The following is a 479058-nucleotide window of genomic DNA, read 5'->3' on the forward strand; positions in this document are numbered from 1 at the left end:
TGTTACTACTGGGCTTATATCCTAAAGAGATCTTAAAGACAGGAAAGGGACCTGTATGTGCAAGAAAGTTTGTGGCAGCCCTCTTTGTAGTGGCCAGAAATTGGAAACTGAATGGATGCCCATCAATTGGAGACTGGCTGAATAAATTGTGGCATAAGAGTAATATGGAATATTATTGTTTGGTAAGAAATGCTGTGATGAAGAAGAGAGGTTCAGCATAAAAGTTTGAGGGATTGACTGCATCAAGGAAAAGTTTTGTTTTTGTTTTTTAAGGATGGCATATTTAGTTTCGGTAGCAGAGAAGGATCCAGCAGACAAGAAGAGTTTGAAGATAATTGAAGGAACTATCTATTAGAGACTACAGGATAGAAGAGGATCAAAGGTCCCAAGTAAATATTTTCATAAGGAAAAAAGCAACTTCTTCATTAGTCTAGAATAAAGAAGGAGATGCTGGGGGTTTCATATAGACAGTTGTGCCGGACTGTCTGGGCAGACTACTCTAGGCTGCCAGGGCCATACTAATAAATAGTCTTTTGTACTAAATTTAATTTGCATACTATGTGAGTATTAATTTTTTTTTCAATTCTTTTTTGAAAACATAAAATTAGTAGACCAAGATTTTGGTTAAAAAGATGGTATATTTATCTAGTTTTTTACAAGTGATTTGTGGTGATATATTTTTATATCCTATAATAATTTATAGCTATAGTATAGATCTAGTAATCTTCATTTAATGGCTTCTTTCAAGAGGTGAGTTTGTGAAGTCTATTTTCACGTTGTTTTATCATTCTAATGTAACTGGGCAGTTTTCCTTTCTGATTTCTTGAAACATGGTAACAATGCTTTTTTTTTTTTTTTTTTTTTTTTTTTGGTGACAGCCTCAATTGGTCCACTTTGGTCCAGTGTTTCTTAATTGATCTCTTCTTGATCTGTTTTCCAGGTCACATGTCTTTGAAATGAGATATGTTAAATTTTCTTCTTTTTTTTCAATCTTTTGGCTTTATTTTAATGTTTTTCTGTCTCATTAAGTCATTAACTTCTGTTCTGTCCATTTTAATTTTCATGGAGTCTGTTACTTGGGTAAAATTTTATACCTGAGTTGTAGAGGATCACAGTCAGTGAGGAAACTCTGGGTAAGGCATAAGACCCTTCAGCCTAGAGGGAACCTGCTAATAATGTCTGGTTCAGCTTCCCATTTCCCCTAAGGGTTCTCCGGGGACTTCTCAGGAAGATCGTGACAACCTATGTTGAGACTGAAGCAGAGTGATATCAGGTGGAAGAGTGATACCAAGTGGCAAACTACATACAAAAGCAAGTTGTTTATGTGGTCCTATGTGCTCAAGAGTTGTTTTTGTTACATTATAAAAAGGAGAAAGCCCTTGAAATAAATGGACTCCATTTTCCCACCATCCTTGGGAGTCCTGCTTCATTACTTTTCCACTAGGAAGAGCCCCAGGAGTGGGGGCTCTACAAAGCAATAGTACATATTGTCACCCCAATTTGGGGGCTCTAGAAAGCAGGACTCAACATTTTAATCACCCCAACTTGGGGCTCTAGACAACAGGACATAACATTTGGCGCCCAAACTTGGGGCTCTAGGTGAGGTACTATACAAGTCAGCTCGACTGATGCAATCAGCTAAGTTCAGTGGAGAAGTCCCCGTGACCTGGAAGGGTAAATATAGAAATAGGCAAGCAAAAGAATCGGTAAGGGTTAATTTAGTTACTTTCATTTTCCAATCAAAATGAGGCAAATACTAAGAAATGAGCCTCCCTACTTAAGGAAGTAAGAAGCAGACTTTGTTGGTAACTCAGAAGCAGATCACTTGAGTTCTCAGATGTTCTGGAGTGTACATCTCTGTGACTTTGTAGGAAGAGTTTGGAGCCAGAGATGTAGAAGTTAGTAGGAGAACAACTAACTGAGTACAATGGAGTAAAATTGGTTTTAAGGAATCCTACAAGTTTTAAAAAGAGGAAAGATTTTAACTCGGGTGGTCAAACCAGGAAATATGAAGAGAAAAACAAACAGAAGATTGATAACTGTAGCCATGGAGGGTACAGCACATGGGACAGAGGTAAAGAAGTCTTTTTTTTTTTTTTTTTTAAAGCATTTTACTGATCCATGTTGCTTGTTACTGCTCTAGGAGAAGTTAATAAGGACAGGGCCATTTGGACAAAAAGAGAGTTAAGTATCTTAAATACTATTGCCTGTTGTGTAGAAAGGGAATTAAGTACCTTGCTGAGGAGTTTGCTTTTCATCTTCAAAGCTCATTTTCAATTCTGCCTATACCTGAGCATACCCCTGTTCCCTCAACTCCACTTTCATGGGAGGGAGGAGGAGTGGGAGAGGCAGTGATACCATTAGCATCAGCCGCTGAACTTGATGCTGCCCCTTTGGGGTAGAGGTTTGGAGATGGAGCAGGGGATTTTGATCCTTTTTTAGACTATTAAAAAAAAGGTTCCGCATCAATCTATAGGGAAGAGACATCTTAACAACAATTAGGAAACAATTAAGTACTTAAGCTTTTTAGGCAGGGCTCCTGGAAGGCCTGCCAGAACTTACCTGTTCCCATTCAATGGAAAATTAATACACTAGCATGGGTGGAACGGTGTTGTTTAATCAATGAAAAAATTCAGTCCTACTGATACACCCCTTAAATAAAATTTGGTGATATTTATCCAGATTTTGACTGCCAACAACAGAATCCAGGATCAAGATGCTCCTCCAAAAATAAAAGAGAGGGGGAGCCACAGATAACCCTAGAGAACTTATAAATTTAACTTTATGTATTAAAATTTTGATTTTTGATAGAGATGCACTGGCTCTGGCATTCAGGTTTTATAACCCACTGGAGGGGAAGTGTTCAATGCGAGCAGCTCCCCTATCTTTAGATAATTGCCAGGTGATGTGGAGAGATCCAGAGAGTGGGGAATGGAAGGGACCAGATAGGTTAACTGCTTAGGGGAGAGGGTTTTCTTGTATCTCAACAGATGGAGAAGGAAACCGATGGGTGCCAATGAGCTGTATCTGCCTTGTCCATCAGAGAGAGAGACAGAAAGGGAGAGGGGCCTCAGGGCGAAGGAGAGGACCTAGGAGGCATCAGGTGGTTCCATTGCTGACTGTGCCCACCACTGGCAGTTAACCCTTTGTGTTTGTGTACTCATGAACATCAGAAATAATTATCAGCAAGACTGATGCAGGACTTTAAAACCTGCAGGAATCATTGGATTCCCTGACACATAAAGTGATAGTAGATTGCTTTTGGACTATTTCTTGGCTGCTGAAGGAGGTATATGTGTGGTTGTGAATTGATAGTTTTTTTTAACACCTTCCTTCTGGAACTCATGGAAATCTTTATAGCTTTGTTTATCATATTATTTGTTATGTTACTACTTGCTTGTATGATATTACGACTTGCCTATGTGATTCCTCCCATGGTAATGGATTTAACCACTGGTATATACCTGTTATTTTCTTGCCAAAAGAAAAGTTTAGCTCTGAGTTCCCCTCTCCTGAGTTAGAGGGACACACCCATCACCATTTTTGGCTCCCAAGATTTTGGGACACAAAATCCATCCTCCTGGGTGGAACAACAATACCATAGTCCCTGATACAGGGATTTGAGTCTCAGATTCCTCACTCTGGGGAATTGGATTGGAACATTTTGAGCCCTCTCCCCTACTCTTTTTTGCCTGTGTCTTATATCCTTCCTCCCCCAGGACTGAGATCAATGTAACCATTCTAAAGCCATGTTCTTTGTCTGGGGTCTGAGTCTCCAATTACTTTTCTTTCAGGTATTGGAATCAGATGGACCACACTGAGATTCCCTGTTTTTTTTTTTTTTCCCCACTGGGAAGCTGTCTGAGCTCCTTGCCACCACTACCCTCATTTTCTTAGCAGTCTATCCCAAGGGTTTAATTATCATCTCTCTGCAGATAATTCCTAGATCTGTATATCTAATTTTAGTCTCTCATAAATTTATTATTGGATATTTTGAATTAATAGATGCATTAGACGTGGTCCTGCAGGCTTCTAATCCCTGCTTTTGGGGAAGGCTGAAGCTAGTGGATCATTTGCAGTTCTGAGCTGCAGTAGAACTAAAGCTGATCAGCTATTCAAACTAAGTTAAGCATAAATATAGTGAGCCCAAAGAAGTGAAGAATTAGCAGGATGCCTAAGGAGGAGCAAATCAGTCTGGATTGGAAAAATGGAGAAGATTAAAGTTTCTATATCAATTAGTATTGAAATAAGTCCTGTGTGGGTTCTTTACCACTGCTCAGATGTAGACTCTCATCACCTCCCACCTGGACTATTTTAATAACCTACCCCTTCCTCTGCATACCCCAAATGATTTCTTGGTCCATCTTCCAATCAACTGACCATGCAATCTACCTAAATTGTAGGTGTGGTCACATCACCCTTATTTCCCCTCAATAAACTTCAGTAACACCCTAATCATCCCGAGGATAAAAATTTTAAAAACCCTCTGTTTGCTGTTTAAATTTCTTTGTAGCCTGCTCCCTCCTTCACCTCTCACCTTTCCAATATCTTAGTCTTTATAATCCCTCCCTACTATTTTCTCGTGTGGCACCAGCTTTCCTGTTCCTTGAACAAGACCCTCCATCTTCCAACTCTGAACATTTTCTTGTTCAGGCATGCCCCCCATGCCTGTAATGTTGTCTTGACTTATCTTTGCCTTCTGGTTTCCTATAAATCCCAGCTAAAATCTTCCTAATATCCCTTAATGGTGATACCTGACTTCAATGGATTATTTCCAATTTATTCATTTATAGCTTGTTTGCATGTTGTCTTCCCCACTTGGGCCTGACCTCCTTAAAAGTGAGAACTAATTTTTTCCTTTATAATTCTAGCACTCAGCACAGGGTATGGCAAATAATAAGTGCTTAATGTTTATTGATTGAAGGAGAAACTCAATTTGAACTCCACTTTACACATATAGCCCTTCTCTATCCCTCTAGCTTCTCCTCCTAAAATTTGTTCCATCAAAGTATGACTTTTGCACATGACTTTTACATTCCTTTTTATAAGCACTTAGTAAAAGCAGCTGACACATAGGTGCTCAATGAATGTCTATTGATTGATTTTCTGACAAATGTCTTTCAGTTTCTAATAGCTTTTGTCCAGAAAAATCTTTGCCTCAAACATCTTAAGTACAGCCTTAACATTCCAAATATGAAAGAATAAGAGAAATTGTCCAGTGGATAAGCAGCCCACAGATATTAACATAGAAATTTCCAAAGAAGTAATACAAACTTTTTTTTTTTATTAAAGCCTTTTATTTTTCAAAACATATGCATGGACAATTCTTCAACATTAGCCCTTGAAAAACCTTGTGGTCCAATTTCCCTTCTCCCCCCACCTTTCCCCCATGCCCTTCCCTAATTAGAAAGTAGATAATGCAAACTCTTAACAACTATATGAATAATTGTTGAAAATCAATTCTCACAAAAGGGCAAATTAAAAGAATCCTAGCAGAGATGATAAACCTTGGAAATATTGAGTATTGTAGGGACTGTGAGAAAACAGAGGCTCTCATTGACTGATGGAAGAACTGTGAGTTGTTTTACAGCTATTAGGGGAAATGATTTTGAAAAGAATACAAGTTATTTCATTGTTAATATTTTTGATTGAGTGATCCTATTACTAGTTTTATGTCCCAAAGAGGTTAATTTCATCAAGAAAAGAGTCACTGCTACAAAATATTCATAGCAATGTTATTTATAATAACAAAAAGATGGAAATAAAATCTGTGTCTAATAATTGGGGAATGTCTGAACAAATTAAGGAATGTAAATGTGGAATATTATTATAACATCAGAATGTTGAAAATGAAGAATTCTAAGACTCCTAGAAAATGGAGAATGAAGAAATGCAGAGTTAAAAAGAATATGCAGAATGTTTACAAAAATTCAAATGAAAATAGTACAAAAATGAACAAAATTCAGCTCAAGTACAAAAGGCAACATTGATACTACATTTTTCAAATAAAAAGCCACATTCTTTTTATTACTAATCTTCAGATATGAAAGTAAAAAGGAACAATGATGGCCGCCAGTCCCAATCAATAATGGGTGATTTTCATTGGAATACTTTTGGGAAGTGCTTTTTTTCATAAATCAAAATGTATTCATAAGCATTTAAAAATAATTGTAGCTCCTAGAAAATCTTTCAAAACTTATATTCTACTTCCCTTTCTAGCCTTGCTCCTTTTTACTGTTTAAGGTCTAGTTGACCTTGAGTTTTGCTGTTCTTCCCACAATCTTGATTCTCTTGTCTCTTCATCTTTGCACAGGAGACATCGCAAGTCTAGAGAGTACTCCTTTAGTGTGCAGGTAAATGGAGGCACATATATGAGACAGTTGTGGATATAAATAATGGCCCTGGGAACTATATTTTGAGAAGATGGCTCCCAGAGCATGGCCACTGTAGAGAAATGTATACATTTGTGGTTATTTATGGATATTCTATAATATATCCAATGGATATCCAAATGGATATTCCACTCATTTTAAATTAGAGACAAATGTAATGATCAAAGAGACCAATATTATATATATATATAGAGAATAGGGATTAGTTATAAAATACGAAGTTATCATGACTGTGTAATGATTCTTCAAAACTGAAAGAATTAAAATTTAAAAAGTACATAGCTGAGGAAAGTACATGAATGTGGTCCTGAGGAAATAAGAAGTTTCTTAAAGGTTGAAAGAAAGATTATATAGAGAGCAAAAGTCATGTTTACATGAGGGTAACTGGGACATCTATCCAAATGGGATCACTGTCTAAAACTGGGTAAACACTGGAACTCCACAAAATAATAGGGGAGCCAGTACTCTTTAAGTGTTGGAGAAGAGACCAGCAGGGAAATAATTGCTGGAGTGGGGTTTCCATGTTGAGCTGTGCCTGTATTTCACCTTAGATTCAGCCTGTAAAATAGCTCATTGATTGAGGAGCTCCTATGGGGGATCCCCATTTCTGGAGGAGGTGCTATTGGTCTCACTCTCAGCTCAATATGTTTTCTGTGCTCCTCCTGACTCAGAGCTAGTTGGCTCCCACATGAGTAACACTCATGTTTTCTACTTCCTTTTATGTGTTGTCTTTTCCTATGAAAATATAAGCTCTTTGACAGTATGGACCAACTTATTTTATTGTAGTTGTAACCTCTGTGCTTGATACAGTGCTTGACCCAATATCTGATCTATAAGAATTAGCCTCCCCCATCTGTGGTTGAAAAAACGAATGTTTCTAATCAATCCATTGAAAGTGGTATAATCATCAGAACTTCTCTGAATTTTTTTTACCATTTACTTTACCAGAGTTTCCCTTGACATTGAGGACATAGTCACAACTTGCAGCTGTCTCAGAGATTTAAGCCATTTTGGTAGGATCTCTCCTGGTTTTGTGTCTCTTAGTCCTTTCTGGGAATTATAGAAGAGATTTGGCCAGGAAGGTGGTGACTTTAACACCAATCAAAATGCTGATATCCCCTTTGTTTCACAATTTCACTTCTCTCTTTCTTGATGACTAAGGATTGAGATTCAGCCAATCTTCCTGACCATCCTTTCTCACAGTGGGATAACTTGATACTGAGTAGATTTCAGGTTAAATAATAGTTTTATTTAAAATATTTCTTTTCTGGATTAAGCAATGTTATAAAAGAACAACAAAGACTTGGAAAGGTTCTAAACCTATCCATCAGGTTTCTGTGCCTACAATTAGACATTTGTTTTTCAATCATTTTAGTCATGAACAATTCTTTTTTATATATTATATAAAAATTGTAAATTTTTTTTATATAGCTTTTTATTTACAAGATAGATGCATGGATAATTTTTCTTCATTGGCCCTTGTGAAATCTTCTAAGGGGTCCAAGTTTTCCCGTGCTTCCCCCCATTCCCTACCCCAGATGGCAGGTAGACCAATACATGTTAAATATGTTAAAGTATATGTTAAATACAATATATGTGTACAGATCCATAGTTATTTTGATGCACAAGAAGAATCAAACTTTGAAATAATGTAAAATTAACTTGAGAAGGAAATCAAAAATGCAAGCAGACAAAACCAGAGGGATTGGAAATGCTATATAATGGTTCACACTCATTTCCCAGAGTTCTTTTGCTGGGTGCAGCTGGTTCTGTTCATTATTAAACAGATGAAACTGATTTGGTTCACTCAATGTTGAAGAGAGCCACATCCATCAGAATTGATCATCATCATAGTATTGTTGTTGAAGTATATAATGATCTCCTGGTCCTGCTCATTTCACTCAGCATCAGTTCATGTAAGTCTCTCCAGGCCTTTCTGAAATCCTCCTGCTGGTCATTTCTTACAGAACGATAATATTCTATAACATTCATATACCACAATTTATTTAGCCATTCTCCAATTGATGGGCATCCACTCAATTTCCAGTTTCTAGTCACTACAAAGAAAGCCTCCACAAACAGTTTTGCAAATAGAGGTCCTCTTCCCTTCTTTAAGATCTCTTTGGGATATAAGCCCACTGCTGGATCAAAAGGTATACACAGTTTGATAACTTTTTGAGCATAGTTCCAAACTGTTCCCCAGAATGGCTGGATGTATTCACAATTCGACCAACAATGTATCAATGTCCCAGTTTTCCCACATCCCCTCCAACATTCAGCATTATCTTTTCCTGTCATCCTAGCCAATCTGAGAGGTATGTATTGGTATCTAAGAGTTGTCTTGATTTGCATTTCTCTGATTAATAATGACTTGGAGCATCTTTTCATATGACTAGAAATAGTTTCAATTTCTTCATCTGAAAATCGTCTGTCCATATCCTTTGACCATTTATCAATTGGAGAATGGTTTGATTCCTTATAAATTAGAGTCAATGCTCCATATATTTTGGAAATAAGGCCTTTATCAGAACCTTTGACTGTAAAAATGTCTTCCCAATTTATTGTTTTCCTTCTAACCTTGTCTGCATTAGTTTTGTTTGTACAAAAGCTTTTCAATTTAATTTAATCAAAATTTTCTATTTTGTGATCAATAATAATCTCTAGTTCTTCTTTGGTCACAAATTCTCTCCTCCTCCACAGGTCTGAGAGGTAAACTATTCTATGTTCTTTTAATTTATTTATAATCTCATTCTTTATGCCTAGATCATGAACTCATTTTGATCTGATCTTGGAGTATGGTGTTAAATGTGGGTCCATGCCTAGTTTCTGCCATACTAATTTAGAATTTTCCCAGCAGTTTTTGTCAAACAGTGAATTCTTATCCCAAAAGCTGGGGTCTTTGGGTTTGTCAAATACTAGATTATTAAAGTTATTGACTAATGAACCTAACCTAGTCTATTTCTTAGCCAATACCAAATGATTTTGGTGACCACTGCTTTATAATATAGTTTTAGATCTGATACAGCTAGGCCACTTTCATTTGATTTTTTTTTCATTAGTTACCTTGAAAGTCTTGACCTTTTGTTCTTCCAGATGAATTTTGTGGTTATTTTTTCTAGGTCAATAGTTTCTTGGGAGTCTGATTGGTATAGCATTAAATAAATAGATTAGTTTAGTTAGTATTGTCATCTTTATTATATTTGCTTGACCTATTCAAGAAGACTTAATATTTTTCCAATTGGTTAAATCTGACTTTATTTATGTGGAAAGTGTTTTGTAGTTTTGCTCATATAGTTTCTGACTTTCCCTTGGCAGATAGATTCCCAGATATTTTATATTGTCGGCAGTAACTTTAAATGGAATTTCTCTTTGTAAGTCTAACTGTTATATATAAGTGATATATAAGAATACTGATGACTTATGTGAGTTCATTTTGTATCCTGCAACTTTGCTAAAGGTGTGTATTATTTCTAATAGCTTTTCAGTAAAATCTCTAGGGTTCTCTAAGTATATCATCATACCATTTGCAAAGAATGATAATTTGGTTTCCTCATTACGTACTCTAATTCCTTTAATCTCTTTCTCAACTCTTATTGCCAAAGCTAGCATTTCTAATACAATATTGAATGGTAATGGTCATAGTGGGCAACCTTGTTTTCACTCCTGATCTTACTGGGAATGGTTCCAGTTTATCCCCATTGCATATGATGCTACTTATGGTTTTAAATAGATGCTACTGATTATTTTAAGGAAAAGTCCACTTATTCCTATACTCTCAGGTGTTTTTAACAGGAATGGATGTTGGATTTTATCAAATGCTTTTTCTGCATCTATTGAGATGATCACATGGTTTTTGTTATTTGGTTATTATATAGTCAATTATGCTAATAGTTTTCCTAATATTGAATCAGCCCTGCATTCCTGGTATAAATCCTACTTGGTCATGGTGTATTATCCTGGGGATGATTTTCTGTAATCTTTTTGCTAATATTTTATTTAAGATTTTAGCATCAATATTCATTAGGGAGATTGGTGTATAATTTTCTTTCTCTGTTTTCAATCTACCTGGTTTAGATATCAGTACCATATCTGTGTCATAAAAGGAATTTGGTAGGAGTTCTTTATTCCTATTTTTTCAAATAGTTTATATGACATTGGAGTTAATTTTTCTTTAAATGTTTCGTAGAATTCACATGTTAATCCATCTGGTCCTGGGGATTTTTTCTTAGGGAGTTGATTAATAGCTTGTTCTATTTCTTTTTCTAAAATGGGACTATTTAAGCAATTTACTTCCTCCTCTCTTAATCTGGGAAGCCTACATTTTTGAAGGTAGCCATACATTTCACTTAGGTTATCAAATTTATTGGCATAAAGTTGGGCAAACTCCTAATTATTGCTCTAATTTTCTTTTCATTTGTGGAAAGTTCTCCCTTTTCATTTTTAAGACTAACAATTTGATTTTCTTCTTTCCTTTTTCTAATCAGATTTACCAAATGTTTATCTATTTTATTGGGTTTTTTCATAAGACCCACTCAGTTTTATTTATTAATTCAACAGTTTTTTTACCATCAATTTCTCCTTTTATTTTTAGAATTTCAAGTTTAGTTTTTGATTGGGGGGTTTTAATTTGGTCTTTATCTAGCTTTTTAAGTTGCAAGCCCAATTCATTGACCTTCTCTTTCTCAATTTTAGAATTTCAAGTTTAGCGTTTGACTGGGGGTTTTTAATTTGTTCCTTTTCTAGCATTTTTAGTTGCAAACCCAATTCATTGACCTTTCTCTATTTTATACAAATAGGCCTCTAGAGATATGAAATTTCCCCTTATTACCGCTTTGGCTGCATCCCATACATTTTGGTATGATGTCTCATTATTATCGTTTTCTTGGGTGAAGTTATTAATTATGTCTATGATTTGCTGTTTCACCCAATCATTCTTTAGTATGAAATTATTTAGTTTCCAATTATTTTTTGGTCTACTTCCCCCTGGTTTTTTGTTGAATGTAATTTTCATTGCATCGTGGTCTGAAAAGGATGCATTTACTATTTCTACCTTACTGCATTTGAGTTTGAGGTTTTTATATCCTAATATATGGTCAATTTTTGTATAGGTTTCATGAACTGCTGAAAAGAAAATGTATTCCCTTCTGTCTCCATTACATTTTCTCCAGAGATCTATCATATCTAACTTTTCTAGTATTCTATTTACCTCTTTGACTTCTTTCTTATTTATTTTGTGGTTTGATTTATCTAATTCTGAGAGTGCAAGGTTAAGATCTCCCACTATTATAGTTTTACTGTCTATTTCTTCTTGCAGCTCTCTTAATTTCTCTTTTAAGAATTTAGATGCTACACCACTTGGTGCATATATGTTTAATATAGATAGTGCTTCATTATCCATGCTACCTTTAGCAAGATATAGTGCCCTTCCTTATCTCTTTTAATTAGATCAATTTTTGCTTTAACTTGATTTGAGATCAGGATGGCTACCCCTGCTTTTTTGACTTCACTTGAAGCATAGTAGATTTTGCTCCAACCTTTTACCTTTAACCTGCATGTATCTCCCCACTTCAGGTGTGTTTCCTGTAAACAACATATTGTAGGATTCTGGCTTTTAATCCACTCTGCTAACCACTTCCTCTTTATGGGGGAGTTTACCCCGTTCACATTTATGGTTAGAATGACCAATTCTGTATTACTTGCCATCTTGTTAACCCCGGTTTATGCTTTTCTCCCTTTTTTCCCCTTTCCCCCCTTTCCAGTATTAAGCTTGTGAGCACCACTTGCTTCTCACAGCCTTCCCTTTTCATTATCCCTCCCCCCGCCTTAGAGTTCCTCCTCCTATCTTACCCCTTTCCCTCCCAGTTTCTGTATTCCCTTCCTCTTAGCTTATTTCTTCCCTTTTCACTTTTCCCTTCTCACTTTTCAATGAGGTGGGAGAAGTTTCACCATAGATTGAATATGTCTTAAGATTTTTCACTTAAAGCCAATTCTGAAGGCAGTAAGATACCCACTATATTCATCCCCCTCCATTCTTTCTCTCAGATATAATAGGTTTCCTATGCCTCTTCATGAGATGTACTACCCCCACTTTACCCTTTTTCTGGTACAATGTCCTTTCCACATCAATTTCTAGAACAAGGTATACATGTATTCTTTATACATCTATATAGTCGAAATATAGTTCCCAAGATTCTGAGAGTGCAAGGTCGAGATCTCCCACTATTATAGTTTTGTTGCCTATTTCTTCTTGCAACTCTTTTAACTTCTCCTTTAGAAAGTTAAATGCTATATTACTTGGTGCATATATGTTTAGTATTGATATTGCTTCATTGTCTATGCTACCCTTTAGTAAGATATAATTTCCTTCCTTATCTCTTTTAATTAGATCAAATTTTGCTTTTGTTTGATCTGAGATTAGAATAGCTACCCCTGCTTTTTTTATTTCACCTGAAGCATAATAGATTCTGCTCCAGCCTTTTATCTTTACTCTGTATGTATCTCCCTGCTTTAAATGTGTTTCCTGTAAACAACATATTGTAAGGTTCTGACTTTTGATCCAGTCTGCTATCCACCTCTGGTTTATGAAGAGTTCATCCCATTCACATTTATGGTTAAAATGACTAATTCTGTATTTCCTGCCATCTTATTATCCCTAAATTATGCTTTTCTTTTTCTTTCTCCCCTTACTCCCCTCCCCAGTATTAAACTTATGGGTACCACTTGCCTCACGCAGCTCTCCCTCTTTAGAATCCCTCCCACCTTAGAATCCCTCCAACCCCCTTTGAATCCCTTCCCCTTTCTCATACCTTTCCCTTATTACTCTTTTCCTTTTCCCTTTTCCTCTCCCACTTTTCAATGAGGTGAGAGAAGTTTCTCTATAAACCAAATATGTCTATTATTTTCTCTTTGAGTCAAATCTGATGAGAGTAAGATTCAAACAATGTTCCTCCCCCTCCCTAAATTCCCTTAGATATGATAGGTTTCCTTTGCCTCTTCATAGGATGTAGTTTCCCTCTTTCTCCCTTTTTTCCCTTTTTCTGGTACTATCCCCTTTCCCCTTCTACTTCCTTTGTTTTTTATATTATATCAGTAAAATCAAACTATACATGCACTCTTTATGAATGTCCATAACAGAAATACAGTTCTCAAAAGTTCTTTTTACCTTTTTCTGCTTCTCTTGAGTCCTATAATTGGAGGTCAAATTTTTTGTTTAGCTCTGGGTTTTTCACTAGAAACAATGAAATTCACCTGTTTCTTGAATGTCCATCTTCTTCCCTGGAAGAAAATGCTCAGCTTAGCTGGGTGGTTTATTCTTGGCTGCATTCCAAGTTCTTTTGAGAATATCAGTTTCCAGGCCCTTCAATCCTTTAATGTGGAAGCAGCTAGATCCTGAGTGATCCTTATTGTGGCTCCTTGGTATTTGAATTGTTTTTTCCTGGCTGCTTATAATATTTTTTCCTTAGTTTGATAGTTATGAAGTTTAGTCACAATATTCCTTGGCATTTTTATTTTAGGGTCTCTTTCAGAAGGTGTTTGATGAATTCTTTCAATGCCTATTTTACCTTCTGATCCTATTATATCTGGGCAGTTCTCTTTGATAATTTCCTGTAAAATAGTGTCTAGGCTCTCTTTTTTTCATCATAATTTTCACGAAATTCAATAATCCTCAGATTATTTCTCCTAGATCTATTTTCCAGGTCTGTTGTTTTTCCAAGTAAATATTTAACATTTTTTCCTATTTTTCCATCTTTTTGGTTTTGCTTGATTGATTCTTGATGTCTCAATGAATCATTCATTTCTATTTGTTCAGTTCTGATTTTTAATGAGTTATTTTCTTCATTAGCTTTTTTTACTTCTTTTTGTATATGTCCAGTTGAGTTTTTTAAATGAGTTGTTTTGCTCTATGGAATTTTTTTCCAATTCACTAATTCTTTTATTTATTTATTTATTTATTTATTTATTTATTTATTTATTTATTACTGAGTTATTTTCTTTTTCCAATGCACAAATCCTACTTTCCTGGGAGTTATCTTTTCCAATTCACATTTCAGAAAGTTGTTTTCTTTTTCCACTTTATCAAATGTTTCTTTTAGTGAGTTATATGCCTTTTCCATACTCTCTTGCAGAGCCTCTCTTTCCTTTCCTTATTTTTCTTCTGGCTCTCTTTTAAGATCTTTTATAATTTCTTCTAGGAGAGCATTATGTGATAGGGGTCAGGATATATCCCCCTTTGGGGTTTTGTCTGGAGACTGTCTGCTATTAGTCTCCTCGGAGTTGAAAACCTGGTTTCTTTCTGATGGAAACTATCTTGGCTTTTTTACTCATTTTTTATAAAGCCCTTAGGGTCTGCCTTCAGAGCAAGGAGGTTACCAGCTTCCTCTATAGACAGGAATAGGTAGATAGACAGTAGCTGTCCTGCAAATGGGCTGCAAAGAGCAGCCGAGCTGCAGAAGTGTCTTGGGAAGAGCCCTGCAGTGGAAGTGTCTCTGCCCTGAGAAGCATGGCCACACTGTGGAAATCCCCCACAGACTTCCCTTCTCCCCCCTTAATCTGCCCGGTGAAGATTTGTGGCTGCCTTGGACAGAGCTCCCCTACTGTGCAGAAGTGTGGCTGCCCTGGGCAAAAGCCTTGCATTGCTTAAAGTGTCTGCACAGCTGTGCTGTAGTCTGTGCAGAGTCACTTCCGATGCTGGCTGGGTGTAGCCAGATCCTGTTAAATTCTGGCATTTTTTTGGAGTACACTTTACCTTTGGTGTTTGTGTAACTTCTCTGCTGATCTACTGCTTTGCAACCAAAGCAGAGCAGCCAACCTGTGGTTGAATCATCCCTGCAAATTCTTCACCCATGGAGACTGTATCCTGCCCCTGGTCCACTCAGTGTGTGCTAGCTTCTGTGTTCTGCCTTCCTGCCTGAGTTGGCCTGTTCCCGCTGATCAGGACAAACCTCTTCTGGCGATCTTCCAGATTATCTTTGGCTGATAATTTGTTGTACTCCCAGTATTCGTGGATTTTACCAGTCAAGCACTATCTCTGAGTCTGAATTTGGTAATTAGTAGTGAAGGTAGAAGGGCCACTTAGAATGATGCTCGTGTCTTCTCTACCATCTTGGCTCTGCCCTCATGAACAATTCTTTGTAATTCCACTTGTAGCTTTCTTGGCAAAAATACCAGAATGGTTTGCCATTTTTGTCTCCAATTCATTTTATAGATAAGGAAACTGAGGCAAGCAAGCTTAAGTGACTTGGCCAGGGTCACACATCTGAGGCTAGATTTTAACTCAGGAAGATGGTTTCCTGACTCTAGGGGTGGTGGCCCTCCATCCATTGCACCTGGACATATCCTCTTCTAAAAAACCATTGTTGTTCAGTCGTATCCAATTCTTCATGATCCCATTTGGAGTTTTCCTGGCAAAAATACTGAAGTGATTAGCCATTTCCTTCTAATGACTTTAGGCCTGGGACTCTATCCAATGTGCTAAATTATACCATGCTTCAAAATATACATCAATTGTTGATTATTCACATATGTCCTTATTTGCAACTTCAATATTTGATATGAAGCATGCAATGGAAAAATACAGTATGTCTATATAATGAGATGTGTGTTCTGATAGCTTTGAAAAATAATAAAAATCAGCATTTAGAAGGATTTTGATCTTAATGGACACTAAAGATGAATAATTTGAATGATTGTCAATGATTGTCAAATGACAATGATTGTCATTTTTAATGATTTAATGATTTTTAATGAATGTTAAATTGACACTAAAAATGAAAGCTAATCCTAATTCTTTCTACTATAAATATTGATTTAAAGAATAAATATCTCCCAATTTAATTGTAAGCATCATAACCTGAGGATATACACCCAGTAGTGGCAATACTGAGTTTGTATACTAAGGAATAAAGGAGGGAAAATGATCCATATGTGCAAAAATGTTTATAGCAGCTCTTTTTGTAGCAGCAAAAAAATTGGAAAAATGAGTAGATGCACATCTATTAGGAAATGGCTGAATAAGTTTTGGTACATGAAAGTAATGGAATATTATTGTTTTATAAAAAATGATGAACAAATTGATTTTAGAAAGGCCTGGAAAGATTTACACAAACTGATGCTGAGTGAAATAAGCAGAACCAGAAATACAAGTACACAATAACAGCAAGATTGTGTGATGATCAACAATGAAAGGCTCAGCACTTCAGTAATCCAAGGAAATTCCAATAAATTTTGCATAGAACATGCCATCTACTTCCAGAAAGAACTATAGAGATTGAATATAAATCAACACATGCTATATTCACTTTTTTTTCTCTCGTGTTTTTTTCCTTTTGTTCTGATTTTTCTCTCCCAACATGATTCATAAAGAAATGTGTATTTTAAAAGCTTATATACATATATGATGAGAAAAAATAAAACAATAACAAAAAGAATAAGATCATTGAGGTCAGAAACTGTCTTTCTTTTTGATTTTATTTATATTTCTGCCAATACAGAGTCACATAGTATTTAATAAATTCTTGTCACTTGGTTGAAAAAAAAGCATCAGAACTTGAATGAGATAACATCTTTCAGGACTATGAATCTAATTTATTGCCACTATTCTTACTTTGAGCCTGAATAAAAAGGTGCTTGTTAATTTATTATGCAACAGAAAAATTGTTAATAGGTCCCATATGAAGTATTGAATAGCATAACATGATTTTGAGATTGCTGGGAAAAGTTAGGAAGTTGGTCTTGCAAAGGCAGTGACAAGATTTTCTCCGCTGTTCTGCCCATCACTTTTGAAGAGAAAGTTGTCTACCTGTTGAACCACTGGTAAACCTCTTTGAATAATATTTGTTTTATTTTCTTTTATTAAAACCTTTTATTTTCAAAACATATGCATAGATAATTTTCAACATTCACTCTTGCAAACCTTGTGTTTCATTTTTTCTACCTCCCTTTACCTCCACCCCTTCTCCTAGATGGCAAGTAATCCAATATAGTTAAACCTGAAATTCTTCCATTCATACTTCCTTAATTATCATGCTGCACAAGAAAAATCAGATCAAAAAGGGAAAAGAGAAAACAAAATGCAAGCAAAGAACAATAAAAATTAAAATACTATGATGCTATCCATATTCAGTCCCCATATTCCTTTCTCTCTGTGTGCAGATTGCTCTTTTTTTATCACAAGACTATTGGATCTGTAGTAAATTGCCTTACTGTTGAAAAGAACCACGTCCATCAGAATTGATCATCATATAATCTTGTTGTGTTCTCCTGGTTCTACTCACTTCACTCAGCATCAGTAAGTCTCTTCAGGCCTTTCTAAAATCATCCTGATGATTATTTCTTATAGAACAATAATATTCCATAACATTCATATACCAAAACTTAGCTGGCTATTCTCCAATAGTTTCCAGTTCCTTGCACTACAAAAAGGGCTGCTACAAACATTTTTGCACACGTGGGTCCTTCTCCTCTTCTTATGATCTCTTTGGGATATAGGTCTAGTAGAGACACTGCTGGATCAAAGAATATGCAGATTTTGGTAGAACTTTGGGCATAGTTCCATATTGCTCTCCAAAATGGTTGGATTAGGTCACAACTCTACCAGTGATATATTAGTGTCCAGTTTTCCCACATCCTTTACAACATTTATCATCTTTTTTGACATCTTAGCCAATCTAAGAGATGTGTAATGTACCTCAAAGTTGTCTTATTTTGCATTTCTCTGATCAGTAATAGAACATTTTTTATGTGACTAAAAATGGTTTTAATTTCTTCATCTGAAAATTATCTGTTCAAATTCTTTGACCATTTATCAACTTGTATCCTTATAAATTTGGGTCAATTCTCTATTTTAGAAATATGGCCTTATCAGAACCTTTGGAAGTTAAATTTTTTCCCAGTTTATTGCTTATGAATGGGAAGTTTAAACAAACTGATATTCAAGAAAATTCTCTTCTCTTTAGCCTACATCAAAAAAGAATTGAGAAAATGTTGTTCCAGCATACTTGTGAAAGGTCAGTCTGCAACTTTTTGACCCAGATCTGATAAAACAATTTAATGTTGTTCAAACAATGTCCTTTTCCTCCCTCCTATAGTAAAATCTTCTATTATAAGAAATATTCTAAGTTTTTTTTCCCAAGAGTATTATGAATATAGACATGGGATAAATTTCTTTTAGTCATTTCCTAAATTTTATATGTGCTAAATATTTAGTAATCCCTGTGCTCAAGATAAATCTTAGGCCAAAACTTATTTGGAAGTCCCTAAGATGCTGTAGTAATTCCAGAATACCTTTGTGCTATCATTTTCTTAGAACATGTGCATCATGAAATAGCCCAGGTAATCACTGAAGTGAAAGCACCAGCTTACCCCAATCTCCACCAGCCTCTATAGTGGGAATTCTTTTAACTATTCAGCCTGATTTTATTCAAATACTGAAATGTTGTTCTTGGTGTTACTGGTGGAAAGAAGTGCTGGTGACTAGGGATTTGATTTTGGGAGCTCAAAGGTCTTATTTCAAGTCCTTTCCTCATACATTTACAGGCAGTTGCATGAAACTTGGGAAAGCCCCTTAATAGTACTTTATTTTTTTCTAATTACACGTAAAGATAGTTTTCAAATTCATTTCTATAAGGTTTTGATTTTCAAATTTTTCTTCCTCCTCTCCCTGTTCCTTTACCCCCACCAAGAAAGGAATGTATTATAGATTATATGTGTGCAGTCATATTTCCACATTAGTCATTTTGTAAAAGAAGAAACAGAACAAAAGGGAAACCCACACACACACACCAAACGTGAAAATAGTATGCTTTGATCTGCATTCAGACACCATAATTTTTTCCTAAATTTAGATAGGATTTACTATCATGAATCTTTTGGAATTGTTTTGGATCATTGTATTGCTGAGAAGAGCTAAGTTGATCTGGGAAAAGCTATTATTGTTGATCATTGCACCATGTTGCTATTACTGTGAACACAATTCTCCTGGGTTCTGTTCATATAAAATTTTCAAGGTGTTTTTGAAACTTGCCTGCTCATCATCTCTTATAGTAATCGTATTCCATTACATTCATATGCTATAAATTGTTCAACCAAGGAATTGGTATTTCTAAGATTAAGACAAGCAACAAAAGTGTGGGGTCAAGAATAAGATCAACTAGGCAATAACAGAAACTGTTTAGAAGAGTGTATCCTAGAAGCTTTAATTCCACAGAAAATATGGTGACTAAAGAAAGTGTAAATAAACACAAGGTCCAGGATCAAAGAATAAAAGTTTAAGAAAGGGAAGAGAAATTTCAAAAGGAAAAAATTTTGTACAAAAAAATTTAAATCTGATAAAACAAGTCTGAAAGGGAAAAGAAGGTAGGTTTAACTTGATGACTTCTTAATTGGAGAAGAGGATGGAGAAGGAAAGAAATAGTTTAGATAAAAGGAAGAAAGAAAAAAAAGAAAAAACTTCTAAAACTAGGGGAAGGGATAACATAGGGGATGAGGGAAGGATTTATAAGTGTGGGAAAGAGAGCCAATAGGAATAGATTTGCCTTAAAGCAGATTGAGTTTTATTTAAATCCCTAAATGAGAGGATACTATTAAATTGTGGCATTCAATTTGCCTGCAAATTTTGGAAAATCAATGGTGGCCATTAGATTAGAAAAATCAGTCTACATTCCAATCCTAAGGAAGGGAGATGCTAAATAATGTTCAAACTATCAAACAATTGCACTTGTGTTACACACCAGTGAAGTTATGCTTAAGCTTTAGCAATATGTGAACTGAGAATTATCAGAATAGAGGAGGTATAGAGGTCAAAGTATCAACATTTGCTGGATTATGAAAGAAGCAGAAAAGTTCCAGGAAAAAAATCTATTTAGTTCAGTTTCATTGACTACACTCAAATACTTGACGATGTGGATCACAATAAAATGTGGCAAGTCTTCTTCTGAAGAGTCTGTATTTGGGTCAAGAAGCAGTAGTCAAAACTGAACATGAAACAGCCAATTGGTTTAAGATTGGGAAAGGAGTGTAGCATAGTTGTATATTGTCACTGAGAAGAGCACATTGTAAGAAATTCCAGGCTGGAAGAACCAAAGATATATAGACAATACTATTGTGATGGCAGAAAATGAAGAATTAAGAAGCCTCTTGATGAGGGTGAAAGAAGAGAGTGAATGAAAATCTGGCTTGAAGCTTAACATAAAAATAACCCACCTAAGATATTGGCAAGTGGCCCCATCCCTTCTTGGCAAATAAAGGGGAAAGAAATTGGAAGCAGTGTCAGATTTTGTATTCTTGGGCTTGAATATCACTTCATGCTGCAACTGCATGAAATGAAATTTCATTTCATTAAACCATGAAATTAAAAGACATTTGCTCCTTGGAAGGAGAGCTACGGCAAATCTGGACAGCATGCTAAAAAGCAGAAACATCACCTTGCTGACAGAGGGTCTTGTTTGGTCAGAGTTATGGTTTTTCTAGTTGGATTATATGGAAAGCTGAGCATTGCAGAATTGATACTTTTGAAATGTAGTGTGGGAGAAGACTTTTGAGAGTGCCTTGATCAAAGCAGTCAATACTGAAAGAAATTAATTCAGACTATTCACTGGAAGGTCAAATTCTAAAGCTGAAGCTTAAATAATTTCTCTACCTAAGGACAAGACAGGACTCATTAGAAAAGATCCTGATGTTGGGAAAGATTGAAGCTAAAAGGAGAAAAGGATGGCAGAAATGAGATGGATAGTATCATAGAAACAATGAACATAAACCTCGACAGACTCTGAGAGTTAGAAAGGATAGCCTGGCATGGTGAACGTGACTGAACAACTGACCAGCAATAACAGATCAAACTAAAATAACTGCAGAGTACTATCTTCACAGAGGAAGAGAGGGAAGCATAATTTGTAAAAATTGTGAAAGAATATAAAGGAAATGTGTAGTTCTTTTCAGATCTAATAAAATTCCTTATGCAAGTCTGAATTTGAAGGGGCAGCAGAATTTTATTTTTTGGCTGAGGCAATTGGGGATAAGTGACTTGCCCAGCATCACATAGCCAGTACGTGTTAAGTGTCTGAGATCAGATTTGAATTTAGGTCCTCCCATCTTCAGGGCTGGTGCTCTATCCACTGCACACCACCTCGCTGCCCCAAAGAGCAGAATTAAAAAAAAAATAACTAAGATTTGTTCTGAGACTAAACTTTAGTAGCCAGATATTTGAATTAGATTTATGACCCACAGAAAGTTTGGATTTAACCCCCATATCAGATACTGGTGAGAAGATCCATGTGGCTTTCTATGTCACCCCCTTTATCAATCTTGATTTTCTGACTTTATTTTTTTTCTGTCTTTATTTTATTTTATTCTGTCTTCATTTTTGCTCAAGGATATTGTTTTGAACTGTTACAAGGCAATAATTGAACGTACAAAAGATTTTTACACACAGGAACAAGCTGTTTTGCCCAGGTAAAAGGAGCCCTGGCAATACAACTTGATTACTAGGTCCAGGTGAAGGTTCATCAATGGAAATTCTCCCCAGGTCTTATTGGAAAGGCCTACATCAAGTTTGCCTCCCAACTTGAAATAAAGCCACATATTGCAAGTTTAGTTCTACAAAACTTGGGACAACTACTACCTGTTTTAACAGAAATCTAGTCAACTAGTGGCGAGTCTACCCTCAGCCAGCAGGGAAATTTAAGTGCATTCATGAGCTAATCCTAATAATGAAAAAAGATTTGCCAGAATACTCCTGCTATGAAATGCTAACAAGGGATAAATTTTACATCTAATTCCTGACTCCCAAAGCATATGTGCCTAGTTATCTTATTCATTGGTGGATTATGCTGTACTACTCAGTGTAGTCAGATATTAATGAGGAACTATCAAAATATGAGTAACTTGAAATATCTTGTGATAATAAGAAGGTATTCTTGCTATGATGTCAATTTAATTAAGATTTAAATGTTTCTAAATGCTGAATGTGTTTCTATGTTTCTGATAAGTTAGGAGATGTTATACCATTGAGATCTTGTACACTTTTAGACTTACATGCCTTTCTCCACTTAATAGAAATTTGACACTGATCAAAGACACTAACAGAATATTTAACTGCTTTTGAATGAAAAAACAGAAACCTTATTAAGTGGGATTATTAAACCCACCAGGTAAAAATGCCACCAATATTCTGTTTGTCTGAACAGACCGTTGAAATGTTTGTATATTGCCTGAATGTCAGTCTAGTGGGCCAATGTCATTGTAGTCGTGCCCTATTAACCATTTCACAGTTTGTCAACATCACTTATATTTTAACTCTTTCTGAGTAGTGAGCAATATCACTCTAATTCTTAAAGATTGCTAAGGAAATAATTCAAATGATAGAAAATTTTGCTTATTCAAGGAAATAATCCAAATAACAGAGAATTTTGCTTGGAAGCAAGCCATTTTATGATGAAAATGAGAATGGGAGACTGAAATTTAAAATTTTTATCCAAATCCTACCACAGGAGGTATTTTTTTCCATCTCCCAAGCTAAGAAGGAAAGGGGAAATACTAGAAATACCAAGATTCAAGGCATATACATTATGACCATTCTGCTCATCTCTTCCCATAAAACAACTATATTCCATGACAGTGATACATCACAATTTATTCAGCCATTCCCTAATTGATGGGCATCCCCTCAATTTCTAATTGTCAATAAGTTTTACACAAAAGTTAAAACAATTAACAGTTTGCAGAGGAACTAGACATGGGATATCATCAAAGGAAAAAAGGAGGTGTATCTATTTTAACTTTCCACAACTATTTTACGTTCTTATTATCAACATGGTCTTTTGAGGATACATTTTTGGCAAAGATTCTTAGGTTTCAAATAACATTTTAGTTCCTGAGATTATTTACTGACTCTTCAAAGCAAAATTTGCCCATCATTGCTTTTACTTGAATTGTGCTTTTTGCAACCCTATCGAAGGAGTTGATATATTTGTGGTAATCATGCCTACCTGGTCATACTAGTCAAGATCTTGCTATTCTGGGTAATTAAAGTCCTACTCTGAGACACTTTTCTCAATCCTTTTCAGGACCCCTTCAAGAGGACTTTGAGGTAGGACAATTTGGAAGCATAATGCTGTTAATCATATACAGTTAGCTAAATGGCTCCGTGGATAGAGTGCTGAAGCTCAGGGAGCTCTGATTTTAGATGTTTATTAGCCATGTGACTCTAGACAAGCTCCTTGATCTGTGTTTAACTTAAATGACTGGACAATGAAATGGCAAACCACTAGAATATTTTTGCCAAGAAAATCTTATGAGATAATCCCATGAGATCATAGTCAGACATGACTGAACCAGATCTGTCAAAGAAATAAAAGGCTCATCTCTTATATATATATACATATATGTACATATATAATACATATATATGTAATAACATATATATGTGAAAGCAGGTGACAAAGCTCTCTTCAGAAAACCAATGAGATTTTAAAAACTGGCTTGATTTTGTCTGGGGGAGAAGATCATGGACTCAGTAGTAACTAATGTACTCTTTGGAATTATTATGATAGTAGCAATTACATATACTCTTTGACTTATGACCTGATTTTTGTATATTATATATATGTGCATGTATATATTTTTATTGAGAGAAAAGAATTTGAGGAGGGCAAGATAAGAAATATATACTGAAGTTTGATATTTCTTTGTTGTGACAAAGGTGTATTTTTATTATTTAATTTTTTCATTGTGTCCAACTTTTGTAACCCTTTTTAAGATTTTTTTGGCAAAGATATTAGAGAGGTTTGCCATTTCCTTCTTTAGCCCATTCTACAGATGAGGAAACTGAGGCAAACAGGGTTTAAAGTTTTGCCCAGAGTCACACAGGAATATTCCTGACTCCCCACCTGGCTCTGGCTGTATCTCTGTTTTTCTCTGGCTGTCTGTCGATTTCTTTTTATCCCTATCTTTCTCTGTTTCTGTCTGTCTCTGTCTCTGTCTTTGTCTATTTCTGTCTCTGTTTCTATATCTTTGCCTCTTTCTGTCTCTGCTTCTGTATCTATGTCTGTCTCTGTCTCTGTCTGTCTGTCTGTTTCTCTTTCTCTGTCTTTGTCTCTTTCTCTGTCTCCTTCTTTCTCCAATATTTCAACATTTTCAGGGCTTATCCAACTCTACTACAGTCAGGAGGTATTTTGTCTGTCTCCCAAGCTAAGAAGGAAAGGGGAAAGACTGGATATATTAAGATTCAAGATATCTACTTTATGAGATACCAGAACCAATACCAGAACCAATTCTACCCCAAGTTATTATCTGGGGATACAAAGAAAAAGCCTTCAAAGACCTTACATTCTGCTTACATGATTTATGTAAGAATGACCTCATCCACAAGGAGGTTTTTTATGTAGTCCCATTCATGCTTTTTTTTTTTTTTTTTTTTTTTTTGGTACCTCTGGAGCTTATCATGATGTCTGGCAAATAATATTGGGCAACTGAGATTTATATATTAAGGCTCTCCTTTGTGCCATACACTATGCCATGTGCTGAGAATACAAAGAAAAGCCAAAAACAAGACCTGCTCTCAAGGAGCTCACAGTCTAATGGGGCAGAAAACATGAAAACAAGTAGAGACAGATAAGGTATAAACAAGGTGTTAGAGGGAAGACGGGAAAGGCTTCCTGCAGAAGGTAGAATTTTAAGTGAGACTTGAAGTAAGCCAGGGCAGCACCAAAGTAGAGATGAGGAGAGTGAACATTCCAGACGTGGGCAAGGAGCACAGTCAGAGAAAATGCTTAAGAATTGAGAGATGTGGTACTTGTTGATTGATTGGTTGAACAATTAATTGTTTTGTGATGCATGCATTTTCAGAATAACCATGCCCAGTTTCAAGGAAAATATTCTTACTGTGTTAACTATATTTACTTGTGTAATAAACCTACTAACACAGAGAGATAAAAACCTCTTATCCCACTAAGGGCAGGATAGCTGGACTACACGAAATGGTTTCAATTCTGGAGCAACTTGTCCTTTAAAGAAAAGGGTTGGGTTTTTCTTTTTGTCTCTGTCTCATTATGTACCTACCACAGAATATTCTCTAGTTTTCACCAAAGTTCATCTCTTCTGGCAATCCAGGCTATAAGTCATCCTCCTATTTGGGGGATGTCTCCTCCAAAAAGCTGTAGAGTGGAAGAGAACATCTCAGTGGATTCATTTCTCAATGACTCCAGTGTTCTTAAACCCTTGAAGTTGCCAATAAGGCTAGAAACATCCACTTCAGGATCTCTATTAAATCATATGTGCTCTGAGAAAGAAATTCAAAGTAGGAAAGGTATCCAAAGACGTGAGGTTCAATCTCAGGCTCATCAGGCATGTGTATTTGCAGCCATGGGAGGGTGATTGCCATTGTTATTGGGGAAAAAAAAAAATCCTACCATCATTACTATAGCAAGTCCAAGGGATAGCTATTGGAATCCTATGCCACATACTCAGAGAAGAAAAGAAGAGATTATCATAGAAATGACTCCTCTTTGTAAATAAATCTACTGAATGGACATCTATTGTTGCTCAGTGGGATGGACCACATAGGATGTCCATCCTGTTTGGGACAGGCTCCAGTTCAGGGGATGGGAAGGCAGGATAAAGTGCATCCAGGACTCAACCAGAAGTCTTTGGTTTAATGCCCACTAACAAGTAGGCACCACAGCAGAAGGAACAAAGGCATATTTTCATTTTCTAAAGACATGCCCCAGTTCTGCATATCAGTCATAGTTCCTCTGATTATCCTCTGATTGCCCACCGTAATATTTGTAAACTGTCAGAAGAGACATTTAATGAAATGCATCTCCCTTCTTGGCATTTCTCTCTCTCAGAAGTCCTATCATATCTGAATCAATAGACTTATTTTTTAATGGCACATTTTAGGTAGTTCTGAAATTTTAATGCAAATTGTTGGGAATGGAAAAGGAGAGAGGCAACATGAAATAGTGGCTGGAGGACTGGCCTTAAAGCTAATAAATCCTGGATTCAAGTTCTCCATCTAACACATTTGTTGAGTCATTTTCAGTCTTATATGATTCTTTGTGTTCTAATTTAGGGTTTTCTTGACAATACTGAATATTAAAGCAATGTGCCACTTTACAGATGAAGAATCTGAGACAAATAAGGTAACCTGATTTGTGCAGGATCACACAGCTAGTAAGTGTCTGAGACCGGGTTTGAACTCAGCTTCTCCTAAATATAGTGTTTATATTCTATATATCTTGTCACCTGGTTCTCCCACCAAACACATATTGACTGCCTGATACTGGGCAAATTACTTACCTTCTCAGTGCCTTCAGGCAGCTCTCTAAGTTGTTCAGGCACATCAATAGAGGGAATTTCCACATGTGGAGTTCCTTACACTGCTGAGATGACAGATCTAAACCCTTTTCTTTCTCAAACAGAAACTAAAACAAAACCATAGAAAAGGAAGAAGAGGAGGGGTGTGTGTGTGTGTGTGTGTGTGTGCGCATTTAGAGTTTTAAATTAATTTTCATTATTTCCAGTGATTAGAAAGTATAAGAGGGATTATGAAAGATGTTTTTAATTGTTTCCTAAGGCCCAAACAGGAGGGAAAAGTCCACTATTTATCATTATTTATAACACTAACAAGTAAAAAAAAAAAAAAGCTGTGAGGTCTTAGCTGACTAATTAAGGCAAGAAGAGAAATATAGGGGACAATTTGCAGTCCAGAGGACAGGAGCCAAAGAGCTAAGGATAGGTAGCTGTCATGATAGAGACTAGTGTGAAGTAGGCGGAGTTAGACTTGAAGACAGGAAATCATGAGTTCAAATCTGACCTCAAACACTTATTATCTTGTTATCATGGATTTAAGGTAACTCAACTACCTAAGTATTTTGTAAAATAAATTGAGTGGAATTGTTCATCCCCCAGGTGTTTTCTAGCTCTAATTCTATGATCCCATACATTTCTTTCTCACCCAAGTCTTCATTCTTTGTAGGCCTCCCCAACTGCACATCACTTATTCTAGCCACCCAGAAACAGGGAAGAGGTGGAAGCTGAAGAAGCAGGGAGCAGGGATCTGCAATGCCCTAAATAGAAGAAAAAAAATTTCTTCCTCAAGCCTCAGTGTCACTTGAATATGGGAGTTGTAAGCATTGGCTAAGTTGCTATGGTAAAGGAATCCTGATTCAGGTCTGTGAGAAAGCATTTAGGGCAGGGAAAAATCAGAAAAAAAGGGAGGGGGATACTAGGTGAGAACTAAAGAATATTCTGTGGTAGGTAGCATGGGTTGTTTTGGTTAAAATAGCAGCCTCTAATTTCACATTCATTTATGCTTCATTGTTATTATTACCTCTAAATTGGCCTTATATCAATAAGCATGATTAGATTTAATGAGCTCCTTCTCTGTGCCTGCCTATGGTTGATGCTGGTCTTGACAGTTGTCATCCTCCCTCCCTCTCTCTTCCTCCCTCTTCCCTCTTTTCTTCTCTCTCTCCCTCCCTCTTCTCTCCTTTTCTTCCATTCCCCCCTCTTTCTTCCCTTCCTCCCTCCCTCTCTCCTTTTCTCCTTCTCTTCCCTTTCTCTGTCAACATAACATAGATGCTCTTAAAAGATTTTTTTCTTCTCTTTGGGATCTTTGAACCCTCCCAAGATATCTTGGAGTTTACTGGCTAGATTTCTTCTCTTTGATCATTATTTGGATCCTGATTGATTCAGACCTAATGTAAATAGCAATTATTTCTGCTTTGGTCAGAAACCTTGAAGGTCTTTCTTCCCAGGTTTACTTATTTATTTACTGAGATTTTTTTGATCAGATGAAAGAGGAGATTCTTTGCCTCAGTTGCTATCTAGTATCCAGGGTCATCTCCAGTCATCTTGATCTATATCTGGTCACTGGGCCCAGATGACACTTGCATGTCACAGGTGATTCGAGATGATTTGAGGATTCATTTCCATTCAACATTTCAATGCATATTTATTAAACACTTATGTTTGTGTGTTGTGAAAAAGACAAAAAAACAATCCCCTGCCCTTGAGACACTTACATTCCCTAGGACTCAATGGCTGCCACGTTTGTACTGAACCTGGGTCTCAAGAATGCTTCTTTGCCACTGATAAAGCCATTGTGTTCTGCTGAGTCTCTGATGGTTATTTGGAAGGTCACTGGTTTGCAGAGCAGCATGAATTCTGAAGGCTGACTTCTAGATCTGATCATTCTGAGGCTTCTCTTTTTGCTGTTTGTTCTTTGTTCTCAAAGAGGACCATGATATCAGGGAGGTCATGCCATGACAGGCAAGTAAATTGGATTTCGGTGAGGGAGGGCTGGGCAAAGTCACCTCTCTCCCTTTCTCCTCCAGAGCCATCTGGGTCCAGTGGCCAGATAAAGATCAGGAGAACTGCAAATGGCCCTGGGTGCAATGGGAGACCTTGGCCTTTTTAAGCTAAGATCTTCAACAGGTCTCAGTTTGACTAAGGCTGCACCCATTCAATGATTAAGACCAGGTAGCTGTTGAGGCAAAGAACCTCCTATTTCACCCAGTCAATATATACATCTATATAATATTTTATATATCTATATTATAAAATAAATATATGTATTATATATTTATATATGTGTGTATATATTATATATACATGTATAATATATATATTATATATATAGATGGAGTCTGTGAGAAATACTGAAAAGTTAGACTTCTACAGAATGTTGCAAGCTTCAAAGTAATGTAAGATAAGTCCCACTGACCAACGAGTTTTCAAAATATGAGAAATTAACGAAGGCTAAATTTCTATGGAAGGATTAATTTTCAATCTGTCAGGATCCTTGAGCAAACAAGGAATTGGGAAGCTAGGAAGGTACCCGTGGGCTTAGTTAATCAGAAAAAGTCTTGTGGTTTTGAGAAAACTACAAGTTTAAGATAATAGCCAATCCAGATCAAACTGGTTGGACTCAATGACCAGACTAGACCAAACTGCATTGTACCTGTTTAATAGAGTAATTGAATATTAAACAACACACCCTGTAGGAGGGGTTTTCTACTACTTTTGAGCATATGATCTATGATAAGGGAGGGAGGACATATTTAGGGGAGACATGGAGTGGGCGTATCAGATGGTAACCTGGCAGGGAACTGAGCAATCCATTTTCTGAAGGGAAGGATTGTGCTGAGCTAACAAGTATAAAGCTTCCCTCACTTCTGTGCTTGATGCTCCCTCTTCCAGAAGAGGAGCCTGCTTCTGGTTAGAAACATTAAGACGATTTCTTAAGATTTTTCTTTAATAAATTTTCCTCAGTTCCTGAATTTTGGAATCGTGTGTTACTAACAAGTCTGAGACAGATGACTGCTGATGAACTCTGTGAAAAGTTTAAAAGCTGCTAAGTTTGGGGATTTGAAGGGCCTTCTCATGAACCCCAGGCTCTAACTTAACACAGCCTGGGCATAAGGAAGAGCAATCAGAGGTTCCAGAACATAGAAGGTAAGACCTGGACACTGTCTCAGGTACGGAGATGGTGGGGGTATGAATTTAGTCACCAATACTTGACTTAGGCCCAGGACTTTATTGTGCCCCCTCTAGGTCTATGACTGTATCATTTTTTAAAACTTAGAAATATTGCAAAGTCTGCCTTTTAAGTGCTTTCAAATGTGACATTACAAAGGGATCATATGTTGAGCATATAGGGACTGCTCAAAGCAACTCCTTGGGGGCCATTGGCTTAACAAGTCACCTGCAGTCAGAACTCTATTTGGGCAATATTTCATAATATCTCAGTTTCAGTTTCTTTACTTATAAAATAGGGACAAAAACAGCAATCATACAATGTTATTGGGAGGACAGAAAGAGTTTTGCACATCTTCAAATGCTCTATAAATGCCAGTACCTGTTCTTATAACTCATGCAAAGCCCAAAGAAGAGATGCAAGAATACTCTCAATGTCTCTCTGAAGAACTATAGTTTGGATTGTGAGACATGGGAGGCACTGGCACAAGGCCATTCTCTCCCACTTTTCAGTTCCTTTTTATGTCTTGCCTTTCCCCATTAGAATGTAAGCTCTATCAACCAGGCAAAGCCCACCTCTTAAAAAGTAGAGGAACCCAAGCTAAGTTTTAACCCAAAGAAGTTTTATCAGAAGGAAAATCAGACCCTGCTGCTGAGGCCTCTAGTACAAAAGGCGGCCACAGGCTGAGAGGAGACAGGGGAGATTTGTGCTTGAAAACCACAAAGGAGTTGGGGGAAAAGAGTGGACAAGCTTTCCCTGGAACAGGTGGATGTAGAAGCCGGATGTTTTGCAGAAATGGTTGACTGTAAGGTGGTTTGGGGCCAGTTTGGGGGAAGGAGCTTGGCTCAGCAAGGTCAGCCAGTGAACACCAGCAAAGGCCTCTGGGAGTGAGCAAGACTTTGGTCCACTTTGGCTTCTTGCAATAAACAGGCTTATTCTGTGTTCAGTGCATTATTCTCAGGGATTCTTCCACAGCTCCTTGAGGTCAGCAACTATCTTTCTTTGTGTTTGTAATTAGCACAAAGTCAAACACACAGAAAGCATTTAATAATTAATGTTGCTTATCTATCTGCTATCGACAGGACACTTAGAAAAGGAACAGAAAAGAAGAGGAGAGAGAAGACAGGTGAAAGACAGAGGAGGGTATAGGAACCTGTTCCCTTGTTATTTATAGTGAGGGAGTTTGACTTTGGCAGAAGTAACTCCCAGGGACTAGCCTTCTAATCAAGGCAGGTGCTGTCTGCATCCCAGATCTGTAGGTCAGGAGGTTACCTGCTGAAGCCATAAATCATAGATCTTTATAGTTTTAGAATGATTATTTTTCTGATTTTATTTTAAGTAATTTTAAATTGATATGTTTGATTTTATTGGAACCGGCTAATGTGAATCTTTATGGTTACTCAGGCAGCCTGGTACAGTGGAGCCTGAGCACCAAAGGATAATAGATTTAGATTTGTGTGGGACCTCTGCAATAATCTAGTCCAACTGAGGCTTACACAGGATAAAGTGCTTTGTTCAGGTTCACTCTAGCAAAAAGTAGAGCCGGCACCTGAAGTCTTTTGGCTCCCAACCCAGGGCTCTTTCCCCTGCTCCAGGAAGTTGAATCCCAACCCGCCCACTTATTGCCAGGGTGTCTGCAAAGGAATTCCCTGTGGGCTTCCCCACCTCTAAAATGAAAGGCCTGGACTAGATGTCTTTCAAGGTCCCAACCACTTCTAACCGTATGATGAGCAGTCCTTGAGTTGGTTATTTTCTATTACAGTCAGTCACTTAACGTTTCAATCTCCTTAAGCCCTTCTCTGTAAGGTGAAGGTGTCCTTTGAAGCTTTTAGTCCTGTGATCTCTCTCTGAGCTTGAGATCAGCCTTGATTTTCAGAGGTTTGGAAAACCTTATTTGCACCAGTCTCACAGATCTGAAGTTTCAAACCCTTTGAAGTGTTGTGAAATCATCCTCAATTATAATCTCGGTATTAGAAAAATGAGACTTGTGCCTCTTGTGGGAAGAAGAGGAGAACCCGTCATTTCCCAGATCAGGCTGGTCCTACAGTGAATCCCAGTATCAATTTATAATGAAGTTAGCATAAGCAGCTTGTTATTGAGCTGGAACTTGGAGGAGATCTCTGCAGCAAGTAAGTGTCAATCTGAGGAGGGGAGCATTCATCTCCACTAGAGCAGGCTGGCTGGGCTAAATTACAGACCCCAACTCTTCTTCACTGGGCTGGAGCACCTAAGTCCCAGCCAGAGAAAGAGAGCGCAGGTCTCAGAAGGTAAAAAGAGGTTTCAGTGCAACGTGGAAGGGAACAATGAAAAAAGGGGATAAAGGCAAAGGATTACACTGTTTCCTGAAATAATCTGAAGACTGTGGAAAGAGCACCAGATGGAAGTTAGCAGACTGGAGTGGAAACTGGATTTATAATGTTTACGAGCCAAGTCAGCACAGACAAGTTGCATCAACTCTCGGTTTCCTCACCTATAAAATGGGGGACAATAATATTTGTGATGTCATACCTCATTGTATTGTTGGGGACAAGTGCATTCAGTCAGCCAACAAATTAAACATTTATTGTGTGTTAATTATTGGGAATACAAATGCCATCTAGATGGCATAGTGGATAGAGCATGAAGTCAGGAGGGCCTGAGTTCAAATACAGCCTCTTAACAAACAAATACAGACACTTAACACTTAGAAGTCATGTGACCCTGGAGCAAGTGACCCCAATTGCCTCATCAAAAAGGGGGGGAACAAAAACAAGGTCCCCGTCCTCAAGGAGCTCTCTAATGATAACATACAAACAACTATGAACGAATAAGATACAAACAGTATAAATGAGAGGTGATATCAGAGAGAAGGCCCTTGCAGCAGGGGAGGTTCAAAAGACCTCCTACAAAAGATGAACTACTCTCTGAGTCTCAAAGGAAGCCAGGAGGCAAAGGTGAAGAAGAGAGAATGTTCCAGGTAGGGGGATAACAGAGAAAAAGCACTCCAAGGAGCAAGTGTAAGGGCAGTTTCTCCTCCTTCTCTCAGCTAGGTTGCCACTTGTAAGGACTTTCCCTCCATGATCCAGAAACTTCCCTTAGGACCTGAGCCAGCCCTCTCATCCTGCGATAGCCTCCTGCCATGCTGACCCCCTTCTCCCATTGATAAGTTATTTTGGGAATGGGCTTTGTTTCTGTCTCTAGGGATTTTCCCACCATGACCTGCCCTGTGAGGATGCTCCTTACATAGTGAATATGTAAAATATCTCATTTTATCTTCACAATAATCCTGAGTAGTAAATGTTAATATCCTCTTTTTACATATGAGGAAACTGAGGCAATGAGAATTGCTCTGATTTTTATGTATTGTCTATTCTTATTATAATGTAGGTTCCTCAAGAATGATTGTGGCTCTTTTTGCTTCTATTTGTATCTGAGCAGCTTAGCATAAGGTCTGGCTCATGGTAATTTTCTGAAAATAATAACAGGGCTATAAGGTTTGCAAAGCACTTAACAAATATCTCATTTTCACCTTATAACAACATAGAGAAGTAGGTGCTATTATTATCCCTACTGTACAAATGAGGAAACTGAGCCAGACAACAATTATTTTGTCCAGGGTTACACAACTAGTAAGTACTTGAAGCAGGCTTTGAGCTCATGTTCTTTCAGGCCCAGTTCTCTGTCCATTGTACCACTCAGCTACCTCTGATAAATGTTTATTATTTGCTTATGGGACCAGTAAAAAGACTCTTGAGTCTGCTGTCATCATGTCCCCCAAGAACTTTATATATTTAGTGCCAGTTGATTTTTCTGTGGAAAGCAGTCTAGGGAAAAGCTTGGAGAAGGATCATTCAGGTCTGTTGTCCAATTGGTCAATATGGCTCAAGACTTTCCCCATTCTAGTCCATTCTCTAGTTGGCTATCAAAGTGATCTTCCTAAAGCATGACTCTGACCATGTCACACCACCCCAGACACCTCCAGTGGCTTAACTCTATCATTTTCAGAGTCAAATATAAATTTTTTTTTGAATTTAAAGACATTCATATCCTGGCCCCTATCTTTTTATGCCTTATTCTCCTGTGTATACTTGAAGATCCATTAACTATGGCTTCCTTGAATTCTTTGCAGAAGATTCTTCAACTCCCAATCCTCTGCATTTTCAATAGCTGTCTTTCTTTTTAGAATATTTTTTATTTTCCCCAATTACATGTAAAAACATTTTTTGGATTATACTTGTACATTCTTTTTTAAATATATTTTCTTATGAGTCAGTAGGGAGGGAAAAATCTGAACACCAATTTTTATAGAACAATAATATTCCATTACTTTAATTTACCATAAGTTAATTTAGCCATTCCCCAACTGATGGGCATTCATTAATTACTAATATACTCCTTTTGTCTCTGCTTCCTGGATTCTTACAAATCTCATCTAAAATCCCACATTTATCTATGTTGTGGGGTTTATCACAAATGATGGTAGGCACCAAAAGTTGTGGTTCAGCATGTGAAGAATTCTCAGTAGCCATTCTTTTTGGCAAAAGGTAGCTTTATTTAAGGGAACAGGTTACAGACAAAATAAAGGGATACAATAGACACCACAAATGATAAATATGAAATCGAATTGGGAGAGCATATGAAAGACAAAGTTTTCAGTGGAATTCACAATTTCTCAGCAGAAAGGAAATACCCCATGAGATTGGGACATGCGGGCTAAATCCTGAAAGGGACTAAGCATCCTAAAAGAGTTGGTTAGCTGTAAAGAGGAGAAATGTGGTTGGGGAACACAGTGGAGTTAGGGGAGATACCATGTAGTATTGAGGGGGGTAAGGAAAAGACAACACAAGGCAGAATGCTATGGTGGACTGACCCAAAGGAAGGCAGTAGCAAATCCATGGACCATAAATTGTTTTGTAGGAAAAATTTAGTCTCAGAATCTTGATATAACTTGGATTTCTGACTGGATTACCTTTAGAGAGTAGGACCAAGGATCTAAGCTGATCTCCATTATCAGAACCTTCTTCATTTTTACCTAAGGGATTAATTTTTTTTTTATCAATTCCTCTGCTAACCACATCTAACATTGAAGACCTCATCAATTTTGTTAAACCTTCCTCAATTTCCCTTAATGATTTTCGTGGAGATTCTTATCAATATATTCTGTTTATACCTTGTTTGTCCAGGGCTGTTTGAACTTTCTCCCTCTTTTTCTTCCCCTCTAGCCTCCCCTGGAGTATGAGCTTTTTGTAATTTGCAGAATATTTTAGCAACTAAGTGGAATGAATTGAGCACTGGGTCTGAATTCAGGAAGACCTGAATTCAAATTGAGCTGTGTGACCCTGAGTAGGTCACAGATTCTCATTGCCTTAGTTGTGTTGTGAGGATAAAATGAGAGATTAGGAAAGTGCATTGTAAATCTCAAAACACTATGTAAATGCTAGCTTTTAATATTTTTTGCCTTTCTTATATCCATAGTATTTAGTCCAGTCCCTATCACACAGTAGGAATTTAACAAATGTATAGGATTTGGCAGTTTGCATCACTACCATTACTGATCATAGTCTTTTGTTAATTAATTCATCCTGTCTCCAATCTAGTAGCATCTTTAGAGAAATTCTAACAAGCTTTGAGACAACCTTGATGGAACTTAGCTTTCCCAGACAGTCTTATTATCATACATTAAAATAGTCATAATGAAAACTCTCCACCATAATTGCAAACAAAAAGGAAGTTAGTTTTCTCAGATTATCTTTAGACAGGTCTGGGACCTGGTTTTCCAGGTGCAGAACATCTGGCTTTCTGACCCCTCCTTTTGAGATCCTGGCTTTACAACTGAGAAACGCCCAAGAATATATCTTATGATGAAGATCTTGGCTAAGTTCCTTTCAGGAATAAGCCCACTATGAGAACTCTCTCTCCTTCATAATGCCTTCTCTTTAATGGCACCTTTCTCTTTATTCTAGCTAACTCTGGTTAATCTAACCTGCCAATCACTGGCTTTCTCCCACCTCCTTTCCCCTAGTTAATTGTGAGTTCCCCAGAGGAACTTGCCTTTTTCCTTCCTAACTATAAGCTCTCCCAAGTCTATAACATATTAAACACTCCTGGTATACTTATTTTACCTTTTATTTTTGTCTATAAACTCTTATAAATAAACCGTCCTTTTGGCAAAGAAAATGGCCATTGTAAATTTGTCACATGTTTATTTGATACTAGATATTGCTACCTTGACCTCTTCAGTAGTAATGGTGGTGGTGGTGGTGGCAGAAAGAAAAGGGACCATATATCATCTCCTTCTTGAGTTAAGAAATTCCATTTAACCTCACAATCCAATGCAGAAAGGCAGAAATAGTAAATACTTCCTTTTTAGACCATGACACAATAAGACTTATCTTCATTAAAGAACCAGGGAAAGATAGACTAAAAGCCAATTGGAAATTAAATAATCTGATTCTAAAGAATGAGTGGGTCAAACAACAAATCATAAGAACAATAATTTCATCCAAGAGAATGACTTTAATGAGGCAATATATTAAAACCTAAGGGATACAGCGAAAGCATTTCTTAGGGGAAATTTTACATTTCTGAATGGTATATGAATACAATAGAGAAAGAGATCAATGAATTGAACATGCAACTAAAAAAGTTAGAACAAATTAAAAATTCGCAATTAAATATCAAATTTGAAATTATAAAACTCAAAGAAAAGACTAATAAAATTGAAACTAAGAAAACTATTGAATTAATAAAACTAAGAGTTGGTTTTATGAAAAAAGCCAACAAAATTGATAAAACCTTTGGTAAATATGACTAGAAAAAGTAAAGAAAAAAATAAATTACCAGCATCAAAAATGAAAAGGGTAAACTTATCATCAACAAAAAAGAAATTAAAGAAATAATTAGGAGCTATTTTGCTTAACTTAACTATGCCAATAAATCTGACAATATAATTGAAATGGATAAATATTTACAAAAATATAAATTGCCAGATTAACAGAAGAGAAAATATTCCCAGTTTAGAAAAAGAAATTGAACAAACCATCAGGAACTCCCTAAGGAAAAATTCCCAGGGCCAGATGGATTTACAAGTGAATTCTATCAAACATTTAAAGAACAATTAATTCCAATAAACTATTCAAAAAAATAGGCAAAGGAGTCTTGCCAAAGACTTCTATGATGCAAATATGGTACTAATACCTAAACTAAGAAAAGCCAAAACAGAGAAAGAAATTACAGACCAATCTCCCTGATGAATATTGATAAAAAAATTTAAATAAAATATTAACAAAGAAATTACAATTTATCAGCAAGATAATACACTATGACCAAGTGGGATTTATACCAGGAATGCAGCCTCGTTCAATATCAGTAAAACTATTGTCATAATTGACTGAGCTGCTGGAGAATTTAGGAATAAAGGAAGTTTCCCTTAAAAATAATGAGCAGCTTCCATTTGAAACCATCAGCAAACATTGTGGTAGATAGAAGATGGACTCATTCTGGATGGAATTGGGTGTGAAGCGGGGCTACCTATGGTCACCACTATTGTTCAGTATTGTACTAGGGATGTTAGCTTTAGCAATGGGAAGGGAGGAGGAAACTGAAGGAATTGGAATGGGCAATAAAGAGAAAGGACTTTGCAAAGTTTTAAAAAATTTAAAAAATCCTAGAAAATCACCCAAAAACCTTTGGGAAACAGTTGGTGGCTTTGATGGGATTGCTGGATATAAGGTGGACCCACACAGGTCATCAACAATTCTGTGTTTTGCTGACAGGGACCAGCAGCAGGGGATGAAGCTATAAGGTAACTTATAGACAAAAAATATATATAATTATTTAAGGTAACTATAGACAAAATGAGATATTTGGGTGTCTGCCTGACAGGACAAATCCAGGAACTATATGAGCACAGTTGCACAATACTTCTCGCACAGAGGAGGTCAGACCTAGATAATGGGAGAGATCTTGATTGCTTATGTGCAGGCTGAGCTAATGTAATGAGGATGACAATTCTATCTTGATGGGTCTGTTGTTTGGTGCTGTGCCAGTCAAGCTGCCAGAAAATTGTTTTATAGATTTAGAGGAAATGGTGGCAAAGTTTATCTGAAAGAATGAGTGTGAGGGGGTGAGAGGTAGAGAATTGGGGGGGGGGCAGAAGTAGTGGGGAAATTGATGATAAAAAAAAATACAGGCGATAATAACCTGGCAGTACCAGACTTAAAACTTTATTATGAATAAGCAGTCATCATGGCCATTTGGTGCTGGCTGGGGGATAAAATGGTGGGTTCAATACACATGACACAATAATCAATGACTATAGTGTTCTAATGTTTGATAAACTCCAGCTTCTAGAATAAGAAAGACTCACTATTTCACAAAGATTGCTGGGAAGGCTGGAAGTAATGTGTCAGAGCCTCAGCATAGATTTGCATCTCACACTCCATACCAAAATAAAGTCAAAATGGGTACATGATTTGGGTATAGGTGGTGACGAAATGGGCAGATTGGGGTAGCAAGGGATGGTTTACCTATCAGATCTTTGGAGAAGGAAGGAATTTAGGACCAAAAAAGAACTATACAACATTATGGAATGCAAAATGGACAATTTTGTTTATATTAAATTAAAAAGTTTTGCAGAAACAAAACCAACACAAGCAAGATTAAAAGGGAAGTACATACATAGCAGGGGGAAAAAAAAATTAAAGCCAGTGTTTCTGATAAAGGCCTCATTTCTAAAATGTATAAAGACCTGGGCCAAATTTATAAGAATACAAGTCTTTCCCCAGTTGATAAATGGTTAAAGTATATGGACAGATAATTTTCAGATAATGAAAAATAGCCATCTATAGTCATGTGAAAAAATGGTCTAAATCACTATTGATTGGGGAAATGCAAATTAAAACAACTCTGAGGTATACTACATACCTCTCAAATTGCATAAGATGACAGGAAAAGATGATAAATGAAGGAGGGGATGTGGGACACTAATGCATTATTGGTGAAGTGCTGAAATGATTCTGGAGGGCAGTTTGGAACTATGCCCCAAGGGCTATAAAACTATATATACCCTTTGATCCAGTAGTGCTATTGGGTACATATCCCAAGGAAATCATAAAGGAGGGAAAAGGACCCACATGTGCAAAAATGTTTGTAGCAGCTCTTTTTGTGAAATGAATAGATGGCCATCAATTGGAGAGTGATTGAATGTTATGATATATGAAAGTAGTAATATTATTGTTCTGTAAAATTTTATGAACAAACTGATTTTAGAAATGTCTGGAAAGATTTCTATGAATTGATGCTAAGCAAAACAAGCAAAATCAGGAATACATTGTATACCATAATAGCAAGATTGTGCAATGATCAATGATGAAAGACTTAGTTCTTCTCAGTGGTTTAGTGATCCAAGGCAGTCCCAATAAACTTTAGATAGAAAATGCTACCTGCATCAGAGAGAACTATGGAGACTGAATGTAAATCGACACATGCTAGGTTCACTAATTTTAAAAATTTTTCCTCCTGTTTTTGTTTCCCCTCCTAATAGTTTTTTCCCTTTTGTTCTGATTTTTCTCTCTCAACATGATTCATAAAGAAATGTGTATTTTTAAAAAATTTAATATACATGAATAACCAGGAAAAAATAAAATAAAAAAACTAGCTTGAAAAAATGAATGAAAAAAATAACTGGAAAAAAAAAAGAAATTCCATTGTAATAACTGACCTCTCACTCACCTTAAGCAAGCAGTCATATTTTCCCTCTACCCTATACCCAGAAATCTTTTCCCACCCTGCTGTCTTCTCATTATAAAGCCTATAAACAATAGTAAGATGGGGAGGGAAAGGAGGGAAGGCAATTGGAGAAGACAGGTATGATTAGTCCAAAAGGCAAAGATATATTTTTTAATCTCCTGGCAGAACTGAAACTCATCCAATTACAAACTCCTCCAAAAAGTTTGTTCAGGAAGAAATTTAATAGTTTCTCCTGTGGCTTAGTTTGTTTGTCTCTGTGTGCTCCTGAAATTAATTTCTGCTGTTTATCAGTTGTGCCTGACTCTTTGTGACCCTATTTGGAATTTTCTTGCCAAAGATACTTGGCAAAAAAAAAAAAACCCAACAAAAACAACAAAAAACCTTAAAAAGGTGATTTGCCATTTCTTTTTACAGATCATTTTATAGGTGAGAAACTGAGGCAAACAGGGTGTGAGGTTTGAACTCATAAAATATATTAGGATTTGGGTCTAGTGCCACAAGGTGTCTCAAAATAATTTGTAAGCTTAGATCATCTCCAAATTAAGAGGCAAAAATTTTATTACACTATTGGCAGTACCCTAAATTCCAAAAAGTAGGTAAGGGAAGAAGTGGGGTGCAAGTATGTCTTTGTATAGGAAAAAAATAACCTCAAAGGTTGCCCTTGTGATTGAATATAGCAACAGTGGGGACATGATCATTTTTGTCAAACCAGAAATCCGAGTCGACCTCAATAAAAGCTCACTTTAGGACAACAAAAGACCCATATGAGGGAGTAGCTTGTTTTCCATTTGTATATATTAACTCAGGGCTTCTCCTGTCAATACCCCTTCCTATGACTCACCTAGGTATTAGGAATCCCCAGGGTCTTTTTGCCATCTCTGTGGCAGAAAGAAGGAACCATAAGTCATTTCCTTCTTGAATTAAATTGCATTTTACTAACTGGCTTCCAAATAACCTAAAGCAAACACTTTTCCTCCTGCCAGGAACTTTCCCCATCTCTCTCCTCCTATAAGCAAGATTCGAAGGTGGAAGGAGGGAGCCCAAAGTGGAAAGGGAAGGCAAAGATATTTTTTAAATCTCCTGGCAAAAAGGGCTATCAAATTATGCATACCTTTTGACCCAGCAGTATCTCTATTGGGCCTGTATCCCAAAGAAATCACAAAAAAGGGAAAAGGACCACTTATGGAAAAATAATAGCCCTTTTTGTAGTGGTAAGGAACTGGAACCTGAATGGATGCCCATCAGTTGGAAATGGCTGAATAAGTTATAGAATATGAATGTTATGGAATACTATTCTATAAGAAACATCAACAGGATGATTTTAGAGAAGCCTGGAGAGACATAACTGATGCCGAGTGAAGTGAATATGAAGAGGTGTGAGAAAGTGGCAAGGCCTGAAAAACCATAAGTCTTCTCCTCCTTGGGAGTGGCACAAACAGTGCTGGCCAATAGCAATAATTCAATATTGATTCTGTTGGTCATTAAGCTGTAGAATTCAATGGTGGGAACTATCCTATTCTACCACTTCTCAATTATACCTCTAAATCATACTACTAATTTTTGTTTCTCTTTCCTACAAAATTATCTCCCTGATTCTGATTCTTTGCTAGATTCCCCTGAAATTAATCTCCTGTCAAGCAGCATAATTAATCTTTGCCCCTTAACTTGGAGATCGTATTCAATATGCAAATTCTTTCACCAAATCCACAACACTGATCAGGGAAACCCTAATCTTGTTGGAGTATCTTTCTCCTCAATATTTTTAGCCTCTGCCCCCAAAATTTTATGCCCTCTTTGTTATGTTGCGGTCACAGACCAGTGCCATGAGGTGTCTCAAAAGAATTTGCAGGCTTGAACCCATCTCCAAGTCAAGGGGCAAAGCTTATAATTGTAATGCCAATTAAAGTGATCTAAATTCCAAGAGAAGTTAGCAAAGAAACAGAAGCAGGGAGACACATTTATCAAGTTCCTCGTGTTCATTGATATGCTAATTTTATGGCTTAGGGGTAGAACCAAGGAGTAGTCTCACGAATTTGGTTATCACTGATCAACAGACAGTAATGTTTGTAGAACTATTCTAAGGCTTGAAGACCTGAAGTCATTTACAGACAGATTATTAGAACAATAGTCTTAGCATCACTAATCTATCTTCCCTAAAGTCTAAGGGAAATATTATTATATTCTTAGGCCAGAGGACTTTTATACTCATTGACAGAACAATAGCATTCTTAGATCAGAGAGTCTCAGAAGCAGATTCCAAAGACAGAAGATTTAGAATCATTCTCTAATGTCAGGGAACCTTAAAATTATTGCTATCTTCCCTAGAGGAAATATTATATCATTTCCAAAGCAGTTTGCAGCCCAAACTCATTTGGGACAAAAGGATGGCGATCTCATCTTCTGGAGCTGCTCTATGCTGATAGGGGGTTCCTATCAGAGCTGTTCCTGACTAGTGTGGTTCAGACTGAGAAGGGGAGGCACATGATTGAAGAGGGTGGCAACAGTGTTCAAAGGGCTGCTGGGTGTCAGAATCAATTAGCTGATGGTATTCAGAATGAACAAATAGTTAGGAGTTCATAGGTTGGAATCTGGAAGAAACAAATCTACCAATAGGAATGTTAGTTCTTAGGAGGTTATGAAGAAGCTTCAAAGAAACTGGTGTAGAAGCATTATGAGTGAGTTTGCCAGAATAATTTTGAATGGATACCCTGTAATAATCATGTGGGTAAGAGATCTTTTCTGGCAAGAAGACAGGGGACAGTCAAGTTAAAGTTATTCCCTGAGGGGAAGGGAGTGGCTAGTACAAATGGGCTGTCATCCAGGGTGGGGATGGTGACATTTGGGAAGGGGACTTGCAAATTATGCATCAAGTCCTATCTATGGGCTACCTTGAGGATGCTGACGGCCCATCCAACAATCCTGAACTCCCCCACTGCCCACAGAGCTTCCTAGCTGACTAAAGACTAAGGAGTTGTCCCCCCACTAGCAGGGTGCCCACAGTGACACCAGGAGATCTGGAGAGAAAATACTAGGGACAAAACTCTCATCCTCAGAGTGTTGTTAAATGTGTATTTGGAAAAAGTGGAAAATAAGAAGAAAGAAAGAAAGCTAAAATAAGGGAGAGAAGGACACAGGCAATTTCACCCTTCTCTTTCCAGTATGTTTCCAGTATGAGTCCTGCAGAAGAGTAGTTTCAGGTTCTCTACAGAGGAATATCCAGGGATGTTTGAGGGAGAAATAACAGGAGTAGCACTTTTAATTCTAGAAACATGAGACCAGCTCAGGGAAATCTTTGAGTTTGAAGTTGGAGTAGTCAGAATGACCTTATATGGTCCTTCCTAATGGGAGATTCTTCACCCAGTTCTCTGGAGTCTCCAGATAGTTTAAGTAAGGACTCACTTGAGGATGTGATTCATTTTCTCCTCCTTCCCAGAAAACTGGGGCCTCCAGGCAGAAGGGAGATGATAAGTAATCTTAAATGGGCTTAATTTCCTTTAGCAAAAACCTCTGAGCCTTTTCAGTCTTGCAAGTGAAGGCTTTTATTCAATTAATAAAGGTTTCAACAAAAACCAAAAGCAGTTTGAAGTCCCCTGAAAAGGGGCATGTGTAAAATCTATCAGTCCTCTCCAAATCTGTATCCTTCCTCCAGATAGCCTTCTGGAGTGGTGGGGTTTACTTGGGTATTAGGGACATCTCTCTCTGCATGTCCCAGGAGGTTAAAAAATAAAAATAAAAAAGGAAGTACCCCTCTGAGGCAGGAGGTTGTGTCTGGCAGGAGTTAAGGAACTGATAGGTTTTTTGAGATGGCGGGGGTGTGTCTTCTTGCTAGACCTACTGGGACCCAACACTAACTCCAGGTCTCTCCCTTGAGTCAAACTCAGAGAGGTGTAGGCACACATATGCATACTTGCTCTTGCTTCTTGCCAACCCTGCTGAGATTACCAATAAAGAAAGGCTGTTTGGCACCTCAAGATCAGCTCATCTTCGTGTGTATCCGGGAATATCCCAAAGACTGGTATGTATGGCCCGGCAGTCTAGAATAGTGTGCTTGGACCGTCAGGCATCCTTGGGCACAAACTAGGCAGCCCTGACAGATCTGTTTAATTGTTTCTCCTAGCTTGGGAACAATGTCCCTAGGTTTCACAAGGGATTGAAGAGCATTTTCTCCCAAATGGGTAGCTTGGTGTAGGCCAAAAAGAAGTTTCCACTGGCTTGCCTCTGGGATTAGAAGCTAGCCTGAAGATGTTTGAAGCCACCCAGAGGGAGACAGGGTATAAATCGTTTCTTCTGCAAGGGCTTGTCCTTGTGAGCCATAGGAAGGGGTATATATCAGAGTTGGGGGATTAAAGGTGCCATAGTCAGGGGTGAATGGGCAGCAGCAATGGCAGCTGAATTTGCAAACCTATTCCCCTTGGCTGGAAGTGGATCTCCCTTCTGGTATCCTTTACAAAATATGACTGAAGGCTCTCTCAGTTCATGGACAGCTTGCAATAGCTGTAGAATTTCTCCTGCATATTTAATAGAAGAATTTTTTGCTGTCAAAAGTCTCCTTTCTTTCCATATAGCCCCATGAGCATACAAAATATGAAAAGCACATTTGGAGTCAGTGTAGATGTTCACTCTCATTCCCTTCCCCATTTCCAGAACTCTGGTTAGGGCAATGAGTTCAGCTTTCTGGGCAAAAGTCCAAGGAGGCAGTGGCTTAGCTTCTAGGGTGCCATCGAGGGTCACCACAGAATAAAACCCATCTTTCTTTCCCCATTTTCAAGAAAATTGGATCCATTTGTAAACTATTCACCATTCAGGTTGTCAAGAGGAATGTCCTGAGGGACAGGAAGACAGTCAGGTCGTCTGGAGTAGAGAGAATCTAAAGCTTCCTCACATTATGAATGATGTCACCTGACTGAGTGTTGTCAGGGAGCAAGGTGTCAGGTTAAGGATGTTACACACCCAGAAAGTCACGACAGGGGTGTCTAGCAGAGAGCCTGATATCTAATAAGCTTCCTATCACCAACCCACTGATGCCCTTTGGCTTCTAAAATATTCTGAACCCAGTGAGAGGTTAAAACCGCCAGTGGTTGGCCTAAGTGAGTTTGGAGGCTCCCTCACTTAGAAGAGCTAAGGTAGGAGGGACGTCCCAAAGACACCAAGTTTCTTTAGAAGTAAGCAAGGGATCTAGGATAGGGTTCCAGAGACCCTAGTAAAGTCGAGCCCCCTAGGATCTGGTACCACTTTCCATCAATGTACAGTATAAAAGGCTTTTGTAGGGCTAAGACCGGAGTAAGAGATTACTTTAGCTTTCAGCTAGCAGACTTTCAGGGTTTCAAAAACCTTGGCCTGATCAGGGCCCCCATTTGAGGGGAATTATGAATAGAATCACAGAGGGGCTTGGCAATAACTAAAGTTAGGCATAAAATCCAGCCATGCTCAGGAAAGTACACATATTGTGAATCTTTACTATAGTGGTATACAAAAGAAAACATCTTTAAGATCTAAAGTAGAAAACCATTGTGTCCCCTGGCTACTTGGTATTGGGCTCATAGCTCCGACTCACCATTTGCTCTGATTATAGAAATTTGCTGTAAGAGGAAAAGCAGGGACATGATTATAATAGTATCAAAACAGGTCCTTCAAGCTTCAGCCTAAGAGCACATACATGACAAGATAAAGCATCTTTAGATCTGTTTGACAACCAATCATGCAGTAATGATTCCACTTCATAACCAGACTCAGGAATAATCAGGTAGGAAACGAAACAGAACTGGGAAACTGAGTCAGAAGGATTCCACCCTAAGCAGACACTAAAGTTGTCCTCCCAACGCTTGCCCAGATAAGATATCCACCTGTGATAGTTCAGAAATACATTCCTCTGAGTAACTGATGGGATTTCTCTCGAATGGTGGGTTACTGACTTAATGATTGCCTAATCAAATTCAAAACTCAAAAGATCATCAGTTACAGTTCCAATGGATTTTCTCTCTAATAGCAAATTCTACCAATCGCAGCTTAGGGCTAGATAAATTATTCTAAAAGTTTACCAGGACTTATATACATGAGATTTTTGTCAAACGTATTTTATATGTTTAAACTTATCCTGCTGCAAAGGATCAATTATTAAACAAGCTTATAGATTCTTAGTAAATATATTCCATTTTTCCCCCAAGTAACTACACATTCTAAGGCTCAATTCTCAGGGCTGATGACCTTGCTTACCCTAATGGTTAAGAAAACTGGCAAACTTGCAAATTAAGGGGAATTTAGATGAACCTCAGGGAAGAAGCTGAGCTTGCTATTGCCTCCCCTACTATTCTTAGTGTTTTCATAGGCTGTGCTGTTTGATACTTCTCCCCACTCTATAGAGGGGGAAAAGGTGTTGCACACCTCGTACTTGGAGATAAACTGATAAGACTTTCACCTCATCCCTTTTGTTCCACACATAGTAGTTACCAATTCTAGATGTAACATGTTGGCAATATCTCCAAATAACTTAGTTAACAATTTTAGAATTTTCCTAAGTAATAGCCAAAAAGACTTGGCTGTAATTTCTGTTCCATTAAATAAGTTTCCCTTTTGTTTTAGGGAGAAAACAAGACAATTCTTAAAATTGAGATAGAACAGATTCTGATTAAATGTTCTAGACAGACTGAATTGCCATTTGGTTATTTTCCAATGCATGTAAATCAATTCTCTTTTGTGAGCTAGGAAAGAGGTTAAGTTGATAGTTTTTACTGATAGGGGCCTCAAAAGTCTGACTCTAGGTAACTCAAATAATAGTAAACTGCTTTTCTGTCTTCCTAAAGTTTACAAATCTTCTGTTAATACTATCAGTGCAAATAGATTACAACTTACATATTCCTTTTGTGGGCTTTTAATTAGAACTCCTTTAAAATTGCTTTTACTATCATATCTCATACAAATTTCCAAATTACTTTACACACACATAGAAATCAATTTTGTGTTGGTTACATTTTAAAAAAATCCATAAAGTTATCAAATATGAAGCAATTATATCCAATAAAGCAGTTAATGTTCATATGGCATGTTTTATGCTAAGCACTTTTGCAATCATGTAGTCTTTACAATAACAATTATTTCTCTTTACAAATCAGAAAACTGAGCAGAGAAAAAATAATTTGCCATAAATTACATAGCTAATACATATCCACAATTGAAACATAGAATGGTGGGCTTACTAATTCTAGAGGCTGACTGGCTTTCTCACCTCACATTGTCATGCTGGGTGCTGCCAGGGGTACTCAGATTCTTCCCAGGCAGTTCCTGGACAGAACCTGCTGAAAGCTGGGGTGACTGGTGCCAGGATCTCCCTTTGATGATACTTTCAGGTGCCAGGGCTCAAGGAATGCTGACCATTGGGCCTTACCCCTACTCTCCCCAAAACTGGATTGGAGAGGTGTTTGGGCAAGGTTGTATGGGGTTCCGATGGCTGCTTCCCCTATTTCTACAGGTGAGGCAAAAAGTAAGTTTCCCTACAGTACTTTAGCATTCTCTTTCTTAATCTGATCTGAGATGAGAGAAGCTAGTAACCAGAGGGAATTGGGCTCTATTGATGTTATTACCAATCCCCACAATTGAGATATATTCAGGACTCTGAGGAATGGAGTGGAGTGGACAGGGTCACTTAATACCTTCTGGAGTGTTTTCCCAAAGGAGCAGAAGGGGACTCTGGTCAAGATAGGAGTCAAGGAATGGTTAGTAAAAAGTTGCTATTTACCTAGTTTGTTTTTCTTTTTCTTTTCTTTCAGAATGGGATAAATTCCTAGAATTAACCCAATGTTTCAGGAATTTTTCTTGCTATATTAAAATGACTAATTGCCAAACTTCTTAGTCATTGCTCTCAAAAATTTGAGAATCTGCTAAAATGTTATTTTAATTTTAATTGACTTTTTTTTTTTTTTTTTTTGCATAGCCCTTAGCTTAGCCAGAGCTGAAGTTCACAGGAAAAAGTTAAGACTTTTAAGAAATTTTCCCAGCATTCTAACTACAGTGTAGAGGGTTATTTATTTTTTTTCTGGTTGCATTTTAAATCTTTCCAGGTAACAAAATCTAGCTCACAGAACATGATACATTCTGCACAGAGACAGATATAGACAAAAATGACATGAAAGAGGACTATCTTTTTTTCCCTAGGAACTTTGCCAAAAATTTCAAGAATTTCCAAGTATGGGAATCCCCAGTCAAGGAAAACTTGCTGAGTGTGGAGCTCACAACGGACCCAGACAAGCTTTCTCCCAGTGGCTTGGGATGTCATAGCTATTGGACTGAGGGAAGAAAAAAATGAGGGGCTTACCTTAACAAGGAAGGAATCAAGCCAGGGGAGGCCAGACTCTCCCTGTACTGGGTCACCAAATGTTGAGAATGAGAAGGGATCCCAAAAGATTGGGGTCATAGACTGGTGTCATAAGGTGTCTCAAAAGAATCTGCAGGCTTGAATCTGTGCAACCAGAGGGGCACAGGAAGAGAGACTGCCCACAATGGGGTTGGGTCTCCTCTACCTGAGGTTCTGTCCTCTGGTCTCCTCAGGACCAGGAGTGGTGCCCAGGGTTTGGCCAGCCTTGCTCCATCACCCAGGGTAACTTTGGATGTGGTAGGAAAGTCCACTGACTTTGACTTTATGGGAGCCTCCATTCCTGTCCTGTCCTGGTCCTCTAACTCCATCCGACCCTCTTAAAATGATGGGAATTGAAGGGAATAGTTTTGAGATCTTCCCTCTGCCTTGTCAGTTTGGCGACTTGTTATTCAAACACTCTTCTTGTCCTTTCCCCCTCCTTGGGGTGGGACTGAATGGTGAAACTGGAGACCGGACTTTCTCTTCTCAGACCTCCGGATGTGTTTGGTCAGGCACTGGCTAAAGATTTCAGAAACCTGGAGTCTCCTTATTTGTAGCCCACCCGGAAAGGCTTCTCTGCTGCTGCTATAAAAACCTGTCTAAACTCCCCAGGCTATAAAGTTTCTTTGTCTACAGCCCACATGGCCTATCAGTCTGGTAAGGATTTGGGCTCTGAATTACTCCCAGGAGAGGAAACAAATGATCTTGTAACTCCCAGAACCTGCTCAAAGAAAGCTAAATTGATTTCTGCCCCAATGTTAGCCCTGCCTGATTTAATCCCAAGAACAGACCCTTGCTACAAACACCCTTTCTCCTTCTGAGTAGTTTCAAACACTCTCAGAACAACTTCTAATCCCAGAGACCAGCCAGTGGAAACTGCTTTAGTTTGCCCCAAGCTACTCACTCGGGAAAATTCCCTTGGAATACCTATTTTCACTGGTCAATTAGACAGGTCTGCCTCATCCCAGCTTTCTTTTTGTTATTGGTCTCAGCCTCCACTTTTTCCAAGATAATTGTTTTCTCTCCTACTCCTAGTGAGCTTTGTATCTTCCAGACTCCAGGCCATGAACTGCCCAACCTGAATGTCCCTGGCTACTTAATCCTAAAACTCAACATGCCCTGGATGCTGCTGCTTCCACCATCAAGTCTTCCCTCCTCAATCTGGACTCAGAGGGGCAGGGCCAGCTCTACACCCTGGTCAGCCTGAAGCAGCTCCAGAAGGGCCTCTGTCCCTTTGCCCAAAAAGAACCTGGGTTTGGAGTATGTGAGGGGGAATGAAGAGGTGTGAGAAAGTGGCAAGGGCCGAGAAACCCCAAGACTATTCCTGAGAACTGGGCCTAGGGAGTGCCACAAACAATGCTGGCCAAGAGCAGGAATTCAAAACTACACGTAATGGTCAGGAAGCTGTAGAAAACTCAATGAGGGGAACCTGTCCACCCCTACCACTCCTCAATTTCACCTCTAAACCTCATATTAATCTTTGTCTCTCTTTCCTACAAAATGATCTCCCTGATTCTAACCTCTAGATTCCCCTGGATTTAGCCCACTGTCAAGCAGCATAATAAATCCTTCCCTCTTAACTTGGAAGCTGCATATGCGAATTCTTTGGCAACTCATGACACTGACCAAGGGAACTCTTTCTTGTTGGGGTGTCTTTCTCCTCAACAAGTAGAATCAAAAGAACATTGTACACAGAAACAACTTGTTGAAGAGAGCCACATACATCAGAATTGATCATCGTATAATTTTGTTGTTGCTATGTATAATGATCTCCTGGTTCTGTTCACTTAGCATCAGTTCATGTAGGTCTCTCTAGACCTCTCTGAAATCATCCTGCTGGTCGTTTCTTATAGAACAATAATATTCATATACCATAATTTATTTAGCCATTCTCCAATTGGTGGGCATCCCTTCAATTTCTAGTTTCCAGCCACTACAAAAAGATCTGCCACAAACATTTTTGCACATACAGGTCCCTTTCCCTTCTTTAATATCTCTTTGGGATATAAGCCCAGTACTAACACTGCTGGATCAAAGGGTATGCACAGTTTGATAACTTTTTCAGTATAGTTCCAGATTGCTCTCCAGAATAGTTGGATTCCTTCACAACTCCACCAACAATGCATTAGTGTCCCAGTTTTCCCACATCCCCTCCAACATTCATCATTATCTTACCAAAAAATATTTCAAAGAGCTAGAAAAAAAATAGCAAAATTCATCTGGAAGAACAAAAGGTCAAGAATATCAAGGAGAATAATGAAAAAATTTAAATAAATATGATCTAACTATACTAAATCTCAAACTACATTACAAAGTGGTAATCATCAAACCATTTGGTACTGGCTACGAAAGAAGGTAATGAATCAGTGGAATAGATTAGGTACACGAGGTACAAGTAGTAAATTATCATAGTAAACTAGTTACTCAAATACCTCAGCCTCTTTTTTTTTTAAGCCTCTGAGATAAGAATTCACTATTTGAGAAAAAATTGCTAGGAAAACTTGAAAATAGTATGGCAAAAATTTGACATTGACCAACATCTCACATCGTAGACCAAGGTGATATGAAAATATGTACATGATTTAGACATAAAGTGTAATACCATAAGCAAATTAGGAGAGTCTACAAGTTAGACCCATAGAGAAGCGAAAAAGTTTATGACAAAACAATAAATACGTATGAAATGTGGACAATTCATATTATGTTAAATTTTTATACAAACAAAACTAATGTATGTAATGTTCTGCCTAGCTTTCTGGAGGTTCTCCAGACAGGCCTTGGTGTCATCAGGATAGTCACCACGAGGATGGACCAAAGTCTTTATTGTCTCCTTCACAGTCTGTATCTGTCATAGTCTGATCCAGTCTCAGTCTGATCCAGTCTCCTCCAGCAGTCTGATAGTCTGCCAGTCTCAACCAGTGTCCCCAGTTTAAATATCCTATTACAATTACATCATTACAATATACTAGGTATAAGTCAATCTAGAGTGATTATATCATTATATCAAACTAGAGTGATTATATCTACTATAATAATGATAACAATTATATCATTATTATAGTACATATATGTGAACTAAAGAACCATTATCTCATCAATTTCCAATGAGTTAATACCTAGTTTCAAGTATACTTCTCCAAAGTTCTGGCCCTCTACAAATGTAACCAAGATTAGCAGGAAAGCAAAAAGCTGGGAAAAATTCTTTATGGTAAGTGTCTCTAATAAAGGTCTCTTTTCCCAACTATGTAGATAACACCATCAAATTTATAAGGATACAAGCAATTTCCTAAATGATACTTGGTCAAAAGATGAACAAGCAGTTTTCAGATTAAGAAATCAAAGCCATCTATAGTCATATGAAGAATTACACTATATCACCTTTTGTTATTAAAGATTTTTATTTACAAAGCAATATGCATGGGTAATTTTTCCAACACTACTCTTGCAAACCTTTTGTTCCAAATTTTCCCCTACTTCCCCCTATCTCCTCCCCTAGCTGGCAGGTAGTCAAATACATGTTAAATATGTTGAAATACATGTTAGCGCACACAGTTATCTTGTTTCACTAGAAAAATCAGATCAAGAAGGAAGAAAAAGAAAAACTGAGAAAGAAGACAAAATGCAAACAAGTAACAACAGAAAGAGTGAGAATGCTATGTTGTGTTCCACACTCTGACTCTCTTCATCACCTCACAAGTGGAACTCATTTGGTTCATCTCATTGTTTTTTTTTTTTTTTTGGTTCATCTCATTGTTGAAGAGGGCCACGTCCATCAGAATTGATCATGATATAGTATTGTTGTTGAAGTATATAATGATCTCTTGGTTCTGCTCATTTCACTTAACATCAGTTCATGTAGGTCTCTCCAGGCCTCTCTGAAATCATCCTGATGGTCATTTCTTACTGAACAATAGAATTCCATAGCATTCATATACCACAATTTATTCAGCTATTCTCCAATTGATGGGCATCCACTCAAACTGCATACCCTTTGACCCAGCAGTGTTTCTACTGGGATTATAGCCCAAAGAGATCTTAAAGGAGGGAAAAAGACCACATGTGCAAAAATGTTTGTGACAGCCCTGTTTGTAGTGGCAAGAAAATGGAAACTGAGTGGATGCCCATCAATTGGAGAATGGCTGAATAAATTGTGGTATATGAATGCTATGGAATACTATTGTTCAGTAAGAAATGACCATCAGGATGACTTCAGAGAGGCCTGGAGAGACCTACATGAACTGATGTTAAGTGAAATGAGCTTAGAACCAAGAGATCATTATATACTTCAACAACAATACTATATCATGATCAATTCTGATGGACGTGGCCCTCTTTAACAATGAGATGAACCAAATCAGTTCCAATAGAGCAGTAATGAACTGAACCAGCTACACCCAGCGAAAGAACTCTGGGAGATGATTATGAACCATTACATACAATTCCCAATCTATTTTTGTCCACCTTCATTTTTGATTTCCTTCACAGGCTAATAGTACACCATTTCAAAGTCTGATTCTTTTTATACAGCAAAATAACTATTAAGACATGTATACTTATATTGTATTTAATTTATACTTTAACATATTTAACATGTATTGGTCAACCTGCCATCTGGGGGAAGAAATGGGAGGAATGAGGGGAAAAAGTGAAACAAAAGATTTGGCAATTGTCAATGCTGTAATATTACCCATGCATATAACATGTAAATAAAAAGCTATAAAAATTATAAAAAAAAAATTTAATTTTAAAAAAAGGGGGGTATGCAGTTTGATAACCTTTTGAGTATGGTTCCAAACTGCTCTTCAGAATGGTTGAATCACTTCACATTTCCACCAACAAAGTATTAGTATCCCAGTTTTCCCACATCCCCTCCAACATTCGTCATTACCTTTTCTTGTCATCTTAGCCAATCTGACAGATATATAGTGGTATCCCAGAGTTGTCTTAATTTGTATTTCTCTGATCAATATTAATTTGGAGCATCCTTTCATGTGACTACAAATAGTTTCAATTTCTTCATCTGAAAATTGTCTGTTCATATCCTTTGACCATTTATCAAATGGAGAATGGCTTGACCTATTATAAATTTGAGTCAATTCTCTATATATTTTAGAAATGAGGCCTTTATCAGATCCTTTGGATGTAAAAATGTTTTCCCAGTTTTTTGCTTCCCCTCTAATCTTGCCTGCATTAATTTTGTTTGTACAAAAGCTTTTTAACTTAATATAATCAAAATTACCTATTTTGTGCTCAGTAATACTCTCTAGGTCTTCTTTGATCACAAATTCCTTTCTTCTCCACAAATCTGAGAGGTAAACTATCTTAGGTTCTAATTTGTTTATAATATCTGTCTTTATGTCTAGATCATGAACCCATTTTGACCTGATCTTGATATATAGTGTTAGGTATGAGTCTATGTCTACTTTCTGCCATACTATTTTCTAATTTTCTTAGCATTTTTTGTCAGATAGTGAATTCTTATCCCAAAACCTGGGGTCTTTGGGTTTGTCAAATACTAGATTGTTACAGTCATTTTCTTCTGTGAACCTAATCTATTCCTCTGATTAACTTCTCTATTTCTTAGCCAGGACCAAATGATTTTGATGACTTTTGATGATTTTTTTGATGATTTTGATTGATTTTTTGATGATTTTGATGATTTTTATAATGTAGTTTTAAATCTGTTTCATCTAGGCCATCTTCATTTGCTTTTCTCTTTATTAACGCCTTTGAAATTCTTGACCTTTTGTTCTTCCAGATGAATTTTATTGATATTTTCCCTAGGTCATTAAAATAGTTTCTTGGGAGTTTGATTGGTATAGCACTAAATAAATAGATTAGATTAGGGAGTATTGTCATCTTTGTTATATTCACTTGACCTATCCAAGAGCACTTAATATTTTTCCATTTGCTTAGATCTGACTTTATTTTTGTGGAAAGTGTTTTGTAGTTTTGCTCATAGTTCCTGACTTTCCCTTGGTAGATAGATTCCCAAGTATTTTATATTATCAACATTTATTTTCAAGGACATTTCTCTTTGTTTCTCTTGCTGTTGGATTTTGTAAGTGATATATAAAAATGCTAATGATTTATGTGGATTTATTTTGTATCCTGCAAGTTTGCTAAAGTTGTGGATTATTTCTAATAGTTTTTTAGTTGATTCTCTAGGGATCTCTAAGTATACCATCATATCATTTGCAAAGAGTGAGAATTTGGTTCCTTCATTACCTATTTTAATTCCTTTAATCTCTTTTTCTTCTCTTATTGCCAAAGCTAGCATTTTCTACTACAATATTGAATAGTAATGGTGATAGTGGGCAACATTGTTTCACCCCTTATCTTATTGGGAATGGTTTCAGTTTATCCCCATTACATTATGTTTGCTGATAGTTTTAAGGAAAAGTCCATTCATTCCTATGCTCTTTAGTGTTTTTAGGAAGGGGTGTTAGATTTTATCAATTTTTTTTCTGCACCTATGGAGATAATCGTATGGTTTTTGCTAATTTATTGATATAGTCAATTATGCTAATAGTTTTCTTGATATTGAATGAACCCTGCATTCCTGGTATAAATCCTACTTGGTCATGGTATATTATCCTGGGAATGATTATCTGTAACCTCTTTGCTAACATTTTGTTTAAGATTTTTGCATCAATATTCATTGGGGAGATTGGTCTATAATTTTCTTTTTCTGTTTTCATCCTACCTGGTTTAGGCATCAGTACCATGTCTGTATCATAAAAGGAATTTGGTAGAAGTCCTTCATTCCCTATTTTTTGAATTTGAATTTGAATTAATTGTTCTTTAAATGTTTGTAGAATTCACATATAAATCCATCTGATCTTGTTCTATTTCTTTTTCTAAAATGGGACTATATAAGTAATTTATTTCCTCTTCTGTTAATCTGGGCAATCTATATTTTTGTAGGTATTCTTCCGTTTCACTTAGGTTGTCAAATTTATTGGAATAAAGTTGAGCAAAGTAACTCCTAATAATTCCTCTAATTTCCTCTTGATTGGTGAATAGTTCTCCTTTTTCATTTTTGAGACTAACAATTTGATTTTCCTCTTTCCTTTATCCAATTAAATTAACTAAAGGTTTATCTATTATTTTGTTGTTGTTTTTTTTTTTTTTCATAAAATCAACTGTTAGTTTTATTTATTAATTCAACAGGATTTTTTTTAGTTTCAATTTTATTGATCTCTCCTTTTATTTTTCAAATTTCAAGTTTGGTATTTGGATGGGGGGGGGGTTAATTTGTTCTTTTTCTAGCTTTTTTAGTTGCAAGCCCAATTCATTGATCTTTTTTTTTTTCTCATTTTATGCATGTAAGCATTTAGAGATATAAAATTTCCCCTTATTATCACTTTGGCTGTATCCCACAAATTTTGGTATGTTGTCTCATTATTGTCATTCTCTTGGATGAAATTATTGTTTCTATGATTTACTGTTTTAGCCATTCATTCTTTAGGATGAGATTTAGTTTCCAATTACTTTTTGGTCTATTTCCCCTGGTCTTTTATTGAATGTAATTTTTATTGCATCATGATCTGAAAAAAAATGCATTTACTATTTCTTCCTTTCTGCATTTTATTTTGAGGTCTTTATGTCCTAATACATGGTCAGTTTTTGTGTAGGTTCCAAGAACTGTCAAGAAGAAAGTGTACTCCTTTCTGTCTCCATTCAATAGTATTCTATTCACCTCTTTAACTTCTTTCTTATTTATTTTATAATTTGATTTACTAGTTCTGAGAGAGCAAGGTTGAGATCTCCCACTATTATAGTTTTGCTGTTTACTTCTTCTTGCAACTCTCTTAACTTCTCCTTTAGGAATTGAGATGCTACAGCTACTTGGCGCATATATGTTTAATATTGATATTGCTTCATTTCTATGATACCTTTTAGCAAGATATAGTTTCCTTCCTTATCTCTTTTAATTTAATTTTTGCTTTTACTTGATCTGAGATTAGGATGGCTACTCCTGTTTTGTTTTGTTTTTTCACTTCACCTGAAGCATAATAGATTCTGCTCCAGTCTTTTACCTTTACTCTGTATGTATCACTCTGCTTTAAATTTTTTTTTTTTTTTTGTAAACAACATATTGTAGATTTCTGGCTTTTAATCCAGTCTGATATCTGCTTACATTTTATGAGAGAGTCCATCCCATTCACATTTACAGTTAAAACTATTAATTCTGTATTTTCTGCCATCTTATTAACCCCAAATTATACTTTTCTCTTTCCTTTTCCTCTTTCCCTCCTCCCCACTATTTTGCTTATGAGTACTACTTGCCTCAAGTAAAGCGCCCCCTTTAGAGACCCTCTCCCTTTCTTATGCCTTTCCCCTACTATTTCTGTTTTCCCTTTTATTTAGCTTATCCCTTCTTTTTTTGCCTTTCCTCTCCCACTTTTCTATAAGGTGAGAGAAATTTCTCAGTGAAACTAAATATATCTAATATTCTTTCTCTGAGCCAAATCTGATGAGAGTAAGATTCACACAATATTTGTCACCCTCCTTTCTTTCCTTCAATTATAAGAGGTTTTCTTTGCCTCTTCCTGAGATGTGATTTCTTTCATTTTAACTCCACTTTCCCTACTAGATACATTATAAAAATGTGTATCTACTTGTAGAGGGCTGAAACTCCCAAAAGTTATGCTTGAATCAGACTACGGAGCACTTAAGGCTAATTACTTATTTGATGTGAGACAATGACTATTAGCATATATTTGGATAAATAGCTCTACTCACTGTTGGTGCTTGCTGAATGTTTGGTGTTAAAATAACCATAGGCAAGGATTAGAAGGAGGAGGGAGAGAGGCTAGAGGCACATGGTGGCAGGACAAGGAGGAAAGAGGCTGGTGTCTCTGAACTCCAGAATCCAGGATTTTGCTTGTCTGTAGATTTCTTGAAGAGGGGTGGGGGGGAAGAGAGGGGAGGGAGGAGACTCTGGAGGCAGCCTTAGTTTCGGTTCTGTATAATAATCACTTCAAATGCAGCCAGGGATTAAAGTCCAGATCCTTTATTTTCTCTTTCCTTCACTTGGGGCTCGGCTAGCTTTTTGGAAACCTTCTAGATCTTGGTTTCATTGTTCTCCACAGGACAGCCTGACACCTCTTCTCTGTCTTCCTTCATTCTGCCCAACTGAATCCTGGCTTCTCAATCTCCCAGAGTGCTCCTTGGCCCTGAGAGCTTCTTGCTTATATGCTGCACATTGAGTATTCTCGAATCATTACATCACTAGGAAACTATTACTTGTTGTAGGATTAAATCAATACTAAATTAGATTTCACCATTGTCTCCTCAATTCCACTGACTTAGTGCCTTGTAAGAATTCTAACACTTACTGAGTCTCACTACTCAGTAATGAATCTATCTGGCAGGATTTTCCCCAAAGTATTGCAGCTCATCTATCTGGAACTTCTCAGTAAGGCTCAGGCTCACTCTTCCTGCTTCCTTAAATAAAATTCTATTTATATAAGGAAGAAGCAAAGCAGTTCTTAAAATTCATATGAATATAATCTGTTACAAAAATCAGTAGGAGTTTCATACTTCACATCAAATTTCTAATTTCAAGATATACAACAATTTTTAAATTTACCAGGATTTAGCTTTTGTTAATAAGACTCTCTAAATATCTAATTAAATGTTCTATTGTTGTTATTCAGTCATTTATGTTTTGTCCAATTCTTAGTGACTTCACTTTTCTTGGCAAACATTTTGTAGAGTGGCTTGTCATTTCCCTTCTTCAGCTTATTTTACAGATGAGGAAACTGAGGCAAAATTAAGTGACTTGCCCAAGGTTACAATGCATTTGCTCATTCGGGTCAGAACACACCAAACATCAAGACTGGTTTGACAAAAATGATGGGGAAAATCAGAAGCTGCTAAATGAAAAAGAAGAACTTCACAGGATGTACTAGCAAGATAGTTCATTCATCTCTAAGAAGATAGCATTCAATTCCATCAAAAGCAAAGTACAGTTGAAACTTTGAGAGATGCAGAATTCGTGGCTCAGTAAGGAGGCAGATGAAATTCAGTTTTATGTTGATAACAACTATCCAAAGTGTTTTTATGATGTACTGAAGACTATAAGCCAAATAGCAACTACTCAGTGCTGGTGAAGCCAGCTGATTAGTGATAAGGACATGATCCTAGAGAGATGGGCTGAACACTTCCATAATGTTTCAACACACCATCATCAATCAATGCTGAAGCCATTGACCATTTATCTCAGGTTGAAATCAATCATTCTGCAGTTCCAACTGAATGCTTTGAATACCATTAGGCTCCTTTCATGTGACAAAGCACCTGATGCTGATACTATTCCAGTTGAGATTTACAAAGGGGAGAGGGGTTCCCATTGCTCATACAAAAGTTGACTAAATTTTTCAGGTTATATGGAAAGAAGAAGTTATTCCCCAGAAGTTCAAGGATGCCTCATTGTCCATCTCTCCAATGGTAAAAGTAATAGACTGTACTGTGACAATCATAGGAGAGTCTCTCTCTTAGTCCTATTACTGACAAGATTCTTGCCAAAGTCCTCCTTAATAAGCTGAACCTACATCTGGAAGAGGATTATCTACTTCACTGTCAGTGTGGCTTCAGAAGGGGTCAAGAAACAGTTGATGTGGTGTTTGTTGCCTGACCACTCCAGAAGAAATGGTAGAAGCAGAACACAGGTCTGTATATAACATTCATGGATCTGAACAAGGTCTTTGATATTGTCAGTCATGAGGACTTACGGAAAATTGTCAAAATTTTATTGTCCAGAGAAGTTTATCAGTATTGTACATTAATTTCATAATGGCATGTTTGCTTAGATTCTGGACAATGGACAATGCTCTCAAGCTTTCCCAGTCATCAATGGAGTAAAACAAATTTTGTGCTTGCTCCCATGCTTTTTAAGCATGATGTTTTTGTCACAATATCAAGCATCTTCAATGAGGACAAACATGGCATCAAAGTCAGCTACCATGCACTCACAGTAAAATTTTCAACTTGAAAAGGCTACAAACCAAAACTAAAGTGGAGGGAATGTTGGTGCATTTTTGTTGTTGTTGTTGTTGTTTGTTGTTTGCAAATGATTGTGCACTCAATGTAGGCTCCCAAGCTGAGATGCAACAAAATGTGGATCAATTTTCTACTGCTTGTGTTAATTTTGGGCTAACAGTTAACATCAAGAAAACTCAAGTCCTCCATCAATCTGCATCACATTATCTGTATGTGGAACCATCAAATGGAGAAGTTTTGAATATCATGGAAAGTTCACTTACCTTGGCAGTATACTTTCTGTGGATGTACATATTGATAATGAGGTTGATGCATGCATTGCCAGAGTTAGCTCAGAGTTTGAAAGACTACAAAGTTAAGTATGGGAGAGGAGACTGACTATTAGACTGACTACCAAACTGAAGGTTTATAGAGTCATTGTGCTGACCTCCCTTACTGGTTACCTGTGAAACCTGGACAGTATACCAATGCTGTACCAGGAAACTGAATTGCTTCCATCTGAATTATCTTAGAAAGGTTCTGAAGATCACCTGATACCCCGATATCAGATACTAATACCAAATACCAGATACCAGATACCAGAAATCTAAAGTTTTTTTCTTAAACTAAACCACCAAGGTTTCAAATTCTACTGCAGAGAACACAACTCCATTGGGCTGGCCATTTTGTTCGAATGCCAAATATATGTTTCCCAAGCACTCACAAAGTGGTCAGAAAAAGTGATACAAGGAAACTCTCAAGGTCTCTCTTAAAAACTTTAGAATTGATTTATGACACTGGCATAGGATCACCCAGCATGGTGTGCCCCCAGCAGAGAAAGTATCATGCTCTATGAATAAAATAGAATTGAATTAACTCAGAAGAAACATGAGATGCACAAAGTTAGACAATCCACACCAAATGTTCATAGGGACTATTTGTGTCCAGCCCATGGCAGAGCATTCCAAGCTCATAATGGTCTGATTATCCATAGACACATACACTAATTTGACTCTAACATAGTAGTGTCATTTTATTTTGGTCCTCTTCAAGAACAAAGGATGAGAACCTACTGATATATATATTATATATATATATATATATATATATATATATATATATATATATTCAAGATCACTTATATATATTCAAGATCACTTACTTTCTTCTACTTGCTCTTACCAATCATATCCCAAATAACCAAATAACCCCTTCCAAAGGGGGGGAAGAAACAGAGAAAGAAAAAGAGACAAAGACGGAGAGACAAGAGACAAAGAGACCGAAACAGAGAGAGAAAAGAGGGAGAAAAACAGAGGCAGACAGACAGACATATACAACCCACAGATATAGACAGGCAGACAGAGAGAAACTGAGAAATGAAGAGAATGTCCCCCTTTCTTTTTTTCTACACCATCGTCCAACTCTTCCTCTGTATTATTGTCTTTTCCAGAGGTCTCCTGTCTTAGCATTTCATTCCTAGTTATTTACAATCAGTGGGATCTAAGAGATAAACCCTTCCAGATAAAAAGTCAGGGGATTTTTACTTTTCATTCTTGTTAAGAGTTTCTCCCCAAATTGCTTTCAGCTTCTAACCAGATTCCAGGAGCCCAACACATAGACCACAGCAGTGGCCAGCCAGTGGCAATTTTTGTTAGCATTTTTTCTCAGTTCTTGAACTCGCAGAGCCAGCCACACGTGTAATTACCTTTGGCTGATGGGACACTTCTGCATCTGGGATGCCAATTGCAGGCTTTCTTCCCAAGTTCTAGGCCACTCCTCCCTCTTGGGATATGGTTGACTTGCCCTGGGATTGCCCCTGGTAGAGAATCTCCTCAAATGCATTTCTTTGGTATCCTGCTAACTATGCCAATTGGAAGGATACAAATCATCCAAAGGAACAGTTCCACTATAATAGAAAAATAGTAATGTGTCAAAGAAAGAAGCAGATCATGCCAGCATGGTGTAAAGGTTCGCATCTATAAGGAGTTCTTTTTGGTTAATTGAGGGAGTTTACTCATGAAGTTGGTCAGTGATAGATCTCTACATCAACTTTAAACCAGATTAGATATTACACAGAAATAGAACAAAAAAGGCACAGTGCCAAGGATAGCCTAGGGTCAAGTTATAGTTAAGATTAGAGTTAGAGGTTAGAGATTATGATTTCACACTCTGCCTCCCACTATACAACCCCTATCCATGATTATGAGCTTTCATTCTTATTTCATTCATTTATTTGGAATTTATTATTGTACAAGGGATAAAATGCTGAAAAGAATTAAAATTTTTTTAACCAAATTGTTTCCCAGGTTTTCTAGCAGTATTTGAAAAAATACCTTCTTTAATTCCATCCAGCAACAAATGGATGTGCTTATTCTATGATCCTGCCAGGACTGATCTTGTTGCTTTAAATTTTTGGCAATTTGATAATTATGAGATAGTTCTTCAAAGTTAGTTTTATTTGCCTGAAACATCAGATCATTTTAAACTACCACATTAGCAGATAGGAGCATGATAACAGTATTCATAACAATATTCTATTGCTTTATACACATACTACCCTCAAGAAATCAGGAAAAGATTTAGCACCCTCTACTTCCCCCAAAAAACCCAAACAAACACAAATTGGTTGCTTACAATTAGAGGATGAAAGTTCATATCCCAACTCTTCCATTTCTTTCCTGTTTAATTTAGTTTCTTAGATTCTTAATTTCTTCATTTGCAAAACATTGAGACTGAATTGATCCCCTCCAGACTTAAGTCCATGATGCTAGGAGATGAATAAGTTGGTGGCTTTCCCTTTCTCATTTTTTTGGTTGAATTCTACAATACTCAAAGATTATTTTAAGTAACAACTAAGTAAAATGGATGAGGTCACTGGGGCAAATGGGATGGGAGAAAAACCCATCCTCAGCCTTTTCCTTAAAAATCATAAATAATTTAAAAGTTATCTTGACAAATATAAAAAATTTAACATTTCTATATATGCCTTCTATATATACATATTATACATATAAGCATGTTTCATATGTGTGTGTATGAGTATCTTGAGATGGATGTAGATCACTGGTGATTGTTCCAAATGCCAATAAAATCACAGGCCCAGTCCTTATCTCTATTATAAATTTAGCATAGTAGGGTCAACACTGCCCTGTTTATGTGGCCTTCTGAAACTGTTTCTGCTCTCTTCTATGTATTTTAAACCGTTTTATTGATATTTTCAATTTTTCTTCCCATCCCTCCACTATAACTTTTCCCATTCTTTTCATAAGACCTTTCCTCAAAGTTTCTACTAGATTCCACTAAATAGTAAATAAGAACAATTTCATATACCGATTGTGTTTGAAAATGTATGTCTCATTTTGCTTTTCTAGTTCAGGTTGATGAACTACTGAATGACCTACGTGCAAATCTGACCATAGACACTTACTAGCTGTGAAATCTTGCGCAAGTCTCTTACCTTTGTTTGCCTCAGTTATAAAATGAATTGGAGAATGAGATAGCAACTATTCCAGTATCTTTGCTAAGAAAATCCCAAATGGGTGGCAAAGAGTCAGACATGATTGAAAAGATTAAACAACAACAAAAAGTCCAGGTTGGCAAACTATAACCATAGGCCAAATTTTTTGTTTTTAGTTTGGCCAGTGTGCTAAGAATGGATTTATATTTTTAAATACTTTAAAAACTTTACTTAAAAATATTAAAAGCATTCTTGGTTGCAGGTGGTATAAAAAAAGGGAGCAAGTTGATTTTAATCTTGCTTTGGTAGTTTGCTGATCTCTGCTTCTTTGTCAAAAGGTAGGAAGAATAAAGTCTTCTGGATTTACAATTATGGCTTTAGTCAGAATTCTTAAATCTTTCACAATTGTTCTTATTTATAAATTATACAAATAGTTCTCCTGGTTCTGTTAACTTTACTCTGCATCATTTCAAACAAGTTTTTATAGTTTTTTTTTCCCTATTACTAGCTTCTTAAACTGTAGGTCATAATCCCACATGGGGTTGAATAATTGAATGTGGGGGGTCACAAAATTATGATTTAGTATCAATAAATGTTTGATTTGCATACCTTTTTATATACTTTTATACCCAGGATTGCATAAAAATTGCTTGGTCAAAAGAAATCATGAGTGGAAAAAGTTTAAGAAGTCCTATCTTGTAGCATAATAATATTCTATTACATTCAAATACCATAATTACAACAAAAATTGTTGACATAAACTTTTTTTTGGGGGGGGCAAATACAGATCTTTACCCTCTCTTATTGATCTCTTTTGGGCATATGCCTAGTAGTAGTATTGCTGGGGCAAAAGTTATATACAATTTAGCAAATTGGGAAGTATAGTTAGAAATTGTTTTCCAGACTGTTTGAAACAATTTACAATTCTACTAACAGTGAATTAGTGAGCCCTTTTCCTAACATCTCTTCCAACAATTGCCATTTTTCTTTTTTTGTCATCTTTTTCAATCTGATGGGTGTAGTAAGATGGAAACATGGGTTAATTTGAATGTGCCAGTCTCTTAATTGTTATTAGAAGTATTTTTCCATATACATATTGATAGTTTGATCTTTTATATATATTGATAGTTTTCATCTTTTCTTTTGATAAATGCCCATTTCACATACTTTATCCATTTATCTATTGTCGAATGACTTTTGTCCTTAAACATTTATATCAATTCCCTTTGTATTTTGGAAATCAGACCTTTACCAGAGGGTTTCTTCTTTTCCATTCATATATAGGCATATTTTAAGGTGCTTTACTTTATGACTCTTTACAAATATTACCTGTTTAAAAAAAACAAAAACAAATTGAATGTTTGTAGCAAACTTGTGTCAAGAAAATCTATTGGCACAATTTTTTTCCAACAGTATGTACTCATCTCATGTCTCACATTTGGTGATTCTTGTAATCTTTCAAACTTGATGTTATTCTAGATGTTATATCATGCCCATATAAGATTTGAACTTATGAAATATTTAATGTATTAAACATAATATTAAACCTTTTAATTAAATATTTAAAATATTTTAAACAATTAAATCCCTTCCTTTGATAGTAATTTTAAAATTTGCGAACCTGCAACTTGATTTGTTCATATAATTACTGTGTTAAGAAATGGTGAGGCAGAATAAAAAACTGGAAAGTGTTATGGAGGGAGAAAGGCTTTGTTTCCTCGGTTTTTACCCAGCTTTGTCAAGCTTTTCCCCACATTTCCACTCCCAATCGTTCAGATCTATTTTACTTAAGAGTTAAAAGTTATCACATGATGTAATTCCAGCCTACGAATGGAGGCTCCATTTCTCAATGGGCAAATTTGGGTTGCATAATAGTTGTCTAAGTGTAAAGGGTCATGAGAGGTTACCTTCAATATTCGAAGACTCAGATTGCGAAAAGTAATTTATTTCTGTCTGGTTCTCTCTGCAAGAGGTGAAAGTTTCCAAAAAGCCAATTTAGGCTTGACACTGGGAAACATTTCAGAACTGTTTAAAGTGGAATGAGACTACCTTGGAAAGCAGCGACCTCTTAACTGGAGATTTTCAATGAGATGAGAATGATTTGTGGTGGTGATAAAGGGGATTCTTGTTCAGGGTCGGACTAGGAAGATTCTGAGGTCCCTAGCCACTGAGAATCATCCTGTGATTCTGTGAAAGTCCTTTGCTTCCTAAAATACAGTGGCTGAGGAGTCAGAGTTTCGGGGTTTCACTCCTATCTCTATTATTCCTTGGGATCTTGGGGAGTCATTGAGCTCAAGGCTTGAAGCATGTCATGTAATGGGGGACTGTGTGCCAGGAATTCAGCGATATGGCTTCTGTTCTCAAGGAGCTCAAAAGCTAATGAGATCAATCTCCCTCGACTTCAATTTCCTCATCTGTAAAAAGAAGTAAATGGCACTTGGCCCAAGAAGTCACTTTTCAGCTCTAGATCTAAGACCCAGGGGAGGGGATGCAAATATGGGAGGGAAGAGGAGCTAGAGAAGTAAGACGGCGCATGCGTGTTCCAGAGCCCCTAACCGCCGTGGGCTGCCCAGTAGGGTTAGAAGTTGGGGGAAGGGCGATTGTTGCGCGAGGCCGGGTGGTGGAATTTCGAATGTTAACAGCCCTCTCTCCCATGCCAACCTCATTATTATTGAACCCGGGGAAGAGCTGGACTTGTGGTCTTTGAGTCCACGATAGAGCCTGGCCCTGGAGAGAGAAAAGAGGCAACAGAGCCGAAGTCTGGCTGACATTATTGACTTAAGAATCTTAGAGGCTTCTGGGTAATAGCCCCGCCCCATCCCCATGCTTCCTTCCATTCCCTCAGTCTAATCCTGGTAGGGTTGAAAGCAAGTCACGAAGTGGATGTGAAAGTGCCTGATCGGGAAGAGATTCTAAAAAAGGAAGAAGGAAAGAAGAGTGAAAGGGAAAGTGGGGATGGAAAGAGATGGGAGAAAGAAGAAAGTATTGAGGCAAGGGAATGAAGAGGAACAGATGACTTGGAGAGGACCTCAAAGAGGAAAGGGGTTTCATCCGGTAGTTTAGCGTCCCTTGATCCACAAGTAGTTAGGAAATCCTAGGTTCAAGTCTTGCCTCTGACTCAGTCTGGCTCTGTGACCCAAGGTCAATGGTAATATTCTGAAACTAGAAATTGTAGGTTGTAGGGAAAAAAAACAAAACTATAGAACATTGTAATAGTGTAGAAAAATTTCTACAGTTATAAGTTGTAAAAAATATATAGAGCATTTACAGACGTTGATAAATTGAATGGGGAAATTTCATCAAGGGAGTGCCTTGGAGAGAGAATAATCATAATGAAAGTAATAACTAATATTTATATAGCGCTTACCATGTGCTAGGCCCTTTTAAACCATCTCATTTGATCCTCAATCATGAGAGGTAGGTGCATTTTACAGATGAGGAAACTGAGGCAAACAGATTAAGTGATTTACAAAGGCTTATACAATCAGTTAAGTATCTGAGGTTGAATTGAAACTCTTCTTGACTCCAGGCTGTGACTACCTGATCATTGGGTCAGATTTATTACTCTGCCTTTCCCTACTAGAGTTCACTCTCCATTTGGCTGAAAAATTTACTCTCCTAAAGCATAAGTCTATGTCTAATTAGACTTCTTCTATGACCCCTGATAATGATGTTTTAGTCCCTTATGATTCTTATTATTTTCCTTTTAACTCTTGTGTTTGAATTACAAAGTTTCTGTGCAGCTCTAGTCTTTTCCTAAGAGATGCTGAGAGATCCTTTAAAGGATGATTTTTAAAGGAAGTTTTCCTTCTGCAGAGATACTTTTTTTTTTTTTTTTTTTTCTGGCTGAGATAGTCTTGGTTGCAAATCTATGTTCTTTGCTTTCTGGCATATCTTCTTCCAAACTCTGTCCACTTTATGGTGGTAGTTGCTAAATCATAGCTCTTTGGTGTTTGAATTTTTTCTGCTAGTTTCAATGTTTTTTCTTTGACCTAGAAACTGCACTTTGGCTCTATTGTTTCTGGGAGTTTTAATTCTGGGGTTTCATTCAGGGAAGTAACCTGTGGATTTTTAATGTTTCTGCTTTCCCTCTGGTTCTAGGAGATCTTTTAAAATTTTTTTGGAATAGGGTGTATAGATTCTTTTTTTTTTCCTTCAGGTATTATTTCCTTCAGGTATTTTTTACCTTTTCCTTAATGTTTTTAGGTCAATTATTTTTGCTTTGAAATTCTTAAATTTTCTTTTTTTAAAAAATACTTTTGACTTTCAATATTTCTTGTTGATTTGGCCCATTCTCATTTTTAGGGAGTTTGCTGCTTGGGCAAGATTTTGTACTTCTTATATTTAACTTTATTCCCTTTCCAATTCTTTTTTTCCATAGCTCTCTTTCCTCCTCCTCCATCATTTTTTTCCTCAAACACTCCCATTACATTTCTAAAAACACTTTGAGCTTAGGTGTCCTGGTGAGCAGTCCTTGGGTGCTAGGATGATTTCAGGGTACTGTTTGGAAGATTTTTTCTTCAGGATCCCTATCTCTTTCTATTTTGAGCTGAGATAGAAAAATGACTCATGGTGACCTTTTCTGAATTTCTCTATTAGGATTCAGTCTGGAGCATTTTTTAGATATGTCTGGAGAACTTTGTGGAGGGAAACCTGACTAAACAGCTTCCTTTCACTTCACCATCTTTGTTTAGTCATTTCACAAAATATCATTATAAATTGTTTTCTAGACCAGTTGGGTCAATTTATAGTTCGACCAATCATTCATTAGTGTTTCTGTGTGCCAATAGATTCTCCCACATCAACTTTTTATCTTGAATATATTTCTGCCAAAATAATAGGATTTTGTATAACTTTTATTGTTGTTTTGAATTTTTTATGAAAACTGTTCTTATCCTTTCATCACTTAATTATTAAGGCATGGCTCTTAGTTATTTATAAACATATATGTATGCACAAAATCACATAATGTGTGTTATATGTTATATTAATAAATAAAAATCTATGTGATTCCTTCTATACTTTGGCTATCACTAATGTATAACATTTTTTTCTTTTTTGATTGACTCTCTATTGTAAATCTTCTTTCTTCTCAGACTTCAACTCTCGGTTGAGAAGTATTAGACTTTCTCCAAGTATAGCTACATTAAAGTGCAATTCGGAAAGTTTAATAAAATTTAAAACAATAACATAATGTTAATTTGTAGTTTTCTGAGTCAATGAGTTGTAAAAGACTTATTTCCTTTTGAGTTTGAAGCCACTGCAGTATATCTGACACCCCCTTTAAAAACAGAACTCTTCAATCTCTTCCTCTCTCCTGATGTGTTTTTAAAAATCCTATAAATATTTCTAAGTTTGTCTTTATATCCCTAGCACCTAGCCCAGCCCCGGATCATAGGTGCTAAATGTTTCATGGCTGATTGATTCAATTTGCTCACTCATTTCTCCTCTTTCTAAAAATCTTTGTTATGTCTCTACCATTCTCCTCAAAACTTTCATCCCATTTATCATCCCACTCTTCTCCCTTTCACTATACTTTCAAGAAAAACATAGGACATCTACTTCTTTAACAACTCATTCCCTTCTCATTTGTTTTGCAGTCATAGTATTAATAAATAGGAGGCATAGTGAAGAAATCACCTTTTGGATCTGTAGATAAGAGAAGAATTCATGACCCAAAAAGTCCAAGAGAGAAATAGAGAAGAGAAGATAATTCTGATGTCATTAAAAACTTTTTGTGTAAACAAAGCTAATATAGCTGAAATTACAGCTCTAGTGATTGGGGAAAATATTTGCAACAATATTATTATAAATGTCATTTTCAAGATATATATGTGTATATATATATATGTGTTTTATATATATATATATATATATATATATATATATATATATATATGTATGTATGTGTGTGATTAATCCATTAGAGCCATTTCCCAACTGATAAATAATCAAAGGGTATGAATAGATAGTTTTTAAAGGAAGGATTCAGAGCTATCAACAGCCATATGAAAAAATGCTTCAAATCACTATTAATTAGATAAATACAAATTGAAACAGCTTTGAATTTCAAATGTGCACCTATCAGAAAGGCTAAATTGATATAAAAAAAAGATAACTTAGAAAACAGATATTAATGAATTGTTGGTGATGTGGTCCAGCTGTTCAGTAAAGCAATTTGGAGTTATGCCCCTAAGGTTACTCAGCTTATCCTTTAACCCACTCATACTCAAACACCACTTCTGGGCTCAAAGACACGAAAAATAGAGGAAAAGAATCCATAAATATATCTGAGACATGAATATTCTCTCTTTTTTGAGTGGCAAAGAACTAGAAATTTATAATAGTATTTGAATGTAATGTTATGCGATTAGAAATGATGAAAGAGATGGTTTTATAGGAACTTGGGAAGAGTTGTATAAACTGAATAGAGTGAAATGAAGAGAGATTTACATATTAATAGAATAAAGAAAAATTACTTTGAAAGACTTAAGAATACTGATCAGTGCAATGAGCAATCACAATTCTTTTGGACCAGTGATGAAATATACTACTTACCTCCTGACAGTAAAGTGACAAACTCTAGGTGCAGAAAGAGACATGTTTTTGAATACGACTAATAGGGAAATTTCTTTTTGCTTAATATGCAAATTTATTTTAAGAAAGTTCTTTTTCTTTTCTCCAATTGAGGATTGGAGGAGGGAAAATACAGTTTTGTTAATTGAAGAAAATACAATAAGAAGAATAAAACATGCACAATAAGATTTTGATACTAGTTTTGGAGTTAGGAAGAACTAACTTTAAATTTGGCCTTGGATACTTAGCTGACTCATCTTGGGCAAATCACTTAAAGTTATGAATGTCTATTGACAACCTCTGCTTGCCTTAGTTTTCTCATCCCTAAAAGAGGGATAATAATAGTTTCTAACTCCCAGGATTATTGTAAGGATCAAGTGATATATTTGCAAAACTCTTGACATAGGGTCTGGTACATAGCAAAGCAGAATAGAAATACTAGCTGCTGTTACTAATGCTAGCTTAGGAAAAAATATTTTGCTTATTACTTAGTTCTTCACTTCTACAAAGGCAAAGTTATTGAGTGCCAGAGTTCTGAATAAGGAAAGTATCGTTGTGCATTAGGTTTTTTTTTTTTAAATAGCTGATACGTGATTGAAATATGTGTAGAAATGACAATGTTTATCCTGCATTGCCATAAGTACTTTGATAGTGGTTAAGCAGTTCTTATAGGATGCTAGTTACAAATCTGAGTTGCTAATGTAATCTGGAAAGAGGAAAAGGGAAATAAGAGAATTTTGCAACTAGAGGAGCTGGAAGTTACATTATTAAACATGGTGAAACTGTTTAGAAAATTAACTAATTTTAAAATGCAGATTTTGACTCTGAAAGTGCCCTTTAGAAGAAAAAGGAAGAGGAAACATGGTTGTAGAAGAGGGCACCGCTCCCCCTCCTCCATCAGAAGAGGGCGCTGCCGCCCCTCCTCCGTCAGAAGAGGGCACCGCCGCTCCCCCTCCTCCGCCAGACGAGGGCGCCGCCGCTGCTGCCTCGGAAGGGGGCCCCTCTTCTCCTCCCCCTCCACCCCCTCCTCCAGAAGGGGGTGCCTCGCCTCCTCCTCCTGCCCCTGCTGCAGGTGCCTCTTCCCCACCACCTGCAACCCCTCCACCAGGCGCCTCCCCTCTTCCGCAAGGGGCTCCTCCAGAGAGTGGCGCCCCCGACGAGGGGGAAGCAGCCCCTGCCCAAGAAGAGGGATCAGTGCCGGACACAGTGTCCATGGAAGTAGAACAGCTCATAGCGCTTCCCGAGGACGAAGTCTCCGTTCCGTCGCGCCGTAGGAAGGCGCTTGGTGGCCGAAAAGTGCCTTCTTCGGAAAACCTGATCGCGCCGACCCGCAAGTTGTCCAAGTTCCACCGGACCGTGAGCGGCATGCAGGCCTTTCAGGAGACTATGAAGGAGAGGCAGGTGCGGATAAAGCTTGGGAGTTGGAGAGAGGACACGTAGTCCCAGCCCCCTGACCCAAGCCCTGATGCTGACTCTTCCTTTGCTTGCCCTTCTCTAGGCCAGATTTAAGGATGCGAGGGAGAACCGGAGGATACAGATCAATTCAACCTTCAAACATATATTTGAAATCCTCTCAGAGAAGCTCACTATAGACATAGCCACAATTGAGGAAATGATCTTGGACTGCCCAACAGTAAGTTTAAGTAATTCTTACATATCCATAATTCTTTTTTGGCGATACTTCTGAAGCCATAATTGAGTACTTGAGGGCCATTGTGAAAGAAAAAAATCGTTTGGGACAATGGCTATCGTTTTTTCTTGATCACAAAAGGCCGATTTATGGATTATAAAATAAAGAGTATTTTCAGTTTACTATTGAGAAAAATTGTGAACACAGGGAAAGGAAAAATTGATTAATACCCAAATTATGTTAGGATAGAATTAAATATAAAGCTACTTTATAAGTAAAAAAGTTGTGAAAAATAAATGAAATTATATTCATAAGGGAGAAGTTTAGACATATTAATGTTAAGTACAGATACAAATGTATGGAAAGAAAAACAACACAAAGATGAAGGGAACACTAAATTTTTATTGTGACTATAAACTATAAACAAACTATAAACTATTATGACTATAAACAATTAGTTAATAGACTACAAATACTTGACCACAGAAAGTTCCTATGGCTATTTTCTAGACTTCCAGAGGAATAAAGAAACCTTTTCTAGTCGGTGGAGAAATATAGTAAGCCCAGAGTTTAGAACCCTGATTTTTAAATCCCTTGTTTATGACTGGAGCAGAAACAGGACTCATCACCCGAAATAACAGCCTGCAGTTGATATGAACTATGTCAGGTTAAAGAAAAAAAAAACCCACGTGTTCAATACTTGACTATATAGGGACTTAATTTGCCAAAATTCCAAGGATGGTAAAGATTTATATGCCATATTAGACAAATAGTTAAACATTTGTGTTATATCTTATAATAATATCCTATCATGATAGGATTTTACATATTTGGATATGATCCAAAACATAAATACATTGAAATTTAGACATAAGTTAGTTGACTTAGAAGTTGGACTTTAGTTTTGTCACCCAAAGCTAACATCTAGAGCAGGGCTTTTTCCACTCCTTTTCTTTTTCACCTGAGAAATTTTTATGTGACCCAGATATATTTATATGTAAAATAGGCATACAAATCAATTATTTACTGATAGTAAATCATAATTTTATTACCCCTTCCCAATTCAGTTAGAAGACCCCATGTGGGGTCATGACTCACTGTTTTTGAAGCTGGGATGTAGAGCAAGAGATCTATTAACTTTTTTTTTTCTTCAATATTTTGATAACTATTTGAATATGATCTATTTCCTTTGTGATGCTATGTATTTTATACATTTAAAGATATTATTTTGAGACTTTGTTCATAGGTTTTACCAAACTGCCTAAGGGAAACATGAGATCTCCAAAAGATTAAGAATTTTCCTGAAAGCTAATGGTCTAGAGTTTCCACTATTTGGGAGTCGCCAATTTTCTGCTTTGTCTATTTATTCAGCTTTTATATTATGAATAAATACTATCTTTAAGAAAAGGAATAAGCACTTAATGTGGAAAATATCAAGTAATGGTCATAAAAATAAAAGATTCTATTTTGACAGATAGGAAAATATATATTTATATGGGTTATCTTTGAATCAGCTGACTTTAAATTTAGAACATCACTTTAATATAGGTAAAATTAGAATTAATTAAAAAAAAACAAAAAACCATGGCATGGTATGATTGTTGGTGGAACTGAACAAAACCAACCATTCTGGAGAGCAATTTGGAACTATCAAATTGTGCATGCCCTTTGACCTAGCAGTGTTACAACTGAGCTTATATCCCAAAGAGATCTTAAAGGAGGGAAAGAGCCTTACATGTGCAAAAATGTTTGTCGCAGCCCTCTTTGTAATGGCAAGAAACTGGGAACTGAATGGATGCCCATCAACTGGAGAATGGCTGAATAAGTTATGGCATATGAATGTTATGAATATTATTGTTTTATAAGAAATGACCAACAGGATGATTTCAGAGAGGCTTGGAGAGACCTACATAAACTGATGCTAAGGAAAATGAGCAAAACCAGGACATCATTATACATAACAACAACAAGACTATACGATGATCAATTCTGATGGAATTGGCTCTCTTCAACAATGAGTTGATTCGAACCAGTTCCAACTGTCCAGTAATGAAGAGAACCATCTATACCCAGAGAGAGGACTGTGGGAATTGAGTGTGGACCACAACATAGCGTTTTTACTTTTTCTGTTGTTTGCTTGAATTTTTTTTATCTCATATGTTGGATTTAACATATAATTTAACTTATTTAACATGTATTGGACTATCTGCCATCTAGGGGAGTGGGTGGGAGCAAAGAGGGGAGAATTTGGAACAGAAGGTTTTGTAAGGATCAGTGTTGAAAAAATTACCCATGCATGTTTTGTAAATAAAAAGATATAATTAAAAAATAAAATAAAATAAAATTTTTGAGTTCTTAAAAAAATATGATATGCAGTTAAAGTAATTTAATCCTAAATTGTTTATAAAAGTAGTGGCCCTTCAAAAATTGGAAAGTCATCCAGGGCATTTGATTAAAAAAAAGATGAGACAACGAACAGAAAATGAAAAAGATTTATATATGTTATATGTAAGCTATATTTCTGGGAGTTGTCATTTTAGGACTTCTTTCAAGTGGATTTTTAAAATTCCTTTTTTTCCTCCTCTGGTTCTAGGGTATGAGAGCAGTTTTTCTTGGTAATTTCTTGGGATATGTTGTCTGGGCTTTTTTTTTTTTTTTAATCATGATTTTAAGGTAGTCCAATAATACTTAAATGGTCTCTCCTAAATCTATTTTCTAGGTCGTTATTTTCTCATTAAGATATTTCATATTTTCTTCTATTTTTTATTTTTATTTTGTTTTTCTTAATATCGTATTGAGTCAGCTTCCACTTGAATGAATTTAATTTTAAGGAATTATTTTCTTCAGTGAGTTTTTGTGCTATTTTCTTTATTTCAGTAGGATTGTATTTTTTCAAATATATGCAAAAATAGTTTTACATTCACCTTTGCAAAACCTTGTGTTCCAAAAATTTTTTTCTCTTTCCTATCTTCCCAAGACAACAAGTAATCTAGTATAGGTTAATTAAACATGTACAATTTTTCTAAACTTATTTACATGTTTGTCATGCTGTGAAAAGGGAAGAAAAGATCAAAAGGGAAAAGAAACACAAGAACCAAGAAAAAAAGTCAAGCAAACAAAGAATAACAAAAAGGTGAAAATACTATCCTTTAATCCACATTCAGTCTCCCTAGTTCTCTCTCTGGATGTACATGCCATTTTCCATCATGTCAGTTGGAATGGCCTTGAATCATCTTATTATTGCAATTCTATTTTTTAAGGCTTTTTTTTCTTCAATGAATTTTGTATATCTTTGTTTTTCATTTTTTCTGTCTTTTACCAAGTTGTTGATTTTTTTTCTTTATTCTGCATTACTCTCATTTCTCTTCCCAATTTTTCTTCACCTCTAAATTGTCTTTAAAATTTTTTCAAGCTCGTTGAGGAGTTCTTTTGGTGCTTGAGACCAAATTAATTTTTTTTTTTTGAGGCTTGTTCTCTTCTAAGTTTGTGCCTTGATCCTTCCTGTCATCGCAGTAACTTTTGTCAAGTTTGTTTATTTGTTTGTTTGGTTTTACTTTTTCTGCCTATTTTGTGGCTTACCATTTTTGTTAGAATGGGGCTCTGCTCCTTCCATGTCCTAAGCTTCTTAGGAGCACTTAGGAGCCACTGCAAGTGGGCTCATCTGCTGACCAGCTTTGAACAGGGTTGGTGTGGAGGCAGGACCTCTGCTGACTGAGCCTTGACCACAGGGTCTCTCTGTTGGCTGATCCCAGAGGTGGGATCTAGGCAATGATCAGCCTACTGCCAGCCCTGTGGTAAGACTGGATCCACTGAGGTGTTGCCTCTTGAACTTTCCTGCTTACCAGCACCAGGACTGCTGGGATACACAGGAGTAGGGCCTTGCTGGTGAAATGTCTTGGCATTTGGTGTTTGTGCAGAACCTTTGCCATGTGGCTCCAGGACTTCAAGTCTTCCTAGCCCAGTGAGATACTGATCTTGATATGTTGATAAGCTGCTTTCCTGCTCCTAAATCAGTTCTGGGATAATTTTCAAATTGGTTGGAAGGGAATTTTGGTAGCAGAAGTCTAATTTAATTTTGAAAAGTTCCTTGGCTAGAGATTAAAAAAAAAGGAAAAGGACCTATGTACAAAAATATTTATAGCAACTATTTGCTCAATACCAATCAGACTCCCAAAAAACTATTTTGCTGACCTAGAAAAAATAACAAAGTTCATGTGGAAAAACAAAAGGTCAAGAATTTCAAGGGAATTAATGAAAAAAAAATCAAATGAAGGTGGCCTAGCTGTAACAGATCTAAAATAATATTATAAAGCAGCAGTTACTAAAACCATCTGGTATTGACTAAGAAATAGACTAGTTGATCAATGGAATAGATTAGGTTCAAAGGACAAAACAGCCAATAACTTTAATAATCTAGTGTTTGACAAACCCAGAGACCCCAGTTTTGGGGATAAGAATGCATTATTTGACAAAAATTGCTGGGAAAATTGGAAATTAGTATGGCAGAAACTAGGCATTGACCCACACTTAACACCATACACCAAGATAAGGTCAAAATGGGTTCATGACCTAGGCATAAAGAATGAGATTATAAATAAATTGGAAGAGAATAGGATAGTTTACCTCTCAGACCTGTGGAAGAGGGAGGAATTTATGACCAAAGAAGAACTAGAGATCACTATTGACCACAAAATAGAAAATTTTGATTATATCAAATTGAAAAGTTTTTGTACAAACAAAACAAATGCAGACAAGATTAGAAGGGAAACAATAAACTGGGAAAACATTTTTACAGTCAAAAGTTCTGATAAAGGCCTCATTTCCAAAATATATAGAGAACTGACTCTAATTTATAAGAAATCAAGCCATTCTTCAATTGATAAATGGTCAAAGGATATGAACAGACAATTCTCAGACGAAGAAATTAAAACTATTTATAACCATATGAAAATATACTCCAAATCATTATTAATCAGAGAAATGCAAATTAAGACAACTATGAGATACTGTTGGAATCCTTACTAACTGCTAACTAATTAGAGTTGATCTAATCTTACAAGAAGATGTTTTGGGCAGAACCTGAAACAAGGTACTAAGTAGAACTAATTAATATAAGGCTTGTGTTCACACCTTTACTCATTGGAGTTCAATGAGTTCACACCTCCCTTGAAGCTCTTTGGGCCAGAGAGCACTAGCATAAATGGAGCTTCAATAGGCCAGTCAAGGAAGTTCTTCAGAGTGAAGAAGCTACAAGTCGAGATTTCACCAGAATGGAGACATTCTGATGTCTGAAGAGTGGAGCTGGTTGGAGGCTGAAGAAAGCAGAGGCAGAGGCTGAAGGACCAGACCTTTGGATTTGGCGACATTTGGAGAGAGCTCTTGGAACCAAGCAGAGAGATAGGCCTCTAAGCTAACCAGGCTACATTGGAGATAATAAAAGATCTGAACTTTTATCACCTGGCTGTGTTTTGAGAAGAAAAAGCTCACCACATTTTGGCACCCAACGTGGGGCAAACAGACCCCTCAGTGGATTTCAGTGGAAAAGCTACGATCCTGATTCAAGTGGAAAAGCCTCTGATCCTGATCAGTGGAAAAGACTCTTCAACCCAGAAATTAGGGTGAGTGCAACAAAGAAATTTTGTTAGAAGAGTTAAAGTAGAATTTCAGCTAAGATGGGACAGATATTTAGAAAACAGCCTGTTTCTGTTCAAGGAAAATTTTTATTTATTTATTCATTCATTCATTCATTCATTCATTCATTTATTTATTTATTTAATAATAACTTTGTATTGACAGAATCCATGCCAGGATAATTTTTACACAGCATTATCCCTTGCAATCACTTATGTTTCGTTTTTTCCCCTCCCTCCCTCCTCCCCCCCCCAAGATGGCAAGCAGTCCTATATATGTTAAATATGTAGCAGTATATCCTAGATACAATACATATTTGCAGAACCGAACAGTTCTCCCACTGCACAGGGAGAGTTGAATTCAGAAGGTAAAAATAACTCGGGAAGAAAATCAAAAATCAAATAGTTCACATTCATTTCCCAGTATTCCTTCTTTGGGTGTAGCTGTTTCTGTCCATCATTTATCCAATGAAACTCAGTTAAGTCTCTTTGTCAGAGAAATCCACTTCCATCAGAATACATCCTCATACAATATCGTTGTCGAAGTGTATAATGATCTCCTGGTTCTGCTCATCTCACTTAGCATCAGTCCATGTAGGTCTCTCCAAGTCTCTCTGTATTCATCCTGCTGGTCATTCCTTACAGAGCAATAATATTCCATAACATTCATATACCACAATTTACCCAGCCATTCTCCAATTGATGGGTATCCATTCATTTTCCAGTTTCTAGCCACTACAAACAGGGCTGCTACAAACATTTTGGCACATACCGGTCCCTTTCCCTTTTTTAGTATCTCTTTGGTATAAGCCCAATAGAAACACTGCTGGATCAAAGGGTATGCACAGTTTGATAACTTTTTGGGCATAATTCCAGATTGCTCTCCAGAATGGTTGGATTCGTTCACAACTTCACCAACAATGCATCAGTGTCCCCGTTTTCCCGCATCCCCTCCAACATTCATCATTATTTTTTCCTGTCATCTTAGCCAATCTTACAGGTGTGTAGTGGTATCTCAGAGTTGTCTTAATTTGCATTTCTCTGATCAATAGTGATTTGGAACACTCTTTCATGTGAGTGGTAATAGTTTCAATTTCTTCATCTGAAAATTGTCTGTTCATATCCTTTGACCATTTATCAATTGGAGAATGGCTTGATTTTTTATAAATTTGAGTCAGTTCTCTATATATTTTGGAAATGAGGCCTTTATCAGAACCTTTAATTGTAAAGATGTTTTCCCAGTTTGTTGCTTCCCTTCTTGTTTGCATTCGTTCTGTTTGTACAAAGGATTTTTAATTTGATATAATCAAAATTTTCTATTTTGTGATCGGTAATGGTCTCTAGTTCATCTTTGGTCACAAATTTCTTTCTCCTCCACAAGTCTGAGAGATAAACTATCCTATATTCCTCTAATTTATTTATAATCTCGTTCTTTATGCCTAGGTCATGGACCCATTTTGATCTTATCTTGGTATGTGGTGTTAAGTGTGGGTCCTTGCCTAGTTTCTGCCATACTAATTTCCAGTTATCCCAGCAGTTTTTATCAAATAATGAAATCTTATCCCAAAATTTAGAATCTTTGGGTTTGTCAAACACTAGATTGCTATAGTTGACTATTCTGTCTTGTGAACCTAACCTTTTCCACTGATCAACTAATCTATTTCTAAGCCAATACCAAATGGTTTTGGTGACTGCTGCTTTATAATATAATTTTAGATCAGGTACAGCTAGACCACCTTCATTTGATTTTTTTTTTCATTAATTCCCTTGATATTCTCGACTTTTTATTGTTCCATATGAATTTTGTTGTTATTTTTTCTAAATCATTAAAATATTTTCTTGGAAGTCTGATTGGTATAGCACTAAATAAATAGATTAGTTTAGGGAGTATTGTCATCTTTATTATATTCGCTCGGCCTATCCAAGAGCACTTAATATTTTTCCAGTTATTTAAGTCTGACTTTATTCGTGTGAAAACTTTTTTGTAATTTTGCTCATATAATTCCTGACTTTCCTTTGGTAGGTAGATTCCCAAATATTTTATGCTATCAACAGTTATTTTGAATGGAATTTCTCTTTGTATCTCTTGCTGTTGGATTTTGTTGGTGGTGTATAAGAATGCTGAGGATTTATGGGGATTTATTTTGTATCCTGCTACTTTGCTATAATTATGAATTATTTCCAATAGCTTTTTAGTAGAATCTCTGGGGTTTTCTAGGTATACCATCATATCATCTGCAAAGAGTGATAATTTGGTTTCCTCATTGCCTACTCTAATTCCTTTAATATCTTTCTCGACTCTTATTGCCGAGGCTAGTGTTTCTAATACAATATTGAATAATAATGGTGATAGTGGGCAACCTTGCTTCACTCCAGATCTTACTGGGAAAGGTTCCAGTTTTTCCCCATTGCATATGATGCTTACTGAAGGTTTAAAATATATGCTCCTAACTATTTTAAGGAAAAGTCTCAAGGAAAATTTTTAGAGAGCATTGTCAAAATTATGGAAAGCCAAGGTTTAATTATAATTTTGGAGCAGATCACTGAACTTTTAGAAATCGTTAAGTACATATATCCTTGGTTTTCTACAGAAAAGGAATTAGATTTAGATGAATGGAAATTAATCGGAGAAAAACTGGGTGAATGCTACAGATCTAATTCAAACTCAATGCAGTGGACATTAGAAAGAGAGGATCTTTTTTATAATAGAAATGGACCTGACTCAATTTCCAAAGACATAATTAATACATATAATGTAATACAATTGGCTATAAGAAGTTATTTAAGTGATAGAATGATGAAAAGGAAAGTACAGGAGGAAGAAGTGCCAACTTTACTAGGTGAAAAGGAGGACGAATCATATGAGAATGGAGTTAATTACAATTCTTAGTATGATACTTCACGGCAGGAGGAATTAGGTGATTCCACATCTCATGACCCTCCCCCCGCAATTAACCCTTCATGGGTGGAACAAGGGGGAGGGAGAGAGACAGAAACACAGTCAGCTTCTCCTGTAAAGCAGAATTTGACAAGATTAGAAAAAGCATTAATTAAAGCAAAAAATGAAGGAGAAGATATATCTGATTTTATAAATGCATATCCTGTGATTGAAGAGCTCAACTCCTCAGGTCAAAAAGAGAGAAAATACACTCCTTTTAATTTGGAAAAAATTAAAGATTTGAAAAAGGGTTGCACTCTTTATGGGGCTACATCATCTTATGTGAAGATGTTACTGGATAATTTGTCTTATGAAATCTTAACCCCGAATGACTGGAAATCCATCGCTAAAACATGTCTTGAACTGGGACAAAATTTATTATGGCTTTCAGAGTTTCATGAATTATGTAGGATTCAAGCCCAACACAATAGGCAAACAGGAGCTATTGTACAAGTTGCTTTTGACCAACTAACTGGAGAAGGTCAGTATGCAGAGAGTTCAGAACAGATTTATTATCCCATAACAGTGTATGAGCAAATTTCTAAGGCTGCAATAAAAGCTTGGAATTCTCTCCCTGGACAGAAAGATGGAAATAATGCTTTCACAAAAATAGAGCAAGGTCCCAATGAACCTTTTGCAGATTTTGTGGGACGTTTACAAACAGCTGTAATAAGAACCATTGGAGATAATGCAGCAACAGAAATAATGACCAGACATCTGGCTAAGGAAAATGCCAATGAGATTTGCAAGAGAATTATATGGGGGCTAGACAAAAATGCTCCTTTAGAAGAGATCATAAGACGCTGTGCCACAGTGGACATAAATGCTTATTATGCCCAAACTATGATGAACATGGAAAGACAAGGTCCTTCTTGGCAAAGGAATTATAGAGAAACTCGTCGATGTTTTCAATGTGGAAAAGTTGGACATTTGAGAGCTCATTGTAGATATGGAGATAGAGTGAGAAGACGGGGTGAGAGAAAACCCCAAACCCCATGTCCAAAATGCAACAGAGGCTTCCATTGGGCCTCAGAATGCAGACAGATTCAGGGAAACGGGATGAGGGGCCCAGCCCCAGGGCCCAAGGCAAAAAACACTTGGGGCATGATGGCAGCCAATGGTGCACCCAGAGAGTGCCTAGAAATTCAGTACCCAGACATGACCAATCAGCCAGAAAGCCATATGATGGGAGAAGGGGATTACACAGTCAACTAGCCAGGAAGCAACCTGATGGTAGAAGGGAATTAGGTTAACTGCTTGGGGAAGAGGATCTGCTTATATTTCCACAGATGAAGAAAGAATCAGATGGCTGACAATGAGACTGTCAAAAGGACTCTTAAAATCTTCAGAAATCATTGGGTTCCCTGAGATGAAAAATTGTTGATGAGACCTTTTGCAGTACTTCAGAGCTTACAAGAATTATTAGATTCCTGGCACATGAACTAATGGACAATGGATTGCTTGTGGACTATTTCTAGGACTTATGGACATGTGTAAATCTTCAGGTTGATTCATGTTGTTACATTACTACTAACCTGTGTTATATTGCTATGTGCTTATGTAAATTATGTATAATGCCTCCCATATTGATGGATTTATGTATACCATGTATATCATATTGATGGATTTATGTGTACCCCTTCAGAAACCCACTAATCTGATTAGATTTCCTATTTCCTTTGGTGTTTTCATCTAACAAAAGAAAGGGGGAGATGTTGGAATCCTTACTAACTGCTAACTAATTAGAGTTGATCTAATCTTACAAGAAGATTAGAATCTTCTTTTTTTTTTTTTTTTTTTTTTGGGCAGAACCTGAAACAAGGTACTAAGTAGAACTAATTAATATAAGGCTTGTGTTCACACCTTTACTCATTGGAGTTCAATGAGTTCACACCTCCCTTGAAGCTCTTTGGGCCAGAGAGCACTAGCATAAATGGAGCTTCAATGGGCCAGTCAAGGAAGTTCTTCAGAGTGAAGAAGCTACAAGTCGAGATTTCACCAGAATGGAGACATTCTGATGTCTGAAGAGTGGAGCTGGTTGGAGGCTGAAGAAAGCAGAGGCAGAGGCTGAAGGACCAGACCTTTGGATTTGGCGACATTCGGAGAGAGCTCTTGGAACCAAGCAGAGAGATAGGCCTCTAAGCTAACCAGGCTACATTGGAGATAATAAAAGATCTGAACTTTTATCACCTGGCTGTGTTTTGAGAAGAAAAAGCTCACCACAAGATACCACTACACACCTGTCAGATTGGCTAGAGTGACAGGGAAAGATAATGTGGAATGTTGGAGGGGATGTGGGAAAACAGGGACACTGATACATTGTTGGTGGAATTGTGAACACATCCAGCCATTCTGGAGAGCAATTTGGAACTATGCTCAAAAAGTTATCAAACTGTGCATACCCTTTGATCCAGCAGTGTATCTACTAGGCTTATACCCCAAAGAGATACTATAGAAGGGAAAGGGACCTGCATGTGCCAAAATGTTTGTGGCAGCCCTGTTTGTAGTGGCTAGAAGCTGGAAAATGAAAGGATGCCCATCAATTGGAGAATGGTTGAGTAAATTGTGGTATATGAATGCTATGGAATATTATTGTTCTGTAAGGAATGACCAGCAGGATGAATACAGAGAGGACTGGCGAGACTTACATGAACTGATGCTGAGTGAAATGAGCAGAACCAGGAGATCATTATATACCTCAACAATGATACTGTTTGAGGATGTATTCTGATGGAAGTGGATCTCTTCGATAAAGAGAGCTAATTCAGTTTCAATTGATCAAGGATGGACAGAAGCAGGTACACTCAAAGAAAGAACACTGGGAAATGAATATAAACTGCTTGCATTTTTGTTTTTCTTCCCGGGTTATTTTTACCTTCTGAATCCAATTCTCCCTGTGCAACAAGAGAACTATTTGGTTCTGCAAACATATATTGTATCTAGGATATACTGTAACCTATTTAACATATATAGGACTGCTTGCCATCGGGGGAAGGGGTGGAGGGAGGGAGGGGAAAAATCGGAACAGAAGTGAGTGCAAGGGATAATGCTGTAAAAAATTACCCTGGCATGGGTTCTGTCAATAAAAAGTTAAAAAAAAAAAAAAAGAATGGCATAGACAAGAATGGCAAGTCAATAAGTTTGACTTTATTATTGTTCAAGTGAAAGACAGTACGGTACAGGGGATGAAAACCTCCTTAAAAGACAGAAAGACCTGAATTTGAGTTCCAGTTCTGACAAATACTGGCAATTTGATTTTGTCAAGTTATGTCACCTCTTTAATCCCTAACCACCTCTCTTAAGAGTGTAAATTGCAGAAAGGGTGTTGATTTCATTGACAGAATTTTCTCACTTGGGCACTCCTAATACCAAAAAAAACCCAAACCAAAACCAAACAAAACAGGTGCAGTCGTTTCTTTCTTTTCTTTTCCTTTTTTAAACATTTTTAAAGCTTTTTATTTTTAAAACATATGCATGGATAATTTGACAACATTGACTCTTGCATATCCTTGTGTTTAATATTTTCTCCTCCTTTTCCCCACCCCCTCCCCTAGATGGCAATCAATCCAATATATGTTAAACATATTACGATATATGAATGTAAAAACATACTTATACAGTTCTCTTGCTGCATAAGAAAAATCAGAACAAAAAAAGGAAGTGAGTAAGAAAACAAAATGCAAGAGAACAACAAAAGGAGTGAGAATGTTATGTTATGATCCACATTCAGTTCCCATAATCCCCTCCCTGGGTGTAGATAGTTGTTTTTGTCATGATCATTGGAACTGTTGTCAGTCATCTCATTGTTAGTCCAGTCGTTTAAATCATGGATTCTGAAAGCTGAAGAAAATTAATATGTATAGTGTATAGGGAAAATTGTTATCTCCAACATTAGCACTATGAAATGATTCTAGTTTTTTTTCAGTTAATAAGCATTTATTTTCTTTTTCTTTTTCTACATCCTTCTATTGAAAAAAAGAAAAAAGAAAACCTTAGTAGCAAATATGCATAGCCAAACAAAACAAATTTCTACATTAGCTATATTTCAAAATATATATTCATTTTGTACCCTGAATCCATCTGCATTCTGTCAAGAGATCATGCTTTATCATCAGTATGGAATCCTGGTTGGTCATTTAGTAATATCATGCATTTTGCCTTTCATAATGCTTAAAGGGATCCATGTTCTTCACTCACTCTACATGTTCCCAGAAGAGTCTATGAGGTAAGAGAATTCTCTCTTATTAGTGAGGACCCAGAGAAAGAGTAAGTGCCTAGTACAAGTCACATACATATTTAGTAGCAATGTATCTAAAACCAAGAAACTTTATATTTTGTCTTAAAATCTTTTAAGCTAAAATTTGAATTCATGAATTTTTGTTAACCTAATCTGTGAATTTAATTCTTATAATTTAATTTAATAACTGATTTGCTTTTCAACTTTACAGCTAGATCCTTTTTTATCATTTTTTGCGAAAGATGGTTGTAAAACATTGAAATTTATATATCAGGAAGGAGAGGCACCTGGAATAGGTAAGTATATTTTAAAAGTTTATAATGAGTATACAAGTAATAAGTCAAACCACAGGCAAACTGTATTTCTTAGAATCATAATTTTCTCTAATGAAAGTCTAAATTCTTGCAGGAATTTTTATAAAACTTCTAATTGGAAAAAGTATTATTGTAGTGAAAAGAATTGATTTTCAATACTTTTTAAAAATTATTTGCTTGAAAGCAGAACCAAAAATTAGTTATTCATATTATGATTTTAGAAGGAAATAATAGGATATAAGTTCTGACAAAAATGCTATATTGTTGAGGTAGGTAGGTATTCCAAGAATTATATTCTCAAGCATACTTTTGAATGGAACTCTTGTGATGTCCATTCCCATAGTCATTCCATAGTTCCCACCCCACCCTGAGGCAATTGGAGTTAAGTGACTTGCCCAGGGTCACACAGCTAGGAAGTGTTAAGTGTCTCTGAGACCATATTTGAACTCAGGTCTTCCTGACTTCAGGGCTGGTTCTTTATCCACTGGTGCCACCTAGCTGCACCAATTCCACAGTTCTTAATATCATAATGATCATAAGGCTCATCTCGGTGTCTATAGATTCTAAACAATCCCTGAATCCTGTGGACTTTTCCTTCTAAATGGTAATTTGATACTTACCACATTCTCACTGCTCTCATCCTAGTTCATGTCATATCTGTCTGCAAACAGTAAAATCCAATTGCCTTTCTTTTCTATAATATATGCTGTACAATGATGCAAAATAAACCTGAAAACACTCATTTCATTGTATCACCGTTGTTTATTTGGAAGGATGAAAAAAATCTGTAACATTTTTGTCATAATCATGTCATCCTTACTTAGACTATGGGTTTCTTGCCACTGAGACCAATTCTAATGAGTATTGACTTTATTGATCAGGAGAGAAATAAACATTGTCAGAATTCTCTATTACAACCTAGCCAGATACTTGGAGAGGAAAGGGAGGATAGAATTGCAATTGATTACAGAGGAAGGTGAAAAAAATCAACCATCCTATTGTTATCAGATTCTCTCCATTTTCCTGAATAAAGGAGATTAAGGTTTGAATTACAGGCCACATAGACAAATACTGTCTTCCTTTGATGCCCATTCATTACTCGCTCATCCCTGTATACTTTAGCTGTACATTTCTGACATCTCTATCTTCTAACTTCTTGTACATCATTGTTTTGTGGTAACCTTTCCTTTGTTGATAAACTTTCTTCAGCTTCTCATACTCTCTTTCATCTTCCAAAAGGCATTTTATCCTTAGCCATCCTTTCCAATAGTGAGTATACCCTCTTTCAGGTTCCTTTCTCTCTTCAACTATGTCAGGAGGAGAAATAGATAAGCTCTTTGCTCTTCTCCTCTCTGCCACTATCAGATAACAGCTTCTCTTTTGAACTGGCTGGATAGCATATTGGTTCAGTGCTAGACTTGGAATACATAATACTTGAGTTCAAGTTGTGACACTTAACAGCTGTGTGACCATAAATAAATCACCACTTCTATCAAATTTCAGTTTCCTCATCTATAAAATGGAGATAATAATACTTATCTCAAATAAGTAATACCTGAAAAATGTTTCACAAATTTTGAATTGTAATATAAATATTAGCTATGTTATCATACCCAAATATTGATTGCTGTTATCTACTGGTCTCGAATGATTTTTTTTTTTTCTCAAGGACTTTAAAACTGGCTCATAGGCTTCCCACTTCAAATCTTGTGCTTCTACTTGAGGACCTCAATATATATGTTACTATAGTCTCAAATGCCCTAGCCTCCCAAGTCATCTTTCCCCCCATCTCTTTACTTTCAAGTCAACCAATTTTAGCCTTGAGTTTTGACCTCTATGATTCAGAAATTCAGAAATTCTTCTCTCTGACCATAGTTAGCTAATTTTTCTTCATAAACCTATTTTCTGTTCTCCTTCTGATCTTCAGTCACTTTGTTCTTTTTGTTTTCCCAAGCCATTATCCATTCTTTTTCTTCATTTTCTTCCCTATGCAATCTTAACCTTCAGTTAATAAGCACTTCAATTTTAGCTCCTTGACTCTTTGTCTCCTTGATTCTTATACTTTATCAGACCACAAAGATAGCTTACCACCAACATCTACTTTATCCTTTCTTACTCCTACATTTAGCAAGATACTGCTGGAATAATCACCAAATTGTGCCAACTAGATCTAATAAATTTAGTTTTTTAATCTCAACTGGAATTTCACTGCTTCATGGAACTCCTATTATCCTTCCATAATGGACTTCCCGTCAAACTGTCCAAGGGGTTCTTCTGGACATTCACTTCTCTGCTCAAGTCATTATGTATCACCAAATTTCTTTCAGAAAAGGGCTACTAAGAACATAGAAACCATTTATTATGTATTCTATCTTCTCAAATGTTCTATACCTCAAAACCTTTGATATCATTCTTCATTCTTTCCTTCTTTGTTTCAGTTTTTGAGAAAGAAATTTTCCTTTTCTTTAAGAATAACCTCTCTGCTTGTGTTGTTGATCCTATTACCTCATATCTCCTCTATGAACTTGCTCTGATGATCATTCCCTCTATTTATGATATACTTTATTTAGTGTTTTGTTTCCCCCCAATTATATATAAAAACAATTAACATTCATTTTTTTATTAAAGCTTTTTATTTTTCAAAACATATGCCTGGATAGTCCTTCATCATTAGCCCTTGCAAAACCTCATGTTCCAATTTCCCCTCTCCTTCCCCTATGCCCTTCCCTAAATGGCAAGTAATCTAGTATAGTAAAATTCATTTTTAAAACTTTTGAGTTCTAGATTCTCTCCCTTCATCTCTCCCCACCCCCTTCATTGAGAATGCAAGCAAATCTGTATTCTAATTATATTAATATCCATTGGCATATTCTCTATTGTCTACAAAAATGCCCAGTTCTCTCCCATCATTAAAAACTTTCATTTAACCTTACTATCTCCTCAAGTTATCATCAATATTTCTTATCTCTTTTACTATCAGACTTTAAAACAGCGAAACAAATCCTTTTTTAAAAAACTGATTTTAAAAATCATTAAAAATTTTTGATTTCTAAGTTCTCTTTCCCTCTAGCCCTTACCTTGTTCATTGAGAAACAACATAGTTTCAATTATACACATGAAGGTATGCAAAACATAGGCATGTTGCAAAGAAAAAAAGAAACAAGAAAAAATGCAAAGAAGCATGCTTCAATTAATATTCAAAACTTAACAGATAGTAGCATGTTTCATCATGAATTCTTTGGATTTGTGTTGCATCATTGCATTGTTTCCTAGTAGTCAAGTCTTTCTCAGTTGAACTCCATTATTAGTCTTACTCCATACAGTGTTTTGGTTCTGCTCACATTACTTTGTATCAATTCATATAAGTCTTCCCAGGTTTTTTTGAAACCACTTTCTCATCATTTCTTACAGCACAATAGTATACCATCTCAACTATAGATTATAACTTGTGTTTTCCATCAACATTGGCATCCCTCCAATTTCCAGTTCTTTGCCACCACAAAAAGAGTTTCTGTGTATTTATATATAGATTCTTTTCCTTTTCTTTTGATATCTTTGGAGTATAGATCTAATAGTGGTATTGTTAAGTCAAAGGATACACACAGCTCAATAAAACCAAAATTGACATTGTAATAATTATAATGACCAATTTTGATCCTAAAGAAAAAAAGGTAAAATGAATTTTCCCCTTTCTTTGAAGAGAGACTTTGTTAATGATTGGGGATGAAATTATATTATATACATTTGTAATGGAACACTGCAGCCATCATGGTTTATGAATTTTGTCTGTCAACAGCAGGCGAATAAAAGTTGAGACAGTAGATGGTGGGAAATTTGGGACTGAAGCTTAACAAAGCAAAATAGATGAATAGGATAAGGAGACAAAGGATTTGAGATTATTGAATTGGTTCAACAAGGAGTTATGATGGGCAAAGCAAGAGAGTATAGGCAGTACCAGGGTGAAGAACTGAAGAGTAGAGAAAATTTGAGTTGATGGTGAGTGTTGGAGTTCAAATGTTGGGTTCTTGTTCTTCTTTAAAATATTATAAAAGTTCTCTCTGGGTGCCTTCCCTGGAATCAGGATTTTGTCGGTACCTGTTTGGGTGCCAAAATGTGGTGATCTTCTTCCCAAACACAGCCAGGTGATAAAAATTCAGATCTTTTATTATCTCCAATATAGCCCGGTTAGCTTAGAGGCCTATCTCTCTGCTTGGTTCCAAGAGCTCTTGCCACTTTGTCCTTTGCTTCTGCCTCTGCTTTCTTCAGCCTCCAGAGCCAGCACCACTCTTCATGTCATTCCGGTGAAATCTGTCCAAGAGCCTCTGTCTGTTTCTTTTATACCAGAGAGAGGAATTGTGGGATACAAGAGAGAGGGATTATGGGTTTTCTCCCATAGTGCTCTCTGGCCCTAAGAGCTTCAAGGGAGGTGTGAATTCATAAAGTTACAAAGTTTACTTTGTGAAACTCCCATACTTATGGACTCCAATGAGTAAAGGTGTGAACACAAGCCTGGTATTAATTAGTTCTACTTAGTAGCTTGTTTCAGGTTCTGGCCCAAAACATCTTCTTGTAAGATCAGATCAACTCTAATTAGTTAGCAGTTTGTAAAAATTCCAACAGTGAGGATAAAGAATAGGATTAAGGGTTACAAGGCAAAAAAAGAATTGGAATGATAGCAGATCATAATCAAATAGGGGGAATTTCAAAATTTCATTGAGAAAATTTCAGGATCAGGAAATTAGTTATGTTGCAGCTAGTACTTTTTGAGTATTACCATTCTCTTAACCCAGTCCTCCCTAGCTCCCATTTTTTCCTCTGTTGTTTGCTGTATTTCTACATTCTACAACTCTTTGTGATTATGATGAGGTCAAATGATGAGGTTAGTGGTAGTAGTGAGGAGGTGCAAGAATTTGGGTGGGAAATCACCTCTTGTTGGAAGCGCAAATCCTATGTGAAAGAATTTGCAAATCTGAAATCTGTGTGGTAAAAAGGGATTTATTGGCACTGTGAATCCAGCTTGCTAGGAAGACAGATTTCTTAGTGGGCAAAAGGTCCTGTTAGGAAGATAATAAAGGTTAATACTGAGAAGAGAATATGTTCACCAGTGGGAAAAAAGTCCTGGCAGGACAACTTGCTAAGAATATAGTTTCCTTGGCAAGCATAAGCCTGTTTAGGACTTCTGTGAAGATTCGGGGTTGAGTTGTTTTTTGTTAGCCTTCTGAGGCTTGGGACTTCAATTCAAAATTGAATGAGATTCACATAATGTTGACAGTGTCTCGGGCCTAGATCTCCAGTTGAAAAGATCACTTATCTTGGGAGTTTGAGCTACTGGGAGTGGTTCCAGACTAAGCTTCAACTCAACAGAGGGTGGGCCAAGTCCCTGTCCATGATCTCCAACTGAGTGAGACCACTTAACTTGGGGGAGGGCGTTGTCTGGGAAAGGTATGCTTTTCCCAGGAGACAGTTTGAGACCCCGAATCACCCTTCTTTTACAGATTAAAGGGGACGCCATTTCAGGGCCCCTAAAGGGACAATTTACTTCAAATACACGTGTGATCAGTTCTGTTTTGTCTATTTCAGATAACAATGAGGTTTAGCTGTTGCCTATTGCTTCCCCTTCTTCCATATTTGTACACTCTTCTCACATACTTAATTTATGAGGAAGAACAAGCTGCATCTTTTTCTTTCTCCTTCCTCTGTTACCATAATTTTTATTCTTTTCCTCCTTTTTGCCTAAGTGCCTTGGCTCTGGGTATCCCTTTTCTTTTCCTTCCTATACCTTTCCCACCTCTCTTTATTTATTCCCTTTTTCTCTCCCCATTGGGATCAGGAAATTAGTTATGTTTGCAGCTGTTCCCTCTTTGGGAATTCCTCCCTAGCTTCCACTTTTCTCTCTGTTGTTTGCTTTATTTCTACACTAGCATCCCTCACTCATAGACTGTTCAAGATTCTAGGACAGTATGTTCTGCAGCAGCCAAGGAACTCTGTGCACAGACTAAGGCTAAGAACATGGACTAGTATTGCCCCAATACCAAGAAAGGAACCATTTTGTACTAGACAGAAAGAAAAGAAATTGAAAAGCAGTTTATATTTGTGTGAATGTGAGTGTGTTTTGTCTCCTACATTTCTCTCAATCAGCTGAATTACAGAGTAAAAGAAATGACCATTTTATGATTTAAAAGCTCTTGTTTTGTGTCTCCACTTTAAGTCTCTGTCAGGTGGCTTGATGTGAACTAACTTGAATTTTTCTTAAGCTCTCAAGCTTCTCTCTCTGAGAGGAATCTGGGGAATGGCCAGGGCCAATGCATGTAGACTTATGTCTAGTCTGATCGCTCCAAAAAACGTTTTGATTCCCCTAAAGCTTCCACCTCATGGTCTGGAGGCAGCCTCAGTTTCTCTCTAGATGGGTCCCTATGTCCCCCAATCCCCCAGAGTCCCAAAACTCTTCTCAAGGGACTCTGGATTTTGTAAAAGGGTGTGATCTATCACCATGTGGCTTGGGGAAATCTACATATTAAAATCTTTCCCTCTTCCCTACACAGCAGTCCACACAGATTTAGGGAAGAGTACAAAATTTAGGAGGTGGAGATAGGCTCCCAGGGGCCTGTGTTTCAGTCTTGGGCCTCATAGTTTACTGTCATTTCAAAGATATTAGATACTAAAAGAGTAGAGTTTTTGAGGAGGAAGAGAAGTTTTCTTCCAAAAATGTGACTTAAATTTAAATTGTATATAATAGAATTACTTTCAGTTGATTCATTTGGGAATAAGATTTTTTTTTAAATAATTTTTTATTGATAGAACGCATGCCAGGGTAATTTTTTACAGCATCATCCCTTGCATTCATTTCTGTTACGATTTTTCCCCTCCCTCCCTCCACCCCTTCCCCCAGATGGCAAAAGTCCTTTACATGTTGAATGGGTTGCAGTATATCCTAGATACAATATATGTGTGCAGAAACAAACAGTTCTCTTGTTGCACAGGGAGAATTGAATTCAGAAGGTATAAATAACCCGGGAGGAAAAACATAAATGCAAGCAGTTTATATTCATTTCCAGTGTTCTTTCTCTGGGTGTGGCTGCTTCTGTCCATCTTTAATCAATTAAAGCTCTCTTTATCAAAGAGGTCCACTTCCATCAGAATACATCCTCAAATAATATCATTGTTGAGATATATAATGATCTCCTGGTTCTGCTCATTTCACTCAGCATCAGTTCATGTAAGTCTCGCCAGTCCTCTCTGTATTCATCCTGCTGATCGTTCCTTACAGAACAATAATGGGAATAAGATTTTTGAAATGTGTACATTAACATTGAAGTATTGTTGAGATGTGAGAAATGTTGAGGGGTGAAAGATATCCTAACAATGATGAGGTCCCCAGGCCTGTATCACAGGTTTTTGTGAAATAATTCACAGTCCCGATCTCAAGGTGAGGTTTTTAACCAAAAAATGGGTTTATTTTATTTATTTTTTATTTACAAGACATATGCATAGGTAATTTTTCAGCACCGACCCTTGCAAAACCTTCTGTTCCAACTTCTCCCCTCCTTCCCCCCACCCTCTCTCCTAGATGGGAAGTAGACCAATACATGTTAAATATTATAAAGTATATGTTAAATAAAATATATATATATATATATATATATATATATATATATATATATATATATATATATATATATACATATATATATATATGTATACACACACACATATTTATACTGTTATCTTGCTGCACAAGAAAAATTAGATTTAGAAATAAGGTAAAAATAACCTGAGAAGGAAAACAAAAAAATGCAAGCAGGCAAAAACAGAAGGAGTGGAAATGCTATGTTGTGGTCCATACTCATTTCCCATAGTTCTTTTGCTGGGTCTCTTCATTACTGAACAATTGGAACTGATTTGGTTCATCTCATTGTGGAAAAGAGCCAATTTCATCAGAATTGATGATCATATAGTATTGTTGAAGTGATCTCTTGGTTCTGCTCATTTCACTTAGCATCAGTTCATGTAAGTCTCTCCAGGCCTTTCTGAAATCATCCTGCTGGTGAAAATGGGTTTATTTTACACTGAGAAGTTCCCTCAGTGGGCTCTTCCAGATAGGAATTAGCAAAGGTTTAGGTATACAGCCTTTAATTATATTTAGGTTTCTATGGCCCAGTGCTAGGGAGCCATCTCCATATGAATTTGAGGCACTAATCAATAATGGGTGGTAATTATGCCCCAGGCTAATATCTGCAATTGAATTGAGATTTTTATGGGAGTGTCCCCTATGTATAGGAGGTTGAGGTTGCTCCCAAAGGTCAGGAGGGGTTGAGATTTAGGGTTTTTCCTAACCTAGGTCCACCCCACCCCAAAGATCAGGGGGATACAGTTTCTGTTACATCAGCATTGCTAATAAAATAGAGGACATGGGGGTAAGATTTGGGTTAATATTTCTGAGAAAGACACCCTACAAACAATTCAGTTTGATGCTTTTCAAATTACAGAATTAAAGAAGCTTGACTAGCTGTGGACAAGTGGTTACAAGAAGTTTTTGTGTCCTGATAAAGAAAGATAATTTTATGGAACTGTCTGTCCAATTTGGAATAATGTTTGGTTTGCTATAAGGGTTGAACATTTAGAAAATGAAGATCAAAGAGCAAGTTGTAAATAGATGTAATAGGTATAGATCTCTTAGGAAGATTTGGAATCAAGTCAAAGACTTAAAGCAAGTGATAGACACCAGGGCCTGAGTGGAATTAGTAAAGTACTCTGTAGAGAATTTGAAATAAAAACAGTTTCTATGTTTGTGCTACGGATTGCCTCATGCCCCAGACAGTACCATTCCCTTTGAATATGGAAAAACTTGAGTGAATTCCTCCTGTTCCTAAAATAACATTCCTGGGGAGAATTGCAATGCTTTGTTCTACCCTTCTGATGAGGTGTGAGAATTGAAGATAAGAGATCCCTTGTGGTTGATGTCACAGATTCCTTGTGAAAGAATTTGCAAACCTGAAGTTTGTGGCAAAAAGAGATTTATTTACACTAAGGGGACTGCTTTCTTAGTGGGCAAAGTCCTGATTAGGAATTTAGCAAAGAAGAGTTGACACTGAGAAGAAAATAATCCTCATCAGTGGGCTAAGTCCAGAAAGGCATTTAACAAAGATTGGGGGTTCAAAGAAACCTTTTATTAGTCTTCTGGGATCTGGGTCTTCTTGGCAATCTCTGGATGAATCTGAGAGACTGATTTTCAATTCCATTCAATTCAAAATTGAAAGAGATTACGTATCTTGAATGGGTATAGCCTCTCTCATCAGAATTTGAGAGTCTGGAACATGTTCCCCCAAAAGTTCCTTTCCAGCCTCTCTCCCCCCAAAGATGAAAGGGGATACAGTTTACATTAATTCATTTTGGTAAGGGAATAAACCCTCATGCAGCTCCTGAGCTCTGGAGATCAATCAGCTTGCTTTTCATGGCAGGGTAAAAGATTCCAAAATCTAGGGATAGTAGTGACAAGTACTTAAGTCTGGCATATAACTGAGTTGGTAGCTCTGGAAATTTCTCAGGGAAGAGCCTACTCAAGCAAACCTTGGGTGATATTGTGGAGACAGCACTCTCAAGTCTGCTTTACCTGGGAACTGAGTGGGCACTGTACACTGACCCAATTGGCTAAGAAGAAAGTAAGACTGAATCAGGAAGAATTAATTCAAGGATAATAACTGATGAATTCAAGACTAGAAATCTAGTTCTAGATTTGGGACATTCCTATTCTAGTGAGTAAACATTCTTGGATAAATTACACCAGAGACGTAGTGAAGGGAATAGAAGAATAGTTAAATGCCAGTAGTCAAATGGTATGTAAAATAGAATGACTCTAAACAGGTTATTGGCTAAAAGGAGGAAACATATTACATTTGGAGGTAGTTTTACTACTTGTACAGCCCTGCCAGAAGAATTAGCAGAGAATTCAGGGATTAATTATCCATTCTGTGTTGGTAAATGTGTGCAGAGTTTAATAGAATTTTATGAAATGGGATGTAAAAAAAATTAGCCAATTTTGAGAGGTTAGATAAGGATGTGGAAAACAAATTATTAAAAAAGAAAAAAGGGGGGAAATTGTGAGAAATAGATGGGAATTTATTTGGTTTCCACAATTAGGAAAATTAAATTGGAGAAATGAAATTTTAAATTAGAAGACTGAAACCCACAAGGGCACATCAAGGCATAATCAAGATTGGAGTCTATTTTCTCCCCGCAAAATGTAAATTTCTTGGTGGAAAGGACTGACTTTTGTAATCAGGATGGTGGCCTGAGATTTGAAAAGAAATCTTTTGTTCTTGGCCTTTAGCTCTCCTTGGTTAGCTTCCCCCCGGTAATGCTGGAGAAAATGAGGCAAGGTAGAGATTAGAGAGTTTTTTAATATTTTATTTGAAAGGGAGAGATTTACCGGGACTAAATGGATCCATGATTTGGTCCCAGGGCTGAATGAGACTGTCATCTCCAAGGATCCAGCATCCAACACCAATGTGAGTTCTCCATGACATATTTATACACAGTAGCTAAACAAAGGCAGAGGGTGGAGTCCAAACTCTGGTGAGTGGGAATCTCCAGGCAGGAACCATTAATCTGGTTCTGACAGGTTGGGGATAGGACCATAAATTCTAACAAACTGGGAATTAAGAAAGTGTCTGGCTAGAGACTGAAAGCCTAGACTCCCCCTTTTTGAATTTACACATTGACAATTTATAACTAGAGAAAATAGCACTGAGTTATATCAGTCTTCATGAATGGGAGGGGAGGGGGTTGCAACTAAGCGGGTTGAAGCAGAGCAATTAAGGAAACTGAGGCAGGACCAATTAGGGAAACTGAAGCAGAACAATTTTGGGGAAACTGAGGCAGGACCAATTAGGGAAACAGAGTCAGGACAATAAAAGAGAACTGTGGTACAACATTCCACACTCTTCTGAATATTCACCTTCCTCTAGATACCTGGAAAGTCTTAGCACCATAATTTTGACCAACCCTATGTAAAGCAAATAAACCAAAATAAAACTAGAAAAATACAAGGACAAGTCTCTTCCTGATAACCCCAGAGTTAAAAGCCACACAAAGGCTCTCCCTGTTGCAGCATGTCAGATCCTCTGCACCATCTCAGCCAGAGAATGCAGTTTGAGATGGACAGTTTAGAGTTAGGTGGTCTGCAGTCATTTGTGCATTAAACTCAGCCTCTGCTTATAGAGCAGCAGGACTCATGGGCTCAAGGTTCACTCAGAGGGGCAACCCTCTCCAGGGGAGAAGGGTGAGGTGTGGAGTAGCTCTACCTGTCCCCACCCAGAGAAACAGACAGGGTTGCTACTAGGAAACAGAAAGGATCCAGATTTCTGAGCAGACTATGCACAGTTAGACTATCAAGGCAGGTAAATCCCAAACTTTTAGAGGCCTTATATCAAACTACAAGGTCTTTTGAGAATACTGAAATACTAATTAAGGAACTGGGGTTACAGAACTGGAGAAACAGATCAGCGAGACTGCCAGTCCCAAGACAGGTGTCTGATTTCTGTTTGTTTCTAAAAAATAATTCCAAAAACTGAGAGTGCCAGGCAATTCCAATGGAATAAGGGGTTCCAAAGCTAAAGCATAATAAAAATGAAAAAAGGACTGTTTAAAGGACTTCCAATTCAATCTGAACTAGTGAGATAGGGAGTGGAGCAGAAGTGTCTAAAGCAAAGTGAATAGGAATTAGGGGTTCCCATCTTTTCAGGTATGTTGAGAAAAATATACCAGTTTCCCCAATTTCCTATCTCTTCCTACCTTTTTTTCTCATGGAAAGGAATTATCAAAAAACTATCCTACATATAAATCCCAAGAGTGAATCAAAATTCCTATACATAACAGATTAGTACAGTAGTTTTCCTAAAAATCCTTCAAACATAACAGCAATAATAGTTACACAATTTTAACAAATATCATCCCAAATCTTAAACACACAGTAATAGATGATCCATGCAAGGTTTAACAGTCATCAACCATTCCCAAATTCCCTCATATCAGTCTAAAGTACACTAGTAGCAGGGTTCATGGTCTCATTCAAAAACTGCTTCATACTGAGGACAGGCTGAGATGATCAGACCATGCAGGGGGTGGGTGTGGCATGGCATGCTGATAATCAAAGCTGATCTAGGTCCCAGAAGGAAGTCAAAATATCTATAATCTGACCAAAATCTAGAACAAAAAAAATGCAAATCTAACAAATAATGGTTAGAACAGTCTGAGATGGAAAGACTGGTCCACAAGACTGCTACAAGATGTGGGGATGCCAAAATAGATTGGGCAACAGCTTCCTATATGAAGAGATGAGTTTGCTTTACAGGACAGGCAAATGACTATCGTTTCAATTCTCAACAGCAATTTGGTTTCACAAACCACTGTTAATTGTCCTCTTATCATTTAGAAATCTAAAAAAACCAAAACACAAATATCCAGTAACAGACAGATGACCAGGCTAAATATTTATTTGCCCAAGTATTTAGGATATGATTACATATAACCAGATTGGAAACAGCAAGTTATGGCCTAATTGAATTGCATTAACAGTTTATATTGACCATTGCTCTGATCATAGAGATCAGTTACAGGAGGAAAAAAAAATGCAAGAACATCCTAAACAGATATGGTTATGGTACCTTATATTGATAACAGTAGGAAATTTGTCTCAGTAAGTTCACAACTTAGAGAAATCCAAGTAGATATAAGTTGAACATTATACAAATCATTTTGCTTTAAAATACCCAATACATAGAAAAAAATCCCAAATTGCATATTGTCCATAACAGAAATATTTTCAAAAGGACAAAGGAAAAAACTGTTATGTTCAGAGGCCCTTTAAATAACCTCAGGATGACCCAATACAATCAATTAAAACATACAGAATATCCAATTCCACATAAAAAAATCCAAAAGTACTTAAAAACAATAAATATTTAATAATATTTATTATAAATTATATTATATATGTTACATGTATTATATATTATATTATAAACATTAAATATTATAAATAATAAATATTTAATAATAAAAATATTAAATAAATAAAAATATTAAAAAATATAAGCTACAAAATTATGGATCACATCTATGACCCTATTCTGTAACCAAGGAAACCTTTATGCATCAAAGAAACATTCAGTCAATTAACTTAAAAGTAGGCCTGTCCCTTTACATCACAGTTTGCTGTTTTCAGCAGAGGGCCAAGCAGAAAAAAAAAGGGCTGGAACATACTTGCTGGGGAGAGGAGAGGATTCCATGTGGCCACCCTTCCCCCACTTCTGCATTCCTGGACAAAAGATTCCCTAATATTCCCCACTCAATTTTTCTACACAGAAATCCTTCCATTAAAAACTTAGCTCTTTCTTTTCCTACTTAAACATTCTCTTTCCCTCATCTACATGCTTTAAACAATCTCCAACAACTTTCCTAAATAGATGCTCCATTGCTAAAGTAGCAGAAAACAGTGTGTGTGTGTGGGTGAGTTGAATCTTTACCTTTGTAGACAAAAGAGCCTCTTCCTGTTTCCCACTCAATTTCCTACACAGGAATCCTTCTCAAGATTTAGTCAGTTTATTTACTTTCTCCCAATATCAAGTTTCTTCTCAAGTCCACCCAGGCTTCCCAATTTTCTCTCTCTTGCTACATTTCCTTCTATTTCTTTTACCAATATTATCTCCCCCAAAACACATCCTATCTCTGTCTCTCTGTGACTACTCTTCCCAACCAATTTGTTTTCTTTTTCCAATTGATTCCTTCTTGAAATCATTCAAGCCTTCAATTTGCTCCTACAAATCAATCCTTCATAAATCACTTGCATTTTCCTCTCCTTTTCTCTTCAAAACCTGTAAGATTCACAATATAGTGAATAGCTAAATAACTCTATAAAACCCACATGTCTAGTGGAGCTGGATTTAAAGCATAACTTATGTTAACAAATAACTCAGTATGTTTTAGAAGGTTACAAACTCTGAACCAAACTAAATACAACTTATTTTTTAAGGTTTTTTTTTTCTTCTACCTGAGTGTGACAACAATTAGCATCTCTCTTATCTGTCCAGGCTGAGCTTTTATAGCCCAGTCCAGGTTAAGCTTGAATTTTATTCCTCTTTCCCTTTATTCCTACTCCCCCTCCCCCCCGTACTTACAAATTAGTACATCAGGCTAAAAACTTTAAAATCACAAGCAATTTTTATATACTAAGTACAGTTGCAATATTGAAATAACCAATTCCCAAATTTCTTAATCATTGTTCTTAAAACTTAACAGAGCTTTTAAATAAACAAAACAGACAGACACATAGAACACAGAAACCAAATCACACACACAGACTGCACAATTATAACAACACATTTAACACATACAGACTAGGGGCTTTTCCCCAGGAATAGCCCCGAGAGAAGTTTGTTTCAGCTTGAGATTCTTTCCTCCCAGAATCCAAATGGAGCTTCTCTAAACTTCCAAGCCCTTTTTGGTCCATTTCTCTGCCTTCATAGAGAATGCCTAGATAGAACCAGAACCAAGATTTTGCCCAGAGGCAACCAGAATCAGAACCCGACTTAGATGGTGTCAGAAAACCCAGCCAGATTTATACTTTAGAACACCGAGTTGTGCCACTGGCACCCAAAACCAGACCTGTGTCTTAAAACACTCAGAACAGAGGATATCATCAGTCCAGCGTTTCAGAATGATATCCTCAGAATTTAATGCTTGTCATCATTTTATTATTCTGAGAATCCAGATGCTAGTACAGACAGAACAGGTAAACAGACCAGATTATGTCCTAAAACAGACATTCAGATTTACTCTCCGGTGGCCCGAAATGGTGTCTAACATTGGGTGTGGCAGCAACTGAAAACTGCTCTCTTCCCAGGAGACTCTGGAAACAAATCCAGAGGGCTAGCCTCAGGCTAAGAACTCAGATCTCCAGCTGCCCCAAGGCCCAAGGCAGAGACCCAAAGGTCTCTAATTTCTACTCCCATTCTCAGTTTCTAGTATCTCAGTGGGACCTCCAAAGGTAATACCAGAGAAACTGAGGGCAAGGTAGAGATTAGAGAGTATTTTAAATATTTTATTTGAAAGAGAGAGATTTACTGGGACCAAATGGATCCATGCTTTGGTCGCAGGACTGAATGAGACTGTCATCTCCAGGAATCCAGCATCCAGCAGCCAATGTGAGTTCTCCATGATTTATTTATACACAGTAGCTAAACAAAGGCAGGGGAGTGGAGTCCAAACTCTGCTAAGTGGGACTCTCCAGGCAGGAACCATTAATCTGGTTCTGACAGGTTGTGGGGTAGGACCATAAATTCTAACAATCTGGGAGTTAAAGTGTCTGGCTAAAGACTGAAAGTCTGGACCTCCCCCTTTTTAGAGTTTACACATTGACAATTTATAACTTTAGAGTAAATAGCCCTGAGTTATATGAGTCTTCATGAATGGGGGGAGGGGGTTTTGCAACTAAGGGGATTAAGACAGAGCAATTAAGGAAACTGAGGCAGGACCAATTAGAAAAACTGAGGCAGAATAATTTAGGGAAACTGAGGCAGGACCAATTAGGGAAACAGAGTCAGGACAATAAAAGAGAACTATGGCACAACACTCCCTTCTAAAATGTAAGCTCCTCTGGGGCAGGGACTGGCTAATAAGTAGAGATTGATTAACATTCAATTAATGAGGAATCTGGAAAGGGACCTGTGCTTTTATTCTAAATAGGAAATAAAATGCTGCCTTAGGAGTTTCAAAGGTGTGTCTACTCATCTAGGCACCCATTCTTGTAAGAATATAAAATAAATCTTTGCCATATATATCAGTGAGTCAGTGAAGTTATTGGCAAGATATTTTGTTTCTTACATCTTCTTTAACCAAAAAGTGATTTGGAGCACTTAACTTATATGCCTAGAGATAGTTTTGATTTTTTCATCTGAAGGCTGCTTGTTCTTATTCTTTTGGTATTTATTAATTGGAAAAATATATTTTTCTTAACTCTATCAATATCCTTTGAAGACATTAAAGTTCTCAAGAGATATGTTTTTACTCCCTTTAAAATGTTTGCATTACATCATCATAGAATCCTTTTTCATTACTCAAATAAAAGTTTGTATTTCAAAGTTCTTACTTAATTTTCACCTCTTTGTCAGAAATGTTTGAAAGTCTTCTATTCTAGAGGGAAGCAAACTTTTTTTTGTAAAGGGACAGATTGCAAGTATTTTGAACTTTGTGAGCAAAGAAGTGAAATCCATAATTTTATGAAGGTACTTATGTAACAAGAGATAATACAAATTTCCACAAAATTTTTATTGATGGAATGCAAAATAATAGTTTGAGTAATTTGTTTTGGCATTTTTCTACTAATGAGAAGAATGGATTTTTTTTTATGTGAACATTTGACTTATGTTTTTAAAGTTAGTATTCTTTATCAAAATCAGTTGCACGTTTTCATCTGTTAATGATGATTTGTAATGACATTTTACTTATTTCATCTTTGAAAATGTCTTTTCACACTGAAGTTGTCAAATGTTAATACCAGTCCATAAGCATACAATTTTTAATTGAGCCAAAATGCTTAATCATCTTAAGTGTATTTTCTCTGGACACAAATCTTTAGTTACTGTAAACCTTATTTGATAACTCACAATTAGTAAATAACATATCTTTCTTAGTTAACAAAGGAGTCATTTGGAAACTTATTTTGGTTGCAAATTCATTTTTATTGTTAATTTTTATCAAGAAATTATGCTGTAATTAGGCATTCCATCTTAAATTTTCTACTATGACCAAATTGGGGGGAAAAAATACAAAAATTCACTGAAGAAAAAAAATAGGATTGGCCAAATGGGGGAAAAAAGGTTAGGGGCTGACAAAAACTCACTGAAGACAACAATTCCTTAAAAATTAGAATTTGGGCTAAAAGAAGCCAGTGACTTCATAAGATATCAAGAAACAATAAAAAAAAAAAAAAGTTAAAAAAAGAACAAAGCCAAAGAAGAAAATGTGAACCATCTCACTACTACAAATTGACTTGCAAAAGAGATCCAGGAGAGATAATTTAAGCACTATTGTACTACCGAAAAATCATGATTAAAAAAGAAGCTTAGATATTATGTTTCAAGAAATTATCATGGAAAATTATCCTGAAATATCCTAGACCCATTGGATAAAATAGAAATTGAAAGAACTCATTGATCACCTCATAAAAGAGATCCTAAAATGAGCCAAATTATAGAGTTCCCAATTCAAGGAGAAAATATTGCAAATAGCCAGAATATTGAATTTGAATATTGTGGAGCTGAAGAAGGGACCCTGAAACTCTAAAACTCCTTGAAGTAGAAAAATCTTCACCTCTGCCTCAGTGAGGGACCCCGCCCTAGGGAAACAAAACAGTTTCATTCTGTTATCTAATGGGGTTGATTCAGTCCTGACCAAAAGAATTCCAACCCTATTCAATTAAAGAAACTCATTCAATTCTATTCAAATTCCAGCTCAAGCTGAAATCCAGCTTGTAGATGAGCCAACTTGGGCTGTCCCAGTCCCCACGAAGACCCAATATAATAGCTTCCTTCAACAAAGGTCTTTTGCTGGTGGACCTTGGTAGCTCCCTTTGCTGCCAGAACCTTCTGTCCACTGAGAACTGCATTCTCAGTGCAAAACTCTCATTTTCCAATAGGTCTGCCACTATAGAAGTCAGTTTTTTGAAAAACTGATTTTTATCTAACAATAAACTTTCATTTTGCAACTCATAATTTGGGAATGAGTGAAATCTTTCACTCCTAAAACCTGTGGGTGATTTAAAGGAGATTCTTAACAACTCTCTTATAGCCACTAATCTAGACCACTCAAACAGCATCAGAGCCACAGTCAAGATTTAGCAACTTCTATTGAAAGGATCAGAGGACTTGGAACACAATATTCCAGAAGGCAATGGAGCTATGTAACTACAAAGCAGAATCAGTTACCAGGCATAATTAAATGTAATTCTTAAGGGAGAAAATGAATATTAATTGAAAAAAGGTTTTTAAACATCCATAGTGAGAAGTCCAGATGTGAATAAAACATTTGTAAGATTAAATGTTAAGATGAAAGAGTATCATAAAAAGATAATCATGAAAGAAAAATCATAAGGAATCAATAAGATTAAGCTGTTTATATTTCTATATGGAGAGATGATACTTGTAACTCCTAACAAGTTTTATCCTAAATGGCAGTTTGGAGGAGGATACATAGATAGACATAGACACCCAGAGGATAAAACTGGATGAGAGTTGACTATGATAAAAATGATTTTAAAAAAAGAGAATGGGGGATGAGCTGGGAGAAGGAAAGGAAGGGTGAAGGGAGAAAATTAACTTGCATAAAAGAAGCCTGAAAGGCAAAGTTTTTAGAGTGGAGGGGAAGAGTGGCTGGCAAACTGGACCTTTGCTCTAAGCAGAATAGAAATCTGTCTTACCCTGTAAGATTGTTGTTCATCCTTTGTTTTCAAAAAGATCACAAGATTAAGAAGGTGATGCTATGATACCAAGTGAATTGGATTAAGTGAGGGAGACTGGGCAAGGTCATCTGTCTCACTTTTTCCTCTAAAGACATCTGGGTCCAATGGCCACCTAGAGATCAGGATGACTGGAGATAGCCCCTGGATGAATTGAAGACCTTAGTGTTTTTAAGCTAAAATCTCCAACAGATCTAGTTTGACTGAGACTGCACCTATTCAGAATTAAGGCTAGGCAGCAATTGAGGCAAAGAATCTCCTCTTTGCCCTATTAAAAAAAAATCTAAAAAAAAATGAATGAATCTGGGGAGAGGAAAACCCTCAGGGTTTCTGGCCTGGTAAATGTAAATTTACCAAAGTGTAAATGATTGCTATTTATATTCAATTTTGAGTCAATCAGGATTCATGGGAGTTGATCTAGTTATTGCTGGCCATGGTTTTGGGAAACTGGAGAGAAAAATAAGAGAAAGTAAGGGAGGATGGTGTGGGGCTGATAGGAGAGAGGGCAGATTAAGAGAAAGCAGTGGTCAGAAGTAAAACTTTTCACTTGGACACTTGGTAAAAAGAGAGAAGGATAAATGGGCAAAAAAATAGGATGGAAGAAAATGCACAATAATCATAACTGTGAATGGAATGAACTCATCCATAAAACAGAAGGGGGTAGAAGAATGATTAAAAATAAGAATCTTGACAATATGTTGTTTACAAGAAACATTTCAAACAAGAAATAAAGATAAGGGGCTGGAGCAGAATCTGTTATGCTTCAACTGAAGTAAAAAAGGGGGCAACAACCATGTTCTTAGATAAAACAGAAGCAGAATTAGATCTAATTATGAGATAAGTAATGATACTACATTTTGATCAAAGGTACTATAGACAACAAAGATAATTAATTAAATATATAAAACCAAATGTTATTGCACCCAAATTCTTTTTTTAAATCTAATTTTCTTTCATTTTTTCAAATACATGTAAATAAAAATTTTCCATATTTGTTTTTAAAAAATTTGAGTTCAAAAATTCTTTTCTTTTCTCTTATGAGAAGGCAAACAATCCGAAATAAATTATACAGGTGCACCGTTTGACCCAGCAGTGTTCCTATTGGGCTTATGTCCCAAAGAGAGTCCCAAAAAGGAACTCATATGGAGAGAATTATATGAACTGATGCTAAGTGAAATGAGCAGAACCAGGAGATAATTAATACATAGCAACAAGACTATACAATGATCAATTCTGATAGAGATGGCTCTCTTCAACAATGAGATGATTCAGACCAGTTCCAGTTGTTTAGATGAAGAGAGCCATCTATACCCAGGGAGAGAACTGTGTGGACCACAACAACATTTTTATTCTTTCTGTTGTTGTTTGCTTGCATTTTGGTTTTTTTTTTTTTTCAGGTTTTTTTTCCTTTTTGATCCAATTATTCTGGTGTAGCAAGATAACTGTATCAATATGTATACATATATTAGATTTAACATATATTTTTAACATTTTTAACATGTATTGGACTACCTACCATCTAGGAGATGAGATGGGGTGAAGCAGGGGAACATTTGGAAAAGAAGGTTTTGCAAGGGTCAGTGTTGAAAAATTACCCATGCATATGTTTTGTAAATAAAATGCTTTAATAAAAAAAATTATACATGTGCAGTCATGCAAAACATTTCTATGTTAGCCTTATTGCAAAAGAAAATGCAGACCCAAACAATAAGAATAATAAAGCTTAAAAAAAGGATACTTCAATCCAGAAACCTAGAAATCTTGCTTCTCTAGTAGGAACTCAGGGAAAGGTGGTCCTGATCTTAGGCTGTCTTCCTGGGACTGTCTCTGGGCTCCTAGATATATATGCTGGCTTTCACTCAGTTTGACCCTTGGAGTAGTCCCTACCTGAAATCTTATCTTTATAATCTATTCTCTATGGCTAAAGTCTTCAGAGTGAGAGTCTGATCCCCTGGGAATCTGTAACCAGACTTCAAGGTCTGTGTGATCAGCCAATTAGTGGATGGACAGGTCACATCCTACTGTTAGTATGATATCCAACCAGTATTGAGTTGTCTGACTTGTGTCCAACACAATCTATGTCTCCTGACCCCGCATCAGTTTACTTTATTCCTCTGTGATACAAATTATCAATCCTCCTCTTTTAACTAAGTGTGAGCCCCTCAAAGCTTTTATAATCTAAATTAAGTGTCCTACAAATGCTCCTGTCCAAGTACTATCAAAAAAAATTCTGTCTCCACCACCTGTCCCCACTGGTGGCCATAAAACTATGGATAGGATAGAAAACCTTGGTAATATTTTTCTTTGGTTTTGGAATTTCATTTGGTAATCTTCATTTTAATAAGTATGTTTCAGAAGAATGGAAGGAGAATAAAAGAGAAACTTTCTTAATAATTATTTTCTGTTTTTTTAAAATTGCATTGATACCTTTCATTTTTACATCATCATTACTGTGGACATACTGATTTCATTCCCTCTCCCAATGAATGAGCTTTCTTTGAAACAACAAAGAGCAAAATCAATCAGTATATGATTACATGTGACAGCATCTCTGACACTTTGTGCTAGTAGAACCTCTCCTTTTCAACTAAAAGGAGGGCTATGCATTGCTACGTTTTCAGGGTTCAAACTGGTCAGCATTTCACTTTTATTATTATTTTTGTTTATATTGCTATTGTGTGCATTCTTTTAGTAATTTATTTGACTATCACTTCACTCTTCCTGTGTTTCTTTGAGTCCCATGATTTTTAAAAATTTTCAAAAATTTTTTTAAAAAAATTTGCAGCATTTTTCTATTACATTCAACTATCATTGATTTAATTATTCCCCAGTCGTGGTCTAGCTGTACCTGATCTAAAATTATATTATAAAGCAGCAGTCACCAAAACCATTTGGTATTGGCTTAGAAATAGATTAGTTGATCAGTGGAAAAGGTTAGGTTCACAAGACAGAATAGCCAACTATAGCAATCTAGTGTTTGACAAACCCAAAGATTCTAAATTTTGGGATAAGATTTCATTATTTGATAAAAACTCCTGGGATAACTGGAAATTAGTATGGCAGAAACTAGGCAAGGACCCACACTTAACACCACATACCAAGATAAGATCAAAATGGGTCCATGACCTAGGCATAAAGAAAGAGATTATAAATAAATTAGAGGAATATAGGATAGTTTATCTCTCAGACTTGTGGAGGAGAAAGAAATTTGTGACCAAAGATGAACTAGAGACCATTACCGATCACAAAATAGAAAATTTTGATTATATCAAATTAAAAATCCTTTGTACAAACAGAACGAATGCAAACAAGAAGGGAAGCAACAAACTGGGAAAACATCTTTACAATTAAAGGTTCCGATAAAGGCCTCATTTCCAAAATATATAGAGAACTGACTCAAATTTATAAAAAATCAAGCCATTCTCCAATTGATAAATGGTCAAAGGATATGAACAGACAATTTTCAGATGAAGAAATTGAAACTATTACCACTCACATGAAAGAGTGTTCCAAATCACTATTGATCAGAGAAATGCAAATTAAGACAACTCTGAGATACCACTACACACCTGTAAGATTGGCTAAGATGACAGGAAAAAATAATGATGAATGTTGGAGGGGATGCGGGAAAACGGGGACACTGATGCATTGTTGGTGAAGTTGTGAACGAATCCAACCATTCTGGAGAGCAATCTGGAATTATGCCCAAAAAGTTATCAAACTGTGCATACCCTTTGATCCAGCAGTGTTTCTATTGGGCTTATACCCCAAAGAGATACTAAAAAAGGGAAAGGGACCTGTATGTGCCAAAATGTTTGTAGCAGCCCTGTTTGTAGTGGCTAGAAACTGGAAAATGAATGGATGCCCATCAATTGGAGAATGGCTGGGTAAATTGTGGTATATGAATGTTATGGAATATTATTGCTCTGTAAGGAATGACCAGCAGGATGAATACAGAGAGGCTTGGAGAGACCTACATGGACTGATGCTAAGTGAGATGAGCAGAACCAGGAGATCAGTATACACTTCGACAATGATATTGTATGAGGATGTATTCTGATGGAAGTGGATTTCTCTGACAAAGAGACTTAACTGAGTTTCATTGGAGAAATGATGGACAGAAACAGCTACATCCAAAGAAGGAATACTGGGAAATGAATGTGAACTATTTGACTTTTGATTTTCTTCCCGAGTTATTTTTACCTTCTGAATCCAATACTCCCTGTGCAGCGGGAGAACTGTTCGGTTCTGCAAATATGTATTGTATCTAGGATATACTGCAACATATTTAACATATATAGGACTGCTTGCCATCTTGGGGGGGGGGAGGGAGGAGGGGAAAAAACGAAACATAAGTGATTGCAAGGGATAATGTTGTGTAAAAATTATCCTAGCATGGATTCTGTCAATACAAAGTTATTATTAAATAAAATTAAATTAAAAAAAATAAAAGTTATGGAAAAAAGAAAAAAAAAAGACTGGATCAAACATAGATGACTGAGTAAAGAGAAGAAAATGGAAATGCAGTTTAGCCATCCTAATTCTGTATTTTCTCAAAGAAATGACTAATATATGTTATTCTATAATAAATCAGCTCATTTTTAGAAAAAATACAGCTATGGTTAAAAGCCCTGGAAAAAAAAAATTATTCCCCAGTCAGTGGACATCTACTTTGTTTCCAGTTCTTTGTAACCATACAACTGCTACTCTTTTGCTTTATAAGGGGCCTTCTTTCTATCTTTGGCCTACTTGGGGAGGTATTCTCAGTAATGGAATTTTTGAGTCAAAATTCATGGATGTTTTAGTCACTTTCTTCACATAATTCCAATTTATTTTCCAGGATTGTTAAACTTATTCACAGCGTAGCATTGTTTCTGTGTTTCATCAACCCCTTTAACTTTGATTTTTGCCAGTTGTTTCTCTTATGTCAGTTTTTTGAGCATGAGGTGAAATCTGAATTTTTAAAAACATGTTACAGAATTAAAAAAAATTGTTTAGTATTTTATTTTTCCCAATTACATGTAAAACATTAATTTTTTTAAAAAAATTTTGAGTTCCAAATTCTCTCCCTTCTTTCCCCCCCCACCTTCCTCCTTGAGAAGGCAAGCATTTTGATATAGGTTATACAAGTATAGTCAGACTGATACATTGTTGGTGGAATTGTGAACACATCCAGCCATTCTGGAGAGCAATTTGGAACTATGCTCAAAAAGTTATCAAACTGCATACCCTTTGATTCAGCAGTGTTTCTACTGGGCTTATACCCCAAAGAGATACTAAAGAAAGGAAAGGGACCTGTATGTGCCAAAATGTTTGTGGCAGCCCTGTTTGTAGTGTAGAAGCCTTTCAGGCTTCTTTTATGCAAGGTAATTTTCTCCCTTCACCCTTCCTTTCCTTCTCCCAGGACATCCCCCATTCTCTTTTTTTAAAATCATTTTTATCATAGTCAACTCTCATCCAGTTTTATCCTCTGGGTGTGGCTAGAAGCTGGAAAATGAAAGGATGTCCATCATTTGGAGAATGGTTGAGTAAATTGTGGTATATGAATGTTATGGAATATTATTGTTCTGTAAGGAATGACCAGCAGGATGAATACAGAGAGGACTGGCGAGACTTACATGAACTGATGCTGAGTGAAATGAGCAGAACCAGGAGATATTATATACCTCAACAACAATACTGTTTGAGGATGTATTCTGATGGAAGTGGATCTCTTCGATAAAGAGAGCCTTAATTGATCAAAGATGGACAGAAGCAACTACACCCAGAGAAAGAACACTGGGAAATGAATATAAACTGCTTGCATTTTTGTTTTTCTTCCCGGGTTATTTATACCTTCTGAATTCAATTCTCCCTGTGCAACAAGAGAACTGTTTGGTTCTGCACACATATATTGTATCTAGGATATATTGCAACCCATTCAACATGTAAAGGACTGCTTGCCATCTGGGGGAAGGGGTGGAGGGAGGGAGGGGAAAAATCGGAACAGAAGTGAATGCAAGGGATAATGCTGTAAAAAATGACCCTGGCATGCGTTCTATCAATAAAAAGTTATTTAAAAAAAAAAAAAAAACAAGTATAGTCAGGCAAAATCTATTGTAGTTGTAGAAATATTATGAAAGAAAATGTAGCCCAAAAATTTTAAAAGAGAGAAAGTAAAAAAGTATGCTTCAATATGTATTCAAACATCAATTTTTTTTCCCTTGGGGATGAATAACATTTTTCATCATAAGTCTTTCAGAATTGTCTTGGGATCATTATTTTGCAGAGAATAGCTAAGTCATTCATAGCTGATCATCTTACAATATTGCTGTTATTTTGTACACAATAAAGTTCACGTTGCTTCAGCTTATGTAAGTGCAAGTTTTTCTGAGAGCCTGCCTTTCATAATTTTTTATAGCACAACAGTATTACATCACAATCACATAGCACAATTTGTTCAGCCATTCTCCAGTTGATGGACATCCTCCAATTTCTAATTTTCTGCCATTAGAAAAGAGCTGTTATAAATATTTCTGTACATAATAGTTCTTTTCCCTTTTTAAAAAATCTCTTTTTGAATACAGACCTACTAGTGATAATATTATGTCAAAGGATATGTTTGGGCATAATTCCAAATTGCTCTAAGGAATGATTGAATCAGTTTACAACTCTACCCATAGTGCATTAATGTCTAGTTCCCCTCCAACATTTGTCATTCACTTTTAATGTCTTCTTAGCTAACCTAGTAGGAAAAAAGGTAATATTTTAGAATTGTTTCAGTTTACCTTCCTTTAATCATTAACAACATAGAGTACCTTCTTATTGACTATAGATAGCTTTGATTACATCATAAGAAAACTGTTGGTATTGGGAATGGTTTCTATTTGTATAAATCAGACTTAGTTCTCTATATATTTGAGAAATGAGGAATTTATCAGAGAAACTTCCTTCAGAATTTTTTCACAGTTATTAGTATGTAATTTAGTTAGATGTATTTCACTCTATCCTACTCTATCCCCATCTCATCCCTATTTATTCTATTCTCTTTCTCTTCTTTCACTTTTTCCTTCTTCAAAAAGGTTTTGCTTTTGATCACCAGCTTTCCTGATCTTTCCTCCTTTCTATCACTCCCCTCTTCTCTTATCCCCTTTTCTCCTACTTTCCTGTAGGATAAGATAAATTTCTATTCCCATTTGAATGTGTATTTTATTTCCTTTATAAAGCAGTTGTGAGGAGAGTAAGATTCACTCCTTACCTAAAGTGAACTCTAAAGTGAACTGTTAGGGTGTTGGGAGATATAAATAAGTATAATTGTATTAGAGACAAGCCTGACAACTGAATGAAAAATGTAAAAGCTTTTTCTTGCCTCTTTCGTGTGAGATAACTTACTCTATTCTACCCTTCAATTTACCTTTCTCCCCCTGTAGTCTTAATTTTCACCCCTTAATTTTATTTTTTAATATAATTCCTTCATATTCAACTCACATCTGTGCCCTCTGTGTCTATATACTACTACCTGCCCTAATAATGAAAAAGTCTTTGAGTTACAAATATTATCTTCCCATATAGGATTGTAAACAGTGCAACCTAATTAAGTCCCTTTTGATTTCCTTCTTGTTTACCTTTTTGTGCTTCTTTTGAATCTCATATTCGAAAGTTAGACTTTTCTATTCAACTCTTTTTTTTTTTAATCAAGAATACTTGAAAGTCCTCTATTTCATTGAATATCTATTTTTTCCTTTGAAGGATTATAGTTTTGCTGGGTAGTAATCCTGGCTCCTTTGCCCTCAAGAATATCATATTCTAAACCCTTCAAGATTTCTAAATTGTGTGTTATCCTGACTGTGGATCCATGATACTTGAATTGTTTCTTTCTGGCTACTTGCAATATTCTCTTCTTGACCTGGGAACCCTAAGATTTGACTACAATATTCCTGGGAGTTTTCATTTTGGGATCTCTTTCAGGCAGTGATTGGTAGATTATATCAATTTTTGTTTTACCCTCTGTTTCTGGAATATCAGGGCAGTTTTCCTTGATAATTTCTGGAAAGATGATACGTAGGCTCCTTTTTTAAAAAATGGTTTTCAGGTACTCCAATAATTTTTAAATTATCTCTCCTGGATCTATTTTCCAGATCACTTGTTTTTTCCCCCATTTATATATTTCACATTGTTTTCTATTTTTTCATTCTTTTGGTTTTGTTTTATTGTTCCTTGATGTCTCATAAAGTCATTAGCTTCTGCTTGCTCAATTCTAATTTTTAAAATTTATTCTGTTTATTTAAAAAAGACAAAATAGGTAAAAAAGAAAAACAGAAAAGTAAAACAAAACAAAACAAAGCAGAACATTGGCATGTGCTCAGCAGAACATTAGGGAGGTTTCAAAATATATAACAATAAATTATCAGTTCAAGAAAGGATAGAATAATAGAATATAGAATAAATTATATTCATGAGTCTCTATCTTTTCTTTGCTTCCTTGTAGGTTATTCTTTTTTCTCCTGCATACTTTTTTCCTTTATTATTTTTTCCTATATATATATTCACACCTATCCACAGAACCATAACATACACATAAGGTGATGTGCATACAAGCATAGAGCAATATGCATACATATCTACAAATATTCAGACTCTCACACACATATACATGCATTTACCTATAAGTAAACATCAATTCTAATTTTTAAGGAGTTATTTTCTTCAGTGAATTTTTGTATCTCCTTTTGCATTTGTGCAATTTTACTTTTTAGTTTTATTCTTTAGTGAATTTTTGTGTGTCTGTCCATTTGGACAAATTTTGCTTTTGAAGATGTTATCCTTATTGGCTTTTTGTACCTCTTTTACTGTTTGACTTGTTCTGCTGTGAAAGGTGTTATTTTCATCAGCATTTTTAAAGTATATTTTTCTAATCTATTGACTCATTTTTTGTCATTTTCCTGTATCATTCTCGTTTCTTTATCCAATTTTTCTTCTACCTTTCTTACTTGGTTTTCAGAATTCTTTTTGAGCTCTTTCATGGCCTGAAATCAATAATTTTCATGGAGACTTTGCATGTTGGAGCTTTGACTTTATTTTCTGAGTATGTGTTTTGATTTTCCTTGTCATCACAGTAACTTTCTATGGTCAGAATTTTTTTCTGTTGTTTGCTACTTTTCTTAGCTTATTTCTTGACTTTTACCTCTTTATTAAAGTAGGATTCTGCTTCCAGCGGGAGGACATACTTTCCCATGCTATAAGGGATATGTGTAGTGGTTTTCAGAGATACTTCTAGGGACATGTAAACTTTCAGTTCTTTCAGAGTGATATGAACTGAGGAAAGATATGTTTACAATTTTTTTGGTCTATGTTCTGGTCTGTGACCACAAGCACTCTTCTGCCCTGGAACTGTGAGGAGGCTCCCCTCTCCACTATAGCTGCAAGCTTTGGTGTGCTAATTCTTCTTGCCCTGGGACAGCAACTTGGGACTATGTCCTGGATGTGAGTATGGGCAAAGCAATAGAGGCTCCCAGTGCCAGCAGAGTGATATCTTATAATCTCCTTTTAATCAGTTCTTCAACTCCTTTACCATTTGTAGACTCAGAGATCTGGAAGCAGCCTCTGTTGCTATTGATTCAGTGGTTTCCAAAGCTTGCTCCTGGTTTGCTGGAGCCAGGACTATGCAAACTTGGCTCACCTTAGTGTGACAGAATAGTTTTGGGGTGAGCTCTAGCTAGTTGCTGCCTTTTTCCTGCCTTTTTGGCTTCACTTCCTCAGAGTTACTTTAATTCACATTTCTCTTATTGTCACTGGTATTGTGCAATGCTTCACATAATTTTTGATGATTTGAAATTCTTTTCAGAACTGTTCTTAAATATCCTCTGACTGCTTATCTGTTGGGTAAATGTCTCTTGGTCTTAAACATTTGTGTTAGGATTTCATTTTCAAAGACCTGCTCTTGACCTGCCTTTCGCCTTTACTGATAGTGTTATGTTCTATCCCCAATGGTGTCTTCTGCAGTATATGTTGTATATACAATGTCACTCATTTTGAGTACATTTAGTGTCAAGATCTCTAAGAATAAAGTATATTTTGGATGAAAATTTTAGTAGTTTGCCAAGAACCTATTCAGAATTTCCATAAACACTTCCTTTTCTAGAGCCCAGCCTATATATACCAAAGAGAGACTTCTTTAAAGTAGCACTCTTTTTATTATTATAGTCTCATTCTAAAGTCTCTCTTCTTTCTCAAAAAGCTGCCTCATGCTTTCCTTTTTTTTTTAACACCCATTTTTCTAAAATTCCATCTTCTTCACAAATCTCCAGGATTCCCCTGACAAATATTAATATCCTACTTAGGTAGCACACTGCTTACATTTCTAGATTTCAGTATCTTTTCTAACAAACTATATAAGCAGATATTTAAAATCACATTTCATTTGCAATACTTTCTAATCATACTGGGGTCACTGTCTATTCACATTCATTTTAAAGGAAAATATTTGTCTGATAGCTCAACTTCCATTTCTGAAACAGCTTCTTAGGAGACCTCTCTACAAATAATGACCTTTTATCTAGGCAGTACCTCCTAAGATCATTTGGTCATTCACCTAATTTGTCTTTGTGTAATTGTCTAATCAAGAAATAGATGCTGTTTATTAAAAAAAAAAACAAATGTAGATACATTTTCTGGGGATTTTTAGCTAGAGAAATAAGAAATAGGCATTTTTCTTAAGATTAGCCATTATCTATATTTTCTAATGTAGACACACTGAAAGATTCATTCAGCATATTGGAAATGTATAGTAAAATAAAATAGACAAAATTGCATACAATTCAAATGATTCATCTGATCATTTAAAAAGCTCTTAAAAAGACAATTTTCTTTTTCAGAATGTGGTCGAGTACTGACTGGCGTTGCAAAAGGAGCAAAAATAATGAGATTATATGTAGATTCTGCACCTGACAAATTCAAAGGATTGTGTTTATTTTTTGTTCGATATAAGAATGATTTTTCTATAAATGCAAAAAATATATCTGAGGTATGTTTTAAAAAATAGTTTTTGTATCTCTGGCTCAGTCCCCTTACCACAGTTAAGTGACTTTGATCCCACCTTCCCATCTATAAAATGAAGGAGTTAAACCAGATGAGAGATACCAGCTTTTTGTTTTCTTGTCTGTCTTTTCCAAAAGCATATTTTCTTTTTAATTTGTCCCTTTGGAATATGCATCTGTGGAAGAATTCAAATTGATGAGCTCCTAGTTGTAAAGTACTATGTAGGTTTTAAGGGTTTTTGCTCTCTAAAGTCCTCTCTTCTCATCTTCTCCCCTCATATTTTCATTCTAAAATTGACCTACTTCCCTTCTTGGCGGACTAAATTAATCTTAGAACTTCTCTGATCAAATAATGGGAAATTTAATTTAGTAGTTCTACTTGGGGTAGTTCTTTAAGGTTTAAAATAAATGAATGCTTTTTAAGGAAGTTCATGGCTATTACTATGAGGGAGAGAGATAAATGAAAAAAAGATGATTTGCAGGTGAAAAGTGCTAGATAGTGAAGTGGGTAGAATATTGGGCTTAAAATCATTTTTCATAATTCAAGTCCTGAGTCAGACACGAACTAGCTGTGTGACCCTGGCCAAGTCACTTAACTCTGCTTCAGCTTCCTCATCTGTAAACTGATCTGAAAAAGGAAATGGCAAATGACTCCAGTATCTCTGACAAAAAAATCCCAAAATGGGATGATGAAGAGTTAGAAAAACTGACATGATTGAATAACATTAAAAAAGGGAAGTGGTGCTTGTGGTTAATATTTTGTTTATTTTTAGAGTTAAAGTTTGGGGTTTACAAATCTTTGTTTCAGCAATCAATGATTAGCAGTCTGCTTTTCTTGCCTCAGTATTGCTTTTCTCCTCAGTTGGAAGCATATTAGAGGGCTGATAGCACTGAGAACTCACCAAATCCTTAGAAAATAGGAAGAAGACAGTTGGTTTCTTAAGGATGAAATTAAAGGCATCTGGATGGCTGTAACGATTGAGAATTTACTACTTTCCCCAAGTGAAAAATAAGCAGTTTATCCTTTGTTTACTTCTTAGTTGGCACCTACATTTCAGTCATTGGAAATTAAGGGAAAATAATTTTTGTTATTTGACCTATTAATTGTGAGAGGACAGGTCTATTATTTGAGTGAAAATGTCCAGTAGTTATTTGGAGATACAGGACAGAAGTTTGGGTCATGTAACTGTAACTGTAATAATGCCTTAAGATGTAGAGCTTGGAGTCATCTGTATAGAGGAGATGTTTAAGACTTAAATCAGTTGATAAAATTTTTAAGGAAGACAGTTTAAAGAAAGTAGAACAAAGTTGTAAGATTGAACCTTGGGTGAACAGTTGCATCAAGAAACTAAGAAGAAGTAGTCAAAGCATAGAAGAATTTTTTAGAAAGATAAGAAAGTTTCTCAGAAAACTTGAACAACAGTGTCAAATTATAAGGAAGCATTAAAAAATCAGTAGTGACTTACTTGCCCATTTCATCTGCTAACTTAAAATTGCTGAAATGTAAACCTTAGGTACATCAAAATAGACTCAAATTGGAAGAAAATGTAGGGCTCATTAGCAGAGCTGGAGATAGCCTCCTATACTTTCCAGTCTAGGATTTTTCCCAGTATATACTATATTTCTTCTTATAAGTATTTTATTAATAGTCTATACATGGTTTTAAAAATAGGATTTGTGAAACTAATCTCTTTAAAAGTAAAGTTTTTTTTCTTCTTAAATTTTATGTGACCTTCATTCTATATTTTTTGGACATCAATGGACCATCTCTTTTTAAATGACCCTTTATATATTTTCAGATAATTATTATTTTTCTTAGATAAAACTTTTTTGAGAGTAGTGACATTATTTTTTAGCATTTTCTGGGCAGTGTCTAGCTTAATATCATATACAGACGGGCTTATGGTGATGGTAATAATCAACATTATCAGAATTAAAGTTAGCAGTGGAGTACCAGAAGGTAGCAGAGTATGGAAGGAAGAGTTTAAGTAGCTTTATGGAAGCCTAGAGGATCCAAGAGAAAGTGCTTACTATAATTAATGAAGAAATAGGAGAAGGAGGTGTATGTATTAAGAGGAACATGGTTAAGAAGCTTGAATATACATTGGCTGTCTGACCATGGGCAAGTCATTAAAGTTTTATTATCTGATTTGTAAAACTTTGTAAAACTATGATTTTTAGTTTTACTTATATTGGGAGGAAGTTCCCACATTGGGGATTTCCCAAATGAGTGAGATCTCATCTCTGTGCCACCCCCCTTCTCCAACATACATCCAAGTCAATTTGAGAATTTATTTAGTATGGATTTATGAATTTTCAGGATTTCTAATTCCTGTTGAGGACTCTCTTCATTGGTGCACATAATCAACTTTACTTTAACTTGTAGCCATGGGGATTTGCAAATAACATTCCTATGGTTATAGTATGTATCAGAAGAAGGACTGAAACCTAAGATCTTTCTGATTTGGTCAGCTCTTTTATCTTCTAAGCCAAGCTTCCATTTCATGTATAGTTATATAATATAGTTGATATAAGGATTTCCCTGTTCTTTATCATCATCATCATTGTTACCTTCATCATCATTTTTTCAGTTCCTTTATGACATAAAATTCCTTTATATTTTTAGTACTTTTATGACATAAAAAGGTAGCATGGACTAAAATTTGAAATTTATGAATTTGTAAACTGAATCAGAAGAAAAATTTGGTCTTGTAACAAGAGACTGAATAGTTGATCTTGAGCTAGAACCTATTATGTTGTTGATAAGGCCATTTCTTTTTGGTACTATTCAAATTTCTTATAAAGTTAAATTGTTTATGACAACTGTAATGTCAGTTTGATGATTATAACTTTGTACTAGTTCTCTGAAATATTTAATCTGTCATAAATATTTGACTGCTATATTTTACAGGACACTCTGTTTGGCTTTATGGATGCATCTGAAGGTCTCTTAGTTGGAATTAAGAATATGCTGTCACAGATATTTCTACCAGCTATTCATGCAACAAATAATTGGGGTGCTTTAAACCAGACTACACAAGGAGAAACTGAAAAAACTATCTTCATAGAAACCATTAACAGATTCCTTGCCTTTTTAGATGGTAAGAATAAAACTATAGTTTGGAATAAAATGGATTACAAAAGAAAAGTGTCCTTGTTAAATTAACTTGTTAAATTAAACTTGTTATAAACCACTTGTTTCCAATATATTGATTAATGAACCCTGGGAAATTAGCAAATTATTACAAGAAATCCTCATCTATAGTAAATATGCAGCATAACTTTTTTCTCTCCATTGTGCTATAAAAGCCATTTCATTAAGTAATTCAGTAAATAATCAGACGTTATTTCTATAACTTGAATAAGTAAGGCCCATGTAAGATACTCCTTTTCAAAGAATATAGATAAAATTAATAAAATACACAATTATTGGACAGAATTACCAAATTCATAAGTTTTTGCTTAGTTTCTCAATATATTAATAGTACAGGTTTTAAGAAAGGAGTTTCTTATGTACTAAAAGGGATCTTTTATATATGAAAAATATGAAAATATATCTTCATGCTGAAAAAAGTTAGAACCTATGCCTATTAAGAACATCATTCAAAGCAGAATTAAAGGAAAAAATGTTTTGTTCTACAGAAAGTATGGTGAGCCTTGCAATCAGATTTAGGATCAGAGAGCATTTCCAACAAGCTCTTACCTTTCGGTAGAGATTTATTTTAGAATGGGGCAATTGGTTTCTTCCATGAGAGAGGGAAGCCTTTTTTTCCTTTGCTAGTAAAGGCTGGTCCTGAGTGTTTTTTAAAGATACATTTGAAAATGTCCAATTTTAGCATCATTAAATTTGAAGAAAAGGTATCTACTAAATCACTGACATAGTCATTATTTAAGTTTTATTTCTGTTAAATGAATGACTACCTTTTAAAATTTAATATTCTTGGGAAATAGATATTGATAAAATTCTATATTGGCATTTATTATTCAATTAATTTGAATTCAACAAATTTTTGGTGAGTGCTTATATGTGTCAGGCAACATATGGATATTTACAAAGAAGAATGTATTATTCTTTTGGAAAGTTTATATGGTTTCTAATGTTTGTTTGCTTTTAGGTGCCAGGATAAGTATTGAGGGAACTGTAGAATTAAAGAAGATAGATACTATTGACTTGACCAAATTGTATTCCTTTGAAGAAGTATCACTAGCAGCTGCTAATGTAGAAATGGTTCATCAACTAGAAGAAGTACTCATGATATGGTATAAACAGATTGAACAGGTAGACTGAGCCATCATACTTTATATTAACTTTAAATAACATTTATCACAAATGGTTGTTAATATATAATTCTTGTATGTGAAGGGGATTCCCTGGTGGATCTCATGTGATTCATTTACTGTGTATGTGACTTCAGGGAGGTCACATCCCTTTCCTGACCTCAGTTTCTTCATCAGTAAAATGAGACAGTTGGACTAGATGACTTCTGAGATCTTTTTTTAGCTCAATTTATGATTCTGTGGTTCTTAACAATCAACCCATGTGTAACTAGTGCAGATTCACTATTTGTGAGGTCTACTCCTATATCTGACACTTAAGTACTTGTCTAAATGGTACACAAGATAGTGATGTATAAGGAATAAAGAAAGGTCTAGTGCTGTATACCAGGGAGGGAGGGGGCATGGATAGCTCCTTTGGAATTTGTGGGTAGAGTTATCTGGAAGAAATCCTCAAATTAAGCTATTCTTTTTCCAGGGAGAGTGACTCACATTTCACACTACTCTCTATAGATCCCCTACAATTGTTATTTATGATAGCCTGATCTTTGATCAGCAAGCTAATTATAGATCAGTTGAAGCTGATATTAAGAATCTAGAGAAAATCAGGAGAAAAATTTTATCTGTAGAAAATTGCATAATGAATTAAGAATAAGACTCTAATAATCCAGGAATATTTTGAACTTTATCCCAATTCCTGCGTCTTGAATATAGACCACAAAACAGATGAGAGGCCAAATAGGATCCTACTACTTATTGATTGATGCATTTCTTTTTATGATCAGATTCACTTAGATTTGTTTATGAATATCAAATTTAAGCCTAATGAGTTTTATCACTGAACTATAATCAGTGTTTTCTGGTGGACCAGAAGAAGAGTTAAAATAGTGGGGAGAATTTAAGGAATAGGAACAGTCAGATTATCTGGTTAACTGAAAGGACTGAGCCTGAAAAGAGACATCTGAAACTTGGGGAGAATTGTTTCTGGAATTATTTTCTCTTAATTGTGTATGTAGTTCTTATCATTCTGACTCCTTAACTAGGTCTGTTATTTCTAGATTCACCCATTGCACTTAACATTTCATTTCCATATGCCTTTTATTCCTTCCTTCAATCTCTAAAGAGTATTTAAATTGAATACCAGAGATATTAATATCCATCAGTAGACAAGGCAAGTTTGGATTTCAAGGGAAAAAACCACAATCACCCTCCCAAAAAAACCTGATTATAATGCTTGCTGTATCTATATTAAACAATTTTGTAATTGTTAATTTAAAAAATATTAACAGTGTTGTTGTCATTGACATTGATGCTCTTGGGACCATTATATAGGTAAAAAAGACTGAGGCTTTTTGACAAACTAATTGAGTAGCTGAAATTACTTGGATAAGGTCTAAGATGATTTTCCTATTGCCAAACACTTCTCTATAACTACTAGCATTAGAGCAGGATTTCAGCATTTATTGGTGGATTCCAGAAATTACAAACTAGCTGAACTGTCAATCTGAAACCATATTCATTGATTTATTAAACAGATATCTTATGCTCATTTAATAAAGAAAGTGGCAGATATAGCAAAGGATCAGTAAGAAAAAGTTATGCCAAAGCAATCAATCTTTTTTTTTGTGTTTAAGCAGGGATCCTAATGATAAAGCTAGAAACATCCATATCTATATATAGAGAGCTATGTGTATGTGTGTGTGTGTGTGTTTATATATATATATATATATATATATATATATATATATATATATATATATGTATGTAGATAGATAGATAAACACACAAGCATTTCCCACCAAAATTAATTAATTCGTACTACAAAAACAAGAAGATTCAGGAAACAGCTTTATAGGGTGAAGTTTCACATTTATTCATCTTATTTTCTGGTTGCCTTGAAATGTTATTAGACCAGGTACTGAAAATTCAAAGCTAAAAGTGAAACAAGCTCTGTCCTCAAAAGTAATTTATATTATGCTAGTAGATGTAGGAGGGGCACAGTTGCTAAACAATCAGTGAAAGTCACTGAAAAATACTCATAAAATAAATATAAAATACTCATAAAAATATTAAAAAAAAAGGATCTGGAAGTGCCTTGTTTTGGCGGTGGCACTTGAACTGAACTTTGAGTGCAGTTAGTGGTTTTAAGGGTTGGAAGCAGAAGTGCATTTTACTTAAGAGGATCAGCCTATTCAGAAGTACAGAGTTGAAGATAGAATATCATGAATGAGAGAATATTTTGTAGTCCATTCTGGCTGTACATGAGGTAGTCATGGAAAGTTAACTGGAAGGAAATATGGGTTGGAGCCAGTTTGTGAAGATTTTAAATGTCAAACAGAGAAATTTATATCTGATCCAATCAAGATGTATTAGGTATAAGTGAAACTTCTTGAGCAGGAGTGACATTGTCAGACATGATTTAGAAATATCAATAAATGGGCATTTTTATATCTTCTTTTTCTGTAGAGATTTTTATATTTATAGCAACATTTGGAGATATAGTGCAAATTTCTCAATTGAATATGTCTCATCATTTTATTAATTATAGGTTCTAATTGAGAGTGAACAGATGAGAAAAGAAGCTGATGATTCAGGTCCACTTACTGAATTGGAACACTGGAAGCGCATGTCTGCTAAATTTAATTTTATTATTGAGCAGATTAAAGGGCCAGATTGTAAAGCTGTCATAAATGTGTTAAATGTTGCACATTCAAAAATATTAAAGGTAAGTCTGTTTTTACTTTTGGTTATTTCAAAACTAAAACAAGGTAATAATTTCCTTTCGCAAATTATTCTCACAGAATTTCTTGGCAAGTATTGTGGTTTACAGTTAAATTTTGATGTTTAAATTTACATGTGGTACCAGGATCTCTTGATATATAGCTAAGTTGGCTTCCAGCTGTCTCCAAATTTGTAATAAACTCACCCCCACATACTATATAATCCAACCAGTTTGGCTTTCTTCCTCCTAGAATTCCATACCATGCTATCTTACCTTAAAACTTCTTTCAGCTTTTCGAGCTTTTTTACCCTGAAACCTCTGCAGCCTTTTCCTGTAAAGATTGCCATCTTTTTCATTTGTTTTCATTTTCATTCTTGAAGCCTCCATTTTGTGGAGAGGCCCTAGCCTTCATTCCCCTCTAGAATTCACATCCTAGAATTTCTCTTAGCAACTAGGGCCTCCTTATTCTGGGAACATGTAACTATTCTTGTGGCTGCTATAAATGTTTTGTACAGGTAAATCCAAAGAGATCATAAAAGAAAGAAAAAGAGGGAAAGACTTTCATGAACTAATGCTGAGTGAAGTAACCAGAACAGAAGGACATTGTACATGGTAAAACAAGATTGTGTGATGATCACTTGTGGTAGATGTAGATTTTTTTCTGCAATACAGTGATCCGAGACAATTCTAATGGATTTGGGAATGAAAAATGCCAACTGCAACCAGAGATAGAACAATGGAGTTTTAATACAGATTGAAACATATATTTTCACCTTTTTTATTCTTCCTTGTGCTTTTTCCTTTTTTAATGATTTTTCTTAACAACATGACTAATATGGAAATATTATTTAAAATTTGGAACAAAAAATCTATGAAAATAAAGTTGAAAACTATCTTGTAATTGGAAAAATAAAATACTATTATGTAAAAAGAATTTAAAAAATTTTTAAAAGATGCAAATTAAAACAAATTTGAGATACCACCTCATATCATATTGGCTAATATGACAGAAAAGGATAATGATAGTGGAGAAGATATGGGGAAATTGGAACACTGATGTGCATTATTGGTGGAGTTATGAACTGATCCAATCATACCGGAGAGCAATTTAGAAATTTACCCAGTTTAAAACTCTGCATACTCTTTCATCATTCCTGTCATTTTAATCAAACTGAGAGGTGTGAGGTAGTATTCAGAGTTGTTTTGATTTGCATTTCTCTAATCAGTAGTGATTTAGAGCATTTTTCATATAACTACAGATAATTTTAATTTCTTCATTGAAAACTGCCTGTTCATATCCTTTGACCACTTATCAGTCAGGGAAATAACTTGTATTCTTATAAATTTGAGTTTGTTCTCTATCAGAAACACTGGATTTAAAAAGTGTTTCACAGCTTTCTGCTTCCTTTCTAATCTTGACTGCATTGGTTTTGTTTGTGCAAAAGCTTTTTAATTTAATGTAATCAAAACTATTCATTTCATATTTTATCCTGTTCTCTATTCTTTGATCATAAACTCTTCCCTTCTCCAAACAGAAAACACTATGCCTTGCTCTCTTCATTTACTTACAGCATCACCCTTTATGTCTTAAATCATGAACACATTTTAACCTTATCTTGGTATAGTGTGTGAGATGTGGATCTATGCCTAATTTTTGCTGTATTCTTTTCTATTTGTCTTAGCAATTCCTGTAAAATAGTGAATTTTTATAATAGAAGCTGTATTCTTTGGGTTTATCAAATACTAACTAGATTACTATAGTCACTGACTATTGAGCCTTACATACCTAACTTGTTCTACTGATCAACCACTGTATTTCATAGGTAGTACCAAATGGTTTTGATGACTGCCACTTTAGTGTCTACATCTATGGTCTGGTATGGCTTTAACTACTCAGGAAGCCAGAAGATCCCAAATGAGAGGTATTTTTACAGAAGAAAGTAGTATCCAAAAAGTAGAAGGCCGCATTATAAATGAAGAAAAAAATATAATTGCTACAAAATTTGTATTACTGTAGCTGGGAAAAATACGTTTGGTTATAAATTTTGAAGCATCACAAGTATGGGAGACATTATGATTTGCTAGAAATTGGGAATGCAGGCTAACAACAACCCCTCCTTCCATTTAGGAAATTGTCATTGTCTACATGCAAGAATAAATAATGGCAACAGATTTCTTCTAATTGTATATGGGTAGTTAGTGCTAAAATAATGAATTTTCTTTTAATTAAAGTGATTTATAGGAAAACTGAATTTTAAACTTTACTCAGAGAGATTAATGAACCTATTTGAACTTCTGAATTCAGAGACAAAGAAACGTGATTTAGGCAGCTGTAGAAAATGTTAGCAGTGATGTAGAATAGAATTAATTTGATTTTCCAAAAGGGTCAAATAAAAATCCTCTCTTTGGAAAATATTTCGTATTCTAACCCCTTCCTACCTTTCTAGTCTTCATGTACTTCATTCTCCTCCACATACTCTATAACTAGTCACACTGACTTACTTCGTTCTTGTTCCTTAAAACAAGACATTCTATTGTCCTGACTGGCCCAAATGCCTTAAATGAAAGGGAGACCTTTTCATCTCTGTTTCCTGGCTTCCTTCAAGTCTCAGATGAAATCCCATCTTCTCCTGGAAAACTTTCCTAATCCTCCTTAATGCTAATGACTTCATTCTTTTGATATCTCCATTTTATATTCTGTGCATCTTATTGGTAAGCAGTTGTTTTATGTTATTTCTCCTGTAAGACTGTGAGCAAATTGAGAACAGAGATTTTTATGTCTTTCTTTTTAGTTCTAGTCTTTAACACATTTTTGCCCTTATGCAAAAATTGAATTCCCTTATCAAAGTTTATCTTCTTATTTTAATGAGATTGACAATGCAAAGACTTTTATTTTATTTTATACATTCTGTTTTTCATTTTGTGATCTCTGACCCATGTTTGATTTATAAATTTTCCCTTTAACCATCTGTATGTCTATCCATCTAACTCTTCCATCTATTAATGTGTGTATGTGTATATGCATGCATATACCTATGTGTGTATATATGTTTCTTTTTGTGATAGATGGAACCCAGAATGGGGCAACAAGATAGTTTGTTTTCCACAGAGAACTAGAATTCTGAAAATAATTAACAAAATTGCTTAACAGGTATATTCAACCAATCAGAAATGAGTATGTATCCTTTTTTTTTTTTCTTACCAAACATTTTATTTTTCAAACTTTTATCAAAACACAAGATGTGGTAACAAAGCAATATACAACAAGTATCAATTAAACACATGTGAGCAGAGGACTGCCTCTAACTGTTTAAGAAAATGAAAAATTTAGCTTAGGCATAGACTTGAAGGATTTTGCCACTAATTAATAATTGCAATAACATTAATTAAAAAATTAATAATTATAATGACACTACAATATTGAAATAAAAATGTTAGAATACTTTATAATCATTACTCATGAAAACATCAGGAATAATTTCAGTATGTATCCTTTTCAACCAGTCTTATCACAGACTCTGATCTGGCTCAGACTGGTCAGGATCAGTGAACTGGCAAAGGCAAAAGGGGGAATAAGCATGCTTAATAGACTAATTGCATGTTAACCAACACACCCCATAGGAATTTTCTGCCATCTTTGAACATAGGATGTATGACAAGGGAAGGGGGAACATATCTAGAAAGGCATGAAGAAAGCAAAGAAAGAGGTGTTATTAATTAATAGAAAATTAATTAATTGGGAATAACTGGGTGGTACCAGGAGAGGTTTGGTTAATAAAACACACTCTCACTTTTGTACCAACATATTTCTGCACTATAAGGACAGGACTTGGCTTCCTGCAGGAATGTAGTAAATGCTCCTTAACTGTGGAGACTTTTTGTCATTTTGGGGAGTCTTGGACCTGACTGTGTTCATAACACTTTTTAAATAATAGTTATTTTTCAAAGAATTGATTTTTTATATTTAGATCATTTATCTCTTTGAACTTTATAGTAGTATAGGGAATGCTGAAAGATGGTGGTCTAAAACTATTTTCTACTTAATTGCTTTTCAGTTTTCCCAGCAGTTCATTTCAAAAATAGGGAATCATTCCCTGGATAGTTATAATTTTTTTTACTTATATTCAGCTATAGTGTTAACTTGTTTTCTATGTATGTTTGTTTATTCAGTTTCAATGATTCTCTTTTTCTAAATTTTTAGGAAGTACCAAATACATTATCCAGATATTTATTTAATAACCAATAATGCAACGTTCTTCATTTTTAATTTTTCATTTTTCCCTAGAATTCATGATTTTTTGTTTCTCTAAATACATTTTTCATAAATTTATTATTATCTTCTATAGATTCTTAATCTACTTTGATAGTATGATTAGTATAACATTTGAAGCAATAAATTTAATTGGTATTGCCAAGTCATGAAAAATGAATAACCTCTCTAGTGATTTGTCAGTTTTTATTTTAGTAAAGAACATTTTATAGTTCTTCATTGAATATTCATCATTGAATGGCATCAGTCAACTTCAGAAACCATTTGTCAAATGACTTTTATGATCAGATCACTCTGTTAGATATTGGGGAAATAGAGAGATTACATAGGACAAGATTTCTTCCCTGTATATTGTTTTCCATTTTCAGAAGAATCAAATAACTACTTGTTTTATGTATAGAAATGTGGCCAAAGGGTACAGCCTTAATATTTTGAATAAACTAAATTTCTTTTGTTGACTGAAAGGCCATGAGACTTAGTAAAGAGAAATGTATCTATAGTCAGGAAATCTGAGTTTGGATTCTGCCATGGACATATAATAGCTATGTCAAAGTCATCTGATCCCCCAGAACCTCAAGTTCTTTATCTATAAAATGGGAATGTTTTTAATATCTTTGTTACAAAATTACTTTAAGGAAAATTATTTATAAATTATAAAGCAATCCATTATTTATATAATCCATTTTGATGTTACTAGATATTCTTTTTCGAAATAATTTTTTTTCTTCAGAAGTGGCGTGATTTGGATGCAAGAATTACAGATACAGCAAATGAATCAAAAGATAATGTTAGATATTTGTATACACTAGAGAAAGTTTGTCAACCCCTCTACAATTATGACTTAGTAAGTATACTTTTAGAAATGCAGTATGCAGTTTAAATCTTATAAAAATTGTAATAAATGTTTACATTTTTCATAATTTGAAAATATATGTATTATGGCAGTTAGAAGGAGTATATGTAGACAGAGGGCACAGGTGTGAGTTAGATATGAAGGACTGAGATCTAAAAAAAAGAATGTACTGGGAGAAAGGGAAAGGGAGAAGTGGAATGATGTAAATTATCTGCCATAAAGAGGCAAAAAAAAAAAAAAAAGCTTTTTCAATGGAGGGAAGGAAACATACACACTCAAAATGGGTTTAGAAATCTATCTTACCTTCAGGTAAGTAGTGGGGAATGGGATACAGGAAAGGAGGAGGATGATAAAAGAGAGGGTATATTGGGGGAGGGAATGTTCGGAATGTTCAGAAGCAAAATACTTAAGGAGGAACAGAGTGAGGAGAAAAAGAATAGAATAAATTGGGGGAAATACTATTGTAGCAATAGTAATTCTTTTCACAATTAAAAACTTAAAGCAAGTTTTTCTGATAAGGCTTCATTTTTCAAAAGCAGGGGGAACTGAGTCACATTTTAAAAAAAACAGCCATGTCTCAATTGATAAATAATCAAAAGATCTGTGCCCAAAGGTCTATAAATTCATGCATTTTCTTTTGACCTAACAATAGCACTACTAGGCATGAATTCCAAAAGAGATTTTTTTTTTTAAAGTAAAAGAACCTATATGTACAAATATAGTTATAGCAGCTCTCTTCTCAGGGCAAAAGACTGGAAATTGTGGGGATGCCCACCAGTTGGGGAATGGCTGAATAAATTGTAGTATGTGATTATGATGGGATTTTATTATTCTATGGGAAATGATGAGCAGAATGTTCACAGAAAAAAAAACATGGAAAAGTCCTCCATGAACTCAAATAAAGTGAAATTTACTGTATACAAAGATCAGTTGTAAATGACTTTGCTATTCTCAGCTGTACAATCATCCATGACTATTCTTATGATGAATTCTGATTATGACTTATGATGAAAAGTCCTTTCCATACCCATAGAAGGAACTGATTGGGTCTGAATACAGTTTGAAGCATTCTCTGTCTGTCTCTCTGTCTCTGTGTTTCTCTCTGTCTCTGTCTCTTAGCTCTCTCCTCTCTCTTTCCCCTCTCTCTTTCTTGTCTGTATCTTTCATTTCTTTTCTTGAGGGTTTTTTGATCCCCAAGTCTCATTTTAGCTCTAAGATTTTAAGTTAAGTAATAGAGAACTGGTGCTATCATCGTAGGAAGATTTATCTTGTCTTCTTCCTGCTTCTACAGGTACAGCGAGGTAGGTGGTGCTTTAAAAATCCTGGAGCTAAAATCAGGAAAACTATAGTTCAAACTGCAGATCATTGCTAACTTAAGTCACGTAACCTCTGCCAAATTAATTTTCTTCCTCTCTTAAATGGATGCAATAATAGCACCATCTCTGTTTTACAGGGTGGTTATGAGAATCAAATGAGATGACATATGTAGAGTGCTTTGCAAAGTTTAAAAAGGCCATATAAATGTTAGCTAGGTGATGGCTTTCCTAACTTCTCTCTCACCTCTTCCCTTCTAATACACAGAGAACTGACTTATCTAGCTTTTCACTTTAGAGTTTATGAAGCTTCCTTAGTTATGAAAGAAAGAAATACTAAATCAGAAACAACAGATGGCAGCAGTGGAAAGGGAAGCATATGGGCACATTTCTGAAAGTTTGAGAGGAAACAAGAAGGAATAATTAAATAAGGGATCAACAAAGGTTCCTGGGAATTTATATTTTCAGGAATCTGCAGCTCCCCACAATTTCTTTCTTCTTTAGATTTATCTTAGAGTCCTTCTAATTGTCTTCTCTATCCTTTTAACCACTCCTGCAGGTCACCGGAACCAGTAGCATGGAACTGAGGAGTTTGTATCTTACCTTTGCAGGGAGATTTGTGTCCCCACATTAAGAGACAGAAGAATTATTAGCAGTCAATATAGCAATATCAGTCAAATTCCATAGTACTATTTATATAATACACTCTATTATATGTTAGGCACATTATGGCTCATATAGGTTTTTGGAAGCTGGCCTGAGAGCTTAACCACATATTTAACATTGGTTCTTTAGGAAAATGTGTTTCAAATTTTCAAACTACTCATAAATATATATTTTTTACCTTTCAAAAATTTGCATGTCTTTGTGCAAGGGCCATGTTAATCTTCTCTGTATCAGTCCAATCTTAGAATTTGTGCTGCTGAAGCAAGCACTACAAATACTTTTTTAAACGTAATTTGTTTTTCAGTTGGGAGCTGCATATATCCTTTTAAAAATTAAACATTCAAATACTTAAAAATTTCTTTATAAATTGATTATGTCCTTGGGAGTAGAAATTGTGTATTAGGTGAATGGGCCCAGTAGGGCCTCTCTATTAGGGACAGGGAAAGAAAAACAAGTTGTTGCCCACCAGGACAGATGTAGGGAACATGAGTTGTGATAAACAAGACATGGTTAACCACACATCCAAGTGCAAGGAGCTTGAGTCCCAGTAGACAAGACTACAGGAAGCTTGGGTCCTGCTACATTTCTATTCCAATGGTTAAGAAGTAAATATCTCCCTTGAAAGGGCCTAACATCATCTGCCTCCACTTCTACCTTTCCCTATAAAATACCCATCCTGAGTATTCCCTTATGTTAAGGACCACGCCTAAGTGTGAAGGGGCAGGTCAGTTCTCTGGAAAGCCCCCACAGCTGTGAATTATAACACTCTCAAAGGAGCCTTTACTGACACAGATGTTGCTTGTGAATTGGGAATGAAATAAATCTGAGGCAAGAGGGAAGAGGAGAAAGATAGATCAAAGAATGCAACTGCCTCTCAGTCTCCTTGTATTATCATCCTCTCACATGAAGGGATATAGTTTGCTGATCAGAATTAGATTCCCAGCAGACACCCAGCAGGTAGCTCCCGTAACACCCTTAGACTAATCATTCCCCTGATGCTGCTTTGTACCAAGTTGCTTTATACAACAGTAAAGACTTTTCTTTTAAGAAATCAGTCCAGCATTCTAATAATTCTTACCTATTGAATCTACTCTTCCACTGAATTTCTATTCTTAGGTTCTTGTACATAGTGGGCTGGAGGTATGATGAAGAAATTCCTAGAGTTCCTAATTTAAAAGGAGTTTCCTATCTGTGAGAGAAAGTGATATTAATGGGTGGGACACCCCCCCAGAATCTAAGAGCTTTAAGATAGCATATAAACTATCTAATCCAGTTTGAGCTGAACAAGTTGTAATCCATTCTCTGTTTAAAGACCTCAGTAAGAATGAACTCTCTATTTCTACCAAATCATGTTACTTTTTGGGAGAACTATTATCAGGAGTCATAAAATCTTAGTCTAATATTGCATAATTCTTTATATGAAACGGAAAAGTGGCATTAAGGAAGGTGTGCACCAAGAGTCTAGTTTTGCTTCTTGTTGCATATAGCTGTATATATAAGTCTTTTAAGCCCGTTTGGCCCCAATTTTGTGATCTGAAAAATGAGTGAGTGGGGCTAGATAATCTCCAAATATTTTTTCTCTCTCAAATTCTCTGAGTCAGTTTTGTTAAAATTTAAATGTGCTGTTTTTGATATTTTAAAACTCATTTTTTAAAAAGAACTTAAGCTAGTCAGGAATTGTTTATTCTGAATAATTGCCTGTACCTGAATGTTGAAGAACAGTGGTATCAAATTCCAAATAGAAATAATAATAACTAATTTGTTGTGTAGATCTGCATATTGACTTAATTTTAAAATGTAATATTACCTATATTATTGTAATTTTATTCATTATATTGCTATTTCCCAATTACATTTTAATTCAATTTAGGTCATATCCTGGAATGTTGTGGGCATGTATTTGACCACTTTGGTGAAGAACATGATAATAAAAAATAGCATATATAATTTGTTTAATCACTTAAATAATGAAAAGTCAAACTGACATAGTAATAGTAGTTAGAAAATATAAGTTGATAAATCTGAGAACCCGAAAATGTATAGTAGGTCAGTGAAAGGTAAGAATTGAAAGATATTGAGAATCTGGGTTAAAATACTATCTTAATCACATATTATTTGTGTAATTTTGGTCAAATTATTTAAATTCTCAGTTTCCTCATCTCCATTCTATCTCTAAATCTAGGAGTATAAACATTCACATAAGAAAAATTAATCCCTTTTTACTTAAGAAAACATGTATTATATATTTTTATAGTGTCACCAGAATGTTAGTAAAACTATTTATGTACATAATTTGAATATTATGCATAATAATAATTAATGCACATAAATTGAATATTATTTCTATAGTAATTCCATGAATCTGTTTATCTTTTTACTTAGCTGAGTGAATTAAAGAAGCATTTTTCCCCCTGACAAACTCTGGCGTAAATCTAAGGATTTATTTATAAAAATTTATCATGTTTGTAGCCATTATTCTGTGACGAAAATGCTAGAAATATGTAATTTTATTCAAAATTTAAATTTTAGGTTTCCATGGCTCATGGAATACAAAATTTGATTAATGCTATCAGAATGATTCATAGTGTTTCAAGGTATTATAATACCTCAGAAAGAATGACCTCACTCTTTATAAAGGTAAGTTTGTGAAAAAAAAATATATATGTATATATATATATATATGCAGCTTAAGAAGGAAATTAACAGCTTCCGTCCATTTTTATTAGCTGTTTCCTCAGAATAATAAATCTTAACATGTTAGTGAAATGAGATAGGATATATATTCCAGTATGATAGTTTACTTCTCATTTAGTACCTACATTGTGACTGCACATTGACTTTAAAACTTGGTTCATTTAACAATTTTTTTGAAAATTTTTAGTTCCTGATCAATAGCATCTTTTAGTGAATGATTTGAATACAGATGACAACTTATTTTTGATATGTCTTAATATAGAGTCACTTCTCACTATTCCTGATGTTTGGGGCACACACACTTAGTAGGCACAATCTGGATGAAGATTCTGCAAAAACAAGTGAGAATGAGTGGTCAAATAGCAGTAGATCCAAGAGTGAGCAGAGTCATAAAAATCTGGAGTTCAGGATATGGATCCAGGAGAAGAGAGTTATCAGAAATGTTAAAGGCTGCAGAGAGGTCAAGGAGGAATGATAAAAAGATTTAGCAATTAAAAAATCATTAGTAACTGAAGAGAATAGTTTCAGATGAATATGAAATCTGGGTTACAAAGGATTTAGGAGGGACACATAGGACTATACTAAGGAAGATTATTTGTGTAGCTGTGTGAAGGATGGTTTAGAAAAGGAAGAGACTAGAGACATGAAGACTAGATAAGAAACTGCGTCCAGGCAAGAGGCAATACTAGATAGGTGATCATGGTATTGAAGAAAGGAATGTGTTGAGGTAGAAATAAAAAATGGGACATGGCCAGCTTCTAGCATGGAGAGCTGTGATGACCACGTTTAGCACCTAGGGTATTTTTAAATCAGCCGGAGTCAGGATAAGTGAAAATCTTTGATCTTTATTCTTTGTGGAGGTGAAGGAGAATGGCTGTAAGAAGTGAGAGCAATCTCGACAGGAATCCAGCCAGCAGTGCCTCTGGCTCTCACACTTTACCCACCTAATTCTCTATCCAATCTCCTATATAACACATCAAACTTGCACAGAGAGTGGGTGGGGCCATTCTTTCTCCAAGCATATATTAATAGAGTATTGTCCAATTGCTAATTAGCCACAAAGGCTCAGACCAGACCTCAGTGCATCTGCTTAGCTTCAGCCTATTACAGAGAGATTATTAGAGTTCAAGAATCATACCTGTTATATAAAAATTGGGGCAATGGCAAGCACATTAGAATGTTCGCCTCTAGTAGAGATTGGTAAGGTTTGGCATTTTAGTATGGGTACCCATGGGATTCTTTTTGTCTTTCATGTGGACTCTGTTGTTTGAATCAAACCATGATATTATCCAAGATCTAGTCTAATACTTTGTCCATTCCAATCTTTTTAGACATGAGCATGATTTTTCACTATGTGAGAGTGTCATTTTCTGTATTGTGTATGGTGGCTTTTAATGGTATTAAAATAGTATTGACTTACTGCTCTCTCGCTCAGTTCCAAATGGCATAATGATTCTATGATAAATTGTTTCCAAAGGTCATATTATGTCCAATCAGTGGTCCTAGAGGTCAAAGCCCCTCCCTTTATTTTACAAATGACTAAGTTAAGACCAAGAAGAGTTGAGTGACTTGTTCAGTATCACTGAAAGCTTCTCAAAGATTTGTAGATTATAAATTAATCAAGGATAAGAACTACTACCTATTTTTTTCTTTACATAAATAACTCCTAATGGTGATCTGAATGTTGCAAGGACTTAATATATATTTATTGCATTTTCTTTATTGCTTGTTGTTTACTTTAGTTCTCTACTTTGATAGTGAGTACATAATCAGACAGTGCCTTACTCAAGTAAATCTCAGTAACTGCTTTCACCTCAGTACTTAACAATGAAAATTTTGTATAATGTGATGAATTCCTTTGTAATAGTTTGGTACGTGACCTTTGGCTTCTTCCAGTTTTTTGCTGATCTCTCCAACATGTTCTCCAAAGTAGCTCATAAGCAATTGTATATCATTCCACATTTGTATTTCAAAAGTGTAGCCTTCAAAATGCTAAAATTGCAGATTTCAGTTGGCTAAATAAGGTTTTCTGGGGGTGTTTTTTGTAGTCCTGTAGGAAGAAAACTATTAGAAAATGCCTATTTTTAGATTCCATTAGCTAGGACTTCTGTATGGATCTTGCTTTTGCAAATGACTTTTTAAGAATCTAAAATGTTTTATTGCACTGTCAAAATTATCTTTACTAAGAATTAGCAGGATAAAATATGCCTGGAATTGTAATTACAGTGATAAAACTGATAAAGGTTAGAATTTAATTATTTGTAAAATTCCAAAGAATCAGATATGCTTTATTGGGTCAGACCTATGCTTCATCTAACTTAGTGTTCTGTTTCTAATAAGGAATGTTTTGTGGAAGAACATGATTATTTATAGTGTCAATCTTATATCTTATGGGTATTCCTTTAAAAACCACCTCTCACCCCTTGTGGTTTTGTTATTCATTCATTCATTTATACCCATCTGGATTTCTGTATTTTGAGTGTATATATCTCTTGGAGTTAAAGGCTTCTATATATTATTTCTTGAATGATGTAGTATTTTTTTTTTATTTTGAACAAACAACTCAGATTTCAGAGATACTCCATGTAGTAGAGTATTTCGATATTTGAGTACTCTGTCCATACTGTTTATGACTCTTATAAATATCTATGAATTGTATTCATTTTTAATCTGTAGCTACTTTTTATTTTTAGGTTACAAATCAAATGGTGACAGCATGTAAAGCATATATTACTGATGGAGGGACAAATCATGTATGGGAGCAAGAAACACCAGTTGTATTAAAAAAGATTCAGGTTAGTATGAATATATTTTCATTTCTGTAAGCTAAATTTTATTACTTATCTCTTTATTTTTTATGTATGAATTGTCCATTAACTTTGAAGTAAATACTTAACTGACTGATGTGAAAATTAAGTTACTTATGTAAGGTAATTTGCCTTTAAATAATTTCAGGATGTAATACAATCCCTACCTTTGCTTTTATTTTTTGAGTGTAAAAGTTTTTTGGAAGTTTTTGGATGTTAGTGAAGTAAAAATGACAGTCGTTTATAAAGTGAACATGATCCTTAGGAAATTAATTTTGGAAATGAAGAAGAAATGGTGGCAGTGCCATAACTAGAGTGGTGCTTGTAGTGTTAGAATGTTCAAAGATTACGGGAGAGACTCTCACCTAATTCTGTATCTCTTGACTGGTATCACAGAAATTCAGCCCTAATCTGAAATCCTAGGTGAAACTTCAGGATTGGCAGATATCTTCTAGCTTTTTAGTGTCATAAACCAGTTTGATGATATTTTTCATTCCTATGCTACCTTGGATTCTTGGGGTAAACTTTTTACATCTTTACCCTATTCCCCAACTTTTGAAGTTTGGTATTTTATATTAAACACAAAAATTGCTAGTTAATACCCCTTGAAATATGACTGGTGCCTTCATGAAACTGGTGAAAATGGAAGTGTAGCTAATTCACCATTATTGGAAGACTGGTTTCTGGATGGTAATAGTTAATTTAGTGTTTGGACAAGAGAATTGTATAGAGCTTACTATTCTCACACTGTTAAGGCTCTAATTTCAAACTGATTATTCCAGAGACATCTTAAATTCAATATGACTAGAATTTTACCAACTCATTATTTTGCTCCCTTTCCTCTTCCAAACTTCCTTATTGTTAAAGGAACATAATTGTTTTTCTTAAGTTTATATTTATACTATATGTATTTTTGCATATGCTTTTTTTTTTCTTTCTCGGAGTATAAACAGATTGAATAGGGATTCTGTCATTTTTTGTACGTGTATCTTCAGTGCTTAGTACAACATCTGGCACATAAATTGTTGTGGCATTGTTATTGCTGTTACTGTTAATTATGTTGTTTCAGTCATAACTCAGTTGGGGTTTTCTTGGCAGAGAGACGAGTGGTGTGCTATTTCCTTCTCCAGCCCATTTTATAGAAGAGGAAACTGAGGCAAACAGGGTAAAGTGACAAAGTGGCTGAGGCTACATTTTAACTTAATTCCTGACTGCAAGTCCAGTGTTATCCACTGTATCACTTAGATACCTGACTGTAAGATTGACTCTCCATATTTCCCCCCAACCAGGGTAACTAATTCTAATTTCACTCGAAGTAGTTTAGATTTTGCGAATGTTTTCAAAAGTGGGGTGTCATGATAGCTGACATTTTTCTCTCATGTTGCATGTTCAGTTGCTCCATAGACGACCTGCATAGTGTTCTGATTATATTTTGGAACACTTATTTTCATAGTTTGAATTTAAAGTGCTATTTATAAAGGATATTTCATGAGTTTGTAATATATATATATATATATATATATATATATTACTTGTCCTCCCTAATATGGGAATCCTTTTCTCCCATAAAAAATACAAGAGATTGTGTTTTGACCTCAATTATTGCAGCCTAAACTTTATTTCTCACTTACTTATCACTGTGACTACCAAGGAAAAACTAAAAAATGTGAACTAATTGTTTTTTGTAAGTATTCTTTACAGTTCTTAAGTCATTCTGTTTTAGGAACATTAGCCTTGTGTTATATGTGTATCTATATGTATATACACAATACACGCATATATATCTTGATTTGATCATAAAACTAGTACCTAAAATTGTATCTAAATTTTAAAAGTGAATATATATACATCCCTACCTATATATGCACACATACATACACACAGACATATACATGTATAGAAACATATAAGTATATATCCATGTAGATATGTGTATATAAACATATACATACTTATGCACATGAAAATCTAAAAAGTTAAGGAGTAAGAACTTTAATAACTAGGAATCCTCAATAATGATTTCTGATGAAAGGAGGCACATGAAATGAGCCTTGAAAGATTTCAAGTAATGAAAGGAGGAAGGAAAAGAGGAAGGATGGATGGGCAGTTCAGAGGGATGGAGGCTGGAGATAAAGTACTGAATTGGTCAGCAGTAAGTGGGGAAAACTCAGAAGGAATGTAGATAAATGAATGAAAAGGAATAATATATAACCTGGAAATGGTAAAATAAAGCCAGATTATAGGGAGCTTTAAATGCCAATCTGCAGGGTTTATATCTTATTCTAGAGGAGATAGGGAAATACTGAAAATACTTTAGTAGGAGAATGACATAAGCATTCTTGTTCTTTAACTAGATTATTTAGTCAGCTGTATGTGATGTTTTATAAAGGAGAATAAGCTAATACCCAATTGAGAAGCTGTTGAAGTTCATTCCAGAGATGATAAGGATCTAAATCAGAATTTTTACTTTGTAGGTAAGGACAAGGACGTATCTGAGAGATTTTGTAGAAGTAGAATAGAAAAGAATTGGAAGATGATTGGGTATAGGACATGGAAGAGCAGTAGAATCAAGGATGATTCCAAGGTTAAAAGGAATAGATAAATAAACAAGCAGGTGGACAGGCAGGCGGACAGAGCTAGGAGCCATCTCTGTGGGGATGACTGGCCATTTTCTTATTCAAGTATCAGTAAAAAAGAAAAAAAAAACTCAAAAAAGTATCAAATCCTTCTTTTTTTCTTGAATTTGAAGATTACATTTTGTTGATTGTCCTCAGTAAACTGGAATTATAATTGCAATGGTAGCAATCAGGATATCCTCTGATTAGTATGGTGACTTGTCTAATCAACTTCATATAGTATTGCAAGTCATGGATCTTTGTTGGAACACCTACCACCACCAAACCCTCAAGGAGTTAAACATGTTCCCTAGTCTCTTGCTGAGAGATATATTAAGAGGCCGTAGGAAATTCTTCTCTAATTGGTCCCACATTTCTAGAGTTATCTTCTAATGGTTATTTGAGGCTTAAATGAAAAATAAAATAATTAAAATAATGAAGCAAAACAAGGCCACATAAGATTGCAATGCAATTATAATCAAGGAGACAAAATTTTGGAATAGGCTTTTACAGAAGGCAAAAGATAAAGGCCAACCAAGAATGCTTTATTCTACAAAATGTAGTATAATCCTACAGGACAATAAATAGAAAACATACCTTATTCCTGATGAAAATTCCAAAAGCAAACAAAAAACTTGACACTTAAATACATTTGAGCAATTGCTAGGGGTGAAATCATAAACACACAGAAAAAGAAAGAAGAGAAAAATGAAAACTAATATTCCTGTTGAACATTTATGCAAAATCATTGTAAAAATTTTAATGTAGAAGTTACAAAAACATATGAAAAAATTGTTATTCACTATGAACAGTTTGGAGTGGTGTGTGTGGTGGGGAGGGAGGGTGTTTGGTAGGGGCAGAGTCAAAATGACAGAGAGAAGCCAGGAAATTGCCTGAGCTCTTCCCATTTTCCCTCAGAAACAATTTTACATCGACTCTAAATAGATTGTTATAGAACCTGTGGAAAAATAGAATGAAACAATTTTTTAGTTTAAGGTAACACAGAAGGATTTTAGGAGAGGTCTGTCTCTCAAATGATATCTAAACAAGCCAGGGGAAGACTCTTAACCACGGTACAGATCAGTAACTAATGTCTCAGTCATAATTCAACAAGCCAGTGGCACAACAGGTCAGTGTGGCACCTCCTGCTCCGATGCAGAAGGCAAATTGCCAACCTCAGAAACCCAGCAACAGATATGGTGAAGGTGAGCTACCTCACTGCATGAGCAAGCCACCAGTATCTGAGATCTTATCACTCCAAGCTAGTGATCCTGCCTGTCTTTCCCTGTGCAAGAACCTTGGAACAATGACCCTTGTGTCTGAGGAACAGGATTCAACTATACATGCCATGAAATAAGCAAAAAATAAGCAAGAAAAAAAAACTTTACCATAGAAACTACTATGGTGATGGAGAAGATCAGAACATCAACCTAGAAAAGGACAAGATGCTCACATGGAAAACTCCAAAGGAGGATATGAATTGGTCTCAAGCCCAAAAAGCCTTCTTGGAAGAGCTTTTAAAAATCTAGTTAGAGAAGTAGAAGAAAAATTGGGAAAAGAAATGAGAGGTATACAAGAGAGTGTCAAGAACTTACAATAGGAAAGACAATTGATTGAAGAAAACAGTTCCTTAAAAAATACAATCGGCTAAATAGGGAAAAAAATATCCACTGAAAAAAACAACTCCTTAAAAATAGAATAAAAATAGACAGAGCATCCTCCATCCTGAAAACAGAGCCATACTTTAGCAAAGAGTTAAAAGCTGAAGAATAAACTGGGAAAATAACAACAACAACAACAACAAACAGAAAAAGATTCTGACCATAGAAAGTTATTGTGGTGATACAGACTCAAAAGATAACAAAGTTAAAGCTCCTGCATCCAAAACCTCAAAGAAAAATAACAGTTGTTCTCAGACCATGGAAGACTTCAAAATTGATTTTGAAAAACAAGTATTAGAGGAAAAATTGGAAAGAGAAATGAGAATAATACAAAAGGAAAATTTAAAAAAGCTGATGAGAAGAATAACTTAAAAAGCAAAATTGACCAAATGAGAAAGGAGGTACAAAAGTTCACTGAGGAAAAGAATTCCTTAAAAATTTGAATTGAGCAAATGAAAGCTAATAATTTTATGAGAAATCAAGATACAATGAAACAAAAATCAAAAGAATGGGGGAAAAGGAAACCAATATGAAATACTCATTGAAAAAACAACTAACCTGGAAAATAGATCCAGGAGAGATAATTTATAAATTGGCCTATTTGGAGCCTAAAAGATAAAAATGAAAGATTAAAAAGAGCTTAGGCTTTCTTTCAAGAAATTATTAATTTCATAATAATCTAGAACCAGAGAATAAAATAAAAATTTAAAGAATCCACCAATCACTTCCTGAAAGTGATCTTAAGATGAAAACTCCCAGGATTATTATAGCCAAAATTTTAAGGAGAAAATATTGCAAGCATCTAAAATATACACAAGAATAGTAGAGCCACAATCAGGATAACCCAAGATTTACCTTCTACTTGAAAGAATCTTATTCCTTTCATGAATGTGAGGATCTGGCATATGACATTCTGGAGAGCAGAGAAGCTAGGATTACAACCAAGAATCACCTACTCAACAAAATTAAGTTTAATCCCTCAGAGGAAAACTGGACATTCAATTAAATACAGGACTTTCAAGGATTCATGATGAAAAGACCAGACCTGAATAGAAAATTTGATCTTCAGATACAGGATTCAGGAGAAGTATAAGGAGGTAATCAGGAAAGAAAATCATAAGGGGATTTAATAAGGTTTATTTATATTATTACATGGGAAGTTGATACTTGTAACTCATTAGAATGTTCTCATTATTATGACAATTAGAGGAAAGATAGAGGATACAAGGGAGAGTTGAGTTTGAAGGGGCAATATCTAGAATATTAAAATTAAGGGGCAAGAGAGGAATATACTCATCATCAGAATTGTCTCAAAGAGAAAATAACATATATAACCAATATGGATATATTTTACCGTGCAGGAAGTAGGAGGGGAAGGAATGAAGCTGGTAGAAGAGCATACATATTGGAGTGGGGGTGGTCAGAAACAAAACACTTTTGAAGAGGAACAGGATAAAAGAAGAGAAAGAATAGACTCAGTGGGGAAATACAGTTAGTAATACTAATTGTGAAAACTATTTTGAAGTGTTTCTCTGACAAAGACCTTATTTTTCAAATGTATAGAGAACTATCAAATTTAATTAAAAAAATCATTCCCCTATTGATAAATGATCAAAAGATATGAATTATGTCCAAAGGAGTATAAAATCATGCCTAAACCTTGACCTAACAATAGCTCTACTGGGCATGAATCCCAAAAGAATTTTTAAAAAAGGAAGAGGACTTACATGTCCAAAGAATATTTATAGCAGCTATTTTCTCAGGGCAAAGAACTGAAATTGAGAGGATTCTCATCAATTGGAGAATGGCTGAGTAAATTGTGGTATGATTATGATGGAATATTAATGTTCTGATCTGAGGATGCCCTCAGATAAATCTGGAAAATCCCCCATGAACTCAAGCAAAGTGAAATGTATTGTGTACAAAATAACAGCAATGTTGTGGGATGATCAGTTGTGAATGACTTTGCTGTTTTCAACAATACAGTGATCCAAGACTACATAATCCAAGATTATGATGAAAAATGTTATCCATATCCTAAGAAAAAACTGATTGTGTCTGAATACAGAATGAAGCATTTTTTAAACTTTATTTTTCATGAGGGCTTTTTTTTTAGGGGGAGAGATGTATGTTTTCTTTTGCAACATGACTTTTATGGAAATGTTTTGCATAACTTCTCAATATGGGAGAAAATCTAGAATTCTAAAGTTTTAAAAACAAATGTAAATATTGTTTTATATGTAACAGGGGAAAAATAAAATATTAAATTAAAAAAAGATTAGACTATTTGAAAGTCAAGATCATAAAACGATCCTGGAGAACATCTTTCAAGAAATTATCAAGGAAAATCGCCTAGATATGCTAGAACCAGAGGGTAAAATAGTCATTGAAAAAATCCATTGATCACCTCCTGAAAGAGAGCCAAAATGAAAACTCCAAGGAATATTTTAGCTAAATTTCAGAATTAGCAAAGAGAAAATATTACAAGCATCTAGAAATAATTTGAATATAAAGAAGTCACAGTAAGAATTAACACAGGATTTAAGCTGCTTCTACATTAAAGGTTAGAAGAGCCCTGGAATATGATAAGGCTGAAAGTCTGAGGAGCTTGGATTACAACCAAGAATCAACTGTTATTCAGCAAATTTGGCCATAGTCTTTCAGGAGAAAAGATGGACATTCAATGGAATAAGGTCTTTCAATCATTTTTGATAAAAAATCAAAACTAAATAGAAAATTCTATATTTAAAAGCAAGACTCAAAGAAACACAAAAAGATAAAGAGGAAAGAAAAAAAAACATTATTCAAAGTTTAAACCTGTTACAATTCTATGTGGGAAGATATTTGAACTTTTGAGAACTGTATCTTTATTGGAGAGTTAAAAGAGATATATAAGACAGAGGGTATGAGTATAAATACTTGACTTTGATGTGAGGATATAAAAGATTAAGGCATGGAAAAAGAATTATATTGGGAGAAGAGAAACTGGAAGGAAAATGTGATAAATTACTTCATGTGAAAAGGTACAAAAGATTATCAAAGTACAGGGAAAGAAGGGAAGTGGGGAAGAGCATTATTTGAACCTTAATCTCATCATATTGGCTTAAAGAAGAAATAATATACATAACTCAGTTGGGTATAAAAGTTTTACCCTTTAGGGAAGTTGGAAAAAAGGGGAAAGAAAAGAGAGAGGGTAAATAAAAGGGAGGGCAGAAGTAGGAGAGGAAAGGAAAAAGAAAATGAAGGTCAGACTGAGGGAAAAGGTGGTCAAAAGCAGAACACTGATGAAGAGGAAAAGGGTGAAAAAAGAGAAAAAAATGAGAATAAGATGGAAGGAAATAGTCAGTTGGTAATCATAACTCTGAATGTGAAGGGGGTGAACTCTTCCCATAATACAGAAGCACATAACAAAGTAGATTAAATACCATTAAAAACCAGAATCCTATAGTAGATTTTTACAATATACATATTTGAAGCAGAGAGATGGACACAGAGTAAGGTAAAAGGCTGGAGAGAAATGTATTATGTTTCAGCTGAAGTAAAAAAAAGCAGGGATAGCAATCCTGATCCCAGACAAAGCAATACAAACAGATGTAGTTGGAAGCTACCTCTTCTTAAAGGGACCTTCAAAATGAAGTATTATCAATATTAAACATATATGCACTAAATAGTACAGCATTCAAATTCTTAGAGGAGGATTCTTAAGTGAGTTACAAGAAGAAATATACAGTAAAACTATGCTAGTGGGATACCTCAATCTTTGGATCTCTGGAGACCTTTGGAGAAAATTGAATGGGAATGGGAAAGAAATCATACTTTTTTCCCCTCAGTGGTACACATAGTACCTATGCAAAAATTGACTGTGAGCATAAAAACCTCAAACTCATATGCAGAAAGGCAGAAATATTGAATACATTCTCTTCAGATCATGTGCAATTAAAAGTATAGGTAATAAAAGGTCATAAAATAGACTAAAAATGAATTAGAAATGAAATAAAACCCTAAAGAATGAATTAGACCAAACAAATTATAGAAATAATCAATTTCATTAAAAACAACAATAAAGAGACTATATCAAAACTTGGGGGATGCAGCCAAAGTAGTTCTTAGGGGGAAATTTTCTCTCTCTAAAATCTTGAATAAAATAGAGATCAGTGGAGACTTCCGGTTAAGATGGCGGAGAGGAGGCATACTGCTGCATAAGCTCTGCACTTTCTCTCACTATCCACTTCATTACAAGCCTCTGAATTAATGCTTGACTGAAAAAAAACCCACAAATAGTTACCAAGAGAAGCCATCCTTGAGATTCGCCAAGAAAGGTCTGTCTTTACTGGAGGGCTGGGATGGTTTTAGATCGGGCGCAGGCTGAGGGCAGCGGCAGTGAGAGCATGGGAGCAGACTGGAGAGGGGATGGGGAGTGATCGCAGCCGTCTCTGTGGGGAGAGCTTTGCTACAGGTTTGGATACTTTGCTCCGGCAGCAAGTCAGCAGCCCAGCAGAGAAGCTAACAACACCGGGGCTGAAGAATACACCCCCAAACAGCTGGAGTCTCTGGGGACCTGGCCGCCCCCCCCCCCTTTCCCCCCCACAGTGACTCAGCACGCTCTGGGATCTGAGCGCACGCGCAACACAGTCCTGCTAGTGCCTCACTGCTGCCCCCCGCAGTCTGTAGAGGAAGCTCGATAACATACCCAGCCCCTCCCCCAAAGAAAGACTCCAGTTTTTTCTGTTTTTCTTTGGTAGTTTGTCTCTGATTATTAGACAGAATGAGCAAGAAGCTGAAGAGGACTTTAACCCTTGACAGCTTCTACACAGATAGAGAGCAGACTCTAAATCCTGAGGAGACTAAAAACAGACAGTCCCCAGGTGAATCCCCAAAGGAGGAGATCATCTGTTCCTCAGCACAGATGAACCTCATAGAAGTGATTAAAAAGGCTCGCACAAGGGAGCTAGAAGAAAAATGGGGAAAGCAGAGTGAGGCTTGGGAAAAGGAGAGGGAGGCTTGGCAAAAGAGCCTGGAGAAAGTTAAAGAAAGAGTGGATAAAGAAGTAAAATCCTTGAAAAACAGGATTAATGAACTGGAAACAGAAAACAGCTCTCTAAAAAACAAAATTGGCGAAATGGAAAAAAATTCCACAGAACAAAAGAACTCAATTGGACAATTAGAAAAAGATTTTAAAAAAGTGAGTGAAGAAAATACTTCACTGAAAATCAGAATTGAACAAGTGGAATTGAATGACTCGAGGAGACAAGAAGAATCAGTCAAGCAAATCCAAAAAAATCAAACAATGGAGAAAAATGTGAAATACCTTCTGGGGAAGACAACAGACCTGGAAAACAGATCCAGGAGAGACAATCTGAGAATCATTGGACTTCCAGAAAAACATGATGAAAAAAAGAGCCTGGACATTATTTTCCAGGAAATTATCAAAGAGAACTGCCCAGAAGTCATAGGAACAGAGGAAAAAATAAACATTGAAAGGATTCATCGATCACCCACTGAAAGGGATCCTAAAATCAAAACACCAAGGAATATAGTGGCCAAATGCCAGAACCCTCAGATGAAGGAAAAAATATTGCAAGCGGCTAGAAAAACCCAATTCAAGTATCAAGGAGCCACAATAAGGATCACCCAGGATCTGGCAGCATCCACATTAAAAGATCGAAGGGCCTGAAATATGATATTCCGAAAGGCTAAGGAACTTGGTATGCAACCAAAAATAACTTACCCAGCGAGAATGAGCATCTTTTTCCAGGGAAGAAGATGGACATTCAACGAAGTAAGCGAATTTCATCTATTTCTGATGAAAAAACCAGAACTTAACAAAAAGTTTGATCTACAAATATAGAACTCAAGAGAAATCTAAAAAGGTAAAGATTAATCTTGGGAACTATATTTTGACTATATAGATGTATAAAGAATACATGTATACCTTGTTCTAGAAATTGATGTGGAAAGGACATTGTATCAGAAAAAGGGTAAAGTGGGGGTAGTACATCTCATGAAGAGGCATAGGAAACCTATTATATCTGAGAGAAAGAATGGAGGGGGATGAATATAGTGGGTATCTTACTGCCTTCAGAATTGGCTTTAAGTGAAAAATCTTAAGACATATTCAATCTATGGTGAAACTTCTCCCACCTCATCGAAAAGTGAGAAGGGAAAAGTGAAAAGGGAAGGAATAAGCTAAGCGGAAGGGAATACGGGAACTGGGAGGGAAAGGGGTAAGATAGGGGGAGGAACTCTAAGGCGGGGGGAGGGATACTAAAAAGGGAGGGCTGTGAGAAGCAAGTGGTGCTCACAAGCTTAATACTGGGAAGGGGGGGGAAAGGGGAAAGAAGGGAGAAAAGCATAAACCGGGGTTAACAAGATGGCAAGTAATACAGAATTGGTCATTCTAACCATAAACGTGAACGGGGTAAACTCCCCCATAAAGAGGAAGCGGTTAGCAGAATGGATTAAAAGCCAGAATCCTACAATATGTTGTTTACAGGAAACACACCTGAAGTGGGGAGATACATGCAGGTTAAAGGTAAAAGGTTGGAGCAAAATCTACTATGCTTCAGGTGAAGTCAAAAAAGCAGGGGTAGCCATCCTGATCTCAGATCAAGCTAAAGCAAAAATTGATCTAATTAAAAGAGATAAGGAAGGGCACTATATCTTGCTAAAGGGTAGCATGGATAATGAAGCACTATCTATATTAAACATATATGCACCAAGTGGGGTAGCATCTAAATTCTTAAAAGAGAAACTAAGAGAGCTGCAAGAAGAAATAGACAGTAAAACTATAATAGTGGGAGATCTTAACCTTGCACTCTCAGAATTAGATAAATCAAACCACAAAATAAATAAGAAAGAAGTCAAAGAGGTAAATAGAATACTAGAAAAGTTAGATATGATAGATCTCTGGAGAAAATGTAATGGAGACAGAAAGGAATACACTTTCTTTTCAGCAGTTCATGGAACCTATACAAAAATTGACCATATATTAGGACATAAAAACCTCAAACTCAAATGCAGTAAGGCAGAAATAGTAAATGCATCCTTTTCAGACCACGATGCAATGAAAATTACATTCAACAAAAAACCAGGGGAAAGTAGACCAAAAAATAATTGGAAACTAAATAATCTCATACTAAAGAATGATTGGGTGAAACAGCAAATCATAGACATAATTAATAACTTCACCCAAGAAAACGATAATAATGAGACATCATACCAAAATGTATGGGATGCAGCCAAAGCGGTAATAAGGGGAAATTTCATATCTCTAGAGGCCTATTTGTATAAAATAGAGAAAGAGAAGGTCAATGAATTGGGTTTGCAACTAAAAATGCTAGAAAAGGAACAAATTAAAAACCCCCAGTCAAACACTAAACTTGAAATTCTAAAAATAAAAGGTGAGATCAATAAAATTGAAAGTAAAAAAACTATTGAATTGATTAATAAAACTAAGAGTTGGTTCTATGAAAAAACCAACAAAATAGACAAACCCTTAGTAAATCTGATTAAAAAAAAGGAGAGAGGAAAATCAAATTGTTAGTCTTAAAAATGAAAAGGGAGAACTCACCACTAACGAAGAGGAAATTAGAGCAATAATTAGGAGTTACTTTGCCCAACTTTATGCCAATAAATTCGACAACTTAAATGAAACAGAAAAATACCTCCAAAAATATAGCTTGCCCAAACTAACAGAGGAAGAAGTAAATATCCTAAACAGTCCCATCTCAGAAAAAGAAATAGAACAAACTATCAATCAACTCCCTAAGAAAAAATCCCCAGGACCAGATGGATTTACATGTGAATTCTACCAAACATTTAAAGAACAATTAATTCCAATGTTATATAAACTATTTGAAAAAATAGGGAATGAGGGAGTCCTACCAAACTCCTTTTATGACACAGACATGGTACTGATACCTAAACCAGGTAGGCTGAAAACAGAAAGAAAATTATAGACCAATCTCCCTAATGAATATTGATGCTAAAATCTTAAATAAAATATTAGCAAAAAGATTACAGAAAATCGTCACCAGGATAATACACTATGACCAAGTAGGATTTATACCAGGAATGCAGGGCTGGTTCAATATTAAGAAAACTATTAGCATAATTGACTATATCAATAACCAACCAAACAAAAACCATATGATCATCTCAATAGATGCAGAAAAAGCATTTGATAAAATCCAACATCCATTCCTAATAAAAACACTTGAGAGCATAGGAATAAATGGACTTTTCCTTAAAATAGTCAGGAGCATATATTTAAAACCATCAGTAAGCATCATATGCAATGGGGAAAAACTGGAACCTTTCCCAGTAAGATCTGGAGTGAAGCAAGGTTGCCCACTATCACCATTATTATTTAATATCGTATTAGAAACACTAGCCTCAGCAATAAGAGTCGAGAAAGATATTAAAGGAATTAGAGTAGGCAATGAGGAAACCAAACTATCACTCTTTGCAGATGATATGATGGTATACCTAGAGAACCCCAGAGATTCTACTAAAAAGCTATTGGAAATAATTCATAATTTTAGCAAAGTAGCTGGCTACAAAATAAATCCCCATAAATCCTCAGCATTTTTATACATCACCAACAAAACCCAACAGCAAGAGATACAAAGAGAAATTCCATTCAGAATAACTGTTGATACCATAAAATATTTGGGAATCTATCTACCAAAGGAAAGTCAGGAATTATATGAGCAAAATTATAAAAAAGTCTCCACACAAATAAAGTCAGACTTAAATAATGGGAAAAATATTAAGTGCTCTTGGATCGGCCGAGCGAACATAATAAAGATGACAATACTCCCTAAACTAATCTATTTATTTAGTCCTATACCAATCAGACTTCCAAGAAAATATTTTATTGATCTAGAAAAAATAACAACAAAATTCATATGGAACAATAAAAAGTCGAGAATCTCAAGGGAATTAATGAAAAAAAAATCAAATGAAGGTGGCCTAGCTGTACCTGATCTAAAATTATATTATAAAGCAGCAGTCACCAAAACCATTTGGTATTGGCTAAGAAATAGATTAGTGGATCAGTGGAAAAGGCTAGGTTCACAAGACAGAATAGTCAACTATAGCAATCTAGTGTTTGACAAACCCAAAGCCCCTAACTTCTGGGAAAAGAATTCATTATTTGATATAAACTGCTGGGATAATTGGAAATTAGTATGGCAGAAATTAGGCATGGACCCACACTTAACACCATATACCAAGATAAGATCAAAATGGGTCTATGACCTAGGCATAAAGAATGAGATTATAAATAAATTAGAGGAACATAGAATAGTTTATCTCTCAGACTTGTGGAGGAGAAAGAAATTTGTGACCAAAGATGAACTAGAGACCATTACTGATCACAAAATAGAAAATTTTGATTACATCAAATTAAAAAGCCTTTGTACAAATAAAACTAATGCAAACAAGATTAGAAGGGAAGCAACAAACTGGGAAAACATTTTCACAGTTAAAGGTTCTGATAAAGGCCTCATTTCCAAAATATATAGAGAACTGACTCAAATTTACAAGAAATCAAGCCATTCTCCAATTGATAAATGGTCAAAGGATATGAACAGACAATTTTCAGAGGATGAAATTGAAACTATTACCACTCATATGAAAGAGTGTTCCAAATCATTATTGATCAGAGAAATGCAAATTAAGACAACTCTGAGATACCACTACACACCTGTCAGATTGGCTAAGATGACAGGAAAAAATAATGATGAATGTTGGAGGGGATGCGGGAAAACTGGGACACTAATGCATTGTTGGTGGAGTTGTGAACGAATCCAACCATTCTGGAGAGCAATCTGAAATTATGCCCAAAAAATTATCAAATTGTGCATACCCTTTGATCCAGCAATGTTTCTATTGGGCTTATATCCCAAAGAAATACTAAAGAAGGGAAAGGGACCTCTATGTGCCAAAATGTTTGTAGCAGCCCTGTTTGTAGTAGCTAGAAACTGGAAAATGAATGGATGCCCATCAATTGGAGAATGGCTGGGTAAATTGTGGTATATGAATGTTATGGAATATTATTGTTCTGTAAGAAATGACCAGCAGGATGCATACAGAGAGGACTGGCGAGACTTACATGAACTGATGCTAAGTGAAATGAGCAGAACCAGGAGATCATTATACACTTCGACAACGATATTGTATGAGGACATATTTTGATGGAAGTGGATTTCTTTGACAAAGAGACCTGAGTTTCAATTGATAAATGACGGACAAAAGCAGCTACACCCAAAGAAAGAACACTGGGAAACGAATGTGAACTATCTGCATTTTTGTTTTTCTTCCCAGGTTATTTATACCTTCTGAATCCAATTCTTCCTATGCAACAAGAGAACTGTTCAGTTCTGCAAACATATATTGTATCTAGGATATACTGCAACATATCCAACATATAAAGGACTGCTTGCCATCTAGGGGAGGGGGCGGAGGGAGGGAGGGAGGGAAAAAAAATCGGAACAGAAACGAGTGTCAATATAAAGTAATTATTAAATAAAAATTAAATTTAAAAAAAATAGAGATCAGTGAACTGGGTATTCAACTAAAAACTAGAAAAATAATAAATTAAAAATTCCCATCTAAACACTAGTTAAGAAATTCTGCAAATCAAAGGAGAGATTAATAAAATTGAAAGGAAGAAAGGAAGAAAGTAATAAAACAAAGACCTGGTTTTATTGGGGAAAAGGCCCAATAAAATAGACGAACTTTTGGTTAATTTGATTAAAATGAAAAGGATGAATTCACTATCAATGAAGAGGAAATGTAAACAAAAAGTAGAAGGGCATTTTGTCTAGTTATATATGCCAATAAAATCTGACAAAGTAAAATGGGTAGATATTTCCAAAAATATGGATTGCCCAGATAACAGAAGAGGAAATAAAAAACTTTAAATAGACAATTTTAGAAAAATTGAATAAGCCATCAATGGGCTCCCTTAAAAAAATCTCCAGGAATAGATGGATTTTCAAATGAATTCTTCTAAACATTTAGAGAACCATTCAATAACTATGTAAACTATTTGAAAAAAAATAGGTGGAATTTAAAAAAATTCTTTTAATGACACAAATAGGTGCTAACTAAACCAAGAAGAGCCAAAACAAAGAAAATTATAGAGTAACTTCCCTAATGAAAATTAATGCAAAAATTTAAATAAAATTTAGCAAAGAGATTACAGCAATTCATCACAAGGATAATATACTATGAGCAGATGAGATTTGTAGCAGGAATGCAGGGCTGGTTTAATATCTGGAAAACTGTCAGTTTAATTAATCATATCAATAATATAACTAAACAGAAATCATATGATTATCTTAATAGATTCAGAGAAGATTTTTAAAATAGCTTTTTATTTTCAAAATATATACAAAGATAGTTTTCAACATTAATCCTTGCAAAATCTTGTTCCAATTTTTTCTCCCTACCTTTGTCCAATTCCCTCCACTAGACAGCAAGTTATTCAATATATGTTAAACATACACAATTTTCTATAGATATTTCCACATTTATCATGCTGTACAAGAAAAATTGAATGCAAAAGGGGAAAATGAGAAAGAAAACAAAAACGGTTAAAATACTATGTTGTTTCCACATTCAATCCCCATAGTCCTCTTTCTGAGTGCAGATGACTTTGTCTATCACAAGTTTATTGGAATTGGCCTGAATCAGCTCATTGTTGCAAAGAGCCATGTCCATCAGAATTGATAATCATATAATCTTGCTGTTGCTGTGTAAAATGTTTCCCTAGTTCTACTCACTTCACTTAGCACCAGTTCAGGCCTCTTCAGGCCTCTGAAATCATACTGCTGTTTGTTTCTTACAGAACAACAGTGTTCCATAACATTCATGTATCCTAACTTCTCCAGCCATTCCCCAACTGATGGGCATCTACTCATTTTCCAATTCCTTGCCACTACAAAAAAGGCTGCTACAAACATTTTTGCACATGTGGGTCCTTTTGCCTTTTTTATGATCTTTTTAGGATGCAGGCTCAGTAGAGAAACTATTGTATCAATAGATATGCACAGTTTAATCGTCCTTTGGGCATAGTTCCATATTGCTCTCCAGAATGGTTGAACAGTTCACAACTCTACCAACAATGTACTAGTGTCCCAGTTTTCCCAAATTCCCTTCAACATATATCATCTTTTCCTGTCATCTTAGCCATCTGAGAGCTGTGTTGTGGTACTTCAGAATTGTCTTAATGTACATTTCTCTGATGAATAGTGATTTAGAGCAGCTTTTTTTCACAAAACTAGAAATGGCCTTAATTTTTCTATCTGAAAATTGTCTGTTCATATCCCTTGACCATTTATCACATGGAAGCTGGCTTGTATTCTTATAAATTTGGGTCAATTCTCTATATATTTTAGAAATGAGGTCCTTGGATTTAAATTTCCACCCAATTTTCTGTTTCTCTTTTAATTTTGGCTGCATTGGTTTTGTTTGCACAAAACCTTTTTAATTTAACATAATCAGAATTAGCCATTTTGCATCAGAAAATCTTTTGACAAAATATAGCATCCATTCTTATTAAACACATTAGAAAGCATAGGAATAAAGGAAGTGTGCTTTAAAATAAAAAGCAGTACCTAAAACCATCAGCAAGCATTATATGTAAAAGAAATAGGTTAGAAATCTTCCCAGTAAAATCAGCAGTACAAAAAATGCCTGTCATCACCAATATTATTCAATATAGTAGTAGAAATGTTAGCTTTAGCAATGAAAAAAAATAAATTGAAATTAGAATAGCAAATGATGTAGATGGCAAGTTTTTTGCTTGACTGTTGGATTCTCTAAATATATTATGTGAAATAATTAACAACTTTAGCAAAGTTATGGGATAGAAAATAATCCCACAAAACTGATGTTTATACATATTACTAACAATATCCAGAGAAATTCCACTTAAAATATCTATAGACTTTATAAAATATTCGAGAGTCCACCTCTCAAGATATACTTGGAACTATGTAAACACAATTACAAAGCACTTTTCACACAAAGTCATATCTGAATAGTTAGGAAAATACCAATTCCTTATGTGTAGGCCAAGCTAATATAATAAATATTGTATTTGTCTAAATTAATTATTCAGTTTCAAAAACTATATAGTGCTAGAAAAAATAGCAAAATTAATCTAGAACATCAAAAGGTCAAGAATATTAAGGGAAGTAATGGAAAAATGTAAAGAAAAATGGCCTAATTGTATCAGGTCTAAAGCTAAATTAATAAGGTGGCAGTCATCAAATTAGTAGCTAAGAAATAGAGGGGTGGAGCAATGGAATAGCTTAGATACACAAGACATATTATCAGTGAGTTTAGTAATCTAATTACTATTTGATAAAACCTAAAAAATCCAACTTCTGCGATGAGAACTGACTATTTCACAAAAATTGTTGGGAACTCTGGAGAATGTCAGAAACTCAGGATAGACTTATATCTCACATCCTGTGCCATGATAAGGCCAAAATGAGTACATGATTTAGGCATAAAGGATGACACTATAAACAAATTAGGAAAGCAAGATCGTTTACCTGTCAGGTCTTTGGAGAAGGGAAGAATTTATGACCAAGCAAGAAATAAAGAACATTATAAAATACAAAATAGATAATTTTGATTACATTTTTTTTTTTGCACAAACATAGCTAATGCAAACAAAATTAGAAGGGAAGCAGAAAGCTGGGAAACAATTTTTATAGCCAGTGTTTCTAATAAAGACCTAATTTCTAAAATATGTAGATAACATTCAAATTTATTTTATTTTTAATAGTACTTTATTTTTCCAAATACATGCAAATATATTTTTCAATATTCATCTTCACAAAACCTCATGTTCCAAAATTTTCTCTCTCTTCCTATTCTTCCTTCCTCCCCAAGACAGGAAGTCTTTTGATATATGTTACACATGTGCAGTTCTTCTAAACATATTTACACCATCATCTGCATAAGAATAATCAGATCAAAAGGGGAAAAAAAGCAAGAGAAAAAACAAACAATAACCACATTCATTCTCTGTAGTTCTCTCTTTGGATGCAGCTAGCACTTTCTATCACAAGTCTATTAATTGCCTTGAATCACCTCATTATTGAAAAGACCTAAATTCATCACAGTTAATCATTACATGATCTTCTTGTTACTTGTTGTCTGATATTCTCTTGGTTCACTTCATTTAGCATCACTTCATGTACGTTTTTCCCCCAGACTCTTCTGAAATCGGCCTACCTATCATTTCTTATAGAATAATAATTGTCCATTATATTCATATATCATAACTCATTCAACCATTCCCCAATTGATGGACACCCACTCATTTTCTAGTTCCTTGCCATTACAAAAAGGACTGCTATAAACATTTTTGCACACATGGAACTAATTCAAATTTATAAAAATACAAGCCATTCCTCAATTGATAAATTGTCAAAGGATATGAAAAGACAATTTGCAAATGAAAAAATTAAAACCATTTATTGAGTAGAGAAGTGCAAATTAAAACAACTTTGAGGTACCACCTTATACTTATCAGATTGGCTAAAATAAGAGGAAAAGATAATGATAAATGTTTGAGGGAATGTGGGAAAACTGGGACACTAATGCATTTTTGGTAGTGTTGTAAACTGATTCAGCCATTCTGGCAAACTATTTGGAATTATATTGTATGTACTCTTTTTTTTTCTAGCAGTCCCACTATTGGGACTGTATTCCAAAAAAATCATAAAAGTAGGAAAAAGGACACACATGTTCAAAAATGTACAAAAAAAATGTTTTTGTCATGGCAAAGAATTGGAAATTGAGTAGTGGTCCATCAGTGAAGAATAGCAATAAATTATAACATATGAAAGTAATAGAATATTATTATTCTGTAAAAAATGATGAACAAACTGATTTTAGAAAGGCCTGTAAAGATTTATGTGAACTGATTCTGAGTGAAGCAAGCAGAACCAGGTAAAACATTGTACACAGCAACAAGAAGATTATGTGTTGATCAACTATGGTAGACTTAGCTGTTCTCAAAAATTCAGTGATACAAGTCAATTTCAATAAACTTTGGATGGAGAAAACCATCCTCATCTAGAGAAAGAATTATGAAAACTCTTAGAAATCATAACAAAATTTCCCAAATTGTTCATTTTTTCACCTGAGTTTGCATCTGGGTAGTTCAGCTTAAGACTGAAATCTAAGAAGTTTTTTTTTTTTTTGTTTTAATAGCTTTTCATTTACAAGTTATATGTATGGATAATTTTACAGCATTGACAATTGCCAAATCTTTTGTTCCAATTTTTTCCTTCCTTCCCCCCACCCCCTCTCCTAGATGGCAGGATGACCAGTAGATGTTAAATATATTGAAGTATAAATTAGATACACAATAAGTATACATGACCAAACTGTTATTTTGCTGTACAAAAAGAATTGGACTCTGAAATATTGTACAATTAGCCTGTGAAGGAAATCCAAAATGCAGGCAGGCAAAGATATAGGGATTGGGAATTCAATGCAATAGTTCTTAGTCATCTCCCAGAGTTCTTTCGCTGAGTGTAGCTGGTTAAGTTCATCACTGCTCCATTGGAACTCATTTGGTTCATCTCATTACTGAAGATGGCCAGGTCTATCAGAATTGATCATCATATAGTATTGTTGTTGAAGTATATAATGATCTCGTGGCCCTGCTCGTTTCACTCAGCATCAGTTCATGTAAGTCTCTCCAGGCCTTTCTGAAATCATCCTGTGGTCATTTCTTACAGAACAATAATAATCCATAATATTCATATACCACAATTTATTCAGCCATTCTTCAATTGATGGACATCTACTCAGTTTCCAGTTTCTAGCCACTACAAAGAGCGCTGCCACAAACATTCATGCACATACAGATCCCTTTCCCTTCTTTATGATCTCTTTGGGATAATATAAGTCCTATCTAAGAAGTTTTAGACAACTTTATAGTGTCAGTACCCAGATACTATTAGATTTAGAGATGTGAAGGAAGGACCACTGGATGGGTATCAGATTGGTACTGTGTTCTTAAGTCCTGGGTTTTTTGGAGATTTTGATCAGCTTAGAGGGGACATGATATATGGACTCATTTAATTGTCATAGTTTTATAGAATGATAATAGAAAATAGAGATAAAGAGGAAATGATCAAATTGTTAAAACAAAATGTTTTTTCTTCAAATGGACAGAGTTTAAAAATAATAAATTTTAGCAAAGGGAACTCTGGAGGGTATGAGTTGACCTATGGCATCTTTTTTTTATAACAAAAGAAAATCTGTAAGGAAACATTTACATAAAAAGCCCATCAATTTTACTTATGTACTTTTCTTTTTATAGGATTGCATTTTCCTTTTCAAGGAATATCAGAAATCTTTTCATAAAACAAGAAAGCAGATTTTGGAAGCTTTGGGGGAAAAAACATTTGAGGTTTCAGAAATGTACATATTTGGTAAATTTGAAGCCTTCTGTAAAAGACTAGAGAAGGTAAGAAGCTGGTAGTCACTGTGTTAACTATTTTTTTTGGGGGGAAGGTTGTTGATTATTACTCATACAATAAGTATTTTGTTTCTTGTTATTTTACCTTGTTCTTCTCTTTTTATGTTTTTTCTCTTCCTGTTCTTCCCTTTGACTTGTTTGTTAGCTCTATTGCTATCATAGATGTCTTTGTGGTAAAGGCAATACCTTTCCAGATGCTGTTGGTAGCATTCAATTAGGTGGACTGCAGAGACTGCCTTTGAATGGGACCAGGCTGATTTGGGAGCATGATACAGATTGAGGAATAATTGTGATGAATTGGCCATTGTGAGTTAGAAAAATCAGAAAGTACTTAAATATTTGCATAATGCACAACTAATATTCTTTTCTTATATTGTCCACATAAAAACATTGTTAATTTCATGGGGTGGGGTGAGGGGGCTTTTGAGAGGTCTTTGGATTTGCATAATACTACTCTCTCCTAATTCCTTTTTTACTTGTTTATCCACTGCTCTGGATTATCCTTTATATTTAATCCTTAATAAGTAACGTGAATGTTACTTATTCCTGGTGCCCAGTTTAGGTTCCATGAGAGCCTAGAGAGAATCTTGTTCAGGATGAGGTCTGGATTACTGGGGAGCAAAAGCAAATAGTCAACCTGAAAGAACAACATTTATTAGTGCACTAAGGCAGCTACTCCCTGATAGTAGCTTTAGCTTCTGGAGTATAACGTTTTTATAGATTTTTAGATCAGCTTAGAATACATAGCCAGTTAGCAGCAGTTTACCAAAGAATGAAAATGAGGGAAGTTTGCAAACTTTGAGGTCCTAAAAATTGCTGAAGAATTGGTTTATTCCTATGGGAAAACACATTTTTAGTGGTTAATCTTATTAGAATATCCTGGGTTGTCTCCTTGAAAGTGAAATTAGTCAGGCTCTTCCTATTGCTGCTTTTAAGGGAGAGAATAAAATACAGCCTGTGGCATTTATATAACCTTGTAGCTCTGTTTCTTTGTCTTCTGAGGTTAATTTATCTGGGGAAAACTTGCTCTCCCACAAATTCACAATACTTAGGTTCATCTATCTTTTTTATACCCTCAGACTTCTAGTCTGGGACCTCCTCTTTTTAAGAAAATTCTCTCTCTTAATGATTTCACCACCTTTCATAGATTTAATCATCAACTTTATTCAGATAAACTTATCGATCTATATATCTGTTTTATTACTCATTGCCTATTGGACATTTCAAATTAGTTGTTCAGAGATAGACTAAACTACTCATGTCCAAAACAGAAATCATATTTTTACCCAAACATACCTTGTTTCAGATTTTTTTTTTCTGTCAAAGACACTGCCATTCTTTGAGTCTTCCAGGCTCATAATCTTGGTATTAGTTTCAATTCCTTATTCTCCCTTGCACTACATACCAGTTGAATTTGATGAGAAAAAAAATGTCTCAGCAGTTGATATTTTTAGTTCTCTTCACATTTGATTGTTGTCTTGGTAGAGCAGTAAAGAGGTGAGGCTGGCCGGATGGACTGCTCAGCTTTAGCCATAATTAGCTCTTGCTAACTGTGATGCACAAGTGGTGTATGGGCAGTTCCTGATGCAGCTGCAGTGTAGGGTCTCTTGCTCCCAAAGCAGTGGCACTGGAAAGGGTACTTAGTGGGAGAAGAAGCGGAACATGGCAGGAGCAGCAGCAGCAGGAGCTCAGGAGAGGGTAGTGCAGCAGCAGCAGCAGCAGGAGGAGGATCTAGGACTCCTGGCAGTCCCAAATCCTGATCTGAGCATGGGACCATAGCTTGTGCCTCCACACATAGGTCCTGCCTCCTGTTCTTAAGGAAGCTTGGAAGGCATGGGGTATGGGGGAAAATAAAGGTCACTGTTCCTGTCAGAAAGTGAGTTGGGTCAAGAAGTGAAAAGTCTGGGCTAGGCTGGGCTGGATTGGCTTATTTCTTTGCATCTGGAAACCCAATTTACTTCTTTGGGAAATTGGATGGGGGGATTGGTTAGACTATAGGCTGAAGATGTACTTCTTAGAGGAAAAATTCAGTTTGTACTTGTCATTTTTGTCACTTATCCTGCCTTTTGGAAACAATAAACCATTTGCATACTGAGGTACCACATGCATGTAAATACACATGCATGCATATATATATATATGTGTGGTTAGTCATATATGTGTGTGTGCACACATACACACATATGGATTGTGTGTGCATGTGTGTGTGTGTGTGTGTGCCACACACTATATGCCAATAGATAGAGGTGTAGATCGATCTATCTATTCTTCTCTAATCTGCTATAGACATTGTGATCTTTCAAGTTACAGTTGTCTAAATTAGGGTAATTTCATATAATCATTGCATAGCATTCATTATACAATCTATTTGCGTGAACTGTCCTGAAGGAAAACTTAAACTCTATCATTAACACGTAAATTAACTTTTCATTGGTTCTGCTAAGGGTCATGGGAAGTCAAAAACCTTTTTATATGGTAAATATGGTAGATATGGCAGACTTCTCAGAATTACAGTGGCCAGAGAACTGGCCTTGGAGCTGGGAAGGCTTGAAATTCCAGGTCCGCCTCTGAAACATCCTGACAGGGTGACCTTGGGCAGATTACTTTGCCTTCCTATGTGCTAGCCAATGACCTAAGAATAAAAGTTATAGAAAATGGGCAGATTTGGAAGAGTTGCGATACACACACATACACATACACACATACACACATACACACACACACACACTCTCACATAATAAGGAAATTCTCACAGAGTTGCGATATATATACATACATACACATACACACATATAATAAGGAAATTCTCACAGGTCCAGTTTATATTTCTATGACCACAGTAAGAAGGTTGAAGAATGATAAAGTTCTCGAAACGAGTGATACAGGTTCATTTATAACTGGATCTCATTTCATTTAATTAGAGAGGTCAAGGGTAATAAGTGGTAAAACTAGGAATCAAAATGTTCTAGCTCCAGTGAGGTGACACAGTGGGTAGAGTTGAAAAGAAAGAACTGACTAAATCCTATCTCAGATGCTTATAAGCTGAGTGATACTAGGCAAGTCACTTAACTCTTCTACATCTTTAGTTTCTTCATCTGCAAAAAGAAGGCAATTGTATTCAATGACTGCTAAGGTTCTTCCAGTTCTAAATTTATGATCCTACTATCAGATCCAATACACTTTTCATTTTATCATGTTGCCTCTCATATTGTCTGGAAATTTAAGAAAGAGGAATAATACTCCTAAAATTTTCTAAAATATATTTTTTGATGAGAGTCTAAGTAAAGTCAAAGTAAACTATGAATCAGACCTCATTGTTATGGTATTTCTGTCTTTGTATAAATATAAAAGAAAGTCAGACATCCTGGATGCCACAAATACAATGATTTATTTTAAGAAAAAGTTTGGATTAATCTTGTCTGGGCCATACTTGCTACATTATTCTATGAATATTTATTGTTTAATATTCTCAGTTGAATGGTTCAACATAAGAAATTTAGACCAAAGGGATTATTAATGCTTGTATTGTTTTTTTTATAATTAAATAGTCACTTTTCTTTAAGATTACAGAAATGATTACAATTGTGCAAACTTATTCAGCTTTGAATAATTCTACCATAGAAGGAATAGATATCATGGCAATAAAATTCAAAAATATACATCAAGGTATTAAGAAAAAGCAGTATGATACTCTGGATCCACGGAGGACAGAATTTGAAGCAGATTACTTAGATTTTACAACAAAAATAAATGGTTTAGAGGTAAGTAATAATTTACTTTTCATTTGGTGAAGATATAATACTGGAATTTCATATGTATGTTTTTTCATAAGCTGTGAAGTTGGAACAAACATAAGACTTAAAATATGTAATAAATATTTGTCATTCTGACCATTGCTTACTGTAGTTAAAAATTTCACCCACTCTTTTATACATTTACAAATGACAGAAGAACTATATGTATATCAATACTGCTGGCATACTGAAGAAATAATAGTAATAAGATGATATTTTAAATTTCTATTTTAAGCACTTATTCACTTATTAAGGTGTAGACCTAATTTCTTTAATGTCCTGGAATGGTAGTCCATGGTAATAATTAGGAAAATGCATCCTCCTGATTCTTAGTTTAAAACTTTTTAAAATATATCCTCCTGGATCATAGGGAAAAGAAAGCATCCCAGTCTCTGTGTCCAGATTCTTAGCTACAATTCTGAGAATGAACCAGCTGCCTTCTTGAAACTGTTGCAGTATTGTTTCAGTAGATAGCTGCGGATGAAGAGAAAATATCAAAATAATCCTAAAAATAACTGGATGAGTCTATAAGGCAGTTTGTATTTTGGAGTATGGATAGAATGCCCTTCCTAGAAAGGCAGAAAGGAATAACAGCATTTTTAATTTTTTTTAAAGTCTTATTTAACCTATTGAAAAAAAGATAATTCCCCCAAATAACTATTCTTTCTTATAAACAAGTAGAGTTAAGTAGAATAAATCAACACGTTGGCCAAATCTTGAAAATATATGCCTCATTGGGTACCTATAATGTATTATGTTACTTCTCTATCAAAAGGCTGGATTTGGGCTTCCACATCAGTTCTCTGAAATCACCATTGGTCACTTTACACTGATCAGCGTTCTAAAGCTTTTTATTGCTGTTTTCCTTTACATTATTGGGGTTATCAGGTCATTTATTTTGTATCAATGTGGTCTTCTGTAGAATATTAATTTTTTTATCTTTATCTAGGATGCCTTCCATTTATGTGTGTAGATTCTCATAACAATGTTATAGAATGGGAAAAATAGGCAAGTGAGTTGGCTATATTATAGTCTCTGGGTCATAAGTATGGTTGTTTTTAAGAGTAATATTTTTTCAAGCCTGCTACATTTTAAGATATTTTGTCAACTCTCAAAATTATCACCTTAATTATCACCTTAACCACAGATAACTTCTGTGTCTACTTTGTTGATCTAGTTTAGCTATTCTTTCCCTATTTATTTTCTTTGCTACCATTTCTGCTGTTTCATGCAATAATGTAGGGACAGTGATGTGAGAATTCAAATGTGATGATTTCACTTTCTCTGAGAGATAAAAGAATTTTGTATAGAAGTACTGATAAATCTTTATAATTCATCTGAAGCCCTTAGGAATCACTGGAGATTTCAATAGAAGCTCAGTATTCTGTTTTAACGTCTAGGAGAGTGGTTTCGCAGGACTAACATTGTGAGTTTTTAATGCTGAATATTAATAAAAGAATCTCAGAACCCCCAGATTAGGGAAGAAATATTTTCTTGTCCTAATGACTGGGCAGAGAATGACCTCTTATGTCCTCTAATTCACTTTATAAGTCTCAGTAATTGAATTTCCCTCTTATCCATAGGTTTTTATAACAACTACTCAGATTGCAGTAAGTTAGTTAGTTTATCTAGTGACAAAACCCACCACACATGTATAAACAATTAAGACTTTAAAAAGAGGAAATAATCAAAAAAAAAAAAAAAAAGGAAATGATGCAAGTTCATCAGGAAGAGATAAGAGTTTGGGGAATGAAAAGTGAATAAATTACTCAGATCCCAGCAGCTGTGAGGGAAGGCACAGGTAGGCAAGATCCTCAGAGATCATACTATAAATTGGTTAGTGAGCAAGGAAAAGTTCTTGCTGCTTAAGCTTAGGATCAGTCTGGGTAGCATTGCGATCACTTATGATTCTCTACTTTTTTTATTCTCCCCCTCCTTTTTTAATTTAAAATTCTTTTGTTTAGATTCTCAAGACTCTAGCAAATATATTTGTTAGTCCTTGTAGTCGCATCACATCCTTGACCAAGAATCTGCCATTCTTATATTTCTTAAGCAGTCGCCCAGAAATTTGAAAGCTTCACTTTTCAAATCTTTCTCTCTCTTCCAAAGCACTATCTTTGACCATCAGCATTGATTAAAACACTGTTTGTTCCCCTAAGGTTTTTTGTTTCTTTGTCAAAATTTCATCATTTTTGATAATGATTTCCTTGTTCCTTCTGCCTATGCCATTTGTGCTCACACCTATCACCAGAACTAGATAGCAATCATCAAACTGATCAGTCTTTGAAAAGCATCATGTCCTGGTTGCATGTCCCAAGAAAACATCAGACTTGTCCATTGTTATTGTCACATGGACAAGCAACTGCTTCTTTAAGTGGCTGTCAAGTTTTTTGTTTTACTCATTTCTTTTTCCTTATTGAATGATATTTCCCCTAACAACTATCATCTACAGAATTTGCTATCATTTCTCAATTGTCTTCTTTTAGGGATGGCTCACACTGGCTGTCCTTCCTTCCTCTCATAGCTGGATTATGGACACTCTAGGTATGGCCACTATGCCACAGTGCCCTCATTTCTGACTCCTTTCCAGCTCTTTTTTTATGTATTATCTCCTCCCATTAGGTTGAGTACTTTATTCTTGAGGTCACAGAGCCCTGTTTTGCTTGTATTTATATCCCCAGCATTTTGTTCAGTGCCTAGTACAGACTTCATACATAATAAATGCTTTTGTTTAGTTGTGTTTCCATGATATTATTTCCTGAAGAACAGGTATTTTCTATTTAGAAAGTCCTCTGCCCCTCTCTTTGGGAAGATGGTCCTAAAAGCTTCTCATATCTATTATTTATATTAAAATATTTGTCATTCCTTCTTTCATAGCTCTTCTTGTGATATTCTTTTACCACTAACCTTCTGACATATATCAGGATGCATTTTTCTTTATTAAATCCTTTTATCTTCTAATTTTAAAATTCCCTGTCATAGAGAGTTATTCCTCAAGCCTTGTTATTTTCTCTTTTTAAGGAACAAGATCATCCTCTCCTTTTGACATAGAAGATGTTTATGCAAGGACAAAAGACAAATATCATTTACTCTCATTTGTTACTACTACATTCTCAAATTATTTCCTCAGCCTTTTGTGATTCTTGCTAGTGGCTCTTTTGGATAGCTCTCTTAGGGAATTATCCTTTAGATAAGTCTCTTTTGTATTAGTCTTCATGTTTAAAAAAGTGCTCTCTGATTCTGCTCCATTAGAAATAGATTTGCAGTATGCAAATTGTAACAGAAGCTGACAACAATGATCAGAGCCTGGTCTCACCTTGAGCATGGGGAATTCAGTGAACCATGGGAGGATTTGTATAAAGTAACAGTGAAAAAAAGAACCAAGGAAAACTATATCTGGTGACTTTAATTGCTTAAACAATATCAAAAGTACTTGAATTTCAATTAATTATAATAAACAATCTCTGTCTTAGAGAATTGATCAGGAAACGGGCCATAGAAGAAAGTGAGCTTATGGATATGGAATACAATATATACTGCCATAAGTGATTTTTTTTCAATTTTTTAATTAAAATTTTTTTTCACTTTCCAAAGAAAACTTTAGGTTTTTTTTTTTGGGGGGGGATTTAGATTGAAGGGGACATGGGAATTAAATATATACATATAGATAGATATAAATACACATTATACAAATATAATAACTTCATATTTTGCAAATATAATTTATAATACATATTATAAAAATGAGATTATAGCAAATTTTAAAGTATTAAATAAATGAATAAACAACTTAAAAAAACTCAATATGGTCTTCCCTTATAGGCTCTCTGAAATTTGTATACTAATAATTGCTGGCAGTAGAGTTTGTTAGCTATGGCTGTTTTGTGCTGTAGAACTATATAGCATCTTCTGAAAAATCTATTTACTATTGAATTAGTTTGTATTCTCAAGAAATGCTAAGTATTGCAAAGCAAATGATTTTGTTTACATTAACTTACTAAAATCTATTAGTTATCATTCCATGAAGTTGAATGTAATAAAAATATAATTTTTAGGAAGAATAATTCAAGCTGAAAATAAAATGAAACAGTTTTTTAAAAAACAGAAAAAAAGAAACAACATGATTATTTGTGACAGATAGTAGACATCAGAATTAAGAAGATCCAGGTTTGCTGAACACTTTGTTTTTCAGTTGTTTTCACTTGTGTCTGATTCTTTGCGACCTCATTTGCGATTTTCTTGGCAAAGATACTGAAGTGGTTTGCCATTTCCTTCTCCAGAAGTAAACAGAGTTAAATGACTTGCCCAGGGACACAGAGCCAGTAAGAACTCAGATTTGAACTCAGGAATATGAGTCTTCCTGACTCTAGAACCTTTCTCTTATTTAAGTCCTAGTTCAAATGGGAATTCCCAGACCAGTGAAATAAGATGTCTTTGATGTATTAATACATGCTTGTTGATAATTAGTTTTACTTGAATTTTCTGTAATTTTACATGTAACTGTGTAATGATATTATGTCACAATGCTATTTCTAGCAGCTTAAAATCCATGAAGTAAGCAAAATCTTAGACAAAGAGTCAAAAATTAGAATGAAGTTAGAATAGGTTAGAAAGTTAGAAAGGTGTCTAAAACTTACACTTTTAATTTTCAGGATTTTCTTATCTCTTAGTTTTTCTTTTATGGCTTCTGGTAGTACTTACATTTAAAGTAACTTGGAGTCTGTTAGAAATACTATAATGCTATAAATAACAGTAATTACTGATCACAAAATAAATATCTGCTGTAATATATAATAGTTCATAGTTAAAATCTTAATATCTTATCTTAGGTACAAATACAAGCCTTCATGAGCAGTGCTTTTGGAAAAATCTTGTCTTCTCAACATGCTCTTCACCAACTTCAGCGGTATTTGTTAATAATTTAAATATAGCATACTTTGAAACTTATTTGTAAATGAAACAAATTCAAATTTGGAAGTAGAAATTCAAGTAAATTAGTAATGACATTTTCTGTAATTATAATCTCAGAAAGTTATGCTTAAGAATTAGCCAGAAAAAATATAACATCCTATCTTCTTCTTTGACAGTTTTAGAAAGAGATTTCTTAACATAAAAAGACGACAGCAAACAGACTTTTAACATCTTATTCTGAATATTATTTTCATACCATACTGTAAACAAATAGTTTAAAGCAAATTCCTCATATACTATAGTATAATCATCTTTGATTATTTAATTATTTATTATTATTTTATTTTTTATAACTTTATATATTTATATTTTAATCATTATTATTGTTTTAATTATTTAACAATCTTTGATTGACTTTATAGTTGATACAATTTATTTCTTTTTCTCTTTCTTTCTCTCTACCCCTTCACTCCTTTTCTTTCACATGGAAATATTTACTTCAAGATATAACCACAGACATACAAACGTAATTAACCAACATATGTACCACATTATCTGTCCTCCCCTTTTCCCCACATCTGTCTCTGGGGAAGGGAAAGGGCTCAATTTCTATAGTACACAGTTTCAGTTTTGAGGCCAAAAAACCCTTTCTGCAATTCTGGCTCCAGAGTCGCTATGACTTATATTCCTCAGTCCATTGGGATCACTTCCAGCATCTGAAAATGAGGACAAACATCAAGAACAAAGACCAATATCCCAAAGGAAAAGAGAAGGGGTGGGAGAAGTTCATTTCATGGTATCTTGACTGTGCATGAATTGGGATCTTTATTTTCTGGAAGTGACAGTTAAGAATGTCTGACAAGAGCAAAGCAAAGGACTACAATTTCTAATAGTCAAATCAGAGCAAATAGCTTCATTTTTTTTTCCATGTTATTGCTGAGTTTCTGCAACTCCCTTCTCCTTCCCACAGTGCTAACCAGAAGAGTGATAGTCATGGGTAGCAGGGTGAGAGGCAAGCATAGGCAGGAATAAGGTCTGAAGAAAGGAGTTTGAATATTATTGTTAAAATTATCCCCGGTGGTCATGACAATTGCTTTGAGAACAGTTGCTTAGAGTTGATTGATCTGGATTTGGTTTTGTTTTTTTGTCCTGAATTTGCCCTAGAACTTGACCTTGAGCAACTCAAAATCCCGAACTCTTTTTCTTTTTAAATAAATTGAGTATCCCACTAAAAGGGATGATAGTCAAATAAAATAATATTTAAAGGTGCTTTTAAAAAGTAAAATTGTTATGAAATTTTCCATTTTATGGAAATGTCTATAACTAGCATTTATGTAGAACGCTAAGATTTGCAGAGGGTTTTTCAAACATTGTCATTTTATTCTTTCAACAGGCTGGGAAGGTAAGTGCTATTCTTATCTCCCTTTTGCAGATGAGGAAACTGAGGCAGATAGGGTCACAGAGGTAGAAGTAACTGAGACTGTACTTGAACCTAAGGGTTCTTGACTTTAGATACAGCACTCTATCTACTATACCACCTCACTGCCAAACATACTGTTTGTTTGAGATTGATTTCTTTATTTGGTGACACCTTATTTTGCCACAAATACTATGCCTTTAATGCTCCCTGAATACTATTTTTAAATGTAGGATTGATATGTACATTCAAATTATGAACATGTTTGAAATGCATTAATAAATTCAGGTCAGTTCAATTCTAACAACAAAATATATTTTATCAGTAGTTGTGGTAATCAAATAATTCATGAAATAATTCAATTTCAATTACTTTTAGATTTCAAAAGCTGAACCTTCCATGCCTTCAATTAGAAATTGCACATACTATTCAGCTCATTCTTCAGTTTTATGTTGCTGAACTTGAAGCTACAAAAAAGGTAAACATTTGGTTCATGATTGGCTACTTAGCATTATGGCATCACCTCCTTAATATCATGGTCCTTTTCAAGAATGAAGGACAAACAACCTCTATGAGTAAAACTTGGCCCCAAATTGGAAGACTCCTTTCCTTTCTCCCTTTCTCTCTCCTTCCTTCTCTTCTTTCTTCTTTCCCTCCTTCCCTTCCTTCATCCCTCTCTCTTTCCCTTCCTTCATCCTTCTCTCCTCTTCTGATCTTCCTCTGTCCTTCTCTTTCTTTCTTCCTCCCTCTCTCCTTCCCTGCACACAAAAAAATTTGATAAAAAGGGAAAAAACACAATGTAGAAAAAAATCAAACAAGAAGAAAAAACAAAAAGGTGAAAATGCAATGCTTAAATCCACATTAAGTCTCCATGGTTCTTTCTGTGAATGAGGGCAGCTCTTTTTATCACAAATCTACTGGAATTGCTTTGAATCAACTCATTGTTGAAAAGAGCCAAGGCCATCACAGTTGATCATCACATAATCTTGTTGTTGTGTACTGTGTTTTCTAGTTCCCTTCACTTAGCATCAGTTCATGTAAGTCTTTCCAGGCTTTTCTAAAATCATCCTTCTTGTTATTTTTATAGAACAATAATATTCCATTACATTCATATACCATAACTTATTCAGCCATTCTCCATGATGGGCACTGCAAAAGAGGGCTGCTACAAACATTTTTGCACATGTGGGTCTGTTTGCCTTTTTATTATCACTTTGATACATAGACCCAATAGAGACACTTTTGAGTCAATGGGTATGCACAGTAAAAATAATATTTATAAGTAAGCAGCAAGTTATTGGCCATCATGTTCTGTTCTTTAGAAGTAGCTATCATAGGTAAGATATTGGTTTGACATTGGATAAATAAAAGTATACCATTATGTTAACCACCATATGTTTTACATGTTTTTAAATTATAGCTTTATCTTGTTCAAAAAGAAGATCCCCCCCTTGCCAGAAACATGCCTCCTGTGGCAGGAAAGATACTGTGGGTGAGACAACTCTATCGGCGGATTAGTGAGCCAATCAACTACTTTTTTGTAAGCTGATAATGTTGTACAAATGATGTTGCTTTGGCCTGTATGTTGTTCCATTTAGTTAAACTTCGTGTATTAAAGCTGTTCTACTTCTTATTAAAATCTTATATCACATCATATAGATACAATGGCCACAATTGTATATTTGATGCATTATGTATGTGTGTGTATACAATTTTTCTAATTACATATAAAAACAATTTTTAACATTTGTTTTTATTAAAGTTTAGAATTCTAAATTCTATCCTTCCCTCCCTCCTTAAGATGATAAATAATCAGATGTAGGTTATACATGTGCAATCATGCAAAACATTTTTATATTAGTCATTCTATACAAGAAGACTCAAATGAAAAAAAAGTAAAACTATGACATGCTTCAGTTTGTACTCAAACAAGGTATAATCCTGTATTTTTTTGAAAATTTTTTTATCTTCAGTGTATTTTTTGAAATTTTGTTGTTGTTATTATTAAATACTTATAGCATTTATACTACTATTTTGGTCTTATTTTACATCAGTTCTCACAATACGTTTTTGCATTATTCTTGTTTTTGTGATGGCATGAAAATAATATATTGCTTAATTCAATCACACCTTACTGTCCAAATGTCCTCCTTAAAATAGCATTCTGAATTGAATATGGTACTCTAGATATGATCTGAAAAGAGCACAGCCCACAGGACTAATATCTCCTCCATCCATGACCCTGTATCTCTTGTAATGGAGCATTTTTAGCCACCATATCATACTGTTGATTTATAGTGAGATTGTAGTCCACTAAAGGCCTTAGATCTTTTTTTAGATAACTCACTATCAATCCTCCTTGTTCCTGTTTTTTGGTGTTTTAAATATTGACAATAACAATAACTAACTTGATATTGTGCTTGTTATGTGTCAGGCACTTTACAATTATTATCTCATTTAATCATCACAACAATCATGGGAGGTAGGTACTAGTGTTATCCCCATTTTGCAATTGAGGAAACTGAGGCAAAAAGAAATTAAGTGATTTGCCCAGGAACCTACTTGCTCAGGTCTTTCTAACTCCAGACTCAGTGCTCTGTGCATTGTTTCACCTAGTTGGCATTTGTGAAGTTGGGTTTTTAAAAGCATAAATACAGAACTATATATTTATCTTTATAAAATGTCATATTTTTAAGTTGAGTCAATTGTAAAGATTTTTATTTTCTTGCCCTTTTCTCTTCTCTGACACCACTGCTCTAATTCGGGCCTTTATTACCTCACACCTTAGTTACTGCAAAAACCTGCATGGATGTGCCTTCTCTCTCTGTCTCTGTCTCTCACTTCCTCTCTCTCCCCTTTCTCTCTTTCTCTCGCAGACACATACTCAATAAATTCCAGTGTCTTATTGTATGCCTACACGATCCAATATAAAACATTTGTTTCTCATTCAAAGTCCTTCATAGTCTAGCTCCTTTCTATCTTTTTAATTTTCTTAATATCTTAACCCCTAAAATGTATTCTTTGATCCAGCAACCCTAGCCTCCTGACTGTTCCACTGACAAGACACATCTCTGAGCTGTGGATATTGTCTCTGGCTGTCCCCCATGTCTGGAATGATCTTCCTTCTCTGCTCTGATTGCTGACTTCCCTGGTTTCCTTTAAGTTCCAACTAAAATCCTACCTTGTACAAGAACCTCTTGCTTTCCCTCTACTAATTATTTTGTCTTTATCCTATATAGAGTTTGCTTTGTATATATTTGTTTATATATTAAAGTTCCATCCTTATTATAAGTTCCTTGAGAGCAAGAACGGTGTTTTGCTTCTTTTTCTATCTCCAGGGCTTAGCACAGTGCTTGGCACATAGTAAACAATTAATAAATATCTACTGAATTGAACCAATATTTAAAAATGAAAAATGAAAAACATTTAACGCATTGTTGGTGGAGTTGTGAACTGATCCAACCATTTTGGAGAGCAATTTGGAACTATGCCCAAAGGGCTATTAAACTATACATACCCTTTGACCCAGCAATGTTATTACTGGGTCTATACCCTAAGGAAATAATAAAGGAGGGAAAAGGACCACATTTGTATAAATGTTTGTAGCAGCTCTTTTTGTTGTAGTAAAGAATTGGAAAAGGAGCGAATGCCCATAAGTTGGGGAATGGTTGAACAAGTTGTGGTTTATGAAGGAAATGGAATATTATTATTCTATGAAAAAAAGGTGAACAAGCTGATTTTAGAAAGGTCTGGAAAAATTTACATGAATTGATGCTGAGTAGAACAAGCAGAACTGGGAATACATTACTGTATACAATATATTGTATACATAATAACAGCAAGAATGTATGATGATCAACTATGAAAAGTTTGGGTCTTCTCAGTAGTTCAGTGATTCAAAACAATCCCAATAGACTTTGGAAAGAAAATGCCATCTGCATCCAGAAAAAGATCTAAGGAGACTGAATGTAAATCAACACATGCTATGTTCACTTCTTTTTTCTGTTTTTTAATCTTTCCCATGGTTTTTCTCTTTTGCTTTGATTTTTCCTATCCTACATAATTCATAAAACAATATGTATTAAAATAAACTAAACAAGGTACAATTTTTTAAAAAAAATAGGTTCTAAAAACAATTAGTAATTAACCCTTATTTTTCACTTCTCCACAAAAAAAAAAAACAAAAAAAAACCAAAAACTAGAAAAATTCAGACATCTTGACAAGTCCGGAGGGTAAAGCAGTTATTCGACAATACAACAAAATTTCCTATATTTTAGTGGAATATGAAGTACTCTATCATACAGCCTGGGTCAAAGAGATCTCACAATTACAATATGGTATGTATGTAATTATGTAAGAAAAAATTATATGCTTTTGTTTGGATTTATGTCAAATGATTTTGAATGGTTTCATAGTTTTATTTAAACTTCACAAATTAAATCTAATGTTTGCAATTATGAAAATTCTTATTTATTAAATTAATTAAAATTAATAACATAACAATTAATAATAATAAATTTAAAATTAATTAAATAAATTTCAAGTCTTATACTTGGATTAAAAAAATCAACTTCACTTATGTAAGATGGGGGAAGCGTGTTATCTTGAAAACTATGTGCGAGTTTTAGTTCACTGAAATGTCATGTATAAGCAGTGGTGTGAAGCAGCCAAGAAAGCTAAAGCAATTTTGGGCTATATTGAGAGAAGGCATACACAACTTCTAGGGATAAAGGAGGCAATACTTTCTCTATGCCATACATATCATACTTCATATGTAAACTGTGTTCAGTTGTGAGTACCATGGTTTAAAAAGAGCATTTGTATACTAAAGTATCCAGAGGAGAGCAATTAGCATATTGAAAGGCCTTTGGTCCCATATCATATGAAAATCTTCCATCTTAATAGATGCATCCTATTGTTTTTGCCTATCAAGATCCTTTTAGATCTTATGCAATTCTTTGAGTCATTCCACAAGGTCTGAGTTCATATAAATTGTATTTCAATTAATCCATACCATTGTGTCTTCACAAGAATAATATGAGATACTATGTTGAAAGCTTTGCCAACATCCACAGAATAACCCTCATCTGCTAGTTTAGTAAGGCATCAAAAAAGGAAATGAAATTATTATGGAATGAACTTTACTTGAGACATCCTGGCTTTTTCTATTACTTTCATTTCTAGATAGTCATCAAATCTCTCTTTAATGATTGATTCTGTAATTTTTCTCAGGATTCTCAGGAATCAAAGTTAATTATTTGATTTATAGATTCGCTTCTTTTATTTTAGTTGGCACAACATTTCATTTCTCCAGTGTAATTTTGTTTTTTATGATCTTTCATATATCACCAAAAGTGACTCAGCAATTACACCTGCCACTTTTTTAGGACCTATAGGTATAGTTTATCTGAGCCAGATGACTTGAATTCACCAAAGTCAGCTAAGTCCTTTCTTCCTCTGATTTTATTCATCTTGGTCTCTTGTTAGTCATTTTTGTCATATCATTTCCATCATGTCTATCTCTATGATAAAAAATTAGAAATGAAAAAATAAGTTCTAGATAATTTCGGTAGATGCTAAGAAGATATTTGGTAATATCCATTAGGTATTCTGGATGAAATTTGCTTTAGCCTTCTTTGGTTTGAGTAATTAGTCTTTTCACTGACCAGATAGTTGTTGTTCAGTCATTTCAGTTGTGTCCCACTCTTTGTAAACCCTATTTGGACTTTTCTTGAAAAAGACACTGTAGTGTTTCCTTCTTCAGTTTAACCAGGTCATACAACTAATGTATCTGAGGCCAAATTTGAACTCAGGTCTTCCTGACTCCAGGCCCACTATTCTTATACACTGTGCCGTCCAACTGGCCAGATTACAGCCTCTCTATACCTTACTTTGGATAATCTTCATGACAGAAAACAAAACAAAAGAAAATATTAAAAAGGTAGCCTTATGTCTAACTCTGGTGATGAACCTTTTCCTGTTTAGCTCCATTGGTCCATAGAAAATAGACATAAAGTTCATTGCAGAACTCATAATTGAACTCTTCCTTTTCAATTTCCTAGCATAGCCTTTAAAAATTTAGGCATCAGAAAAGGACTTGAAAGAATTAATTTTGGAGGTTTTTTTCTTAATCTATAAAAATAATACTGTATTTAAGACCAAGAAGCAACATTTTACTCAGATGAGGCACATACCCTTTTAAAAAGAATAGTAAGACAAAGATTACCCCCCATTATCCCCATGATTACATACAGGGTGTCCCAAAAGTCTTAGTATATATTTAAACTGCATTAAGGTTTAAAAGTTTAAAAGTGTCCTTAGACATTTGAGATACTACCTATAGTATTAAAATTGTTAGTGATTATTCCTAAGGGAAAAATAAATAAAAGGCATAAATAAATATAAATTTCATAAATGTCAGTTTTTCAGATGACATGATTACATACCTAGAAAATCAAAATAAGTCAGTGAAAAATTAATAGGCATAACAAATTTGTTAAGCTATCAAAGAGTATAAGATAAATCCACAAAAAATCAATTGCATTCCTATAAATTAGTGACAGAGATCTAGAAAATCTGATGAAAAAATAAATTTTCTTCACAGTAATGATAACAAAAACCATTAAATATTTGGGTATTAGTTTAGCTTAGGGACACAAGAGATACATTCCAAGAAAACTGTTAAATCTTACTGGGAGAAATAAAGGAAAACATTACTATATATAGAGTTATAACAAGATGCTGACTAGGAACATTAATATAAATATGACAACATTCCCAAAGCTAATATGTAGATATAATATCAAATAAATTCCCTATGTAATATTTTATAGAAATTGATAAACTGATAGTAAAAATTACTGGATTTTGAAACATCACAAAATGAGAATTATCTTCTTAAAAACAAAAATTATCAATATAATAGAGATTCCACCAATAGATTTAAACTATATTAATAACTTAATATATAGCAAACCAAATGTAACACAGTGGGCAAAAGAATCATTTGATAAATGCTTTGGGGACAATTTAATTCTCACCATATGCTGTGGTAAATTCTAGATATGTCAAAGAGTTAAGCAGCTTTTTAAAATCTATTAAAACAACAGAAGAAAATGGAATAACATATTTGGCCATTTATAGAAGAGAAAATACATTTGAGTGTATCAAAAAAATGGAAGATAGATATCATAAAAGAAAATAGAATATTAGAGTGGCCAAGAACCCATTCATTTGGTCTAGGTCTCTTGTTTTATGGATGAGGAAACTTTGGCCCAAAGTAGAGGATAATTTTCCCAAGGTCAGATGAATGGGGAGTGTATTAGCTCCCACTGTGCTAATGTCAATGACTCACGAAACAAAGGACTCAGGCACACTTGAAGTAGGTCATTTTTCTATCTCTCCTCCCTAGTATGATAATAACACTTTCCAATGTATTGTAGACAGACTCCCCTTGCACACACGGGCCTAGCATTTATGAGGCACAGTGTTTTATATGCATTATCTCATTTGATCCTCACAGCAGCCTGTAAGGTGGATGCCATTATTTTCCTCTTTTTACAGATGAGGAAGCTAAGGTTAAGAGGGATTTTTACCTGCTACATAGCTTGTGAATGTTTGAGACAGAATTGTTTCTATGGACAGGGTGTTGGCCTAGACTTAGGAAAAACTGAATTAAAAGGTGACCTCAAACACTTATTAGCTGTGATACTCTGCACAGGTCACTTAACTCTCTTTGCTTCATTTTATCATTTGTAAAATGAGCTAAAGGAAGAAATGGCAAACCACTCCAGTACCTCTGCCAAGAAAAGCCCAGCTGAACATGACAAATGAGATGTGCTTGAAGGGACTGAACAGCAACAAGTGCTTCCTGCCTCCAGTCCATACTGCTTGCCAGTGCCTTGCTTGATTCACAAACTTCAAAGAATCAAAAGGTTTCTCTGTTACCAGTGAAAAAACCAAACATGTCATAGTCTTCCCATAGTAATCTTCCCATAGTCTGTTCCTAGCAGCCCAGTGAACTTTGGACACTCCCCTACCAGCCCATGGTGATGATAGTGATGTCTTTGGTCCCCATTTGGCTTCTCAGATGTTTTTCCTTCCCTCAAATCTTGTCTTTCCATGTCAAGTTCCCTCTTAGCAGAGCAGGTAGTAATAAAGCAGGGAGAGATGTGGCTAATGCTGTGTTTCCTGAATCTACTGTTCTGTGGTCTGATGCAGCACCCCTTGCCCTCCGGGGACAATCACCAGGGGAAGGGCTAGCAACAAGGTGGGATCTGGAGATGGTTCTCACAGGAGGTGAGATTTATGATGAAGGAAACCAGGCAGATCAGAATTAATGGGGATGAGGGACAGTGTTTCAGGTGAGGGGTGCTGGAAGATCAGGAGGCCAAGGTTGTTGTCTCTAAGAGTAGGTAGCTGGGAATTGGACTGGAAAGGCAGCAGGGGATTAGCTTATGGAGAATATTGAATGTCAGGTAAAGTATTTATGTTTTATCCTGAAGATAGCTGGTTGGTTGCTGTCTTTCATTTTCAGAGAGGATGAACATGACATCACTATGTTAGAGTCAATTTACAGCGTGTCCGAGTGTGATTAATCAGCCCAATATGAGCTTAGAATGTTGTACCACAGGTTGGACACAAGTAATTCATGTAATCATTTGAGGTAACATCTTTAATTTTGCACATCTCATGTTTCTTCTGACTTTGAATAGGGATTGACATGATTAGCCCTGTAGTTTAGGCTGAATTTATTGGCAGCAGACTTAGCAGCAGGCTGTTGCAGTAGACATGAGATGATGACGATCCATACTAGGGTGATGAAAGTATCTGATAAAAGGCAAATACTATACCCAGGGAATCCATAAGTTAATGGACCATACCACCGCAAAATAAACTCTGTCTTAATAGTAATTGAATTAAAGTGAAATTCAGCATATAAAGCCTGTTTCCTTCCAGCATGTTATCTTTTCTACCCATGACAATATTTTGTACAGATTTTCTAGAACTTTTCAGTGCTACCAATTCCAAATTGCCATTTTCCTAATCCCCTACTATCCCTTCTATCTCCTGAACCCCCCATGATTCCTTCTATAACTTCAAAATCTACATATCTTATGATGTTAAGTAACATCGTTTATAAATATTCTTGTCTTGCTTTGCAATGCTGCATCCCTCCCTTGAAGAGAGCTTGCTAATCGTGCAAATTCCAATTAGTGACTTTTCTTATTTTGGAGATGGTTTACATCCTGAATTCATTCAAACAACATTTTGAAATGCTTGTAGAACCTCAACACTTTTATTGATCATTATTAGAATAGCATTACTTTGTCATCTTAGTAAAGGTTATATTTTTCCCCTGTTTTTTTCATATTAGTCATTAAAATTATACTTATACATAGATTGCTGAGTGCAGTTCATATGTTGTAGAAGTTTACATTGCATAGGATGTTTGTTATTCACTAATTATTTCTTAATGATTTTGAAGCTTATTCTGTGACCTACAGTTGGATATACTGTTTACATAAATCTTTTTAGAGAAACATTCTCCATAATTATACTGAATTGGGAAAATATGCCAAATCTTTGTGTAGGAGTATACTAATTCTCCATATTACATTAGTCCAGGAATATCTTGGTTTTTTTTCTCCAGGGAGTTGACACCATAAATAATCCATTTTGACATTTAATTGTATATCTTATAAAAATCTTCTCTGCTCTGCTGCAAAAACAAACAAACAAACAAAAACAACCAAAAAAAAAAACAAAAAAAAAAACAAGAAAGTGCTGAGATTAAATAGGCTTCGAGGCTTACCTGACCCTGTTTTCTCCCATACATGGTTTAGTGCAGAGCATGTGAGGATAAAATAAGAAATATGTAGTATAAACAACACATCTTAATTTATTTTCAGCTTTACAAGCTACACTCTTTGTACGGCATCCAGAAACTGGGAAATTGTTGGTTAATTTTGATCCCAAAATTTTGGAAGTTATTCGAGAAACTAAATGTATGATAAAGATGAAATTGGAAGTACCAAATGCAGCAAAAAACCTGCTAAAACTGGAAGCTAATTTGAAAGCAAATAAACTATATCTTCAGGTAATATAGAAATTATCTTTATTTACAGTTTTTAAAGGGATTATTTTTCTCTTAAAGCAAGATGCTTTAATATGTATTGGGTATAGCTAAATAAGAGTATTATATGTTTCTATCTTTTATTTGCTTATTTACAAAGAGAAATTATGTTGTCTGTTTTCTTTTTATGGCCAAATTGGGTATGGGCTATTTGGTAAAACTTGTTGATAGGTTTGTAAAAACAACAAATGGGAAAGAATTAAGTTGGGATTGAATTTAGGGAAGAAGAAAGAAGGGAAAACTGAGATGAACAGAGAACAAACAAAGAATTTTGGAAATGGAAGTTGCCCATGAAATAAATAATGGAAAGATTTTCAAAATATAAATGTTCAACTCATAGGAAAATGGTTTTTATATATTGTGGTGGAACAAAGGGAGAGTAATGAAATCTAGAACCATAAATAAGATGGTAACCAGAAAGAGAGAAGTAGACATAAGGAGAGTATGCAGTGAAAATAGCAAAAATCAAAAGTAAAGCTAAATTCATGCATGGTAAAAAAAAAAAAAAAAAAAAGACATAATTAAGATTTTCAAATCTTATGGCACAACTTCCCAAAAAATATATTTAAATGAGATACAATCAAGTATATCAGAATTTTAATTGTTATGTAGTCTGTTTCTTCCTTTGAGAATTATACATAGGTACAATTCTAGATTGCTATGTGGATAACTTATTCGGAGGAAAAATGATTAAAAATTTGGAAAGTGGGAGTCAAAATTATAAAGACAAATGCTTGTCAGAAAAAAAGTAGATTCAAACAGTAGTCTGCTTGGCCTCTATTCATAAAAATTCAAAAGATTTTCCCAATTCTTTGATTAGCAGAACAAATATATTAAAAAAAATCACTTGTTTTTCTACACACAGGTGCACACAAGCATGTTTGCATGCCAAAATATGCTGACAAGCCATGACTTTGAAATAAAGGGCATCCATATTCAATCTAGAAGGCCTCCCAATAATGATCTCCCTGACTGGTTCCCTTCCTGAAGTTTTCCTTTGACAAACCAGAGTCTGGTTTACATTGCTTTCCAACAGGAAACTTTTGGCTTTTCTGCAAACCATGGATTAACAGAGCTGTTAACTATAGATGAGACAAGGTTTATTCAAGGAAGTATGGAATGGAAGGAAGACTAACATATGGAGCTTTTAACAAAGTAGTAGGGAAAGTTCCTCTTTGTGACCCTCATGTCCAAGTGACCAGGGTAAACAACACAAATTGATTCTGAGAAGCCCTCAAGAGATCACTAGAAACACTGGAGGAGGAAAGGAACAAAGCTGGAAGTGAATGTTGGAAATTCTGTCACAAGGGCATATTCATGTGTCCATTGTCAAAGAAAAAAAATGAAGTATAAAATACAAGTTAACTTTTAAAATACAAGTTGGGAATCACATTAAAAACAATAATTCAGGAAATCATGATTTCATAGGCTGCCTTTGAAGGTTGTTATATAATAAAACAAAATATTATGCGCCATGAATATTTTGTTGAGGAAAAATTTGATTTGACTAAATATAATTACTGTGGCACAACTCTTTGTTTGATAAAATTGTATCAACAGCCATTTTAAATGTGAAGAATTATAAGAATTTTTATTTGGGGTCAGAAAGGCCTATTGCCAGGACTTTGGGCTCATTAACTTTTTTCTATTACATTTGCTTTCTTTCTGAAGTTCTTTTCTATTCTTGGTATTTCTGGAGTAAATGCCGTTAAATTCTAATTCTAAAACTCCTTGGGACATTATTAAGAATGAGCTAGAACTATTTATCATTTACCATTAGATCTCTTGGACCAGGAACTACTTGGGCTAAGGATGAGGGTGGGGGAGAACAGAGCTATGAACAGAATATATCTGGGGGAAATCAATGTTGAGTGCTCTAGGGCTCAGCAGTGCTCATGGAAATTTCTAAAAACTCATAGGATATTTAAACTCATAACTCATAGGTAATTTTGTTTGAATATTTTCTGGTTTTCTTAGAGTAGTTCACCAGTACTTCTGAGAAAGATACTAGAGGGTAACAGTAAAGGATGGTTTTTAAGGCTTAAATATTATCAGTACTAAAAATTAATGAAATTGCAATGAAAAAAATTGGGCAAATGCTCTGTCTAGCTCTTGATTAATAATTATTAAACCTAGTTTGAAAAGAATCTCAAGAAGCTTACATTTTTGTTTGGAGAAAACAAACATATGTAAGTATATACAGAATACACATAGAGGAAAATTCAGATAAATTTAAAGTAGTTATATACAAAGATAGGTTTGGAAGAAAGACTAATAGTTGGGATGATCAGGAAAAGCCCAGTTACAGAACACCTGTTGTTTCAACTATGTCTTGAAGGGAAAAAAAAGTTTATGGAGGAGGTGGGGAGGAAGTGTATCCCATGTATGAGGGATGACCCTAAAAGGCTTTGGAAACAGGAGATAGAGGGCAGAAAAAGAGATAGATAAATAGCCAGAGAAAAAAGAATGCTTGAGAATTATAATTAAATCATTGAGTCCATTATTTTCAGCTTTGAAACTACAATCCCAGAGAAATAAATGCAAATGGGGGGAAAAACTTACATAATTATACTCCAAACAATATTGTTTATATAGTGAAACACTGGGAAAAATCAAATATCTAATCATATAGATGAAATTTCACAAATCATAACTGATTTGTGTGTATATGTATGCATACCCTGATTACAACAGTTGTAAAAGATGTATATATAATCTGTATGTTTGTTGTTTTTGAATTGTTTTAGTCATGTCCAACATTTTGTAATCCCACTTGGGATTTTCTTGGCAAAGATACTGGAGTGGTTTTCTTTATCTTTTCCAGCTCATTCTATAAATAAAGAACAAAGGAAAATAGGATTAAATGACTTGCTTGGGTCACAAAGTTGGTAAAGTGATTGAGAATGAATTTGAACTCCAGGACTGGTGCTCTGTTCACTGTACTATCTGGCTCCCCAAGATCTGTACTTTAACAAGAATCATAGAATTCAGAGGAGTGATGTGTAAATAATGTAAAATTTATTCTGACATGATGCCACCAGTTAGGAGAATTTCACAATAGGAATACAGATTGCCTCATGTGGGTTCAAATTCTGGCTCTTTTGTTTATTTACTGAATGAGATTGAGCTAATTAATCTGGTCCTCAGTTTGCTCATCTGTAAAATGAAGAAGTGAAGCCAGATGACATCTAAAATATTCTTCAGTTTAAATCTTATGCTTGATTAAGATATTGACACATACCTAAATTCAGAGTTTCTTGGAGTCGGGAAAATCTGAAATCAGGTCTCAAGATACTAGCTGTGTCTTTCTGGGCAAGTCACTTCATATGTCTCATAAATAAAGGAAGTAATAATAATACTTCCTGGGGTAGTTGTGAACCTCAGATGAGATAATATTTTTAAAAATTCCTTAGCACAGTTCCTGGAATATAATCTAAGATAACATTAGTAAATATTCATTACCTTTTCCTCTTCCTCATTCTGTCCCCACTTTATTTCGTTGAGTGGGCTCCATACATAGCATGAATTAACTTTGCAGGTAGAAGGTTTTCCAAAAACTGAGTAGTCCTACATAGCTCACATTTATATAGCACTTTATAGTCTGTAAGATACTTTTGTCATAACACTGTAGGGAACAGTCATTGCCATTCACATTAGAGATGAAAAAACCCAGAGAGATTATGTGGTCACATGGAAGAGAAAGGACCTGAATCCAGGTCTTCTGAATATAGGTATTATTCTTATGATATTTTTGTAAGTCTTCTAGGAGCCGTATCCAATCATTTAGGTTGGATCTCAGTCACCAGTTGCTTTGTCATCCAACTAGCACAACATCAGGGACTCTTTTCAAGTTATATTGAATCTGGCACTTTTCTGTGATTGATTCACTGTCACATACTGTTTTAATTGTAATAATCCCTATAACTTATGTAAAAATCAAACAACTCTTCAAATGATTAGATAAGCAAGCTAGCTGAAATTAGTTACTCTTCAAATAGTGAATTCTTATCCCAAAAATTGGGATCTTTGAGTTTGTCAAACACTAGATTGCTATAATTATTGTCTGTTTTGTCCTGTAAACCTAACCTATTCCACTGATCAACCAGTCTGTTTCTTAGCCAATACCAAATGGTTTTGGTGACCGCTGCTTTATAATATAGTTTTAGACCAAGTAAAACTAGACCACCTTCATTTGATTTTTTTTTCATTAGTTCCTTGAAATTCTTGACCTTTTCTTCTTCCATGTGAATTTATGTTGTTAATTTTTCCTAGGTCATTAAAATAGTTTTTTAGGAGTCTGATTGGTAAAGCACTAAATAAATAGATTAGGTAATATTGTCATCTTTATTATATTCGCTCGGCCTATCCAAGAGCACTTAATATTTTCCCAATTATTTAGATCTGACTTTATTTGTGTGTAAAGTGTTTTGTAGTTTTGCTCATATAGTTCATGACTTTCCTTTGGCAGATAGATTCCCAAATATTTTAAACTATCGACTGTTATTTTAAATGGAATTTCTCTTTGTATCTCTTGCTATTGGATTTTGTTAGTGATGTATTAGAATGCTGATGATTTATGTGGATTTATTTTGTATCCTGTAACTTTGTTAAAATTGTGGATTATGTCTAATAGTTTTTTTACTTGATTCTCTAGCATTCTCTAAGTATACCATCATATCATCTGCAAAGAGTGATAATTTGGTTTCCTCATTACCTACTCTAATTCCTTTAATCTCTTTTTCATCTCTTATTGCCAAACTAGCATGAAATTAGTTACTCTTCATAGAAGATTAATCTATACTCATTACTAAGAACTGATTTGTAAGAACATTTATATTCTTCTTAGATTTTTATAAGAAAGTTAAACATAGAAATAACTATTTGTAAAGAAAATCAAAATACAATTTAATACATTGATATAAAATTTGTTATTTTAACTCTAAATAGGGTCTTCTGCAGTATTATGATGAGCTATGCCAGGAAGTACCTACTGTATTTGTTAATTTGATGGCACCCAAAATGAAAAAGGTTGGTTATCTTGAAAATATACTAAAATACATATAAACATCCTTATATTGTTGACAACAGTTCAGTGTTCTCTCTAGCCTATTTGTAGTGCTCTACTGTATAAAATAACTATATGTATACTATATTGGGAGACATTACAATCCTAAATATCATGGAACATTAAAAATCCAATATAGTATATATTTAGATATCAACATATATCCTTATATATGTGCCAATGATCAGTTAAAGAGAGTAGTGAGAGACAACCAGGAAATACCAAAAAAAAGTGATCATCAGTAAACTGGAAGATTTTTGTGCATATTTATTAATATTAATAGTTTTTGACACCACAAATACTTCCAGAAAAATAGGCAAAGATATCATCCCTCCCCACAGGGTTTATACAATATCACTGAAGAGCAATTATGACTGATAGTATAAGTCTTTTTACAGAAAGGAAATGTGCTTCAACAGCTGGATCCCAACTTTGTCCATTGTATCCAACCTGAATTGTGTTGCTTTATTCTCACCTTTATTTATAGTCTAGTAACCATTATGTATATTGTTCTTTTATAGCTGCCTTCTTTATTTTATGTAACTTCTTAGAAGTTTAGCTTCTTAAGAGACCTAAGTTATGAATGGTGAGAACTGGGCACCTGAGTCACTTAAATAAGGAAGTGACATAAAGTGATGGGTGAGACAGGGTGCCAGGAAGAAGACCAGTTGGCTGAAGCAGAATCAAAATAATACATTTCGGAAGGCCTCTGGAAGAGTTGGGCATGAGGGAAGCAAATAACAAGAGTTTTCATTCTTCAGCCTTAGGTTCAGTGAGATATGAAGTAAATGGTGTCTCAAGAGAAGGAAAGGAGAGTAATTATTCTTTCCTCATGTGAGGAACTGAATTCTCTCCTACTTGCTCATGATGATTAGTTAATTGCCTAAATCAGAATCACTGTCAGGGCCATGATTGATTTGGGATGGGGTTCTGCCAAGAGTTAAATGGCACCAACTGTCTCAATTCCTTGGCAAACTTCAGGAGTGTAACCTACTGAATAAAATTCAAACTGTCTTCCCTAGCTTTCAAGGCTCTCCATGGTCAGGTGCTACCAGGAAACTCCTTGAATATAAACTCCTATCTTTGGTGTGAATCAGAAATTTAGCTCTGAAAGACTGAGGCTTTTAAAGCTATGTCTCATGCTCCATGATCTTTGCTTTAATCAAGTCCATCCCTTGCTCTATTTATTAAGGGTTTCCTATTCCTGAAAATGTCTTCTCTTCTTTTTTCCCTAGCAGAATTTCCTTTTATCCCTTAAAGCCAAATTTGAAACTCGCCTTCTCCAGAAAGCATCTTATTTGATCTAACATGCTCTTTCTTCTAAGATTTTTTAAGTAATCTCTTCTCTCACTATGGAATTGTAAAATGGGTCATTTCCAGAACATATTTTGTTTTACAAAGAAAGACAATATATTTTGCATAAATATAGATGTATGACTAATGGAATGTTTTATTTTTAATATTTATAGGTAGAATTTGTATTGAGACAGGGATTAACAATATTGACATGGTCATCTCTAACGTTAGATAGTTTCTTTCAAGAAGTGGATTCAGTTATGAATATGTTTAATCAACTTTTAAAAAAGGTAGGTTCCTGATGATAGATAAATAAAAATTTCTAATATTGTATACTTGATTTAGGATATGATGTTTTATAAATTTATTGAATCTGCTTAAAGAATAAGATTTTCATCTGAAAACAAATCTCACTAAATTTAAAATATTTTTCATATATTTCATCTTTTGTTGTACTGGATATTTATAGGATTTAGATTTTTTGTTGGTCATTTCTTCAAATTTAGGGGTATTGTATAAAATAAGATTTACATAAAAATTATTTTTATTTTTAATTATAATTCCTTTTATTGGTTATGTAATTTTTCTTATTTCTAACTGCCATCACCAAAGCTTCTCTCAAATTGTTGTGTCTGAAATAATGTCCAATTTACAAATCTTTCCCCCATACTTTTATTTTTTGTTAGTCTTTTCAGTTGTGTCCCACTCTTTATGACACCATTTGAGGTTTTCTTGGCAAAGATACTGGAGTGGTTTGCCATTTCCTTCTCTAGCTCATTTTATAGATGAAGAAACTGAAGCAAACAGAAATAAGTGACTTGCTGAAGATCACACAGGCCTTTTTAAGGCCTGATTTGAACTCAGGAAGACTCACTCCAGGCCTATTACTCTATCCACTGTGCTCTTTCATGCACCTTGCAAAATTCCATCTCTTTCATGAAACCTACCTCAATTTTTTTTAAGCCTTAGAGGAACTGAAAACAAGTCATTAAAAATACAAAGAGATTATGATAGTGCTTTAAAATTCATTAATATTGAATATCGTGAAAAAAACACCAGATGTGCATTATATTTAAAATCCCTATCTGTGATTTCAGTCAGTGTGGGAACTCCTTGAATAGAAACTCCTATCTTTGGTGTGAATCAGAAACTTAGCTCTGAAAGACTAAGACTGAAGATTTCAGTTCAGAGTTGGCTTAGACATTTACTAACTGTGTTACTCTGGACAAATCACTCAGCTTCTGTTTGCTTCAGTTTCCTCAGTTGTAAAATGGGGATAGTGATAGTATTTGCCTCTCAAGGGATAATGCTGTGTAAAAGATTGTGAGAATCAAATCAGATAATATTGTTAAGTGTTTAGCATAATACCTTTCCCTTTCCCTTCACATGCATTATGGTCTTCTAGTGCTGTCCAGGGGCATTGAAAGTTTACATAACTTGCTCATGGCTTCCCAGCTAGTATGTATCAGAGGCAAAGCCTTAGGCTTCTTGATTCCAAGGTTAGTCCTCTACTTCCTAGGCCACATTTTCCACTGTTAACTTGTGTAGGTTAGACTTAAATTATTTCAGTTCTTTGGTCCTGTTTTTCTTACATGTAAAATGAGGTTGATTGACCATTATTTCTAAAGGTTCTTTCTTGCTCTAAGTCCTTTGAAATATTGATCCTGTATTACCAAAATGATATTAGTAAAATCTCATTATAGCCTTATCCTATGCTACAGTTTTGGAGTATGAATATGTAAGCAATAAATATCTAAAGAGAACACAGGTGAAACTTTTATTAGAAATGAGAAATAGCAGGAGACAAGGTTTAAAAAATAGAATGACCCACATAATAATGAGACATATATAGGTCACACATTCATTTCTACCATGATAGTAATAAAGTGGAGTTAAATGTGTTTCTGCTTTTTACTCTACTTTGTTGCTCCTTTGGTGATGTATTACTATAATGTATTGCCCATGAGTAGAGGCAGATATGTAAATCTTCTAGTTTTAAATTTCCAGATTATAACTTAATATATAACTTGTTATAATCTGAACATTAAAAAATAGTACTAAAGAAGCCAAAAGTGTTTTATTAATGAGATCCCTCTCTTTATAATAGGTCAATGACTTGTGCGAAATGCATATTGATGCAGTTCTAAAGGATATAGCAAAAACATTATTAATTTCTCTGCCAGAAGGTGGTGCAACCAAAGTAGAAGATATGTTAACCCTCAATGAGGTAGGTATCTTTCTTACACAACACATTGTAAATCATATTAAATGAATGTAGCCTTACAAGGTAAAAATATAAATTTGCAGTCCAAATTTTGGGTGTGAAATTGGCTGAAACTGCTTTTTTTATATCTTCAATGCCTGGCAAAATACTTAGTATATAACAGCCTCTTCACAAATGTTTGTGAGATTGGATGGGAAGGTAGCAAGAATATGTCTCATTCTCTTGCACTTTCCTTTGCACTTCCTTAAATTATCCATTGTTTCTCACTCACATTTCATTTACTTCCCTTTTCACTTCTTTTGACCAGCCATTTCAAATGTTTTTCCTTTTATCTTTTTGTTAGAAAAAACAAAATTATCTTAATATCTTATTGTATTTTTAATTTCCTCTTTGTTTTCTTTGCAATGTGTGTTTCTTTTAACGTGTGATGTGATTATGAACTCATAAGTACGATAAATAAAGGAGACAAAACTCTTCCCGTTTGTTCCTCTGTGGGCGAGAGAACTGCTAGAAGAAGAATTGACAGTTATAACTTTGATTGGAAACTTTTTAGTGGTCTGACAATATGAAAGTTCCACTACTTCTCTCTCTAATAGAAATAATTGCAATTAACTAAATTAGAAGTTAGTTATTAAAATAAAAAGAACTACATAAATGCTAATTATCAGTAGTATTTAAAAAGAAGCATAAATTATAATTTTGTAGCAAGTATATCACATTCACACATATATAAATAAATGAAAATATATTTCATTATTTAATAGCATTATACGAAGGAATGGGCTGACATATTGAACCATAAGAGCAGACATGTGGAAAAAGCTGTCCTTGAACTTCTGTCAATATTTGAATCAATTTATGAAGTTACAGATACTAAGAAAATTCCAAAGCAACCAACAGGTAATTAATCTCTAATGGTAAGAAAGAAAAATTCTGGGAATTGAGATTTTTGGATCGTTTTCCTCTTACAATTTAACAATTTGTTAATCCTATTTTAGTTTGAAAGCTATAAATCTCATAAAATTGTAAACTCTCTAAGGATAAGTACCATTTTGGGATACTTTTTTGGGTAATTATGTAAAATATTTCCACAATAGCCATATTGCAAAAGAAAAAATGTAGACCAAAACAAACAAACAAACAAACAAACCCAAGAAAAATAAACTTTAAAAAGTAAGCTTCAATCTGCTTCTATCCTTTTATCTGGAGGTATATAGCATTTTTCCCCTCATAAGTTCTTTGAAATTCTATTGGATCATTGTATTACTGAGAATAACTAAGTCATTCACAGTTGATCATAATACAATTTTGATGAGATTGTGCACAATGTTTTTCTAGTTCTGCTCATTTCACTTTGCATCAGTTCACGTCAGTCTTTCCCGTTTTTTGAGAAAACGTCCTAGTTATCATTCATTTCTTATATAGCACAATAGTATTCATCACAATCATTCACCACAACTTGTTCAACCATTCCTCAATTGATTAGCATCCTCTCAATTTTCAAATGTGCTGCTATTAAATGTTTTTTGTACCTATAGGTTATTTCACTTTCCTTTGATTTCTTTGGAATATAGGCCTTGTATTGGATCAAAGACTATACACTGTTTAATAGTTTGGGGACATAGTCCCAAATTGTTCTCCAACAGTGCATTAGTGGCCCAATTTTTCCATGTCCCTTCCCAACATTTGTCATTTTCCTTTTCTGTCATATAAGCTAATCTGATAGATGGATATTTTAAAGTTGTTTCAATTTTCATTTCTCTAATCACAAGTGATTTAGAGCATTTTTTCATATGACTATAGATAGTTTTGATTCTTTTGCAAACTGCTTGTTCATATCCTCTGATCATTTATCAGTTAGGAAATGTTTTCTAATTGATTTAACTCAGTCCTATATATATTTTGGAAACGAAGTCTTTATCAAACACTTACAATTTTCTTTCCAGTTTTCTGCTTTGTTTCTAATCTTGGCTGTATTGATTTTTTTGGTACATTCTTTTAATTTGATGTAAACAGAATTAACCATTTTATATCCTATAATGTTCTCTGATTCTTGATTGGTTACAAATTCTTCTCTTATTAATAAATCTGACAGGTAAAATATTCTTTGCTCCTCTAATTTGTTTATGATAACACCTTTTATATCCAAACCATGTACTCATTTCAACTTTGTCTCGGTATACAGTGTGAGATTTTGGGCTATATCTAGTATTGCCAAATTACTTTTTAGTTTTCCCAGCAATTTTTGTCAAGTAGTGAGTTCTTGTCTTAAAAGTTAGATGTTTGGTTCTTTGATCATTTATTCCTACGTATTGTGTATTTAATCTGTTCCACTGATCCACCACTCTGTTAATCAGTATCAAATTGTTTTGATGAATACTGATTGGTAATACAATTTGAGGTCTGGTGCTGCTGAACCATTTTTCTTCACATTTTTTCCATTGATTTTCTTTATGTTCTTGTCTTTTTGTTATTCCAGATGAATTTTGTTTCTGTTTTTTCTAGCTCTGTATTTTTTGGTAGTGTGATTGGTATAGCACTGAATAAGTAAATCAATTTATATAGAATTGGCATTTTTATTATTTTGGGTTGGCCTGTCTACCTATGAGCAATTAATTACTATTTTTCCACTTGTTTAGATCTGACTTTATTTGTGTATGATTTTTATGATATAATTCTGCAATCTATTTGCTATTATTTTATTTAAATTTTTGCATCAATATTCATTAGGGAGATTGGCCTATAATTTTCTTTCTCGGTTTTTACTCTACCTAGTTTAGGTATTAGTGCTATATTTGAAGTGTCAAAGAAATTTGGCAAAAATTCTTCTTTGCCCACTTTTCCACATAGTTTAAATGGTACTGAAATTAATTGTTCTTTAAAGGTTTAGTAGAATCCATTTGTAAATCTATCTTGTCATGGAGATTTTTTCTTAGGGAGCTCATTTATGACTTTTCAATTTCTTTTTTTAAGATAATATTTTATTTTCTCTCTTGATAATTTGGGCCATTTATATTTTGTAAATATTTATCTGTTTCACTGAGATTTTAAGATTTATTAACATATAATTGAGTAATATGGCGTCTAATATAATTGCTTTAATTTCTTTTTTGTTGCTGGTGGATTTTACTCTTTTCATTTTTGATATTGTTAATTTGGCTTTCTTTTTAAAAAAAGTCAAGTTAACCAGTGGTTTATTGTAATTTTTTCATAAACTAACTCCTATTTTTATTTATTTAGTGTTTTCATTAGTTTTAAAAATTAATCTCTCCTTTTATTTTTAGAATTTCTAATTTTGTATTTTATTGGGTATTTAAAATGTATTCTTTTTCTAGTTTTTCTTTTTTAATTGCATGCCCAATTCATTTATTTGTTTTTCTCTATTGTATTGATGTAAGCATTTAGATATATAAATTTTCCTTTAGGCATTGTTTTACCCACATCTTATAAATTTTGATATGTTGTCTCATTGTTGTCATTCTCTTTAAAGAAATTATTAGTTTTACAGTCTGTTTCTTCTTATAATTAACTTTTCCTATAAAAATTTGGTTGTTCATCCATTTCATGTATATTTATTTTGTACTGATATTACTTCATTTCTTATAGTACCTTTGAACAAAATGTAGTTTCCCTGCTTATCTTTTTAAATTGGGTTTGTTTTTATTTTTTCTTTGAGATCATGATGAAGCATAATAGATTCTGTCTGCTCTGTCCCCTTATTTTCACTCAGCATGATTTTGTATTTCAAATGTGTTTCTTGGAAACAACATATTAGATTCTGAGTTTTAATTCATTCTCCTTTCTGGTTTCATTTTATGGGTGAATTCAATCCTTTTACTTTCACAATTCATTTTCCGTTATCTTCTCCCTCTTTTTACCCTTTCTTTCCTCAAAAGTTTTTTTTTTTTTTTTTTTGGTTTTGTTTTTGTTTTTGTTTTTGTTTTGCTTTGGATTACTATCTCCTTTAATCTTTTCTCTCTTCTGTTAGCTTCTTTCTCTTTTTATCCTCTTCCCTTGCTATTTCCCTGTAGGGTAAAATGAATTTCTGTATTTGAGCCAATTCTGATGAGAGTAAGGTTCAAGATTTGCTCTCCATCTTACCCATCATTTCTTCTTCCATTCTAAATATTTCTTTTCATGCCTCTTTTATGTGAAATCATTTCCCTTCTTCTTTTCTCTTTTTTCTTCCTTTCTCACCCTTTCATTTTATTTTTTTGGAGATCATCTCAACATAATTGATTCATACCCATGCCCTATATCTAAATATACTCCTAACTGCCCTAATATTGATAAATTTCTTAATAGTCATACGTATCATCTTCCCATATAGGAATATAAAAGTTTAATCTTATTAGTTCCCTTATGATTTCTCTTTCATGTTTACCTTTTTATTATTCTCTTGTATATTCTTTGAAAGTCAGATCCAGCTCTATTGTTTGTTTGTTTTTTAATCAGGAATGCTTGAAAGTTCTCTATTTCATTGAATGTCTGTTTATCTTCTGCTGGATATATTATTCTTGTTTGTAATCTTAGCTCCTTTGCCTTCTAGAATATACCTTCTGATCTTTTAATATGGAAGCTGCTAATCTTCATCATGCTGTCCTCACTGTGGTTTCAAAATATTAGATTTGTTTCTTTCTGGGTGCTTGTGATGTTTTCTCCTTGACTGAGGAGGTCTGGAATTTAGCTACAATATTTCTGGGAATTTTCATTTTGGGATCCCTTTCAAGAGGTTATCAGTGAATGCTTTCAATTTCTATTTTACACTTTAACCAAATAATAAAATTGCTTGAAAAATAATGCTTAGGTTCTTTTTGTGATCATTGTTTTTGGGTATTTTCTAATGAAATATTTCACATTTTCTTAAAGTTTTTTATTCTTTTGTTTTTTCGTATTGTCTCTTGGTGTTTCAAGGAGTCACTATCCTCTGCTTGCCCAGTTTAAATTTTTAATGAATTCTTTTCTTCAACGAATTTTTGAACCCTTTTTTTTCTTCTAGTAAACTTGTTGAGTTCTTTTCTTCAGTAAATTTTACCATTTGGCCAAAGCTAATTTTTAACGCATTCTTCTCATCATTGGAATTTTGTACTTTATATATATATATATATATATATATATATATATATATATATATACAGACATATATGTATATATATATATTTGTATATATATATATGTGTGTGTGTGTATTTAGCCAGTTCTGTTTTTAAAGTATTACTTTCTTCAGTATTTTTGTGCCTCTCTTTACTAACTGATGACTATTTTCATAAATTTCTTGCATCACTCTTATTTTCCCAATTTTTCCTCTACCTTCCTTATTCAGTTTGATAATCGTATCCTATTAACCAATTGATTAGGTTACTATGCTAAGATTTTTAGTACTCATTTTTACAAGATATTGAATACCAAATTTTACCCCCTCCCTTCTATCCTCTTTTTCTTGAAGGTAGTAAGTAGTTGGATGCAATTTGTGTGTGTGTGTGTGTGTGTGTGTAAGCATGCTATCAACATATTTCCATATTAGTCAAAGTTTGTGCAGAAGAAACAGATCAAAATAAAAAATCACAAGAAAGACTAAATAAAGTAAGTGGGAAAATATACTTTGTTCTGAGACTATCAATTTTTTACTTGGTTATAGATAACATTTTCCTTTGTGAGTGTTTTGTACTGGTCTTGGATCAGTGTTGGTGGGAAGAGCTGAGTCTGTCATAATTGTTCATTACACCATTCTGATGATACTGTGTACAATGTTTTCCTGTTTTCCTGGTTCTGCTTATTTATGTTTACATCCATTCATATAAGTTTTTTCTAAAATCTGTTAATCATTTCTTACTGCACAATAGTATTCCGTACATTCATATACCATAGCTTATCTAGTTATTCCCCAATTAATGGGCATTCCCTCAATTTCCAATATTTTGCCACCACAAAAAAAGCTATTATGAATATTTTTGTACATGTATATCTTTTCCCCTTTCTAGGATTTCTTGGGGATCCAGACCTAATAGTGGTATCGATGGATCAAAGGTGTGATTGCCCTTTGGACATAGTATCAAATTTCTCTCCAGAATTGTTGAATCAGTTAACAACTCTGTCAACAGTGCATTAGCGTGTCAATTTTCCTACATATCCAAAATTTATCACTTTCCTATTTTATCATCTTGTCTAATATGATAGATGTTAGGTAGTATCTCAGCATTGATTTTAGTTTCATTTCTCTGATCAAAAGTGATTTAGAGCATTTTTTTCTTATGACTATTGATAGCTTTAATTTCTTTTTCTGAAAACTGCCTGTTCATATCCATTGAATATTTATCAATTGTAGTATGACTAATATTTTCTCTAAAATGTAATGTTCTCTGTTGAGGTTTTCCTGGGGTCTCTGGGAGTAGCCTTCATTTCAGTTCAGTAATCACCACATGAGTAGCCATGGGTTAAAATCCATTTATTGTCTCCTTCACTTGGGGCTCAGCTAGTTTTTCTGGAGGCCTTTCTCTCTCCTTGGTTCCGAGAGCTTGAGCTCCTGCCTGCCTTCTCTGGCTTCTTAATCTCCCCGACTTCCAAGGGTTTGTGCTTCAGCCTCCAGCAACATCAAAGGTGGCAGATGGAATGAATCTGTCTCAGCCTCTGAGAGCTTCTAGTGTGCTTGTCCTTTCTGGCCCTGAGAGCGTCTAGCTTATTTGCTATACATTAGAGTACATTTTGTCACTAGGAAACCATTATTTTTTGTAGGATTAAATCAGTGCTAAACTAGATTTAACCATTGTCTCCTCAATTCCACTTAGTACCTTGTTTCAAGTTCTGGCCATAACATCTCTTTGTAAGATTAAATCAATCATACTGAACCATGCTAAATTAGATAACTGTTGTCTCTATCAATTCCACTGTCTTAGTACCTTGTAAGAATCCTTTATTTCAAGTTCAGAATTCTGGCCCATAACAGTAGTAATCTTTATATATTTGAGAAATCAGGCCTATTCTAAATATTTTCATTTCTTTTTCTTCTCTTTTAGCTAATATATGCAATATTGTATTGAATAATAGTGAGCATCCTTGAATTATCTCCTGACTTTATTGGGACAGCTTTTAGCTTATCTCCATTATAGAAAATGCTTGTTGATGCTTTTAGATAGATACTGCTTGACATTTTAAGGGATTCTCCCATTATTTTTAGTCTCTTGAGTGTTTTTAATAGGAATGGGTGCTGTATTTTGTCAAATACTTTTTCAGCATCTCTTGAGATAATCATCTAAATTCTGTGGTTTTCTTATTGATATGATCAATTATGTTGATTTTTTTCTAATATTGAACCAACCCTTTATTGCTGGTATAAATCCTACTTTGTCATAGTATATGATTCTTGTGATATATTACTGTAATCACCTTGCTAGTATTTGTTCAAAATTTTTGCATAAATATTTATTAGGGAAATTGGTCTGTAATTTTCTTTCTCTGTTTTAGCTCTTCTTGGTTTAGGTAATAGCATCATAATTGTGTCACAAAAGGAATCTGGTAAGACTCCTTCTTCACCTATATTTTCAAATAGTTTACATAGTATTGTAATTAAATGCTCTTTAAATGTTTGGTAGAATTCACACTTGAACCCATCTATCCCTGGAAATTTTTTCCTAGGGAGTTCATTAATGGCCTGTTCCCTTTCTTTTTCTAAATTAGATTTGCTTAGGCTTTCTACTTTCTGATGTGTTCATCTGTGTAATTTATATTTTCATAATATTCATTAATTTTACTGAGATCTTCAGATTTGTTGACATATAATTTGGTAAAATAGTTCCTAATAATTGCTTTAATTTATTCATTGGTAGTGATTTTACCCTTTTTTTACTTTTATTACTGGATATTTGGTTTTCTTCTCTCTTTTTTAAAAAATTAAATTAACCACTGCTTTATCTATCTTGTTGGTTTTTTCATAAAACTAGTTCCTGGATTTCTAAACTCTTAGTTTTATTAACCTCATCTTTTATGTTCAGAATTTCTAATTTGGTGCTCAATTGGAGATTTTAAATTTGTTATTCTTCAAGTTTTCTTAGGTGCATGCTCAATTTTTTGATGTTTTTTCCCCCCATTTTGTTGATGTAAGAATTTAGAGAAATAAATTTTTCCCTAGATACTGCTTTGGCTGAAACCCATAAATTTTGATATGTAATGTCATTGTTGTCAATTCTCTTTAATGGAATTGTTTGTTTCTATTTTTTTTTAATCTTGATTCTTTAGGATTAGACTATTTAAAGGTGATTTTTAATCTATCTTTTTACTGTCCTTTGTTGAATGTAATTTTTATTACATTATGATTTGAAAAGAAAACATTTAGTATTTCTGCTCTTCTGCATTCGATTTAGAGGTTTTTATGCCTTATAACATGGTGTATTTTTGTGTTGGTGTCATGTGCTGCTGAGAAAAAAAAGGTACATTACTGTCCATTCCCCTCAGTTTTTTCCAGAGGTCTGTCATGTATAACTTTTCTGATAATCTATTTTCCTTCTTAGTTTTTTCCTTGCTTGTTTTTTGATTAAGTTTATTGAGTTTTGAGAGGGGTTGAGGTTTCTCACTAGTATAGTTTTGCTGTTTATTTCTTCCTTTAATTTACTTCTTTATGAATTTAAATGCTATTTAGTATTGATATTGCTTCATTGTCTATTGTACCTTTTTAGCAAGATGAGGTTTCCTTTCTTATCTCATTTAATTTGATCGATTTTTGCTTTAACTCTGTCTAAGAATAGGATTGCCAACCCTCATTCTTTTTTTTTTTTCTTTTTAACTCTAGTAAAGTATAAGAGATTCTGCTCTAGCCCCTTACCTTTGCTCTGTGTGTGTCTCTCTGCTTCTTCTAAACAGTATATTGTAGTTTAGTTTGTTGGTATAATTCCTCATGTTGATTCATGTTAATTGTTACATCACTACTAGCCTGTGTTATATTGCTATGTGCTTATGTAATTTGTGTAATTATGTGTAATACCTCCCATATTGATGGATTTATGTATACCTGTTTTAAGAGTGAGCTCCTTCAGAAATCCGTGAATTTGATTTGATTTCCCATTTTCTTTGGAGTTTTCATCTTCCTTCCTGAGACATGAGGGAGTGTATGATCACCTCCTCTTTATGGTGTTTTCACTCCTTTTTTGAGCAGAGAAGGCATGAGCACCTTCTTTTTGGGGGTTCTCACCTCCTGGAGAAGTCAGGGAGGTCATGACTACCTATTTTCTAAATCAAAAGAAAGCAGGAGATGTTAAGATTCTTATAAGGTACTAAGTCAGTAGGTACTAAGACAGTGGAATTGATAGAGACAATAATATCTAATTTAGCATGGTTCATTATGGTTGATCTGATCCTACAAGAAGACGTTATGGGCCAGAACTTGAAACAAGATACTAAGTGGAATTGAGGAGCTAATGATTCTCTAATTGACATGTACTTAGTACTTACTATAATTCCACAAGATTCACATCTTTAAGAGAGCATATAAAGGAGGAGCTCTCAGGGCCAAAAAGGACAAGCCCACTCTCAGAGGAGGAGACAGATTCATTCCATCTTATACCTTAGTTCTGGCTGGAGACATTCAGAGGCAGCTAGAGGTAGAAGCTGGCAGAGGCAAAGGACTAGCAGCAAGAGCTCTCAGAAACAAGGAGAGAGATAGCCCTCTAAGAAAGCTAAATGGGCCCAAGGAAGGAGACAAGACTTTGAAGGACACAATAAAGAATTTGGACTTTAACTCCCAGCTTCATTTGGGGAGATTACTGAACTGAAACTAAGGCTGCCTACAGAAGCCCCCCAAGAAACCTGCTCCCAGAGAACATTATATTTTAGAGAAGAACTTTACACTATTTCATGATTTTTAACTTTTATATTAAAGTTGTGTTCTGCTCCCAGGGTACATAGGTTACTGTCCCAAGCTTTAGGACTTTCTTGCTATTCTCTTCAGAGTTACTCTAGAGGTCTGTAGGTTTTTGATGCTTTCAAGGTAATTTGATCTAAGGATAAATGTGATCACTTTTGGCTTATACTCTGATCTTTAGTCATGCAGGGATCTATGACTGTGACCAGATCTCTGCTCTTCTGCTGTCATGGCTGCTAGTGTTCCCCATTTTATTTGCCCATGAGCAACTATACATTCTTCTTTGTCCTAGAACCACAACCAGGCTTCCTGCTCCCCTACATCTGCAAATGCTCTCTCTCCTTTTGACCCTGGGACTGTGACCTGGAACTATAATTTGATTTTGAACCTGGTGCCCCAAAAAAGGTCCCCTTGTACTCTCCTTCTGATTTATTGTCCGATCATCCACTCCCCTACTATCTGTGGACTGAATACAGCAACTAGATTATGTGATGATCAACTATGATGGACTTGTCTCTTTTCAACAATGAGGTGATTCAGGCCAATTCCAATAGACTTGTATGGAGAGAGCCATCAGCATCCAGAGAGAGGACTATGGGGACTGAATGTGGATCACAACATAGTATTTTCATTTTTTTGTTGTTTGCTTGCTTTTTCCTCATTTTTCCCTTTTTGATCTGATTTTTCTTGTGCAGCATGATAAATGTGGAAGTATATATAGAAGAACTGCACATATTTAACATATATTGCATTATTTGCTGTCTAGGAAAGAGGCTTGGGGGAAGGGAGGGAGAAAAATTTAGAAATTTTCAAAATTTTCAAAGGGTGAGTGTTGAAAACTATCTTTGTATAAATTTTGAAAATAAAAGGCTATTATTTTAAAAAATCCTGGAGTTGTTTTCCCATTGTCTACTCAATAAAATAGAAACTTTTGGTCTCGGTTAACAGAACCTTCCACGATCTGGCTTCTGAGTTACCTCCCTTATGTGATTCATTTTCTAATCAAACTAGAAACTTTCTGTTCTCCAGTTAATTATGCCCTTTCCCAAATTTGTGATTCTACCTCATATTTGTTGTTCTTCCTTTCCTTTGAGACCCAATTTGGGTCATAGTATGAGTCTAAAATGTAGCTTTCCATGACTACCTTGTCTTTCTTCCACTTCCTTCCTCCCCTTCCATCACCACCACCAATCCCCATCTCAGAGGATGAGTATTATGAGTCCCAATTTTTTTCAATTACTTTGTCTGGACTTCTTCTTTTGATTTATTCCATGGTTCCTAGGATTTTTGTCATTAGCTTATAAACTTTTAAGAGGAGGATCTCTGACATAAATATACCTTGCTTATAGAAAACCCTAAGAAAACATTTGAAGAGAAAATGAGTTCCCTGCAGCTCTCCATAAGAAAGCTCATTACTGTTTTATAGTTTTGACTATAATTGTACAACTTTTGCATATTTTTTATTTCTGGATATTTGTTGTTCTAATGTTGTTTGTTATTTAATGGCTATTTGTTTTATGTGCAGTTATTGGGACTATAAGAGTAATGCATGAGGCATGCTTTAAGGCATGAATCCTCACTTATTCTTAACTTTGATGAATTTAATTGTGTTCATAAAGACAATGTTTTGAGAAACTTTTCCTCTGAATAGTGTATTCCTAAACATTTCACTAGATTCAGAGGATGTAGTTAAACAGTAGAGTTTCAGGAATCATGTATTAGAAAGCTTACTTTCCAGTAGAAAGATTCAGACTACAATGTGCATTTTAAAAAGAAAAATTAGCCTAAATTTGCCCTTATCTTGTGATCCTATAGTCTGGCTTTTGAACACTTTTGGTATAAACTAGAGTCCAAGATATTTGACACAGTTCTCTCTTTTCCATAAATTGACCAGAGAAATGAGGAAGAGCTTTTACTCTCAATCAAACAGGTCAAGTAGATTGATCTACAGTTTTTACCTGAATCTACAGGAGATAAAATATATGCTCCAGAGGAGGATTTCTCTGGGTTTACTGGGTAAAGATCAAATGTCTTTGTTCAACATTCAGTGCCTTTCACAATCTGCCCCCATCCAAGCTTTCTAGCTTTATGTATATATTTTTCCTTACCTTCTATGAAAGTCCTGCTAAAAAAATCTTTTCGTTATATAAAAATGATACCAAGTTCTTTAAGAATATTCTTTTTCTAGTAGAAAATAGAAGATAGTAAGCCTCTGACAAATTTTGTCAAGCTACAAAAGCTTTGAATATGGTCATAATAGTCTAGGTGATCTTAGGGCCATTAAAAGCTTTGCAAAATTTTTCAAAGGCAAAACGATTTGTTCTAATATTTCTATTTAATTGTGGACACAGCTTAATGTTCTTTTTAAAAATAAATATTTTTAAAATTTTTTTCTTTTTAAAAAATACTTTATTATGTAAAGAATAAAGACAAAGAAAAACAGAAAAGGAATATAAAACAAAAGAGAACATTGTCATGTGCCCAGCAGAACAGCAGGGAGGATTCAAAATACATTAATAATAAATTACTAGTTCAAGAAAGTGTATATATACATGTATTAGTAGAAGAAATTATATTCATGAATGTCCATCTTTACTTCCTTATAAATTTTTTTTGTTCTCTGCGTACACCTTTTTTACTTTATTTTTTCCCTTTCACTCCCTTTCAAGCAAACTATAGTTAAGAGATATATATGTATATGTACATATATATACATGTATATACACATATCATCCACCCACATACATACACATATCTTTCCTATCCTTGCTGACTCTTGTTTTTAATTCTGTTCCTTAACTTGTCTTGCTATTATTTCACCTCCCCCCATCCATAGATCCCTTTTTTGTCTCTTTCCCTCACCTTTTGCTTCCCCAACTGCCCATTCCTCTCCCCGTATTTTTCAGTAGATTTTAGCGGATGCCCTTCCTGGTATATAAATAGTGTAGCCTATTGAATGCATTTTCCATGTGAGGATGTTTTCAGAACCACAAAACTTCTTCCCCCTTTAATGCTTCTGTGTCTATTCTTCTGCAACCTCATTTGTATGACATAATTAACTAGTTTTACCTTAACTCTACCCCAGTTTTACTTGTAAGCTATCCTTTTATTGATATCAATCTTAAACATATGGTATATGTTTCCCATATAAAAACAAACAATTTGTCCATGTGGAGTTTCTTGAAATTGATCTTTGATATTGGCTCTTATATATTAAATTTTCTATTAAGTTTGGGTTTGGTTGATAGCAAGACCTGAAAATCTGTAAGCTGATTGAATATCCATTTTTTTCTCATTCAATATTATAGATAATTTTGCTGAATGTTATTTATTTTTGGACACAGGCCTAATTCTTTTAATTGACAGCAGATATGACACCAGCACCCGTGGTCTTATTGTGGCTGCTGATAATTCCTTTACAATGCTAATTGTAGCTCTAGCACATTTGAATTTTTTTCTTGTTTCTTGAAAATTTTTCTCTTTGATCTGGGATTTCAAAATTTGGCAATAATGTGCCTATGTGTTTTTCACAAAGGATCTTGTTGAGGTGGTGATTGATGTATTTTTTCTATTTGTACTTTTCCCTCATGTTCTCTCACTCCAGGACAATTTTCTTGGATTATTGTTTTATTTCTTGGTCTCTCGTTGCTTTGCTGGCTTCCCTTTACCCAATTCTAATTTTTAAAGAGTTATTTTCATCTTTGAGATTCTATACTTCCTTTTGTAGTTGGTTAACTATTTTTTCATAATCTTGGGGTTTTTGGATGCCTTCCATCTAAATGATTTTGATTGTTTCTCCCTTTGTTTCCTCAATTTCTTAACATGAATATATTTGAAAAGGAGGAGAGAGAGAGAGAGAGAGAGAGAGAGAGAGAATGAATATGAATGTTACTGCGCCACTCTTTTTCATACAAAAATTTTTACTCAAGATTTTGAACTTTTTAAAAATATGTCATATATGAATTAACTCAATTTTGACATTTGGTTTGTTTTTTAAGAATTATTTACTTAATTTAGTCAGCTTTCCAACAAAAATAGCAAAATCATAAGATTCTTTTAACTCTGTTAACTTCAGAAAACCACAACAAAAATCAGTTACATCATTTTTCCTTACAATTCTAAAGATCCCCTTAGGGAACTTTTCAAAGATTAAATAATAAGTAATACTTTAACAAGATAAATTTGTAAGAAAGAATATGAAAATTATAGTGTAATGAAAGGTAAAATTAGAGTGTAATGAAAGGTATAAAATATACTGTGCCATGGCTACCATTAGGCAATTCCTTCATGATAAGGAATTTATTTCAGTGCTGAAATAATGGAGTTATATAATATTCTGAGATTGATTTTTGCCTCAGGTCTCTCATTTGGATACAGGGTGTCCAATGCCTTAGTGCAGTTTCAAGCTATTAGAGCTTGAAAAACCCTATGGTTTTAATTTATATACCTTTTGGGAAAACAGGTTCAAGTTTTGAAACTCTGGAGACATCCTAAATACCCTTGTATATGTCACATCTCCCAAACAATGTAATACTCCCCTATGAAGACTGAATTGCTCTTCCAAAAGGTATTTTAATGAAAATCAAATTTAACACCAGGGAAGACAAACACCCCCAGACCATTAATTGCAATTATCTCAAAATCTTAACAATTTTCATCTTTTCCTTTCTCTCATACATGGTATTGTAACTTGACTAAAGGTTTGGTTGGTTTACCAAACTATTCAAACACTTAAAGCAGCTGGTTTAAATACCTACTGCATATGGGTAGCATATTTTAAATTTATTTTGACTTAGCAACTATAGATCCCTACCCTCGGTGGCCCCTGGGTTGTTGTGAGGGCTAAGGGAACATGATGCTAATAATTTATAATAGAGTCAGGTTTATGGTAAGAAATAGAAACTAAGCTTTCTTTCCATCATCCATAATTGTGGCTAACACAATTTGGACATATCATATGGGGAAACTTACATGTAAGTATAAATTTTAACATAGGAACTTGGTTTTATAATATATAGTAATATTCTGTGTAATTTTTGTTAATTTACTTTGTTAATTTTACTTTTAGAACCACGTAAACATGTGGCTTTTGGACCTCCTGGAGAAGATACTGAAATTATTGAGCCTGAAAGTAAGGAAACTGAAGATAATGAAAAGGAAGATGAATTTAAAAAGGTATTTATTGATAAATAAATTCACAGTTTTATAGAATTATAAAATTATTGGACTAGAAATTATAATAAATATCTACTAGTGCTCTCCTTTACCTACCAGAAGATCTGTGTTCAAACAGAATAGAAACATTTAGAGCAGGGTGAATGGGGCTTCTATATTTTCCCAGGAAAAAAAACAAAGCCTGCACAGGTTCACAATATATGATGCATTTGTTAATATAAACATTCCCCAACAGTTTAAGGAAAATAGTTATCTCTTAAATAATAACAGGCTGTGAATACATTGCTGTGCAATGTGGATGTGAGGATAGAGAACATATAATGTCTTGGTAAAGGAATCATGGAGACTGGTATGGAAAGGTGAAAATAAGTTATAGAAAGCTCTATAGAATTGCTCAGATAATTTTATTGCACTAGAGTTTTCCTACATAAAATCTTTTTTTAGCTATAAAAGAGGCAGTGAGGTAGTGCAGTAGATGGAGTACCAGCCTTGGCTTCAGGAGGATGTGAGTTCAAATTTGGCTTTTGCTATGTAATCTTGAGCAAGTTATTTAACCCAGATTGTCTCACTTTAAAAAAAGAAAAAAGAAAAAAGAAAGAAAGAAAGAAAGAAAGAAAGAAGCTACAAAAGGAGACTTAGTTTTACTTTTTGCCAATCCTAATATTTTTGGGGTAATAGTTCATAAGCTAAATTATAAAATCTTAAGTGAGAACAACAGTTCCAGATGAAGAGAGGAAAGGTTGAATTTCATATAATAGTCCCATCCTTTAATGGGTGGCAAGTTCCTCGTGAATCAATAGTGTGAACATGAGAGAATCACTCTCTCCCCCCTCGCCCTCCCACCAAGTAACATGAACTTATGCTGCATCAATTGAAGCATAGTGTCCAAAACAAGGGAAATAATAGTTTTTCTATGCTGTGATTTGTTAAGTACACAACTAGAGTATTTAGTCCTGGACACAAAATTAAGATAGATATGGACTTAAAGCATTTACCATTTGAAGGCCTATAATGTGGAAGAAAAATTTAAACAGGTTTTTCTTGACCCAGAACTAGGATAATTGGATAGAAGTTGGAGAGAAAATTTCAGGGTTCATAGAATTATTTTTTTTTCAATTAAAGCTGATCCAGTGAAGAATATACTATTGTAGAAGACAATTGGTTCTCTCTTATTGCAAATCTCCAAAGATTTGACAATTACTTAACAATAATATTATAAATGACAAGTGGTGGACTACATGGCCTCTAAGGTTCCTTCTGAGTCTCTGTGATTCTGTGTTTATGTGAATATTCCCTTCTTTATATTATATCCTCTCTTTGTTTTTATGATGCTGTACATAATTTTCTTTTCACTTCTTAAACACTGCATCACTATTTTCATTTGCTAGTTTCTTTTCTTCTTTTCCCCACTAAAATATGGGTGTCATCAGGGTTCTTGTCATGAGATCACCTCTGCACTCTTTTCCCTGAAACAATCTTGGCTTCATTTTTTCTCTCTTTGCAAACTACTCTATATCTATATTTCCATCCCTACTTTATTCTGAGTTCCATTCATATATTTTCAAGACATCTATATTTGAGTGATCTGTTGGTATCTCAAACTCAATGTCTGAAACTGAATTCCTCTTCTTTCTATTCCTCTCACAAAACAAAACAAACAAACCCTCGAAAAATAAAACCTGTTCTTCTCCCTTAATTTCTACATATCTCCTCATGATTCAGACTTGAAATTTCAGGACTTTCTTTGACTCTACTTTTTTATACACTTTCAGCTGATTTCTCTTTCCTATTGATTCCTCCTTAGTGATAGATGGCTTCATTGACCCATAATTATATGAGAGTACAGGCACAGTTTTAACAGAGAGTTAATTTTTGTCAGCCTTAATAAACTTCATCCTATAATAATAATGGTAGTAATATGTTTCAATAGTAATAATAATAGTGATGATAGTAATGATAATAGTATTTAGATAGTATTTTAAGATTTTCCAAGCAATTTTTTTCACAGCCATCCTGTAAGATAAATGCTATTACTATGCTCATTTTTCAATTAAGGAAACTGAAGCTCCAAGAAGATAAGTTGACTTTAAGAATCATACAACTCATAAATGTCTGAGTCAAAAATAAAACTCAAATACAGCACTGGTGGAGCAGGGAAGGGCAGAATTCAAGGTCTAGCATTCAAAAGTTTTCATTGTTCCTGGCAATGAGTTTGAGCTTCCTCTTGGAGGTTTGGTGCAATTTATCATCAGAAAGTTAATTGGATTTAAAGAAGGCAGGGAAGATTTTTAGAAGAGGGGCTATTATGCTAAGCAAGACATGTAGGACTTTTTTCTTCAAAAAAGTAATCTTGATGAAAGGGACCATTTATCCTGATGAGCCTAAGCAACACCCTGGTGTCTCTTTTTCTGGGATAGAATTCATTAGATTTTTAAAAGCTGTTTTATTATTTTTTTCTGGTTGTACATTAACTTTTAAAATATACATTTTCAATATACAAATAATTGTTATTGTTTGAAAAGGAAGCATTTACTATTTCTGCTGTTTGAATTTGATTATGATGCCCTAATTTATGCCCTAATACAGGGTAACTTTTTGTGTAGGTGCCAAGTACTGCTGAGAAAAAGTTATATTCCTTTCTGTCCCTATTCAGTTTTCTCCAGAGATCTTTATCTTATCTAGGTTTTCTACAATTCTATTAACCTCTCTAATTTTTGTGTTTAGATTTGTCTGATTCTGAGAGAAGGTTGAGGTCTACCATTAATATAGTTTTGCTGGCTATTTCTTCCTGTACCTGGCTTAATATGTGAATTCATTAAATCTTAAAAGACTTTCATATTTTTTTGGCAGTTTGAGCTCTTCAATTTTTGATGCTGAAAAAAATAAGAAATGTAAAAAGGAACAGGCATCAAAAGAAGTAATATTGACATCACCATTTCCTAAAGATATTTAGCTGGTGCAAATTAATTGCCATAGAGTACAAAAAAGTAAAGAAATAGTTACAACTGACCAGCTCTTTTCTTGATCAATCAAAGTGGATTCCAACAAACTGCATGAAAGAATAAAAATGAGAGAAAACAAAAATAGGAATTAATGAATAAAAGCAGAAATGCTTACTTTGCCCAAAGTCCTAAACTGTGAACTGGGGATACAAATAGAAAAGCAAGACAAATGGTGCTCCCAAAGAACTTATGTTCTAATTGGAAGAAAAAAACAATGAGGAAGTTTTTGTTTAAGTCAGTTGGAAAGGCCAGACAGAAATGAATTTTCTGTAATGTCATTTCTGTTAATAAAATAAAATCCATTTTTTAAATGTTGAATCATTTGATAATATCAAGGACTTTGACAGCAAAAATTTTTTGTTACAGATTGTCAGTATCTGGGGCTGCTAATACATCAGGGGTTACACCACTTGCAGGTGCAGTTGTCAGATTCTTTCTTACTAAGGTCTTCCTGGCTGTAGAGTATGTGTAAGTGATGGGAAGACAAAGCAAAATAGAGGAGGCAATGTGTGGTGTTATTTCTAGAACTCTTGGTCTCAGAATAATGGATTTGAAGGGATATTGTAGTCAAGTTGGTATTGTTGCTATGACTCATATTGCATATACCACTTCCTATCTCTCGAGGTGCCTTATTCATTTTCTTGGTGACAAATGTTCCCCTGCAGCATTGGGGCTTAGACTGGAAGCAGAGGCAGTTATTCTTCTTAAGCTTTTGGGTTTAGGCTATTTCTGCTGATGTCTAAATGTCAGTGGTGGTCATTGAGAAGAGCAACTGGACCAGACTATGTATGTATACAAACAAAGAAACCAGTGCTGGAGACAACATAATTTTGAGAATATTATATTTGAAAGCAAGGAGATACCAAAGTCTTGGGGAAAAACTCAAACATTATCAGAAGAGGAGAAATTGAGAAAATAATAGCTACTGAAATATTCCTTCTTTTATATCATTCTGTTGTCTTCTGCCAGTATCTCCACCTTTGCCCGTTTCACATGAAAAGATCTTTCTCCTTGACAAGATAACCACCTATACTTTGTGCACATCATCCTTTTCCATCTCATCTGCTCCAGAAGATTGCCCCTTTTATCATTTCTTTTCCTTCACTAATCTTCTATTGTTCTCTATTTGCTGTCTGCTTTCCCTCCCACCTACAAACATATAAAATGTCTCCCATTTTTGAAAACCCTAATTTGATCCATCCATTGCTGCTATCATTTGTATCTTTGTAACTTTTGTGACTGAACTTGGGAAGTCTACTGTATTAAGTGCCACTTTCTTTCTCTCACTCTCTAACTTTTTAACTCTTTGTTGTTGGAATCCTTACAAACAGCGTTGATCTAATCTTACAAGATGTTTTGGGCAGAACCTGAAACAAGGTACTAAGTAGAACTAATTAATACAAGGCTTGTGTTCACACCTTTACTCATTGGAGTTCACAAGTATGGGAGTTTCACAAAGTAAACTTTGTAACTTTATGAGTTCACACCTCCCTTGAAGCTCTTTGGGCCAGAGAGCACTATGGGAGAAAACCCACAATCCCTCTCTTGAAGGAGCATAAATAGAGCTTCAATGGGCCAGTCAAAGAAATTCTTCAGAGTGAAGAAGCTACATGTCGAGATTTCAGCGGAATTACGCCAGAAGCCCTCTCTCCGAGACGAGGCAAGAAAGAATGTATTTTCCACTTGGCTGGCTGGTTGCAGAAGAGAGTTCAGCTGCATTGGAGAGGAGCACTCTGGTGCAGGCACAGAGCACTCTCAGTGAGATTTCACCGGAATGACATGAAGAGTGGTGCTGGCTCTGGAGGCTGAAGAAAGCAGAGGCAGAAGCAAAGGACAAAGCGGCAAGAGCTCTTGGAACCAAGCAGAGAGATAGGCCTCTAAGCTAACAGGGCTATATTGGAGATAATAAAAGATCTGAACTTTTATCACCTGGCTGCATTTGGGAAGAAGATCACCACATTTTGGCGCCCGAATAGGGACCCCACATTTGAACTCTCACACTTTGTAGTCTGGCATCCAGCTTCATTCAAATGAAGCTATTCTCTCAAACATTATTGATGATGTCTTAATTCCATATGTAACGGACATTTTTCAGTCTCTATTCTCTTTGATCTCTTTGCATTGTTAATCATCCTTTTCCTCGATACTTTTCTTCAGCTTTCCATGACACTGCTTTATTTTGATTTCTTATTCAAATTCTACCAGTTTGATTTCTTATTCTCAATCTCTCTTTTTGAATCCAAATCCTAACCTTGAATTCCCTTCAAAACTCTGGCTTGAGCCTCTCTTCTCTTTTCCTTTTATAATATTTAACTTGATAATAAAATTAGCTCCCATGATTTCAATGATCATCACTGTGCAAATGATTCCCAGATATATTTATGCAACCTTTCTCAGCCCTCAGTCTTACATCTATTGATGCAATTACCTGTTGAATATATCAAACTGGATATCCTGTGGATATCTTTATGTCAACATATCCAAAACTGAACTTATTACTCTCCTTCATTTCCTCATTTTCCTAATACTATTAAGGGTCCCATCACCCTTCCAGTCATCCAGGTTGGCAACCTAAATACCATCTTTCACTCCCGTATTTTATAGAATCATCCCATATCCAATCAATTGTCAAGTCCTGTCTTTTATATCTTCGACAGCATCTCTCTTATTCCCTTTTCTCTTTGAAAACTGACAACCCTCATCACTCCAGGCTTGGAATATTGCATAATTTTCTCCTTGCCTCAAGCTCTTTTCCCTTTCTTTAAAATCAGCCGGAGTTAGGAATTCAGGTTAAGGGAAAAATCTTCAATCTTTATTTGAAGTGAAGAGGTGAAGAAGGATTGCGATAGCAATATGGGCAGACAGGAAGCCAGCTAGTAGAGGGAGATTGGAGGTGAAGGGCAGTCGTGATAGCAATGCAAGTAGCTGTGTCAAGACGCCAGCCAGCAGTCTCTCTTTCTGCTTCCCTTTCCACTCCCCTGCCTCCACCCACCAAAATCGTCATTTCCTATACAACACATCAGGACTTGCACAAAGAGTGAGCGGGGGCTATTCTTTCTCCAAGCTTATATATTAATAGAGTATGATCCAATTACTATTTATCCTCAAGTGCTTGGGACCTCAGTACATCAACTCGACCCTCAACCCATTATATCTCCCTCTTTCTTTTGTTTTAGAACACAGGTGGTCATGCCATCCCTGACTCCTCAGGGAGGTCAGATCCCCCAAGGGGAGGTGATCACACCCTTCCTGACTTCTCAGGCAAGGAGATGAAAGCACTAAAAAGGAGATAATCATGCCCTCCCTGACATCTCAGGAAGGGAGATGAAAAGCACCAAAGGGAAGTGGGGATTGCTAGCGGGTCTCTGGGCTGAAGGGTCTTATTAGAAACAGGTATGCACAAACCCATCAGCATGGGAGGTATTACACAAGCACATAGCAATAACGCAGGAGTTATTAGTGATGACTCTCCCCACAGTGCAGGCTTGAACAAACATGAATTGTACACGCAAGTAACGGTAAAACAAACAATATAAATCAACGTGATGTTGTAAAAGATAGCCAGAAGTCCTAGAATGAGAATATGTAAACAGCAGTCACACATACGTCTTCTTCAGCAGCCAAGAGATAGTCCAAAACTAATCTATTGTCCATTGTTTCACATATCAGGGAATCCAACGATCCCTCCAAGTTTTTGAAGTCCTGCAAAAGTCTTTTTATGTGTTAGGGAATCCAATGATTCCAACAGATTTCCTGTAACAGTCTTATCATTTCTCAGAAAATCCAATGATTCCTGAGGGCTTTCAAGTCTTATGTCTCAGAGAATCCAATGATTCCTGAGGGGTTTGAAGTCCAACAATTTTCTATGTCCATGAGTCAAATGCCATAACTGCCACTCTCTTTCAATGGTGAGCACAATCAGCAACACAACCACTGAATATTTCTTGGGTCTTCTTCATTTCAAGGGTCTGCTCTGTCTCTCTGTGATGGACAAGGCGAATACGGCTCGTTGGCACCCATCTGATTCCTTCTCCACCTGTAGAGATAAAAGCAAACCCTCTTCCCCAAGCAATTAGCCTATCTGGTCCCTTCCATTCACTACTCTCTGGGTCTCTCCACATCACCTGGCGATTATCTAAAGATAGTGGAGCTGCTCGCACTGGACACTGCCCTTCCAGTGGGTTATAAAACCTGTCTGCCGGAGCCAGTGCATCTTTGTCAAAAATCAAGAAGTTAATAGTATAAAGGTTTAGATTTAGAAGTTCTCTAGGGTTACCTGTGGCTTCCCCTTTCTTTTGTTTTTAGAGCAGCATCTTAATGCCTCTGTTTCTCCTCTCTACTATTGCCTGTCTTTGAGGATTAAAGGGTATGCCAGTGGTGTGTAAAATCTTATACTGTGCACAAAAGTGTGCAAAAGGTTTGGAGGTATGCAGGACCATTGTCTGTTTTTATTGCTTGTGGCACACCCATAATGGCAAATGCTTGTGTGAGGAATTCAGTGAACACTCGGGCTGTCTCTTTTGCTGCTAGTATGGCAAAAATGAATTTTGAAAAGGTGTCTATCACAATGTGGATAAAAGACAGACGACCAAAAGATTTATAATAGGTCACATCCATTTGCCAGATTTCATTGGGTCTCAAACCACGAGGGTTCTTCCCTGGAGGGAACATAGGAGGGTGGAAAGGAAGGCAAGCTGTACATCTTTTTACTATGCTCCTAGCTTCTTCTTTTGTTATCCCAAATTGTAAATGCAAAGCTCAGGCAACCTGGTGGTATTTAGAATGGGATTCCTTGGCCTCCTGAAATAAAGGTGTACTGGCTAACATAGTTAAAAGGTTATCTGCCTTTGAATTTCCATAAAAAATAGGACCTGGAAGTCCACTATGTGAGTGGACATGCAAGATATAAATCTTTCCTAGATGCTTTCTTACTTGCTTCTGAAGTTCCTTAAAGAGCTGATATATATTAGAAATTTTTTTTGGGCTGTGGCAATTCTTTGTACCACACCTACGGAATAGGCTGAATCAGATATTATATTTATGTCTCCTGGGTAATAAGTGAGAGCTAGCATGATCACATATAATTCGTTCTGCTGAGTGTACTGAAAAGGAGTTCTGACTACTCTTTTTATGGTTAAATCATGAGAGTATACAGCAAAAATATATCTGTAAAGATAGTTGATCCTTTAAGAGGAACTTTAGGAACTTTTTCTTCAAGAATCCATTGCCAATTATGTAAAAGTCTGGTTATCTTTAATGGAGACCCATGTGTAAAATTTGGAGTCATGGCTAATAAAATTTGCCACTCTGGGATGGTCTCACAGCACACATTAATTTGTGTATTGGTGTAAAAGGTGTATATCTTGTCAGGTCTTGTCCCAGATAATTGTACTGCTCGCTTAATGGCCTTTAATAAAATTCTAGCCACAAGCACTAGGTAAGGAGTAAGGCTTTGTTCTGTGTGCCGGGAAGTTCACCCACTCTATCACACTGTCTCCTTAATGAAGGAATGCTATGGGTGCCTCTTGTGTGGCAAAAACTGATATTTCCAAGGGTTTGTGAGTGACTCTTTCAACCACATTGGATAAAGCCAGTTCAACTTTTCTCAAAGCCTCTTGAGCTTCTTTTGTAAGCTGGCATGGTGAATTTACAGCACTGTCTTCCCTTAAAATGTCATATAATGGTTGTAACTGATAGGTAGTCAAGCCTAACACTGGTTGCATCCATGGATATCTCCTATCAATTTCTGAAAATCATTTAAGGTGTTTAGCTTCTCTGTTCTTAAAAACAGTTTTTGTACTATAAGCACCTTAGGGTATACTTTGTATCCTAAATATTGAAAAGGAGCATGTCTCTGAATTTTTTGAATTTTTTCTTCAGCTATGTACAATTTGTAGTATCTTAGTGTATGGTCTTTTGTAGACATGCTTCTAACATTTGTTCCTCAGGTGCACATCCCAATATATCATCCAATAATGGAATAGCATAATTTTTGGAAATGCTTTTCTTACTGGAGCAAGAGCAGCAGCAACATAAATTTAACACATAGTGGGGTGGTTTTTCATTCCCTGTGGCAAAACTGTCTATTCATATCTTTTATAAGGCTCAGCTAAGTTAATGCTTGGTACTGAAAAGGCAAATCTTTTCATATCCTTCTTATCCAGAGGGATAGAATAGAAACAATCCTTAATATCTATGACCCAAAGAGGCCTTTCTCTAGGCAACTGAGTAGGAGATGGAAGTCCAGGATGAAGAGTTCACATAGTTTCCATCTGTTCATTCACTTTTCTTAAATCAGTCAACACCCTCCATTTTCCAGATTTCTTTTTTACAACGAACACTGGGGAATTCCAAGGACTTAGAGAAGGTTGTAAGTGCCCTTGTTCAAGCTGCTCCTGTACTATATCTAATAAGGCCTGAATTTTATCGCTACTTAAGGGCCACTGTTCTATCCACACTGGTGTATCAGTTTTCCATTGGATAGGAACAGGTGAAAATGTTGGCAGGCCTTCAACAGCAGCCCTACTTAAAAAACTGAAGTACTCATTTTTAACCCTAATTGCTGTAAAGTGTTTTTTCCCCACAGATTGATGGGTATTTTTTCAACTATAAAAAGAGTTTTGCCTTCAAAAGTCCATCTCATAGGGGCAGCACTAACTTCAGCTACTATTGATCCTCCTACTCCAGACATGTAGGTGTCTGCTTTAATCTTTGGCCAGTGACTGGGCCAATTGGCACCTCTAATAACTGTATGATCTGCACCTGTGTCTACCAATCCTTCTAATGGTAGGCCATTTATATAGATCGTGAGCATAGGTCAGTCAGCTGTTATAGCTGCTGTCCAGTATATTCCTGGATTTTGTGGTCTGGAGTCAGAATCTGGGTTTCTATCACCAGGTTGCTTATTAGGATTCTGTATGAGTAAACCTATGCTACTACTTCTCCTGGGTGATGTCACACATTGTCTACCTATATTAGTCACTGGGATATTATCTACACATTCCCCAGTTTCCCACATCAGTGTGTGGATGGACACTGTTTTGTACGTATAAAAAGGAGGTGAAATGGTCAAGCCTACTGTGCCTGGAGGCAAGGGATCCATATGCTGGAGAGGAACAGATTTCACCTCTCTAGGGGGTATCTCAGTTGTCCCAGCTGCATACAACTCTATTCTCCCCAATTATAATTCCTTTCTCCCATCATATGACTTTCTGGCTGATTGGTCATGTCTGGGTACTAGACTTACTCTGGGTGCACTTTTGGCTGCCATCATGCCCCAAGTGTTTTTTGCCTTGGGCCCTGGGGCTGGGCCCCTCATCCCATTTCCTTGAATCTGTCTACATTCTGAGGCCCAGTGGAAGCCTCGGTTGCATTTTGGACATGGGGTATTGGGTCTTGTTCTCCCACCTTGTTTTCTCATTCTGTCTCTATACCAACATTGAGCTTTCAGATGCCCTACTTTTCCACACTGAAAGCATCTACAAGTCTCTCTAGAAGTCCCTTGCCAGGAGGGACCTTGTCTTCCCATGTTGGGATCTTGCGAAGTCTGCATCATAGCCTGGCTATAAAAGGCATTTGTGCCTACTGTGGCACAGTATCTTATGAGCTCCTCTAAAGGAGCATCCTTGCGCAGTCCTAGTATAATTCTTCTGCAAACCTCATTAGCATTTTCCTTAGCAAGTTGCCTTATTAAAATGTCTGTTACTGCATTTTCCCCATTAGTTCTTATGATAGTTGTCTGTAAATGTCCCACAAAGTCAGCAAAGGGTTCATTTGGCCCTTGTGTTATTTTTGTGAAGGCTCCACCCTTGTCATCTTTATTTGTGTAGAGAAGCCCACGCTTTGATAGCATTAGCAGCAATTTGCTCATATGTTGCTATAGAATAATTAATCTGTACTGCGACATCTGCATAAGGACCTACACCTGTTAGTAGGTCACAGGTGATTGCAGTATGAATTGCACTTTGAGTATTTTGTCGGGCTTGTATCCTACAGAGCTCACTATATTCAGAAAGCCACAAGTAGTTTTGTCCAGGTTCTAGGCATACCCTTGCTATAGATTTCCAGTCATTAGGGGTCAAGATTTCAAAAGCCAAATTCTGTAATAACATCTTAACATAAGCTGATGTAGCCCCAGAAAGAGTGCAAGCTTTTTTCCGGTCTTTGAGGATTTCTATATCAAAAGGAGCATATCTTCTATTTTCTTGACCTGAAGAATTAAACTGTTGAATTAGAGGGAAAATGTGTTGAAATTCTGATACATTTCTCCCTTCCTCTTTAGCCTTAATTAGTCCCTTTTGCAATCTAGTCATAGGAGCAGCTGGATGCTGGGGGGGAGGTGCTGGTGCTGTCACTGCCCCCCTGCCCCCCCACTACCCCACCTCCTCCATTCCAGAAGGTGGAGTTGATGGAGGAGAGTCAATTACCTGCTCCTTAGGTGGGGCTGAAGCTGCCTCAGATTCACCCCACCCTTGAGCCTCACTTAAGTCTCCATGCCCTGTGGGGATATGGCCATTAATCTGTTCTTTGTTTTTCTTCTTTATCTCAGGCTTCCCCATTTGGCTATTCCTAGAGTTTTTTCCTTTTCTCCTAGAACTTATATGGTATCTTAAGGCCAACTGTATTGTATTGTATACATAGAATACCTCTGTGGAAATTGAATGCGGGCCTTTTTCGTTGTAATATACGGAGAGCTGTTGCCCAATTAATGTCCAATTATCTGGAGAGATTTGCTCTTCCTCTAAGAACCAAGGGGAGGTGCGTTTTAATGTACCAAGAAGTCTAGCTGTCTGTTCCCAAGTTATAAGTAGCCCTTGATCTTCGATTAGCTTAAGCAGGTTTTCTATAGGGCCACTCCTGGGTGGGGGTGGGGGTAGGGGGGTTGGGGTGGGGCAAGGAGAATCTTTAGCTAGGATCTGTCCCATTTCAGCCAAAATAAGTTCCCTGTTTATCTATAATACTCACCTAAGTTCCTGGTCACTGGAGACTTCTTCAGTGAAAGTAGGGTCCTTGGTTCCCATGCTTGGCCGCCAAATGTGATGACCGCGTATTTAAAATCAGCCAGAGTCAGGAATTCAGGTTAAGGGAAAAATATTCAATCTTTATTGAAGTGAAGAGGTGAAGAAGGATTGTGATAGCAATATGGGCAGACAGGAAGCCAGCTAGCAGAGGGGGATTGGAGGTGAAGGGCAGTCGTGATAACAATGTGAGCAGCTGTGACAAGACGCCAGCCAGCAGTCTCTCCTTCCCCTTTTCTTTCCACTCCCCTGCTTCCACCCACCAAAATCGTCATTTCCTATACAACACATCAGGACTTGCACAAAGAGTGGGTGGGGGCCATTCTTTCTCCAAGCATATATATTAATAGATATTTAATTTATCTATTTAGTCTCACATGCTTGGGACCTCAGTGCATCAACTCAAGCCTCAGCCCATTACACCTTTCCATTATGTATTCCAGACAAATGACAAATTGATATTCTTCCCTATTTAATACATTCCTGATTCTATTTTAAACTATGCAGTGATGTCTTGCTATAGTTTAGGATTTCATGGGAACCCACAGGGTCCTCTATCTCTTATGATGAAGGTTAATTTTCCTTTTTTTCGCATATTTCTTCATAGATGGCTATATTCTTTTTACTTCATCTGCAAACCATATTTCCTTCTGTTATTAATGTCTTCCTTTTTGGTTTATCTATTTATGCTCATGATCTTTATTTTGAGTTATATGCCTTTTGAAATCTTGATTATTTTAGTCTTTATTTATTTCCTTGTTGCTCACTTTCTGATTCATAGTTGTCTTAATTTGAATTTCTCTAATCAATAGTGGTTAGTAACATTTTTTTAATATGACTAGAAATGGCTTCAATTTCTTTATCTCAAAATTGTTCACATCCTTTCAACATTTATTGATTGGAGAATGCCTTATATCTTTACAAATTTGAGTCAGTTCTGTATATATTTTAGAAATGAGGTCTTTATCAGAAACTTTTTGAGCATCGTTCCAAACACAATTCCATTCACAGTTTCACCAACAATGTATCAGTGTCCCAGTTTTCCCACATCCCCTCCAACCTTGGTCATTATTGTTTCCTGTCATCTTAGCCAAGCTTACAGGTGTGTAGTGATATCTCAGAGTTGGGTTTTTTTTTTTTTTTTTTTTTTTTTTTTTTACTTTCAATTTTATTAATCTCTCCTATTACTTTTAGAATTTCAAGTTTGGTATTTGATTGGGGTTTTTAAAATTTGTTCTTTTTCTAGCTTTTTTAGTTGGAAGTCCAATTCATTGATCTTCTCTTTCTCATTTTATGCAAGTAAGCATCTAGAGATATCCCCTTATTACCACTTTGGCTGTATCCCACAAATTTTGGTATGTTGTCTCATTATTGTCATTCTCTTTTTCATCTATTTTCCCCGGCCCTTTATTGAATGTAATTTTTATTCCATTGTTATCTGAAAAAAAATGCATTTCCTATTTCTTCCTTTCTGCATTTGATTTTGAGGTCTCGATGTCTCGATATGGTCAATTTTGTATAGGTTCCATAAGCTGCAGAGAATAAAGTGTACTCCTTTCTCCTCCACAGTCTCCACAGATCTATCATATCTAGTTTTTCTAGTATTCTATTTACCTCTTTAACTTCTTTTTTATTTATTTTGTGGTTTGATTTATCTAGTTCTGAGAGAACAATGTTGCGATCTCCCACTAATATAGTTTTTCTGTCTTTCTTTTTGCAACACTCTTAACTTCTCCTTTGGGAATTTAGATGCTACATCACTTGGTATATATATGTTTAATATTGATATTGTTTCATTATCTATGATACCCTTTTGCAAGATATAATTTTCTTTTTTATCTCTTTTAATCAGATCAATTTTTGCTTTTGCTTGACCTGAGATCAGTATGGCTATCCCTGCTTTTTTTTTTTTTTTTTTAACCTCAGCTGAAGCATAATAGATTCTACTCCAGCCCTTTACCTTTACTCTGTATGTATCACTTTGCTTTAAATGTATTTCTTGTGAACAACATATTATAGGATTCTGGCTTTTAATCCAGTCTGTTATCGCTTATATTTTATGGGAGAGTTCACCCCTTTCATATTTACAGTTAAAACTACTAATTCTGTATTTCCTGCCATCTTATTAACCCCAAATTATACTTTTCTCTTTTTCTTCTTTCCCTCCTTCCCAGTATTTTACTTATGAGCACTACTTCTCTCAAGCAGACCTCCCCCTTTAAAGTCCCTCTCTCTTTCTTATGCCTTTCCCCTACTATTTCTCTTTTCCCTTTTATTTAGCATACCCTTTCCCTTTTCCCCTTTTCCCTCCCACTTTTCTGTAAGATGAGAAAAGTTTCTCGGTGAAACCAAATATATCTAATATCCTTTCTTTGGGCCAAATCTGATGAGAGTTAAGAATCACACAATATTCGTCACCCTCCCTTCTTTTCCTCAATTATAATATGTTTTGTTTGCCTCTTCCTGAGATGTAATTTCTCTCATTTTACCTCTACTTTCCCCTTCTTTTTTTCTGTTACAATCCCCTTTCCATCTCTAGTTTCTTTTTATATTATAACAGTAAAATCAGATTATACATGTATTCTCAATGCATACCCATAATGATATACAAGTTCTCAAGAGTTTTTTTAAAAAAATTTTTTTACCTTTTATTCTTCTCTTGAATCCTATATTTGGAGGTCATATTTTTTGTTTAGCTCAAGGAATTCACCAGTTTCTTTGCATGTCCAACTTCTTCCTTGAAAGAAAATGCTCAGTTTAGCAGGGTAATTTATTCTTGGCTGCATTCCAAGTTTCTTTGCCTTTTGGAATATCAGATTCCAGGCTCTTTGATCCTTTAAAGTGGAAGCTGCTAGGTCCAGAGTAATCCTTATTGTGGCTCCTCAGTATTTGAATTGTTTCTTTCTGGATGCTTGTAATATTTCTTCCTTGATCTGATAGTTCTGATATTTAGCCATGATATTCCTTGGGGTTTTAATTTTGGGGTCTGTTTCAGAAGGTGTTCAGTGAATTCTTTCAATAGTTATTTTACCTTCTGTTTCTATGATATCCAGGCAGTTCTCTTTGATGATTTCCTGAAATATAGTGCCTAGGCTCTTTTTTTCATCATGTATTTCAGGGTGTTAAATAATCTTTAGATTGTCTCTCCTAGATCTGTTTTCCAGGTTGGTTGTTTTCCCAATTAGGTATTTTACATTTTTTTCTATTTTTCACTTTTTTTGGTTTTGCTTGACTGATTCTTGTTGTTTTATTGAGTTATTCATTTCCATTTGTTCAATTCTGAATTTATTGTGTTATTTTCTTCATTTACTTTTTTATTTCTTTTTGTATTTATCCAATTGAATTTTTCAATGAGTTGTTTTGTTTTATGGAATTTTTTCCATTTCACAAATTCTATTTTTAAGATGTTATTTTCTTTTTCTGTTTCACAAATTCTGTTTTTCTAGGAGTTGCCTTCTTTTTCCATTTTATCAAATCTTTTAATGAGTTATATGCTTTTTCCATTTCACTAAGTCTATTTTGTGTTGTCTTTTCCAAACCCTCTTGCAAAGCTTTCATTTCCTTTCCCCATTTTTCTTCTACCTCTCTTTTAATATCCTTTTTAAGGTCTTCTAGAAGAGCCTTGTGTGAGGAGGACCAGATTATTTCACCTTTTGGGGCTTCATCTGGAAACAATCTGCCTTTAGTCTCCTCAGGGTTTGAAATCTGTTCTTCTCTTTCACCATAAAAGCTGTCAATTGTTAAAGTCCTTTACTTTTACTTTTTTACTCTTTTTTTTTTTTAAAGTAAAATTAAGATCTGCCTTTAAGGTGGGGGAGGTTTTCCAAGCGACTGCACTGCACTGGGTCAGTGCTGATTCGCTTCTCATGCTGAGTGGGCGTGGCCAGGTCCCCTGAGATTCTGACATTTTTGGGATTCACTATTGATCTTTTGTATTTGTGTTGGATGTTTTATAACTTCTCTGCTGATCTACTGGCTTGCAACCAGGGCGGAGTGGCCAATACTGCTGTAGATTCCTGTAGATTCCTCTCAGTGGAGATTCTTAGTTACATGGTGTCTGCACTGCCTGCAGAGTCTGCACTGCCCCCAGGACTCTGTTCTGTCTGTGCTGGTGTTTGTGTTAGCCTGCTTCCCTCCCATTTCTGATTGAAACAGACCTTTTCTGGCAATCTTTGAAATTATTTTCTGCTGATAATTTGTTGCACTCCCAGTATTTGTGGGTTCAGAGGCTGCATTTTCTAATTGTTGTGATGGTTGTAAAGAGATCAGAGAGAAATGTGTGTAGTCTCTGCCATCTTGGCTCAGGCCCCGGAAGTCCTGTCAAATAGTTTGGATGATGATTCTTTTATAATATAATTTTAGATCTGGTACAGTTAGGCAACCTTTCTTTGCATTTTTTTTTCATTAATTTCCTTGAAATTCTTGATCTTCCCTTGTTCCAGATGAATTTTTCTATTAGTTTTTCTAACTCTATAAAATAATTTCTTGGCAGTTTGATTTGTATGGCACTGAGGAAGTAGATTGATTTAGGTAGAATTGTCATTTTAATAAAAAATATTAGCTCGGCCTATGCATGGGCACTTCATGTTCTTCCAGTTGTTTAGATCTAACTTTATTTGTGTGAAAAGTGTTTTGTGATTGTGTTCATATAATCCTGGCTTTATCTTGGCAGGTAGACTCCCAAATATTTTATTATCTGCAATTATTTCAAATGGGATTTCTCTTTCTATCCCTTGCTGTTGGACTTTGTTGGTAACATATAGAAGTGTTAGTGATTTATTTGAGTTTATTTTATATCCTGAAACTTTGCTAAAGTTGCTGTTTCTAGTAGTTTTTTAGTTGATTCTCTAGGATTTTTAAAATATACCATCATATCATATGCACAGTGATACCTTTGTTACCTCATTACCTACTCTAATGCCTTCAATTTCTTTTTCTTTTACTGCTGAAGCTAACATACAGTATTGAATAGTAATGGTGATAGGGGGCAACCTTGTTTCACCCCTGATCTTATTGGGAATTCTTCTAGTTTATCCTCATTAAATATTATGCTTGCTGATGGTTTTAGGTAGATGCTACTTTGATATTTCTTCAAAGGAATATTCTGTCTTTGACAATTACAATTATATGAAAGCTATTATGTAATTCAGCAAAGGGGCAGAAAATATGGATTAATAGGGATATCTAAGGTGGTACAGTGAATTAAGCACTGGTCATGCTGGCAAGAAGACCCGAGTTTAAATCCAGCTTCAGACATTAACTTTCTAGCTTTGGGCAACTCACTTCTGTTTGCTCAACTTTAAAACAGGGATAATAATACAGGACCTGTATCACAGGATCACTGTAAGGCTCAAATGAGATATTTTTTCCTACGTTTTCATACCTTAAAATGTTATATTAATATATAAAATATTCATTATTATTTCCATCACCAGCATCATCACTACTACTAGTCCCACTCATCCTTCTCTTCCTTTTCTTTTTTCCTTTTCCTTCTCCTGCTACTACTTATGTAGTCCCTTGTGGGCTAGAGGGAAAGAATTGGAATGTTCAACTTGTTGTGTTTCCTTCCTTAGTGGAAATCCTGGAAAAGTGTAAAGATCTAAAAAGTAAGGGTGAAGGCACAGACATTATGACAGCAGTTATTCAGGGATCTGTACTTTAGAATTTCAGGAGGAAAGAACTGTGGTTTGCTGAAAAGGCTACTTGGGTCTTGGAAGTTAAGGGTCTTGGATTCTACTTTGGGTACGGGAAGTTAGATATATTATTTGAATCATTGAAGCATCATTTTCTTCTTCTAAAAATGACAACATTGGATTAAAATAGTTCCTACTCATTAAAGTTCTATGAATAGTTTTGATGATTTATCCCAATTATAAATGAGTATGGAATAATGAAACATAGAAAAGGATTTTGAGTTAAATTTCATTTTATATAAAGTGACTAGAATTAGTTTATTTTCATTATGTTAGTCTGTATATATCATTTTTATTACTGTATTAGGATTTTTATTTTGAGAAAGTTTATTTTTAGTCATCTGGATATAGTATGTAATGTATTGCTTGTTTCAGGAATGTAAAGAGATCTCTGCATTTTTTAGTCACCAATTATTAGATAGTCTTCAGAAAGCTACAAGGTTATCTTTGGATACTTTGAAAAAAAGAATACTTGTCACAAGGTAAGTTGACAAAATTTACAGTTTATTTAGTAATAGCAAACACCATAGAAATTTATTAATAGTTAACACTATAGGAGCCAAAATCAATTAGATGTGTTTATATCTTTAAATTCCTGAGTGATTTTTAGCACTTTAGACAAAATGTACAAAGAAATTGCATAAAATTTTGTTTAAATTAGTGCCTTGAAAATAGACAATCCAAAACTGTGTAAATCATAGAATCTGGTAATAGTGTTGTGATATTCAAATCACTGTGCATATTCATGTTAGAAGTTTTAGATAATGGAAAGTATAATAATATTTATATCTGTTACATTTCAAAAAATATTTATCTTATTTTAATGTAAAACATCCCAACATTGAAAGCACAACATCTTACTTGCTGTTACTCCACTAATTTATTCAAAAGAAATTTAAGTGATTATTCAATTTGGTGAAAATATCAAAATAAAAAATAGAAAATTAGGAAGATTAGTGTAAGGAAGGAACTTCATGGTCTATAAAATGCTGTATGGAAATGAGCCACTATAATTAGAAAAAAACTGGGCATTGAATAAGAAGGATGGATTTGAACAAACACTGATCGAGAGAGGCTTTGGAGTTCTTTGAAACAAACCCTTCCTTATTACTCACTCATAATTGGTGGGAAGGTGGGTTTCAACAATTCTTGATTTCTTCTCATCTCATTTTGCAAAAAATTATAATCTCTAGACCCTTAGCTGTTTCTCCAACAATAACAATAACAAATCATTGCCAGTCAGTTTACACACATAACATGCTTGCATATATATATCCATACATACATATATAAAGAATGAAGTTATTTTCAGTTTTACTGATTTTTACTTCATGCTCACAGCTCAGCATAAACATGTGTTTGTAGTTTTGTTGACTGTTCTTGGGCATGTAAGCAAAATGAAAACACGTTTCAGAGTAACACTTCACTTTTACAAGGATGAGATTTGGGTATCAATTTTATGTTTTCAGTTTTATGACTGTATATTTTCTATTCAAAGTAATTTGGTATTTTGGGGCAGCTACGTAGTGCAGTGGATAGTGTGTGAGCTCTGGAGTCAGGAGGACCTGAGATCAAATCTCAAACACTTAACACATACTAACTGTGTGACTCTGGGCAAGTCATTTTACTCCAATTGCCTTAGCAAAAAAAAAAAAAAGTAATTTGTTATTTTAAAATATATTATTCTTAGAATTGAAATGCTAATATCCAAAACTGTATAAATTGGCTTAGGATGGAGTTTTATATTTTCATCTTAATTACAGCACTTATGGGCGAAAAATATCTGAAGAAGTTATTCCTTTTATAAAAGCTGAAGTACATCTTGCTATTCCTAATGTGGTGAGTTGTATTTGATATTTAAAATCATAAGATAATGCTTATGATGTAACATTTAAGAAGTAAAATGAGTAGATTGCTTTTCAACCTTTTTAGGTCTCAGGAATCCTTGATTGACACTCTTAAAAATTATTTAAAACTCTCCAGAGAGGGCTTTTGTTAATATGGGCTGTATCTAGCAATATTTACAGTATTAGAAACTAAAAATCTAAGCATTATTATAAAAATAATTTTTTGTCTCATTGAGTACCTGAAAAGGGTCTTATAGATTTCCACAAGACCCTGAACCATTCTTTAAGAACTATTGATTTAAAAGATAGTGATTTTATAACTTACATATACCTTTCTTTTCATAATAAACAACCCTCAACATTTAAGAGTAAAGACGTTTATCATTTATATTTTAGTTAATTTTCACATATTTTAACATTTGATTTGCTTCTTTAAAGAATTCTAGCATTACATGGAGTTACTGAAGGTGATTATTATCTTTTTCCCAATTATTTAATTTATGTATTTCCATTCTTTGAACTGAAGAACACAAATAGTTCTTGCATTAATTTTGGTGTTGGTGGTAGATTACATCCCCTTTCTATAAATATCATTATAAAAAGCGTTCAGTATAACAAAATAATTTACCTATGTTGGTGAATTGCACATATAAGTAATTCTCTATTTCTCTGGTTATAATAAGATCTATACAGTAGCATATGGAGCCTTCATTTAAGCCCTATAAGGATCACTTGATAATTTAATAATTAAATATTTTTTTCCTTTTAGTCAACAAGCATTTGTTAAGAATCTACTGAGTGTCAATCATTTTGTTAAGCCTTGGGCATGTGCAGATACTGGAAGTACATAAAAGAAGTGTGAGATAGCAACTATTGTCCTACTATCATGACCCTTTCTATTTCCTAGTTCAAAGATACATCTTCCTAAATAAAAAACATTCAGGCACTTATGGCATATACCCACATTACACTTTCCAATAATCAAGCTGATCTGTAATTTCATCAATATGGAATACCTATATTGAAGGTAATATCTTCTACTGATGCATATCATCGTTCACTCCTGCTTACTCATCCTAAAAACTTACTATTTCCTTCTATAAGTTTACCTAAAGGAAGCTACACTGCACATATCCCAAGGGTGCTGATAAAGCACTGTCTCTCAGTATATGAATGAGCAGGATATCTAAAAAAACAGAAAAACAGAAAAAGGGTAAGTGGAAAGGAAGAAGAGACATGAATATTACTCCTCTCATTCCTGTAGAGAATTCTAAATATTTCCTCTTTACTTTTAAGAAATTTTAAGAGAAGGAAATCTAGCATAGCAGTAAAGATTTTATAGTTTATAAAATTCTTCCTTTAGGAATATAATATTTTTTTCCTCAATATTATTTTCCTTTTCCAAATACATGTAAAGATAGTTTTCAACATTCATTTCTGTGAGACTTTGTGTTCCAAATTTTTCTTCCTTCCTTAGCTCTTCCCCTCCCAAAGGCAACAAGCAATCTGATATAGGTTAAATATTTGCAGTCCTTTTAAAGATATTTCCATAAGAACAGTTAGATCAAAAGAGAAAAAAAAACCACAGTAAAGAAAACAAAAAAGGTGAAAATATCATGCTTTTATCTACATTCAGTCTTCCTAGTTTTTTCTTCTGGATATGGATGGCATTTTCTACTCTGAGTCTTGAACTTGTTTCGAATTGCCTGAAATCACCACATGATTAAAAAGAGCCAAATCCATCACAGTAGATCATCCCATAATCTTGTTATTACTGTGTATGATGTTTTCCTGTTCTGCTTGCTTCACTCAGCATCAGTTCATATAAGTCTGTCTAGGCTTTTCTGAAATCAGCTATTCATCATTTCTTATAGAATAACGTTCTATTATATTTATATACCATAACTTATTCAGCCATTCCCCTATCTATGTACATCCACTCAATTTCCATTTTCTTACCACTACAAAAAAGGCTGCCACAAACATTTTTGCATATGTGGGTCCTTTTCCCTCTTTTATGATCTCTTTGGGATATAGGCCCAGTAAACACACTGTATGCAGTTTGGTTTTCTTTAGGCATAGTTCCATACTGCTCTTCAGAATGGTTGGATCATTTTGTATTGCCGTAGAAATTGAGAAAGACAGAGGTTAGAGACCAATTTACTAATTTATTAAATGCAGAGATATACTAGGACCAAACAGATCCATGTGGTCACAGGGCTGGGTGAGACTATCATCTCAAACAATCCAGCACTAAGTATCAGAGAACAAGCTTTTTTATAGAATAACAAGAATAATGACATAATGGGAGAGGTATCTGGATGGGGATAACCTAATGAAGTGAGCACCTAAGATGACACAATGGAGGGAGGTACTGGAGAGGTTACTGATATTCTAATAATGTCTAAAATGAACAAACCCTTATCCCCGTCAGACATTAAGAAGGAATGATTATAGTCTAAAGATATAAAACCTTTATCTCATCAACCACTTAAGAGGGAATGATTATATGCCTGGGGTTTTGGGGCAGAACCACTGAGGTAGACCTTTATCTCATCAAACATTAAGAGGAAAAGGTTATAAGAACACTGAGAAATAAATGTAAACTGCTTGCATTTTTGTTTTTCTTCCCGGGTTATTTATATCTTCTGAATCCAATTCTCCCTGTGCAACTAGAAAACTGTTTGGTTCTGCACACACATATTGTATCTAGCATATATTGTAACCTATTTAACATGTATAATACTGCTTGTCATCTGGGGGAGGGAGGGTGGAGGGAGGGAAAAAATCGGAACAAGAAGTGAGTGCAAGGGATAATGTTGTAAAAAATTACCCTGGCATGGGTTCTGTCAATAAAAAGTTATTTAAAAAAAAAAAAGGGGGGGAAAGGTTATAATCTGAGGCAGAGTAACTAAATAGGACAATGAGGAAACTAGGTCAGGACATCAAAAGGGAACTGTGGCACAACAATTTCACGATACCAGTACTGCATTTGTGTTCCAATTTCCCATATCCCCACCAATATTTTTCATTATCTTTTCCTGTCATCTTAGTCAATCTGAGAGGTGTGAAGTGGTACCTTGGAGTTGTCTTAATTTTCACTTCTCTAATCAATAATAATTTGGACCATTTCTTCCATGTGACTAGAAATAACTTTGGTTTCTTGATTTGAAAATTGTCTATTCCTATCCTTTGACCATTTATCATTTGGGGAATTATTTTATTGTAAATTTGAGTCAGAGGAATATAACATTTTAAATTCTTTAAAATTTTTTTAAATCTTTAAAACCATTTAAAATGAAAACTTTTTCAATCACATTTCATGTCTCAATTTGAATGAATCTATTTTACAAATGAAGAGTTATTTCATGAATAATATCAGCAGGAAACAATTCTGGAAAGTACTTTAATTGCAGAAGTTCATTTAGAAATTAATGAATTGGCATAACTAAGCTCAGTTCTTCATCTTGGTATTTATAAAACAGATAATTTAATCCTATAAAGAGCAGCCTCTTCATGGTTATCACAAAGTGATTGGTGAATCTGAAAAGTAGTAATTGGGTAGGTGCATTAATATTTTATGAAAGCACTATCAAGTTCAGTTTGCAAGTAAACCACTTAACCTCTGTTAGCCCTAGTTTCTTCTTTTGTGGAATGGAATGGAATTTTATCTTTATAACAATCTTTACAGATGAGGTAATAGAAACAAATGGATGCTAAATGACTTGCCTGATTCCATATAACTAGTTAAGTGTCTGAAGTAGTATTTAAACCTAACTTTCCCTGATTCCATGTCAGTTGCTTTATGAGCTACCCCACCCTATTGTTGATCTTCAGGATAAGGCCTTTGAACACAGGACAGTGATTTTTCTTCCTGTATTCTGGCAAATATTCAGAGTGCTACAAATTATTGCTTTTATTTCACATAGGTAATGATTCCTAGTTTGGATGACATTCAACAAGCCATCAATCGTATGATCCAGTTAACTCTAGAAGTGAGTAGAGGAGTGGCCCACTGGGGACAGCAGCAAGTGCGCCATGTGAAGGCAGGAGTCTCAACACAAGGTAGCTCAGGAGAAGTGGATAAAATGGGAAAAAAAAACTTTCTGCTTAAAATATTAATTATTATAACAAAATATGGTCATATCATCATGTAATAGACTCATAGGACCTCCAAATTGGGAAAGACTAAAAGAGATCATAGCTATAGTCTGTCACTTTGACTATAGGAGAGATATTAGTAAAACACTTTAAAATATGCTATGTAGTCTTAAAATGACCTATCATATTGCATGTTCTCCAAATAAAAAAATAAATTTGTGGATAAGAACTTTCCCTGGGTTTCTCTGGGTTTCATAAGCATAGATAAAAAGTTAAAAACTGGTCTTAGAACTATGCCTACTATTAAATAGCATATATCTCAACTAGTGAACTCATTTGTTTAGACCATAGTGGGAATAAGACTAAATTCATGGTTTCCTCATGCAAAAGTGAAGGAACCTTTCATTTTGCTATTCTTGTGATGTAAAAAGTAATCCAGAATTGGGTAAACTCTCCCAGGCATTTTCTAGAGCTGGAACAATGGTGTTTCTGGCTCTTTGTCCCCCTCTCTCACTTTTTTACACACATTTGAGAGCAACATTATTTATTACTGTGGAAATAATTTCTTTTCTTAATATGCAGGAGATAACTGTACTTCATAATCATGAAATATGAGATTTAAATCTTCTGAGGAAATAATTGAATGAAAGAAGAATAATAAAACTATCTTATAGATTAAAATTTCTCTCTCACCTTTTTACATCCCTTTGAAAGCAACGTTTGTTACTACTGTGGAAATTTCTTAATATGCAGGAGATAACTGCACTTCATCATCATGAGATATGAGATTTAAACCTTCTGAGGAAAGAAATGAAAGAAGCATAAAAAATAAAACTATCTTAAAGATAGATTAAAATGAAACAAAGACAAAAAATTATAAACATTTGTAGACAATTTCACTTGGGAAGGTAAAATCAAAATAAACAAATTAATGTATCATATAATGTTTTGTTTTAACATTTACTAAAGCAGACTGATATAGTGGAAAGAAGAAAAGTAAAGAACCCACAAAAGACATCGTTCATGCTGATTGAAAATATTCTTTGTAATACTGTGACTAAGTTGTCTTCCAACTGCTTTTTTGAAAGCTTCTAGTGACAGGGAATCTATGAAATCCCATTCCATTTTTGAACAGCTTTGTTTGTTAAGAAGATTTTTTCCCTGATATTAAGCTATTGTTTGCCTTTTTGTTATTACAAATGCTTCCTCTTGATTCTGCCGTTTAGAGACAAATGGAACAAATCTAATCTCTCTTAAACATGACAGACCTTCAAATACTTGAACATAGTTATTCCTCTTCTCTCCCAGTGTTCCTTTTTTTTTTTTTCCAAGTTAAATATCCTAATTTCTTCAGTTGGTCCTTATATGGCATGAACTCATGGTCCCTCAGCATCCTGGTTGTCCCACTATATCAATATCTTTCTTAAATTGTGCTACATAGTAATAAACAAATATTCTATGTTCAGCCTGACTAGGGCAATCTGTAAAAGGACTATCATCACTTCCTTTTTTCTGGAAATTATTCTTTTTTGCTTTTAGAAAGATCACTAGTATTTCATTTACTTAAAAAAATATTATTTTATTTGTATCTTTTGTTTTGTTCTAATTTATTTATCCTGTTTCCCTGCAAAGAAAAAGTAGAATCCTTGTAGCATTAGAAACAATCAAGAAAAACAAATCCACACATGTACCATATTTCCAAATATAGATCTCATTCTCCCTTATGTGATGAAATGGGTAATTGTATTCCTCATACTTAGTCTTCTAAAGTCAATATTGGTTATTGCATTTAATCACAGTATCTCACAATGTCTTTTCTTTTTAATATTCTATTTGTCTTCTTTTCCTGCTCCCTTCATTTTTTATCAATTCATAAAAGTTTTTCTGAAATTATCTCTTTCATAATTTCATATGAGATTATTTTCATGTAGTATCTTGATTTATTATGTCTTTTTCAATTGATAGGTACTCCCTTTGCTTTAAACTCTTCTTAATACAGCTAAAGATCGTATTACCGTTTTTATGCAACATCAACTTGCTAATTCATATTGAGTTTACAATCCTGCATAAAAAACAAGAAAAGCCTCAAATTTTTTTCAGAATAATTATTACTATATATATTATTATTATACCTTACTATACCTTCTCCACCTTGTATACATGAAGTTAACTTTTGAAATTTTTGACCTCAAGATACAAGACATTTATCCTTATTTGATTTTATCTTTATTAAGTCTAGGGTATCATAGTAGTTAGATTGCTGGGCCTGGAATCAAGAAGATCTAAATTCAAATATTGCCACAGACCTTTAATAACTATGTGACCCAGATCAAATCACTTAACCTTTTTGTCTCAGTTTTCTCAGCTATAAAATAGAGATGATGACATTCAGAGAAACTTCTGTGAACTGATGAAGTTGTTATGAAAATCAAATAAGGAAATAATTGTAAAGTTCTTATTTAGTAAGTGCTATATAAATGTTAGTTACTACTATTATACAGGTGTGCTAATCTGTCTAGGTCTTTTGAATCCTGCCTTATTCATTCATCATTTTCTTCTCAGCCTTGTGTCATCTGAAAATTTGACACATATATCACCTTTTCCTTTAACAAAGTCATTGATTGATAAAAATTTTAAACTTGAAATAAAGTTTTAAGTGAATCAGGAAAAACTTGTTAAATGAAGACATGAGGGTTCATGGACATTTGCTGAACCTATTTCTGGGAAATTGATCCTGATGTGGAATGGAAGATCCTGGCTTTTCACTTGAAAGACATTTATGAATGTTTTCTTTTCTTCTGAAGATGAAGAAAAAGTCTCTTGGTTGTCAACTTAGTGTATATACAGAAAATGCTAACTGGACAGATTGAATTCTTTTTTGAAAGTAGTCAAAGAAAGGACTGCTGAAAACTTCCAGTGCCAGTGACCTATTATACCCACCTGTGCCAGCATGTATACAGATAGGTGTCTTTTTGTCTCTGTTGTATCTGTCTTTTCTTCTTCAGTGAAGGAGTAATGGAGATCATACATCCTTTAAATGATGTACATTCTGTAATGATCGTTAAAGTATGAGCTTAATTAATCCTAACTTGTTGCTTGCAGCATCTACAAAATTTTGAAAAGGCTGAAATTTCCAATCAGTGTTGATAATCCAGTGAATATTGCAGGGTCTTATTACAGCGGTTCTCAAACTATGGCCCGCGGGCCAGATGTGGCAGCTGAGGATGATTATCCCCCTCACTCAGGGCTATGAAATTTCTTTATTTAAAGGCCCACAAAACAAAGTTTTTGTTTTTACTATAGTCCGGCCCTCCAACAGTCTGAGGGACAGTGTACTGGCCCCCTATTGAAAAAGTTTGAGGACCCCTGGGCTAGAATATTCTTTCCATTTGATATTGGAAATTGTCCTCCATAATTCAATCGATTTTTGCTCTAAGGAAAGGAGTTTAGAAACTTTGGTCAAGGAGCACACAGTCTAAATGGAAAACCACATATATATTAAGTAATAAATAATAAATATCAAATTTAGAATAAAAAGTAAACATTATGGGCTGAGATGAGCAGAGAAGGGCTTATAAAGGAGATGGAAGAAAGATATATATTTGAAAATATTGAGTTACTCCTTAGTCCTCATTGGGGTAATGACTCAGTTTCTTTTAACTTCTCCTTATTCTCTCTTCTAATCATTTTTATTTCAGTTATCCTTTGAACCCTCTAATTTCTCCACTTTTTAAGATCTAGAGACTAAAATTGTACACCACAGTCTAAAAAGCTAATGTTTGATGTTGAGAGTAGGACCATGTATGGTGTAATTTCCACCTGGAGCTGGAAAATAAAAGATTTGAATGTTAATATAAGCATTGAAATAGACTGACATGTTCTAATAAGAAAAACTAAAGGTTGTATACTTTATAATGTAATAATTTGTTTCTTGTTTGAATTTTTTTTCTAGAGTCCTATGAAGAAATCATTCCTGCAAGGAAGCTAAAAAATTTTTATCCAGGTGTTGCAGAACACAAAGATATTGCTAAATTGGGCTTGCTGCTTTCTTCTTCGGTAAATTCTTTAAGGAAAGCAGCTTCTGAAGCACTTCTGGAATTTCAGAAATATAAAGTTCTTTGGACAGAAGACCGAGATGCCAAAGTTAAGGTATATTTTAGCTAATTTGTTTATAGATTTTTTTCATAGGGCTTGGCTTACTTTCTTAGTGCTTATATCCCATTGGTAGGAATGATGCCATGGAAGGATGACAACCAAGGTCCCTTCCTGCTAGGGTGTGTTGAATTGTTTGAAGCTCTACACCCGTGATCCCAGAGTCAGAAATATACATCATCATGCAAGCATTCTTCACAAATCATTTCACATGCATGTATCATAAACTAGAGGCTATTGAAAGTTTTTGGAACTTCCCATAGCAACTTCCTGCTTGTGGCTGGGCAGCTCATTTATTCCCTTTTTGTCAGTACTTTAAGCATTGCTATGGTATCACTGAGATTATTCAGGGTTGAGTAGATTAACCATTTTCAGATCCTAAAATTCCCTGCCACAACCAGAGTTTTAGAGTTAGATTCAGGAAGATTTACTAACTCTATAGCCCTAGATAAGTCACTTAGCTTGTCTGATAATTGCATTTCCTCATTTATAAAATAGGAATAATAATAATAATAATAATACCTGTAGTACCTACCTGACAGAAGTGATTTGAGTAGGTCAAGTGTTCTGCAGACTTAAGGCATAGAGAAAGATAGGAACTAGATCTGTGATTTCACTGGTTTAGAGAACTCTTTGGTGAATAAAAATCTTTCTACCAGTGCAAGTCAGTACTTTCTCTGAAACTTAGGAATTACCTAAGGCACTGAAAAACTTAAGTGAATTGGTTGGAGTTCTAAAGTCAGTATATGTCAGAGGCAAGATGTAACTCTAGATCTTTATCCTGCTATCCTATGCTACTTATCATTTGCAAACTTTAAAGTTGCTATATAAATGTCCATTGTTACTGTCTCCATTATTACTATTTGTCAGCATTAAGCTCTGAAGAGTTTAATTGTAAAAGTTAATTAGTACCTACTAATGAAACAATTGACATTTTCTCTGTGACAGTTTCTCTAAGTACCGATAGATAGATGGGTGCTCCTTATTTCTGGTTATCATTTCTGTATATCTAGGTAAGTAGCTTACTCAAGCTGTTTTGTGTGTGAGCATAAACACTACTCTCAGTGTGATTATGTAGCAGGGCAAGCCAATTTGAAAAATGCTGCCCATTCCTTTTAAATGAAGAGGAAGAGAAGAAGCATTAAGTACTTACTATGTGTTATGTACCATTCTAAGTGTTTTACAAATTTTTCCTAATTATCTCCTTAAAACAATCCTGGGAGGTAGGTGCTATTATTATCCTTTATAGTTATATATAGTTATTTATAGTAACTGCGGTAAAAAGAAGTGACTATATAGCTAGTGTTTGAGGAGGTATTTGAACTAAAGGCTTTCTGACTTCAGCTCTGCACTTATATCTATTGTGCTGCTAGGTGCTTCTATGAGTATTCCATGTGCTATCTAGAGTCAGGGATCTTGGGGTCACTAGCTTAGAGATATGTTTTTCTTTTCATCTTCATACCTGAGAAAGCAAAGTCCTGTTTTGAGGCTTGCTAGTAATCATCAGGAGGTACTCTGGTCACAGTTTGTTCTGAAGGTTGGCTCACTTGAGACTAGGCAGGAAAAAGACAGAAACCATTTCAGTATTAAAACTTTTTCTCTCAAGGCTGTCCAGGATACATTCTTCTTTATAGGATCTTTCATATGATAACACATAATTAGATGTGTTGACACATCTATAATTTTGGTACTTCCTTCATGGGTTCAGATTATAGTTAATTATCCTGAAAACATATATGTGTAATGATTTGAATATAAATATCATTCTTAAAAGGAATCATTCAGATTTGTAACTGATAAAATTAAAAATATTTAACAACTGTTCAAACTACTAACAGGAATTTTTGGCTAGCAATCCTTCTCTGACAGAAATCAGAACAGAAATTCTTCATTATGCTACATTTGAACAAGAGATTGAAGAGCTGAAGCCTACTATTGTTGTAGGAGCACTTGAATTACATACAGGTATTTACTTCTTACTTAAAACATAGGATCAATTAATTATCAGCAGTTATTATAATATATGTTGTAAATGACAGATATTTTGAAAACTTAAATATTATTCTAGTGCCTCTATAGGACATAGCTTAATTCCCTAATTTAACTTAGATTGGAAAAAGTCCATAGATAAAAAAGACTGTATGTGTTAATACAGTGATTGGGAGGTGGGGTAGGGAGGAAGAATGATTTAGTAATGAATGAAGGTACATTATTATTATTATGAAAAACCAACTACTTAATTCCTTGTCAAATCTCTTATTCCAACCTTGGAATGGTAAAAGTTGTAGCAGTAACAATGGAAATTGACACCTAAAATACTTAACGGCCCCAAAAATACCACCTCATATGGTTCATGCATACCCACATTAATTCCTAGGAGAGCCTGATCCCCAAAAGTGGGAATAAAGGCTTTTTCTTGCATTATGATATATGCCACTCATGCTTCTGGAAAAACCTCAAGTAAATCTTAGGTATGGCTCAGATCTAAATATCATCTAAAAGGGTTCCCTTCTAAAAAGGACCACAATATATAAAATAGGTCAGATATGAGAGGATATTTATTTCCTCTAATGCACACATATACAAGAACTCATAAAATAAAAACTTGTGCTAATCACACACACACACACACACACACACACACACACCCCTCAATGCCAGACATACAAAGCCATCATATATTATGTTCTCCCTAAAACAAAGAGACAACTTTGTGAGGACCACTGAGTTAATAATATCACTTTCATTTCAGTGCCAAGCTTTTTGAGTTACTAATTTATGTGGATTTTCTGACCAACTAAGTATGATCAAAGGATCATACTTAGTTTCTTCATCATCATAAGTAGTTTCTTCAGGGCCAGGATCCTTTTTATTGTTCCTAGTCGTTTTTGCTTCTAAAAAATATCATAATAAAACATGTCCTTCCTTCAGAGCAATTAGCACCAGTTGAGAGACCCAGAAACTCTTGAACTCAAGAAGCCACTAGACTAGAAAAATCAACTTCTCAGCATACTTATTCTCAGAGAAAGAATTAGAAACAAAAGAATTATATAGAAAATTGAAATTCAGTCTCATACTTAACCTAGACAAGTATTTACTGGTCACTATTCTGGTTTTAATAGCCACTATAGCTGTTAAGTTGAGAAAAAATTCTCTTTTTCCCTTGCTTTTGTAAGAGCTTGTATTTGCTCTGATGCAAGAGGCTTCCTCAAAAGATAATAGACAATATTGTTTCTTGCCTCTTAACAGTTAAGAAAAGGTGGTTCTCACCAGTAATCTTAAAAGCTTTCTCCATCTTTAAATCAGGAGTTTGAGGACTTGAACTTTCTTTAGGAAAGAGCCATAGCTTATGTCTCATTAGAAGAAGCTCAGTCCCTTGGGAATTTCTTACATTCAACTCCTCCACTGTACATTCTTCTCAGTTAAATTTTTGTTGTGTCTACTAAATTTTCTGAGGTACTTAGTTTTGGTGATTTTTTTTTTTTTCAGTTAGCTTTTTAGTTGACTATAGGGTTTTCCTTGTAAAACACATTATGCAGAAAAGTGATAGTTTTACTTCCTCATTGCCTGTGTTTATTTCCCCAGTTTTTTTTGTCTTATTATATTAACTTATATCTATTACTAGCACAGTATTGAATGGTAATGATGACAATGGATAGCTTTTCTTCACCCTTGATTTATTAGAATGGCTTCTAGGTTATCCCCATTATAGACAGTGCTTCCTCTTCACTTTACATAGTTGCTACTTATCATTTTATGAAAGCTTCATTTATTCCCATGATTTCTGATGTTTTAATAAGAATGATATATTTTATCAAAAGCTTTTTGGGGGCATTTATTGAAATAATCAATTTTGGGGTTATTGATATGCTTATAGTTTTCCTAATATTGAACCAATCTTTCATTGTTGATATAAATTCAGCCTGGTAATAGTGTATGAACTTTGTAATATATATTAGAAAGTCTCTCTAATATCTTATTTAAATTTTTTGCATCAGTATTCATTAATGAAACTGAACTGTAATTTTCTTTTTCTGTTTTGACTTTCTCAGGTTTAGGTATCAAGACCATAGTTGTGTCATAAAAGGATTTTGGTAGGACTCTACCACCTGTTTTTTTGGTTGATGTACTATTGGAATTAATTGTTCTTTAAAAGTTTGGTAGAGGTAGCAGCTAGGTGTTGACCAGCCCTGAAGTCAGGAGGACCTGAGTTCAAATCTCATCTCAGACACTTAACACACTTAACACTTCCTACCTGTGTGACCCTGGACAAGTCACTTAATCCCAACTACCTCAGCAAAAAAAAAAAAAAAAAAAAAAAAAAAAAAAAAAAAAAAAAAAAAAAAAAGTTTGATAGAATTTACTTTTTTTTTTCATAGCTTTTTATTTACAAGTTATATGTATGGGTAATTATACAACATTGACAATTGCCAAACCTTTTGTTCCAATTTTTCTCCTCCTATCCCCCACCCACTTCCCTAGATGGCAGGATGACCAGTAGATGTTAAATATATTAGAGTATAAATTAGATACACAATTCATATACATGACCAAACTGTTATTTTGCTATACAAAAATAATCAGACTCTGAAATATTGTACAATTAGCCCGTGAAGGAAATCCAAAATGCAGGCAGGCAAAAATATAGGGATTGGGAATTCAATGTAATGGTTCTTAGTCATCTCCCAGAGTTCTTTTGCTGGACGTAGCTGGTTCAGTTCATTACTGCTCCATTGGAACTGATTTAGTTCATCTCATTGCTGAAGCTGGCCAGGTCCATCAGAATTGATCATCATATAGTATTGTTGTTGAAGTATATAAGGATCTCCTGGCCCTTCTCGTTTCACTCAGCATCAGTTCGTGTAAGTCTCTCCAGGCCTTTCTGAAATCATCCTGTTGGTCATTTCTTACCAAACAATAATATTCCATAATATTCATATACCATAATTTATTCAGCCATTCTCCAACTGATGGGCATCTACTCAGTTTCCAGTTTCTGCCACAAACATTCATGCACATATAGATCCCTTTCCCTTCTTTATGATTTCTTTGGGATATAAGCCCATTAGTAACACTGCTGGATCAAAGGGTATGCACATTTTGATAACTTTTTGAGCATAGTTCCAAATTGCTCTCCAGAATGGTTGGATGTAGATATAATTTACTTTTAAATTCATCTATTCCTGGCAATTTTTTCTTATAAAACTTATTAATGTCTTAGTCAATTTCTTTTTCTAAGGCAGAAAATACTTATGTTATTTAATTATTCTTTTTTCTGTTAAACCAGGCAATTTATATTTTTGTGAATATTTATCCATTTCATTTGGATTGTCAATTTTGTTGGCATATTATTGGGCAAAATAGCTCCTATTTATTTCATTAGCTTTTAATTCATTTTTAAATTTTTGATATTGGTAATTTGATGGGTCTTTTTTGTTATCAATAGTATTCTATTTTTCCAAATACTTGTAAAGAGAGTTTTCAGCATTCATTTTTGTAAGACTTTGTGTTCCAAATTTTTCTTTCTTCTTCCCTTATCTCTCCCCTCCCCAAGATAGCAAACAATCTATTATTCGTTAAATATGTGCAATTCTTTTAAACATATTTCATATTTGTCATGTTGTGCAAGAAAAATTAAACAAAAGGAGAAAAACACAAGAAAGAAAGAAACAAATAAAAAAGGTGAAAATAGTGTGCTTCAATCCATCTTCAGTCTCTGTAATTCTCTCTCTGGATGTGGTTGGCATTTTCCAACCCAGTTCTGTTGGAATTGCTTTGAATCGCCACATTGTTGATTATTACCTAATCTTCTTGTTTTTGTTTTTGTTTTTTTTTTGTTTTTATTTTTTTTTCACTTTGAAAACTTTTTTTATTTTTTATTTTTTTTCCCTTTTTTCTGATTTTTTAAAAAATATTTTATTTTATTTTATTTAATAATAACTTTATATTGACAGAATCCATGCCAGGGTAATTTTTTTTTTACAACATTATCCCTTGCACTCGTTTCTGTTCTGCTTTTTCCCCTTCCTCCCTCCACCCCTCTCCCCTAGATGGCAAGCAGTCCTATATATGTTAGCTATGTTGCAGTATATCCTACATACAATATATGTTTGCAGAACCAAACAGTTCTCTTGTTGCACAGGGAGAATTGGATTCAGAAGGTAAAAATAACTCGGGAAGAAAAACAAAAATGCAGATAGTTCGCATTCGTTTCCCAGTGTTCTTTCTTTGGGTGTAGCTGTCCATCATTTATCAATTGAAGCTCAGGTCTCTTTGTCAAAGAAATCCACTTCCATCAGAATACATCCTCATACAAAATCGTTGTCGAAGTATATAATGATCTCCTGGTTCTGATCATTTCACTTAGCATCAGTTCATATAGGTCTCTCCAAGCCTCTCTGTATTCATCCTGCTGGTCATTCCTTACAGAACAATAATATTCCATAACATTCATATACCACAACTTACCCAGCCATTCTCCAATTGATGGGCATCCATTCATTTTCCAATTTCTAGCCACTACAAACAGGGCTGCCACAAATATTCTTGCACATACAGGTCCCTTTCCCTTCTTTAGTATCTCTTTGGGGTATAAGCCCAGTAGAAACACTGCTGGATCAAAGGGTATGCACAGTTTGATAACTTTTTGGTCATAATTCCAGATTGCTCTCCAGAATGGTTGGATTCATTCACAACTCCACCAACAATGCATCAGTGTCCCAGTTTTCCCGCCTCCCCTCCAACATTCATCGTTATTTTTTCCTGTCATCTTAGCCAATCTGACAGGTGTGTAGTGGTATCTCAGAATTGTCTTAATTTGCATTTCTCTGATCAATAATGATTTGGAACACTCTTTCATATGAGTGGTAATAGTTTCAATTTCATCATCTGAAAATTGTCTGTTCATATCCTTTGACCATTTATCAATTGGAGAATGGCTTGATTTCTTATAAATTAGAGTCAATTCTCTATATATTTTGGAAATGAGACCTTTATCAGAACCTTTAACTGTGAAGATGTTTTCCCAGTTTGTTGCTTCCCTTCTAATCTTGTTTGCATTAGTTTTGTTTGTACAAAGGCTTTTTAATTTGATGTAATCAAAATTTTCTATTTTGTGATCAGTAATGGTCTCTAGTTCATCTTTGGTCACAAATTTCTTTCTCCTCCACAAGTCTGAGAGATAAACTATCCTATGTTCCTCTAATTTATTTATAATCTCGTTCTTTATGCCTAGGTCATGGACCCATTTTGATCTTATCTTGGTATATGGTGTTAAGTGTGGGTCCATGCCTAATTTCTGCCATACTAATTTCCAGTTATCCAGAAGTTTTTATCAAATAATGAATTCTTATCCCAGAAGTTAGGATCTTTGGGTTTGTCAAACACTAGGTTGCTATAGTTGACTATTCTGTCTTGTGAACCTAACCTTTTCCACTGATCCACTAATCTATTTCTTAGCCAATACCAAATGGTTTTGGTGACTGCTGCTTTATAATATAATTTTAGATCAGGTACAGCTAGGCCACCTTCATTTGATTTTTTTTTTCATTAATTCCCTTGAGATTCTTGACTTTTTATTGTTCCATATGAATTTTGTTGTTATTTTTTCTAGATCATTAAAATATTTTCTTGGAAATCTGATTGATATAGCACTAAATAGATAGATTAGTTTAGGGAGTATTGTCATCTTTATTATATTTGCTCGGCCTATCCAAGAGCACTTAATATTTTTCCAATTATTTAAGTCTGACTTTATTTGTGTGGAGACGTTTTTGTAATTTTGCTCATATAATTCCTGACTTTCCTTTGGTAGATAGATTCCCAAATATTTTATGGTATCAACAGTTATTCTGAATGGAATTTCTCTTTGTATCTCTTGCTGTTGGGTTTTGTTGGTAATGTATAAAAATGCTGAGGATTTATGGGGATTTATTTTATATCCAGCTACTTTGCTAAAATTATGAATTATTTCTAATAGCTTTTTAGTAGAATCTCTGGGGTTCTCTAAGTATACCATCATATCATCTGCAAAGAGTGATAGTTTGGTTTCCTCATTGCCTTCTCTAATTCCTTTAATATCTTTCTCGACTCTTATTGCAGAGGCTAGTGTTTCTAATACGATATTAAATAATAATGGTGATAATGGGTAACCTTGCTTCACTCCAGATCTTACTGGGAAAGGTTCCAGTTTTTCCCCATTGCATATGATGCTTACTGATGGTTTTAAATATATGCTCCTGACTATTTTAAGAAAAAGTCCATTTATTCCTATGCTCTCAAGTGTTTTTATTAGGAATGGATGTTGGATTTTATCAAATGCTTTTTCTGCATCTATTGAGATGATCATATGTTTTTTGTTTGTTTGGTTATTGATATAGTCAATTATGCTAATAGTTTTCTTAATATTGAACCAGCCCTGCATTCCTGGTATAAATCCTACTTGGTCATAATGTATTATCCTGGGGATGATTTTCTGTAATCTTTTTGCTAATATTTTATTTAAGATTTTAGCATCAATGTTCATTAGGGAGATTGGTCTATAATTTTCTTTCTCTGTTTTCAGCCTACCTGGTTTAGGTATCAGTACCATGTCTGTGTCGTAGAAAGAGTTTGGTAGGACTCCTTCAATCCCTATTTTTTCAAATAGTTTATTTAGCATTGGAGTTCATTGTTCTTTAAATGTTTGATAGAATTCACATGTAAATCCATCTGGTCCTGGATATTTTTTCTTAGGGAGTTGATTGATAGTTTGTTCTATTTCTTTTTCTGAGATGGGACTGTTTAGGATATTTACCTCTTCCTCTGTTAGTTTGGGCAAGCAATATTTTTGGAGGTATTCTTCTATTTCATTTAAGTTGTCAAATTTATTGGCATAAAGTTGGGCAAAGTAACTCCTAATTATTGCTCTAATTTCCTCTTCGTTAGTGGCGAGTTCTCCCTTTTCATTTTTAAGACTAACAATTTGATTTTCCTCTTTCCTTTTTTTAATCAGATTTACTAAGGGTTTGTCTATTTTGTTGGTTTTTTCATAGAACCAACTCTTAGTTTTATTAATTAATTCAATAGTTTTTTTACTTTCAATTTTATTGATCTCTTCTTTTATTTTTAGAATTTCAAGTTTAGTGTTTGACTGGGAGTTTTTAATTTGTTCCTTTTCTAGCATTTTTAGTTGCAAGCCCAATTCATTGAGCTTTTCTTTCTCTATTTTATACAAATAGGCCTCTAGAGATATGAAATTTCCCCTTATTACCGCTTTGGCTGCATCCCATACATTTTGGTATGATGTCTCATTATTATCGTTTTCTTGGGTGAAGTTATTAATTATGTCTATGATTTGCTGTTTTACCCAATCTTTCTTTAGTATGAGATTATTTAGTTTCCAATTATTTTTTGGTCTACTTTCCCCTGGCTTTTTATTGAATGTAATTTTCATTGCATCGTGGTCTGAAAAGGATGCATTTACTATTTCTGCCTTACTGCATTTGAGTTTGAGGTTTTTATGTCCTAATATATGGTCAGTTTTTGTATAGGTTCCATGAACTGCTGAAAAGAAAGTGTATTCCTTTCTGTCTCCATTACATTTTCTCCAGAGATCTATCATATCTAACTTTTCTAGTATTCTATTTACCTCTTTGACTTCTTTCTTATTTATTTTGTGGTTTGATTTATCTAATTCTGAGAGTGCAAGGTTAAGATCTCCCACTATTATAGTTTTGCTGTCTATTTCTTCTTGCAGCTATCTTAATTTCTCTTTAAAGAATTTAGATGCTACACCACTTGGTGCATATATGTTTAATATAGATAGTGCTTCATTATTCATTCTACCCTTTAGCAAGATATAGTGCCCTTCCTTATCTCTTTTAATTAGATCAATTTTTGCTTTAGCTTGATCTGAGATCAGCTTTTTTGACTTCACCTGAAGCATAGTAGATTTTGCTCCAACCTTTTACCTTTAACCTGAATGTATCTCCCCACTTCAGGTGTGTTTCCTGTAAACAACATATTGTAGGATTCTGGCTTTTAATCCATTCTACTAACCGCTTCCTCTTTATGGGGGAGTTTACCACATTCACATTTATGGTTAAAATGACCAATTCTGTATTACTTGCCATCTTGTTAACCCCAGTTTATGCTTTTCTCCCTTCTTACCCCCTTCGCCCCCTTCCCAGTATTAAGCTTGTGAGCACCACTTGTTTCTCACAGCTCTCCCTTTTTAGTATCCTTCCCCCCGCCTTAGAGTTCCTCCCCCTATCTTACCCCTTTCCCTCCCAGTTTCCGTATTTCCTTCCGCTTAGCTTATTCCTTCCCTCTTCACTTTTCCCTTCTCACTGTTCAATGAGGTGGGAGAAGTTTCACCATAAATTGAATATGTCTAAATTTTTCTCTTAAAAGCCAATTCTGAAGGCAGTAAGATACCCACTATATTCATCCCCCTCCATTCTTTCTCTCAGATATAATAGGTTTCTTTTGCCTCTTTATGAGATGTAGTACCCCCACTTTATCCTTTTTCTGGTACAATGTCCTTTCCACATCTTGTTTCTAGAATAAGGTATACATGTATTCTTTATATATCTTTATAGCCAAATATAGTTCCCAAGATTAATCTTTACCTTTTTAGATTTCTCTTGAGTTCTATATTTGTAGATCAAACTTTTTGTTAAGTTCTGGCTTTTTCATCAAAAATAGGTAAAATTCGCTTACTTTGTTGAATGTCCATCTTCTTCCCTGGAAAAAGATGCTCATTCTAGCTGGGTAAGTTATTTTTGGTTGCATACCAAGTTCCTTAGCCTTTCGGAATATCATATTCCAGGCCCTTCGATCCTTTAATGTGGATGCTGCTAGATCCTGGGTGATCCTTATTGTGGCTCCTCGATACGTGAATTGGGTTTTTCTAGCTGCTTGCAATATTTTTTCCTTCGTCTGAGGGTTCTGGCATTTGGCCACTATATTCCTTGGTGTTTTGATTTTAGGATCCCTTTCAGTAGGTGATCGATGAATTCTTTCAATGTCTATTTTACCCTCTGTTTCTATGACTTCTGGGCAGCTTTCTTTGATAATTTCTTGGAAAATAGTGTCCAGGCTCTTTTTTTCATCATGCTTTTCTGGGAGTCTGATGATTCTCAGATTGTCTCTCCTGGATCTGTTTTCCAGATCTGTTGTCTTCCCCAGAAAGTATTTCACATTCTTTTCCATTGTTTGATTTTTTTGGATTTGCTTGACTGATTCTTCTTGTCTCCTCAAGTCATTCAATTCCAGTTGTTCAGTTCTGATTTTCAATGAAGTATTTTCTTCACTCACTTTTTAAAAAATCTTTTTCTAGTTGTCCAATTGAGTTCTTTTGTTCTATGGATTTTTTTTTTCCATTTCTCCAGTTTTGTTTTTTAGAGAGCTATTTTCTGTTTCCAGTTCACTAATCCTATTTTTAAAGGATTTTATTTCTTTATCCACTCTCTCTTTAAATGAGTGAGATGACTTCTCCAGCCTCTCTTGCCAAGCCTCCCTCTCCTTTTCCCATTTTTCTTCTAGCTCTCTTGTGAGAGCCTTTTTAATTACTTGTATGAGGTTCATCTGTGCTGAGGAACAGATGATCTCCTCCTTTGGGGATTCACCTGGAGACAGTCTGTTTTTAGTCTCCTCAGGGTTTAGAGTCTGCTCTCTATCTGTATAGAACCTGTCAAGGGTTAAAGTCCTCTTCAATTTTTTGCTCATTTTGTCAAAGAATCAAAGACAAACTTTCCTGGCGAATCTCAAGGATGGCTTCTCTTGGTAACTATTTGTGGGATTTTTTTTCAGTCAACTATTAATTCAGAGGCTTGTAATGAAATGTATTCTGAGAGAAAAACGTGGAGCTTACACAGCTGTGTGCCTCCTCTCCGCCATCTTGGCTGGAAGTCCCTGTTTTTGTTTTTAATGTTATGTGGCTTTCTTTTTAAAAAAATTTTTTTCAATAGTATTTTATTTTCCCAAATACATGAAACGCATATTTCAACATTTATTTTTGTAATACTTTGTGTTCCAAACTTTTCCCTCCTCCCTAACTTCCCCTCCCCAAGTTGATCATTTCATAATCTTGTTGTTACTGTGTACAGTGTTCTCTTGATTCTGCTCACCCTCACTCAGCATCAGTTCATGTAGGTCTTTCAAGACTTCTGAAATCAGCCTGCTCATCAGTTCTTACAGAACAATAATATTCCTTTTTCATTCATATAATCATAACTTAATTCAGCCATTCCCGAAATGATGGGCATCCATTCAGTTTCTAGTTCTTTGTCACTACAAAAAGGGTTCCTATAAACATTTTTGCCCATGTAGGTGCTTTCCCCTCCTTTATGATTTCTTTGAGGTACAGATCCAGTAGTGAGAAATATAGATCAAAGAGCAAGCATAGTTTTATAGTTATTTGGACTTAGTTCCAAATTGCTCTTCAGAATGTGGGATCATTCAACAACCTCATAAGCAATGCATTAGTGTCCAAGTTTTCCCACACCCCCTCCAATAGTTATTATTATTTTTATCTCTTTTGTCATCCCCCTCTTTCTTATCCCTTTTCCCTTCTAATTCTGCCCTCCCTTCTATTAGTCTTCCTCTTGTCTTTCCCTTTTCCCCTCCTAATTTCCTGTAGGAAGAGACAAATTTCTATACCAAAGTAAGTAAGTGTATTACTCCCTTTTTGAACTCAAATTTATGAGATTAAGATTCAGTGCTCAGCCCCCGCCCTTCTTTCCTTCTACAGTACTGTACAATCTTTTATGCCTTCCCACTTTACCTCCTTTTTTGTCTTTTTTCAGTACAAAAACTTTTCCACCCCTAATTTCTTTTTAACATCATCACATTATAGTCAACTTATACCTACACCATCTGTATATGTATGTCTTTTCTAACTGCCCTGACAAAGGTGCAGTTCTCAACAGTTATAAGTATCATCTTCTATATAGGCATGTAAACATTTTAACCTTTAAAAACCATAGGGTTTTTTTCTTCCCTCTTTCCCTTTTTGTGCTTCTCAAGTCTTTATTTAAAGATCAATTTTTCCCTTCAATGGTGCAACAATGGAATAGATGTAATACACAAATCGCCATAATCAGTTATATCATACCCAGCTTTTGGGATAAGAACTCACTATTTGGCAAAAACAGCTGGGAAAACCGGAAAACAATAGGACACAAACTAGGTATAGATCAACATCTCCCACCATTTACCAAGATACGTTCAAAATATGTGCCTTAATATTGAAAAAGGCAGATATTAATAAATGAGTATTATATTTGCTTTTTTGTTCATTTCTCTCCCTCATTTGGAGTGTAATCTTGTGATCTTTTTCATTCACTCTATTTTCTGTTAGTCTACTGCCTACTTTGGCAGTAGTTATCCCTTGCTGAATTCCATTGAATAAACATGTATTATGCATCTATTATGTACAAGAAAATACTGTTCTAAGCATTGGAAAAAATAAAATATAAAAAAGAGTCACTGATCTCAAGAAGCTTATATTATACTTGAAAGACTGGGCAAGGGGAGTTGGAAATCAACATTATATAGATAAGTACATATAAAATAATATAGAAAGCTGGAGTTCAAACCTGGACTCTTGTGGGCCTAGTTTTCTCATCTGCTAAAATGAGGCAATTGGATTTAGGCAGGAAAGGAGTTTGTCATGAAACTAGGTCTCCACCTTAATGTGTACCCTGCCTTAGACACTAGGTATACGGGCAAGGCATTGAACCTCATAGTTTATCTCAGTTTCTTCATCTGTAAAATGGAAATAATAATAGCATCTCCTTCTAGAGCTTTATAAGTGTGCACTGTGGTTTTTGTTGTAGTTATTATTTGATATATAAGATTCTTCTAGCTCTAGTAACTCATAAATATAGTCATCCAAATCATATAATATTTCTAAATAAAGAAAAAAGTTCAATTCTTTTTGCATTAAAGTGAGCATATCATCAGCATATCATCTCAGGTGCAAAAGAGATGAGTTTATATCTGTCTATTTTGTTTTTGTCTCCTGCACTCTCTTAATGATTGTTTCCTTTTGGAAATTGTAGAGAATCTTTCTGCCAGCTTAAAATTTGTACTCTAGCATATCTTTAAGAATATAAAGTCATTGAAAATTGAGATTATTTCATTTTTTGTATGTGTATCCCCATGGTCATGTTCATGACAGAGTAGATGTTTCATAAATGTTTGTTCATTAATTGATTGAACTATGATAACAGAAATGTTTATTAATATACATGTTTTCTTTACTTGTAAATATGCCCCTTTAGATAGGGTTGGAGAGGATGTGCTCAAGGACTGGGAGATTTATGATAGTGTTACTGTAATAACATGCTACTAAATTCCAGGCTCACTTTCTTCTGGGATAGACTTTGCCTGGGATATACACATATTGGATTGACTTTATAAAGAATTCCTCCATTTAAGCTCATAATTAAGCAAATCTTCTTGATAATAGCACTAACATTTATGGACAGTACATATCTACTATTAAAACTACTTTACTAATTGATAAGCATAATTGTCAGGAAGGAAACAAAAACACTTCTCTTTTGTAATCTAATTCTAAGTTAATAATGTCTAACCCAAAGTAATTTAGAAAGGTAAGAACTAAAATTACTAGTACTTTTATTTTTATGGGAAAACATAAATTGAAACATTAATTATTAAAACCATAGTTTTCAAATGTTACAAAATCCCATGTGATACTAATAATTTAAAATATGTTTTAAAAACTATTTGGAAGTTCATTTTCCTTAGTTCCTTTTTTATGTAATTATGAATGTCATTTAAAACAAAGAACATATTAAACATTAAATTAAATTTACATCTTAATTAATGTTTTTATATATCTTTAAAGGGTTCTAATCAATATGCTCTTATTTCTTACTTCCTATACATATTTTCATATATTGACAAACTTGTCATTTTCATTAGCTATATAGTATTTCATCAATTAACATGCCATAATTTAATTGAACGAGAGTTCATTTTTAGAACCACCTAGTTTTCTTCTAACTATTGCAAATTACTTAAATTTATCAATGCTTATATATTGGTCAGTAAATGTTAAATTATTCTTTATAACAAATTAGATTTCATTTGGAATCAGGTAATGATGAAGTACAGCAGGAGGTTAGTCAAAGAAATACAGAACATTATTACAGTAGCAGATAGAATGCTAGACTTGGAGTCAGGAACATCTAAGTTTGAATACCATCTCAATTACTTTTAGTAACTATATGACTGTGGGCAAGGCCCTTATCCTCTTAGCTTCGGTTTCCTTATCTGTAAAATGAATATAATAATAGAACCTACTTAGTAGGTAAATAAGATAATATATGTAAAATACTTTGCAGATTGTAAAGCACTTTATAAATTTCAGCTATTCTTATTAGCCAGGCAATAAGCATTTATTAAGTGCCTATTATGTGTCAGGTGCTGTATACTAAGCAGTGAGGACACAGAATGATAAAAACTGTCATATTCTTAAGGAGCTAACATTCTAATGTGGAAAGACAACATTCAAACAATTGTATATGCAAGTTATAGATAGAGTAAGTTGGAGATATTAATGGTATTACTATTTACCAAGATCCCACAACTGTGGTTCTCAAACTTTTGTTCTCAGTATCTTCATATTGTTAAAAAACTATTGAGGATCTTTTCAAAGAGTTTTTGTTTACATGGGTTATATTTATAGTTATTTACTATATTAGAAATAAAAAATGATTTTGAATTTGTAGACCCTCTGAAAGGGTTTCAGAGATCCCAACAATTCTTTGGACTACACTTTGAGGACCACTGTTCCACAAGATAAAAATGAAGCTCAACTCTTGTTACCTTCTTTTTTCTTTACTAAAGTATATTCCTTAAAAAAAAAATGATTGGGAAAGCTTGAGCTTGAGTTATTTTTCTCTTTTTCTCATCTAATTAAATTAAAGAAAATGGAATTAAGTACAGAGAAAACACCTGAGAATCATTTAAAAAATTTAAAATCAGTGGCATTTAAAAAATCTTAAGTTTTCTAGTATTCTGTTTCCCTTTCTATTTTTTTAAAAGAATAATAATAGCTCTTGTGCCCCATGCTCAGAATTTGCCATCTCATAGAATGCATTTATCTTTCTATTGTATATAATAAAAATACTTATGTAAAATTATTTTTATGTCACTTATGTAAAATATATGTATGTGCAATAATATTTAGTTCTCTGTCGACATGAGTATATTCAATTTTATTATAAGGACTTAGATGAAAAGAACTAAATTTGTAACTTGCTTTGTACAATGTCTGGCAAAATTGATGTCCCATCCCAAATACTTTGTATATATTCATTTGTGTAGATGTTGTTGCCACGTAGTAGATCATAAACTCTGTGAGGGCAAAGATTGTTTCATTTTTGTCCATCATCAGCACCTAGTGTCATGCTTGGCCATTGGGCCAAAGATCCATGGTAAATCTCAACTACTCAGTGCTGTTGGAGCCACACTGATTATTGATGAGGACATAATTCTGGAGAGAGAGAAGCTGAACCACTTCCATAATGTTCTCAACACACCATGATCAATCTATGCAGAATCCGCTGACTATGACTCAGGTCATTTATCCCTCTCTAGCCAAGTTTCCAACTGAAGAAGTTTTGAGTACCATTAGGAGCCTCTCCTGTGGCAAACTGCCTGGTACTGATTTTATTCTAGCAGAAATTTACCCGCCTGGTGGAGAGGCTACTGCTTAGACAAAAGCTGACAAATTTTTGAATTTTATGGCAAGAGAAATTCAAGATGCCTCCATTTTACATCTCTGTAAAGGAAAAAGAAAAAGGAAAACCTATGATGATCACAGGGAGGTTTCTCTCTTAGTCACTGACAGCAAGATTCTGGCTAGAGTCCTACTTAACAGGCTTATACTTCACCTGGAAGATGGTCATATACTAGAGTCAGAATTAAGGAGTAGTCAGTCTGTTTGTTGCCCAAAAACTTGCTTGTGGAAGATTGTGACAAAATTTCGTTGCCCAAAGAAGTTGATCATTATTGTACATTAATTTCATGATGCCATGATTACTTGGGGAATAATGGATGGAGGAGGTAGAATCAGGATGGGCAGGAACTTGCCTAAGCTTCCCCCAAACTGCTTCACATTCCTTTAAATAATGACTCTAAACAAATTTTAGAGCATCAGAACCCCCAATAAGACAGAGTAGATAATTTTCTAGCTCAAGGCAACTTCAGCAGAAAAGATAACTGGCAACAGGATGGGATTCCAGTGTCAATTATAGTGAAGGACTGTACCAACACAGCCCTGGCTCCAGCTCCATCGCAGAGAAGAAAGCTTGTGGTCAGGTCCATTAAAAGGATTTCTGGAAACAGCTGCATAAATAGCTACCCTGAAGCTTGGGGACAGTGCACTTTTCACCCTGGAAACAGAGCCCTACTTTAATAGAGTTAAAAGCCAAGTAATGGGCTAGGAAAATGAGCAAACAACAATAGTTTCTGACCACTGAAAGTTACTGTGGTAACAAGGAAGATCAAAACACACATTCAGAAGGTAACAGTGTCAACACTCCTACATCCAAAACTTCCAAGAAAAATAAGAATTGGTCTCAGCCTATGGAAGACCTCAAAAGAGAGATAGAAATAAAATTAGAAAAAGAGAACGGTGAAAAAGGAAATGCAAAAAGCTAAGGAGAATATCTTTTAAAAAGCAAAATTGGCCACAAATACTCACTGAGGAAAGTAAGTCCTTAAAAGTTATAATTGATCAAATGGAAGCTAATGACTATGAGAAATCATGATACAATAAAGCAAAACTGAAGGAACAAATTAAAAAATAGAAAAAATTTGAAATATCTCATTGGAAAAAGAACTCATCTGAAAAATAGATTTGGGAGAGATTATTTTAAAATAGTCTACCTGAAAGTCATGATCAAAAAAAATGGACATTATCTTTCAAGAAATTATCAAGGAAAACTGCCCTGATATTCTAGAACCACAGGGCAAAATAGAAATTGAAAGAAGCTGCTGATTACCTCCTAAAAAAGATCCTTGAATGAAAACTCCCAGATATATTATAGCCAAATTCTGGAATTCCTTAAGTCAAGGAGAAAATATTGAAAGCATGCAGAAAGAAACATTTCTAGTGGAACCACAATCAGGATAACACAAGATGTAACAACTTCTATATTAAAGGACCAGAGGGCTTGAAATATTCCAGAGAGCAAAGGAGCTAGGATTACAATCAAGAATCACCTACCCAGCAAAACTGAGTGTAAACCTTCAAGGGAAAAAGGTAGATATTCAGTGAAATAGAGGACTCAAGCATTCATAATGTAGACCAGAGCTGAATGGAAAAATTGATTTTCAAATACAGGACTCAGGAAGGCATAAGGAGATAACAGGAAAGGGATATCATAAAGAACTTAATAAGGTTTATCTGTTTACATTCCTATATGTGAGCATAATACTTGTAATTCTTTAGAACCTTCTCATTATTATGGCAGTTTGAAGGAACACACACACCACCACACATACCAATTTTTCTGACTACTTTGTAGAATTTGATACTCTTAACCACCTTTGTTGTTTTTCTTTCTCTGACACTTCATTTTCATGATTTTCTATGTGTCTCAACTTTCTTTTTTTTCCTTAAAAGCTAATGTCTCTGTTTTGGTTCATCTAGTATAAATATTCCCAGAATCTATTTTTTCCTCTTTCTATCCTTCTACCTTAGTAATATCTATTATTATGGCTTCCATCATTAATTTTATGTAATTTAAGTTTATATTTTTATCTATGTAGACCTTCATTTCCAACAATCTGACATCTCTATACAGGTATTCTCTAAATCACATGCCTACACTTGAACTTTTCGTTCTTCAAAAATTTATTTTTTAAATTCCCTATTTTCCTATCAGTACTAGCACTTATCCACCTTTGCACCTTTGCATTAAGCTTGGTGTCATCTTTGTGTCCTCCTTTTCCCTTTTATCTTCTTAGCTAATCCAAGTTTTCTAGTTTTTTATCTTCTCAGCATTTTTTACTCTAGATCTTCTTTTCTCTTACAACTGCCAAACCCATATTTCACTCCTTTATTAGTTGTCACTTGAATTATTCTAACATCATCTCTTTACAGTAGAGTCTTCCTACTTCCAAGTCTTGTCTCTAACCTCTCCTTTATATGTAACTATGTACACATGCATGTAAACTATATACATAACAACACAAAGTACATGGTATATATATATAGACATATAAAGACATTCTTATATCATTTATCTGCTAAAAACCTATGACTTTTTTTCCCCCTGAGGCAATTGGGGTTGAGTGACTTGCCCAGGGTCACATAGCTAGGAGGTGTTAAGATTTGAACTCAGTTCCTCCTGATAACAGGGTTGGTGCTCTGTCCACTGCACCACCTAGCTGTTCCTCTATGGCATAGTTTCAATTCCTAGTTATTAGTCTGCATTCAAGACTGTCTTGTGCTAGCTTGCCTTTCTAGATTTATTCTCTGCTCTTGGCTGTCTATACTGTTTGGGATCATTGAGGCCTGTGCTTACTGCTCCTGAACAATGCCTCTGGGGCCTCTTGTTTGTTCTGACTCAGTCTAGTTCTCTGATAGTTTGATACATTCAAACAGTTAACAAAAAGAACTTTATTTAGCCTTAGAAGGGAATTATATTGAAAAAGCAGACTTGATTCAGCTGAGCAAAACAGTATAATATGAGAATCTACCAAACAACTATTGGAACCTTCTTTGGCTTCTTGTAATTAACTGTTTTGTACTTTTTGTATTCAGACTGCATGTCAGTGACACTGATAGTCTTCTGAGCCAACTAAATCTCAATACCTTTTAAGAAAACATTAGTCTAGCTTGCATGGGTATAGGAATTAAGATATTTGCTCCTACCACAATGTTGAATGAGTTTTTTGGTTAAATTCATTAACTATTTAAGAAATTTCAAATTTTTTTGATAACTTAATTTGATAGTGACATAGGAAGGTATATTTGGTTTTTTTCAGGCTGCTGAAAATGTAATCCTCTTCCCCACTCCCTCCTCTAGCTGGCAGGTAGTCCAATACATGTTAAATCCAATATATGTAAATCCAATACAATCCATAATTGTATAGTTATCTTGATGCACAAGAAAAATCAGATCAAGAAGGAAGAAAAAGAAAAACTAAGAAAACAAAATGCAAGCAAACAGCAACAGAGAGAGTGAGAATGCTATGTTGTGTTGCCCACTCAGTTTCCACTGTCCTCTCTCTGGGTATAGATGGCTCTCTTCATCACTGAACAAGTGGAACTAGTTTGACTCATCTCATTGTTGAAGAGAATCGTGTCTGTCAGAATTGATCGTCATATAGTCTTGTTGTTTGCCGCGTATAATGATCTCCTGGTTCTACTCATTTCACTTAGCATTATTTTATGTAGGTCTCGCCAAGCCTCTCTGAAATCATCCTGTTAGTCCTTTCTTACAGAACAATAGTATTCCATAGCATTCACATACCATAATTTATTCAGCCATTCTCCAATTGATGGGCATACACTCAGTTTCCAGTTTCTTGCCACTACAAAGAGAGTTACCACGAACATTTTTGCATATGCAGGTCCCTTTTCTTCCTTTAAGATCTCTTTGGGATATAGGCCCAGTAATAACATGCTGTTCCAAACTGCTCTCCGGAATGGGTGGATTTGTTCACAGTTCCACCAACAATGAATCAGTGTCCCAGTTTTCCAATATCACCTCCAACATTGGTCATTATTGTTTCCTATCATCTTAGCCAATCTTATAGGTGTGTAGTGATATCTCAGAGTTGTCTTAATTTGCATTTCTCTGATCAATAGTAATTTGGAGCATCTTTTCATGTGACTAGAAATAGCTTCAATTTCTTCATCTGAAAATTGTCTGTTCATATTCTTTGACCATTTATCAATTTGAAAATGGCTTGAACTATTACAAATTAATGTCAATTCTCTATATATTTTAGAAATGAGGCCTTTATCAGATCCTTTGAATGTAAAAAAATGTTTTCCCAGTTTATTGCTTCCCTTTTAACTTGTCTGCATTAGTTTTGTTTGTACAGAAACTTTTAAACTTAATATAATCAAAGTTATCTATTTTGTGATCAATAATGATCTCTAGTTCTTCTTTGGTCACAAATTCCCTCCTCCTCCACAGGTCTGAGAGGTAAACTATCCTATATTCTTCTAATTTATTTATAATCTCATTCTTTATGCCTAGATTATGAACCTATTTTGACCTTATCTTGGAGTATGGTGTTAAGTGTGGGTCCATGCCTAGTTTCTGCCAAACTAAATTCCAATTTTTCCAGCAGTTTTTGAAAAACAGTGAATTCTTATCCCAAAAGCTGGGGTCTTTGGGTTTGTCAAACATTAGATTATTGAAGTTATTGACTATTTTGTCCTGTGAATCTAACCTATTCTACTGATCAGCCAGTCTATTTCTTAGTCAGTACCAAATGGTTTTGATGACTGCTGCTTTATAGTATAGTTTTAGATCTGGTACAGCTAGGCCACCTTCATTTGCTTTTCTCTTCATTAATTCCTTTGAAATTCTTGACCTTTTGTTCTTCCAGATGAATTTTGTTATTTTTTCTAGGTCAGTAAAATAGTTTTTTGGGAGTTTGATTGGTATAGCACTAAATAAATAGATTAGTTTAGGGAGTATTGTCATCTTTGCTATATTTGCTCAACCTACCCAAGACCACTTGATATTTTTCCAATTGGTTAGATCTGACTTTATTTGTGTGAAAAGTGTTTTGTAGTTTTGTTTATATAGTAACTGGCTTTCCCTTGGCAGATAGATTCCCAAATATTTTATACTATCAACAATTATCTTAAAGGGAATTTCTCTTTGTATCTCTTGTTGTTGGATTTTGTTAATGATGTATAAGAATGCTGATGATTTATGTGGATGTATTTTGTATCCTGCAACTTTGCTAAAGTTGTGAATTATTTCTCATAGCTTTTTAGTTGATTCTCTGGCGTTCTCTAAGTATACCATCATATCATCTGCAAAGAGTGATAATTTGGTGTCCTCATTACTTACTCTAATTCCTTTAATCTCTTTTTCTTCTCTTCTTGCCAAAGCTAGCATTTATAAAACAATATTTCTAATACAATACAATTAATGGTGATAGTGGGCAACCTTGTTTTGCCCCGATCTTACTGGGAATGGTTCCAGTTTATCCCTATTACATATGATGCTTGCTGATGCTACTGACTATTTAAGGAAAAGTCCTTTTATTCCTATACTTTCTAGTGGTTTTAATAGGAATGGGTATTGGATTTTATCAAATGCTTTTTCTGCCTCCATTGAGATAATCATTTGTTTTTTTTGTCAATTTGGTTATTGGTATAGTCAATTATGCTAATAGTTTTCCTAATATTGAACCAGCCTTGCATTCCTGCAAGTAAATCCTACTTGGTTGTGGTGTATTGTCCTGGGGATAATTTTTTGTAGTCTCTTGGCTAATATTTTATTTAAGATTTTTGCATCAATATTCATTAAGGAGATTGGTCTTTCTGTTTTCATCCTACCTGGTTTAGGTATCAATACCATGTTTGTGACATAAAAGGAATTTGATAGGAGTCCTTCATTCACTATTTTTTCAAATAGTTTATATAGTATTGGAGTTCATTGTTCTTTAAATGTTTGGTAGAATTCATATGTAAGTCCATCTGGTCCTGGGGATTTTTTCTTAAGAAGCTGATTGATTGCTTGTTCTATTTCTTTTTCTAAAATAGGATTATTTAAGTAATTTATTTCCTCTTTTGTTAATCTGGGCAATTTATTTTTGTAGGTATTCCTACATTTCACTTACGTTATCAAATTTATTGGTATAAAGTTGGGTAAAGTAACTCCTAATTATTTCTCTAATTTCCTTTTCATTTGGTGGATACGTCTCTCTTTTCATTTCTGAGATAACAATTTGATTTTCCTCTTTCTTTCGTCTAATCAAATTAACTAAATTTTTTTGTTGGTTTTTCCATAAAACCAACTCTTAGTTTTATTTTTTGATTCAATAGTTTTTTTTACTTTCAATTTTATTGATCTACCCTTTCATTTTTAGAATTTCAAATTTGGTATTTGTTGGGGGGGGGGGAGAGGGTTTAATTTGTTCTTTTTCCAGCTTTTTTAGTTGCAAGCCCAATTCATTGATCTTCTTTTTCTCTATTTTATGCAAATAAGTGTCTAAAGATATAAAATTTACCCTTATTACCTCTTTGGCTGTATCCCACAAATTTTGGCATATTGTCTCATTATTGTCATTCTCTTGGATGAAATTATTGATTGTGTCTATGATTGGCTGTTTCACCTATTCATTCTTTAGAATGAGATTATTTGGTTTTCAATTACTTTTTCTTCTATTTTCTCATGGCCTTTTATTGAATATAATTTTTATTGTATTGTGATAGGAAAAAAATGCATTTACTATTTCTGCCTTTCTGCATTTGATTTTGAAGTCTTTATGTCATAATATATGGTCAATTTTTATGTAGGTTCCATGAGCTGCTGAAAAGAAAGTGTACTCCTTTCTTTCTCCCTTCAATTTTCTCAAAAAATCTATCATACCTAGCTTTTCTAATATTGTATTTACCTCTTTAACTTCTTTCTTATTTATTTTGTGGTTTGATTTATCTAGTTCTGAGAAAGCAAGACTGAAATTTTTCACTAGTATAGTTTTGCTATCTGTTTCTTCTTGCAATTCTCTTAACTTCTCATTTAGGAATTTAGATGCTACACAACTTGATGCATATATATTTAATATTGATATTGCTTTATTATCTATGGTACCCTTTGGCAAGATATAATTTCTTTTCTTTTCTTTTTTAATTAGATCAATTTTTGCTTTTGCTGGATCTGAGGTCAGGATGGCTACCCCTGCTTTTTTTATTTCACCTGAAGCATAATAATAGATTCTGCTCCAGCCTTTTACTTTTACTCTTTATCTATCACTCTGCTTTAAATATGTTTCTTATAAACAACATATTGTAGGATTCTGGCTTTTAATCCAGTCTGCTATCTGCTTAAGCTTTATGGGAGAGTTTACCCCATTCACATTTACAGTTAAAACTACTAATTCTGTATTTTCTGCCATCTTATTAATCCCAAATCATAATTTCCTCTTTCCTTTTCCTCTTTCCCTCCTCCCCAGTATTTTACTTATGAGCACTACTTGCCTTAAGCAATCCTCCCCCTTTAGAGAACCTCTCCCTTTCTTATACTTTTCCCCTACTATTTCTGTTTTCCCTTCTATTAGCCTACCTCATCCCTTTTCTCCTTTCTCTTCCCACTTTTCTATAGGATGAGAGAAGTTTCTTAGTGAAACCAAATATATTTAATATTCTTTCTTTGAACCGAATCTGATAAGAGTAAGATTCACACAATAATCATCACCCTCCTTTCTTTCCCTCAATTATAATAGATTTTCTTTGCCTCTTCCTGAGATGTAATTTCCCTCATTATACCTCCACTTTCCCCTTTTTTTCTGTTACAATCCCCTTTCCACCTTTAGTTTCTTTTTTTACATTATATTATATTATAATATTAATATATTAATATTGTATTTATATTATAATAATATAATATATTATTATAATATTATATAATAATATATTATATTATATAATATAAAATATGTAATATTTTATATTATAAATTATTTTATATTATATAATTATATTATATTATTTATATTATATATTATAAAATCAGATGTACTCTTCCATAACAAAAATACAGTTCTCAAGAGTTTTTTTTTCTTTTTATCTTTTTATGCTTCTCTTGACTTCTATATTTGGAAGTTAACTTTTTTGTTTAGCTTTAGTCTTTTCATCAAAAATAAACGGAATTCACCAGTTTCGTTGAATGTTCATCTTTTTCCCTGAAAGAAAATGCTCTGTTTAACAGGGTAATTTATTCTTGGCTGCATTCCAAGTTCCTTTGTTCTTTGGAATATCAGATTCCAGACCCTTTGATCCTTTAAAGTGGAAGCTGCTAGGTCCTGAGTAATCCTTATTGTGGCTCTTTGGTATTTGAATTGTTTCTTTCTGGATGCATGTAATATTTTTTCCTTGATCTGATAGTTCTGAAATTTAGCCATGATATTTCTTGGGGTCTTAATTTTGGGATCTCTTTCAGGAGTTGTTCAGTGATCCATTAATCCTTAGATTGCCTCTCCTAGATCTATTTTCCAGGTCGGTTCTTTTCCCAATTAGGTGTTTTTACATTTTTTTCTATTTTTTCATTTTTTTGGTTTTGCTTGACTGATTCTTCTTGTCTCATTGAGTCATTTATTTCCGTTTGTTCAATTCTGAATTTTCATGAATTATTTTCTTCATTTACTTATTTACTTCTTTTTGTATTTGTCCAATTGAATTTTTCAATGCGTTGTTCCATTTCAAAAATTCTGTTTTTTAAGGAGTTATTTTCTTTTTCATTTCACAAATTCTGTTTTTAAGTAGTTATTTTCTTTTTCTTTTTCACAAATTCTGTTTTTCTGAGAGTTCCTTTTTCCATTTTATCAAATCAATCTTTTTATAAGTTATATGCCTTTTCCAAACCCTCTTGAAAAGTTTTCATTTCCTTTCCACATTTTTCTTCTAACTCTCTTTGAAGATACTTTTTAATTTCTTCTACAAGAGCCTTGTGGGGACCACACCCCCTTATATCACCTTTTGGGGCTTCATCTGGAAACAATCTGCCTTTAGTCTCCTCAGGATTTGATATCTGTTCTTCTCTTTCACCATAAAAGCTGTCTATTGTCAAGAGTTTTCTTTACTTTTTTACTAAATTTTTTTTTTTAAGTTAATGTCTGCTTTTAGGGCAGGGAAGGTTTTCCAAGTTTCCTCTCTAAGTGGCAACTTCCTCTTTAAGCAGCTGCGGCTGTGCTGGGTCAGTGCTGATTTATTCCTGGTGCTGGGTGAGCGTGGCCAGTTCCTCTGAGTTTCTGGTGTTTCAGGGTTCACTGTTGATCTTTTTGTTTGTGTTGGATGTTTTATAACTTCTCTGCTAATCTACTGGCTTGCAACCAGGGCAGAGTGGCCAACACTGCTATAAATTCCTGTAGATTCCTCCTTGTAGATTTTCTGCCATGCAGAATGTACACCACCTTGTAGAGTCTATACCACCCCAGGACTCTGCACTGTCTGTGCTGAAGTTTGTACTCAGCTGTTTGTACTTAGCTGTCACGCTCCCATTTCCAATTGAAACAGATCTTTTCTGGTGATCTTTGAAATTATCTTCTGCTGGTAATTTGTTACACTCCCAGTATTTGTGGGTTCTGCTGGTGTAGAGCTAATTCAGAGGCTGGATTTGCTAATTAATAAGAGATTTGTAGAAGGTCAGAAAGAAACGTGTGTTCTCTCTATCATGTTGGCTCTGCCCCCGGAAGTCCTCCTACAATTCATTTTCTAGATGTTTAGAACCATTGATGTTAATCTATTAAGTATTTTTTTCTTTGTCTTCTCTAGGTCCAATGAAATTAGCTTTGTCTATTGAAGCTAAGGCATGGAAGATGTTACTCTGTCGATACTTGAATGAAGAATACAAAAAGAAAATGACTGACATGATAACATTTATAAATGAATACTTAAAAAAATTATCTAGGCCCATTCGTGACTTAGATGATGTCAGATTTGCAATGGAAGCCTTGGCCAATATACGTGATAATGAAATACAAATGGACATGACATTAGGACCTATTGAAGTAAGAAATTTAAATTTTTGAAATAATATTTTGAAAGTAGAGGTATTTTTCTTGAAAGCTATAAACTAACACTAGCATCATCTTACACAAGGGCACTGAACCTCAACTCCCCTGTGAAGATTAGAAGTAGACAATTTCAGAATAACTACTAGATGGCAAGCTTTATCTTAACCTTTAAAGCTGATGCCAGGGATTGCTCCACTTCAAGAGCAGCCCTTGCTATGGTATTTTCCCAGCAGCAATAGTTACCTGATTACTAGTCTTCTTGCTTTTGTATGGTCAGTTGCTCTTACCTAAGTCATTCTACATTTCTTCACCATAAGCATGGACTTAGATAGCTAATTTGTGTTTTCCCACGGGGTGAGAGAATATTTATCCATAGGTGCTATTGTAACAATTTTTCATCTTTGTTTCCTTTTATTAATTTTTATTAATTGGGGTGTAGAGAGATTAGGGCCTTTTCTCCCCATTAGGAGCTCATTAAGTTGATTGAAACCTCTCCCATAGATATTAAAATTTTCTTAAGGCCTCAAACATTCCTCAGATAAAAAGCTAAAATAATAGAGTCTGGTTTTCCCAAGTAATTTGACTTGAATTAGGATTTATCTGTTCATGATTCACATGTAAATATTCTCTCTTAAACAGTCTATTGTGAACTCTCAATGTAATTTAATCTGTAAAATGATTCAGTTTACCCAAAGAGTTTATTTAACTATATTTGTTTCCTTAGAGCAGGAGTCTTCAAACTATGGCCCGCGGGCCAGATGCAGTAGCTGAGGACATTTATCTCCCTCACCCAAGGCTATGAAGTTTCTTTATTTAAAGGCCCACAAAACAATTTTTTTGTTTTTATTATAGTCCATCCCTCCAACAGTCTGAGGGACAGTGAATTGGCCGCCTATTTAAAAAGTTTGAGGACCCCTGCCTTAGAGGATGTATCAAATTATGATTCTGCTTAACTATATTTGTTTAACTTTTTATGATAATTGAAGGAAATGGTGAAAGCTGTCTTTTTTTTTAATAGTCTAAAAGAAATATACAAGATTGCAATATGTAAAAGAATTCTATGTCAGTCACTGACATAATTCTGTCTATTAAAAAAATCTCTACGATAGAATCCTAATTTTTGTTCAGGATTATTTTTCTACCTTTTGAACCTGTACTTAAGCATAATAAAAGAAGGGTTTTTTAGCTCTAATTTTTGCACTGTGGTAGATTTTATTTTGTCAGCAGTTAATTTACTACACAAACTCAAAGGAAATATTTGTCCCATAACATTATTCATACATGACAAGAAAAGCTCATTTTCTTAGGATTTTTTGGAATACCTTTTTGGCTTCCTTTAGCACAGGGCCATAGTTTTTCACATCTTTTTCAATATTTTTGTAAATATCTTAGAAATGAAAATTTTTCCTTCTTGTTCTAGGAAGCTTATACCATTTTAAATAGATTTGAAGTTGAGGTAACAAAAGAAGAATCTGAAGCAGTTGATACACTAAGATACTCATTTAATAAATTACAAAGCAAAGCTGTAAGTACAGATTTAATTATATCTTTTTTTGCTTATCATTAGACATGACCATGTATTACACTGTTTTGTTAAATATTAACTATTTAAAATTTGGTAGAAGTTCCTATCTTACAGGTCAATTACATTAAAATGAATTTTCAGAGGAGTGTATATGTTGTTGTTGTTTTTTTTTTTTTTTTTTTTTGCTTGCACTAGAATTTTGTGGCATTGATTTATAAGGGCCGTGTTAGACTGTTAAAATACTCAGTGAGTTCAGAATTTTAAAAATAAATTGCTAAGATTACTAACTTCAGAAGAAGGAAGAAAAAAGAGTTTATTTAAAAAGGCAGAATTCTTTGGCTCCTATTTTGTTTACATCTTTTCTATAATCTTCTTAAAATCCTATTCCAGTGCCTTTTCCTTCCCCTTCCTTTTTTCCTTCCCTCCTTCTCTCCTTTACCTCCTTTATTCCTTCCTTTATCCCTGTCTCTCTATCTCTCTGTGTGTCTGTGTCACTTTCTGAATTGAGCTCATTTGCCCCTCCTCAGGCAACATGATCCCTCCTGGGAATGACACCTAATGGAATTCAGTTCCATTGCAGCTCAGATTTTCATGCACAGTCCTTAAGCAATGGCCTCCCTAGCATATGCTATCACAACTAGTTTCAATATTTCATTTTAGCATCAGAAGGCTAAGGTAGTGGAATGGAAGCTCTAAAAACTTCTGCCATGCTGAAAAACCTTTGAAGACAGCTTCAGAAATAGATTGAATCTCACTTTTAAGGATTAATAATGGACAGGAATTTTAAAAAGGGGATGGTTGGTTACCTAATAAAGAAAGTTTTGTCCAAGCCAATGCACAAAACAATGATAAAAAATGTAAATTGTTTTCAATCCTCTGTGGCCTCTTTTACTTTGTCAATGACAGTGACATATAGTGGCAGGAATTGGGCAGAAGCGATAAGAATTTTATGGTATTAGGCTCCCCCAAAATTTCAGTTTGGCAAATGACAAATTCTTGATTAATGACAAGTAGACTTATTGCCAAAGAAATTGAATCATATAAAATCTTTCCTTTAATTTTTTTTAACTAGTATTTAATTTTTTTCTAATTACATGTTAAGAAAAATTTTAGCATTCATTTTTATAAGAATCTTAGTTCCAGATTTTTCCCTCTCACCTTGTCTTCCTTCTTTCCCTTCTTCCAAGGATGGTAGGCAGTTTAAAATAGTTTATATGTGTGCTATCAAGTAAAATATATTTCCATATTAGTCACAGTTGTGACACAGAAAGAAGAATCAAATACAAAGAAAAAAGACCTAAAGTAAGCAAAAAAAAAAATGCTTTGATCTACATTCAGAGCCCACCAGTTCTTTATCTGATTATGGATGATATTGTTCTCCATGAGTCATTTGTACTTGGATCATTGTATAGTTGACAAGGACTTAAGTCAATCATAGTTGATCATCATACAGTGTTGCTGACGCTGTGTACACTGTTTTCTGGTTTTACTCATTTTATTTCTCATTGGTTCATAGAAGTGTTTCTAAGTTTTTTTCTGAAATTTGCTTGTTCATCATTTTTTACTACACAATAGTATTTGATTACATTCACAATAATTACCACAGCTTGTTTTGCCATTCCTCATTTGATGGACATTCTGTCAATTTCCCAATGTTTTGCCATTGCAAAAAGAACTGTTATAAGTATTTTTTCCATATAGGTTCTTTCCCCTTTTTATTATCCCTTTGTGATACAAATCTAGTGGATTTGCTGGATCAAAGGATATACCCAGTTTGATTGCTCCTTTGGACATAGTTCCAAATTGCTCTCCAAAATGGTTGGATCAGTTCACAACCTCACCAACAGTACATTAGTGTCTCAGTTTTCCCTCATCTCCTAATATTTATCACTTTTTTTTTGTCTTATTGGCCAATTTGATAGGTGTAAGGTAGTACCTCAAAATTGCTTTAATTTGCATTTTAATTAATAATGATTTATAATATTTTTAATATGACTAGAAATTACTTTAATTTTATTGTCTGAAAATTGTTCATATCCTTTGATCATTTATCAATTGGGGAATGGCTTGTATGCTTATAAATTTGACCCAGTTTTCTATATGCTTGAGAAATGAGGCCTTTATCAGAGACACTTACTAAAAAGATTGTTTTCCAGCTTTGTGCTTTTCTTTTTATCTTGGTTATATTGTTTTTGTTTGTACAAAACCTTTTTGATTTAATATTATCAAAATTATCTAATTTGCATTTGGTAATGTTCTCTTTCTCATTTGGTCATGGATTCTTCCCCTTCAGTAGATCTGACAGATTGACTATTCCTTCCTCTTTTAATTTGCTTATATCACCCTTCGTGTCTAAACCATGCACCCATTTTACCTTATATTGGTATATTGTGTGAGATGTTGCACTATATCTAGTTTGTATCTTTTTTCCCCCCAGTTTTCCCAGCAGTTTTTGTCAAATAATGAATTCTTATCCCAAAAGCTGGGGTCATACATTGCTATGGTCATTTATTAAAGTATCTTGTATACCTAATCTATTCCACTAAAACACCACTCTTTTAGCCAGTACCAGATAGTTTTGATGATTACTGCTTTTTAAATATAGTTTGAGATTTGGTATTGTTTAGTCACTATCCTTTGTATTATTTTTTATTAGTTCCCTTAATATTCTTGACCTTTGGTACTTCCAGATGAATTTTGTTATTTTTTTCTAGCTATAGTTTCTTGGTAGTTTGATTGCTATGCATAAGTAATTAAGTAAATTAATAAATAATATAAGTAAATTAATTTAAACAGAATTGCATATTTATTAAATTGGCTTGGCTTAAATTATGAACAATTGATATTTCCCCTGTTGTTTGGATCTGACTTTATTTGTGTGGAAAGTGTTTTGTAATTGTTTTAATATAGTTTCTGGATTTGTTTTGGCAAATAGACTCCTAAATGCTTTATATTGTTTACCCTCATTTTAAATGAAATTTCTCTTTCTATTTCTTCTGCTAGGCTTTGTTGGTCATATAAAGAAATACTGATGATTTATGTGGGTATATTCCATATCCTGCAACTTTTAAATTTGTTTATTATTTCAAATAATTTTAGTTGCTACTTCAGAATTTTCTTAAGTATGCCATCATATCATCTGCAGATAATGATAAATTTGTTTTTTCATTGCCTATTCTAATTTCTCCTATTATTATAACTAATATTTCTAGTACTATATTGAGTAATAGTGGTGATAATGAGCAACCTTGCTTCATCCCTGATCTTTATGGGAAGGCTTCTAGCTTATTCCCATTATTATCAATGCTTGCTGAGGCTTTTAGTTAGATATATTGTTTATCATTTTAAAGAATGCTCCCCTTTATTCCTATGCTTTGTAGTGTTATTAACAGGAATGGGTGCTGTATTTTGTCAAATAGTTGCTGTATTTTCAACATCTATGAAGATAATTATATAAAGTCTCTTGATTTTCTTATCGATATGGTTAATTATGTTAATGGTTTTCCTAATATTGAACCAATGCTGCATTCCTGGTATAAACCCTACCTTGTATATACTATATTATATGATTTTTGTGATATATTATTTTAATTGCCCTGATAGTATTCATTAGGAGAATTGGTCTATAATTTTCTTTCTTTGTTTTAGCGCTTTCTGGTTTAGATATTGGCCTCATATTTATGTCATAAAAGGAGTTTGGTGGGATTCCTTCTTTATCTATTTTTCCAAATAGTTTACAGAGTGTGTTGAAATTAATTGTTTGTTAGAATACATTCATAAACTCATCTGAGCTTGGGGATTTTTTCCTAGGAAGTTTATTAATGGCTTGTTTGGTTTCTTTTTCTATGGAGTAATTTAGGCTTTCTGTTCCCCTATCTGCTAATCTAGATTATTTACATTTTTGTAAAAACTGAATTGATATACTTAGAGAATCCTAGAGAATCAGCTAAAAACTACTAGAAACAATTAACAACTTTAGCAAAGTTTCAATATACAAAATAATTTTATACAAATAATCAGCATTTCCATGTGTTACCAACAAAGTCCAGCAGCAAAAGATACGGAGAAAAATTCTATTTAAAATAACTGTAGATAATATAAAGTATTTGGAAGTTTACCTGCCAAGACAAAATCAGGGACTTTATGAACACAATTACAAAACACTTTCCATGCAAAATCAACAATTGGAAGACTATCAAATGCTCAGGGGTAGACCAAGCTAATAAAATAAAAATTTAGTTTTACCTAAATTAATCTACTTATTCAGTATCATACCAATCAAACTGATAAGAAACTACTTTAAAGAGCTAGAAAAAAATAATAACAAAATTCATTTGGAAGAACAAAAGGTCAAGAATTTCAAGGGAATTAATTTAAAAAGGGAAATGAAGGTGGCCTAGCTATATCAGATCTAAAACTATATTATAAAGTAGCAGTCATAAAAACCATTTGGTACTGGCTAAGGAACAGAGTAGTTGATCAGTGGAACAGGTTAGATTCACAGGACAAAATAATCAATGATTATAGTAATCTAGTATTTAATAAATCCAAAGACCCCAGCTTCTAGGATAAAAACTCATTACTTGACAAAAATGGTTTGAAAAGTTGGAAAACCGTATGGTAGAAACTAAGCACTGACCAATACCTAACATCCTACGTCAAGATCAGCTTGAAATAGGTTCATGATTTAGATATAAAGAGATGCTATAAGCAAATTAGAAAAACAAAAGACAGTATCTCTCAGATCTGTAGAGAAGGAAGAAATTTGTGGCCAAAGAAGTACTAGAGAACATTATGAAATGTGAATTGGATAATTCTGATTATATTAGACTAAAAAGGTTTTATACAAACAAAACCAATGCAACCAGGATTAGAAGGGAAGCAGAAAGCTGGGGGAAAAGTTCTAATAAAGGCCTCATTTGTAAAATATATAGAGAATTGACTCAAATTTATAAGAATATAAATCATTCCTCATTTCTAAAATATATAAAGAATTAACTCAAATTTATAAGAATTCAAGCCATTCTCCAATTGATAAATGGTCAAAGGATATGAACAGACAATTTTCAGATGAAGAAATTGAAACTATTTCTAGTCATGTGAAAAGATGCTTCAAATCACTATTGATCAAAGAAATGCAAATTAAGACAACTCTGGGATACCACTACACACCTGTCAGATTGGCTAAAAAGATAATAATAAATATTGGAGGGAATGTGGGAAAACTGGGACATTGATGCATTGTTGGTGGAATTGTGAATATATCCAGCCATTCTGGAGAACAAATTGGAACTATGCTCAAAAAGCTAACAAATTGTGCATACCCTTTAACCTAGCGGTGTTACTACTGGGAGATTTTAACGAAGGGAAAGGGACCTGTATGTGTAAGAATGTTTGTGGCAGCCCTGTTTGTAGTGGCCAGAAACTGGAAACTGGGTGGATGCCCCTCAATTGGAGAATGGCTGAATAAATTGTGACACATGAATGTTATGGAATATTATTGTTTGGTAAGAAATGACCAGCAGGATGATTTCAGAGAGGCCTGGGAAGACTTACATGAATTGATGCTGAGTGAAATGAGCAGGACCAGAAGATCATTATACACGGTAACAGCAAGATGATGATCAATTTCGATGGGCATGGTTCTCTTCAACAATGAGATGAGACAGTTCCAATTGTTCAGTGATGAAGAGAGGCATATACACTCAGAGAGAGGCCCGTGGGAACTGTGTGTGAACCATAACATAGCATTTTCACGCTGATGTTTATTTGCATTTTGTTTTCCTTCTTAGTTTTTTTTCTTTCTAGATCTGATTTTTATTGTGCAGTAAAATAACTATATAAATATGTATACATATATTGGATTTAACATATATTGGATTAAAATATTTTAACATATTTAACATGTATTAGACTATCTGCCATCTAGGGAAGGGGTTAGGAAGAAGGAGGGCAAAATTTGTAACAAAGTTTTGCAAGGGTCAATATTGAAACATTGCCCATGCATATGTTTTGTAAATAAAAAACTTTAATAAAAAAACAAACAAAAAAGCATTTCATATATGATGAAAGAATTTTTTAAAAAACAAAGAATATAAGCCATTGTCCAATTGATAAATGGTCAAAGGATATTGACAAACAATTTTCAGATGAAGAAATTAAGACTATTTCTAGTCATATGAAAAAAATGCTCTAAATCACTATTGATCAAAGAAATGCAAATTAAGACAACTCTGGGGTACCACTACACACATTCAGATTGGCTAAGATAACAAGAAAAGATAATAATAAATGATGAAAGAATAAATGAGTTTGAGATAACTGGGACACTGATACATTGTGACTGGAGTTGTGAACTGATCCAGCTACCTTTTGATCCAACAGTACTTCTCTATTGGGCTTGTATCCCAAGGAGATCTTAAAACTTGGAAAAGGACCCATATGTGCAAAAAGGTTTGTAACAGCCCTTGATGTAGTGGTAAGGAACTAGAAATTGAGTGGATGCTCATGAGTTAGGATATGGATGAATAAATTATGATATATGAATGTAATGGAATATTAGTCTATAAGAAATGATCAGCAGAATGATTTCAGAAAGCCTGGAGAGACTTACATAAACTGATGCTAAGTGAAATGAGTAGCATGAAAAGAACATTGTACACAGAAACAGCAAGATTATGTGATGGACATGATTCTTTCTAGCAATGAGATCATTGTTGTTTTTGCTTGCTTTTTGTTTTTTCTTTTTTGATCTGATTTTTCTTGAGCAGCATAATTGGGGAAATATGTATAGAAGAGTTGTACGTGTTTAACCTATATTGGATTGCTTACTGCCAAGGGGAGAGGGTGGGGAGAAAGAGTGAAAAAATTGAAACAGAAGGTTTTTCAAGGGTAAAGGTTGAAAACTTTGCATGTATTCTGATAATAAAACGCTATTTTTTTTAATTATTGATTTCACTCAGATTTTTCACTTATTGGCATATAATTGGGCAAAATATTTTCTAATGATTGCTTTAATTTTTTTCTTTGTTAGTGAAGATTTCACACTTTTCATTTTTGATACTGAATATTTGTGGTTTTTTTCTTTTTTTAATCAAAGTAACTAATAGCTTGTGTGTCATTGCTTTTATCATAAAACCAGCTCCTAGATTTATTAGTTCAATACTTTTTGGTTAAAATAAACATATTTTTTTCCCCTGAGGCATTTGGGGTTAAGTGACTTGCCCAGAGTCACACAGCTAGGCAGTGTTAAGTGTTTGAGGTCAGATTTGAACTCAGGTCCTCCTGACTTCAGGGCTGGTGCTCTATCCACTGTGTCATCTAACTGCCCCCTGTTTGTTTAATTTTCATTTGATTTTCAGGATTTCCAATTTGGTGCTCAGTTGGGGTTTTAAAATTTGTTATTTGTTCTTTATTTTTTAAAAGTGCATGTTGAATTCATTGATCTGTTCTTTTTCCATTTTGTTTATATTATTTCATTGCTGTCATTTTAAAAATGAAATTGTTTTTATGATTTCTTCTTTTACCTACTTGTTTATAGGATTAGATTATTTAGTTTCCAATTAATTTTAATCTATCTTTCCATTTCACTTTGTTGAATATGATTTTTATTACATTATGATCTGAAAAGAATACATTTAATATTTTGACCTTTTTATATTTGATTTTGAGCTTTTTATGCCTTTTTATGTGGGCTATTTTTGTGGAAGTGCTATGTGATGCTGAGAAAAAGATATATTTCTTTATATTCCCATTTAATTTTCTCCAAAGTTTTATCATATTTAATTTTTATAGTATTCTATATATCTCCTTAGTTTCTTTTTCATTTTTTGGTTCCTGGGAGGGGAAAGTTGAGGGCCCCACTTCTCCTTTAAGAATTTGGATGGTATACCACTTGGTACATAATATGATTAATATTGATATTGCTTCATTGTCTAAGGTACCTGTTGTCAAAATATAGTTTCCTTCCTTATCTTATTTAATTGGATCTATTTATGTTTTTGCTTTGTCTAAGATCATGATTGCTATCCCTGCTTTTTTTACTTCATCTGAAGCAAAATAGATTCTGCTCTAGCCTCTTACCTTTGCTCTGTGTGTGTGTCTCTGCTTCAAGTGTGTTTTTTGTAAACAGAATATTGCACAATTTTGTTTTTTGATCCACTCTGCTATCTTATTCCATTTTGTATTAGAGTTCATCCATTCACATTCATGATTATGATTACTACTTTTGTATTTCACTCCATCCTGTTTTTTCTCATGTTTTTCTTCTTTCCCCTTTCCTCTTTTTCCTCCTCACAGTGTTTTACTTTTATTTACCCTCTCCACTGATCTGCCCTCCCTTTTTATCAGTCCCCATTCCGCTTCCTCTTATTTAATCTCCTTTCCTCCTACTTCCCTGTCAGGTAAGATAGATTTCTATTTTCAAATGACTGTGCATGTTATTACCTCTTTGAGCCAATATAGATATAAGTTTCAAGCTGTGCTCATTGTTCATGCTCCCATTTCCTGCCCCCCCTCCCCGAAATAGATTTTTTTGTGGCTCTTCATTTGAAATAATATATCCCATTCTGTCTCTCCCTTCCTTCTCTCACAGTGTACTCTTCTTTCTCAGCCCTTAAATTTTTTATATCATTTCTATTAATTCACTGTATACCAGTGTCCTCTGTCTATGTATATTCATTCTAGCTTTACTATTAGTGATACAGTTATTAAGAATTACAAGTATCATTTCCCCATGCATAGATGTAAACAATTTATTTTTATTGAGTACCTTATGTTTTCTTTCCCCTTTTTACCTGTTTATGCTTCTCTTGCATCTTTATATTGCAATTAGACTTTTTTTAGTTCTGCTCTTCTCCTTATAAAACTTTAACACCTTCTATTTTATCGAATAACTATTTTTTCCTTGAATTAGTATGCTTAATTTCACCAGCTATGTTATCCTTAATTGTAGTCCTAGCTCCTTTGTCTTCCAGAATATCCTATTTCACATTCTTTAATGTTGCAATTGCCAGATCCTATGTAGTCCTATGTAGTATTATGATTCCCTGATAATTGAATTGTTTCTTTCTGGCCACTTGTAGTATTTTTTTTTGATCTGATAATTCTTTACTTTGTCAATCATGTTCTTTGGAATTTTTATTTTGAGATCTCTTTACTGAGTGATCAGTGATATTCTTTCAGTGCTCATTTTGCCCTCTGGTTCCAGACAATCAGGACAGGTTTTTCTTAATAATTTCTTGAAAGATTCTATTCAGGTTCTTTTTTATTATGGCTTTCAGATAGTCTAATGATTCTGATATCTGTCAGAACTAGGGATAGGAGAAGAATTCATATCAAAACAAAAGAAAGAGCATGTCATTAGAAGTTAAATAGATGATTTTGATTACATTAAATTAAAAGTTTTTTGCACAAACAAATCTAATGTAGTCAAGATTAGAAGAAAAACAAAAAACTTGAAAAGTTTTTCTTATTAAGATCTCACTTCTCCAATATATGAAGAACTGAGTCAAATCTATATAAATATAAATCATTCCCCAATTAACAAATACTCAAATGAAATTATTCTATAAGACAATTTGGAGTGATGCCCAAAGGACTATAAAACCATGCTTACTGGAATTTGTGACCAAACATTAACTAGAGACCATTACTGATCACAAAATAGAAAATTTTGATTATATCAAATTAAAAAGCCTTTGTACAAACAAAACTAATGCAAACAAGATTAGAAGGGAAGCAACAAACTGGGAAAACATCTTCAGAGTTAAACGTTCTGATAAAGGCCTCATTTCCAAAATATATAGAAAATTGACTCTGATTTATAAGAAATCAAGCCATTCTCCAATTGATAAATGGTCAAAGGATATGAATAGACAATTTTCAGATGATGAAAGTGAAACTATTACCATTCATATGAAAGAGTGTTCCAAATCACTATTGATCAGAGAAATGCAAATTAAGACAACTCTGAGATACCACTACACATCAGATTGGCTAAGATGACAGGAAAAAAATAATGATGAATGTTGGAGGGGATGTGGGAAAACTGGGACACTGATGCATTGTTGGTGGAATTGTGAACAAATCCAACCATTCTGGAGAGCAATCTGGAATTATGCCCAAAAAGTTATCAAACTGTGCATACCCTTTGATCCAGCAGTGTTACTTCTGGGCTTATATCCCAAAGAAATATTAAAGAAGGGAAAGGGACCTGTATGTGCCAAAATGTTTGTGGCTAGCTAGTTTGTAGTAGCTAGAAACTAGAAAATGAATGGATGCCCATCAATTGGAGAATGGGTGGGTAAATTGTGGTATATGAATGTTATGGAATATTATTGTTCTGTAAGAAATGACCAGCAGGATGAATACAAAGAGGATTGGTGAGACTTACATGAACTGATGCTAAGTGAAATGAGCAGAGCCAGGAGATCATTATATACCTCAAAAATGATATTGTATGAAGATGTATTCTGATGGAAGTGGATTTCTTCGACAAAGAAATCTAACTCAGTTTCAATTGATCAATGATGGATAGAAGTAGCTACACCCAAAGAAAGAACACTGGGAAATGAAAAAAAAAAGCCATGCTTATCCTTTAACTCAGCAATAATAGTACTACTTAGTATATCCCAAAGGGAGATTAAAAAAAACAAAAATAAAAGGACCTGTATGTATAAAAATATTTATAGTATCACTTTTTTTATTACCAAAGAATCGAAATTATGGCAGTACTTCCATTGTAAATTGAGGGATAGCTGAACAAGTTGTTGTATGTGATTATAATATTAAAAATGATGAACAGGAGGGTTTTAGAAAAAGCTACAAAGATTTATATGAACTCATGCAAAATGAAGTGTGCAAAACCAGGAGAATAGTATATTCTGAAGGACTTGTGCTTAAAATGTTATCTATCTCCAGAGAAAGAATTGATGGAGTCTGAATGCAGATTTAAACATGATTTTTAAACTTTCTTATTTTTGGATATTTTTTGGTATGTGTTTTTTCTTTCACAACAAATAATATAGAAATATGTTTTGCATGATTACATATATATCAAATTGTCTTCTCAAAAGGGAATGGGGAGGGAGAGAGGGAAAAATTTGGAGCTAAAAACAAAACCAATGATAAGAATTGGTTTTAAAATATAATTGGAAAAAAATTTTTTAAAAGAAAAGAAAATCCTAAATGATGTCAGAATGAACAGACATGATTGAAACAACTGGACTACAATAATAAAGGATATGAACAGGAAGTTTTCAGAATAAATAACAGCTAAATGACAGCTACTTGGAGACTTATGAAAAAATGTTCTAAATCACTATTGATTGGAGAATTGCAAATTAAAACAACCCTGAGATATTACTTCATCTAGGGGATTGGCTAATATGACTGAAAAACAAAATGATAAATGTTAGAAGGAATGTGGGAAAATTGGGACACTGATTCACTTGGTGAATTGTGAACTGATTCAATCATTTCAGAGAGCAATTTGGAATTATACCCAAAGAGCTATAAAACTCTGTATAACTTTTGATCCACTATTAGGTCTTTATCCCAAAGATATCAAAGAAAGGGGGAAAAGACTTATATATGCAAAAAAAATTTTTAAATATTTTAAAACTTATTTTCAACATTTTCATATTTTCATTTACATTTTTCTCCCTCACTCCTTCTCAATACAGCAATCAATCTGATATTGTTTATGCATATAGTCATAGTAAACATTTTCACCTTAGTCATGTTGTGAAATAAGATTCAGAGCAAAAGGGAAAAACTAGGATAAAGGTCAAATGTTGATTGGTTTGACTACATTTATGATTTATTGTTTCATACAGTCTTAAAGATTATGCCTTTCCATTAATATCTCTTTCCATTCTAGTGCTTGGTTCAAGATGAACTAGTTCAAGTTCAGCCCAAATTTAAAAGCAATCTACTCGAATCTGTTGAAATTTTTCGTGAAGATGTAGCCAACTTTTCAGAACAATATGAACTGGTACTTTAATTAACATTGCATGATAAATTGTGTTGCCATAATTACATGAAATAACAGTTTTATTTGGAGAAGAATATTAGCAATAATATAAGCTGAATAGAGAATAATGTAATGCTGGGGAAAACTTATACTACTCTGTGGGTACTCATATAAGAAAAAAGATCACCAAAGAAATTGAAATAACTGAAGAGAAATAAGTCAGTGTCTTTTTTCCTATGTATTTATTTTGTAGCTTCAGAATGAGAAGATTTAGTTAAATAGTACAATAGCACTGCTTGAATTGCACCATTTCCTTAAAAAATTATGCACAAAGCTGTGTCTGCAAGAGAATATCAGTGCACTTGCTGTTTCCACAGTTCAAATGTATTTCCTTCTCTATTATGATGAGTCCTAACTTAAAGATATATCTAGTAGGGGATAATAGCCCTTCCAAGCAGTTCATTAAAAAAATTCCTGAAGCATTTATATCTTCCTTCCCCATAACAAGGGGGAGAGGGGGAATGGAATAGAATAGGCTTCTACTCCCTTCTTCACATATTGTAGCATATGGCTACAAAGAAACTCCTCTTTTCATAAAACTTCAAAAAACTTTTCTCTTGCTTATCCCATCAATTTAGAATCCCATTACCCCAAAAAGTTGGGTACCCCATTGTAGACATTTTTCTAGAAGGCAGATCATTGAAAAGAATAGCAAAGCATTTTTTTTAATCACTGAGTTTATTGCTTATTCATGGCAAAATATTTCACATAATCTCATGGTAACATGGCAATCAAAGAATGCCAAAACAGATAGTATACCTGTCTTCTGCTTCTTTGAAGGATTTCATGTGCCTTGAGCCATATTTCCATCTTAGACATAGAAGTCATGGGAGATAAGCTGTTGACAGAACCAAATCAGTTATCTCCCCCTCTAACCTTTTCTAGACAGCTACTTCACTAAATTCTTCACTAGTTGGCAGTATAAACCACACAGCTTGAGATATTTCCATATCTTTGATTGTCATATTAAATTATAGTCTGTACTCATATATCAGACTTCTTTTCAAAATAATGTCAAACCCATAAATATAAGAGTAGAGGGATGAGAATTAAGACACTTTAATTTCAAGGAAAATATATAAATTTCATATGTCATTCAAAGGTTTAATAGACAAGCTAGTTAATAAATAAATTATCTTGAGTAAGAGTGAATATGTACACTTTGTAATATTTATCACAGGAAGGACCCATGGTACCAAACATAGCTCCTCAGGAAGCCAGCAATAGACTACAGATATTTCAGGTAAAAATAGTTTTGAAACAAATGTTACTATATCGCATAGTTAACCTATTACATAAATAAGATTAAAATAATTTAAAGAGACTAAGAGACAAGACCTAATTGCTTAAGAAAAACATTGTATATAAAGAAATGATTTTTACTTGAAGAGCTTATACTATATTGCGTGTAAGTCTTTTAACATAATTTTATGTTATGTAGAAATATAGCTCAATATCAATTTACTTAACAGCATGTTTTTCTAACCTTGTCTATCATTACTTTCCTACATATATATCCTCAGTGAGTCCTAATTTTATCAATTTGTGGAGGCAGCTGGTGACAAGAGTGAACAGAGCAGTGGGCTTGCAATTCTAGTTAAATCCAGCCTCAAACACTTCCTAGCTATGAGACCCTAGGCAAGTCACTTAATATCTGTTTGCCTTAATTTCCTCAACTGTAAAGTGAGGAGAATAAAGGCACCTTCCTCTCAATGATGATGTTAGTTTCAAAAGAGCTAATAATCGTAAAAGTGTTCAGCATGATGCTTGGAACAAACAGCAGTACTAAATGCCCATAGATTTCTATATTTAAAAAATTCATGACCTTGTAGCCAACTTCTCTATACTTAACTAGAGTGGATATAGACTCTCTGTACATTCAGTTTTATACTCAAAGCCTTTTTAATCTTGTGGTTGTATCTTTTGGGTTCTACTGGCAAAGTTTTGGAGAACTCTGTCTTCTCTCTTTGTGCAAATAAAGCCCAGAAGCAGGTCTTTATTGGAGGACATATACCTTATATGCCAGCAAAATTTTAAATAATATAAAATATAATAATGTTATATTAGGAATCAGTGGTGTCTATGTTAATAAAGTTTTATACTATTTTAGGCAAATTTTGATGATCTGTGGAGGAAATTTGTTACATACTCATCTGGTGAACAACTCTTTGGACTGCCTGTCACTGACTATGAAGTTTTACATAAAACCAGGTAGATGTGTAAATATCTGTTATAGGCAGATTTCAAATTAAACACATTGGATGCTGGCACTGACTACTTTGAGAGACTCTCAAGTTTTTTGAAAAAATAGTTCTCAACTGTTCGGTTCTGCAAACATATATTGTATCTAGGATATACTGCAACATATCCAACATATATAGGACTGCTTGCCATTTAGGGGAGGGGGTGAAGGGAGGGAGGGGAAAAATCGGAACAGAAACGAGTGCAAGGGATAATGTTGTAAAAAAATTAACCTGGCATGGATTCTGTCAATATAAAGTAATTATTAAATAAAAATTTAAAAAAAAAGAAAAAATAGTTCTCATTGCTATATTCATCATCTGAGTCTTGAAGAAAAGCAGATTGAGTGGTTTGGACTATCCAAAGGTTTGGACAGTGGTTGGACTATCCAGAGGTTGGAATATCCAGAGTTGATTTTGTATCCTATGGTACTTTTCTCTGCTTCTCTGAGACAGCTAATCCAGAAAAAGACTTTTGAAAACACTTACTTGTCCTCCATACTAGTCAATATGATCTGGACAGGTCATTTAACTTGATAGGATTGTAGGCTATTCTGTAAATTGCAGAGAAAGTATTGATCTGCATTATTAGAAAGAATTAAGAGATTTCTTCCACAGATAAAATCACAGATCTTATCAAAATACAAAAACACTTAATACAAGATTTAGGAGCTTATGTAACTTGACAATTCTGATCCTGTGCTTCATTTTGAAAGGGAATCCTGGATTTTTAGGATATATAATTATAAGGTGGTTTTAAAGCCAACAGAGAGAGAAGTATAGTTAAAACTAGTCTAGAGCTATGCCAACTTTCAGTTACTGGAAGCTGAGTATGAGTATGATTGTATATATGTATATTTATTTTATACAATGTATATGTGTATATATTAATATACACAAATATGTACATGTATGTATATATAAACATGTATCTGTATTTCTGAATTTCTTTAAGTGTGTTATTAAATGTATATGTCTTTTGAAAGTAATTGAATAAATATAACAATTGGTTTCTCCTACTTAGGAAGGAACTGAGTTTGCTGCAAAAGCTGTATGGACTATATGATACTGTAATGAATAACATTAGTGGTTATTATGAAATACTTTGGGGAGATGTCGATATTGAAAGCATTAATATGGAACTTCTGGAATTCCAAAATAGGTGAGCTTAAAACCATTTAGATGACTTTTCTATCTTCTCCAATATCTATGTTTATGCTTAATATTATGCTTACTGATACATAGCTTTGTAATTTCCAGTTTGATATGTCTTCCCTGTAGATTGTAAACTCCTCAAGGGTAAAGATTATGTCTTTCATTTTCCACCAAAGAGTACAGCACAGTATTGTTTCTATATGGTTCTTCAGAAATGACTATTAAAATAATTGTATACCAACCAAGAAACTTGGATATGAAAAATTTTCCCAATATGTCAGAAATTAATATTGGAAATCAAGGCAAGACAAATAATGCTTCTCACATTGACATTGTTTCCATCAATTTATTCCCTTTTTGCTATATTTAGACTAAAGGAAGAAATTTATATGTAAAATTGTAAGTAAAATAAACATTTTTTTTATTTTTCTTACAGGTGCCGCAGACTTCCCAAAGGACTGAAAGATTGGCAAGCCTATTTGGATCTTAAAAAAAGAATTGATGACTTCAGTGAATCTTGTCCTTTGCTAGAAATGATGACTAATAAGGCAATGAAGCAAAGACACTGGGATCGAATTGCAGACGTAACAGGAACTACATTTGATATAGAATCTGATACTTTTTGTTTGAGAAATATCATGGAGGCACCACTTCTTAAACACAAAGATGATATTGAGGTATGAGCATAATTATGTATATCAAAAATGTCATCCTGTCTTAGACAAACAAATGATCTCTATAGTCGTGGCAATAGTCAGACCAAAGTATGACTCTGGGTGGGAAAAATGAAGCTTGAAGAATGAACAGTGGCCACTTTGGTAACTTTGGGTAAGCCACTTCCCTTATCTGGCCCTCAGTTTCCTCACTGTTAAGATGAGAAAGTATCTGAGCTTTTGGAAGTAGTGTCTTGATGGAGAATAAGACAGTCTTTGTATCCTGACCCTCACCTCTACCCCTATTCCTTCACCCGTGATGCTCATACCAAAATAAAAATCCTAGAGATAGAGAAGGAATGTAGGGGACATAGTGATTTCTGACTGAAATGGGACAATAATAGTTGGCATTTATATGTTGCTTTACAGTCTTCAAAGCACTTTATAAACATGATCTTATTCTTTAAATCAGCCATAGGAGGTAAGTGTTATTATGCCATTTTATAGAAAAGGAAATTAAGTCAACTAGTAATTAAGTGGCTTGCCTAGGGTCATGTAATTGGTATGTGTCTAAGGCTGGATTTCAACTCGTGTCATCTTTAGATGTATCCTTGAATCAGAATATTAAATCTAACATAAAAGTTGCACTTTTACCCCCAAGGCTCTAGAATGGGAGTTCTTGGCTTTTTTAAAATTGTTTAATGTGAAGAAATTGGACAAGATTATCTCTACAGTCCCTTTAATTCCAAAATGAATCCTAGGAATGAAGATGGAGAGCAGAACTTGTCTTTGTCCCTTCACTCCTATTTATCTATCTATCTGTCTAACATCTATCTCTTTCTCTTCCTCTTTCAAAGAGCTATGGCATAAATTCATGGAGGGAAGGAAGTTATAGGATGATGGGTAACTAAGGAGAGGAATGTGCCTATTTAAGTTATTCTGTATCCAGTATCTAGATCTCATTGCTCTGGAGGGATTTCGAATTTATGGTGTTTAGAGTTGGGAAATCCTCCACAACTTAATAGTCTTTAATTTAGATAAAAACAATGAAAATCTGAAGAAATCTTGCTTTTTCCTCATTTTTTTCTTTGTAGGATATTTGCATATCAGCTAGCAAGGAAAAGGATATTGAAGCTAAACTGGCTCAAGTAGTTGATAACTGGACCAACCAGAATCTGAGTTTTGCCGCTTTTAAGGGAAAAGGAGAACTACTGCTAAAAGGAACAGAATCGGCAGAAATTATTACATTGATGGAAGACAGTTTAATGGCCCTGGGTTCTTTGCTAAGTAACAGGTAATTTTGAATATTTATTTTCAGTTTCTAATTTCTTATTTGTTGAACAAACTGCTTTCTGAAGTTTAGTTCTGCAGTTATCTAACATTATTAGCTTCCATTCCTACACTGCTCTCTGGCACCATGAGCATAGGTTAGGGGCTGGCCTGCTCTAAGCTAAGCCGCATCATCACAGGAAAAATCTGCCTCCTTATAGATGCAACACATTACTTCTGACCTCGCCACTGAAGCAACAGAGAACAAAAAAGCGTGATTCCAATCACAACTTTAGGATTTCTGAAGCTTCAGAGACATTGCTCTAGTCTAGAGGTATCATAGGGAATAGGGTTCAGTACTTGGAGTCTGGAAGACCTAAGTTTGAATTCTGCCTTAGACACTACTTGTGTGATCTTGGGGAAGACAGAACCTTTCTCTTCCTCAATTTCTTTACCTATGAAATGAGAAAGATAATAATCACACTTCTCCCCCTCCTCCAGCTTGGGTTATTGTCAGAATTCAAAGAGATAATATAGGTAAAGTATGTTGTAAATGCTGCTGCTAACATTATTATACCTCCAATAGATCCTGGATCTTTTCCCATGGCTTTTAGGAGTGGGAGTGAAAGAGGCAGCATGACATTAATGGGTCACTCCAGTAATTACATCCTGCTGCTGGGGAGATGATGGTGCTAGAAACCCCTCCTCTGCTCCCTCCCCACATAGATATGGACTTACACACACATGCACACACAATCTCTTTCTTTCTCTTTTTCTCTCTCTCCTCCTTCCTCCGTCTCTCTCTTTCTGTCTCCCCCCCCTCCCTCTTTTTCTCTTTCTGTGATGTATTCCACAGTAGGGCTGAGCTTGATCCTGTGAAGTCTGTGATCTACATGGGAAAGTTCTTCCTCAGATTTGACAGTAAACTACCAATTGACAGAAAAATTGCCAAATTGAATTTTGATATATTTGGACTTTCCCATACAGTATATCCTAAATGAGGCAAAATCCACCTAGTTATGCAGATCATTCATAATGATTTTGGTTTTTTGGCCTAAGATGAATGGGGTCCCCTCTCAGGAAGGGAAGAGAGAAAGAGGGAGGGACCCAAGTGTGCTGAAGCCAGCTCTGCTGCTGAAGTTGGATATTGAATTTTCAGTAAGGACATTTACATCTTGGAAACTAATAAAGACTATAATTCTGAGCATGCTTTATTATTTTATTGATTGTATAGACTCAAGAAAGTGATGGAGAATATGTTAATAATGCCCTGTCCAAATAAAGTAAAATAAGCGACGATGACCTGCAACATTATGAAAAAATCATTCATTGCTCTGAATAGAGCAAAGTTTTAAGCACTATGCTGTCTTATTTTATGGAAGATTTTCTATTTGATTATATATTAAAAAGGTTGGAAATGGAAAGATGAAGTAATAACAATGATTCTAAAAATAGCAAATTTATATAGTGTTTTAACCCTCTGAAATCAGTTATAGAAATATTATTCTCATTAAACAGATAGAGAAGTTGAGATTTAAAGAGGATAAATGACTTACCTGTGGTTATACAACTAGTAATTATTGGATCAGGGTCTCTAGTTTCTAAATTCAGGTCTCTAGATTCTAAGTCTGGTATTCTTTATGGGAGATGTGATGAGAAAGAAGCAAGGGATGAAAACAGGTCAGATCAAGACAACTTTGATTTTACAGTTATCTCTTCCACATCTCAGGGGTTAGGGACACAGCACTCCTATGATCAGGAAAATCTGTGTAAAATTTGTTGGGCTTCCCTTAATCCCAGAGAAGAAGTTTTAAAAGATAAAGAATATATTTATATACATACTATACATATATTTCATGAATTTCTGAGTTTTTAAATCTTTTCTGTGTCATCTGCAGCTTCCACAAAATTTCTCCAAAATTGCCATTTAATGTTTTATGCCAACCTGTGATATATCAAAACTGCATTGGAGAAAGTCACAATGTGGAAGGGATAATTGTAATTGCAAGGGAGCTTTTGGGTAATGATAGCTCCAAATTAAGAGGCACTATTTGATGTAAAAGAGAGAATGATTTTCATATGACATGGTAAATACTTCTTTCACAAAGAAGTGATAATTGATTTGATAGAGACATTTTTTTTAGGTTATTGGGGGTTTTTTTGGTAAGAGGGAGGTGGGAAGAGGAAGAGGTGGGAGACCAGATCTCCTAGAAAGGAAACTCTCTTTCTGAATACGGATTAGCCTCTGCTCTGGCTACTTCTCTAACTACTTAGAAAACTTTATAGGACTTTTGTCACTAGGAGTTTGTCACTTGGCCAAAGTTGTACCATCAGTCAGTATTAAAAGAAGGACTTGGACCTATGATATCCTGGCCTTAAGATTGTCTTTTAGAAAAGCTTTACCTTAGAACTTCCAAAGTATTATTATCCTTCTTTTAGTGCATTTTCCTTGGGCTATATTTATTCCTTAATTTTCTTTAAAATTTATTTTAATTTTTTAGGTATAATGCTCCATTTAAAAAAAATATTCAGAATTGGGTATATAATCTGTCAACTTCTTCAGATATAATTGAAGAGTGGTTGATTGTACAAAATCTCTGGGTTTATCTTGAAGCTGTTTTTGTTGGTGGAGATATTGCTAAACAATTACCTCAGGTAAGTGGATACTACAATTTTATAAAATAAGTAAGAGTAAATGTAAAGTTAAAGAAATATTCACTTATTCATGTAGCAGATTTCTCAGCTATCTCTACTAGTAGAAATAAATGGGACCAATAAAGCCAAAGCGTATAGAATCCCTGCATCATTTACATTAGAGGCTGAGGTGCATTAAATGATTTTTTTAATACAATGACAAAATTCTATTAATTTTTGAAGATAAGAATGGCAGGTCCAGAAAGGAGGAAAGACATTAAATATTGGCAGGGCAGTTGGCTGTTTCTATCTTAAAGGATTAGCCTAGCTAAGTTTGAAATTATCACTAGAAGACTAACCACTAAATCCTATGGCAACTAGTGAAGATTATTTTGTAAGGCTGGAAAACTTGAAAAATATGCATTACGAAGAGAGTGTAAAACTTTTGGGGATGGAGCCAAGATGACAGAGTGAATTCAGGAAGCTGCTCGAATTCTCCCAGTTTTCCCTCAAAACACACATGAAACAAAGTCTCTAAACAGAGTCTGACAGAATGAAACTGCTCTCCGGCTTAAGATAGAACAGAAATACTTCAAGAAAGATCAGTCTCACTGGGGTGAAAAGGGTGTTAAGCCCAGATCAGACAGAGTCTGGAAAGCTTATGAGAGGGGAAAGGAGATCAGCAATTGAGACCCTAAGTCCTGGCTCTGTAGAGTAGCAGATCAGTGGGGCAGCCTCCAGTCCCAGCTCAGAAGGCAAACTCTGGGAAACCAGGCTTTTCCTGGAAAGAGCTCAACCATAAAAGTTAAAAAGAGAGAGAGAGAGAGAGAGAGAAAATACCAAAAGAAAATGAGCAAGAAACAGAAAATAACCTTGACCATAGAAAGCTACTATGGTGACACCAAAACACCAACTCAGATGAGGACAAAATGTCCACAGAGGAAATTTCAGAGTGAAATGAATTGGTCTCAAGTCCAAAGAGACTTCTTGGAAAGTGCTCATAAAAGACTTTAAAAGGCAAATAAGAAAGGTAGAAGAAAAAAATTAGAGTTATGCAAGAGACAGTCAATATCCTGGAAAAAGAAGGTAGTTCCTTAAAAAAAAAAAAAAAAAAAAAAAAAAAAAAAAAAACACACACAATTGGGCAAATGTAAAAAAAAAAAAACACCTTGAAAAGTAGAATTAATGTAATGGAAAAAGAGATATTTTATAACTGCTAATTGAAGAATATCACACATTAAAAACTAGAATGGGGCAAATGGAAGCTAACGACTCTATGAGATATCAAGAATTAGTCAGACAAGCTAAAAAATAATGAAGAAAATGAAAGAAAATGTAAAACACCTCATTGGAAAACAGCAGACCTGGAAAATATATCCAGAAGAGACTGTTTAAAAATAATTGGTCATGAAGGCCATGACCAGAAAAAAAAAACAAAAAACCTGGGTACCATTCTTCAAGAGATCATCAAAGAAAATTACCCTGATATTGTAGAAACAGAGATATATTGAAAAAATTGAAAAATCCATTGGTCACCTTCAGAAAGAGATTTCACAAGGAACATTGTTGCAAAACCCCAGAACTACAAATCTCAAGGCAAAAATACTGCTAGTTGCCAGACAAAAACAATTCAAGTATTGAGGAGCAACAAAATCAGGATTACCCAGGATCTGGCAGCTTCTCCAGTAAAGGATCATAGGCCTAGAATATCATATTTCTATTGAAAAAATCAAAAGTAAACAGAAATTTAATCTTCAAACAGAGGACTCAAAAGAAGCATAGAAAGATAAATGGTAAAAATATGTATTACTTAAAGGTTCAACTGTTTACCTCTTAGATGGGAAAATGATACCTAACTATTGATAAGTCTATCTGTTATTGGGACAGTTAAAGGGGACATCACATGTATGAAGGGTGGGATTGTGATTGGACTGGTGATGTGATGATAACAAAGAAAAAGATATTAAGGGATGGAAGAAAAAGGATTGTACTGGGACAAGAGGAAATGGGGAGGTATTATGGGACAAATTATATCATATCAAGAGACACAAAAGACCTATTACAATAGAGGGAAAGAAGAGAGGAGAATGAACATTGTCTGAAGCTTGATCTCATCAGTTATGGAAGAAATAACTTAATTATTCAGTTGGGTGTCCTATAAAGAAATAGAAGGAGAAAAAAGAAAGAAAAGGAAGGGACAAGATGGAAAGGAGGGCAGAAACATACTAGGAGAAAGGAGTAAGAGAAGGGGGGAGAGGTGATAGAAGATAGGACAAGTAGTGGGTGGGATATTTAAAAAACAACTACTAAAGAACAGGGTGGAGAGAGAGAATAGGATGGACAGAAATATAGAGCTGGTAATTAGAACTGTGAATATGAATGGGATGAACTCTCCCACAAAGCAGAAGCAAATAGCTAATTAAAAAATGAAATCCTACCAACACATTTGACACAGAGAGACACATACGGAGTAAAAGTAAAAGGATGAAACAGAATTTATTATGCTTCAGCTGAGGGGAAAAAAAAAAGCTTGGGGTAGCCATTTTATCTCAGATAAAGCAAAAGTAAAACTAGATATAATTAAGAGAGATAAAGAAGGAAAGTACAACTTAATAAAAGGTCCTGAAAACAATAACAAAGAAAGAAGCTCCAGAGATTAATAGAATCCTAGAAAATCTTTGAGAAAATTGAATAGGGACAGAAAGGAATAATTGACCATGTATCAAGGCATAAAAATCTCACAATCAAGTGTTGAAAGGCAGAAATAGTAAATGCTTCCTTTTCAGACACAATAAAAATTATTTTCAATAAAGGCCCAGGGAAAGATAAACTAAAAACCAATTGGAAATTAAATAATCTAATTATTAAAAATGAGTGGGTTAAAGAACAAATCATAGAAACAATCTATAATTTCATCCAAGACAATGACAATGAGACAACATACCAAAATCTATGTGATGCAACCAAAGCAGTTCTTAGGGGAAACTTTACATCTCTAAATAGTTAAATGAATAAAATAGAGAAAGAGGAAATCAGTGAATTGAGCATGCAACTAAAAAAGCTAGAAAAGAAAAAAATCAATCCCTCCAATTAAATACTAAATTAGAAATTCTGAAACTCAAAGGAGAGATTTATAAAATTGAAACTAAGAAAGCTATTGAACTAATTAACAAACTAAGAATTGGTTTTATGAAAAAATAAACAACAAAATAAATCTTTGGTTAATTTGATTACAAAAAAGAAAGGAAAATAAAACAAATGGCCAACATCAAAAATTAAAAGGGTGAATTTAGCCACCAATGAAAAGGAAATTAAAGCAATAATTAGGAGCTATTTTGTCCAACTGGCAGCAAATCTGATAGTCTAACTGAAATGGATGAATATCTACAAAATATTAATTGCCCAGATTAACAGAAGAGAAAATAAATTATTTAAATAGTTCCATTTTAGAAAAACAAATTGGACAAACGGTCAATGAACTCCCCAAGAAAAAATCTCCAAGGCCAGATGAATTCACAAGTGAATTCTACTAGACATTTAAAGAATAATTAATTTCATTAATATGCAAGCTATTTGGAAAAATAGGTAAAGAATTCAAATTCCTTCTATAACACAAATATGATACTGATACCTAAATCAGGAAAGGCCAAAACAGAGAAAGAAAATTACAGACCAATCTCCCCAGTGAATACTGATGTAAAAATTTTAAATAAAATATTAGCAAAGAGATTACCACTTATCAACAGAATAATACACTATGACCACATGGAATTTATACCAGGAATTCAAGGCTGGTTCAATATCAGGAGAAGTATTGCCATAATTGATCATATTAATAACAAAACCAATAAAAATCATATATAACCTCAGTAGATGCAGAAAAAGCTTTTGACAAAATACAACACCCATTCTTATTGAAAACACTAAGAGAACATAAGGATAAAGGAAGTTTTCCTTGAAATAATAAGCAGTATATCTAAAACTAATAACTCATTTGTAATGGAGAGAAGCTGGATTCCCAATAAGGTCAGGAGTGAAGCAACAATGCCCATTATAATCACTATTATTCAATATTGTACTATAAATGTTGGCTTTGGAATAAGAAAATAAAAATAAATTAAAGGAATCAGAATGGACAATGCGGAGTATAAAACTATCACTCTTTGCAGATGACATGATGGTGTACTCAGAGAATCCTTGAAAATCATCCCCAAACCTACTTGAAACAATTAACAACTTTAGAAAGTTGCAGGATATAAAATAAACCTGCACAAATCACCAGCATTTCTATATAATACTGACAAAGCCCAGCAACAAGAGAGAGAGAAATTTCATTTAAAATAATACACAAAATAGAATATTTGGGTGTCTGCCTGCCAAGACAAACTCAGGAACTATATGAACACAATTACAAAACCCTTCCCACACAAAAAAGTCAGATATAAATAATTGGAAAAATATCACTTGCTCATAGGCTAATATAATACTATTATCATATTCATTAATATTATTTATAGTAATCATTCACATAACATAACATTACTTAATAAATGAGCTAATATAATAAAAATGACAATTTACTATATATATTCAGTGTCATACCAATTAAACTGCCAAAAATTATTTTATATAGTCAGAAAAAGCAATGATAATTCATTTGGGAGAACAAAAGGTCAAGAATATCAAAGACATTAATGAAAAAAATTACAAAGGATGGTGGCTTAGCAGTACCATATCTAAAACTATCACTATAAAGCAGCAATCATAAAAACCATTTGATATTGGCTAAGAAGTAGAATAGTAGATCAATGCAATAGATTAGATACACGTCACAATAATCAGTGTCTATAGTAATCTAGTATTTGATAACTGCCCAAACTCCAGCGTCAGTGATAAGAAATCATTTATTTCAAAAAAATTGCTGGAGAAAGAGGAAAATCATATGTCAGAAACTTGACATATATGTACATCTCACACCACAAAAATAAGATCAAATTGGATACATGATTTGGGCATATAGTGTAATACCATAAACATAATAGGAGAGCAAGGGATAAATTTACCTCATCTTTGGAAAAGGGAGAAATTTATGACCAAAAAAGAACTAGAGAATATTATGAAATGCAATATGGACAATTTTGATTATATTAAAGTAAAAAGTTTTTGCACAAACAACATTAACAGAAACAACATTAAAAGGGAAGTACAAAGCTGGGGGAAAATTTTTTTTAATAACTTTTTATTGATAGAACGCATGCCAGGGTAATTTTTTACAGCATTATCCCTTGCATTCACTTCTGTTCCAATTTTTCCCCTCCCTCCCTCCACCCCTTCCCCCAGATGGCAAGCAGTCCTTTACATGTTGAATGGGTTACAGTATATGCTAGATACAATATATGTGTGCAGAACCGAACAGTTTTCTTGTTGCACTGGGAGAATTGAATTCAGAAGGTATAAATAACCCAGGAAGAAAAACAAAAATGCAAGCAGTTTATATTCATCTCTGGGGGAAAATTTTCACAGCCAGTGTTTCTGATTAAGGTTTCATTTTTACAATATATAAAGAACTGTGTCAAATTTATAAGGCTATAAGTCATTCCCCAATTGATAAACAAATCATTTTCAGATGATGAAACTAAAGCCATCTATTGTTATGTGAAAAAATGCTCTAAATCACGATTGGTTAGAGAAATGCAAATTAAATCAACTCTGAAGTACCCCCTCACACCTCTCAGATTGGCTAAGATGACAGGGAAAGACAATGATGAATGTTGGAGGGAATGTGGGAAAAGTGGGACACTAATACTTTGTGGAGTTGTGAAATGATCCAACAATTCTGGAGAACAACTTGGAACTATGCCCAAAGAGCTATCAAACTCTGCATATCTTTTGACTCAACAGTGTACTGGGCCTGTAACCCAAAGAGAACATAAATGAGGAAAAATGATTCATATGTGCAAAAATGTTTGTAGTAGCTCTTTTTGTGTTAGCAAAGTATTGGAAAATATAAGTAAATGTCCATCAGTTGGGGAATGGCAAAATAAGTTGTGGTATATGAAGGTAATGGAGTACTATCATTCTATAAAAAATTATGAACAAGGTGATTTTAGAAAGGTATGGAAAGATTTACCTGAACTGATGCTAAGCAAAACAAACAATACCAGTATGTACACAGTAATAGCAAGAATGTACAGTGATCAACTATGAAACTCTTGGTTCTTCTCAGTGATCCAATGCAATCGCAATAGACTTTGGATAGAAAACGCCATCTACATCCAGAAAAAGAACAATGGAGACTGAATGTACATCAACATATGCTGTGTTCACTTCTTTTTTCTGTTTTTTTTTTTCGTGGTTTTTCCCTCTAATTCTGATTTTTCTCTCCTAACTTGATTCATAAAGCAATGTGTAGTTAAAAAATTAATTAATTAATTAAATTTTAAAAATAGGAGAGTGTACTAGCTATATTGTTTATTAAATAGTAGATGGGTTATGGTCAAACTTGATTTTGATTATTTTAAGAAAAAATTAAATTATTCTATTGATTCCATATTCACTATTGACAATCTCTATGACTGCATTAGGAATTCACTTCATTAAAGAAGACTTATATCAAAAATTAAACCTGTCCTTCCTGAGTTGCTAAGCTTGTAAACAAGATATTTTATGTATTGTAAATGTTAAAAATATATACTTTTTCCAAATGACTTGTATACAGAACAGTTTACAACAGTAATGTACATACATGTAAAGCTGTACCCAAAGTCAGCTGCACTAAGATTAATTGTATTGGTTAATCTTGGTCCTGAAGAATAGATAATAAAAGATGCTGACTTTTTTGGTAGATAAGAAACAAATATAGAACATCATTGTGAAATCTGTTACCTGTGATTTTGCTTAACTATATTATTGTTTCTTCAAGGGATGATAGGAAGGATGTATATCAAGAAAAGATTTTACATAAAAACAAAAGGCAACAAGATCTTTAAAAAAAATCAGAATCCTCTTAATATCCCAGGTTTTTCTGGTTGTGAAAATAATTTATACCAATTATTACAAGTTTTACTTTTTAAAAAACCAAATCAAAGTTACCATTTTTTCAAAAGATATATAAATTAATATGGAAAATTTCCATTATAGGGAGAAACCTATTTTCCTCTCATAATTTAAGTATTATTTCTGCATAAAAATAAGAGGTGCTTTTGTTTTTGGAATTCTTGAGTTGAAATTGTTTTGAGAACCTGTTTTCAAAAAAAACTGTACTAAGGTTTAGAGTAGAACAGGATCAATTCTTTAACTACTTAAATAAATTGAAAGTGCAGAAACCAAATTGGATAAAATTCATGAAGTTGTAACTTAAGCACTTGATTATCAAATTATCCAAGTAACAATCTTTAAAGAAGATATTTTTGTTTTTTAGGAAGCAAAACGTTTTCAAAACATTGATAAGTCATGGGTAAAGATAATGCAGCGAGCTCATGAGAATCCTAATGTAATCAGTTGTTGTGTTGGAGATGAAACTATGGGACAACTTTTGCCTCATTTACATGAGCAGTTGGAAGTATGTCAGAAGTCACTTACAGGGTATGTACAAGTTGCCATTTCAAATATACCTTTATCATGTCAGAATTCTTCCAGGAAAAAGTATCCTCTCAAAAACATAAGTAAAAAGTATCCATTTGACTTTTGCTTTAGCACCTTTAATGAAGAGAAATCTACTTTCTCTCAAGGCAGTACATTCTGATTTTGCATTCCTCTCCTTAACATTACTTTTATTTCTTTGCATTTGTTACAAGCTGTTCCTACTTCCCATATCTGGGGCTTATTAGAACAAGTTACATGATAGCATCTTTTTAAAAAAAATTTTAAAATTTATTTTATAATAACTTTTTATTGACAGAACCCATGCCAGGGTAATTTTTTACAACATTATCCCTTGCACTCACTTCTGTTCCAATTTTTCCCCTCCCTCCCTCCACCGCCTTCCCCAGATGGCAAGCAGTTCTATATATGTTAAATATGTTGCAGTATACACATGATAGCATCTTAATACTAGAAGTATTATAATTTAAATATTTCAAAGAATTAAGCTGCATGAATTGATGCCGTACCTTTTTAAAAAAATTCAAAAAGCAAAGAAAATAAAGATGGGAGAGAAATTTTTATTTCAAAGTAAATATGTGATGATAATAGTCATGTTAATCTCAGTTTTCTTTTCTCCAGCTAATCATTCTCAAGTCCTTCTGTGTTACATGTTACATGAACTGAACATAATAAGCCTTTTAACATCTTTGTAGTCATCTTCTGGAAGTTCTGAAGTTTATATAGTTCTTGCTAAAATATGACACCCAACACTAAACAAAATACTTAAAATGTGATGTAAACAAGTCAGAGTATGATGGAACCATCAACTTTTTTAATTTTCTGAACATCTCTCTTAAGATACTCTAAGATCTTGTTATATTAGCCGTTTTGACTGCTACATCATACAATTGAACTTGCAGCCCATTGAAATCCCTAGACCTTTTTCAGATAAAAAGTTCTCTAGTTACATGTCTTATACTTTTTAACTTGGGCAACTAATTTTTTTTTCAACCCAATTTTAAGACTTTGTATTTATCCTGATTAAATTTCATCTCATTGGATTCAGCCCAATGCTTTTAATGTCCGTGCTCTACATGTGTTTTAGCTGTCCTTGTTAACTGTGTTCCCAGGCTTGGGAATCTTCACCTTCAAATGTAATAAATATTCTGTTTATGACTTTGTACAAATCATTGGTAGGAAGATTAAGCACTAGGAGGACAAGCACAAGCCCTGAGGCACTTCCAAGTAGATATCCTGCAAAGTTGGCAACATTAATGATTATTCTCTGAATTAAGGCATTCAAACAGTTCTGAGTTTACTTATCCATGCTACTGTAGAATTAATTACAAAATATATTAGCATGATGGATAGGTTAACCTATATAGATTAACTATCTTCAATAGTCATTTCTAAAACCTGTGATTCAAACCTGAAAGCCTTAAAATTTTGGAATTTAATAAACTTTATTGCAAAGGTAAATAGAAATAGTTGTCTTTCAGATTCCTGTGAAATAAAAGTGTAAGCAAATAAGTAAAGCTTAATGAAATCATCTTAGACCTATTAGATAGGAATAAATACTGACCTTTCAAATTCACAGGCCAATAGTACAACTGCTGTTCTCTGTATTACAAACCTCCAATTTTTCCAAAATCTAGGTAAACTTTCTCTATAATATACCTTGTAGGAAGGGCTGTCAAGTGTGGCTCACAGGAAGACCGAAATAGATCGCCAGAGTCTCCTCTTCCTCCAGCAGAGGAAGCCAGAAGCTAGCTCCGAGGACTATGAGCGGAGACAGAGAGGCCCAGGCTGCAATTACATTTATTTGCTTTCTTAAATATTATTAGTCCAAGGATTTTTAGGTTCCAGTGAAACTTCTGATAGCTATTTTTTAACTAGGAAAGGAAGATCCCCAAGGTTTTTGTCCAAGCTTGACCCTTTCCCTGCTAAATACCAGTTCCACAATGAACCAGCAAATAACAAAGAAATCCTAATCCAAATCAAGGATAAAATTATCAAAAGTCTCTAGAATAGTAAGCTGGGGGAAAGTACATGATGAAGATTGTCAGCGTCTCTTATTTTAGATTCTGCCCAGATCTTTTTCTCCCTTCTCCAACCTGAAGTGGGGTTGGCTTCATCCATCTTCTTTTTTAACCTGAAACCCTGAAAGAAGTGGAAGAAACAATATCCCTTTTCTCTTGTTCTAATCAACTACTCAGTACCCCTCACATAGGCTCAGGATGTTGAGCTCCACAAGTGAGGAGAGAATTTTATACCAGTGAGCTTTGGGACTTGGATTGCATTTAACTGATAAATATAGCTTAGGAATCCTATCAAAAAAGAATTGGTTCTATTTCCATTTCCACAAACTTTCAAATCACAAACTAACAAATTAGCAGTCATATTTTCCACTTTTCTCACTTACCTAACTCACTGGGGTCTGGTGACTTGAACTTTTAAAGCTAGGAAGGCTGCTCTTCTGCTACATAATTAACCCCATACAGCCTTGGGCACTTACTAGCAGAGTGCTCCTAGTTACCTAGATTGCCTCACAAAACAAACAAATAAAATAATTATATATTCTTCATCACTGTTCATTTCTTTTTAGACCACAGATCATTCTTCTTGACACAAAAAAAGAGAAAAAGAATTGAGCAGTTCTGTTTTCTCTCTGGCATCAATATCTCATTGTTTTGGAGAACCATTCCTGTCCCTTCTTTGATGCTCCTCATTCTCACAATATTGCATTTTTTAAAGGCCTTTTTTTGTTCTTAACTTTTCTCACCAATTTATTTACTTACTCATTCTCAGCTCTAGTATTTCTGACATAATTATTACAATACTGTGCCTTACTTTCATATTCATCCTCCATCATTTGTTCTTCCCACTCTTCCCCAAGTCCCTGTTAACTTTAAAATGCTAACAGATCATAATACTGACAATTTTTAGTTTGCAGAAATATAGAACCCTAATTTTTCCTTTGCATATCACTTTCTTTGTAAAAACAAATTTTTTAAAAAGGAGAGGCTACTTAAAGTCCAGTCAGTAGGTATTAAATACTTCTTATTGGACCTTCACTTAAGAGCCATAAGTGAATCAGAGAGTATATTCCTAATCTTAAGAAAATTTGTTAATAACCTACAATTATATACAATTTCTGATTTAAATCACCATAGTTCCTCGATTGGGGACTATGATTTGGGACTATGAATTTAGGAAAGAGACAAACAGAAAGACAGCAAGAAATGGAAAAACTTTATGCACTTGATTTTTCAAAGACAAATTGGCACTAAATATACAAATGTTTGCTCTTAATCCATTGGAAAGCTAATATTTCATATAAATAAATGCTATTGCTCTTGATAATTGAAAAATATAGTGATATGTAAATGGGAAGAACAGTTTTTTTAAAAAATCATGTGAGGCAGTTAGATGGCATAGTAGATAGAACATTGGCTCTGAAGTCAGGAGGACCTTAGTTGAAATCTGCTCTCAAACGGTTAATACTTATTAACTGGGTGACCCTGGGCAAATCACTTAATCCTAAATGCCTTGCTAAAAAAAAATTAACTACCCAAAAAAAGAAATAGTGAATGCTGTTTTATCATAATGGCAAGCATGATCCTTCAAAAGAGATACAAAAATGTACCTCTTCCTTTCTTTGCAAAGGTAGAGAAATTTAGGTGTACAATATCAGAGTTAGCAGATCTGTTGATTAGTTTTGTTGAATTGTGTTTTTCTCTTTCTTATTCATTATTATAAAGTTTCAGGAGAGGGGGGAGTATCTACTCATTATTATAAAGTTTCAGAAGAGGGGGAATATTTACTGAGAAATGAACATTGTACTTTTAAAAGATAAATGTTATTTTAAGCAATAGCATAATTAGTTATTGGGTTTTTTTTTAAACACACACTTGGTAACATGAATTTCCCTATATTTTAAGATATTTGGAGAAGAAACGACTCCTGTTTCCCAGATTCTTCTTTGTATCCGATCCAGTTCTCCTGGAAATTCTTGGACAAGCAAGTGATTCTCATACTATACAAGTATATTCCCATTATCATTTATTAAATTTCTTTTCATAATATCTTAATGAAAAAGTATTTTTGTTTTTTATTTATATTTTAACATAAACTTTAAAAGTTTTGAATTATAAATTCTCTCTCTCCTTCCTACCCCTCATCCAAATTTTGAGAAAGCAATCATATGATATCAGTTATACATATGAAGTCATCTAAAACATTTACATATTAACCAACATTAAAAAGAAGCATAATAAAAGTGAAAAAGTATCCTTCAATATTACTCACTCTCCAGGTCTTTCAAAAAGCATCCTGGTGATTGTTTCTTACAGAACAATAATATTCCATAACATTCATATACTTATTTATCTATTCTCTAACTGATGGACATCCACTCAGTTTTCTAGTTCCTTACCACTACATCAAAGGCTGCTTTTACTTTCCCTCCTTTATGATTTTTTTGGGATACAGACCCAGTAGAGACACTGCTGGCTCAGAGTATGCACACTTTGAGAATAGTTCCAAATTGCTCTCCAGAATGATTAAACCAGTTCACAACTCCACAAGCAATGTATTAGATTCCCAGTTTTCCCATATCCCCTTCAATATTTATCATTATCTCTGCTCATCATTTCATATAAAACAATAGTATTTCATCACAACTATACACCACACTTTGTTAAGCCATTTCCCAATTGATGGGCATCCCCTCAGTTTATAGTTTTTTGCCACTACAAAAACAATTAACAAAACAACAAAAAAAGCTGCTACAGATATTTTTGTGCATATAGATCCCTTATTTCTTTTTAAAAAATTTCTTTGGGGTATAGACCTTGTAGTGGTATTGCTAGGTTAAAGAGTATTTACATTTTTATAGCCCTTTGGAGCCTTTCCTAGTAATGCATGTGTCCCTATTTTACCACATCTTCCTCAGTATTTATCACTTTTTCTGTCATGTTAGCCAATCTGATTGAGGTAAAGTGCTACCTTGGAGTTGTTTTAATTTGCATTTCTCTAATCAATAATGATATAGAACATTTTTTCATGTAACCATGTAGCTTTAATTTCTTCTGAAAACTGCCTGTTTATATCCTAAAATGGTAAATTGGGGAGTGGCTCTTATTTTTATAAATTTGGCTCAGTTTCCTGTATTTTATTTGAGAAATTAGACCTTTTATCACAGAAACTTGCTATAAAATTTCCTCCCAGGTTTCCTATTTTCCTTTTGATTTTGGCTTTATTGGCTTTTGTGCTAACTCTTTTTAATTTCATGTAATTGAAATAATCTATTTTACTTCCCATGATCCCTCCCTCTTTCTTGATCATATCCATAGAACTAACAGATAAGTTTATTTATACTCCCCTCATTTGCTTGTAGTATCCTTTAAGTTTAAAACATATTCATTTTGTCTTAGTATATAGTATGAGATAACAATCTATATCTAATTTCTCCCAAATTGCTTTCCAGTTTTCCCAGAAATTTTCCTTAAATGGTAAATTCTTTCCCAAAAACTTGGATCTTTGGATTTATCATACATTAGATTATTGTAGTCATTGAATAGAGAACTTTATTTCACTGAAAAAAAATTTATTTCTTAGCTAGTAGCACATTGTCTTGATGGGTATAGTAATATAGTTGTGTATTAATATAGTAACTGTTGTAGCCATGTGATTGTATAATATATTGTAATGTAGTTTGAAATCTGGTACTGTTGAGCTACCTGTCTTCACATTTTATTTCATTGATTCCTTTGATAAGTTTGACATTTTGTTCTTCTACATCAATTCTGTTCTTATTTTTTTTTTCCTAGCCCTACAAAATAATTCTTTAGTAATTTTATTGGTATGGTATTGAATAAGTAAATTGTTTTTTGTCTTGGTCTTTGTTGTTATTTCAATCAAGTCCAATTCTTTGTGACTGATTTGGAGTTTTATCAACAAAGATATTGAAAGGTTTGCCATTTGCTCCTTCAGATCATTTTATGGAAGAACAACTGAGGAAAACAGGATTCAATGACTTGTTCAGGGCCAAGTAACTAGGAAATGTCTAAGTTTGAATTTGTACTCAGGAAGATAAGTCTTCCTGACTCTAGGCCTGGTACTTTATCTACTGTGCCACCTACATGGTTTAGCGTACCTACGAGTAGTTATTGTTTCTTCAGTCATTTAGATGTTCTTTTTTGTATGAAGTGTTTTGTAATTATGTTCATCATAGTGCCTGGATTTGTTTTGGCCAGTAGATTACTTAGTAGTTTATAATGTCTATGGTTGTTTTGAATGGAATGTCTCTTTTTCTTCCTGTTGTGTTTTGCTAGTAATACATAGAAATGCTGATGGCTAATAAGTTTTGTGTATTTTGTCAAATTTTCTTTTCAGTCTTTTCACTAGGAATGTTTGAAAGTGCACCAGTTCAATAATTATCATTTTTTCCTCTGAAGGAGGACTTTTTTGTGGTGGTCACTTAAGAAGTAAGATTGATTAAGAAGATAAAGAGGAACAAAAGTTCACTAATAATTCCTTAAAAATCAAAAGAATGAAAAAAATAAAAGAAAATGTGAAACATCTTATCAGAAAACAACTAACTGAGAAAACAGATTGAGGAGAGATAATTTAGACTGGCTTAAAGCCATGATCAAGGAAAGAGCCTATATATTGTATTTCAAGAAATTATAAAGGAAAACTGCCTCAGTAATCTAGAATTAGAGGGCAAAACAGAAGTTGAAAGTATATATCATTCATTTACTGAGATTACAAAAGGATAACTATCAAGTCAAAGAGAAAATACTTCAAGTAGTCAGAAAAAGAAACAAAACAAAACACTCCAAAACATTCAGATACCATGTAGCCAGTCAGAATCATAAAAGATTTAGCAGCTTCCATGTGAAAAAAAAGTAAGACTTGGAATATGACATTCCAGATGTCAAAAGAGTAAGGATTACAACCAAAGATAACTTACGCAGCAAAACATTATCTTATTTTTTTCATTTTTTTGATTTTGTTTTATTGTTTCTTGAAATCTCATGGAATCATTAGTTTCCATTTACCCATTTGTGGTTTTAAGTAATGATCTTAGTAAATTATTGTTCCACTTTTTCTACTTGATCAATGTTATTTCATAAGGGATTTTGTATCTCTTTTTGTAGCTTTTTTACCTCTTTTACCAGCTTGTTAATTGTCATCTTATAATTTTCTTACATCACAGCCATTTCTTCCCCCAATTTTTCCTCTATTGCTTTTATTTGATTTTTAAAATTACTTTTATCTCTTCCAGGAATTCTTGTTGAACCTATGTCACATTTTTCTTTGAGGCTTTTCTTGTAGCTATTACGACATCATTATCTTCTTATGAGTTTTTGCTTTGGATCTTTCCTATCACTATATTAGCTATTTATGGTTAGGTTTTTTGGTTTGTTTGCATATTTTTTAACCTATTTCTTGACTTGAAGCTTATATTAAAGTTGAATTCTATTCTTGGTGGTGCTAGATGACACAGTAGATAGAGTGTCAAGCTTGGAGTCAGAGAGACTCATTTTCCTCACACTTTCCCTTGTCACATCACTACAGAGGCTACTCCTGGCCTGACAGCTTTAAATATGCCTTTCATACTTATCTATTTCTTCTTAACATAATGTTATGGAGGATGTAGGAAAAGAGAGGGCAAACAGAAAATTAGACAGTGAAAAGATATGTCCAGGAAAGAAAGTAAGACCCATATTTATCTGAAATAAGTTATAGAAATGCTACAGTTGAATTTTATTTTGGAAACAAACTTAAAACCTATTTTGTTAATATCTCAATAATTTACAATATAATTGGTAATAATTTTGCTTACTCTTCTCCATAATGTTTCATTATTTTTCAGCCACATTTACCTGCTGTATCTGATAACATAAATGAAGTGGAATTTCATGCAAAAGATTATGATCGGATGTTAACAGTCATATCAAGAGAAGGAGAAAAAATTCAAGTAATTTGGCTTCCTTAACATTTTATTATTGATAAAACATGTATTTAAATGTTGCCAATTGTATACAGATAAGCATAGAAAAAGTTGGAGAGGCATTGAGCAATGTGAAGACAGAGTTTAATCTTAGCCCTGTCACTAAGTAGTTTGTGACCTTGGGCAACTCACTTCACTTTTCTGTGTCTCAGTATCTTCAAGTATAAAATAAGGTTGAGCTAGAAGAACATTGTTTATTTTGAATCTCTAAAATTGCTTTTTACATATTTTGATATGAAGATTCAATTTCCTAACATAGTTGTCATTATGCTTGTGAACTGTTGAAATAAATTTGCTGAATTTGTAATACTTAAAAGTACTAATATGACATATGTTTATAATAAGCCTTTATTATTTTTTTTTTCAGTTGGATGTCCCAGTCATGGCCAAAGGTCCAGTGGAGATTTGGCTTCTAGACTTGTTAAGAGTGCAGATGTCTTCACTGCACAATGTCATTCGATTGGCATATTATCAAATTAGTGATACTGGTTTTCAGCTCTTGCCTTTCCTATATCATTTTCCAGCCCAGGTGAGAACACAACATTTAAAAATAATTATACAAATAAGTTTGTCTTAATTTGCATTTCTCTGATCAACAATGATTTGGAACACCTTTTCATATGATTAGAAATAGTTTCAATTTCATCATCTGAAAACTGTTCATATCCTTTGACCATTATCAATTTGAGAATGGCTTGATTTCTTATAAATTAGAATCAATTCTCTACATATTTTGGAGATGAGGCCTTTATCAGAACCTTTAACTGTAAAAATGTTTTCCTAGTTTATTGCTTACCTTATGCTCCTGTCCGCATTAGTTTTATGTGTACAAAAACTTTTTAACTTAATATAATTGAAATTTTCTATTTTGTGATCAATAATGATCTCTAGTTCTTCTTTGGTCACAAATTCCTTGCTGCTCCACATGTCTGAGAGGTAAATGATCCTATGTTCTTCTAATTTATTTATAATCTCATTCTTTATGCCTAGATCATGAACCCATTTTGACCTTATTTTGATGTATGATGTTAGGTATGGGTTAATGCCTAGTTTCTGCCATACTAATTTCCAATTTTTCTAGCAATTTTTGTCAAGTAATGAATTTTTATCCCCAAAACTGGGGTCTTTGGGTTTGTCAAACATTAGATTGCTAACCTATTCCACTGATCAACTAGTCTATTTCTTAGCCAATACGAAATGGTTTTGGTGACAGCTGCTTTATAATATAGTTTTAGATCAGGTACAGCTAGGCCACCTTCATTTAATTTTTTTTTTCATTAGTTCCCTTGAAATCCTTGACCTTTTGTTCTTCCAAATGAATTTTGTTATTTTTTCTAGGTCAGTAAAATAGTTTCTTGGAAGTTTGATTGGAATAGCACTAAATAAATAGATTAATTTAGGTAGTATTATCATCTTTATTATATTCACTCTGCCTATCCAACAGAACTTAATCTTTTTCCAATTGTTTAGATCTGACTTTATTTGTGTGTAAAGTATTTTGTAGTTTTGCTCATCTAGTTCCTGACTTTCCCTTGACAGATAGAATCCCAAATATTTTATACTATCAACAGTTATTTTCAATGGAATTTCTCTTTGTATCTCTTGCTGTTGGATTTTGTTAGTGATGTATAAAAATGCTGATGATTTATGTGGATTTATTTTGTATACTGCAACTTTGCTAAAGTTATGGATTATTTCTCATAGCTTTTTAGTAGAATCTCTGTGACTCTAAGTATACCATCATATCATCTACAAAGTGATAATTTGGTTTCCTCATTACCTACTCTAATTCCTTTAATTTCTTTTTCATCTCTTATTGCCAAAGCTAGCGTTTCTAATACAATATTGAATAGTATTGGTGAAAGTGGGCAACCTTGTTTCACTCCTGATTTTGTTGGGAATGGTTCCAGTTTATCCCCATTATATATGATCTTACTGATGGTTTTAAATAGATGGTATTGACTATTTTAAGGAAAAATCCATTTATTCTTATACTCTCTAGTGTTTTTAATAGGAATGAGTATTGGATTTTATCAAAAGCTGTTTCTGAATCTGTTGAGATGATCATATGGTTTTTGTTAATTTGGTTACTGATATAGTCAATTATGTTAATAGTTTTCCTAATATTGAACCAGCCCTGCATTCCTGGTATAAATCCTACTTAATCATGTTGAAAATCATAATGATTTTCTGTAATCTTTTTGCTAGTATTTTATTTAAGATTTTGCATCAATGTTCATTAGGGAGATTGGTCTATAATTTTCTTTCTCTGTTTTTGTCCTACCTGGTTTAGGTATCAATACCATGTCTGTGTCATAAAAGGAATTTGGTAGGATTCCTTTATTCCCTATTTTTTCAAATAGTTTATATAGCACTGAAGTTAATTGTTCTTTAAATGTTTGATAGAATTTGCCTGTAAATTCATCTGGTCCTGGGGATTTTTTTTTTTTAGGGAGTTGATTAATATCTTGTTCTATTTCTTTTTCTAAAGTGGGACTATTTAACCAGTTTACTTCTTCTTCTGCTAATCTGGACAACCTATATTTTTGAAGTTATCAAATTTATTGGCAGAAAGTTGGGCAAAAGAACTCCTAATTATTGATCTAATTTCCTCTTCATTAGTGAAAATTTCTCCCTTTTCATTCTTAAGACTAACAATTTGATTTTCCTCTTTTCTATTTTATTGTTTTTTCATAAAACCAACTCTTATTTTTATTTATTAATTCAATAGTTTTTTTTTTTTTACTTTCAATTTTCTTGATCTCTCCTCTTATTTTTAGAATTTCAAGTTTAGTGTTTGATTTGGGGTTTTAATTTGCTCTTTTTCTAGCTTTTTTAGTTGTAAGCCTAATTCATTGATTTTCTCTTTCTCCATATTATGTAAGTAATATGGATATTACAAGAGATATAAAATTTCCTCTTATTACCACCTTGGCTGCATCTCTATATTATGTAAGTAAGCCTCTAGTGATATAAAATTTCCCCTTATTACTGCCTTGGCTGCATCCTACACATTTTGGTATGATGTCTCATTATTGTCATTCTCTTGGGTGAAATTATTAATTAGGTCTGAGATTTGCTGTTTCACCCAATCATTCTTTAGAATGAGATTGTTTAGTTTCCAATTACTTTTTGGTCTATTTTCCCTGGCTTTTTATTTAATGTAATTTTTATGGCATCATGATCTGAGAAGGATGCATTTACTATTTCTGTCTTTCTGCATTTGAATTTGAGGTCTTTATGTCCTAATATGTGGTCAGTTTTTATATAGGTTCCATGAACTGCTGAGAAGAAAGTATACTCCTTTCTGTCACTATTCAGTTTTCTCCAAAGAGCTCTCATACCCAACTTTTCTAGTGTTCTATTTACTTCTTTAATTTCTTTCTTATTTATTTTGTGATTTGATTTATCTAGTTCTGAGAGTACAAGGTTGAGATCTCCTACTATTATAGTTTTGTCTATTTCTTCTTGCAGCTCTCTTAAATTCTTCTTTAGGAATTTAGATGCTATACTACTTGGTAAACATATGTTTAGTATTGATATTTCTTCATTATCTATGCTACCCTTTAGCAAGATATAGTGCCGTGCCCTTATATCTTATATCAATTTTTGCTTTTGTTTGATCTGAGATCAGGATGGCTAACCCTTGCTTTTTTTACTTCACCTGAAGCATAATAGATTTTGTTCCAGCCTTTTACCTTTATTCTGTATGTATCACTTTGCTTCAAGTGTGTTTCCTGTAAACATTTTTTCTATTTTTTTCATTTTTTTTGGTTTTGCTTGACTGATTCTTGGTATCTCCTCAAGTCATTCATTTCCATCTGTTCAATTCTGATTTTTAATGAATTATTTTCTTCATTTATTTTTTTATTTCTTTTCGTATTTGTCCAATTGAGTTTTTAAATGAGTTGTTTTGTTCTATGAAATTTTTTTTCCATTTCACCAATTTTTCTAAAGAATTATTTTCTTTTTCCAATTCACAAATTCTGTTTTCCTGGTAGTTGTTTATCTTTTCCAGTTTGCAAATTCTGTTTTTCAGGGAGCTGATTTTTTTCTCCACTCTATCTTTTAATGAGTAACATGATTTATTCTTATGCTCTTGCAAAGCTTTCCTTTCCCCATTTTTCTTTTAGCTCTTTTTAAAGGTCCTTTTTAATTTTTTCTATGAGAGCCTTATGTGATGGGGACTAGATCATATCCACCTTTGGATCTAGAGACAAACTGTGTTTAGTCTCCTCGGGGTTTGAAGTCTATTCTCTTTCCTCATAGAAAGTATCTATAGTTAGAGCCCACTTTGCTTTTTTGCACATTTTGGAAAAAACAAAAACAAACAAACAAACAAAAAACTGTGGTCTGCTTATCAGGGGCAGTGGGGTATTTCCAAGCTGCCTCTACAGATAACAGGAAGTGGCAGTGAAGGGGCAGTGGGAAAGCCACAGACTGCCTTGGGATTAGCAGTTGTACTGGAATCAGTGGCAGCAGAAAGGCAGCTACTAGGGCTGCTCTAGGACCCACTTACTGTAGCTGAACCTGGATCACATTGAGTCCCTCCTGATGCTGGGTGGGTGTGACCAGGTCCTGAGAGACTCTAGCTTTTGGGGTTAGTCTTTACCCTCTGTGTTTATAGCTTTTCTGCTGATCTACTGGCTTGCTGTCAGGGCAAAGTAGCTCACACTGTGGTAAAGTTTTCCCTGCTGGCTGAAACTACCTCCTACCCCCTTCAATCTGCTCAGCATGAGCTGTTTTCTGTGCTCTCACTGCCTGCCTGAGTCTGTGTCTGGCCTAGCCCCATTCCATCCCTGTGCATGAGCAAAACAGACCTTTTCTGGCAGGTTTTGAGATTATCCTCAGTTGGTAATGTGTTGTACTCCCAATATTCGTGGGTTCTGACAGTCAAGCACTAATTCCGAAGCTGAATATCCTTAAAATAAATTGAGGGAAAAGGAGAGTTTAGGAAGATGCGCGTTTCCTCTCCACCATCTTGGCTCCGTCTTTTTCAGTATTCACTTTTTTTTTTTTCCCATCAGGTCCTGTTTCAGACAGTTAGAAGGTAACTTAATAAAGGCTACTGGGAATTTTGACAAGAGGAAGGGTAATTGTGACGAGATCTGTATGCAGGCATCCATGGGTGTTCCCTTTTGTTGTTATGATGCCCTTACAGGACTTCCAGTTTACAATATGGAGCTTAAAGACTTTGGGAACTGCTGCTCTTAATGTATTGACTTTGTGCAGCATGGCTTTCCATTGCCATTACAGCCTGAAATGTTAAGTTTCTCCTGTCATTTGGATTTGGTCTTCCAGGGTGCCTGCCTAGGGACTGGAAGTGATGGCTTGCATAGGTCTAACAATTTGAGACTGAAACCGTTGGGTGCTTTTAGCTATTGACTGTTGTTACTATCTTAGCCAAAAACTGGATCCAACCAGGATCATGATCAGAGGAAGAAGAGCACAGGGGAAGCCAGTGCTTTCCAGACATACGGTTCCTGAAGACCCCCATGACCGGGCTTAGTGCAATGACCTGAGCTGGCAGCTATTAGAAACCCCATCTACTAACAGAAGGGAGGGGAGAATGGCTCTTTCCCCTTTTTTTTCCTTGTTCCCTTCTAGTACAGTTCTTGACTTTGAAATGAGTGAAAAGTAGACACGTATGCTTTTAAGTTGGGCTTGATTTCTTCAGGCTGCTTTCTAATATGTGTAGAAGTCAGAGTAGACTTAATGAGAGCCCTTGTCTAGTGAGTGTAAACGTCATCCAATTAAGAATCACCCATACCTTTACCTGTGAAAAATTGTGTATAAGCCTTCAGAGGGAAAGTAGATATTCAATAAAATAGAGATTTTCAAATATTCCAGATGAAAAGATCAAAACTAAATAGAAAATCTGACTTTCAAATAGGAAAAGTGCAGCATAAAAAATAAACAGAAAATAGAAGTTACAAAGGATTCAATAAAGTTAAATTGTTTACATTCCTACTTGTAAACATGACCCTTGTAATTACTAAGAACTTTATTATTATTAGAGAAGTTGGGATTAGTATACACAGGCAAAGATCATGGGGCTGAGTTGAATATGAATATGAAACGTAAAATGAAGATGTGAAAAGAGGAATGCACTAGGGAAAAAGGAATGTAAACGATGTGCAAAATCTTTTGCTGTGGAGAGGGAGATAAGGGATCATAGGCCATACATAAACTGAGTTGAATTGCTTCCACTGCAGTGCCACTACTACATAGTGACCCATGTCACATGGCATACACAAAACAGTCACATCATCCACACAAAATGTCACATGTTATTGAATATGCCTAAAATCTAGCTCTCCTTTTGGTGAAAAAAGGGTTCCTAATATTTTTTCAAATAGGAAATTTTTATGACTACAATGATTTTTCCCTTCTAAATAAGTCTAAATGAGAGTGCTCATTATTAATTATCTAATAAATTATAAATTAACAAAATTAAGCCAGTATATAATACTTATCATATCATGTATTGTCTCTTTCTCCTTAGATATTGGGGAAAGAGAGAGAGAGACAAAGGCAGGGGAGAAGAGAAAGAAAGAATTAGGCTAGGTAAAGACTAGCTCCAATATAATAAGTTCATAGTCTAGAGATACTAAATCAATGAAGTAAATAATTTTAAAACTTTCTAAATAAGAAACATTCAGCAAAAATATACAGATACAACTTCCCAGGCTTCTGCCCATAGGATGCTTCCAGGTCAATAATAACTCTAGCCTGAATAGGAATAAATAGTTGTTAAATGAAAATTTTAATGTGTTAAAATTACAAAGTGTTACATTACAAAGATCTATTGTTTGTCCTTGGTGATTGTTTATATAATGCTTCCCCAAAAAGTGTTTAACGTATCTCCATTTGAATCTCCATGACTAAGAACTATCTCCACTCATATTTAAATTATCATCTTATCCATGTAGCCTCAGCAGTCCCTTATGACCAAAGGCCTGAGGAAAACAAATAGCAGCAAAGATAGCATGTGTGTTTTAGCTTAAATGACAGAAAAAAATGACAGAAAAAAATGACAGAAAATGACAGACTACCTTTAGTGTAGATGATTAGCTAATAAACATTATTATTTATTTTTTAAACAATTGTTTCTTTGCTGTTTATAAATATTACATGATTTTTCTCCATATTTGGAATCTCTAGGTAGGACTGCTGGGAATTCAAATGTTATGGACACATGATGCAGAAGAGGCCTTAAATAATGCAAAAGATGACAGAAAAATTATGCAAGTGACTAATCAGAAATTTTTGGATATTTTAAATGTTCTCATCGGTCAGACAACTCATGATCTAACCAAGTTTGATAGAGTGAAATTTGAAACCCTTATTACTATCCATGTACACCAGAGAGATATTTTTGATGACTTGGTAAAGTACAGGTTTTTTAAAAGTTTTTTAAAAGTGTATATCACAACAAATAACACACTAGTTGTACATAGTTTTGTGCCTATTTCATATGTCCCATTTTCTTTTTTTTCTTCTTTTGGAATTGTCATGTATGTCTGTGTATGAAAATACTAATTTTACAAAAATATGTAGAATCCACTTCCATTTGCAAAATATCAGTTGGAATTCTAATAGTTTTCTAAATGATACAAGCAAAGCCTCTGGGTTCCATGGAAAATAATTGCTAAACCTCTGCTTTAGAAATTTTATAAAGTGAGGAAGATGTGAACCACATACCAAGTTTATCATCAAATTCCAATATTCCAATAATAATTCTATATAGATATAGATATAGATATAATAATTCCTGCTATAACAAATTCTAATAGATAATAACAGGGCTAAGACAAATACCTTATCCAGCTTTTCCCACCTCAGATTACTGAAATATTTGAGGCATCTATATAATCTTTTGAAGGTGACCAAAAAGAAGACAATCATACTTTCTGCCCGATATCCTTTGGTGTCATAATATGCCCCTTGTTCTCAAAGAAGAGCAAAATGACATTACTATGTTAAGAGTTGAGTGACAGTGTGTCCAACTGCGGCTGATAAGACCAATACAAGCTTAGAATGCTCTGCCACAGATTAGCCATTAAATAATTCCTATGAACATTTGGGGTGGACTCTCTAACTTTGCATATCTCATGTTTCTTCTGAGCTATTCTATTCTGTTCATAGAGCACAACACCTTCTCTTATGAAGGCATATCATGCTGGGTGGTCCTGTACCAGTGTCTCCCATGTCATGCAATCTATTCTAAGGTTTTTAAGAAAGACCTTGAGAGTGTCCTTTTTTCTGACTACCTTGTGAACATTTGCCCTGTGTAAGTTCTCCATAAAACAATCTTTTTATTTGATATTAGAACAATGTGGCCAAATCAACAGAATTGTTCTCTCTACAGTGGAGTTGCAATGCTTGTCAGTTTAGCTTCTCTTCTGCTTGTGCTAATTTTGGTATAACAATTAACACCAAGGAAACACAGAGAATCATAATACATTAGATAACCCAACACAGAATTTTTAATTTTTTATGATTATACAAAAGCATTTATGTTATATAACATTGTAACATCATAACTTATGTATTTTTTGTTTTAAAGGTAAAAATGCATATCAAATCAATAACAGATTTTGAATGGCTGAAGCAGAGCAGATTTTATTTTAAGGAAGATTTGGACCAAACTGTAGTTTCCATTACAGATGTTGATTTTGTCTATCAGAATGAATTTCTTGGATGTACTGATCGTCTTGTTATTACCCCTTTAACAGATAGGTAAAAGGCACTTTTGTATAATTGCATAGTTATATATAAAAATTTTTTGGCAGTTTATAAATTTTACTGGGCATACTATTCAGTATTGATGACACATTGCTGATCCTAATAGTAAATTATCTAATTATTTAAAATTAATTTTTATGATGTAAAAAAATATCAAAACACACATGGTATCAAAACAAAATTGATCATTATAAACTAGAACAATGTCAGTGAATTTCAATTCTTAAGAATAAATTCAAAGAAATTATCAGTGAGAAGAAAACACTTAAATATTCTTTCATTGAGTTCAAGCCCTAAATCCTATATGAGCTACATCCCAGTGTACTAAGAAAACTGCTGAGCTTAATAGCTAACCTATTGTCCATGATAAAAGTTTGTGAAGAATTAGAGATGCCAGAAGACACAAACTTAAGTTGTGTGAATTCTTTTAAAAATTGAAGGGATTCTTTAAATTAGAAGCACACAAGTTTGACTTCGGTTCCTAGCAAAATTCTTTCACATATTATTAAAGGATTGTTCAGGAGCATTAAGAAAAGGAAACATCATTTCATCAATAATTAAGTCATATCACACTGGCCTGATAATTTTGACAGGATTATTAGAATGATAGAGCAAAGAAATGTTGTAGACAGGCTATACCTCAACTGTAGCAAAAAATCTGACCCAATGTGCCTTATATTCTCCATATGGACAAGAAGAATAAATGGGCTAGAAGCAGATGGTAACGTTAAATAGATTTGAAACTGATTAGGATAAAATAATTATGGAAGAGTCATAAGTAATATAAGTCAGTGTCAATGTGGAAAGTGGTCTCTAAGTGCCATAGGGACCTATTCTTGGATCTGTACTTTTCAGCATTTTAATACTGACTTGGGAAAAGCTATGGATAGGATGCATGTTATATTTGAAGTTGATGTGGAACAGGTAGGCAGAGCTGCTGATATGTTAAATGCAAGATTGGGTGCTCTAATATACTAGAGCAGCAGGACAAATCTAAAAATATTAAGTTTAACATAGATAAATGTAAAATTCTAAACTTGGATTAAAAAACAAACTCTACGTGTAATGGTTTGGGAGTGACTACAATTCATATGAAAAACTATCCGAGGGTGTAGAATACTACAACCTCAATAAAACTTTGAAAAATGATGTTACAAAATTAATGAAATTTTGAGCTGCATTAATAGAAAGTAAGGTGTCTATATCATGGGGACTTAATACTATTCTATACTATGCCCTGTCAGACCACTTCTAGAATACTGTGTTCAAATCTAGGCACCATATTTTAGGAAAGACCTTGAGTTGGAATACTCATCCATGTGAGGGTAACCAGGAAAGTGAGAAAATTAAAGATATTCTGGCTTATTTAAAAAATCAGTTAAAGAGACAGAAATGAAGGGTTAAAACGGATGGAAGAAAGCAGAGAAAGGAGGAAGAAAGCAGAGAAAGGAGAAAGAAAGGAAAGGGAAGGAAGGAAGAAAAAGAAGAAAAGTCAATATACCTGAAATAAAGTATGTTTGGTTGGTTGGCTATTTCAGATGGATGGGAGACAGCAAAAGGAGGGCTAGTGGTAATAGTATAAACTCAGAGTACAGTCTGATTGCCCAAACTTGGTTTGGTCCAGGTAAATTGTGTGTCTTTATTTCCTCTTACCCTTTCTTTGTCCTCTCTTTCTGTCTTTATTTCTCTCACCTTCTTTCTTTTCCTCTTTTATCTTCTTATGTATCTCTGCCATTACTCTCTCCCTCATCTTTTTCTTCTTATATCACTCCTAATATTGTTTCTCTTTTTCCTGATCCCATAATATTACTGTTCAAATTGGTTAGGGTAGATGCTTTATCTCCCATATATGAGAAGAACAGAAAGAGGTAGCTGTCCAGTAATCTTTACAAAAAATTATGCTTTTTTCTGTTCCCTGTCTGCATTTTTTTCTCTCCTTTCACTTTTTTTGTGTCTGTGTCCTCTCCTTATTTTTATTCAATAACAAGGATTTTTACTTGTTTAGCCTTGAAGCATCTATATATTCTTATTTTTATTCAATAATAGTGATTTTTACTTGTTTAACCTTGAAGCATATATATACATACATATGTATATATATATATATATATAAAATATTTCCAACTTCAAGGTGGTCCTCACAGCTTTCCCCCTAAACTGAACCACTAAGATTGACAATGAATAAGATCCACGAGCTTCAAAGTCTTGTCACTTTCTTAATATATGGCATATAATAAAACTGTGTCACCCTTTGATTCAGCAATGCCACTGCTAGGTTTGTATCCAAAGAGATCAATAAAAAGGAAAAAGGACATGTATAAAAGCATCTATAGTAGCTCTATTTGTGTTAACTAAGAATTGGAAATTGAAGGAATGCCTTTCATTTGGGGAATGGCCAAACTGGTTGTGGCATATGATTTTAATGGTATATTACTGTGCTATAAGAAATGGCAAGCAGGATGATTTCACAAAAACCTGGAAATAAATACATGAACTAACACAAAATGAAATGAACGAAGCCAGGAGAGCACTGTCCACAGTAACAACTATTTTGTATGTGAATGAAGAATTGTGAATGACTTGTCTAGTCTCAACAATATAGCAGTCTAAGACATGATGAAAAATGCTAAACATCTCCAGAGAAAGAACTGATATTGTCTGAATAAAGACTGAAGTGTACTAATTCTTTTTACTTTCTCTCTCTCCCTCCTTGCCTCTCTCCTTCCTTTTTTTCTCCCTTCTGCCCGTCCTTTATTTCCTTTCTTTTCTTTCCTTCTTTTCTTCTTAGACAAAATGACTAATATGGAAATGTTTTATATAAATTGCACATGTTTACCTATCTCAAATTGTTTAATGTTTCAAGGAGGAGGAAGGAAAGGAAGGAAGGATCTCAAAACTAAAAGAAAAGAAGAATGTTGAAAATTGTTTTTATGTGTAATTGCAAGGGAAATAAAATATTTTTTAAAATTATGTGACATTTAATCAACTATTCTAATATATAATTACTGTTCTTTATTTTATCATTTCCCGATTTGTATATAATAGTAGAGCCTCTTATCTTGACTTTTAAAAATAATTATCAAAATATGGGTAAGAGGTGACCTAAGACTTTGTTTAGAGAATGATTAGATGACGTTTTAAATCTAAACCTAATGCTAGTGAAAAGCACATTCTAAAAGTATTCCTCTTTTATGTACGTTACACATTTATTATATTCTGTGTCCATCAGAGCCAGAGTAGAATTTAGCTGGAACATTACTTTAAGATCTATTTGTAATATATAGTATATTTAATTTCCTAAATATTTTCAGATGCTATATCACATTAGCTCAGGCTTTGGGGATGAACATGGGAGGAGCTCCAGCAGGACCAGCAGGAACTGGCAAAACAGAAACAACAAAAGACATGGGGCGATGTCTGGGAAAATATGTGGTGGTGTTTAACTGTTCAGATCAAATGGATTTCAGAGGCCTAGGACGGATTTTTAAAGGTAAATGGTGATGAATATGGGAAATGTGATTTTATCCCTTTTTCATTTTTTTTGCAATCTTTGAAATCTTTATTCCAAAGATATTTATTGATATTTTATGTCATTCTGCTGCACTTACAAAATTAATACTGTTGATACTATTGTTATAAACCTATTAATGTGTTAAGCAAGATAAGTAATTGACTAGTGCTGATTCTTTACTTGTTATGTCTGGACTCTCAAAAATACCTTCAGCACAAGAGAACAGAGTTTTTTTTTTTTAAGTACTATAATTAGAAATAACATCTGAGGATATCTGAAAGTTCTTCTCACATACTAGGCCCTTAATTGGAAAATGGACCTGCGTGTCACTCAAAACAGGACTGAACTAAGGAAGGAAAGGGATGTGCTGATCTGTACTCCTTAAAGTCACTTCTCTACTCATTGGCAAATCAGAGAAAAGGAACAAACTCCTATCATATCCAGGAAATTTTTCTTCAGAAAAACTCTAGAGAATATTACTTAGATCTGACATTGAAAAATAATCCAAGTCCCCCAAGACACAAAACCTGCCTGGTCTCATTAAATCTAATGACAACATTAAAGTCAATCTTTTTTGAACATTTTTACCTGTGATATGTTGAAGCTCCCTTGCCTCCATTACTTTTTTCAACCTCCAGGATAACTAAGCTAGCTACTGAGCCATAGTGCTAAAAGTGCCTGGCATATAGAAGTCACTGAATATACTTGTACATACATATATACGTATACATATGTATGGTTATATATTGAGAGAGATGATAAATCTGTGTTCTCCAAAGTAATAGTTTTTGTGGGCTAAACATCACTAAAAGTTATTAGTTGCTAGAAGGCATTTTACAAGATAATTTATGTTAAGTTGGAAGTTATATTGGTGAAAAATTTTAAATTAATGTTTTCTACTCTAGGTCTTGCGCAATCTGGTTCCTGGGGCTGCTTTGATGAATTTAACAGAATTGAGTTGCCTGTATTATCAGTGGCAGCTCAACAGATTTATATTGTTTTGACAGGAAGAAAGGAGAGGAAAAAGCAATTTATTTTTTCTGATGGTGATTGTGTTGATTTAAATCCAGAATTTGGAATTTTTTTAACAATGGTAAGAAAAGTTTGGTGATGGTACAATTTGATTTTTGAAGATTGTGAACTTTCATCTCATGTTTGTGCTGCCTTTGGTAGTTAATTTTTCTAAGAAGTATAAGAAAAGTACACAGATCATCTTATATACCTTTTATATTATATTACATTTTTCTTATTTCCTTTCCATTTCCCTACCATTTTTGTGCTTCTTCCTCATTCTTATTTGATTATGTTTTAAGTTTCCCTCCTTTCTCATTGGATAACTTTCTTATCAGTAAAACAACAGGACTGTACTATTACAGTTTTCTCAACCATAGGTTTTTTGAGGGAACAAAAATTTTCAAATAATTTTCTGAGCTCTCCACTGTTTTGTCAGTGGAGAAACAGCTTGATATTATTTGTTATACATAAGTATATATAGTCAGATTGCAGTCAGATTCTGCAAGAAAGAATCAAGGGGCATTTGTAAATTATATGGATCATCTAAGGCAGATATTGTGAGATCAGAACAATTTTTATCATTCTAATCTAGATTTGAAGATAAAAACTGATTTCAAAGCTGAATTAAGCATTTAAACTCTACTATTCATTTACTGAACTTTTAAAAAATTAAAAGTTATGAGGTAATATGTTATAAAGTAATATTTTCCTTTTAGAATCCTGGATATGCTGGACGCCAAGAGCTACCAGAAAACTTAAAAATTCAGTTTCGAACAGTTGCTATGATGGTTCCTGATAGACAGGTACTCATTTTTATTTAAGATGCATGAGATTCCAATAAATTATAGTGAACAGTCATGATCCTAGATAACTAATAATCAGTCCCATCTCTTCCTTTTTGTTCAACAGATAAGGAACTACACTATCAGAGTTGGTCATTATATTGGTTGGATTTTCTATAGTGTTTTTCTTTTAATTGATTAGGGGAAGGAAAATGACATTCAACAATAAATTTTAAAAGAATAGGATAGTACTTGTTTTCTGTGACCAGAAGTCAGAAAAAAACCTGTGGTTATATTATTCTCGCTAAGAGAAGGATTGGCTGCATGACCAGAGACCATCAGTCACTTATCTTTTTTGATCTTCATGAGAATATGAGATATGAGAATATTCTTTGAAAAATCTTAAAATATTCCAGTCATGGTTACTATTGTTATCATTAGCTATATTATTTATTTTCGGTTAGCTAGATAGTGCAATATATAGAAATCAGGACCTGGAGTCAGGAGGATATGAGTTCAAAATCTAATCCCAATCATCTACTACTAGCTTTGGGACACTGGCTAAGTCATCTAAGCACTGTCTGCTTCAGTTTCCTTATCTGTGAAATGAGGGTAATAATAATGCCTGTCTTTCATAGTTATAAATACCAGATAAGATAAAAGTTGTTAAAAGCATTTAGCACAGTGTTTTCTACTCTGTAAGAGCTATGTAAATGTTAATTATTTTATTTAGTAACATTAATATTCAATATATTGAATTTCAGATAATTATGAGAGTGAAGCTTGCAAGCTGTGGGTTTCTTGAAAATGTCATCTTAGCTCAGAAATTCTATGTTCTTTACAAACTTTGTGAGGAACAGCTTACAAAACAGGTAATTTTGTGAACCTATTTTCCCAAACAAATAAAGATAGTTTTAATTTACCTTTTTCTTTCCTAGTAATTTTCTTTACTCAGAAGAGTTTGAAATTCAGCTTTCATTTTTGATAGTATTTTATTCTTTCTCCAGTTACTTGTCAAGAAAATTTTTATCATTTTTAAAAGATTGTGAGACACATTTTCCTCCCTCCTTCTCTCCTTCCCCTTCCCTCTTCTGAAGGTGATAGACACTTTGAAATTGTTTATATAGGTGCTTTTATGACCATATTAGTCACAGTTGTATAAGAAAAAATAGATCAAAAGGAGAAAAAAAAACCTGAGAAACGCTAAAGTTAGTGGAAAAAATATGTTTTGACCTGCATTGAGTCCCATGAGTCCTTTATGTTAAGAATTTTATGTTGTTAAGAAGAGCTGAGTCATTTGTAGTTGATCATCACATTTGTACAATGTACAATGTTTTCAGATTCTGTTTCACTTTGGATCAGTTCAACCAAACCCTTCCAGGTTTCTGGAATTTTCTTGTTCATCATTTCTTACTGCATAATAGTATTCCATTACATTTACATACCACAGCTTGTTTAGCCATTCCCAAGTTGAGGAGCATCCTCTCAGTTTTCAATATTTGCTATCCGGAAAAGGGCTTCTAGAAATATTTTTGCACATGTAGGGCCTTTTCTCTTTTTTATGATCTCTCTGGGATACAGACTTAGTAGAAATAGTATTGAATCAAAGAGTGTATAAAATAGTTAGTTGCCTTTTAGGAATAGCTCCAAATTGTGTTCCAGAATAATTGATCAGTTCAGAACTATACCAATAATGCATTAATGTCTCAATTTTCCCATGCCTTCTTCAACATATATCAATTTCCTTTTTTGTTGTTGTATTGGCCAATTTGGTAAGTGTCATGTGGTAACTCAAAAGTTGTTTTAATTTGCATTTCTCTCATCAAAGTGATTTAGAAATATATAACTCAAATTTATAAGAATTCAAGCCATTTTCAAATTGATAAATGGTCAAAGGATATAGATAAACAATTTTCAGATGAAGAAATTGAAACTATTTGTAGCCACATGAAAAGATGCTCCAAATTACTATTGACCAGAGAAATGCAAATTAGGAAAGCTCTGAGATACCACTACACACCTGTCAGATTGGCTAAGATGACAGGAAAAGATAATGACAAATGTTGGTGGAATTGTGAATAGATCCAACCATTCTGGAGAGCAATTTAGAACTACGCTCAAAAAGTTATCAAACTGTGTATACCCTTTGACCCAGCAGTGTTTCTGCTGGGTTTATATCCCAAAGAAATCTTAAAGGAGACAAAGGAACCCACATGTGCAAAAATGTTTGTGGCAGCCCTTTTTGTAGTGGCAAGAAACTGGAAACTGAGTGGATGCCCATCAATTGGAGAATGGCTAAATAAATTATGGTATATGAATGCTATGGAATATTATTGTTCTATAAGAAACGATCAGCAGGATGATTTCAGAGAGGTCTATAGAGACCTACATGAACTGATGCTAAGTGAACAGAACCAGGAGATCATTATACACAGCAACAACAAGATTATACTATGATCAATTCTGATGGATGTCTATCTTCAACAATGAGATGATTCAAACCAGTTCCAATTGTTCAGTGAGGAAGAGAGTCATCTATACTCAGAGAGAGGATTATGGGAACTGAATGTGGACCATAATATAGCACTTTCATGCTTTCTGTTGATGTTTGCTTGCATTTTGTTTTCTTTCTCAGGTCTTTTTTTTCTTTCTAGATCCAATATTTCTTGTGTAGCAAGATAACTGTATAAATTTGTATACATATGTATATATATTGTATTTAACATATATTTTAACATATTTAACATGTATTTTACTACCTGCCATCTAGGGAAGGGGTGGAGGGAAGCAAGGAAAAATTTGGAACAGAAAGTTTTGCAAGGGTCATTGTTGAAAAATTACCCATGCATATGTTTTGTAAATAAAACCTTTAATAAAAAAATAAAATAAAATAAAAGTAATTTAGAAAAATTTTTCATATGTCTATAGATAACTTTGATTTCTTCATCTGAAAACTCCTTGTTCATATCTTATAATCATGTATCAGTTGGGGAATGGCTTGTATCTTTATAAATTTGACTCAGTTCTCTATATATTTGAGAAATGAAGCTTCTACCTATATACACTTAGCATATGATTGTTTTCTAATTTTCTGTTTTCCTTTTAATTTTGGTTACTTTGGTTTTGTTTCCACAAAAGCTTTTTTAATTTAATAAATAATTATCTAGTTTGGATTTTTTAATGCTTTCTATTATTTGATCATCAATTTCCTCCCCTCTCATAGATCAGAAAGATAGATTATTCCTTGCTTTTCTAATTTGCTTATAATGTCACCCTTTAAAATGCTTGTTATGTACCCATTTTTATCTTATGTTGGTATAAGGTGTGAGATGTTGGTCTATATCTAGTTTGTGTCCTATTGTTTTTCAGTTTTCCCAGCTGTTTTTGTTGAATAGTGAATTCTTGTCCCAAAAGCTGGGGTCTTTGAGTTTATCAAACACTTGGTTACTATAGTCATTGGCAATTGTGTTTTGTATTTATTCCACTTATTAACCACTCTATTTCTTAGAGGCAGTCCAAGATAGTTTTTGCTTCTGGAAGGGAAATTCCATTTTAAAGTCATTTAAAATGATTCTTTAAACTTATCATTTGTTTCTGGCATTAATATTGGCTCTGATGTTCTGGATGGCAAATTGCAAATATGGTTAAAGGTATTCATGTGGAATTGTAGAATTTTTCAGAAGTCTCATTTTTCTTTCCTATTTCCCTTTTTTCTAGCTAGAGAGGAGCCTTTTGGTCTAAGGGAAAGAAAAATAAATTTATCCTAAATTTGGTAGCATTGCTTAGTCATTCCAGAGCCACTCACTCCATAAAATTAGGGAACATGAATTTATGGACTTGCAATTAGGTAATCTTTTTTCTGCCTTTTTCCTTTTAGGTTCACTATGATTTTGGTCTAAGAAATATCTTGTCGGTGTTGAGGACTCTTGGGGCTCAAAAAAGAGCCAGACCAGAAGATAGTGAGCCAAGCACTGTTATGAGAGGTCTAAGAGATATGAACCTCTCTAAATTGGTAAGTTTATATATCATCTTTGACTTTTTTCTTTTTTCAAGGTAATATTCAGACTGAATGCTGCCACCCTACAGTGGGATGTTGGTACAACAGGGAAGGGCAGTGGCAGTCAAAGAGTGACAGGGGCAGATCAGACCTTGACCAATTAGAGTGCCTGAGAACACATTGCTCAGAGTTTATCTATATTATGAGAATTGCTGCTCCAGGGAAGATCCTCTAGAACAGCTAGCTGTTTAATGGAGTTGGGAAGGAAAGGAGGGAAGAAGCAAAGAAAAAAGACACATATGTTAAACACCTACTGTGTACCACTGCATGAAGCACATTATAAATGTTTCATTTTATAGGCATAGGTTAAGTGCCCAGAGTGACATGAGTAGTGTCTGAGGCTGGATTTGAAGTCGGGTCTTCCTGGCTTCAGATTTGCCACTCCAACTTCTGTTCCATATAACTGCTTCCCAAAAAGGGAATTACGGTTATCCCTTCCACATTATGGGGATTGAGACATGGTGCCATTTCAATCTGGAAAATCCATGTAAAATTGTTTAGCTCTCTTTTCATATCAGTGAAGAAGTATTTATGGTGTCAAAAAAATATGTTGGTATTTTACAATACTACATATATATTATGCATTTTTGAGGTTCCAAACTTTTTCTGTATTGTCTGTTGGCCTTTGCATGTTGTTTATGACTTCCATAATGCTCCCTCAAAAAACTTCCTATTCAATATCTTATGTTGACCTGCAATACATTGAAAATGAGATGGGGAAAGTTACAGTGTGGTGGGTTAAGTGTTGTGTCAGCAAATCACTGCAACCTGCCTTCTTTCCAGGTGAAGGGGGTGAATCCTCAGGTCAAGTAGTCTTATTCATTTGGGTTGTTTTGCCATGGCTTAGCACAACAATAAATCCTTCTCTCACTATGGGTTAGAGCTTAGGTACTTTCTTCCAAATAGAGCTTATCTAAGTGAGCCGTTGGTTGTATCATAGCAATAGTTGCCTTGTTTTACAAAAGCCTAAGCTAATGACCAATGAGATATAAACACCTAAGGCAGGTCCTATGTAGCTTCCCCTTTATTATAAAGATTATAATTAACAGATCTTGTTACCTGATTTAAAGGAATGACTGTGAAGACTTTTTAAATTTGTTAGCTTGGGAATCAAATTCAAATTGCTATCAGGATACCTCCTTAACTGTATCCTGCCACTAGACAAGAGAAACTGGAGAAAAAAAAATCTGAAGTTAGAAAAAGAATACTTTGAGAGCTGACCTCTAGCAGAAGACAGAGTTTGATGATGATATTCGGTCATTTTACTTGTGTCTGACTTTTTGTGACCCTATTTGAGCATTTTTCCATTGTAAAAAAGAAAAAGAGAGATTATTCAACAAGGAAATTGGTGAAAGCTCTGAATTATTAGACAAGATGTGAAAATAGTTGAATTTGACCCATTTTATTTATTTGGAAAAGGTAAAACAAAGCTTGAGTTATTTTTTTAAATTTTGCAATAACTTTGAAATAAACACCTAATTTGAGTTTATTATAACGATAGTTTTATATGATAATAAGAACAGAGAGAGATTAACTCTATCCTGACATAATTAAATGGGTTTAAGGAAGCTAAAAATATAGAGATATAAAGATATGTAAAGATATATAGAGTATAGTAAGATATACTGCCATAGGAATAAATGGACTTTTCCTTAAAACAGTCAGGAACATCTATTTAAAACCAAAAGCAAGCATCATATGTGATGGGGATATACTAGAACCATTCCCAATAAAATCAGGGGTGAAACAAGGTTGCCCACTATCACCATTACTGTTTAATATTATATTAAAAATGCTAGCCTTGGCAAGAGAAGGAAAAAAAGATTAAAGGAATTAGATATGTAATGAGGAAACTAACTTATCACTCTTTGAAGATGATATGATGGTAAACTTAGAGAACCCCAGAGATTCTACTAAAAAGCTATAAGAAATAATCCACAACTTTATTAGCAAAGTTGCAGGATACAAAATAAATCCACATAAATCATCAGCATTCTTATACATCACTAATAAAATCCAACAAGAGATACAAAAAGAAATCTCATTTAAATAACTGTTGATGATATAATATATTTGGGAATGTATCTGCCAAGGAAAGGGGGAACTTTTTTAGTTTAAGCAAAACTGCACACACTTTCCACACAAATAAAGCCAGATCTAAGCAAATGGAAAAATATCAAGTGCTTGTGGATAGGTCGAGAGAATATAATAAAGATGACAATACTCCCTAAACTAATCTATTTATTTAGTGCTATACCAATCAAACTCCCAAGAAACTATTTTACTGACCTAGAAAAAATAACAACAAAATTCATCTGGAAGAACAAAAGATCAAGAATTTCAAAGGAATTAATGAAGAGAAAAGCAAATGAAGGTGGCCTAGCTATACCAGATCTTAAACTATATTATAAAGCAGCAGTCATCAAAACCATTTGGTACTGGCTAAGAAATAGACTAGTTGATCAGTGGAGTAAGTTAGGTTCACGGAGCAAAATAGCTAATGACTATAACAATCTAGTATTTGACAAACCCAAAGGCCCCAGATTTTGGGGTAAGAATTCACTATTTAACAAAAATTGCTGGGAAAATTAGAAACAAGTATGGCAGAAAGTAGGCATAGACACACACCTAAAACCATATACCAAGGTCAGGTTGAAATGGGTTCATGATCTAGACAAAAAGAATGATATTAATAAACAAATTAGAAGAACATAGGATAGTTTATCTCTCAGATTTGTGGAGGAGGAGGGAATTTGTGACCAAAGAAGAACTAGAGATCATTATTGATCAGAAAATAGATAATTTATATTAAGTTAAAAAGTTTTTTGTACAAACAAAACTAATACAGACAAGATTAGAAAGGAACAATAAACTGGGAAAACATTTTTACATCCAAAAGATCTGCTAAAGGCTTCAGTTCTGAAATGTATAAAGAATTAACTCAAATGTATAATAGTACAAGCCATTCTCCAATTGATAAATGGTCAAAGGATATGAACAGACAATTTTCAGATGAAGAAATTGAAATTATTTGTAGCCACATGAAAAGGTGCTCCAAATCACTATTGATCACAGAAATGCAAATTAAGACAACTCTGAGATACTACTACACACCAGTCAGATTGGCTAAGATGACAGGAAAAGATACTGACAAATGTTGGCGGGGATATGGGAAAACTGGGACATTGATGCATTGTTGGTAGAATTGTGTGAATGAATCCAACCATTCTGGAGAACAATTTGGAACTGTGCTCAGAAAGTTACCAAACTCTACATCCCTTTGACTCAGCAGTGTTTCTCCTGGGATTATGTCCCAAAGAGAACCTAAAGAAGAGAAAGGGACCCACATGTACAAAAATGTGTGTGGCAGTCCTTTTTGTAGTGTCAAGAAACTGGAAACTGAATGGATGGAATTCTCCATCAGTTGGAGAATGGCTGAATAAGTTATGGTATATGAATGTTATGGAATATTATTGTTCTGTAAGAAATGACCAGCAGGATGAATACAGAGAGGCTTGGAGAAACTTACATGAACTGATACTAAGTGAAATGATCAGAACCAGGAGATCATTATACACAGTATCAACAAGACTATGTGACAATCAATTCTGACAGACGTGGCTCTCTTCAACAATGAGATGATTCAAACCAGTTCCACTTGTTCAGTGATGAAGAGAGCCATCTATACCCAGAGAGAGAATTATGGGAAATGAGTGTGGAACACAATATAACATTCTCACTCTTTCTGTTATTTGTTTGCATTTTGTTTTCTTTCTCAGTTTTTCTTTTTCTTCCTTCTTGATCTGATTTTTACTTGTACAACAAGATAACTATATAAATATACATACATATATTGGATCTAACATGTATTTCAACATATTTAACATGTATTGGACAACCTGCCAGCTAGGGAAGGGGGTAAGAGAAAGGAGGGAAAAATTTGGAACAAATGGTTTTGCAAGAGTCAATATTGGAAAAATTACCCATGCATATGCTTTGTAAATATAAAGCTTTAATTTAAAAAAAAGTAAGATATACTGCCTCTGGAAGAATAGTCCTTAGAAGGCCCTATATTTATCACAATAGGAATATGCCCAGCACACCAAAAATGGGGGCAGAAACAAACGGGTGTTTCAATTTTGGCCCCCTGTTGTAATCAGTTTACATATTTAGGACACATTCAACATTGCTGGCATTTTCCAAAATCATGAAAGTAGTCTGGTAATTTTGTGGCTGTTACATAGATCTTTTTTTGCTGCTTTATATATAGGATGTCCCAAAAGTTTTGTTTGCAGAAATTAAATATAGAATTAAGCTATTAAAGCTTAAAACTACACTAAGACTTTTTTTTTTATTAAAGCTTTTTATTTTTCAAAGCATGCATGGACAATTTTTCAACATTAGTCTTTGCAATACTCTGTATTCCAGTTTTCTCTCTCTTTCCCCCATGCCCTTCCCTAGTTTGCAAGCAGTCCAATATATGTTAAACATGGTAGAAATATTTAATCCAATATATGCATACATATTATTACAATTATCATGCTGCACAAGAAAAAAAGAGAAGCAAAATAAAACGCAAGCAAGCAACAAAAAGAGTGAAATTGCTATGTTGTGAACCACTCTCAGTTCCCACAGTCCTCTCTCTGGGTGTAGATGGCTTTCTTCATTACTGAACATTTGGAACTGGTTTGAATCATCTCAATGTTGATTGATCCATCAGAATTGATCATCATATAATCTTCTTGTTGCTGACTACACTAAGACTTTTGAGACACCATTTATAAATGAAGATCTTTTAGGAGAATAGTTGCTCAAAAGGGATTTGGTAATAAGCCTTTATTAGTTGCTCAGTAAGTACTTGTTTAATGAATTGATTTTAATTCATGGTTTTTCAGGTTGATGAAGATGAGCCTCTTTTCCTCAGTTTAATCAATGACCTATTTCCAGGATTGCAACTAGATAGTAGTACCTATGCAGAGCTGCAACGTGCAGTAACTAATCAGGTTGAAGAAGAAGGATTAATTAACCACCCACCCTGGAATCTTAAACTTGTACAGGTAAGTAAATTTGAATCTATTGCAGGTATAGAAATTTGGATTTATATTTAAAAATGTGAAGACTCACCTGAAATTCAGGTTGTTTATTTGATAAATCCGAGTTCTCAATTATAACTAAACAACTATCAGTAAGTTGAGACAAATAGCACATTCTGAAGAACAGAGGCTCCAAACACCAGTTCTAATTGCATTGCCTACTTTCCATTAAAAGGAAAAAACAAAACAAAACAAACAAAAAAAAAATGATCCACGTGTGAGTTTTGAAATTCAACTTTCATTTTGTTAGCCTCGCTGAATTAAAGCACAGAAGGTGACCTGGTGGAATGCTTTGTGTGGATCATGAATCCATGTACAATCTCTTGGTTGTGAAATTGAGTGTCTTGGTAATCCTGGGCAAGTCACTCCAAGCCTCACTTTATCTATAAAATGAGGATAACAAGATATGCTTTACTTATTTTAGAGGGTTATTGAAAAGTCTAAAAACCTACAGAAATACAAGTTGTCATTTTAAAAATTTTAATACAGTGACCTCAATTTAAAAATTAAACCTGACCCAACAACCTTTGTGACCATTCTTTCTTGAGTTTATAATAAGACCTATATTTGGTGGCAGATGACTAATAAGATTTTTTCTTCAATTTGTTTAATTTAATAGTTATACGAGACATCTCTAGTACGTCATGGATTGATGACCCTTGGCCCCAGTGGTTCTGGAAAAACAGCTGTTATAACAATTCTGATGAAGTCATTGACAGAGTGTGGACGTCCTCATAGAGAGATGCGCATGAATCCAAAAGCTATTACAGCTCCTCAAATGTTTGGCAGACTGGACACAGCAACTAATGACTGGACAGATGGAATTTTTTCTACTTTATGGAGAAAAACCTTGAAAGCTAAAAAAGGTGTATTAACTTTTTTGTTCAGTTTTTAGTAATGTCTGACTCTACATGCCCATGGGGTTTTCTTGGCAAAGATACTAGTATGTCCCCATTTTATAGTTAAGAAACTGAAGCAAATAAAGCTGTGTCTAGGGTAACACAGCTAGTAAATGTCCGATATAATCTCAGATTTTGTTGACTCTAAATAACTCTATCTGCTGCACTACCTAGCTTTAGCATTATGATGTGTATGCTTTTTGTTCATTTTCCTACCAACTTTTAATAGCATAGAGTACTTCATTGGAATATCATTTGAAAACCAGTATTTTTTTTGCTTTATTTATAGGAGAAAACATCTTTCTGGTTTTAGATGGGCCTGTAGATGCCATTTGGATTGAGAATTTAAATTCTGTGTTGGATGACAATAAAACTCTCACATTAGCCAATGGGGATCGAATTCCTATGGCCCCCAGCTGTAAACTGTTATTTGAAGTACACAACATTGAGAATGCTTCTCCTGCCACTGTTTCTAGGATGGGTATGGTCTACATCAGTAGTTCTGCTCTTTCTTGGAGGGCAATATTACAGGTGTGGATAACAGATACATAAATGAGTTCTCAAGGTTTGGGGAGGGAAAAGAAGGCATTCTCAAAAAACAGATCATGAATTTCTCTGTTACAGGCATGGCTAAAAAAGCGCAGTGCACAGGAATCAGCTGTATTACTTGAAATGTACGACAAAGTGTTTGAAGATGCATATACCTATATGAATCTAAGTCTTACTCCAAAAATGCAGCTCTTAGAGTGTAATTATATTACACAGGTAAACATTTGTGGATTTTTGGTTTATTTAGATTGTGTGATTATTTTTTATTTTAATTACTTATTACTTATATCTTTAGCAAATTGAACATTATTTCAGCCTATGAAGTTTAATTGAGAGTAGAAATATTTTAATATAATTTTATCAAGACATATGCTAGAAAGATAAAAGACAGGATTATCAGAAATTCTATTTTGTCATCATCACCAACAACAATTTGGTATAGTGAAGAAAATGTACACTATAATTGAAAGTTTAGTGGATTTGAAGTCAGAGAGTTTTGAGTTCACATCCCAGCTCTGTTATTAGCTATCTATGTTATGAGTTTAAGGAAGAATTTCTCCTTTAAAGACTTCAGTTTTCTCATTTATAAAATGAGAATCTTGGTAGTTGATAATTAAGGATCTTTTTGTCTCTAAATTTTGTAGTCATTTGATCTCTGTTTGTTGTTAACCTGTTTTCAATTCCCACTAGACATGAAAACCAGTCAACCAACAATTAATCTTATCGTTTATGTGCCAGGAACTGAGATAAGTGCTGTGAATATAAAAACAATGAATGAAGACTCTTAAGCTCTATTTTCAAGGAACAGTTCTGAGGGGAAGACAAGTTTATATAAATTAAAATGTTAAAAAAATAAATGTAAGAAGAATAAATACAAAGTAAAGGATATTTAAGGAAAATGCCCTAGTCAAACTTAGTTATTTGAAAAGAGATCCAAGGTGGGAGTTAAAAATCAAAATTTTTAAGATGCTAGAAAAAAGTAGCTTATAGCAATTTAATTCATTTTAGTGTGAGACAAAGCTGGAACTTAAATTAGAGTCATTAAGGAGGAGCTTACACTTTATCAAGCAGGCAGACATGAGGCACTGGAGGTTCTTGAATAGTAAGGTAATATAGACCTATGCTTTGGGAAAATTGAACTGACAAAGGATTTGGAGAACTGAATAAACTATAAGCAGAGAGACTTATTACAAGATTCTTGCAGTAAGCTGGGAGATGTGGGAAATGTAAGGAGGGGGTGTAGTAATTAATGAAAAGGTAAATTTGTCATAGCTTGGTGCCTTATTGGCTAGATATCTGGAATGATGGATGGATAAGAACTCAGAAACTAGAGGAAGAGTAGTTTAAACTTGCTGCATCCATATTTTACCATCCATTGACCTCTCAAACTCTGTGAAATAGGCTTCCAATCCATTGCTCTACTGAAATATCTTTCTCAAAGGTTGTCAATGACATCTTAACTTCATGATACAACGAAAAGATCAGTTGACATCACAGGACTAGATTTAAATCTTGGCTTTTCCACTTAAATCCTGTGTTACCCTGGCCAAGGCACTTAATCTTTCCTGTTTCTGTATCTGTAAATTGAAGAGGGTTGGAATAGCTGAGATCTATATCTTCCACTTTAAATCTGAAAACCTTTTTTTCAGTTCTTATCTTCAAGTTTTCTGAAGTTTTTGGTACTATCAACTACACTAAAGATCCTTTGCCTTTCCTCTTTTGACAAATGTAATACTGTTCCCCTCTGGTTTTCTTCCTATTTGTCTAATTATAACTTATAGTCTTCTTTATGGGACAATATGGGAAGAATGCATAAACAAGTCCTGATTTTTACTTAACTTCCTCTGCTTTGCCTGTGACCACCATTATTGTTATCTTGTCATTGTCATCATTGTCGTCTTCTTCTTCTTCTTCTACTACTACTACTACTACTACTACGTTTTTCTTCTATTTCTTCTTTTTTTTCCTCTGTCTCTGTCTCTCTCTCTCTCTCTCTCTTTCTCTTTCTCTCTCTCTTAGTATTTTTCCTTTAGTGATATACTCGCATCCTATGCATTAATTATCCTCTCTACCCTGATAAATCCCATATCAATATATTTGGCACTTATTTCTTTCCTGAACTTCAATTTCATGTTATTAATTGCCATTGGACAATTCTATCTGAATGTCCTCTTGGTATATCACACAACACATGTCTAAAACAGAACTTAATATCTTTCTCCTTAAACTTAGCCGTCTTCCAAACTTCTTTATTTCTATTGAGGACAATCATTTGTCTAGTCATCCAAACTTGTAACTTGGGACTCATCTTTGATTTCTTCCTTTCTCTTTCCCTATATCCAGTTAAATTTCAATTTCTCTTGATTCAACCTTCATACTATCTCTTGCATTAGGAAAATTCATTTGACTTGGAAAACTGAAGATATTGTATGCTTAGAGACTTATTCCAAGAATAAGCCTTGGAAATGGGGTAATGAAATCTTGGATGAGGATGGTAGCAATGGGAAGAAATGGAAGGAGGGAATGCCAATGGTGCCTTAACTTCATGTTACAATGAAAGATTTTTTTGACTTGGTGTCACAAGGCATAGGTTTGAATCATGGCTTTGAAAGAGGACCTGCCTTCATATCCTATTACTTCATTTATAACAAGAGCCTCTTAACTGGGCTTCTTTCTGTTTCTTCCGTTTCCATTCTATCTTCTATATAGCTGCCAAAATTATTTTTCTAAGGTACACGTCTTACAATGCCATTTCTTTCTTAAAAATTTTCAGCAGCTTTCTATTCTTAGAGAGTAAAATGTAAACTCCTTAAGCCTATAATTTAATGCACTCACAAATCTGGCCTCAACCAGTCTCATTTTAGAGACCGTCATTTTCCATGCATTCTGTCTTCTAAACAAAATTGACAACTTCTCTTCCATCTCAATTCTGTGCTCAAGCACTAAGCGTTTTGAATTAAAGTCATTCTCATGTCAGAATTCTTAGTTACCTTCAAGGATAACCTTGTAATTGCTACTTTATCAGTGAAGGCATTCTTGATCCACCCAGTTGCTAGAGAACTCTTCAACAAATTATCTTGAATCACATTCATTTGAATACACATTGTATTCTTCCACTACAGAGTAAGTTCCTGGAAGGTGACAAATGTTTCATTTGTGGTTCTGTATCCCTAATACCTTACACAACCCCTTGAAGGCTTAAAGATATGGGAAAGAAGAAAAAAATAGAAAAAATAGATAATAAGATAAAATTAAATTGAATTTAGACTGAATTTTACTGTTGATGTGGACAGTACACAGCTGTCAATCTACATCTTAGTGTGTAAAGAGACAGTTTTTGCATGTATTTTTCTTTAAAAACCATAGTACATAGGAATTTATTATTACAATATATAGATATATAAATACTTTTTATATAATATTGAAAATAAATAAAATCTATGATTTATAGAACTTTAAATTTTTTCATAATTTACATTTCCTTTGAATAAAGAATGAAAATAAAACCAATGATAGCAGAAGTTCAGACAAAAATGAAAAGGACAGAAATCAGAATCATTTCTTGCATATTGGTTAAAATTCTGTTTGCTTTTGCTAGATGCTATGGATTTTACTTCTTGTTTTTTATGTTTATTTGTTTTAGTTAGTAGTTATTGATCCTATAATTTTAATTTTCTAAAAATATTCTCCCTTCAGATTCTACTACTCCAGTAGTATCTGTGATAAATATACCTAATTTCTTCTTTTTTTATACTCTTTCATTTCCAGTCCCTCAATCTCTTAGAAGGCTTGATTCCTTCCAAGGAAGAAGGTGGTATTACTTCTACTGAACATATCCAGAAATTATTTGTCTTTGGCCTTATGTGGAGTTTGGGGGCCCTTCTGGAGCTGGATAACAGAGAAAAGCTTGAATTCTTTTTGAGAAATCATCAAAGTAAAATAGATTTGCCACACATATCTGAAGAAAGCCATCAAACAATGTATGAGTTTTATGTCTCTGATTTTGGTAAGACACCAATAGCAATTATTTCTTAAGCATTTGCAATCATAAACATTCCCTGGGAATTGTTTTTCAGATTATTACATAATTATTACATTATTACATAAATTATTACATATTACGGTATCCCCTATATTTTCTCTTTAAGGACAAATCTTAAGGCAAAGTCTCTTGACTTGTACAATATCAAGCACAGATAATTATTATGATAGTTGAACTAGTTTTAGCAGATATAAAATGTTCTAGGAGAGGGAAGTGGCACGTAGAGCAGTGGAGGAAGCTGTATTAACTCTTACAGGCTAATGCATCAGAAGCCAATTGTTGCTTTAGGCCCAAATGGTGCCAGTTATGGTCTAAAAGTGTTTACAGTTACTTCTAACATGAGCAACTTTCTTTCAGGACTTGGCACCCTCCTCCAACTTGCTCTTCCAGCATTTACCTACACCACTGACATTAACAACACCTTGTACTTAGTGAATAAACATCATATTAATAAAAATGACTTTCCACACGGAAGTGAACTATCTTCTTAGGGGGGTGTATGTGTGTGTTTGGATTGGATACGGTACAAGATGCCTGGAAATGAAGTGATCACTATGATGTTAATATCAGTTTATCAAATATATTATATATGTATTGCACATATAATACATACACTTATCTAATGCCTATTAGATAAATTTAGTAGACCTATAATATATTAAAACCAGTGATATATATAAATATATTTACATCTCTATAAAATACATAATAATATACATTTATAGTACATATATAAAATACACAATAATATACATTGTTGTTTATCCTTCATTTTCAAAGAGCACTGTGACATCAGGAAGGTGGTGCCCTGATGTGCAAGTGAATTGGATGTAAGTGAGGGAGGCTAGGCAAGGTCACTTGCCTCACTTTCTCCTCCAGAGCCATTTAGGTCCAGTGGCCAGATATAGATCAGGATGCCAAGAGAGGACCCTGAATGCAATAAATATATATGTGTATATATAAACATATATATATATATTTACAATACATAATGGCTTAGCATGATGACCTGGCATCCTGATGGTAAGAATAATAGGAGGACCAAAAGTTGAAAACCAAGAGCTGACATATACCTGAAAGCCAAAGTCATGTCTATTGTGGATTCAATGCCTATCTATAGAATTTTCTCTCTCTTTTTTTTTTGTAAATGTTTTAAATTTTTATTTTATTTTTAAAAAACAATAAGAAAAAAAGAAAAAGAAAAGGAATACAAAACAAAATAAAACAAAACAAAAGAGAAAAATGCCATGTGGCCAGCAGAACAGCATGGAGAATTCAAATAATAGAACAACAAATTACTGGTTCAAGAAAGTGTGTGTGTGTGTGTGTGTGTGTGTGTGTGTGTGTGTGTGTGTATGTGTGTGTAGGTAGAAGAAATTATATTCAGAATTTCATCTTTACTTCCTTGTAAATTGTTCTTTTGTTTCTATATGTACTTTTTAAAATTTACTGTGAATGTCCTTGTTAATGCCCGCTCTGCATTCACTATTTTAGCCAGTTTCTCCTAATTCCCAGGCCCTCAGAGAAATATCCAGCAAGCCTCTTTACTTCCTATTGTACTGTACTTGACTCCTCCCCTGACCCTTACACTTTATTCTTTATAGATTTTGTAGGGTATTATATCCTTCAGAGTATCTAAGTAGTGTTGATATTTAACCCATTCCCCATGTGGTTTTCAGAACTATGAGCCCTCCTTTCCCCTCTAATGCCTCTGTGTCTAATCTTCCTCTGCACCTCATTTGTATAACATAATTACTATTTTTGCCCTAACTCTACCCCAGTCTTCCTTTTTACCTGTCCTATTGCTAATGTCAATCTTATGGTATACATTTCCCATGTTAAAAAAAAAAAAAAAACAATTTGTCCATGTTAAGTTCCTTGAAATTGATCTTTGATATTAGTTATTATATGCTAGATTTTGTATCAAGTTTGGGTTTGGTTTATGAAAAATCCTGAAAATCTGCAAGTTCATTTAATGTCCATTTTCCCCTCATTCAATATTATGATAATTTTACTGGATATGATATTTTTGGCCATAGACCTAGTTCATTTGAATGTTGTAGATATGATTCCAGGACCTGCGGTCTTTTATTGAACCTGCTGATAAATCCTGTACAGTTCTAATTTAGCATCTTTGAATTGTTTTTTCCTTGTTTCTTGCAAAATTTTCTCTTTGATATGGATTTGATTTCAAAATTTGGCAATAATACTCCTATGTGTTTTCCACAGGATCTCTTTGAGGTGGTGATTGGTGGATTGTTTCTGTTTCTTATTTTCCCTCATGTTCTATCACTCCAGGACAATTTTCTTGGATTATTTCTTGCATTATTATGTCAAGATTCTTTTTTTTTTTTTTTGGTTACAACTTTCAAGCAGCTTAATTATTCTTATATTTTTTCTTCTTGATCTTTTGTTTTTCTTATAAAATGTTGCACATTCTGTTCTTTTTTTTTTTCATTCTTTATTTTGTTTTATTATTTCCTGGTCCCTTTGCCTAATTCTAATTTTCTTAGAATTATTTTTATCATTGAGACTCTTTATCTCCTTTTCTAGTTGTTTAACATTTTTTTCATAATCCTCTTGTTTTTCTTGATGGTTTTTATTTTTTATGTTTTAGTTTTTCCTCCTTGTCTGTTCTGATTTTTATTTTGAGTTCTTCTGTAAATTGTTTCTGGGCAGGGAGCCATTTCACATTATTCTTTGGGACAGAAGTTGTTTTTTACTTCATTATCCTTCGAATCCTGGTTTTCTCTGTTTCTTTTGCAAGTTTCTGTGATTGGGTTCTTTCTTCTTTTCTAATTCATTTTTTAAAAATAAGAAGCATTAGCATAAGCACCTTTAATAGATGGGGGGGGGGATGGTGCCTTCAGCCTTACTTCAACTCTGTTCTCTCACCTGAAACCCCAAACCAAGAGCTCCCCCCTCATGCTCATACCTGCAGCCAGGTCACTACCCCAGAGCTTCTGCACTCCCTGTGTGTTGGTTCCTTCTCATTCAGGGCTAAGTCTCTGCAGCACAGGTGGGTCTGGCCTTCTAGAGGTTCTTCCCAGATTTAGACCCTAACTCCACAAGCAGTGAAAGTCTCTGTGGTTTCTGCTGAGGTTCAGCCAAATCCAGCTAGTCCCAAAGGTCCCTTGGTCTTTCTGTGGAGCTAGCTCAGAGGTATTTGCATCATACAGGTTAATTCCCGGCCTTGGGTCTTAGATTTTCTTGGGTTGTACCAAGAGGACCTCTATTCTGCCCCAATTCTTTTTGATTTTTTTCACCAGTTTCTGTTCACACTGAGGCACAAATTTGTTCTGTTTGTGGGGGAAATGTAGAGAGGTTGAAATTTACCAGCCTATTCCATCATCTTCCCAGAATCTTCCTCATGGGTATTTATTTTTTCAAAAAACATTACACGTTCTCATTTGTATTAGTGATTTATATTCATAGTGATGAATATTTCCATTTTCTCAGACTGTAAGAATAAATAGTACTTTTAATTCTTTATTTATACTTTTACATTTAGATTTCAAAGGAAAATATCTTCACAAAGTTATTTTTTAAATTATTTTTAAATGTTACTAAATAATTCAAATAACAAGCACTTACTAAGGAACTACTATTCAGTTAAGCACTTATTTAGTGTCTCCTATAAATGCAAAGTGCTATTTTAGATGCTGAATGAGGTACAAAGATGATCAAGGGCTTTTAAGAGAGTTTATAATCTATTGGGAACAGGGATTATGTAATACATTTGATTTTTCATATACTTGCATATGTTTTGACAAATGTTTTTAATTTGATACTTTACTTTTAATTTACTTGCCATAACTTTATACCCAAAATTATCTGCGTTTTTATAGGTGACTGGGAACATTGGAACAGAAAGGTTGAACCATATATTTATCCAACTGACAGTATTCCAGAATATTCATCAATTTTAGTTCCAAATGTTGATAACGTTAGAAGCAGTTTTTTGATAGACACAATAGCAAAACAACACAAAGTAAGTCTATATGTAATTTCTTAGTTATGAACCACATAAGTACCTACTCCTTCACAGAGAACTCAGGTACAAACCTAAGCACAGTTTGAACAAACAGGGGCACTCACAAAACATCTACCTATATAAATGAGCTCATTCAAACACAGATATAGATTGATCCCCCACATTTATTGTCACATGTTCATATTTAGACACATGTTTACTATGTTAACCCACCAGTCAATTGTTAAATGTATACTAAATGAGAGGTTGATATCAGGTTCTGGAATTATAAGTAGAGAGAATGAAACAGTCTCTTTTAAAAAGTTGTTCAGTCAAGGTATTTATTAAGCAGTTACTATATGCCAGGAACTGTATAAATTGTAAGGAGCTGATGTTATAATGGAGGAGACAAAGACATCAATATACATGCAGTACAAACATAAAGTGAACACATATACCATGTATTTAAAAACAAGATCATTTAGGAGAGAAGGCACTATCACTTGCGCCTTACGAATTAACACAGTATAGAAAGGGTTATCTGAGTTTCTTTTTTAAAGGAAGAAAGGTTCCTTATTGAGTGAAAGGAACAACAGAATAAATCCTGGAGTATGTCTGGCTGTAGGAAAAAGAGATGTGTGGGAAAGAAGAGTTTGGTTTGTGGTGAGTCTGGAAACATAGTTTGAGGCCAAGTAGTATAAAGCTTTAAAAACTAAACAGAAGATTTTCTATTTTATCTTAGAGATAGTAAATAGATAGGTAAACACCCAGAGCTGATTATATAGGAAAGTCAATGATAGGCTCTATGTTTAAGAAAAATACTTGGATATTAGTGAGTAAGATGGATTAGAGAGGGGAGTGACAAATAGGCTGTTTCAGTAAGCTACTGCTCAGTCAGTCAGTAAGCATTAAGTACTATGTTCTGAGCACTGTGCTAAGTGCTAGGGATACAAAGAAAGACACAAATGGTTTCTATCCTAGAGGAACTCCCATTTGTAAATAGGTAAGGAGAAAATGTTAGTCTGAAAAGGAAGGGAATTAGTAATAGTGTGAGTCAAGTTTGGAGAGTGTTGGAGAACCTTCAGTCACAGTGGAGGTGTGCGTGGAAATTCAGAAAGTAAAGCACTGCTATCCTTAGGCTAATTTGTATCCAATGGCACAAATCCTTCATAACATATGCCAAGATATTAGATTTAAATTCATTGGCATCTAATCATATGTGTGTGTGCATAATATGCATATTTAAATATGCATATACACATACATACACACACGAATATTTATGGTGTTAGGGGAAAAAATGGGATATTGTGTGGGTCAGTGTTTGTGAAAATAGAGAGAAAAATGAAAGACTATAGAAGTCAAGTAAAAGATACTGAGATTGGAATGTGATTGAAAGGGGTAATATGTTGGTAAGCGAAACAGTGAAGCCACCAAAAGATTCTAATAAATGCAAAATTTTCAAATACTCTTCATTTCTCACTCTGTGATTACAGGCAGTTTTGCTCATAGGAGAGCAGGGAACAGCAAAAACTGTCATGATTAAAGGTTATATGAAAAAGTATGACCCTGAAGTACATTTATCTAAGTCCCTGAACTTTTCATCTGCCACAGAACCAATAATGTTTCAGGTAAAACCCATATTGTTTGTAGATTGTTATAGATTTGTATGGTTATTAAAATATTTTAACATAACTACATTAGATCAGATAAGAGACTTTATATCTTTTTCCATTTTAGCTCCAATAGATATACTTCATGATCCTCTAAAAATAATAAGCATGTTTTTAAGTTCTGGGATATAGAAAAACTCTTTCCAGTTTAGCCTGTCAGTGGTTAATATTCTAATAGTTAATGCATTTTTCTTGGATAACTATATATGAATAGTAATAAATTTCACTAGGCTTAACAATATATAAACAATAATACTAATATTTTTAAATAACTTTTTATTGATAGAACTCATGCCAAGGTAATTTTTTACAGCATTATCCCTTGCATTCACTTCTGTTCCGATTTTTCCCCTCTCTCCCTCCACCCCCTCCCCCAGATGGCAAAGAGTCCTTTACATGTTGAACAGGTTACAGTATATCCTGGATACAATATATGTTTGCAGAACCGAACAGTTTTCTTGTTGCACAGGGAGAATTGAATTCAGAAGGTATAAATAATCCGGGAAGAAAAACAAAAATGCAAGCAGTTTATATTCATCTCCCAGTGTTCTTTCTTTGGGTGTAGCTGCTTCTGCCCATCTTTGATCAATTGAAACTGAATTAGCTCTCCTTATCGAAGAGATCCACTTCCATCAGAATACATCCTCAAACAGTATCATTGTTGAGGTATATAATGATCTCCTGGTTCTGCTCATTTCACTTAGCATCAGTTCATGTAAGTCTCGCCAGTCCTCTCTGTATTCATCCTGCTGGTCATTTCTTACAGAACAATAATATTCTATAACATTCATATACCACAATTTACTCAACCATTCTCCAATTGATGGACATCCGTTCATTTTCCAGCTTCTAGCCACTACAAACAGGGCTGCTACACACATTTTGGCACAAACAAGTCCCTTTCCCTTCTTTAGTATCTCTTTGGGGTATAAGCCCAGTAGAGACATTGCTGGATCAAAGGGTATGCACAGTTTGATAACTTTTTGAGCATAGTTCCACATTGCTCTCCAGAATGGCTGGATGTATTCACAATTCCACCAACAATGTATCAGTGTCCCTGTTTTCCCACATCCCCTCCAACATTCCGCATCATCTTTCCCTGTCACTCTAGCCAAAATGACAGGTGTGTAGTGGTATCTCAGAGTTGTCTTAATTTGCATTTCTCTGATTAATAATGACTTGGAGCATATTTTCATATGGTTATAAATAGTTTCAATTTCTTCGTCTGAGAATTGTCTGTTCATATCCTTTGACCATTTATCAATTGGAGAATGGTTTGATTTCTTATAAATTAGAGTCAATTCTCTATATATTTTGGAAATGAGGCCTTTATCAGAACCTTTGATTGTAAAAATGTTTTCCCAGTTTATTGTTTCCCTTCTAATCTTGTCTGCATTTGTTTTGTTTGTACAAAAACTTTTCAATTTGATATAATCAAAATTTTCTATTTTGTGGTCAATAGTGATCTCTAGTTCTTCTTTGGTCATAAATTCCTCCCTCTTCCACAGGTCTGAGAGGTAAACTATCCTATGCTCTTCCAATTTATTTATAATCTCATTCTTTATGCCTAGGTCATGAACCCATTTTGACCTTATCTTGGTGTACGGTGTTAAGTGTGGGTCCATACCTAGTTTCTGCCATACTAATTTCCAATTTTCCCAGCAATTTTTGTCAAATAGTTCATTCTTATCCCAGAAACTGGGGTCTTTGGGTTTGTCAAACACTATATTATTAAAGTTATTGGTTGTTTTGTCCTTTGAACCTAACCTATTCCATTGATCAACTAGTCTATTTCTTAGCCAATACCAGATGGTTTTAGTAACTGCTGCTTTATAATATAATTTTAGATCTGGTAATACTAATCTTTTAAAAAATAAATCAAAAACAAAACCTAAAGCAAATTATTTAATTTTCTTTAGAGAACAATTGAAAGTTATGTTGATAAACGAATGGGAAGCACATATGGACCACCAGGAGGAAGAAAAATGACTGTATTTATTGATGATATCAATATGCCAATAATTAATGAGTGGGGAGACCAGGTATAAATAAAATATTATGTATGTACACACAAACTGTTTTTTTAATTCTGTGCCAAACGAAATTAGAAATATTCAAACTAGGATAGCACCTTAAAATTATCCCTATAGTATTATATGTTCTGTTATTATCTTTAAAGAGCTGTCTCCTTCACCCTTGTCCTTAAAATGCTCATATGCTCCCCCTAGTATCTTTCTGTATCAGAAGTCCCAATTTGAACCAAGATATATGCACTGAATGTTTTGGCTTATTTTTTTCTCATGTGTTCTTTGTTGATTGTGTACTTTCTGTGCCAATTAGTGAATGTTAGAATTAACTTAGGTTACTGTTAGCTATCACTAGAACTATCATAATAGCTTTCTAATTGGCCTCTCTACTTCTAGTTTCTCCCCCTCTATGATCCTCCATTAAAAATAATCTTGCTAAAGGTCTGATTTACCTCCTTATACTGTCATTTAAAGCTGTGCCAAATCTGACTCCTGTTTACTTTTCCATATTTATTCCATGCTATTCTCTTGTCAAAGCATGTTTCAACCAAATTGTACTTAGTTATTGCCAAAAACGGCCCTTCACCTACCTGTTTTACAAATTTCCATAAGCACTTCTTTCTGCTTAAAATGTACCCTTTTCTCCTCTGTCTCCCAGCATGCTTGTTTTCCTCTAAGACTCAGAGATTGTCTTATCTTTCATACCTTCCCAAATCTCCTTGGTTAAATACTTTCTTCCTCCTCAGTTTTCTCTATATTCTACTCATGTACATTGTGTTACTCTGATACACTTGTCAATTCCTTGAAGGCAGGTTTTGTTTCCCTTTTGCTTTTGAATCCTTAGTTTTTAGAATGGTGTCTTTGGGGTAGTAGGCACTTAATGCTGTGGAATTGAATTGAACATCATCCTGAGGTGATAATAAAATTTTGTTTTTATAAATTTTCAGGTAACTAATGAGATTGTAAGGCAGATGATGGAAATGGAAGGAATGTATAGCTTGGATAAACCTGGAGACTTCACTACAATTCTTGATGTGCAGATAATAGCAGCAATGATACATCCAGGAGGAGGTCGAAATGATATTCCACAACGTTTGAAAAGGCAGTTTACTGTGTTTAATTGCACATTGCCTTCAAATGCATCAATAGACAAAATATTTGGTACATTTTCTTCTATTTCAAATTATTTATGTAATATATAATCTGGATCTGTTCTCCTTAACCCCATTTGAACTAGCAAGCTTAGAGCAGCTGTTTCCTCTCCTTTTGGAATTTGGAGGTGTTGGGGATATGTTTCTTGTGCTCTAGCTCATGAGACCCCAATTGTGTATTATCCCTTTGATTATCAGTGATATCCATTATTCATGCGGATTTAATGAGTTTTTAGAGAGCATAATTTACTATATTGGTATAGTTGGTACTAGGGCAACTAGGTGGTATAGTGGATAAAGTGCTGGACCTTAAGACAGGAAGACTCATCAAAAAACTCTGATGCTTCTAAATGAAGGACAATCTAGGCAAGGGCATTTTTTAAAGAAACAAATACTAAAAACTGGATTTACCTTTCAGCCTCTGCTTTCCTTGCTCATAACTCATAGTTATAATATTATTTGATTGTTATTTTGTTTCTAAAGATTAATTACCTCAATTACTGCTAGAAAAAATATGTAAATATGTATAATGATTTATTTTTTATGATAAAAATAATCTGTGTAATTAAAGTTTTATGTTCCTAATTTTTTTCTATTTTCAGGAGTAATTGGGTGTGGCTATTTTGATTCTTGTAGACGTTTCAAGAGCGAAATAAATGAAATTATAATGAAATTAGTTTCAGCTGGTAGAATACTCTGGCAATGGACTAAGGTACAAAAGAATATGATAGATCAAAATATTTCATCTAACAAATCAGCCTAATTTTATTCTTATAGGAAGACATAAATTCCATGGGTGTATAACTACTTGACCAGGGATCAGCTATTAGGGCCAGATTGATAGGACTAAAAATACTATTTGTGATTAAGTAAAATAAAATTGATTACACATGCAAGCCATCTCTCATTTGGATATTGTGTGTTCATAACTTTATTTCTCTAGCCCAAAAATCCCATATCTTAACAATTTATAATATTAAAACTTAAATTTAATAACATTTTATGTTACCTGATTTTTAACAAATAGAATTATTAGCTCATATATTATTCCCTGAAGTAAAGGTACCATTTCAGTTCTTCAGCTCTTATGAATTCCAAATCAAACATTCTACTCATGTCAGTCTAGATACGTGTGTTTTCCAAGAAAGGTGCAGGTAATCTAGTTCATTGCTATATAATCATATATCTTAATCTATACCTTTTATATCTCTGCCTTTATAGAGAGACACCATGCATTTGTTGCAAGAATTTTTAGGATTTTTTCTAATCCCTGTACCAGTAAGCCAGTATTGCCAGTACAGGCAGATAGATATACTACAATTTATCACTTAAGAATGTAACACATCCTATTTGTAGATGATTCATATGTGTGTATTAAAATATACACATATCTGTTCCCCAGATGACAGATTTCTAGTCTCTCCCCCTGAGCCAAAAGATTTGTGGAGTTTGGGTAAGAATGAGGAGGGTAAAAAAAGAGTGATGTTTTTAGTAAAAGAAAAAAAATGCTTAAACTGTTGCAAAGGCCTACATAGAGATTCATACCCAAGCAGAGAAATCAGTTTCTTCTTTGTCAACAGTTAAATAAAATTTGTTAAGCTTCTTCTATTTCTTGCCTTGATAGGATAAAGAAAAGAGAGTAAATTCCTTAAACTGCTCAAAATTCTATGAATTTTCCATAAAGGAAGGGATAGTACTGAATGAATTCAGTATATTCAGTACAACATAGAAAAAGAAAAAAATATATATAATAGTACTAAATAGAGCACGAAATGGAATCATACTCTCCTAATCCACTTTCAACATACAGGATAGGAAGATCTATGACTTTGGAATTTGTTTTTGAGGAAACAAAAAAATGGTATAGATATAACTACAGCTGTATAACTATGTATCTTTAAGATATCTCCTAGTCTTAATAATACTTTGGGATATATTTTAGAAGTTTTAGTTTGGAATCCTTTTGTCATTCAGTACAACATAGAAAAAGAAAAATATATATATAATAGTACTAAATAGAGCACGAAATGGAATCATACTCTCCTAATCCACTTTCAACATACAGGATAGGAAGATCTATGACTCTGGAATTTGTTTTTGAGGAAACAAAAAAATGGTATAGATATAACTACAGCTGTATAACTATGTATCTTTAAGATATCTCCTAGTCTTAATAATACTTTGGGATATATTTTAGAAGTTTTAGTTTGGAATCCTTTTATCAGTTTTTTAAAAAATTCTGGACAAAGCATGACTACTTTAACAACAATACAAGTTAGCATTTACATAGCAATTTAAAGCTTGAAATGTGCTTTACAAGTAGTTCATTTTATTTTCACAGTAATTCTGAGAGGTAAATGCTATTATGATCTCCATTGTATAGATGAGGAAACTTAAAGCAGATGGAAGTTAAGCTCATATCTTTAGAACAGTATACCAGTAATGAACTGAACCAGCTACACCAGGGAAAGAACTCTGGGAGATGACTATGAACCACTACATAGAATTCTCAATCCCTCTATTTTTGTCCACCTGCATTTTTTATTTCTGTCACAGGCTAATTGTACATTATTTCAAAGTCTGACTCTTTTTATACAGCAAAATAACTATTTGGACATGTATACATATATTGTATCTAACTTATACTTTAACATATTTAACATGTATTGGTCAACCTGCCATCTGGGGGAAGGGGAGGAGAGAAGGAGGGGAAAAGTTGGAACAAAAGGATTTGCAACTGTCAATGCTGAAAAATTACCTTGTATATATTTGTAAATAAAAAGCTATAATAAAAAAATAAGTTAAAAAAAGAACAATATGCCAGAGATCATTCTTATTTTTTACCATATAAATGTTTTGAACACTGAGTATTTTTTTTTGCTATAGGTAAAAATGCTTCCAACTCCATCAAAATTTCATTATATCTTCAATCTTCGAGATCTCTCCAGAATTTGGCAAGGAATGTTAACTATAAAAGCAGAAGAGTGTGACTCACTCGCTATTCTCCTATCACTTTTCAAACATGAATGCAACAGAGTAATTGCAGATAGGTACTTTAATAATTTCTTGTGAAGCTTATAGGATATTTGTTTACTAGTAAAGCATTATTGGTAAATGTACTAAAGTTAAAATGAGGAAGTATTTTTATTTGTAAGTGGTAAATAACAGCAAGGATATCATCCTCCATCTATATAGTTCTATTAAAAAAAGAATACTTTACTAATAGCTGATTTGATTTGGATTTCTATTATTTTTTCTAGCTATTCATCATTGGATAGTGCAATATATAGATTTCCTCAAAAGATTTGATAAAAATCTCCCATGTGAAATAATGTTTTTTTTTTCTTTTGTACTCTACCCTTTTTTTTTTCCAACTTTGGAACATAATTGAGAATTAGTCTCTGGCTCTTTAAAAGAGGATTTAAAGTTTCCTCCATAGTCATCCTTGCAAGAATTCCTTCATTCTTTCTGATTTCCCAGAGATTAGAAATGCAGGGACTCTAGTGCTTATATTTTCTCCTAGAGGGTGGAAATCAGCTTATATTTTTTTATTCTTTCTAACATCTAACATGATGTCTATGAGTGTGCTGATAAATGTTGAATGTGTGCACATCATTCTTTTAAGTTGTATCTGAAATTTAGATATTCCATAAAGCAATAAATCAAACCCTAATTAGTAGTATGTCAATTTCTGACATGTAAATGCCCACACTGAGCATTTAACAATTGATTTTTATGAGTCAGGTTAAGCCTGCTCCATTCAACTCTGAGTAAATTGTACATTCCCTTCTTTACATTTACACAGGCACCACCCTATTTCAGGCCATCATCACATCACCTTTGCCTTAGAATATGGCAGCATAGCATTCTAATTGGATTCATTGCCTCAAGTATCCTCACTCCTTTCTAGCCCACATAGTTGCTATGATTTTCCTAGTGTCATTTTCCTAAAGTGAAAATTTGATCATGTCACCTCACTTTCCTACTTAATATTTTCTAAATGACTCCCTTTTACTTCTACCTCTGTTTGTCATTTAAAGCTTTTTACAACTTGGCCTCTTTCTGTTTCCATTCTTAGAAACTCTGTAATCCAACCATACTGGTCTACTTGATGATCATCCTACATGACGCTTTTTCTGCCTCCTCTATGCCTTTGCTCTGACCATCCTGTGTGACTGGAATGCTCTCCTTCCTCATTTCCTCTTGGAATGCTCAGCTTTTTTCAAGACTAGTTCAATGGTCACTTTCTGCAGGAGGCCTTTGTTCCCTCTCCCCACAACCAGCTGCCAATGCTCTCTAAGGCTACCTTCCATCTGCATTCTGTCTTGTATGTAGCAATTTATGTACCTGTTTTCTCCCTCCTTTGAATTTAAGCTCTTTGGGGAAAGAAACTACTTGCCTTTTTTTTTTTTTTTTTAAATCTTCACTACAATGCCTGAAACATAGTAAGTGCTTATTTATTGCTAAATAGTCTAATTATTGGTAGAAATGCCAATTTGAGCCAATCAATGTAATTCCCCTTTTGTCCTCCCTACTGTCCCTCCCCATTGTTCTTCACTTTTTTTTTTTTCAAGGAGTAGAGAGGAGATAGCAATAATAGTTCTCTTAGCTAACTGTGATGGCTATTTAATTGTGACAAATTATTGAGATCTGTCCATCTTGTTTTACCTTGCTCCTTAACAACACATACTTATTTCTACATTTAGGACTGTAGGTATTCTATCATTATTTCAGATTAAAGGCTTAATTAGCACACAGCAGAAACAAGCACAATAAGGTGCAAAACAGCATTATCATTGCCCTCAAATACTTCTTTTAGTTTTTTTAGTTACTAGATTATTTTTTATCTTAAAGTTAGGAAATATAAATCTTTTTGTCAATATTTTCTTTTTTTTATTTACATGTGAAGATAATTTTCAACATTCCTCCTCCCTCCTTCCTTTACTTTTTCCTTCCCCAAAAGAGGAAACAATCTGATATCGATTAAATATGTGCAATCGTTTTAAACATATTTCCACATTTTTCATGTTGTGCAAGAAAAATCAAACCAAAAGAGAAAAAAACAGAAGAAAAAAAGCAAACAAAAAGGTGAAAATACAATGCTTTGATCCATATTCAGTCTCCATAGTTCTTTCTCTAGATACAGATGACATCCTCCATCCCAAATATATTGGAATTGCCTTGAATCACCACATTATTGAGAAGAGCCAAGTCCATCACAATTGATAATCACATAATCTAGTTGTTACTGTATATAATATTCTCCTGGTTCTGCTCATTTCACTCATCATTTTATGTTTTCTTTTCAGGCTTTTCTGAATCATTCTGCTCATCCTTCTAGAACATATAACATTATGTTAACTTCATATACCATAACTTATTCAGCCATTCCCCTACTGATGGGCATCCTATTCAGTTTCCATTTCCTTGCCACTACAAAAAGAGCTTCTACAAACATTTTTGTCCATATGGGTCTTTTTCCTTTTTTAAAATTACCTCTTTGGAATACAGACTCAGTAGTAAGACTAGTGGATCAAAGTGTTTTCAGTTTTATAGTCCTTTGAGCATAGCTACAAATCATTCTCCAGAATAATTGGATCATTTCACAACTCCTCCAGCAATGCATTAGTGTTCTGGTTTTTCCACATTCCCTCCAACATTTATCATTATGTTGTCTTGTCATCTTAGCCAGTTTAAGAGGTGTGACATGGTACCTCAGAGTTTTTTTAATTTGCATAAAATATAAATCTTAAGAAAAGTCTCTGAGAGAGTCCCACAAAACTCTGAGGGAGCCTCACAAGACAGTGTCCTTGAGTCTGTTCTGTTTTAACATTTTATAAAATGTTTATAGAATATTGTAACTAGAAACTGAATGAAGGCATAGATGGGATGCTATTAAAATTTTCAGATGACACAAAGCTAGAAAGTTAATGCAATTTATATGAAAGAATGTATTTTTAAATTTTATTTAATATTTTTATTTTCCCCAGTTATATGTAAAACAATTTTTATATGTGTTTTTAAAACTCTGAGTTCCAGATTCTCTCTCTCCCTTTCTGTCCTTCCCCTTTGAGAAGGCACATATACAAAGTTATGGAAAACATTTCTGTAAAAGTAATGTTGTGAAAGAAAACATAAATCTGCCCACCAAAAAAAAAAAAACCTCAAGAAAAATATTTTGTTTAAAAAAATGCTTTAAAATGTATTCAATTAGTTTTTTCTCTGGGTATGTATAACATTTTTCATCGTAAGTCCTTCAGAGTAGCCTGGGATCATTGTACTGGTGAGAATAACAAAAGTCATTCACAGCCAATCAATCTACAACATTGCTATTACTTTGTGTAGAGTATATTTATTTCACTTTGCTTGAGCTTATTGGAGGACATAGAAATTTTCGAGAACATCATGCTCATATCCCCTAGCATAATAATATTCTATTTTAATGACATACTACAGTTTATTCAGCCATTCCCCAATTGATGAGTATCCTCTCATTTTCTAATTCTTTTCTCTGAAAAAAGAGCTGCTATAAGTATTTTTGTACATATGGATCCTTTTCCTTTTTTTGTTAAATCTATTTTGGGTAAATAATACCTCATAGTGCTATTGTGCTGTCAAAGGATATGTGAGATTTTATAGCCTGTTGGGCATAGTTCATATCTTTTGATCATTTATTGATTGGGAAATGGCTTTTATAATTTTTAATGAATTTGACTCAGTTCCCTATACATTTGGGAAATGAGGCCTTCATCAAATAAATTTATTTCAAAATTCTTTTCACAATTACTATTGATAACTATATCCCCTTATATATTCTATTCTCTTTCCTTTTATTCTCCTCAAAAGTATTTTGCTTTTAACTACCCCCTCCCCTATGTGTCTTCCTTTCCTCCCTTCCTGGATCCTCTTCCTTTTCTACTTTCTTGTAGGCTAAGATAGATTTCAAAAGCCATATTGAGTGTGTATTTAATTTCTTCTTTAAACCAATTCTGATTAGAGTAAGGTTCACTCATTCCTCCTCCCTTCAGCTTCTTCTCCTCTACTTGCCTCTTTTGTGGGAGATAATTTACACGATTTTATCTCTCCCTTTCTCTTTCTACAAGTCCTTTCCTCTCTCATCCCTTAATTTTATTGTTTTAGACATCAGACATCATCCCTACATTTCAACGCACACCTGACCCTCTATCTATATATATTCCTTCGAGCCTAATGATTACTGAGTTCTTATGAATTACAAGATCATCTTCTCGTGTAGAAATGTAAAAAGATTAATCTTATGTCCCTTTTGATTTCCCTTTTGTGATTACCTCCTTAAGCTTCTCCTGAATCATTATTGGAAAATTTTTTTCTATTTTCTATTTTCTATTTCAGTACTGTTTTCATCATAAATGCTTGAAAATCCTCAATTTCATTGAATTTCTACCTTTTCCCCTGAAGGATTATACTAAATTTTGTTTGGTACGTGATTCTTAGTTGTAATCCTACTTCCATTGATCTCTAGAATATCATATTACAAGTTTTCCAATCCTTTAAGTTAGAAGCTGCTAAATTTTGTTTTATTTTGACCTTGGCACCAATATATTTGAATTGTTTCTTTCTGGATGTTTGCAATATTTTCTCTGTGACCTGGAAGTTCTGGAATTTGGCCAGAATATTCCTGGGAGTTTTCAATTTGGGATCTCTTTCAGGAGGTTATTGGTGAATTCTTTTAATTTCTATTTTTTCCCATGGTTCTAGAATATTAGTACCATTTTCCTTGATAATTTCTTGAAAAGATGATATCTAGCCTTTTTTTGATCGTGGTTTTGAGGCAGATCAATAATGTTTAATTGATTTCTTCTGGATCTATTTTCTAAGTCAGTTGTTTTTACAATGAGATATTTTAGACAGTATTCTATTTTTTTCATTCTTTTGATTTTGTTTTATTGTATTTTGATTTCTCATAAAGCCATTAGCTTCCATTTGCTCAATTCTAATTTTTAAAGAATTATTTTGCCATTTGGCCAATTTTGCTTTTTAAGGCATTCTTCTCATTAGCTTTTTGTGTTTTCTTTTGCATCACTCTCATTTCTCTTCCCAATTTTTCCTCTCTCTCTCTCTTACTTGATTTTCAAAATCCCTTTTGGACTCTTTCATGGCCTGAGACACCAATTCTTATGTTTTGTGTGTGGAGGTTTAGGCTGTAGGAGGTTTGACTTTGTTATCTTCTGAATATATGTTTTGATCTTCCTTGTCACCATAGTAACTTCCTATAGTCAAAATGTTTTTCTGTTGTTTGCTCATTTTCATAGCTTATTATTTAACTTCTGATTCTTTGTTAAAATAGAACTCTATTTGTAGGATGGAGAGCATAATGTCCCAAGCTTCAGGGTTTTTTTGGTAGATATTTTGAGAGATCCTTCTAAGGACCAGAACATAAGCACTCTTTTCTGCCCAGGAGTTGTGAGGAATACTTCTGCTCCACTGTAACTGTAAATTCTACTGTAATAAAGCAACAGTCTCTCTCAGTGCTAGTAAAGAGACATCCTGTGAACTGAGGTCTCCAAACCCTGCTGCTGCCACTGCCACCCATATCCATTCCTGGTTTGCTGGTTTCCTTCCCAAGGCCCTTCTCGGCTGGAGAGGATTTCCTTCCCAAGGCTCAAACTTTTCCTGCTGACCTTCCAAGTTGGCTTTGGTGTCTTTGGGCTGAGAGGTCTAGAAACTTCCAGTGCTGTTACTGATTCAGAGCTCCTTAGTCCCATTCTGGCTTGGCTAGTGTTAGGGTTAGGCCCAAGCCTTGGGCTGCACTGGCATGGCCTGTGCTGTAACATACACTGAGCTCCCACCCTGGTGCCCCAGATCTTTCCTGTTAACCTTCTAAATTGCCACTTTATAAAATAGTTTTAGATCTGGTATGGCTAGACTATCTTCCTTTTCATTTTTCATTAATTCCTTGTTAATCTTGACCTTTTTGTTCTCCCAAACAAATTTTGGAATTATTTTTTCTAGATCCGTAAAATGTTTTTGGTAGTTTGATTGGTATAGCAATGAATAATCTAAATCTAAAATAACCTAGATTAATTTAAGTAGAATTGCCATTTTTATATTGTTATCTTGGCCTACCCGAGATCAACTGAAATTTTTCCAATTACTTAGATCTGACTTTTATTTGTGTGGAAAATGTTTTGTAATTGTCTTCATATTTCCTGGATTTGTCTTTGCAGATAGACTCCCAAATATTTCATATTATCTTGGGTTATTTTAAATGGAATTTCTCTTTATCTCTTGCTTTTGTATTTTGTTAGTAATGCATAGAAAAGCTGATGATTTATATGGGTTTGTTTTATATCCTGAAATTTTGCTAAAGTTGTTCATTTTTTCAAAACTCTGGGTTCTCTAGGATTTTTTAAATATACCATCATATTCTCTGCAAAGAATGAGTTTTGTTTCCTCACAGTCTATTCTAATTCTTCACATTTCTTTTTCTTCTCTTATTGCTAAAGTGAACACTTCTAGTATTACACTGAATAATAGTGGGGGTGTCAACATCTTTCCTTTACTCCTGATCTTATAGAGAAGGCTTCTAGACTTATCTGTAGTACATATAATATTTTGCTGATGGTTTTAGATAAATACTATTTATCATTTTAAGGAAAACCCCATTTATTCACTGTGTTCCTTGATATGTTTACTTTGATTATACATTTATATTTGTTTTCTACAAACAAAATCAATGCAGCTAAGATTTGAAGCAGAAACTGGGGGAAAAATTTTACATCCAAGAGCTTGCAATAAAGCCCTCATTTCTAGAATATATAGAGAATTGACTCAAATTTATAAGAATACAAGCCATTCTGCAATTAATAAATGGTCAAAAGACATGGACATAAACTTTTCAGGAGAAAAAGTTAAAAGCATTTTTAGTAATATGAAAAATACTCTAAATCACTATTGGTTACAGGAATGCAAATTAAGACAACTCTGAGATATCACTACACACCTCTCAGATTGTCTAAAATGACATGGAAAGACAAGGACGAATGTTAGAAGGGATGTGGCAAAACTGAGATACATACATTGTTGTTAGAGTTGTGAACTGAACTATTCTGGAGAGCAATTTGGATCTATGCCCAAAGGGCTATTACATTGTGCACATTCTTTGATCCAGGAGTGTCTCCACTGAGTCTATATACCAAAGAAATAAATAAAAAGGGAAAAGGACATGTGCAAAAATGTTTGTAGCAGCCCTTTTTGTAGTGTCAAGAAACTGGAAAATGAGAGGATGCCCATCAGCTGGGGAATGGCTGAATAAGTTGTGGTATATGAATGTTATGGAATATTATTGTTCTATAAGAAATGATCAGCAGGATGATTTCAGAGAGGTGTGGAGAGACTTACATGAACTGATGCTAAGTGAAGTGAGCAGAACCAAGTGAACATTTTACACAAAACAAGAAGGTTATGAGATGATCAGTTCTGATGGAAATGGCTCTTTTCAACAATGAGATGATTCAGACCAATTCCAATAGAATTAATGATGGAGAGAGTCATCTGCATCCAAAGAGGTCTCTAAAGGCTGAATGTGAGTCACAACATAGTATTATCACATTTTTTGTTGTTTGCTTGCTTTTTTCCTTTCTCACTTTTTTGGGCTGATTTTTCTTGTGCAGTATGATAAATGTGGAAATATGTTGAGAAGAATCTCACATGTTTAATCTATATTGGATTACTTGCTGTCTAGGGGAGGGGAGTAGGAAGAAGGGAGTAAGAAAAATTTGGAACACAAGATTTTGCAAAGGGGAATTTTGAAAACTATCTTTACATGTATTTTGAAAATAAAAACTCAATTAAAAAATGATTTGATAGGACTCCAACTATTTTTAAGAATAATTTACATAGTATTGGTAAATGTATGGTAGAATTCGTCTGAAAATCTATCTGAACCTTAAGGTTTTTAGTTTTTTAGGTAGTTCATTGAGGGCTTGTTCAATTTCTTTTTCTAAAATGGGGACAAGAATTTTATTCTGTTAATCTGGACAGTATACATTTTTGTTAATATCCATTTCACTTAGATTGTCAGACTTATGGGATACAATTGGGTAAAAGAGCTTCTAATTCTTGTCTTAACTTACTTTTCATTAGTGGGGAATACATTCTTTTCATTTTTGATTCTAGTAATTTGTCTTTTTTCTTTTTTTTAATCAAATTAACCAAAAGTTTATCTATTTTATTGTGGAGTTTTTTTTTTTCATAAAACCAGCTCTTAGTTTTCTTAATTCAATAGTTAATTCTTACTTTCAGTTTTATCAATCTTGCCTTTGATTTTCAGAATTTCTAATGTGGTATTTAATTGGAGATTTTTAATTTGTTCTTTTTATAGAATTTTTAGTTGCATGTCCAATTTATTGATCTCTTTATTTTCTTCATGTAAGCAGTTAGAGATAGAAAATTCCCCTTAAGCACTGTTTTGACTGCATCTTGTAAGTTTCAGTATGTTGTCTCATTATTGTCATTCTCTTTGATAAAATTATTGTTTTCATTTTTAACCCACTAATTCTTTAGGATTGGGTTGTTTTATTTCCACATAGTTTTTTGGTCTTATTTTCCCATCATTATTTATTACATGTAAATTTATTGCATCGTGATCTGGAAAGGATGTATTTAATATTTTTGCCCTTCTGCATATGATTATGAGGTTTTTATGCCATGGTCAGTTTTTGTCTAGGTGCCATGTACTGCTGGAAAAAAGATATATTCATCCCTGTCTTCTTTCAGTTTTCTCCAGAGGTCTCTCTTAACTTAAAATTCTGTTTACCTCCTTAACTATTTTCTTGTTTGTTTTATAGTTAAATCTAACTATCTAGCTATCTAGCTAACTATCTAGCTAACTTTTGAGAGGAGGAGGTTGAGGCCCTCTGCTAAGTATAATTTTGCTATTGATTTCTTCCTGTAATTCACTTAATTTCTCCTCTAAGAATTTGACTACTTTACCACTTGATTCGTAATCTATCATATTTTATATTACTTCATTGTCTTTTATCAATATTGTAGTTTCCTTTCTTACCTAATGATCAGAAGCAAAAGACTGGTGAGAGGGACAGGGTGAAAGGAGAGACAAAATTATAAATGATGGGGAAGAAATAGGATGGTGGGAATTATAAGCCAACTTAGATCCATGCCTTCTGTCTATGAATACCCCTTTTAACTATTCTGATAGATATAGTTCTTAAGAGTTGCAAGTATCATCTTCCCATGTAGAAATCTAAACAGATTTAACCTTATTGGTTAACATTTTTTTCCTTTCCTCTTTACCTTTTTATGCTTTTCTTGAATCTTGTATTTAAAGCTCATTAGTTTGCTCTTTAAAATTTCTCATTTCATAATTTTATACAATAGCTTCCTCACTTGTGATGGCATTCCATGTCATTATGTCAATGTAATATCTCTATGAAAATAATGCAAAAAAGTGAAATAAGACTCTATTAAAATTTTTTCCCAAACTGGCTTTGCTCTTGGTCATAGAAACCTTTCACATCAAATAAATATCCATTTAATCCAGTTTTGCAAAGTAATATGTAGATGGATGATCTTTCTTCCTTCTACTTATGGTAAAGGATATTAGTTCAAACTTCTAAAGGGAAGGTACAGGACTAGGAGGAGAGTCAGATATTGAGTTTTTATTTTAGTTATTTGAATAAACTACTGTGATTTCTTTCTTAGATTTTATAACTTTTGGATAAGTGCATCATATTATTTCATTGTCTGTTTTAGATTCATTTGCAGTGAAGATGAATTGTGGTTTAACTCACAAATTAGTCGAGTTATTGAAGAACATGTTAACCCGGACATAGTATCATTACTTCTTCCAGAACCATACTTTGTAGATTTTCTTCGTGATATGCCTGAACCAACTGGTGATGAACCTGAAGATGCAGTATTTGAAGTACCCAAAATCTATGAATTGGTACTTATCAGTATTTCTGAAAGGTTTTTTTTTTAAGTCATTTACATACCCATAGGCATTTCTGTACTTTCCAGGTTAATACAAGTCTTTCAGTTAAAGAAATATAATATTTTAGTGACTTGATTCCCCCATTCTTGGAGAGGAATATAGATATCAAAATAGATATCAATTTTACTATTCACCTTGAATAAATAACACTAACCCTAAGTGATCAGACATGTAATTGTTTTCAAGTTTTTTGGTTTTTTTTTTTTTTTTTTTTTTTTTTTTTTTTTTTTTTTGGTACCTGTATGCTTTAAAGTAACTGGACATGTTCATAGTTATGGACTTCCAGGAAAGATCAGAGAACTCTGATCATACCAAATTGTTATTTCATGCTTTAAAAATAACAGTTAAAAAAAACAAAGAAAATAACTCTGCAGAAGTCTAAAAGAGATTTTCCCTTACAATTGTAGTTAGGTGCATTTAGATTTGTACATGCTAAACATAAATTTTTGAATCTAATAACACTTCTTTTCTCTTCCCCATTTTTCCCTTCCACATTCTCCTCTTCAGATACCAAGTTATGAATTTCTGGCTGAAAAATTAGTTTTTTATCAGAAACAGTTCAATGAAATTATTAGAGGAACAAGTCTTGATCTGGTGTTTTTCAAAGATGCAATGACTCATCTTATGAAGGTTATATCAATATTATTTACTGATATGTTCATGATAATAAAAAATTGAATTTTCATAAACAGCATACTATTCTGGGTATTAGATAACTTGTAATGGTAGAACAGGATGCAGGGGAGAGGTTGGTATTGGAGAATACAAATATAAACTGTACCTATTACAATTTGAATGAAATGTTTTGGCTAAATTGTTTTCTGCTTCCATCTATATAGCAATAATCAGAAAAAAGTCATAATTGAATTAAGTTTTTATATTTGGATCCTTCTCTACTTCAGTTTTTAAGAAGGTTATTAACCTGTTACTGAGGTTGTAGAATGTTCTTCCTATGAAGAAATAACTGCATGCCTCCATTATATTGGGGTATTATATCAAGTTCTTTTTCTGTATATTAAATTATATGTATAACAGATGATAAATCAAACAATTGGAGACTGGTAATTGGATTAAAGATAGAATGAAAAAGAAAAACAAAGAGAATCAAAAAGAATGCTCATTTGAACCACTTTTGAAGAGACTTGAGGAAAATAGAAAGGAATATATTAGCTGATCACATACTCTCAAAGAATTTCAGAGTTGAAAGGAACCTTGGTGATTATCTGATCTAATCCTTTCATCTAATCCTTTCATTTTATAGAGGATGAAACCAGAAAGAGGTGACTCATTCAATTAGTAATAGAACAAGAAAAAGCATAAGATCAAAGCCAGGATTGTGTTGACTGGGAATTCAAAAGTGGAAAAGAAATAGGAATAGGGACAGTTCAGATACATGGAGAAAAGAATGATATAAATTGAAAATTGAGTTACAACACTATATCATTTTCCACTTCTGCTTTTTATATTCAATCAGTAACGACATCATACTTTTTTTTTTAATACAAAGAAACTTCTTATTGACCAGGCTTTTATTTCTTCTAGGATTCTCTCCAGCTCCCTCCAAGATGACAGGGCTTATATTGTGGATAACCTGGTTTTTTTAGTCTTTAGTTCCCATAAAAAAATTGTTGAAGGATTCATGGTGCTGAATTTTAGTTCTGCAATTTCCTACTAAGATGACTTTAAGTAAATCTCTTAATTTCTATGGACCACAGTTTTCTTATTTTTTGAAATAATAAGATTAGATTTTTAACAATTCCCATATAATTCTAAATTCACTTCACTATAATCAGTTGCTAACTGTTAGTGATCACTCTGCATGGAGCAAGAATTTGATAGACATAAGTAAGACTAAATTGTACTTACCACAGAAAGAATATAGGGATAAATAGATTTTGAGACTGGGGGTTTCATGAAATAAACTGTTAGCTTTCCTTTCACTTTGTGATGAACCAACTGCCCAATCTGAAATCTAATTAGAGCCAGTCTGAGTGAAGGCTCTTGATGGAAAATCAGTTATGATCCCTAACCCATATGGTCTTCCTTGGGGATTCAGTGTTTATCATTATCTTTAGTGACGCACAGAAAATGTTACAAATTCACTTTGATGTTCTCCAATCTCCCTAGTACACAGGATTGCATAGCAGGCTGTTTTTCAAGAAAAAGCTAAAACAGATCATTTTGTGTGGAGGAGTGATGATCTGATCTTATTTAATCCTCTCAATAAACCTATTAGGTCAGGCTTTACTGCTACTGGGAAATTCTAATTTTACAGTTAAGTAAACAAGCTCAGAAAGAATGTGTCCATGGGCATTTGGCTATTAAGATTTAGAGATACTTGAACATAGGTTCTTCTGACTCAGCAGTCTTTTCCATCGTCTTCACTGTTGTATCATCACGTCTCAGTAGTCCACCATTGGATGTGGGTCTAGGGTCTCCTTCACAGGAATATGATCTGACTCTGGAAATTAGTCGTTTGTATTGACGTTTGATCCAAATGCTACCAAAGAGTCGAGTCCTTTTAGAACTATAGCTCTTCCAACTTCTTTTGAGGGAACCAGAGAGCAGTATCTGGGTTCCCTTTTGTTCATGGGCAATTAGTAATTTAAAAGTGAAATGAGCAGAACCAGGAGATCATTATACACTTCGACAACGATATTGTATGAGGACATATTTTGATGGAAGTGGATTTCTTTGACAAAGAGACCTGAGTTTCAATTGATAAACGATGGACAAAAGCAGCTACACCCAAAGAAAGAACACTGGGAAATGAATGTGAACTATCTGCATTTTTGTTTTTCTTCCCGGGTTATTTATACCTTCTGAATCCAATTCTCCCTATGCAACAAGAGAACTGTTCGGTTCTGCAAACATATATTGTATCTAGGATATACTGCAACATATCCAACATATAAAGGACTGCTTGCCATCTAGGGGAGGGGGTGGAGGGAGGGAGGGGAAAAAAATCGGAACAGAAACGAGTGTCAATATAAAGTAATTATTAAATAAAAATTTAAAAAAAAAAAGAAAGAAAAAGAATGTTGCCTCTCACAGAAAGAAAAAAAAAAAAGTGCAGGACTAGGGGATCTAAGTTATGGTCAGTTTGTCTGAAAAAAATTTCAAAAGAATTAGGTAGAGGAAGAAGCAAGAATATAAACGAATGACATGCACACTGACATTTAGGATCCTTAAGCACTAGATTGCATTGCTGCTTTTTATGCTGGGGCCTGCAAGTTGATTTGACTAAACTTGATTGTAAGTGGCAGCTATTTAATATTGATGATCCTACAAAGTCAACCTAAAAGTGAAACCTAGAAATTGCTGTAAAAGCCTGATTTTTGTGTTAAGGTATCAGACTGGAATAATTTTATATAATTAGACTTAGTATTATCTCAAAAAAGCACTGGATTTTGATTCAGAAAACTTGAGTTTGCGTCCCCAGTCTTCTATTAAATTTGCATTGTGTTAGTTTTTAATTTGTATTTTCATTACCTCTTAGATCCATTCATAAATTAGTTGATTAACTGTCCTAAAATCCTGGGCCATGAAACTATACTTAATGTTTTTGGTTATCTCAGCCAAACTGAAAATTAGAGGGTTTTTGTTGTTGTTATTGTTGTTTGTTTGTTTTTTGAAGAGGATAAGGTAGAAAAGGTGTTGAATAAACAGTTTTTGAATTTTTAACAAATTTGAAATGGACTATTTGGTGACATTTTAATATTCTCAAATAAATCACAATACTATACACATAAGCCATTGACCATTTGTATGAAGAAATGTTTTAAACCTTTTTAATGAATTTTCAAATTAATGTTCTTTCAACATAGATTTCACGCGTAATTCGGACATCATGTGGAAATGCCCTGCTTGTAGGTGTTGGTGGTTCAGGAAAACAGAGTCTTTCAAGGCTGGCCTCCTTTATAGCTGGATATAAAATATTCCAGATAACTTTGACTAGGTAAGAGATAGCATAATGATGTGATAGATAATTTCTTTGGAATTTGATTTTGCAATTTTAAGAAACATCATTATGTCAATTCATTTCTTGCTCAGTATAATTTTTCCTACCAGAATGGGGGAAACATTATTTTAAAACATAAATTAGTATGTTTAGATTTTTTTTATTTTCTTTTTTTGTTATACAATTTGTTGTTATCATACAATTTTTGTATGCCATTTTGATATTATACAATTGATATCAACAAAATATGATCCTTTCATGGAAATATTTTTAAAAGGAGGTGAATTTTTGCTGTGTATAATTTTCCTGCCCTCCTTTATTTATAGCTTGTTGTTTTTTAAAAAGATAATTCAAATTTGACATCATAATTCCAGCATTGTCCATTAGTCTATGTCCCCTTCTGAACTTCCTTTTGCTTTCTTTTATCTATTTTTAATGATTCATTATTATAATAATCACAATAATAGTAGCATTTTCTAGCCAGTCATTTTATAAATGTTACCTCATTTAATCCTCACAACAACCCCCTAAGAGGTAGGTGCTATTATTATCTCCATTTTATAAATAAGGAAGCTGAGGCAAAAAGTACAATTTGCCCAAGGTCATGCAGCTAGTATCTTGAGGCAGGATTTGACCTGAGATTCAGCATTCTATCTACTGTGCCAATTAGCTCCCTTGTATATGTTGTGTTGTTCTTTGGTAAGATTTTTAAAGAATATTTGTATCCATTGGGTTTTTTCTTTTAAAAAAAATTGGCATATAAGTCTTTGGTATATAAGCAGTGGTATCCATAACTCAGAGTTATATATAGTTTAGTATCTCTTTGGGACCTAATTCCAAATTCTTACTAGATGATAGATTACTCCATCAACAGCAAATTATTAGCATGCTTCTCCTACCAGGGGATGCTAACAACTGTCACTTCAGTTTTTTGTCCTCGTGCTTAATCTATTAGGCATAAAGTAAAACCTTACATTTATTTTATTTTTTTTATTCCTGGTGATGTGGAGTATTTTTTCATTTGATTGTTAGTTTGCCCTTCTTCTTTTGAGAATTGCCAGTTAATATCCTTTGCTCATCTATCCATTGGACAGTGGTTTTTATAGTTATCTCTTTGTATCAATTTTTATGGCTTTTGGAAAGATCTTATCTCAGAAATTTGCTATAAAGATTTCCCCCCAGATGACTATTTCTCCTTCTTAATTATATAATTGTTTTTTTTTGTTTGAGTAAAGATAAGAATTTCTTTCCTTAAACCCTGTCAGAACTAAAAATTTCTTTCTATACAATATTCAATATTCAGATCCCAATTCTGGCAGATTGCCACCATTTAGGAAAACAGTATAGTTGTATTTCTCATATCCCAGTTCTTAGATGTCTATTCTTTTGGGTATCTATTTCTAAAAATAGTTTTTTAAAAAATTGAAATCCCAGCTATATTTTCTTTGTTTTCTAACTGCCACTATCATTTGGTGCATGTAGTAGTCTATTGCAATTGATTGAGAAAGATTGGTATGAATCATAACCCTCAATAGATTTGTATTACAAATGTATAATATGATTTTCTTTGGAATTCATTTTAAATTTATTGCTTTCTTTTAGGTCCTATAATGTGACCAATCTGACAGATGACTTGAAGTCATTGTACCATGTTGCTGGAGGTGAAGGAAAAGGAATCACCTTTATCTTTACTGACAATGAAATAAAAGATGAGGCATTTCTGGAATATCTTAATAACTTGCTATCTTCAGGGGAGGTAGAATCTTGATGTAGTAAACAGATATATCTTTTTTATTTAAAAGAATATTTGAAAGGGGAAAAAAAGGGTTTTTAGAGATATGGTTCCTTAGTCCTAATTCTTAATTCTGATGTACTAGGGTAAATCTAACAAATTTGTAATTTTTGCTACAAAAAATATGGAAGATCACATTTTTGTGAACTTGTTGCTGCCCAAATGCAATGTTCTACATGTTCTATTAACTTACTCAGCTTCTTATATTTTTCTTGGATTTATTTCTCAGATGGCCCCTGAAACTATTCCTAACATGATTCCTTTATTCATTTGACTTTTTGTGGACTTAGAGGTAAAATATCATCAACATCTGTCATCCCATGTTCTAAAAAATACTATATTTAAGAATAAAAAATGCAAGTATAGGAGATCCATATTTACTAAATGCAAGTTTTTTAGAGTTAAATTTTAAACAGATGCTTTTAGCTTTGATGCAGTGTTAGAAAATTTATTTTCTTGGGTGTTTTCCACAGCAAAACTATTGTACAGAAGAGCCTTGTCAAAAGGTTTAAAAGGTTGATGTTGGGGAATAGAACGAATGCCTGCCTTAATTAGAAACAGTATATATTTACTTTTACTTCTTGGGATATGTTTCATTCTAAGGTTTTTAAATGATGCTCAAAAGAGGAGGGTGGAAGAGTATCTTAGTCATAGCCATTTTAATTAACTGGTGAGAAATAGTCTTTGAGGGCTTAGCAGAATGTCATGAAATGTAGGTTGAAGATGACCCAAAGGCCAGGTACTCAGTTGTGGAGACAAATGGTAAGAAGGATTCCTGCAGTAAATCCTATATAGAGGGGAAAGACTTTGGCAGCATATTGGATTTGGAAAAAAAATTAATGTTTGTCACTTGTCATTTCCTCAAAGATCTCTAATTTATTTGCTCGGGATGAATTGGATGAGATTACTCAAGGATTAATATCAGTGATGAAAAGGGAAATGCCTCGTCACCCTCCTACCTTTGATAATCTTTATGAATACTTCATAGCAAGATCAAAGAAGAATTTGCATGTTGTTCTCTGCTTTTCTCCAGTGAGTTTTGCTTTTGTGTATCTATATGTTTCCATATATACATATATGAATATATATTCATATAATATATACATAGTTATCCATGCACATTTGTAAATATAAAAATAATGCTGTCTCCAGCAAGACAATTTGATAAGCTCATATTTTTAAACTTGGGGTAAAGGAAGCAAATTCTTCACTAAATTCTTTGGTTTTTATCTTACCAATTTTTTTTTGTTTTCTATATTTTACAATTCAGTAATAAGAGACAACAGTGGTTTATTAGATAGCTGATCAGCCTTAGAATCAGAAAACTCAGATGCTTTTTAAGTATGTGTACATGGGCAATTCACTTAATGGTTCGGCATCCCCAGTCTTTAAGACTATGAAGTATAGATATATTACTGTGAATTTAGGAATAAGCCTTCTTTTTATAAATTGTTTTATTCTATATATATATTTGAGAAATGAATCCTTTATCAGAAGAATTTGCTGTAAAATTCCCCCTCTAAGTTTCCTGCTTTTTGATTTTGTCTATATTGGTTTTGTTTGTCCAAAGCCTTTTTAACTTAATCTAATCAAAATTATCCATTTTACTTCACTGATCCTTTTGTTTGCTCTTGATTTCTTCCCTTATCCATAGCTCTGATGATGAAATCACCCTTTATGTCTAACTTATTTGCTTATTTTAAGGTTATTTTAGTATATAATGTGAGATGCTTATCTGTGCTAGTTTCTGCATATTGTTTTACAGTTTTCCCAACAGTTCTTGTTTCAGTAACTAAGACCTTTGGTATTATCAAATGCTAAGTAACTGTGGTCATTACCTTCTGTTCTCCCACATAGAAGCACTCATGAGTTCATATCTCATCCCACAAAAAAAATTGATAATGAAAAAGTCTTAACATAGCAAGATATGCTATAGATGATTTATCTAGAACATTTATTGATGTGCCTACAAACAACTAAATCCAAAGAATTAGAAGAATTTATAGGAGGCATTGTTCTTAGCCAAGGGAAGAATAAATAACCTCCAGCCCCTGGGAAGTGTTTCTTAGGGGGAAAACCATTATTTTGTACAGAATTGTATTTGTGAAAGATAAACCCTCTGTTAGTGTTATGTGACACCCACTGATTCTGCATTCTATACTGAAGAATTGGGCAGGACAGGGATAGGACAAGTTACCTGTGATTTCTTTGGTATCAGAACCTCCCAAAGAAAGAAATTCCCTGTGCTGATTCAGACCAGTGACTTCTATGCATCTTGGAGTCTTAGAGAACTGCATTAAGAGATTATAGATAGGCTAGGAATCCCACAGCTGCTATAACAGAGACAAGACTTAGATTTCCTTGATCCAAAAGCCAGTTCTCTATCTACTATACCACATGAATCTTAAAGATTTCTGCCACAGGAAAGCCCTAAAAATGTTTGAAATTGGTTATAATTTACCTCCCCAAAATCTGTTCTTTTCCAGGAAAAAAAAAATCAGTTCATTCAACCCTTTATTATACAATGATAAAAAGTCCATTCACCACTCTGCCCACCTTTCCTAGTTTGTCAGTATTCCTCTTAAAATGCAATGTCCAGAATAGAAACAGGATTTTAGGTATGATCTAAGAAAGTACAGTGGAATTATTCCCATTTTTATTTGGATAACATACTACTAATACAACATCAGGTTGTAATCACTTCTTTGGAAGCCACATCATATTGGTGAAGAAATAGATGTTAAGTAACATGATCTTACTAAGCTAGCTCTAACACTTTTTTATTATTACAATTTTTATTAATAGGTTGGTGAGAAATTTCGTGCACGTTCTTTGAAATTTCCTGGCCTTATATCTGGTTGCACTATGGATTGGTTTAGTCGCTGGCCTAAAGAGGCTTTGATTGCTGTAGCTTCCTATTTTCTTTTGGAGTATAATATTGTCTGCTCTCATGAAACTAAAAAACAAGTTGTGGAAACAATGGGTCTTTTTCATGATATGGTTTCAGAAGGCTGTGAAAATTATTTCCAAAGGTAACATTTATACAAATATGATGGTTAACAGAATTATGAAAAAATATATTGCCAATTAAAAGGAATAGTCTAATAGCAGAATATAAATTCCTATAAATTATATTTTTATTGATTGAATACTAATTACTAGCGGTATTGAAATTTTCTCTTTGATCTTCTAGTAACAATAGATTAACATTGTAAGATAATTAAACAGATTTTTTAAAGTAACTATGTTGACAGAGAACCTAACATGCAAAGCCAAGGAACCTCTCTCTCCCCTTGGCATAAGCTGTAACCCTCTGCCCGCTGAAATGATATTCTCTTTCAGCATCATTCAGCCTTTATCTCTTTCTCACCTATTTCCCTTACAAGGCCTTATTCACATCTCTATTGGGATTTCTCTGCTACAAGACTTCTCTGCTACAGGATTTCTCTGCTTGAAACTCTCTGCCAGGCCTCCACTAGAAACTTTACTTCTCTGTCAGGCTCTTGCCACCAAGGAATTCAGTCTTTCTATTCTTGCATAGCAAAGGCTGACTTTCCAATGCCAATAATAAACTTCTTTTTGCCAGTCTAAAAAAAAATAAAATAACTATGTTGACATCCAAATAACAGATGCCTAATGAATAATTTTATTTACTTAAATTTATTTAGAAATTTGTAAATTAATCATTTTTAAAAATTTGTTATCTATTTTATTCCAAGAAATTCAGTTACTTTTTACATTGTCTTATTCTTGCAGAAATTTTTAACTTGGTTTTTATTCTTTAATCAAGAAATTAGTTCATGTCAAATATTTAATGAAATAAAATGCCAGTTGATTGATACATAATCATATTCCCTGAGTGGGAGGAATAATTAGAGAATGCTAAAAGTCTATCTCAGCTCTTTAAAAAACATAACTTATTCAGAATATACTATTGCATATACAAAACTAACAAACGTGGGGCCTGATTCAAAAGTTAAAATTGTCATCTAGAAGTTATCTAATCCAGGTTACTAATAATATACACTTAAGCAATGTTTTAAGATTGCAAAGCTCTTTGGTACTTTATGTGTAATCTCATTTAATCTAGCCAGCTGTACAGCCAGACCATCCTTAATAATTTTTTTTTAAAACTCTATCTTGTTATGGGCCAGAACTTGAAACAAGGTGCTAAGTAAGTGGAATTGAGGAGACAGTGATTAAATCTGGTTTAGCATCGCTTTAACCCTACAGCAAATAATGGTTTTCTAGTGATATAATGATTGGTGTATACTCAGTATGGAACATATAAGGTGGAGCTCTCAGGGCCAGAAAGGACAAGCGTACTAGAAGCTCTCAAAGGCTGAGACAAATTCATTCCATCTTCCACCTTTGTTGTGGCTGGGGACTGAAGCAGAAACTTTTGGAGTCGGGGAGATTCAGAAGCCAGAGAAGGCAGGCAGGAGCAGAAGCTCTTGGAATCAAGGAAAGAGATAGGCCTCCAGAAAACTAGCAGAGCTCCAAGTGAAAGAGATAAGACTTTGAAGGAGACAGTAAAGGATTTGGACTTTGACTCCTGGCTGCATTTGGGGTGATTACTGAACTGAAACAAAGGCTGCCTCCAGAAGCCCATCAAGAAATCTGCTCCCAGAAAATATTACATTTTACAGAAGAATATTACACTATCCTGCACTTCAAAAACTCTCTATATAGGTATTTGGCATTCTTTTGGGTAACTTATTGTTTCCTTTTGATATATTAAGAGACTTGGGGTCACAGAATGTAATGGGCTGAGGCTTGAGTTGATGCACTGAGGTCCCAAGCATGTGAGGCTAAATAGTAATTGGATCATACTCTATTAATATATATGCTTGGAGAAAGAATGGCCCCTGCCCACTCTTTGTGCAAGTCCTGATGTGTTGTATAGGAAATGACGTTTTTGGTGGGTGGAAGTAAGGGAGGGGAAAGGCAAGTGGAAGGAGAGACTGCTGGCTGGCGTCTTGACACAGCTGCTTGCATTGCCATTGCGATAGCCCTTCAGCTCAGGTCTCTCTCTGCTAGCTGGCTTCCTGTTGCAGCTGCCCATATTGCTATCGCAATCTTTCTTGCCCATATTGTTATCGCAATCCTTTTTCACTTCTTCACTTCAATAAAGATTGAAAATTTTTCCCTTAATCTGAATTCCTGACTCCGGCTGATTTTAAATACGCGGTCATCACATTTGGGGGCCATTCTTTCTCCAAGCATATATATTAATAGAGTATGGTCCAATTACTATTTAGCCTCACGTGCTTGGGACCTCAGTGCATCAACTCAAGCCTCAGCCCATTACACCAAAATCTAGATTTTTTACTTTCAATTCCACCTTTTGCTTCAGATCTTGGACAAGTAACTTAATCTGTAAATCTCAGTTTCCTTATTTGTAACATTAAATGAGATTACTTGCTCTACTTACTTCCCAAAGATGTACTGGAATTCAAATAAAATATTACATATAAAGTATTTTGTAATTTAAAAATACTATATGACTGTCAGCTTTTATGATTACTTAACCTTCTTAAAACTCCAAGGCTGAAAAGCATTCTATAAAAGATGGCCAAATTTTATAGAGTTGTGATTTTTTTAAAACTGGAATTTCTTCTATATGTCAGAAAACTCCCCCTTTTTTGTTAATAAATTTTGTTCTATTTAGTTTTAGAATTATTATAGGATGCAGGTGGCTGGCTAGTTCAGTTGATGCAAATAAGCCAACCTTATGCAAATGAGCCAAGCTCAAAGGACTAATCTCTTAAAAAACAAAACATAGCCCCAGATGTGACCTTGTGTGCCACTTTTTTTTTAGTCTTTTTTTATTTTTTATTGTTTTATTTTTTCTGGTTATACATGTACATTCATTTTTATACATATTTCTATTTTTTATTTTTTAATAAAGCTTTTTATTTTTAAAACATATACATGGATAATTTGATAATATTGACCTTTGCATAGCCTTGTATTTCAGATTTTCTCCTTCTTCCCCCCACTTCCTCTCCTTGATGGTAAGCAATCCAATATATGTTAAACATGTTAAAATATATGTTAAATCCAATATGTATAAACATATTTACACAATTCTCTTGCTGCACAAAAAAATCAGATCAAAAAAAGAAAGTAAATGTACTTATTTAATTTAATTTAATTTATTATCTATTTTACTCCAAGAAATTCAGTTATTTTTTGCATTGTCTTCTTACAGAAAATTTTAATTTGCTTTTCATTCTTTAATGAAGTAATTGGTTCATGTCAAATTCTTAATGAAATAAAATAGAAAACAAAATGCAAGTGAACAACAACAAAAAGAGTGAGAATGTTATGTTGTGATGCACATTCAGTTCCTACAGTCCTCTCTCTGGGTGTAGATGGCTCTCTTCATCACAGGATCATTGGAACTGGCATTAATCATCTCAATGTTGGAAAGAGTCACATTCATTGGTCTATAATTTTTTTTTTCTGTTTTCATCCTATCTGGTTTTAGCTATCAGTATCATATCTGTGTCATAAAAGGGATTTAGAAGGACTCCTTCCAAATATAGTTCTCAAGGATTCCTTACTTTTTACCTTTTTATATTTCACTTGAGTTCTGTGTTTGTATCAAATTTTTTGTTCAGTTCTGGTCTTTTCATTAGATATAGTTGAAATTCACCCATATCATTGAATGTCCATCTTTTTTCCCTGAAAAATAATGCTCATTTTAGCTGGATAGCTTATTCTTGGCTGTAATCCAAGTTCCTTTGCCTTTCAGAATATCAGATTCCAGGCCTTTCGATTCTTTAAGGTAGAAGCTGCTAGTCCTGGGTAATCCTAATTGTGGCTCCTCGGTATTTAAATTGTTTCTTTCTGGCTGCCTGCAATATCCTTTCGTTAGTGTGATAGTTCTGAAATTTAGACATGATATTCCTTGGGAATTTAATTTTGGAGTCTCTTTCAGGAGGTGATTGGTGACTTCTTTCAATGGCTATTTTACCTTCTGATTCTAAAATATATATGATAGTTTTCTTTTATGATTTCCTGTAAGATAATGTCTAGGTTCTTTTTTTCATCATGGGTTTCAGGAAGTTCAATAATCCTTAAACTGTCTCTCCTAGATCTATTTTCCAAGTCGGTTGTTTTTCCTAGGAGATATTTCATATTTTCTTCTATTTTTTCATTTTTTTGTTTTTGTTTGACTGATTCTTAAAGTCTTATTGAGTCATTTACTTCCATTTGTTCAATTCTAATTTTTAGTGTATTATTTTCTTCAATTATCTTTTTTAACTCCTTTTGTAATTGGCCAATTGAATTGGTTTGTTCATTGCATTTTTTTCCATTTTACAAATTTTGTTTTTCAATGAATGGTGTCTTTTTTCATATCTATTTTGTAGGTACTATGTGCTTTTTCCATTCCTTCATGCAACAATCTCATTTCATTTCTCCATTTTTTTTCCTAAATCTCTTTTAAGATCCTTTATGCAATCTTCCAAGAAAGCCTTGTGAAATGGGGACCAGATCACATCTCTCTTTGGGGCTTCTTCTGGAGTTCCTTTGCCTTTAGGAACCTCAGGATTTGAGGTTTCTTCTTCACTTTCTCCATAAAAGCTGTCTATGGTGAGAGTTCTTTTTTGGTTTTTATTCATTTTTTTAAGGCTTAAGGTCTGTTCAATACAAAGGAGCCACAGTTGCTTTCATTTGCCCTAGGGCAGTTCTGCTGATTGACTTCCTGTGCTGAATAATCATGGTTAGGTCCCTTGTCCTTTAGGGGCTCAGTGATTTACAATTTGCCTTTTATAGCAAATCTGCCAAACCACCTACTTGCAATCAGGATAGATTGGCCTAAAAGTCTCAGAGAAGATTCCCAGGTGCATGGAAGCTGCCACACTTTGGCTCCTTGCCCCAGCTTCTTGCCCTGTCGCCCTGTGCTAGAATCTGGAGACAGCAGACTGTCCCCCTGCCTATTTGAAAAAGACCTGTTCTGAAGTTCTTCCAAGTATCTTCTTCTTGGAATGTGTTATACTCCAAATATTTGTGGGTTCTTTGACTCCAGACCCAGTTTAGAGGCTTAATCTGTGTTGGTTTGAGAGAAGGTAAGAGGAGGTCACAGAGAGTGGTGTCTGCCCTCCACCATCTTGGCTCCACTCCTCCCTTTATTTTCAAGAAGAAAGATCTTGGCTACAAATATGTGGACCACTTAGAGTCAAAAGAAAAGGAGTACTAGAATGGCTATCTATTATAGACCTCAAGCTCAAAGTATGGCTCCAAAATCAGGAGGTCAAAAACTATGTTATCTTTTCAACAATAGGACAAGAATGTCTTAATAGTGCTCAATGTAATGCATCTTAATAGAAATTCTGATAGTTCCTAAAGGATAAATTTTTCCTCAATTTTAATGAGTACATTTAAGAAAAAAAAAACACCCTAAGAAAACTAGTATACCACTAATGCAGAGTTGTGAAATGATTCAAATATTCTGAAGAGCAATTTGGAACTATGCCCAAAGCACGCTAAAACGACATACTTTTTGATCCAGCACATGTTTCTACTGGGTCTATATCCCACAAAGATCATACAAGAGAGAAAAGAACTCACATGAACAAAAATGTTTGTGGTAGCCCTTTTTGTAGTGACAAGAAACTGGAAATTGAGTGGATGCTCATCAGCTGGGAATGGATGAATAAGTTATGGTATATGAATGTTATGGACTATTATTGCCCTATAAGAAATGATGAGCAGGATGATTTGAGAGACACCTGGAGAGATTTACATGAACTGATGTGAAGCAAACAAAACTAGTAAAACATCTCACACAAGATATGTGCTGATCAACTATAGTAGATTTAGCTCTTTTTAGTAATGCAGTGATCTAAGACAATTCCAATAGACAAGGAATAGAAAATGCCATCCACATCCAGAGAGAGACAACCATGGAGACTGAATATGATTTGAAGAAAAAGGATGGAAACTTTTTGTTTGCTTGCTTTTGATTACTTTTGATTTTTTTTTCCTTTTGTCTCTGGGTGTATATATGTATAACTTTTATCAGATTGCTTGCTGTCTTGGGAAGAAAAGAAGGTAAACAAGGGAGGGAGAAAAATTTGGAACACAATCTCACAAAAATGAAAATTAACTTTTGTTGTTAGTTGTAGATAGCTGAAAACTATCTTTTACATATCTATTTGGAAAATAAAATAGTATTTTAAAAAAGGGAAAAAGAAAATCATAGAAAATTACTCATTAATTTAAAAAAGAATGTATATAATTATTTCCTCTTGTACAGTGGTACCTGGTTTTTTTTTTTTTGTTTGTTTGTTTGTTTGTTTGTTTGTTTGTTTGTTTGTTTTCACTCATCCTCACTGTTTTAATATGGCTAAGTACTTAATGAGCTTAAAGTGACTTTACCTCTCTAGACTTCTGCATGCACTTGGGGCTACCTAATACAAAACTCTACTTTACTAGAAAAATGACTCAAAAATAAATCTTCTGCCACCGGATCAATGAAATCCCCCTTTTAAAGAAAAAGAATAACACATTTATTTCATCATGGGAAATAGTAATGGGTCCTCCCCAGCTGTCTAGGTCACTGATATTTGTCCCATCTCAGAAAGCTTAGCCCTCTTCCTGATCTGGATGCTTTCAAAGTAGTTATACAATTATACAAAGAAATTCAGGAAGAATGATGCATTTTTTTTTTAAACAGTATAAGGCAGAGGTTCTCAAACTTTTTGGATTTAGAACTCCCTTAAACTTTTAAAAATGATGAGAACTTTCCCCAGAGAGTTTTTTCTTTATGTTTCTTACAGCTATAAATATTTACCATATTGGAAATAAAGTGATAAACATAAGTATACTTTTATTTATTTTACTTTATAGGTTTAGGCGAAGAGCACATGTGACTCCTAAATCTTATCTCTCCTTTGTAAATGGCTATAAAACTATCTATGCTGAAAAGTTGAGATACATTAATGATCAAGCTGAAAGAATGAACATAGGTAAGAAGACTGAACTGTTGACAAAAAGATCCATTCTCCTTGTGTGAAATTCTGGGTGAAAATCCCTTGTGCATCAGAATGACATACCAATTCTAAACTGGTTGATTAAACTGGCTGCTCTTTAGATGTGTGTTTTATGTCAAAGGAAACTCTAGGCTATTATTTAAATCAGAGCAGCTAGAAAGCACAACTTTTATGCCATTTCTGTTCCCCTCAGAGATCATACAAGCCACAGTTTGTCTGGTTCATTATGATTTTGTGGCAAAAAATGCACATGCACCAGTTCTGCAGTTAAAGTGTTCATTAAAGTGGGAACTTATCATTTAAAGTAAAGATTTACGACTAGTGCAATTCCTGATTTTACATTGAAAAATTGAGGCTCAAAGTAGTGATATAACTTGCCTGAGATCACACAGATAAGAAATGACAAGAGACAGAATTTGAACCCAAGTCTTCTTCCAAGACAATGTTTCTTCCATTGCACTTAAATTTCTTCTTGTTGTTGGTAGTTTTGATTTGATATGTACATGGCAATTCTAACTAAAATTCAGGCAAAATGAAATTGAAATGCCCTGGGGGTAAAAGACTTGCCTTCAGATTTGGCTGATCAAGTGCTTGCCTAGTTGTCTTGTTTCCCAGACTTTCCACCAGGATTATCCCTTAATATTCATTTGAGGCTCTGGCTTATCAGATACAAATACCCTAGAAAGAGTACTCTAGACACATACATGTGTAAGTCTCATGACTTTCTGAATTGATAAGAATATTGAGTGATAGGGACTCAGTAATGAATGGTAACTATGGTTTGGAGCAGGCATTTTTAAAAAGAATAGAAGGGAAGGGGAAGAGGTAAGAGAATGGAAGGAAAGAGAAGGGGGAAAAGGGAAGGGAAGGAAAGAAAAAGAGAACAGAGGATTAGAAAGAAAAGGGGAGAAAAGAAAAAAGGAAAGAGAAGGAATGGAATGGGACCATAAAAAATCATTAAGAGCCTACTATGTACCAAATGTTTTGAGAAAACTAAGGCAGATGAGGTTAAGCAACTTGTCCAAAGTAGTAAGTGATGGGGCTCAATTTGAAACCAGATTTTCTTGCCACCAAGTGCAGTGCTCTACCATATATTACTACGTGGATGCTATCTTGGGCCCATCATCTTGTGTTTTTAAAAAATATTTTGATAACTCTGTTTCAATAGAAGGTTTCCTTTGTAATTCTGTGTAATTTATTTACAAATACTTTTCTGAGAGGGAGTTCAAAAGTTTTATATGACAGAAAAAATCTTAAGAATCCTGTTTCTGGTGTCATATGTTTCAGAATATACAGAAAGTTTAGGTAGTTGGAGTTTGATTCTATCATGCATCCTCTTCTCTTCTCCCTCTATTACTTCACTTGGAGATTTCATCAGATCCCATAGATCTACTTACCATTTTATGTTGATGATACTCAAATCTGTCTTTGCTGACCCAGTTTCTCTATAGACCTTCAGTCTTACATTTCCAGCTACCTTTCAGACATCTCATATTGGATGTACAGTAGACATTTTCAATTTATGTCCAAAACAGAACCCAACAACAACAAGAAATAGCTTGTTTTGTACACAATTTTGTATCTCCATTAAATTGTAAGTTCCTCAAAAAGAGGGACTATCTTTGGCTGCTTTTTGTATCCTCTGTACTTAGCATAGTGCCTTGTGATGACCACGTATTTTAAAATCAGCCAGAGTCAGGAATCCAGGTTAAGGGAAAATCTTCAATCTTTATTCTTTGTGAAGATGAAGGGGGATCAAAGGTGAAGGGAGATCGCGATAGCAATGTGAGCAGCTGCAACAAGAAGCCAGCCAGCAGTCCCTCCCCGCCTCTCTTCCTCCCCTCTGCCTCCACCCACCAAAATCATCATTTCCTATACAACACATCAGGACTTGCACAAACAGTGGGTGTGGGCCATTCTTTCTCCAAGAATATATATTAATAGAGTATGGTCCAATTACTATTTAGCCTCAAGTGCTTGGGACCTCAGTGCATCAACTCAAGCCTCAGCCCATTACATCTCCCGCTTTATTTTAGAACACAGGTGGTCATGCCATCCCTGACTCCTCAGGGAGGTCAGAGCCCCCAAGGGGAGGTGATCACACCCTCCCTGACATCTTAGGAAGGGAGATGAAAAGCACCAAAGGGAAGTGGGGGTTGCTAGCGCATTTCTGGGCTGAAAGGTCTTATTATGCACAAACCCATCAGCATGGGAAGTATTACACAAGCACATAGCAATAAATGCAGAGACTATTAGTGATGACTCTCCCCACAGTCAGTGCAGGCTTGGTGTGGTGTAACAAACATGAATTGTACACGCAAGTAACGGTATAACAAACAATATAAATCAACATTGTGTTGTAAAAGATTGCCAGAAGTCCTAGAAGGAGGGTATGTAAACAGCAGTCACACATATGCCTTCTTCAGCAGCCAAGAGATAGTCCAAAACCAATCTATTGTCCATTGCTTCACATATCAGGGAATCCAATGATCCCTCCAAGTTTTTGAAGTCCTGCAAAAGTCTTTTTATGTGTTAGGGAATCCAATGATTCCAGCAGATTTTGAAGTCCTATAACAGTCTTATCATTTCTCAGAAAATCCAATGATTCCTGAGGGCTTTCAAGTCTTATGTCTTAAAGGATCCAATGATTCCTGTGGGTTTTCAAGTCTTATGTCTCAGAGAATCCAATGATTTCTGAGGGTTTTGAAGTCCAACAATTTTCTATGTCCATGAGTCAAACGCCATAACTGCCAGGCTCTTTCAATGGTGAGCACAATCAGCAACAGAACTACCCGATATTTCTTGGATCTTCTCCTTCATTTCAAGGGTCTGCTCTGTCTCTCTGTGATGGACAAGGCGAATACAACTCATTGGCACCCATCTGATTCCTTCTCCACCTGTAGAGATAAAAGCAAACCCTCTTCCCCAAGCAGTTAGCCTATCTGGTCCCTTCCATTCACCACTTTCTGGGTCTCTCCACATCACCTGGCTATTATCTAAAGATAGTGGAGCTGCTCGCACTGGACACTGCCCTTCTGGTGGGTTATAAAACCTGTCTGCCGGAGCCAGTGCATCTTTGTCAAAAATCAAGAAGTTAATAGTATAAAAAAAGGGTTAGATTTAGAAGTTCTCTAGGATTACCTGTGACTCCCCCTTCCTTTTGTTTTTGGAGCAGCGTCTTAATGCCTCTGTTTCTCCTCTCTACTATTGCCTGTCCTTGAGGATTAAAGGGTATGCCAGTGGTGTGTAAAATCTTATACTGTGCACAAAGTGTGCAAAATGTTTGGAGGTGTATGCAGGACCATTGTCTGTTTTTATTGCTTGTGGCACACCCATAATGGCAAATGCTTGTGTGAGGAATTCAGTGACCACTCGGGCTGTCTCTTTTGCTGCTGGTATGGCAAAAGTGAATCCTGAAAAGGTGTCTACCACAACATGGATAAAAGACAGGCAACCAAAAGATTTATAATGGGTCACATCCATTTGCCAGATTTCAATGGGTCTCAAACCACAAGGGTTCTTCCCTGGAGGCAGTGTAGGAGCATGGAAAGGAAGGCAAACCATACAGGCTTTTACTATTCTCCTAGCTTCCTCTATTGTTATTCCAAATTGTAAACGTAAAGCTCGAGCAGCCTGATGATATTTACAATGAGATTCCTAGGCTTTTTGGAATAAAGGAGTATTGGCTAACATAGTAAGAAGGCTACCTGCCTTTGAATTACCATCAAAAATGGGACCTGGAAGTCCACTATGGGAGTGGATGCTTTCTTACTTGCTCTTGAAGTTCCTTAAAGAGCTGATATATATTATAGGCTGCAAATTTTATTTGGGCTGTGGCAATTCTTTGTACCACACCTACCGAATAGGCCGAATCAGATATTATATTTATATCTCCTGGATAATAAGAGCGAGCTAGAATGATTGCATACAATTCATTCTGCTGAGTGGACTGAAAAGGAGTTCTGACTACTGTCTTTATAGTTAAGTCATGAGAGTTAGCATAAATATTATGTTTGGATGCATCTGTAAAGATAGTTGCTCCTTTAAAAGGAACTTTAGAAACTTTTTCTTCAAGAATCCATCGCCAATTATGTAATAGTCTAGTTATCTTTAAGGGAAACCCATGTGTAAAATTTGGAGCCATGGCTAATAAAATTTGCCACTCTGGAATGGTCTCACAGCTCATATTAATTTGTGTATTGGTATAAAAGGTGTATATCTTGTCAGATCTTATCCCAGATAATTGTACTGCTCGCTTGATGGCCTTTAATAAAATTCTAGCCAAAAACACTGAGTAAGGAGTAAGGTTTTGTTCTAGTTGTGCTAGGAGGTTCATCCACTCTATCACACTGTCTCCTTGATGAAGGACTGCTGTGGGTGCCTCTTGTGTGGCAAAAACTGATATTTCCAAAAGTTTTTGAGTGACTTTCAATGACACTGGATAAAACTAGTTCAACTTTTCTCAAAGCCTTTTGAGCTTCTTTTGTAATTTGGCGTGGTGAATTTAAAGCACTGTCTCCCCTTAAAATGTCATATAATGGTTGTAACTGATAGGTAGTCAAGCCTAACACTGGTTGCATCCACTGGATATCTCCGATCAATTTCTGAAAATCATTTAAGGTGTTTAGCTTCTCTGTTCTTAAGGACAATTTTTGTACTGTAAGCACCTTAGGGTATACTTCATATCCTAAATATTGAAAAGGAGCATGTCCTTGAATTTTTTCTGGAGCCATGTACAATTTGTAATTCTTTAGTGTTTTTGTGGTCTTTTGTAGACATGCTTCTAACATTTGTTCCTCAGGTGCACATCCCAATATATCATCCAATAATGGAATAGCATAATTTTTGGAAATGCTTTTCTTACTGGAGCAAGAGCAGCAGCAACATACATTTAACACATAGTGGGGTGGTTTTTCATTCCCTGTGGCAAAACTGTCCATTCATATCTTTTATAAGGCTCAGCTAAGTTAACGCTGGGCACTGAAAAGGCAAATCTTTTCATATCCTCCTTATCCAGAGGGGTAGAATAGAAACAATCCTTAATATCTATGACCCAAAGAGGCCATTCTTTAGGCAATTGAGTAAGAGATGGAAGTCCAGGATGAAGAGTTCCCATAGTTTCCATCTGTTCATTCACCTTTCTTAAATCAGTCAACATCCTCCATTTTCCAGATTTCTTTTTTACAACAAACACTGGGGAATTCCAAGGACTTAGAAAAGGTTGTAAGTGTCCTTAGTCAAGCTGCTCCTGTACTATATCTAATAAGGCCTGAATTTTATCGCTACCTAAGGGCCTCTGTTTTATCCACACTGGTGTATCAGTTTTCCATTGGATAGGAACAGGTGAAAGTGTTGGCAGGCCTTCAACAGCAGCACTAACTTCAGCTGCTATTGATCCCCCTACTCCAGACATGTAGGTGTCTGCTTTAATCTTTGGCCAGTAACTGGGCCAATTGGCACCTCTAATGACTGTATGATCTGCACCTGTGTCTACCAATCCTTCTAATGGTAGGCCATTTATAGAGATCGTGAGCATAGGTTGGTCAGCTGTTACAGCTGCTGTCTAGTATATTTCTGGATTTTGTAGTCTGGAGTCAGAATCTGGGTGACTATCACCAAGTTGCTTAATGGATTCTGTATGAGTAAACCTGATGCTACTACTTCTCCTGGGTGATAAGTCACACATTGTCTACTTGTATTAGTGACTGGGATATTATCTACACATTCCCCACTTTCCCACATCAGTGTGTGGATGGACACTGTTTTGTACGTATAAAAAGGAGGTGAAATGGTCAAGCCTACTGTGCCTGGAGGCAAGGGATCCATAGGCTGGAGAGGAACAGATTTCCCCTCTCCAGGGGGTATCTCCATTGTCCCAGCTGCATACAACTCTATTCTCCCCAATTGTAAATCCTTTCTCCCATCAGGTTGTTTCCTGGCTGGTTGATTGTGTAATCCCCTTCTCCCATCATATGGCTTTCTGGCTGATTGGTCATGTCTGGGTACTGGACTTCTAGGCACACTCTGGGTGCACCATTGGCTGCCATCATGCCCCAAGTATTTTTTATCTTGGGCCCTGGGGCTAGGCCCCTCATCCCATTTCCCTGAATCTGTCTACATTCTGAGGCCTCTGTTGCATTTTGGACATGGGGTATTGGGTCTTGTTCTCTCACTCTGTTGTCTCATTCTGTCTCTATACCAATATTGAGCTTTCAGATGCCCTATTTTACCACACTGAAAGCATCTACGAGTCTCTCTGGAAGTCCCTTGCCAGGAGGGACTCTGTCTTCCCATGTTTGGATTTTGGGAAGTCTGCATGATAGCCTGGCTATAAAAGGCATTTGTGCCCACTGTGGCACAGCGTCTTATGAGTTCCTCTAAAGGAGCATCCTTGCGCAGTCCTAGTATAATTCTTCTGCAAACCTCATTAGCATTTTCCTTAGCAAGTTGCCTTATCAAAATGTCTGTTACTGCATTTTCTCCATTTGTTCTTGTGATAGCTTCTGCAAACGTCCCACATAGTCAGCAAAGGGTTGACTGGCCCTTGTGTTATTTTTGTGAAGGCCTCACCCTTGTCGTCTTCATTGTGGAGAGAAGTCCATGCTTTGATAATATTAGCAACAATTTGCTCATATGTTGCTATGGAATAATTAATCTACGATGTCTGCATAGGAACCTACACCTGTTAGTAGGTCACAGGTGATTGCAGCATGAACTCCACTTTGACTATTTTGTTGGGCTTAAATCCTACAGAGCTCACTATATTCAGAAAGCCATAAGTAGTTTTGTCCAGCTTCCAGGCATACACTTGCTATATATTTCCAGTCATTAGGGGTCAAGATTTCAAAAGCCAAATTTTGTAATAATATCTTAACATAAGCTGATGTAGCCCCATAAAGAGTGCAAACCTTTTTCAGGTCTTTGAGGATTTCTATATCAAAAGGAGAGTATTTTCTACTTTCTTGACTTGAAGGATTAAACTGTTGAATTACAGGAAAAATGTGAGCTTGGAGTTCCCTTACATCTCTCCCTTCTGCCTTGGCTTTAATTAGTCTTTTTTGCAATCTACTCATGGATCGTGTAGATGCTGGGGGGAGGTGCTGGTGCTGTCACTCCCCCTCCTTCTCCCCCCATTATCCCTCCTCCCTCCATCCCGGAGGGTGGAGTTGATGGAGGAGAGTCAAGTTACCTGATCCTTAGGTAGGGCTGAAGCTGCCTCAGATTCACCCCACCCTTGAGCCTCACTTAAGTCTCCATGCCCTGTGGGGATATGGTCATTAATCTGTTCCTTGTCTTCCTCTTGTATCTCAGGCTTCCTCTTCTGGGTATTCCTAGAGCTCTTTTTTTTTCCTTCTAAAACTCATAGGATTTTTTAAAGCCAACTGTATTATATTGTATACACAGAATGCCTCGATGGAAATTGAATGAGGGCCTTTTTCATTATAATAGGGGGAGAGCTGTTGCCCAATTAATGTTCAATTATCTGGAGAGATTTGCTCTTCCTCAAAAAACCAAGGGGAGGTGCGTTTTAACGTACCCAGAAGTCTAGCTATCTGTTCCCAAGTTATAAGTAGCTCTTGTCCTATCAGTTTAAGCAGGCTTTCTATAGCACCACTCCTGGGTAGGGGTTGGGGTGGGGGATGGAGAATCTTTAGCTAGCACCTGTCCCATTTCTGCCAAAAAAGGTTACTAGTTTAGTCTTTAAGAAAATAAGTTCCCTGTTTGTCTATTACAATACTCACCTAAGTTCCTGGTCACCAGACTTCTTCAGTGAAAGTGGGGTCCTTGGTTCCCCCGCTTGGGTGCCAAATGTGATGACTGCATATTTTAAAATCAGCTAGAGTCAGGAATTCAGGTTAAGGGAAAATCTTCAATCTTTATTCTCTGTGGAGATGAAGGTGGATCGCGATAGCAATGTGAGCAGCTGTGACAAGAAGCCAGCCAGCAGTCCCTCCCTACCTCTCTTCCTCCCCTCTGCCTCCACCCACCAAAATCTTCATTTCCTATACAAAACATCAAGACTTGTACAAAGAGTGGACGGGGGCCATTCTTTCTCCAAGCATATATATTAATAGAGTATGGTCCAATTACTATTTAGCCTCAAGTGCTTGGGACCTCAGTGCATCAACTCAAGCTTCAGCCCATTACAATGCCTGGCACATAGTAAGCATTTAATAAATGTTTTTTGAGTTAAGTTGATTTAGGGTGAATAATGTTTTTATTTGTGTTGTTCAGTCATTTCAGTTATACCTGACTTGATGACTCCATTTGGGGTTTTCTTGGCAAAGATACTTTTTTCTTCTCCAACTCATTTTACAAATGAGAAACTGAGGCAAACAGGGTGAGGTGACTTACCCAGTATCACACAGCTAGGAAATGTCTGAGATCAGATTTGAATCTTGGTTTTTGTGACTCTAGGCCTAGTTCTCTATCTACTACTGCCATCTAGTTGCCTATATTCCTATATTCTACAATAACTCACAGTAGTGTCAAGATACATCTAGGTTCTTGAGGAGTAAGTAAAGTGCAAGATTTGGAAGATTTTGATATACTAGAAAGGATTCAGAATAGATCTAATAAATTAGACCAGTCTAGCTAAATATAGAGGGAGGCTTAACAATAGAGGTCTAAGCACTTCATAAATTCAATAGCTTTGGAAATCCATCAAATAAACAAATGCAATAATACATCCCTTGCCATTCTATTTTTAATTGACAGAGTGGAATATATGACTCAGGTAATAAATTGTTCTCCTGGTTCTGCTGATCTTTATTCTATATCAATTCTTAAGCCTTCTCAAGTTTCTATGAAACTACTCTTTTTTTTTTATCATTACTTACAGCACAGAAGCATTCTATTATATTCATATACCACAAGTTCATCCATTCACTAATTACTGGGTACCTCTTAGAACTTCTATAAATATTTTTGTAAAGTCATGTGTGCCCAGTCAGTCAAAAACAATTCCAAATTAGAAAAAAAAAACAAAATAAGTAGAGAAGAATAAATAGCATATACTCAATACAACTACTTTATTTAAATAAGCTGTTGACACTGGAAAATGAAGAATGAATTAAAGAGTAGACTTTGATTCAGACTATCAACATTTCTTAAAAATTTTTAACCATTATATATCATTTGCTGTTTTAATGATTATTTGACACCATAAAAAGTCAGCAGACCATCTCATTGAATAAATTTTGTTTTCTGTCCTCATCACAGTATCTGGCACATAGAAGGTGATTGATAAATGTTTATTTGTTATTAGAATAATTAACAGAGGCAACAATTTGCAGGCAAGGCAATACCAGTTTAGACTATGAACTTGTTTTTTTTTTTTTTTTTTTTTAAACCATTATAAAGGAAAGGTTTATAGTTAGTGGGTTTCATCTCATAGGAGCCATACAAGCAAAAAGCCATACAAAGAAAATCTTTTATAACAAGCACAGTAAAAAAATAAAAAAATAAATAAATAAAATCAGATCCAAATGATATTTAATGAATCAATCTAAAAAGATAGTAACTGTCAATAGATGCGGAAAACCTACAAAGATATCTATAATAAAGTATTTTTTTGTCAATGACAACAGAGCATGTGGACTCTGTCATGTCCTTGAAATGGATGCCCAAGGAGGTAGGAACAGCACTAAAAACCACACACATACACATACTATCCAAAGATGGAACATTTAGTGTAGTCTAATATTTACAGAGGAGGCTGCTGCTGGAAGTACTAAAATTTAGAGGACGTTGAAGATCACTTCTCAAGATATCTGTGAGAATTAAAAAAAAAAAACTTGGAAAAAAACCAATAGGGTCCTTATTGACAACAAAAAGTGACCAAGAACTTATCACTATTTACCATCCTATATATCTACTTTACAATCTCTAAAGATCTTGGGCAGAACACGGAGGTCAGGAAAAGCCTTAATTCAAATTTTGTCACCCACATTTACTAATTAAAAAACCACTGACAGTCATTTAACCTTATTTGCCTCAATTTATGCATGTGTAAAAGGGGGACAATAATATGGCATCTATTCTCAGAGTTTTGTAAGTATCAAATGAGGTATTTGTAAAGTGGTTGGCAAATGGTGTGGCTTATAGTAGGCACTATATAAACATTTGACATTATTATTATTAGCTTGATGGCAAAGGAATCTTTAATGATGGTATCAGAAAGGAATAGGCAAACCTTCATGAGTAACATCCTATCACTGATCACATCTTTATAAGTCACACAACTGACTAAAAAGATTAAAGAATACAAGAGCTTATTGTTGTTGTTTGTTGGCCACAAATAAAATTTTATTTGATATAGAAAAAAGCCAAGTTAACAACTTGATATGTCAAAATTTACATTTCTTGAAAGTTGCAACAGAAAACAACTTTGCTCAATAATCCTCTGATAATAAATATTTACAAATTTTTTCAATCCTTAAAATAATTGGGAAAGCTAGTTATAAGTGATAAGTAGTATTTTGTGAAATTTGAATTTGATTAAGCCTTTAAAGGATTGTTTTCAAACACAGAAAAAAAGGAACTTTTCCTTTATAACTCAATTCATACTTATCTGTTAATATCTACAAAATTTCTGATTTTAATGATAATTCCATTTAAATGACAAACCCTAAAGTACAAAGATAAAAATCTAAAAATAGTCACTTGAAAAAAAATTAAAAATAATTGAATAAAAGTTGTTTTGAAAAACTAGTCTTTTCTTTTTTTCCTAGTAAACATATCTTAGTGACTATTGTGATTCTTGATATTGTAATAATAGAAAAGTTCCTTTTTCTGATTGATCATTTCCTTAGAACATCTTCTGCTGTTATAGAATATGCTCCACAGAAGGGAAGGAACCTGTTCTAGGAAATTTAGTTCTTTTTGATACTCACATACTGTATTGGTTATTAGTTCTCCCTGGTCGCTATATTAGTGTCATGTTTGATTATAAAATCAACCAAAAAAAAAAACCCTTTTTAAAATACCTACTGAATTAACCCGTTTTACATGAATATGATATAGAAATGCACTTTTTAAAATTTAATCTCCTCCCAAAAAAGCCCCAAAATCTTTATTTTGCAGAATCAAGCAAAAGAAATTACCACATTGATATATCCAAAAATGTATAATTCACTTCTGCACAATGCAGTCATCCCATCTCTCTCTGAGACAGTGATTCATGTTCACTTCTCTGGAATCAGGGTTGGTCAATGTATTTATCAAAATTCTTAAGCCTTAAGTTCATTTTATATGTTATAGAAATCCTCCAAGACTGCAGAGATATGATTAAGCAAACACATCAACCAACCACAATATAAAGTTATATTAGTGAGGACTGAGACTGAGAGTAATGAAATGAATAAGAGACACTTTACCTTGCAAGATAATATAATTTACACAAGATGAATGTTAAGAAAATTATTAATGGTCACTTTGAACCTTGAGACTTTTTAAAAGTCATATAATTTATTTTAGTACTTTCAGAAGACATTTCATTTGGTATTCTGTGATTCTGTGGTATTCTCTTGTCTGAATAATGACTTGAGAATAGAGTAGAATGGGGGGCCATTCTATGACAATTATTTGTCATATGACTATATATATAATATATGTACATATTCTATTTATCTTTGATCTTTTATTATAATCCTTTCTTGTTATTAAACATTGTTCATTTTGACCTTTAAGTTTTCATTCATAAATCATAGATACAATAATTATATACATATATAAGTGGATACATAAGAGGGACATGCAGTTATGTATATAAATTGCCTATTTATCATATTTTCCAAGGACTAAATAAGCTGATGGAGGCAAGTGAATCTGTTGCTCAGCTATCACAGGATCTTGCAATAAAGGAAAAGGAATTAGCAGTGGCTTCTGTAAAAGCAGATGAAGTGAGTAACTGTTATAATGTTGCTAACAATTAAAAATGCCCAAACTTTTGTAAAAAATAGTGTATAAATGCAAAGTCCTGGTGATGAAGATCTCTAAGGAATTTTATATCAATATGTAATCTTTTTACACTCTTTTCTAGAGAATCTATGAACTTTTTTTTTCTTATATGCCTACAGTCTCCACAACCCAAATGAAAACTAAGGCTTGTGGTCTTCCTCCCTGATCCCTCCTGTTGTAGCTTTTCTATTCCCTGAGTTCACTGCTATATCTGACTACTCTCCTTTCCATGAACAGTGGAAATGTTGTATCCTTACTGTCTTGAGATTTTTGAGAGATAAAATCATAGAACTTGAATGAGAAGTAAGATGACAAGGATGGTGTGTTAGATCTAAAGCCAGGACAAGTTGGGTTCCAATCCTGTTTCTAATATTTACTTATTAAATCACTAACATCTTGGTCTTCAGTTTCTTTATCTGTAAAATTGAATAAGGGACAATAGAATATAGTGAAAAGAAGGCCAGAGAAAATTCTGGAGGATTAGTGGAGTATGCCAAAAAATTCCAAGCTCTCCAGATCTATCCCTCCCCCCCCAAAAAAAAATTGTATCTCAGGATGAACATAATTGTTTTATAAAATTTGTTTTAAACAAATAACAGTTGAGGCAGAACAGTGGTCCTCTTGAGACAATTGGAGAAGATACAAAGAAAAACATCAGAATGGAAGTTTTGTTCTTCTGAAGTATAAATACCTCTAGGCCAGATCCAGTGAAACAGCAAGCAGCCAGCCTCAGCCACAGGAACTTCCAGCTCTCAGACAATGTGTGGAGTTGGGGGTGTGCTGCTGAGACATAGCCCCGGATGAGAAGGAACCAACACAACCTGGTAGATGCAAAAGCAATGGGGCAGGAACTCTGTTGGCTACAGGCAGGTACAGAAAGGTTGGAAGGGAGAACTGAAGGAGAACCTGAAGCTAGAGGCATCATCCCTTATATCCAGGATTGGAGGTGATTATATCAATAATCTACCACAAAATGAAGAGGCAGAGGAGAAAGAATCCATCCATAATAAGAATAGGGAAGCCCTAGTTCATCATCAGAGGAGGATACTTCTCCTACCCCAAAGAGCAATGGGAAATGGTTAGCTATCCAAAGAGAATTCACAGCAGAATTTTTAAATGGCTTTAAAAATTAAAGAAGAGAGACTGAGGAAAAACTAAAAAGAATAATAACCAAGAAAAAAAATTATGTAAAGAAAGTCAACCAGCTAGAAAAAGAGATCAAGAATCTTAAGGAATAAAATATGACTCCTTGATATGTAAATGCTATGAAATACTATTGTTCTGTAAGAAATAACCAGAAGCATGAATACAGAAAGGCCTGGAGAGACTTACATGAACTGATGCCAAGTGAAGTGATCAGAACCAGGAGATCATTATATACTTCAACAACAATACTATATGATGATCAATTCTGGTGCATGTGGCTCTCTTCAACATTGAGAAGATTCAGATCAGTTCCACTTGTGCAATGATGAAGAGAGCCATCTATACCCAGAGAGAGAACCGTGAGAACAGAGTGTGGAATGCAACATAGCATTCTCAGTCTTTCTGTTATTATTTGCTTGCATTTTGTGTCTTTTTTCTCAGTTTTTCTTTTTCTTCCTCCTTGATCTGGTTTTTCTTTCACAATTGGATGGCTGTGTGAATACGTATACACATATTGAATCTTGTATGTATTTCAGCATATTTGACAGGTATTGGACTGCCTGCTGGGTGGAGGAGGGGATGTGGGAAAGAAGGGGAAATTTTGCAGCAGGGGGTTATGCAGGGGTCATTGTTGGAAAAATTACCCATGTATATGCTTTGTGAATAAAAAGCTTTAATAAAAAAATGACTCCTTGAAAACTGGAATTGGGCAATGAGAAGCCAGCAAAGTTATAAGAAACTAAGGAATAATAAAAACAAAATATGAAAGATGAAAAACTAGAAAAACATTGAGACAGCTCATAAGAAAAACAATGGATCTGAAGAATAGATCAAGAGAAAACAAGAATAATTGGACTACCTAAAAGCTAAACCAACAAAAAATCTTGATATAGTGATACAAGAAATAATTAAAGATGTCCTGAAGTAGTAGAAGAGGGGAAAGTTGAAATAGAAAAACAAAATCCATCAAGCACCACCTGAAAGAGATCTTATGAGGAAATAGTACAACAACATTATAGCTAAATTCTGAAACCACCAGATCAAGGAGAAAATATGAGTAACAAGAAAAAACCCCCAACACAATTCAAATATAATAGAGCCAAATTTAGAATCATAAAGACCTAGCAGTGGCTACATTCAAAGACTGAAGGTTTTGGAACATTACATATTGAAAAGCAAAAGAACTAGGGTTGTGGCTGAAGATATCATTCCCAGCAAAGTTAAGCATATTCCTGATTGAAAATATAAGTATTATTCAATGAATTGTCAGACTTACAGAACTTTGTTGCAAAAAGGCCTGAACCTTAATCGGAAATTTGACATATAAAATCCAAGAGAAATATCAAGTAAACATCAAAGATTAATATCAAGGATGAGAACAAATTGTTTATGCTTTATACACATGGGAATTAAATCATGTGTCTAAGGTTGTCATTAGTAAATTGGTAGTTCTAAAGAAAGACTGGAGTGGAACTAAATATGATGTGATACTAAAAAATAAAACCATGTAGAAAAAGGTAAAAATAGTCATCATCTTAAATAAACGAGGTACAAGACCTGACATAGAGGAATTAGATGGGGGAAAAGGGCTGGTAGTTCCTGCGATGAGTTAAAGAGAAATAGATATAAATCTGGAAGGATTTAAATTTTTTAAATTAAGAGATAAGAGAGGAAGGGAATAGAATATAGAGGAGGGATATAGAAGGGTGAGTAGATTAATGGGAATGGGATAAAGAGGGAAGGGGGAAATGATAGAAAGGAGAAAAGGAATAGGGAGGGAAATTTGGGGAGATAGATTAAGTAATAGCAAGGCAAAGTAGTACATAGAACTAGAGGAGTCAACAAGGATAGGAAACACAAACATAATGATGATAAGGAGAATTTATTGGAAAAATAGGGATACTAATAATTTAATTTTGGAAGTTCAGCTAGAACTTAAAAGGAGTTCAGCAGTTAGGAGTAAAGGAGAGAGAGTATTTCAAGCATAGACAATAGACATAGCAAGAGAGGATGCCCAGAGCCTAGAGATTGTATGTATTAGTTTGTTTAATAGCCAAAATTAAAACATTCAATCAAAAGAGAAAAATAGCCCAGCCTCCCACTCTCTGCAGGAAGGATTTCTATAGCATTCTGGATGACAGGCAGATATCATCCAATAGTAGCTGTTCATGTATTTTCAGTGAAAAGAAATGTACTATTAATTCACTAGAAACTCTATTCTGTTTCTGGGCAGGCCTAATGGTTACAAATGTCTTGCAATGAGCAAAACACTATTTGTAATTTCTCTCCATTAGTCTTAATGTTTACTCTTTATCTACCCAGCATAAATCTGTCTCCCAGATGACAAGGATTTTAAATAATTAGAGACTTCTAGTGCCAAGATGGTGGAGTAAGGAAGTAACCTTCTGAAGCCTTCCCAAGTTCTCTTCCAAATAGCTAGAAAACCGAGAATTGGTCTGGAAGCAGGGAAGCAGCTGAGAAGACTAGCAGTAAAGGTCTGGCTCATTGGGGTAGAAGGAGGATAAGGTCCAAGAGCAGTAGCAGCAGCAGCAGCAGTCAGTTTCACAGCAGGGATCCTACAGGGAGGGTTGAAAAAGGTGGCCATCCACTAGCAAGACTCCACCCTCCAGCAAACTAGCAGTTCCTAAGCAAGTCTGCAGTCTGTTCAGTTCAACAAGGCCAGACTCCATCAATCCTATACCCAGCTATCTGGAAAATGAATGGATGCCCATCAATTGGAGAATGGTTGAGTAAATTGTGGTATATGAACGTTATGGAATATTATTGTTCTGTAAGGAATGACCAGCAGGATGAATACAGAGAGGACTGGCGAGACTTACATGAACTGATGCTAAGTGAAATGAGCAGAGCTAGGAGATCATTATATACTTCAAAAATGATATTGTATGAAGATGTATTCTGATGGAAGTAGATCTCTTCGAGAAAGAGAGCTAATTCAGTTCCAATTGATCAAGGATGGACAGAAGCAGCTACACCCAAAGAAAGAACACTGGGAAATGAATATAAACTGCTTGCATTTTTGTTTTTCTTCCCGGGTTATTTATACCTTCTGAATCCAATTTTCCCTGTGCAACAAGAAAACTGTTCAGTTCTGCACACATATATTGTATCTAGGATATACTGTAACCTATTCAACATGTAAAGGACTGCTTGCCATCTGGGGGAGGGGAAAAATCGGAACAGAAGTGAATTCAAGGGATAATGCTGTAAAAAATTACCCTGGCATGGGTTCTGTCAATAAAAAGTTATTTAAAAAAATAAAAATAATTAGGAAATGGAGGCACAGAAAAAAAAATCCTATACCCAGTATCAAGGTGGCCTTGATCCCATTATTGACTAGTAGTGAAACCCTATCCCAGGGCCAGAAACTCTTTCCCTGGAGACCTATCAACAGGAGGACGGTGGGAGCAGGCTAGCTGCTAAACCCCATATCCACTGGAGGCCAACAAAGAGCCCCTCCCCCAGTACAAGCCAGAAGGGAACATTTTCCTCCAGGGAAAGCAAGTATCTAATCCAGTAAATCCAATGAAAGCCAGCAATAACACCCAGAGGTCCAGCACAAAAAAAAAACTTGGTATAGAGTGAGACCAGAGCCTAATTACTATATGAAAACATCAAGTGACCAAAAAAAACCTCAGGAAAAATGAGGCAGAAAAAAAAAAGTTTTACTCTAAAAAGTTACTATGGTGATAGGGAGGATTAAGGCTAGTAGAGGACAATAATGTCCAAATGACTATATGTGAAGCCTCAAAAAGAAAAATATAATTTGGTCTTAGGCTAAAAAGAATTCCTGGAACAGCATTTTAGAAAAGGATTGTTAAAAGAAAATTAGAGAAGTAGAAAAAATGGGAAAAGAAATGAGAGGAAAGAAAACAAATCATGAAGAAAAGGGTCAATAGTATGGGAAAAGATTTGCAAGAATTTACTGAGGAAAAAAAAAGTTCCTAAGAAATAGAATTGGTCAAATAGAAAAGGAGACATACAAAAACTCACCAAAGAAAATAATTTCTTAAAACCTGAAAATGAACAAGTTGATACTAATGATTCTACGAGATATCAAGCAATAATAAAATCAAAAAAGTAAAAAAGAAATGAGAAAATGTGAAATTTCTCAATAGAAACAACAACTGACCTAGAAAACAGATCTAGGAGAGTTAATATAAGAATTATTTCACTACCAGAAAGTCATGATTAAAAACAAAATTTTTTAAAAGAAAAAGAAAAGGTTTAAACTGAATATCTTTCAAGAAATCATCACAAAACCTCCCCTAATAATTAGAAGCAGAAGGCAAAAGTGAAATTGAGAGACTCCACTGATCATCACCTGAAAAAAAAATCCCTAAAAGAAAATTCCCAGGAACATCCTAACCAAATTCTAGAGCTCACAGATCAAGGAGAAAGTATTGCTAACAATCAAAAACAAACCATTCAAATACCATGGAGTTATAATCAGGTTCACACAGAATTTGGCAGCTTTCTGGAGAGCCTGAGATAAGATACACCAGAAAGGAAAAGAATTAAGATTGTGGGCAAGAATAATTTACCCAGTAAAGTTGATTTTAATCTTTGGGGTGGGGAGGGGGAGAGGAGGAGTGAATGTTTAATAAAGTAGAGGATTTTCAAGCATTTCTAATTAAAAGACCAGAGCTGAATAAAAATTTTGACCTCCAAATACAAGTTTCAAGGGAAACATAAAAAAGGAAAAAAGAAACAAGAGAAAACATAAGTAATTTATTAAGGTGAAACTGTTTATGGCTAGATGTGGTTAGAAACTATATGGCAAGATAATATATATAATTCTTTATTAGTAGAGGAGCAGTTAGAAAGAGTTTATGTAAACAGAGGGTGTGGATATAAGGTGATTTTGTTGGGATGGTACCTCAAAAAAAGGTATTTTATCTCCCATAAAAAAGGCATGAAAGGCTGTTATAATAGAGAGGAAGATAAAAAGATCACCTGTAAAACTTAAACATTACTCTCATCAAAATTAGTTCAGAGAGAATAATATACACATTCAGATGGATTTAGAAATTTGAATTAATCTGTAAGGAAGTAAAAAGACATAGAGATATTAGGAGGGGGAGAAGGGACTGATAAAAAGGAGAATATATTGGAAAAGATGGTGATCAGAAGTAAAATGCTTTTGAAGGAGGGGGAAAATATGGTGTAAGGAGAGGATGATAAAGAAAAAAAAAGCACAGAAGGTAGACACACAATTATCATACCTAATAAACTACTCCCTAAATGGAAGTAGATAGCAAAATGGATTAAAACCCAGAAATCTATACTATGTTATTTAAAAGAAAAACACACATTTGAAACAGAAAGATGAATATAGGTTAAAGGTAACAAGGGGATTAAAGCAGAATCTTTAGTGATTTAGCTGGAACAAAGAAAGCAGGAAAAGAAATCTTGGTCTCAAATAAAACAAAAGCAAAAATTTATCTAAATAAAAGAGAAAAAAAATCATGCTGAAAGTACTAGAAACAATGAAGTCTTATTGATACGAAACCTATGTGCATCAAATGGCACAGCATCTCTAATTTTGAAGTTTAATGAGTTACAGAATAAAATAGATAATAAAATTATAATAATGGGGAACCCCAACTTTCCCCTTTCAGAACTAGATAGCTCTAATAAAAAAGGTGAAGAAAATTATGGTGGAAAAGTTAGATATGATAGATTTCTAGAGAATACTGAATGGGAATAGAAGAAATATAGCTTTTTCTCAGCAGTGTGTGGCACAGACAAAAAAACAATCATGTAGTGGGACATACAAATCTTACAACCAAATGTAAAAAAGTAAAATAACAAATACATCCTATTCTCAGTTAATAATGCAATAAGAATTCCCAACTAAAAAAATACTTTAAAAAAGCATATTAACTAAAGATAATCATATCCTCTTTTCTCCATGCTAAACATTTCTAATAGTTTTGGGCATCCCTATGACATGGTTGAGATCCTTTCACTAATATTGTTTATTTTCTTCTGAATGCACTCAGTTTCGACATTGTTCCTCTTAAAACAAATGGAGCACATTGTACCATCTGGCCTCTTATCACTGCAACATATTTTAACACTATTATCTTCCTCATCCTGGAAACTGTATTTCATTCATTCAGCCTGAGATGACATTAGCTTTTGTGTTAGCCTGCCATATTGCTGCTTTGTATCCAAGTTTTAACCTAATAAATAACCTCAAGTTTTTAGGGCTAGATAAGTTAGATCTTCCATATATTATGCGTGTGATTTATTTTTTTTTTAAATTCTACTTGCAGGAATTTATATTATTCCTTTTAAATTAATTTTATTAGTTTGAACCCATAATTCTAACTTGTTGAGATCTTTAATCATCTTGATTCTGTGGTCTAGTGCAAATTTAATGTATCCCAGTTTGATGTCATCTGCAAACTTGACTTGCAAGCCTTCATCCAAGTCACTAATGAAAATATCAAATAAGACAGAGCTTCTTATCTTTTCTTGGTTTTCTTTTTATCTCTCTGGCTTCTCTTTCAGAGTTTTTATCATTGTCCTCTGTATCTATCCTCTTCTTTCTCTCTTTGACCACCTCTCACTTCACAATGTCAGATTTTCTAGCTTTTCTCTCAGGAATATTATTATCCTTGTTTAGATCTAGTTAATTTCTATAAGTAGTAAATAGTCCTTCACTATTGTGCAACACATGATTTCCATTGGGGTTTTTCATGTTTCACAATTTTACAGGTGCTAGCAGAAGTTACTGTAAGTGCCCAAGCATCAGCCAAAGTGAAAAATGAAGTTCAGGAGGTGAAAGACAAAGCCCAAAAAATTGTAGATGAAATTGATAGTGAGAAAGTAAAAGCTGAGTCCAAGCTAGAAGCAGCCAGGCCAGCTTTAGAAGAAGCAGAAGCAGCCCTGAACGTAAGCAAATATGTCAATTTCAACAGAAGCTCCAATTAACAATATAGTCCTCTCATTAAGTTAACCATGAAATTTTCTCATCCAGGAAACAAAATTGAATTCTTAGTGTGATTTACTTCCTAGCTTGAAATGAATTTCCATTGATTTAATTCTCTCAATTACACATTTAGCTTTAAAAAGGTCTTGATTTTATGTAGCTCATTATTTTCATGTTCATAAATCAAACTTCCATGAAAAGAGGGACAAGAATGCAATGAACTGAACTATCATATGAAGATTTTAGGTTAGCCATTTCTTGGCAATGAATACATTTTTAAAATTGGATAAATTTTCTGTTGTCTAGGCTAACTTAAATATACTTCAAGTAAAAAGAAGGCGGTCAATTAGATGATTTTTCAAGAGTATCTAATGTGTGTGCTCAAGCTTTCCTGCATACTTTTTGCCCCAGTAGTGAGGAATGTATTCTGATATAACTATTTAGACAATGTCTCTTGACAATGAATAACCTGATAAGATGCTAATCTGATCCATTGATAGTACATTGAGCATGATTGTTAATGAATGGTAATTCAAAGATAATTCAAACACCTGAGGAATGGATGATAAAGGAAATGCTGTATCATTGGGGCCACAGATATCTAGAATAATCCCTGAATACACATTTTATGGTCCTTTTAAAGTTTATCATCCTAGGAGTTAATAAAAATCACTTCAGAGAGCCTTTGAAATGATTTTAATGTATTCATTCTTTTTAAACTCCAAACACAGACTATCAAACCAAATGATATTGCTACAGTTAGGAAGCTTGCAAAACCTCCTCATCTTATTATGAGAATCATGGATTGTTGTTTGTTATTATTCCAAAAGAAGATCGACCCTGTCACAATGGATCCTGAAAAGCCTTGCTGCAAACCATCCTGGACAGAGTCATTGAAAGTGAGTAAAATGCATAAACTCTCTGGGCATAAGAAGTTCTGAATTGTCTAGGTTAATTATCCCTAAGGCCCACTTCACTTCTGTGGCACCCTAAAACCATTCAGTCAATGTATGCTGGATGAATGAACAAGGATAGAGCGCCTTCAACAACATGGGGAAGGCAAATGGAATCTGAATGGCACACTTAGGCAGAAACTGGTCTTTTCTTTACATGATTTACCCAGTCTCCCTCTGTTCTCATTTTGGGATCTCTATTGCTTCTGTCCAGAATAATCAAGTGGTTTCCTAGAAGCCTCCAAAGAGTATGTTTACAAATGGTTTTCAAAATTGGTTATGAGTGTTGTTGGCTGGACACATGTACCGGAGGCAGTGGCTCATATAGAAATAAGAAATCTAAGCATTATTGGGGCTCTCCCACTCTTCCCAAGGGTCCCCAACCCTTGTCCTTTCTCTAGACTTCACCTTAACCCTGTCTCTAATTAGGAACATGTAATATGGGGACACATACTTGGGTAGTAGCTTTATTCAGTAGAATAGGAAAACATTTTTCTTTTTTCTTCTTTCTCCTCTCCTCATGGAAACCTGAAGAGAAAATCAAAGGCTGAAAATTCTGGCTCACTGATACTGGAGCCATCAATTCAGAATCAGGGTTTAACTTTTTTTTTTTTTTTAATTCAGAGTAAGAAGAGGAGAGAAATGTTTTATTCTTCTCAAACCCATAAATCAAATCTTTTATTTTCTTTGCAGTTGATGAGTGGGGCTGGATTCTTAGGCAGTCTCCAGCAGTTCCCAAAGGACACTATTAATGAAGAGACAGTAGAGCTATTACAGCCATATTTTAATATGGAAGACTATTCTTTTGAGAATGGTAAAAAGGTCTGTGGTAATGTTGCTGGCTTGCTATCTTGGACACTTGCGATGGTAACATTTTTTGGAATTAACAAGGAGGTGTTGCCTCTGAAGGTAAAGGGCTCTCTTCCCCTTCCCCCGCCAATAAATTGTAGTAAAATAAATCTCCTGTATCTCATATTTTAAAAGAGTTGAAATAGTCTAGATTAATAGGTGCAGATGTCTCTATTAAAAATTAAAATTTTCCTTTTTCATGCTCTTTTATCTTTTCTTATCCTTTTTAAAACTTCCTTTGTATTATCCTTTTTAAATTTTCTTTGCATTATCTCTACTATGCAGAATGTCGCTGACTTCACAGAGAGTTCAAGTTAGGTAGTTGAGGGAGATAAACATTAGTTCTCAAAAAAAGACAAAATAACATTCTAGAAGAAATCTGCAAAGAACATTATCATGTAATTAGTTATTGTTATCAGATCCAGTGTTGTTTTATTTTCCTTCAGTGGCAAAGGGATATTTGAGGAAGGGTATGGTATCCTTATTCTTCTGTTATTAATATAAGATGTGATTTATAGACACAGCAAATTTTTCACTTGGGGGTGTGTGTGATCAGCATCTAAGTCATACATCTCCATCCATATACATTCCCCATCCACAGTATTGCAGAACTGGACCAAAACAAAATATCAAGAGGCTAAAGAATATTTAATTTTTCGACTATAATATGCAATTGAATGAAAAGCACATTGAAAAAATTGCAAGAAAAATTATACAGAGTATACATAAGCAATTATAAATATACAGTATAAGCATCATAACATATAATTTGCCTCATATAGCCTTACTAAACAGAACAGGTACATTTGTATTAGTCTTCCCCAGCCTGTAGTGCATGCCAAAATCCGAATTATCCATACTGATATACTTCTTTGAAAGGCAACTTCCAAAATATATCAGTAGATTAATGGCTCTCTGTAATTGAAACTGAACTCTCTACCTACAAGTCTTGGAGCTCATCAGTGAAAGCCCACATCAAAGCCAAGAACTCCTAGTTTATATGAGATATTTCACTGTCAGTAAGTCCTCTATTTGTAAATGCAATAGTTTTTTTTTTTTGATGATTATCATTTTCTTAGCATAAGACTACTACCAGACCTCTATGTATACCACAGAGGATTTGCTTAAGTTAAACCATCACTGGGGCCACCATGAAGCAATTAATAAAATATTTGCTATTCCCATTTTTCATCCTTTCAGTCTCCAGATATTATGAAGGGGTCTAAATACTATGTAGGTAGAGCATAGTATCTGAAGTCATAAAGTTATATTTCTGATTTTTATAATAATCATGTATGTACATGTCTCACCCTTCTCTTGAATTATAATTCCTTAATGATAGGGACTGATTGTTCTTTTTGTATCTCTAATATCTTGACCAATAATAGGTGCTTAAATATATTTGTTAACTTGAAAAAAATTTTTAAAAAACCTTAAAATATACTTAGGCATACGTCAATATATAGAATCTTTTCCTATTCATTAATTCACCAGTAAATTTTAAAGTATTTTTATAGAGCACAGAATATTCTATTTAAGATTTTAGCATCAATATTCAATCATAAAATATTCTATTGCTAATAAAATAACTGAGGCAGCTTAGTATGATGGAAAGAACTCTGACCCAAAATTAAAATCACTTGGTTTTTGCTCTGCTTTGTGACCTTGGGGAAGACATCTCTCCTCCAAAGGCTTCAGTTTGTTCTTTTGTAAAATGAAAAAGTTGGACTAGATGATCTCTTTTCTACTGTTCTAATATTGTGGGTTATTGCTTAACAATTACATACATTGAAAGAGTTAATAGTGAATATTGAAAATTAATGGCTATTCAATAATATTAATTATTTATTCCATTGTAAGGCTAACTTGGCAAAGCAAGAAGGGCGCTTGGCAGTGGCTAATGCTGAATTAGGGAAGGCTCAGGCATTGCTAGATGAAAAACAAGCTGAGTTAGATAAAGTACAAGCAAAATTTGATGCAGCCATGAATGAAAAAATGGTAAGTTAAATAAACTTTTTATATATAAGATTGTGAGTAGGATCACATAACAAAAATACGTTCAGTTAATCATGTTATACTTATGATTTAACCTAACTGAAAATCAAACGTTATGAAATGTGACACGTCTTTTAGGGAAATACATAATAGTAAATGTAATCATTTATTGGTTTTGACACATAGATTTAGCCATGAAACACTAATTTTTTTAAGTGTAAGTATATTGCTTTAAAAGAGAAATGTCAAATTTTCAATTGTTTATAATCACTGATTATAAAATAAATGTGAATCAATGAAATAATCCTTTTATCAAAAGGTAATTTTTGTAAAAAAAAAAAAGTTCATTTGGGCCTAATTTTGAAAATAATAAAAACAATTGCTGAAATATTGTCATTATTGATTTAAATATCTGATTCTCCATTAAATTGCTTTCCTTGAATTTTCATGGAAGCAAATCTAAAATGTGATGTTAATCAATGAAGAAGATAGTATTTCGTATGTAAGATGTTGGTTAAGATGCCCAGCTTTAAGATTATTAATGGAGCAAAAGAAATCTGATAGGGTTTGATTGATACTACTTGAAAATATTAGATATAGATATATAGATATCTATTTATGGATTCAGGACTTGGTGAATGATGCAGACTCATGTCGGAAAAAGATGCAGGCAGCTTCTGCCCTTATTGATGGACTAAGTGGAGAAAAAGTCAGATGGACTCAGCAAAGCAAAGAATTCAAAGCTCAAACTAACAGGTAGATATTTTGCTATCTTGTTCTTTTTATAGGGAGAAAAGCAACAGACAGCTTTTGTAAGACATACAATATCTTTTCTCATGATGTGCTTTTCCTCTTATGTTGTTTTTTGTTGTTGTTAATTTCACTTTTGACTCTCAACAGTTAAGATAATTAAAATACTTTTCTTTCCATTTATAAATTATCTACATAGTTGGATCTTTTCTACATGTCACATATTCACATTGATGATTATTTCCTGGTGATTTATGTGCTAGAAGAAACATCAATGTTAATAGATAGTGATTTTTCCAGAACACTAAGAGGAAAAAGAGAAAGGAAGGAAAGGAGGAAAGTGATTTAGTGTTGATCAGGGGTTGTTAATATTCTCCAGATCATGGACCTCTTTGGAAAAAAGCCTATGGGCTCCTTCTAAGAATTTTTTAAAGTAATAATTGAAGGAAATGCCAAACTTCATTTATAGATTTTTTTGGTGGGGGAAGATGGTTTCTCCCCCCCCCCCAATCCAAATTAATGAACTTCCCTGAAATCAAAGCACTGAGGCTGTGTGGATTTCAGGGTATAAATTCAACTTTTTTTCTAGAGCAGAAATCTGGAAAGATTCAGAGCCAATTAAGGCAAAGAGGAAAATGGCAACAGAGTATCTAATGTACTATTTGAACCAGATCTGCATTTTATCTGATCAAGACTATCCAAATAGATGCAACACACCTAGATTGGCTTTGTGTAGATGAGGACATGGATTATTATGTATCATTAGCCATAGCTGAAAGCAAAAAACAGTCCATGATGCTTCTTTTCCCTTTTATTATGTCCTTCTCCACTCTTTTACACAATGCTTTTCTTTCTTTTTTTATTGAAGCTTTTTTATTTTCAAAACATATACAAGGATAATTTTTCACCACTGACCCTTGCAAAACATTGTGTTCCAATTTGTCTCCCTTTCCCCCCCACTCCTCTCCTAGATAGCAAGTAATCCAATATATGTTAAATATAGTAAAAATATATTACATAATGCTTTTCAATGATCATCAACAATGTGTTACACACTTGAATATACATGGATTGGGACAGAATTTCTGCCCTGAAAGAAGTACAAAGGACAATGTAAAATGTAAATTATTTGAAACTTGCATTGTTTCATGTTCATCTTTGTTTCCCTGGAGTCTACAAAACATAAATTGTTGGGGAAGAACTATTTAACAGAAATTTTTGGGAAGACTGGAAAGCAATTTGGCAAAAAAAAAATTAGTTTAAACACATCTTAGAACATCTATCACAATTAGCATAAAATGAATCTATAAAATAATATTAAAGGTCATGCCACTAAAAATAGAAGATAATCAGATCAGATATATTTCCCAGATATGGCTAACCACATAAGAGAGAATGGCAGTCACAAAAATTAAAATAAATAAAATAAAAGTTTCTTATCTATTTTTAAATAGATAAAATTATTTTTCAAAAATAATTTTAAAAAATAAAATTAATGCAACCAGGATAAGAAAGAAAGCTGTCAATTGGGGAAAACTCTGTATCAAATATCTTTGATAAGGGTCTGATATATAAGTATCCAAATAGGTAAAAATACAGACAAATATATAATTCTGACACAAATACATAAGTGTATCATTCCTTAATGGTTAAAGGATATGAAGAAACATTTCTCAAAAGTTGAACTATAAACTATTATTTGTAAGCTATCAGCCATTTGAAATATTATTTCTATTATAATAATAATAGTATAAATTAAAACATTTCTGAAGTTTCATTTTATACCCAGGAAGTTTATAAAGAATGGCATAAGATGAAAATAGTAAATGTTAAAGGAGTTCCACAAAGGCATTCATACTAATACACTGTTGACAAAGTTTCGTGAATTGGTCCAACTGTTCTGAAAAGTAGTTTGAAATGATGCTCAGAAAGTGAATAAAATGTCCATACCCTGTGACCCAGAGATCTTCCTGATGGATATATATCCCCAAAAGATCAAAGATAGAAAGGCCTAAAACACATGAAAATATTTACCAAGTATTTTACATATATCATCTCATTTGATCTTCACAATGGCCTATGAACTAGATAATGCAAATAATTATCATCCCCTGTCTTCATGTCTTTGCATATGATACAGGCCATCTCCCATACAGTAGAACTTTCTGTGGTAGTAAAGAACGGAGAAGATGGATATTTATTAATTGAGAAATGGCTCAATAAATTGTGGTTCACAAAATAATAGTCTTATGCAATAAAAAACAGTATATATAAAAAGTTAAAACATGTGGAAAAAGAGGGACACTGATAAATTGTTGGTGGAATTGTGAACACATCCAGCCATTCTGGAGAGCAATTTGGAACTATGCTCAAAAAGTTATCAAACTGTGCAAACTGTGATCCAGCAGTATTTCTACTGGGCTTATACCCCAAAGAGATACTAAAGAAGGGAAAGGGACCTGTATGTGCCAAAATGTTTGTGGCAGCCCTGTTTGTAGTGGCTAGAAGCTGGAAAATGAATGGATGCCCATCAATTGGAGAATGGTTGAGTAAATTGTGGTATATGAATGTTATGGAATATTATTATTCTGTAAGGAATGACCAGCAGGATGAATACAGAGAGGACTGCCGAGACTTACATGTACTGATGCTAAGTGAAATACCTCAACAATGACACTGTTTGAGGATGTATTCTGATGAAAGTGGTTCTCTTTGAGAAAGAGAACTAATTCAGTTTCAATTGATCAAAGATGGGCAGAAGCAGCTACACCCAAAGAAAGAACACTGGGAGAAGAATATAAACTGATTGCATTTTTGTTTTTCTTCCCAGATTATTTATACCTTCTGAATTCAATTCTCCCTGTGCAACAAGAGAACTGTTCGGTTCTGCACACGTATATTGTATCCAGGATATACTGTAACCTATTCAACATGTAAAGGATTGCTTGCCATCTGGGGGAGGGGGTAGAGGGAAGGAGGGGAAAAATCAGAACAGAAGTGGATGCAAGGGATAATGTTGTAAAAAATTACCCTGGCATGAGTTCTATCAATAAAAAGTTATTAAAAAAATAAAAATAAAAAGTTAAAACAAAAAGCAGAGGAAGATGTAGAAACTGATTCAAAGTGGAGTTAATCAAAATAAGCAAAACCAGAAAAACATATCCATTGATTACAACATCTAAATGAGAATAGAAACTAAAAAAGAAACCGAACCTGTATAATTAAATTATGATGATTGCTTGTCCCTGAGAAAGAATGCAATCCCTTTCCTTTATTGGAGAGATGTAAAACCCTATCTATGGTTCCATAAATAGGGAACATTAAATATAATGAAAGTCTTCACAATTCAGTTCATGTGTTGATAAATGTTGTTTAAGGACAGTGCTTTATTTTGCATCAGTTTTTAATTTTTTCTTAGAAGGGATAGATTCATAAAAAGGTAACCAGGGAAGGAATTTACTCAGAAATGAAGGTAATATATAAAAATGAAAATCATAAAACAAATTAAAAATTAAAAATAAAATAAAATAAAAATGAATTATAAATATAATGTCTTGGAATACCTTAGTTTGTTAGAAAGTGACCCCCATTCACTGTATAGCTTTGTGTTTCCTTTAATCTGCATAATAACAACTTAGCATCGTGTATTTTTACATAAGTATTATTTTTCTACATAGACTTGTAGGAGATGTGCTGCTGTGTACTGGTTTCCTATCCTACCTTGGTCCTTTCAATCAGATGTTCAGGACCCTTTTGCTTAAAGAACAGTGGGAAGTAGAGATGAGAGTTCGGAAAATTCCATTCACTGAAAACTTAAACCTGATATCCATGTTGGTGGATCCTCCAACAGTAAGTTTTACTATCCTTGTCATCTCTTTTGGATTTCAACTTATTTTCTTAGATTTTTCTCTTATAAGTTGAGAATAAAATAATTGTAACTTACAATTTATGGTTACAACATACTTTACATATAGCATCTCATTTGATCTCCCCAATGGCCTATGAGATAGATAATGTAAATAATCTCATCCCCCATCTTCAAATCTTTGTATGTGGCACAAGCCATCTCTCATACTTGTAATGCCTTTCTTCCTTATCTCCATTTCAAAGAATTACTCTTATTCTCCAAAAAGGGCTCAAATATCATCTTCTATGTTAAGTCTTTTCTGTTTCCCTCAAAGTGTCCTTTCTCTGCCTGGTAGTAGTTAGCTTTACTGTACTTATTTGTCTTTATTTTCTGCATATTCTGTATATACTTATGTACACATGTAATATAGTTTTGAATATAGATGTACATACATATATGTCTCAGTTGGAAAATAAACTTTGAGAATTGAGACTGTTTCATTCATTTTATTTGTATCTCCTGTGCCTAGCGCTATCAAGGTACCACCATCTTTTCAGTACTTAGATTCACATTCCTAAAATTCATCTTCAATTCTTCATTCTCATCCCTTTTACCAAATCAGCTTTTAAATCCTAGTGAATCTTGTGAGAAAATATTTTATATTTGTTCACTTCTCTACACTTACTTTTCCCCATTTCCCCCTTTTCCCCATTTAGGGCACTCATCACCACTCCCATGTGGCTTTTATACTAGGGATAAAATCTCCCAGAGGATCAATTGCTTGTAGTTTAGTTTTTTTTTTTTTAAAGGATTTTTCTACTCACAGATCTTTAGTATCCAGAATTACATTGCCTGTCAATGTAATTCAGAAAGCTTAAGAAATCTCTGGCAGTCTCTTCCAGAAACAGCTAAGCTTGAGCAAGAAAGGTAGCACTGTATACTAGGAACAGTCCCAACTACCTCACTTTATATTGATCTTTTCCTATATTGCTAGCCCTTTAGTCCTGGAGCAAAATCTATTGATCATAACCAAAGGGTGAAAAAACACTTCATATCTGCTGTCAGAGAATCAAAAGCAAATGGCATATGGTAAGTTGAGCAAACTATTACCACTTAATCCTCATCATCATCATCTGCAATTTCCTGGAAAAATTCATGCTGTTTGCCACAGCTCTTGCACAGACAATTCTTTCAGTTGGTGGGGAATCAGGCGAAAGCACTGCTACATATCTCATTACTGTACTTCTTTGTGTAAGATGTAATTAAGGGCTTTGTTTCCTGCCTTTATGTATACTATTTACACAGATGGCACCTTTTCTCCACTGGGTTAAGTTTACTTCTGATTCTGAGAACAATCCTGTCTCTAGGCAGGATGAACAAAGGAGCCCAGGTCAGCATATGACTAGCTTAGCATTAAATCTGTCTTTCTATGGATCCTGTTCTGATCTTGGCATTCAGGAATCCCCTGCTGCCCCTATTTTGTATCCCTGTAATTTAATTGACTATGGACTAAATTTCCTACCCTTATACTCAGGATTTTGATCCCAAATCCGTTTTGCTAGACTTCTAAGATAATAATTAGTTGCCTGCCTAGATCTCTGCCAGTTGCTGCATACTACTTGCATCTCTTTTGCGTTTTGGCCCCACTTTAGTTTAAGAGGTTGGTTTGGTCTTGACTAATACTTTGATAATTACATTATTACTACATATGATGGAGTGTACTACATTGTCTATTACATTGTTCTAATACTTAGCCTTTGCTACATAGTAATAGACTACATGATATACCAGGCATCTTGGTTTTGTCTAATCTGACCCACATTGTTCCTTCTTTACAACTTAGTTCTGAAAAGCAACATTGGAAAAGAGCTTTATTTTTTTGTGTCTTTTCTTCTTTTTGTCTAGTTTTGTATTCATAAAATGGGAATGAGAAATATGGAAGCTGGTGGAAAATGTGTTTCCCTTATAAAGATGTATTTTATCAACAGATTTTCAGAAATGCATCTGTTGTTAGAAATGGCACTCATAATGTGCCAGCTAGTCCCTTAGTAACTTGAAAGAGTAAATTAAACTCTCAGAATATATAACTTCCTTCAAGGAGAAAGCTTTTCCACTGGGAAGATCAAGCTTAAATATATTCAATTGCCTTCATTTTTCCATAAGATAAAGATACTGTCATCATCATACCACAATGCCTTTTTTAAAGGCCTAATTGATAGAGCAGACTTGAAATGTGAGAATACTCTGGGGAAAGATAAGTGTTAGTCTGAGGTACTTGAGAAAAGGAAAAGGGTCTTGCAATTACTATTTTTGAAAAAAAAATCATGTTTTTCAGTTCAAAATGACAGACTGATTTTTTTTCAAAGTAATAAACATAAGTTGTAAGAGAAAAATTTACTGGACTAGTCTGCTTTTTAAAAAGTCTTTAAAATTGATAGTGCTATTTTTATTATTAGCAATAATTTTTCAATATTATCTAAATGCCCTAGTAATTTGATCCAGTTAAAACTAACTGTTGGATACTAAGCTAATGTTCTGTTTTCTTTCATTTAGATTGGTGAATGGGGACTTCAGGGATTACCTGGAGATGACCTCTCAATTCAAAATGGCATTATTGTGACTAAGGCAACCCGCTATCCACTTTTGATAGACCCACAAACTCAAGGCAAAACTTGGATTAAATCAAAAGAAAAAGAATTTGATTTACAGGTAGAGTTCAAGAAAATGAAATGTTGATTTACCCTATGAATGTAACCTGGAATACACCTGCTCCAAAGCTACCACCTTCAGCAGTTTCAGCACACTAGAGATCTTCTTTTGACAATTTGTGTAGTAATTTATAGGTTTCCAAGTCCTCACACACATCATTTCTTTTTATCCTTATGATAACTCTGGGGAAATTACAGATTTGTATTTCAAAGCCTATAGAGTAAACTAAGGTTCAAAAAATGTAGTGTAACTGGAGGGTCGGATAGGTTCACACCTATTTTTATCTGCCTGGCTTCCCAGCGAGGAAAAACCATCCAAGTACCTGCATCTAAGAGGGATTTTTTAAAAAAGCTAAGAGAAGTAGTAATCAGCAGGCTGTTCTTCTTAAAGGAATAGAAATTCCTGCTCTTCACCTTACAAGAGTTATAATGGAAGCTAGTAATTGGATTCCATCTTTCTCTGTCACATCTCCTCCTCTTCACTAGCCACCTTGGTTTTCATAATGTTACTATCCAACCTAGACCCTGACTGGTACACTGACATTTGGGAGGAATGTGGAGCAAGTGAAAAAAAGAAGAAAAGACACATTAAGAAAAATGTTAAAAGTTAACTATGTTTTTGCAAAGATTAAACTGTGATATCTCATGAATATATTCTAGGAAACTGAATAATAATAATAACAATAAATATAGAACTTTAAGGTTTGCATAGTGCTTTACATTTCCCTTCTGGGAGGAATCCATACCATAGGATAACACTATGAGTCTTAAAGGGACTATATAATGATTCTGTAGGAGATCTAGGAATCCAGCAGGATGTCAAAGAGTTGCCACAGCAACCTCAAGTTCATTTCCTTTCTGAGGGAACTAATGGACTGAGAGCCTTATATAATGTGCTTATGGACTCTTTAGAGTCCTTTCTATGTTTTTCATTCTCTATATGATTGAATACTTTTCTAGTCATAATCTTGACTATCTTCAAGTGCGTGTATGAAAATTAGTTGAATTGAATTGAGATTCCTTCTCTATCTGTAACCAAATAGTTATGAATTCTGTCACCCCACCTACAACAAGAAGAAATATGACTTCATCCTGCCTTCCACGGATTTTAAGGAAGCCATGATGCCTTCATTGTTTCTGCAAAAATGCAACTCACTACCTTTTATGAACTTACTTTCTGTAACAAACATTTATTTAAATACTATAGCTTCTCTAGATCACTTTCTTAGAAAAAAATGTGTTTCTAAATATATATTTATTTTCCTAACAAATCTTCTGGTTTTCACTTAAGATTTGGTGTATGTTCTTATGCTGTGCTTATATAAATGAATAATTTATTTTAAGGTGACATCTTTGAATCATAAATATTTCCGAACACACTTAGAGGATTCCCTTTCATTGGGACGACCTTTACTCATTGAGGATATACGTGAAGAGCTGGATCCAGCCCTGGATAATGTATTGGAAAAGAATTTCATTAAAACAGGAACTACTTTCAAGGTTAGTTCCTAAAAAAGAACAATGGTGACATCTACATATCCTTCGGAGTATAGCAACAGGAAAAAAAAAACAAAAAACAAAAAACAAAAAATAAACCTTTCCTTTTATATTTGAGTACAGAATGCTCTTAAAATATTTATATTTAAAATTGGTATTCAGAGGTTCCTATCACTAAAATAGGTAAACTGGGGGTCTCACACACAGAAGAAATTTAATAAATGTTTGTTAAATTCAATTAAAATTCAAATCTACCATTTAGGGTTGTTCTTTTGAGTAGTCTGATTCAAAGGGAGAAAAATTCTGAAATTCCCTTAAAAATTATGAGCATTCATTGGAGGTATTTAGACTGGACCTTCTGAAGACTTGTTATGTCACAGTCTTCATGAATATCTTTCATCATTCCCCACAAGGAGCTTTGGTAGGAGGTGGGGAGAGAGAGTGGAGAGCAGTTTAGAGAGAATATTGTTGGGGGAGAACAGGAAGTAGGGGAAACAGATATGTTCTCCTCTTAGGTATATGAATTTTTTTTAAGTTTTATAGTGATTTTCTTACCTTCTCTTAAATGCTCTCCTCAAACAGCTGCATGATCTGAATTACGTGTGTATGCTACCCACCACAGAATTCATAGCTGGCTGCCTTTTAAGCTAGGCTACAAACGCATGTAGAAGGAATATATTTCAAGATTGTGTACAGAATCATTAAAATCAAATACACTATTAAAATATAAATGTTAATTAGAAAATATATATTGGTATGGGCTAGAAGGTGGGCTTCACAAGCTATAATTAAGTACAAAGTTAGATTTCTTCACTTAAGAGAAGCAAGTCTAGATTTTATCTACAGAAAATGATATTTTTCTTCTACATTAATTTTTCATTTGAGCATGGCTTTGTACCAGGAGCTATGGAAAATTGTTCCAGATCATTGGTGATGATATGACTTGTTCTCCAATATATTGTCACATTTGTTATTGTTCGTGCTATTCTATGGTCTTTATGATTTGGAGTTAACTTTGGTTAAAATGGAGACGTCTCAGTTTTCTCTTCAGCAAAATGAGTGTAGACAATAGCTTCTAATATGAATCTATATTTGAGTTCTTTAATGTCCAGTGGCTTAACTTTGAACTTCTTAAAAGAAGTTCACAGGTTTTGTCATTAAAAAGAAAGGTAGATTATTCAAAAAAAATCTGTCACATTGAAATGCTTTTCACATTGCCTTTAAAAAAAATAAACCAAAAGGAGTTGTCTGTCCATCTTCTCTGGAGAGTTTTTAAAAAGTAGGCCCATCCATTCTCAGTTGCTTTAGATGCATTGGCTATGATCCTAATCGAGTTAGTGACATTAGGATATTCAGTGCTAAGACACCATCTCATCTCATTGTTGGAAACATTAATTCCCATCTGAGGCAAGATAGTGCAATGGAAAACATGCTATACTTAGAAAATAAATTCACAGCCCAGCTAAAATACTTACTGGCTGTGTAATCACTCACTTACAAGACATTTAACCTTCCCAAAAACTCAGTTTTGTCATCTGGAAAATGAAAATAATGATAATTATACTATTTACTCCACAGTGTTGTGAAGTGAGTGTTTCAAGTGTAGTTTAAATGAGGAGTACTTGAAATTTTTTTGTATTGTGGATCCATTCTGGTTAAGCTATGAATTCTTTCACAGGATATGTTTAAGTGGATTAAATAAAATACATATGTAACAGTGATAACTTTGACTCTCTCACTGCCTAAAAACCAGGTGTATTATAGCTTACTCCTTATCCCAGGGTTCTATAGCACCCTTGTACCATAAAGGGAGTATGGGAGTATTTAGGTTTTTAGCCATTGACTCAAGCTCCCAGTGATGGTGTTCTTTCATCATAGAAGGGATCCACTATACCCAAGTTCTATATAATCACTAATACTAATTCACTTTTATAAATGAATATTTACATCAAAGGTATAATAACGGATATATAAGCATAGTCCTCAATATATTAGGACTTGGAGCATTGTTCTTTACTCCTCTCCTATCTACCCTGCTTCCCTAAGCATTGTCTTTTACTCTGATGAGAGGAGATGATTAGATTTGCAACTTGGGTTATATTCTATATATTAGAGCCCCAAGTTCCAAGTCCAGGGGTCTCTAGGAGCTTAGATCTCAGGTATTCTGGCTTCTTGGAATTTTCCTGATAGGTTTTCACCCTTGAAACCTGGTTCTAAGGTCACCATAGATTGGTTCTAGCTCTAATAGGGATTTTATCTTCTATACTTCGAAGTAAAAGGGACAAACTAAACAGGACAAACAAAAAAACCTAGATCTGTTTCTTGGAGCCACTGGTCTAAAAAGGGACAGGGGAACTTCCCCCCACAAAAGTCCACTTGATATAGGTGAACCTTCACCCTATGTGAACATCAGTCAGAGAAGAGTATCCTCGTATAGCAATTTTTAAAGACACAGTCTGTTCTGGATATGCAGACAATTGAAAGAGGCTACTCCCTACCTCTGTGAAAGAGAAACACAAAGTATCTTCTGCTAGAAGTCTCCCAGGTACCCTCATTCCAAGTGATTCAAGGATGTTCCAAAGCCACTATTACAAATAGAAAGAAAAGAAATCAATCATATTGAAATAAAGATGTAAATTTTCCTACTTAAGTTTATACTCTGAAAGCTATCCACAGATGCTTTCATAATTATCATGCCAAATTATATATCTGTCCTCTGATTTGCTTCATTCACTAAAAATTTCACTTCAGATTTATTTTCAGGGAAGACTTAGAGAGATTTTGGTTCCTTCTTTTGTCTTCAAGGAGGACCAGGCCTAAATTTTCCTGAATTAACAACTGTCCCAATATTAATAACCTTCAAGCATAAAGATTCTGTATTATTCCAATTTAATTTATGATTAGTAAATTCTTTCCTAAATTGAATCTAAACCTTTCAAATTTCTTCTCTGATGTAGGTCAAAGTTGGTGACAAAGAATGTGAGATCATGGATTCATTTAAACTTTATATTACAACAAAGCTACCAAATCCTGCATTCACACCTGAGATTAATGCTAAAACATCAGTCATTGATTTTACTGTTACAATGAAAGGACTTGAGAATCAGTTACTAAGAAGGGTAATTCTTACAGAGAAACAGGTAATCAATCTCTCAATTTGAGAACATCTGCTTATAATGAACATATCTGGAAGAAAATACTACTAAATATGTAGAAAAGTAAAAAGTCAAAACTTACTACCTACTGTCATTTAGAAATATTTCTGTTCCAATCTCTATAGTAGCTAGACAGATTTTATAGTTATTCCTACCTTCCTCCTTCTGCAAATCACTCTTCCAATGTTTCAGTAGACTGACTCCAAAGCCTGGGACATCTTTATTCAGATGAATTGCCTCTCAGCACTTAGTACCATCACCACAACAGGGCTCTTACAGAGAAAGTTTGCCTTTGAAATTTTTTTGTCTAGGTTCCATTTCCATTTTTCCATATGGGATACAAAGATGTATTTAATGAAACAAGTATGTCATCCCCTTATTTTAAATAAATGGAATTTAGATCAGAGCTGGAAAATGTTTTCCTCTCAAGTGCCAATAACCCATAAGGGAAAACAATCAATAAAAACTATAGTGAAGTAAAAATTAAATTCATGGAAGCAGGATTAATTTTTTTAGAATCAGGAGAGTGAGAAATAGAAAAGGAAGAAAGAAAGGAAGAGAAAGAAGAAAGGAGGAAGGAGAAAGACAAAATAATCCTATAAAGGAAAAGAAAGATATGTAAAGAGAGAACTACAGAGAAGGAAAGAGGAGAGAACCAGAAAGACAGAAGTACAGTAGATTTTTAAATGGTCAGCAGATTAGTTTAAAAAAAGAAAAACTTTACTCATTGTAGAGGCTACTTAACTCTTTTAGAAACAGAAATCTGAAAAGTGGGTGCCATAGGAAAAAGAACACTAAGCAGAAGGTCCAGAAACTGGAATACTTATTCCCATTCTGTCCCTCACTGGTTGTAAGACCCTAGGCGAGGCAAAAAATTCTAATATTTTTATGTCAGGGACTTCTACAAAATACAATATAAAAACTTTGTATGGGTTCATAAAAACCTATCTTGTTTACTAATCATATTATATTTGACAGCTAAAAATGAGAGAAAATTAATGTGAATTAATCTGAATGAATAAAGTATTGTTTAAAAAGAATAGAGGGAATAACTCTAGCTTGCAATTTACATCCTCAGCTTTGTATCTCAGAGATTTGGACCAATTAAAAAAAAAATCCCAGCAAATTTATCATTAGTAGCACTTACATGAGAGGACAATCGAGTAATGGAGAGAGAGCTTACCTTGGAGTCGAAGGACTTGTGTTCATTCACCCTAGTGAACCTAATGTTCTAAGAGTGCAAATTGCATAAATGTGCTTGCTTATACTAAGAAAAGAAGGTATTTGATTTGGGAATTCCCTACATCAGTGAAATCAAAAATCTAGATCCCATCCCTTTTTAAAAGAATATATAGCTTATTATACTAACTTCAGAAAGAAACAAGAGGATAAAAATTATTTATGATCTGGGTCAGCCCTATCATGGAAAAAAAATATCAAAATACTACCAAGTAGCTCCAAACTAAATATTTTAAATTATATAGGCATGATCTCTGATCTTCTGATCTTTGTCACTACCATCACTAAATATGTATGAGCTTTATTTGTGGTGTTCATACATGTACATGGCACAATGTAATGGGGGAATACTTAGTTAGGAATAAAAAGACTGATTTTGGTCTCAACTTTACCACTAAATAGCTGTTACTTTGAGCAAGTTACAGCCACTCAGGGCTTCATCTGTTAAATGAGAAAGTTAATGAGGCTCTCTCCAGCTCTAAGATTCTTGGATACTGTGATGCTTTTTTTTTTTTTCTCACTTTGATTTTCATTCTTGGGTTTTGAGCTTCATTATGTTAGCACTGACCTTTGAAATTCTAAGTATCCAATGAACTGTAACTCTTCAACTGCTCTTTATCTTCAAATCTTTTAAAACTCCATTCCAAGAAGGGGGAGTATCCAGAGCCACAACAAGTCACCAGAGAGCAAGTTATTCTCTCAGCTGCGCAAGAATGAGATGAAGAAGAAACACTACAAGTTCTCCACTATGCTTTAAATTTTGAGATCAACAAAATAGCAAACTAGTTCATTTTATTCCCTAAAGCTTCAAATTCAGAATTGGTTCAGGGATTTCTATAGCCACAGCCCTCCTCATTCCTTATAGCATTTCTTGTATTCATCCCTTTCTACTCAATCTTGATCCAAGTGATCCCATAAGTAGCAAGAACACAGATCATCAGTTACAGATCCAGAGATTTAGAGTTGGAAAGGGCCTCAAATGCTATGGAGTCCAGTGTTCCCCTCATCTTACAGATACCAAAATTGAGGTTAGGGGACTCAGCCAAGTCATATAGTTAGTAAATATCAGAAGTGAGATAATCCTGACTTGACTATGCTCCCCTGCTTCTCAATCAGATCCTAAGTGTGGGCCTGGATCTACCACCTGGTAGTTGGGTGACTTTGAGCAAGTTAGTTCCTCCATTTGTAACTCACGTCCTTTATCGATAAAATGAATGGGCTATACTAAATGATCATCTCTAGAGTTTGATTACTTCCAGCTCTGACCACTTGTGATTCTGTGACACATCTAGCCTATTAAGCCAGTCTTCGAGCTGACCTCCTTATATCCACTCTCTCCCCAATCCAGTCTGTTCTAAAATGAGAAGCAAATATCATTGCTTGGTGTGCCATTCGATCATATCCCTGTCCTGATAAGAAATCTACAGTGGTTTTTAATCACTTTCTCAGCGTGGGATTCAATACCCTCCTTTTAAGTGACCATCTTAATTTTTCATAATTAACTTGAACACCTCACATCAATAGAACAAACTTATTTATTGTCTATCCCCTAAATAAGACTTAATGCTTTCTCTTCTATTTCTTTGCATGTTGTTTCACTCCCTAACATTCTCCTCTCAAAACAATCCCCTTATCTTAGAAAATTCTGCCTAGAAGTCTCCTTCCCCATGAAAACTAATTTTGACTAAACTTGTCTGACTTCAGTTCTATTTTCTCTGATTGCCTCATGAGCATCCCAGTGCATATAGTTCTGTCCAGTCTCATTAATAGGTTATTATAAGTACATTTTCCCAAAACATGATATTTGTGTGCCCATATTTGCTTTGCTTCTCTCATTCTGTTGTGGATTTCAGGAAGAAAGGCACTGTGCTTCCAATTTCTTTCATGCTAACTCCAAAATATATGTCACAGGGTTCTTTACATATGGTATCAAAATCTACAGTGAAGTCATTGACTGAATGAATGAATGGATAAATGATGGGTTAATCTGGAAAGGCTTTATGACAGGTTATGTTACATAGCATTATTTAAACGAATCTAAATCTAATGTGTAAGTAGATGTATATAGGTATTTTATAAAAATTCATTGTGCTCATTTAAAAGAGAATTGGAAAGAAATCTATTGAAGTATACAAATAAAATAAAGTCTAGGCAAAAACAAACAAACATGTGAGTGATGATTTGTTGTTATATTAATCAGAAGATCAAAGCTAAATCAAAGGCCGAAAGTCTCCCATTAGACACTTTAGGCTTCTATCCAGAAAATTTAGGCCCAGAATTAATATTTGCATAGGACAAGGCAGTTCTGTGTGCATGGGCAGAAGGCCTAAGTGAGCAAGATCAAGGAAGGAAAATCCTGTGAATACTGAATAAGAGGGCCCATAAGCGAGAGAGCCAAATCAAAAATGCTCAGGAAAATATACTTGACTCCTGCATCTCAGGGGGCACACAATGTAGGCTTGACATCAGATATAAGAAGTTCAGAAAAATAAGCAGATTTGCTTAGATGGATTTGCTGATTATATTAACCATTCTTGCATTTATAAAACATACTTTAGTATTTTGGGCATTTGAAAAAAACTGGTGGTTGATAAACACTATTCAATTGGATTTACTATAAAATTAATGCAGTTTTTTTATAGTTGTCTCACTTTTTGATGCTTAAAAATAGGAACTGGAGTCAGAGAGAGTTAAACTTATGGAAGATGTTACTTTTAATAAGAGGAAGATGAAAGAACTAGAAGATAACCTACTGTATAAACTAAGTACAACACAAGGTATTTGTTTCATAGATTCAGAATAAACATTTCTTGCAAAGATTTTTTTCTATACCCATGAAATAACAGCATTAACATTCAGCCATTAAAAGTGCTAGAGAAGAGTTAAGAAATACCCCTTCTGTTGCTCCTCTTAGTGGTGGTACAATTATCCTCCAAAAATTGCTGGAATTGCCTTGATCATCTCATGCTGGATATCCAGCAGCACAATTGAAGAACTTCAAAACTCTTGAACTCCCTATTTGGCCACCAAATTATAAAATTATGTTTTGGAGGACTGATACTTAGTCACACAACAGGAATTTCAATTCCAGTCGTAAGCTTACTGTTAACATACATTGGGACCAACCAGGATCTCTCATCAGGCAAACCCTGTTTCCCATATAACTAACATACATGCCCCATGGTATCACCCCTCTCACATAGGTAATTAATATTTTATTCTACTGAGGCAATTGGGGTTAAGTGACTTGCCCAGGATTACACAGCTAGGACGTGTTAAATGTTTGAAGTCAGATTTAAACTCAGGTCCTCCTGATTTCAGTACTGGTGCTCTATCCACTGCGCCACTTAGCTGCCCTCATAATGAATAATTATTTAACTTGATTTCCCAAGAGAAGCTAATTTGTCTAGCTTCAATCTACATCTCTTAGGGAAAAGATTATACTGTGGTTTTGGGAAAAACAAAAAAACAAATCAACAACAGTATTTAGGTTAAAATTATTTTGTCATTATAGCGGATTTTCTTGGGTACTCTCTTCAATCTGTCTTTGCTCCTGCATAGAATTTCGTATGCATTTTATAGGTAGTAGTAATTTTTTGCCACCATAAATTTGGGAAGAGACATAGAAGGAATCCCCCATCACATGGCATTTGAGAGTACACTGTCTCCCCAAGCTGAAATCTAAATATACATTTTTGTCCACTAAAAAAATTGAATCCAAAGCTTGTAAAGGGCTGGAACTCTGAAGAAGTATACTTGAAACAAGGATACTTACAAGGTGTTAACTCAGTGTGATTAATGAGATGATAGTTTTCTAGTTTACATATACTAAGTACTTAGCATGGTGATATAATGGTTCTCTAATTCACACATATTCAGTATGCTGCAATGATGTAATTGTAATTGGGTATCTAAGGGCTGAGAGTACTAGAAATGAAGCATTCCATCCTCGATCAGCCTCATCATGGCTGTCCTGCCTTCATCAGTTCCCCACTAAGACCAACAACCTCCAGAAAGCTAGCCCAAACATTACACAAGCTGGTTCAAAACTTCTTAATCCCTTGTTATCATGATCTGTTTTTATTGAGCACTAATGTACCTTAACAGACTTTGAGTCACTGAAGTGAGTTAATACAAACATAGCTTCTTGTCTAGATCAGGGCTTCTTAAACTTTTTCTACTTGTGACCCTTTTTTGCTTGAGGAATTTTTACATAGCTCCAGGTAAAAAGATATATAAAATAAATATATAATAAAATATTAAACCATATTAAAAACCATAATTTTGTGACCCATACATTCATTTAGGAGACCCCATATGGAATTGCAAACCATGGTATTAAAAAGTTGGGATCTAGATAATTCTTATTATCAAAAGCAGACAATGACCATGCTAACAAGGACATTATATTAAGAAAATTCATAAATAAGGAAAACATGTATAGTACTTAGAAAGGCATATGTATAGTTAGTAAAATTATGAGTGAAGAGTATTTGCATAATTATGAAAAAATGATTCCTCTGTTTGCTTCTTCCTATGCTACCCTCTAGACAGTAATAAGAAGAGAAAAGCTGTGACATAGAAATTGAGAGGAGGTTTGGAAGAAAGCTACCAGGGTGTCCATTCCAGTAAACCAGTGATGATCTTAGGAACAGGGCAGGTGCCTAATGTGCACTAACATTTACATAAAGCAGCCAATCAGGCACATTGGGTTTAACTACAAAGACTAATTCTGATGTTTACCACTTCAGGACTTTTGTTATAGATACCAAATTTCAAAATTAGTGAAAAAAGACATTTCCCTCAATTCTTTGATTAATTTCAGTGGGTTTTTATGAAGTATCCAAATTTCAAAAGACACAACGGAGCACATTTCATTAATAAGGATTGTGGCACTGTACTCTATCTAAATATTGGGACAATTACAGAGCAAATGTGGTAGGGAGCAGGCTATCTCACTTTAAGGCCATTTCTTTATGTCATGTTATATTTTTTTCCTGTTTGATTCTTAGGTTCCTTGGTGGATGATGAATCTCTCATTGGTGTCCTCCGGACAACCAAGCAAACAGCTGCTGAAGTAAGTGAAAAGCTGCATGTGGCAGCAGAAACAGAGGTCAAGATTAATAATGCTCAGGAAGAATTTCGACCAGCTGCTACAAGAGGAAGCATTCTTTACTTTCTTATCACGGAAATGAGTATGGTCAATATCATGTACCAGACATCCTTGGCACAATTCTTGAAGTTATTCGATCAATCCATGTTCAGGTTGGAACTTGTTTATTATTTTTTCTACTCAAAAGCGATGACTTAAAATTGATTTATAGATAGGTAAATAGAATCATTCTTTTATAAATTACTTTTTTATTTAATTTTTAATGTGATTTTTAGGTCTGAGAAATCTCCCTTGCCACAGAAGAGAATTGTAAATATTATTGAGTTTTTGACTTACGAAGTTTTTGTGTACTCAGTCAGAGGCTTATATGAAAATCACAAATTCCTTTTTGCCCTCCTTTTGACCTTAAAGATTGATCTTCAAAGAGGAGCAGTTAAACATAAAGAATTTCAGGCACTTATTAAAGGTAAATTTTTCAAAATTAAAATGTATTATCTACAGGAAGTTGTTCTTCGTCTCCTTTTAGCATAGTATAACCTTATTTTCTAAACAATGCAAAGTACATTGTACTTACATTCACATGCAACTAAAGATGATTTTCTACTGATTATTTAATGATAACTGATATTTATACAACTATATATATGTATGTATGTGCATATATGTATATATATACATATGCATCCTTTGAGCCCCCCAAAAACCTTAAGATATAAGTAGGACAGCTAAAATTACTCCCATTTTGTAACTAAAGAAAGCAGAACCTATCATTAAGTGCCAACTTGAAGGTATAAAAGTTTATTTTTAATAGACAATGATTATTTTAAATTTTGTTTAAAAGGAGAACTACACAATTTGAGTCATGCTATTACAATACTTTTCTTTAGGGGGAGCAGCCTTGGATCTCAAAGCCTGTCCTCCAAAACCCTTTAGATGGATCCTTGATATGACTTGGCTAAATCTTGTGGAATTGAGTAAACTACCACAATTTGCAGAAATTATGAATCAGGTAAGGGACTTGCTGATTAAAAATGCAGGTTTAGAAAAGTTCATTTGGGCCTCATTAGTTGAGTCTAACCTTTAAAATGCATTCTTTTGTGGATTCACACTGGGTTGGGAATCCCTGAATGTATTGCAGAATTTTTCACAGACTTTCACAGTGGAAGGACCTTTTTGGCTACCTCATGGCCCACCTATAATTGAACAAGAATTCTCTCTACATGGAGAGCAATCTGGAATTATGCCCCAAAAGTTATCAAACTGTGCATACCCTTTGATCCAGCAGTGTTACTACTGAACTTATACCCCAAAGAGATACTAAAGAAGGGAAAGGGACCTGTATGTGCCAAAATGTTTGTGGCAGCCCTGTTTGTAGTGGCCAGAAGCTGGAAAATGAATGGATGCCCATCAATTGGAGAATGGCTGGGTAAATTGTGGTATATGAATGTTATGGAATATTATTGTTCTGTAAGAAATGACCAGCAGGATGAATACAGAGAGGCTTGGAGAGACTTACATGAACTGATGCTAAGTGAAATGAGCAGAACCAGAAGATCATTATACACTTCAACAACAATACTGTATGAGGATGTATTCTGATGGAAGTGGATTTCTTTGACAAAGAGACCTAACTCAGTTTCAATTGATAAATGATGGACAGAAGCAGCTACATCCAAAGAAAGAACAGTGGGAAATGAATGTGAACTATTTGCATTTTTGTTTTTCTTCCCGGGTTATTTTTACCTTCTGAATCCAATTCTCCCTGTGCAACAAGAGAACTGTTTGGTTCTGCAAACATATATTGTATCTAGGATATACCGCAACATATCTAACATATAAAGGACTGCTTGCCATCTAGGGGAGGGGGTGGAGGGAAGGGAAAAATCGGAACAGAAGCGAGTGCAAAGGATAATGTTGTAAAAAAAATTATCCTGGCATGGAAAAAAAAAGCAAGAAGACAAGATAATAAAAGGTATAGAGTTATGTCCACTCAAAAAAAATTAAATTAAAATTTAAATTAAAAAAAAAAGAATTCTCTCCACAGTATTCTCAGCAAGTAATTATTAAGCCTTCAAGATTTTCAAAGGGAAGTCCACTGCTTCACAAGGTAGCCCATCAGATTTGGCTTTATTGGTAGCTGTTGTCAACAAGCCATTTCAATATAGTTGGTGTATTTGTCCATATCCCCAGTTCTGGAAAGTTCTCTGGGGCTCTAGAAAGATTCAATCAAATTTATTTCTCCTTTTTAAACTATTGGTTTTTTAAAGAGCCTTCTTCCAGTACCTTCCACTAAAAAGTCTCAATAAAATCCAAATAGTTCAATTCTTATTGACTTTCTACAGAGGCCATAGAAAGAATTTGAATAGTCCATTCAACAGAATTTTTAGATAATCACACAATGAACAGCCTTTTATGAGGCTCCAAGCCTTCTATAGCTGGTGGGTCTGGTGATTACAATCATTTTAAAATACAAAGTTATGCAAATTCAATAAATAAACAACTTTTTGCAGTTCTCATAAGTTAATAATTGGCTGGCACTTATAAAGGCCTGTTGCAATCCAACCAATTAGGAAAAAAAGTTGAAGAAAAAAATAAAGTAAAAATAAAACAAGCTGGCAAAATTGGAAGAAAAATAAGGGAAAAGAAAGAACAAATGAATTTCTCATCTCAAAATAAAAATCTAGTCTTAAAAGAGTTCCCAGGCTAACTGGAGCTCTCCATGGAGCTATTAGGAATCTATCACCCTTAGTCTAGAAACTGCACTGGTTGGAGTGAAAGTTAATCCCGTAGGTTCCTTCAGCACAAGTGGCAGCTCCTACATTTTCTCAGTGGAATCCCTGTCAATGCATAGGACAATTCAAATGGAAATTCAGACAAAAATAATCTAGGGTTATATATAGCATATAAAGTACCCCAAATGAAGGTCCAAATTTATCCAGTGATAGGAAAAGCAAAATTAGCTAGGGGGAAAAAAAGGAAGCCAGCTCAGTTGAGCCATGAACTCATGATTCCAAACAAAATCCTAAAAAAGGGATTAAGTTACTAATAGAAATCACTCCCTCAGATCCCAGACAAGTCCTCATAACTCAGGGAGGAAATTGCCTCTTCACAGTTCAGTTCTAGGAAAACTTGGCTCCAAGGAAAAAATATCAGTTTATTTGTTACTATTTCATGATGATATTACCTTAAGGATCTAAGAGCATTGTATTGAGCAGAAAGATATTCAATGTACAAAATTGTTCAGATGTAGCACAGCAACTTATTTCTTCTGCTACATGTTGTTTAAACAGAAAAGACTCAAGTGTGAATTGACAAATATTTAAATAATATACTAGTAACTCATAATTCCTCTTTTACTTTAAAATTTCATGCTCAAAACATTAAACACTGGGGTACTACTATACAGGCACTTCAGTGATATGTGTCTGTTTTGTCCAAGGAATTCATTCGATGTTCTTATCATCGGCAAAGCAGGTCATGGCTTCAGCATATCCTCCTAATGAAAGTTATCTTTTCCCAGACTTAAAAGATTTCCCCAAAGTAGCCATCTCAGACAATTTTCTGCTCAGGAAAAGAAACAAAGCCAAGAGACATCCAGAAGCTTGAGGCTCATCTTAGGCTCATCTAAGACAGAGTATCATAGTAGTCACAATTATTGTAGGGCTAGTGAGAGGATTATGATCCTCTGATCCTCCATAGGTCTATAAGAGAAAGCTCAAAGGGCCAAAGTGCTCAACAGGAAGAGAAAGTAATAACAGAAGTCAATTGTCCTTTTAAATCTATGGAGTGGGTAGTCTTTGTTCCTTTGCCAATCCCCTTTGATGTGTCTCATCTTTGTCATTCAAGGCAGCCAGCTGGCATAGTAGGAGAGGTCTGGAGGTGGAGTTAGGAAGGCCTAAGTTCAAATTCAGCTTCAGATACTTCCTAGCTGTGTGACACAGGGCCACTCATATCATCCTGTTTGCCTCAGTTCCCTCATCTATAAAATAAGCTGAAAAAGAAAATGATAAACCATTCCATTATCTTTGCCAAGAAAATCCCAAATGAAGTCACAAAGAGTCAGACGTGACTGAAGACAACTGAACAATTTTTATCATAGGTGCTATTCCTGTGTGCTCATTCCTTCAGAAAAGTAAAACTGGCAATTCTAGAAAAACAAGATTATATAAAAGAAAGCCAGCCAATTAAAAAAGGAGATCCAGAATCTTAAGGGGAAAAATGACATTATAAAACTAGAACTGGGCAAGGGGAAGCCAGCAAAGTTAGAAGAAACCAAAAAAAATTATAAAATACAAAGAATAAAAAATAGAAGAGCATTGAGACAGCTCATAAGAAAAACAATAAATCTGGAGAACAGATCAAGAAGAGAAAACATAAGAATTATTGGATTACCTGAAAACTAACACCCAAAAAAAAAAAAGAATCTTGAAATGATAATATAAGAAATAATTAAAGAAAATTGTCTTGAAGGATTAGAATAAGAGAGGAAAGTAGGAATGGGGGAAAAAATCCACCAATCTCTATATGAAAGAGAACATGCGAGGAAATCCTACAGGAACATCACAGCTAAATTCTGAAACTCCCAGATCAAGAAGAAAATATTATGAGTAACAAGAAAAAAATTCAAATACAACAAAACCACGGTGAAAATCACACAAAACCTAGTAGTGGCCACATTAAAAGACTGAAAATCTTGGAATGCTACAAATTAAAAAGCAAAAGAACTAGGATTATGGCCAAAAATATCATATCAAGCAAACTTAAGCATAATTCTGAATGGAAAAAAAAAGGATATTCAATGAATTATCAGACTTTCAGAATTTTATTGCAAAAAATACCTGAACTTAATAGAAAATTTGACATAAAAAAATCCAACAGAAATATTAAGCAAACAGCAAATATTAATTTCAAGGACAAACTGTTTATGCTTTACACATGAAATATAAACTATATATGTCTAAGGTTGTCATTAGCAAGAAAGATTGGGGTAGAGCTGAGTGTGATGCGATTCTAAAAAGCAAAATCATGTAGGAAAAGGTAAAAAGAGTATTTAGGGTATACAAATGAGGTGTGAGAGCAAGAACTAACACAGAGGAATTAGATGGGTGAGGAAAGGCTAGTAATTCTGGAATCCTATTCACATCAGGCACGGATTTGAGAGGGAACAATACATATACATCTAGAAGGATATAAAAATCTTCTAAATTTATTAAGAAGGAAAGAGAATAGGATAAAAGGAACGGCATACAAAGGTGTGTAAATTAATGAGAATGGGATAAAGAAGGAAGGAAAAGGTGGAAAAAGGTAGGGGACATGATAAGGGGGGGATCCTTCGAGAGGGAGAAAATTAAGTAATAGCAAGGCAAGGTAGCAGGTAGAAGTAAAATAGAGGAGTGAGCAAGGATAGGGAACAAGACACAAACATAATGATCAAAAGTAGAATTTATTAGGAAAAAAATAGCTGTAGTAATCACTAACCTCAAAGTCTAAATAGTCAAAATAGATTCAATCCAAAGAGAAAAAAGGTTAACTACACTTTATATTAAATTGTTTTAGACTATTTAAAGCAATCAGAAAATATAAATTTAGAATATTGCTATGGTATAGGAAATGATGAGTTGGTAGATTTAGAAAAATATGGGAAGACTTGGGCTTGGATGATGTTATTCACCTTCAGAGAAACAGGAGAAGCAGAGTACAACCTTATATAGATGTATATGAATGTATATGTGTACATATTTGCCTGATTATCTGTATGTGTATTATGTGTATATGATTATGTTTATGTATATGTCTATGAATATGCATATATATGTGTGTATATAAATATATCTATGCTTAACTATGTAGCCTGCTTGGGGAAGATAGAGGGAGGGAGAGAACAGGGAAAAAATATAGTAAAAATACACAGTAGAGAACAAAGGAAACAAAAGAAAAGATGGACAGTATTTATTATATATGATTTCTTGAAATGGAAATTTATTGTTACCTATTTTGAATCCTCTCTTATATTCTGTTGTGCACGTAGCATTTTTTTTTCTTTTTCTGTTTTTTATTTTGAATTTAACTTTTAAGTAAATATAATTAAAAGAAGAACAAAGGGCTGGGGTGAATGATTAACTCTATGGGAACTACCAACGAGAGTTTGCTCTGATCCTTCAGTCCTATAATAATGTTTTTAGGTGCTTATTTAATACCTAAGTGAAATAAGAAAATTTCCTGTTTTTCTAATTTTCTTTTTGCCCATTAATCTTTTTCCTTCTCATGGTGAAAATGGGGCACCTTCATTGCTTGCTTTTCTTTCTTTCTTTGAACATGCCCATCTGGTTGTTTTTGATTAAGCAAAGTTGATTAAACTGTCACTGGAAGATAATTATACAACTCAGAAAAAAAAGATGGTTGTTTGTAACTGATATGTTGTCACTGTTGGTATGTCAGTGTATTGTGGAGTGTGTGTGATTTCATAAGTGTCAGGGTCTGATAATTAGCTCTGTCTTCTGCATTTGGTGCTGACTGACAAATAAAGCAATAAAGCAGAGTCAGAGTTGGCATTGATCTTAGGATAAAATTGCCATCCTACCACAGCAAACAATAGTGTTTCTTTTTCTTTTTAATGACAATTATTCACATTCATTTCAAGCTGATTAAGAATACATTTATCTGTCCATCTGTGGTTGGTTGGAGTGGGACACTTAATAAAGGTCATAAGTTCTATTCTTACATGCACAATTTAATTTTCCTCTTCTGTGGCCACAGTTTTTATTTCCCTCCCATCTAACAAATAGGGTTCTGGGTTATGAAAAATCCTTGGGGTGGGGCAGAGGGGGAAGGAAAATGTGGCTAGATAGCACCAGTCCTGGAAAAATAACCTGCTGGCAGGTTATCTTCATATATAGTCAGCATATTATTAAACTGACCTTTGCTATTAGATTTTAAGTTCCTTGAGGGAGGAGATATTTGTAATGTCTTCTTTTTCTAGGACTCCTTTTAGTATACAATACTCTGTACGTTAAACATGGTTGTAATTAGTTTGTGCTGTGCTACAAGGAAATTTGGTAGCTTCATAATGACTCTTCTAAGTTCTCTTCTAATGGAACAGCTGTCTCTGTGTTGCTATCCATTTTAATTAGCTCTTGTTTGCCATTTTAATTCATATTTGTACATCTAGATATTCTTATGCCAGCATTTGAATTTACCTGCCTTGCTATTAGCTGAATACCTTCACTGTCCATGATTATCTTTGCTGGTCCTGTTATTTACCTGTTACTATAGACTGGGAATAAAGAGATCTGGGCATCAACTTAGTCTTTTTGCTACTAACTTCAAACACTTAGTAGGTGTTTAATAAATATTGATTGATGCATTCCCAGGGGCAAGTCACTATACCTATTAAAGCTTCTCTTTCAAATTGTAAAGGGACATGGGGAGGGAGCTAAATGATTTCTAAGATGACAAGGAAAGAAGGACAGGAAAAGGAAAGGAAGGAAGAGAAGGAAGGGAAAGAAGGGAAGGAAGGAAAGGAAGGAAGAGAAGGAAAGGAAAGCAGGGAAGGAAGAAAGGGAAGGAGGGAGAAGGAAGGGAAGAAGAAAAAGAGGAAGGAAAGAAGGAAGGGAGAGAAGGAGGAAGAAGGGAGGGAAGGAGAGAAGGAGGGAGGAAAGGAAGATGAATGAATAAATTTATTAAGCACTGATTACAATTACTAGGGATACAAATACAAGCAAAAATCATATTTCCTGTTTTCAAGGAGCTTACATTTATAAGTAATAGGCTTAAAGGGAAGAAGAATTAAGAAAGTCTCAATGTTTTTCAGTGCCTTCTTTTTTCTACTATGAAGAATTTGCACTCTTTATTTATTATGGGGACACCTTAAAATGGTTTATGATGTCTGTCTTCTGATAAGCCTCAACTGCAGGAGCAGATATTGGCAAATAATATGTTGCTTTATTAATTAATCATATGAATAAAGGATCTTTTAATTGTTGCAAATATGGGGCTCTAGTTTCCCTGTCTGTCTTTATCATCATTATTACTTTTTTTCCTCTTTCACTAATTTTTGAAAATGTTTATGTTTACCAACATTCTGATATTTTCTAAATATTTTACATTAAAGACATCTGTATTTCATATGACATTGATGTATTCTTTGTCTGTATTGGAAAGATACTTTAGCAACTGGCAAGTTGTCTTTATAGAGTTACACAGAGCCTCCTCTTACTCCTCCTTTCCTCTTTTAAATATTGCTTTCTGATGTCTGATTCAATTTAATATTTACATACAAAGATATTCTCTGTAATGTACTTGTATGACTATACTTGTTGTTTTTTGGCATTTATTACAAGCTATAGTTACTTGTCATGAAATCATGATAAATTTTTTGTATTCTTCAACTCTAGATTAAAAGGTAAGTAATTAAATTTCTTCACAGACAAAATTTAGTAGAGCTGCTAAACTGGCAGGATGGTATAGGCTAGTTATGTCCCATCATCAGAACCAAAGCCATGACTTCCTTAAGTTCCATCTCTATTAAATTCATACTTCTAGAATAAATTTGGAGTGTAATGATTTTATTCCCCTACTCAGGGCTCTACAAATGCCCCTTGAAGAAAAACAAAGTATCTCAAATTCTGTACATTTAAATGTGTGTTAAAACCCAATATATTCTCATTGAGCCTTTTAAGACAGTTTTGCTCTTGGAATCCATAGTAACATTTATTGATGTGCTTTTGACAAACATTCTCTTTGACATATCATTCTTTTAACATTTTTTCTCTTGTCCATATATCATCATACTCTCTAATTGCTTCATATAGCCATTTGTGCTGTATGAAGGCCAAGAGGCAGGATAATGGAATTTAAGCAAATGCATATATATTTAAACTCTTTGTTCCTGTAATCAAATACAGTTTAATTCCAACAACTCTTATACTTCTTCTGTGTCAAACACAGCAACCACCTCCCTTCACCCAACAAAAACCTTTCTGAAATTCTCATTTTGTCTACTAAAATCAAACATTAAAAGATAAAAAGCCAAGAGAAAGGGGAAAAAAACAAAGTTCTACAGTGTAAGATACGAATAATTCCTCATTCTATCTTTTATGGCTCAAAAGACTTCTTTTCATTTATTCATTCCCTGCAGAGAATCTGAATAAGTTCTGTTTCATCTCCACATTCTTCAGACTGAGATAGGTCTAATACATATGCCAAAATACTTTACCCCCAAACCTACATGCACAGACACACATTTCAACAATTCAGACAGTCTCTGGAATTAATTAGGATTTAAAGCAAAGGCTGAAGAATTACCTGTTAAGTATATTGTAGATGGAATTATTTTTTCAGTTATATGTTGAACTAATTGCCATCTGATGCCCTTTCCAATTTTAAATTCTATGATTCTGTAATCAGATATTATTTGCTAGCCCAAACTATTTAGAAATAACTGACTACAAAGAACCTAAAATTTAGGTGAATATTCCATAGTTCATACAATGCTATTTCTTTTTCTTTCTCTTTTTTTTTAAACCAAATCAATAGTTTCAGAAGTATGGGAGAACTACTGATGTGGACAGTCCATTAATTGAGTCTCAGAGAGCTGCTTTGGGCCCATGGAGTCATAAAGCCAGCATGCTTTAGAGGCAAGACTTGAACTCAGAAGACTTACCATTTAGGAACTCTTCTCATCTATTTTTAGGATGCTCTTCAATTTTTAAGTTGTACTTTAAACTTAGAAAAACTGAAAAAACACTGAAAAAAAAAGTATTTTGACATTAGCAAAGTATGGGATTTTTGTCAATGTACAATTATTGATTATTACTATTTTGTATAGTTTTGCATTATAGATAAAACATAATAAAGCAATAAAGAAGATTAAACTTAAAACCTAGTTGAGGGGATTAAGGACGCTTCTCTAAAATTCTTGAGAGTTGTCCCAAATATTAACTTCTAATTGAGTGTGTACAAAGTTTATATATACATATATGGCTATCTTTCATTTTAATATTCAGCATATATAACTGCTAATTTTTGTTGCTTTTAGATATCTCGCAATGAGAAGGGATGGAAAAGCTGGTTTGACAAAGATGCTCCAGAGGAAGAAATAATTCCTGATGGATATAATGATTCATTAGATACTTGTCGCAAACTTTTACTCATCAGGTAAATTATTTACCTGACTTGGAAGCATTCATTATGTCAGCAAATTATAGTTCTTTCTACATTTAGATTTTGGCATGTCCTTATGGTTAACATAAGTAACATAGATACCTCTTGGCAGCTCGGATAGTGGATAGGGTGCAGTACTTGAAGTCTCAAAGTTCTAAATTCATCTATGATCACGGTCTATGATGACTAGTTGAATGACCCTAGATAAGTCACCTAAACTTTAATATATTCCAAGGTACTCCCTATTAAATCATAGATTATAAGAGCAAAGTTTATAATGAACCTTAAAAACTTCATTTTATAAATGAAGAAACTGAGGCACAGAAAGTGTGCCTTGTCCAGTGACTTGCTCATAGTCACACTACTAAGATCCTGAAGCTGGATTCAAACTCTTACATATTGTGTCCTGTCCTCCCTATCATGCAATCTGTAGTTGATGGGGAAGAATTTTACAATAGGTGACTAAGTGACACTATGTGCCTCTGGATTATATTTCCATGTACTGACTATTCAGTCTGTTTACAACTAAAAAGAAAAAAAAATATTTATTTTTAAGTTTTGGCATTTTTTCATATCAGAAGTTGAAGGCTGATTATATTTTCCAATGAAAAATTATTAAATTGAAATTCATAAAGTTAAAATTATAAAGTATGTCATCATAGAAAGAGGGTAGGGTCCTGTTCCACTGAAATGGGAAGTACTGTTTTGACAACTAGGAAAAAAATATCAGTTTCTTTTCTCTTGTTTTTGTTACACTAAGAAGTAAGAGAGGTTTCCCATATTAGATGTTATTTGTATGCACTGCGCTGATTTTCGCTTATATATCTGCTTCTTTTAAAATATTCCCTTGCATTGTTTCATTTGTGTACTTGGTCTCCCCAGCCAGATTGGACTCTTTGAGATCAGAAATCATAGATCTAAAGCTAGAAGAGATTTTAGAATTCATATAGTCCTATTGGATCATACACTTCAGTGGCGGGAGCCAGCTTCAGCTGGTTTTTGAAAGCCAGTTGTTAAATTTTCACTATGAACATTTATTTACACTTTGGAAATTTTCCAGATGCTACAAATCAGGTCTTGACTTATTGTTTTGTTGATTATCTAAACTTAACAGTGTGATGGAAAGAATGCTAATAATGCAAATTAAACTTAAAATTGTGTCCAACATTCATTTGGGGGTGATAAAGTAGGGGGGAAAGAGTTTGTTATATGTCACATAGGTCACTGTGGCACTCACCTTCCACCATCAATCTGAAGCTTTCACAGAAGTGTAATGCTCATAACTCTGACCACACTGCCTTTCTATCTCATTTTTTATTTCTTTTGTTACTTTCCCACTGAATCCTAAAAAAGCACATACATATTAGAGGCTTAATACATATGTATTAGATCACAGACTATAGAATTTAGAGCTAGAAAGGACTTGAGTCATCTAAGAACTTCCTCATTTTATAAGCCATGAAGTGACTTACTCTAAGTCACATAGAAGTAAGGAGTATTACAACAAGATCCCAGGTATTTTTATTCCAAATCTAGTGTTCTTGTCACTGTACCTTAACTGTCTCCTTAATTTCAAGGATTCCTTCTACATTTTGATTGTGTCTTTTAGCAATATAACACATGATGCCACAATCAGAAAAGAAAAACTTCTCTCTGTAGCTTTCCTGGAATATATTCACTTGTAATGAAGAATTACTGAGCTTAGAGCTAGTGTCTGCCTCATTAGTTAATCACTTTGCTATGCAGTTTTAGAACAAAATTCCTCATTTATAGAATGAAGTTTTAGCACTTCATCCTATATCTCAGGTCCTTCTAATTTCAAGATTCAATTGTCCTAAGTTTAAGCAGGGAGGGATTCTTAATGACTAACAAGGAAGAGCTTTTTTCAGCCTGCCTTTAGGAGAATCTGCCCTGTCTTGGCATATTCTCACAGCCTTTTCCACACATCTGCAAGGGGTAAAAATTGAGATAGCCATGTTCCTATTAATTAAATTACATTGTTTGAACTTAAAATAAAAATGAACATAATATATTTATTTTCTTCAACTTTCCCTAGGTCCTGGTGCCCAGATCGTACTGTTTTCCAAGCAAGAAAATATATTGCAGATTCTTTAGAAGAAAAATACACAGAACCAGTCATCTTAAACCTTGAGAAAACTTGGGAAGAAAGTGACACACGAACACCTCTTATATGTTTTTTGTCCATGGGATCTGATCCAACTAATCAAATTGATGCACTTGCTAAAAAACTTAAACTGGGTATGAACAAAACCCCATTCATTTGAAAACTGCATAACTGGTACATTGTTTAGCTCCCGAATTTCCTTCTTTATGTTTATTCTTAGAAAAACTGAGGTAAATGAAATAAGTTTTTATCATTATCCCTTTCAGAGATACAGGGTAAGTGTGTCAATATAAAGGTTAATAAGGATATTCTGAACATTTTTGTATTTTCTTACACAGTGAGGAAATGAAGAGAATCACTGATTATTAAGAGAGGAAACTGATCAAGTTGAGGGGATCAAGAAAAGCTTTGTGTATAAATTGATGGTTCATTTTTATTCCTCTTCCCATTTCCCTTAGAACTCGCCAATACTGGGCATTCATTGTCTTTCTGCTCTGCACTGTCTCTGCTGTTCGAAAAACAAAGTTGTTTTTCTCCATAACACTGTCACTGTGCAAATTGTTCCAATTCTCCAGGTGTTCCAGTCTAATGCAAAGTGAATTGCATTAAAACAAAAATATCTTCCCGGTTTCCTGTGAAATTTTAAATAACTTTTTCTGAATTTGGTCTGAGTCTCACCTCCTTATCCTGCAGCATGGTATTCTTTCTGTCATTATACTGTACCTCTAATCCTCACAAAGCAGGAAATTCACAGCTTCATGGCTTGGAGTTTCTATCTCCAGAATCTGGGACATCTGGCACAGGACAGGAAATAGCAAATTTAAGGTCCGTTTAGATGGAGGAGTTGCAATCTGGCTTCCAAACAGTACATCCTGTGGGAGAATATAAGGAGAGAAAAGAACAGGGCTGAAGACAAAGAACTGGAGAGCACTCAAAGTTAAGAGACAAAGTATAGATTGTGAATCAACAAATGGGCCTGAGAAGCAGTCTAGAAGTTGGAGAACCAGAAGCCTGTCTCAGTATTCCAGAGAAATAACATATATAGAAGGAGAGGGTAGTGCATAATTGCAGTGCATAAATTGAAAATAATGAGAACTGAGAAGAAAAAAAATCATATTTGAAAATCCAAAAATCACTGGTAACTTTGGAATTTTAGTTGAGAATGAGGTTGGAAGCCAGATTACAATAGATTGAGAAGTAGATACAATGAAAGTAAAAAAGTTTTCTTTTTTAAAAAAAATCATTTTCATAAAAATTTATTATCTTTCCCTCCCACAATCCCCTCAAATAAAAAATTTTATAAAATCCTCAAAACACATAATAAATCAATACAAGTTCTTGGCTATATGTGTATATATGTGTACATTCTTCTGAAATTCTTCTGAAATGAAATTCTTTTGAAAGACATATATATATATTGCATTTATTATTATAATATGTAACATATTGAATATATGAATATATACATATGTGCATATTTATTTCATTTTGCATTTTAGTCCCTTTTCTAGCAGTAGATGGATGGCATTATTCAGCTAAAGTGCTCTCAATGTCTAGTTTATGATTGTATTAATCGGAATACTAAAGTCTTTCCAAGTTGTTTTTCTCTATAATATTGTCATTGCATAGAATTGTCCTAATTCTGTTCACTTCCCTTTGCATTATATTGTGGAGATTTTCCTAGTTATCTATGAAATCTGTAATAACTTTTTCTGAGTTTGCATGAGAAAGAAAGAAGAGATATAAGATTATATCTTGAGAATTTGGTATGGCTAGCCCTGCAGGATAAGGAGACTTAAGTTTGAAGGCAATAAGGCCTAGAAACTACTAGAAACTAGTAAAAGTTTGCTATTAGAGAAGGCAGATGATTGGGGAGCAGTCATTGGAAAAGATAGGAGTTGATTAAATCATAGGTACATGTAGAAGCCTTTGTCTTTGCAAGGAGAAGGGCCACTTCATTATTAGCGATCGAGGAAAAGGAAGGAGAAAGTAGAAAATGCAGTCAAGGGCTTTTGAGATGAAGAAAAATTCAAGCTCATATTGATTTGTTTAACTTTATTCATTAGATTTCTATCATTTATAGGACTGATGGAACTGGGACAGCAGTTTTAATGGGGAGTGGAGAAGTTGGAGAAAGAAAGGTCCTGAACTTGGACATTTGTATCTACTACTGATAGACCTTTGAATTCAGGATTTTTGAATTTCTAAAAGGCAACATGGGAGTACTGTATGGGTACCTAGGAAATGAGGAAAATAAGATTTAGAGAAGTACTGAAAACAAAATTCCCCATTTTAGAATTTTGCTTAAAGCTAATTCTGAGTATATAATTTTTGTACTTGTGTTTGCTTCTCTAGTTTCAAACTTATATTTGTTGTTTAAATTATTAGCAAAGGATTTTCTACATAGGAAACTTCAAATATAAATGACATAAACAATTGTCATACCAAATTTTAAAAAATAATAATTAAATGAATACCGAAAGAGTCCCCTCTGGACCCACTACACTGTTGTAAAGAGCCCAATTTTTAAGCTCCCTGATAACCTTCCACATAAAATAAGTGTAGGTCAAACAAAAGAAAGGCTCTCATAGAGACCATGGAATCTAACCCTCTCATTTTATTGATAAGAAAACTAAGGTTCAGGGAGACTGAGTGGCTTGTCCAATGTTACACATTCAGTGTCAGAAACAGTATTTTAAGCCAGATTTTCTAAATCCAGGGCTATTGTATCATACTGTCTCCTCATTTAGGTAGCAGTGCATTGCACTATTCAGCATTGGGTAAAAATAGCCAGCTATATGAAAGGAGATGAAAAATGAATATAACTTGAAAGTAAACAAGATCAACCCATAACCTCAGAAATATGCATGGATCTTTTATTTTTTTTTTACTTGCTATTACATAGTGTTAGATAAAAGACACATCATTCTTCAAGCACCTTTGGTTGTATCAGTGTGAACACTCTCATCAATGCAGATTAAAACCCCTTTCTCTACCTTAAACCAATCTTTATGAGTGGTTTGTCTCAAAACAAAACAAAACAAAATTTATTTCTTAGTATTCAGCCTCTTGGTAATAGGGTGAGCTGGCCCTTAGATCATGGATGTGTTGTCAATTCCCATGAGCCTCTTCAAAGCCTTTCTCACTTCATAGGGCTTGAATGAGCTTGACTTAACACATTCTCCACCCTGCAGCAAGATACTGAAGTAAAAGTTGAGGAAAACCGCATTGTGGGCAGATGCTCTTGCGTACATCTCTTAGCAGAGCACATCTAGGTGATGGATCCAGTGGCCTGGCACTGTGATTCCTCTCCCCCTAGAGAATTCCAGTGGGTTTGTCCCTTGTGAGTCATACTCACCAAGCTATATTAGGGAGTTATGTATGAGTGTCCAGCCTTTCTTGAGACAGAAGAATGAATGCTGAACCACTGTAAGGCTCCAGCAATGCCTCAAATCAAATCCAACAACTCTTTGTTAAGTACTTACTAAATACTCTGACACATCGTGGTTCTTTAGTCATTATCTGGATTATATGTGATCTCATTAAGCATTTTCTTGGCAAAAAAAAAATACTGGAGGGATTTTCCATTTCCTTCGCCAGCTCATTTTGCAGAGAAGGAGCTGAGATAGACAGCTACTACATGTCTGAGGCCATCTATTAAATCAGGTCTTTCTGACTCCAGGCCCGGCACTCTACTTTTTATATCACCTAGCTTCCGCAGCTGACACATGGATAGAAAATCAAACTTAATTTTGTCATTTTTACACACAGTGAGGATATGTAACAGTGACATTTTGTGTGTATTATAGAATGCAGAACAATCTCTATGGGTCAAGGACAAGAAGTTCATGCTCGCAAACTGGTACAGATGTCAATGCAACAGGTATGTAGGAAGGAAGAGTCTAAATGGTCTTCTTCTTTCATCTGTTCTCTCTCCCACTGACCATGATTCACTATGCATTTAATAATTGTTACTCTGGTTAGGAATCTTTGCCTTTAGATACTTTTCCTACACAAACATTTGAAAAAGCAGGTAAATGTGTGCAAACATAGAAGTGAAATATATAGCTGTAATAAATAATTCATTTTTCCTTCTTATTTATGCATTAAATAAATTCAATTATTTTTGTATACATTTCTTACAAAAAAATTTAAAACTTCAATTTCTTCTTGATATCCATGGGGAAATAACTGATTTGATAATTGAAGTGCTGCTTTCTCTGACCACAGAAAACTGTTCAACTTATTTGTCATCAAAACTTTTCAAGCTATCATGTAGATATGGTCTTTCTCTACTCCCAGATACAAAAATTTAGCAGTTTTGGAATTTCATGATATAGTAATGACATATAGCACTTAATGAGTGACAGATGAGAACAACTATACTTCAATTTTTAGATAACTTCAGCCATGCATTTTTCATTAGGGATAGTTTCAGGCAAATAAGAAGCACCTGAAGCCTTAGCTTCAAGTATTGATATTAATTTTTATTAATATCTGCAAACTGAATAGAATTTTGAACTATGAGTCATATAAAACCTAATAAATTCACAGGACATTAATTTTCTAGAAATACCCTGGACCTATCACAGCAATTGAAGAAACTGCACCATTAAAAAAATAAAATAAAATAAATCCACTGGCTTATTTTTAAACTTTCCATCTTATGATGCCAATAATAGCTTTGGTGCCACATATTCTTTGAAATTAATGCCTAGAGAAGGTTTAATGGCCTAAAACATTATTTTAGGTCATCAACCTCTTCTACCTAGTCATTAATTCCCAGAAAATCCAAAGCCTCAATAGTTTTTGCTTAATTAACTTTAATAAATATCATGTGGAAATAGTTATATGTATACAATTTATTCTTAGTGAACTACAATATTCACTTTATAGAGCAAATCTTCAGTTGAATTTTGAACCTTGATTGCTGACATTTCCAATAAATGAACAATTTGTTACCTTGATATTTACGTCCAGGAGGTTCATTTTAACTGTGCCTGATATTACAAGCTCCTGCACTGTTATGATATAGAAGAAGGAGCAATAGATTTGGAATGAGAGGACCTGAGTCCAAATATTCGCTCTGTCATTTCACCCCTCTGGGCCTCAGTTTCTTCAGCCATAACAGAAAGGGTTTGGATTACAGGACCTCTATGGTCCTTCCCGCCTCTAATATATAGACCTATGGTCCTCTTTTTCATTTCCCACAGTGGGGAAAATGGTAAGGGGATTTCTTAGCATTAAAACATTGAGTGCCATGCATAGTTCATGCAATACCTAGACAACATTCATGAAATTGAGCTTTATCAAGTTAATTCTCAGGCTTAATTTGTTGAGAATATTTGTCAGCCTTTGAATGTTCATCTTCATGTTATATGAATTAAAAAGAATGTTATTCTGGAACAAGAATGACATTTTGATTAAAGTGTTAGTCTCTGCTAGCATAATGCCGATTACAAGTGAGTGCTTAATAAAAGTTGCACATAATAATTCATAAATAAAATAGTTCTAATCCTTATTTGCTAAAGAGGAAAACTTTGTAAAGCAACTCCTAATTTAAAAAAAGAATTGTACTCTGATTCTACTTTTCAAAAAAAAGAAAAGAGAAAAATAAAGAATAAAAAAAATCCACATATCTCTCAGTGAAAATATAAAGAAAATTGAAAAAGCTTCCTTTGATTAGAATTTTCCCATAAATATCCATGAGAAATCTCACATAAGTTATAATACAAAAGTGTCTAGGCTAATGTCACATAGCTCACAGATTGTTTCTAAGTCTGATCTTATTCAGCAGGGCCAGGGTAAAGGGTGCATAGGAAGAAAATTCAGAGGTAAGACTAGGGACACTTGAAGTTCTCCCTGTCACCGGGACACTATGCTCAGAAAGAGCATAAATGTTTCAAATTCTGTAATGCACCATTTTTTTTTCACCTGATTTTCCAGTCTCTTATTTCTATTTCACAGTATTCATTCACTTGTTTCACTCATATTTGTTATATACAAAAGACCCTGTAGAAGGCTTTTGGAGAGAATGTGCAAATGACTAACTCAAAGACCCAGATTAATAGGAAAAATACTAACTGGACTATTAGACTATATAGTTTGTTCTTAAGTTTTATGAAGGATGGATTGGGGAAGAGAGAACCGGGATCAGCACTATAATGGCAGATCTTGCCTTCAATTTTGGATTTACTCACTACTTTCCAGCAGAGTACAAAAGCAAAAGAATATGAATCAGTTGGATCATTTTTTGTTAAAAAGTTTGCTGACCTCTCCTCTTCTATATTTCTTACATATTTCAATGCTTGTTTTATTATAAAGAATGAAAATGTAAGTTTAAGCATGGTCATTCTAACCTGCAAAGTGCCTATTTTCATCACTAGATGGTGCTCACACTGTTCTACTTTTTCTTATACTCCTCTACTGGACTAGATAATGGAGAAAATGATTTCAAATCCATTTGGTTTTAAACATTATTAGTTCAACAATGTAACAAATGGAATAACATCAAATGAGTTTTTAAATCTATACAGGATAAAAGAATTTATACATTTGGCCTATAACAATGCAAAAGTTTTTGTTCCAAATGTTTGCCAAAATTAAGTAACAAATTGTTTTGTTTTGTTTTGTTTTACACAGGGTGGCTGGGTATTACTTCAGAATTGTCATCTTGGTCTAGAGTTCATGGAAGAATTATTAGAAACACTACTTACTGTTGAAGCTAATAATGAGACTTTCCGAGTCTGGATAACTACTGAAGGACATGATAAATTTCCAATCACATTGCTACAGGTTAGTCACAAGACATCTATAAAATGGTTATAATTATATATTACCTGTCCCCAAAGGAGTTGACCTGAGGAAAGCCTTTGGAAATTTCATAGTATTATGGAAGTATCAGTTGTTAAATTACTCTAGCTCTACAAATAAATCTGGAGTAATTTGGAGAAAATCAGAATTGTTCAGGCCACTAACAGAATTTGCATTGTGAAAATCATATGTTGTAATCAAGATTATGTAGTTAACATTTCCACAAGTGAATTATATCACTAGATACTAATTTACAGCTTATTGGCTGTATTCAATTTAATTAATGGGTCTTTGGTTGAATTTCAGCTAAAATTATGTGTACCATAAATATGTTGTTTGACTTCTTTTTAATTAGCGCTTTTTGTTTTCTTGTATGAATTTTTCATAGTAAAACTAATATATTTGCTTTTTATGACAGACTTCTATAAAGTTCACTAATGAACCACCCCAAGGGGTACGTGCAGGTTTGAAAAGAACATTTGCTGGAATTAATCAGGACCTCCTCGATGTCAGCAATTTGCCCATGTGGAAGCCAATGCTGTACACTGTGGCTTTTTTGCATTCCACTGTACAGGTATTCAGAACCAGTTTCTGTATTCACTATATAGCAAACTGAGCGACTATATCTCCTTTAAACAAGGATAAGTAAATTTGCTCTTGATTGTCATTTGTATTCTCTTCCTGTCATATATAACTTATTTAGATTTTATTGAGATTCCCTAGATTCTTCATTTCTTTAATAACCAAGTTATTAACCTGTTAGACCAGTTGTTCTTTGGTTCTGTTGTCAATTTTATCAGTTAAACCCTTTTTCATGTCCTTAATGAACTGTTCTCAGAGATACGACCAGCATAATGATAAAGCAGAAAGGGACTCTACATACCCTAGGTTTGAGGAGCTTCAAAACTCTATTTTGCATTTTAAAACACATTTAATGGAACATGAAGTATTCGAGTTTAATTTTAAAATCAATTTTAAGTATAATTACTAGATAATAGTCAACTATTTTGGTCTTTTATATATTACTACATTAGGGGGTGGGAAGGAACTTCTTCTGATTTAGTTGATTCCCAATATCACCTTTATCTCCCATAGCACACTGCTGACCACTCCAAACCAAATATGTGTTTCTTTTTCTTAGAAGAAACTTTTCTAACATATTCTTTCATCCTTCCCTTTTTTCTAAACTGAAATACAAATAAAAGACAGAGTAATGTCCTTTTCAGTCATTTCTCTCCTAGGACAAACCACTTTGTTGGGCTCTATTATGGGGCCTATACACATCTAAAGAAGAGCTCTACAATCATTATGTATGTGTATGTATATATTTTGTATAAACATATATGTATGCATGCATACATTTATATATTCAGATCTACTGGCCTTTATTCTTCAAGAGAATGGTATTTAAAGCTAATATTTTGTTGCTTTTTCAAAATTTTATTATGGCCCTTGAATTTTAATTTTAATATTTTAAGACCTCGCAGACCTTACATACTAAATTATGTCTTATTTAAGCTTGTTAATGGATTTCAAATCTACAAAGACTATATTTTATGCTATCATCCCAAGTGGTGATAATTTGATTGTTCCATCTTGCTTATTGAAGGAATATGTAGCTTTTGCCCCATAATAAATATGCAATGATACTGTGAACAATTGTTCTGGGAATTCTGTAGGGAATGTATAAGGAATTTAGATTATTAAATAAGGCCCCTTCTCCTTTCTCATTCTCTCTTAAATCCTAGAAGCCTATTACTTACCTATCTATTAGTGGTAGTCTTCTAGAATTTAGTAAATAAATCCATATTGATTTATACCTTTGTGAGATATTGTAACTCAACTACATTTTTCTCTTAAGTTAGAAATTCTCATTCTTTCTTGTGTCATGGACTGCTTTGGTGTGAAGTCTTTTTGGACTTTTTCTCAGAATCTCACTTATATAAATGCATAAAATAAACTATCAAAAATGAGATTGCAACTAATGATACCGAAATGAAGATATCAAAAAAAAAATTTTAAGTATATGGACCCAGTTTAAGAAACCTAGCCTAATATTTTTATCTTTTTAGACAAGATTCTAAGCTGGAGGGGTTTGTCTCTTACAGTAACTTTTACATCATGGTAAAAAATATTCTCTCTGATTCACACTATCCTTCCTATAACACATTTTATTGATTTTTGTGATGGCAGCAAAAAGACAATAGGTGACCAGAAGAAAAAACCTACAATTACTCCCTACATCTCTTTTCCAGTACTGTAACTAGGTGACTAGATCTGGAGACAGGAAGAGCTGAGTTCAAATCCAGCCTCATATACTTACTAGCTGTGTGATCCTGGGCAAGTCACTTAATTTCTGTTACCTCAGTTTCCTCTTCTGTAAAATGGGGATAATAATAGCACTTCCCTAACTCTCAGGGTTGTTATGGAGATCAAATGAGATATTTGTAAAGAGTTTAGCATATGTTTTGGCACATAATAGGCATGTAATAAATGCAGTGGGTACTACATATATATATATATATTTTTTTTTTTTTTCTAAAAAAAACAAACAGTTCTTATCATCACTTTACTCCTTAAAAAGCTACAGTGAATCTCAATGCATACCAACTCTCTATCTTGGCATTCAACGCTCTTAGCAGTTTCACATTACTTACCTAAACTTAGCATTTGTGGCTTGCCAACAGAAACCAAAAGAAGTCCAGCCTATGCTTATGCCCGTGCCCAGGACTCCATTCAGTGTAGCCAGAGGTAATTTACCTCATTCAAGACGTCTTTTCTGACCCTACCTGCCCTTGCGCATTGGCCTCCAATCAGTGTGCTCACCCAGCCTGTTCAGCTCCGCCTTCTCTGTGGCCTCCAATCAGCGTGCTCACCCAGCCTGTTCAGCGCCGCCTTCTCTGTGGCCTCCAATCAGTGTGCTCACCCAGCCTGTTCAGCTCCGCCTTCTCTGTGGCCTCCAATCAGTGTGCTCACCCAGCCTGTTCAGCTCCGCCTTCTCTGTGGCCTCCAATCAGTGTGCTCACCCAGCCTGTTCCCCTCCGCCGTCTGTTTTTTGTAGCGTCTTCTTGGCGTTCCATTCTGGTCTGGTACTTCTCTCAGCTTTGCTGCCTGAGTCTTCTGGAATATAGGACTATGTTTCTCCTTTCATTTTCTAGTTCAGCTGCACTTACCCATAGGACGGTATTGCTGAACTCTAGCTCACCCCTCTTTTGGACCAAACCAAAGAAAGCTGCCCTCTGCTGGCCTCTATCCTAGGGCTTCTCTGAAGCCTTAACCAGAATCAAAACCGCTCTGGCTCTATAGGAGATTACATCAACATCTTTCCACTTGACAATCCACTTTTTCCATGAAGTCAAGCCTTGGTTAAATGTCTGGCCCATAGTGATCTTTCCTTTTCCTGAACTCTCATAATACTTAGATTCTCTGCCACATTAAATTTGATGCTGTCAGGTATTAGTCTAGATTTCATTTGTTCTTTCCTAACTAGATTTACTTGTAAACTCCTTGAAGAAAGAGGTTTTTAATAATACACTTCTTTTGTATCTCCATGTTGCCAAATAAAATTCTGGGTACCATAAGTACTAGTTAAGTGGAATAGCACAAGTTATCGAAATAAACTGAACAAGCCCCTGATTTTGAAATCCAAATAGATTTATAGCACCCTCGTGATATTATGCAGAAGTGGGTAGAGGAGGAGGGATTTGGTTAAATTCAGTAGGTAAGTTTTGAGTCCTCTACTTGGTTTTATTGGGTAGTCTTAACCCTTAAAGAGAACAATAGAGGCACTTTCTAGAATTCCACACCATCTAACAAGCATTTATCAACTGCCTATTCTGTGTAAAGACTAAACAAAAGGCAGTACAAACCAAGAAGTAAATACTAAGAATAGTAATGAAGTCATTTGGAAAAGAAAACCTAAAATTTAACATTCTTTCCTCGTTATGATCTAAAACAACGCTTTTTGTTTTAAGTGAAAATAAAAAACAACTTGGAATGAAAACTTTTAAAATGAAAATTGGTAGTAAGGAATATAAATGTGAACCTAATGTGAGCATTTTGAGCAATTGTCAAAGAATACATTTTAAAATATAACTAAGCTGCAATTGCTTAGTGCATATAAATGGTAATGTTTTTATAAAGTCAAGTTAAGCAGCTCTGGGGAAAGGAAAAAAATCCTTTTCACTCAGTTTCATGTCTAAATGAACAGTCCACTACACAGGTAATACCCAGTTTTCTCTCCCTCCCACTTCCTCCCTCAAAAGAAGGCAGTAAACATCACATCTTTTTTTGATAAAATAGTTAGGATTCCTTTCCTTTTTGGTGTCCATGACTGAGGAAAATAGGGAGTAAAGGACTAATACCAGCAAGAGGCACTTGCTTATCTATATTTCTGTGACTGCATAAACCTGGCTCTGCTTTAGAGGCTGGTGATTTGGGAAAGGTTTGTTATCAGTGTTCTTTGGAGGTCCGGCTTATTCTGTTCATATCTTCAATACTAGATTTCTGGAAATATCCTAATCGCAGATTTGAAGTTAAATAATAAAGCCTTATATGTGTGTGTATGTGTGTGTGATAAGGAAAGCCATACTAACTTAGAATCAAACCAGACTCTTCCATCTTACTCAAAGTTGGATCTGAACCACTACAATGAAAATGGCCTCCTTTGTAGGTGGCAGAAGATTGAGAGGAGGTGTTTACTTTTCATTTACTTCACATCAAGCAAGTATCTGTCAGGAAAGACTTGTGTGCTCAGTAGTGTGGTATGGGGCTGCACAGGAAAAGAAAGAAGCTTATATATTCATTTCAATGTCATTTAACTGTTTTTCAAATAATGTTCTCCTGTCCAAAATTTCATAGCAGATAGTGACTTCATTCTTCTCTACAAAAACTTCTTTTAGTGAAGGATAAGTTTATAAGGACAAACCTTAAAGATATATTCAGGTTTTGCCCCTGAGACCATGAATAAGTTGCTTAATTTCTGGATTCCCTATACTCTCCAAGACTTTGTTACAGACAAATTTCACCCAATTTTTATAGGCACAAGGAGTTCCCATACAATGAAATCACAGATTCAGGCCACCACACCCCAAAAATAAATATTTTATAGTTTAAAATGGTTCTACTGTGAACACTTTTTGAACTATAACACTTAATCATTTGATTTCTATAAAAGAGAGTAATGTATTTTTAAAAACTTCAAATTATCATTTATACAAGATACACGTCAAAGCTGACTACTTCTTACAGTGAACTAAGTGTCTCATATCATGATCTTTTTAAGCTTATCTTTTGTACATATAGTAGGACAAGGGCTTTCCTATAGGCATGCTGGACCAAGGTGCATTTATTTATTAAGTAAACAAGTCAGACTCATAAAATGTTTTCTAAATGTCACACAACTGCTTACATTGGTTACAAAAAGTTATGGCTTAATAGGATCAAGGTGAAGGATGGGAATTGTTTATATTTTGTTTCTTTGTATACCCAACTGCTAATGCAATTGCCTGGCACTTGGGAGGAGCTATGCCTCAGAAAAAATTAGGGACCTTAAGAGGTAGATTTAGGAAATTGGTTGTATTTCAGGCAGGGGAAGGGTTAAGAAATGAAATACTAAATTCAGAGATGCTACTAAAACAAGGATTTAATCAGGACTTTGGGTAGCAGTGGAGGGAAAAGCTAGCATGGTTCTTCTATGATTGGCTTTTACCATACTCTCCCCAGTTTACTTTGTGCTTGAAGGTAGGACATGGTGGAAGAGAGGGGGAATAGTAAAGTAACAAAGAGAAAAGGCAAGAAGGGAAAGGCTAAAGGGGCACTCGAGAAGTCAAATTCTACATATTTAGTATGTTGGGAAAGCACTATACAGTCTCCCACCTTAAGCTCTGGGGCTACAATGTTAATAAGTGGCTATTGCTAATAATCATTTATAAAAATAATTACTTGGGGATCAATTATAGGCACAAATATACACTATCACAGGAGAAGGTAATGAATTAGGGCTTATCTGTATAATTGTCATATATGTATAAAATCCAGAAATACCTGTACCAACACTTAACACACCATTCAGATGTCAGAGAATCAGAACAGTGGAAGAACCCTTGTCCTGTGACAGTAGTTCAGCTTTCAATGAATCTTCTCTGCCCACCTCCACCCCACAATGAGTTATCCTAATGGCAATATTTCAACCTATTTAGTAAACAGAAAGGACAGTCAGTGAGGGAAATATAGTGGTGTTCATGTAATAACATAAAATTTTTGATAGATTTATTATGTTTATATCAATATATTCTCTCTGTGTGTGTGTGTCTCTGTGTGTCTCTCCCAATCTCTCTCTTCTATTATAAAATTACCTTGTGAAACTAGAAAATAATTTAAATGACCTTAAGTCACTAAAGCAGTGTTTTTTAAAAGTAAAAAATATGGGACCTAACAAACATTTTAAATTTGAACATATTAAAACCCAATGTACCAACAATAAAATGTATTCTTATGAATCAACAATGGAGTTGCATTCTTTTAAATTCAGAGATACTGGTTTTGCTCCAAGACAAATGGTTTCAAGGTCTGTTCTTCATTATTGTTTGGGTATAGAATGACCAAAAACCATTTCTGTTGGCTGATGTATGCGCTGCTGTTTATTAAGACTGTGTCAATTTCTTTAGGCTTCTCTGATAGTTCTTACTGTTCTTGTTTATTAAATTTCATTCCATTAAAAAGAAACAAACATCAGATTGAAAAAAAAAGAAGTTCCACTAAACATTTGTTTTTCTGTGGTTATTTTTTAAAGGAACGACGCAAGTTTGGTCCCTTAGGGTGGAATATTCCTTATGAGTTTAATTCAGCTGATTTTTCAGCAAGTGTTCAGTTTATACAGAACCACCTTGATGAATGTGATATCAAGAAAGTGAGTAGTATCTTTTCAGTTCTTTTTAGTTGATAAGAAAACTCTGATCTTGATAGTTCATACCAAGTTGGGGGATGAATTGTTAGATTATCCTTCAACAATTTTCTTGTTCAGATTTCTAACCCCATCCTCCAGGAGAACACGCAGAAACACACACACACACACACACACACACACACACACACACACACACACACACTCCTTTTGTTTCTACCAAGGTTATAAATTTTATCACCTCAGGTATATCAGGAAATCAAGAAAAGGAAGTAAAAAATTACAAAATCTATCTGACCATATGTCCTACTTGAGATAACTTATAGGATACATATATACTGGTGCTTCCTAGTTATGGATTTTCTTTGATAAACAAATTGTAAACTATTTAACAATACAAATAAGTGAGCTATGTTTAATCCATAATAAAATTTTTCATGTAATTATTTTTAGTATTTTCAAGAAATACAGGGCTCCTATTACTGACCCCCACTTACTCAACTCTCTTTTTGAAATCAAAGTCCCAAGATGTTATAATTGTTCATTTTATTGATAATGGTTATAACTATTTTTTTTTAAACAGGGAGTATCATGGACTACAGTACGCTACATGATTGGAGAAGTACAATATGGAGGCAGAGTCACAGATGATTTTGATAAACGTCTACTTAATTGTTTTGCTAGAGTAAGTCAATTTAGAAAAACCATAATAATACATTGTATTACAATTACTGTCATTATTTAGGTTTTAATAGCACAATTGCTTACAAATCCATCCTATATTCTACTGCCAGATTAGTCTTCCTAATTTATAGTGTTGAGCATCATAAATTCTTTCAATGGCTCTCTATCACCTATAGAATTAAATCCAAATTTCTAAATTCATTCAATCAGCAAATATTTGTTAAGCACCTATGATATGTATGTGTGTATATATAGGAAGACTAATCTGGAAATTTTTTCTTTGGAAACTCATTGATGGCTTATTAAATTTATTTTAAATTGGATTATTTAATTATTTTATTTTTTTCTGCTAATCTGGGTAATTTATATTTTTGCAGATTTTCATCCATTTCATTTAGAATGCCAAATTAATTGGCATTTAATTGTGCAAAAGGCTTTTAACAGTTGTCATAATTTTCTCTTCATTGGTAGTGAATTCACTCCTTTCATTTTTGATACTAGCAATTTGGTTTTCTTCCTTTTTAAATGAAATTAAGCAACGTTTTTCCTATTTATTGGAGTTTTTCATAAAAACCAACTTTTAGTTTTACTTATTAGTTCAATCGTTTTCCTACCTTTAATTATATTAATTTGTCCTTTGACTTTCAGGATTTCAAATTTGGTGTTTAATTAGGGATTTTTAATTTGTTCTTTTTCTAGTTTGTTTTTGCTGTATGCTCAATTCATTTTTCTCTGTTTTATTGCTATAAGCAAGTACATCATTTAAGATATAAATTTTCCCCTAAATACAAATAAAAAAGCTTTTAAAAAGAAAATTTTTGTATATATTTCCCATGTTATTGATCCTTTCCCCTGATGATTCTCTTTCATTATTCTCATTTCTTTTCCCAAATTTTCTTCTAATTTCCTTTTTAAAATCTTATTTTTAGTTCTTCCAGGAATTCTTTTGGGGCCTGAGACCAAATTAAATTTTTATTTGAGGCTTCACATCTTGTAGCCAGTTGGACACTATTGTCCATTTCTAAGTTTATTACTTGAAATTTCCTATCACCACAGTAACTGTATCTAGTTAAACTCTTTTGTTGTTGTTGTTGTTTGCTCATTTTTTTCCTGATCACTTTTTTTCTTTGTCACTTTGTATTTCATGTGAGAGTTGGATTCTGGTACTGCACTATCCAAAGTTTTTTGTTCTGGAGCTCTAGGCTTACTAAAGGCTTTCACTAAGCTTCAGGACTTAGCTTCTTGCTTTCTCTGGCAGGTAGACTTCTCTTTTGTCTTGGATTGGGGTGTGGAGCCTCCCAGTTGGCCTCCCCTGGGATTTAGTTGCCGGCCTGATCCAAAGATTTTACCTTGCTACTGGATTGCTATGGTAACAGAGTCATTCTGATGGCTGGAAAAGGGATCCTGTTGCTGATTTGCCCCAGGGGTTGGGCCATGTTGCTGGGTTGCTATAGAAGCAGGACCTCTTTGCTAGCTGGTCTTGGAGGAGGTATTATATGATGATTTGCCTGAGAAATGGAGCCCTACTGCTAGATTGCTATGGAAATATGCTCTCTCTTTTTCTCTCTATGTCTCTGTCTCTCTCTATTTCTGTCTCTCTCTATTTCTGTTTCTCTCTCTCTCTCTCTCTCTCTCTCTTTCTCTCTGTCTATGTCTCTCTTTCTATGTGTCTGTCTCTATGTCTCTCTGTCTCAATGTGTGTGTGTGTGTGTGTGTGTGTGTGTGTGTGTGTGTCTCATATCTAGCTATTGGCCAGCCTTGGGGCAAGAATTCATTATTAATCAGCAATGGGATCAAGGCCTTGCTGGTAGCTTGTGCTGATGGTGGAATCGCTGGGATGAGGCCTTTTCGGTGCTAAGACCATTCACTTGCTTAATGGGCTGCTGATTTTTGCAGAAGGATAGGGGATGGTCCTAGGCTTGGAATCTTTCTGCAGGCCCCCTGCTTTGAGGCTGGTTGATGCTACTAACCTCCCACACTGAGAGTCTGGTAAGCTGCTTCCATGCTTCTAGATCAATTTTGAGGAAATTTTCTAGTTGTTTGGAGGGAAATTTGGGATATCTTCAGAGGGTTCCTACCTCATTCCATCACCTTGGTATGTCAAGTTAAATGGTTTTAGATGTCAATTTAGGGTTTTTATTAAGTATTTAGCTGTCTTTAATATCACTTTGTCTTTTTTGTGATTTGCCTTTGCCTCCAAAAAGAGCAAAATTCCATAATGAGATATTGAGTTATAGGAGTAAAGTACAGCAAAATACAGAGTACTTCAGAATAAACACTGACTGAAAAGATGGGGAATAGAAAGAAAATAATTTGTCAGTGGTAAGATTGTATTACTGACAAGAATCATACTTAACTCTGGATGCACCTCGTGAGGTTTCTGCCCTAACCCATGACAAACAGGATGACCTATACACATATATGTTCAAAAGGATAGGCAAGGGATTAGAAGTTGCTATAAAGGACACTTGTTACAGGTGTAGACCTGTAATTGTAACACAATGTCCATCTTAATAGTGTGTTTTGGTCTAAGATAACAAGCACCCCAATTCAGATTTCTTTCAGAACATACACGATATAGTAGTGCACATACAAGGAAAGCATATAAGCAAACTACCTAGAGTGGTCCTCTGCCACAAAGAGATCCTGTCTGTCTCTTTTGTTCTTCCTCCTTCCAAAGCATTCAATGCTATATTTACGATTCCAATACCAAACCAGAAGTCCAGAGACTTTCTAGTTTCTAATGCTGCTTATGATCAACCAGCAAACTTGGAGAGAGGCTGGTGTGTTTATCAGACCTATTGGCAATAACTGTTCCCTTCTTGCCTCAGGAATTACCTGTCTTATCTTCCAGCTTTTCTTCAATTTAGTACTTAGAGTGAATCATCCATTCTCCTGGGAGCTTTGTTCCCTCTTTTTCCTTCACTACTCCCTACCTCCCCCAAGGAAAATTCTTCTATTATATTCTAAAACTCTTGTCAGAAATCTGACTTAGTGGGTACTTATGTCATGGGACCAGATAACCTCCTTCAAGTAGTTTTAGCAAATCTCATTTTGATGTCTATTGACAAGTACAAGAATTGAAATATATAAATAAAAGCACTAGAAAAAATCAGCATAATAAATATAGAACCTGAAACCAACCAACAAAAAAAAAACATTTTAATCATTGTGCATGTCTATAACTGTACTGAATAGAGATTCACTAGTATTAACTCCACTGCAAAGATATATATATATACATATATATATATACATATATATATATAGACTTAATATAATAGTTCTGAGATCCCTTTTTTCTCTATCCTTTCTGACTCTCTCTACTTTGTTTATAATAAGAATTTGTTGTAGTTATTGTTTTCTTTAGTCACAGAGTTATAGTTAATGTGGGCTGTATTTTTGCTGTCCTTTGTTCTGAATCACTTTATATTTCTTTTCATTCTTCATAATCATCATTTCATATAGCATAATGATACTCCATTGTTCACATATTATAATTATTTCAATCATTTCACACTTGATGGACTCAACTTTTTTTCCCTTTTTAGTACAGATTGATCTCTTAGTTCCTGTCAATAACTTCCTTAGAGTATAGGCCTGGTAGAAGATCCATTGAGACAAAGGCTCTGCACTCTCATTATTCAGCTCCCAACATTTTTAGGTGTTTAAGAAAGGAGAGGGTCAGCAGAGCTGGGAGTAGCAAAAACTTAACAGTAAGAGCTTGCCACAAGTGAAATAGATAGTCCTAAGAGAATGTCAAACCAAAGCACAGTTGTCACTGTCAGGGATGTTGTTGAGGGAATTTGGGATAATCTACATATGGGATTGAATTCTTTCTGAGGTTCCTTCTACAGGAAGAAACTCCTGAATTCTGTGATACTGATTTTGTGACTTCATAAAAGTAGGTCTATTTGTGATTTTAAAACAAGTTCATTAATGCAAACTGTGTTTGTTCTTTTACTCTGTTTCTATTCTCTTACTCCATTTTAATTAATCAAACATTTATTAAGCATCTATATGCCAGATACTTTGATGATAACTGGCAATAGGAGAGAGCTAGAAAAAGGACTTTCAATGCTATATTGGAACATTTTGTCTTTGATCTTGAAAGCAATAAAGAATCACTAGAGTTTATTGAATAAAGGGAGGGAAGGGGAAGGCTATGATATGATTAGATGTATGTTTTAGGAAAATCATTTCAGTAGCTGACTGAAGGATGGATTGCAATGGGGAGAGTTGAAGAAGGCAGATCCACCAACAGGCTATTGTAGTTCAGGTGTGAGGTGATGGGGACCTGCACCAGATTTGAAAATCATTTTAAAATGAATATGAAGTAGTCTTTTCAAGTTCATCATTAGAAAATGGATTTTTCAAATGGAATGTTTTCTAGATGTCTATTTGTGGGTTATGTAGTAACATAATCTCCTAAATGTTTGGGCAGTTGTTTGGAACATTGTACATCATCAGTTTATCTGTATTCTGTGCATCTGCTTCCTTTAACTCTGACCACATTTAGACTCCATATATAAAGTGAGGTGAAAACTGATTAATCTAACTGAGGAGAAAATTTTAAGAAATTTAAAACCTCTTTTTCCCCTTTGGAAAATATTTGTTCCTTAAAGGGTGATGTGGGAAAAGCACCAGAAATAGTCTCATATAATGAAAAGCATACTTGGGAAGTCAAAAGTCTTGGACCTCAGCTGTGCTTCTTTATTTACTTATAACGTGTCCTTGGGCAGGTCATTTCCCATGTCTGGATTTCAACTTTCTCATGTGTAAAATAAAGATATTATTATTTGTACTACCTCCCTTAAAGAGTCATTATGTGGAAAGTACTTTAGATGCTATAAATAGTATGAAAAAGAGGCTAAACCCCAATTGTGTTTCTGTTTTGACCTACTTTTATAAATTTGCTTAATTAGTATTCATTTGTCCTTATTCTCTCAATGGTGAGAATAATATTAATAAAAACCAATGTAAAAAGGTATGGCTGCTTTCCATGTTTATATTTAAATTCTTACTATTTATATTTTATAATTTTGTTTTACATAGGTTTGGTTCAGTGAAAAGATGTTCGAACCAACATTTTGTTTTTATACGGGTTATAAAATCCCAGTATGCAAAAATTTAGAACAATACTTTGACTATATACAGTTACTCCCTTCAATGGACAATCCTGAAGTTTTTGGTCTCCATCCTAATGCTGATATCACGTAAGTTCTTAAACTTTCTGAATTTATAGGCCACATTGATAAGACTAGCCTTACAGCCTATGCTTTTCATTATATCTCCTTATCAGGGCCATAAACTGGATTTCTGGTGTCTGAGGAAAAGAGAAAGGGGTATCATAAGTTGGGAAAGATAGTGTGCTTCCTTTCAGAGCATGTAGATTTGACCCACTAGCTAGATGACTTAGACAAACTATTTAACCTCTCTGGTCATCTGTGAAATAAAAAAGTTGGAAGTTTTTTAGCTCTAAATATATGACTCCATGATTCTACCATATAGGATGTATCTACTTTACTCATTGCATCAAGGGATTATTTTATTAGGTAAAGTCACACACTGGAAAAGAGGACTGAGTTAAGAGTTCAGAGAGAGATTAGAGTAGTATGAGAAGACTTTATGAAAGAGGTGCACTTGAGCTGGTCCTTGGAGGATATAGACAGTATTGTGCTGGAGCCATCTCTAACCAGCCATTGTGGGTACTTACACCTCAGAAATTCCACACTTCTCTCTCAGCCTTGACATGTCCTTCCAGATGTCATGGGCCTCTTCAAGAACAAAGGACAAACAATCACAACTACTGGGACACTTAAATGAAGATATTCTAGGTAGTTGGAAATAAAGAACTTGAGAAGAAGTAAGAGATTTTAGCTCACTATAAGATTTAAAAGTCATTAAGAAGACAGTCAAAGCCATGAGAAGTGGACCAATTCATCAAATAATGTACATGGGAAGAAAAAGAGGCTAACCAGAGAACTTGGAGAATACCCAAAGTTAAAGATCAGGAGATGAAAAAAGGCTAGCTGAGAAAATCTAGAAGTCATCCATGAGGTAGAAATAGCCTTAGGGTTCTAGTTAGGCAAGTTGCTAATTAGCCCTCAGAGCCAAAACATTCTAAAAGTCTCTGTTGCTTTTTAAGACCATAGAGGAGAATTTTATGTTCTTTGAATACTTATATCTGGTTTTCCTTAAGGGATAGTGAGAAGAAAAGAAGACATTTTACTCTTATCTTTATTTATAAATATATGTTTTGGGTGCAACAGAAGATTCAAACTAAATGAATTCTTTAAAATAAGTAAATTCTTTCCCAAGTAATTGTGTACCTTGGAGATAGAAACCATAAAAATGTATACTTTATTCATGTTTTATTATCTAGATTTATAAGGTAAGTACTATGCAAATTCAACTGTTTTGATGCCAAAGACAGTTACTTATTTTCACTATTTAGTGTTTATGCATATCTTTTTATATTCTGTAAATTCATCAACTGCCTCATTACAACTTTTATATTCATTTTCTCCTAGGAAACATTTAAATGTGTACTTTCAGTATCAACCAACATTCTATTTAGGATTAGATTTTTTTTTTATGCTCATTGTTATTTCATGGACAAAGATATATCAAAACAAAGTTCTGTTTAATTTCCTCATTTGATACCAATAACTTATTAGATATTTAATTATCCATTTCATAAATAATTGTCCTGTTTCATCCAGCTTGCATTTTTCTTGTTTATTACTGTCTTTACTACTAATCTGGGATGATATAAACTGCAGTATCTTAGACATTAACTCTCCCAGGTCAAAGTTCTTCTGCTTACTGAATCACCAAAAGGAATTTCTTCTTTATTAATAACTGTGATTGTATATTGATATTCTAATTCAACAAGTCACCTCTGTACTTGTGAAAGGAAGGTATTGTGTGAATCCTCTATGGATACTTTATGGGAATATATAACCAAGAATTATTTGGGGTAAGAAAGCAAGCAAGGGTTAAAGTCTCCGGTGGTGGAGGGAGTATTGGTCTAAATATCAATAAGATATTCAATCTAGTGAAGATCAAAAGTAATTGAGGACCATAGTGAATAAGACCTCAGCATTCTACAATAGATGTGTCAATTCACCAATCATTTGCTGTTATAAATATTGTGGAATACTTCAAAGTAGTTAACTCTTCTAGTCAGTTGCTCTGTATGTCTTTCCTGAGGATGTATAATAACTTGGGAATATCCAAATTAAGATGTTAGTACATCTCTGGCATAGCCAAGAAAAATCATCTTCTGAACAACAAATGTCCTCTTCGTCTTCACAGTTCCTTCACACTAGCCATCACCAAACATAGACCAATGAGTTTATTCTCTGTCTCTCTTGGTCTCAGTCTCAGTCTTGGTCTCTGTCTCTGTTTTTCTATCTCTGTCTCTGTTTCCCTCTGTCTCTCTCTTTCTCTGTCTCTGTCTCTCTTTCTTTTCTCTTCTGCAAAGAAGAAGGCCACAGCTAATGAAGCTACTCAAGCTTTATTTATCAAATTGTGTCTGCAAAGTGTCATGGTCCCATATCTTCCATTTCATGAGTGTGGCAGTCATTTGGTCTTTATAACCTGAAGAGTGTTTTCCTGGTACCTTAGAAACCTATCTTGCAAATTTGTGACCAAAGATGAACTAGAGACCATTATTGATCACAAAATAGAAAATTTTGATTATATCAAATTAAAAGGCCTTTGTACAAACAAAACTAATGCAAACAAGATTAGAAGGGAAGCAACAAACTGGGAAAACATCTTCACAGTTAAAGGTTCTGATAAAGGCCTCATTTCCAAAATATATAGAGAACTGACTCAAATTTATAAGAAATCAAGCCATTCTCCAATTGATAAATGGTCAAAGGATATGAACAGACAATTTTCAGATGATGAAATTGAAACTATTACCACTCATATGAAAGAGTGTTCCAAATCATTGTTGATCAGGGAAATGCAAATTAAGACAACTCTGAGATACCACTATACACCTGTCAGATTGGCTAAGATGACAGGAAAAAAATAATGATGAATGTTACCGGGAAAACTGGGACACTGATGCATTGTTGGTGGAGTTGTGAACGAATCCAACCATTCTGGAGAGCAATCTGGAATTATGCCCAAAAAGTTATCAAATTGTGCATATCCTTTGATCCAGCAGTGTTTCTATTGGGCTTATATCCCAAAGAAATACTAAAGAAGGGAAAGGGACTTGTATGTGCCAAAATGTTTGTGGCAGCCCTGTTTGTAGTGGCTAGAAACTGGAAAATGAATAGGTGCCCATCAATTGGAGAATGGCTGGGTAAATTGTGGTATATGAATGTTATGGAATATTATTGTTCTGTAATAAATGACTAGCAGGATGAATACAGAGAGGCTTGGAGAGACTTACATGAACTGATGCTAAGTGAAATGAGCAGAACCAGGAGATCATTATACACTTCGACAGCGATATTGTATGAGGATGTATTCTGATGGAAGTGGATTTCTTTGACAAAGAGACCTAACTCAGTTTCAATTGATAAATGATGGACAGAAGCAGCTACACCCAAAGAAAGAACACTGGGAAATGAATGTGAACTATTTGCATTTCTGTTTTTCTTCCCGGGTTATTTTTACCTTCTGAATCCAATTCTCCCTGTGCAACAAGAGAACTGTTCGGTTCTGCAAACATATATTGTATCTAGAATATACTGCAACATATCTAAGATATATAGGACTGCTTGCCATCTAGGGGAGGGGGTGGAGGGAGGGAGGGGAAAAATCGGAACAGAAGTGAGTGCAAGGGATAATGTTGTAAAAAAATTACCGTGGCATGGATTCTGTCAATATAAAGTTATTATTGAATAAAATAAAATATTTAAAAAAAAGAAACCTATCTTGCAACTTCATCACAATTGTGTTTGAAAAACTCTTACATAGTACAATCCAAGGGAGCATGTGATCCTACTGTCAGAGGGCTTACATGCTGAACAGGGACAAAATAGACCAAAAAAATTAAACACCTAGTGATTGTTAAGTGCTTACTATATATATACACAACATACTAGCTCAGTGAAAATACCCCCAAAAAAGTATTAAGCTTGACTAAGAAGACAAAATTAATATGTGAAATAAAATAGTTTAATTTTAAACAGACTAGAAATTTGGAGAAAGGAGAGATTAGTTTAGGCTGAAGTAGTTAGAAAAGATTTCATAGTAGAAAGGGCTTACTTAAGGTTGGTTAGGATTTAGGATTTAAATCATTGGAGGTTAATGGAGAACACTATAAACAAAAACCCAAAGTGAAAATAAATATGATCTTCAGGAAAGATAAACCAGATTGATAGGATTCCTAAATAAGATTGGATAGCTAAATAGTGTCTAACTACACATAAATCAATCCAGGGAAAGGAGATCACCTGGCAGTTAATATTGTCTATAGATTTAATTTGCATTAAAATAAATGCATTGTGCTTATATAAAGGCAGCAAAAATTATCATTTCAGTAATTTAAATTGAGCATCCTCATGAGGAAGATGTTTTTACAATTACTTTGCTCAGTGAACAACTAAAGAGATACTGTTAAATAGCAGAAAGAGAAAAGGACTAGGAATTAGAATACCTTGAGTTTGAGTGCCATTTTTCCCTTATATTGTGGATATACTGTGTAGTAACTTTTGGGATATTGATTGAATCATTCTCTATAGCTTGGTTCTTCATCTGTTAACTGAGATCAGATTAGATAATCTCCAAGGTTCCTACCAGTTCTAAAAACGTCTATATAATTGATAGATCATCAACTAATTCTATCTTCCAAAACTTAAAGATCACATAAATCTACAAATAATCTAAGAGGCATTAGGGGATAGTGGGTAGAAGAGTCAACAATACTTAGATTTAAGTAAAATATCTAAGACATAATGGCTGCATGAGCCTGGCCAAGTCACTGAAACATAAAATACCCTCAATTTGCAGAACAGTTGTTGATCTGCATCAGTAGAGGGAATTATCTCAATAGGACCTCCACACACATATGAAATCATATGTCTGAGTTTCAAAAACAGTAAAGGGAAAAATGAACTATAAAGGGATATAAGTAAAAACATAGTCAGTAAAATAGAGATTTTTTAGTTTATGGAAATCAGTAACATTACAGTTGAACCATTTATATTTGTCTTTTAATTCAACTTTTCCTTCACATTAATAAAAGAACATTTTCAAACATTTTGTCTTAGCTCTGGTTATAAAACGTGTTTTAAAGGAAGACATTAAGAACTTGAAAATTGAGTATTATCAAAAAGACTTCCTAATGTGAATGCTATTAAAATGTCAAACAATGTTGTCAATAAGAACACAGAGGTTAGAATAAAATTCCAAATGACTCCGTTTTTAAAGAAAAGTTGGCTGATCCTTTGAAAAGAGCAGTGTCAAAAGTCTTCTAAAACAAAGCATGCTTTGAATATTGAAATAGAGCACTAAAGATAAATCACATTCCTGTTCTTACAAAAAATAGAGGCAATAAGGAAAGAGGGAAATTGCAGAATAATCCAGTTTGGTTGGAACATAGTATCTGTGAATGAGAGTGGTACTAGTTAAGGCTGGAAAACTATACCAAGTGAAAGTAGAAGGCCAGGGTGGGGAGATACTTTATTTGGAAGGCAATAGAGAATCATGGAAGAATTTTGAATAGAGAAATTGTGATAGAAGATTAATCTACTGAGCTGTAGATCTATCATATGATATGATATATTATTATGGGCCAGAACTTGAAACAAGGTGCTAAGTCACTGGAAATGATAGAGACAATGCTTATGTACTTCGTTCACACCTTTAAGAGTTCACACCTCTAAAAGAGCATATAAAAGGACAAGTCCAGTTGGGCTTCCGAGAGACTCAGAGCCAGGATTTAGTGTGAGATTCACAAGTCCAGGAGATTCACAAGTCATAAGGACAAACCCACTAAAGGACAAGCCCACGAGAGGAGGAGCCCACTCTCGGAGGCAAGACAGATTCATTCCAACTTCCCCCTTTGTGCGGGCTGGAGGCTTTGGATTCAGAGGGACAAGAGGCAGAAGCTGGCAGAGGCAAAAGACTAGTGACAAGAGTTCTTGGAACCAAAGAGAGAGATAGGCCTCTTAGAAAGCTAACCAGGCTATTTTGAAGGAGACAATAAAGGATCTGGACTTTAACAACTGGCTGCATTTGAGGTGATTATTACTCTGAACTTGAAACTAAGGCTGCTTCCAGAAGCCCCACAAGAAATCTGCTCCCAGAGAACGATTATATTTTAGAGAACATTACAATATATAATGCTATAAGGAATTTTTCTTCTTCTTTCTTTTTTTTTAATAACTTTTTATTGATAGAACCCACGCCAGGGTAATTTTTTACAGCATTATTCCTTGCATTCACTTCTGTTCTGATTTTTCCCCTCCTTCCCTCCACCCCCTCCCCCAGATGGCAAGCAGTCTTTTACATGTTGAATAGGTTACAGTATATCCTAGATACAATATACGTGTGCAGAACCGAACAGTTTTCTTGTTGCACAGGGAGAATTGAATTCAGAAGGTATAAATAACCCAGGAAGAAAAACAGAAATGCAAGCAGTTTATATTCATTTCCCAGTGTTCTTTCTTTGGGTGTAGCTGCTTCTGTCCATCTTTGGTCAATTAAAGCTCTCTTTATCGAAGAGATCCACTTCCATCAGAACACATCCTCAAACAGTATCGTTGTTGAGGTATATAATGATCTCCTGGTTCTGCTCGTTTCACTTAGCAGGGAATTTTTCTATTCCTAAAAGTAATAAGATCAAATAGGGAGATGTTAAAACAATTAGATGAGAAGAGATAAAGGCCTAAAGGTTTACTATTGTGACTGTGGGAATGGGTAGTGGAGGACTAATTACAAAGATTCTGAAGATAAGATTAACTGAGACTGTGAGCACACTAAGTACCATCATGTAGGAAAACATGCTAGAACTGAATTTTGAAGGAAAATGGAGATTACAAGAGATGAGGGCGAGGTGAGAAAAATTCCACAGGGTGGTGACAGGCAGGGCAAAATCAGGCAAACAGGAAAAGAAACACTCTAGGTGAGGAACAAGAAGATTAATATGTTAAGACTATGTGGTCTGACAAGGTAGGTTGGGACCAGGTTATAAAGGCTGTCAGAAGTGGGATTTGATTCCAGGTCTAGTACCTCTTTATCCATTATGTTATCCTGGCTCTCTACTTGATCTATGGAGATATTTTAGTTTCTGTGATTCTATGAAAAAGCCTCATAAGCTTTTTTCTCCCTTTAATTTTTGTAGTTCTAACAGTTACATATTTAATCTTTAATAATAATCATCTCTAGATGTTTCCTATCTCCACTCCCTGCCTTGGCATATTCTTAAGGATTTAATATTCTTGTCAGATATCAAAGCAACACCGCTTCTGCTGTTCTGGACACTATTACCAACATTCAACCAAAAGAAAGTGGAGGAGCAGCAGGTGAAACTCGGGAAGCTATAGTTTATAGACTAGCTGAAGATATGCTCAGCAAATTACCTCCTGATTATATACCCCATGAGGTAAGATGTGATATTCTTTAATTCTGTATTTCTCTGATGCATATGTGTGTCTCTTACTTTCATGTCCAAGATATTTATCTGTATGTCTTCTGTTTCCAGAACCAACATGTTTTAGTTCAATGCAATGCAACATTTATTAAGCACCAATTATGTGCAAGACATTAGCAATACAGAAATGAAATTATACAGCCCTTTCCCTAATGAGTGAGGAAGGAATATAACAGGTAGACCCAAAAGTATGATTAAAAAGTATGATAAAAAAGAATTTATTAAGAACAAAGAGTAAAAAGGTAAAATAATGAAAGAAATTTAGACAGGAAGGCAGACATGCTGATAATATATTGTTACCATACCATATCTATTTATCTAACTGAATTTTTGGGAATTATACACGGAAAAACATTAAACTGTCCATATCTTTTGAATCAGTGATCTCACTAACTTGGCATTTATCCAAAGAAAGCTAAAGCCAGAAATATGAGTTCATTATATGCCAAAATATTCATACCAGCAAACTTTATGATAACAAAGAAAGGAAACAAAAGGGTGCTTGTGGAATAGGGAATAGATTAAAAAACTATGGAAGATAATTGTGTTGAAATATTATCACTCAGTAAGAAATTATGACTGTGAGAAATTAAGAGAAATAAGATCTGTATAAATTGATACAGAGCAAAATAAATAGAAAAACAGAATATATAATGATTACCAAAAGAAAGCCTTAATTCTGAATAATTGAAAATTATTGAAAATGAGGGGACTAAAGAATCAATCATGGAATGTAATTCTCTCCTACTATGACAGAATATAATTGTTTTTCTGTGTCACCAAGGAAGATTCAGTCTGGAGAAGGGATGATTCCCAGAAATGATTGTCATAAAAAGAAAAAAAATAAAATATACATACATGCATACATACATATGTGTGTGTGTGTGTGTGTGTGTGTGTGTATGTGTATGAAGAAGAAATGTAAAAGGAAATGTAAAAGAGACTTAATTTTACTTGAGAAAAGTCATTGTCAAGGAAGACGTTATGGAAGAGACAGTTTCTAAGTTGTCATTTCAAGGAAAGGAGATAATTTCAACATAAAGAAAAACAAGACTTGAAAAGGATAATTTCAATCAAAAGGAATATGAACACAGGTGGAGATGGGAAAAGGCAGGGACAGAGTGGCGCCCAGTTGGTCTGGAAAATCCTATGCAAGGGACTCCCATAGTCTCAGCTATTTTTTTTAAGCTATTAAAGGTTAAAGGTTAAAAACCTTTGAAAACTTAAAGCTGCTCTATGACTTTGGAGACACTTTTTAAAAAGAAAAAGAGAGAGAAAAAGAGAGTAGGAGAAAAAGACTGACAGATTGGAACCATTTTGATAAGAGTTTTGAATGTCCAGTTCAGAGATTTAAATTTTATTTGATAAGCAATGTAGAATCACTGAAGATTTGGAAATGAAGTGGTGTGGTTATGGCAGTATTACTAGGAGGATTATTCCTGGATTGGGAAGAGGAAAAAAGAACTTAAAATAACTTTCTGTGCCCTATTCCCACCTTCCTTCAAATATTTTCCTATTTTCTTTTTGTGCTTCCTTTCCCTTCTCACTTTTTACTCTTCTATCTCACATACATACCCTGTGAAAGTATTATTACCTTAGCCTAGCTTAACTAGAATTAATCAATACTCGTTTATTAAGTTCTTACTATACGTCAGGCACTGTGCTAGACCATGGCGATAAAAATTAAAAGAATGAAACAATCTTTGTTCTAATGAAATCAGCATTCTAATGGCAAAGCAAGGGAGAAAGCAAGTTGGTTAAATAAATTTACACTGAACCATGCATGATGATCATTTTAGTTCTCTTCTCTGTGAAGGTAGAGGCAGGCCCTTGTTGACAGATGCCCCTGCCCCAGAACTTATTCTGTCCTCCATCATCATTGAAAGTGGGGAGGGGAGGGGTTGAGCCCTTGTAGAGGGCTGGAACTCTGAAAAGGTATACTTAAGACTCAGTATAGTTGATGAGATAATAATTCTTTAGCTGTTGATTTTTTCACTCTAGTCAAATACATATACCTAAGGTAATACAGTGATGTAATGACTCTCCTGACAAGTTGGCACATGCTCAAGTGTGGTCAGGGCATGCTCTGTGTGAGGTAATGATGTAATTGGATTGGAGTATTTAAAGGAGTCACAGACACAGAGGACTCTCTTGTCCACGTGCTCTCAGCCACAGCTCTCTCAGCAGCACCTCTAAGCCACCGAGAAGACATCAGGCTCCAGACTCCATCTTGGACCAGCCACTTGTCCACTTAAAGACCAAGGACTTGGGCTAGTCCCAAGGCCCTCCAGAGAGCTAGCTCAGACATTACAAGCCTGACCTCTTTCAGAGACTAAGAAAAGAGATTTCTGAGATATAAAGTCCTTTCACCTGTTATTTGTAGCAGTTGAACTTACATGGTTAGCCTTTTTTTTTTTTTTTTTTTTGCTATCAACAGCCCAAGTGGGTTGGGACTACTGCCACTGAAAAGAAAGGGCATTAATACCATCAACAATAAATCCCACTGTCCCACTTCAGTTTTAAGTAGAACTCCTCTCTGGAGAGGGACAGAGGATAGAAATATGCTTTCAGGGGATAGAAGCATCCTTCACTATACATCTTTCTGGTAAGCATTTTCAATTTCATTTCAATTTTGATTTGAACTTCCAGGCAACACTAACCATTCTCTAGTATGATACAAAAGGACAAAAAAGTGAAGTGACTACCCTAGTTTCATACTGCCCAGGATTAGTTAGCTCTTTCTCCAAATGACCCCTCTATTTCAGGCCCATTTTTATTCTCAAGGGATGGAAACTCAGTCATTTCCCCCTGTACCTTAACTTCTGGGTTTATTGATGGTATACTGACCATTAATGACATATTGACTCACACAAAAAGGAGACATCTGCTTCTGTCTCACTACTATCATTGATTCTGGGTTATGAAGATATCCATGTAATCATCTGAACTATATCCAACTTTGAGGTTCATATTGGAGGTAGAGAGATTTAGGCTGTACAAGGTTTAATACTGAAGTTTAAGAAGGAATCTGGAGCCTTTTATAAAGCTACAAATCTGAAATGAGCAATTCCAGATGACTTTAAATACATCAATTATGAGTAAGCAAGGATAAGCATGAGGCTTGATAGAAGTCTGGATTGCTGAATTCATCACCTTACCAGCTTCTACAACAAGCTTCCTTTCCTTTTTTTTTTTTTTTTGATAACTGCTTAATAATTGTTTTCCTATCCCACAGCTGTTCCCCTAATTTCTGTGGTTCAGAGTTACCATATACTGAGGCAAAAACCTCTTCTCTCTGATAAAGGCCTCATTTCCAAAATATATAGAGAACTGACCCTAATTTATAAGAAATCAAGCCATTATCCAATTGATAAATGGTCAAAGGATATGAACAGACAATTTTCAGATGATGAAATTGAAACTATTACCACTCATATGAAAGAGTGTTCCAAATCACTATTGATCAGAGAAATGAAAATTAAGACAACTCTGAGATACCACTACACACCTGTCAGATTGGCTAAGATGACAGGAAAAAAAATAATGATGAATGTTGGAAGGGATGCGGGAAAACTGGGACACTGATTGTTGGTGGAGTTGTGAACGAATCCAACCATTCTGGAGAGCAATCTGGAATTATGCCCAAAAAGTTATCAAAATGTGCATACCCTTTGATCCAGCAGTGCTACTACTGGGCTTATATCCCAAAGAGATACTAAAGAAGGGAAAGGGACCTGTATGTGCCAAAATGTTTGTGGCAGCCCTGTTTGTAGTGGCTAGAAACTGGAAAATGAATGGATGCCCATCAATTGGAGAATGGCTGGGTAAATTGTGGTATATGAATGTTATGGAATATTATTGTTCTGTAAGAAATGACCAGCAGGATGAATACAGAGAGCACTGGTGAGACTTACATGAACTGATGCTAAGTGAAATGAGCAGAACCAGGAGATCATTATACACTTCGACAACAATATTGTATGAGGACATATTCTGATGGAAATGGATTTCTTTGACAAAGAGACCTAACTCAGTTTCAATTGATAAATGATGGACAGAAGCAGCTACACCCAAAGAAAGAACACTGGGAAATGAATATGAACTATTTGCATTTTTGATTTTCTTCTCGGGTTATTTTTACCTTCTGAATCCAATTCTCCCTGTGCAACAAGAGAACTGTTCGGTTCTGCAAACATATACTGTATCTAGGATATACTGCAACATATCTAAGATATATAGGACTGCTTGCCATCTAGGGGAGGGGGTGGAGGGAGGGAGGGGAAAAATTGAAACAGAAGCGAGTGCAAGGGATAATGTTGTAAAAAATTACCCTGGCATGGATTCTGTCAATATAAAGTTATTATTAAATGAAATTAAATTAAAAAAAAAAAAACCTCTTCTCCACTCCCACTCCTTATCTCTCCCTATATTCTCATTCTTCTTCAGCTCAAACAAATTCTTTTGTAGTCTCTTTCCTCCTTTTTCTCCTCTTCTATTGAGGCTTCTCAAACACCATTCTTCCATTAACAAATTCTTTCATTTCATATTGTTTCTATCTTCTGAAAGTCACAGAATCCAGACTTTTTCCAGATAAGATGGCATCCTTAGCCAGTGTCTCCAGAACTCATTCATCCTTTTTTTATGACTCCCTATACCCTGGATCAGAAACAGGAGCCAGTATATTCCTTGTCTCCTGCCTGCCACTTTTACACCCTTTCTCTGTCATCAAACTCTTCCTTTGAGATTCACTTCATCTAAGTCAACAAGTCAAGTCATCAGGAACTTAAGTTTGCTATTTGCCAGGTACTGTTGCAAATGCTAGAAGTAGATTTAGAAGGAAATGCCTACCATTAAGATAAACTTGCATTCTGATGTGTAATGTCTAGACTAGCTCTCTGGAGGACCTTGGGATCAGCCAGAGTCCTTGGTCTTAGTGGAGGAGTGAAGATGGCAGGAGGGCCACCTAGTTGATCAAAGATCTGGAATCTGGAATCTTCTCTTGTGTTTGTGGCTAAGAGCTGGGGTGGAGAGAGTCCTCTGTGTCCCTCCCTCAGCCCTTAAATACTTCAGTACAATTACATCACTACACCATACTGAGAATGTGCCAGTTGTAGAGCATTACATCATTACATCACATTAAGTATCACACTAAGTATGTACTTAGCCAGAGAATCATTATCTCATCAATCATATTGAGTCTTAAGTATACCTTTTCAGAGTTCCAGCCCTTTATATTGAGAGGGGAAGACAGTATTTAAAGGAAGCTAGAAAATGGAATGGGACATAAGGGGGAAATTAACATACCTGGTATAGAAGCATTGTTGAAAAAGTGAGAATTAAGAGTGCAGCCCAGACAGGAATGCAAGCATTACTGGCAAAGAATCCTCCCAGCAAAAAGGAAGGAAAGGAGAGACCATAAGGGCCCAGGATAATTTCCAGTAAAATCCAGGCGTGGAGTGATCTTTCTTCCAGATTGAAAGTGGTTTCTGGAGCATTATAGAGAAAATAAAATCTAGATGAAGAGTCAGGAGTGCCTCCCAGAAAGGATCTTGGCCAGATTCTGATTGCTGGTCTTTTAAGTCATTCTCCTCCTTTCTCTAGCTTCAATTCATTGGCTTTTCTACCCCAATCTCAATCTTCATCAAAATTCATGTTGAAATCCTGTGATAAACTTTGACCTGCAAGTTTATCAAAATCCTCAACTCCCGTGATCTATATCTCTATTCAACCTTAGCTGCTGAAGGGTTAGTCATATCAGATATGTTCTCGATACTTGTAATATTTCTATCATTTTGAACCCTAAAATCCTCCTCTCTGATCATAGTCTCTTGTTTTTCCATCCATTCCTCTGCCTCATGCCTCCTAAACCCTTTTATCATCTTTTCTGTGGACTCTAGTTCCTTCATAACCTCCTGTTGTTCCAGTCCATCATGTCTACACTGGTTTTGTTTCCTTCACAAATTTAACTCTATGGATATCTAATTCAGCTATACATTGAAGAGGAAGAAGCAATATAGAGGCATAAAGAAATGTTGCCACGTTGTTGGAGGTAAAAAGAGCTCCATAATGACATTGCTATGGTATTGTAGAAGGAGTAGACAGCAGTATTTGGAGTAACAGGAATATTTGGGCACCAGTTATGGAGGCAGGGGCATTCTGGAATCAGATAATAACTCCAGTGATGACATATGCAGCAGCTACTAAAGGTGGCTAACAGACCTCTAGGAAGGGAAGCAGCATGAAGCAGTAGAAAGAGCATTGGCTATGGAGTCAGAACAGTTGGATTCACATATCATTTCTTACATTTACTCTCTATCTGACCTTGGACAGATCATTTAGTGTCTCTTAGTCTTGATTTCCCTATCTATAAAAAGAAAAATAGAAGCTTCTTATATGGATGCCTCTAAATTCTCTCTAAATCTATTATCTTGTGATTCCTCTGGAATTCTACAAATGGTATGAATTTTCTGGGGATGGTGACTAGCCTTGATGGTGGATTTGAGGATATAAAAAAATGATAGCAGGAAGTTTGGCTATAACTATTTTCTAGTACATTTATTAAGAGGTGCTATGAGTCTACATCCTTTTTCTAATATTCTATTTATGTGTTTATTATTAGCCTGTTGTTTAGAGGAATAGATTGAATTTATCACTAGGGAAGAATTAAAATGAAATAAATGCTGATATTTCCCAGAAAGACTTTGAGTGGAGGGAAACCAAATAGAAGACAGGATGGTGTATTAAATAGAGAACTAGACTTGAAGTCAGACTTACTTCTCATCCTGCTTCAGGCACTGATTCGGTTATCTTGAATTCTCTCTACCTCAGTTTTGTCATCTGTAAAGTGAGGATAATAACACTGCCTACGTCACAGAATTATTAAGTGTCAAATGAGATAACATACTTTGCAAACCTTAAAGTACTAAATAAACATGAGATATATTATTAAGTAGCTGAGCAATCCAGAAGATGGAATCTGGATCTGTCTGCATAGATATTTTAGTGATGTGCGATAGTTACAGCAATAACTGTTTTGTTTTTCTCTTTGTATTCTCAGCACTTAGCATGGGGTCTTGCAAAGATAATTAATAAATGTTTGTTAAACTTAATTAAATTTAGAGAAGAATTGATTAATGTTTTGCTTCCTCCTTTCCTCCAACTACTGTGGAGAACCAGGATGGCCTTTAGACAGTATATTCAGATTCATTTTGTTTATGAGGGACTGAGGAACCAATCCCATTACCAAAGCTGTATGTGACTCAGAATCTTGACCTGACTTAAAAGTTCTTAACCATGATGTTCTTTTCTTGTTGATTAAATAGTTCTGAGTTTTGATCAGAACACACACACACACATACACACATACACATACATGTACATATATACATATATGTATATATATATATAGAGAGAGAGAGAGAGAGAGAGAGAGAGAGAGAGAGAGCATTGTTGTGAGTTCTGAGTGTCTCATTAAAATTATCCCTTACAAACTGGAACACATCCAATGAAAGGTATCTAGAGTTGTGGGGGAACTAGACACCATGGCACCCAAGGATTATTTGAAGGAATTGGTATGATGAGAAGAGAGAATATAGTAGTTGTAAGATAGCCTTTTCAAGATATATATAGCATCTGACAGTTACAAATGCTGTCACCAGCCCTTTTTGTAGTGGCAAGAAACTGGAAATTGAATGGATGATCATCAATTGAAGAATGGCTGAATAAATTATGATATATGAATGTTATGGAATATTATTGTTCTGTAAGAAATGACCAACATGATGATTTCAGAGAGGCGTGTAGAGACTTACATGAACTGATCCTAAGTGAAATGAGCAGAACCTGAAGATCATTAAACACAGCATTAACAAGACTATACATGATCAATTTGGATGGACGTGTAAATCTTTAACAATGAGATGAGTCAAACCAATTCCAATTGTTCAATGATGAAGAGAGTATCTACACCCAAAGAGAGGACTGTGGGAGCTGAGTGTGGACCACAACATAGCATTCTCACTCTTTCTGTTGTTTGCTTGCATTTTGTTTTTTTTTCTCAGGTTTTTTTTCCTTCTTTCCCTGATTTTTCTTGTTCAGCAAGATAACTGTATAAATATGTATATATATACATATATTGGATTTAACAAATATTTTAACATCTATTAGACTACCTGCCATCTAAGGGAGGGAGTGGGGGCAAGGAGGGAAAAATTTGGAACAGAAAGTTTTGCAAGGGTCAATGATGAAAAATTACCCATGCATATGTTTTGTAAATAACAAGCTTTAATAAAATTTTAAATAAGAAAAAAGAAAAAAATGCTATCACAAACATCTCTGATCTTTACAACTTGGTCAGGGAGGAAGTGACAGTATTATTGTCCCCATTTTACTGATGAGGTAATAGGCTGGAAGAAGTATGATATCCTCATGTCAAACTTAACTGTTACTACAAAATTGTCTCTCAGAAAAAAAAAATGTGACCAATGATCTGAAGTTCCTGGGAGGTAAATTTTTGTTCATTTAAAAAATGTATTTATTTTATTCTGAACTTAATAAATAAAACAAGCATTTCCATAACAAAGTAGAATAGAAAAACAGAGAATTGTACCTGAAATTAAAGATCCATTATGTACAACTTGCTATTCCCTTCAAATATACAACAAAGTTATCATGTAACTTTCTTTTTCCCCCCTCTCTCCACCCCAAACTTTGAAATACCTACTGTTAGACATTGAGTGTGTATGTGAAAATACATGTATACATACACGCACATTAAATACATTTTATATATATATATATATGTATGTATATGTGTGTGTGTGTGTGGATATATGCATACATATATACACAATATTATATTTGTATGTACATATATATTTTTCAGTTCTTTTTCTGGATGCAAAGATCCTTTTGTTTGTAGGATCTTTGCAGTTAATTTGGGTATTTATAATAATCAGAATGATTTAGTTGCACAAAGTTCTTCTTAAAATAATATAGCTGTTACTATATACAATTTTCTCTTAGTTCTATTCATTTCATTCTTCATTATTTTGTGGTCTCTCCATGCTTTTTAAAAATCATTGACCTCATCATTGAATAGCAAGTAATATTCCATCATGAATATATATAACCACAATTTGTTTAGCCATTCCCCAATTGATAAGCATCCCTACAATTTTCAGTTTTTTGTCATCACAAAGAGAACTGCTGTAAATATTTTAGAATATCTAAATTGTTTTCCTTTTTTCATTTTGGGAAATAGACCTAAAAGTGGGTATTGCTGGGTCAAAGGAAATAGTTTAATTACGTTTTGGTCATATTTCCAAATCTGTCTCCAAAATGTCAACTCACAGATCCACCAAAAATGAATTAAGTATCCAATTTTTCCATGTCCCCTCTACTATTGTTCACTTTCCCATCATTTTAGCCAATGATATCTCAAAGTTGTTTTAATTTGCATTTCTCTAATCAATAATGATTTATGGCTATAAATGTTTTGATTTCTTCATTAGAAAACTGCCTGTTCTTTTTATACTCAAAGGTTCTGATAAAGGCCTTATTTCTAAAATAGGTAGAGAATTGACTCAAATTTATAAGAATTCAAGCCATTCTCCAATTGATAAGTGGTCAAAGGATGTGAACAGACAATTTTCAGATGATGAAATTGAAACTATTTCCACTCATATGAAAGTGTTCCAAATCACTATTGATCAGAGAAATGCAAATTAAGACAACTCTGAGATACCACTACACATCTCTCAGATTGGCTAAGATGACAGGAAAAGATAATGACGAATGTTGGAGGGGATGTGGGAAAATTGGGACACTGATACATTGTTTGTGGAACTGTGGATGAATCTAACCATTCTGGAGAGCAGTTTGGAACTATACTCAAAGAGTTATCAAACTGTGCATACCCTTTGACCCAGCAGTGTTTCTACTGGGCCTGTATCCCAAAGAGATCTTAAAGGAGGGAAAGGGACCCACATGTGCAAAAATGTTTGTGGCAGCGCTTTTTGTAGTGGCAAGAAACTGCAAACTGAGTGGATGCCCATCAATTGGAAAATGGCTGAATAAATTATGGTATATGAATGTTATGAAATATTACTGTTTTGTAAGAAATTACCAACAGGATGATTTCAGAGAAGTCTGAAGAGATTTATATGAATTGATGCTAATTAAATGAGCAGAACCAAGAGATCATGATACATGACAACAAAAAGATTATATGACGATCAATTCTGATGGACATGGCTCTCTTCAACAATGAGATGTTCAAACCAGTTCCAATTTTTCAGTGATGGAGAGCCATCTTCAGATGAGGATTGTGGGAACTGAATGTGGATCACAATATAGTATTTTCACTCTTTTGGTTGTTTGCTTACATTTTGTTTTCTTTATCAGTTTTTTTTTTCCTTTTTGATCTGATTTTTCTTGTGCATCAAGATAACTGTATAACTATGTATACTTTAACATGTATTGGACTACCTGACATCTAATGAGAGGGTGAAGAGAAGTAGAAGAAAATTTGGATTATAAGGTTTTGCAAGAGTCAGTGTTGAAAATAACCCATGCATATGTTTTATAAATAAAAAGCTTTAAGGAAAAAAAAAAAAACTTCCTGTTCATATCCTTTGACAAATTTTTCAACTGATGAATAACTTATAGATTTGACAAAGTTCTTTATATATTTGAGATATGAGATCTTTGTCTGAGGAATGTAAAAATTATATATTTTTAAATTTATAAATATATTTTTCAGCTTTCTATCTTGGCTACATTTATTTCATTTGTACAAAATGTTTTTAATTTAATGTCATCAAAATTATCCGTATTTCATAGCATTGTATCTCTTGTTTCTTCATAAATTGTTCATCTATGATAAATCTAATAGGTAATGTGTTCCATGTTCTTTAAATTTGCTTGTAATATCTTCCTTTATATGTTGGTCCTGAATCCATTTTGACCTCAGCTTAGTAAATGGTGTAAGATATTAGTCTTTGCCTAATTTGTGCCGGGATGTTTTCCAGTTTTCTTAACCCTTTTTACCAAATAATGAATACTTATCCCAAAAACTTAAGTCTTTATACTTGTCAAGCACTAAGTTGATAGATTCATTTGCTGCTATAGATTATGTGTCTATTCTTTTCCACTGATCTACCTTTCTATTTCTTAGCCAATATCAGGTAGTTTTAATAATTACTGTCTCATAATATTGTTTAAGATCTGTTACATTTTTTCCACTAATTTGTTTGATATTCTTGAACTTTTGTTCTTCCAAATGAATTTTATTATTTTTTCTAGCTCAGTAAAATAATTTTCTTGTAATTTAATTGGGATGGCAATGGATATATAGATTGATTTTGATAAAATATCATTTTTATTAAATTGGCCCTGCCTTCCCATGGACATTTATTTAAATTTATTTAATTAATTTATTTTTTTAAATCTGATTTTATTTATATACTATATTTCTCATGATTTTAGTCATATAAATCCTGGGTTTGTTTGGTAGGTATTTCCTAGGTATTTATACTGTCTATAGAGTTATTTTAAATGAGGTATTTCTAACTGTCTCTTCCTGAAGGGTTGTTTGTTGTTAATATATAGGAATGCTGATAATTTATTTGGTTTTACTTTAATTTGTGTTTTTAATTGAGTATTTAGGATTTTCCAAGTATATATATATATATATATATATATATATATATATGCAAAGCAAGATAGTTTTATTTTTCATTTCCTATCCAGATTCCTTTTTTTCGTTCTCTTATTGCTATTGCTAGAATTTTCAATACAATATTGAATAATATAAGACTCAAAGGGCATAAGTCTCAAAGGGCATCCTTACTTCACACGTAATCTGATAAGGAAGGCTTCTAGCTTATCCCCATTATAAATAATATTTGCTGATGGTTTTAGACAAATGCTTATCAATTTAAGGAAAAGTGCATTTATGCCTATGCTTTTGAGTTTTAAAAATACAAATATGCTGTACTTTATTGGGTTTTCTGCATCTATTGATAAAAATATGATTTTTTAAACTTTTATTATTGATGTAAGCAATTATGTTAATAGTGGGTTTTTTTGGTGTTAAACCATCCCAGTATTCCTGGTATGAATTCCACTTGGTTATAATGTATAATCTTTATAATATATGTTGTAATCTTATAGCTGGTATTTTATTTAGAATTTTTGCATCCATATTCATTAATGAAATTGGCCCATTTTCTTTGTTTTTACTTTTTCTGGTTTAGGCATCATTATCACATTTGTCTCATAAAAGAAATTTAGTGGGACTCCTTCTTTGACTATTATTCCAAATAATTGGAATGTAGCAAATATTTTTAAAATGTACATTTAACAAATAAAATACAATACAATAAATAAGCAAAACACTATAATTAAAACTCAAATCGCAAGACAGACAATTACTACCTAATATTGTCAAAAATTTCCTAGCTGAAACAACTAAAAATGGAATAGAATGAGTTTAAACTCAGGAAACTGAGGATTCATCAAAAACAAATTCATGAAAAATTTTTTTCTAAATGATTTGCAACTGGTATGTAATAGGCTAAAGATAAGTGTGTCCAAGTTGTTGGGTAAATGGCACAAATATCTTAAACAGGAAATTCATGATAGGGTTGGACTTGCAAACAAATTAACTCTAAGGGAATGTGTGTGTGTAAACAGATTAATTCCAAGGGAATATGTGTGTGTGTGTGTGTGTGTGTGTTTTAGTTGTATTGTTTGTATCTTGTCATTCATGTGCAATTATGTAAAACATATTTTCAACTATATCAGATTGCTTCCTATCCTTAGAAAATGAGGGAGGGAAGGGAAAGAGGGACATAAATTTAAAACTCAAAATCTTCTTAAAAATGAATGTTGAAAATTATCTTTACCTGTAATTGGAAAAAAAATACAGTTTACAAAAAAAAAAAAGTCTCCCTCTAGCCTTTTGTTAGCCTTGTTCCACCAAAATTTTAATGAGGCATTATTTTAAAGTTATTTAGAGGGGAATATTGAAAATATTCTTCTGAAATGAAGTGAGTAGAACCAAAAGAACATTGTACCATAGCAACAAGATTTTGTGACTTTTCAACAATTAGGTGATTCAGACCAATTCCAATGGACTTGTGGTGGAGAGAGCTATCTGCATCTAGAAAGAGGACCATGGTGACAGAATGTGGATCACAACATAGTAGTTTTATCTTTTGTTGTTGCTGTTGTTTGTTTTTTTCTTTTTGATCTGATTTTTCTTATGCAGCATGATAAATGTGGAAATAAATATATTTAGAAGAATTGCACATGTTTAACCTATAGTAGATTATTTGCTGTCTAGGGGATGAGGATAAGGGGAAGGGAGGAAGGAAAATTTGGAATACAAGATTTTGCAAGAGTGAATCCTGAAAATTATTTTTGCATGGGTTTTGAAAATAATGTATTTTTAAAAATAGAAACTACTCAGTTAGATTGCTTCATAACTGCCATCTTGGTTCCATTCCCATCCAGAATCAAAATAGAACTATTCTTAACTTTTATATCCTAACCCAATAAACTCAAAAATCTTTAATTTTCTCAGTTGGAACAACTAAAAATGAAACAGAGTGAGTTTAAACTCATTATATGGAAATACAAATTGATGAAAAAAATCTATATGATTTGCAACTGGTAGTGGGTAGAAGATAAATGAGTCCAAGGTGTTGAGTAAATGTCTCAAATACTAGGTCATAAAAGTTAAGATTCTGGCCAGAATCATAGTCTTAAGGACAAGATTATTTTCTGTAATTTTAGCAGAGCCATATATGTGAAATGGTTAATAATAGTATTTAGCACTTATATATTGTAAAATGTATTAAGTACTTTACGAATGTTATCTTACTATCTTTCTTTTACCATCTCTGGGAGGTAGGTACGATACTCCCTATTTTCAAAATGAGGAAACTGAGGATGACATAGGACAAAGTGTCTTATCCACAGTCATATAGCTAACATGTGTCTGAGGTTGAATTTTAATTCAGATCTTCCAGATTCTAAGACCATCATTCTTTCTAATACTTTACTTAACTGCCTCCTAACCCTAGTTAAAGAGTACTATTTTATTTGACTGCTTTTAATGATTTGTTCTGCTTTTCACAAGATATGTAGTTCAGACTATTCCGTCTCAATAAGATTTCTAGTTAAAATTTCATCAATGCTGCTTTTTGAGTTTTTTGAGGGGAGAGTTTTGTGTTTCTCTTCCTTCTCACTCATCTACTATTTTTAGGAACCTAGCTACAGTTAACTCAAACAAGTCTAGCACTGAGTGGGAAGCTTGGGGCCATAGGTTGTTAGACTTAAAAAGAACATTTATTCATTTATGTATTCACAAATTCTCTCTAAAAACATTAAGCTTCGAAATTGTACAGAGTACTATGAAAAGTAGTAGAAGAAATTCAAAGGTTAGATAACATAGACTCTACTCTCATGGACTTTAATCTAGTAAATAGTTGACAATAACATCACAAAAACGCAAAATAATTCATATTGTATGCCCTAAAAAGGTTCAAGGTAGAGTTGCATGCCATATCTCATGCTATCACATTTAGAAGCATTTGATTGTGGGACAAGAAAGAAAAGGCTTTTAGCATTGCTCTGAAGAGGACACTTGCATCTTCCTTGCTCCAAGGCCACTAATAGGCAGCATATTGAAGCAGAAAGAACAGAGCTATGTGTTAGAAAAGGGGACGAGTCGATCTTTTTTTGGCAGAGCAGTGCAGCTTTTCTCAGATGTGAAACAGTTGAGTATACTAGAGAAAGAAGAGTATACAAGGTCAAGAAGACCAAGATTCAAGTCTTGCCTCTGACACATACTAATTGTTTGAGCCTGTATAAAGTCATTTGCCTCTTAACTCTCTAAGCAATTCTCTAGTACCACAAGTTTCCACCAGTTGTATTGGTAGAGGGAATATCTTTTCCAAGGTCTAAAGCAATGAAATTACAGGTTCAAACCTCCACCCACTCCCCCAGAAAATGCAACCTCAGATACCTAGTCCCTGAGTGGCTTTCCTTCTGTGTTGGTGTTTGTATTCATCTGTGTTGTGTCATTTCTTATGTACCAGGTTGTATTGCAATTTGCCCTGGATAACATTGGAAGGCTGGGATAGATGAATTGGAAGAGAAAAAGTAGAGAGGCAGCTAGCTAGATGTCACTGTGGAGAGAATGAGAAATCAGGAGGACCGGACTTCATATCTGGCTTCAGACACTTAGTTAACATTTAACCTTGTTTGACACCAACGCCCCTCCCAAAAAACCACACAACACCAAAAAAAAGTAGAGGGACCAGTATTTGTTAGGAGGTTCTTACATTCCACACAAGGAAGGACCTATATGAGGGCACTGACAATGGAAATAAAAAGGAAGAGAAGCATTGTGAACATTTATAGAGCATTTCTGTGTGTCAGGCACTATGTGAAGTATTTTTTACAAATATTAGTTCATTTGTTTTCACATCTCCAAGGAAAGCAAACAGAGGCTAGATGGCTTTTCCAAAGACCCAAAGCTAGTATCTCGAAACTGCATTTGAACTCAGGTCTTTATGAATTCAGACCCAGCATTCTATCCACTGCACTCACAGCTGTCTTGAAAATTATAGTTTGAATAAAATCAACAATATTTCACAAATGAGTTTGAAAGAGAAAAGAGACGAAGATAAAAAGGAGAATCACTAACAGAAATAGGAGTGTCAAAATGAGGAACACATTTGAGATAAAAAGATACCCTATTTTGGACATAATCAGTTTGAAGTATCAAGCTAACAAGTCATGAAAATATCATGTCAGGATTCAGACATTCTGTGATGGAGATAAGAAGAAAAGACAGGTGATAGCAGCTACACAAAGAGGTTCATTAAAAATTGGCTTTATTTCGTATGTGAAGACATTGAGTCAAGGTGGCTTTCCCTTCCCTCTGGGTTCCACAACCCATTCCAAACCAAAGAAAGAGGAACTATATTCACTATAATTGAGACTTTAAATCCATGTGGTTCCTAAATCATCATTTTAGGAACACTGGACTGGACCGTTTTTCAGGATTTCTTTAATAGCAGAATTATTTCCATAATTAAGCAGCAGAAGACTTATCTGTTAAATGTAAGGACATGGTGCCAAGTCAGGGTTTTTATTTAAAAAAAACTTTGTCTTGGATATATTCAGCACCACAGTCATAATAGATATTATTTATTAAATCTTTTCAATATTTGTATTTTAATGCTTATGTGCCCAGAGGTTTTTCTTATTAAAGCCTTCAAAATTCAAAATCAATCTCCCAAAAGGAACAAATAACAGGTACTTGATTTTTTCCCCTCAAAGTCAATTTTTAAGCTGCATTCTATTAAGAATTGCTCTGTGTCAATCATTCTATAAAATTTTTATACTTTTCCATTTTCTGTGAAATTTCTAACAATAACTCTATTAGGATTGTGAAAATAAGCAATCAGAGTTGCATTCTTGGGAATATTACATGGAAAAAACCTGATATTTAACAATTCAGTTACCATTTGAAAGGAAAAGTGCAATTTTTCATTTTCTCAAAGTACTTTCCAATGAATGGTTGAGTGTAATCGGTAGGAAAACGAATTCAAATATCTGCCTTCTAACAATAAGAGAATAGAAAATTAATTGTTATGTTTGGTTCCATAACAGACATTGTGAAGATTTTGGCACATGGAGCAATTTTAAATAATAAAGTCAACTTCATAGAATTGTATACTCTCTATTTTAGGTGAAAGCTCGCCTAATAAAGATGGGACATCTTAATTCTATGAACATATTCCTTAGACAGGAAATTGACAGGATGCAAAAAGTCATCACAAGACTAAGACTAAGCCTGAGTGATTTAAAATTAGCCATTGAAGGGACTATCATCATGAGTGAGGTAAGTCCCTAAAAGTCCCAAAGAATCATTTTCATTTTGTTAATTCATTTAATTCATTTTTTTTTTTTTACTCATGACTTAACAGAATTTGAGAGATGCTCTTGATAACATGTATGATGCCCGTATCCCAGCATTATGGAAAAGAATATCCTGGGATTCTTCAACACTTGGGTTCTGGTTTACTGAACTTCTAGAAAGGAATTCTCAATTTGCTGTTTGGATATTTGAAGGAAGGCCAAACGTATTTTGGATGACTGGCTTCTTTAATCCCCAAGGTAAGTGCTCACAAGGTATAATGTATCTAAAAATACTTGTAACTTTTTAACAAATATTTTATGTAGCATTGTTGGTTTAAAAAAAATAGTTGTATGTACATATGTGAACATTCATCAAAATATAAAAGTGTATAGAAATATGCATTTATCCAGGTTTTGTTACCATCTTCAAAAAGCCAAGGCATTTGATCTGCAAGGACAGGAAGGCAGTAACTGCCACCGTTGATCTTGGGAATAATGAGCTCCTCTCTCTTTCTTAGGCTATCTTCAGGCACATTTCTACAGTGCTTGAAGGTTTATAAAGCACTTTACAAATATTGTCATTTCATTTTCACACCACCACCAGATGGCAGACATTATTTTTGTCTTTACTTTTAGAGAGATAAGGAAATTGTGAGGCAACTAGAGGTTGCCAAAGTTCACACAGTTAGTATCTGAGATTTGATTGAACTCAGGTCATCCTGACTGTAGGTCTAGCACTCCATCTACCACTCCTCTTAGCTGCCTGTCAGGGAGAGAAGTCCCTCTGCAGAATGTTTGCACTGGCCCATATAGACTTAAAGAAGAGAGAATAAAAGAGTTCATTTGTTGACAAAACAGAGTAGAGCTCCAGGAGGGTGGGATTTGTTAGTTTCTCTTGACTCCTTCCACAGAAGCAATCATATCATTCTTCCCTCTCCTAACTTTGACTTTGAATAACTTTGAACAATTCCCTGTTCCTGAGAACTGCCCAATTGCTAGGCTTAAAAACACTTGGCCAATCTAGTGACCTTGTGTAGTGTCAGGACTAGCTTTCTGGAGGATCTCTAGACGGGCCTTGGTCTTAGGTGGGGAGAAGTGATAAAGGCAGGAGGACCACCACGAAGATGGTTAAGGATGGAGTCTAGAGTCTGTTAATTTCAAGTCTTCTCAGCCCTTAAATACCTTAGTACGATTACATCACTACAGCACACTGAGCATATGCCAACTGTAGAACCATTACATCACCATATCACACTAAATATATGCCAACTAGAGTGATTACATCATTACATCAACTAAGTATATGTGAACTAGAGATTCAGTATCTCATCAATCACACTGAATAAACACCCTGCTGTAAGTATCCTTTCTTCAAGTAAACTTTTCCTGGACTTCCCCACTATCTACAGTCCTCTACAACTTTGGAATTAATTTATGAAAATTTGATCCCAAATTACACACTCTTCTCTGTCACTGTTCCTTCCTTGCGGGTATGTAGGCAAAGGGATAAAACCAGTGAGGATGAAGGTAAATTTTCAATCATCAAATTCCTACTTAAAATTCACAAAAGCTCCTGATTCTTCATATATATTGTAGTCATACTCTTGCACATGTCTAATTCTTCTTTGTTTCTCATCTACTAAAATTCCTCTATTTTCAATAAAAGGTGAAAGAAATTGATCCATATTTGGATCAATATCAATATCAATATCAAGGAATAAGTCCACAATGGAGTGATAAAAATTCTTACTTCAAAAAAGGTTCAGTTTTAAGTGATGGTTGATTGATAGATAGATAGATATATAGATAGATAGATAATCAAGAGACAAATTACCAATTAAAATTACTCCAAAAACCTGGCTCATTAGACAAAAATCCATGTGGCAAATGTTATACAATCAATGAGTGTGGCAGAGTCTTTTCCTTTTTTTTATCAGTTCCTTTACTAAAGAGGTCTCTCATTCTATTCATTTAACAAACATATATTGAATGCTTCCCTATATACCAGAAACACTGTAAGGCAATTAAATCCAGAAAACATTTTAGTTTTCAGGTTTTACTACACTGACCATTTTCTATTCTTCCGTTTGCCTATTTGCCTATTTCTCATAAACTTCCAAAAAATGAGATAGACTGCAGTACTTACTAAAAGTTCAGAATTTTATAGTTCCATTCATAACAATAATTTAAAATATTGTGTAAGAAATTCAGTTTAATAAATTTTCATTATTCCCTGAACAAAAAGTCAATAGGCCAAACATTATAATTTCATAAGGAAGTTGAATTTCACATAATACAATTAAATTTTCCTAAATTTACAAGATTTGTACAAGATATTTCAAATAAGTATTACTTATTTTCTTCAAAACTTCCTCTTTCCTTAAAAAAATAGCAAAAAGCTTTTTTATCCTGGACTTAAAAATTTTCAGAAATTCCTACATTTGAAGCCTTTCTACTACTGGATGACATGTCCATACTTTGGGACAGCTGCCACCAGTTGATAATATTTGTGCTATGTAGACTCCTATAATCCAAACCTGAGTAGTCCTGAATAATGGGATGTCAGATGATTTCAAGTAATTTGTTTTTTAGCTATTAAAAATCAATATTAATCTACCAAAATAACAAAGTACTCATTTAAAATTATATTGTATTAATTAGTAAAATAAAATAAAATTTAAAGAGTTAGAGTAATACAAATTCAACTTAATAGCTATACCAGATGTTATGTTAGATCCTACAGATACAAAAGCAAAAGGAAAATAGTTTCTGTCTTCAAGTAGCATTTCCTTCCACCACACTAATAGAAAGAAATAAAATATACACAGACTATTAAATACAAAATCTTTACAAAAATTATTTCTTTAGGATCAACAAACATTAGGAAGCAACTAGGTGGCACAGTGGATAGAGTACTGGGTCTGGACTCAGGAAGAACCAAATCCAAAGTGGATTTCAGACACTTATTGGCTTTGTGACTCTGGGTAAGTCACTTAACACTGTTTGCCTCAGTTTCCTGATGTGTAAAAGGAGCTGAAGAAGAAAATGGGAAACATTCAAGTATGGAGTCATAAAGAGTCAGACATAACTGAACAGCAGTACAATGTTCCAGCTAATGTGCTAAATTTTAGAGAAACAAAAAGAGGAAAAAGATAGCCCCTGCCCTCAAGGAGGGTACTCTAATGGGGAGATAACACACAAGCCATAAATACAAAGCAAATTTTATACAGGATAAATAGGAAATAATTAATGGAGAGGGGAGAGGGAAGACTTTCAGTGAAAGGTGGGATTATGGGATTATAGTTAGGATGGCAGTAGCAACAGGGCAGGGATGGGAGTAAGGAACCAGGATTGGCTCCCAATGAGACATAACAGGAGCTGAACTTTGAAAGGAAGTAGAGATTCTAAGAGATCAATTGAGTAAATAGTACAATCCAGGTAAAAGACACATTCCATGATATGTATGTGAACAGCATTTGTCTGGAATGTAAAGCATGTGAAAGAGAGGGTGCCAATATAGTGATCAATGATAGAATGGAGCCAGACTGTGAAAGGTTCCTCCCAAGACCAAACCAAGAAGTTTATACCTTATTCTAGAGACAAGGAGAAGCCACTGGGGTTGATTGAGCATGGTCTCTTCCAGAAAGTCAGTTTAACTATGTGAAAGATGGATTGAAGAATAGAGGCAGGTGATCAGTCCAAGGATGAGAGCTCTAACTAGGGTGGTGGCTATGTGAGGAGAAAGAAAGGAACACAAAACAAAAAAGATTATGGCAAAAGACAAGACTTTATAATTGATTTAAAGTGAAGGAAAGGGAAAAATGGAGGAAAATCCCAAAGTTGCCAACTTGAATGATTAGAAGGACAGTTGATACTCTTGTCAAAATAGGAAAGAGGAAGGCAAGGAGAAAGATTGAGGAGAGGGGGTGTTATAAACAGTTTCTCATTTGCCTAGAGCCATTAATGATTTTAATCCCTTCCATGCTTCTTTTGCTTTCAAGAGAAATCTTGATTCTTCAAAAAGACCCCCAATCAAATATAAACTTTCTGGAACTTGGAGCTTCTATCCCTACAGCCAATCGGGAAAAGAAATTTTGTCTCTTAATTGCTTTCTGCTAATACCTGAAATGACCTTAGGGCTATTCTTCAATGATTCCTATTTGCTCTCTGCTTTCCCCCCCCCCCCTCTCTCCATATAAAATGGAAAGTGTAACCTATGGCAAAAAGCCAGAAAAGAAAAAGATTCAATCTTTCCTGTGCAAACATGTAGGAAGTGTGACATGATAATGCTATGATAAGATTTTTCTAATCAAATTGGAACTCCAAGGGAAGTGTGATGGGTGAAAAGGGTCTTGACCTGAGTGTCAGGAGAAATTTATTTTTGTTCTGTTCTTGGGAGAGTGCAAGCTGGACTGAACTTTGGGCTCTGTGTTATCTTGAACATGTGTCTCAAGCTATCAGTGCCTCAATCTCTTCCTCTGCATAAAACTAGATAATTGTTTATTTTCCTTTAAACTTTAAAGTCTAAGTCATATGGTCTCAGGGCTGATGGTGCCCCTGACTGGTTGTATAGTTTTAAACAAATCACTTACCTTGGAATCATAGAATCTAAGAACTGGGAGGGAATTTTAGAGTTTGCCCATTCCCAACTCTCCTCATGTTATAAATAAGCACAGGAAAGTAGTAAAAGCAATACTGAATATGGAGTCAAAAGCAATACTGAATATGGAGTCATTGGAGCTGAGTTCAGATCCCAGCTCTGCTAAGACTTATGTGAACTCAGACAAGTCATCACATCTCTCCTCATTTTCCTCCTTTTCCTACACTAGATCATTGAGTGTTAGAGCTAGATCCTTCCAGATATATGATCCTATTACTATGGTAAATTAAGGGCAGAACTGCAACCAGAACCTTCATCTACTAATTCATAGCCAAAGCCCCAAGCAGTGGGTGGGGGCAAGGACAAATCCCTTATTGAGTCCTTGGGGCCAGCTTGGTGCTAGGTCCATTTTATAAATATTTTATCCATGCCACAATCCTGTGATTTAGGTGTATTATTATTCCCATTTTACAATTGAGAATACTGAGGCAGAAGTTAAATGACTTGCCCAGGATCATATGGCTAGTAAGGTCTGTGGCCAGATTTATATTTAGATCTGATTCCAGACCAAGTGCTATGCTTCCAGTTACCTCAAAGCTGGCCAGAAAAGTCTGGTTTTGCTAGGTGTAGAATGTGGAAAGGTTATGAAGTAAAATGAAACTAGAAATAGGGATGAGGGCCAAATTGTTAAGGATCTTAGGAACTAAACCTCCTAAATTAGAGGAATGGATGCAAGTAGAAAAATTTATATTTTATCCCAGCGGCAATAGGAAGCCATTGGAGTTTATTAAAGAGGCAGGGAGTGGCATGCTTAAGTTCTATTCTTACAAAAAATCATTGGCAGTTGTTCAAAAGAATCACTGAGATCAAGTAGGAGGCTTGACAGAAAAATAATGATGCCCTAAACTAAGATGAGCAAAATACTGTATATGTAGAAAAGCCCGCATTTGGAAACTGGATTTGTGGGAAAAAAAGAAGAGTAAGGAGTCAAGAATAATATGGAAGTTATGAACTTGGGTTCCTGGAACAATGGTGGGTATTGCCCTTGAGAGATGTAGGGAAGTTAGGAAGAGGGATGGTTGCTGAGTAAGGTGGAAATAATGAGTTCTTTTATGTTGTTTGTTTATCCTTCATTCTGGAAGAGGACACATAAAGTAGGGAAGAAGAACAGAGAGGTCACAGTGAGAAGGAACTCTTTTTTTGAGCAAAGTATGAGGCAATGTGTTGAGAATGGAAAGAGAAAGTAGTTTGGGAGACATGAACAAAAAGAAGAGTAGGTTTGGAATTGCTAATGCGGGGGGACTGTGATACAAAATCAAAGTTACAGGCAAATATCTGATTTGCATCCATGAACGAAATTTCCATACCAAGATTACCTAACCTACATTGATCAGATCACAACCTTGTAATAAAACAAGAAAAAACAAGACAGCTTTAAATACAATTGTACAATGATTCCTCTATAAACACGTGTAAATATCAAGAGATATTTCCCTTTCCTATATGAAAATATTTCTCCTGTTTATGTCCATTTTACTTGATCCTCTTCCTACATACAATATGCTATCAGAAATAGGCGTGTGTATCATTTTCCTTGTTCAGTGATTCTGATGCTACAAGGGAAGATACCATGACTGAGTAATGAAAGAGGTTACACAATCTGAATGGCTGCTTATATGAATAATTTGCTGCCTGCTTAATGTCTGAAGCTGCCATTTCTGTGCCCTACAATTGTTTTTTTAATATTTTGTGGTATGTAGCATTTGGACTTCTAAATGATAGCCCTGAATCAACCACAGCATAGTTAACTAGATATTTTCCACCACCTTCACAGTCAACTGTGTAGCAATTGACCAGATGAACTGAAGGGAAATCTGATTTGATTGTTACTGTGGTAAACATGTCTACATCTATGATTCTGAGTTTGTGTTTTATAGATAAACCTTTTCAGTTTAAGGATTCCACATCTAATGGCTAGGTGCAGCAAATTTCCTCAGCCATCGGGACCTATACTTTGCTGTTTAAAAGGAAACTGTAAGATTTATTTTGTTCACCTTGCCCTAAAGTGCTGTCCATACAAAATTGTAAGGGGGTGGAAAGGAAAAAAAAAAGAAAGGGGGAAGAGAGTAAAGGGAGGAAGAGAGAAAGAGAAAGGGAAGAAAGAGAGAAGAAGGAAAGAAAAGAGAAAAGGTATGGGGAAAGAAAGAAGAGGAAGAGAGACAGGAGTGAAAGAAAAGGGCAGACAGGATAGATAGAGAAGAGAGACAGAGAGGGATAAAGAGATAGAGGGAGAGAAGAAAAAGAATATGAATGTGTGCTTGTTTTATTTCAGCCAGAAGCTGAGTTATAATGAGCAATGTTTCATTGCTGACCTTTAACATCTCATTTTTGATGGCCATGTTTTGCCTTTTGATGTAAAACATGGCTCATGAGTACTGCTAATGAAACAAGCTAGAAGTAGAGTATGATGTCTTTAGTGGGTCCAGATCTCGTACATCTCTATTGGAATGGACCATACAGTAACATTCCTTTGTAAACATTTATTCTGATCTAGAGATTTGTGCCATCTTGCCACCAATACTGTTTTTTGCTCCCTTTGCCAGCTTATCAGTGCCATAGTAAGCTACAGTTACCACTTTTAGCTCAATCTTTCTTACAAGTCAAGAGTGTGAGTAAAGTAGGGTGTTGGCTCAGAGAGGTAATAGTCTCTTCCTTTAGTATACTTATTAATTTGCTTTTTTATTTTGAAACTAAGTATTTTGCATATGAGTACTTTTTCAGGCCTCTCTCATAATCAAACAATTCTGGAATGATTGTTTTAAAATATTCAGAGTTTCCAATTTCTTGCTGTGGTAGAGCTACCAAAAGACCAGTGGAAAGTTAGGATCGTAAGGGACTTTGAGAATACATGTAGGCTAGTTGTTTTGTATCAAGTGAGAATAGTAAAATAGAAGATTATAGACATTAAAGCTGCAACCCAACATTATAGTGGTCCTAACCATAATTCCCTAACATATAAGTATGATATACCAAGAGTGTTCACTTAGACTAACCTTGGAATGATTGTGAAAATTCTGTCTCTAAGTAGCATCATTAGCTGCAAAACATCCAATTATCATCTCTCTGAAGATTTTTCTAAGATCTAATCCCCACAGCTCTACCTGGTATTCTAATTAATATGCCCAAAGTCTCATCATGTGTTCAGCATAAGCAAAGTAGAATTCTTATCTTCTTAAAGCACAGATCTTACCTTTTTACACCCCTTCTCATGAAGCTTAGGTGACTCCCTATTATTTCTAGAATAAAATGCAAACTCCTCAGCTTTACATTTCAAATCTTTCATAATTCGACTCTAATATCCCTGCCAGTTTTATTTTACATTACCACTCTTTACACACTGAATATTTCGGCCAAACTGGCTTCCTTAAGATTTCAAACTACGAGGTTAGTTTCCTGTCTGTCTTTACACAAGCTGTCTTGTATGCCTGGAATATGATGTTTGACTGACTGCCAGACTGGAGGCCTACAGAACCTTTGTGCCAACCTCATTGTTGTGTGCCAACACCATGCCAGGAAACTGAATCACTTCCATCTGAATTGTCTTAGGAATATTCTGAAGATACCAGGATAAGATACCAGACACTGAGGTCCTACTCAAATTAAACTGTCAAACATTCAGACTGTATTGCAAAGAGTGCAGCTCTATTGGGCTGGCCGTGGCATGCCCTCATCAGAAAAGGTGCTGTGCCCTATGAGAAAAGCAAGATTGAAATAGCTCAAAAAAAATGAGATGTGCTCATTTAGAGAATTCACCTCAGATGTTCACATGAGCTATTTGTGCCCAACCTATGTCAGAGCTTTCTGAGTTCAAATTAGTCTGAACAACCACAGTCAGATACCCTGTAACTTGACTCTTAACACAGTGATGTCATTTTGGTCCTCTTCAAGAATGAAACACAACAATCAATCTGTGTCTGGAATATACCCCCTCCTCACCTTCACCTCTTGGGATTCCTTACTCTTTTAAGACTCAATTCTTACACTACGTCTACAGGAAGCCTGTTCTGACCATCCTACAAATTAGTATTTTCTGCCTCTTCAAATTATTGTTTGCATACATATTCCCCTGCCCTCTTTAGAACATACATTTTTTGTGGGCAGGAACTAATTTTCATTCTGTCTTTACCCCAGTATCTAGCTCATATAGTACATGATACATGTGTGTAGTAGATGCTTACTAAATGACTGTTGGATTGGGTTGCAATGGCTGTTGCGACTCTTGTAGCTTCAAAACAGTCCTGACTCTGGATCAGTAAGGATAAGTCTGGCTGTCTGGGGACAAAAAGAAAAAGAAACCTACTTTGCTTCAAAAGGAATTTTACTATCTTTATCAGCTCTTTTTTTTTTTTTTCGAGTTCCACTTTTGTTTTATGGTCATTTCAGCTGTTAAAGAGGTTCCTTTGTTCCGATGTTGGAGAATGGGAGAGAGTATGCTGTTAAGAACCTATGGGAGTGCGAATCGGGGAGACAAACTTTCTGTGCCTATCCCAAAAAATTATCAAGAGTAAAAAACTGTAGAGATAAATATATCTAGCCATCCAGTAATTAATTCTTTCTATAATGATTTGAATGAAGAAAGTGCTAATCTTTGGTAAAGAAACTTTACCTATCCTTAGTCCATGAACAACACCATCCACATTCTTTCAAATTTCCTTTTCCTAATCCTCCAATAATTTTTATGCCTTCCTTCTGGTGATTGTCTCTGCATATATGCTGTTTGTACATATCTTGTTTGTATGTTGTCTCTTCCTATGAACACTATGAGAGCAGGAATTGTCCTTTGCCTTTCTTTACATTGCCAGCACTGAGTCAATACAATCTAAGTGCTTAATAAGCATTTATTTACTTGACTCCAAAACCTAGTTGGATAAAATGATATATAAAAGAAAGAATACTACCTTGTTTTTTGTTTGTTTGTTTGTTTTTATCAGTTGAATCAGTGCTATAAGTCAAACAACTTTAAACAAGATGCTGGAATTTCAGAATACTAATCTTACAGAGATTAATGATTGACAAAGTTCGCTTTTGTCAAAAATTTTCCATCTTTAATCTTAGCCTAACAGTGATAGGAAAAAGTGGAAAGGAGGCGGGGTAGGAGAAAGCAGTGCTTTCTCTGAGTTAAATTGAATAATTGTTTAAAAAATTCTAATGTGTTGTAAGTCTGAAATAACATTTAATGTAAAAGAAAAGGAAAATGTTTATTTAGATCATATAACATCCAAGTGGCTGAACATTCTGATGACCGTCAGTTTTTTGTATGTCAGTTATTTTACAAAATATAAATGTGAATACTTTAATAATCTCCTTTCATTTATTTGTGCCTCACTTATCTCAAAATAATAGATATGGACAAATGACTAATATTTCTACATCTAAAGTAATATTATTTGATATATGAATTATTAGAAGATGGATTGATCCCATAATAAAAATCCTGCTCTTCAAGTTTCTGTAAAGTAAAATATATCAATAGTCTTTGAGGTTATGCAGGCTATAGAAAATACATCTTTTGACTCCATTAGAGATGATTTCATTCTATAAGAAATATGTATATTCATTTCAAAAATTCAATAACAATTCAAAAACCAAATCATTTTTGAGATCCATATCACCACATTCTTAGAAAATCAAAAGAAAACAAACAAGGCTTATAATGAGAACAGAAATTCTCTTCTCCATGTGTTCAATTTGAGAATAGCCCAGCATACCAGACCTACTCCCTCCACTCCCTATGTATACAGTCTTTAGTACTAATCACCAATAAAAAGATTAATACTATACAGAGATTGTATATCTTCTCTGCATATATGTTACATATCTGGGCTGTGTGTGTGTGTGTGTGTGTGCTACTACTATTTGTAGGTAAATATAACAATCTAATATGGCACACAAGTATCTCTAAAGTACTAGCAGGACCATTCCTGGCCATGTTGTTCACATTTGCATTCACTACTAGTGATAATAAGATGAAAAATGGTACATTATGAAGAAGGCTCAAGCTAATGCTATAAAATTTCCCATATAGTAGCTGCATTATAAGGGGGAGAACCAGCCTCATTCCTCTACTAAAGGCACCTGATTCTGGGCCAAGAGCAATATAAAGTGAATGTGATCATTTCTGCCTTATAGAAATTTACAATGTAGGAGAAACTTAAAATTCCAAAGGAGACTTTAGTCATTATACTTGAATAGATAGATGGTTGGAATCGGGCTTCATGCCCAGTAAATTATGATCTCCCAAGCACATGGAACAAACCCCCTTCACAGATGAAGGATTTTGTGATATAATGTAGCTTAAAATCCACTTGGACCTACTATGCCTAAATTGATGTCATAGACTACATAAGGACTACATTTATCCCAAAAATGCACTTGAGGCTCAATGACTGCAATCAGATTTGCTAGACCTTATATTGTGGATTGTAAAAGCTTTCTTTTTTAAAAAGGGTTCTGCTACATGAACCCTTGTGTTTCACCTAGATAAGTTTTTGCCTGCAACAACCATTTGTTCAGATTAAATAGTTAATATTTATCTTCTGGAATTGGGTTTTCTTTTGTAGTATGCTAAATCTTACCTCAGTAAATTAAGAAATATAATGTTGTCCCTTGAGTATTCTAACTTAATACCAGAAAGGAACTTGTACTTTTGGGAAAACTTGGTTCAATATTGCAGGAAGTGACATTTGGGACTTTACTGTTTCTCTTTCAGTACTAAGAGGAAAAGAGTGGCTTTTTCTTCTTTTTCCATCCCATGCCTCTAATGGTCAATTGCCAGACACACTTCAAGATTTTATAATAAAATACATTTTGGTAGAATAATTTTGTACAATGATATAATATATAGGGAATCCTTCATAGCCCCAATTTTGCACTATTGTTGTGGTTGCTATTATTGTGGTTGTTGCTGAATCCATTTTTCAATGTATTTTTCAATACTCCTTTTGGAATTTTGATACTAGATACTGGAGTGGTTTGCCATTTCCTTCTCCAGCTCATTTTAGAGATGAGGAAATTAAGGCAAACAGGGTTAAGTGATTTGGAATCACACAGCTAGTAAATGTCTGAGGTCATCATGAGTCCTATCTGTTTAATTAAAGGTTTCTCGCGTTAGAGCTAGAAGGGAGCATAGAACCCATACCTCTCATTTCCCAGATAGCAGGCAAATTGAGGCTAAGAGTCTTGCCACAATTAAGTGTCTTTCTCCAATCGATAGTCAAAAGATGTGAATAGGCAATTTTCAAATGAAGAAATTGAAACTATTTGTAGTCACATGAAAAGATGCTCCAAATCACTTTTGATCAAATTAAGACAACTCTGAGATACCACTACATACCTTTCAGATTGGCTAAATTATAGGAAAAGATAATGACAAATGTTGGAAGGGATGTTGGAAAACTGTGACACTGATACATTGTTGGTGGAATTGTGAAGTGATTCAACCATTCTGGAGAGCAATTTGGAACTATGCTCAAAAAATTATCAAACTGTGCATACCCTTTGACCCAGCAGTGTTTCTGTTGGGCTTATATCCCAAAGAGATCATAAAGGAGAGAAAGGACCCCATGTGTGCCTTTTTGTAGTGGCAAGAAACTGGAAACTGAGTCGATGCCCATCAATTGGAGAATGGCTGAATAAATTATGTCATATGAATGTTATGGAATATTATTGTTCTGTAAGAAACGACCAGCAGGATGATTTCAATGGGACCTGGAGAGATTTGTATGAACTGATGCTAAGTGAACAGAACCAGGAGATAATTATACATGGCAACAACAAGATTATATGATGATCAATTCTGATGGACATGGATCTTTTCAACAATGAAATGATTCAGATTAGTTCCAATGATCTTGTGATGAAAAAAGCCACCTACATCCAGAGAAGACAAAATAGCATTCTCATTCTTTCTGTTGTTATTTGCTTGCATTTTGTTTTTTTTCCCAGTTGTTTTTCCTTTTTGATCTGATTTTTCTTGTGCAGCAAGGTAACTGTATAACTATGTATACATATATTGGATTTGACATATATTTTAACATATTTAACATGTATTGGATTATCTGCCATCTAAGGGAAGAGGTAGGAGGACAGAAGGGACAATTTGGAACAGAAGGCTTTGCAAGGGTCATTGTTGAAAAATTACCCATGCATATGTTTTGTGAATAAAAAGCTTTAATAAAAAATAAAAATTAATAAAATAAAATAAAAACAATTAAGTGTCTAAGGGAGCATTGTAATTCACATTTTCCTGATCCCCAGTTCAATGCTTTATCCATTGATTCACATTATTATTTTGAAATTTGATAAGGAAGCTCTAAAGTCCTTTAGATTTTTTGAGAATTCATATCGAATGCCACTCTAATTTTTTTCTAATTGCTTCTAAATGGTCCCCTTTACAAGCCTCTTTTTAAAAAGAATCATATAGTGAATTTTTGCAAATTTTGGGTATAGCAAAATATAGCATACTAGAAAATAATATCCTAAAATAATTATACTTGTATTAGATTGTTGTATTCTTTACATGTAATGTTAAAATATAAATTTGTAGTATGTCTTTCAAATTCCATAAATAAATTTTTCCATTATCCCAAATCATAATTTGATCTACAGTAGCTTAATTCCAGCATTAATTGGAATGCTGTAATTAGAATATATCTGATTTATTTCCCAAGATTTTATTTTTAGATGGAGGCCATTCACAGGCAGAGACTAAGGGAATCTTTCAGGTACCAAATCACTGTATTGTGTGATCTCTAGTGTGTTTCCAGTTGAAATATCCAGGAAAGTTTGTTGTACAGGACCCTGCCTGAGGCAAAAAGAGTTTTCTGCATGCTACAGGAATGCCTATAGATCTTAACATTTGTTTTTCCTATTCGGGATGCAAAAAAACAAGACTTCGCTTTACCTAGGCAGTGTGACAAATTTTCTTCCTGGCAGAAATTCTGTTAACAGATCTCCAGTGACACGGGAATCATTATCAATAACTCATTAACAAGAAAGGTGCTATTTTGGTAAATAACCTCTCAAAAAAGAAAACATTGGTGCTCTCTTTGGGAAGGTCAATCTTGTAAAAGAAAGGCATGTCTTAGATACAGATTTCAATCTAGGGATTGAAAGCTGGGTAACTGAGCAGGGATACTGAGGGAGTTTGAACTCTTTTTATTTTTATGAAATAAACTCCCCCCAAACAACTTGACTCTTTCTTTTTTAGGATTCCTCACAGCAATGAGGCAAGAAGTGACTCGAGCCCACAAAGGCTGGGCATTGGATACAGTGACGATCCACAATGACGTGCTGAGACAAACTAAGGAAGAGATCACAGTGCCACCTGTAGTATGTACCATAGAGCTTCATTTGGTGATTGCTAGGAGTATGATTCAGGAGGCTAGGCTCTAATTTCTACTCCTGTTTTGAATAACTTCGGAGAACCATGAACCTCCTTGTGAACTTTTCCTTCTTCCATAACTAAGAAATCTTAAGCTCGCCACCACCTTCCCCCCTTTATTCTGTCAGGATTCTTGAAAAGGGAGATCTAGCACTTGGAGCTTCTTCTAGAGAAGTACCCTTTAAATACAAACCTAGGGTTGCCAAAAATAATTATTCAGATCACAACCATTGTGGTAGAATCGCAAAATCATAGACGTATGAGTTTGAAAGGAGCCCAGAAATGCTTCAATCCAGGACAGGCTAGTACTTAAACCTTCATCTCTGGTTAGTCTGAAAGGGGAATGTCATTTCCATTATTAACACTAAGGGATTGAATCAAGAAATTTGATCTTTGCATTTAATTTCATTTAATCTCAGTCTCTCCTGATATAAACTTAAATCCATTCCTCTTCTTTAGTCTTTGGTGGAATTCCATAAGTCACTCTCCATAGAATAACCCTTTCTGAGCTGAGAAGGGCAGTCTCTCCCTTGATCCCTATTGTGTTAGCTTCCTTTTTTTATGAATCTATTCAAGAACCCTCAGTAGATGCTGAGTGCCTACAAAATGAAAACTGATATTCCACGTCCTTTGTGATCTGGTCTGTCAACTTTTTGAATCTTCTCTCCCCTTACTGACCAATATAAACTCTCTGAAATAGATAAAATGATCTTCTTATTGTTCCCCAACTATATCCCCTTGTGATTTCCTACCTTTGTACCTTTCTTCACACTTTTCTTCCTGATAAGAAAGTTCTCTCTCCTTTATGCTTTAGTCATCTAATTGCTTCTCATTCTTTAAGATTCAAGCTGTCATCTCACCTCTTTCATTAAGTATTCCCAGACTACTCCAGTCTATAGTGATCTCTCCCATCCCCAATCACTTATTGTCTAGAGACAATTCATTTAGTAATTTATTATGAACTTTTGACTTTTCTATTGATTCTTTACATTATTTAACAATTTATTATTATTTAACTTTTTATGTATTTATGTTAATATATCATCACATAGAACCATAATTAGCAATTTAATGCCTGATCCAGTGCCATAAAACACACCCAAAGATGAAAGAGAAGGAGACATTGGGGAGAGGCCTTTGATATCAGGACATAAGGATGATCTATGGGGAAAGAGAAACCAAAATAGCATCCTGTGAGAATAGAGATTTTGAGAAACTGTGAGGTCACTGCTGGGAAGGACATTAGGAGATCTATTCTCAGAGAAGGGAGGAGGACCAAGCTGGACTAGAGAACACCACATCTATTTTATGATTTTGGGACTGGGAGAGGAGAGAAGGGACAGGTAAGTAGAAAGGAAACATACTGTATGGTATTCTTGCATGTCTTATTCTCTTATTACTCATAGAATGCTAGGACTGAAAAGAATGCTGAGAGGTTATTTAATCCATACTTCTTTGCCTTTAATCCAACTCTTCTCTGTCAAATGATAATCTCATATTGTTCAAAATCTCTGAGGCAAATGACTATGCAATGATAATTCAACATGAAGTTCTATTTGCTTTAAATCAAACCCAAATCCCACATCCTGCAATTTAAACAAATTTCTTATAAAATTATAGATTTATAGAGCTAAAAGGGATCTTACATCATCTAACTTCAGGCCAAGAATGGCTATCTAACTCTAATTGTCCATCCAGTCCTTGCTTAAAGACCTTCATCAATGACATAGGAATTAGGAAGAGCAAAGGAAGGCCAGACCAGTTGGAGACAGATTTAATATTAGTAGGAAATTTTTCCTTAAATCCTCTTCTACATGACCACCTTTCTAATATTCAAAACAAAATCCACCCAATGATTGTGCCATCCCTAAATTTAGAAAATCCATGTAATACAATGAAAAAAGTGTTGAGGTTGGAAGCAGGAGGGATTTGGGTTCAAATATAACTTTTGGTGCTTACTTTTCTAAATTTCATCTTCTCTAAACCTCTTCTTATAACTTCTCTAAATCTTGGTTATCCAATTTGATAAATGGAGACAATGATATGGTACTTATCTCAGGAAGGAAGTAAAGCACTTTGCAAGCCTGAAAGTATTGTACATTGTTAAAGTCTTGGCTAATGTTTACCAATTCCTTGAACTGATCTTTTAGAGTGTGGTCTCCAGATACATCACCATCCTAGTTGCCTTCATCTAAAAGTTCTCAAACTTGGTAATGCCTTTTCTAATTACATGGCATCTAAAATTGGGCACAGTACCCCCAAATATGGTCTGAAAGGAGTAGATGAAGGCTTCCATAACTGTGGACATTACACCTCTATTATGGTAGCCTAGAATGATACTAACTTCTTGGCTTATTACACTGGGCAGCTGACTCCCAGGGAAGCCAATCTTGCTTCCTTTTTGTATTGCAATCTTACATTCCAGTACAGTATTTTACATTTATTACTTTGAAACTTAATCTCATTCTCTTCTAGCTACTCTATTGAAGTGTACCAAGATCTTTTTCATTGTTGTTCTTCAGAAATGGGTAATGATGCTTATGCTGGAGAATTATTTAATTGGAATCTTCAATTTGCAAATAGTCTTCAAAAGTATTAGTTCAAAATGATCAAATGAGGAAACTGAGGCCCCAGGAAGTGACAGTATATTATTCTGCCTTCTTATATTTTTTTCTACTTTTTCTATATATTTATTAGTTATCAAGATATTTTTCTTTAAGTCTTCTTTTTTTCTTCACTTATTTTATCTTTTATTATCTTTTTTATTGAACTAAACACAAAACAAGAAAAACAAGAATTGCCTATAATTTTTCAAAATAAAATGATATGCTTTTTGTTTATATATCATAACTTACTAGTACCTTAAGCACCATTTCCAGGACTCAAAATTCTTCTGTCCCTATTAGAAGCTATTAGCAATATTCCTCCTTATTGTCCAGAAGAATTCAGTCCATTTCAGACTCGGCATTTCCCAACATGAGAACCACAACTGCGGTTTGCAGAAGGGCTAAATTGGAGATTCATTCTCAATAGACTCATCCACTTTTTCAAGTTTGTGCTATTCAGTGGCTTTGTACTAAGAATAAGAAAGTTAGTCCCCTACCTAAATGCAAAAAAAAAATGGGCATAAATATTCTTATAATGTGGTTATTTTCCCTCAGGATAGGTTGTGCCCTCACTTTTCTATAAGCTATGGAGAACTCAGCTCAGCATTTTATTATACTCCATATTTTGCATGATTATTTGTAGATTTTATCATAGGCTTTAAAATAACATGAACATTTAAAAAAAATCTAGTCCAATAAGCTGTGATTAGCATGAGGTGACCACATCTTGGTCCCAAGTTGCTGTCATGTTGGGGGAAGAGAGACAGGCTTCTTCCCTATGATGATCACAGTCACCCCCTGCCAGACCATACTACTATTATAAAAGAATCTCCAGGTCTCTAATGGCTTGGCAACTCTTATCTTCCTCTCAAGTCCTCCTCACAAAAAGATGAGGTATCTCTCTCCTAGTATAGTCATACTTTTCCATTCCCCCTGTTCAATTGAATTTACTCTGGGCATGAGAGTACTTCATTATACTTCTGAAATTAATACAGTAAATTTAGTGGTTATATTCTAGCCATTTCCTTTGCCCAATTTTGAAGGCTCTTCATAGGTGATCACTTCCTAATGCTTACGTATTTTTAAGTGATAGATTCTCTTGTGTTTTGTTCTCTCAGGAAGGAGTCTATATATATGGACTGTATTTAGATGGAGCTGCCTGGGACAGGAGAAATGGGAAACTTACTGAATCAACCCCAAAGGTTCTCTTCACACAGCTTCCAGTGCTACACATATTTGCTATCAACTCCATAGCACCCAAGGACCCCAAACTCTATGTGTGTCCTATCTACAAGAAACCGCGGAGGACAGATCTAACCTTCATCACAGTGGTATATTTAAGGACTGTCGTGTCCCCAGACCACTGGATTTTGAGAGGAGTGGCCCTCTTGTGTGACATCAAGTAAATACTGTCCCAGCCACAGCAAGGTTTCATCTCTGCTGAGGGTATTAAATCATATGATTCCCCAATTCTGTTGATTTTCCTTAGAGAATTTTATTTTAAATTATGATAAGCTTATTTTCTCCTATGATTTCTGCATTGCACTTTTGAAATACCAAATTGACTGGTTCACATCCATATTCTACTTTTTTTTTCAGCAACAATATCCAACATGCAAATTCTAACTTTGATTTTTTTTATTTCTAAAAATCAATGGATGCATTCATTCCATTGTAATGAGTTTTATAAAGATGGATCAGTCTTTAAGAGGATTTTTATAAAATATGACTTGACTAAAAACCAGGTAATGACTTATTCAGTTCAAAAAATAACTTTCCCCCAGGCAAATTTTTCCTCCAAATAAAAAAAAATTGTATTGTTAACCTGAATATGAGTCTGTGTTAATGTATGTTTCTGAAGGTTTCCAGTTTAGTATTCCTGCTCTGTATATGAATTAGTGTTTGAAAACCTAAAATAGTTCCATCCCTTCCAGAAAAAAAGCTGGTGAGGTGGTGGGGGAGGAGGTGTAAGAGGAGAAGGGAATAGGTAGTTGGACAAGCAGATTACACCTTTTTTTCTATGAGGTTTTTCAATTCCCAAGAACTCTAAAATGTCTCAGGATTCCTTCATTGTCATAACCAGGCACAATGTCCAAATAATAGCTATAGTTCCTACCAAGCGCACTTGGGAACATGCTGAATGCTCAAGAGGCAAAAGCCTTAAAAGGCTTATTCTGCAGCACAGGAGTATGTGTGATCTTTTGTTTCTCACTGCAGAAAATGACAGTTTAACAAAACCAATAATGTCCTGTTTCACATATTCATGCTACTACTTTGTAAAGAAAAATACATCAATGAAGCTTCTATACTTGTCTTTTCATTTAGAATCCCTCTGAATACCAGAGACATTAACAATCCTTACTCTTTGCTCCTTTTGAGGAAGGAGTAAACCTTTTGTTGCCATCACTGTCTCTCCCATTTTACTATTCATCAGACTCTTACTTCATGAAAGAGAATTAAGAGAACAAAACAATACTATTTCATGTGCCTTGTGAAATATTCAGTGAAAATCCTAGGAAAAGAATTTGTATTAAAATATTTTCAGACAGTAGACATTCTTATGTCTAAGAAATACAAACAGTTGCTTTATCCAGATTTACAGCTAAAGCTTAAATCTGAACTAAGACTTTTGGGACAGGATATATAAAAAAATATACTTACTCCTATGGGTTGTTGTTTTGAGTCACCAGATCAAGTGTTACAATTCTTTCCCAAATCAAAGAGACCTGAAACAAAACAGAGGGGTTATATATGATCTTCTAAGCATATTTTATTTTGTTTTTTAAATCTTAAGACAGCATTAACAATCTTCAGTGCTTACCAGAGTAAATCACAGAGTTTCTAAATCACATAAGTACTGAGAAAAGGCAGTCAATGCACGGATCTGCCATTGTAAAAACAATTTTTATAGTTCCCAATAAAATATATATATATATATTTTCCTGCATATCTTTATTTTTCAAATAACAAGTGTTTTTTATTAATCTTTCCTTTCCCCCACCTCTCCCCCCCACCTACACATTATACCTCAATATAGATCTACAGTCTGCAAAATAAATTTCCCCATTAGCTATGTCCAAAAACTGTATCAATTCACAGTTCATAAAGGTTTTTTCCTGGCTTCTCTGGAATTTTCCATTTCAACATTTTTTTGGTTAAAACTTAATACATTTTACTGAAAATAGGGAATGAATTGTCTCCAGCTTCAATACCTTGTAGTTTTAGGAAAGACCTCATAGGAGAGAGGGAGAGAGAGAAAGAACAGGGGTGGGGGGAGGAAGGGGGGAAAGGAGAGGGAGGGGAGGGAGCAGAGAGAAGGGAGAGAGGAAGGGAGAGAGAGGGATAGAGACAGAGAAACAAAGATAAAGAGAATATACTCAGCTAGAGAGGCTAACCTGTGCTACTGAGCTGTCTGTCAGGTTTAAGCTCCTCAGTGCCTCCAGGAACAACTCTGAATTGTCTTGGATTGGCTCCATTCATAACTGCTCTGCTGAAAGTACTTTTTCTCTTCATTGATTTAGTGACCTTCTTTTAAGTAATAACTTAGATTTGTTTCAATGGCCTTCATGAAGACTGTGGTCTGCTTAGAGTTTGGGGAGACATCAAAGATGCCTAGATGGGACTTCCCCTAAGATGGCGGAGAGGACACACACATCTATCTAAGCTCTTTCTTGCCCTCAGAATACTTTTTTTCATGACAAGGCCTTGGAATTAGTGCTTTCCTGAAAAAAAAAAAAAAAACCCGCAAATACATTGCCAACCAAAGATATCCTTGAAATTCGCCAAAAAAGATCTGTTTTTGCTTGTGGGCGGGGACGGTTAGATCCGGGGCAGACTGCAGGCAGGCAGTGAGAGTACGGAAGGCAGTCCACACTGAGCAGACTGGAGGGGTTTGGGGGATGGTCTCAGCTGGCAGAAAATCTGCGGGGAACTTGACCACAGTATGGCTACTTTGCCCTGATCAGCAAACCAGTAGATCAGCAGAGAAGCTATAAATACAGGGGGTAAAGACTATAACCCCCAAATGCTAGGGTCTCTCGAGATCTGGCCACATCCACCCAGCAGCAGGAGTGACTCAGCACAATCTCAGAGTCTCAGAGAGCAGACTCAGCACAGCAATTGTCCTCCTGCTGTTGCCTCACTGCTGCTCTCTGTGGTCTGTAGAAGAAGCTTAACACCACACAGCCCAAAAAAGCAGACCACATTTGCTTTTTTTCGTTTGATTCTTCTTTGACAAAATGAGCAAAAATTTAAAGAGGGCTCTAACAATAGAGAGCTTCTATATGGATAGAGAGCAGACTTTAAACCCTGAGGAGACTAAAAACATACTGTCTCCAAATGAATCCCCAAAGGAGGATATGATCTGGTCCTCAACACACAAGACTCTCACAGAAGAAATTAAAAAGGCTCTTACAAGAGAGCTAGAAGAAAAATGGGAAAAGGAAAGGGAAGCTTGGCAAGAAAGTCTGGATAAATCATCCCACTCATTTAAAGATAGAGTGGATAAAGAAATCAAATCCCTGAAAAACAGAATTAGTGAATTGGAAAAAGAAAATAGCTCTCTAAAAAATAAAATTGGCGAAACAGAAAAAAATTCCATAGTACAAAACAACTCACTTAAAAACTCAATTGGACAATTACAAAAAGAAATAAAAAAGTAAATGAAAATAATTCGTTAAAAATCAGAATTGAACAAATGGAAATGAATGACTCAAGGAGATAACAAGAATCAGTCAAGCAAAACCAAAAAAATGAAACAATGGGAAAAAATGTCAAATACTTTCTTGGGAAAACAACAGACCTGGAAAATAGATCTAGGAGAGATAATCTGAGAATTATTGGACTTCCTAAACAATATGATGAAAAAAAGAGCCTGGACACTATTTCCCAGGAAATTATCGAAGAGAACTGCTCAGATGTTATAGAAACAGAGGGTAAAATAGACATTGAAAGAATTCATTCCTGTGGAAGAGGGAGGAATTTATGACCAAAGAAGAACTAGAGATCACTATTGACCACAACATAGAAAATTTTGATTATATCAAATTGAAAAGTTTTGTATAAACAAAACAAATGCAAACAAGATTAGAAGGGAAACAATAAACTGGGAAAACATTTTTACAATCAAAGGTTCTGATAAAGGCCTCATTTCCAAAATATATAGAGAATTGACTCTAATCTATAAGAAATCAAACCATTCTCCAATTGATAAATGGTCAAAGGATATGAACAGACAATTCTCAGACGAAGAAATTGAAACTATTTATAGGCATATGAAAATATGCTCCAAATCATCATTAATCAGAGAAATGCAAATTAAGACAACTCTGAGATACCACTACACACCTGTCAGATTGGCTAGAATGACAGGGAAAGATAATGGGGAATGTTGGAGGGGATGTGGGAAAACAGGGGCACTGATACATTGTTGGTGGAATTGTGAACACATCCAGCCATTCTGGAGAGCAATTTGGAACTATGCTCAAAAAGTTATCAAACTGTGCACACCCTTTGATCCAGCAGTGTTTCTACTGGGCTTATACCCCAAAGAGATACTAAAGAAAGGAAAGGGACCTGTATGTGCCAAAATGTTTGTGGCAGCCCTGTTTGTAGTGGCTAGAAGCTGGTAAATGAAAGGATGTCCATCAATTGGAGAATGGTTGAGTAAATTGTGGTATATGAATGTTATGGAATATTATTGTTCTGTAAGGAATGACCAGCAGGATGAATACAGAGAGGACTGGCGAGACTTACATGAACTGATGCTGAGTGAAATGAGCAGAACCAGGAGATCATTATATACCTCAACAATGATACTGTTTGAGGATGTATTCTGATGGAAGTGGACCTCTTCGATAAAGAGAGCCTTAATGGATCAAAGATGGATAGAAGCAGCTACACCCAGAGAAAGAACAATGGGAAATGAATATAAACTGCTTGCATTTTTGTTTTTCTTCCCGGGTTATTTATACCTTCTGAATTCAATTCTCCCTGTGCAACAAGAAAACTGTTCGGTTCTGCACACATATATTGTATCTAGGATATACTGCAACCCATTCAACATGTAAAGGACTCTTGCCATCTGGGGGAAGGAGTGGAGGGAGGGAGGGGAAAAATTGGAACAGAAGTGAATGCAAGGGATAATGCTGTAAAAAATTACCCTGGCATGCGTTCTATCAATAAAAAGTTATTAAAAAAAAAAGAATTCATTGATCACCTACTGAAAAGGACCCCAAAATCAAAACTCCCCAAAAATATTGTGGCTAAATTCCAGAACTATCAGACCAAGGGAAAAAAATACTACAAGTAGCTAGAAAAAAAAAAATCAAATATAGAGGAGCCACAATAAGGATTATTCAGGATGTAGCAGCATCCACATTAAAGAACCGAAGGGCCTGGAATATGATATTCCAAAAGGCTAAGGAACTTGTTATGCAGCCAAGAATAATTTGCCCAGCCAAAATGAGCATTTTTTTTCAGGGAAGAAGACAGACATTCAATGAAATAGGTGAATTTCATCTATTTCTCATGAAAAAACTGGAACTAAACAAGTTTAATTTATGTAAAGTGTTATGCCACATTCTGGGTATCCAAAATATCTCTGCTCAACAATTATACAAACTGTGAAATCTGAGTTAGGTCCCTGTTGACCTTAGGATCAGCCAGAGTCAGGATCAGCAAAAGTCCTTGGTCTTTAGGGGGAGAAGTAAAGGAGACAGTCAAACCTCCACAAGGCTCACCACCAACCTCCTCTCTCCTCATAGTTTTCCAAAGTGACTCTGGCTTGCCTTACTCCACCCCCTAATCCCTACTACAATTATCTATATACACCAAAAGATCAAGCCAGCACAGAATAGTGAGAAGAGCCATTTCCCAAGCATATGCTAACAGAGTATTGTCCAATAGGTAATTAGCCTTAAGTGATCGGTTATCTGATCCCAGTGCACCTATTCAGAGTTTCAGACCTTTATATCTCCCGCTTTCTTTTGTTTTAGAACACAGGTGGTCATACCATCCCTGACGTCTCGGGAAGGTGAGAACCCCCAAAAGGAGGTGATCATACCCTCCCTGAATTCTCAGGAAGGGAGGTGAAAGGACTAAAAAAGAGATGATCACTCCCTCCCTGACTTCTCAGGAAGAGAGATAAGAAACACCAAAGGGAAGTGGGGAGTCAAGCCAAATATTGTTAGCAGGTTTCTGGGCTGAGAGGTCTTACTAGAAACAGGTATGCAAAAACCCATCAGCATGGGAGGTATTACACAAGCACATAGCAATAAAGCACAGGCTATTAGTGATGACTCTCCCCACAGCCTGTGCAGGCTCAATGTGGTGTAACAAACATGAATTGTACAATAAAGTAGTGCTATAACAAACAATCTGAATCAAAATAGTGTTAAAAAGATTTTCAGAACTCCTAGAAGGAGGATATGTAAACAACAATCACACATATGCCTCCTTCAGCATCTAAGAAATAGTCCAAAACCAATCAATTGTATATGGCTTCACATGCCAGGGAATCCAATGATCCCTGGAAGTTTTTGAAGTCCTACAAGTCTTTTTGTGTGTTAGGGAATCCAATGATTCCTGCAGATTTTGAAGTCCTGCAACAGCCTTATCATTTCTCAGAAAATCCAATGATTCCTGAGCGTTTTCAAGTCCTACAACAGTCTTATCATGTCTCACAGAATTCAATGATTCCTGAGAGTTTTGAAATCTTACAACAATCTTTTCATGTCTCAGGGATTCCAATGATTCCTGAGGGTTTTGAAGTCCAACAATTTTTGATGTCCATGAGTCAAATGCCATAACTGCCATGCTCTTTCAGTGGTGGGCACAGTCAGTGATGGAACCACCTGATGTTTCTTGGGTCTTCTCCTTTGTTTCAATGGTCTGCTTCTTTTCTCTCCAATGGACAAGGCAAAGACAGCTCGTTGGCACCCATCTGATTCCTTCTCCATCTGTAGAGATACAAGCAAACCCTCTCCCCCAAGCAGTTAACCTATCTGGTCTCTTCCATTCACCACTTTCTGCATCTCTCCATATCATCTGGCAATTATCTAAAGATAGTGGAGCTGCTCGCACTGGACACTGCCCTTCTGGTGGGTTATAAAACTTGCCTGCCAGAGCCAGTGCATCTTTGTCAAAAATCAAGAAGTTAATAGTATAAAGAGCTAGATTTAGAAGTTCTCTAGGGTTACCAGTGGATCCCCCTTTCTTTTGTTTTTGGAGGAGCATCTTAATGTCTGTTTCTCCTCTCTATTATTGCCTGTCCTTAAGGATTAAAGGGTATGCCAGTGATGTGTAAAATCTTATACTGGGCACAAAAGTGTGCAAAATGTTTAGAAGTATATGCAAGTCCATTATCTATTTTTATTGCTGGTGGCACACCCATAATTGCAAATGCTTGTGTGAGGAATTCAGTGACCACTCAGGCTGTCTCTTTTACTGCTGAATCCTGAAAAGTTATCTCCCACAACATGGATAAAAGACAGACGACCAAAAGATTTATAATGAGTTACATCCATTTGCCAGATTTCATTGGGTCTCAAA

General features: G+C 34.5%; 1 protein-coding gene, 1 long non-coding RNA gene and 1 other non-coding gene across 3 annotated transcripts; 1 reads left to right on the forward strand and 2 right to left on the reverse strand.

The window, feature by feature from the left end:
* Positions 1–69793: 69793 nt before the first annotated feature.
* DNAH8 (dynein axonemal heavy chain 8) lies at positions 69794–472322 on the forward strand. Its single transcript, XM_051996876.1, has 92 exons — positions 69794–70364; positions 70462–70596; positions 83610–83694; positions 113077–113225; positions 116150–116339; positions 117354–117517; positions 120062–120238; positions 125236–125349; positions 129867–129974; positions 132725–132826; positions 153478–153624; positions 157200–157397; positions 162260–162336; positions 164137–164236; positions 165179–165298; positions 167961–168096; positions 173671–173858; positions 178842–178922; positions 180429–180545; positions 182363–182482; positions 183244–183379; positions 197398–197504; positions 215595–215701; positions 216983–217058; positions 220996–221131; positions 225120–225316; positions 227158–227284; positions 251811–252046; positions 253473–253577; positions 265459–265572; positions 266792–266854; positions 267722–267822; positions 268876–269013; positions 269443–269683; positions 270754–270953; positions 273430–273583; positions 280983–281146; positions 285088–285190; positions 289029–289133; positions 289534–289695; positions 296331–296555; positions 297736–297908; positions 301226–301404; positions 302331–302518; positions 303156–303242; positions 303986–304093; positions 307099–307233; positions 312174–312335; positions 312991–313237; positions 313560–313801; positions 313895–314035; positions 317588–317825; positions 321710–321852; positions 323331–323465; positions 325427–325549; positions 326482–326695; positions 327288–327397; positions 329572–329735; positions 339439–339631; positions 340187–340309; positions 343507–343637; positions 345243–345396; positions 346300–346464; positions 348238–348464; positions 355294–355412; positions 367236–367339; positions 375291–375467; positions 376236–376403; positions 377151–377366; positions 379167–379304; positions 379930–380057; positions 383729–383900; positions 386452–386607; positions 387951–388106; positions 391061–391243; positions 395169–395274; positions 397510–397762; positions 397886–398076; positions 398498–398619; positions 407647–407765; positions 409828–410030; positions 413706–413779; positions 416539–416691; positions 417128–417283; positions 423503–423619; positions 424197–424298; positions 429353–429513; positions 436718–436874; positions 453691–453843; positions 453929–454118; positions 467729–467850; positions 471627–472322. The coding sequence occupies exons 1-92, from the start codon at positions 69825–69827 to the stop codon at positions 471912–471914; spliced, it is 14211 nt and encodes a 4736-aa protein (XP_051852836.1). The 5' UTR covers positions 69794–69824; the 3' UTR covers positions 471915–472322.
* On the reverse strand, positions 127503–127606 carry LOC127563561 (U6 spliceosomal RNA). Its single transcript, XR_007954013.1, has one exon. It is a non-coding gene; the product is annotated as a U6 spliceosomal RNA (small nuclear RNA).
* LOC127561696 (uncharacterized) lies at positions 357145–409111 on the reverse strand. The gene is made up of 5 exons (XR_007953505.1): positions 409009–409111; positions 407272–407354; positions 390602–390688; positions 363179–363320; positions 357145–358278 (listed from the first exon to the last, which is right to left on the reverse strand). It is a non-coding gene; the product is annotated as an uncharacterized LOC127561696 (long non-coding RNA).
* Positions 472323–479058: the final 6736 nt, after the last annotated feature.

Source organism: Antechinus flavipes, chromosome 4, assembly GCF_016432865.1.
Source record: "Antechinus flavipes isolate AdamAnt ecotype Samford, QLD, Australia chromosome 4, AdamAnt_v2, whole genome shotgun sequence".
Classification (NCBI taxonomy): domain Eukaryota; kingdom Metazoa; phylum Chordata; class Mammalia; order Dasyuromorphia; family Dasyuridae; genus Antechinus; species Antechinus flavipes.

Bases quoted from the DNA above. Each gene is read 5' to 3' on its own strand.
- DNAH8 (XM_051996876.1), top strand. From the start codon at position 69,825: ATGGTTGTAGAAGAGGGCACCGCTCCCCCTCCTCCATCAGAAGAGGGC. The intron at 153,625-157,199 runs GTAAGAAGCTGG...CTTTTCTTTAAG, and splicing joins TCTGTAAAAGACTAGAGAAG to ATTACAGAAATGATTACAAT. The intron at 379,305-379,929 runs GTAAGTTAAATA...TTATGGATTCAG, and splicing joins CAGCCATGAATGAAAAAATG to GACTTGGTGAATGATGCAGA.